This window comes from Harmonia axyridis, chromosome 1 (genome assembly GCF_914767665.1).
Source record: "Harmonia axyridis chromosome 1, icHarAxyr1.1, whole genome shotgun sequence".
Taxonomy (NCBI): Eukaryota; Metazoa; Arthropoda; class Insecta; order Coleoptera; family Coccinellidae; genus Harmonia; species Harmonia axyridis.
Window position 1 is genome coordinate 68,758,808 of NC_059501.1, and position 543,393 is coordinate 69,302,200.

Consider the following 543,393-nt stretch of genomic DNA (forward strand, 5'->3'; position numbering starts at 1 on the left):
AAATAATGATTGTGCCAACGACAGTCGGATCAGATCGAGCACTTTGATAGAACCGCTGGTTGATAAATTCGTTGATCCAATTTTTACACCATTAAATTATTGAGCGTTTTGGCTTATATGGATATATCCTCCCGTTTCCCCCCTTGGGTACGCCAATGCCTCTGAATACAATGTATTCAGGGGCACTTACTCTAACTTTGCAATATTGGAATATTTTCATGAATTTCCTATTTATCACAATTCAAGCGGAAAAATATTTCATTCAATCAATGAAATTGATAAAATCACATCAGACCAGGATGAAAATAATTGAAAATGATTTTGAGTTCATTTTTTTTATTTATTCAACATTGTGTACAATGTTTTCAGGTGTTTAATTAACTGTAGTCTATACATAAGAAACAGAATTAGCTTGTCTTTTAAGTATTTCACAGCATTTTCTTAAAGTAATGTGAGGATTGCAGCTTTGTGATATCTATTTCGAAAATAGAAAATTGAACGAATATTGTGATAAGAGATTTGAAGAAATTGAAAATGCTCAGATAGGATTCATAGATCAACTACCGAAAATTGGCACAGTGTGGACCCAAATGCTTTACATATTTGTAGACGACCCACGTAAATGGTCCACAAAAAAGCCATTCATGAGCACTAGGCAACATTGTAAAAGTATTCGAAATACTAAATTGTTGAGCGTTTTGAGGTAAATCGATTTATAAAATGATTTATTTCTAGCCATTTTAAAAATATCATTGGAATTCTAATAATTCATATTGAAACATGTTTTGAATCGGAGAATAATGAATCAGAAAAAATTATTTCGTTGAATATTCAAAATGTTGATCTTTTATCCTCATAACCCAACATTGTTTTTGGTCAATCAAATGTAGTTTTCAAAGAAAATCACCCTCTAAACAAAACCTTTCATGTCAGTTTACAAACTGTGTATTTGGTGTTATATTCTTCATTGAACTCATCACATAGGTAATTATATTTACTATAATAATAAGATCCTTAGTTTTATAACAACTTGAGCTGTACTCGTCTTAACACTTGATGAAATATTGTATTTGTTCAATTAATTTAATACTTGAAAATCTTTTTCTCAAAGAACAAATAAATAATACTAATAGATAGTTTTCCTAATCAAAATTTAAGACACCATAACTCAAATGATTCGTCTAAATATGATATGTAAAAAATAATAAACTAATTTTCTACATATTTAAATAATAGATTACAATGCTATATACGTTTTTCAGTCTTAAAATTATTGGACACCAAATTGAATACTTTTCGAGCTCATTCACAATTAATCAATTTGAATTTTACAATTAGTTTACCTTTCTTATTGCTCAATTCACAAAGATATAATACTAGTAGATCATCATAACGTAAATTTCCATTTTTTTTGGCTAATTAAAGCTGAAAAGTATCAATTATGCCATATATTCTCAATTATCCCATACTGATGATGAATGCGTAAAAACAAACTTCAAAATATCACAATAGTTTACAAAAATATATAAAATAAAAGTTTACATACGCAAACCTATTACCTAACATAAACCGATAGTGGGGTTTGTACTAATATTAAATAGTGAACAATATTCATACAAAAGATTTCGAAACCATTAGTCAATAAAATCTTCAATTCTATAGATAAAAATTAATCATTGAATGTAAATCTTGTTTTTCATCAATTAATTCCATCGAATATCTGGTGTTCTTGTCAATAATTTAATTTTTCCATTAGCAACGATGATCACACTTCATTATCGGGTGGTAGGAGAATTGATACAGATTTTCTAGGTCCAGTTCTTTCAACTGGTACCGATTCGAATTGTGAATTCACCAAACTCTCCTCGTCTGCAACATGTATCACGTTTCCGTTTGGAGCAAAACTGAAAAAAATAAAACAATATAGGGTAGTATTCCTAGATAGCTATACACACAAAATCAAAAGTCTCGTATATCGTCATATATCATGTCAAAAAAAAAAAAATAGGCAAAATGAAGTGCTAGAAGTTTGGCTTTTTTATGAATCCAGAATTGAACACATAATATTGAAAAAAGCCTGGAGAGTACCAAGGTAGTCAACAACGATCTAGTTGTCCATTCGAAGATGTTGATATTGTGAAGTTAGTGGAGATGGAGATCCTACGTACTGTTCGTGATTGTACAATATGATTCATTATCTTCCTATCGACATTTCAATAAACTTTTGTCTTTCGCAAACATTTGTAGTGACTCTTTTCAAGCCACACGTTGTGCAAGACTCGGGATGATATAGACAGGACAGTAGTTCTGTGGTAACACGCTCCGCCATGGATGTTAGGTTGTGTAAGGCAGGGGAACACTGGGTTGCTTTACTGACCATTCCAACAGTGGCCCCGGGATGAGATACCGCCAGTAATACAGGCTAAGAAATCCTCGACGTGCGTTGAAAGGTAGCAACTAACGTTGAAGCATATTGAGGCAACTTGATATATCTCTCAACGTTTCTGCTACTGGCTTCAGTTCTTAATCTGATGCCAGCAGACAAGAGCGATGGAAAAACGCTGTTCGAGATATATGCTCAATGGCAATGCCACCACGCTTCACTACGGAAGACCACTGAATAGCTTTACTGATTCCAACAGTTGTCCTAGCCCAAAAATGAGTGTTCTAAAAATATTGGCCGAAAATGCCAATCTCGATTTTCCAGATATCCGAATGTTTGTTATTCCTCCTCTCATAAAAAATGTCATATTTCTCCAATAAAACATTCCTTTACTACGATTTCAGGGTTGTCCAAGACTTTTGAGGTTTTGTGTTTTTTGGATTTAAAATGTCTTCAGCTGAATCTAGTTATATTCTTTTTCCATAATGGAGAAGTCTTGACTTACCTTTCACGAATAGGAGGTGGAGTTGGAGTCCTTGATAAGGGAAAACTGGCCACTTCACGTGGTTCTAAAGATCGCAGGGATCCAAATTGAGGGTCTGGTGAAAGCTGAGCTGAGGGGATGATAAGGCCACTGAAATTAAGAGAATAAAGTTGAGTCAAGACGTAGTATTTCTTGGTTATACTAACATAAAGAGTAATAAAGACTCAATATCTATATCTCTTATCTGATTATGATGAAACTTTGTTTGATTCGGTTTGGAATAGTACCTAGATCTTTCCATATAAATTATAGCTTTTCTAGATGAAACGATGTGCGTTATGTATTACTGGAACTTGAAAATCTCGTATTCTACTGTTCCGATTCTAGTTGAATGAATGAATGAGAATTTTTTCGGGGTTTTATAAGAATCTTAGCTCATTCGGATATACGTTGGACATTGCGCTGTTGTGACCATGAGACCTTAATTTTTTGCGTTTTACTAGTCTTCACAAGCCTCTTTCGAAATGAATTTTTCACCATTAAAATTGTTCGCCGTGGACAAGGACAGATGGTTATCACTTGGTGCCAGGTCCGGACTATAAGATGGATGCGTAGAACACTCCCAGATCTTGGCTGCTTTTGAGCGATTGCTTTCTTCAGAAGGTCCAATTGTTGACAGCACAGTTCCAAATTAATAGTTGTAACGTAAGGGAGCAGCTCATAGTAGGTAATTCCCTGCCAATCCCATCAAACACAAAGCAAAATCTTCCTGGTCGTCAATCCTAGCTTGGCCACCGTTTCCGCCGGCTCACAGCGTTTCGACCACGACCGTTTTCGCCAAACGCTTCAAAAATGGGTCGATTCAGCAGCGATTCACAGATTGAAATTCGGTCCATCAGATTTTTGTGCGTTAACTCGTGTGGTATCCATACATCGAGCTTCTTCTTGAGATCAGCCTTATACACATGGTTCCAAACAGTTTTTTGTGCAATATTTAGCTCTTGAGCAATCGAAACAGTGCTTACATGACGTCGGACCCGACAATGATCATGATTTTATAGGCATTTTTGATAATTGGCCTTTCGGTGTGTGGTGAATCTTTGACATCGGAATTACCGGAACGGAATCGACTAAACCAAAATTGCTCTTGATTGGCTGTTATCAGTTCAGGTCCATAAACACTATTTACATGTTCAGCCTATTAGCTTGCATTTTTGTCTTTATAAAAAACTGTTAAATATAGCATACTTTTTCTTGGCTAGTGTCCATATTTGACGCGCGCTCAAACTAAAATGAGTCAACTAATCACAAAACTGTCAGAAGAGATTTTGTGGTACGAAATCTCATCTCTCAAACGGTATCTTATTATTATTATTTATTTCGAACTGGGGCCGTTTCGGTTCGGTAAACTTTCCGGGAACTGCGACCATGTAGATCTTTTGTTCTCTACCCTACTCATTCATGGAAACCCAAGGAGGTCGTCAATGACGTTAATAAAACTGTCAACCTCCTTAAGGACCTTGGCCGTTACCTCTCTGGTATCCAGGAACGACTTACCCATGTGAATAGTTCTTAAGCCAGCCAGCTCCGGACACTTGCATACCATGTGTTCGGCTGTTTCTGCGTCTGATCCACAGAACCTGCAAACCTCGTCTGCTGACTTTCCCATACGGTACAAATGATGTTTGTACCGACAGTGCCCCGTCAGCAGTCCCACCATCACCCGAAGCTCGGCTCGTGACACCTTCAAGAGCTTTTTGGCGTAGGTAGGTGAAATCGTCACGAATTTCTTTGCCTGAACAAGTATAGGAGTGTTAGTCAAGTGGATTATCCTGTTGTTCAACTCCCATAGCTGGACCGCAGCATTATATTGGTCTTTTCCTAGCCCACAGAAAGGCTCAGGTCCAGCAGGTGTTAACCTTGATGCACTTTTTGCAAGTTCATTAGCTTTTTCATTTCCTTCAACACCACAGTGCCTTGGTACCCATAGTAGAGTCACCTCATTGCCTCTGGCCAGTTCAAACGGTATCTAGTGGAACCCGATCGCGCTTATACAACGCGAGTTACAGATAACTAAAACCATCTATTGTAAAAATAATGGATTTCTTTTTACAACACCTGATATAGAAATTTAAGAAATGTAGTACATAGTTTGTTCTGCTGAATAATATGGTCACCACTACATTCGTTCTTTTCTTACAAATGATTCAAATCGAATTTAAATGTGTCACTTTTGATGAGGTGAATAATGAACAATTCGCCTTATATTTTCCGTTCCTATTTTATCGGAATCAATCAAGCAACGTTCAAGGATCGATCGGCAACGCTGCCAATAGGGGGGCAATTACGATGAATTATTGATATCTCAGATGACTCACCTTACCGATCCCGATTTGACTAGAAATGGTAGCGGTGTAGGACATTGGCTGAGAGGCGAGCTAGCCAACGAACTCCTCTTGCTTGATACCTGGCTGTGAGGGCATTGAGGGGGGCCTACCGCCACGGCCCCCGGTCCCCTTTTCCTCGGCCAGCAGAGGCATTTCCGCTCGCTCTTGAATGCTGAAAAAAAAAGAGTAGATGAAATTCAGACGGTTCATTGCAGTCAATTCGTGTCGTCGTCTCGAAGCGTCATATTTCCGTTGTTATTTTGAATTCTTTCAATAAAAGACATACTCTATTTGATATTGATGTTAATAAAGGTGTGATATTATTATAGAATATCAGAATTAGGGATTCACGGCTTGGCTTGATCTTGATTTGATTTCAAGTCAAGCTCAAGTCAAGTAGTAGTTTTTCAATCTCAAGTCAAGTCAACTATTTATTTATCAAGTACTTGAATCATATCAAGCTACTTGATTTTTAGCAGTTTTATTGTGTAGTGTCACATCAATAAAAAATATGGAATAAGAACAAACCTTGCAATAAACACTGTTATTTTTTAAACTTATTGTATGAAAGAACCGAAAATATCAACTTTTTTGAAATATAAACATGAATTGAATAATTATAAATCATAACAAATTAAAAAGTGATAAGATAATAAAGTTCCTCAATATCGAGAAACCTCCAGGTCTTGTTTGATTTAATAATTTTCCATCCAGGATATAAGATACATGAGGCATCTTATAGATTTGTCGCCTAACCTATTGCGGGTTTTGTAACTGTCAGAGCAGCTCTGGAAAATTGTTTTTCAACAAGAGCTGAAGATGCTGGCGTTGATGAAAAATCCTTGGCCATTTTAGCTCAGTTTGGAAAGATATTTCTGAAACTAACAAAATCTACCAATAGATTTCATAGAAATGTGAGAAAACTACTAATAAAGTCACACTGGCGAATGCTTCAGTCTCTCGGAGCTCGAGGAATCCCCTTATTTAGTCTAAGCGCGCACGAGATTGCAGAAATATATGCCGTGCAATGCTTGCATATCAAGCTCAAGTAATATCAAGTAGCTTGATATCAATTCAAGCAATAAATATCTAAAATCAAGTCGAGTCAAGCTCAAGTATGTAATTTTTACATCTCCTTCAAGCTTCACGTCTAATTTGGAAACACCCTGTATAGCTATCAAAGTTAGTTAGTATTTCCAATGAGAAATTTCATTTTGGTATAAAACTCGATAACTCCACGAATTCCATCATAAATGTCTTAAATCGATATTGGAACATTGGCATATAGATCTCATCTTTTCCGTGAGTCGTTCGAAAAAAGACTAAGGGCCAGTTGCACCATTTGCCTAAACATTGATTGAAAATTTAAACATTGATTAATCTCTGTACTCTCTGATTTCTTAAGAGAAATCAGAAATTAATCGATATTTAAATTTTAATCAATGTTTAGGTAAATGGTGCAACTAGCCATAAAAGATCTTAAGATGCGATTGTTCCGTTGCTTGTGTGGCACGTAGCATCGTCATGTTGACAATAAACGTCGTCCACTTCAATATCTTCTAATTCTGGCAATTAAATATAATGTCAGGTTTGTCGATTCCCCATCAAGTGGTGGTTTTTCTTCTTAATTTATAGGAAACGGAAACAAGTCTTCAATGAATTGAAGAAAATCAACAACATGAATCAAATAAATAAATGAATTGATGATTCATCCATCACATCCTGAGAATCTGCTCCCAAATTAATTGTATTCGCTAGTCTAGTAGACTAAACTTGTGTGACTAATTGTACCAGAAATTGTTTTCACTTTTCTCGAGGGTTTATTTATAGATTCGCAAAAACTAAACATGAATTCACGAAGTCTAATCTTATAACTTAAAGACTGCCACAAATTTACATGCCATACCAGGTGCAGTAACCTATAATATTCGAAACGAAATCCAAATCAGTTTATGCATATATAGTATATAACATTACTAGCAAGGTAAGAGGGTTTTTACTGGCGAATGGAGGATATAATTGACGAGCCGCAGGCGAGTCAGTTACCTCCTTGAGCCAGTAAAACCCGTTACCTTGCGTGTATTGTTTTATATTTTATTTGTTTCTCATTTGTAAAAAGGTTAGATAAATTCCGAAAAAATCTCAATAATCTGTCTCAAATGTCGTAAGCTATCATAGACATATATACATATAAGTCTATGTAAGCTATGGAAGCGTTGCCATGAACATGTCTGTTTATTTTTCTTTACATTTGTTTTGGCGAAAGCGAGAATGAATATACCAAAAAAAATTATTGAGGCAGCCAGTAGTGTAGCTTCACGTTTATTACCTGCAAAATCAGCTTCAAGGTACGAGCGAGAATACGACGACTTCAAAAAGTGGCAAAACAAAAATAGTGTGATTGGGGTAACTGAAGATGTTTTTTTGGTCTACTTGAATCAACTATCAGCTAGATTCAGCCCTAATATTTTATGGGCAAAATTGGCTATGCTGAAAAGCTGCTTGGAAATGAAAGAAAAAGCCCCTGTTCGCAGGTTTGTTTTCCTTAAAAAATTTATTGAAAAATATGACGTTTAGTTGTCATTTGCAGATTTCAAAAGGTAATAGCGTTTCTGAAACGAAAAAATGAGCGTTATACGCCAAAAAAGGCCAAGGTATTAAGTAAAGAAGAGGCTGAACAATTTCTTTTACATGCTCCTGATGACCAGTGGTTGCTGGCGAAAATTGTAACAATATTTGGGATTTTTGGATGTTGTCGATGTGACGAAATTCTCTCCTTAAACATGAATGATGTAGAAGATATGGGAAAATACGTTATTGTGACATTGCGGCAAACAAAAAATTTAACAACAAGAAGATTCACCATAACCGATGATGGCTGCAGCTTCAAGCCTTGCATGTTATACAGAAAATATGAAATCTCCGGCCTCCTGGAACAGAAAGCCTAAGATTTTTTTTGACATACCGACATGGAAAGTGCATTTCCCTTAATGCTGGCCAGCACACTATTGGTGGTATCCCAAAGCAAATAGCAAAACAACAAAAAAATCGAAATGTCTAGCAAATTATTTGGTAGTAAGGAGAGTACAAATGTTCTGCAGTCCTCGAATTCAGCAGTTTCTGAGTCAACATATGGTTCATCATCATCAGTATCAACTCTTTCATCATCAAAAATCTGTGTTACTGAAAATAACAATCGTACCATGATTGTCAACATATATGACGATAAAACAAAATTTTCCAATGTAAATAATTATACTAACTTGTAAAAATTTTGCAAGTTAACTGTCAGTTTTACAAGTTAGTGACTTGATAAAATAAACTTTCTTGATTAATATTGTGTTTTTGGAAACTGTCGTTTACAAATGAGAAACAAATAAAATTTTTAAATATCACGCAGTTTTCAAATTACACCGGTTAAGATTTTGTGTGGTTGAAGCTTGAAATTGTTATTTTAACGCAGAATTGCATCCCGATCGAATCTATTGTCATGGGAATATAACTCTTCCAATATTCTTCTTGAATTTTCTATAGTTTTGATGATGTAATTACCTTGAGGTTCTGCAAGAATCTTGAAATTGTTATTTCAAATTAACGTCCAAAATCTCAACTCCATAATCTGTTTTGTGTTCACGGAAATATTGGGTAATTATTTTTTATATTTTTGAACTTTTTATTTTTCTTGTTACGCCATCACCATGAAATTTTGAACGAAGCTTGAATTTGATATTTTACATTCAAATATAAATTCTCATCTCGACGGAATATGGAGTCCATTTTTCGTTCAAAATTCGAGAATTACAGACAAAGAGTATCTGCTATACCAATACAATACATATTCGTTACAACCAATTTACAATCCCGCCAAATTCAACATCCAGGAACCGTTAAATAGAAATTACCTCGTACAATTAACTTCATGGCACGATGCGATAAATTAATTGTAAGTATAATTATTTCGTGCTCGGTTCGAATAGAATAAAACATGGTGGTAGTCACACAGCGATTCCAAAAGGTTCAGGATGACGCAGACCTGTATGTCACGTGTATTCAATTGTGTATTGAAAAAAGAACGAATTGCTCAATGACCTCAATGAATAATTTCATATGCAGCTTCCTCAATTCCAAGACGATGATTATCGTAGGTGCATGCGAATTAAGAATTAATACTTCCTACACTTATCATTTCATCATGATGTCTGTATTTTTCGAATTTTGAGCCAGGAATGGTCCCAAACGATAAGTTTCGTATCATGAATAGTTAATAAAAATTTAATACGCACCTCGGCGAAAAACTGTCTATGGTCTCGCCTATCCAGTGGCGACGCCAGCTTTCGAAAACATGGGTGGCCAAGAGGGGGCCAGATTTTTTTTGGTGGGGCCAAAGTAAAGCAAAATTATAGTTCTGATAATCTATCAGCCTTTGTATGTCAAATTTTAGGGGGGAGGCAGCATTTCAGGGGGGGCCGGGCCCCCCTGTACCCCCCTCCCCCGTAACTTCGCCACTGCGCCTATCACTTTGCAGACTCGACTATTAGAGACAGATTTTCGTCCTTGCTACATAAATAACAATTTTGTAGATTTTTGTGGTAAGTGTTTGCTTTGCTTTGTACTCGATTATCTTGAAAATGGTGCATTCTATGAAAAAAAGAGACCTTTTATTAAAATTAAAGCGTAGCTGAATTCAGAGAAATGAAACAATTCTATCGAAAAAAAGACAGTGGTGTAGATTTTCAATAGGAAAAGAATCATCGCACTCTTATATCTACGCCACTGGATAATTTTGGCAAGAGACTCTTACCCTATTCGAAACATTACATTATCTAGACTTGAAAACCTAAAAATTGAAACAATGAATGTAATAATACTAGAGTTATATAAGTAGAAAACTGTTTTTTTTTTCAATCTCTAACATCCTCTATCTCGATAATGAAGATTGTTAGGTTATATTATGTTTATGGGAATTTTCGACTCCGAAGTTATTGAACTGAAATCTGAACCACCCTGTATTGTATATTGAATAAGCATTTAAAGTTTATCGTTGATGGAATTATAAGACCTATTGAAAACGCAAGTGGAATAGCGAAAAAAGTTATTCAATAATTCCTTAACAATAGATACACCGTTTTGAGATTTTGTAAGTAAATATAAAATGAAAATTTAAGTTTTATGCAAATTTGTTTACAGCGTCAACACAATTATAGATAATTCAAGAAGAATATTCGAAAAAAAAAACAATATTTCCGTGATTACAGATCAGATCGGTTTGAGATTTTCCGTGTCTATATATAATGAACAGTCATTTCAAGCTTCGTGCAGAATTTCCTGAAGATAGCGTTATCAGAACCACAAAAATGTATGCATAATATTGAAAAAAATTACCCAATAATTCCGTTAGAACAGATCCGATCTAGTTGAGATTTCGCACTTAAATATGAAATAACAATTTCAAGCTTTATGTAATATTTTGTGCTGAAATGAGAAAAGTACCGATAACTCTCGAACAAACTAGAAACTTGAAATTTTCAGGGAAGGTTTGGATATCGCGAATGTCGCCATTAAGTTTGGGCAAAATCCAAGTAAGGGTTCCGTAAATATAGCCGTTTGAAATTTTATTAACAGTAGCTTCAAAACTACGAATTCGATCGAAATGAAATTATGCTTTTGGATGTAAAATAGCAATTTCAAGTTACATGAAAAGTTTCATGCAGAAGAGAAAATTCAATAAGAATATATGGATGAAAACTAATATCACATTGATAACAGAACCAACCAAGTTAAGATTTTGCGAACAGAGAGATTTCTGAATGCTAGAGCTACCGAAAGTGGTATTCCCAATTTTTAATATCATACTAAGCTAGATATTAATGACAGTTATTACATTGTCATCACAGCAAATATCCCCACGAATCAAAATCATCACGCTTTATAGGTATTAACACGCTCTGAAAAATTTTCACATACAAAAGGATGTAGGTACCTATATAATGATTCAAATTCGTTTTGGATGTGAGCGAACTGTGAAATGATAAGGGTAAAACAAAGGAAGATAATTACACATTTCCTTCTAATGAAGTTCCTGTGCTGTACAATGGAAAAACATCAAGCGCTAATAACAATGGATCAAAGCATTGGAAATGTCTGGCTTCTACCTTTGATAAGACTATGATAACAGCCATCCTTGTTAATGTGAAAGCTTGGAATATTTAAATGATAGATACAATAATGTCAATAATATTTCCAGAACATTGCTGAATTTGGAGAATTTCTCAATCTACGTTTTGAAAAAATTAGAAGTTTTTCAATTTTTGTGCAGAAAACTGGGCAACATCAATTAATCCATTATTATAAGTTTTTTTTCAGTATCGCATTCAAATATTTTTATTAATTTCGAAGTTATTAAGTTAACCAAGGACACTTCAATTTATGAAAAACCGAAATATCTGAAAAAAAGGGTAAGTTTCAAGCATGTGAAACTGAACAAACTTGGGTTCATTTATTCCATGCAATCTAAAATTCAATAAAAAATAGGGTGGTCCATAAGAAAAAAACATGTCTGATTATTTTCACTATTTGAACCATTGAACTTAAATGAAAACTAGAATTTTTACGATAAAATTTGATACCTACGAGGCTAACTATTTTCAGGTGAAGAAATTAACGAAAATATCAGTCTAACAAATTCGTCGATAAATGTGGGTTAAGATCATATCAGTGAAAACAAAAGCCTTGGGGTTTGTTTAAGACTATCGATTCTAAGACTTGGCAAACGGCCACATTTGCTATATTCTAGCCTTAACCTTGGTATGGATTTCGATCACAATGTCACGATAATACTATTAAGAACTTACATCCTTGAATTTAACGAAATAAATTGGCATTGGCGCCTCTATTTTGTCATGTAGGTCAGTTACAATATGTCCAATTATGAAGTGGATACCTCAAGTAAACACAGGTGGATCAATGGTAGTTTAATAATGGAAATTGTCATACAGGATGCTGTAGTTATCAAAATTATTTCATTATATTTCAAAACATACTTGTGTTTAAACTCAGACTTCAGAGTTCTAATATCCCGCTCAAGTGTTAGCCTCGTTCATTTTTAGACTCCTGTAATCAGGATCGAAAATTATCTATTTTGTCTTCCAATTTTTCAATGCACTCTGGTTTATTGACATAATATTCAAGATATATGTATACTACTCCCAAAAAGTTGATGGAGTTCAGAAATAATGTGACCGTTTCAAAAGTTGCCGATTCTTGTTCACCAAATGTTTATTCATGAGAAATGAAATGTTTACTTTACTTTATCTGAATGTTTTTTTTGCTCCTGGTTTGATAACTTTTAGAGTTTCAGGCATGTTCTTGTCGTTTGCGAATTCTGGTCTTGTCTTCTTAATATCAATTTTGATTCAAAATCTGAAAATTTGTTTTGCAATAATGTCTAGACGTAAACTTAATGCGGATGAAGCCAATAGGGCTATTGGTATGATCCAAGCAGAACGTAATTAGAGAGATTTTGCAAATTTCTTTCAAGTTAGTGAAAGCGTAGTTTCCCGACCCAACCATCAATATTGAGAAACTGGAAACGTGACCGAAAAACCGAGAAATGGATGCCAAAGATCTACCACTCATGCATAAGATTGGTTTCTGACTGTGTCTTCACGTAGAGAGGCTTTGAGTAATTGTCGAATCATAAAACATACATACCGCAAGAAATAGAGAAGCGATGGAAAATGTTATCGCAAACATCCATTAGTGGATATGCATTGGAAGAAGAAGAAGAAAACAGCGGCTTTTGTACTCTTCTAGTGTTTTGGTTTCGAAGACTTAGCGGCATCAATTTACATTTTGGACGACTTTTGAGAAGGATTCCATTAACTCAAAATCATAAGCGACTGCGATTGTAATGGGCCAATAAGTCCGTGAATTGTGAATTGGAACGATCAATGGAAGTCTGTATTGTCCTCAGATGAGTCGAGCTATGCACGTTTGTCGGATAGTCGGCGTGTTCAGGTATTGACCCATCCTCGGGTGCCCAGAAATCAAGTTCATACGTTCAGAGGTGGTACAGTAAACATTTACTGTTTGGGAAGGCATTTGTTTCAATGGACATACATAATTGTTATTGCTATATGCTACTATGAATGCGCAAATTTACATAGAGCACGTTCGGACAATATAATTCTATTGTTCCATGCTGCTGGTGGGCCAAATTTCTTGTTCTTGAAAGATAATGCGCCACCCCATCGTGCGAGAATTGTCGACGAAGCTCTGGAAATCCACGGTATCCACATTTGGCCTTGCTCCCTCGGTCGCCAGAACTCAATCCCATTGAACAGCTGCAAAAGCTTCAGATTCTCACCAACTACCTCCTCATACGCTTCAAGAACACATACGGCTTTTACCGCAACTCTAGAGAAAAATTGACCAAGGCTATCTGATCGATAGTATGCAAAGGCGTTGTCAAGCTGTAGTTGATGTTCGCAGAGGCCAAACTCGTACTGAACTTTATTTTTTCAATTTTTTGAGTGAACTGATTTTGTACTACAAAAAAAAAATAAATTTTCAACTGAAGCTATGAAACTCATAAAGAAATTGTCAGAAAAATGGTTCAGATATGTGAGTAAATATTTAGATCTTCAATATTCAACTTTTGTGGAACAGTATACTGAAGGAGTGAAAGGAAAGGATCATTGCTGACAAATCCAAGTTGCAAGGAGACTTGTTAAGGTAAGTTGTTTGATACCAGCTTCTAACCAAAAATTAAATAGACTACCATTACAGTCAATCAAGGACCTGCATTGTTGAAACCAGGTTTTTTTATTGGAGTCTGATAGGTAGATACATACTTAAATGATAATTTATTGAAGAATTTAAACACTATATTGAAAGGACTTTTGGTACAACGTGTAAAATCTTGACTTACTAAGTGTTCTGGTGCTGATCCCTGGACTCAGAGGATAGAAGTCCCCATGTAGAGGGCAGTGAAAGCCGACAGTCTGTTGTTTTCTCCTAGCTCGTTTGGTCAGTACACACAAAGAAAACCCAGCAATCAACATCACAATCCCTACGACTATACAGCCTGGTCCTAATTTGCGGGCGTTGTCTGTAAACTGAAGTCTATCTGCATAATTCTCCGGAGGTTCATCTTCTGCAGGACCTCTGTAGGCAGCAGCTGCCAAAAATAATCGGATATTATACAGGGTGATTCACCGCAATGGTCTATTAGAAGTCTATGGAAAACTAAACATAAATTTGTGTTGAAAATTTGCACATTGGTTTTTGAGGCAATGATCTTTCTCCCTCAAATATTGCAGACTTGTGGAAAACATAAAAAGAAACAAAGTAACGAGGGGGATTATTGGGGACATTTATCAGAATAAATAAAAAAATTGTAAAATGTTATTAAAAAAAAAAACAAAAAAATTGTTTGGGGGGTAACCCCCCCATAAGTTAACTTTAGTTACGCCAATATTTTTACAGACCTCAAAATACTACTCAAATGAAAATAAATTTGTATTCAATGAAGAAGTGATTGCCTCCAGGATGAAGCAAAGACAAATCTTTCTACAGAAAAGCTAGTGAAGAGTTAGAGGAGCGTTGGAGCGCATGTATCACTCTAGAAAAAAATATATAAAATCTGAAGGTGACTATGTTGACGAATCAAGTCGAATTTTGAAGAAAAAAAAGTGTTTTTAGTCCCGGGATTTATTTTGAGTGAAGTCATGAAGTATTATAAGTAGTGAGGAGAGTTTTATTTACTCACCGGTTAAAACAATCCCCACCAACGTGAATAAAAATCCAAATATAGGCAGAATAATCTGACAGTTGTTTGCAATAACGACACCTGCTACCATAAGTCCACCCTCGATCTTTTCCACCCTTAGCCTGGAGATTGGAGCTGGACATCGAAGCCTTCCCATATCTCCATTTTGAGTCAGGTGGGCATTCCTGCAACAAATACGGAATAAATATTGACCATTGGAAATTTAACCAGCTACAAAATATCGATTTTCTAGGTTGTTATGTTTGAGAGTTAGACAATTAATTTTAGGCACCCTGTACATACAACTTCAATCGCTAATAGTATTACCAAGATCTTTATTACACAGGTTGTCTCGTAACTTAAGTTAAAGAGTGGCGGTAAAGCGTCATCCGGTAGCCATGTCGCCATTGGCCAAGTTCTATAGATTAGACAGGTTGCCTCGTAACTTTCAACCAATTAGCGTCAACCCTTCGTGACGTCACCCGGTATTCCCTTTCAAGTTGAAGGTTACAAGGCAATCTGTCTAATATATAGACCTTGTACTACTCACAATTATTACAATATTTTGCAGATTCATTTGTATCGTTATTTTACAACAGAAAACTGAGAGTCAATTTGATTTGATTGGATTGGTATTTTTCGAATAATTGAGAAAATCGATTTAAAAAGCTAAATCTGGGAAACTATAAAGCGGGTTTTACCATTAACAAAGTCAACTGTTTCTGCAATACTTATTCCGATAAAATTCAAAATATTACACATAAACCTCCGTCATAAAATATTCTTAATGTGGCTATATTCTCGCTTGAGAATGCAATGAAAATCTTAATGTTTTTCATGATATATACGAACCAGCCTCAAATAAACAAACATTTTTATTAAAATCTATTTTTCATTAATGTCCGAGCCAACGCAAAGCCATCCCCAAAACATTAGGAGGAAAAGAGCTATAAATAATTCTGTATGATTTTCCGTCTACTCGTCTACGCTTTTGAAATTGGTAGCTTTCCGTATAAACATTACGTGGAGTTTCTCCTTCGAAACGTCTAAAAATATAGAGTGAGCAATATGAATCGCCCAACTGGAATTTCCTGTACTTCATTTCTGCAAAATTATAGGCCTTTCGTTGCCAGATACATCAATAATTTTCGTCATTCGAGATTATAAAAATTTTCGTTGGATTCTAGAAGTTTTCCAAGTCTGCAATGTTGATTTTTGAGAAGAAAATGTTATAGGACATCAAAGGAAATAAGCGTTATCTTTGCTGAGAATTGATTTGAAATAATCAATGATTATTTAGTTTTTGAACCTGTCAAATATAATCCATTTTTAATGTCATTTGGGGAATGATTATCCATTGGGAATATCTTTTTTCGGCAACCGTCCGGGAAGTGCTCACTTCCCGGACGCTTCTTCTCTGAGAAAGTAGCATTTCCCGGCCTAGTCCGGAAAGTACGTACTTCCCGGACTAGGCCGGAAAAGAATAATAGAATCCATAGCAACCGAGATAACTGCTGACAGTTCATATGAAATTAGTTGTCAAAAATTTGCATGTTTTTTGATCGCAATCGCAATAAAATATGGAAAGCAGCAGCGATAGTGTTATTTTACATGGTTGCCGAAAAAATATTGTATCTACGCAACACGTCCGAAAATGGTTTTTTTGGACTCACAGACTTCCAGGATTCGCATACGCTCGTCCTGGAATTTTGTCTATTCGTCCAAAAAAACCATATTTTCCGGACTTGTTACGTAAATTACTATTTTCTAAAGCTTAATTTCTGTCAGAATTACAGATATTTATATTTTATTGTTTGTTTGAAAACTTTATAGGCGTACTGCAACAATTATTAACCCCCAACACGTACAATTTAAGCAGACATATCAACATAATCTAAGTTCATTTCATTTGGAAGAATAACAAATAAGTATTCTCTTAGTTGTAAAAAATCTGTGTTCCTTCTACAACACTAATAACAAATTCTCTTCGACCTCTACACTCTTAGAATCTCTTAACACACAAATATTTCATTTTCATTATACCAGTTCACATATAATCTCCTTTTAGCGTTTACACATGTAGTTCCTTAGAATATAGATAGATTATTAATGTTCAAAGTGTAGTTCACAGCAGAGTCAATTCTGGAATAAATCAGGATTTATCGGAGCAGTACCGTTGTTTCTGTTAACAAAGTGTTGATCGTGTGAATAATTCAAATAAGAGAAAGTTGCATGATTGAAGTGCAACTTGTGGAAAGAACTAATTTGGTGGACTATTGTATATGCTTATCGCTTATCATTCAGTTTAATTTATTGAAGATCGAGTAATTGGTCTGCCTATGTCTTGACGAAACTCATTAAATTTTCCCATCATTATTATTATGTTTTAACACATTTAATTTTCAAAAAAAATTTTTTCAGAGATTCTGTTTCTGAGATAAATGAGACGTTCAATACTCAAAAATCACTCTTTATAATCTGGTCTCTAGTAATAACTGTCGATTAACCCATCATTTTCCAATAGAAGGGTAGTTATATGATTTAAACATTTGACATCATACGAGTATTAAAAGTCCTTGGTACTTCAGCTTGTACAAGATTAATATGCTGCTTGACTGAAAGAGATGATAACCTCTTTAACGAGTTATTGTTATGCAGTCAATTATCCAGTTAAAATCATTCAATTATAAATTAAATCAGAAAGCAGCTACTTCCTTATACGAGCCAATTTTCCGAATGCGGAATTTGTTTAAGTGTAGACGAATATTGTAAAATTTACATGTACCTGCTTAGAAAATAAAAACAAATAAGTATGCGAGATCTACGCTTAAGATATGTCTTTGTAAAATTGTCCACAATTGTTTTATTTGAATCTTTTCAAAACTATTTTACCCAAAAGATATAATCTACATAAGAATCTATGAAATTATTCAAAGAGCTTAAAATTATTACTAAATTCATATAAACAGCCCAACTCAGTCGGTTTTGTGGTCACGGAAATATTGGTCAATTTTTTTTTTATATTCATCTTGAATTATCTATTATTTTGGTTGAAAGATCAACACATAATTTCTTTCAGAAAACGCAATGATTTCTTTAGAATTTTTATCTTAGTTGCATTATGAAGGTTGCAAACATATCAAAATGCATAAAGATTTGGGGGATACGAAAGAAGTGGAATGGAATCTTCAGAAAAATTGTTTAATATAATAAAAAGATCGATTTGATCCGAAACACAAATCTAAATGCAGAATATTCTTTCATGATCTGGTGCTGATAGATGTACATATGGCATATATAAAAGAAAAAAATAGAATCTTCCAATTATGCATCAATTATCATAATATTTCTTTTATTTTCATGAAAAAAAAAATGGCATTTTGTTCAAAAAATTAATCACGTTTTTATGGCATGTCACTTTGAAGTTAAATTTATCTACTTGTTGGTTTCAACGTAATGGTTTGAAAGTTCATGTATGTAAGGTTAAGTAGGTATACCTACATATTTTGAAACAAAATTACATGAATAAAAATTTGAACAAGCTAGCAAAAGTTTCTTTCTTCACGTCAACGTTTTTCGGATTTGTATCAAGTGATTGTATTCAGATCAGATATGTTCAATTATGAAATATACTTTCATAATTGTACACAACCACCTAGACAAATTGGAAAAGCACTAACGTGAAGTCAGAAACTAAGTGCTGAACTGTAATTGAATGCGCATTATTGGAAAGTACACACCTTGAATATCCAATACGTATCTATATATTTATAGTTGCGATACCTAATCATATCTACCCAGTCTGATATTTCAAATGCATTTATCTAGTTAAATCTCGTCTTTCATCAAAGGTCGCCAAATCAATAAATTTAAAAAGGTGTGTTATACAGGGTGATGCTATTTTGATATAGATAAAAAAAATTAGGAGATGATACTTCAATGAATGGTAATGAGGGCATTCATAACGTTTTTCACTTTTACTTCAATTTACTGCCTGTTGAAGTTGGAAAAACTCCAAAAATTGTCGAAATTCCAAACAATGAATATATTTGTCTTTATGTTAAGAATTTATTTGACACAACACTACTTGATATTAGTATATCCGATGGATTACAGTTGGAGGTAGCCTACTTGATTTTTCAACGGATTTCCTATGGTCTCTTGGAATTAACGCGAAAAGAGTCAAAACATGATTCAATTTTTTTGTTATCAAACTAACAATTTTGAACGAAAAAGTTAATAGACAAAACTTGCATACCTTTTTAATTTAATAAGAGAATAATAATAAAAGAAGAGATTTAGAACAAGAAGTTCTCTGCCACAATAGGTGTGGCAGTATGCTTTGGGTCTTATAACTAGAGACTCACGGATTGACTTGATATTCAAGTTTCTTGACTTGTCTTGACTTGATATCAAGTCAAGCTCAAAACATGTATATAATATTTTTCAATGTCAAGTCAAATCAAAGTGTAGTATCTCCTGAAATTTTTCGCATCAATTTAGAAACACCTTGTATATTTGAATCTGATGCTGACCATTCTTTTATTAGATATAGAGACAATCAAGCAATTAAATTCGGTTGGGAAGCTATATCATATATTTGGATCTGAAAGCCTACTTCGTGAGATATACATAGACGCGTTTACGGTCCAAAATAGCATAGATTCTAAGGAAAGCCATGAAAGTGCTTCTAAATAAAGAATTACATTACTAACTCGTTAGAATATTATCGATATCAAAGATTTTTAGAAGATACAACCCTGCAAATTTCAAGCAAAGATTTTTCACCAGATCTATAAATTTAGATCACTATTTTAGGTAGTATCTAAGTATACTTAATGAAATTTTATATTTTCAGTCCTAGAGATCCTGTATTTTAAATTTTTCCCAATTTTCGTTTATACATTTTCAATGTGTGTATATACTAAAATCTTATGTTAACTTTCCACATATTTTGTCTTTGCGGAGAATTTTCTTGCTCAAACTCTGCTCAAGGTTCGGATAATGGTCTGGGAAGTTAAGTATTCTCTCTGCATAATACCCCGATAATTGAAACAAATGTCAATATGATATAGGCTCTCCGCTCTTAATAGAATTTTTTGGTAACTCTTAACATGCTCTTGTGCACATGAAATTTCCTTTCGGTTTATCTATTATTCTCAATGATAAATAATTAAAGAAAAATATCTATACCTCTTGAAGTTTTCACAAATTATGTTCAAGAATGTGTATAATCCAAAAATCGAATGAAATATCCTCCACGTCCGTCGTCCAGAGTTTTTCTCGGGAATTAAAGCAGTTATTCCTATGAAATCAGGTACAGAAATCAATTGCTATGACGCATTGATCCTTCTATCTCAAGAATACGATCCCCGAATTTTTAAAGCAAATACATATTCAAGGAAATAAAAATTTTAAAAATTCAATAAACATGAAATTGATAAAATGCATTGCTATGATGACACTGAACATAATATTTTCTACCTAGCTCTTTGTATCTCGGAATTTTTTTGAATATATTATGTCCCGATATGATCATCATAATAACACACTTAAAAACGAATAGCGATAGCTCAGGGGTTAGCGTACTAACCTTTGGTGCGAGTGACCTTGGCTCAAGTTCATCTTGATTCGATTTTTCTTTTCATTTTGTTAACCGCTTTTTCATAGAATTATTTGCGATTTTCTACAATGAATTAATAAACCATATTGTAAAATTTGCACTGTTTTTTGTACTAAATTTTTATGCATTCTGAAAATCGACATGGTATTGCGTGGTATGAGTACTTAGTGAATGCAGAAGTCTATTATATTTTTCCAAAAAGAATCATTGACATATTTATATATCTCACCTCAACAAAGGATTTCGCCCATATGATTTCCGTACGTGAACAAAAGGAATGCAAGAGAACAGCATATTTGTACATGTGAAGTCACTATCCTCACTATTTCATGTCGAGAAACTAACTAGAAATCATTTCCACTCGGCATGGAGTGAAATATCGCCGAACAACTCACAGCACAGGTATGTTTACATGTAATTCAATGAAACAAGCTATTATCTCAAACACTTTTATGTCAATATCAAATAAAATATCTACGTTTAAGACAAACAAAACAAAATAAATGACTTTTGTGATGGCATATACATACTTATTTTTTTTTAGTTTGAAGCCGGTAATTCTTCATTTGAAAATTGAACGTAATATTCATTATTAATTTTTTTATCCCTGTGCAAGTGAAACTAGAAAATTTTTCCGTACATTCTGTCAATAATGTACGGATAATTTATTTTCCTACTAGCTTTTCGAAAGTATTACTTTCCATACGAATTGAAGTTTGGAAAAAAGTACTTTTCCAAATTCGTGCGGAAAAAAGCCCTGCTATTTACTTTCCGCACGCATGTGCATGCGGAAAGTGAAAGCAAGGGTTTTTTCCGCACGCAAATATTAGAGTCGCATCAGTCATAAAATTTTGTCTCGATGCGCCAATCATGAAATTCAAACGTTTCTCTATGCGGCTGAGAGCACAAAAATATAATTTCTTAAAACGTCAGTCGGTATCAAGACCAAAACTCTCCGTGAAAGTGTTTCATTTACGCTAGTAAGAAAAAGATGGTTGCCAACTCATGTGGAAAAGTATCATTTTCCACACTTGTCAGGAAAATAACTATATTCATAATTTTCCTTAACGGGATTGTCGAAATTCTTTTTGTCGTTTAGTTTACAAAATTGCCCTTTGATATACTCACGCGGAGTCAGAACGTCATCTATCATCTATCGTCAGGATATTTACCTAGCTTTTCTACAATAAATTATTTGGCAATTCATTTCAAGTGTGTTTTACTATGAAAATATAAACTAATAATCTATCAAAAGTTTTGCATTTTATGTCAATTATTGAAAGAAAATGAATTTCTAGTGAAAATATCCGGCAGACTCTTTTCTCATTCATTCAGCTTGCCTTAAACACATTATTTCTCATTTCATTTCAAGTGTGTCCAACGATGAAAAAATAAACTAAGAATCTATCAAAAGTTTTGCATTTTATGTCAATTATTGAAAGAAAACGAATTTCTAGTCAAAATATCCAAATATCTTATTGGAAATACATCGTATCTCCCTAAAAAGGCTCCGGCAGACTCTTTTCTCCTTCCAAAATTTAAATTATTACTTCGAAGCATTCGCTGCAAGTACTGAAGTCTTTTGAAGATTTTTTGAACAATCCAGCTTTCTGGATAAGGTACTCACTATTGCCAAGACGGTCTGATAAGATTGATAAGTTCTACATAAATTACTCACTTCATATAATAATAAAGGATTTTTCAATAAGAGGTTTCATTTTTAAATAACAAAAAACGTTTATTTTAGGAGAAAAGAATGAATGTATGAATGTATATTTCATTGTGAAAAGGAGGAGGCGAATGAATGAAATGTCAAATTTAGTTATCGAAACATCAAAATTTAGTATATTTCTGAGTTTTACGGAAGTCACAAACTGCTTCACATAGTTAAAAATTGCGGTTTTTCCTCATTACTGTAAAATTCGTTAGTGTAAGAATATTAATATTTTATCGCAATAGGCGATGCTTTGAGTTTGGATGAGTAATGCACAATTACTGTTTCATTGACCAGTTCTTGAAAGCTACTTCCTCATCGCAGTATCAAACTAATTCAATTTGTCCTCTTCCTGATTGATATCAATTTTAAATACGATCCTTGGAGAATTGTCCATATATCGTCTTATCTAGGACGAGGTCAGTATTGCAATTCAAGTTCAATATCATTGAATGATAATTATTGTTTCAATTGCATTTCTTGTTTTCTTTTAAACCGTAACATTTGTTTCACAACCAAACATCTAGAGGGAACTCTGAAGGTCAACTAGTTCGAAGAAGTTTCAAACATGTGATAAGCTTTTTATCTTAAAATGTTTTAACAATGAATATTCGTGTAGGTAGAAATGTCGGAGAAATTTGTTGAACTTTTATTAATAACCAACTGATAAAGAAACTTGGAAATGGAAATTGAAGCAGTGATTTCGATTAAAATTTTATTTAGGAAATATGAACTTTTTTGACATATTATCTATCCAGTCTACAATATAGAATTAAAAGTTCGTTGATTCATAGTCTGAGGTCAGACACGATTAACCACAAAAGCCACATATCTAATCAAACAATAACATTAGATACAGAAGCGGAGAAAGCTTCGCGAATTCTTCTTGGAGAAAAACAATAGATATTTTATGCTCTGATCATTTCATCGATTTAATCCTTCTATAATTTTATGGCTGTGCAGAATAATCAGAAGTTTTATGTACATTATGTTCTAAATTCCGCATTTAGCCTAAAATAATTGAAAATAGTTACTTTTTTAAAGCAGCTTTTGAGAAAAAATTAAATAATTCAGCGAAAATAACTGGCACAGAGATTATACATTGGGGATAAGGAAATATTACGTTTTTTCACGATATTCTGCTTGAATTTTCTAAGGTTTTGATGAAATTTGAATGAATCTTGAAATTGTTATTTTATACATCTCTTGAAAATTCTGGGCTAGGAAAATGATGTCTGCAAACTTATTCAATAATTTCAATATGATTGAATGAGGTGCAGTTGGATTTGAAAAAAGGTTGCAGACATCTGAGTAGATCTTATGAGCGATAAATATCGATGAGACATTTTCAGATGAAAATATGCAGTCGCTTTTTAAACTCTTAAGAGTCAAAATAAATTTTTTTTCAATATTTTCATGATCCTTTTTTGGCTTATCTTTAATTCTCTTTGAAACTGTATGCCTAGAAGTGTACCTTCTGCTTGTCACAGACTCCGTACAAAAAATGAAATGCACAGCATTTTGAAAACTATTCATTTTAGGCACAGCATGCCTCAAAAAAAAAATAAGACTACTCACTAGGATATCTGACAGCCAAAAAATTCATGATATACTATTTGAATAAGTGGACTTATTGATATTTTTATTTTTCAAAAATTGCAGTGTTGTTTTCTATAGTTCTGTAGTATAGTTCTTATGTGATAAGTTTGTGATGTACGAATTGATATCACTTTCAAAACTTTTCAGACCTCTTTGAACTACTTTTGGGGTAGGTAATTATTTTGTCAATCATAAGTTGTATTCTCCACTATGGTTATGGAAATTTCTAGATAAATGTCTACTTACAGTATCTTTTTTTGTGTTCGATTGAATTTCAAATGATAGGAGTCACGAATGGATATAACGTTTATTACAATATCCATTTTGTGTCCAGGAACTAGTCAATAAATAAAACAGAAAACTAATATTCTTAATATCTAATCGATAAACAGCAGGTTAAAGAGGGCTGAGGTCGTTGTCCTACGAATACCGGTTATGATTAATTTATTAGCATTTCTCATAAATTACATAATCCTAAGTAGGCCAGGAAAGAACATAAGTATCAGTTGGTTTATTCTTTCTAAGGAAAAATCTTTGGGATAATTTTTTGAGATCTAATTTTCCATTGATACGTATTGAATGTGTAGTTTCAAAAATCGAATGAACAGAAAGTCTTAACTCTGCTCACCATTTATGTTCAATCTTTATAATTATGATAGACCCAAATAATTAATACTTATTATCATGTGATGAGAATCAAACTGGATTGAAAGAACTGAGGATGACGTCAATTTGAAGTAAACATGCGCGTCACTTGCATTTTCGTTCCTCCTCATGTGTTTTGCATTTTCATATTTTCAATTAATTGATTTAATATTCTATTCTAGTATCCCCTGAATGGTTTGATTGAAATTATAATGAAAATATTCGCTTTCATATATTGATTGTTTATACTTCTAAGTGACGTCACTGATGCCATATTGCATATAAATTCATTTTTACTTTTCTATCTATTTGCCATTTTATTGAGGAATACATATTTATGCGAATAGTAAATATCCTAAATCAATAAATTTTTGATGTTTGATGATGGAATAACTACTGAATTTCACGTGGAATTCAAAAATGCAATAATATGTAGAGTCTTATTATCTCAAAAATGACTTCCGGTTAGACCATCTATGAAATGTTTTGAGGATGACGTGCTACTCCATGTGAAATTTTATGTTGACGTTACGTTATGTACTGTTTGTTTGTATTTGTTTTCTATCCCGACTCTCCTAGGTCTCTGTAAAATCGACTAGTAAATCACCCTATGTATACAATTTTTTTCTGATGATTCAATGTTCAATGCACTGCATTCTTTATAGATTTCGAATGAATCAAATTAATCAAAAAAAAAACTTTATTATTATTATCTTGTCTACACTATTGTCTTGTCTATTCTTGTCTACCAATGTTTTAAACTTTATTCATTTCATTTTCAGAAGAGAATTTTTTTCAGTCCTTTTTATTTTTTTGTCTAATAATTTTATTTATAAATTGAGTTTTATCAAAAAAACTCAGCAAGGGATCTATCATATATCGCCGAAGCTCTACAATATAATACCTGATTTCATAAAGCGGCAAAAATTCACTTGAAAGAACACAGTTTACAAGAGTTTTTTGAATTACACGTATGATTTTTGAAATTAATTTATAATTCGAAAACGCATTCAGAATAATCATAATTATACTGAAATTATTATTTATCTGGTACTTTTCGTTTATTATTTTTTGTACGTATTGGGGTCATTAGTAATCAAGCCTTCATAAAGCATAATTCCCTTAGAAAACATTCGAATGGTTTACACATGCGAGAGAAATTAATTAATATTCATTTTACGTTTTACAGAATATAATTCTCTCCATACCGTGTTATCAATAGTTAAAAACGAATTAAATCTAATAAGGAATTTCCTGTTCCGATGTTTGTTGAATGTTACTCGTATCCACCATCAAGAAGATGAAAATGGATGTGAAAATATACATTTCAGTCATTTGAGAATTCTCCGAATTATGCGAACAAATATCAATATTATTTTTTGGTGGTAAATCTAATATGTGTGAGTAATAAAAGATTATATTGATGCATCTAGGGTTTTGTCTATGGAAAATATTCTTTTTAATCTGTTTGTTTTTCCACGATGGATTAAATTTATTTTTATTTCAACAGGGTGTTTCAAAAAAAGATGAACCTGTCTCTAGGATAGGAGGAAAAATTAAAATAATGGTGGTTTGCTCAGTAAAAAATTTCCGTAACGCCAACCGTATTCAAGATGATAGTCGATGAACAAAAAAATATTTTACACATACCTATTTCACTATTTTGTCGAAACTACTCGCAACATTGTGATAAAATTTTATGCGAATATATTTTGGAAGCTGGTACATCTCATGAATTTGTATTGATATGTGGCTCTCATAGAAGGCGATAGTTACACGGTTTATACCAAGAAGTATTGAACATAACTTTTTTTTAGGATAGATTTATTAATAAAACTTTTCCGTGAGCTTAAACATCATTCAATTTTATACCGAATGTTACAGATCAGGGAGCTTTTAAAATATGGAATTCACAACCATACCAACCTCAAAATGGATTATTATTATTCTCCTCAACTAAAGCAGCCAAAATAATGAAATTCAGGATAAATCTTGCTACTCTAACTATTAGGTACTGTAAACATATACTATGAAAATTTGAATCGGGTGGATCTTAAGATTGTAAATTTATACAATATCCCAGTACTTTCCAAATTAAGAGCAATATTTTTTATAACGAAAATTTTTTAAATCAATTTTGAGAAGTGAAAAGTATGAGTATGAAGAGTTTGAGACGCACCTGATTAAAATTTTCATAGTATGTTCACAGTACTAGTTTGATCTTCTAAGTAACGAGAGTTATACCCATTCCTACAGTAATGAACATATAGTATACGCAATTTTTACATGTCCCCAACATGGTTAGATTACGTTTTCGGATTGTGATATATTTTCAAATCCACAATTTTACTACATCGTTATGAATTTATATATTATATTGAATGAAATATATTTACCTATTTGAGTGATTCCCGATTAAATATGCAATTTTAATATTTGGAATCCTATATTTTCCCTAATTGTCGAATTTAAAGTGAGCGGAATATTTAGATATTATTCTGTATATACCTGCTGAAATCCAAGGTTTGACAACTTTTGCCCTCTAAATGTCATCGGTGGTTTCACGTCGTTTGGAGCGCTGAAATTTGTTTTCTGAATTTCTGATATACTTAGATATTTATTTCAATATAGTTTGAGTTAATATGAAACGTTGATTCACTATGGAACATAAGAAATGCGTTCTTTGTGGAGAAACTCGCGAATTGAGTGAAATATCGTATCACTGATATGTTTTCACTTCCGCGCGCTTCATGTCAAATTTGATAGTTCATGTTGGGGACAAAATTTGCTTACTGAAAATGACATATGCTCCCTCTATCTATGTTTATCACTCTGAGGTCATACCAAATTCCAGGATCATTGCTGCGCTTCAGTTCCGGAGGAAATAAATTGAATCCATCTCAAGGATCATATCTTTGAGGTCGAAAAACATTTCTCAAAAATAAATTATTCGAACTTTTGATCGTAGAAAACGGTGGTGAATTATTGACTACTAATTCTGGGACAGCCTATAATGGAGTAAAAATCTACATGTATAAATGTTCCACGTCATTGCTTCTCTCAGTTTTTTTGTACATACATGTTGCTCCAAGCCTCTTTCGTCGACCCTAGGCTCTCGATATCAGGCTCCCTGGAGTCCCTGCGGCATGCCTGAGTGTTGAACGTCATTTTATACAATTTTTTCAAGAAACAAAGACGCACATGTCATAACAAGATTCGCAACACCGACCTAGTCAGGTTACCATATGTATATAAATATAAGAGAGAAACTATCACGGCGAAACTATAGCGTGAGTTCACCCGAGTAGAAAAGCGAACCGACTGAGAGTTTCGAGTCGAAGCAGGAGATCCACCGAAGAGCCGTCGTCTACGGAGAGGTCGTCCACCACCTGGCTGGCACCGCTTACCGGTAGGAGATAACACGTAGGAGTTGGGACGGTCTCCTGCGATAATGGGTGATTCACATGCAGATAATGGATGTACTGGGAAAAAAAATCAGTGCAAACTTCACGCGCAATGGTTTATTTCCTTTTACCTCGAGACAAAGCGCGACTTGAAATTTTTACGATTTTTATTATCTAGCGGAGTTTGAACCCTGAGTTAATTGTTGTGAATTTCGTTTGATACGTTCGCAAATATTTGGTGAGGATTTTGTGGTGGAATAGTTATTTATTATACAAGTGCAGAAGGCATTGATATTCTTCCACGAGTTTTTGAATGAACGAGTGGTAGAATGAGCCTTCTGTGCGAGTATTATACATTATTTTCTCAAATTTATTGCATTTTTATTGAAATTAATGAAATATTTCCATAATTAGCATTTAGTGATTTTTGCATAGAAAAATGTTGGTTGGCAGAACTGATTTCTTTAAGGCAAATTGATGAATTGACAGATAAAGCCGTGGCGGAAAGTTCGGAGTACCAACATATAATAATAAAATATAACCATAAAAACTTTGCGTTTCTGATATATTCTCGGACGATTTTGTTCCACAAGATGTGGAAGAATGAACGGAATAACCACAGAATTGGAGAAAGTATTGTACCGGGTTTTTCACCATAATTTGACCCCCCTTTAACTTTGTTACTAAAATAGGTACAAAAAAATGTTTTCTACAGAAGTTTCACGAAATCGAATAGTGTTTTTCAAAATAATTTCACAAAATGAAATATATACAGAGTGTACAACATATTGAATGCAACTTCATTTTTTCAAAAGGAACACCCTGTATATTTTTCTATATTTGACTAGCTCTTCCTTTCCTGATTACGAATATATAACAAATGTTTGGTCTACCTCTCATTCTGAGTACCACAGAGTTCCAAATTTTAAGAACCACCTGGCAAGCTAAGTAACCACTTTTCAAGTGGTAGGCTGCGATAACTCAAAATGCCCTATTTTGAGATATCTTGTTGGCAACGATATGACATATAGTCAAATTGCCAACGAGATAACTCAAAAAAGGGTATATCTTGTTGGCAACGATATGACATATAGTCAAATTGCCAACGAGATAACTCAAAAAAGGGTATTTTGAGTTATCGCAGCCTACCACTTGAAAACTGGTTACTTAGCTTGCCAGGTGGTTCTTAAAATTTGAAACTCTGTGGTACTCAGAATAAGAGAGATAGACCAAACATATGTTATATATTCGTAATCAGGAAAGAAAGAGCTAGTCAAATATAGAAAAATATACAGGGTGTTTCCTTCGAAAAAATGAAGTTGCATTCAATATGTTGGACACTCTGTATATATTTCATTTTGTGAAATCATTTTGAAAAACACTAATCGATTTCGTGAAACTTCTGTAGAAAACATTTTTTTGTACCTCTTTAAGTAACAAAGTTAAAGGGGGGGGGGGGTCAAATTATGGTGAAAAACCCGGTACCTATTGAGTGTTGATATGTAGAAAAAAATTATGAAGAGCATTAATTTGACGTCTGGGGCTTTTGAGCGCTCGTTCATTGTTGTCTATTAATTTATTATGATTAGTGGTTTGAGGTATTATTTTACATACAGCGTGCCAAAAAGTGAAACAACAAGCCCATAAGCCAAAGAATCATTAAGGAAAATCCTCGCGAAGTCGATTTTCATTTTCGAAATCAAATTACGCTATGCTTTTTTTTGATTTGGTATAGAGCCATAGTGGTCAGAAGTTCGAGACCCGGTTCGGGAAAGAGTTTCTCGAAAATTTAAACAAACAGCCCTACGATCAAATTGAAATTTAGAAATTTTTTAAAAAAAAGTTGAACGTAAAATTTTGTGAGGATCGCATCATCAGAAGAATACGAAAATATCAATCCCAAAATCTTTACTTCTAGTTCTAATTTTACATCTCATTATTGAGGGAAAAATCCTGGGCAGGCGTGGTCCAGGAAGAAGGAGAACATCGTGGTTGAAGAAATTGAGGCAGTGGTACGGGAAATCTACAGTACAACTTTTTCGAGCTGCTGTCAATAAAGCAATAGTTGTCAACATGATAGCCAACATGATGACCAACGATCGTTAAACGGTCATGGTACCAGAAGAAGAAGAAGAAGTTCTAATCTAATGACTCGATTGATATAAATTTTTTATATTTTATCTTTGCAGGCAAAATATCAATATTCTTCTTTCTCGGATTTTTAGAGATGTGATCAACAACATATTCCATGAAACTCGATTTCGATCTAATCGGTAGTTTCAAAACGACCAGAAAAACAAATTCGAATGGCCATTTTTATGGAATCCCTTGTCAGATTTTTCCCATTAATCACTATGAAAGTTACAAATTTATAGGTTTTTCTGGACCAGAAATAAAGGCTAATGAAAGCTGCAGAACATTCAATACAAGAGCTAGCAGGTGTCAAAAAAAATAGGGAAATTTTCGTGAACAAATCACATACGAAAATTGATGGGGAAAGGGGTATAAAAGAATTTATTTGCGAAAGTGTAAATAAGATGTCGAAAAGTATTTCGTTTTGTATGCGTGTGTTTGATTTCAGTCAGTTATTAATTTTTTTTAAATATCTAAAATTTTTCCCTTCGGTATGCTCCCCTTAGAAGGCGCCCCCACAGGTTAGAAATGCTGCCTTGAGTCATGATACTGAGAAATTAAATTCATTCAATATGAATTTATGAATTATTCGGAAAAACACAGTACCGCGTTTACTATGATCGAAAATTCCAGATATTCAATAGCTCATAAAATATTAATACGAAGTGTGCCATTATTTCAAATGAGCTTGCTTGAAAGAGTATTCATTGTAGATTCTGAGGAGAATAAAACTTTTTGAAAATTCGATGTACAAGGTGTTTTACAAGATGTGGAGTATAGAATATAATTTTTTCAGTCCGGACCTACACCATCAACAAGTTATTAAGTGCAAATATTACTCATTTCCTCAATTTTTCATGAAAATCCATGCTGGCGTTCAAAAGTTATGCCGATTGAATGTTTTCGATAAAATACATAAAACAGCCTGTATCTCTTGAACTAATATAGTTAGGACATGTTTCGAGCACTGATTCAGACTCACCAAAATGTCCTGCATCTGCCCTGAAAGCTTGTACAATCATTCGTGAAACACCCTCATATATATGTATATCTTACAAATAAATCAATAAATTTATTTATTTTTCGCTATGAATGTAGTCCTCTGCCGAAATCACACACTTAGCCCAATGAAAAATCCAGTGGCTATTTGAGTTTTGGAAGAAAAAAAAAGTCTGCCGGAGACATATCAGGATAATGCGGTCTGTTGACTTTGAGCTTTTGGTCAGAAATTCGATCACGATTAAATGGAGCGTTATCGTGTTTCAAATTCCATGCACGTTTTCATTCTATTAATTTGATATTTTATGAGTAATTTGCACTGTCAAACGTGAAATATACATATGTAGCATCAATAATTAAACTGGAGTTTTTTTTTTATCGCAAAGTTCTGACTCTACTAGTTCGTCTAGCAAAAACTATACGTTTTCACTAGCTGAAGCGTAATATCTCAAGATTTTTTTCACTATAATAGTGTAATATCTCAAGATTTTTTTTACTATAATAGAGTTATTTTGTAGAGAAATATTTAATTTTTTAATTAGAATTTAGTCAGAAGTAAACATTTTTGAGGAGACTAATTTGTGTTTCTCCCATGATTCCAAAAAGTTGATAACGAAAAATTGTTCCTAAAACGTATTATAAAATAGGAGAGTTGTGATGAAATTAATAAAATATTTTCTAAAATATCCATATTAATAATAATTATGCCACATGATTGGTTTGGAGTTCAATTCGTTGTCGTCAAATATTATTAGTTTGTGCTTGAAATCGAAGCATTTTTGAGCACTCGATCCCTGAATAGATTGGTCTATCACTTCGTCATTTGTAATTCTAGAAATTTGGGCCAGAAATGGTCTCAAACAATTCAAGGTTGGGCTCACTGATGACAAATCCATAGAAAATTCAAAAGGAAATTGGAAGAAAATAATTCCGGAGCAACAGATATTGTCGGGTTGAGATCTTGTGTGTATATTGTATAATATTTTAAGCTTGTATTGATAGAGTCTTCAGAACCCATATTTCCCTAACAGATCTGGCTAGTAGTGTAGGTTGAATTTTATTTCATTTATGTGAATAATCACTTGAATGTTCATGCCGAATTTAATGAGGATCCTATCATCAGAATTCTTCATCTAGATTAAATAACTGACAAATAAATACTTCATAATGAATCGCATAATAGTTCATTGGTCTCAAAAATGGCGCATGAAACAACGAGAAAAATGTCTGACACCAAGTCAGTTTTTTTTCTCAAATTTTTGGTTTGATCTGATTAAATGTTTCTACAATTTAAGAAGATCCTCTAAGCCTACAATCAACCTCATGTCCTTTATAACTGCATATTTTCCCAATGGCAAAGGAGATATATTTAAAATAATAATATCACAGCTTGGCTGCCTTCCAGTCCAAAAAATTCTTACACAATTGACATTATAAACGAGGTAATCAGTAACAGGGTCGGATCTAAAATTATGCACTTAAGGTTTTTTAAAAATTAATGATAATACACCAATTGGAGAGAATAACCTGACAGAATTATCAGAGATATTTTTGAAAAGTATCTGGTTACATTCTGAAAAATCTAGAATGGAATCCAAAATACTTCAGTTACTTTCTCAGACGCTTGATGAATTAGGTACTATTTCAGTTTTTCATTAATTAAAACCGACTTTAGTAACATCAGGTGCATGATTAGCAGTACCAACCGTGTATTTTTGGTGGAGTATCTCAGATACTTTTTCTTGTGTGAAATACTTTCTGGATAAAGTTCTATTTGAAAAATGAAAGGAAATGGCAAGATACAGTGACGTAGATACTACTACAAAGTAACTAAGAAACGTTCATCTGACAGCTCTATTGAAGAATTATGAAATTAAGGAATTTATTAACATTATTTAAAATGTTTATTTTTTTTTACTAGTATTAAATTCGAGTCTATTAGAAAACACTACAATTTCATGGAAAGTACAATTGTTCCTATACGATCAAATAATATTTCCAATTCCATAATCCCACTACCAAGGATTAATGCAAATTTTATGTAACAGTTTATTTACCGTTATTCTCCTCGTATTTCAACTCAGATATTTAATAAATCTTGATATGTCATAATGCGGCATTTAAATTATATCTTTTGAATGTATTTTCCCAAATTTTATAACTATTGGCGCTAGGATTTTTGCAGAAATTATTTTAATCGATATCACCTACCAATAATATATTTATGTTTTTATTTTGGTTTTTGTATGTAATAAATTTCCCAATTTTATCACAAAGCTTTCAAAAACAGAGGTGGCCAAGGGGAGGCCGAATTTTTTTTGGGAGGCTAAAGTAAAGCGAAATTATAGTTCAACTGATCTTTTAATTATTTTAGCCTTAGTACGTCAAATTTAAGGGTAGGCAAGCAGAATTTTGAGGGGGGGGGCTTAGCACATCCACTGCTAAATATGTAAATTATATAGGTAATTTTCATAAAATTTTTGGATTATATACTGACACAGGGGCACATGTAACTTTTGTGAAACTTTCAAGGACGGTTGAAATTGTTTTTTACCAAAGGTTTATTATTAACATATTTTTAATTTTTGATAAAACTCCAAAATCAATACGAAAGGCATGATTTTCCCTCTAAGAATTTTCGTGTTATGTTTAGTTGGGAAATTTTGTGAGAAAAATAAATGTTTAGTTTATCAAAGTTGACAGAAGCCATTAGCTTCTTCGAGTTATAAATTCGAAAGTTTTCTACGTAGGCTTTGTTACTGTTTCCTTCGCACCAGTGCCGTTAATTTTATATACAGGTATATTAATAGCCAATCGTATGAAGTTCTCTGTAAACCAAAAAATTTCATACCCGAAGTTCTGATCTAGGCATGATCTTAAAAGCTGTATCCAAACCCAAAGGTTAGTTGTATATTGTTAAACATTGTTTTCAATGAAAAAAAAAACTGTGCAAGTAAAGCCTTGATGAGTGTTATGCATACTCTACTCTATCCATAACGATGGATAAAAAGTGGTAGGCTGACTTTAAATTTGGCTCTAATGAATGAGTGATTGCCGAGGTTGAAGCTTATTTTGAAAGCAAACACGAAATTTTCTGGGAAAAAGTTATAGAAAAGGTCACTATATGTTGCGAATAAAATAAAATTTTAATAAAAAATTAATTTTTATTGATTAGGTCAGTACATTGTTTTTTGATCAGAAGAAATATGCGCAAGCAAAGCAATGTTTTGATAAGTGTTATTCAGACTCTCCTCTATTACTATAATGGATAAAATGTGGTATCCTGGCTTCAAATTCAGCTCTAATGAAGAAGCGAATTCCGATATTGAAGTCTAATTCTAAATCAAAGACCAAGGTACACAAAATATATCAAACGTTAGAGAAGTATTGGAGTACCTATAGTATGTATCATGTGTTAAGATGATTATGCTGATGAATAGAGTCGAATGCTATTTCTGTATGAAGTAGTTGTTGCAGAGAATAAACGTACCAAATATAATGAAAATATATGGGTGGTTCGAAAGTTATGGATAATTGTAAAAATTTACAAAATCAATAAAACAATCTGTATCTTGATTATAAAAAGTAATAGACGCTTCAAATATAGGTTATTTTAACTCGCCTCAGTGTCCTCTATCCACCCCTAGCTTCCACCCATTTACCAATGAATCACCCTGTATGTATACGTGAATTATTTTCAACACGCTTTTTCGTTTTCGCGAGAAAATTGTCCCAACAAATTGAAGGTTTGAAGTATAAGGTAATTCTATATTCGCGGTATGTCATTTCACAGCTTAATTGAGTAATTGTCTCCTATTATAATGGTTTGATGGTTCAGGCAGAGACAAAATTATACGAAAATGAATTTGAACAACTACGCGCAGAAGTTTCTGGCTTCAAGTCACTGTTTTTCTCATGATTTTATTTCGCCTAGTATAAATCCAATCCAACCCTGCAATTTCTCGGGACTTACATCACCAACGATCCATCCTTCAAGATCGACAGATTCAAGTTCAGTACAGGTTTAATTCTCAAAAACAACGCATCCAAGATACCTCTGAAAATATGTTGTCTAAATTTTCAGTACGGTTCTTCAAAAATAAAAGCAGCTCTATTCCTTGCGAAGTTGGCCAAAACGACTTGATCGGGACAATAACGGAAATGAATAAGTTGCTTTGTTTATTTGTTATGGCGACATCTTTATTTAGACTGACCAAGGATCTTTGAAGCTGATTCAGTCTGGAAAACACGAAGAAGAATGATCCTGGATACGTTGTTTGGGGTAGAAACACTAGAAACGAAGGTAATTATAGTTAATAAATCAACAAGTAGGGGTTTGAATGTCACATCATAAACGCATTGACGTCAAGTAAATATCTAAAGGTCAGTTGGAATACATCAGACATTCGGAAGTTTGTTTTAGCCAAAATATATACACTGTGTCCGTAAAGTATGGAACAAATTCATTTTTAGCTAAACAGACCATTTTAAGAAATAATCCTGAAACACGTCGATTTTTTTATTTTAATTTACTGTATTTTAAAATAATAATCTAATATAAAGGGTGAATTACTTTCGAGTAATGACGTCACGGTCATTTTTTTTAAATGGAACACCCCCATTTTCGATTACTCTTATTGAGCTGATTCAAAAAATGTATCACATGTTGATTCTAATTGGTACAGGGTGGACAAAAATACAATAGTTTTGTGTGTGCTCATAAAGTAACGCGTAACATTCTTCATTAGTTAAATTAATAATATTATCAAAAATATTTATATTCTAGCGGCAATTGGTTTGAATGTAAGTTTGTTACATTTTTAGATGAATAAAAATGTATAAGAATATGAAATAATTTCTTTCATATTCTGTCTGCTAGACCACAAGTACCTAATATGTTTGGAAACATCATTTTTATTAATCTAAAAATGTAGCAAACTACAGGGTGTTACATTCAAACCAATTGCCGCTAGATAATAAGTATTTTTGATAATATTGTTAATTTAACTAATAAAGAATGTTACGCGTTACTTTATGAGTACATAAAAAACTATTGTATTTTTGTTCACCCTGTGCCAATTGGAATCAACATGTGTTACATTTTTGGAATCAGCTCAGCTACAGTAATCGGAAAATTGAGACAAAATGGGGGTGTTCCATTAAAAAAAAGTGACGGTGACGTCATTACTCGAAAGTAATTCATCCTGAATATTAGATTATTATTTTAAAATACGGTAAATTAAAATCAAAAATCGATGTGTTTCAGGATTATTTCTTAAAATGGCCAGATTAGCTAAAAATGAATTTGTTCCATACTTTACGGAGACATCAGTGTATAGGTTTCTTGAATAAACTTAAGAAGATGATTATTCTGTCTAAGCGGACATGAGCTTGCAGAAATATATGCCTTGCGACACAAGCATCAAGCTCAAGTAATATCAAGTAGCTTGATATCAAGTCAAGGAATAAGTCAAGTATGTAATTAGTCACAAGCTTGATTTTCAAGTCAAATAGTTGTTTTATAAATATCAAGCAATCAAGCTACTTGAATTTGAGGAATCCCTATTCATGCGCCAATTGCACTCTTGGGGACCACCAAATATGAATGCAGTTCAATTTGGATAGTCTAAATCAGTGTTGGAAATCATCGTTTATAAGATTACAGGGTGATTTATGCTTCCATAGATTTCCATGAACATGACAGTTTTTTGTGCTCTTTTCATATCTAAAAACAAAATCTCAAATCTCAAAATTTCGATATAGAGGGTGTTGCTTCAAGGATACAATCGTTTCATAATTTTTTGTTAATCCGGACCAGGATTTTCCTTATGATCATTAAGTGATTCATTTGAGTTTGAAATAAGAAAGATGTGTGTCAAATATGAAGATAATGTTCGCTTGTTATGACCTCGGAAAGAAATGAGCAAAATTCATTAATCACCCTGTATCTCGGTAACAAAGGCAATCAGATTCAATAAATGGGGTATATCTAGAACCATCTCGGTGTCCTTTATTCACTGTTCAAGTTTTTCCGTTTACCAATGAAACACCCTGTATATTTTCTTCGCTGTTCTGCTAGTTTTAAATGGTTCTGACAACGCTATATCGACATGAAATTTTGCACGGAGCTTGAAATTGTTATTTTTATAAATACCCATAATCTGAACAAAATAATCTCCTTGAATTATCTATCGTTCTGGTTGATCTATCAACATAAAATTCTGCACGAAGCTTCGATAAGATTTAATGGCAATTGCTGTATGTTATTTTAATTGTTGTGCTAAGACATTAAAAAATTAGTAGTTCATATATATACCCAAAATCTCAACTCCGTCGGTTTTTTGGTCACGGAAATATTGGGTAATTTTCTCTAGATATATTTTTCTTTAAGTTTCTATGATTTAGATTACGCGATCCAGATGCAATTTCATTCGAGGTTTAAAATTTCCGTTCTACATAGGTATTCATACGGCTTGACTTGATATTCGAGCAAGTTGGTTTGATTTTCAAGCTACTTGGTTTGAGCTTGACTTGAAATCAACTCAAGTTCAAGTCAAGTACCTTGAATATCAAGCGAAGCATTGAATCCATAGTCCTACTTTCAATTTCAAATTTTCATCTCATTCAAATGCAAAGGGGCAGATTCGAATCTTCATCAGTGTTACAAACATTATAGTTGGAGACCATTTCCAGCTCAAAATTTGAAAAATATAGACATTATGGCGAATTAGAGCGATCGGTTCGAAAAACAAGCATACAAACTAAAGCTTTCTTTCATTTCTATACGTAATTAAATTATTATTTCTGCCATTCGGAAATATGCCATCATCAAACAAAGCACATTAACCTTTTTAATTTCATGATTGTATGTAGCTCATTCTCCAAAAATAATTAAGTATTGTACAGTTTAATTGTTTGGTTTTTTGTTGATTGATTATATCTAATGATGAAACTTTGGAATCGTTCAAGGGACGAATTATTGAGCGCTTGTTTGCTGAACAGATCATTTTGTTCCAATTTTAAAATTTTGTACCAGAAATAGTCTGAATCGATAAGGTTGGACTTACTGATGATGTATTCGTGTTTGAATTTAAGAATGTCAGTCTAAGCTCGTGATTCTAATCCATTAATTTTAATAGCTTAAAATCAAGGAATTTAGTTGAATAGAAATTATTACTCCAAAAATTGATGCATCGCTGAACAGAATATTTTTTTACCGCAAAATGGACTCACAAGCAAAGTTTCGGGAATTTTAACATAGGAATGAATAGCTCTTGATTGCGTGTGTACCGAAGGTTAAGGGAGCTGTGTGATCACTTTTGGAATTGAAAAACATTGTGCTTAACTGGGACATATAATGAGGGTGCCTATTTAGGCACCCTCAATATCAATATCAGCAGCCAGTATTCACTCGCTGATAAGGCTGATACTGGAAGACAAGATCATAGGAAAAATCTATTGGTCGAAAGAAGATATCATTGCTCATATATTTAGGGGAATGGTTCAGCCTGAGCTCTTGTCAACTCTTCAGGGTAGCTGTGAACATAATAAAAATTAGGGATGATGTGTAGAAAGAACCTCAAAAAGAAGTGCTTAAGATTTCAAAATGTCCGCTCGCAAAATGCATTTCAGGCCTTTATGAACCGTTTCGTACGTAGGTATAGTATATCCAAAGTCACTTGAACTAGTCCATAAAAACGTTTGGCAAAAGATGTCCCTTTGAAGTGGATAGCGCGATTCGCTAAATACCGGGGTTTATTTGAAAGTATTGTTAGGCAATACATTCACTGGCCCCAAAGGAATTTCTGGAAACTTGGACAACTTTTGTATAATCGAAATATTCAGTGTCCTCCAAGTGACTTTGGATATACTATATCTACCAGTTGATCTGTGAATCCACAAACCAACTCGGAAAATGCGAATATTCGTACTGCATCTGAGCCTACCGATTATCAAACTATCAATCGATAATCAATCTGTAGGATCCAGACTCAGGTGCGGTACAAATATTCGCATTTGACGCGTTGGTTTGTGGGAGTCTTTATCCTTATGGTAGATTCGTTATTTGGTATGGGTAATGGTTATGCTCCGTTTGGGGTCTAAGAATGTCAGTTTTGCCAGATATCGCCTATCTCGCGATCTATTGGTCGGATGTTGATTGATATTGGGTTTTGAAAGGTCCCATTAAAATTCAAACACTTCTGATAGGTGTGCCTTGTTCATGCGTAAACATGAAATTCTCTGAAACTCGTGATATTTGTCCAATTTTGATGAAATTTTAAATGGATGTTCGGATTGCCTCGGAAGTGAAATCCTATGAGCCTTGTGCCGTTAGCCAGATTTTATGATATTTTAAATGGATATTCTGATTCGGTGTTGAATCCTATAAGTCTAGACCATGTGCTACTACTAGTCCGATTTTGATGATATTTGAAATGGATATTCCGATTGATGGCCATGAATGAAATTCTATGGGCCCCGTGCTACTAGCCTGATTTTAAAGAAATTTATAATATATATTCTGATTGGGTTTGGAATCTTTTGGATTTATTGCTATTTATTCGATTTTGATGAAATTTTGAATGAATTTTCGAAATGACTCACACGTAGACATAGGCATTTAAACTATTTCTATATATTTATATATATTCTATTATATATTTTTCGCCCTAATCATGCAATTATGTGAAAATTTGTACCTATACCTAGCGTTCTACTGGTCGGAAGTTGATGAAATTTGGTATGGTTACCCGAATTGGACCAATAAAGGTTGCATTAATAGGTTAACCTTTTCTCTAGATGCGCCTAGCTAACAAAGTGTGTAAACATCAAATCCCCGGAACCTCAATATTTCTCGTGGTACTAGTCAACTAGTCCGATTTTTATGAAATTTAGGAATGAATATTCGAATTGGGCTGTAAGTGATACAATCAAAATTTCAAATTTCCTTGAGATATAGTTGATATAAGTACATGAAATTCCTGGCACTTTTTTTATCCCGTTTTACTCATTTTGATGAAATTTAGTATAAAGTATAGGTTCTTTCATAGGATCATGATGTTTTTCGTTATTACAGATAATAAATGTATAAACGTGGAGTTTTTGTAACCCCAATATTCCGGTTCTACTGACCCGATTTTAATGAAAATTTCTGGAAATTTGGTTGAAATTGGAATTTAAGTGAGAGTGAGTGAGAAATCATTATGCTTACGCTTATTTGATATTGCATTGGTACTGTTATATTAAAATTCGATCCAGGTATTTCAAAAGTCAAAATTCACTAGATTGAATTTAAAATTCTCTTCTGAAATTTATCAAATATAAAAATCATGAAAATTCAAAACGTCAATAATCATTCAAATTATGGATAATTTAAATTCAAATGTATTTAAAATTAAAATTTTCATTACAGAATTCCAAAGAATGTTCGATTCGAGAAGATCGCTTTAATCATGATCAAGGACAACCAATTTTTCCATAAAATAGATTGTAAGTACTTAGATACATTTTCAAGTGGTATAATAAGTGTACGACTTTTATGTGTTATGTGATGATCTTAGGAAATATCGAATTACCCATTCTTTAGGAAAATTTTGAGAACCGTTCTTAGACGAGAAGAGGGAATTATTTACAGATGCATTGGAGAATGCTTCAACATGTCACCCAACCAATAAGCCCTGTGCCTGGCGGACAGATCAGTAGGAATTCACGTCTTGACTTGATATTCAAGCTACTTGACTTGAGCTTGACTTCAAATCAACTCAAGTTCAAGTCAAGTAGTAGTTTTTCAATGTTAATTCATGTACTTAATAAATAAATACTTGACTTGACATTGAAAAACTACTGCTACAAGAAGCTTCAATATCAAGTCAAGCCGTGGATCCCTAGATGACACTGCTAGGATGATACTAATTTTTTTTCTTATTATTACCAAGCTTCAGAAAATGAGTATCAAAATTCCTTAACATAGAGTTGGGTCAGGATCGAGTTATTAAAGTTCAAGTGACGCTACGTTGCTACATTTGTTGTTGTTTGCAAAATGGTTTAAAAACGAGTTTCGTGTATTGATAACACTTCTGATGGGAAAGAATACTGTGCAATGAAAGCAACAGCATGATAAGTGTTATTCAGGCTCTGCTCTGTCGACAACCACAGTTAAAATATGCTCCAGGTAAAGAAATTTGCTCTAATGAAGAAGTGATTGCCGAGCTTGAAGCCTTTTTCGAAAGAAAAGATGAATCTCTCCATAGAAAAGGTATTGAAAGTTAGAAGTACGCTGGAGTACATGTATCACTCTTGAAGGTTATATTGTCATAGCAAATTGAAATGCTTATTTCTTATAATCACAAGACTTCCTACGTCCTCAAGCACGTTCAAACTTGGGTGAATATGTTAACGAATAATGTCGATTTCTGTTCTCACTAGGCCCAGAACTTATTAAGTGAAGTGTTATAGAGACTGAGCACTTCGTAATGTGAGGTGCCATCTATTGGGCAAAAACTGGATGCTCAATGTAGACCGCTAAAGTTGATTAATCATAGTTCTTTTCGATATTTACTGAAACAGGAAATTTATTCAAAACCCAAAGGCAAACAAACGTTAAAGATAATCCACGAATCAACGAGGAAAAAATATTCATGATATGGATAAAAGAGATCATTCATTTATTCGGGTTAGTGGAACAACAACGAAATATCAGTTATACTTTCATCAGTACTCAGTTGTGATAGATAATTCAAAAGAATTATCGTCTGTTGTTTGCAGAATGATTCATTCTAATATCGATAAGCTAATAATAAATCCATATATTTACTTATTAAATCGGAATTAATCGTAAGGAAGTACCTATAGTACAGGGGTGTTCCAAATTCGATGTTCACTGAAAGCATCTAAAGAACTATAAGACCGGGCGTTTCTGAAAAATGACCGTTTCAAATATTTCGCTATATCTTGGTTTCTGTTCAAGTTATCCAAACAATTCTACAACGTTTTTTTCAGTGATTTCATGGTTTATATATGATACTGATATCAGATCATATGAATTAATTACCGTTTCAGAGATATGGAGGAAAAATGGTGTCTCTTAAATGGGACATCCTATATTTTTCAACGCAATTTTTTAGCCGCAGATTGCTCGAAAGGCATCCAGTTATAGTCCTTTGACTATTTTCCTTTGTTTGAAAAAATAGAAAACTATTTTAAATGATTGCTTCGCTGTGAATAACGAGCTTCCTGGACTGTTATCGATAAAAACAATAATTTTTTTTAGGTTGTGGAACATTGAAGACATGGGTTAAGAAAAAAAATCGAAGCTACGAAACAGAAACTAAATACTGAAGGGCATTGGAAATTTAGTGAAACATATTTCTTTTTATATAGTGTCATGTCATGGTTAGTTGTATATGTATATAATTGTGTTCAATTATAAATTCAACTTTCAAATTTATTCTTTATGTGATCTATTACAGGGCCGCCGCCAGAAATTTTGACGCCCCGGCAAAATAAAATTTCGCTGCCTTGCTTAGCCTAATTTATCAGAATTTTCTTTGAAGCGGCCTCTGTTATAACCCTCAGGCATCTTTTCCAATTTAGAATTTCATATGAAATCGTATTTTTTGACTTGAAATTTCCTTGTCAAATTTATCAAAGGACGTTTTGTCGATTTCATCAAAAAACGTTCTGCATTGTTTATAAGTACGACGCTCTATAAGTCTATAGTAAAAAGACGACGTAGTTCTTGAAGGTGCATTTTTATACCTATTTGTATTTTCATAACTTTAGTTAAGAGCGCCTATTCGATTTAAAAAATTGGCACCTGATAAACATTTTTGTGTCAAAAAAGATGTCTTGTTTTATTAACTGACTGCGCCACTAAAATTTGGCGCCCCGGCAAAATTTCCGGTTTGCCGGTCATGGCGTCCCTGCTCTATTGAAACTTATCCTCGACAATATTGAAAGTTAAAAACTTTTAACGAATCGTTTCGGCAACAATCTTGTCATTTTCCGAAACTAAAAGTTACTAACACAGTTCATCGAAATAAGTACAAAGGTATATAAAAATAATGAGGGTAATTACTAATTGGAGACCCTTGACTAGATATTTTGCTAAACTCGGTAAAGGCTTACAAATGTTCTAAGGATTAGAGCGACGGGCGTTTGGTGCACTTCATACCGGGTGTTAAAAAACAACGCGTCAATATATTGTGAGGTAATCCTAGATTTGAGCGATTTTCGGTTTTCAAATACTACTAGCACAGCCAAACACGATATTCGATTTATTTTCATCTTTCAGATATTTCGTTAACCTTCTTCAAAATACCGCACCCCATTTTCTAGACGTGGTACCTTCGAATCAGTGGATGAATATTTGGTGTATACAAGATGGAGCGCCCCCACATTATACACTTGCTGTTAGATCAAACAGTACCAGTGCCCGCTGCGCTCTAGATCTCCCGATTTGAATCCTTTAGACTTTTGTACATCGGGTTATTCGAAAAGTTTAGTTTATGCAACGTCAATGAATAGCATCGAAGAGTTGAAATATCCTGTCAAACGATCCGACCACAACCAGGTCTTTTAGAAAAAGTATGTATTTCCTGCATTGAAATGAACGGTGGTCATATGGAAAATCTTTTGTAAAACACTAGAAGTCGAGAATAAATCGAATATCTTCTGTAAATTATCGTATTTTGGTTATATGCTATATTTTGGTATATCTCCAATTCCAAAATGGCTCATTTGAGGACCCATGACCCATGTTCAAATAAAACTTTTTATTTATTTTGAGGTCTAGAATTAACTCCCGAAATATTGAAACGTTGTGTTTTAACACCATGTATATGAATCAAATTATTGTTTTGTTTATAAATTTGTTAGTCACTCGTAATTTTCACGCATCTAACCTACTATCGACCACCGTTATCGAGAAAAAAATAAAATCATTTTGAGCGCTTGTTCACTCATCCTCTCTATTAAGTATTTCGTCACATCAATATTAGCAATTTTTTTAATTTTGAGCCGAGAATGGTTTCAAACGATAAGGTTGGATTCGCTAATAACAAATCTAATATGAAATTACCTGTTCCAAGAACGAACGCTCAAAAAGTCATAGTTTTATCTGAAAATACGCCCTTAAAATCTTGATATTAACTTCTGAAACATCCAGTATTTCAAATTGAGTATTGATATCGCACAAAAGGTATTATTGAAAAAATTTATAGCTTACATTTAAAATTCTTTGAGGTGAAGATGATGGTGCAGTCAAAACAGGAATCCTCACTGTGGGTCACTAAACAAGAACGTCTAGGGATTAACCTCTGGAAAGGTCATCGCACTTGTACAATTAGCATTTTCGAGTCCAGTAAAGCTAATATGGCTTAATTACATTCACTACAAATTGAGCTTAATCTCCATCTTAGCAACATGTTAATTATGACAATTAGGCCTTAACAAGCAGAAGAATATTGAGCACATATGTTCTAAAAATTAGTCACACAATTCAGAATATTTAGAGTAAACACACACTTCAAAACTGTTACAATCAACATCAACATTCATCTTATGATGTTATGCTCTACAACACAAACAAACCATCTAAGTAGAGACACTATCAACAATAAACACCGGCTATTTTATTCTATTTTTTATATATGACATGACATAATTTATAAAATTATTCAATTTACTTCGAAACGCAATTTTTCTTGAGATAGATATATTACAAAGAGCACAACACAATAATATTGCATTAGAATATTTTTTTTCTTCATGGTGTGTGAGTTTTGAAAAAGAGAAATGAATATAATTCCTAACGAATAATGAAAGCTTGAAATCGATTTTCAGGAGACTCGACAGGAGTGTGCGCAGGGATCCAGAAAAATTATAGAACTTTAAAATTCGAATTTTATTGTAAAGTGTTCATTAATAATGTTGAATTATAAAAAATGTTATCTTGATAATTTCCGGCATCAAAAATATTATCCAGCACAGAGACTACAAATGTCGCGCCTATCTTTGCATATTTATAGTTTGCTATATTGTTGGTAATGCAGTTTCCTGAATGTTTTCAATATTTGCTGGATAGTTCATGCAACATCCGCTATCCACTTATCCACTGGTTCGAGAGGTTTCAGGGTTGCCATGTTGGGGTATTTCCCCCAAATTTGGAGGGTTTTTGGACACTTTGGGGAAAATTTGAGGGACAATATATTCCATGGAGTATTTTTCCCCAGGGAAAAAACTGAAACCCCCAAAAAATACTCCATGGAATATTGTCTAAATAATATCTCCATGGAATATTGTCTAAATAATATATTAATATATTATTTAGATTTTGAATTTTTTGCTAAACTTCATTACTATCATTAAAGGAAATTCTAGCACAAGATTATGAAACAACGAATTACGATGTATGCTGGACCATCATTACAATTCTCAAATCAGATATCTTCCCCCACCCTCCCTTTTTTCTATCAACACGGGGATTTCCCTAAAAGTGAGTGGGAGGCATTCCATTATATGGATTAGAAAAAGACTTGAAGAATTTTGTATTGCTCATTATAAAAACGCTCTAGAAGAGCCACGGTTTGGATAAGTATCCAATCTTGCTTTAGCTCTTCTATCACTTCATTCTTACAAATGCAACTGTAGAAAGAGCATTTTCTTTAGTCGACATTATGAAAGATGAATTGAGAAATAGATTGCCCATTTCAACAATTCTTACAGTTCGCTTTCATTCAATGAAATTCGGGTGCACCATCCGAAAAAAAAAATATTTTTACAATTATAAGATTGAGAATGACGTTCAGTAATGTTACAAATCAACATATAAAAATTTGGGAGATTTATCATCATTTTGGTGCAATATTTGGCATCATCTGGGGTATTTCCAATGAAGCAAGATGGCAACCCTAAGTGATTTAATATTTCTTTTTCAGTGCTCATTCTTATGATTGATCGTTCCATCATTTCTTTACAATGTCTGTAGTTTTCGAATTTTGAGCCGGAAATAGAATAATAAAAATAAAAAAGTTCAACTGACGACGAATCCGACTCAAATTCGATTCTGTCCGTCCGCCCTGCCCTAAATATGATATAACTCCAGAACGAAGACCTAAAAACAGCTTGCCTTCATGATTAAGAATTCAAGGTCAAAACATATTCAGTCTGTGTACAGTGTGTACACAATAACTCCCGAACGGAGTGAACTAGGTAACTTAAAACTTTCAGGGTAGGTCAGGGTCCGAATAATTTATAAGAACATATATCAATAGTTCAATATGATGAAAACTGTATAGATCTTTTCCATTATGAAATAAAAAAAATGAAATTGTAAATAAATATTTTATTAATAAAAATACAGATTGATTGTAACATCGAAGCATTTCATAAATCTTGGTATAATTCATAAAAGTATTAAACCATTAAAGCACCAAATTAATTTTTACATGTTTCATCACTGCTAAAGCGCACATTTTTCATTTCATAGAAAATAATTTATTTGAAATTGAAATGATGTAAATAATACTGCTACTATCCATATTGAAACAGAAATATCTAGATATTATACATAATTTCCCTTTGATATTCCCACTTGGATATAATTGCTTTTTCCAACTATACGTCATATATACATATACTTGGACTTATATCAAGGTTTTATTCGGCTAGCCTGTATTTTGCCTGAGAGGTCAAAAGAGCATTATATGTGATTATCTAAGTAGCCACTTCCTCATTATCGAACTAAATTATTGCTATCAAAATGGGTAAATATAAATAAATGTTTATATTTTGGAATAATGATAAAAAGAAGGAAGTATAAGACTCAAAAAAAAGTTTGGAACAACAAGGATAAATAATTTGTAATGTACAGGATGGGCGAAATTGGTTATACCTGGACTACAACTTTTTAACCCTAAGAGAAATTAGTGCACATTGCAATTATCTTTTTTGGAAAACTAATAATGCTGTTCACTGCGTTCCTCTAACTTCTTTGCTTTTGAATTATGAGCCAAAACTGAGATTTGGGTGATTTCAACATTGGTCATTATCCCCATTCCTGTTTGAACTATGATGTTGATATAAAAACATTATAGACACTTTTTTATATCAATCCAGTGGCGTACTCAGATTTTTTCCATTGCTGAGCTCCAACAAAAGGTTGTGGTTTTTCTTTTGGAAATAAAAAATTTTAGTTCAGATCACCAATTTTACCCATCCAATACTGAAAACTGAGTCTAATAAATGCAACATATTCAAAAAGTCTGTTCAATATCACAAAAACAACAATATCTTTATAAAATAATTTGAAATTCATCAATTTTAATTTCTTTGGTTGGAGGTACTGCTGCTGCATTACTACCTGAATTAATCGAGGAGCAACACATATGAGTTGAAGATCTATTCAATTCTATGAAAACATAGAACATGTAGTTGAGGGAAAAAACAAATTTTTGAGAGTTTAAAATGAGATCTTTTTTTCTTCAAGAAGAAATGAGTAAAAACAAATGTTATCACTTTAAGCATCCTCTTCAGCCTAGATAAACTTTTCATTCATAAAATTTGCAATGTTTTCTTGAATATTCCAGAAGTAAGGAATATGAGTGGACACAGGGCTCTGATAAAAATATGCCATTTTCCAAGAACTAAATAATCATAGGTGAAATAGTTAAGAAAATGATTCTTGTCAAAATAAAAACAAATAACGTGTTTCATTTCTGATTAAACTAAATGGACTAAAGAATAATAGAAATCTCCTAATAAATAAACTATAAGATTAAACAAGTGCAAGACTTGGGAAATATATCTAAACTAAAGTTTATGGTTGTAAGTATAATAATCCAGTTGAATATCATTGGTAATAAGAAATCACTGGCATTTATCCATTCAAATTAATCAGTTGTGCTTTTTTCAAAAGTATCACTTTGTGTGATATGAATTTAAACATCACCTCCGGAGCAACAGGAACTTCTACTACCTGATTGTCTCTTTTTCAAATCCACAGTATCGTTGTATGATGTTTCATTCCTATCAGCTCTCATCTCCAATTTCATCCATTGCTGTACAGCAAGTTTAAAAGACTCTTGGACATTACTCGCATCTTTGGCAGAAGTTTCAATAGATGCTGTGATGTTATTTTCATTGCACCAAGTTTCCCTTTCAGTCTGAGAGACCTCTCTCTGAGAATCTGATACATCTGACTGAAATCAAACTCAATATAATTACTTTAACATGTAAAAAAAACAGAAGATGAATAATGTCACCAATCTGTGCTGTTGGAAACTTAAAGATTGTCCAATTCGTAAAGTACTCACTTTATTTCCAATAACAATAAAGGGAAACTGAGAATTCTCTCTGATATCGGCATAATGTAGGAATTCTTCTTTCCACATTTCTAAATTGCGAAAGCTGGATTTATCATCTATGGAATATGTTAACATACAAACATCACTTCCTCTATAAAAAGGAGTTCTCAAGGTTCTGAACCGTTCCTGACCTGCTGTATCCCAAATCTGAAACATTAGAATACAGCTAAAATCTCGATCAGAAGAATTATTACAAACTTTCACTGGATGTCAAACTATTCAAAACTGTTGATTCAATTGAGATACATTTCCACCTACCTGTAGAGTATAAGTGTCACCATCTATGTCAATATCTTTATTTAAAAACTCGACACCAATTGTATGGAAGGAATGTTCATCAAATTGATTAGAGACAAATCTATTCATTAAACAGCTTTTTCCCACACCTCCATCACCCAAAATCACAACTTTTAGCAGTGTATTTTTGCTGCTTGGCCTCATATTCACTCTCGCTGACATTGTTTTGGTTTGATATCATGTGAATATTGATAATTAACTCATTCTTTTATGTAAATGTAAACAATGCCACGAATTACCCAATAGAGCTCTAATTTAATTGGTAATTCCTACAAAAACACCGTAAATTACTCATTTCTAGTTGTCAAATTTGACAACACAAACAGACTGCCTCAGTATGACAGCTGATATACTTTGAGCGTTTTTGAACGACCCATTTTTTGCTGCAATTCTAATAAGAATAAAGACATCATAAATTCAAAATTTATTATAAACATTTCTTAGCATAAAATGACGTATAAATTAGTTTGAATTCAATTAGTTGCTCGATTATTGTCTAGTTGACGTCATTTTCTTTCAGTTTGGATAACACAAAAAATTGCACAAGAATTTCTCATGGGAAATTTCTGTCAAATATTTTCAGTTGACAAATATAAACGTCAATATTTTTTTGAGGATGGAGAAAGAAGTATGAGTTAAAAGTAGGGAATAATAGTTGTATGGTATATAGAGGATTGAAATCGCCTTAAAGGAGCTTGAAAACTCCATTATAGTGCAATAAGTAATGCTTAATTCGCATTAATTATACTTTATAAAGGAAATGGCAGATTTAATACGATTGGGAAGTAGCCATGGGGCAGTAGTAAAAGAAAAATTAGGATCACCTAGCACCGGAAGTGAAGACGGAAACGATCATGATATTCAAGGAATACCAAAGCAGGAGACCGACGAGCAGGATTTAGGTGATTCAGCACACTATGCCCCTTCAGAAACTCTTTGGTATCATGGCAGACTGGATAGATTTCAAGCCGAAGAAAGACTTTGGAAAAGTAACAAGTTGGGGAGTTATTTGGTCAGAGAAAGTGACAGAAAACCTGGTTCCTATGTTCTATCATATCTTGGAAGAACTGGAATGAATCATTTCAGAATTACTGCAGTTTGTGGAGATTTTTATATAGGTGGAAGACAGTTTGCGTCATTGAACGATTTAGTTGGATATTACACTGAATGCAGTGATTTGTTGAAGAGAGAAAGATTGGTACATCCTGTTGCTCCTCCTGAACCAGTAAATGACAAAAAGGTAATTGTAAACCCTAGAGTATAAGTGTGCAAACAAAGAGAATTTACATATAATTTATAATTTACTTTTTTCTTTATCTCAGAGAGTAGTAGCCATTCTTCCGTATACAAAAATGCGTGATACTGATGAATTGACATTCAAGAAAGGCGATATATTTTTTGTTCATAATGACATGGGAAATGGCTGGTTATGGGTTACAGCCCATCGTACTGGAGAGCAGGGTATGATTTTTATGGAATTGGTGGAAGATTTAGATGACAGTATAGACCCTAATACTGTTTTTCCTTGGTTCCACCCTAACTGTACGAAAAATGAAGCTGTAGACCTTCTTGTTAAAGGTAATTAAATAGTTTTGATGTTTTGGGTTTGTAGTTTATAGCTCACCTGCTTTTAATTCTTATTTCTTGAATTTATCATTTTAAATAACTCAATGTTTCCTTTTTTCAGCCGGACCTGGTAGTTTTCTTGTACGTCCTAGTGATAATTCTCCTGGTGATTATTCACTTTTTTTTCATATCAACAATCAGATTCAACGTTTCAGGATAGAGAAGAAAGGAGTAAGGTATTTGATGGGGGGTAGAATATTTGAATGTTTAGATGCCGTTATTAACAGATATAGAAAAGAACAAATTGTGGAGGGACACACTTTGCAACATCCTGTAAGCAAAATTGAACAAAAGTATTTAATGAACAATTCAAAAGAATTTTGTTATTTGAAGGTTTATGGTTTATTTAGATGAGTATCTTTTGTAAAATTTCAATTTAATTTTAGTTGGTGGTAGATGGTAGTACTCAATTGGATTGGGTAATAGATAATCCCAAAGCTAAGTCAGAAGCTGAAAAAATTTATGCCACCTTGAGAGAATGCAGAGATCAGGCTGGACTGAAAAAGATGAGGGGCATCAAACATCAGGGTTATCTTCATAGAAAGTCTGATAAAACTTCGAAAAAATGGAAACTTCTATATTTTGTACTTCTAGTAGAGGGAATAGATACATACTTGTATTTATATGAGAACCCTCGAAGGACCAAACCCAAAGGACTTATTGATTTGTCATGTGCTTACCTTTATCAGGTTAGTAATGAATTTTTTGTTTATTCCACCTAGTTATGTGAACTTAACCCACTCCAATTTGATGCCAGAATAAAATGATTTACAAAACAAAGATACTGATTTAGGATGCAATCTTGCTGATTTTTAAATATGTATATCTAGACTCTAGAGTATTTCACTTAAGAATAATAACATTAGAAAGAAATAATGTATTCACAATAACAATACAATATTTGAAAAAGTATAAAATTTTATGAAAAAAATTGTTAATTTCAAAAATTCATACTTGTATTTTCACTTGATAAAAAGTATGATCAGCATGTGCATTGATAACTGCTTGGCATCAATTATAGATATTCTTCTTCAGGTACCTATCCGATTCGAATGTTGGCAATCATAATCTTATTGGTAGCTTTTATAGATATCATAGAAGGCATTATATCAAGTGATGTGTAAATTTTTTAGAGCAGGGTATTTCTGGAGCTATCAAAATTTCAAATGTTGAAGTAGTTGTTTTGTTTCACCGTCAGGTTCACGATAGCTTATGGGAACGTCCACACTGTCTCCAATTAGTTGAACGGGCCCTACCTTGCTTATCGACTGTCACTCATCTAGCAGCTCCGTGCACATCAGAATGTCAGGAGTGGATTAATGCTTTAAAGCTGATCTGTGTAACACAACAGAGTAAAGCAACCAGTAAAGTGCCAAGGTTGAGAGAGCTGCGCTGTCTCACACTACAGATTTTAGATGCTCATCGTCTGCCATTCAAATTAGTGCCACAACCGTATATTACCTTACAGTTCAACAACCAAGTCAGGATTGCAAAGACTAGGACAAAGTCTGCTCCAGATCCAGTTTGGGATGAGGAGTTCATATTTGAGTAAGTGAAAGGTTCCTTGAACCAAAGAAATACTTAAAATAATAATATTTTTCAGTGATGTGCCATGTGATGTTGTATCCTTCACTTTAACAGTGTATAATAAGGGCAAAAGAGGCAAGGATACAGAGGTAGCCGAGCTTCATGTCAATCTGGATTCTCTAGGTAACGGAGAAGAAAGAGAGGAATGGTATGCTCTTTCGGGACTCACTCCGATGGGAGAATGGGGTTCTTTGAGGTTGAGAACTAGGTTTGTGTAGTACTTAAAAAGTTATTAAACCAGTGTTGAAAACTTTGAATTTGGTCAGGTATTTACATGATCTAGTCATGCCAGCGGAGGAGTACAGTCCCCTTCAGCAGCTGTTGTTGGAACCAGGTTTGACATCTGTCAAAACACTTGCAGAGATCTGTCATGCTGATCGAGCTCCTCTGGCAACAGCCTTACTTAGGGTCTTCAGAGCTGAGGGCAGAGAAACAGAATTGCTGATTGAACTCAATTCAGCTGAAGTAAGATGTTTACATTTATATTTCATTTAGAAAAAATAACAAAATTAGAGAAATAAATATGATATATTATATTATATATATGCGAGAAATTCTATCTTCAAATGAGAACATTTCTAATTTTTCAACTATTTAATGGTGGTTAGATGTTGAAGGGTTTCACATTTGGAATGTAGGAGGAGCTACAAAATTTCAGGTTTCCTTGCCATGATCTAATCAGTTTTTTACCTTGCCTACAACTGTAGTAGATTGAATCAAATGATTGAGTCTACACTTGCAGAACCTTTGACTGATGAACATAACATTTTGTTCTTGAAAACAGAACTTCTTCAAAAAATCAAGAGCTACTACTCAGGAATGAATATGAGAGCCATTGAAATATACAAGCATTGTATTAACACCAACCAGAGGCACCAATTGTTTATAGTCCAAACTGGACAACTACAATCAGCTTGAAATAATCCAGTATAGAGTTACAATCTACAACCTAGAAGATGCCTACTGCAGTTGTAGTCGAAACGTCAGGTGAAAGCCGACTAGACCACGGCTAGAAAGTCTAGAATTTTCTAACTATGTTGATTATTATAGTTAGAAGTTAGGTTAGGTCATTTTGTGAGAATAAATAGAATTGTTTTCTTCAATGTGGGTCAACTTTCATTTCAGATTACAAGAGAGAGCGAAACTTCGACCCTCTTCAGGGCAGCTTCTTTAGCTACAACCTTGATGGACCTTTACATGAAGTCTGAATGCGGAGGTTTTCTACAAGCTGCTGTTTTAGAAATTGTGCTTAGGCTATTAGAGAGTAAACAGAGTGCAGAACTGAACCCAGCTAAAATGGATTCTTTGGATGATGCTTGCAATAATGCGGAATTTCTTTTACAAATCCTAGATCAAGTATGTGCCGTCAAATTTCAATTTCATTCGGTGTTATTTAGATTTTTTCTTAGGTCACTCTAAGTATATTTATGTCGTCTGAAGCCTGTCCAAGGTCAGTAAGATACATTTGTGGATCTTTACAACGGAGTGTTTTGGAAAAATGGCCCGATGAAAGGTTTGTTAGGACAAGAGTAGTATCAGGTTTTATATTCTTAAGACTCCTCTGCCCTGCACTCTTGAATCCAAAACAGTTTGGTTTGGTCAGCGAACCACCTAGTCCTTTTGCTACTAGGAGTTTGGTAATGGTTGCAAAATGCTTGCAGAATCTTGCCAATTTGGTGGAGTTTGGCGGTAAAGTAAGTGTAAATCAATTAAAAATTTGAATCAAGGCGAATGATGATATTTTTTCTAGGAACCTTATATGGAGGTCGTAAATCCATTCATTTTGAAAAACAAGGAACGTATGATTGTATTCCTTGATTCGCTGTCTATGGTGTCAGATCCAGGAGAACCAAGAATTTCAGACAAACCTGATACTGCCAAAGAACTGGCCACACTACATCACATCTGCATGTCACATCTTAATGAATTGCAGGCTGTAGCCAAAACCAATTCTAATATCAAGACACTTGTCACCGTCACCGAAATGCTGGCCAAACATAAACAAAAATATCTGGAGATGATTCGATAGTAATTGTAAGTCTGTACCCAAATTCTTCTAGTTTTTTTTTTCTCGCATATTTGTATATCTATTTATATCTCGTCTGTGTGTGTAAATGCATATTTTTATATTTTCTATCGTTAACTTTTTTATGCAATCAGTTGTGGATATCGGAGATCATTATTTCATTCAGAAACCTGAAAGAAGCCGTCAGGTGGTTAGATTGTCAAGGCTGCCGCCAGGCATTTTGGCGCCTCGTCAAAATAAAATTTCGCTGCCCTACTTTGCCTAATTTATCCGAATTTTCATTATGCATCTCAGGCACCCATTCAATTTTATATGGAATCGTATTTTTGAACTTAAAATAACCTTGTCAAAGGACGTTCTGTGGATTTCATAATATATGGCACTGAATCGTTTAATAGTGCACAATAGTACATGCTTTATAGTAAAAAGACGACGGAGGTGCATTTTAGTACCTATTTGTATTTGAGAGCGCCTATTTGATTTCAATAAAATTGGCGCTTGGCAAGAGTGGTATTTCTACAAAAAAGACCTTTCAACTCTTTTTCCACACGCATATTTAAATCAAAGAGTCACTTTTTCAAGAAATGGACTTGATTCAAATCGAAATGGCCTTCGTTGACAGTATGTTCTAATTTATTGCGTTTCCATAGAAACGACTCAAAAGCCGAATTTGATTGGTCTATCAAGCGAGGTGTGGGCGAAGTGCCGTGAGAAATAATATTTCCCACAGCTTGAGCAATACATAGTTTTGAAATTGAGTAAGCTATGAAGAATACGCTACTTTTCATAGCAGTTGTAGGAAAATAACTATTAAGACATGAGGAATTACGTCTGTCAATTCATTTTAAGCACTTTTTAGAAAAAATGTTGTTCCTAACTCTTGCTGAAAGTGTCTTTCCGCTCTCAATTGCTTTGCATCGTTCGGTAAACGGCAGTTTCGTGCGGGAAAGTACCACTTTCCGCACTTGTTAGGAAAACAATTTTGTGTCAAAAAGTATGTTTTTTATAAACTGGCTTTGCACCCCTAATGTTCGGCGCCACGGAAAAATTTTTTTTGCCGGACCTGACGGCGGCCCTGATTATTGCCATCTACTATATAATGTCAAAACTTTGGAGTTATAAGGTTAAACATCTGAGTTTCAAGTTTAGCTATATTTTGTTTGCAATATGACACAGCTGAGGGGATAAAAAGTTAGCTGCTTCTTATGATTTTTTCATTTGTATCATTAAACTTATCAATGTCGATAAAATAAATATTGATAACATTATATAAATTTAAATTTTATACTTTAATATGAAGAAATTAATAGCCTTCCATCGAATGGTAGTATACTGCTTTTCGTTTAAAGACTGTTCTGGAGAATATTCTAAGTCACAATTCATGTGTAGAGTAGAAATTTCATTGTATATATTACTAATTCTCATTGAATGAATGGTGGGTGCATCCACAAAAAAGCTATTCAGGAAATTAAAAGAAAAATAATATGTTCAGAGAATCTGGAACTCTATATATCAGTAGTGTCCTTATTTCAGTCTACTGGCCCATAATTTAAGCCTTATAATTGAATTTTGGATTTGAAGTATCATGATTTTTTCTGTTAGAAATAGAAAACACACTCTGAGTACTTTTAAATAATTTTTATTATCGTGAAGCTCTTATCACAGAAAAATTAAAGAACATGTTACATCTTGAGATAACCATCAAAAACGAGACCTTCACAATTAACATTTATCACAGAAAGAAGTTACAGGTATCGTCAGTGACACTAGAATTATACAGCTTTACCAATCTCACAGAAAATCTTGGAAAGTATATGAACCAATCTAAATTCAACATAATTAGTAGGTACCAAACTCACATGCTATTTGTTACTTTCTCTGCTCAAATTCTGATTTCGAGAGATTGGTGAAGGTGTAATTTGTGGTAGACCACCAAATATCTGATATAATAGTTTTCACAAAGTAGCCACATGTGGATGTGCACATTTTCAATGCAGTTGAGTATCTTATGAGCTTTTAGAAATAGAAACATTTTGAAATCTGTTTATAAAGATAGAAAGAACAGAATTGAAATTGTTTCTATGAGGATAAAGTCTAATTGTCAATTGAGTGACTAAAAATTAGATGAAACAGATTAATAGATTAGTTGAAGAAAAAGGTAGAATGATGTATAGAAAAAAATATTGAAAGGGTTTATGTTTTCTGAAACAGTGTTGAAAAATATTGGAAAGTATTTCACTGGAAATATTCTCTACATTGTTACTTTCATCTTCAGTTATTTTAATTCTTGGCGGAGATTACAATATACAGATGGTCCAAAATTAACTTAATTGGAGGTTTTTGTCTATTTTTGTTGGGATAACCTGAATGCATTTTATCTCAAATCTACAAGCTCAATAGAGCATATTATTCCATAACAAATTCCAATATTTATCATCACTTTTGGAGAAATATGCTTCAAAATATTGGTTCTGTGATCTAATGATGTTTCTTGAATTGAAATAATTTCTTTTAATATATATTGTAACTGCAATTTACTAGGTCTCAGCTCATTCACTAATTTTTATATCCAACAAAGATTCATTCATCAATTAATTTTTATGATTCCTATATTGCATCACAAACTTTTCTAGTCTGTATTCGAAAATTCATTAGTAATATGATAATTTGAGAAAAAGAACATGTTTGGACAATTTTCCAAGTCATTCTTGTTTTGTTGTCTGTTAGAACTGATTCAGGATGGTGTGTACCATTAATGTTAAAACGTATTATTATATGAATGAGAATCAATAATAATTTTATACTTATTGATCATCAATGTATACTATTCTTTATAAATATTTCTATGTACTTTTATATTGATAAAGTCATTATATTAGATTTACTTGTTGTTTATCTTGGATAATTATCTCAACTAGAAATCTTCTTTGTTTTGGATGAAAAAAGAAGGGAAATGATAGAGAAGTTTTAGGAAGAGAGAGTTGGAACTAGTTAGAGCAACAATCTTGATTATAACAACAAACAGATAATTTTAACACCAATACTCCACTTAAATATTTGATAGTAAATCTTTAACTAACTTTAACTACAGAATAGTTCAGTAGTAATTACTTGCAGTGAATTAAGGTAAAACCTATCTCAAGTGCCAAAACTTGCGGAAATTTTGATTTCACACTAGGATAATACTTGAAACAGTTTCAACTTTTCAAGAAACTTTTCAGAAAAAATCTCAAATTGGCAAGTGCCATTTGTATCTGCAATATAACACTTACTTTTTATGGGGAAAAGATAGATTTTTGTATAACTTATCATTCTCATCCATAAATTAAGCCCATTCGATACATTAATCAAAATACAGGCTTGAATGCACAGTGCGGAAATTCCCGGCTTTTAAATTTAAGAAATTTTATTCTTTAAAACCTTAATAAGCACCTATTATACCTTATCCCTGGTTTCAGTCTTTTAAGCATGCGTCTCTCAGAATATCAATAAATAAACAATTCTGAAACTTGGCAAAAGTTTCTTTGTATTATTATTGGAATTTGAAAGAGGCTTCTTCATAAAATAGTAGTATACTAATAGTATACATTTTCCCAAAACACTGAAACTTTTGTCATACCTTATAAACAGGGTATTTCATGAAGAACTATACAGGTTTCCAGCGCAGATGTATCAAAAGCATTCAATCGGCATACCTCTTGGACGCCTATATGGATCCATGAAAACTTCAGGAAATGAGTATATCATAAATTACAATATTAACTTTTAGTTACTTATCCATAATGCAGATCAGGACTGAGAAAATATATATTTTTTATGTTATACATTGTACATGAGAATGATGATGATGATGACATTGTATAACAAATTTTAGAAAAGGGTATCTATCCTCAAAATCTACATTGATAACCCTGTCAATTGATAATACTGGCACTCTTCATATCAATATTTGAAAATCGAGTATATTTCAATTTACAATAAACACAAACCTGAGAATCTCCGAATAATGCTTTGATCCATTGAATGTTGTTATGGATTTGCATGATTTTTCAAGAAATGGGTCACAAAGATCAATATTCACTTCTCGATAGCGCAGGCCCAGACTGAGAAAAATATATTCTTTATATTACATCTTATAAAACAATTATGACTCCAATTTGGACGTACCGAATTGAAATTTGGGAATGCGCAAGCAAGTCAAATATAGCTATCATCCAAAGGTGCCAGTCTAAGATACTGCGTATGATAGCCAACGCACCATGGTATGTTACTAATCAAACACTTCATGAAGATCTGAAAATACCCTCTGTTCAGGATGTCATAAAAACAAGAAGTAGTAAATATCAGTCTAAACTGTAAGTACACACAAATATCCTTTTACAACCTTTAACACAAGTCAACGAAACAAGAAGACAGCAAAGGAAATGGCCAACTGACCTGATGGATTACTAAGAGATTCTCCTAATGGGGAGAATATCTTCACGACATGTTGAAATAGTTTTCTTAAAATTAGCTCATAGAATTTATTCTGATTGCTGATAAATAAACTCTGATATAAAAAAAAATATTACATCTTGCGAACAACATGTACATCAATTTTTTCAAAAGCGAAATTATTGTCGAAAATTACAGTAAATACCCTATAAGAGCGTTTTACAAGCTGTAACATAAAAAATATATTTTCTCAGTCCCGACCTGCGTTATCGACAAGTCACTGTAAGTGAGTATTGGACTTTATTCCTGAAATTTTCATGAATATCCATGAAGGCGTTTAAGAGTTATGCTGATTGAAAGTTTTTGATAAAATACACAAAACAGAGATCCTAGAATGTCCTGCATCTGCACTGAAAGCCTGTACAGTTATTCATTTAACACTCTTGTGTAATTGAAAAAACATAAAATTAAGAGAATCAAAAGTTACAAACCAAGCCGAACTTAATCTTCTCGAATGATAATTTTAGCCTTCTTGATTTCTGAAAGATGTGTAGACAGGTGAGTTTTTAATGTGTGTGCCTGTATAAAGCCTTTATCACACACTGGACACACATGTGGTCTCTCATCAGTGTGCGTTTTGCTGTGTATGTTCAGAGTGCTACTTCTATTGAAAGATTTACCGCATACTTCGCATTTGAATGGTTTTTTGTCAGTATGGACTATTGAATGTCTTTTCAGACATGTAGACGACAAGAAGGCCTTTCCACATTGACTAGAAAAATATGTATATCAATTTCAATTTTTTTTACATATTTTTTTAATACCCACCTACACTTGAAAGGACGTTCTCCAGTATGTATACGCATGTGCTGAACCAAATGGGACTGCATAGTCATAGTCTTACCACATACTGTACACTGAAATGGCTTTTCCTTAGTATGAGTGCGCATATGATAGCTTAAATCTGGTTGTTGCCTAAAATCATATATTCTAAATTACTTTTATATTTATTAAGAAATCAATTCAAAAACTTGATTGTTATTTCAAATCAGCAAATTCTAATGACTCTAGATTTCAAAATGCAATTATTATTGTTGTTCCTTTAAGTTTGTTTGTTTTATGTAAACTACTAGTTTTCATTAAAATATACCTGAAACCTCTGCCACAAATTGAACACAAATATGGCCTCTGTCCAGTATGGATTCTCATATGAGCTTTTAAACTTGAACCTTGCTTGTATTTTTTCCCGCATATGTTACAACAGTATGGTTGTGCATCTGAATGCGTTCTCTTATGATAGAAGAAGGATCCATACATTTTGAAACCTTTATCACAAACCTCACATTTATAAGGTCTATTCTTTTTATGGTGTCCTCTTATATGAGCTCTTAAGCTGCTGCCATTCTTATAAATCCTTTCACACATTTTACATGCAAAAAACTGGAATTCAAAATAAATTAATCACAAAAAATATACATGCGTGGAGAATATTTCAACTACCTTCTCACCAGTTGGTAAAGTTTTCTCATAGCTTTTTAAAGTATCACTGCCTTCTTCATCACTCTCTATAATTTTTTTCTCTTCTGCACCCTTTTCATCATCTTTAGTTAGTTTTTCATCTGGTTCCAATGTCAAATTATCACCAGTTGCAAAGAACTGGTCTGGATTCAAGCTAGGTTCATTCTTTGCTTTGTGAGTATTATTTGCTTCTTCGATAAGGGACTCTTTGATATAATTTTCAGCCAAATCCAGATCATTTTCATTGTAAAGCAATGTTGATTTATTATCATCTAGTATATCTCTACTAATAATTTGAAATTCTTCCCCATTTTCTTTACCGATTTCAAGAGGATCTTCTACTTGACTGTCTTTCAATATACCACATTGATTCAAATAAGTCTCTAAAATAATCTGAGATCTATTGCAACACTTTTGGAATTTGTGACATGTGTGAGCAAGTTCTACGCATTTACTACAAATAGAATCTGGTAATCCGTCATTAGGTTGTATCTAAAATTAAGTTTTTGATAATAATAATATAAGGATCTATTGAACTGTTTGATAATATAAAAATAATTAAAAAAGTTTTGAAAGAAGAAATCAATAATGTTCTTCTATAAAATCAATTCTGAACATAAATATAAAGCAAAGAAAACATAATTTACTTTGTAAGTTGATAACATAAAAATAATTGTAATGTCCAATCATCTCCATAGATTTCTTTTTGAATACCTTCATAGAAGAAAGACTACTTATGATTTCATTGAGACATGGAAGTTCTTCTGACGAAGTTTCATCTTCATATATTTCACTGAAAATTGAAAACATTTGAGTATCTTCACACAAACATATCCTGCAAACTTTATTGAGATCTAAAGAGAAGACGTAGGTTTCCATTATCAGTATATTACAAGAAAAAATGCAGAAATTGAAACGTTTTGATGATTACTCAGTACACTTGTATAGGAACTTTAATTCTGACTGGATTTAATCTGACATAAATGGATTATTATAACTACGGAAACTACAAGTGCTCCCTGATAACTACAGTCCATTATTCATTCGAGAATAGATAGTAAATACCACAGAACATTGAATATATCGAATATATACTTATTCATTTATTTATTATTTATTTATTATTTATTTATTTACTCACTTTAACATCCAAATTACAAAAATAATTATATTATCATTATTAGTTCAAATAATTTGACTAACCTAAAATCTTTTGGGCTATGTTATGACATTTGTTCTGAAACGTTTCCTTTTCAAACAAACAAGTGGATGTTTTTCAAAAATTTTCCAATTGTAGGCACCTCTTCTTATTCCTGAAGATGTGTGTCTCAATTGATAATAAATGAAAATGTTTCAATCGATACAAAAAGATTTGGGTGTTACAAGCAAACATTTTTCTTGGAAACTGCATTTCCTGTAAATTGTGATATTGTTTATTAAATTAGAGATGGATAATGTAATTTATATTTGCCGTATTTGTGTAGAACAAAATGAATCTTTAAAAACACTTTCAGAAGTAAATGTTGAATGTGTAAATGATTACTTATCTATTTTGAATGTTCTGAAGATTCTCGTTGGATTTGAGGTAATAATTCAAAGCGATATGAATATATCTATAAAGAGATCCTTTGTAGGTACTTGATTCTACATCATATTATATTTGTGATAGATGTGTAGAACTTGCAACAAGTTTCTATAAATTCAAAGTTTTATGTGATGGATCAAATAAGAAATATAGAAACTATTTAGAACTTTTCAGAACTGTAAAAGTGGAAAAATCATATTCAATAAACACATGTAACACAAGAGACCACCAGTTAAGTGAGGATGACTTGCCTTTATCATTTTTCACAAGTGATTGGAATCAAAGTGATAATGATGTAAAAAAGAGTGAAAAAATAGATTCAGATGATAATCATTTTATAAATAAAGATGAAAATATTACACCGAAAATAAGCAAGAAAAGAACTAGGAACACAAGTAATGAAATTTATCAATTCAGTAACTGTAAATTCTGTAATAAATTATTCAAAAATAAATATGTTTTGATAGCTCATGAAAAAAGGCATGAGAATAAAGGAAAATTTATCTGTAATGATTGTGGAAAAGGATTCGATTCAAAAGGATGTCTGAATAGACATATTAAAGTTCATACAGGTGAGAAAAAATTTCAATGTCAAGAATGTCAGAGAAGTTTTTCATCATCCAATAACCTCAGGCTTCATTCTCGGAGACATAATGGAATTAAGGTAATTTTGAAGTTAAGGGTCACTTTAGAAAGTATATCCTCAAGTAATTCTTACTTTATAGCCATATTTATGTACTCAGTGTGGAAAATCATTCAGTCATCCTACAGGATTAAGTTATCACTTAAGAACTCATTCAAGAGAAAGACCCTATAGATGTGAAATTTGTGGTAAGACTTTTGTGATAAAATGTCATTTGGATCGCCACAAAAAAATTCATACTGGTAACTGCATATAATCTGAAATAAAATTTGTATGAACTGAGGCTCTCTTCTAGGGGAGCGACCATTTGCTTGTAAGCAATGTGATAGAGCTTTCATAAAGAAAATTGACCTTCAAAGACATGAACAAATCCATTCCGGCGAAAGACCTCATACTTGTAAGATTTGCAACAAGTCTTTCCTGAGAATCCTACACCTTAACTATCATATGATGGTGCATACATCAGAACGACCACATAGATGTATGTATTGTGGGAAAGGTTTTATAAGAAGATACAATCTTACTAGTCACGTCAAGAAATACCATTCAGAAGATCCTATTGAGGGAGCCACAGTTTTGTAACTGTTATGTTTCAAACAGCATATTTTGTAAGTTATTTGTAAATTTTATTCCTTAATATTATTTTCAATCAATAAAAGGTAGGGATGATATTTTACTAGAGATGGGTAGACCAAATATCACTTTTTAAAAAAATTCTTCTTGAAGAAATGAATGATATGGACATGTTTCAAATGTTTTTTCAGATTGATTCACAAAAAAATATTTATTCTTGTGAAATTTGAGAGTAACACTTTTTTATTATTGGAAGTTTTGAAGAATTATCATTGTTAAAATGTTCATGAGTTCATGAGTGTTTCAATTTAAAAAATTATTTCCTAGAAAACTTAATGGATTAACATTGAATTAGAAATGTATTGATACAATATTTTCCACTGCTAAGACCTAGCACTTATAGTTTCGTAGTTATTATTTTTTGAATATATTTTTTCTATATGATCTCAATAATCACGCAATTACCTACAAAGAATGATAGTCCCTTGGTTAGCTTGCCGAATTACAAGCATTCATGCAGAAACTGTCTAACACCTAACGCCCACTGGAAGGCAACCTTACCTATGTTAACTTCTTCTGTACATAATTTCTAAATTAATATTTTTGTTTGGTCTTGCTGACCAATGGGCAATGACACAGAGGTCCTATGTTCAAATCCATGAGTGATTTGAGTGAAAATAATGAACCATAGTATAACATTTGCAGCGTTTTTTGATGAATTTATACATATAATATGAAGACACATCGGTTTTTACCGCTTCATTATATGTATCGATGCCTTCCTTCAGCTCTTGAATTCATGTTGTAAAACAATTCAATTTGGAACTCATGTTCTGAATAATCAATTCAATCCTGGAAAATTTTCAAAAACAATGTTTGTATCTGCCCATCACTATATTTTTCGTGTGTTGGAAATTCCAGCAAAACTTTGTTTTGATTTCATTATTTTTATTATGTAAACTAAACTACAAGATAAATTTAAAAATGTTTATTAAAATATAAAATTTGAACAAATTATTATATTATATTTTTGTCTTTATGAAAACTTACATCACAAGTAAATGGAAAAAATTCGGAGTAATTAAAACAAAATAATATAAAGTAATATGTATATACTGCTCTTCAAAAGTTAGGGAGCTCTGAATTTTCCAAACAACATACGTATATAATATTTTGAAATGTATTTTTCTTACTCTACTATGCTACTTGAAACAATGATTTCAAAAGATATATATGAATTTATTCTTAAGTTCCCTAACTTTTGAAAAGTATATTTTGAGGGTGCTATATGAGGCAGTGTTTCATTTTTCGAATAGTATATTTTTATTATAAGGAGAATATTGATATTTTGATAGAGATTTTATTGTCATTTGGAATATATAAAAACTTTTTTACAAAGAATAAATCAATGTATGTTCTGACTTTTGTGTTACTGTGGATTGGTAAAACAATCGGCTAGATTCCATACAAATCTTATACATAATACCTTTCGATTTTATTCCTGGAAATCATCACTAGGAAAATTTAGTGGCCGTTACCATCAAATTGAGCTTTTACAGAAGAACCATATTTGTTTCTTGCGATTGGGTACAGTGACTTAATAAAAAAAAAGTGGCTACACGAGCGGTCTCGTTTTTGATTGGCTGCCGGTTTCTGAGCCTAAACATGGCGACTTTTTGTTTATATTCTGCGTTTACCTGATTTTTGAGAATGTAAGGCTCATTTTATCAAGTAGTCACTTTAGTAGGTATTCTTTAGTTGAATAAATTTGTTCTATATACAAATCTATCAGGCCCAATTATTTTTATTTTGACGAAGTGACAGTTCAGTTTAGTCAATCGTATTCTTGAATTACATGGCTAAGCCCTGTCCCATTCGCCATATTTAGGCTCAATTTGAACGTATTGTCGCCATTATGTTTTATTAAGTCACTGTGCAGTTGGGTTGCTATTTTTCACTAAAGATTATGTGTTAAGGTTCCTGCATGTCGCTCTTAAATCCGGATATATGATGAAAATTATGCCTTGCCAGCTTATTCGCCAGTTCGTGCAGTACATCGCGAAAAATAACCGAGTCCACGTTCTCACCTAGCATATAAAATAGAAACCAGTCCCCCATCTTGCTTCGTCTAACTATCAAGTCGATTGCATCGCTTCTGATCAACCTGTATCGCATGCGCAAGAGGTACACCCGCATTCTAGGCGAAAAGATGATTATCACTCTGAACACAAGCACAAACACTGTCAGGACAGTCAAGATTATGAACCAGAACCACAGGAAAATGTATATTTTCTCGTTGACCACGTTGAGGGGTAGAATACATAGTGAATCGTGTTTCTCGAGGTCGCCGGAAACTCCAAATTTTCGAAAAGTACACTTTGTCATTCGTGGGAAGATTTCCACCATCGGATCCGCACGGTCTTCATCGTCACTATTCAAGAATTCGATCACCCTGAGACCGTAGGTGAGGAAGGCACCATCGAAGAACTTATCCATAAGGAACATTTGGCCTGCAATAAAAATTTCGGTTGTAAAGTGAATGTAAGTCACGAGTGGCTATATCTGGAAAATATTGAAGCATTGTTTTATTTTCAAGCAAGAATTCCATAAAAACGGCGAGCTCCTTCTTTAAGACTACACAGGGCCGTCGCCAGGAGCGGCATACCGGACATTTTGCCGGGGCGTCAAATTGTAGGGGCGCAAAGTCAGTTAATAAAAAAGACTTTTTGCACCTTTAAGATTTTATATCGACAAATATGATTTCATATGAAATTGAAAAGCTGCCTGGGATGAATAGCAGAGGCTTCTTTAAAGAAAATTCATATAAATTAGCCAAAGCGGTAAAGTTTGTATTTTGATGGGGCGCTGAAATGTCTGGCAGCGGCCCTAAGACTACATATATGTTAGTCTGTGAATATACTTTCGTATATTTAGTTAAGCTGGGTTCGATAAGGTCAGATGAAAGTACGTTTAAAACTTGATCAGATAAAAATCAAACTGTGAAAATCCAAAAGATAAACTTATAAAGCTCTTTGGCATATATTATTTGAATTTTTCTGGCTTGAAACTTCAATGAAGCAGATCTTTGTTGATGTAACACTTCACTCAATAAGTTCGAGCCTTAACAGTAAAAACAGATCTTTCCTTTGACTTTATTCGCCAAAAGTCACCTCCAAAAGTGATACAAGCACTTCAAAGCACCAATTATTTTTAATACCTTTTTTGTAGAAACATTCTTCTTTACCTTCATGAAGCTACGTTTACACTTGGCAAAATTCTCTCGCGAAATAATTTCGCGAGGGAATATGGTGTAGCAGGAACGCACACACCGAAGCTATATGGTATGTGCTTTTTCACTTTAAATGCAGTTGATTATTTAAAATTTTTGCGCTGTGTTTTGGGTAGTGCGAAATTTCAACATTAGAGCCAAATTTCTTTCCTTGGAGCGCTATTTTGAGGTATGCAAAAGGGCAGTCATCACTGGGGAGCTAGATTTGAAGAATAAGTTGGGTGGTCAAACACATGAAAACGCAATTTTTTCAATCTGACCATTGTTTCGATCGATTTGTGACAATAAAGGAGCATTGTCCAGATACGAAACTAGGTTTTATCCATTTTTAATATCTACAAATGAATATTCACTTGAACTTCAATATATCCGTCCTAGACTTCACTCGATGTTCTCCGAAATTTTGAGAATTTGGTGCCAATGAGAAGAAAAGGCGGTGTCATCTGTGTGCCAGGCCCGGGACTTATGAGTGATGTGTTATCTACTGATATTTTCTAGTGAGGGTTAACAATTACTTTATCGTTTTTTAAATGTTCCGATATAAATTATTGAATAATTTATAATATTTGTTGTTTATAACTCATTGTAGGAACTCGTACACATAAAGAAGGTGTTGAAAGACTCATTTTTTGTACTTTTTAGTTTAGATTTCAAACACTTAAACATAAATGAAAATGAACAAATAGTGAATAGATAGACAATCTAGTTACTGAATGATGAAATTAAAAAAACAATTAATACTAATTGTTGCCGTTGTTTATTTTATCCGAAATTTTTATATCCTGACAGTTTTAAGGATATTGAATAAACTTATTACTATTTTTTCTGTTATACAAAAAAGTTAATTACATTTGCAATGTAATATATACAATTATATGCTTAATCAAGATAGATGAACAATAGCGAAAAATAGTGACAAGAGGAATATTTTTTTGGCATGAAGACATATATTCAATTAGTTTTCATTGAATCTAATGAAAATGAAGTTTTTCTAGTTATGTATTGAAAAAGAAAATGTATAATCATCGATTATAATGAAATTATTGAATGCTGACATGAAGAACTCATTTGAGTTGGGGATGGTAATCAAAAAATTTTATTTACCTAAACTATACTTCTTTGAAAATCCCTACTTACTTCCATTTTCAATAATTATTCTTAGCAGTAAATCTCTGGAGAGATGTCACCTGCAAAGAAAAAAATAGTGTATCAGTCGAAGAGCAAACTGACGCACAACTTATTTTAAATTGATTAAAAATATACCCTTTAGAATTAGCTAGATTTGAATATAGGAATTAAAACAAGTTTTTTTCGAAAATATTGTTCATCTTTCTTTAGTGTTGTTGAGGTTAATGATCAACTGATTAAAAACATTTTATGACATAGGTATTTTACAACTCTACCTCTCTTATTACTCATTAATAGGGAAGATAGAATATTGGATTAAATAAGTATATTATCGGATTAATAATAATACAAGATAAACGGTTAGTGAAAGATTTATACAGGGGTCGTGAAACTATGGTGCTGATTTGAAACAGAAGATTCGCCGTAAAAAGACTTATCTGTCTTCTAATATTTCAATTGGTGCTTTAATTATTTAGAAAAAAAAATCACGTTTTCAGTTGCAACCAGTGGCGTACAAAAAGAGCATCATGGTCTCTTTTCTCCCCTATTTGCAATGGGTAATCAATTTATTTTGAAAAACAAAATCAGTTGCCACATTGACATAAAAGAGTCATGGCAATTGATTAAAAATGAAAATAGACGACTAGTTATTTATTGAACAATTTATTAAAAATAATTTTATCTGATAAACTGTTCGAACCGTCCACTATTTTTTTGGAAACAATAAGCTCCTAACCCTTTTGAGGAAATTTAATTTGAGGTTTCTTAGAAAAGTTTCATTTATACCTGCTTTCTGTACCTCTGCAAGAAAACAGTTTTGTGAAATACATGTGAAAGTGTCAATGTTTTTTTTTTGGTTGAATATCCAGTTGTTATTTGTACTAGTAATTGGCATTTTACAATTTATTGCTCCGATCAAATTTATTACTATCAATAAAGACGGTTTTATTATTATAATTATTATATGTTTATATTCATTAAAGCGGAATTATCTTGAAAACTATTAGTTTTCTCGGATTCAAACAAGTATACATTTTTTAATCAAAATTTTTGGTAAATGTGGAAAATGCATAATTATTCTGATTTCACCAGTGGCCTAAAAAATAGGGGAGAAAAGGGACCATGATGCCCTTATTGTACGCCACTGGTTGCAACTGAACGTGTGATTTTTTTTTCTAAATAAAACACCTATATTGAGTACAAAAATTCTTTCAAATTTAATTGGAAAATTTTGAAAATTATAATTTTTGAATAAAATTAATATAAATTACTTTTAATTTTTCATATTCAACACTATATGTATCTCTGCAACGAACGATATTTGAGAAAAGATATATTAGGAATTTCTCATTTATTTTCCAATTTCAATGTGGCACCATAGTTTCGCGACACCTTGTATAATGCAATATATTCTCAATGTGTTTATATTATGCCAGGTATAGATTTTGAACTTACCTACAACATTTATCAAGGCCAGAACTTCGCAAAAGAAATACTTGTATGCGTACCAATTGTTGTACCTCAAGTTCTCCCAGAGATAGTCGATCATAAGTTTTTTCTTTTGTTTCTTTTCTATTTCCGAACACACCCCTACGTCCAAATCCATCATTAGAGCGTGGATTTTTCCACCTTCCCAAGATTTCCACATCCATCTGGGAGTATAAAATAGGATAGCCTGTAAATTTTAACCAGTAATTAACGGTTAATCGTAGACAGACTGAATGGCTTTGAACTCTAGCCAACCCTCTCAATCCTCAATGCTGCTTAATCTAATCTAGGTATGAAAAATTTCAGAAAATCACTGATATGGTGTCAGGAACCAAATTTTCAAAAAGTGATATAAAACTTAAGATTTACTTTTTTACTAAGTTATGAAAGGACATCTAGCTTTCTATAACTGAAAATCCATGAAATCTAGGAGTGAAAACGATCTCAATCCATATATATTCACACGAAATCATAAAATCACTTGTTTCAATCATAAACGCATGGGTTTTATTCGTTTCCATTTGAAAAGAGCTTTCGATAATTAAAATAAACACGTATCCATCAAATAAATAACTTTCCTAAGATGATTCAGATATGAAAACAGTAATATTTACTGATGTATCGGCCGCTAAATCTGATATTTATGTCATGTTCTCTCCTCCAGTTATAATGAATAATTCTTACACGGAAAAACTAATTTTAGCTGTTCTAGGGAGTCTCAATGATGCGTCCATATGCAAGTTGAACGAGGCTTAAACGTTCCTCAGCCTATTTTCGTTAAAACATTTTTTCTTTTGAACGTTTAAATGAAAAAAGTCTTACCTTCAGGAAAATATAATTTGAGAAAATATTTTGTGGATATTGATTTTTTTTTATTGAGTTGGTCCAGTAAGTACTCACTACTTAGGTGAAGTAAGCTAAAAAAGTATACTTAGTTATACTTGCACAAGAATTGAAAAAAATCTTCTATAAATCTCAACTTCAACAGAAATTCATTTTGGTGGAAGTGACTTCATTCAATATGGTTTAACATTAAATATATATAAACTTGATTCATATTACCTTTAGGTAAAAATAGTGAAAATCTGATGATTATGGGGAATGACATGAATAAAGATTTTTAATTTTTGAAACTATTTAAGTAGAAATCATGTGATTAAGTTCAATTTTCGATTTTCAACAGTATCGCCTAGTCTGATTTAATTGAAAAAAGTCCAGAAAGAGTCATAAATTTCGTATGATACGAATAGAGAAGATATGAAAAACAAAGTACTGGATACAGGAGAAGATACATGGAAATAATTTCAGAAGATATATTTCTTCTTCAACTTATATAATAACTTTATTAAATTACTAAACTTCACAACTTTCAACTACTCAAATTATAATAGAAATATTTTTGACTTGATTGAGTAAGTAATATTAGAATTTTCTTATGCAAATCTGCATTTCATGAAATGGCACAAACATTTGATGTGGAATTGTGAATATGTATCTGCACATTTCATATTGTTTTGAAATGAATTAAAGCACTGGCTCAATGCATAAAACTAAAATAGGATTTCAAGCAGCGTTTTCTATATTCAGAAAACTTAGGAATATAAATATACATATAATCTACAACAAAAATATATACAATTGCTTATTTTCCTCTAAACTAATTTCAATCTTTGAGCTCTTCGAGAATATCTTTCAACAAAACTTCTGACATATTCAGAGCTTCAACAAATGATTCTTGTTCAAACTTTAAATGCTTTTCAATTTGTTGTAATTCTTTTTTTCTTTCTTCTAACGCTTGAAGGTGTGATTCCAACTCATGAATATCAAACTCTGGCAATTCTGATAACTTTCTTCTCAAATTGATATCAGTTATTTTCAGTGCTTCTGCAAGATCTAATGTTTCTCTATCGTCAAAATTTTCCTTTAAATGCCCTATAAGATTTTTACACTCGTTATAATTATTATTGATTTTTTCAATTGTTTTGAATTTTTCATGTATCTCATTTAATTTTATATCCACTTCTTCATCTGATAATTTATGTTCCATAAGCTTACTTTCCTCAGTTACGATTTCCTCATTAATTTCCTTCAATTCTTGATGAACTGTATATTTTTCTTCTATAGTTTTTTCAGCTTCCGTTTTGAACATTTCAAAGCTTCTGTAGAATTTATCGATTGCTTTACTTGATTCATTATTTATTTCTTGAGTACATTTCATAAGGTTTTGATATACTTTCTCATTTAATTCTTCATTTTTACTATCTTTAGGTTTGTGTAGCAGTTCCACAGGGTATTCTCTTTTCAAATCTTCGAATAATACTAGTTGAGATAATTTGTACATGAAATGGATGAATCTATGGCCTCCTGGGGCAAGTAGATGTGAGGACATCATTACGGGTAAATCAGCATCTTCATATGTCTTATTTAGCTCAGATAGAAATTGGAGTACTTCTTTTCTAAATTTATTCTCTCGATTTATTATATTACCTGTGGGCCATGTAACCAGTTTTTCTTTCGCCATTTGAGGATTCAGAACAGTTAATAAATAATGGATAACATGTAAGAAAGCTGCTTTATTGCTCTTGGCAAACATATCTTTTTTGAAAACAGTCTTAAATTCAGTAGAAGGTTCATGGACTATATTTAGGAGAGCAATATTCGTGTATAGTTTCTCCTGAAGCTCACGATTGATTGTTATATTGGAACCGCTAGGTGTTCCTATTCTGGTAGCATTCATTTTGTTGAGTAATAATTACTGATAGTTGGTACCGTAAAGTTCAACAGATGTTTGTTTTTAAATTTTCAAATTTAGATAGGTTATGTTTGTGTCAGTTAAAATAAGACCACAGAGTAGATAAAGATAACTGTCACGCATAGATCTAAGCGAGTATATGCTGAAACCAAGGGCGTAGATCTTTTTTTTTCTTGGGGGGGGGGGGGTAATCCAAAAACATTTTTTGACGACAACGTTTACTCATATTTGTAATGTGAGAAAAAAGTTTGATAACCAAATTACCAAATTACTCGAAATATTTTTTTTATTACCAATTCGGTTGTTCTCACCTTATACTGGATGTTCCTAAATTAGAGTTACGGAGGAAAATGAGAGATTCCTTGGATAATTTTAGGAATGAAAAGTCCCATGAGTATAAGCCCACAAACGCTTTGTTTTCGAGATACAGGGTGTTTCTAGTGTGTCGTACTTTTTGGCGATGCTTATATCAGTTTATCTAATCTTTATTAATCTTCGCTACAGAGTGGGTATATAAGTACCAAAACTTAGAATTAATTCATTTACTAGCTGGATCTCCATAGTAATTTGGATTTTCCTGAGGATTACTAGAGAGTTGTTTGAAATATTTTTCTCGAAATCGATAGCAGATACGATAAAACTATAACAAACCAAAAAGTGTAGTATTGGACCAGTTTTTCTTTACATTTTTTAAACTACCAGCGGTTCACCAAAAAATAGTTCTGAAGGAAAGAATCAGGCATCCTTCCAGAAAAAATATCACTCTGTGGATTTGCATTTAAAATTAGCATAAAACATGATGAAAATTGGAATATCTACTATGGTAAATTCTAATTAATTATCTTGTGAAGAGAAGGTTCTATGAGAAAAAAACTCAAACTTTAACATATGTATCTCAAAAACAAAGTGTTTGGGGACACATATTATGGGACTTTTTTTCTTGAAATCTGAGAAATCTATCATTTTCATTTGTACCTTCAATTTAGGAACACCGTGTAGATATAGTCAATTCAAAACTGATGTCTTCACAAATGAATTGCAATTTGAATGAAACACAAAATGGTACAACACATCCTACGCGAATTTTCTATGCGAATTACTCAGTTCGATTTTTTTGAACATCAAAAACGAGTTACGAAAACAGGTAAATAGTAATTTACGTAACAAGTCCGGAACATAGTGTTTTTTTGGACGAATAGACAAAATTCCAGGACTCGCTTACGCTCGTCCTGGAAGTCTGTGAGTCCAAAAAAACCATTTTGGGGCGTGTTGCGTACAATATTTTTTCGGCAACCATGTAAAATAACACTATCGCTGCTGCTTTCCATATTTTATTGCGATTGCGATCAAAAAACATGCAAATTTTTGACAACTAATTTCATATGAACTGCCAGCCGTTATCTCGGTTGCTATAGATTCTATTCTTTTCTATTCTATTCTTTTCCTGCCTAGTCCGGAAAGTACGTACTTTCCGGACTAGCTCGGGAAATGCTACTTTCTCAGAGAAAAAGCGTCCGGGAAGTGAGCACTTCCCGGACGGTTGCCGAAAAAAAATATTTGAAGGTTCTGCCGACATTTTGAATATTTGATTCGAAATTCACATCAAATAACTCACGATTCAAACCACAGGCCAATTTTTTTATTGAATTTTATTAAGATGATTTCCTTCGAGATATGAGGAAATAATAAACTATTGTGAAATATGTGCAATTTTTCGTCCATTCTTTATGCCGTACTGCATCTATGAACCTTTTAAATTGACGGCATTCATGTTTATGCAATCTATGAAGAACGTAGTTACGTATTTCCATTGAATAAAAAGGTTTTTTAAGTGAATAATATGGACATTTGTTTTGAAAATTGGCTTTATGATAGCCAAACTGACCGCAGTATAAGTGCATATCTATTCAACTGCCATTTCCTATGCAAATTTTCATGCCAAACAGGGGAAGTTCAGTTTGCAGTTATTTAGTTCCTCCGTGTAACCCAGTCAACAAAGCTTATCGAAATTAAGGAAAGCTTCTGAGCGCGAATTGCACCCTGCATACAGGTGATTCAAAACACGAGGCGACAAATCAAAAAATGTATGCAGGCATATACAGGGTGTTTCCTAAACATGCGGCAAAAATTCAGGGGGTTGTTCCTTGGACTATTCTAAGAATATTTTGTCCTTTGATGATTTTTGAAAAACCTATTTGTTTCGAAGATATAGGGGAAACAAAATTTCAGATAATAACATTTTATTATGAAAAATTACATGAAAATTCAACTCAACCTACAAAAACTGTTGAAAATGACCACCTCTAGCCAGCATACAAGCATCCAATCTTCTCCTCATTGACTGCCGAACCCTTTCAAAAACACCAGGATCATTTCTTATTAAGTTACACCCAGCAATGATCCGATTTCGCAAGTCTTCCACATTTTCTCCTGGAGTGGTATAAACTAATGATTTTAGATGGCCCCATAGGAAATAATCTAAGGGGTTTAAGTCCGGGGAACGAGCAGGCCATAAATGAGGTCCACCTCTTCCAATTAGTAAACACAGTGCGGTACGCATTTTTATTTAAACTATTATTAATTTTAAAAATATGAAAAATGTTGTTCGCCCTGTATCTTCGAAACAAAGAGGTTTTTCAAAAATCATCCAAGGACAAAACATGCTTAAAATAGTCCAAGGAACAACCCCCTGAATTTTTGCCGCATGTTTAGGAAACACCCTGTATTATTCTTGATAAAAATATGAAATAAAATTTTCGCATATGGTTTTGTTATCGAGATATTAGACTTCAAATTTTCTGCATGTCATAACTTTTTAACTTCAATACATAATATGAAAATATAAAAATAATAAAATCAAATGTTCAAAAATACCACCATTTGGTTCGATACAGGCTTGGCAACGCAAAGTAAGGGAATCGTATACTAATTGTCTGTTTTGCCTATTTCGAGTGCATTAATATTTCGTTCCAATAATTGTTCCTGATTATTAATTTATTAGGGAATCTTCAGTTATACTCTCGACAAGTTTTAAATGCTTTGCCATTACAGAACCCTAAACAAAAATTATATCTGCATATTCTTCTTTAGGAAACTGAAATTCAACAAAAAGCTAAACCAACAAAGCAACTTTTTATTGGTAAACAAATATTGTTCTGTAATCTTACTCAAAATTTCGAACGGTTATATTTAAGGAACCTCTACTCGGGTTTTGTCCAATTTACGAACTTAAGAGGGGTCTTCACCATTTCAGCGATCAGTTAAAAATTTAGTACGTTTTATTTTACGCTAGAGACCATCGATTTATATGAGGTTTTTACTATTATTCATTTTAAAAAGTTCGTTTTTTTTATAATTTTTTTGGAATGAAAAAAAAAATGTTTTTTTTTGAAAAATAAATATATGCATGATATAACTTTCCCAACAACATTTTTTTTAATGAATTTTCACATCACAATATTGTCGAAGGCTGAAAATGCGTTTCTTCTGAAATTAAAAATTGAGACGTAAGAAAGTATTTTGAATTCTTGCAAAATATGGTAGAAAAGACGCAAAATCAGAGGCTCCTTTGAGATTGCTTCACTCAACCCAAAAAGTAGTGAGATCTCAAAAACGCTGAGGAGACAGGATCAGTTGAACTTTGGCAGATCACGAGAAAGTCACGTGGTATGTACCGTGGGATTCGTGATCCAAATCTACCTTGTAAATTTTAAGTTTCTAGGTCTTTTCGTCATTTCGTTCATTTCCATGTCGATCGTTTCACCAGAAACTGTCATTTTTTGACAAGTGACAAATTTAATCTACGCCATTACTAAAAGTGGAACGATACACGATTCAAGAATACATTGAAATTATTAAAATCCGCTACAAAAATAGTGACAATTTTGCATTTGCAAAACTAAAGCACTTTTGGGTTGTCGTGAAGCATCTTCTCGTCCGGCAATAGTGAAACTGATGGAAAAATTTGTATTGTTGAGACAAGTTAGTGATATAAAGAATTGAAACCGCTCAAGAATATCCCCCGCAACCCCCAGTGCTGACGAAAACCCAGGTTTTTCAATTTCTCGTCGATTTTAGGAATTAAGCATTTCATAAACAACAATTGGAAAATATTAATATGGACGACGTTTCAACTATGTCTATTCCAATGCTCCACAATCGATTAAAGACCTTGAAGATGGAATTTGTGAAGTTGGCATTCCTTCCTCTTCACAATGAAATGAACATCCTTTGATTTTACTCGAAAGATACTCGTTTATTTTCAATATCAAAATGAAACTTCTTACTGGAAAACCCTCTAGATTCTCTTCTCAATTATAGTAACCTGAAAGTATTTGGAAATTAAACTGTGTTATTTGTTGAAACGATGATGACGTCTGTTACGAATGTTTCAAATTGAAAATGTCAATTCTCCAACGGAAGAACATCATATTCATCGCACCTGTCAAAGACAGTGATTTCTTGAGAAATGCAATAGGAGACATCTGTTACTTTCAGTTCAAAACAATTACGTAAATTTAAGAAATATAAACGGATATCTCTATTTATAGAATCTAATGAAATGTTTGTTGTTGCGAAGGAATATAATTTTCTGCAGATCGATAGGGGAACAGAGAATTCGTTAGTTGATTATTCAATGGAAAAAATTCAAGACAATGAAATTTTTTTTCTTCGGTGAGGTTCCTTCCACGTGATGCTGATGAGTTTTGTCAGACTGACCAAAAATTGATTCATTAATTTCGCTTATTTTGATACTTCCCCCCTCGAAGAGAAAAATATCATACAGGGTGTTCCTGAATTGGAGGTACAAACAAAAATGACAGATTCCTCGGATCAATTCAAGAAAAAAGTCTTACAAACATGGGTAAACCCTTTGTTTTCGAGATACAGAGTGTTAAACTTGCATTTTTTTTTTCGCTCGTAGCACCTTCCCTCCACAAGATATTTATCTTTAATTCAGCTCAGATATTCCAAATGAAGTTTTTATCATGTGATTTGCTAATTTTGAATGCACATATACAAGGTGAAATTTTTCTGGAACATACCCGCTTCTTTACTCCAAAATTTTTCTTGGTGGACCCCTGTAAGTTAAAAAAATGTAAAAAGAACTTTTGATCCAGTACTACACTTTTTCGTTTCTTCTTGTTTTGTCGTATATGCTATCGGTTTCGATAAAAAATTTCAAACAATTCTCTCGTAATCCAAATTATTAAAAAGATCCAGTTATTAAGCTATAGTGAATAAATTAATTCTAAGTTTTGGTACTTATTCACCCAATATACAGGGTGTTTCCTAAACATGCGGCAAAAATTCGTGTATCGTTCCACTTTTAGTAATGGCGTAGATTAAATTTGTCACTTGTCAAAAAATGACAGTTTCTGGTGAAACGATCGACATGGAAATGAACGAAATGACGAAAAGACCTAGAAACTTAAAATTTACAAGGTAGATTTGGATCACGAATCCCACGGTACATACCACGTGACTTTCTCGTGATCTGCCAAAGTTCAACTGATCCTGTCTCCTCAGCGTTTTTGAGATCTCACTACTTTTTGGGTTGAGTGAAGCAATCTCAAAGGAGCCTCTGATTTTGCGTCTTTTCTACCATATTTTGCAAGAATTCAAAATACTTTCTTACGTCTCAATTTTTAATTTCAGAAGAAACGCATTTTCAGCCTTCGACAATATTGTGATGTGAAAATTCATTAAAAAAAATGTTGTTGGGAAAGTTATATCATGCATATATTTATTTTTCAAAAAAAAACATTTTTTTTTTCATTCCAAAAAAATTATAAAAAAAACGAACTTTTTAAAATGAATAATAGTAAAAACCTCATATAAATCGATGGTCTCTAGCGTAAAATAAAACGTACTAAATTTTTAACTGATCGCTGAAATGGTGAAGACCCCTCTTAAGTTCGTAAATTGGACAAAACCCGAGTAGAGGTTCCTTAAATATAACCGTTCGAAATTTTGAGTAAGATTACAGAACAATATTTGTTTACCAATAAAAAGTTGCTTTGTTGGTTTAGCTTTTTGTTGAATTTCAGTTTCCTAAAGAAGAATATGCAGATATAATTTTTGTTTAGGGTTCTGTAAAGGCAAAGCATTTAAAACTTGTCGAGAGTATAACTGAAGATTCCCTAATAAATTAATAATCAGGAACAATTATTGGAACGAAATATTAATGCACTCGAAATAGGCAAAACAGACAATTAGTATACGATTCCCTTACTTTGCGTTGCCAAGCCTGTATTTTTGAACATTTGATTTCATTATTTTTATATTTTCATATTATGTATTGAAGTTAAAAAGTTATGACATGCAGAAAATTTGAAGTCTAATATCTCGATAACAAAACCATATGCGAAAATTTTATTTCATATTTTTATCAAGAATAATACAGGATGTTTCCTAAACATGCGGCAAAAATTCAGGGGGTTGTTCCTTGGACTATTTTAAGCATGTTTTGTCCTTGGATGATTTTTGAAAAACCTCTTTGTTTCGAAGATACAGGGCGAACAACATTTTTCATATTTTTAAAATTAATAATAGTTTAAATAAAAATGCGTACCGCACTGTGTTTACTAAGTAGGTACAATTTATTTTTAAATTTGTTTAACAACATTCCAATTACTAAAAACGGCCAGTTTTTTGACTAAAAATTGATAAGTGCAGATGGTAAAGGAATACAGATTAAACCCGGTTTTCATTTGAATTCGTTTTGTGATGTATTAGCAATTAACATTTTATCTTTGACTATTATGAATCGCTATACAAACACCGAGATGACTGACATGCATTTCATTTATGGACTTGCTGATGGAAATTCATTAAAAGCTAGGAGGTTGTCCATTGAACGATTTCCTGGGCGTAATATTCCTGACAGAAAATTGTTTCAAAATATTCATCAACGTCTGCATGAAACAGGCGCATTGAAAAAAATGGGGGGACCAGGAAAACCAAACACAGTAAGAACGGTGGAACTGGAAGAGAATGTGCTGGACATGATCGAAGAAGACCCTAGTACTTCTACTCGAAAAATTTCCAATACTTTGAATGTGAGTAATAAGACTGTTTGGAAAATTCTTAAAGACAATTTGTTATACCCATACCATATGCAACGCGTTCAGGCACTTATTCCTACTGATTTTCCCCCACGTATTGCATTTTGTCAATGGCTTTTAACCACATTAGTTCAAATTCCTCAATTACTGACGCTGATTCTTTTTACCGATGAAGCGAATTTCTCAAGAAATGCAATAAGAAATTTTCATAACAACCATGTATAGGCCGACGAAAATCCACATGAGGTAATTGAAGATCGTTTTCAACATCAGTTCTCATTGAATGTTTGGGTTGGTATTGTGGGTGACTGCCTAATAGGGCCGATATTTTTACCAGAAAGACTTACCGGGGACGTGCATCGCAACTTTTTAGAACAAACGTTACCTCTGTTTTTGGAGGATGTACCATTGGCAATAAGACATGCAATGTGGTTTATGCACGATGGTGCACCAGCGCATTTTAGTTTGGTTGCTCGTGAGTTTTTAACATTAACATACGGAGATCGCTGGATTGGAAGAGGTGGACCTCATTTATGGCCTGCTCGTTCCCCGGACTTAAACCCCTTAGATTATTTCCTATGGGGCCATCTAAAATCATTAGTTTATACCAGTCCAGTAGAAAATGTGGAAGACTTGCGAAATCGGATCATTGCTGGGTGTAACTTAATAAGAAATGATCCTGGTGTTTTTGAAAGGGTTCGGCAGTCAATGAGGAGAAGATTGGATGCTTGTATGCTGGCTAGAGGTGGTCATTTTCAACAGTTTTTGTAGGTTGAGTTGAATTTTCATGTAATTTTTCATAATAAAATGTTATTATCTGAAATTTTGTTTCCCCTATATCTTCGAAACAAATAGGTTTTTCAAAAATCATCAAAGGACAAAATATTCTTAGAATAGTCCAAGGAACAACCCCCTGAATTTTTGCCGCATGTTTAGGAAACACCCTGTATATCAGAGATTAATGAATATCCAATAAACTGGTATAATCATCACAAAAAAGTGGGACATCCTGTATCTTGAAAACAAAGCATTTGTGGGGCCATGTTTGTAGGATTTTTTTTTCTTAATTTATTGAAGGAATCTCTCATTTTCCTTTGTATCTCCAATTTAGGAACGGTTACGATTACCAGAGAGAAAAACTTAATTTTAATTTTTAAGCAAGATTTAGACTGAGGATAAACTCGGTTCTAACGAGATTGTCGAAGATATTCGAAAGCAAAGATCAGTCTTCTTATATAATATTTTTATCAAAGAATCATATTTTTTTCAACTCAATCTCCTACGCTATGGAAAAAGACCTCGTGGTGAAATCTATGATTAAATGGCACTTCCTGAATACAATCAATTATAACTTTCAATTCTAGTGAATGGTGATAATATATTCCGTCTAGACATATATCGCAGACAGGTACATAAAAACCATACTGTAGTAATTAATAATTGAAAATTTTTTAAACTAATAGACGTTATAAATTGTTGTGGGAATTGAGTAGGTTGCTGTCAAATGTACCTATTAATATGAAGTAGGTTAGTATCAAATAAACTTGCAAAAAAAAATTTCATTTACATTTCCATAATTTTTCGAGGGTTTTCATTAACTTGGAGGGAAAGGGTCTCCTGTTCTGGTATTAGAATTTTTTTCAGATTCACAGTTTTAACATAGACAAATTCTTAGGTTTAAAACAAATATGCATTTCATTGACATAATAAAGGTGTCATCTAGGGTTACCTACATGCTACATGATCTTCGAGGCCCCTTGATCTGAATCCACTGGATTATTACGTTTTTGGATACTTCAAGGGCTAAGTGGACTTACTCCAGAAAAAACTGGATGCGAATGGGATTGGAGGAAATTCAAGAATATCGAAAAAAAGTTCAAAGTTTAAATTTCGTGCGGAATTTTAAGCTGATGACATCTTCAGGAGAAGAGAACATTAAAAAAAAATATTGAAAAAGATGTACCCAATTTTTTCGTGAGCTCAAAACCAAAGGATATTTTGAGTGTAGATATAAAATAACAATTCTGCTTCGTCTGAAACTTGAAATTAATCACAACATCAGAAAAAATAGGCCAATATTTCTGTGATTACAGATGCGACTGGGTCGATATTTTACGTGTACAGGGTGGGCAATTTTCGATGTTTTACCACTACAGTCACTTAAGTCAGAGGAGATAGACAAAATTTGATACCCAATTCTCGTTCTATTTTTCTGATGAACTAACAAGAGTAATATTAATTTTTGGCCACCTTCTTTTGTTCCTGAGACCCGAGTTGAAAGCGAAAATTACAAAAATGGCGATATCGAAAAAAATTATATCTCCGCTTATATTGATGAGAGAGCTCTGAAATTAAAACGTTATTAAGGCACTTTTTTAAGTATAATCCAGTGGGGTGCCCTTCTTTTTAGCAGGATATTTAATTACAAAGCTTTGACCCAAAGTAGTTTTCTTTAATGGAACACTAGATTTATGTGCCATTTTTTGAAAGCAAAATTTGAAAAATATACAACATCGTATGGTTTGTCAATATACTATACAGAGAGGGCCATTGAAAACGAAACAGCGGCTCTGTAAGTCGGCAGAACCGAGTTATATAAAAACGCTCGGACACGTCAACAACATATTCGAGGGGGACATCGTTCGCGATGACATTCACCCGAAATACATTCCATCCCTCGGAGCTGTGACCGCCACCCCTAAATTTTTAAATGGCACCATATGGCAAGTGATACCTCATTTGAAAGATAGTTTTCTTCTCAATATCAAGCAACAGAAATAAATCAATTCTATCGATTCGTTTTCGAGATATAGAAACTTGAAGTTGGGAAATAACTTTTTATTCACTCAATCAATAAAAATAAGATCTAACATTGCAACTGTTTAAAGATAATTATCATTGTCAAGGAATTAAATGATCTAACTGTTTACCACCCATTTCCATACAATAGTACAAGTTCTGTTCAAAATGAGACCTCACATTTCGTAGCATTTCCGGCGTTATTCGACGGCATTCTTCAATAATTCTACGTCGTAAATCTTCCAGAGATTCTGGTTCGGTTGCTTAGATTTTGTTTTTCAAGTGACCCCACAGGAAAAAGTCGAGTGGGGTTAAATCTGGAGATCTGGCTGGCCACCCTATAGCGCCTCTTTTTCCAATCCAATTTCCAGGAAACATTCTATCTAAAAACTTGTTGAAATTTCAAGTGCTCTTCATGGTAACGATTGAGTGATTAAAAAGTTATTTCCCAACTTCAAGTTCCTATATCTCGAAAACGAATCGATAGAATTAATTTATTTTTGTTGTTTGATATTAAGAAGGAAACTACCTTTCAAATGAGGTATCACTTGCCATATGGTGCCATTTAAAAATTTAGGGGTGGCGGTCACAGCTCCGAGGGATGGAATGTATTTCGGGTGAATTTCATCGCGAACGATGTCCCCCTCGAAAATGTTGTTGACGTGTCCGAGCGTTTTTATATAACTCGGTTCTGCCGACTTACAGAGCCGCTGTTTCGTTTTCAATGGCCCTCTCTGTATATAATCAATATACATGAATAAAAGAAAATGGTCGAAAACATTTTTTCATCTAAGATTCTCGACTCTCGATATTCCTATGGTTCCAATTGTTGATGAGCACAGAAAAATAGAACTTCTTGTAATAAAAGTAGGTAGTCTCCTTCCGTCAACACTTGAAACCATAGAAATATTGAGACTCTAAGATATCTAAGATAAGATAAGATCTAAGATAATTTATATTTTAGCGGCAATTGGTTTGAATGTAACACCCTGTAGTTTGTTACATTTTTAGATGAATAAAAATGTATAAGAATATGAAATAATTTCTTTCATATTCTGTCTGCTAGACCACAAGTACCTAATATGTTTGGAAACATCATTTTTATTAATCTAAAAATGTAGCAAACTACAGGGTGTTACATTCAAATCAATTGACTCTAGACAATAAGTATTTTTGATAATATTGTAAATTGAACTAATAGAGAATGTTACGCGTTACTTTATGAGCACACGAAAAACGATTGTATTTTTGTCCACCCTGTACCAATTGAAATCAACATGTGATACATTTTTAGAATCAGCTCAGCTAGAGTAATCCGAAAATCGAGACAAAATGGGGGTGATCTATTTAAAAAAAAATGACGGTGATGTCATTACTCGAAAGTAATTCACCCTGTATATTAGATCATTATTTTAAAATACGGTAAATTAAAATAAAAAATCGACGTGTTTCAGGAATATTTCTTAAAATGGTCTGTTTAGCTAAAAATGAAATTTCTTCCATAATTTACGTACACAGTGTATATATTTTTTCGATATCGCCATTTTTCCAATTTTCGCTTTTAACTCGAAAACAAAATAAGGTGTCCAAAACTGAATACTACTCTTATTAGTTTTTTTCAGAAAAAGAGAACGAGATTGGGGTATCAGATTTTATCTCCTCTGATTCAAAAGTTGTAGTGCTAAAACATCGAAATTTGCCCACCCTGTACATTTCATTTCATTTCAAGCTTCCCACGTAACTTCATGTTTATAACGTTTTCGGAACCATATAAAATTCTAGCAGCATATCCAAAAAAATATGAAGGCAGTCAGAAGTCAGGAGATTATTGGCGTATGAATGAATGTGCATTCACAATTTTCAGACTTCCTTAATTTTCTTTAAAATTGCATAAATAACCTATTAGTGTCGTACCTATATGTACTAAAAGTTGAATCATGCTTCATATTCCTAGTATACCTACAAGGTATACTAGGAATATGAAGCAAATTACAATTCATACAAATTACGAATCATAATACCTAGTAGGTACTTCCTCAATCAGGATTTCATTTACCATGATTATTGCTATTTATGCAAATAGAAATTGTACTCGACTGATTCGCCTTCCTATTGATTTTGTGATTTATTTTTAACAGAGACTTCAAAAATAATATCATGAGTAATCAACGCCCATGTAAACTTAAGTTTAAATGTCCGGCAGATAAAAATACAACAGATTTTCTGCGGAACCTAACAAAGAATTATTGGGATTGCAAATAATCGTCTTTCTTGAATGATTAAGATATAAACATATCATTTTCATTGTGGTGAATTTATCTTTATCTGTCATCGTGATTTATGAGATTTTAAACACCAGAATTGATGATTTCAGGCACTCGTATGTTGTTCACACAAGGTTGAAAAATATGGTGTTTTCAGATTTGGTTTATTAGTTTTGCTTCATGAACTATTTGGAAATTCTTCTTTTTTGATTTTAGATTTGAAAATGTGTTTTTTTCAATAATTCGGAGATATTGTCTGAATATAGGTGTTATTTTTAAGGAATAGATATGCTTCGAAAGCATAGACGAAGCTTTCTACAGAAAAGGCAAAAAGAAAAGTTAGAAGAGCGTTGGAGTAAGTACATTTATCATTCTTGAAGACGATTATATTTAAAAATGGAGTCAAATTTTCAAAAAAAAAATTGTTTTTACTGGTTAGATTCGGGTAGATAAAAGTAATTCATCTACTCAAAAGCCCTCCTAACTGTCCTCTAGAGTCTATAGAGTCACGAGAAATTCGAATGTCATTTGTTAAAAAGTTTTTATATTTTTAAGATGGACAAAAAATAAATTTTGTATTATAAATGCAATATGGTATATTCCGTGTGCGAATCATTGTAAATATTGAATATTTCGACTAAAAGGATTCCCCTCAGTGGAAACTAAACTAATGCATTTTGCACTTCCATAAAAAATTTCGGTTAGAGATTCACGGCTTGACTTGATATTCAAGCTACTTGAATCATCATTGAAGTCAAGTAATAGTTTTTCAATGTTAAGTCAAGTACTTGATAAATAAATACTTGACATTGAAAAACTACTATTTGACCTGGACTCGACTAGATTTCAAGTCAAGCCCAAGTCAATTTGACTTGATTTCAAGTCAAGCCCGAGTCAAGTAGCTTGAATATCAAGTCAAGCCCTAATTTCGGTTTGAAAACTCAACATTTGAAAAAATGTAGATGTCCCCATTATTTTAAGAATTTAATGAGACCCCTTAACTTAGTATTGTTCTCCGGGGGAAAATTTCGACATCTAGGGGGGTAGTCAAAAATTCGTTTCGATTATGAGATATCGTTTTTTCTTCGTAGAGGTATTGGACATACTCCGGGGGGGTTATTACCCCCTCCCAATCGGACACCTGTTGGATTCAACACTGTCATGCATTCTTCGCTAGTTTCAATTTTTTTTGAATTATACAGTGATGATGCCAGAGAAATTGGTTTAATGAATAAGATCATTGAAATTTTTGTATCATAAGCAAAAAATAATTAATGACAAAGATGGAAATGAAACTGTTCAATGAATATAACAAGCGTATTCGAGTTCAAAAATTAAGAATCTATACATGTGTATAATTTGAAAGGTTCGAATAAATATTGAATGAATATTTTTATGAAATATGTCGAATGAAATTTAGAAAATGTCAAATATTTGTAGAGACTAACCTCTTGCGAAGAACATAAATTTTTAGTTTTGATCAGTATTATTTTGAGTAACTTGATGATGGATATTTTCAATAAAAAATCATTGGCAATCCATTGTTTTTTTCGAAAAGAATGAAAATTTTTCTCAATGATTTTTTGCTTCCTAATTTGAGAGATCGCTGAGTTCTTGTATGTAGCCATCTCGTGATATATAAAAGGATTACCTATCAATTACAAGGAGAGATTATTGCAAACAAAGATTTACTAACAAACAACAATTAGTATTTTCGAAGATGACAAAATCATCGATGTGATTCCGTAGACTAGTTACTTCTTCAAACATCGTAAAATACTGAAAACGGGAACACGGAATATTTCATATACAATAATACCTATCTTTTAAAAAATGTGTTGTACCAGCTAATTTAAACTTCTTTCATATTGTAAATGAAGCGAAAACAGACTGATGTTTAAATGATGCACCAATTAATTTCCTTAAATATTGACACAAATTGATTGTTTTCGTTTTATCGAAATTGATGCCTGTGATCATATAATTGAGATGCAGACATATGTTTACATCCATTTATTATGCTGTTGTCTATCACAACGATGCATACTTTGAAGCTGTTTCAACAAGGAAAAATTTCCTTTTTACCATTTCCCAAATCAAACAAACGAAATATCACAATGTTCACGGGCATTGTAAAGTTAATCTTAATGGCGATGTGTGTATATAAACGTTAAAAATAGTTGCCCTCAATATGCTTAATTCACTCTCTTACTTACTTGGAAAAACAAACAGAAGCAAACCCATTGGTAATACCGATACAACTTCTTTTCTCTATCTTGGGTGGTGGTTCCTAACCCTGGGTAACCTCCGTTTCTGTTGGACTGGGTGGGTTCCACCAAGGTGAAGGTGGAATGGATCCAGCAGTAGGTGTTGAGGACGTCTTCCGGGATGTCTTTGGTGTGGATGCAGTCTATGGGGTTCCCAACGTATTGTCTGGTGGTTACGATCAGGCTGAAGGCTATGAGGATCAGCACGGTAAGGGAGTAGTGTAAACGGAAGACAGGGGAGTCTATGTGGATGTGGCTCACTCGTATAAGGGACTTGAGGCCGCGGAAGATATCCAGCATTGTTAATATGGCGAATTCGGATTCTCGCACCGCTCTAGAGCGCGCTCATGACAGACGGAAGACGTCGGTTTTCACATGGTTTAGACGTCGGAAATTCGACGGAGCACGGAGTTCGGACTGTTTCTGGGAAGTTTGAGTGGTTCCTGTGTTTTTTCGGGAGAAGGCGGGCATCACCTCTATCCAGTTTAGTTATAAATAAATACGTTGTAAAACATGCGCGCACTGGCGTCCGACGGGTTGGTCGGAAGGCTCGTATGGAATTGTTACTTATTTACGATCGCTTTCGTTTTCGATGGAAATGAGGTGTTGAATGGGAAATTAATACGCGTTTTTCCGTAAGTTTTCCTTTTCGTAATCTCTGGGGGTGGAATGGTGCAGTAGAGATGTTGCAGTAATTTCGATACGTGAAGATGTTCGATTTGGCTTTCGTGTTTTTATCGGTGAATTTTTGGAGTTGTTGGAAGAGAAAAAAAAATAGGAAGCACTGACTGCACCCTCAAGTGTGTATATCAGGTGCCCTTAATCAGTTATCTATTGAGGGGATATCAAAATCCCTATGAGCTAGAAAAAATGAATGGCACATTTTCGGGCTCGATTTTTGAGAAAATTAATTTGGTGAAAACCGCAACCATAGAAATTCAACTGCATAAACTCATTAGTTTTTTAGTGAAAAACAAGTGGTTTATACCACTTTGGGATTTGAAAGGTTTATCGTATCTCAATTATTTCACTGATGAATATAAACATTTTTAAAATTCTTACATTCGGATGAAAAAAATAAAAGAAAAGCCTTTAAGAGTTAAAAAAAAACATATATTTTGTGTATTTCACTGGTCATTTACACTTTTTTGGTACACCCTATGTTTTCAGAAATAATTTGAGGATGTAGCTCTAGCGGAGCCTAATGATACTATGTCGACAAAATTTAAAAAATTCTAGCGCTTAAGCTTGACTGTAATAGAACCCCTGTATACACGCAAAATTTCTACTCTTTTGGATCTGTTGTCACTGAAATATTAGGTTTTTTTCGATATTTTACTGGCATTTTCTGGGGTTCTGGAGACGTTATTAACACAACATTTTGTAGGAAGCTTGACATGGTTATTCTAAACAAGGTGAATCTTTGACTTGTACATATATTTCAACCGAAGATTACTGAGGTCAAAGGAAACACTTTTTTCCTCTACTATTTTTCCGATTCGGCTTGGTTGAAAAGATAGGAAGGATGTTGAAAATCCATGAAAAAATGTTATTTTTAGTTATATCTCGCAAATGGAATGGAATTAGAGGATTTTCGAAATATAGACTTGTATTGATGTAGAATAGAATAGAATAGAAAATAATTGTTTTATTCATCCTGAAAAACATTTTACAATGCATAGGACATGTCAGAAATAACAAGAACTAAAGAATGTCATTTAGATTTTCCTCTACACTATAATAACATTTCTGTAGCAATAGATTTTTTACTACTTTACGAAATTTTAATCTATTCAAAGTTTTTATGTCATTCGGCAATTTATTGTACAATTTCATACATTGGTACATGCGTGACTTCTCAAATTTGCTTGTGTTGTGGCCAGGAATCGATCAAATATGCAGATTCCTTGTACCATAACTATGAAAACAGAACAATCTGGCAAAACTCTGTTCATTTTCCTTAGCATAAAGAAAGATTTTATAAATATAAATACAATATTTGACAATATTTCATGACTTATAAACAGTGGTCTACAGGACGATCTGTTATTTATTACGAATATCATTCGCAAAATACGTTTTTTGCCACAAATATTCTGTGCAACTCGAGCGAAGCACCCCAAATCTTAATATTATATGTTGAATGACTATATACCATACTATAGTAGATTGATAATAAAGCACCGAGTGGAAGCGAACTCCTAAGTCTACTGATAGCGTAATAGGATGAATCTTTTGCGAACATAAAAGTTAAGTCAACTCCAGAATGCCCAATATGGCCACTATACTCAGTGAAAAGAAAAGCGAATCAGAAAAAATAGTGAAGGAAAAAATTGTCTTTTGACATCAGGAATCTTCGGTTGAAATATATGTACCATTCAAAGACTCACCCTGTATATGCAAAATCTCCACCTGATCAGATCTGTTATGACTGAAACGTATTTCTTTCTAAATGTTCTTGAATTTTATTTGATTTTCTTCTTCGTTGGTTGTTTGTCACCGAATTATTGGTAAATTTTCGATATTTCTCTTGAATTATCTTTGGTTCTGCTGGGCGATCAACATGAGGCTTTGAATTGTCATTCTACATCCGAATGCAAGTTTTCATTTGGTTAAAATATTCATTTTCGAAATTTGGATTTCATTAATTTAAAAACTGCATGTTTTAAGTTAGAAATCGTCAGAATCTCGCATCTAGATGAATTAACCTACAAAAGAGACAACTTAATAAATAATATCTCGTACGATAGATCCAACGGTTATGCGGCCTCAAACGGCGCATGATTGAAAAAGTGCTCAAAAGCTCCTTTCTCATTCTACTAATCTAAATAGTGGTGATATCATTGAATTAGGATACCCATTGGTTTATCGAATAATTACATTCATAGTTTGGAGGGTTGATAATCAAAGGATGGTTTTGAAGAAAACATCATTTAGGAAACCCCTGTTTTTGTCTATAATTATCTCTCAAAATCTTATACATTCGTCGATTTCGTAACACCCATTATATTCCAGAAATAAAAACACATAATTGGTGTTCCAGAATTTTGTACACTCAATGTTTAATATTGATATATTTCACATAGGCCATAATACCTACATAGAATGCGACTATTTATAAAGTCTAGTTGAACTAGGACCATCATTTCCTGAGAATTATGTACTATTACAAACAAAACAATCCACCTAGTATCTATTTTTGTACTTTGCGACTTAATCAACACTTCTTCAGTTCAGCTCCAGAGCAACATATGTTCGTTAGTCCAGGATCAAGATTACCAAGATACGATAAATAACCCAAAAATAGGAACCATTAATCTTTCCGATGTATTATATATTATGTGCTAAATATTACCCCCCGAAATTTTTGACAGTTCACGTTTTCTTTTGGAATCAGTTTAATAAAAAAATTCATTCATTATGCCCCTATTGCAGATCACAAAACTGTTGTAGGTATGTATTGTACAAGATGTGATTTATTATGATGTTATTGTTGTTTTTTTATCGGAGTGACGAGATCTGATGATACTATTTTTCTGAAATCCAGCATGTATTACTTAGAGTATTTATTTCACATACTGTAAAATACATTTCAACCTAGTCTGATTTGTAAAATATTGAGAATTTTTTCGATATTCAGTTTTTCAATTTTCTATGTTTGTGACGAAGCAACCAACACGAAAATTTTCATAAGGCTTGAAATTATAATTTTAAGTGTACGGGCCAAATCTTATCTCGATCAGATTTCTCATTGAGCTCAAAATTATTTTTTTCATCTCAATGCAAATTTTCATCTCAACTGAGTATGTAGTTTTGTAATCATAAGGAATTCAAAAGCTCAAAAGGAACAATTTACGGAACACCTAGTCGGGTTATGCACATACTTAACAGCAGTATTCGAGATCAGAACTTACCTTGAAAATTTAAAGTTTCTAGGATTTGCCGTTGGAGAATTATCGAGTTAACCTAACCTAAACAACTTTTTTTTAATGGAGAGAAATCCACTTAATGGACACCCAACATGTCTCGATAGATGTGAAGCTCCTGTCGGTACCTGAGTTGAGGTTCACCCTTATGTCACTAACCATAAGAGCATACTCACTAAAAACTTTCATTACACCTACACCGAACTCGTAGAGAAAGGTTTTAAGGACGCTAACCTTCCTCTTACGCTTTCAGCCTTATTGCGGCCGGCTCACCAAGGGTTTGGTACTCTACAGCGGGATCTCCTTGTTTCACGCTGTCCTACCCTAATGGAGTATGTGATAGGGCAGGAACAGTTCGTTGAATATGGTAGAGCCATCCAGTAGGTAGCCTAAAAAGCTTGAAGCATCTACTTATCTATGAGCTTCCTCGTTCCGTGGTTTCCCCCATAGCTCTGATTACGGAACTTAAGTCTGAGGTAGTTCCCTGTGAGGAGTTGGTCGGCAAATCTCCTCCCTTAGAACTTATCACCACGAGGAGATGCCTCTTGACTTTGGTCTCCACCCAAGGGTCTTGCGACCCTTGCGAACTAGCCCGACTAAAGCAAATACTCCTCTCAGCGTAGGATTCGCCTTAGTTCTGCCAGGAAGTGATAAGATGGTAGTTTTTAAAGGTTTTTTTGTGATTTTGACCGTGAGAAGTGGCGTTGAGCACTTTGGTATCCTCGTTTCCTAAGATTCGAGGGCATAAAAGTCACCCCTCGAATAGTGTACCGATAATTACACTATAAATTCTAAGATGGCGCCCGCGGAAACATAAGTAGCCCCTATTGTACCATGTACTCACAGCCAAATGTTGGCATCTTCTTGCTTTCTTCTCGGCCACATGTGTCCTGTTCTGCTAGACCTGCTAATAATTTCCACCTACCTTTATGGCCTCTGTTTGGTTGGTTCTGCGCCTCTACCTTCTCCTTGGTGGTCCTTTGGCTGGCTGCTCTGCTTCTCTTATTGCTCGTTCTGCTAGAACCTTTCACTTGGAGGGGTAGAGATTTGAGGATATTTTTAGGAGTGGGCAAGGTATTGGCAAGAAAGTGGTGTTTGGGGTGTTTGAGGTATAGGAATGTAGCAGGATGGGATTAGCCATGCTACATTTTCTAGCCAGTCTTAGTTTCACTGTCTACTTTACAGCAGGCAGTTACTACAAGCCCCTTCCAACACGGCAAGGTGCTGACCTCGGGGGAGAACCTTTTCTACTTCGAAAATTTCAATTTCTAGGATTATCGTTAGAGAATTTTCGAGTTAATCTGATTTGAGGATGTTTTTAGGAGTGAGCGAGGTATTGGGGAATGTAGCAGGCTGGTATTAGCCACACCATATTTTCTAGTCAGTCTTAGTTTCACTGTCTACTTTACAACAGGCAGTTTCTACAAGCCTACAATGAAATCACCGCAAATTCAATACAAAGGTTTATCATTTTCTCTGATATATTCATTTATCAAGTTAATTTAATTCTCTATATTGGATAAGATATCCATTTATACTCTGTCATATTAATGACATTGAATATTTTTTGCAATGCATATTGCACATCAGAGAAATCTCAGGATTCAACACGTAGGGATAAAACAGAGATATTTCAGTCACAATTCAAATAATAGAGATAACATAAATACACAATACACAATGTTATCAAATATTCATCTTCAGGAACAGTATAGGTTTACATTTAAACTAAAGAAGTTTGAGTCATATGAGTTCTGAAATTATAGGATATTTTTTTCATCGCACCTGTAGGTGATAGTGAAATTTTCATCGTTTGTTATGCATCTCACAGTTTCCACATTTGAAAATGAAATTTCCCAAATATAATGAAGGTGGATCCTCCACTTATGGAACAATTCGACTGGAAGAGAAAATAAAATGTAAGTGGTTCTATTAATGTTAGGTACTCGAAAAAAAGCATATTATAAATAGGGATTTTGTGTATAGTCTCACAACTGAATTTTTGTTTTTCTGAATAACCTGAAATTCTCATTTCGATTGTAAAATATGAATGAATCTTTTCCCGGAAAATTAGGTTCATAATTTTTTCACTAAAATCATTTTCTTTTAAGTATGAGAAACTAACCTATAAATTTTTAATTACGATGACAGTTAACATTCTCTGATGCTTGCCGTAAAAACGATAACTCTCGAAAGGTTACAACTTGGAAATATGAAATTTTCAGGTTAGGTTCAATTCTCAGATGCCGCGGTTAAGTTCGTTAATAGGCAAAACCGACTAGGGGTTTCGTAAGTATGTTCATTCGAAATTTTTCTCCTGATAATTTCAAATTCTATAGAAATGAAATTCTGTATTTAGATGTTACAGAAAAATTTCAAGCTTCATGGATTATTCAATGTTGATTACGTTTCCAGAAAAAATTAAGAAGAATATTGAATAAAAATTCTGAATATTTCATTGATGACAGATTTAATCGAGTTCAGATCAATAAAAAATTACGAGAATACGAATTTGATAGAAAGAGCAGAAGATCATAATATCACGTCAGTGCTTTTATTATTTTCACCAAAATTAAATTTACTTCGATTAATGTGGTTTTCAAAAGTCAGCTGATTAGGTATGTAAATGATTTTCCTATACGAATTTCACTTAGAGGTTTTTCAGATAATTGCAATGAAAAACTGAATATTTATCTAACCGAAAAAACAATTGGATGTGATAGTCGGAATATAAAAGAGATTACATATGAGGAATGATACTCTCGTTCTTGTATTTTCCCAACTATGTCAAGAGTTTCCGTACGAGAATGGGGGTTTTATTCAGAGAAAATAATCAATATTGCTCTTTTCGTTGAAAATCGACAAAAATTTTTTCACTATATGTTTCATGGAAAAGTGTTATTTCATCACATAAAAACAAATTAAATTTTCTTCTTGATAACAACGATTCATATTTAGTGTATCCCTTGAAATTTTTCATTCATTTCTATCTAAGAAAGCTTTCAACATAAGTTTGAATGCTGACAATTGAAATGCTGTTTACTATTGATGCAGAAAATTACCTAATGGGATGTGTAAACAAAGATCAGGTATTGTTTTAAGAAGTTTTAATATCTAGTACTTTGAGAATGATAAACCTTTTGAATCCTTCGAGGAATTTTCCATTTTTCCCAAAATTTTAGTGTTTTCATGTTGAAATATATATAATTCAGAGAAACATATTATGTAAAAAATTGATAGACCCCATTGTAAATTGTACGATATTTTCGAATAAAATTTGCGAGCTGTTCACTTGAGTAAATTTTTTATTATTTCATCTAGTTTCGCCCAATTTTATGACATAAATAATATACTTCAAAATACGAATTAAATTTTCAAAATTCATAAATATTCAAATTCAACTAATGTGGCAAGAACTTTCCATGTAGAACTGATATTTATTTATATAAAATATTCCAATCGTACTTGAACGACTCCATAAAAACGATTGTCCAGTTTTAATTTTTGATATCATACCGCAACCATGAGCGCACGTTTTTTAAACCCTAGAGTTGAAAATAATATTCATGCGATTGTATTAAATCATATCAATAAAAAGAAAAATCAGTTACACAACAAACTAGAAACCGAGTAAAATGCTCATGTTATTAATTCACCTACGGACCGCACTGGTATATGCGAATCATTAGAAAAATAATGAAAAAGTGACAGTTGCAGCCAAAAAAAGTAACCAAATCGGCATGCGGTGGAACGAGGACTTTATTAGCCAATAGAAACAACCAAATATTCACATTTTGGTTCCAGAGACAATCTTCTAATACCAAGGTTTATTTAAAAAACCAATAAATATTTACAGATTTTGATTTCCGGTCTGTTGACGGTATAGTGCATTTTGCTCAATTTTGGGTTGTAAAAAATGTTACTCACCACTTGCAAAATGCGTTTCAGACCTTCTTGAACAATTTTGGCTGATGCCTGGTGGTCTGTGTCCGCACATCTTTGCTCGCATCTTTGTAAGAGAGATTCAAATGATTCAATTGCTACAATTCTTATCCGATTTTAATGAATTGTGGTATAGAAATTCAGTAAATGGGGAGTAAATGGTCCCATATGAAATTAAGCTGTTCCAGATAAAGTGTGGGCGATGTGAATTTTTTTCAGGAGATAATAGACTGAAATAACTTAGTGTTGGCTGTTGATTTTTTAGGAGCAGAAGACAAATACGCATAATGGCAAAGGTGAATGCAAATTTCAGGCTAAATAAAATAAGGAATCCAATTGAATAGTTTTTTTTGTACCTATATAATATTTTATCGCTATGTTCTAGTCTTAACTGTCTGAAAGTAACGAATTCTTGAAAATTTCATTAAAATTAGAAAAATTATCTCTGGTTTCTATCACGAACAACCTTCCTCATTTAATTTGATTGGAATTGAAAGAATGATCAATTAACCATTATGTTAAATTTTCCAAAAGACATAAAAGCCTAACTGCTCATCTGAAAACAAACAAAAAACGTTATAGGAACATTATGTAGAATTTTCTCCTAAAATAAGTTGATTTATCGTATAATTCAAAGCTACGATTCAGATATTTGTAATTCATGGCAGTATTTTTCTGAAACTACCACAACTGATCCAGATATGATGAGATTAGATTCGAGATTCTGATTTTCATGAAGCTCTTTTGAACGTGACAAGCCTAGATTTCCATATAAGCTATGCAAGATTTTCGTTTAATGACCTGAATACTTTTTTTTTGCATACAGTGGCGTATCATACGTACTGCAATCAAATCATTCAACAAATTATAACATTAAAATATTCGAGAAAATCACTGACTAGATGTCAGCAGCTTTCGAGAGCTGGATCATTCATGCGTCAATTGCGTCCTTGGGGACCACATATACATTTTCTCTGGTATCCAAATCCGCAATTGCGTATGAATTTCATATGGTTCTAATGTAATGATGCGTATGTAATAATAACGCAATCATTGCATTCTGCATGAAGCTTAAAATTTGTGTTTCTTATTCAGAAGCATCATTTTATTCTAATAGAATTGGTAGTTTTGATGTTTACGGCCGGACAGACAGAATCATGTTTCACATCGAATTTATCATTAATGAGTGGAACCTTTTCGTTTGATAATGTTAATTATGAACGTGAAAAGATATGAGATAACAATTATCAGTGATTTTCCTACGTTAGTAGATAAGCCACAGTTACGCGTCATAAGTGGGTTTTGGTTGAATTAAATTTGATTCCATTTTAATTTTCATTTCATAAAATAACATTGATTCTAAAGAGAACGATTTCATATTTTTCATTCCACCTTCTTTTTGAATTCTGCAGATTCATTATATTTATATATTTAGATCTATGAATTGCAGAACATCATCAAAATATTATTCTGGCTCGAATTGACTGATATAGGGAAAATAAAGGTTCTAATATAGGTTTATTTATTATCTTTACAGATACATTGTATTAAGGAAGATTATTGTAATTTATTATTCTTAATTCGAGAATCTGGTTTTAATGAATTTGAATTGTCCAAGTTCATGATCTTCTTATAAGCACCCTGTACATTTTTGGTTCAAACCGCAGTCTTATAAAACTACATAAAAGGGGTTTTTCCGAAAAAAAACTTTTTCTGCAGAAATATTCAAAAAAATGTGAGTCAAGATGTGGGATCAAGATGAAATTTGGATTTAGATATAGAATTTCATGTTAGTCGCTTAATCAGAACCATAAAAATTCGAAAAAGATATAAAGACAAAATATTATCCAAAATTTCTGTGATCACAAAACCGACGGAGTTTTCAGTATTGATATGGAATACATAATAGATTTTTTTTGGAAACAGATGATGAGATTAGATTTTTGATTAAGATTGTTAAGATGCTCTATGATAAGCCTAGACCCAAGACCCACAGATTTAGATACTATGGAAGATTTTAGTTTAATGTTTTGAATTCTATTCTTTTTTACTTACAGTGGCGTATCGTACGCACTGCCAAATTATAACAGTAAGACATTCGAGAAAAGCACTGACTTGATGTCAACAGCTTCTGAGCGCTCGTTCGTTGATTCGTCAATTTCGCTTTTGGATAACACTTATATACCTATATAATGTGAGCCCATTTGTTACCTAATATCCTAATTTTTGATATTCTCCAGTATATCTCCTTCATGGAAAAAATCTGTTTCTATCAAAGGTTAATAATAATTGAATGATTTCCGTGAGGAAATTATCAAAAATTTGGTCCGATGTTCCAATTCGATACCTGTCTTCCAATCAATCATAGATAACAATTACAAGCTAAGTGATTTTCCTATTCGATAGTTTCCTCATGCATTATTATGCTTTCTTATTTGGTTCAGAAGTTAATTTTTGAATTTTATTTGAATCAGAGCTGTCCAAAATGTTATTGACTATTCGACAGTAAATATGGATGATTCCTTAAAAAATGCATTTCAAAAGCTTTGGAGTAGTTGATGGATATGAAAAGATCTCATTCACAAAATTACAGAAAAATTGTATTTTCAGAATTTGATGGAGCTCTACCAATAACTTGCAATTTGCGGAATTTTATTTACAATTTATTTCACTTTGAAATTGTTTTCGTCTTTTCAAACCGTCAACTCTCAAACTGATCTTGTCTCATGACCACAGGTCTGAAAGCAATGACAACAACTACAGTTTTCGGGGAATGTATTATGTTGATTAATAAATCAAGCTAATGTGAATATTTGAAAAAAACATTTTTTTCATGTCATAACCTATCTATAAGCTCACTCTCATTTTAAATAGCACGATACTGATGATGAGTTTGAGCCGTGTTTATTTTGCGTTCTCTAAAAAATGTGAAAACGCGCTTTTTATCGGTAATTTTGTATATAAAAACTTCATTAATTGACTCATCAATAAATTTCACAATATTTCATCTAGTCAAAGCTTAGACTTTATTGACTGATATCTTTTTGATATAAAATACGAAATATTTCGATATAAATACGAAATATTTATTTTCCAATATTCTATTATTTCGCTACACAGTAGCTTCTTCAGATTTATCACATTTTGAATAACTGAACGCATGATAAAATAGTGGAAAATTGTATATTTATAACTCATATTTATTGAAGATTGAATGGATTTCCACCCTGTCAATCAAATATAATGACCCTTTCGATCATTGGTTTAAATATTCGACCAATTGATGGTATTTACCGATGACAATATTTTTTTACTAACCAAGACGATAATTTTGTTAATAAGTTGTGACTCCCTTTTTGCATTTTTTGGAAAATTGTTGAGGATGTTACAGTTTCATCATTTTTTTTTACATTTGAGGTTTGACAATTGACATAAATAACTATAATAAATCTGATTTTCTGTATATAAGGTGTAGTAAATATTATTATGCCTCTCTCATAAAACCCCTCGTCACTATTGGAAAAAATTGAGACAGTCAATTTTCTCTCTGTTGAAGCGAATTGTTCACCAGCAAAATTGTTCGGCATGGACAGAAATATGGAAATCACTTGGTGCTAGGTACTGTGGATGCACCTTCGAACCAAACTCCCGTAGCTTCTGGCGAATCACTATCAATGTGTGTGGACTGGCGTTTTCCTAATGGAAAACATTTTCTCTCCTATTGCTCGAAACTGACCGCTTCTGGGGGATTGTTTCCTTCAGGTGATCCAATTGTTGATAGTACATCATAGTAGATAATTCCCTGCCAATTCCACCAAAAATACACCAAAACCTTCCTGGCCGTCAATCCTAGCTCGACCACCGATTCCGCCGCCGGCTCACCGCGTTTCGACCTCGACCGTTTTCGCTCGACGTTGTCGTTTTCATCACCAGTCAGTCACCAACTGCGTCAGAAATGGGCCGATTTTATTGCGATTCAGCAGCCATTCGCAGATAGAAAGTCGGTCCATGAGGTTTTTTGCGTTGACTCGTGTGGTGTCTATAAGTATATCGAGCTTCTTCTTGAGACCAGCCTGATGCAAATAGTTCCAAACGATGTTTGCAATATTTAGCTCTCGGGCAATCGAAACAGTGCTTACATGACGGTCGGACCCGACAATGTCCATGATGTTATCGACAATTTCGACAATTGGCCTTCCAGTGCGTGGTGCATCTTTAAATTTAAAATACCTGAACCGAACCAAAATTGCGAGTGATTGGCTGTTACAGTATCAGGACCATAAACTTTATTCACATTTTCAGCAGCCTGACTTGCATTTTCGCCTTTATCGAAGAATAACTGTAAAATATAGCGTATTTTCTCTTTGCTAGTGTCCATCTTTGAGGCGCTCAAACTAAACTGAGCCAAGTTCTCACAAAACTGTAAAACAAATTTTTTGTAGTACGAAATCTCATCTTTCTAATGCTATCTAGTGGAATCCGATCGGACTTGAACAAGGCGAGATACAGATAAATTGAGAAATCTATGGGAAAATAATGAATTTCTTTTCACTACATCTAATATATAAAGATCTGTTTATCCAGCTACAGAAAAGGTGTTCTACAGGGGACTATTTTTAGTCCTTATATTATTCGATATGTTCAAGTTTTCATATAAATTTAAAAGCTGCGCATCTATTAACAGAAACGAAACAATCCAACCAAACCAACCAAGATTACGCTAGGAAAACGTTAGTTTAATTGCGGTAAACATTTACTCTAATACCCCTCGTACATCAATCATTTGATGGAATTTTCATTATGACCCGCTACAAGTAGCATTCACTTGACTTCGGATACCGATTCCGATCACACGGTGGCACGAGCACAAAATGTAATTTTCGCGGGACGCACTTTGTTGATAGTTTTGACGCTTCGGCATTCAGTTGGATCAAATGAAGAAAGAAACGAAACATGAATTGGACCCGCAATCTCCTCTTCTTACGCAGCCAGGTATGTCACCAATTATTTCATGATTTCACTATATGGTGCTGAAGCGTAATTCATAGAATTTTTTTTTTCGGGAAACGTTCGAAAAAGTTATTCCATCACAATTCAAGAGATGGATTAAGATGACATCACCGAAAAAGTGAAGAATTTTGATCAATTACAGATGGAACAAGTTGAATAATGACTACGACGTCAATGTCTTTCAAGACTCAATTTGAGGGCTAAATTAATTCATTATGTTTCGTATTTTTGAATGTTTTTTCGGCAGAGTTATAGAAAATAATATTCAAACTATAGTGGATCCTCTTGAATATGTATCAGGTGTCCCAAATTCGTTATCTAGTGAGGAGATTTCAGAAGCCCTTTGAACAAGAAAAAAATGAATGGCACATTTTCGGACTTGATTTTTGAGAGAATTCATTTGGTGAAAACCACAACCTCATAAATTCAACTGTTTTCAAGCTATAGGAGAAAATTGGCATGAAATGAAAAGTTCACATAACTTCTTTCTTATTGGTTTTATTAACATGAAACAAAAATATCCAAGAGGCATTTTTTTAGAAGAATCCATTGGTGTAATAATTCATTCTTGCTGCCATCAGTTTTGAAGTTCTAAAACAAACTTGTGTTTTTTTTTAATGTAAACCATAACAGTTTCTATAACAAATAAAATTGCTTAATTTTCTCTCTTCAAAAATATATAACATAATATATAAATTACCTTTCAAACTATGAAAATCATCGAAAGTGTCAGTTTCACACCATAAATCAACCAAGAGCTTATCTATAATAATCTATGAACAGATAATTAAAATATTCTTTGGCCACCAAGGTCTCCGGATTTAACATCGATAGATTTTTTCCATTGGTCACATTTAAAAACAACATTTATCAATTTGAAAATGTTGAAAAAATTTAACGGTGTTGAATCCGGAAACCTGAACCTGAAACTTTCGATGTTTTTTATAGTTTGATAAGAAATTTATATATCATGTTATATATTTTTGGAAAGGGAAAAAATAAGCGATTTCATTTGTTATAGAATTTGTTATGGTTTATATCTAAAAAAAAACACAAGTTTTTATGATAAATTCAAAACTAGTGGCAATGAATCAATAGATTCTACTAAAAAAAGTGCATGTAGGATGTGTTTGTTTCATGTTGATAGCACCAATAATAAATAAGCAAAGAGAACTTTCATTTCACGTCGTTTTTTCTATTTTCTTTTTTAGCTTGGAAACAGTTGAAACTGAAAATATGCCAATCATTTTTTTCGAGCCCAAAGGGGTTCTGACTTCTGAGATTCCCTCACTAGATGACGAATTTGTGACACCCGATACATATTATAATTTTTATTTGGTTTTTTTGTTGTGGAGTTGAGCAAACTAACTCCTTATGGTTCATGATTTGAAGTGATGATGGTAAATTAATACCAATCTGAAAATCAATATTATTGTTTGATAAATAATTAATCATTTTTCCAACTAAAACGATAAAATATGTCATAAATGAGGATTTGTTATTTTGAAAAGAAAAATACCTATAATGTTATTATCCAAGAAGTTTTTAAAGTCATAGTCCAAAGCAAACATTTTTTGTGCAGTTCTAGGAAAAAACATTATTTGCTCTCTAGAGAACCTACTGACTCAGATGGAATGAACAGGATCAATGATTAAAAATAATATTGTTTTAATTATAATAAACAATTATTAAAAAGTGAGACATTGAAGCCACTCGGTTTTTTATTTTAATGACCTAATGAATAATAGGTTATTGATGTTTCCGAAAAGTTATTTTGGTACATACTTGAATTATTGCGTGTATATACCTTCAATATGAAAGAAATTTTTCAGAATTGAAATGATTTTTAGTAGTTACCATCTTTTTTCTACTTAATGTTAGGTTAGTGGGTGCCTCAAGACTAATACAAATCATTCCCCCTTTTATTCTAAAAATACTCTTATGGTTTGTTATTTTCAATAAACCTTCGACACCATGCAGAAAAAAAATTGAATGAATAATTTCAAAGTTAAAGTTTCGGAAAGTGAAGAATCCAAAATCTCACGAAAATAATCGTTATTCCAGAGTTTTACTTGAAAATTATAGAAGCCCTTCGCATTCTATTCAAAATAGGTTGATATATCACATTGATAAGCCTAGTTTGAGAACCCAATCAATGGATTTTGAAGGCATAAATAAATAAACCGCGATATAAATATTAGATACAACTGATCTTGCATTAGATTGATTGCTACGATAAAAATAAATATTAAGTATTATCGTAGTTTCAGCTTAATTTTTGAGCTTTCGTTCTCTAGAACAGATCGGCTTAAGATTTTGTAACGATGTCTTTGATATTCGAATTTTGAGCCAGGAATGGTTTCAAACGATAAAGTTCGATTCACTGATGATATTCTCAATTTCAATTTTTTCCGATCATTTTAAAATTACCTATTCAATCAAAATGAAATGTTGCATTCAGATGTGAAAAACAATTTCAAGCTACTGCAAAGTCAATTGCCCAGATCCAGTCTGATCCAGAGAAAATTCCTGGAGAATATCGACAGAAATTTCCGAATATTTCCATGACAGCAGATTCTACCCGATTGACTTTTTGCGTGTATATCCAAAGAATATAAATCTTCGTGTGGAAGTTTGTGTCGTTAGAGTTTTCAGAACCATATAAAATGCAAGCAGAATAACGAAAAAAAAATCCTAATGCATTTCAGGAAGATCTCGTCATCAGAATATCTCATCTAGATTAATTTATTTATTTAATTAATGATGGAGATCTCGAGAGCTTCTGTCACTAAGACAATGCTTTCAATAATTTTTTTCTAAGCATTAACACTTTAGTAGTTATTAATTTACCTGGGGTCAAATTCCGCAATTGATTTTTATTATATAATTCTATGATCTACTTTAGGTATATATGTGCTCTAATTCAGAAGGAAATATTGAAAATAATTCTATAATTTAATATTCTTATTGAAAATTCAACTGCGATGAAAAATTCGACACAAATCTGATGATTCCAACAATGAATATCAAAACGATTTCCTTATCACCCAGTTTGGAACTAATGTCTGTTTCTTAAATCGTAATAAAATGTTATTACCCATAAAGTTAAAATTCAATAACGGTTGCTGTTTTTTTGCGGAAAACGGTCATAGCGGAGAGAATGGAGTTAAAGTTCATCAATTATATAACAATAGGGACAAGAGTTCACTTCAAGTTGAATGCATCGTGCATCTTTTTTGCCCCCTCTTTTGTTGGAAAGGTTTACTCTGAATCTCTTGAAAGAGAGCCAAATGTCCACAATTTGTTCATCATTATTCTGGACAACAAAACATGATGTGTACTGGCATCTCATCAGTAAAAACTTGATAATTTGATGTTATCATAATCATGGGATTCAAGTATCGATAATTTTTTCTATGCAAACATTTGATTGTGAAATTAAATAATCTAATAGATGAAGATAATCTCGTTGATAGACGAAATGTTTTTGTCTGTATTCTTTCCATTAAAATATTGAGATTATGATATTATTGGATATTCTCTATTTGTCTGGATTATTTTTGTGACCTAAGTAGTTTCGATTGAAAATAGTTTTTATCACATGATTCAATCTTGAATAATTTTTTGTTTCAACTTTTGCAATAATCCAAATAGTTCTCAATAAAAAAAAACTTAAAAATTGCTTTCTTAGCATTATGTTCATTATACTTATTTTCAATATCCTACATTCTCATTTTCAAAAATGTGGAAATGTCTGTTATTTTTTCAATTCAAGAAATATCATTACTATATGTCTCAAATAATGCGAACCTTATTCAGCCATAACTTTTGTTTTTCATATTATAAACCGAATTTTTAATGATTGAGGAGAAATAATATATTATAGTAAAGTAGTTTTTCTTAAATTATGATACTCCCTAATCCAATAATTTCTCAGTTAATTGTGATTTTCTTGATTTATGATGTATGTAGAGTCGAATTCATCTTATCTCTTTCATAAGAATATTTTGTGTCAATAGCATTCATAAAAAGGTAGTTGATAATGAAGATGATGAATTTTATATGTATTGGCCTATATAAAAATAAATGAAAAAAAAATGCTCTTACAACATAAATCGAGAATCTCAACTAAAAGTTTTAAACAGAAAAAACAGAAGTTATGGTCACATCCTGTGACGATATTTCTCAGGTCACAGAAATATTCTAGCTCAGTAGAGAATATCAAATAATTTTATAATCCCAATTCTCAGATTTCAGATAAACCTAGATTTCCAAAAAAAACCTATTGCCCCTATTGGCTTTCGAGCTTGGGACACCCTGTATAATTGAACGATAGTACAATTAGTCCATTTTCATTTTCAATTTAAGATTCAGCATAAATCGGAGAAATATAATTAAACTTTTCTAAAATCTGGTCACATTTTAAAAATTAAAAAAGGAAATGATAATAGATTATAAAATAGTAGATTTGAATATCTAAAAATTTGATGAAATTGTTTTACATTATGGCTTCATCAGGTTTTACATTTTGACTGAAGAATTTCAATCGTTCAAAAATGAGTATATATAAACGGACCTCTAATACCTATGGACTTCTATATCAGCAGAGTTTATTCAGTTGCATTTCATCGATGAAGAATGATGATAAATATGCTGTATCTTAGTGCCGATTTGGAACTACCTTTGTGGTCTTTGGAAACGTTTATGAATAAAATATCACATTTTTATATACAATATTATAATAATGAAAAGAATTCAGGTTGTCAAGGAGAAGAAAGATTTACTTAACTGTTTGCATCAATCTAATCAAAGTAAGATTTCTTTTCCTTTTTTAACAAATAATAATAATAATGATAATATTTATTTCGAAAATCTTACACATACACTTTTACAATATATATATAATCAGAACGATATATATGTCAAAGAAAAAACAAATATAAATTCTATGTTGGAGAATTGAGATAGTCATGGATTGTATATGGTTCAAGATCTAGTAAAAACTTGTGTAATTCTTTTTTGAATCTATTTTGTTGATCAATTTGCCTTATTCTTGGTGGCAATTTGTTATAGTACTTCATGCAAGAATACTTTGCTCCTCTCTCCGTTACAGTCAATCTATGAACTGGATATACATATAAACAATTTCTATTATTATGAGAATGTGATGGCAAATTTGAACTGAAGTAATCTCTATTCTTGAAAAGAAACATTATACACTCTTCAATGTGTAGCGCTATTACTGTTAAAAATTTGCTACTCTTGAAATAACCTCTGCATGAAGCTCTAAAATCAAGTTTATTTATTGTCCTGACTGCTCTGTTCTGTGTCTTAAATATATTGTCCACTGCTCTGACACTACCATAAAAAATTAAACCATATCTAACGAGGGATTCAAAATTTGAATAATAAATCATCTTCAGGCCATCTTTGCCGAGATATTGTGACATTACTCTCAAAGTATAACAAACCGAGTTCAATCTCTTATTGAGGTTTTCTATATGAGCTTCCCATGATAGAACTGAGTCTACAAAGGCTCCTTCTAAGTTATTAGAACTATTATACCTTTGTCCAGTGGTCATTTGTTCACCTTAGACAAAACGGTTAATTATTTCATTTGCTCAACTGTTGAATATTGATCAAGTGATATCCTCATCAATTTGGTGTTGGGATTTACAGTTGCTGCAACATTCGAAGATGCAATAACAGCAACAAGATTCGGAAAATTCAACATATTCCTGATTCTTGTGTCAATTCCGGGAAGATGGTCCAACTTGTTCGAAACGACTACCATGTCATACGTATTTCCTGCAGCTCAATGTGACTTAAACCTCAGTTTGGGTAACAAGGGTGTACTCAACGCAATCACTTATCTAGGTAAGTTACAATCACTTTCACTAACTAATAAAATATTCTTCCTCAAGTAGATTGTAGGCAACGTTCATCTCCTTCCTTCAGGAACTGATTTTTCACATATTTTACATTAACAGTTTATTTAGATAGTTCTACAATTCACAATGTGTTGGTGGAGACCTAACAGACGAACTATAATGCACTATTTGTTTCTTAATATTGAGAAACCTTCAGGCTTTGTTTGATTTCATAATTTTCCATCCAGGATCAAAGACACATGGTGATCTTATAGATTTGTCGCCTAACCTATTGCGGGTTTTTGTAACTGTGAGAGAAGCTCTGGAAAATTGTCTTTCAACAGGAGCTGAAGATGCTGGCGTTGATGAAAAACCCTAGGCCATTTTGGCCAAGTTTGGAAAGATATTTCCGAAACTACCAAAATCTATTATTATCTTTCATAGAAATGTGAGAAAACTGCTAATAAAGTCAAACTGGTGAATGCTTCTGTCTCTCGGAGCTCGAGGACTCCCCTTATTTAGTTTAAGCGCGCACGAGGTTGCAGAAATATATGCCCTGAGACGCGTGCATATCAAGCTCAAGTTATGTCAAGTAGCTTGATAACAAGTAAAGCAATAAATATCTACAATCAAGTCAAGTCAATCTCAAGTATGTAATTTTTCACGAGCTTGATTTTCAAGTCAAGTAGTTTGTTAAAATGTCAAGCTATTTGGTTTGATGAATCCCTAAATCCCCAGCAGCTGATCGGATCATTTAGTGCTGATACTACTCTATTCCACGCATGTCACCGTTTTCTGGATTAAACCTGAATGAACTCAGTGTCATTGTACCATGCCAGTAGATACATTTTAAGTCCTTTAATTATCTACTTTTCTTTCGTTATCGCTTTTGTGATCATGCGCAAATGAACTTTGCCGATCATTCAAGCTCATTGATGATAACTGATTTCATAATTTAGACGGAAAAATAAGTGAGTAATGTGGTTATGTTTATCACTATGCGGAAAATGGTATTCTTGATACACGTGCTGGCGTGTCAACAACGTGGTCATCGGATAATTTTTAACTGAAAGTAGGAGACGATGTATATGCCGACTTAAAAAGGATACCTGCACACATTAGAGGAAGTGGCCCCCTGTCAAATTGGCTGAATTTTTGATATGTTATAGTCCAAGTCATTCAAAACAAAAAATTTAATAAGCAATAGTTTTTCTATGGGCTAGTTTGGACGCTTGACCCCCCTGAATACTCTCATTTGTTATCCATGGATAGACAAAACAAAACGTGATCCTGGATAATCATCACTATTCTTAGTGAGCAAAATATGAACACTCATTGATATGATATGCTATTAATATCATTGTTCTTTGGTGTTGCTACATTTGGTCAGTTATACAGTGTGTACTGATTATCTGTTTCAAATCTCGACTCTAGCATGGTTTTTGGTTAAAACAGATAAAATACAACTTGGCAAAGGCGTACGACAAGGGGATACCATCTCTCCTAAGTTATTTACCTCAATCATCTGAGATTCGCAGACGATATAGTCTTGTTGAGCACAGACATTCAAGAACTGAACAACATGCTTAATCAGCTAAACGAACAATCTAAGCGAATAGGCCTAAAAATGAACCTAAGTAAGACCAAGATAATGAGCAACAATGAAAATAACATTACCATCGATAACGTTACCATAGAAAATGTGGATCATTATATATATTTGGGTCATAAAATCAAATTAGGTGTGGAAATAAAACACAGAATCCAATTGGCATGGGTGGCATTCGGAAATATGAAATATATCTTTAAAGACAAAGAGATACCCATCAACCTAAAGAAAAAAAGCTTACGACAGCTGCATCCTACCTGTTTTTACCTATGGCTTGGAAACCATGGCAATAACCCAAAAAGCAGCAGAACAACTGAGAGTTGCACAAAGAGCCATGGAGAGAATAATGTTGGGAGTTACCTTGAGGGATAGAATTCGAAATAGCCAGATACGTGATAGAACCAAGGTAACAGATGTTATTAAAAGAGTAGCAAGCCTAAAATGGCAATGGATCGGCCATGTGGCGAGACAGGAGCCGGACAGATGGACCCAGAGGGTGATACTATGGAGACCAAGAGGGACAACAAGAAGTGTGGGCTGACCATAAAAAAAATGGATCGATGACGTCAGAAGAGTAACGGGAGGACAGTGGATGAGATTGGCAACAGATCATGTGGCATGGAAAAACCTGGAAGAGGCCTATATCCCACAATGGATGGACACGGGCTGAAGAAGAAGAAGAATGATTTTCTTTATTTTGTAATGAAAAAAGATACCTACCAAGAACTCTTGCAAAATTTCGTGATGCGATCATCAAAATCACATCAAAGCAGAATATCGAAAAAATAATTAAAGCACTGACGTGAGGTTAAGAGGTTTTGAGCGCTCGTTTTTCACGCTCCAATTGCACCCTTGGTGACTACATATATTTAAATAGAGTTCTGTGGATTGCCAATTTTCACATATCTGTATTATTATATATTTTTTTCTTCAGGAATGATGTCTAGTGCTTTTTTCTGGGGCTATCTGTGCGACACGCTAGGAAGAAGGAAATTGATGATCACTGGGTTTTTCCTTGACGCTTGCTTTGTTATTATTAGTTCCATGTCACAAACATACGAGCTACTCGTGGTGACCAAATTTTTAGGGGGATTCATGTAAGTGTATTAATTAAACCTAGTTAATATTATTCTAGATTTATGAGCATTAAATCCCAACCAAACATTGTAACGGTCTCTATACCATATGCTCAATAGTCATGGAGTATATCAGACCACATACTTTATAATTGATCTTTGTTAAACTAAAATTAATCAACTATACATATATTGTTCTTGCCATAATATTGGGTAGAAATAGTAGAAACGTTCATGGTTATAATTTTGTTAACATTCATTCTCAATTTTTCACTTATCTATTGATTCTTTGATATTAATGACCTACTTGGTGGGATGTGCAATTCACATCATGAAATATATATATATATTTTTTTTATTGACAAATCAGGAAAAATTTATAGTGAGCTAGTGAAAAAAAAATTCAGAGTTTATATTTCATATATTCAAAATTTATGGCACAAAATACATAAGTTTTATGGCGTATGTTCAACCATTAATATAATTGAGTAAATACCCTGTCCAACTGACTTCTCGAACCGTTCATTAAGAAACCCATCCATATTTTATGATGGTTATGATGTTATCGTTATTCCTCTTTTACACATCGGAATTGTAAGACAGCTCGTATCCTGAGAACGAAATTCCCTAATAATAAATGTATAGGGTGTTCCATCCCAGACGAGCTACCCTGTTAAGAAATCTTAACCCATAGTGATTGGAGAAACTTCTTGAAACAACAATGATTTTGTTTGGGGATAGCTTTTGAAGTATATTTGAGGCTTGAACCAGCAACTCCCTGAGAGGGGGCGCTTCAATCCCTCAAAACTGAATTGGAGAGAGGGATTGAGTGATACTTCGTTTAAAAGTTCTTTGAAGCCTCTTTACAACGGTGTATGCAAAACGTTATTTTGATGAACCGTTCCGACAAAAAACAATTTCTTAACTCAAATAAGCCATCTTGAATATTTAGGTTATTTTTACAATGTACAAGTCCATTTTTAATAAGCCCTTTTAAAAAACTTGAAAAAATTAAGAAAAAGCATATTTTTGAGAAAAATTAATTGTTTTATTATTGTTTTTGATTTATTTATAATTAGAAAAAGAAAGAAGTCCAGCAGGCAAAAAAGGTTCATCAAAATTACGTTTTTAATACATCGTTGTAAAGAGCCTTCCAAGACCTTTCAAATGAAGTATCTCTCAACCCCTCTTCCCTATTCAATTTTGAAGGGTTGAAGCTCCCCTCTTAGGGGGTTGCTCATTCAAGCCTCAGAAATACGTCAGAAGATGTCTCCCAAACAAAATCATTCGACATGTTTCGGGAAATTTTTCCAGTCACTATGGGATAAGAAATATACGGGGTGGATTTTTTTAATATTATGTAAATTAGGTAATGAATCAAGTCAGGTTAGTCAAAAACATTTTTTCGAACATTTTTATTTATGAGCTGAAAAAATTAAGTCTCCGGTTGACTTCAAATCTAGGCTCAATATGTATTCCAAAGATATTATCTCATTAGTATATAATTTTTCAATAATGTTATTTATGCCTCTTTCAGTATCAACGGCCCCTTTGCTGCCTTGACATGTTACCTATCGGAATTTCACAGCTCCAAATACAGAGCTAGAGTTCAAATGGTTCTTGGACTGGTCAATAGTACAGGATCAATTTTTTTACCATTCATAGCAGGATTAATATTGCCATCTGATGTACAGTACAACCTCTTCCACTATTTAAGTAAGATTTTCATTTAATTGATTTCAATTATAAATGTATTCATTCATATTGTTTTCAGGAATACATTCTTGGAATATTTTCTTGCTGGTTGCAGCATGTCCTTCCTTAATTGCAGGATGTATATTTCTACTTTTACCAGAAAGTCCAAAGTTTCTGATGACCATTGGGAGAAATGACGAGGCTATGAAAGTGATGCGATCAGTTTATAGCATCAATACAGGACAACCTCCTGACACATATCCTGTAAGTTTGGGTGCTAAAATATCAGGGATGTCAATTGCATTCAACTCTTCAATTCTTTGTTTCAGATCAAAAGTTTGATAGCCGAAAAACAACAGGAGCAGGCAGATTCTAACGGAGAATACAAAAGAGACTCGAAGCAAGCTTTGAAAGAAGGTTGGAGTCAGATAAAACCTTTGTTTATTCCACCACTCTTGTCGAACATGTTGCTGGTATGTGGTTTGCAAATGTTAATTATGATGAGGTAAATTTAAGACTAATTATTGCTAGGTGTTTATTTGTAATGTGGATAAGTGTTGGAATAATACTAGGAAGAAGAAAAAGCAAACAGATCACACGAATAATTTTGGATCCCTAAACTATTATTGTAGTTATTGTATCGTATTGATTCAAACTGAATTGCATCTTTTATTTCTTTCTTTTCAGTCTCAACACTCTGAGATTATGGCTACCTCAATTGTTTCAAGCTATAAATGATTTTGAATACTTCAATAATGGTACTTCGGCACCCTTGTGTACAATGTTGGATATGATAAGGCCACAGCCTCGAAACATATCTGCAGTTCCCGATATACACACGTGTGTGGTGGTGAGTTATCACAGTGTCTCCTCATGTTAGAGGCTTTTGTGTAGTTAGATGAATCTACAAATACACTTATTTTCACAGAATAACAATAACTCTAAGGTGTATACCAATGTTATGATAGTTTCCACAGTAACTGTTTTGGGATATATTGCAGCAGGATCTCTTATCAATATTTTAGGAAAGAAAACATTACTATGTGAGTATTTGCCAGAAGACATTATTTTTATATTCTCTTCCGAATGTGATACACTTGTTCCTTGTTTGTTATGACAAACGTAAATTTAGAATCTTATGAATATTTTCCATATTTCTTGTTAATTTCAGTTATACTTGGCACAGTATCTGGTATTGGTGGATTCTGTTTATATTTTGCAGAGAGTTCCAATGAAACTTTGATAATATCGTCTATATATATTGCATTTGCAAGTATTTGTGTTAACGTAATACTCAGCGTTGTTGTGGATCTATTTCCAACAACCTTAAGGTATGTTATTATTGTATTTATTACCTTATGGTGAAGGACAATTATTTAAAAATAATCCATAAGCTTCAATATCATTGTAGAAAAAATATTTTTCATTACAATTTTATCTGAACAAATAATTTTTAGGACAATGACTGTTTCCTTAACTATGATGGTTGGAAGAATGGGCGCTATGTCTGGAAACTTGATATTTCCCTACTTGTTGAAACAAGGATGTGCACCACCTTTCGTTTCTATAGGAGTTGGCATTTTAAGTAAGTTGTATATTTTTCTTCCACGAATTTCTTTTGATTTGTTATTGAAAATAGTAAACAGCAGGGCCGGCGTTAGGGTTGAATCAGTAAAGAGACCGTTTCACGAGCCTCTATTTGAGGGGTGGAAATTCGGCCCGGTTTGCTGGCCCCCTTTTCATATTTCATGCTCGATCATTAAAAACAACATAAGGTTGTTCCGCCCTGCTAGGTTTGTCAAAAGTCCCTGCAATATAAATCTCAAAACCGCCTTTATGATAAATAACACATGGGAGCCCAACCGATATAAACAGAATTCCCTATTACCATCATTGAAAGAGGGATAAAATCATTATGTATTTCACAATAACGAAAAAAAACTATCTTCGTTTTCGAATTATTTGGAAGCCGATGTTCAGACATTCAACATTTGGAAAATTCCTACAATTTCGCATTAGAAACTAGTTACTGTTAAACACAATGTTTTCAGAGGTACACATACTGGTAATCCCAATTAGTTTTCGAAGAAATATTTTTCATTCACTAGAATTTAATTTTTGTACACACGATTGTAAGATTCTTCTTCGGTATAAGAAAGTTCTGTATTATCATCGGAGCAGGTGCTGTTTTTTTTTCTGGGTGCTCATGAAGGAGATCATGTTGTTACGCTCTTTCAGCAAAGGCGGCGAAAAATTATTTGCTTCAGGCGCCAAAATTACTTGCGCTGGTCCTGGTAAACAGTTGAAATCGGTCGAAATAAGGCTTTACAAACCAACCTTCATAACTATTCACAATTTATAATATTATGTAGAATCCAAATATCCAACGAAAAAACTGTTCGTTCACTATTCTGTGCTTTTCTCGAAGTTTGATATGAAAATGGATTGCTATACCGCAGTTTTTCCCCTGGTATTATAGTATATTGCTGCAATAATAATAAATTTATGAATTTTACTAACAGAGCCTAACTTCGTGTGGTTATGGATTTTTGAACATTTCATTAGGATTTTAAAACGCAGATATACTTACGAGGTCTTTATCATATTTTTTTCATAATACTTGAGATAGACTTCAGTATATTACTGTAGAATAAGCATTGATTGCACATTATATACATAAATTTATATTTCATTAATTGTTATGGTTGATAAAATAAACTTGATTTTTTTCAGGTGTTGCATTTATTGGGCTTCTTCTACCTGATACCGAAATGAAGGCACTCCAATGACACGAGATATTCAAGGAATATATGTCAATTTTGAACAAAAAACCGAAAAAATTATTGCATATCAGTTTCAGTATTGTTGAATTTGCTAATTATTAAAAGTTGTTTTCTTTTTTACGATTCCTTTACATTCAAAGAATGAATAAAATCTATTTGTATATCAGATGGATACGAATTTATCTAACGTGAACCTTCCTAATCAAATAATTTATTCGAAAGATTTACCTAATTCAGCCTTTTAAACACAAATAAGAAGTCAAAACTTCCAGGTCGGTGATCTGAAACCGAAAATATATAAAAGTAATAACCAAAATGCACCTTTAAAAGGTTCGAATTTTCACCTTTGCATATACAGGGTGTCACATTTGGATATACAGGGGAACTATTTTGAAAAATAAAATTCTTTTAAGTTTCCCATTCTATTCTGTGGAAAAAGGTCTGTTGCAAAATTTCCATATACTCGATACTTTTCTCAGAATTAATCAAAACTCACCATCGGTGCTAACCAGCTTCCATTCTATTTCTTATAATGAATGTTCCATAGAATGAAATGCATTACGAAGATTTTGTTGTTAATTTCAACCACTAATAATAATGTTATTGTGTAAAAAAATTGTGTTATCAACATCTACTTAGTGCTTCATATTATGTAGAGTTTTATGACTCGGTTTTTCAGAACCTGTAAAAAAAATTAAAAGTCGTCAATTCGTTAACAACCTTTGAAGGCTCAATCTTGAAAGGGGGGTCGATTTAGAAAAAAATGTATATGAACTACCCCTTCTAATTATCATCGAGGAATCATGTCCTTAACTCCTTCGCATTTATTTACAGACACCCTGGATATCGTTATATATCAGAACAGAATCAATGAAGAATTACCGGCGAAAAAAGTCAAGAAAGATCATTTACTCTAGTATTCCCGCAGGGCAGGGTATACAGTGCTTGGACCTCAGCTTTTTCTTCTTTACATTAATGCCATACTGAAAATGAAGTGTAGTTTAGAAATATTTAGTTTTGCGGTTGTTGTATACAAGCACTTGTCATCTTAGAAAACACTGAAACAAATCATCACTGAAGATTTCAATGAAATGAGTAAATCAATATTGATTTTCCACTAATTTCTCAGAAAAATCGTCCTTTTTTCGTTTTGCTTGATATTTTCAATAATAAATATTTGGAACATATGATGAAAGCCTTGAGATCGATTTTTTTCGAACTTTATAACATTTTGATTGAATTTTTTGAGGGGTTCGTAATCAAGGTATTGAAACAGAATGGGATAAAAATAAAATTTTTATTTGAATGTTCACATTAGCAACATTGACAATTTCATTAGTCCTCAAAAAAGGTAAGAAAGTTCATACTTAGTGTGATGCTTGAGATAAGCGAAGCTACCATTTTTAATTTTCAGAAGCTTCCAATTTTTATATCCACCAAAAATAATATTAGTGCGCATTAACTTTAAAAAATGAGCTCAAAGCGCTGCTGTAGTAAAAAGTGCTGGAAACACCTATTGATTATACTATTTTTGGTTGGATCAATAATCTCAAACTTTTTACCATGGAATTATAATCATAAAAAATTTCGTAGTATCAAAAATGAAACACTTTTACTTTTGTCAGCTTATGAATGTATGAAAATATATCCTATGCCTATGCTAATAAATTTCAAGCTATAAAAATAAGCTTTGAAACGAATTTTGCTTAGAATATTTCTAGCTTTTGAGTTGCATGTTTTCCACAATATAGCTGGAATGGTTTTCAAAATGACAGAATAAGAATCAGAATAAAAATCAAAATTAACGATTGATAAATAACACAAATATAAAATATAAAGTCTAAATCAACTAATACGATTATCACATTTTAATACAAAATATACAAATAGGAAATAAAAAAATTATACTATACACTTGTCGAGAAACTGAAGAAAAACTTAGTTTTTATTCTGGAGTTTTTTCACTACTTCTTCAAGTTCCTTTATCTTTCTGTCTTTTTGTGCTAATAATTTCTTCATTTTCCGTAATTCTTCCGCTTGTTGTTTGAATAAACTTCTCAGGTCGTTATCTGTGTTCACATTTTCTCCGTTTGATACTTCCACGTGACCGAAAATCTGTTGGAGTTCTTGGAATTTGGTGGTTTGGTTTGTGTTGGTCTTCAGATTCTTTTCGTTTATCAAATCTTTGGGTCTGTAGTCTGGAATTGTTTCGGTTGAGAGGAAAGCAAACTTTTTCTTATTGTTGTTCATTGCAGGAGGTTCAATAACTGGTGAAGTGAGTTTGGGTTTCTTCGGCATCTGGATCTGAATATTGTCGCCTGAAAAAAAAAATGGAAGTTTCTGTCAAATATTCGCATTTAATACTATACAGGGTGAGTCTTTGACTTGTCAATATAGTGTGAGGATAAAGTAAGAAACAAAATCCATAACCCTGTTATTGAATGTTTTCAACCAAAACGCTCGGTCATCTCAATTTACGTTTCAATTAATTATCGTATGACATAAAAATTTTAACCCAATTTTTTTTGCTGATTTATTAAACTCACTTAATTGATAGTGTGAATCAATTGGCACAGAAGAAAAAATTTTTTCAGAGATAATGATACATTTACTGCTAGAGTTGAAAATGAAACTTTCTTTGAAAAAAAAATATTTATTTAACCCAAAAAACAAACGAAAATTAGCACATATGTTCAAATTGGGCTCCGTACAAATTTGCGCTAGTACCAATTTTTTACACCATCATCTAGGTAAATTGAAGGTACCATCTAATATATCAGCAGAATAAAAATTGGTGTAGTCCTCAGAGTAATAAACAAAGATAGAAGAAGCATACGTCATTTTCAGTAAGTAAATTTTGTCCCAACATTGACATATAGTGCGCGGAAATGAAAACATATCAGTGATACGATATTTCACTCAATTCGCGAGTTTCTCCACAAAGAACGCACTTCTTATGGAATCAACGTACCTATCATATTAACTCAAAATATATTGAAATTAATACCTAAATATATCAAAATACATTCAGAAAACAAACTTCAAGCGCGCCAAACGACGTGAAACAACCGAGAGCAAAAGTTGCCAAACCTTGGATTTCTACTGAAATTATATTTATTATTTTCTGTATCTACCTACTGGTAGATACAGAAAATAATAAATATTCTGCTCATTTTAAATTCGACATTAAGGAAAAATATCGGATTCCAAATATTCAGATTTACATATTTAATTGGGAATCACTCAAATAAATACACTGCTCAACAATTGATAGGGATCACTTACTTGTTCTAAATTTATTTCTGAAATATTCGCTCCAAGATTATAAATTTAGTCAGATATCAGAGTATTTTCAGTTGATAATATGGTTCACTTGAGAAAAGAATGAAAAAATGGAAAGTTGGAGAGAAAAAAAGACTTTATTAGGAACACTCAAAATTCTGTGTTTGAATAACATAAAAATTTTATGATGGAACCACAGGAAGGCTGAAGTTTCGGTTAAGCTAGTACCTAGTTGGTCCCCCACGAGCTCGTCTCAAGCATTCTACCCTACGAGGCATACTTTCGATCAAACGATTTATAACATTTTGGGGCAAATTCGTCCAAATATCCCGTAAAGCGTTAGAAAGGTCCTCCAGGTTATTGATTGGTTGTTCTAAGGTTGACAATTGTCTAGACATCTTAGACCAGACATGTTCGATGCAATTCATGTCTGGAGAGCGAGCTGGCCAGTCCATCCTATCAATAGCATGAGTTTCTAGCGCTTCATTAACCAGACGACTACGGTGTGGACGGGCATTATCGTCAATTAAAATGAAATTCTCGCCCACGGCAGCCGCAAACGGAACAATTATGGGTTCAATAATCATATCGTGATATCTCTGGCTGGTCATGGTGGTGTTCTGCAGAACAACCAACTCTGTGCGTTGGTTCAAACAAATGCCTCCCCATACACATATAGAACCTCCGCCAAAAGCTGTTGTGGGTACCATAAACTGTTCTGCATACCTTCGACCTCTTTCCTTCCAAGCAAGAATACGTCCATCGGAGTTGACCAAACGAAATCTAGACTCATCCGTAAATAAACATCGGCTCCAATCTTCAAGTGTCCAATTGCGGTGCTCCTCAGCCCATTGCCGTTGATGAACCCGGTGTTCCCTATTCAAACGGGGATGTTGTACCCTCCTACGTGTTCTCAAACCACGAACATGTAGTCGTCGTCTTACAGTCTGGTTCGAAATTAGAACTCCTGTTGCAACTCTCAGTGATCTATTGAGCCGCGACGCCGGGTAAGTGGGATTTCTCCTAGCATTGAGGATCAAAAGACGACCTTAGGCAGCTGTTGTACTGCGCTGCCGACCGCCCCAATGAACATAAGCTACTGAGTCGTTTTGGATGAACCTATTTCAAGCCCGACTCACGACACTTTGCGAAACATTCAACACAATCCGACAACCATGTTGGGGAAATGTAAAAATTGCGTTTACTTCCTCTATCTATGTTTATTGTGAAGTCATTCAAAAAAAAAAATATGACATGACTTCACTCCGTAGAAATGAATGTCATGAGTATAATGTAATCAAAAACTAAAATTGACCTGTCCGATCATATTGTTGAAAAACATTCAAGTACGTTAGTTATGAATTTTCTTCCTAACTTTATCCACACCCATATATTTCTATATAGATTCCAGAGGTGAAAAAAGCAGTTTTTTCCTTAACCTTTTTTTTCCGAATCGGCTCGATTGAAAATATACAGGCTGCTGAAAATGTAAATTCAAGTTACATCTCACAAATGGTTTTATCGATTTCTACGGATTCTTATCCTTACTGCAAATCGATATACATCAGCCTCTATCTCCTTACACGAACGGCTGTATATAATAATATAAATGATTTTCTGAATATAGTTATCAATTGATGTTATGAATGAATGATGTTGTTGAATTTATCACTTGAATCTACGACGAAAACGACGACGATATTGGAACGACCACGTCAGCAGAATGGACGCAGGCAGAATTGATAGGATAGCCCGAGACTGAATTCCAGGTACCAGAAGACCAGTCGGCAGACCCCCTAAGCGCTGGAAAGTCTACATCCACCGAGGACTAAAGTGGAATTTACAAGACCTAGGCTTAAATTAAGAAGAAGAAGAAGAATCTACAACTACTCTTGTTCAGTGTTGAATTAAACTTACCTGTTTTCATTGAAACCAAGATTGGCATGGAATTGCAGCCTCTGATCCATTCATGTGCGGTTAGGGCTGGTTTAGAGGAGGCAGTGTGGGGATAGATGTCATCATGGAATTGGTCACTTTTTCTGGGGACTATCATGCTTATCGGTTCGCATATACCTTTTGTGGCATGTAGCTTGTAGAAGCGGAATATCTCACATATACTGGTGTTCAACCCTCGTTTTGGCATTACCCCTAAACCTCTCTGAAATATGAAAAAAATGTAAAATCAAGATTATTATAGTTGGTTGAAAAAAAAATACATAAATAAGAGATAACAGTTAACTGTTTATGTATAGTTGTATATTGTATATGTGGTCAACATATTTACTCGCAAAATCTCAAAAGGTAACAGAATTTGTTCCGATATACTGTTATATTATTTATTGATTATTGAATAATTGATCCCTCTGTGTTCCACCTGCTGGCTGTCCCCTTTCATGATTTGTGTACTGATAACATACTTGCGTGCTTCAGATTATGTCTAGGAGAGTGATCTGGCAAACAAATTCTTAATTTAGGCTTGATCGCTTTCCTGCAGATTGATTGCCATGGTTCTTAGTACAATATTGAATCAAAGATATATCATCATCATCATCATTCTCAGCTTCAAAGATATATATTTCTACATTATTATTCCTAGTTGAATTGTGGAAATTTGAAATATTTTCTGTTGTTATGTTTTGAATGAATAAATTTGAATTTGAATTGATTGGGAACAGAAATTTTCAAAAGAATGCAAAAGAAAAGATCACTTTCACGAAGGTAATGCTCCTTGTTAAAAATCGATGACAACCATGGTCAAATTGAACAAATTGCGCTTCTAACTTATTGACCACGTAGCTTAATTTCCAGATCTGGTCTCCAGAATGCTGCAGGGGAAGAACTTTGGCTTTAATGAAGATGTGATTGCCGATGTTGAAGCCTATTTCGAAAGCAAAGACTAATCGAAAAGTTGAAAGATGGTTGGAGTACATGTATCACTCTTGAAAGAGAATGTGTTTCTGGTGGTTAGACCAGGGTGCTAACTTATTGAGTTAGCAATTTCGAATACTAATTTCAGCAAATTTACCTGTGGAAATCCTGATAGAAACTGGTTCAAGAAATGCACGTAGGGATACTCTTCAGTGACCTCGTAGTACCTGATGTTACCATCCCCTCTGCCCGCTAAGAAGACCACGTTGGTGTCAAAATCATAGAAAGGGAACACAACACCAGATGAACTGTCCACAGTGTCCGAATACAATTCTTTGGATAGGTCGTTTTGGTCCCAGACTGCATACTGTCTATCCGAGTGTCTGGAGAACCCAGTGGTCAGAAGACGGCCGCTGGTTCCCAGGAAGGTCACTTTGCTGGCCTTGGAACCCATGTGGCAGAAACCTATGGATTTGATTATTCCCGACCTGGGTTCAATTATCCTCAACTTCTTATCCTTGCAAGTTGTGGCGATCAGACTGCCATCTCTGTTGATGGCTAGGGAGTAAATGACATCCGGATGACAGTCTATTACATTTATGGCTTCTCCTTTTTCAACATTCCATACGAGGATCTAGAAGATAAAGGAAATTTAAGTTTTATCCATGTTAGAATCAGAAGAAGTTTTTTCAAATTGATTCTACTATGGTTATATTTTATGCAAGATATGGTAACAGTGTGAACGTTTTATCTTTGATAGGCATTTTTTTTCGGAAAATTGTATCTTTTCTATTGAAGAATCTCATAGAATGGCATATATCGCAAGAGAAAAAATCGAAAAGACATTTTTATTTATATGCTTTCGTTTCGTTGTTGGTCCAACTAAGTGATAAGATAAATGATATTGTGTTGAAAGTATCACATACTTGAATGTTTCCATGGCAAATCAGTTCGCAGGTTAATTGAGTAATGCTTTTATAACGCTTTGAAGGTTAATACGTAATATCATGAAGCACGATTAGTGCTTCTCTTCACTTCAGATAACTGTCGTCAACGTTTTAACAGGTGCAAAAAATGGCACCATTCGAAAGCAGATTTTGCCAAGGTTTGCACGATAACATAGAAAGGTGACATCCTTTTTGGTTTGCTATAGAGATGCACGTAGACAGTTCTTTTGGAGTAATGATTTGGGGAGCTGTTGGTTATGTTAGCGGATTACAAATATTTTTTTCAAGACAATATGGCAGATACGCATAATGTAAACTCTGGTTTGTACAGACATTTTAAAAATAAAGGAAAGTAGTGGTTTTTGTCTGTGCAGGATGGTCGATGTTGATATTTCTATTCAAAATGATAATTTGAAGTTGAGTAAATATTACAATAATGACCCCTTATCGAAAAAATAATACTACTCACCATATGATCAAAGCCGACGCTGAAGAGTATATTTTCGGCTGTTGGGTGCCATTCGATATAGGATACACGTCTCTTGTGTCCTTGCAGTTCTGCTATCCAGTCTGTGAGATGATAAGAAAGTCCAGAGTCTGGAATGTGCCATAATTTGATCTGAAAGGAAGGAATAGTTTATAGGAGATTTAATTGAATTACTCCGTTCTAGTCTATGTATGGATTGAATGAGGTAAAAAATCGAGTTCGAATAGACTAAATTGAGCACTAAATCGGAACTTAATGTTATAATATTGAATCCAAAAAATTGCTCAATGAAATAAAGTGAATGAGAATATCACAGACAAACTCAAAAGACAAATTATTTCACACGGAGTAGTTTGAGAGTAATTATCTCTACACTCTATATTACACTTGGCCTTTTTTGTGACTATTTAGAAGCCTATTTTCATGTTTATATTTTTTGACAGATGTCAGGAATTATTCAGACACAAATTGTGCTTTTCCGACGCTTCTTTCAGGAATAATTTCAGACCTTGAAGTCATTTTTGAGATTATTTTCATCATAAATATTCAAGGGATTAATACCACATCATCTGTATCAATACGGTCAACAAAACATAAGTTGTAGTGACTCTCTCTGATCAAGCGATGGCGCTCTGTGTTTCGCCCCACACATTTATTTTTGTCCCGGCGAATTTATAGGGGTCGACGCGTTCCAGCAGAATCACCTCTCCACCATGGTTTGAGAGGGTGTGCCTATTCGCTGTATTGCCTAACTGATGAGTAAACCAGTAATCACAAACATGGCTCGAGAAAGACTCATCAAAAGTGAAATACGAGTGATATAGACATTGACCATCCTAATTTGTGTCATGTCAAACATATAACAATTAATTGAGTAGGTCAACCTACACTTTGACAGTTCAAAGCCAAAAATAGTCCTGAAGGAATACACCTTTCAAGCACTGACCGTCAGGCTCTGAAATAGATCGTTAAGTTCAAGCTTATAACCGATTTTTACCGAGGAAAACAAACAGATTACGTTGTTATATTTTTCTATTTTTTTTATGGTACAGTTATCTATATAGAAATGTATAATCCTAGATTTTTATTCAGGAATTCCGGCAAAGAATGTCAATGTGATTTTAGGAGAATTATTTTGATCCAGAGCGTTTGAAGTTCTTATAATTATAACAGTGGTGTATCTATATGTACAGAAAATGAAATAATATAACCAACCAAACTGCGAACAAACATTAGAGGCGATATTACTCGAAGGTCAATCGAAATATTCAGTTCAATTACTAAAGAAATTAAGCACTTTATGGATAATTTTGGTAGATAAGAAAAGATCTGAAATTTTCCACAATATTCTAGGGAAAAAAATAATTATCTTCATCGCATCAACAATAAGATAAATCAAAGAATGGGCGATTGTTACGGTATAACATGTTTTAATTATATGTGAGTAGATAAAATCTAGGAAATGACTGTGGCTGTCGTATATTTTATGTTAATCCGAAGAAAGGAATCATTGCTGATCTTAGCGATGCGTTTTCCTGATTTCATTTCATAATTGTTACTTCAGAGGTTTGAACATTATGTTTTCGAGTAATACGAAAATTTCTCTTTCAACAACGGTAACATTTTGCAGATTATTATAGTGAGTATAAATTACCAACATTTCGAAATTTATGATGATATGATAATTACTCTAAACTATAACCACTAGCTATAAAACCTCCTTCTTGAAATTAAGGGAGAGGAGACAATGTTTGGAAGAAACTTTCTGTCTGTTAATATACAAACTAGATTGAAATTTTATCCTGTCAGTTCTACTCAGAAGAAAAGAACTGATAAGAACGGCTGAGGATAGGGATAGGTTTGCCAGAGTGATCGCTGACCTCACTCGTGGAGAAAGTACTGGAAGAAGAAGAAGAAGTTCTACTCACCGTACAGTCATCTGAAGCTGAGGCGATAACATTGTCATTGAAAGGATTCCATTTAATATCCAGAACAGGACCCTTGTGTCCTGTAATCTTGCTGGCGTTGAAGTCTAATCTGCCAGTCTGTAAATTCAATTTTAAAACAATTTTTATGGTTTTCTACCAAAAATATGATATCAACCAAAAATGGTATCCAAAAAGGGGAAATTCCTTTTTTTAGTTACAAAAGTTAATCCATTATATTGTGTAAGCCAGCAGTTTCCAACTTAATTCAAGTTCATCATCAGACACTTAAGATTCTACAAATGGTACAGAATATTAATGAGGATTTGGTTTGGATACGAAAAAGGTGATAAGAAAACTAGAAAAGGCTCTAAAATATGGTAAAGATTGAGAAAACATTTTTGATCGATGCAAAACATGTAACATTTCTGTTTGTTCATTCATAATTGCAAAACCATTTTTGTTTACTATTTAGTTTAATATTTTACTATTCTCTAAATTTCGATTCTAGTTAGCTAAGTCTCCTGCCTTATGATTCCACATGTAGCATTTAATTTGGTCAATTGGGAAAAGGGTGAGCATTATTAATGTGTTGAAAAGATGGAGAATCGCTTATTTTTGGTAAAACCATTCGATGTTCTTCAAATCTAGTTATGAATGAACGTCCTGTCTGTACTATGAATTTCTTATTGCAAGTGGTACACATGTTAACTCATAAACTTCTGTTTTACTTATGCACAAGTGATTCAGGACTATTTATTTGTGCTTTAAAAAGTGGCGAATTTACCAGCAGGTTGAGTAGGCTAAAGCCTACTTCTTAAGGAGCGACAGATTGAACTTGAAAGTTGGAATTTTGATTTACGAGTTGTACGAAATTCGAGAATTGAAGAAAAATTATTTATTTAACAAAAATGATGGAGCAAAATCATAAAGATGGAATTTTATTGATCTAAAATGTAATTGATATGATTGTGAACTAAGGAATTAATATCCAGAGGCGGCAAAAATTGAATAGCCTTCAGGCGGCAAATCTGTAAATCAGCCATTGGCTCTGAATCCGGTCGAGATACTCAAATTAAATTTGGTGGGTTTCAAGAGGCAGTTATAGTTATTGCACATTTATTGACAAGCAACATACAATTAAGAATTCAATTTTCATCACTGGCTCGCATAAGGGTACCTAATCATTTTTTTAGATGAAATGTATGCTACTGAGATATATAATTGTGACAAAAAATCTCCCAAGCTGCTCTGAGCATTTAGGTACTCATCAAAAACTTACACAATCGATGGGAATGACAACGAAAGCGCCACCTCCAGCTACTTCTGTCACTATCGCAATGAATTTCGGGTTGACCGCACAAAATTGAGAATCGTGTGCATTCTTTGTGACATTCACATTGTCGTAACATTTATCTCTTTTTGCTGGCTCACCGTACACATGTCTGAACTTTGAACTCCTCACTCCTCTGAACCAAACCTGAAACAAATGAATATATTTATTGGAATATCTCAAGTAGACGATAATACTATTTCAATATTCTTTTTCAATAAAAATGGGAAAATTTAATCCTATGAGATGAAAATATAAAAAGTTCATTTACAAAATAAACTTATTAAAAATGTGAAGAGAACTGAATTGAGGTCAGGAGCTTTTGAGCGCTCGTCATGCATGTACCAATTTCGCCCTTGGAGAACACATAATATAAATAAACTTATATAGGATGTCATAAGTAAAAAGCCATGTGGTGGTAATCCCTCTTAAGATAAATACAGCATTCGGAAGAATTTTCAAAAAAATTCATCCAAATCTCTATTATTTTATATTCTTCTACCATAACTTATCTAGAAGAAACTTGCATTAAAAACGCCGATTGAAAGATTCAGTGCATCATCTCCAATTTCACCTTGCATGGTTTACTTACGTCAGATTTATCGATGTAGAACATTCGGCTGATATCAAACAGATGCCAATTATACTGTTATGCGAACAGTATCAAGACAAATAGGAGAAAGTGCAGCGTTTTATTTAATTCTGCTCATCAGGCAAATAGCACTTTTTACCGATAATAAATTGTATGTAAACGGTAACGTAATCTTATGGTTTTGAATCTAGGTGGCAATGAAAATTGTTGGAAATAAATCTGATTCGTAATAGTGTTGGTTTCTAGAGAAATTCATAGAGATTATACGGTTGATTTGTTCGAAATCTGACAGCGATATGATTTACAGGAAAACTGAGATTGATGTCCTGATGAATGACAGATAGGTACGAAAGCGAATACCAATTGACCAGTTGAGAAAAATAAATAAAGAAAGGAAATTATATCTGCCATTTCATCGTATAAAATGTGCTGTGAGCTACTAAACTACAGGAAAATATATTTTTCTGATTAGTTATTTCCATTTCATGCAATTAACCTTGACAGAGAAGTGAATGAATGGTTTCAAATTTCATATAATTATTTCACTTAAGTCATTAATGACTAATTTTACACAATGGTTCATTATTTGTTACTATCTCACAGAATATATTGAATATTTAGAAGAAAATACAAAGATGAATGTTATTTTGTCAGCTTCGAACCCAGATTTATTCGTTTTGAAGAGTTCGTCATTGCGGAAAGTCCTTATTTATTAATTTTTTCAGAATGAAAAAAAAAGAACTAGATGAATTTCTTATTGATGAATAGATATATGTGTGTATAACTTTCCAAACAAACATTCATATTTTTAAGAATTTACACATAAAAATACCATTAAAAAGTCTTGTCGAAGGCTGCAAAAACGTATTTTGAATTATTGCATGTGGTAGGAAAGGACGCTAAATCAGAGGAACGTTTGATATTGCTTCACTAATCCTGGAAAGTGGAGGACCTCAAACATGCTGAGGAGGAAGGAGTAGTTGAACTTTGGAAGAATGCTACGTGGTATAAACCTCTCTTAATAGATTATTCACAATGTCACAAAGCAAGGAATTTTTGGAACCAGGAGGTTTCAACCACCCCCTTACTCATTGCGCCAATTGCGCTCTTGGAGAGCACAAAACTGTATATAGGTAATTGTGTTATTCACTGGCGCGATTGTTTCATACTTGAATTTGACTGCGAATTCGTCATCAATCGAACATCATTGTTTGAAACCATTTCAGCTCAAAATTACAGACATTGTGTCGAAATGATAAAGCAATCTGTTCAGGAAACGAGCGCTTCAAAAGTGAATTCGTCACCATCGTAACATTTCAGTTTTGTACTGTTTTTCTTGTAGAATTAGTTCCTGAATGATGAATTGTTTTAAATTTGATGAAGAACACGTAGGTGGGAATATTAGGAGAGGCTATTGTGGAAATCCATGCCAAAATTTCATGTATTTACCTCTTACAATTTCCGAAAAAAATGATCGATAACGTACTGACGAATTTTACAAAATCAATCTACAATTGGCTTCGCTAATCATTGAACAAGGTGGGCAAATTTCGATGTTTTAGCACTACAACTTTCAAATTAGGGGAGATAGACAAAATCTGATACCCCATTCTTGTTCTCTTTTTCTGAAAACTAACAAGAGTAGTATTTATTTTTGGCCACCGTCTTTTGTTTTCGAGTTATAAGCGAAAATTGTAAAAATGGCAATATCGAAAAAAATTATGGAGCTCTGAAAGTAAAACACTATACAGGCACTTTTTTACGTAGAATCCAGTGACGTGATCGTCTTTTCAGTAGGAATTTTAATTACGAACCTATACGATCCTATAAGGATGACATAGTAAGAAATCACGTATCACATGGTTTTCGAATTTTCCTTTTTTCTGCTTAATTTTTCTATAGATAAAATGATAATAATGATTTCCTGATAGCTTTCACATAAGAATTCGAACTCCGTACTGAAATTGAAATGAAAATTTGAGTCGATTCGCTAGAAAGTTTTGGGATAGTTCTGATTTCTTAGATTTTATATATTTTTGGGATGCTGAATCCGAAACTGATGTTTCTCATCAAAATCGACGGAGCATTGAAAAAATGGAAAAAAGTAAAAAAATTTCAATATTTGGCGGTTTTTTGCATATAACTCAAGAAAATATCAATTTTTCATGAATGACCTTCCAGACAAAATTAAAGTATATAAAATTACCTACAAATTTCTTTTATTAAAGTATTTTTGTCCGATAAACCGTTTTGGCTCAAACGATAGTTGAAAAATTCAATTTATTACTAATGGCAAATTTACTCAATAATTTCTTATTTCTAATTTCCAATACAATCCATCTGGATTGGAAAAAAGAAATCATTCCATCTGGGATGATTTCTTTTTTCTGAACTGATGATGGTTTTATCGTTATAAAGCCATCATCAGTTCAGGAAAAAGAAATTTCAAAATCACTTTTTGAATATTAGTTTATTTCTTCATATTGATTTCAATCTTAGAACATTTATCGCCTTGTAACTGATGCATTTGTTTTGATGCCAACATTCGTCACTTCTTGTCGGAGGGGACACTAAAGCATAACATAATTTGATTAATTTCGAAATTATCAATTCATGCTCTAAAATAGTTTACAATGTGATTCAATCATTAACATTATTTCGTGTTTCAAAGGGGTCAATGTTTTTCTCAGTTTAATGATTTAGCTAGAGTAAAGTTATGAAAAAAGGATTCCTGATAAAGCATTCAACAATCAAATCAGGATTCTCCACGCCTATGGCTCGCACAAACAATCGCTAGCTCGATTGTGATTGGTGACACTAAACTTCCATCTCTCTTGTATTCGGGATCGAGCACAAATGTTTACTTTCCGTTCCTTCTATCTATATTATATTGAGGAAATAATATCATCGTAGCCTTTATACAATAGAGTACTCAAACCAAATTTTTGTTCAAAAAGGTCATTCACGAAAAATTAATATTATCCGAGTTATATTCAAAAACCGCCAAAAAATGAAAATTGTCACAGTATTTACCTTTTTTTGAAAGTAGTTCTGCCACGAAATTTTGGTGGCAGTCCTCAGAATCGGTTTCAGCACAACAAAACACGAAAGAAGAAATCAAAACTAGCTCAAAATTTTCCTGTGAAAAACACTTATCGACTGGACTATACTTTAGGAAACTTCATTATCGCAAGAAATATACCGAAAGCTGGCTCAATTGGTGATAACTTTCGATTTTAGTGGAATAGATGAATGCCGCACCAATTAAACCAGAGCCAACTGTCTGATCTTGTTTTTAATAGGACCTGAAAGCGATCTTCAGAGAAAATAATCAATTAATCGAAATAAACCGATCTTCAGCATCAATATAAATAATATTATCGATCACTTTTACTTGGACTTTCTAGACGTACCTTATTAGACATCAGAAAAACGTAGGGAAAAACTATATCGAAACGCGACTGCGACAGTAAAACGTGTACGAATGAGTTTCAATGTGGAAAAATCCATTTTCATCCAGACAGAGGTGTGGAAAATCGCATTTTCGTAGAGGTGCTAATGAAGAGTCCAATTTTACGTATTTAATTATGCGATCAGAGGTGAATCTGACCTTTTAAGGCAGTGGCGGATCATAACGTGGAGTATTCAGGAAATAAAATATTATGAAAATTTTGAATGAATGTTTATTATTATCGCGATCAACTTATTTTTGCCCAATATTTTCGTAACAAAAGATCGGACTAGGATAAAATTAAGCAGTATAGATGCATGCCGGCGGTAGGGGTGAAACAGTGGAGCGACCGTTTCAGGCTCCTCTATTTGAAGGGCGGCAATTCGACCCAGTTTGCTGGCCACCTTCTCTTTTCATATTTCATCCTTGATTCTTAAACACAGCATAAGGATTCTTGAAAACAGCTCTGTTGCGTTTGTCAACATTCTTTGGAATAAAAATCTCTAAACCACCTTCAATAAGCCACCTGTACACACATGGAAGCCCAATCAATATAAACAGAATTTCCTATTATTGAAAGAGGGATTAAATCATAATATTTTTCACAAAGACGAAAAAGAATACTACCCTCGCTTTCGAATTACTTTGAAACCGATGTTTACACATTTATCATATCGAAAATTCGTTTTGGATTCGAAATTAGTTTCTGTTAAATGCCAATTGTTTTCAGCGGAATACTTGCTTGTAATCCCAAAACGTTTTCGAAGCAATACTGAAATTTTGCATGCCCTACCGCCCTTTGTACCTTGTGGTGTGATAGGTAATCAATCGTCGATCGTACGCAGTGACATGTGTGGATGTGAAAATCAGATGTAGTACTTGCGTATTATTCATCGGTGTTTAATATTCTTCTATCACAAGAATTTAATTTTTTTTAAGCACGATTCCAAGATTATTTATTGGAAGAATAAAGTTCTGTATTATCATCATAGCAGGTGCTGTTTTTTGAGGAGGGAGGTCATGTTGTTATTGATGCTTTTTCTACAGAAGATCTGTCCATGCACAATAATGTATTTTATTTTTTTATGGGGAAACTATTACTTTTACATGCAGACACCAGAATTAAAAATTGTAGATTGGAAACTCTTGTTTCGTTAAAAAGTTCTGGTAAGAAATGCAATACAATCACAACCAAATTCAAAGTACATTAATATCGGAAGCCTTCTCATTGTTAAAATATTGCCGCAAAATACTATTTCTTCAGCAATAACAACAAATATGAATTATTTATAGTGTCAATTTTAGAAGCGTATACTTTTTCAAGGAAAGGCCTGAGAGATTTTGGGTTCATGAACGATCCACTGTAATTTTCGATAAAGGTTAACTGCCTAAAAACTTACGCACTATTTGATAATTTTATGTAGGTATATCGCATATATGAAGGCGCTCAAAAGCACCTCATAGCAAGTTAGTAGTTATCTTAAATTTGTTTACACATTATTATTCAAAACACTGAGTATAGATTTTGTACCCTTTGAAATTGTAGCGTACGCTTCGGAGAATGAGAATGTTAAAAAAAAAACAGGTATGTATGATTAAACATTCATCAATTCATCATGAATTAGAACCGTTCCAAGATTTCATACAGAAATAAACCAGAGTGAACTAACTATCATCGCCAATTTATTCAAAGAGATAGATCAAGGCCTATGACAATCAAAGAAAAATTCCATGTATCACGGAATATTCTGGATTTCATCCAAATCAGGTCGACAACCTTTACTGGAACGTTTAAATGAGCCCTACACATATAATAATTCTCCTAAAGCTACCACTGCTGAAACTAGTTAATTCGCTCAATTCTTCGGTCTATACTTCCATTGTTTTATCCAATTCATTTACGAGACTCATTAACATCACAATGACGATCATGTTGAGGCCAAAGTGGGGTCCGCTATGATTGTTATCAAGATTTTCAATCTTCAAATGAGTGTCCCTATTAGTCCATTCGTTGATTATGTAACATATGTTAAAAAACAGTAACGGCGGGCTTATCAAAACTTTTATTGTTTATTGTGGCAAATGTCACAATTTCATAATATCTGACTTCAATTTCTGTGATGGGTAGATCAAAGTTTTATGAGACAATAGTGTGAAATAGGTACCTATAAGTTTACCACGAAATGTCAGAGTACAATGTCTAAGAATGTCATTAGATTCTTAAATGATTGAAATTGATATCGAACAATGAAATACTTCATTATTTCAAAAGGGTTGTTAATTTATAGTCTTTCTTGGGCTGAAAAGAATAGAGTATCAACATTTGCTTAGCGACATTATTTTAATTTCTAATCATAGATAAAAAAATAAGAGCTTTACATAAACGTAACTCTGAACAGAAAACTGACAGCAAGAACATGAGAAGTAGGTACAACACTCTTGGAATGGTTTGCTTTCAATATAAATGTTTTCTATCTGATCTATTCCTCTGTGGAGCCTATTAGGAGCTTATAGCTTGTACGAGTTATTGAAAACGAATTCTTACATACGAGCAAGTGTTCAAAGAGTTTTTCAAAATAGATTTTCACTGTAATTTTTTTTACAACTAAAATATCCGTTTCCCCATAAAAACACGTTTTATTGAGAAAACTGATTAAACCTACGAATAAGACTTTCATTGAATATTAAATTACGATAGGAAAAGTAGTATTCAACACCCTTTTTGTGATTAATAATATGAGGTATAGTGAAAAATAATCCATTATTCTTGCTTGGAAAACAATGCTTTAATTACAATAGTTAGAATAGGGCGATTTAGGTCAAATATGCGCCGTTTTGTTCGATAACTTGTTACCATTTTGGAAATGATATCATTATTCCTCTCTCATAGAAGCCATCGTCCCTATTGTCAAAAAATTGAGACAGAGAGATTTTCACAAGCCTCTGTTGAAGTGAATTTTTCACCAGCAAAATTGTTCGCCATGGATAGGAACAGATGGTAATCACTTGGTTCCAGGTCCAGACTATAAGGTGGATACATAAGAACCTTCCAACCAAGCTCCCGGAGCTTCTGTCGGAGAGAAACTCATAGTAGATAATTCCATGCCAATCCCACCAAACACACATGAAAACCTTCCTGGTCGTCAATCCTAGCATGGACATTTCCGCTGACTTACTGCGTTTCGACCACTACCGTTTTCGCTTGACGTTGTCGTAGGTGATCCACTTCTCATTGCCAGTCACCAACCGCTTCAAAAATAGATCGAATTTGTTGTGATTCAGCAGCGATTCGCAGATGGAAATTCGGTCCATAGGTTTCGAGCTTCTTCTTGAGACAAGCCTTATGCAAATGGTTCAAAACGATTTTTTGTGCAATCTTCAGCTCTTGGGCAATCGAAACAGTGCTTACATGACGGTCGGACTCGACAATGTCCATGTTTTTATCCACATTTTTGACAATTGACCTTCCAGTGCGTGGTACATTTCTGAAGATGAAATTACCGGATCGAATTACCGGAATCGACGAAACCAAAATTATGCGTGATTGACAGTTGCCGTATCAGGACCAAAAACACGTGTGGTACCTATACATCGAGCTTTATCTTGAGACCAGTCTCATGCAAATGGTTCCAAATTGTTTTTAGGATCTTCAGCTCTTGGGCTATCGAAATAGTGTAAACATTACAGTTGGACTCGACAATGTCCTCGGTTTTATCGACATTTTCAACAATTCACCTTCCAGTGCGTATTGACATCGAAATTACAGAAACGCAATCGAGGAAATCAAAATTGCAAATGATTGACTTTTACAGTATCAGGATCATAAACACTATTCACTGTTTACATTTCAGCTTGCATTTTCGCTTTCAACGAAGAAAATCTGTAACATATAGCGTATTTTCTCATTTGTAGTGTTCATCTTTGAAGGGCGCTCTAACTAAAGTCAATTAATCACGAAACTGTCACAATAGTTTTTGTAGTATGAAATCTCATCTAGTTTTTCACACACTTTTCTTGAATTTCATCTGGTACTGGTGACGCCCTTAACATGAAATTGTGCATGAAGCTTGAATTGTCATTATACATTGAAATGTGAAATTTCGTCTCTATCAAATATGTCATTTTGAAATTATCAGGCAAACAAAATTTCGAACAGTAATATTTACTTAATCGAGAACCGAATATAACCTGAATTCATGTAACTACATTTCCCTATTCAAGAGTTATCGTTTTTACGGCCGTCCGGACAAAATTTAATTCGATTCATCATCAGTGAGTCAAACTTCATCGTTTGCGAGCAATTTCCGCTGAAAATTCGAAAAATATTAGTTCGGGGAACGAGCGTTCTGAAATAGAAACAACGTTGTATTAGAATCTTTTAATGTAATATCTTTACCGATCTCGTGATCTTGGAGTGAAAAATAATATTTCCAATATATTCAAAATATTTCAAAATCAAAGTAAATGTTAACCAACATACCAATGCAATAATGAATTAGCAAGGCTAAACCAGTAATGATTTCGAATCGGAGATAATATCTGAATAACCGATAAGTGGGAAATGGATAAAGAAACACTTGTCTGTTTGAAATTCAGGAAGTTTTATTGCTTCACAGAAACCTAGAGTATTATCGGATATGTAGGTATTTGTTTTACTCTCCCTGATAAGCTTCAAGAGATAATTCAGGATTTATTGTTGTTTGAACTGAATATGCACAAGAGCCTATCCTATTGTCGATACATACATACTTGCAAACTGAATGTAAAACTTGTGTTGTGTTATCGATTCAGAATAACTACTAAATACATAGAATGATTTGCCCTATGAAGTATGAATGGAATATAAATGTATAGGGTGTTTCCAAATAGACGTGAATCTTGAAAGATCACACATTTGCTGTCCATTGAGCCATATTTATTGATAACCGAAAATCAACAGTTTCCGAGATGTTTGAGTTTTTGTGTTTTTCAAAAAATATCTCACCTCACTTCATTTTTCGTCAATTTTTTTTACGTTAACCAAGTTTTATTCAAATTTTTTATTTTCGCCAGAAAAGGATATGGTTTGCATGAAAAAAGAATGATTTGTAATTAATTTCTATTATAAAATTCCACAATTTATGTATGATAAAATTATTTTGAAAACTCGTCAAATTTCTTCTTTATTTCCTAAAGAAATTTTCGTTAGAATACAGGTATTAGTATAGTTTTGAAAAGGGAAAGAAGCAAAGAAAGGAAAGAAATTAATTGAATATTTTTTATTGCAATAGCACTCAAAATTTGAGTAGAAAATGTATTAATAAATTATGTTTGAAATGACCTTCACCATTCCTTATACAAGGACGTGTCCTCTTTCTTATTTCTTCAGTTATTTCTTATAACCTGAAATTTAGTCTCAATCTTCTCGCTGTTTCGTTTATTTTAACGGTGTTAGATCCGGACTTTTCGCTGACCACGAAAATTATCCAAAATTAAATAATATTTGGTCAACGTAGAAAAAATTGGCAAACAATGAAGTACCTAAGGTGAGAAATCTAGTGAAAAATCACAAGAACTCGAATGTCTCGTGAACTGTTGATTTTGAGTTATCACTAAATATGGCTCAAACGACAGCAAACACCCTGTATAAATCGATTCAAAAGCTGAAAATTTGATTGAACAAATTATTTTCAATAAAATATTGGTTGGAAATCTAAGAAATTTTGAATTATTGTTTTTTTGAATTTCAACTTGATTATTCGGTATTCACACCATTGGAATTATATATTTTTTTAACTTCTGCCCCTAAGAAAACAAAGTTTAGTACTTTCACGAATTGGATGTTGTCCATGATTTCTTGAATTTTGTACAAGTTTTTCTGCTTTTGGTATGTTTTTTTGAATAAAAATTTAATGTCAGTTTCATTCTCTCGAAAAATTGTGAGATTCATGAAATAAGGTTGGAATGAGAGTTTTCTGAAAGAGTAAATAATGGTAAGATTTAATTTTGAGTATGATCAAAATTTTATGGTTAGAAATCAATTTGATTATCGAATCCTAGTTAGTCATTCAATAAACGTAAGCTATTGTTTGCGCCTTGCAATTCCCATTGCAGAAAAGGATACGTTTTATAAGTTATACTATCATCTTGTGAAATATAATTATAATTAAAACTATTATATCATAGTCATTCTTTGTGGCTTATTATTATAGATGCTGAATTGAATAAATTCATATCTGATCGATGCAACATTCAGTAGTTTCAAATGGAAATGTGAATCACCTCATTAAGAGTAGCAGACCGAAAAACAATTTTGCAATAACTGAAAAATGTTGATGTTTTCTTATCTATGTTTTTGAAAGTATGTGCTTAGATTTAACATCCCATAACAGGAACAAAAAGGCAGTAATCGAAAAAAAATATAAGATCAACTTCATTTTTGATCGTTTTGAAGTGCTTTTTTTTTCGTGGTTAGTTGAAACCCTCACTCATACGGACATGTTTTTCCAAAAATCTATTCACTATATTAACTTTTTCATAGCTTTGGTTCACGAGATTTCATGTCCAATGCAAAATTCGCAAAATGATTTTCTGTGATGTGAAAATCCCAAAAAACACCGGATTATTATAGATTATTCACAATATTATTGTGGTGGTTTTTAATTCCACCATTTCGCTGTTTTGGATCGAAACATCAAACAAAGAACACACGCGAGTCTTGGACTAGTACATTGTATATATATTTCAACGAAGATTCCCTGAGGTGAAAAAAACCATTTTTCCGTTTTGCCCCTTTGAAGAGATACAGGCTGTTGAAAATCCATAAAAAAATGTAATTTTCAGTTATATATCGCAAATGGTTTCATCGAAGGAACTGACTTTCGGTATGAAGTTTTTCATTGATGTGAAATCTTGTCCGAACAAAAAATTCCATCTAGGTACATCCTTCCATATCTTCATTATGAATATTTGATTCCATAAAAATACCAGAAATTCGAAAAACCCAATTTGTGAAAATAAGTTGAACGCTAATTAATAAATATTCGACCATTTTGAAACAAAGAAGTATTCATTCTATTTTCTCGTATAATGCGTGGTTTTCGAGTAATTGCTTCTAAAAAAAAGTTTGGTTGAAAGCAACTATGTTGAAAATACTCAGAGAAATGAATATTCCGAGGAATATTCTTAAATAATGAGGCACAAGATTTTTCATTTCGAACGATAGGTAATGGTGTTCTGTTTGTCAACAATGTTTGAAGTTTGGAAGTCCATAGATCAATATAATTAATTTTTTTAAATAGAAATGAAGAATTAGATGTATTCATGTACGAAATGAAATAAACAACGATAATAAATGAGCGGAGATTAATATCAGAGACCAGAGTTGATATAGGTGGTTGACAGTTGAATTCCATTTTATCATCGAAAAGGAAATCAATAAAAGAATACTCAATATTCATTACCAACGAAATTGTATTTTATAAATACCTACATACTACTTCTTTCGCCAAATGGAATGAAAAAAGTAAGTTTATGCTGGTTTTTCTAATAAAATAGCTCATTTCCAATGTTAAAATGGTATATATGTGTTATGCTTGGGAAAACTTTAGTGTGCAGGTTTCCAGGTTTGGCATAGCTCATCAAGAAAATTTGAAATAGCTAAATCTTTTCATCTAAGCTGAATTGGAAAAAAGGTAAAGGAGTGTTCCTTTTGACCTCAAAAATCTACTGTTGAAATATATGTACTAGACAAAGACCGACCCTGTTTAAAATATCTAGAATTGATTACACATTTCAATAAATAAATGTTAATACCTAAGACTAAAACATAACTTTTCATGCGGTGTTATTTTCACTAAACTAAATCAATAAATCTTATTTCTATTTCTTGAACAAATCAAAAAAGCCATGCAAAAAAATAAAACTCACCTGTGAATTGGTCATTCTCCGATAGAATAATCAGCAATAAAATCACAAACACAAAGTTTTCTTTCAACATGCACCAGAGTTAGAAAGACTGAAAGGAAAAAAATAAAATAAAAAACTAAAATAAAACATAAAAAAAAGTTTTCAAATCGAAAGAATATGAAGTGAATGATTTCGCGAACAGTCCAAAAAAGAAGAAGGAACACAAAACATCAGATAATTATGAAGTATTCAAACTAAGAACATATTTTTCCTCATTTTCCACTAGTAATTAGCACTAAAAACAACCACATCGCAAAATAAAATTCAAATGTATACAACACGAACTAACTTTAAAGCTATCATCTACCACACGAACACTGGAGGTACTCGATCGAAAAGTGAAAATCAAGACTACCGTTCAGATCTTTGGTGGTAATCAAAGAATCCGATCATTTCGGTTAGGAAAACCACCTCCCTTTCTCTATTCTTTCTTGTTTTGCTTTCAAATAGAAATTGCAGGTTTGCAGTTGAAATGTTCGCTTCACAATGTTAACAATTATCTGTGGGACCCTGTTTTTAATGATTTGATTAAATCGGTCGCTAGTAATTATCTCTCATCTCAATAATGACCCGAAACTTTTGATTAGGTACCTATCGGAAGTGTATCACTTTCGGAATGGAAATATGCACATTAGGAGAGACGAACGGAAAGAAAAACATTGCGAATTTATACGATTGTTTATCATTTCCTCCTATCTCGAAATAATTTGAATCTTATAACACCGCGAGCTTTGAACTGTGGTTCATTTTTTATGATTTCTAAAAACGATTCCGAATTGATAATATTTATTAGAAGATCATTTATAGAGTTGGTGAATTTTAATGAGATATAAAATATAATTCTTTTCAATTTTTTTTGTTTATTTAAATTAACGTGTCTTGACAACTGAGCCATTGACGCATGTTACAGTGTTCTAATTCTCTGTGTATTAATATTATAATATAATAATTATATTTCTTTATTTAGTATATAAGTTTTTTATGATTTATATAATATAATAATAATAATTCTCGATTATTATTATATTATATAAATTATAAAAAAAAACCTATATACTAAATAAAGAAATATTATTATTATATTATAATTTTAATACACAGAGAATTAGAACATTGTACCATGTGTCATATATAATTTTATACATATTATATAAGTGTTATATAACTTTTTATCGAATCCTACACATTTTGAAATGATAAGTATACCTACAAATGTTCAGGATGGATGAAATTTCAAAATATTGAAACTAACAACAACAAAAAATTGAAAAATGTTTGGTATAACGCATTGATTCCTCGAAAAATTAGTCTATTAATTGAAACGGCCAAAAATCAGAGATTTAAAAATTTTCAGAAACTTAAAGGGGAGGTTTATGAAATTGCAATGATGAAATTCAATTCAAAATATAATTATAAGGCCCCATAGTATATTTATTTAACTGCGATGATGAATCCGATAACTATATCCACTTTGAAAACTAAACCTGGGGCAACCTATGATTTTATAAAATTTATATTGGGTTCATTTTTGTTTGCATAAATTTTAAGGGAGGACATATAGTACTTTGGTACTCATTTACATCTCCCGAATTGCTTGAATGAATCATAATTCAACTTCCAGTATACAATGAAACGTTAGGAATAGAATCTCAAAAATTATTTTGTAAGCAGTAAAATGATTATTTTGACATTTTCCTTCGAAAGTTTCTGAAATAAATGAATCATAGCATTGACGGTTACGGAATAATTAGTCTTTACATATCTTTAATTATTATAAGTGTATTGATTTTTATTTTTATTATAACATTTTCATAAAACAGATATTACTTATTTCAATAACAGAGGATATATTCAAAACAAATCGTTGTTTCCTAGTGTTTAAATCTTTACAATTAAAAAAATTGATCTCTCGTTTAATGCCCGCCACTCACGAAGCGTTTCTTCCAGCGTTCGGTAGCTAGCGTCGAAGAGATTCCAGTCGGGCAGTCAAGTTCATACTCTGATTTACATTCGTACGGCCGTGTCCCGAGCTGTCTGACTGGAATCTCTTCGACGCTAGCTACCAAACGCTGGAAGAAACGCTTCGTGAGTGGCGGGCATAAAGAGATATACTGCACGATAATAAGGGTCCATCAAATAAAATTTATCTAACAGAAAGCTCGCAATTTTTTAATTTATTTATAAATTATATTTTAACGTTTTTCCAAGGAAGTTACTCTCTCTGTAAATTTTGACATTTTGAGCTGTTAAAAAATCAGAATAGCTTGAATTTCTATACTGAAGGTTTATCATCGGCAATAACATTAATTAATAATTTTTAAGTTATAGAATTTTGAGAATTTTTTCGATGACAAACTTTCGAGTAAAAACAAAGAAGTTGAAAATATTTTTCCTACTAGCGTTTCCAAAGAATTTCTTTTCCACACGCATTGATGTTTGGAAAGTAGTACTTTTCCAAATTCGTGTGGAATAGAGCCCTGCTATTGACTTTCCGCACGCATATGCATGCAGAAAGTGAATAGCAAAGGTTTTTTCCGCAGGAAAATATTAAAGAGTCGCATCAATCATAAAATTTTGGCATGTCTCTATCATAAAATTCAAATGTTTCTCTATGCGGCTGAGCGCCTAAAAATATAATTTCTTATAACGTCAGTCAATATCAAAACGAAAACTCTCCGTGAAAGTGATTAATTTACGCTAGTAGGAAAAATATTGTTCCTAACTTATGTGGAAAGTGCCTTTTCCGCACTCGACAACTTGACCAAAATGCAGTTTTTTGCGGAAAAGTATCACTTTCAAGTTTCCACACTTGTTAGGAAAATAACTATTTCCTGAAACGTAAACTGTAATAAATCTGGATAGTTTTTTCCAATGTTTTGAATACGACTTAAATATGGCAACTATATTTCAATAAAAAGGTAGAAATCTTGTTTCGTTACATTCTATAAAATCATCACCAAATTTTAGTGGTTGATGGAAGAATATTGAAATGACACAAGTAATTTTTTCTGAAGATTTGTCTCTGTTTATCATACAATTTGATATCCTAAAGGCCTGTATCAACAATTGCTGATAACATCCAGGATATGAGTTCGAGCATGGGAAACACAATTTTTCGGAATATCTGTTGAATAAGCTTACCCCTCAATTTTATCAGCCAGTGAGGAAATAGTCCCTAAACTACAGAAAGAATTTTGTGTTGGCTTTCACAAAAAAATAAAGCACGGTTCGGAGCAACATTCAGAATTTTTGTCATTGGAATTGAAAAGTAATGAGGTTATCATTTTACTCGTACGAATTCTCGAATCCAAACTATATTTATTTCAATAATAATCCAAACTATATTTATTACAATAAAAAAATAATTATAAAATTGAGTATTCGTAAAAAAAATTTGAATATTGAGTATGTATTCTGAAAAATTTGTTAAAGAAATAATAGTACCAACCAATTCACAAAAAGATTAAACTAATTTTATAATCCTAACCAAAACAGTACATAACTTCACCTAAATACGTGATAAACACCTTATACGCTGGTAACCTTCAAGATCCCAGTAGGAATTAGGAAGTAACAGAAAACCTTGCCCCACTGCACTTCTCACCCCTCACAAGACACAACTACCTCTGAACCTGAACAATATTTTCGAACAAGCCATCCCCTATCTGTTATACATGTTTTTACCGTTATTTCTGCGTGATGGGCGTATTTTAAGAGAGGTAGTTTGTCACTTCTTATCAGATTGGAATTACTTCTCTTCTATGATATCCCAATTTGCTAGGAATTTATTGATATTGATGGCATCCATCACTAAGATACTTGCATTACTCACTCATAACTGAAATGTGCCGTTTATTTTGGAATTCGTGCTCATAAAAGTTATGAGATTAGATTACATGTAAAATTGGAAGAATGAACTTTAATTGGCAATATATCATTAACTCAACTGGTTTAAACGATTCCGCAAATGCAAATTTTAAAAATAAAAAGGTCGTGTGCCGTATTCCGATTGGTTGGGTAATTTTAAGAGTTGAGCAATAATGAACTGGGTACTCATTCTCATTGAAATGAAACGAAAAAGAACTCGAGCAATAACGGCAAACATTCTGCCGATAACATCGTTCAAGGGAATTTATTCAAATAACCAATAACGAACGAGATTAATACCGTTGAATGTGAAAAAAACTGCTTTACATTTCCGCGATATAAACAGGTGAACTTTAAAAATCCGTTGTAGTTCAATGCATATTCTACTTAATTAATATCATACCACATATTAATTATAACCAATTCCATGTGGTTGGAATGCTGAATAGATTGCAATATTGTGATAGTTGAAATGAAAAATTTGCTAATTATAAACAAAAATTTACTTTTTTCTGTTTTAATCGAACTGATATTCTGATCTGAATCAATTAGAAGTAAGCGGTAAGAATTTCTTCTTCAATTTAATTTTTCAATTTTTTTCAATCTCATAAGTGCAATTTTACCCACATTCTGCTCTGCTTACCCAACATTTTTTATTTCATGCAATATTCGAGAATTTTTGAAATGAGTTAACTCATCAGATCAAAAAAAATTGGTCTCATAAGTGCAATTTTACCCACATTCTGCTCTGCTTACCCAACATTTTTTATTTCATGCAATATTCGAGAATTTTTGAAATGAGTTAACTCATCAGATCAAAAAAAATTGGTCTCATAAGTGCAATTTTACCCACATTCTGCTCTGCTTACCCAACATTTTTTATTTCATGCAATATTCGAGAATTTTTGAAATGAGTTAACTCATCAGATCAAAAAAAATTGGTCTCAGATTGCAGATTATTCGTTTGCAAAATGAATTTTGGTATATTCTTAATAATTTTGATTTTTACCTGTCGATCTGTATTCACAAATCCTTTTGTAACAATATTTCTACAATTCTTATTCGATTTCGAGAGATTTGAAATTGATCTTCGGTATGGCCGTAGAATTTTGGGGGGTTGTCCGTTAAACCTCTTGAAAAATATTGCGGAGTTTGTGATCAATAAAAATAAAAAAAAAACAATAATAAAATAGAAAAAATTGAGACTTTTCTCAGCGAAATTAGAATCCCAAATTTCTGAAAAAATTTGGGGGGTTTCTGGACCCCCTCTGACCCCCCCTGGCCTCGCCGGATGGTCTGAAGCACTTTTTGGAAACGGTGACCAAAACTTTTTATTCCAGAAGTGATCGCGATGCTTGGTCTACCTTCGGCAGAATTGAAAGCAATACATGTTCAAGAAAAGTAAAATAACGCATTATGATTACGATGATTCAAGACTAAAACAGCGTACACGTGAACCATGAATGCTTGCGAGCATTAGACCGTGTTCTAATAATTATGGAAAACGTTATGTTCAAACCGAGTACCATCAAACCATCACACGTTTTCAATTTCATAATACGAGTAATATGTGTAATATAGTGGGCCTTGAATTTCATGTTGGTAGCAGCCTGTATTCCATTTTTTTGGAAAAATATAACAAAAATTCTGAAAGTTTGAATATTGTTTTGTGAAGAATCGTCCCCAAATTTTTCTGCTTGATTACTAGTTTCCTTTCAGAAACTTGAAGAAATTTCATTAATTATCTGTTGTATTGAATATCATTTCCACGTTTCTGAATTCACATTTGTTTTTTTTATTCTTCAACTGTCATAGCTCATTTTGTTATATTCTGTGATTTTCACCCTGTATTTCGACAAGAAAGCATTTGCGAACCTACATTCAACTTTTTACTTGGAATAAGTCAAAAATAACCCCTTGATATTATGTGTCGTAATTCCGGAACATCCTGTATAGTTCTAGGAACTAATTTTTCCATGTTTTTAGAATAATATCAACGCAGTATACAAACATTTTGCTTCAATAAAACGAATGAAGAAAAATAATCATCACTTTCTTACCAAACAAAATTGTCAGATATTCGAGAAAACTGATTCCAAATAAAATGTTAGAAAATGTGTTTCACAGCACAAATATATTTTCTTGTTGTTGCTCACGTTTTCTTGTTAGATTCGTCAACAGGTATTTAAATTTGTCACCGTCGCTTTGAGATCAGTGGCGACGCCAGCTCTCAAAAACAGGGGGAGCCGGATTTTTTTTGGGGAGCCAAAGTGAAGCGAAATTATAGTTCAGCTAATCTTTTGATTATTTTAGCCTTAGCATGTCAAATTTTAGAGGCGGGCAGAATTTTAAGGGGGGGGTGGGCCCCCCTGGACCCCCCAGCGTCATCACTGTTTGTGATGCACACATATTGCCTACCTACATTTTGAAATTTTGATTCCCGCATTATCAAAATTAATTACGTTTGAAGCTTATAGAAACTTTTGGTGATAATTCTAACCAAATCCACGTTTTTTGAATAGTAAAGGAAATTGAGAGGTTAAGAGGTATTTTGTGATTAAAAATAACAAAATTGTAATTCAAGAGAACTTGGACTCCTTTGCAGATAATATATCCAAGTTCAAAAATCTTGTAATACTTATAACTGAAACCGAAGGTTACAATGAATTATTCGAAATTTTCTGCTTCTTGTTTACATTATAAAAACTTCCTATATAGGAATAAACTGTGGTTAACCCTCGCCAATACATATATTCACGATGTCCTTCATACTGGAGTAAGTAAACATCGTAGATAATTCTCTCTACGCATAAAACAATGTTTACATTCCATGCATTTCCGATCTTGGGTAAATCTCAACTTGTTGAGAACTTATTGATTCGATCCGACGCGAAGGACCATAAGCCGGATAACAGGATGACAAATGCATGCAACACCATTTCATAATATATTTACCCTTGCCGTCGGTCTAGTACAGGACCTTTTATCGATAGTGTTGAACTTGTCACTGTTAACAGAAACTGTGCTGTTTAATTTCGGCGAAGAATTGACATCACTATCACAAATCATAGTTGGCTTCGATATCTAACTACTTTCTCGAATGCCGACTCTGATAATGCCTCAGGCGGTATGAAACAACGAACGGATGTTTGGGATCGTTCTGCGAAAGCTCTATATCAGATATTTCACATTTGGTTGAATGAACTTTTCGAAAATAAATCACAGGTTTTTAACGTCAAACGCTGTCATGTCGTCAGGATGTTATAAATTGAACTGTGAGCTTTTATCACGTCAGATTCTGTCAAGTTCAGCCTATATTCATGTCCCAATTGTAGACGTAATATAAACAAAAAATAGATGGCAGCACCAACGATGAATTGGAGAGCAGCAACCTGTAACGCAGGTTGATAGTTTTTGTTGTAGATGGACACAGTGTGGGGATTTTTTCGTTGTATTCACAGACGTGGGACTATTTGTTTTTCACGATATATTTTGCGTCGAAAGAGGAAATGATAAAGTATACAGAAAATTTTTCAGAAACTCTACAAAATACAGGGTGCTCCTTAATGATAATCTCTTCTTCCTTGGAGCCACTTCAAGAAAAAAAACATCATATGAACCTATGTCGTAAACTTTTGAGGAAAAGGATACAGGGTGGTTAAGTTTCCAGTGGCGTCTGTATGGGTTTTCATTGAATATACTTGTAGAAAAGGAATATAACAAGACACCTTTTGCAAATTTAGAAATTATTTTTGAAAATTTTTTAAACAGAATTTTTAATCTACTTAGTTCAACTCATGGTTTTCGCTAAGAAAGTAAAAATCGTTTTACTCCAGGGACGAACATTGCTAAAAGTGTCATGAGTTGATTTTTGTATGGAAATCGATAGGAAGTAAAAGGCCGTAGCCATAAATCGAATTTATTTCAGAAATACAGGACTCTAATTTCACCGAAAATAGTCTCAACTTTTTATATTTTTTTGTAAATTTTTTATAATCGCACACTCCGCAATATTTTTCTAACTACGGTCTTGATGAAGCAATTAAAATTTTTCAATTGAGAAATCTAACGACGAAAATGAATTTGTAGAATTATCATTCGTTTTTGAACCAATTTGAGTTCTTATTTTAATTTCAAAAGAAACGCAAGCAATTTCCACGAAATGGTCACATGACACTTCAAACAATTTGTCCTTCAGTAAAACGATTTTTATTTTTCGAGTGAAATCCATGTGCGGGACAAATTAAAATTCAGAGATGAAATCAATTTCAAAAATCATTTTTAATTTGAGAAGAAGCTGTGTCCCACTATTTTCTTCTCCAAAAACATTCAATGCGAAACCAATATTAAGTACAGACACCACAGGTGAATATAATAAAATTGATTGTACACCAAAATGTATCTTGATGCAGTGAAAACGTGTACCAATATATCGGCAATAGTATTATTGCGGAAAAAAATATTTTTTTCCTGATTACTTCATCACCCTGTATCTCAAAAGTCATTACGGTAAAATGGCTCCAAGCCCTTAAATATTGACGTAATACGTCGTATCATTAAGGAACTTTTTGTATAGTTGTGAATTTCCAAATCAATACATACAGGGTGTCCCGTAAAGACCACGTCAAACCCAGGGGGAATGTGGATCAAAGGATAACTAACCATCTATCACAAAATTCCCATTATAAAAGCCTTACCGTTTTAAAAAAATTTTTTTTTTAATGATAATAATGGCCGGTGTACCGCTGCACCTCGTATGTGAGTAATAATTTTCGTTGAGGTGAATAATTATGCTAGTAATATTTGCGCACGTAAACAATTGCCATTGTTCACTAGGTAATGCAACATCGAAGATTTCTCAACAGAATTGACAAACTTGATTTTGTCAGAAACGTACCTAATTGGATAAAAACAGCCATATCTTTTTTCTTTGAATAACAAATGACTTGTGTGATACCTTTTTGAAATCACTATAAAATAAACAATTTATTGGTGTATGTGCAGCAGTAGCTCGGTACATTTGAAGAAAATCCACTACCAAAATTTTCAATAAAAATATTTCTCACAGCCCCCCTTTAAAATGTTTAGAATGTTTTCAATGTAAACGTTGAAATCATTCTTCAGCAATATTTTACTGAAAAAATAAACCAGAAAGGTGTAAAATTGTACCAACAGTAAAGACAAAACTATTGAAAGGGGCAAAAATTCATTGTTTTCAAAAAAAAATATCTCGAAAACGGTAAGACTTTTATAATGGAAATTTTGTCATAGCAGTTGGGTTATCCTTTGATCTACATTCTCCTTAGGTTTGACGTGGTCTTTACGGGACACCCTGTATATTGCTTCGGTTAAACTGAATGCAATATTTTTCATTGCAATGTTTTCGTACTCATAACTCTGGAGTATTGATATTTTGAAAATATTAACATCCATATTATGGTTCGAATCTTTCGTTGATAGTTTTATATTTTTTCTGAACCATATTGTAGAATTTGCAGAGTTTTTGATTCGAATTCGATTATATTTTTCGAGGAAGGAGTTGGGTAAACAATTATTTACTCCATCATTATTAAAATATTCATTGTTCAATCATTCCAGAAATACCAAAATACATAATCTGCCCGTTTATCTTTCTATTTAAACATTTAAAATCCTTTTTGGTGTAATTCCGTATAAAATCTGAGAATCCGAATTTTGAATAATGAATTTTCGAATTGAAATATTAAGGACTTATAAAAAAAAAATTCCATAAACAGAAAAATCACGAAAATTTGTTGCAACTTATTACGAAATTCTTCAAAGGAATATACTACTCTTGATAAAATTGAACATGGGGGTTATTAATTTTTTTTTTTGTAATGATATTGGGACAATAAGCACAAGTAATAAAATACTCAGACAAATAACTGTAATTCATTAGGTTATTTTAAAACTTCGTCACAATCATAATCACATATGTTCAACAGAATTCACAAGTCTTTTTACATTATGTTATAAAAATATCACAATAGGTTTTCTTTTAAAATCGATTTTTGGTATTTGATATTTCACAACTGCAAGATATTGAATTATTTCTTAACTCGTTACCTAATCAATTCCTACAGAATAACATAAACTAAAATAGATATAGACTCAATATGAATTCCAATAATTACATATTAATGAAGATATAACATCATGGGGAGGTCAAAATCAACCCACAGAGAATTGACCAATTTGTACATATAAATGGGTATCTTCATTTCATGAAATATTTTTTGGGGTATTTATATTACTAATACAAAATATGCGATGTATTTATTCAAGCCACAACAATTCTTCCACTATCATTATAAAAATACCTGAACATACATTTCCTAATTATGCTTTGTATATATTTTTCGATTTTTATAATTCTTACTGAGATTTAACATTTTGATTTTTATTTGTCTCATTAGATGAAATGTCAACATACGTATATGGATTCTCTAGGGTATCTATAGTGTCTTCTTCAAAACAGCGTTTGCATCTTCAACATAATTGAAGAAATCTCGGAAATATGATATCTCACGAAAATTAAATAAATCTCCTAGATTCTTAGTGAAAAGAGATTTTCATAAAGTTTTTGGATTATATTTTCTTATGACAACTTTTCTTATCTTGGTGAATATTGAAATTTTGAGTATATTAAAAAAAAAATTATTAAATATATTTGAAATATTAATTGTTAAATTGAAGAGAATCTTTATGTTCACAAGCAAGAACTTCTGAATCCTCGTCACTATTTCGCTCTGCTAGTTCTTTCTTTTTGGAATATTTCATCTCCAAAAACTTGAAAACCTTAATTGTTGAAGTTGAATTTAGTTCTGCATGGTATTTTCCAATATGCGAATGAATTTAAGATTTTGGGAACGAGAGTTTCTTTTTGTATTTAGTTTTTTCCGAATCTGAATATATTTGACGTTATTGAATGGGCCTTCTTAGCTTTGGAGGTGAATCATGTTTATAGAATATCAAAAAATTTGGAACCACTTGATGCTCTGACCGCTATACAAGTATTAATTTTGAAAATTTATGAGAAATCCAAATGCTAGTTCGGTTGAAGAAAATAAAGATTGGAAAAAGTCCTTTCGAACGAAAAATACATAATTATTATGTTGATTGAATGTCTTATGCTATACTTCTGCTGTCATGTGTCCACAATTTTTGTTCTCTTCATCATCGTTCCCTATCCATTTTGCTTTTCTCTTGCACTTCGAATTTTTTCTTGAATCCACCCTCACTTTAGAAATCACAGTTCCTTGTCGACACAATAGTAGGCTGTCGCCATTAGAGACACATCGATGGATTGGATCATCATTGGTCTTCTTTCTTCTCAATGTGGTATCCATAGCTGTGAAATAATACAGTATTCAAGGCATGAATTATTTTTTTAGACTGCTTTGTTACGCGTTTTTATAATATTATATTTTTATAAATTACCTTCATTTTATTATGAACCAGCAATAATTCCTTTTTATAATATTGATTGCATAGTGGGACCTAGTATCATTACAATCAGTGATTTATATTCTGCAGGTAAGCAACTTTACAACAAGTCATCAAGAATGAATGTGTCAATGCTTGAGTCAGCTAAAGCTCGATTTTCTTGATGTTGATACAATACTAACAGCATTGATAATTGCTTGTTCTGACGTTATTACTTATTTTTTTTTGTTGATGATCCATATGTCAATTGGAAAAATCTTGGGAATAGAACTGTGTTGTCAGTTGATTTTCCCCGTTGAAAATTAGAAAAGGATATATGTCTAAAAAATAATTAATTGAAACAAAAACCCAGATATGTAACGCTCTCAATCATTTTTTTAAGTTTTTCCCAGGTATTTCAGTACAAATCGTACACAGGAACATTTTCATACACAGATTTGCAATGTTTATATTTATTTCAAATCTCCCAGTATTTCAATCTATAAGTGAAAATGTTCCTATAGATCAAGTGAATAAGAACAGGAGAATACTAGAATTTTCCGTTCTATATCGTTTGTTCGATATTTTCTTGATAAAATTTTTCGATAATTTTTGAGAAAAACGTGATTTTAAACTTCAATGACCATAGCTGTCGAGACACGTTAATTTAAATAAATAAATAATAAATAAATAAACTTCACGGGCTTTTCATATAGTTCCTGATTTTTCTGAGACCTGCATTTTCGATCACATATGTATTTCGATTGTGGTTTTAATCATTATATCGAAAAGGCAGCTCTTTTTGAGAAAAAATGATTTCAGACCTCTATATCTACTGGACCTTTCTAGCAATGTCTGGTTCTCTAAGTATATCAACGTATTGGAGTGGCCAAGATTACGTACATGCTTTTCAATTCGGTATATTATGCTTTATATTAGGTGTACAACTTAGATTCCGCCGTTTTGCAATAGATGGCTCTAGAGTTAAATGGTAGTCGAAATGAATATATCGTAGAGGTCATACAATAAGCTTATGTATTTGAGAACATAAAGCCATCGAAATATTAGTCAATTTGTGCCTGCACCATAAAGTTATTCTCGATTGAACTTGTCAGCATACGAGCCAAATTCTCATAATTCGCGGGAGGTTTTAATTTTCTGCTTTAAAATGAAGAAATATGCGGTTGAGGCTCATCAAATGCTCTCAAATACCTATAGTGAGGCCGCTTTTGGTGAAAGAACGCACCGAGAGTGGTTTCAACGCTTCAATAACAGTGATTTTTACTTCGAAGACCAGCATGGAGGTGGGAGAGAGAAGGTTTTTGAAGATGCAGAATTGAAAGCATTACTTGATCAAGACTCGTGTCAAAAGCAACAAGAATTGGCAGGCTCATTGGAAATGACACAACAAGCCATCACCAAATGCCTGAAATTCATGGAATTGATTCAGAAACAAGGAAATTGGGTGCAGTACGAGTTGAAGATGAGAGATTTTAAACGTCGTTTGTTTGACTGTGCACAGCTTCTTACAAGGCAAATACGGAAGAGATTGCATCTTATTGTGACTGGAGACGAAAAATGGCTTCATTACTATAATCCAAAGCGCAGAAAATCCCGGCCATGCTTCCACGTCGACGCCCAAACCGAATATTCACGGTTCCAAGGTCATGCTTAGTATTTGGTGGGACCAGTTCGACGTAGTGTATTATGAGTTGCTAAAGCCGACTGAAAAAATAACGGGCGATCGTTATCGAACGCAATTAATGAGTTGGAGCCGAGTATTGAAAGATAAATCGGCCACAATACAACGAGAGACATGAGAAAGTGATTTTACAGCTTGACATCACATGGAAACGTGGAAATGGGAATTCCTACCTCACCCGCCGTATTCTCCAGACGTTGTTCCCTCGGACTATGACTTGTTTCGATCAATGGCACATGATCTGGCTGACCAGCACTTCCGGTCTGATGAAGAAGTAAAAAATTGGATCTATTCGTGGATCGCTTCAAAGGATGACCAGTTTTATCAACGCGGGATTCGTACGCTGTCCGAAAGATGGGAGAAAGTATTGGCCAGAGATGGACAATACTTCGAATCACAAATGTATGACAATTAAGCATTGAAATTCGGAAAAAAAACGGCGGAAGCATAGATGTACGCCTATGTGACATAACCATGGGTGGGTATTAGGGGCATATATTTCATAACGGTATAATTACAAATTAGGAAGTTTTAGGTTCAGAAAATGCGGTTGGTACTCACCTGATTGATAGGAATGTGAGTTTTTCCTCAATATATTCATTGACTTTCCGTTCAAATCGTCAGATTTGTCATAACAGCCAAATCCACACACAGCCATCTTGTAATATCTTCTAAACCTGCGAAATAAGCGATTTAGTGAAAAATGCGCTTTATCATCCATTTACTTAAATACCTAGCGTTCATGAAGTAATAGATAAGTGGATTCACCATAGCAGTCGACATAGCCAACCAGTAAAATGCGAGATAGACATGTTGTGTATATTTGCTGAAGATCACATTAGTATCGTAGTAGACGTAGAGGAAATAGCTATGGTAAGGTAGCCAACATATTCCGAAGATAGAGACGATAAGAATGAACATTTTCACAACCTGTAAAATATGAAAATACTTAATTGTGAAAAGTATTCTGAATTTGTCTTGATCTGGTGTTTTTAGCTCAATTTTTATCTAGAAAAACCACGTCCCACAAAACTCGTATAAGATCATGAACAATACCGGCTAACTGGGCGCCGATGTCGAAGTTGATGAGCTATTCAGAGCTCCGAAAATCAAAAGGAAGGTTTTCAATGGATAGCTGCCACCGGAACTAATACTGATGTTGACCAAAATCTGTATAATTTTTTATGAGGTGGGGTAGGGATTGGTGGTTAATCTTGGGCGCGAATGCCTCTTTTTGTAAATGTTTCCACAATGGCAAGGCATTCTATAAATAACCACTTTTAAAGGGTAGTCTAAATAGAGGCTGTGTTCTTGGAAGTGGCTAAAGCGTTTGATAAAGTATGGTGCAAAGGACTGCTATATAAACTGCTTGCTGCCGCTTCAACTGTGTTCTCAAAAATTTAGAGCCAAATTTGACGGGGTACTGTCTTCATAGAGATTTATCTCAGTCGCAAGAGTACTGTCACCTTTATTAACATGATACTAGTATGCATCCGAATCGCCCAAAACGGATGAAACCTCTATTGCAATTTATGCTGGCTATATAGCCATTCTTGCTAGTCCGTGATATCCCGTAATGGCAAACAAGTACCTGAAGAAGGCATCTCAATGCTTCAATTATGGTTTGCTGGATGGAGAATGGGGAAGAACGAGGCTATTAACCAAAAAATGAAATATTTCCAAGGAAACGGTGTAAATGCACCATGATTTGTCGGCATCATATGAAAACCTTCTAACTGAACTGAAGTGTGAAGACCTTCAACAAAGTGAACAATCAATCAAATCTTCTTATGAGGAAGGCTTGTGACTAAGTTAAAACAATCCCAGAGAAAACACAAGAAACACTTCCTCAGGAAGTGCAATCAGTAGTAACACTTTTAACTGGCATACTGTCATCTGCTAGAGTAGGACTCTTGCCTTCACCAGAGGTAAATACCACTGAGATGGATCAGTAAAAGGCTAACGTCCTAACTAAAAGAGATTTAAGTTGGGTCAGTGGTTGTCTCTAACAACTACAGGGACTTTTCAAGTTTCCGTGCATACAGTTAAAATCTCAATGTTGGTCGTCAATATCCGTCACATAGGCTCCCCGAAAAGAGGAAGTATCTTGGTGGCTGTTTCTATAAAGGGTAAACCATCCCCAAATTCACCTGCTCAAATTGGCTAAGCTGTTGAAAATATATTCGTCTTCTCACTCATGGTATAACAAGCAGATTGAAGCACAATGGATTGCACGATGATTAAACTCTACAAAACAAAACTATCCCTAAATTACTCTATTCGTGAAATACAACGATATCACTTTCGCAGAAATAATGTGAATATTCATTACTACAGGGTGTCACTACTTTTTCTCGTTCGAAATATTGCAGTAAGTGTGATTACCGTATCTGTGTTGGGATCCTATCAATTTATTATCGATTGATACGTTGATAATCGGTATCGGTACCCCTCCCTTCCCCTCACTTTAGTTACTATGGTGAGCGGTACTGATTATCGACGCATCAATCGATAATAAATTAGAAGAATCCTATAATAATCGGTACCCCTACTTTCCCTTAACCGTAGTTTCTATGGTACTGATTATTAACGTATCAATCGATAATAAATTAGTGGGATCCCATCACTGGATCACTAATATCAGATCAGTGGTGGGGTCTTACTAATTTTCATGGATTGATACGTCAATAACTTCTCATTCACCTTCACCATAGTAACTATCGTTAGGGGAAAGTAGAGGTACCGGTTATTGTCGTTATCAACCGATAATAAATTAGTAGGTTCCCACCACAGAGTAGGAAAAACCCTTTTAGATTACGTCGATGAAAAGTAAATTACAATTGTTCAATTCTTTAGTGGTGAAATGACGTCAAGAAATGTTTTCTAGCATCGTCGTCAGATTGTGGGTTTTACCATAAAATCAATATCAACAATCGGTTGTCAAAATATTCTCACGCTCCTGCTTTGAATTTAGTGTTCGATTTTGAAAAGCTATGGTATATGAATGGAAATGAAAACTTCACAGTTGAACAATAAACAAAATGCCAAGCCTGTAGTAACTATCAAATATTAATAACTATCCACCTCAAAAAATTTCAACCAATCATATTAACCCATATGATACAAATCACTTAGCAAAGAACCAATATTTTTGAATTATTTTAAAACATCGAAAAAATGCTGGATTTTATCTATTCAAATTACAGTTAGTATTTGAACGATTAAAATTGAGTGAAATTTTTTTTTCGGGAAATAATCCTCCATATATCCCTTCTGTTTGCCAAATCGAATATTTTCCCTCCTGCATTTCATGCAGTCTGGAAAATATTCGAGTATTTGGCAAGCACTCGAGATGTTACTACTGAATATAAAGTTACAATCTATTAAAAACCTCTGAAAATGTCTACTGCAGCTATAGGTGAAACGTCAAGAGAAAAACCGACAACACCACAACTTGAAAGCCCTGAATTATCTAACATTGTTGAAAAATCCTGCCGTGAAAACCTTCTGCATTTTGTCCATTCTATGAATTTTAAACGATTCATAAATGTGGTACTGAAAGCATTTCTCTTCTTGGAATAGAAAAACATATTAATGTCTCAACTCGTTTTCATATGAAATATGATACATATTATATGGATGGAGGAGACTTATTCTCGTACGTTATTTTTATTTTGGATGATTTATCTTGCCACTGAGAGCCGTATGTATAAACATACTTTTATGGTATAGTTTGTTCAACTTTAACAGTGTCATGACGCCTTTAAATTTTACAATTATCGTTGCCAGATGCCAGACTAATTTTTTCAAACTTCCACATAAAATCGACATAAACAATTGCTTGACAAAATATTTTCCTATTTGATTTTTTGTTCGATTTCAAAAAGCAGTAACATTGTTTTGGCATGTCATATTATTCGGGTAACTAACTCAAACCTATTTTGAAAGGAATAGGACATTAAATTTGAATTGGAATCGAAATGCATAGCGGCAATATCGAGAATTAATGGCAACAGTAGGGGAAACCCAAATATCCCAGATTTGGGAACATTTTCAGCAGTAACAACAAGTTTTTGGTAATTACTGAAATATCCTTATGAGTGATGTCATCAAATAGTCAAAGTGATTATTTAATTTCGCGATAAAGTTAATTTATTGATAATCCAACTAGTGGTTCCGTAGATTCGATGAAAATCAGAATATGCACTTTTGTGGAAAATTTCTTGTTAATCCCTCAACCAGAATCAGAGAAAATTCAAGAAGAATATTGATGAAAAATTATAGAATATTTCGTACCACAAAACCGACGTAGTTCAGATTTTAGGAAGAAATTTTAAACTTCATGAAAATTTCAAGTGATCTTATCATCAAAACCATAAAATATTTGAGAAGAAAATTAGTAAACTATAGCCCAACATTTCCGTAATAACTGATCGGATCAAAATGATAGTTTACGTCTATCTTTAGAATAACAATTTCAAGCTTCTGTTCATAACCATAGAAAAATCAAGCAGCATACCTAAATCTGAAATAAACCTAATGTAAGTAAATGAAATAAGAATGAAAATAAAATAACAATTTCAAGCTTCTTGCAAAATTCCGTATTGACAGCGTTATCAGAATAATAGAATATTCAAAAAATTTGCAGGACACGCATGAACTTTTACCGGAACATAAAATTGTTAAGAAGATTAATTATGAATCATTGCGTTCTAAACTGAACTCTCAAAACTGGGAGTGTTTACATAAAAATGAGTCAGTTAATGATTCAACGGAGATTTGCTTGTCGATCTTATTGAAACATATAAATGATTCCACAATTACAAAAAAAGTCACGATAAAAAAAACACTTAGGTCACTTAAACCCTGGATGTCTTTCGGTCTTGTAGTCTCGATAAGAAAACGTGAAAAAATGTATCAAGAATATAGTAGGGATATTAACAATCTGGAACTGAAGGTGAAATTGAGGAAATATAGAAATATGTTGAATGTGTTGGTTAAAAATGCAAAAAATTTTTATTATAAGAGCCAATTAGATGAAAGTTTTAACAATGTCGGAAAATTGTGGCGGATTGTGAATCAGGCAACAGGTAGAGAAAGTAAAAGAGAAATGAAGATAGAAAAAGTGACAATGACGGAGACGAAATTACTGACCATTTTGATATTTCAAACCATTTTAATACTTATTTTTGTGGTATTGGAGCAAATATGGCCGAAAAAATTAAAAAATCTGATAAATCAACATACTCAAATATCAAACATAAAAGGGTCAAACATTCATTATTTTTGTCGCCAATAACTGAAAGAGAGATATTTAATCAAATTCAATCGCTCAGACCCAATGCCGCCCCAGGCCCAGATTCCATTCAGCCAAATACTCTTAAGCAAATTGCCTCTCAAATTTTGAAACTCCTAGAATATATCTTGAATTTGTCTATGATGAAGGGCGAATTTCCGATAGTATTCAAGCAGAGCATTGTTTCTCCAATTTTTAAAAAGGGATCTGAGGTTGATGTCGGAAATTATCGACCCATATCTGTAATAGGTATCATAGCTAAGGTTTTTGAAAAATGTCTCAAAACAAGGATTACTGAATTCTTTGATAAACATAAAATATCATACTATCAGATAGACAATTCGGTTTCAGGACTGGAGTTAGTACCAGTGATGCCATCTTTGAAGTCACAAAAACTGTATACGAGTCTATCGATAGAAACAAGAAGGTAATCGCAATGTTTGTAGACTTAGAAAAGGCATTCGATACGGTCTCTCACGACATTTTACTTGAGAAACTTGAGAAGTACGGTGTTAGAGGTGTAGCTGCTGACCTAATCAGAACATATTTTAAAGATCGAACTCAGATAGTAAAAGTCAAAAATGTGAAGAGTAATGCAAAGATAATCAACTACGGTGTTCCTCAGGGTACAGTCCTGGGACCCTTGTTCTTCAATATATATATATATATATATATCAATGAAATACTAACGTTTAAATTTGATTCGGATACCAAGGTTGTGGCCTATGCCGATGATACCTCAGCTGAGGAGGGGTTGGCAGTTAGTTGTAGGGAAATGGAAAATATTTTGTTAACTTTAAATATTCAGAAAATGAAATTTATCACTTTTACGTTGACGGAGTCTACTTATCCAAATATAAAAACCATTAAAATACATAAGAAAAAGAACTGTGACCATAATTGCGATTGTCGGAATTTTATCGAAGAAGCCAGTAAGATAATAGTTATTTATAATACAAGTGCAGAAGGCATTGGTATTCTTCCACGAGTTCAAAATTCAAAAACGAGCCACGAAGTGGCGAGTTTTGGAATGAACGAGTGGTAGAATGAGCCTTCTGTACGAGTATTATACATTATTTTCTCTAATTCATTGCATTTTCATTGAAATTATTGAAATATTTCCATAAATATAATTTAGTAATTTTTGCATTGAAAAATGTTGGTTGGCAGAACTGATTTCTTTAAGGCAAATTGATGAATTGACAGATAATGCCGTGGCGGAAAGTTCGGAGTACCAACACAGAATAATAAAATATAACCATGAAAACTGTGCGTTTCTGATATATTCTCGCACGATTTTGTTCTACAAGATGTGGAAGAATGAACGGAATAACCACAGAATTGGAGAAAATACTTGGGCGTGTACATAGACCGATTGCTACGATGGGATGAGCATATTAAACATATAGTAAAATTACTTAGGTGTACATTACCAAAATTCAAACTGTTAGTCAATATATTATCACAACGAACAATATTTACAATTTATTTTGCGTTAGCGCAGTCAATTTTGGAATATGGTATAGTGCAGCTTATGGCATTCATCTCGAAAGTTTGGATACCACTCAGAAATTCAATCTGAGGATAATAATGAAAAAAGATCGTTTATACTCCTCTCACTTTCTATTCAATGAAGCTAAAGTGTACACAATTGGACAATTATTCCACAAAAATGCTCTGTTGATGATATATAAACACCGTGTAGATTATGTAAGGTATGAGCATACTTATGGCACAAGAAGTCAATCCCAAAATCAAATGAAAACGCCGAAAATACAGTAAACGATTTCTCAAAAACATGCCTCACGCGTGGGTATACGATTATACAACGCCTTACCTCAGGAGATAAAGCGTATAAGTGACATTTTGTCAGAAAAATAAAAAGCACAATTCTTAATTCTTGAGTTGTACTGTGCTGCATTCAACTCTGTCCATAAGGGGAAGAACAAAAATAGGGGGGAATCAATAAAATGGGGAGAAAATAATAAAAAAAAGAAATAATAAATAAGAGAATATGTGTATATAATAATTATAAGCTAGTGAAATGAAAATACTAAAATGGGTTCATGTATATTTGTTGATTTTGAAACTGTTTAGATATAAAGATTGTTACTGTCAGGCACAAACCATTGGTTCAATTGACAGTATTTCTTGAAAATTATTGTACTAAATTTGGTAAAATAAATAACATTGATTGATTGATTGATTGATTCACGCTAGCGCTTTACTCATTTTGTTTGAAATAGTACTTGATCTTTAAAGATTGAATGTTTTGTGTTCAGTTACATTGTTATGATATAAATACTTACTTTTCTTTTAGATCTGATAGAATCTTTATGTCTTTGCGTCATCTCTCCTATTGAAGCTGACCCCCACAGTACCTTTCCCATCATGGTGTAACAATATGTCATAAGGATAAAAGGAATTACATATGTTAGAATCAGGAACAACATTTGGTACCTGCAAAAAAAAGAAATTATTTTGTTATTGTTAGTTTTTCAGCAGGTGCGCCAAAAAATTCTTTGCGCCAAAATTACTCGCACCGGCCCTGCCTTAATGTGAGATTTTGGATGTAACATTGGGGATTTGCATTAAAGGAAAATCGGTAGATCTAAAACTTAACGATGGCTGCGATGAGAATAGACAATCACCAGCATTGTTTTTGCTTTGAAATTACTTCTCGTAAATGGTAGGTACACAAGAACTGTATCGAAAAAAGCCATAGAATCTGGTCTGTGTGGAGCCATTAGCTAGAGGAATTTAATTACTTAGAATGAAAAAATTTATACAATTTGTTACATTTGTTAAGAAAGGAGAACTTTCGAGCTTGAGGAATGAGAATATTACATTCAGAGCTTACAGGAACAAATATTCATTAATTTCAATACTTTGTGTTTCATGAAATGAATCGATAAGATATTTATCCTTAACGACGAGAAAGGATTCATTCAAAGATGAAAGAAAAATTTCGGTTATTTGATCAATTTTTGATGGATTCTATGATTTCTCAGAGAATTTCTCAATTCGTTAATAAAAATCTTGATGTATAAAAGAATTTCGCTCAAATTGAATTTTTGAAATTTTTTTAGGTGAGTAGTCATCCATATTTTTTGTACATAAAAAATTTATAAAAATCATGGAAACGGGGAGACAGAACTTCATGTGCAAAAATTATGGATCAGTGCTATATGTTTCCGAGTTTCTGAGTCTGAAAATATATTGAGTTGGCTAAATTTATATTTCGAATCATTAGAAAAATTGTTTTTAAAATTTTTCTATTTCGATTTCTGTGTCTGTGCATGCCTGCGAGATGGCGTTATGGGCTTCGCGTCACACACTAATGGAGCACCGGTGAGTTGGGTACATATAAACCACCAAACTACGGCTAACGGCAGAGTCACCCCTCCACGATGGAGAGGGAAGGTGTATTTGGCAGAGATCACTGAGTAACCAAAATGAAGATTCAACCATTGACCGCAATCCTCAGAGATAGGGTACACCCTCAAAAATGGCTGGAGAACGCCTATTAAAACTTTCCAAGTTTACTTTAACGATCACGCAGATGTCGAATCTTTCTATTTAGCCTTGGAAATACTTTCAATTAATAAACCAATCATAATATTGATGTAGGATCCCGCTTTTATTCTCTGTATAATGTTAAGGCGCCATCAATACACTTTGTAACTTTGAAACCCTGAAGGTACAAGGAATTTATTAGTGGCAATTTAAAGAAGGAATTCGAGGCATAATTGTCAAAAGTGGTCCAAAACTGACTTCATCTGTGTATGGCTGCTGAAGGCTTTCATCTTGGTGATATCGTTTGCAAAACTTGAGTACAAAAACTGTATTCCCTACTGATTACAATAAATAAAACAGTTCTTCTTCAACTTTCACCATTTTTTTATTTTAGCCCTTTGAAACTCATAAATCGGCTCTGCCGCACCCTGTATATAGTCGTGTTCCTTCCAAGGGTGTTATCGGCCATGAATGAAGAAGCGCTCAAAAGCTCCCAAGTTTCCTTATTTTTAATTTCCACAAATGTTTCAAATTTGGTATAGATCGAATTAGGAGGTTATTGATCAGACATAGTTCCATAGCGAAATGAACTTGAACTTTAACTCAATAGAGATGATAAAAAACGAGAAAAAGCATGGAATATTTTAGGAATAACAGCGAGGAAATAGAAATTCGATATGAGCTATCTATTACGTTGGAATATCCTCTTTTCCATCGATAACATCGTGAATCCTGTTACGCCTTATCGCACCGTACAATGCTGCCAATTCCCTAGCTATTGACTTCCTCCGATAAACGGAAAAGTTATTATATCAAAACAAGGATGTTTTTCATTAATCATCCCGGATTTTTCCCGATGTTTTCACAATCTCTTCCAATCTGATTCGGAGACTGAAAAAACCTCGGCTCTGGAAGAATTTATTCAAGAACTTGCTGGGTTAATTGGAAACAACATATTCGAGCGACAATCTGAGGAGGAGGTTTAACTTCGATCCTTCTACGGGTTTCGTACAGAGTCTTTTTCGGATTACTTTAATCGAATTGGCGTTGTGTATCGAAAGGGCCTCTACTGGGAGAAAACGAGATTTCCTAGATATAGCAGGAGCATTAACAAAATGAAATTTTTTTTTGGTGAAGTCAATATACAATTTTTCTGAAAATAATTCGACAAGTTGAACTGAAAATTATACTCTATGGTTTGTCGTTTCATATGTTATAGAATATCCAAAACTTCGAAAAAAGTTTTATGAATTAAAAAACTTATTTTCGCTGAACACTTATACAGTCAAATTCGACTGAATATTAGACGTTTCTGGAGAACAGTGTCTGTTTGAAATCTGAAAATTCGAATATGATATTCGTATTAAAATTAATGCAAGAATTTGAAGACGGAGTAATTTAGAATGGAAATGTTTATGATATCTAAGAAATAAAATGAAAACCAAGGTTTTTTGAAAAAAATAATATTCTTTTCTGTTAACGGGTGTTTTTTTTTTGAGTATATAACTTTAAGTTGGCATTACTGTTCAAGATGGCGACCGATTTAACAGCTCTCAAGTGATTTATTCTCAGTTTGGTTTGGCAATTCATCATGAATAGCCAAACGATCATCAAGTAAGGCGTAGATTCGTCGAATGGGCCCAAAATGAGATTGCCGTTGTTCCCGATTTCCATAAGCGAATTTTGTTTAGCGATGAAGCGCACTTCTGGTTGAATGGCTACGTCAACAAACAAAACTGCCGCATTTGGAGTGAAGCTAATCCTCAAGTGTATGTCGAAACACCGTTACATCCAGAAAAACTGACTCTTTGATGCGCTTTATGGGCTGATGGAATCATTGGTCCGTACTTCTTCGAAAACGATGATGGCCAGAACCTTACAGTCAATGGTGATCGGTATAGAGCCATGATTACTAACTTTTTCATTCCTAAATTGAACAACCATGATGTCCAGGAGCTGTGGTTCCAACAAGACGGCGCAACATGTCACACAGCTCGTGTGACAATCGATTTATTAAAAGACAAGTTTGGTGACCGCCTAATTTCACGTTTTGGACCTGTGAATTGGCCTCCAAGATCTTGTGATTTAACACCGCTAGACTACTTTCAGTGGGGCTATGAAAGGTCATTGGTCTATGCGGATAAGCCACAAACCTTTGACCATTTGTAAGACAACATTCGCCGTGTTGTTGCCGATATACGGCCACAAATGTTGGAAAAAGTCATCGAAAATTGGACGTCCAGATTGGACTACATCCGAGGCAGCCGTGGCGGTCATATGCCAGAAACCATATTTGAAATGTAATACCACAAGATTATCTTGCGGATAAATAAAATTCATGTCAATCGAATAATCCATCGTTGTTTTATTGCAATTTAAAGTTCTATAGCTCTAAAAAAAACACCCTCTATAACTGGAGCCGGAGCTTTGAAAATATTCCAGTTGAATAGAGAATCATGAACAATATCCTATTCAGAATATTTAGATTTCAAATAGGCCCCGTTCTCCAGAAACGTCTTATAGATAGTCGAACTTGAAACACCTTGTATACTGAGTAATTTTATTCATTTTCAACTGGGAGTGAAGTCAGTTCACTACACCTTTGAGTGAAAAATTCAGCTATTTCTTTTAGCTACCCTCGAAAAGTGTTTTTATCTACTGGCTGCGTGAAGCATTTGATATTTATATAACTCATATAAAATGTCTTTGTTCTGTTTTCTCTTTTCCCAGAACCATGAAATTTTTAAAAATGATAATAAACTCAAACATTTTACTTTTTAGACTATTGTAATTTTTTTTTTATGGTTCGGCTTCTCGCAGAATATTCTAACCCCCTCCCGCTTTGAATTTCATTTATTTCCTTTATCAGAGATCGCAATCACCAAATTCTTTTATGATCTCTTTTTGGGGCAATAAATCCTACACTATTTGTGCAATAGCTTTATCAATAGTTTCATCATACATTATTAATGTTTACTTAAAAACACTCACTTTTCTTTGACCGATTCCATAGGTTTATAATTGAAAATAATGAACTAGAATACATGAAAATACATTTCCTCGGTGTTATGATGAAAACAATAAACATCGGAAAATTGAGGTAGTCTTTGTTTGTACGCTCATTATATATAAGTGATGTGTGGATTTTCTATTGTGAAGTCTATTATTTTTCCCTCCCTACATAATTGAAGGCTATGTAAATATTTATTGTTTGAATTTCTTTTACACGAAAACTGTGCGACAAATACGAGGGTGTTTTTGAATAGATTTGGATGTTTCTTCATTAATAAATTAACTATAAGCCTACTTCAGACACTAAAATGCCTTGGGAACGTTAAACGTTGTAAGAGCATAATGCTCTTCAGATTTATAATAAATGAAATTGATTTACGTTGTGTATGCAATCAAAATACTCTGATATAATTTACGAACCAGAGATGGTTGGGAAGTAGGAACAAATTAGGTAAATAGAAATTAGATATTTCTGTCCGTGCGGCAGTATAAACGATAATTTTCGACTTAGTAATTTGAATGTTGCAGAGAAGCTCCAGATCTAGAATGTCGCAGTTAAGTTCTTCAACCAGTGGCAAAATCCGAAAAGAGGTTCCCTAAATATGGAAGTTCGAAATTTTGTCTTTGTTCATTTAAAAACTGCCAATATTATCGAGGTGAAAATTTTTGTTGAATCTATGACAATCATTCTGATAGCCTAACTTGAATCAAAGAAAATTCGTGAAGAAAATTAAAAAAAAATTATCATAATTTTTGTTTTTTATTTCAATTAGTTTTGAAGTGTTAATACAAATTAGTGTTTTTCAAATGTAAATCATAAAAATTTCTATATCAAATGAAATTGTTTAATTTTTACTTTTTCGAATATAAATAAAGTGATAGATACTTATATAAATGGAAGAATCATCGAATGTTTCAGTTTCATACGAAAATGAACCAAGTGTCTATTTATAATAATTTTGAGTTGAAATATTCGGTGGCCAACAAGGTTTCCAGATTTAACAAAGTTAGATTTTCTCAACATTTAAAAATTTCCAAATTGATAAATGTTGTTTTTTAAATATGACCAAAGGAAAAAATCTAACGGTGTTAAATCCGGAGACCTTGGTGACCACCGAATATCTTAATTATCTGAGTATCACAAATTATCATAGGAAGACACTCGATCATATTTTATATGTTAGGAATTCATAATTTAATACTAAGCCCATGTAATACTTAGACGATAAAATCCTAAGCATATCATGCCATAATTGTCAGAATCGATCACGCGCATGCGTTTCTCTGGTCGAACCCAATGTACAGAGCAGATACCAAGGTACTCTGGCTCTATTATCATTTCAACTTAGATCGTTAGTTATTTCAACTGTGTTTGTTACAATAAACTCTGCATCCTGGGTGATTTATTCTCACATAAGAAACTTCAGATAATTTAACCTATATCTTTTTTTGATGATGGAAAAATTGAGCTATTTGATTCATTATAGAAATTTTATAGTTTATATTTTGAAAACATTCTTCTACTGTAATTGTTTGGTGTTAAGAGTAACAATAATAAAGAAGTTATGAGAAGTTTTCATTTCAGCAATTTTCGAATTATCTCTTGCTTGAAAACAGTTGAATAAGGTTGCGGTATCCACCAAATGCCATTCGTTTTTTTCTAGCTCAAAGGGATTCCGAGATCCTCTCACAACGTATTGGGACACCCGATACAATACCGATTTCAAGACGTGTAGATACCAAACTTCATTTTGCGGTATCCACCAAATGCCATTTATTTTTTTCTAGCTCTAAGTGATTCCGAGATCCTCTCACAACTTATTGGGACACCCGATACAATAACGATTTCAAGATGTGTAGATACCAAACTTCATTTTAATCTCGAAACGGGAATGCATTACATGACCCATTTTTGAGACCGCAAAATTTCCATTATCGTGTAGTGTAGCTGCTTCAGCCACCCTTCCCATTTTATCTCACTTTGTACTTGAACTTATTTTCGGTTGCATAAGTACTTAACGGGTTATTCAATCGCTAAGCACCAAACACATTCTTGTTAGCGGGGTTGATAACACGGTCCTGATAATGAATATTTATAGGAAGGCTTTAATGCGGTATTTGCATAATTTTGCGGACATTCCTAACCTTTTCGGATAATGGCTATTGTCTGCCGTTATTCCCTCAAGGAAATAAATTATACATGACATTGTGCACAATTTTCACGTTTCTGAGCCGGCATGTTACAATTCGTACCAAAATGTAATTAGTCTGATAACCGACGGACGTGTCCGGTCAGAATTGAACGGAACGGGTGCAGCATCAGATTTTTGAAACCGATGTGGGAATTTCGATGAGATGCAAACGCGAGAATGGGAATTTCATGGGACCATAGAGTTTCTCATTATTCACCATCTGTTATGTCTTTTTGATATATACTTTTTTGATTAAAAATAAATTTAATTTATATTTACACAAATTATTAGCCGTTTTGAATAATTTAGAAATTCTAGTCAAAAAAGTAGATATCAAAAATATGCAGTGTGCTTCACCGCGTCGGCCTATTAGGAGAGTTTATGGAAAACTGATCACAATTTTGTGCTGAAAATTTGCATGTTGGATTTTGAGACAATGATCTTTTTCCCTTGAATATTTTCAGATCTCTAAAACTTTCGGTTATTAACGGAAGCAGACTACTACTTTCTCATTTCAAATGGCACACCCAGTAGATATATTATTGCATCATTAGATAGCTTTTTTGATAATAGTTTCAGATATATGACATACCTCGGGTATAAAATCAACAGTTCATGAGTAATGGGATTCTCATGAAAACAATGGTGGCGACGAGGATTCACATTTTTTTGAAAACGCGAGAATGGGAATTTCATGGAGCAGAGTCTCTCATTATTCACTATCTGATATGTCTTTATGACATATTCTTTTCTGTCAAAAAATATATTTAATTTATATTCATACAATTTATAAGCCGTTGTATAGATTGGGATAATTTAGTTTTCTTTATAATTGTATTATTAGACAGAAAAATAGAAATCAAAAATACAGGGTGATTCACCGCGATGGCCTATTAGGAGTTTATGGAAAACTGATCACAATTTTGTGCTGAAAATTTGCATGTTGGAGTCTGAGACAATGATCTTCCTCCAAAAAATATTTTCAGATCTCTAGAACTTCCAGTTCTACCGGAAACAGACTACTACTTCCTTATTCCAAATGGCACACCCATTATATTATTGAATCATGAAATAGCTTTTTTGATGACAATTTCAGCTTTATGCCATACCTTGGGTTGCCATACCTTGGGTATGAAGTCAACGGTTCATGAATCTTATGAAAAAAATGGTGGCGACGGGGATTCACAGTTTTTTGAATATTTCCGCAGAAAACCTTTATCATTTTTGACTCTGAAAATACAGAAAATGCGTAGAATTATAAATATGTTCGCGGTTTTGATGAAAAACGTACAGGGTGTCTATAAGAAGATTTTGAACTCAAATTAATCAAAACTCGAGATTTTCAAAATGAAAATTATATTTCTTATTATTTCAGTCGATTCTACGTATGAAAAGAGTGAGTGTTACTTAAGCAAACCTTATACCTAAAATGAATACTTTAAAAGTTATCGAGGAAGAACTTTAAATGAGGAAAAACCGCAATTTCTAACTGTGTGGAGAAGGTAGTCTGTGACTTCTGAAAAACACAGGAAGAAACTAATATTCGATGTTTCGATAACAATCCCAACGAAAAAATTAGTTATAATTCATGAAATGTAAAACTCAGTTATTGAAACATTGAATTTTAGTTATTTTCTGTGTTTTCCGGAAGTTACAGACTACTACACACAGTTAGAAATAGAGTATTTATTTTAGGTATTGGGTTTGTTTTATTAACCCTCACTATTTGTGTACGTAGAATCGACTGAAATATATATAGGTTCTTATTTGAAAATCTTGAGTTCTGATGAAATTTAGTTGTCCAAATTTATGATCTTCTTTCACACATTACACTCGAATATTTGGAAAATTGCTCGGACCCGTTATTCCTGATTCGAGGGGGAACAACTTTTCCGTTTTTTTCATCCCCGTAACTTCAACCCCTCTAATGGGGGTGAGAACAATCCCTTGATTTTGAATAGGGATGAGGAGTGTTGTGATTTTGAAGATATTGTCGAGTACTATCTGACCCTAAAATAATAGCTTCAAATATCCATCAATTATGAAATAACATAAAAATAGTTAAAGAGGCAATGTGGAATTTATCTCGAAAATATTATTCGTATCCGACACATTTCACAGGCGGTATTCAGTAGTTGTACTAGTCCACTATTTTACCTGTCATTTTTTCATCGATAGGAATTTGATGCGAAATTTCAGGATCACATATTAATCGATAAAATCTTCGAAATGAGGTATCGCAAAACTCCCAACTGTTTTCCACATTTTCATTTAAAAGCCGGAAAATCGAGGTGTTAAGTTTTCGTTGGACCACATTTAATGTTTTTAGTTGTGTTTCAAATACGGCCTAGTAAAAAGCTACTTCTATTTTTATTTCAAATTGATGAATAATAGAAACTATTCTATCTATAATTACTTTTGAAACTTACAAAAGTCGAATTTTCACCTAAAACTAAAACTGAAACCAGATTCGAACCAAAATTATTGAAACAAACTGAATCTACCGGTATAAACTGATTTTTGATGGCAAAATCTACCGATGGCATTCAAGTTGGAGTGGCAGTTCCCCAAAAAGAAAACCCTGACTGCGCCATTTGTGATGAAAACATAAAATTTATTTAACATAAAGTTGGGACTGTTTTTATTCCTTCACCCGAAAACTGATGACTCGGTAATATCTTTGTCCTTGAAATATCAGTGTTCAAAGACCTTGGCCTAGGTTCGGGAAACGAGCGTCCAAAAAAAAAGCAGATAAAAATCGCTGCAACTCACGCTATCCCATCGAATTGTTGGATCTCCAAATAAAAAGTTTCAGAATTGTATATCGATCAAAAGTTTAAATCTTTCAATTTCGGTTTTATAGTCCATCTCATAAAAAGTTTTAAGACTGTTTACTTATGTCCCGAACTATGAATAAGTGAACTTGCCAAAAATACCCCCGCATATAATCGGAAGGTCAACTTAAGAGTTTTATGTGTACCGCAAGTTTTGGAAGGGATGATATGGCCTCAATGAAACCGAAATTCGTCGAGAAACTTTCCAACAATATTCACAATCTACGATCAGCCGGAAAGCGACAGAAAAGTCGTGAAACGAACTTCCTTCGAGACGAGGTGGACAGTGGTAAGGTATAGCTTGGATTAGAATTTCTTCTAAAGGTGCTTCCGGTGCGAACCAGGATAATACACCGGATGCAGCTCGAACCAAGTCGATAAATTCTGCGAAACGACATTTTTGCCAGGATTTTCTGAGTGTAAATCATATTTACGTTGCTCTCTTGACTTGACTGCTCTCATTAGAAGTATAGACTTGCAGTTTTCGAAGGTAATAAAGTTCACCTGATGACTGATGATCGTATATTTGCCCCCGTTGATGCTCAAGTATCGGAATAAACTTCATCATTTCTGTTTTCGTACTTTCCACCTGTCAGATATAAAATAGATGAATATATATGAAATATCGAACTGGTTGTTGTGATACAGACCTTGAATGTTAAATGAGGTGGTGTTAGTGTGTATCATGGGTTGACAGCAGTGGCGTATCAGGACAATTGTAGGAAGGAGGGCAAGACAAATCTGGGGCTCTCCAATCAAGGTTATAGGTTTTTCAGATACTTCTCAATGGCTTCAAATGCAAAAAGTAAATAATATATGCACTACAGTCTGATTTATGTAATGTATAAAATATAGGGAAAAATCAACAAAAACATATGAAGAATAAGAAAAATATAAAAATAAATACTCTTCTACAGCTAGCTTGCGCTCTCCCCCCTCCATGTGTACTTGCGCACTTTCTCCTATGATAGGTAGTAGGTACTGGCGGGGGAGTGTGAAGTGGCTCCATGCCAGAAATAGATTAAAACTATGGTCCAATTGAACGACTTGCGCTTTCAACGCTTGACCACTCAGCGTATTCTCCAGATCTGAACCCCAGTAATTACTCGCTTCAAAAGAATGTTCCAGGAAAAGACATTTGGCTCTTATGAAGAAGTGATTGGCGAGGTTGAAGGCTATGTCGAAAGCAAATATGAAAATCCTTCACAGAAAATGTTTTGTAAAGTTAGAGGAGCGTTGGGGTGAACGGTATACATGTAGGATCCAGTTATTGTTCCCTGTAAATAATTGAGATGCTCAACGGGATGCTTGGAGACCTATTAGTTTTTCAAGTGTCGAAGGCATAACGGTTTCAATGAATTTACAGGTAACGAATTGTTATTGTACATATAATGTAAAAGGGATGTGTAATTCTTCGGGGTGTCGAAGATGTGTCATGTCGGTTGTAAAACTTAAGAGATTTACTGGGGTTGGAAAAGTTCGAGAACAAGATGGTTGTACCAGATGTGTTACATCTGTGTATCAGGTACTAGTCCTTCGAGTATATTCGATTTCCAGGAATCCGCGAAGATCTTTGTGGGCTGTACGGCAAAATTCTTATTGGACTAGGGGATAGTACTTTCCCTAAGGGTGTGGTCAAGCCGAAAGAAGGGAGGTCGATATTCGAGACAGGGTAGTTCCAATCGGCGGAGAGACAGTTCAAATTGAGCCGAAGACGGGTAGACTTCCACTTAAGCCGAAGACGAGTCAAGTTCGGTCGGTCAACTTAAGACGTAAGACGAAAAGACGGTTCGCGGACTAAATTAAGACGAGTTAGAGACGAGACGACCGCAAACTTGAAGTACGACGAAGACGTGATAAATGAAGACGTTTCGAGTAATCAACAAACGAGTTAAAGACGAAATTCAGTACCGTAGTGAGAAACTTGTAATTGAGACGTAATTAGGATCTTCTCAATACTGAGTCTGTACTGTATAAGTGTGGCTTTGTAAATAGATGTAAATAATTGAAAAGAGTTTAATTATTACAAATCCAACAAAGTCACGGAGAAAAAGACGAAAGGCTAGGTAATCGAATCATACCTCTAGACGATCGATTAACCAAGCCTTCATACATGCATCACTTTTTAAGGCGATTTTGAGGAGACAATTGTCAATGATTATTCAAAATACCATAGACATTTATATTGCCATTTCTTGGAATTTGGTCTGAGTTTCTCTTCTTCAGAAGCCACTAGGATATTCACCAACATTTGAGTCAGCATTTTCAAGATTGTTTGTCTAGCTTCTGTACAATTGAGCCACTATTAACTCGAAATTTCTTCTTTTTTCCGGAGGTTGCCGATGAAGTTTATGCCGTTATAAATAACTTCAAAAATGAAAATAGCTGTGGGTATGATTCCCATTGAAGTTTTGAAAGTTCTTTCATCTCAGATCTCCGAGTACCTAGCCCACCAAATTAACTTATCGATCTCTTCAGGTAAATTTCCTGGTGTCTTAAAATCGTTGAGGTTATATCCGTACACAAGAAGAATGCTGTTGACGACATTTCAAATTACCGTCCCATATCTTTTTTGAGCACTTTATCGAAAGTAATAGAGAGATTGGTATTCAATAGGATGTTGGATTATCTGAATAAGCTTTCATTAATTACGGAAAGCCAGAATGGCTTTCGAGTTTATTCTGGCTAAATTATACAGCGTCGGATTTAGGGGTGTTTTTCACGAGTTGGTCAACGATTTTTCAAATAGAAGGTACTTCTATATTCGTATACGCCAACAGGCATCTTCCAGATATCCAGTTGAATTGGGGGTGCCACAGGGTTCTGTTTTGGGATCTCTTTTATTCATTCTGCTCGTTAATGATCTTCCTCTTTACGTTATAATGTATTCATCAATATAAGGCGATATCAAGATAGTTTCGTTTGCTGATATCTTTTACAATTTCCGCATCCAGTCTGGAACGCACAGCCAGGTGTGAACTTGTGGTCCGCTGTATCAGTGATTGGAGAAACACAATAATTCTGGATGTTAATAAAACTGAGTTTTTTGTACTTTCAGTCGCAGGATAAGGGTTCATACAAATTTGAATCTATGCATACATTTGTGTTACAAAAACTACCCACTTTCCCTGTTCAAATTCCTGATGGGGTTGCAACCCTCTCTAGGGGTTGCTAGTAGAAACAAGCTTTATATTCCAGATCATGTCCCTCAGTCATAAAAAATCATCCTGTCTGAGTGTTTTCACAAATTCTGATTCGTTGTTAAGTCATTAAGGGTGCACACTTTTGAATGAGACACCCTGTATATTACTTTGAAGTTTTCTATACAGTGTATTCTGTCTTAAAGAAAGAATATTATTATTATTATTGTTATATTCACTCATAAGACTCGTGACTTATTGGGTGAAATGTTAGGTGATGAAACCTTTCCTCTCCTTATGGATAGGTGAGGTTGAATGTGAATTTAATCAATTAATTTATTAGCTGTATATTTCGACCTTGCGATTTTCGATAATATTATTTTCTCTTTCGATTAATATTATTAATTTTTTTTCTCTTGTTGGAATAATCGTATTCCGGATAACTCGCTAGAATTTTAAAACATTTCATTTATATTCACACGAAAACAATATCGGTAATTAATGATTTGAACCAGGACAATGCTTACACACTAAATGCACTGAATTTTACACTTCCATGTTTACTTGAAATGAAAAGACCATTTACGTGATTCAAATCGTGGATAGCAGCGGTCTTGTCTGTATAACTGTATTCATTCATTATACCCTGAATACGTGGTTGAATTTTCTTTTTGCGTCTAGATGAGATATATAGAGTGAAAGCTGCAATTAGCGGTAGAATCAAAGGGGGTTGAATGAAATGTTTCATATCACGTCTGGTTTTTGACCTGAATGAAAGAGATCACAGATACCTATGTTGGGATGGTCTCATTACTATATTAGGTGTAGTAAAAAGAAATCCATCATTTTTCCAATAGATGGCTTTAGTTATCTGTATCTCGCGTTGTGTAAGTACGATCGGATTCCACCAGATCGTGTTAGAACGATGAGATTCCGTACTACAAAAACTTGTCTGACAATTTGTGATTTGTTGAGTCAGTTCAGTTTGAGATTAACACTAGCAAAGGGAAAATACGCTATATTTCACAGTTTTTCTCCGATAAGGGCGAAAATGCAAATAGTCCTGATACTATAAGAGCCTATCCAGCGCAATTTTGGTTTTGTCGATTCCGTTCAAATAATTTGGATGTCCAAGATGCACTATAAGGCCAATTGTAAAAAATGTCGATAAAATCATGGACATTGTCGATTTCGATCGTCAGTACAGTTTCGATTGCCCAAGAGCTAAGGATTACACAAAAAAACGTTCGAACCATTTGCATAAGGCTGGTCTCGAGAAGAAGCTCGATTTATGGGTATCACACAGGAAAAAGCTAAAAAATCTCATGGACCGAATTTCCATCTGCGAATCGCAACAAAATCGACCCATTGTGGTTGGTGACTGGTGATGAAAAGTGAATCATTTACGACAACGTCAAGCAAAAACGGTCGAAATGCGATGAGCCAGCGGCAACGGTGGCCAAGCTAGCCTTGACGCCAAGAAGATTTTGCTGTTTATTTTGTGGGGTTGCCAGGGAATTATCTACTAAGAGCTGCTCCCCTACCGCACAACTGTTAACTCGGAACTGTACTATTGTTTATGTTGTACGATGCAACAGTGATTTTAAAAGTTTGAATATTAATTAGCTATGAGCCTGAAATTGAAATGAAGTTTTTATTCTGAAGATTGAATACACCGGAAAAAATATTCAGAAAATTAAAAATGAATAATGTCGGACCACGTTCAAGTCGACCCTATTCAGTTACGATTTTGCTCTATGTAGCGTTTTTCGGAAGTGGATTGCAAGTTGTCCGTAGGCGAATTTTAAATGAATGGTAATTCTGCGATTACAGAATGAATAAATTTCGCCAATATGCGAGGCTATCGTCACTTAAATGATGAGCCAAGCATTCCTATTGTTCGAAAAAGAGTGACAAAGTTCGAGGAAATCGGACCAATACTAAATAAACTGAAACCTGGGCGCCCATGGTTATTGAGAACGGGTTAATCTGTCTGTTCGTGATGATCCCGACCTCTCCAATCGGAAGCAAGTACTTCCAATCAGCAGAGATCATATAGCAATATCGAGAAACTTCACACATATCTAATGTTTCTCTGCTAAGAGTTGTCAAATTTTTTCAGGGAAATTAATCTCCAGGAGAGGTGAAATTCATCAGCCCCCTGCAGTTCTGATTTGACCCCTACGAACTTCAAATCATTCAAATTGCCAAAGAAGTTTTACATCTGGGGTTTCCTCAAATCTGAAGTTTACGTGAATAAACTTCTCCATGAAATGAGAGCAATCATGGAAAATACTTGACAAGCCGCCATCACGAATTTTACTGTTCGAGGAATGAGTCTCATTAACGCGCCACGTAGATATTAGAAAAATGTTCTGAAATAATGTACCTCCATCATTTAATGAACATATTTTCGATATACGGCTTATTTTTTATCGTTTTTTTTTACATAGAAACTTCTTTTTGGGATAACTAGTGTAATAGTTGAATGTGAAAAGAAAAATAGATAAGGTTTAGTTTTATTAGATATAAGGGATGAAACTTTCCAAGAAAAAATCTGAAATTATTGTAGTAATGAGTATTCATCACAGATCATCATCCCTTTCCACGAAACATCCTGTATATCCACGAGTCACTTAGCATAATCGATTTCACACTGGAATTCGGATGTTTTCTCATCGATGAAACGTGAATGAAAATCTCCCAAATCAAACGGAATGATTGATTCAGCTGTCATCCACAAAGAAAATTGGAAAATGCTGATTTGAATTTATACCCACCCCCCACCTCGTGTTTTCCATCTGAAATATGGGGTGCCGATGTGTCCTTCCTATTTTTCGGGAGCTACAAGGCGACCTAATTAACTTTCTTAAGATTGCCACCGCTACTCTTGGAATTTATCAGAATCCCAAAGTCATCCAAACTACTTTCAGAGGGACTCTTTGTTAGGAAATAATTAGGGGGGATTCACGTTCAGGAATTAATTAGACCCTGAGAATAATTGAGACAACACCTGGACCGATTCTAATTCTTGATTGTTTCCGTATCGATTCAATCGTTTAATTGTTGTGGAATTTCTAATTAGCGTTTGATATAATGATGTAGTTTTGGAATCGTTTTTGGTTCATGGCTAATGAAATATCATTAGGAGATGAGAAAATATACGCGAAATTGAAAGAAAAATAAGGAAAGCATCGACGCGAAGTCAGAAGGTTTTGTGCGCTCGTTTATTCACTCGCCTATTGCACTCTTGGCGATCACATAAATGTATAAAGGGTTATACAGGATGTTTAATCATGAACTGGACAAACATATAGAGTCGTGTAGATGAAACCGGGAGAATAATTTTTGCCTTGTGACATATAACTAGTTTTCGAGGCATAAGCGAGATAGAGGGTGTTCAACAAAATGTTTTCCTGTTATTGCAAGTTGAATTTGGTTGCGAGATTTATTTAAGTTCAAAATTAATAGAATATACTAACTGACTGAGAAAATGCAACACTCAGAAAGAGCTATTTAAATTTAATTTTTTTTTGGTGAAACATAGATTACTATCTATGTTATTATAGTCGTTCTTTGCAATTTTTTTAAATTTTACAACAAACCAGCTGTTCGAGGAGATTCAAGGTCGATGTTCAGTTTATTTTTTTTTATTTCACAATTATAATAAAACCGAACTAAAAACATTAGTTCAATCGATTCGGTTGCTGTTAAAATGCCTAGAACACGTGTATGCGGAATTTATCGCCAACTAAGTGAATTTGAAAGAGGTCGAATTATTGGTCTACGGGAGGCGTGGTTGTCATTTCGAGAAATCAGTAACCGTACGAACAAAAATCTAACTATTGTTATGAGATGTTGTCAAGCGTGGTTTGATAATGCCCAAAATCGAAGAACAGTAGGCAACGGACGTTGAAAAGTCACAAATGAAGTTCAAGATCGACGTCTAAGACTTATGGCCATTAGAGACCGATTTCCGAGAACTCAATCTTTGGCTGATGAGTGGTAAGGAGAACAAGGCCATCTTGTAACTGTCCGAACGGTTTACCGCCGGATAAGGTCTTTTGGACTGCAGCATTATTGACCACATCTTGTGTTACCTCTGACGATTGAGCATCGCCGGCAACGATTACACTGGTGCAGAGAACGTCAACATTAAAATGTGGAATGGCATCAGGTTGTCTTTCCGGATGAATCTCGATTCTCCTTGGGTGCACCTGATGGCCGCAGAAGGGTTAGACGACGTCGGGGAGAAAGACGTAAACCTCAGTTTGTTGTTGAGCGTCATGTTCACCGGACAGTAGGCGTTATGGTATGAGGTGCTATTGCACATGCAAATAGGTTACCTTCGGTCTTCATTCAAGGTAATATGACAGCGCTGCGTTACCTTCAAGAAATAGTGGAGCCATATGTGATCCCTTACCTTAACCGGCTCGCGAATCCAATATTTCAGTAAGATAATGCCAGACCTCATATTGCCAGAGTAAGTTTAAACTTTTTCGATTAGACCCATGTGAATCTTTTGCCATGGCCGCCCAGATCCCTCGATTTTTCGCTCATAGAGCATGTTTGGAAATTTACCCCAGTCCCCCCGGACTTTGGCGGCTCTGAGACATGAAGTACAGGTAGCTTGGGATATTATCCCTCAAGAAGAAATAGACTATCTTATTGCATCAATGCCGAGACGTGTTGGGGAATGTATAAATAATCGCGGTGGACAAACAGATTATCAACAAATTTATTGAAAAAAATTGTAAACCCTTCGTTTTTTTCCTCCAAATTTCAATCATTTACTCCTTGCTATACTGTCTATGTATTAGCAAAAAAAATTAAAATTCAAACAGCTCCTTCTGGACGTTGCAGTTTTTTTTGTCAGTTAGTATATATTATATCCAAACAAAGAAAGGCTTGACTTGGATCTTATTAAGCGGAAGAGCCAACAAAATTGTTTGATATTTGAAAAATTCTTATAAAGTTATCAATATAATGGAGATATCAAGTAAACGAAGTTGATGAATAACTGCTAAAACTATTTTTTTAATGCAAACGAACAAGTAATCAAATTGAAACAGGTAAATACAGAAAATATTTCACCAACCCTTGATTAATTCCAATTCTCTACATAATGTTTTGATGTTATCAAAATGACTTTGTATGAGCTTTTCTCCTATCATCACTTTATAATCGGAGATTCTGTTAACATGCAGCGACTCTGCACACAATTTTTCATTGATATTCAATAACTGCAATATCTTCTTACATTCGACATCGATTTTGAATTATTCATTTACTTATCGTATTGAATACCTAAATTTATTTTCCAGCAAGTTCAAGTTTATTTCGAGACCAGCATATCTCCAACATACGAGCAAAAAAGGAAAAGTGGTAGAATACTCACGCGAAATCGAACTTAGAGCCGACCTTCTTGCCATCTGGCCATATAAGAATGCATCCTATGGTTTCCTTTCCTTTGTAGCTGAAATGATCATATAAATTAGCATGTTTTGTTGACGCTCAACAAGAAAACAGGGCAATTTGGATGAGATGAATGGTGAAGGTATTTGCATACTGATACCGCCCATTCAGGATGAAAAAGCTTCGAACAGAATCAATTTCAGGGAAGGATCCCTTGAATCGGTTCATAATTCATTCCGAGGGGTAATTCCCATATCAAGTCTTCCCCATTGTTTGCAGTTTTTATTTAGTGGTTATCATAATGGGGGTTTCTGGTTTTCCATTCTGATGAAAATTCATAGACATGACGGTTCGGAAAGAATATACTCTAAGTTGATAGCTATGTGTAATTTAGTGGTGTCGACAGTGAATATAAAAAGGAAATTAAATTGGTGAATATTATCACTTTGGAATTCAATTGAATATGAAAAAGTGATCAGAAAATTATTAAAATATGAATTATTATTATCACAGGCCATCTTTTATAACTGCTCAAACGTAAATCTTATATCGGATTTTTTTTAAGTAGAATTAAACAAAAATCTCTTACGGAAAAATTTTTCTAATGAAAGGTTGATGGTTTTGACGGGGAAGTCCACTTATGTAAGATTTAAGATTTAATTAAGGAGGTTCCGTTCCACTTCTATCTAATGGTCTATTATACCCCAATCAAAGCTATTCTCAACATAGCGTGAACTATAGCTCACCTTCCAGTGCCCGAGTTCTAATGAACTCCAATACAAGGGATGCCTTCAAGGTGGCTACTTCCTTAATTCTACAAGTTTCTTGTCCAACGCAAATTTTGCGTTGGCTAGTGATTTCGATGTATTCCGGCACCAGGTGCTGCGGAGTTCTCTTCACATAATCTGCGCTCATCATTTTCTGCTAGACCTATCCTAATGAGGTGTTTCCTAAGGCGACAATGTCCTGTGAGCAATCCAGTGAAGATATGTAGTACATATATTTTGCTATGATCCAGATACTTCTTGGATCTCGCAATGTCGAATGATCCAACCCAGAAAGAATCCGCCAGAGTCTTTCTCTTTCGCTTTTTTCCTTTTTCTGAAATTCTTTCTATGTATGTATATGTGTAAATTTGACTATACCACAGAAAGAATTCAGGCCATTGAAAGGAGTTTGGAGTTTGTGCTCTTTTTCTGGCAAGTATGTTGGCCTCTCCATTCCCTTCATTCACGAGTGGCTGGGAATTCAAACTGAGAATACTTGTTATTCTTGCCTATTTATTAAATTTTCTTCAGCACTCCAATATCATCTTAGAATCGATGATATGTGATCTCAGTGTTTTGATTGCATCCTGACCATCAGAATGTATCGCTATGTCACATTTCTGATAATTTCTAGCTACGTTAATTTCCTCATATCTGCCTATTGAAAGCTTAGAACATTAATAAGAGTGTGATTTATTCATAAAAATTCCTTCGTGTTTCAAAAGGGTTATTGATTTTCTCCGTTTAATGATTTAGCTATGGTGAAGTTATGATATAAGGATTCCTTATAAAGCATTCAACAATCAAATCAGGATTCTCCACGCCTATGGATCGCACACACAATCAGCTAGCTCGATTGTGATTGGCGATACTGAACTTCTATCTCTCTTGTATCTGGGATCGAGCACGAAGTATCTCTGCTTATTGCCTTACGAGAATGAGCATTTGGTCGTCCACTTATGCTAGAACCTCTTCCATTTTGATTTCCCCTTGGGTGAGGGAGGACAGTCAATTTTGAAATGTCAAATCTGCTTTTTATTGCAGTGCTTTTTATTGCAGATTCGTTTTCTACGGCAAAAAATACAGAAGTTTCGTACGAACCATTTTTCACAAATCGTCACAGATAACTCTGTAATCGAGTTTGAATTTTGCGTCTAAACAATCTTAATGTGAACGTTCTATTATTCATTCACATGAAATTTTTGGCGTAGATTGGACTACTCGTTGAAACAATGGAAAACGTTCTGCGCATACAGCTAGACGCCTTGACGGATATTTCAAATATAATACTCTTTCAATTGATACATTCTTATTATTTAATGGGAAGTATTTTGACCAAGACGGTACATGTACTGAAAACAAACAGTTCAGCAGAAAACGTCCGAATTTCATTTGAATAAATAATCGAATGCGTAAGTTAAGGACGTTCAGATGGAAAATTCGAACTATTATAAAAAACAAAACTTTTGTATTTTCTGGAGTAGAATACGAATTTTCAATAGAATACAGGGGTTCCTACTTGAAATTTCAGAGTTCACGTTCCCCCACATGGGGATATTGAATGAAAGAGGTTCTGACATAAGTGGTCTTGCTCCTCTAAACCATCAACATTTTATTCGACATTTTTCCGTGAGATAATTTCTTTTCGAAATTTTCGATTGATTCAACTAAATAAAATCATCCGGTATATTTATGACGGTTTTTCCATAGCGATGATAAAAATTACAAATTAAAAAAAAAACGATAACAGAAATGAATTACCTATTCAGTGAGATACACATTTTTTTTCATTAGAAATGTTATGCCGTATGTATTTCATCGAAATTGGACTAGCTGAATAGCTAGGATCACAATTGATATCAGTGGGTTTTTTTAATTAAATTTTTATATTCATCTTCTTACATCTATATTTCAAGCATTCGTAGAGAAGCCTTTGAAGAAGGAAATCAATATTTCCATAATAGAAATAGAACCTATTTTTCCTTTCGAACATTGGAACATTCCAACAGCATTATACTTTTTCAATGGTAATTCAGAAAGCGTAAAATGTAATTGAGAAAAGCAAATTGAATTTCAGAAGGTCGAAATATAATTGAGATTGGAGGTTGTTACTCAGAATAGTGAATTTATATTTCAGAAATATAAATTGGAATTGGGATTTGCTAGGTCGGAATTCAAAAATACGAAATTGTTATTCAGAATTGGTTACATGTACAGGGTGGGCAAATTTCGATGTTTTAGCACTACAATTTTTAAACAAGAGGAAATAGACAAAATCTGGTACCCCATTCTCGGTCTCTTTTTCTGAAAAACTAACAAGGGTAGTATTCATTTTTGGCCACCTTCTTTTGTTTTCGAGTTATAAGAGAAAATTGGAAAAATGGCGATATCGAAAAACATTTATATCTCTGCTAATACTGATGATAGAGCTCTGAAATTAAAACATTATAGAGGCACTTTTTTACGAAGAATCCAGTGGCGTGCTCGTTTTTTCGAAAGGGTTTTTAATTACGAAGCTATGATCCAAAGTTATGTTTTTTCAAATGGGAACACACGATTTATGCGCCATTTTTTGAAAGCTTAATTTTTCCTGATTTCCAAAATATATAACATCGTATGGTTTGTATTAAAATAATTAACAGAAAATGGTCAAAAACCTTTTTTACCTAAGAGTCCCAATATTTCTATAGTTTCAACTGTTGATGAGCACAGAAAAACTTAGTTTTTTAGAACAATCTGATTATTTCTATGTTTTTTACTAATTTCTACAAAATTCGAATATAGATATATTTCATAAATATAGTTTTGAAAATACAAATGAACTCGGAGGAAATTTGCTTGGTTGCTTGAACACAGTTTCAAATATTCATCTATTGAAGTCGGAGCGAAATGTCGAGAAGATGTGTCGACTGTGCATTGTGCAATTGTTGTCATTATTAGGTGAAATATTATTTCTTGTTGGTTGCCTTTTTAATTAAATTTAGTCAAAAATCATAAACTGTAGCAGGTTGAATGTATTCCTCATGAAATTTATCATCTGCAGTTTATTTCGAGGAGAAACACTAATTGATTCAGCCGAAAAAGTTGAACAATATTGTTCTTGTAATTCATAAAGAGAAGAATGCATTATCAAAAAATACTATAAATTATACTTATTTCTCAATAGATCCTGGACAGAGCCACCGCCAGATATTTTAGCTTCCCGGCAAAATAGAATTTTGCCGCCCTGCTTTGCCTTTTATCTGATTTATCCTTGAAGGAGTTTCGGCTATTCCTGTCAGGCATCTTTTCCATTTCATTTGGAATCTACTTTTTTTACTTAGAATCACCTCATCAAATTAATTAAAGGACGTTTTGTAAATTTCATCGAAAAACCTTCTGAATTGCTTAAAAGTACGACGCCCACAGTAAAAAGACGACGTAGTTATAAAGGTGCATTTTGGTACTGATTTGTATTTTCATAACTATAGTTGGGAGCACATATTTGATTAAAAAAAAAAATTGCTCTTGAAAATATTTTTGTATCAAAAAGTGTTGCGCAAGTGAATTTCACGCAAACTTTACGGGCAGTTGAATATTCAGAGATACGCATTTAGGTCGAAAAACCAACCATAGCAGGTACAGCGAGGGCTAAAAATAGAACAGGAACATCCTTGGCGCCACATTGTCGCTACATATGGTCATCCTGAAGTCACATCTAAGGGCAAGGAATGAAGACGTGGACCAATCAGGGACTTGGATTGCGCTTTGGTATGCAAAATCCAAAGCGACGCTTAACATCCCCAGGAAATTGGGGTACCATAGTCAGTACGCTCGTAGTTGTTACCTTGTAAACACATAACTTGTACAGCCAAATTCAATATATTAGTTAAGAAATCCGGTGTTTCATTATCCCAATTTAATAGAATTACAGTTGATCGATTCAACCAAAAATAAAAAGTATGTCTTGTTTTATCAACTGACTTTGCGCCCCGGCAAAATGTCCGGTTTGCCGGTCATGGTGACGGCTCTGATCCAAGATATTTAAGCACATAAATAATCGTGAGAAACTCTTTGTAAAATTAAGAATTAGATTTTATAATTATTCTTAGCGCTTTATAATTATAATAACAAGTCAAGTAATTTTGTAATCATGAATCATTCAGTTGATTTAATACAATTGTTCGAACTCGTGGATTACGTGATAATAAAGGTGTTTTCCAGGAAAACTCGCAGACGAAATAGGGAAGAGCAAGAAAATAAATTTCTTTCAAAGACGCTTCACAACTGTTAGGAAATGTACAGGAGATGCCTGTAAGCATAGCTTCAGGCTTTATTGAGCTTTCAGTTGAATGTTTCAAAGCGAAATTACATCTAGTGTGCGCTATCAATTTTCTGCGCTGCCAATAAGTTTTATGGGACAAATATAATTATTGACAACCTGATATAAACGTCTGTATTTCTCTTAGCAATCGTAAAGAACTGAATGTATCATTTTCGTGATACATTACGATTCCTGACTGATTTTTCAGTGGCGTGTCGAGACTTTGACGAGTAGGGAAACTCCTCCACCATCTTTCCATTTCCTCGCATTTTATGTGAAATATACTTAAATTTATTTAGAAAGGTAAGTATATCGATGATATTGAGAAATGGATTTCTCGTCTTAATGAATGTTTTTTTTTCTAGTAAAGCCTGTATATGAGATTTAATAGTAATAATTATGTCATATTAGCAGATAAGGTATCAATAAAACACAAAGTAAATAATGCACAAAATGACTTTTGATCATGGTCAGTTGGCCTCTCGCATTTTTAATAATGAAAATTTATACTTATATCATATGTTAAAAGGCAATTATTAAAATCATTTTGTGGATTTGATTCAAAGTATAAAGTTCAATTTTTCTATATTTTCTTATGGATAAGTTCAACTATTGCCGGATACTTGATAGTTTCTACCCTTGCCAGACACCCCTAAAATTCAATAAATTATAATTAAATTTCTTATAAAAACCGATTCTAGTGAGACTTTACGAGTGAATATAAAATACCAATTTAAAGCTTCTACTGAAATTTCGTGATGACCGCGTTATCATAATACAAATATACTGACCGACGTGAATTCCGGAACTTTTGAGCTTCCGATCATTCAAGCGCCAATTGCACCCATGGAAACCAAAGAACTGGCTATGAGATAATACGATCAATAAAACATAATAACTCCTTTGTATCTATATTTTGGTCAACAACAACAATAACAAAAATATTTATTTTCAGAATTATCATCTACATGACAACAAAATGAAAATAAGTCAAACAGATTTGAAAGTTAATGAGATCTTTGGCATGCTTCCTTGAATTCTAATAAGTCATAAGGTTCTGAATCAGTAATAAGGGCATAAATTCTTTTACGAAACGTGTTATATTCTGTCAAATTCCTGATACTCTTAAGGCGGCCACTCACGATGCGCCCAGGTTCGAGCGTTTCGATAATTTTACAGTCGGGCAGCTCGGGACACGTCCGCACGACTGTAAATCAGAGAATGAACTTAACTGCCCGACTGGAATCTCTTGAACGCCTGCTACCAAACGTTCGAAAAAACGCTTCGTGAGTGGCGGGCATTAGGTAAAAAGTTGTATAATGTAATGGACATGTAAGTCGTGCTCCTTTCAGTTAACGTTAATTTATGACATGGGAAAAAGTACTCATTCATTCTTCTTGTGTTATTCTGATTTTCAAATCTTTGAAAATAGTTGATATTTTTTCGAAAGAAAAGTAGGCTTCTGTAAATATATAGTTCAGGTACAGTGAGAATATTGTTTCTTGTAAAAGTTCCTCTGCAAGATGTTCGAAATTTCATATTGAACATGGTCCTGATTGCTAGCTTCTGTGTTATGAAAACTTGTTCAGCTTGTGAACTGGAGCCCCAAAAAATTATTCCATATGTTAGTAATGACTGAAAGTTGATCTTGATAATACTATTGCTGACCCGGTTCCTAACAGCCCTCAATGTATAACATACAGAGTTCAATCTGGAAATTAGTTGTCCACAATGAGATCTCCAGTTGAGATTTCTATCAATTGTGATTCCTAAATCCTTCAAATTTGAGCTTATTGCAACTTCCGTGTCATTGATGTTGATATTCCTTGGAAAAATTGTGTTCGATCTTGTACTGGAGAAATATTTAACGTTGATTTTTTTTGTATTCAATATGAGATCGCTCTTATCACACCAGACTGCTACTTCTGACATTGTTTCTTTCAGATTATAGGTAACATTTTTGGAAGTTATGAGGATATTGGTATCATCTGCATACAAGTAGGTGTTAATACTAACTTCAGATTGGTCCTGAACCATCGGACATGCATTTCTCATTTCTTAAACGGAATGCGAAACTTCTTCCTCTGACATTTTGTCATATTTCTTTATCATGGTTGGTATTTCATTCTGGATATCATCCGGCAGGTCATCTATGTATACAATAAAAAAAATAGGACCCAGAAGAGTGCCCTGTGGGACTCCTCTAATAATTTCTTTTTCAGAAGATAAAATCCTTTCCCCATTTTCATATGAATTCACAACTTGTCTACGATTCTTCAGGTAACTTTCAAGTAGTTTAAGCGGTAATCCTCTAATTCCATTCAACTCCAGCTTTTTTGTGAGTATATTGTGGTCAACAGTGTCAAAGGCCTTTGAGAAATCAACAACAACAACAACTGTGGGCGCCATTGGCGTAAAAATGAATGAACGCTCAAAAACTCCTGAATTCACTTCTATGATTTACTCATTTTTAGTGAATTCACTCAATGTTAAGGTACTTGTATTATTGTATCAGTACAGTAACTTCAATATTTGCAGATCTGTAATAGCTCTGAAACTACAACCAAATAAGCATAGTGATGAAGTGCCAGACATTTGTCGAAAATCAATCCAGAAATAGACATGAAAATATGCATCCAATTGAAAAAGACACAGAACAGGGCTACTCTAATAAAGGGTTCATAAAACAAGAAATATGTGTTTGTACATTATCTTTTGTATAGATAAAGCGATTATTTGTTTTGAATAACCAACTGGAGTGGATTCCACTCAAGTTACACCTCCCTCTATCGACATTCTCGACAGGAGGCAACTGCTGTTCCGGTCATTAAGTAATTGCTTTAATTAACTTCAAGGAAAGAAACAGTTTATGCGTTTATCTCGAGGGAAAGGAGATTTCCTAGGCCTAGACATCATTTCCTCGCTTAGTTATGGGGGAGCCGGATTTATAGAGTTGGATAAAGGCTATAAAAGATTCAATGAGATTTTTCGTGAAGAAGGATTAAGCGGTAAAATTGTAGGATACCAAGTAATTTATTGGTTCAAAAGTTGGGGCTCCATAAAACAGAGTTACACAGGACTGTATGGTCATGCCACTGATCAAGATAGCGATTGACAGAATTGGAATTGAATTAGTTCATCAGTGAGTCAATCCTTATGGTTTAAGGTAAGTTCCTGCTCAAAATGTAAAAATTACAGAAATTGTGATGAAATGATAGAGCTATCTGTTCAGAAAATAACCACTCAAGAAATACATCTCTCGAATTTTACCTAATTTTGTTGAATCGAATGTTATCATTGCCCAGTTTGTCTCTGACTATGAAGAAACTGAGGGTTGGCCTATTTAGCTGGTGAAAAGAGTTGTTTGTGTAAAAAATAATCATGAAGTTCGAGCGATCGCTAAATATCATAAAATAAACGCGCGTTAACAAGTTAACATTGGAGGCTAACTTAATAACGTGATGAAACATTATGAATTCATTTTTGATGATTGTTTCGAACTTCGCTGAAATTGTGCTTGACTTTTTTCTAAATGTTGCATTGACTTTCCGCATTATTTCTTTTTTACGCTTTTGAAACACCCGCATTATTCATGGGTCATGGCTTTTGTATGTTCACTTACGCATTATGACCGAAATTTCACAATAATTTTATGGAACATTTCGCTGTCACTCCAGCTTCATACGCACGCAAATACGGTCCTCCTTTTCTCTACAATTCTACTGAGCGATCGGATGTAATAAGAGGTAAAGCAAATACTTGTCAATGGTATTGTATTGAATTCATATAGATATTTCAATTTGTACCTTATTTTTCTGAAGGAGAAGGAAAACTCTCTATGTCAACTCCAAATGCTTCATTAAAAAGGCTACATATGTTCCGATCTCTCAAGAGGTCATCTCCAGACACTATAATCAAGAAAAAGACGCCACTAAGCCAGAAAACTATAAAAGGCACTGTAGTGGAGGAGAAACAAAAATATAAACATTAAGAAAGAAAAAGATACAAATAACTTCTCATCATCAGAAATGAAAATTCTCTAAATGAAATTGTCCCATTAAAAGAAAAAATTGATGAAAAATATATAAAGTCTCAAAAAGGGGAGCTTACCTACTACTTAATGAAAAAGAAAACAAACAGAGCAATGAATATAAAAAGGGACATAAAATGATAAAAAATGAATCAGGAATAGGGGATCCATTCATGTGAAGTTGTGAAAAAGGGAAAGAAAAAAGTAAAAAAGAAACAACAAACGAATAATGAAAAGTTCACGTAATTTGTATCTTGTTCTTTCTTAATGTTTATATTTTTTACTCTTGCGTTACAATGTTTTTGTTAATTTCTTTTGCTCAGTTCTGTATTTATCTTGAATTTTAGACTATGTAGCCAATTATATAAAACACTTGCAGTCGACATAGAAAGTTGTTTCTTCAACATTTTCTCCATTATTCATTAGCAAACTAGTTTTATTTGTTTCGAGTTAGGTATAGTGTAGTGAGAGCTAGACTGGAACAGTGCAACAATCGAAGCATCTGTATCGAATAAACGAGTGTTCTTTTTCAATGGTGAAGTGGGGATGGTCGCAGGGTTCTAATGAAGAATATTACCAATTTGATGGAAACTTCCTTGAATTCTAAAAGGGATTGATTCATCTCATCTCAAATATAAAATTCATCTCATTTTTCTTTATTTTTCAAAATAACAATTTTGTGTCTCCACTATTTGAGAAACAAAATAGTTCAAGTATTGTTGTATCCCTTACCTATGAGTGATGGTTGTAGAATATATCAAACAAGGAAGAGCAAATATGAAACTTGCCGTCCAGAAAATAACGATGGCAACAATAGATGAAACTTCAGACATTCTTGGTTGAAGAGGATGAACTATCGCCAGATATCTGTAACAAAGATCGAAAATTAGTTTTTGCTACCACATTGCGCTTACAACGCATTTTGAGTCCCAACACGCGAATATTGAAGAGTAAATTTAATTCTGTTATGACTCTATGCACCGAACGTCCAATTAACACCAATGATGAGATAACTATGGCAACGACATGCAGAAATACGTCATTCATGTACGAATAATTAATCGAATCAAATTTGATCTGTAATTACTATTTTGCAGGTTGCTGTCTATGATCATGTCATATTATGAGATATAAGATACCTAATCTTAAGAATATCGTATAAATTGTTGTTTGTATCAGTCCAAATAGATAAGTCAATTCGATTAGTATCGTTTGGAGACTATTCTATTAGTCAAACGTTTCATCTAGATTCTTGTTTAAATAAATCGTTCTTTAAAAACGAGGTTTTCTTTCCAAAAACATAACATTGATCGCTCAAAAGTTCTTGACTTTACGTCAGTGCTATCCTCATTTTTTCCGACATTCTTCTTGATTCTTGGAATTGGAATCACGAAAATATTGGGTATTGCTTTTCCAATATTCATCTTGGATTTTCAATAGTTCTGATGATGTGATCAGCTTATAGCTTGAGATTGGTATTTCATATTGTCAGCTGAAATGTCAAGTCTTTCGATTTCTGGGCGGAGGAGATACTGTGAAATTTTTTTCGATATTCTTTTTTGATTCCCTGTGCTTTTAGTTACGCGTTCAATAAGAATATGTGCACGATATTCCGAATTTTGATCTGGAATAAATTTCATAGTGATATTTTATTTACGGAAGCCCTAGTTTCATAGACGAACTTCAGAGGGATTACCACAACGTGGCTTTCGGCGTATCAATTAAACTTTGGTAGCCATTCATTTATCTCTAGCGCTCCTGCGATGATTCAACTTTGTAAGGTGTACGAAGTTGTAGTTACATTCACCTTATCTTCTTTTTCTTTTCGAAGCAGAGGGCAGCACTGTATGACAGTCGATTATTTTTTTTCACAAAATCATAATTTACCTCTTTTGTGATAATTTTTGTTAGGTTTTTTGACGAGTATTTCGAAAAATATATCAGTGCTTTGTACATTATACATATCATCGAATCATATTTGCGCAACAATGAAAGGTTACCAAATATTTTTTTCATTCGCAAATCAAAAATATTTACTTTCTACAATGTAAATTATTATTCGAGGAAATTATGTGAAAACCTCATGAAAATCGATGAATTGTAAGAAGAAATATCTCTTATTTTGTTTTGAACTGAGCAGCCACGTGGTAGTGTTCCCTTTCAACTGAGGCATTCAAGTTCCTAATCTACCCAGCACATTTCAAGGTTCTAGGTCCTTTGCAAGTTAACGTGTATGCGGCTGTCAGGCCGGACGGATAGAATTTGAGGACGAATTCGTACTGAATTTTTTGGCTTCGGAGAACGAGCGTTCAAAAACTGGGTCAACTGTTGGAATAAATTTGGATGGATGAAATTTAAAGAAAAAACTAATTCTTTGGCTCTGTTTGACTGTTGAAAATTTAAATAAACCAATTTCCAATGAAGAGAATGATAATTAACCTTCTAGCGGGCACGTTGTTTAATTTTCCTAGAGGGAGCTCGTGTCGTAATTTTAACTTCATAAAATTTTCATCATGGAAATTATGTTTTATACATATAGGTACATAATTCACTGAGAAATTACTTTGAACTTGCGAAAAATTCTTTTTCACTTTTGAAGGAAAATATTTGAATTTCATGAATAGAAAACTGAACAATGCCCAAAAAAATTTGTGGCGAATTCTCAGTGGTATTCATTGTACATTCTGTTATTAAAATATCCTCTAATATATTTTGGAATTCAACAGAATAAATGGTTTTTTTTTATCAACTTCGTCAACGCCAAATGACACTACTTTATGCTAATAATAGAAACATTAAATAATACAACTATACCAATAGAAAAGAATAACATAAAACAAAGTAAAAAAAAAAAAATATTATAACTAATATAAAACGAAGTAATTTCTACTGAACTATTAAATTGTTGGAAACAATTGTTTAGCCAGGCTGAATTTTTGACTGATCAGTCAAAAATAAAACCTGATGAAGCCACAGTGTGGCGAAACAATTGTGGTTAACAATTGAATAGTTTAGTGGAAATTACTTTGTTTCATTTTATTCATAATGAATTTTCTCCAAGTAAGGACCGAATCCATTAAATATCAGAAAAGAATTAATTATTTCTTATGGTCAATACGTTTTTCTAATGAATGGGAAAATTTATTGTTCTCCTTTCCATTTATAGTGTACCTTTCCTAAGATAGCTCCAACCATATTAATATTTATATCTTCAGGAATATTAAGGGAATACATTTCCATTAGATCTGATAGATTGAAGACGAAATTGCAGATTTTCAGGATAAATAACAAATCTGTACAGGGCCGTCGCTAGGGTGTAGGCAGGATAGGCGTTCGCCTAGGGCGGCAAAATTCAAGGGCGGCATTTCAAGCTTGATCAACAAAAATCACATGTGTAGAAGTACCAAATGTGATTTAATTCAGTCAGCAACAATGGGAAGGATTACCGACCAATTTAAATAACATGAAAAACCATAAAAAGTCCGCATAATACATTATATCATAAATATCCAGATGTGGCGTGATCCTCTCATAGTGCTGTTTACGATTTATTGACGCTAAAAAAACAAAAGCACTCATCAGACTTGTCGGCGTTCCCTTTACGTTGCCGAATTTTATGGCCACTTGGGGTTCTGGATTATTTTCTTTTCAATTCCATAATCGCAATGTTGATTCCTCAGAATGGAATGCAAAATATAAGAAAACGATCCCATTTCATCATATCATATCATTGCCGCATTTATGGAGAAGCGTTGAAAATTGAACGCTAGTGAATTTTTTTTATTTTATTGAGCTCATTTTCCAATTATTTATCGATTTCATTCGAATATTTAAGAAAAAATTTTTGACTTGATAAAAAAGTTAAAATGTTGTTCCATTTGAGAAAACGAACTGAAAATGTTTCACCTTTGCATTACCTAATATAAGCTATTCTGATTATTCAATCAAATGCGGCAATTGCACCCTTGGAGATCACAGAACTTTATATAGTTCTATGTGTGATTTAAAAGTGTACAATCGGTTACTTTGTCATTTGCCAACTTTGTTCATGAAAAAATAGATGAGGGGCATTTCGTCGCAAGAATCTTTTTCAATTTGTCACGTGTTTTCGATGTTATCCACGTAAGTTCATAGACACTTGACAGTAAGCTATATAATGTAGGTTTCCGTGGGATATTTCTTGAACAGGTGTTCCTGCCTTCCCTTAACCTATGTCTGCTGTCAGTACCAATATTGAGGGGCAAAATTAAATCTTTCGACCATACTCAAATTTTTCGATACTTTCAATACAAAAAACTCAAGATCGAATTTGGGTTTCAAGTAGCTATTGTGATAATGATATTTTTTGTGAATAGAAATTACCGAAGCTGTTTTGAGTAATGTAGAAAATTTATCATCATTAACAGAACCATGTGATTTGATTAAATGAGTGAGGAGCAATAATATCTATAATACTTCCCAATGCATTAACTGATATATCAATTATGTCTCACCCTCTTTTATTATTCAAAGATCTGATAATTCTCTAGTGGAAAAAGGGGAAGTATTGAACATTAGGGTAGAAGTTGTGCATACACTTCCGTCAGTATGAGTACTGAAATCAGCCAACATAAAGCAACCTCAGAAGGTTCATTATACAGTTTTCCGTTTCCCATCCTGATTGAAGGTTCATTATACAGTTTACCAGCCTAATTGAGCTTGATGTTATGATGAAAAACGCTTTACGACTGGTTTTTCTTTCCACGATATCCCACACTCATTCAAGAAAGAATTTACAGAACAGGTGGACTTGGTTTACTTCAGTTATATTTTTAATTTTAGCTCTGTTATAAATCTCATGAGTATTCAACCTTCTAAGATTTTTATGCAACCAGAACAAATTTTCGAATTCACACTAGCTGACATTGAAATGCTGGAATTTTCGAGAATAAGATTGCTGAATTCGGTTGCATTCCCTTAGATAATAACCAAGATATGAAACTACTAAACTCCTAATGTAGATGACAATAATTCCGAGAATTATTGCATAACGTGGCAATAGTTCGTGCTACAATTTTTTTGAGTAACACTGCGAATATTGCATAGATATACAGATTCTCTTGAATTACATGCACAAGACTCATCCTGTATATAAAAGAAAGTGAAGAAAAAGAATGTAGATATGCAACACTTCGTTTTGAAAATACTCAGGAAAATATTTTCTTCTGCCTAAGGCACTATGAAATATTGCAGAACAATATTCACTTGTATTATGCCAAGTTGAAAGAAAATGGGTCATCGCCATCCTAAAAGCAACAATATTAAAATACTGCACAACTTTCCGGCAACTAATTTATGGCCAGTAATTCATCCATAACTAAACTATACTATCGCAAAAATTGAAAATTTACTCGATTATTTTAAGTCAACACTTCCTTTATAATCCAATCGTTCCAACTCTCAACTCAAATTCCACCTTTTCAGCACTTTGAGCAATTTGAATACCAACCTCCAGAACTTATCGAAAAAGTTGTCGCAAACTGAAGGAAAAAATTATTCCTTATCTTATCCAACAGAAACAGTCAGAACACCTTAATTCCAACGAATTTCCCCGCGATGTTCTATTTCCTTCTATCTTATTTCCCAAGAATTTCGGAGAATATCTGCTCTATTACCGGTTCGCATTTCTTTGAGGCTTTCGGGAGATATTCTCAAAAAACGATTTTTTTTCAATTTCAACACCCTGTATCTCGAAATTGGTGCATTTTGGAGAGTGAATTATTTGTTTTTTTTTTATTTTCGAACGAGCTATCACATCCTGAAGTCCTCACCATGTATTATCAAACACCCTGTACTCCGTTCAAATATAAGACGGAGCAATATAAACTAAGTAAATCGAATGGTTTGCGCTCAAGGCTAATCTTCATGGTCAAACGGTCTTAAATCCAAACCCTCTTTGTTCCTATAACAGACTTCAACGTAATATGAATATGATCTTTCAAATCCAACAGTGTTCATTTATTCATCGTCAATTTTCACAAATGGGTATAAAAATATTTTCTTCTGTCTACACCACTATAAAAATTTCAGAACAATATTCACTTGTTGTCCAATTAATTGTCTTATGACAAGTTGAAAGAAAGTGGGTCATCGTCATCTTGAAAGCAACAATAGTAATATACTGCACAACTTTTCGGCAACTAATTTATGGCCAGTAATTCATCCACTACTAAACTATACTAATGTAAACATTGAAAATTTCCTCCATTATTTCAAGTCAACACTTCCTTTATAATCTAATCATTCCAACTCTCAACTCAAATTTCACCTTTTCAACACTTTAAGCAATTTGAATACCGACCTCCGGAAGTTATCGAAAAAGTTCTCGCAAACTGAACGGAAAAATTATTCCCTGTTTTATCTAACAGAAACAGTCAGAACTCCTTAATTCCAACGAATATCCCGACGATGTTCTATTTCTTCCGATCTTATTTCCCAAGAATTTCGGAGAATATCTGCTCTATTACAGGTTCGCATTCCTTTAAGGCTTTCCGGCTGATTCGAATAAGTTTCCCTGAATTATGTTATTGTGTCATTGATTTACTGGGGAGCATCGTTCTCCCAGAAAATACCCGTTCCTTCTAATGGGGAGCAGAGGGAACTGTTGCTTTTGTCTGAAGGAACAATTACGGTAACCTGACTTTCCGATGAGTGGGAGGAAATTGAATGAGTTCAGCTAAACAAGTGTCTTTGCGGATCGAGTTCGTGATCTACGGAAGTGAAAAAATACTGCTAGTCTAACACAATACTGGTGGAGTGGTCTTTTACTTTGTGATAATACCTTGTCAATGAAATTAGAAAATTACTTTCTATCACAATGATATTACATTCCTTTTTACCTCATATGATATTCCAATTCACTTGCAATAGCATATGATGAAGATGAGCCATAAATAATAATGAAAAAAAAGCTTGTAGAAAATAAAGAAAAGCCTTGTATCTATGTAGGATCCAGTTATTATTCCCTGTAACGAATTGAGATAGTCAACCGGATGCTTGGAGACCTATTAGTTTCTTTTAGTGTCGAGGACATGACAGTTTCAATCGATTTACAGGGAACGAATTGTTATTGTACATAATGTAAAAAGGATGTGTTATTCTTCGGGGTGTCGAAGAATGTGTCATGTCGGTTGTAAAACTTAAGAGATTTACTGGGGTTGGGAAAGTTCTAGAACAAGACGGTTGTACCAGATGTGTTACATCTGTTTCTCAGGTTCTAGTCCTTCTAGAATATTCGATTTCCAGGAATCCGCGAAGATCTTTGGAGGCGGTACGGCAAAAGCCCTTATTGGACTAGGGGATGGTACCTTCCCCTAAGGGTGTGGTCAAACCGAGAGAAGGGAGGTCTATATTCGAGAGAGGGTAATTCCAATCGGCAGAGAGCACAGTTCAAATTAAACCGAAGACGGGTACAGACGGTACAGTTCAACTTAAGCCGAAGACGAGTCGAGTTCGGTCGTTCAACGTAAGACGAAAAGACGGTTCGCGGACTAGATTAAGACGAGTCGCGAACCAGTTAGAGACGCGACGACCGAAAACTTGAAGTACAACGAAGACGTGATAATCGAAGACGTTTCGAGTAATTAAACTAGAGTTAAAGACGAAATTCAGTACCGTAGTGAGAAACTTGTAATTAAGACGTAATTAAAATCTTCTCAATACTGAGTTTGTACTGCATAAGTGTGGCTTTGTAAATAGATGTGAATAATTCAAAAGAGTTTAATTATTGCAAATCCAACAAAGTCGCGGAGAAAAAGACGAAAGGCCAGGTAATCGAATCATACCTCTAGACGATCGATTAACCAAGCCTACATCTATACAAATAAAAAATTAGCAAAACCTTCTACTTCGATGTAAAAGGTAATCCCTAGAAATTAGGATTTGGAACAATGATTATTAATAAGTCACCATTTACTTTTAGTTTGAAGGAAACCCTTTAATAATGATGGTTAGTTGCAGATTATTTGTTGAACTGAAAGGCTGTGTTGTGGTTTGTATTATGCAATATGGCTGATGATGTAGTGAACGTGAGAGAGGTAACGTACATAAAGTATAGTGTCGCTAAGCGTGAGTACTTACTGTCGTTAATAAAATTATTGAGCAGTGAAGTGAGCACTTTTTCCTAGCATCAATTGGAGTGATTGATTGTAATCACAAAGGAGTTTCCAAATAAAAAATCCACGAATACATAAATGGGAAAAACAAGCTTATTCTTAATTTTCAAGTGACAAGTGGAATTAGAGAAATGTTCACAAGTGTTGATGTGAGTTGGCCTGGATCCGTGAAAGACGCCAGACTTTGGAAAATTCTCAAGTTAGAGAAATTATGCATACAAAAACCAGCGCAGTACTAATAGGCAAAGATTTGCTGCTTTGACTCAGGGACTTTTTTCCCAATAGAGTCTTTCAATGTCGTATTAGTGATTCTGAATCATCTACTATACGGGATATTTCATAATATGTGCGCAGATCTTCAGGATTTGATAGTTCGTCCAAACATATGAAAAATAAAGTATTAACTTATCTTCTAAAATGCACCATTTTCAAGATATAGCTGAAATCGAAAAAATTATCTCCGGAATCTTTTTTTGTAAAGAAAACAGCAGAAAAGGCATTTTCTAAACATAATAAGCTATGCTCCGTGCGGATTTTGAGACGCCCATTTGAATTGCAAATATTTTCTATGAAAAGAGTATTTTTCGTTATACGCTCTTAAGTCGACCATTTTAGAGAAAAATCAACTTTAATGTTGAAAAAATGGTCTTCAGAATTTTTTTAAACAACTGAACAGTGCTTACTAATGTTGTTTTCAGTAGGATGAAAGGTTCCGGAGATATTCACAAAAAACGCTTTTTTTTAATCTCAACACTCTGTATCTCGAAAATGATGCATTTTGGAGGGTTGTTGGATTTACAGGTTTAGTAGAGGATTTACTAATACACAGATAATGTTTTAATCGTTTATTCTTTCTTGAATATCTCTCTCCGAGCAAGCTCGATATCGAATAGACAGAAGTTATAGGTTAGACCTCAAATGTCTAAAACTTCGATCATGAAGATCGATTCTTGTTCTTTAGCTCGATAGCCCTCGATGGCCTCGTCACGCGCAGCCTCTCAGCGCCGCCGTGACGATATGAAGTAACTACGAGTGTAGGATAGGATATAATGTTGGTTGTCTCTCTCGTAATTTGTTCGGATGAAGTAATATTCTTACAAGGGTAAATTAATAAAACTATTTTTTTAATATTTCATAACAAACTATCACATCCTGAAGTCCTGCGCAAATATTATAAAACACCTTGTACTCCGTTCACATATGATACGGAGCAATATAAACTAAGCCAATCGCATGGTTTGCGCATAGAGCAAATCTTATTAGTCAAACGGTCCTAAATCCGCTTCGCGTCGTCCGGTCATGACAGTTTCATGCGGGAAAGTACCACTTTCCGAACTATTCTAAATTCGATTATCGTATTTCCGTTTTACAAAATGTCCATGGCACTGCTGTCACCTAAGTTTGAAATTTTCTGTTTTCTTCTCAACTACTTTTTAATACAAACATATCGTCTTCTACAATTCAAATTTTTTGATTTTCTTTGAAATTTAATGCGAACATCCGTAACAGTATATCAAGTCTATAAGTATTTGGATCAAAACTAATCCTCTGAAATCCAAAATATAATACGGATAAAAATAAGCAGAGCCGAAAAGAATGTTCTTTAATTCAACATCTACCCTCTATAAATATAATTACAACATGTTTAATATTTTAATCTCTTCCTGAAAAAACTCAACTTCAGTTGTGAAACAAACAGAGCAATACGTTTCCACCCAAATTTATTGGAGACTGGAAAATTGTTTCGTGCTCTTGCACACCCCACTTAAACCGTAAAAGAGGCACATTCTGTTGGTTTAAACCCCACTGTAGAGCATAATAGCCACGTGTACTCATAAATAACTCTCGTTTTTGAATAATTAAAAATACACCAGCAACTAGAACAAACAAAATGAGAGTCTGGGTGATTTGTATGATTAAAAGAATATAAGTGTGTTAAGTACTATCTGATGTACCTGGTCATATTAACTTTTTTCAGAAAGGAATGGAGTTTGTTAATTGGGACGTGAGATTTGTTTTAGCGTGTTTTTTCAACACGGGGTTCTAATTTGTTGTGAACGGGAGTAATGCTAATGAAATCCTGCTTAGAGTTAACGTATACGTTCTGATTAGGAGGAAAAAGAATTTTCATCTGACCAATGCTTGTCGCTTTGTATAGAGTTTGGAAAAACAGGTTTGAAAAATGTGACCTCAGCGGATTGCGTAGGGTTTACGTTTCGTTTATCCTTTGTTAGAGAAAAGGGGTTGAATTGTTCGTTTGAAACTGAGTTGCCGAGCTATGGAATGCTGAGGCGAGACATATTTTGTTTCATTGTTGTTCGAGCGAGGTAGGAACAAAGTTCAATTACTCGTAATTAATTTTAATCTAATCTAGGTTGTGGTTCTGAATCGAAGTTTTTAAAAGAATATTTTTTCCTACAAAGGTGTTAAGAGTTAGAATATTTGCAGATGTAAATTGAGAAGAGGATTAAATGGAGGGTGAATTTTTTTTAATATTATCCTTCATCTTGTTGCAATACCCAATTAAAATCAGGACAACACAGACGTAAAGACTTGAACTTTTGAGCTCTCGTTCATTCAACATTCAATTCTCTTTATTATTTCCTCTTGAATTTTAAGAATAACCAGGAGGTATATGGTCAGTACATTTTCGTTAATTTCCACTTTTATATATTGGAATTACGTAGGCAATTCTGGACGCGTCAGAACAGACCCCTTGCTCAAGACTTTAATTTAACACAGAGTGCGCAAATATTGGGTGGACTTTTTTCAATGAAACTATACCCATTTCATGAACATTTGTAGTTATTTCTTTTCATTCAGATCGTTCATAGTCACTTATACTCGTTCCACACTTATACGGTTCCATTCGGTTCGGTGTGTATTCGATTCGTTTTCGGTAGCCGCCGGAAAAGTGTGAAACGGTGATATGGTGTGTGTTCGGTACCTAGTAGATAACTGATAGAACCGAAAGCCCCCTCGACACGAATCGGTTACGTTCGGTTTCCATTCGGGTCCAGAGTTCACAAAAGCAATTGGTCGTTTACACACATACGGTTTAGTTTCGGTTCGGTCACGTTTTCGGCGAGGGAAAATATTATTTTATTTTCATTTTCTCATTTTAAATTTTGTTATTTACATTTAGCAATGTCTGATTCACTTGACATTGATATTGAGCGGCTGATTACATCAGTCCAATCACGTTTGGTGAGGATAGGGTGTACCCAGTGAAGTCGATTATTCCTCTTTCGTTTTTTGATTCTTCTATAGAGAAATAACATGGCAGCAATTTGTCATTCTCCATAGTGAGCATTGTGGGAAAAGTGAGTGACTGCGTATTCGATGATTTGGTCGTGAAATCAAACCTTATACTAACCGTGAAGAGTTTTCATTCGTTTTAGGCGCTACTGAAAACGAATCGAATACGCACCTAACCGAATCGAACCGTATAAGTGTGAAACGAGTCTTAATAGTACTCAAATTAAGTAAATAACATCACGGCTGGCAAACAATTTTTCAATTCTGGAAAAAGTACCTCTTCGAGCGGAACTCGAACCCGCAACCTTCCAATCACTAGTCCAACGCTCTAACCAACTGAGCCACCGAGGAAGTTGAAAGTTCTAACCGCATACGAGGAACCCCCTTCTCCCAGAATCGAATGTTAGTAGTGAGTAGGAGGTATTTTTTCCAGAATTCAAAATTGTCTGGAAGCCGAGATGTTATATTCCTATATTAATTCACAGACGTTAAACCAGTATTAAGTACTCATATTGTTTGATATTATATTCCGTTATGATATGCTTCGTTAAATATATGAGTCCTCTTTGTTTTAGCTGTGTGCTCAATTAGATTAAATTCGTGAGCTGAATTATCCGATGAATGGGGGTCATACATATGTTTTGTTAGTGTTTCTGAATATACTGGCAATGCAAACCTTTGAAACCTTCGTTATACTATTTGATTTGTATTTTTCTCTTCTTTCAGGAAACCCAAACTGAAGTTGCCTCCTATACATATTCTACCGTTTACAGCACTCTATGAGGCATACAGTCCAGATGTGAAGGAGTAAAGAATTCCTAATTTTCTGCGGGGGCTCTGTATATGGCGAGCAGTCCAACTTTTTTATTTCGGTTATTTTTATAGTAGCCATTTCAGAATACTTCCCAAGATTAATGTGGTTTATGTATTACTATGCAAAAAAAAAAAGGTGGTTACTACCTAAATGGTTACATGAATCCGCTACAATTTCCGCTAATTAAAACTTCATTGTTTTTTCGTTTTATTTTATATTAGGGATCGAGTTTATTCAGATCTAACTCTAATTTGTTAACCACGGCAACATCGGTTTTGGAGCTTGCCGCTGTCAAATTTGTTTTCACATTCGGTTGGTTTTTTTGTAATAATTCAATTATTGAATTTTTGTCACTTATTAAATGATTGCTACAAAGGTTATCTTCGTCTTCGTTTAGGTTTGAAGTGTCGTCGATAGATTCATAACAATCTTCTTAGGTGTGTTCTTCAAAAATTATACGCAAATCTGGAGTAATATTCATTTCATGTGGTACCTTTTTTGTGAATTTGTCAATAATTCTAATCAAATAGTGTTTTCGAACTATGATAGCTCAGGCGCCTTTAATTGAGAGGCGGCAATTCGACCCAGTTCAGTGGCACTCTTTTCATATATCATTCGTGATTCTTAAAAACAACATAAGGTTGTTCCGCTTCTCTGCGTTTGTCAACATTCCCTGCGATTAAAATCTCCAAACCACCTGTATAATAAATAACACATGGCAGCCAAACCAATATACACAGAATTCCCTATTCCCCTCATTGAAAGAGGAATTAAATCATTATGTATTTCACAACGATGAAAAACAACACTACTTTCGCTTTCGAATTATTTACAAGCCGATGTTTAAACATTCAACATAAGAAAATTTACTACGATTTTGTATTCGAAACTAGTTACTGCTAAATTCCAAATGTTTTCAGTGAAACACATGTTTGCAATCCCAATTAGTTTTCGAAGCATATTTCTCATTCATTAGAATTTAATTTTTATATACATGATTCTTCATCGGAAGAAGAAAGTTCTGTATTATCATCGGATCTGATGCTGTTTTTTTCAAACCTTTCTCTACCTTCAGTATAGACTCGAAAGCAAAATATATTTTGATTCTGAAAACCCTGCAAATATCGCACTATTTTCGCTGAACATTTTGCATATTCTTAACCTTTCCCGAAAACTATTTTCGCAAAACATCCTGTATATTCACGACGATTCCCGAAAACACAGAACCAATCACCACAGACACGGATGCTCTATAGGCTTAATTTAGGCCAAACCTGTTGCTAAAATCCAAATATACACACATACATATGCAAAGGAGGAAAAAGCAATCGCTATGTAATCCACGTCGGATTCTATGAATATGAGATGATTTTTAATTCGAACCGTCTACAGAGGCCAACAGCCAATTTAATCCCATTCAGGCCTGTTTGATTTCCGCGAACTTCAAAGGCTAAAAAGATCCACGCACTGGTCAGATCCACACAAATATGCGGCATAAACAGAATTCAATTTTCTGATTTGTTATCGCATTGCATGAACTGAGCCGTTTTGATTATGCTGAGAATTCCGGCTGACCTTGAGTTTGACGTGACCGTTCTTTTTGTTAGTATGTCGGACGGTTCCTTTTCAGGATAAATACGAGGAATGAATGAAGAGTAAATTGAATTCGACCAGGCGAAGAAACGAAGCGAGTGAATAACCTTCGTATCTTCGCCTGTTCGAATTTACAAAACTGCCACAAAAAAAGTGTATTTTTCTCAAGCAACTGTCATATAATTTATATATCGGTTCATGTTCTTATAATGTTACTATATGAATATTTCCCTGAACTAAAACTAAACTACAAATTAAAATAGAATCATTTTGACAAATTTTCTTCTACATCCCTGAATTGGAGGTACAAATGAAAATGACAGATTCCTCGCATATTTAGAGAAAAATACAGAGTGTTAATGTTTGAATTTTTTTCAAGGTTTTTTTCATAGCACCTTCCCTTCACGAGATATTTAACTTGAATGATAGCGCGAACTTTATTAGGCAAAGTGGCCTCCTGTCAAATTGGCTGAATTTTTAATATGTTATAGTCCAAGTAATTCCAAACAAAAAGTTCCAAAGGCCAAAATTTGTCTATAGGCTAGTTTTGACGCTAGAGGCTCCTGAAAACTCTCATTCGTTTTCCATTGTTAAACAATACTAAACGTTATCCTGGATTATCATCACTATTCTGATTACTCAAGATGTGAACAGTCATTAATATAAGATACTACTGAAAACATTGTTCTTTGGTGTGGTTACATTTGATCAGTTTGTCTCAGCTTCTGACAATTTTTTGAGTTCAATTATTCGAAAATGGTTACAAATCAACTTAGCGATCTACAATATAGGAGATATCTCCCTAAATATGCATTTTGGGCCATAAGTTTATACATCAAACTATATACTTATTTTTCAATGTACTATCACCCCCAGAAAGCTCGGTACACATTTGTGACTCACCCTGTATATTACAATTTGAAGTTTCCATCCTGTGAGATGCTAATCTTGAATTCAATCTAGAGGGATATATTTTTTCTGGAACCGTAACCGCTTTTTTCCTCTAGAACTTTCTTTCAGAATGAAAAAAACGAGAGAACGCCTTCTCAATCAGTGCAGCGCTGAATCCCGTATCACTGATGGAATTGTCAGTTTCGCAATCGGATTCGCATTCAGTGATCTCTGCCAAATACACAATTGCGACTCTGTTGTAGCACGGTTGCGAGATTCGCAGCCCATGACTCCATTTCTTAGGCAAGCATAGAGTCATTACATACTCCCCTGTCAGTACCGATGATGCCCTAGAGAGGTGCGAGGTACATTCGAGAAGAAAGGGAGCGGAAAAGTAGATGAATAAGCGTGCCTTCGAAGCTGTTACTGGGAAGCCTTAGCATGTGGGGAGCTGAGAATCGTGCTCTGCACATGTTGGTCGCTTGTCTCCGATCAACACGTAGAGCGGAGCAGTGAGTACCCACAACGTTCTGCAACGAAGTCGCAGCTTTCCACTCCACGTAGGAGTCACTTCTTTGGCGAGTGATTTTTGATACAATTCTGAGAAGTGTTTCATTTCGAAATTACTGATAGAATCGGTTAGTTTGACACTCAGATATCTGTGTCAAATTCAACTTCCATTTAGAGATGGATCGCTCAAGAGAGCGATGTTGCACGGTTGGGTTTATATGCTGAGCAGTGCCAATTTAGAGAGATATGCGCAGCCCACGATGCCATCTGTCAAGCAAACACATATTCACTGTATGGTGAAGTGAATATTGAATAATGACGAGTTTTAAAACTCTCAACGTGACTGAATGATAGAGCAATCGGTTTAGATAACGAGCGCTCAAAAACTTGTTAGGTGAAGCTTTTGTTCAATCATAGATTCATAAGATTCTTATTACTAATATTCGGTATCAACAATAAAATGGAATTGAAAAGAATTTAACGTAAAAATAGCACACTTAAAGTAAATATTCTACGTGTTCTCTTCCGACTGTCATGCTTTTTTTAATTTTTGTAATTTCAACGCCAAGAACCTTTTTGTTCATCAATACTTCATTTGATGTACTATACCCATATTTTGATCAAATTACGTGTCCTCAGCCTATATGTCCCAATGTAATGTCGTTCACCCTAAGAAGAAGTAGAAGACTAATATAATGCTGGGTTCCATAAAACTTTTATAGTGGCGATCCTCAAAGCGTTCATTCAATATGTTGACCCAAAACTGATGTTGACCCAAAACTGATGTTGGTTCGATATGAGCATTTGATTAATATTTGATTGTTTGAGCTTTCTGTCAATTTATTTATCGTCAGTATATTCGAGCCTAGGGCTAATAAACAAGTCGACCTATCAAATGCTCAAAATCTCTAATCTTTCATTCCCAAATATCTGAATATCGTGACTAGTTTGGAAACGTATCCGTTTAATTTTCAGCTAGAACATAAAACAGTTCCAATTGTGACTAGTCATGGCACGCAACGATAGTTTTTTCATCAACACCCTCGAGAACGATATCTTGTTCGCTTCAATATACACGATAAAAAGCTTGAGGATGAATTTCTGTCGCAAATATTTCCTGATAGTTACAGTTTGAGTTGTAGGTAGATTATCAATACGGAAGTAAAGGGTGTTTTTTTAAGAGCTATAGAACTTTAAATTGCAATAAAACAACGAAGGATTATTCGATTGACATAAATTTTAATTATCCGCAAGATAATCTTGTGGCATTACATTTTAAATATGATTTCTGGCATGACCGCCACGGCTGGCTCGGATGTAGTCCAATCTGGACGTCCAATTTTCGATGACTTTTCCAACATTTGTGGCCGTATATCGGCAATAACACGGCGAATGTTGTCTTCCAAATGGTCAAGGGTTTGTGGCTTATCCGCATAGACCAATTACTTTACATAGCCCCACTGAAAGTAGTCTAGCGGTGTTAAATCACAAGATCTTGGAGACCAATTCACAGGTCCAAAACGTGAAATTAGGCGGTCACCAAACGTGTCTTTCAATAAATCGATTGTGGCACGAGCTGTGTGACATGTTGCGCCTTCTTGTTGGAACCACAGCTCCTGGACATCATGGTTGTTCAATTCAGGAATGAAAAAGTTAGTAATCATGGCTATATACCGATCACCATTGACTGTAACGTTCTGGCCATCATCGTTTTTGAAGAAGTATGGACCAATGATTCCACCAGCCCATAAAGCGCACCAAACAGTCAGTTTTTCTGGATGTAACGGTGTTTCGACATACACTTGAGGATTAGCTTCACTCCAAATGCGGCAGTTTTGTTTGTTGGCGTAGCCATTCAACCAGAAGTGCGCTTCATCTCTAATGGACGTAGTGCGCGATACGTATTCCGCACAGAACCATTATTTTCGAAATAAAATAGCACTATTTGCAAGCGGTGCTCAAACGAGAGTCTATTCATGATGAATTGCCAAAGCAAACTAAGAATAAATCACTTGACACCTGTCAAATCGGTCGCCATCTTGAACAGTAATGCCAACCTGAAGTCATATACCTCGAAAAAAAAACACCCGTTATGAAACAAAACATTGCAAATTTCATACTAAGGTTTATTTCTTTTATTTTCAATACAAAATACATAACTACAAAACTACAAGGAGTCTCAAAAGAAAGTTTATATTTATTTAGCTTTTTGCATGAACACAACAATCTAGAAATGAGTGAGGGTTATGTCAATGGCTCTTGGGAATTTAATCAGTATGGATCGTTTCTCGGGAGCGGATCACGCGTTGTCCGTATGCTTATTTCACAAAAATGGAAATTCTGCAACTAGAGCGCGAAGGAATTTCTCCACTCTTCGAGGCTTTCGTCACTTAAATATTGCGCCAAGTATTATTTTCATTCAGAAATGAGTAAATCAGTTTAAGGAGACGGTTCAACACTGATTAAACTAAAACCCTGGCGCCCAATGTTATTGAGAATGGAACTAAATATGGAACGGGTTAATCAGTCTGTTCGTGATGATCCCGACTTCTCCATTCGCATGCAGGTGCCTTGAATGTAGAAAGATCATCGTTTCACTGCAAATGACACAAAGATCTGAAGCTACTTATCGTAAGTAATTGCACAAGTGCATCAAAATTACCGATAATTTTGCATGACAGCGTGTTGTCTTAAAAACTGCATGAGTTCATTTTCATTTTTGGAAAAAGAGCCCGACACCGAAGGTGGAGTGTTTTTTCATAATTAGTAGTAGTTAGTTTTCCGACAAACGATAGATGTCTATCAAAATTTCGAATATAAAGTTAGTCTGGAATGTCTGGATCGAGATATTGAATGTTAAGTGACGCTACACATATTCAGCCCTATTTTTCAAATCGAATAGAAATGCACCGAATCGTTTCGAATTTGTATTATGTAATTTGAGTAGAGCTACTATGAATATCTCAGAGTAATAAATATAGATAGAGAAAGCATATGTCATTTACAGTAAGCAAATTTTGTCACCAACATGAACTATCAAATTTGATATGAAGCGAGCGGAAATGAAAACATATCAGTGATACGATATTTCACTCAATTCGCGAGTTTCTCCACAAAGAACGGACTTCTGCTGTCAACGTTTCATGTTAACCCGAAATATATTGAAATAAATAGGGAAATATATCAGAAATTCAGAAAACAAACTTCAAGCGCGCCAAACGACGTGAAACACTACGAGCGCAAAAGTTGCCAAACCTTGGGGTTCAGTAGGTAGATACAGAAAAATAATAATTATTCTGCATATTATGAATAGACAATTAGGAAAAATATCGAATTCAAATTGGCATATTTAATCGGGAATCGTTCAAATAAATCTATTTCATTCAATATAATATACATTCATAACAATAAAGTAAAATTGTGGATTTGAAAATATATCACAATCTGACAACGTAATCTGACCATGTTGGGGACATGTAGAATTTGCCTATACGTATCTATGTTTACTACTCTATGTTATTGATAGTTCGAAAAGAAGTGTATATACAGGTTAGTCCCGGGACTTATTGAGGAAAACTTTACTTAAAAAGACCCACACTATAGAATTCGTAATTTTTTTCATTCGATTCGAAGATCATTCAAATTCAACTTAATATTTTTTCTTTAAATTTCCTTTCCAAGTTTATAACAACATTCCGTTATGGAAAATAATTCACGAATGTTAGATCCCATAATTCTGAAACACCCCATATAGTCAATTCATATCCCTCTCTATCCGTTCATAAACCCTTGTCAGATAACAATGAGTCGTTTTCATAATCAACCGTTCACTTCCTGCCAAGATAACAAGAAGTTAATGATAACATATTGGTTCTCAAGCGCTTCATAATGAATTGTCCATTTAGTGGGTTAATGTATGAGAAGTATCGAGCAGAATCGGAAATTTGCAAGCGCAGGAATTTCGAGGGAAACAAGATCTGCTTACCTATCACAGGAAATTCCTGTTAGGGTGAACACACTGGCGGCAACTGTGGCATTCGCTATGAAATTACTTATGGAGCAGTACAAGCTTCCAAAGGGCCAATGCCTGAAACAGATAGAGATGAAATCAATATATTTGAAGAAAAGATTAAAACAAATCTTGCGCAACATTATTTGTTTTAATATTATACAGGGTGAAGGTGCTAAAGGAAAAAGAAGGTTTTCCTTGGATAATTTTGAGAAAAAATCTCTATAAACATGAGCCGCAAAATTTTTGTTTTCTCGATACAGAGTGTTTCTTGTATTTCTACTTTTTAGTGTTGATTATGCCAGTTTATCGAATCTTTATTAATCTTCGCTACCTACAGATTGGGTAAAAAAGTAACAATGATAAATTATATATTTATAATAGATTACTAACTCAATGTTTAAACTGAATTGAATTTTCCTGACATGTTTTAAATTCTTCCTTGAATTCGGTAGCAGTTCCGACAAAACTAAACGAAACCAAAAATTATTGTACTGGGTCAAAGTTTCTTACTTTATTCTTCTAAATTAACAGTAGTCCACCAGAAAAAGTTCTAGGGGAAAAAGGGTGGGTACTGTTCTGAAAAAGTATCACACTGTAGATTCGGATTTAAAATTATTGCATAATGAAAGCTTCGAATTCAAATATCTATGCCAAATTCAAGTTAAATATCATGTTGGGGGAAGGCGCAATGAGAGAAAAACACCTCGTATCTGGAAAACAAAGCGTTTTGAGGTCCTTCAAATAATCAAGAAATTTATCTTTTTCATGAACCGTCAGCAAAAATTATGAAAATTATATGAAAAATTATGAAAATTATATGTAATCGGATTAAAGCAGGTCTTGTACTTTTTAACCTTCTTTGACTGCAATTTATTATCATGTGGCCTCCGATAAGCCCACTTTACAATGAGGAAAATAATCATTAAGTGCAAAACCAAAATTTTCATATACAGGGTGAGCCCAAAATGTGTACCGAGCTTTCTGGGGTGATAGTACATCGAAAAATATATAATTTTAGGAATAAACTTATTGCCCAAAATGCTTATTAAGGGGGATATATCTTTCCAAAGTTGATAAAATTTAAAAAAAATCCGTATACCTTTTAAACGGTGAATGCCACCAGATTGAAAATTTGTGCATAAATGTATGTCTACATTTCTGATATTGTTATAAGAGTGTTTTTAGAGGGTGAGTCATGATTTTTTTGGAACAACTTTTGTTACTGGTTGTATCCGGTTCACCGACCCGTAAACAATGAAAGAAGTTGTCCCAAAAAATCATGACACACCCTCTAAAAACAATATCCGAAATGTAGAACTGTCATAAACATATATTTTAACAACATACATTTATGCACGAAGTTTCAATCTGGTGACATTCATCGTTTAGAAGTTATGTGGTTAATTTTCTTCAAATTTATCAACTTTGGGAGGATATACTTCCCTTAATATGCATGTTGGGCCATAAGTTTATTCAACAAACTATACTTATTCCTCAATGTACTATCTCCCCCAGAAGGCTCGGTACACAGTTTTGACCACCCTGTAGAATTATCAAGCTCTAACAAGAAATGTCATATTATTCCAGTCTAGACAATAAAAAATATTGCTATATCAGCAGTCTATTTCATATATATTCGTCACGACACACAATGAAAATTCAACCACAAGGTAGTTCATACACATATTGTTGAGATTAGTAGGAAATCCGACTGAACCTTCATAGTTTACGGATTTCAAGGGGAGTTTTCCTTCTATAAAACCCAAATTTCTTGCTTCGAGAACCTCTGTAGTTTGTGCTGAAGATATTATGGCTCTGCAGATGAAGGTGTCATGACAGAGCTTTAGGAGGTAAAATGTTTTTGTCCTGTTGTTATTAGTTGAGTATTACGCATTTCCATCGCTATGGGAAACTCTTTTTTAAGTCACCATCTGACATGTTAGCATTGAAGCGGGAGCCTAGATGAACAGCAATGCAGTAATATTATTCGCATATCCAGAATTTCATTGATATTACGAGGTTTTTTTCTGTAAGCCAAAAATATCTGAAGGTATGCAATTCGAGAGAAACTGTCATATTTCGTGAAGCTATGCTGAAAATGTAAGAATAATATTTACCTACGTTTATTGAAATGAGAAAACTCATTATATGCAAGCATTTTTCAGAATGATTATTTGATCCATCTTCATGCATATATCATACTATTAATTTTCCTTAAACGATTGTATGAACTTTTTATCGGAGGACACTTTATTAAATCCAGCAGAGAGGTTATGAGGAAAATCTGTCGAGAAATATTAACTTGTAGTTTTTCCTAGGAAAATGCAGTAGAAAATCTCGAATATGACGTGGAGCTTACGCTGAGAATTTTCTCTTCTAATTAATATGCAAATTTTCTTCATCTCACTCGAACAGGAAAATTTTGCTTTTCTCATCAGATCAAATGGCAAAGAACCAAATTATGAGTTTTTAAAGACTTTAATAGTAATCCGGAGTTGACCATTATGATATTCAGATAGAACATTCGGTAACTGGAGTATTGACTTGAATTCAGGAGCTTTTACCCACGTTTTCAAATTAATATCTATTACATTTTTTCATCAAAATTCGTATTAGCTCATCCTCAACCTCGTATATTATTCATATTCTGAACTCAAAAATTTACGTAATTTATTACTCAATAGGAACAATTTTTTTGGAGAAAACGAAAAAGTATCATAAAAATTATAAATACATACTTGGCAGGTTTAAATATCTTCAATTCGATGTAATATACCATTACCTTCTATTTCATTTTTATAAAGAGCAGAATGGCATACTTTTTGAAACTCAAATTAAAAGACCCAAATTTTTGAGTCACTGAGGGAGTCACAAGCGATCGTTATTGAATGCAATCAATGCGTTTGAGCCGAGCATTGAAAGACAAACGGCCGCAATACAACGTGAAACATCATAAAGTGATTTTATAGCATGATGATGCTCGACCCCATGTTGCGAAAGTGGTCGAGACATACTTGGAAACATTGAAATGGGAAGTCCTACCCCACCCGCAGTATTCTCCAGACGTTGCTCCCTCAGACTATCACTTGTTTCGATCAATGGCTCACGGCCTGGCTTATCAGCACTTCTGGTCTTATTGAAAAGTAAAAATTGGATAGATTCGTGGATCGCTTCAAAAGATGACCAGTCTTTTGAACGCGGGATTCGTACGCTGCCCGAGAGATGAGAGAAAGTAGTGGCCGCGATGGACAATACTTTGAATCATAAATGTATAATCAGTTTTTCACAATAAAGCCTTGAATTTCAGAAAAAAACGGCGGATGCAAAGTTCTACGCCTATGTATTTCACATCAGGACAATACACTGTCGAAAGAGCATTTGAAATACATGAATTATAGTTCGAATTGCGTGAAAAAAATGAGGTTATAACAGCTGTAGAAGCGTATTTTGCGAAACTTCCAGATTTTCATTTCAGGGCTAAAATTCATAAATTGAAATCTCGTTGACACAAGTGCATTGATGTTCAGGGAGACTAAACATAATGATAGTGTATTTCAAACCATAAAATTGTGTTTTTCTTATCGAACCGTAAAACTTATTGAATAACTTTTTAATTAGTTCAAGTAATTCCAATGAGATATCATCGATAATTGTATTTACTCAACCCACACCAGGTACAAAGGGAAGTTATCAATTCATCCCACATCCCAACACACACACAAATTGGGGTTGCCTCACCTTTGAATCATGTAGCTGAAGTTGAAACTGCAGTTCAACAGGGTAAGCAGAAGGTCGGCGGTGCTCAAATTCACAAGAAAGTAGTTTGTAACAGTCCTCATCCTGCGATGTGCTGAAACAAAAAGGGGATATCTTATTATCCCTTATCGGATTACACTTTTGGGTTTGAGAAGTCGACGGGTGGGATCGTAGAAACCAGATCGGTTCAGTCATCTGTATTTGTGTCACCTTATCTCTCTCTTTTTTTTTTTATTGCGGAAGAAGTCCCGATTCAATCGGAATTCTGCTACCAATTTGCCTCGGATTTGTTGGGGAAAAGGGTTGGATGGGATCGCGTATCTTTTAATCTTGGATTCAATCGGTTTCTTTGAAGTGTCGATGACGCACTTCCATTCGATGCGGTTGATTGATGTGCCGACAGAATGTGCGCGTTTCGACAAAAAAATCCTAAAGTTCTGTGATTGGAACGCTCTTTTCGAACCAGTAAACTGACCATATATACAGGGTGATCAAGCGTTGAACGGTCAAAAGTTAGGAATGGTTTTTTTAGGTGAATATAATAGCGCATTCGACTGAACAGTTCTCGTTCGGCGCTAGAGCGTTTTAGCACTGCTTTGATTCGACAAAAATTCGAATTAATACGCATTGGTGCAGTTATTTGTTAGAAGCATGTATTCAACTATTATGATTCTCTGTAGCGATGCTGGTATACCTGAGGATTCAAAAAATCATCGCTTGGAGAATCAGTCATGGTTGAAGAAACCCTCCTGATATTAGAGCAAATCAGAGATTTTTTGTCTAAATTGGCCACAAGCGGGAGTGATCCTTCATCAAGAAACCCACACGGTAACTCCGTGAATAGGATTTTTAGCAGGTTATGTATTGATAGATTACCTATTGACTCCTGCTCATGTAATGTTAAGTAATGTTGGATTGGTCCGGAAAGGTGAAAGTTGAGTATTTTATTGATTTCAAAGTTGTTGATATTCTCGTTATTATTATACAGGGTGATTCATTTGTGAATTGGCGAAAGCTAATGGTAGATAGAGGACACTAATAGCGATGGGCAACTCGAGCTGTTCAACTTGATTAACTCGATTTGCAATCTCAACGAGTCAGCTCGATTTACCTTTGCGTTTTTTCGAGTCAACTCGAAACAAACTCGGAAGAAACCATACGATTCGGTAAATCGTGAATCCCCGTTCGTTCCTGTTGCAACTCGAGCTGTGGCTGTGCAACTCGTCGACCGAGTTGAACTCGGATGAACCGAGTTCAACTCGGTCGACGGCGGCAGTCGAAGTCGACGCGATGAGCCTTCACTTGGTGCGGTGAATGCATCGAGTTATTCGAGTTGGGTCCGGTTGCGGCCGACTCGAGTAAACTCGACTTTTAAACCGAGGTGTCCATCGATTCAACTCGAGTAGATCGAGTTGAGAATTAAACGACTCGTCCCATTACTAGACACTAAGCTTAGTCAAAATAACCTACATTTGAACGGTCCATATCTCATCATAATCAAGTTACGAAATGTTTTATTGATATGTCCATTTTATCCATAACTTTCGAAACACCCTATATATTTTCATGGTATTTGGTACGTTCATTCTCTGCAACAACTTTTTCATACAGACATAGTTATTGAGTTTTTTTTTCCGTTCAAGCTTAGAAAAATTCATGAATAGGATACAACTCAAAAAACCTATATACCACCCTGTATATAAAAATTCGATTAAAAGAGAAAAACTAAAGGTAGCAAGATATTTTTTGAACTTCTGTATGAGATTTTAATATTCGATGAATCCAGTCAAATCTGAATATTCAGACGAGACAGTGACCATAATTTCAAAAGAAATTAAATTTCATTCGGTATTCATTAATCTCACCAATTTAATTTTTTGTTCACAAAAATGAAACACAATGAAATGCAAAGGTTTGCAAATGTCTTTTTTTGGAAAAAACTGTCGATAAGGATAAAATTTGGACCTCATAACTGGTCTGAAAGGAGCCCCGACTTGAATTCCTTTGATTCTTTTATTTGGGGTTGCTCAAAATCAGGAGTTTACTCGATACAAATAAACGATAGAATGCAACTTCTTTTCAGAGAATGGAGAACGCTCGCAACAAATCGCAAAATAATCAAGAAATAATAAGAATATCAATCTTCTAATTAAATGTGCTAACGAATTCATTGAGCAAAATGGTAGCCATTTCGAGCAGTTTTTGTCTCTCTTTCAAAGGATTTTTTTTCATAGCATTAAGATTTTTCATGAAGATGGTATGTTTTTCAGGAGTCATTTTATTTTTTATTAAGATATTTGATCAATAAAATTTATCCTCGATATTATCGTTTTCAGTAGTGATATCACTAATTGAAAACATTACAGATTCTCCTGCAATAAATACTCTACATGTTCAATAGGATTTTGGTCAGGAGATTGAACTGGCCATGGCGAAACCCAATATTGTGGGGAAACACCTCCTGAAGTTTGTGAAAGTACCGACTTTTGAATCACTCGGTATAGTTAAGAGAAGAAAGCTCGAATACGTGAGGAATATTATGAGAAAAAAAGATACTGCAGAATAAAATTCAATGGAAAGTAGCTGGTGAGAGACATAGAGTAATAAACATAGATACAGGAATTATACGCAACTTTTACATGATCCCAACATGGTTAGATTAGGTTATCGGATTGTGATATACTTCCAAATTCACAATTTTACTATATCGTTATGAATGTATATTTAATTGAATTGAGTGATTCCCGATTAAATATGCAATTTTGAATATTTGCAATCCGATATTTTTCTTAATTGTCGAATTTATAATAAGCAGAATAAGCTCTGAACTGTTTCGATCTGCTACCAACAGAATTATGATTGTCAATATTCGAATAGGACAGGTTCTTGAAGAAAAAGAAGAGCATATAACTGTCGTGCAGGTCATTCTCGGAAATCTTCCGTTTCCATAGACGACTTATCGCACTTTTTGAGGAGTTCACCGAAAAACCAAACATTTCGCATACTCATACCACCCTGTATGAGACCAATTGCTCTTAACTGTGTGTTGCCATCTGAATCATAAATATCCATAACTAATGCGTGAAAATCAGCTTATTCGAACAAACATTTTTTTTGCCGTTATCAACTCAAGAATCAGAAATAAGCCACGAATTACTACAAAAACGTTTTATACATCTTGGAAACAATATGGAAAACCAACAGCTGTGCCAAATTCTCCTGAGATACATTTCATTTGAAAAAATAAACTAACCAGGTGCTCCCAGGACCATTTTGTTGTGAGTAGAATGGCTAAACCTTCAAAATATGGTCGGTATTACATTCTTGCTTTTTACTGCGCCACTGTTATGGGGGTATTTCCACGGACATCACATTGATCCATTGTGGAAGATTAATGTGTATTCGAGATATTTCATACTGGGAGTTCCGGAGGCTCGAAAAAACAGACGAGCATCCTTTTTAATCTGAATTCCGGAAAGACTACCATCACTTACTGCATGCATATTTCAAGAAAGCATCTCGTGTCAGCAAATTGGAACGATGAATTCATGGAAATCTTTGGAGTTCTTGTTCACTAGAAAAATGAAATTTTCTCCCTTGTTTCCCTATCGGTATGGCATTTTAAAACGGCTGTCATCTTACGTATTCCAACGTATGCGATAAATCTGCAAGCAATTTCTGTTTGGAGCGTATAGAATTGTCAGGTGACTGAAAAATTCCGAGTTGTTTCGATAGTGAATAATTTGTAGGCTTATGGGTAATTCAGTTGCGTTTTGAGAATTGTATCGGCCTGAGGCACAAGAACTTTTGGCGTCCCTCATAATCACCCTTAACCTACCTCAATGCCGATTTTGATGCCAAGTATTACTACTATTTGAATACTCAATAATAATAAATTATATCTACTCCTATTGAATTATCTATTTATTATTCAACTGCTTCTGAACAATTGATGGCTATATATAACTCAGTACTATAACTCACTATAATAAATCGGAAAAGATAGATCTGTGCTTCTATACTTCTTTGCTTCTATTCGAAAGGGACCTTTTCTTTATTGTTATTGAGGGGAGGAATATCACTTTGATAATTTTGACGTTTATAGGTAACTTTTGGAATTTGTCAATAAAGTTTCTCCTCTATTCGTATATTTTAGTATTTATTGTAATAGTCGTAGATGAAGTATAGTTTTCAACTTGCGGTAATGGTCATAACTCACTTGAAGAACTTCATCTGCGTGAGTTATGATCTACATTACCGCTCGTACTATTATCTACTCCTATTGAATTATATATTCATTATTCAACTGCTTTTGAGAAAATAAATAGAATCTATTAACAAACAACGTGAGTTATAATAACTCACTGCTATAACTCACTTTAATAACACAGAAAAGATGGCTCTGTGCTTCTGTACTTCTGTGATTCTATTTGGTTAGCCGAAAGGAAACATTTCATTATTGTTATTGAGAGGAGAATTGTCAGTTTGATCATTTTGACGTTTATAGGCAATTTTTGAGGATTGTCAACGAAGTTCTTTCTCAGTTCATGTATTTTAGTATTCATTGTTATAGTCTTAGATAAAGTCTATACTTTATCTATTATTAGAATACTATTATACAACTTGCGGTACTGATCATAACTCACTTGATGAATTACAGCACTCGCCTGCGGCTCCTACTGCAAACTTCATTTGCGTGAGTTATGACCTACATTACCGCTCGTTAAAGTCTGTGTATACAATTATACATACACCTATATCATAATTCATCTTTATCGAACATAATAAAACCATTTTTTTTTCAAAGGGAGTTATTATGATTTTCAACTCTCTACTTTTCCTTTTCTATCTCTGAGGAGGTTATTGATTTCTATGATCTGTTATTAGAATCATATAAATCTTAAAAACACCTGAAAAAGCGTTTCAGAATTTTTCGAATACCTACCTATATAAGATATAGCGAAATATTTGAAATGATATTTTTTCAGAAACGCCCTGTAACTTGGGAACGAATCATCTATGGTCTGCTTTCTGATATCTTATTATTCCAAAAAAGATATCGGAGGTCCTTGAAGATTTTCATCATATAATTGTCGAAATGCTTTCAGTGAGCATCGCATTTTTAGTCACCTATACATTTCAACTTGTTTTTAGTGGAATGCTAAATATGAAGTCAATTATAGCACAACTAGGGAGCCAGGAGTTTTTCAACTCTAGATTTTGTCTTTGTGATTCGATTCCATGTTTTTTCAGCGGTATATATCTTTATTTATAAAAACAATCTACTGGAAATAAAACAATTACAGAATAAGTGCCTAAAAATTAACCCGAATTTTGAACTTACTTAACATTACAATACAAACGCACATTGTGAAAATTTCAGAGAGAAATTACACCATGAAAAGTTTTGTATTCGAAAACTATGTGCTAATGAAACGAAGCTTATTGCATTCCGTTTATCTATATAACCTAACATTGATTATATTATTTGTTTTTCTGATGGAATAAAATTCAATTAGCCAGCTACAAACAACGGATAATATTCTAATCAACAAAATGAATATACATATTGCAAATTGATTGCCATGTATCCGGTTCCAAAAAAAAGTTTTGTGAACCGTTTTCAATCTGATTGAACCACCAAAATGTTATTAAGGATGAGTCTAACAAAAACGAATTGATACAGTCGAATAAAACAAAAATTTCATTTTGTAATTGAATTCGTCATTGATATATTCCATGCATGTAATTTTTATTGATACAAAGTAGTGACATAATGGCATTTGCGAATATATATTACGTATTAGCCGCAACGGTCAACCTGAACATAATTCTATTCGAGATAATGCATTATCACCACATGTGTGGCATGCAGGTATGCTTAATTAATGGAATCTTTAATTGGAAATCTGTTTTTCTGTCATAATATTCACGATTCAAATCATGATTAGGACGATTAGTTTCTGGTATAGTTAGTTCAATATTCAGTATAAATAACTCCAGTCCAATATACATATATGTAAATTAATATGTGATAAACTGAAAATGAATCAAAGATCTGGAAATGGCACTAGGAGAAGACTATTTATTATTCGCTTCACATTAATGGAATTGTGGCGGCTTCTCATAAAGCTCCACATAGCAACAATAAACACAGCACTCGGTAGCCTAGACGTTAAGAGGTAGACTCACTCACCGAGATGCGACAAGGTGCCGGGTTCGAGTCCCGGCGGCTCCCGATAATAATAAATTCCTCAAGCGTCTGTGACACGGCACACACAAATATACCAAAGTCACACTGATGAGTCCGGTGTGTGTGCCAGGGACGAAACGCATAAGTAGGCATATGTGAAATCCTACAGAATAATTTTCTTCACATGTCAAAAAACGACACTTTGGTGGTTTCAAGTGATAGAAATTCTTTATTCTATAAGCCAATTCTTCACTCGACGTAGTTCGCGAAACATCACGAGAGCGCAGCTCGAGTCTCGTGAATCGATCTATAATCGAATGCTGTCTATGCTATTGTAACATAATAACTGATTATGAATTCAAATAAGGAGATTTGATTTTGATCATTTATAGAAATCCTGTGATATCGAAAATTATTATGTTTTTTTGTGATATATCAGCAATTGATAATATCAACTGATAATATAATTTTCAATTTTGGATTGTCAGGACAACAAAATTTTTAAATATTTTACATTCATCATCTCTGGATATTTGTTCAGCCTAACTCTTCACTCAATAGGTCGTGAACCTAAGTCGCAAAAACACATTTCTTCTTGAAAATAGATTTATTCGTCAACATAGTCACCTTCAAGAGGAATACATGTACGCCTATGATCCTCCAATTTTTCATTTCCTTTTCTGTAGAAAGATTCATTTTTACTTTCGAAACATGCTCCAACACTTACAATTACTTCGTCATTATAGCCACTGGAGCATTTTTAGAAGTCTGTAGAAAGCCAGTAATATTTTTTGAGTAGACAAATTGGCTACTTCTATGCAGAAAAAAAAATCTCAATTCTCATTTACATACAGAATACAGAGTGATAAAAATGAATATTAAAACATAAACAACAAATAAAGGTCAATAACTTGCTGGCAAACTATAATAGGTTTAAGGAGACAACCAAATAACAAAAGGTTTGAAACTAATTTTTGCGTTCAATAAGAAATAAGATACAGGATGTGCCATTAGAAATAGTTTTTGGCCAATATTTGTAGTTAATATTTGAATAATATTTATGATCACTCTGTGTACTCCAGAGTTGACAGTTTTCTATTTTTTTGCATAGAAGTAACCAATTTATAAATGTATAATTTTTATTCAATATGCAGGTCGAGTCTTTGACTAGTACTGGGTGGAAAAATTTTGATATTTTAGCACTTCAACTTTTGTACCATCTGATACCCCATTCTTGTTTTTTTTCTGAAAAACTATAACAAGGCTATTTTTCATTTTTGGCCAACTCCTTTTGTTTTCGAGTTATGAGCGAAAATTAGAAAAATGACGATATCGAAAAAAACCCATTTATCTGCAAGTACTTCTGATAGAGCTCTGAAGAGTGTTTCTTTTGGCCTCAGGAATCTTCAGTTGAAATATATGTACAAGACAAAGACTGGCACAATAAGGGCCTTTGAAAATGAAGGAAAAGAAATAAATATGAAAAAAGAAAAAAAAAGGGAATGCTGGAGTATCGACTTATGCCTACCTGCGGCTTCACAGTAAGGCTGAAATCCTTGTCTAGGCACTCACTCGCGAAATAGTCACTTTCGCTGAGGTTCGATTTTGTGGATTATTCAAGGAAACTTAATTATTAATTATTCGGGGAAATTGTACGTATTTCATCAGACGAATGCCATATTAATACTGGCCTTTTCTCGACATCCGTCATATCCTCTAGCATATGTAACGCGAAAATTAAAGATTAACATATATTGGGTGGAATCGAGCATGCAATTCGAAATCAAATTAAATTTAACTAATTAGTTGCAGTAACAAAGACAATCTCTATATTTATCTCAAATCTGAGGTTAGGTGTTGTAAAACTCAATTCAATCAATTGACCATTATCCTCATTATTAACATATATTAATAATCAGAAATGTCATATTTTTAAAAAAAATTCAACACATTGAATGAATATTCCACGTAAATATGGACCAAATTCAAATCTTGAGGAATTGAGAAAAATCGGCGTGTTCGAAAAGTAATATATCAATTACTTTTTAAATTTTTCTTTCATTCAGTACGATATTTCCCATGTCAACTAGCTGGAGGTGGAGTCTTAGGGCTGTGCTGGAACCCCTAATTGGAGTGAAAAATGCTTTATGTTGTTCACGAACAATTTCCTATTATTTTCCCCTCATATAGTGAAAGAATACATTCGAAAAACCACGTAAACCATTGCCAGAGCTCCATATCCAGTTTTTCCCCGGAACAAATATATTTGTTGGATTCGATGGGGAAAAATAATGTTTTTTCATCAACATTTCCCTTTACCATATCCCTGAAACTCCTTTCCTTCGTCACATAACCGGATACTGTAAGAATAGTCCATCTGTCAACGGCAAAGAAATATGGCGGATGTGAGAGTCGGAAAAAAGCCATTCCATTGTTTTTGCAGGTCCCGCTCTTCGAAGATTTCCAATTTTCCACCGCACAATTGGGGTAATTCGGAAAGAAGGAAACCGAGGTGTTTCCACTACCAGCAGGGTGAGTTGAACAGAATTTGAATATAAATAATGCGTGTTAAAGTAGAGCCGCATCTAGTTGAAGCAAATAATATGATGCATTCCAAACTCGATTGTATTTGATCGACTTCCTGGAAAAAAACCGTGGAAATCATTATCCGAGCGATTTTCCGGGAAGCCTCTAACATGTGTATGAAAGATGTGTTATCTACATTGAAATTACTGAGAAAAAAATGTCCAATGAGCTGTGGATAGATTAGGTTGTAGATAATAAGTATAATCATTAATGAAGAATGAATATGTAAGGGTCAGGGCCGGCGTTAGGGGTGAAATAGTGAAGCGACTGTTTCAGGCGCCTCTTTTCGAAGGGCGGCAATTTAGCCCAGTTTGTGGCCGCCCTTTCATATTTCTGAAAAAATATATTCTTGATTCTTAAAAACAACATAAGGTTGGTTCGTTTCGCTGCGTTTATCAACATTCCCTGCAATAAAAAACTCCAAACTGTCTTTACTAAACCGTCTGTCCAATAAATAACAACATGGCAACCCAACCAATATAAGCAGCATTGCCTATTACCCTAATTGAATGAGGGATGGAATGTTTTTCACAAACATGAAAAACAACACTTTGAATTACGTTGTTTACACATTCAACATATAGAAAATTCCTACGATTCTGAATTCGAAACTAGTTACTAATAAATGCTAAATGTTTCAGCTGAACATATGGTTTCAATCCCATTTAGTTTCCGAAGCTTTGCATGTCCTAACGCCCTCTGTATTTTGTGGTGTGATAGGTCATCTTTCATCGATCGTACGCAGTGTCTTGTGAATGTGAGAATCAGATATATTACTTACGCATTGTTCATCAGCGTCAAAGAAATTCAGCAATTTATTGAAGGTGAAAATTTCCGAAAAAAAAACCCAGTGGAAACGACTTTAGAAAGAAACGATATTTACTTTCGAATTATGTACGAATTAGGTAGTGTTATGATAATTAATTTATTATTATTGCTTGAATCTTATTTTTTATTGTATCAAACCTCCCTTTTAGTGTATCAAGCCTCCCATGTATAGGGAGGTTTGAGACGCTTTGCACCAACAATTTTAAGAACTCATAATCAAGGTTGAAATTTCTATTTTGTTATTGAATATTGCCAAACGTTTGAATTGAGTCCTTAAATTTATATATAGCTCAATTTTTCCTATTTTCCATGGTATAACTCAAGAAAACTCGTCAACTTATGGCAGTTGTTACACCGTGTCAGACACCCCTAACCTTTTATTATCACATTTATACTTTCGATATAGTATAAAAGCTCAATTTTATATTGTATGTTACATGAGGACCTCTAAAAAACTTTCACCTCAATAGCCGGACAGTTTTAATGATTTTTACATCTTGCAAGCCAAATTGAAATATCGTCATAGGTGCGAGAGTGAGTGCTTAGTCCATTGCAATATCCCAAACAAAAAAAATTACGTTCATGGCCATGTTATATAAAGTAAAAAATTTTATTTCAATATCAAAGAACACAAAAAGTATTATTACATTAAAAATAATATTTAATCGTTTTTAATTTAGGGGTATCTGGCAAAGGGTAGCAACTCTCCGGCAGTGGATGACGAGTTTTCTTAAATTATCCCGAAAAAAAGTTGAAAAAATTCATCTAAGCCATATAATTCAACGAATTCAAGGTACTATTTTTACATCTTTACTACATGTTATCTGCCAAAGTGATCAGTTATTTGATATATAGTCGATACTCAAAAATTCGTTGTTGTTGAAAATTGGACAAATCTAGAGGGGCTGGAGTCTTGATGGCACCGAAGAAGGATATACAAAGATACCGTATGTAATGTAATAGTAGATCAGAGTTCTTCTGATCTTGAATGTGTTGTAGTTAAAATCAAATGTAAGAAATTGACTGTATATATGTCGGTTGTCTATTTCCCTTCTAATCCAATATTCGTGAAAACTTTTGTGAATTGTTTGAAACCTCTTAAATGAAAATACATAGGAGGGTGATTTCAACTTTCCACATTATCATAAAGATCACAATGGTAACATATGAATTTGTGCATTCACCAACCAATGAATCTACACAACACAAGAGATTTATGGGTAGGTGTTTAAACTTGATACTTTCTAATTTTCCCATCTCTATTGTGGAAGCTACTGGTCCAGTGGTATAATGTCCTATTGCAAATGAGGATGCATAATGCATATCATCCGGTATTGGAAATTCATGCAGATATTTGCTCCCCGAATTACACCACGCGATATAAATACAATTTTGCCAAGGGAGACTATACCTTGTAATAGCTATATGTACTAGTTTTCCTTGTTCTCAACTAGTGAAGTAAATGTTCATCAGAATTCTATAAAAAATTTTTGAGTGTTTGGATATGTCAGTTCCTAAATTTAGTTACATAAGTTCAAAATAGATACGTTTTCCTGTTTGGTTTTCCCAAGATTTGATTTCGAAACTTTAGAGGAAAAACAAAATTAATAATGAAATAAAAAAAGGAATGTTGTGATTTAGATTAATTAAAAAAAAAAAACTGAGAACTGGCATTCAACCGCAGACTAATTGTAATAAAACATGTGAAGAAAACCTGGATGAAAACTTGAAATGTGATCCACAAGTTTTTGGGGTTGGTTTCGTAACAAAGTCGGACAGGGTGGTATACCATCAATAATAACTTATATGGTTGAAAGTTCATAATCCAACAAATATCTCAAGGGCATTTAGTTGTTACTCTAATTCTGTTTATGAGAATTAAGGGCTAGGACCTTTTATGGGTACTAGACACCAGTGGGGTAGTTTCAAATTTCCTGATATAACTGAGGATGATGTCCGTAAAATATAGAGAAATTAAAGCCAAGGTGGGGACAGAGATGGATGACATCCCGCCATACATATTCAAGGGATGAATGGAGTGTTTAGGCAAGCATCTGACGTACATTTGCAATGAGTCTATTGAATCGAGTTGTTCTCCTCCGGTTTAAACAAGCAAATATTGTTGTTTAAATGAGTGGTAATGAAAAAAATATAATCAATTATCGCCCCATAAGCATAGTTAACTCATTGTCTAAGAGGAAGTTGAAGATTGAGGAGAATCTTCAACTTCCTCGATAGATCAACTGCGAGAGCATCGGACTAGTAATTCGGAGGTTGCGGGTTCGAGTCCCACTCGGGGAGGTACTTTTTACAGAATTGAAAAATTGTCTGAATGCCGTGAAATTAATTCAATATGTTATTATGTCTCTCAATATAGCTTTCCTATGATGCATCACGCGGCACATTTCACTCATTGAAATTGTTGAGAGATGTGTCACGAAAATTTGTCCCCTGGAGTTGGGAGTTGATTTCAGGAAATACATGTGGGATCCGAATTCTTAACACCCAACTGAATGATACGATACTCACTTGACGAAACAGAAAACTACGCGATCGATCCTAAAACTGTGGACCATGCAGTTTTTATCGATCTAGGGAGACGTAAGGGGAAGAGGTACTTAAGACTGAGACTGGAGCAGGATACAAGGGGACGAAGGTAGTATTCGACGTTACAGATTAGACGGAAAAGGTTAAAGGATTCGACGTTAGAGAATAGACGGACATAGTTAGAATTCGACGTGATAGACGCATATGGTTCGACGTGAAATATATAAGACGCAGCTAGTTAGATAATTCGACGTTAGATATAGACGGATCAACTCGAATAATCAGACAATTATACGAAATAAAATAACTTCGATAGTTCGATAGACGAAAGTTCAGTGGCTATACATTCAATTGAAGTTGAATTGTACATAGTGTAAATAAACAATAGTTAAGTACCGGCGGCCTTTTTTATATAAACCCCTAGACAACGATATTAAAACCCTACATACATGATTCCATTGAATAACTTACAGGAACGTTCCATTCCAAACCCTTACAAGTCCTTTCTTTTCAACTCCATTTCGCTAGATCAAACTGTCAATCTGAATCTATCTGCCGACTGACCGCTACCAGAAACTTATCCTAAACGTTTAGCAAGAAAGACATAACAAAGGCTCCAGCGTGAGGAAGATAAACACTCATTGTTTGAGAGGTTTCTAGGTTGTCTACGAATATGAGGCGGAAGTATATGTCATAGCACTGGTAACCAATGTGAAGGTGTAGATCTAATAGTTTCACTGATAATTCTCATACAAACTTTGTGCTTTATGCTGTGCATCAATTATATGAACATGAGTACTATTGAACCAAATAGAACAACATTATTCAGCAGCAGAAAAAACAAAGCCAAAGCTGCCGTACGAAGTGTGCTGGCATCAGCACTCCATGAAGAACCAGCTAATTTTTGGAGAATATAATTCCTCGACTTCCATACGCGAATTTTCTCAGTGAATCTTGAAATTCGAAGAAGAATCAAGTTTAAGTCCAAGATATTTGAGAGTATAATGATGTTCCGAGACAGAATTATTGAAAGTTACTTTCAATTCTCATATTTTTCTTGATTATTCCAAAGACGATACGCAGGCCAGACACTAAGAGGCACTTAGACACTAAAAGTAGGAAGACAATTTATAAGTCCTATATTTATGGGAATCTGGACAAAACGTTGAAAATACAGATTTCGCGAAAGTTGATACTTACAATCACAGGCTTATTGGGTGATATACAGGGTGTCCCGGGAAGAATGAAAAAAAAAAAATGAAATCGACATCGACGTACAGGGTGATTCAATATTCAAGAAAATAGAAAAAGTCTAAAATTTTCCTTGTCCGAATCTGATTTATTAGATTTCAGAAATGTTGAAAGAAGGCGATAGTCAACGGTGACAAAACTTCAAAATTTGAAATTATTCGGTGGATTAGTTGAAGAGTTATCGAACTAAAAAAAATTCACTCTTATGACGGTGTATGACGGTGCCAAGCAGAGATTTAAAATTCTTATTATGAATTAATTCTTTGTGGTTACGAAAACGAAGAAATCATGATATCAACACACAGGGTGATGGAATATTCACAAAAATAGAAATAGTCCAAAATTTTCTTAGTCCGAATCTGATTTTTTCGATTTCAGAAATTTTGAAGGTAGGCGATAGCAAACGGTGACAAAACTTCAAAATTTGAAGTTATTCTGTGGATTGCTCGAAGAGTTATTGAACTAAAAAAAAATTCCCTCCTAAGGAAATGTTTATTGTTCACCCTGTATGACCATGCCAAGCAGAGATTTAGAATTTGTATTATGAATTAATTTTTTTTTAATGTGAAAACGGAAAAAAATCATAATGTTCACGTACAGGGTGATCCATTATTCACGAAGATAGGAAAAATCTGAAATTTTCCTACTCCAGATCTATTTACTCGATTTCAGAAATATTGAAGGAAGGCGATAGTAAAGTATGACAAAACTTCCAAATTTGAAATTATTTGGTCTATTACTTAAAGAGTTATTGAACTGTGAAATTTCAATCATACGATGAACATCACCCTGTATATCCCAAACGAAGACACTCAGGCGATTAAAACCTTTTGATACGAGTCCTCCATGATGACCTTCAATCATGGTATCCGTTTGTCACATTCTTCCCGGGACACCCTGTATGTAGATAATTAATTGAGTGATATTGATATGAGAAACATTTGCGTTGTGAAAAAAGGTGAAATGAAAATATGAAATTTGTTTGTGATTTCGACTTATATTTTATGTTCTTTAACGTGGATTAACGTGAAATCGATAAATTGAAAGATCTGTAGTAGTAATCGGTTAACAATTCGAAGTAGTAATTTAGCCTTATCCAAATAATAATCCAGGATCATAAAAGCTGCTAGTGATGAACCAAAAAGCAAGACAATTGAATCAAAACTTCTTGAAAGCACTAGAATGATTGTTTCGAGGTGGCAAATACAGCCTTTGAATTCAACGGAAATTGTTGATATCCATTGTCTTCTTGAAAGGTAGCCATCAACTGATATTCCCTCCACAAATTTCCAACGTTATGAATGGGCCTGACAAGGCAACCTTCTCAGACAGTCTGTCTTCAAAGCGATGGAATCCGAAACATACCACGTTCGATCAGCTCGTTACGCAAAGCATTCTGAAGGCGTAAATTATGATTGATCTCCGTCACAAAATTATCCGCAGAATGCTGACGCTTCCCTAATGAGGGAGGTCTCAAACTCATCATTTTGCCTACAATCGGAATTATTCGATACAAATTAAATACAAATTTGTCTGAGCGATGCAGAAGGTTTTGTGTGCAAACTTAATGAAATCTAATTAACTGTTTTTCGAATCATCGATCCTATTCAGGGTGAGTTTGACAAATTGAATATGATTTGAATGAGCTTAATTGCTTTCTCTGGAAAATTTCTTCTATAGAGAAGATTTATCTATTTTTCCTATTGGTTTATTATATTGAATAATGAACCCTTGGAACAAATTAACTCTCCCTGAAATTTTCAAAATTAAGGTTCTCAAATGAAAAAATGTATGAGTTCGCCTTTCTTTTGAAAAGCAAATAAAACCAAACGATCAATCGATATCAAAAATGTGAAAGAAATGATGGAAAAAGAAATTCAAACCAATCGAATTTTAATAAAATCTATCTTTAATCGAATTATATTTAATGTGCTTTTCAACATGATTTTCGGAGTTTGTTCATACATGGTTGTGGTTCGGTACTAGCCTAATTTTTTTTTTTTTTTGGTTCTCTTCACATGAACATGTGTGAAATTTCATCTCAATCTGTCAATTCATCTTTGTTTATAAAGCTTTTTGTTTCGTGCAGTGACTGAATTTTAATTTTTGGAAAGTTTGAGAGCAAAGGAAATTTATGAGCGAGTGAATGAAAGAGATTTAGTTGAAGTTCTAGGTATTTCATAAGGTAGTGTAAGAGGAATAATTTGACTGAAATATTAGGCTTCAGGGAGTTGTTTGCAAAATAGGCAAGGGCGGTCCCAGCCTTAAATTTTCGGGAGTGGGGGGTCGCCGTTATGGGCTTCAAGGTTGTTTATGGGACCATTTCGTATATTGTCTGCTCGAAACGCATATTAAGTGTTAGGTGGTTACAATTTGAGGGGGGGTGATGACTCCCTTGACCCCCCCTGGGACCGCGCTTGAAAATGGGTGCCTCATTTGAATGCGACTTTCTCAGCAAAATTCAGAGTATTTTCGGAAGAATCAAGTGGATTTTGTGCTTTGATTCATCACTATGAATGGGACTTAGCTCTATCACAATGATCCTGAATCAAAACAAGAGACTGATAGTGTTGTGAGCCTAGTGCATTGGCTCCGAAACGAGTTCGTGTCTAAAAATCGGCCAAGAACGTTTTGAATTAGTTTGAAAATTGATTAAACAATTGATTTTGGAATATTATTATAACCTTCCAGACCAGCGGAAGTGAAAAATTCGTGAAAAAGACCTGGTTTGCAGAAGAAAATATTTCTATCTCATCAGGACAATGCACTATGTCACAAGAAAGAAAAATCCATGAACTAAAGTACGAATTGTTGGAGAATCCACCGTATTCACCAGATTTGGCCCCTGATGACTTTCATGTTTTCAAACGTATTCATGTGTGGAAAGCGTTTTTCATCAGATCGTCGCGTCGCTGTGAAATCAAACCGGCATAATATGCAAAACGAATATTTTTCACCAGAGCACTTTGAAGTTTTCGCATGTGATAATACCCTTTTAACAGCCGTTCGGTTCACCCTAAAGTCACCTTATGCATGAATAAAATTTGAATGCTGCTGTTAATTGAAGTGCTAGTTGTTAATAAATTGCTCAAATCGAGAGAAAAACGCATATACTTATGTCAGAATGCCTTTCAAATCACTGTAATATTTATATTTGTTTTACAGTGACTTCTTCTAAAACCAGTTTTCAGGTAGAAAAACGATAATGATGTCAATGAAAACATATTTTATTGTTTCTCAAATAAATAACACATAAATGTGTACCTCAAAATGAGTTCCACGAAAATTAAAAAAACTTGTCATTATCCTTCTCCATTTTTGACAAGTCCTTTTCCAGAATATGATTCTCATATTCTATTGTATTTTGTTTTGTCGATGTGAAAATGAGAGGTTGTATGACTTGAAAAGAACTCTGTATTGAAAGTAGCTGATTCTTGCAAGGATCGACCCCTCTCTTCCTTTCAGAATATATCTGTGAAGTTCGGCGATTTGTTTTCCACCATCGAATGATTTGGAATTCTAGGAATTTTTTTCTTTGTGAGCTTTGCACTTTTCACGAGGTCTTCAACCAGCTTACTATCCTTGTCATGCTAGCCTCTAATTTCCAAGCTCATTACACCTGTTCCCTTGCCTCAAAGCTATGTGGTAGTTTGAGTATCTATCTATAAGGATACATTTTGAGCCTTGTAAGACGTGAAATATCATGTATAACGATACGTCAGAATGAAAAAAATTAGCGTTATTTTCGAAAACATTTTATGAAACCGTTTTCAAGCCATTCAAACTGAATTATTGAAACATGTTTCCATTCTAATTGGCATTTCACCTTATCCTCCTGTAGGAATTCACCTGAAAACTTGGAATATCTGGGAAAATAATTTAATGTGAGATTGTGAGATGATTTTGTGTTTCTTTCAAGATGGGCATCCTTTCCTCTTGAAGATTCCGAAGAGACTGGCATATTGTGCCATTGGTCTGTCTTATGTATATTCTTCTGCTATTATCACGTAAATGCATACTAGCCCAAAGCCATTCGACGTGATTCTATCAATCCATATGCCGGCATGAAATTAAAATAAAGAAAAAAAAAGAAATTTTTGCACCCAAAAACTTAATCAAGTCAATTTTTTCACTTATGCTGGTTTGATTTAACAAGGACGAAATGATGATTTCGTGAAAGTTGTAGAAGCGTATTTTGCAAAAATTCCACATTCTTATTTCAGGCATAGAATTCAATAAATTCATGAATTGGAACAGCGTTAAAAGTGTATTGATGTCCAGGGAAACTATACTGAACAATAAAATTGTGTTATTCTTATCGAATCGCGAAATTTATTGAACATCCTAGAACAGATTGCTTTATTATTTCGTCACTATATCTGTAATACATTCTGAAGGCTTTCACGGAAGTTATTCAACAGAATTGAAAAATTCCGAGCATTTTAGCCGAGGTCTAATAGATATTTTTCCTGACGTTTCGTCTACTGGTTCCCATAATCATTCGCGAGTAATAGCTGAGAGAATTTCCGTCTTTGGAAATAAGATGTTGTGCACGTCAGTGAGAGCATGTTCGGCTAGTGCGAACTTATCCATTTAGTTTAATCGTTCACACCGTTCGTGTTCCTGGAAGGATTTTTCCGATTTCTATAGGGCTAGCGCAACCGGGTGCACTAATCGGTAACGTATTTGAGAATTACAATGAGAAAAGAGAGATTGACTGGGCTCGCTCTATTGATTATTATGATAATATTAATATTATTTTATTGAATTGGATATTGAGAATGTATTCATTAGATGTCCTAGATACATCTGAAAGGAAACCGATTATTTTAAATAATTCATTTTTATTATCTTCAGCATCTCCTTTCATTCTCAAAATAAAAAAATGAATTTTCATATTAAATTTTTATACAACCTACAGCCTACCAATTCAAGCAGAATGTCGAAAACAAAAACTCAATAATTCGTGATCACAACATCAATGTAGTTGATAATTTGTTTGTCTAACAATTTCAAGCTGATCACTTCTTCAAAACCAGAGAATATTGAAAATTGAATAAAATATATCGGATCAAAATCAACAATATTAGAATACATTGATCATTATAGAAATTGCTTTATGGAAGTAAACATTAAATTGCGAAAAAGACCAAGTATGAATCTACTTAAATCTTCTCAGATGATGCTTTTAAGGTTCATATAATATTTTTTGATAGAATGTTATCAATACTATTTTGAACAAGCGTTCAAAATCTCCTGACTTTACATTAGTACTTTACTAAATTGTTTTTATATTGGCGTGTATTATATAATTGCTGTTTTAAGTGATTGGAAATTTTGGTACCTTGGAAGCAATAATAAACGAGAAGAAAAATATAAAAGCAGTGATTTGCATTCAGCAACTTTTTAGCTTTCGTTCACTTAATCACCACAGAAACTGTAAAAAGGTGTATGCGATCTCCAAGGGTGGAATCTCCTGACATCACATCAGCACCTTTCTATCTATTACAACGGAATCTTCGAAAGTAATTTCCTCCCATGTCAGATGAATTGAACTGAAACTTTGTACACATATCTGAGACATAGATGATAACACAATAGATAATATGATTTTCGCCCATTATCCGGAACAGAATAATCAGGATTAACGATATGAGGTACTAAGTTTCTAAATCAGAAATGAAGCGATGCCGCAAAATGGCGAAGGAGACGGGCATACAGTCTATTATTAATTAATACACCGTCTGATGCGCCCCTAACAGCAGCCGCCTCGGGGTCAGAAAAAAATGAAAGAGATAAGTCAAATGTGTAATGAGAATGACTCTGTTTGATATTGTCCTATAAAAAGTAAGTCATGTTATGGTTGAGATGTCTGACTTTGCGCCAATTAATTGAAATAGTTATATGACATATCTCTTTGATATTATTTACTTGTCTAGAAATACAGTTCCAAATCGACAATTGAGAACCAAATAAAAAAAAAACAAATCAGAAAAAGTTGTAGAAATTGAGTAAACTGAATAACTACATTAAGAAACAGACAGACGTACGTTTCGGAATTTTCTTATTTTTCGATATTTCATCCGTCTTGCATTTTAGGAACCGTGGGCAACTGGTAGTCATAGATAATCTTCTATTCTGTGAAATATGAATTCAAATCAACATTAACAATTGAAAATGCAATGTTAGAGAATTTAATTTCACCCTTTGGTTGATGTTGTCTAATCGATAATGTTGGTAATCGATAAATGATAACTTTATAAATTGAAATAGAGCTGAAAGCTGAAATACATAAAGGTTGCGTATAGGGAGGAGCATATCTCTGCACACCAGAATCTCAGATTCTATGACAAGTATAAAAAAAAAATTCAATTTCAAACGAGAAAAAAAAAACATATATATACGTATATAGTTGTATAACGGTTAAGTGCTTGAATTTTCGATATCTTTTTCGACACGATGAGTATACTAAGGATATATTTGAGGTACATTCTCGAACACCCTGTTTTTTATTGAATTTTCAGATTCATCATCATAATCATTTTCATCATTCTCAGCTAATTTTCAGATTACGTGGAAAAAATGAACCCATGTTTGTTCCAAGTTTCACAATGCTTCAAACTATGAAAAAAATTGTCTTACTTGACTTTACTCTATTGCGTATTATGAATGAAACAATTAATTGATGACCTATTCAAATATTGATATCAGGCTCATTTCTGTATTTTTTTAATAGCAAAGTTTATTATCTTCGACAAATTTTCTACCAGATGAGAAAATGAAATGTAGGATATGCCATTTGGAATAAGCCTGAATCAGGCTGCCTGATATTAACGTTTGAATGAGTCATCAATGAATTGTCTCATTTTGAACATTCTGAATGACTATCAAAAACTCAGTCCTAACTGTTCTAGCCTCAATTCTTCTAGTTATCAGTTTCAGGATATCATTAAAATAAAACAATTATTTTAAGCGAATGAACCTTCTAACAACTCGGGTTCGTTTATTTCATGCAATCTGAAAATGCTATAAAAAATATTTTTTTGTATAGCCTTTGTATTTTCAAATAATATGAGAATGTAGCTCTAATAGAGCCAAGTGATGATCTGACGAAAAAAAGTGGAACATCCTGTGTATCCTATGCTATATGCAAAGAAAATGAAATAAAAACATTAAGAAATAAAGAAATGAAACACAACTATTAAAAAATAAGGAAAAAAAACCATTTTCATTGGTAGTTGTCATTGATGCCTGTGAGACGATTTATCTGGATTATTGGGACATTAATGACAATAGTTGATGATTTATCGCAACATTAGATCTGCTCATCTACTTGACAAGGTTTCCCTCAATTTTCTGTATCAAGCACAATATGGTTTCCTTCTTTTTCTTCTCATATTTTCCGTTTTCATGAAAGTATGCGTTCATTCCTTTGGCTACATTTTCTAAACTGAGTCATTATTCAGTTGTCACTATTGAGCTCACGTACGACTTCTACGAGTTTCAGCCTGTCCGTACAGAACTGTGAACCACATAATACATATCTCAGGGGATATATATCGCATTTGATTAACGGTAAATTACTCGTGTGCTGTACATATCCCCGGGGATATGTATTACTCGTATGTGATGCATACTAAAAGATTTTACAAGAAATTCTGAACAAAATGCTATTTGAAAAATTTCAATATGTTGAAAAAAACAAGAATTTTGTAGCTCTTGCTATCTCAAGATAGCAATTTATGGTGAAATTGGTTGTGTCAATTCTGGAAATTTAATAGTAGAAGCCGGAAGTATGGTTTATATTTGAGACGTGAAAAATATTCATTATTTTGTAATTGGTAGTTGAAAGAGTATATTCAAACTATTAATTACTGAAACAAGTTATAATCAATCGCAAGATAGATTAATTCAAAATTGGCTGCCTAACCGTTAGGTTTCTCTGTGTTACACCTGAATTATAATAATATATTCATTTGAATAAGAAATAATCTGAGAAGTTTCGCCCAAGCCTTGGAGATTCGGAATAAAAAACATCAAACTAACACACATTGCGGACGAAACCTTCAACTTCAACCGAGATAATTCGATGTAGAAGTGTCTATAAGCTGCTATCATTTTTTATGATATTATTTCGGCTGAGAGATTTTTGGAATCAGATTCAAGTTGTAAAGTGTTCAACTGATGAAGGTGCAGTTATGAAAGCACAATTACCAATCCCAAATTGGTCGAGAAACTTCTGGCACTGGGGAATTCTGAGCCTATAAATGCCTCCACGAAAAGTTTATTCGAAAATTTAGAACTTTTCGTATAAAATTTTCGGGGAAAATATTTATGAGACTTACAACTGCCTCCTTTTATTCAGGACCGCGAATTTTCATTGTGAATGATCAACGGCTGCATTTTATGAGTTCATGGTCTTAGAGGCTGGATTTTATTGATGGTATATGCTGTCGGAATATTGAATAGAAAAAAATAATAGTTTCGGTATATTAAAGGTATTAATTTTGAGCCTGAGACTGCGTCCATGTAAAAGACCCTCGTTTAGTGGTAGGGATTAGCCTGTTTTTACAGATACAGCCAAAAATAATTTAAAAAAAATACTATTTATGTTCTGTTGCTGATTGGGGCTCGAATTTCCAGCATTCAACATAGGAGTAGACGTACTCTTATATCTACATAAAGTTCTGTGGATTCCTAGGGTGCAATTGGAGCATGAACACCCTAGAAACCACAGAATAGTATATGTAACAGTTGAAACCGGTTTTTAGAATGTACGCGTATTTCTTAGTGTACTTAATGACTTCGTTATAATTAGAAATAACAGTTAAATCTGGAATTTACCACTGATATATTTGATTTTTAGTCAGTTGTCAGATCGAGCTATAGTTAAAACTAGCACTAAAAAAAACTAATTTTAGATTGATTACCGACACCAGTGAATCGAATCTTATCGTTTAAAACATTCCTTAGTTCATAAAATGTTTCACGAAAAAAAATATTAGTTTTTTCATAATGAATGTTTACAAATTTGTAATCCTTAATTATCGATGATATTTTGGGAGAAATGAATAATCAACCATTGGAATTTTTTTTAATTTGCGATATACGAACTTAATAGCTTAATAGCCTCGTATATCGATCTAATCGAGTATCATTTTGTGGTGTGATCAACTCACCTATAACTATCCAGATGACTATGCAATTTCCACCACATGCTACTATGATCATGATAGCGAACACTGAAGTCCAGGCACTTTTGATCCACCACGACATCCCGCTATTGTCTTTACTGTTGATTATTGTAGCTAAAGTTGGCATTGCGGTTGACATGGTGTGTGGAAGTATCGTCTGAAGGGGCCCATAATCTATTCCTTCGAAGGTCTCATTGGATCTCACGAAAGCCTGAAAATGGATAGATAGAACTAGAAAACGAATTATGAGCAATAAACTAAAACAGCGAGGGAATATTTGATTGTACAAGATTTATTTATGAGAGAGAATGAGGAAATATTCCATCTCGAATGGGTTGATATTTAAGTTGAAACTTTCCATAAGGGAAGGAAGGGTAGTTTGAAACAATTTGATTTTTGAATCTCGATGAATTATTTCAGACGAAAGTTTCAGTCCGCTTTCTACATAATTGATTGGATTAAGAATTTATCTATTGCAGGGAGATGTTTCTGTTGAATTGCTAGGTTTTCATTTATTCTTTTTGTTAACTTTCTTGTTTTCAAGAACACTCTCATACTTTTCTGAAGGAGAATATTAGATTATTCGAGGAAACTGCGATTATATTTGTGTTTTGCAGTATATGATTCAGTTCTTGATCATACTAAATTATAACACCGTATCAACTTTTCTCAGAATCTATAACACTAATTTTTTTGATAAGTGGAAAACTTCGGTATACTAGGTTTCTGAATGAGTTGGAATGATGGGAAACTTCAAATGCTTTCTCATTACAATTACACGATCTGTGAATGAATTCACTGTATGTTTTAAATAATATCCCACAGGTGGTGTTTGATGAGATAAAAATACAGTTTACCACTTTCACATTCAATAGGACTATTTGTTCATTTAGTTCACAACACTAATATATCTAATCTTAAATGCATTGAAGACTAGCTCCATGAAGATGATGCTTCAAGTTTCAGGATTCTTCCAAAGAGATCTCAACTGCCATCTTTTGATATTGAAATTTTTAATAATTTGTTCTAAAACTTCTAAACATGTTTTCGATAGTTCAAAATCCGTTTCATATGTTTTCTGGTGCTATTTTGGAAATGGCTAACTTATAGCCTCACCTGTTGTTTTTTCCAATGTCCATTTAGAATTGAAATATTTTTTTTCGAATGAATCAATAAAAAGTGAAACTTGGAATCAGGCGATTTCAGATCACATATTTGAATATGTATAGCTATATATGAGATGTGATTTATCATTACGTCCTTTAGTTTATCAATACGAGGGTTCTAATGATATGATTGTCTGAAAATAAATTCTTCATAAACATTCAAGACTCTATATTTGAAATATCCGGACAAAACATCCACAAATGAAAATATTTATTGGTAATTTTTTTCCATACTTGTTCGAGTTTGATCTGAAAAAGTGACTTTATTCATAAGGTTCTTGTGATGTAATTAACATGAAAATTTTCACCTAATTAGCAAGAAATCTTTATTGTGAAGAGCCTTCCCAATAAGAGGTTTCATTCGATATTAAAACACGAGTATATTTTCAGTTATAATATCACAATAACATAGACAATATTCGATTATACAACGATTCAGGAGACGTAGTACGCGAAACATCACGAAAGCGCAGCTCAAGTGGTGTTTAATCAATGTATGTTTATTTCATTAAAAAGAAGAAAGTATGCCATGAACAATGAAAAAGTATATCATCCAATCTACCGGTGAAGCACCATATCCTTCCTATAAATTTACCTTGACGAATTCACTCATTTGCAGCTGTATGTCCTAGATGAGTTCACAGACCATTTTTAATATATTGAAAATGGAGCATTGGCATATACCTTATCTTTCATGTGGCTCTAGAGAAATAGTTCTGAAGGTGTTGAATAACAAGATCTTGATGGCCAATTGTGACCACATCTTCGATAGTTTCTTTGCTTGAGTGGCTCGTTTCGCCGTCTTGTTGAAAATAAACTCGTCCACATCAATATCTTCCAATTCCAGCCATAAAAATATCATTAATTTTTGCCTCATTCAAATGATGGACCAGTAATCGACAATCCTGGGTTTTTGCCAACACAATGGGCTACAGCAGCAATATTCTCAGTTATTCTTGAGCGAAACACACTGTTTCGATTCTGCAGATCACTAACTTGTTCCAACTGCTCAATTTTTTTCGAAATGAAGGAAAGGACGTTTTTAACTCTTCAATATGTTACTATCATACTAGTATTTTTTCAAGCCACACTTCTAAGGCATAGTTGACATTTTTATTTTTTGTTCTCCAGTCCTGAAGTGCATCGAATAGTATTAAGCCAAGTGACTATAGATCTTTGTAATGCCTCAGTGGATTAATCGTAAGTCCCCCTTTAATATTCAGGTTTATATCTACCTGGTGTATTATTGTAGTATTTCATCAAGAACCTGTAGTCTCATGCTACGGTCAAAAGACTCAAATTGAAGCACATCTGATATATTGTACCGATCTAAATTAATATGAATCTATCTATAGAGTGAGACTCAGACATGGTCTGATCACATTGAACATTCCAGAACGTTTTGGAGAGAGCAGAACAGGTTGCATATGCTTGTATAAACGATCTACATTCGAATTCTCCAAACTCGAATCGAGTTTGTGTTAATGTTAAACCCGTAGTTTCGAATTCACGTAGTCAATTATATATTTATTGAACTGCTAAAACTCATTTCACGTTTATAAATTGTAATGAGAACAATACTTTTCTTCGCAAAACCGTTGGTTTATAGTACACAAACCTGACAACCAATACACAGTTTACTCTTGTGAATGACGTGATAGTTGTTTGAATCTCACTTATATTCTTTTCTAATATCAAACAGTATTGGCTCCGCTATGACTAGTTTTTGAGACACAGTGCAATATGTTTAGAAGGGCGTCGGATTTTAAAAAAGTTGTCAAAAAGTTGTATACAATGAAAATTTCATGTAAAGTAACGATAAGAGGTACATTGGCGTTGACTTATTGTTATTTTTTCATCGTACCATGAAAAACTCTGTTCAGGATGTCCCAAATTCGATGCTCACTGAGAGAACTATAAGACTCTGAGAACAAATCTTCAAAGACCTTCTATCTCTTTTTTCGAAATAATAAGAAAGCAGATTTTAGTTATCTTGATTCGATCTCGAGTTACAGGGAGTTTCTTGATGATTTTTAAATATGTACAATGTACAGGGTGGGCAAATAAGCGAGGTAAGCGGCTATATCTCAGGATCCACTAATCGTAGAGACTTGCGGTAAAAATTTTTACCACTAAAGTGTACAAGAAAACACACTGAAAATTGTTTCGAAGTTAATACCTGTACCGCTAGGGGGCGTAATAGCTATCATTGAGTAGAAAAATGAATTTGACTCGAATATTTCCCTCCTGTCAAAAATTCTATGTATCTGGAGAACAATTATCGAAAATTACAGCGATAATTGCATTGTAGGAAGCGAAACTGCACTGCGATAATTGTTCTGTTCATAGATGCTTAGTTTCTATGCATCTAACACAGTTCGAATCTATGGCAATTCCATTCTAAATCAGTTTGACAGGTAATGTAACAGTTTATTCGGGAAATATTCCCCCGAATTACACTCGTGCATCAAAATTACCGGATAATTTCGCATTCCAGCGTGTTTTCTTTGAAAAACTGCATTCGGTCATTTTCATTTTTGGAGAAAGAGCCCTCCACCTTCGGTGTCGGGCTCTTTCTCCAAAAATGAAAATGAACTCATGCAGTTTTTATGACAACACGCTGTCATGCAAAATTATCGGTAATTTTGATGCACTTGTGCAATTACCTACGAAAATGTTTCACATGAAGTTGAAGAAAAAATATCATCACTGTAATCCTTGGAAAATTCTATATCTTTTTGAATTGTCACTTTTGATTTTACGACATCAAATAAGGGAAGGGGGAAGGGAAAAATCTGTCTGATTGAAATGTCTGTAACTTCAGTCTGGCTCAACATTTTTGAGCAAATTATATCTCGTCTGAAAGATAATATTATGTTGATTGAGGACAAAAAATATTCATGATAAATATGATTTTGCTGCTTTCTATAGGGGGCGCTAAGACAGAAGTTCATTGTTATGTTCATTTTACTCCGAAATTTCAAATGTAATGATAGAATTTTCTCAACAGAAACAGAAATTCCATCAAATTTGCATGAAAAAACCTGCAGGTCGCAAAGCGATAGTTTCAGGCGTTCTGAAGTTATGGCCGAAAGAATATATTCTTCAACTGATGCACTACGAAAAACCAAATTGTGTCTTTAAGTTCTGACAGAAACAGAAATCCCATCAAATTTGTATGAAAAACCTGGAGGTCGCAAAAGGGATAGCTTCAGGCGTTCTGGAGTTATGTCCGAAAGAAGAACGCTTGAAGCTATCGCTTTGTGTCCTGCAGGTTTTTTCATACAAATTTAATGGGATTTCTGTTTCTGTCAGAACTTAAAGACACAATTTGGTTTTTCGCAGTGCATCAGTTGAAGAATATATTCTTTCGGCCATAACTTCAGAACGCCTGAAACTATCGCTTTGCGACCTGCAGGTTTTTTCATGCAAATTTGATGGAATTTCTGTTTCTGTTGAGAAAATTCTATCATTACATCAGAAAATTCGGAGAAAAATGAACAAAACAATGAACTTCTGACTTAGCGCCCCCTATAGAAAGCAGCAAAATCAAATTTATAATGAATATTTTTTGTCCTCAATCAACAAAATATTATCTTTCAGACGAGATCTAATATGCTCAAAAATGTTGAGCCAAACTGAAGTTACAGGCATTTCAATCAGACAGATTTCTCCCTTCCCCTACCCTTATTTAATGTCGTAAAATCGAAAGTGACAATTCAAAAAGATAGAGAATTGTCCAAGGATTACAGTGGTGATATTTTTTCTTCAACTTTATATGAAACATTTTCGAGTAAAATTCATTTTTCTACTCGACGATAGCTATTACGCCCCCTAGCGGTACAGGTATGAACTTCAAAACAATTTTCAGTGTGTTTTCTTGTACATTTTAGTTGTAAAAATGTTTACCGCAAGTCTCTACGATTAGTGGATCCTGAGATATAGCCGCTTACCTCGCTTATTTGCCCACCCTGTACATTGACAAAATAAATATGAGAAATTTTCGTTGCCTACTTTCGTTATAACTTTTCCCCCCTTTTAATATATTACCCTGTGTATCTCAAAAACTGGCCATAGCAATATTGTATTGTTTTATAATAGTGAACTCGAACGTAGAGTCACAAAGAATTTCATTTCGAATAATATTTGACTTACCCCTTATCTATCAATAATTTTCAATGTAAACCAGTCGCAAATTATTAACTTAAGGGTAATATTTGTTACGCAAAAGTGTTTCATTCAAGAAGTTTTTCTATGAGAAATATTACTTCAAAGAAATGCTATTTTCCAACTTCGACACCCTGTATCTCGTGAACCAGTCATAGAATTTAGTTGGACTTTCTTGTTCAGAAGGTCATATTCTATAACATACAAAAAATTAGCCAGTGATAATTTTTCCATTAGACTGCTTCTTGGTCCTTTGGTTGTGGCTGGATCATTGATATAACATTTGTTGGATTGATTTTTGGAATTTTTTGCTGGCATTTTTTTCCATAAGGGATTAAAGCAATATAATGTGGCCGACAAGCATTGTTGACACTTGATATCTGTCAGCGTCGTATTGTGCTATATTTGACTAATTACTTGAGTTGATTATCTTCGCAGAAATAATGATACCAATTAATAATAGACACCTTTCAGAGGTACTGAGGTGGCATGAGTCAACTTGAAAGCTGACATTTCGATACCATTCAGCATTTCAGGAACTTTCTCAATTAACAGGAATTACTTCATCTGAATTTTCCGCAATTCGAAATGAGGGAAAATCAAATGTAATACTTCCAGAAAGGTCAAACGAATATTCATTCTGTAAATGAAATATGTCGTGTTTTATCCGTTAGAGTAATCATACTGTAAGGGATAATTGTTTCAGAGATTTTTGAATGAAGAGCTTATATGAATGTAGGCTTGTGAATATACTCACAAAAACCAGCGTACTGAATTTGGAGGAATAATATAATACATAATTAATTCTTAGTTTTGAAACGGCTCCACAATAGCATGAACTATTTTTTTCTGGTTTGAAAAGTTTTTTAGGGAATCACTGACCTGAATTAAAGATCTTCAGAGCGCTAACGATTTAATATTCACCTCAATGTCCACTTTTATAGCGATATTTCAGTAATGATCAATATACTTGGTGATTTACCGCGATGGTTCTTAGGCGCAGTTTCACCAAATGCTTTAATCTTGACTTGGCTCTTAAGTGAGGCCTTAGATCACGATTAATGTAATGTAGCGTTTCACCACACTCCAAAGCGCCATTTAATCGACCAATCGCGTATTAGCACTAATCGGCCATTTTTGGAGGATTATAACCTTTCAAGTTGAGATTAATAATTATTTATCAGTATGGAACTCTTGTCTATGTAATTATTTTTCCGGAAATTTCTAGTTTTTGGGTCAATTTTATCAAAATATGACTATATGTATAGGCTATATATTTCCCATTTAAAATACACGTAAACTTTGTTTTTGTGTTTTATGAAATTTATTGCAAAGAATAATTTATTGATATGTTTGATTGAAATATTATTTAAAAAGCAGTTAAACTTGTTAATAAAAATAAATAAGTTAATAAAATTACTTATATAGTTTTTTTTCCAGAATGTGTGGTTTTGTGAAATGGGATAATTTCTTTATACCTTCTGCAAGTTTCCGACATTTCGAAGCACATCACTCGACATTTTCGGCAAAAATTAACTTTGTTTTTTGTTTACAAGATGACAAATGATTTGAAATGTTATAATTATGAATGAATGACACCTGACACCTAGCGCCAATGGTGGTCATCACTGCTAATACCATACAGAACACTATATAACTTTTTGTTCACAACGTTGCCAAATGGTTTGACTATTTAATCGCGATTTGGTTAATCGCGATCATCTTCGGACGGGTTGATGCATGGTGAAACAGAAAACACTGTTAAGCCTGCTTTAGTAACAAGCGGAGTTTAATCAATCTGGGATCAAGTGCTGTTTGGTGAAACTGGGCCTTAGACGTTGATGGAAAATCATGATTTTGTGCTACTACTTCATATTTCAAATGACAATTTCAGCAATATGCCATACTTTGGAAAAAACATGAAGGATCATGTGTCAATGGGATCCTTCTGAAAAAAATGGTTGCGAAAGAGAACTTTTTGGTATTTATATGAAGACAAGGATTTATTCGAAAAAACTCTTTTTTATTTTCGATTCTGCGAATACGTATAGCTGTATTAAAAGGTTTGCGGTTTGGAGCTAAAATTTATAGGGTGTTCTATAAATTCCGCCGATAAGTTCGGTTGTGATGATGATTTCATTATTTCCATGAATATGAAAATTCACCTTGTAGCTTTTTTGATGCAAGGCAGAAATAAATATGTTGTAGTCAAGGCACCCTGTAGATCCAAAATTTGAATGAAAAATTTATCCGTCTGCCATTCAGCGCTCTTCTGGGAAAATATTACAGCTTTTTGCATGAAATTTGGCACCTAATCGAATGATGTACGGCATTGATTCGCCTATCCCGAGAACTAAACATATGAATAAAATAAGCAAAATAGAAAGACAAAAATTTGGGATGAATTCATCGCTCACAATATCAAAGATAAATAATTATTGAACTGGAAAGATTTATTTGTTGCTGATGATTTCTGAATCAAATATATCTTACCGCGAAATCCTAGCAGATAAAATTGTTGAAATTTCCATTCATATAATGACCTTGGATCCGAATTCTGCAGCTGGATATTCATTAAAACTTTTTATTATGATAAATTTCATTTCATGTTTACTTGTCGAGTAATTTTGCGTTGAAAGAGGAAATACTAAACCGTATAGGGAAAAGTCTTTTTCAGTAATGAATTTGATATCGAGCGAAACGTAATAGTTCATTTTAACTTCTCGATATTCCTAAGCATATTTCGGAGATAAAAATAATAAGGAAAATAGGGAGTTGCTTCCGATTTTATTCTAACTTTCAATTGAATTCTGTGGTGCTTGCTGGGAGAAAACTTTTCATCTTATTCATGGAAAATGTCATTAAATTAAAAGTTTTTCACTAAAAGGAAAGTCATCATTTTCTGAACAGTTTTCAATTCTGAAAAATAACAGGATTTATTTGGTAATTTAAACATTGAAAAAAGATTTCATGTCCAACATATTCGTGGAGTTTTGAGTTCATAGCAGAATTGGTGAATTTAAATACAAATTCCGATTTAAATGATCTACTCCGAGATCTTTTCTCATAATGTGGTGCCGATATACATAATGACATATATCTATCGAAATTGTTTTTCTAAAAATTTGTAGTTGTATTGTTGAAGAAAAGCCTTGAAGGCTTTTTCGTTTTATATGCAGTACCTAAAATTTTGTCATAATATTTGTTCTGAGAAGACTGAGGTAGAGGGATTTCCAATTAGGAAGGTTTTGATTTACTTTGAAAAGAGAACGATTATTTTTTAAGAGAAATCAATGAATGTTTATTTAATTGTTAAGAGAAGAGTATACCTACCATTAACAATGAAAAACGATATCATCCAAATGGCCGCCAAGACTACAGTTACAGCATCATATCAATTACATGAAATTTTCCATGACCAATTCGTAAATTTGCGACTATATGTTCTCGATAACCTCACGTAATTCATCTTTGAGGTCTTGAATGGATTGTGGAGCATTGGTAGAAACCCAAAGAAAAAAGTTTAAATGTTTTAAATCAAAAGATCAATTCTGATCACCTTCTCAAAAAAATAACAGGACCAGGAAACTTTTTAGCAAAATTGCGATTGTTTCGTTGCTTGTGTGACACGTAGTGCCCTATTGTTGAAACTAAACGTCATTCACATCAGTATCTTTTGATTCAATAAAAAATCATTAATCATAGCTCGCTAGCGTCATCCATTCAAAGTAACTGTTGCACCAGCTTCATTTTTTAATAAACGAGGTACAATAACGGCACCAAACAGTGATATGTTGAGGATGGGGAAGATTTTGAACAATACTTCTTGGTTTTAAAGTGCTCCAAATGTGAAAATTCTGCTTATAAACGTAGTTTCTGAAATGAAAATGGGCCCCATCATTTAATATTATGATTTTTCAATTAAAATATGTCATTTCGATGTATTTCAGGGACCCAATCAGTGAAGATATGATGTTGCCGGTAATCGACTCGCTTGAGTTCTTGAGTTAACTGAAATTTGAGAGCATTAAGGCATTAGTCTTCATGCAAAATACGATGTTATATCGTTTCTGGAATACCTTATTCCCGAGATCGATGAGGAATCCAGAAATATGGGTTTTCGCCAACATAACGGGCTACACCAGCAATATTTTCAGTAGTTCTTGAGTGACATACTAAGTTTTTATTCTTCACATCACTAACTTGTTTCACTAGCTGAAACAGTTTCACTATTGCCGGACGAAAAGGTTCTTCACGACGATCCAAAACTGCTTTAGTTTTGCGAACAGTAACTGAAAAAGTTTCACCATTTTTGTGGTGAATTCTCCTCAGTCAGTCGTAGTTTCAACTCGTCAAATATCAAAAGAGACATTATCCAGATAGCGGGCTATTCAAAATGAAACCTCTAATTGGAAAACCCTTTATATTGAAGCAATAACCTTCATGCGGTTTAATGACAACTTCAATGTTTTTATTAGGTTCGATTTGTTTTTCGATAATATCAACTTGAATGTTCATTATTCATTGAAATGTATAAACCATTACAGAAAATATCGAATCTGAACATTTTGCCTCCGAAACAGTAATAGCGCAATTTTTATGCAGCAAACTCGGATGGCAGATCGGATATTTACCAGCGTGATAGCAGAGCACCACTAGATTTATTCGGTTTCAATGTCCAGAATAGATGCACAGAGTATCGGTTTGAAATTGAATCAGGCAATAGATACCCATATTTCGATCTCTTATCGTCTTTCGACATGAAATGTTCAATTGGATCAGAGGTAACATCAAGATTTTCATCTATATTCGTATTATTTTTGTCAGTAATAGAGAAAATGGTTTATTCCTATTGACCTTGAACATGAAAGGTTTTATTTGGCTATGATATAATATTTTCATAATGTCAGAAAGCATTATAAAATGAATTCAAAATTGGATTGAGTACTTAGTATATAATTCTATATCGATTGTCATCAATCATAAAAATTAAATTGGATGAGAGAATTACATCGTTCAAAAATTTCAACTTTCTCAGCAAATTCATACCACAAAATACGTCGCTGTGCAATGAACTTTCCCGGATTCTATTAGGTCCAGAAAAAGTACTTTTCTACCTAACCCGTCAGAATTTAGACTAATGATTATTATTTACGCTTTGCATATCAGGTAAATTCATGTTTAAAATTAACTCACACCACAAACAAAAATTTATGGAATATATTATTAGATACTTATTTGCAATGCTTATTATATAAATTTTTGTATGTTTCTAGTGATGTTGCATCCTGTGTAAGTCTAGTGGGTTTTCCTGTTATTCAACTCCCATTGCTGGACTGCTGTTATAAGGCTTCATTCAGTATTTAGACTACAGGCAGTACATGCAGATTAAAATCCTAAGTTAATCGGTCACATGACCTTAGAGATGACTCAATATCAGGTTCAAAATTCAAAAAGATAAAAAAAACAATAGACCAGTACATGACATTTTCAACAAACAACAGAGAGAACTAAGTCAGTACACCACTTATAGAACGAAGTTCACGAACACTAGCGCACGAACAAACTCTTTCGAACCGCATCTACAGCCCGCACCAGTATCCCGATCACACAACCGATACCCGCACTCGCGAGACCAGCTGAAGCTTTACTACTGAGATCTTTCAGAGGGACGAACTATACGAACCCCTCCAAGAACTGCGCCACACCACGGGGTTGAACTGTTTGTGATGATGCAGCCACCCCTCAAAGCGGTATGGATGATGTCTCCAATATCCGCATCCGTAGCACCAACCATCCATGTTCAGGTTTTCAGGGCATCATCCTCCCCTAGCATCCACAATGAGCGGAAGTACTTCGATGATCTTATCGGATATTTTTCTTCAAACTTCTCTAGGAAGGTGGGAGTGGAGTATATGGCCTTTTTAACTGCATAAGCCATGCTCAAAGGCTCTGGGTACTTCCAGCTAACTGAAACGACAGATATTATGACGTGCTGATCTTTCGTCAGAAGAAGGTCGGGTTTCAAAAGTTTCCCTTCCCTATCCCTAATCCTGGGCTTCCTCGTCACCTGCCAGCCGTTCCTTATCGCTATGTTTTCAAGGCGATAAGCAACGTAGTTGTGCCTGGTTATCCTCTCCCAGTGCATAAGACTACACCTCATACATCTGCACGGCTGCATACATCTTGCACGGCAAACGGCTTCTGGTCCTCGGTTGTACGGCAGGCCTGCTGTTGATAAGCAGTTTGACCGCAGCTGTATTGCCCGTACATAGTCCTCACCTGACCAGTATCTGAGAGTGATACCAATGTACGTGTTGCACATCTTGTGGTTCTTAAGTGCATTCAGTCCTTTGTAGTAAGATTTGTAGTAAGATTGGTGGAGTTCACAGGCCCTATTATTGTCCTTCATGGCAGTGGGTGCGTTTGGCGGTCTTATCATCTTGGTCACCTTGTTCATCCAGACTGAGGAATTCTCTACGACGCAGTCCAGAATTGGCGTGATTCCTCTTAGACGCTGCACCCTACGAGAGATTATAATGGGGATTTTGTCCCGCATGCAGAATACTTCCAGTCCACCCTCTCTTAGCGGTGCATGGATATCCGCATCGCTTACGTGGGTGGGCAGATGTAGTGCCCTCTTCATGTACCACTCAATGGCTCTATCTGCTGTCTTCAGAGTCTGTAGATGTATTCGGGGGTTCTGCAATGAGTGGATACAATTAGGGTTCAGATGGAATTTTAATATCTGGTGCTTTTGGTCAGGTTTCAGTGGGGCTCTACAGACTCTATACACCTGTGCTTATTTTATCATTTCCTTCACACCTATTTGTCGGACGGGTTTGCCGTGGATGAGAAATAGCCTGGTCGAATATACAAACAGCCTCCGTCCAGGTGCTCTCCCCACCGATATGGCGAAGCATTTGTCCACGTTAAGGTTCAGGTGGTGCAGGTCAAAGAAATCCTGGCAGATATTCAGCAGTTTTCTCGCCGACTATATTGATCTCGTTCTAGCCCACAGAAAGGCTCAGGTCCAGCTTGTATTTACCTTGATGTACTTTTTGCAAGTTCATCGGCTTTTTCGTTTCCTTCAACACCATAGTGCCCTGGCATCCATAGTAGAGTCACTTCATTGCCTCTGGCCAGTTGCTTTATGGTGCTATAGCACCAACAGGTCAATAGAGACCCCTGGCAGTACGATTCCAGGTATATCAGCGTAGTCTGGCTGTCCATGGTGATGTAGACATGCGCCTTTTAATCTTCATTTCAAGACACTCTTGAGCACATACGTAAACAGCCAATATCTTGGTCTGTAAAATAGAGGGCTCACTTCCCAGGGCTTTAGAGATCCTCAGTTTAGGTCCATATACCCCAATGCCAGTGTACTAATCCACCGCCTCTTGTGATCTTTGGAAGAGCGGCTTTCCTCTGATCAAGGGGTGGTAGTGTTATAAAGATGTTAATTGAATTCTTTCTCCTTTATTGAGAGAGAAAGTGTGGGTAAGGCCTGTCGCACTAGGGACAGGACTTAGTGTTAAACTGAGTTTTTCTTTAGGAACAGGTCTAGTTATAACTGCAAGGCATAAGCTCTTTTATAATTTTACTAACAAATAGACTATACAAAATTGAACAAAAACTAATCTTCGGAAGGACTTGCCTCAAGTATAGAGCCAAGTGCCTGACCTTACATAGTCTTCGAAAAGGGTCTCGTCTACCTACCGCACGTTGGCGACTCCAGACTCAATAATCGAGAATCTAAAATTCCCGATTATTAGACCAGTACCCCTCTCTGACTCTGATCCATCGGAGAACACAAAATTACGAAATTTATAGCACAATGACGGTCACTTTTGACCGTTTCAAAACCGAAGATGGTTGGCATAACATCCGATGGTTTTGCTAAGAGGTTTGAATCTAGTTGATTAAATATCCTGATATGTCCAACCCAGTTTCCAGGTAGGAGCTCTCCATTCAGGGAAATTCTTATTGCTTCCAGCATTTCCTTATATGTAGATGTAAGGGAGGAAAGTCAAGTATGACCTCCAGCGCTGCTGTGGGAGCTGTGCGCATAGCTCATGTTGCTTGGTACACTTAGTAGATGCTTAGTATACTGAGTAGATACTTAGTATACTCAGTAGATGCTTAGTATACTCAGTAGATGCTTCGTACACTCAGCAGATGCTCAGTAGACAAATATGAGAAGTATGCAACCATTATATTTTCGGATCGGGAGGTAATTATTTTCTTTTTCTTGGTGCAATATTCCTTGAAAAGTTTGTTAGTATTTCAAGTAGCATATTTTTCTTTGGATTTATTTAGCAACAATTTCAAATCGACATTTCAAGTAACATTTACCAAATTTGTGGAGTCCTGTACATTCGAACATAATCACTGTCCATTTCGAATATTTTTGGAAGATGAATATTAATAAACCGAAATAATTAATCATTATCATATATTTGACACACCCATAAACAAATCGATTGTCATGTGAACGATTTCATAGGTAATGAGATTGTAATCGAAATTCGTTATTTATTCAAAATAATGATAATGTTGATTGATTGATTTCAGAAAAAAATATGTATACTGTGTAGTCAAAGCTCATTACTGAACGCCAACGTTTGCCGAGGGCATAATTTATATTTATAATTTATATTGCCTTCCGGGGAAGTATCGCTTTTACTGCTCGATACAGGGCCAAAAAAATCTTTCGGCGCTCCAGCTGAAAAAGCATAAATAACAACCTGCCTAAAAAAAACAGCACCTGCTCAAATGATGAAACTTTCTTCTTCTTCCGATGAAGAATCTTGCAATCGTGCGTCTATGTGTCTATTTACCTCATGTTTTTGTCGCTATAGGTATCTCAATGTATTTCTGGATATCTATTATAAAATGACATTCATGGAGCTTCTTCAATCAAAATCACATAAAGATTCAACCTAAGATTATTCGAATAAATGAATAAAAGTAGCATCTTCTAATTCTTATTTTTGGGTTTATCGGCATTTAATCGATGAAATATCAAGGGCCACATCCTGTATCAACCTTTCAGAAAATTCTTAAGCTTTATTCCATCATTTCTTGTTGACTGAGGATTGTGATCGGACTAAGCACAATTGTGTAAAAAATTCCAGATGGTTATGTCCCAAATATATTACACGTTTTTCTGAGACGTCGAACGAAATATCCTCTGAACTGCCCACTCGGCAAACCTTTTACGAAATGAAAGTAATGTACAAAAGAGATAATAATGCTATATATGTCCTGTTTCTCTACTTGTCGAGTATAGCAATTTCATGATGAAGTCCATTCATAACGAAACATGTTCTTTCTAATGGAGTTGGGTCTCCTTTTGGGCTTTTCATAGTTGTAGTTTCCTCTAATTGTCTGTTTTGATAATATGATTACTATTATGTACTAAAATCACTGTTCAGTAATTAAAATATTTGAGATTTGACCTTCACATCGTATAAGGAGACAGCAGATAAAAGTATAGAACTGAAAAAATTGATTAATTAATTGGTTCTGTTTATGTCAAAACCGCACAGTTAATCTAGATGAAATTTGCGTTTATATGGAAAATGATAGTTTTTAACATCCTTCGAAATTTTATGGCAATAGCATAACCAGAAAAAAGAAAGTTAAGGATAATAGTTAATCTTTTAAAGCTTCATCCTGAATTCCGTGTGGATAGATACATGTCGTGATTATTTGGCAAAAATTGTGAAATAATACAAGAAAACTGAGGTACTTACATTTTTTCATTTCATTGACATTATTAATTTGGAAGGAGGTCCTTCTATTTCTCATTGCATTTCACTTTGATTCATTGAGTGATTGTTTTCCATAATGATTGGAATTCGGGGGAATATATTTTGAAAATTCAGTGAAGTCAATATTTCAACTTGTATTAAGAAGATTAAATAGAATATATTGAAGACAACATTAATTATCACTGAAGTATGACTATGAAAGTGACTTTTGAATCATAATCACGATCAATTAGAAATCAACTACTAGGTTCTGAAATAATTGTTTTACAAATCCTATATTACTTCTCGAAAAAATTACATTGTTATGAATAATTATTGAACAAAAACTCGGGACTTTACGCTTATATATTGATATTCATTATATGATTTTTCGTATAAGGAATATGATATTTTACTACAATAAATGGAATTATGATTCGCACGAAGCTTGGAATTGATATTCTTTTGGATTGGAATTTCTGTCTTCTGAACACAAGTTGAAAGTCGTGAATTCCTGGGATCTTACTCTTCAAAACATGTTCTCCGAAGACCATTCATTATAGAATTCAATCACTCAATTAATATGCAAAGCGATATGCCTTGAAAAATAGGACTAAAATACCTACTTTCATCAGATGTTAGTGATCATTTTGTTGGAACTATTTTTTATTTAAAAAACGAAAATACTCGGTCATTATCTAATATTTTTTCTGTTCGAAAATCAACCCATCTTTCATGAAGAATCATCATGATGTGAATATTGGGACATTTCAGCAAAGACCAGGGAGATATCGCTACCTGATCCCTTAGCCTTGGACCAAGGTTCGAGATAACATCGAGACTAGACTGACACTTCTGAGCTTTCCCCATTCTTCTGGTTCTGACGATGATATTAATTTGCTATTTGCACAAAGCTTCAAATAATACTTTTTTCGGCAACCGTCCGGGAAGTGCTCACTTCCCGGACGCTTTTTCTCTGAGAAAGTAGCATTTCTCGGCCTAGTCCGGAAAGTACGTACTTCCCGGACTAGGCCGGAAAAGAATCATAGAATCCATAACAACCGAGATAACGGCTGACAGATCATATGAAATTAGTTGTCAAAAATTTGCATGTTTTTTTATCGCAATCGTAATAAAATATGGAAAGCAGCAGCGATAGTGTTATTTTACATGGTTGCCGAAAAAATATTATACGCAACACGCCCGAAAATGGTTTTTTTGGACTCACAGACTTCCAGGACTCGCTTACGCTCGTCCTGGAATTCTGTCTATTCGTCCAAAAAAACCCTATTTTCCGGACTTGTTACGTAAATTACTATTATATCATCTGTTCAGAGAACGCTAACAAATATTTTCTCGTCTGAATACCCCAGAACATCTACTTAATCTAACCTAACCTACTCATAACAATCGAATATCTTCTACATTTCCTTTCTCTTTTCCATATACCGGATATTCGCAGATTCGTAGACCAACTATCCCCAAAGGGTCAGGATATTAGGTGAGACATGTCACGATGTTCCTCTCAACCATTCGACACGATATAGGAAGCCGTATTTTTTCATTCGGTTGAAAGTTCTATGGCCCCAAAGGGAAAACTACTATTGTTATCTCTCCAGTGGATTGATCTAATCAGGAAATACTGGGGTCATTCGAGGAAATTGTGCCAATTGTGTCTGGCGAAATTCTGCAAACCTAGCAGGTTTCCCGAATTTCGGACCATCCACAACATTAATCTCCTGGATACACCGAGATGAAGGAGTTATTCTGAAAATGCGGTCCAATGTACAACTTTCCCAACTATACAAGATATACAGAGTGTTTCAAAGTTCGATATCAAGATTCGAAGGGCGTATCTTATTTGAAAAAAAAGCTTCATTGCAATATCTCATAATAACAATAACAATAACAATAACAATAATTTATTGATCCCTTATGACATAATTTACAAAATGTATGGGACAGGTCCGAAAGAAAAAACTAAAAGTAACAATTTCAATTATAAACAAACTTATCATCGAAGTATTCTTTCACACTATAATATCCTGCCCGCAACAAATTTTGTTTCACAACAATTTTGAATCGATTCCTGTTCAATAATTTCAATCCAGCTGGTAGGTGATTAAATAACAATATGGCTTGATACATAGGGCTCGACTCAAACTTGGTTGTTGAGTGATATGGTATACACAAAGTACTAGTATTCCGAGTGGAATAATGATGAAAACTAGATATACTATCAACTAACTGCTCATTTTCTTTAATATAAACTAAGCACCTCAAAATGTACAAACAGGGAAGTGTTAATAATTTTTGCATTCTGAATACAGGTCTACATGAATCAAGAGGTTTTAAATTAAATATCATTCTTATGATTCTCTTTTGCATTATGAAAACCCTCTGAGCAGAACTGGAATTTCCCCACAATAAAACATTATAATTTAGAAAACTGTAAACTAAACTATAATAAACATTCATAACAGATTCAATTGGTAGTAATGCCTTAATTCTATTGATCGCATAAAAGGACCTACTCAACCTCATACTGACTGACTCAGCATGATAACCCCATTTCAGTAAATGATCCAAATGAACACCCAGAAATTTTATGGAGTCCTTTGAGGTAATTTGTTCACCTGTACAACTGATAATAAGCCTTTTTCCATATACATTCCTATTTGAGAAATATATACATTCAGTTTTCTCAACATTTAACAGTAGCGCATTTGATTTGCACCAATGTGATAAACCGAAGACCAAAGACTCGCATAAAACTGAACTGAAACTGATATTAAACAATTTACGGAAAATTCACTTAACCACATTGAATTCTACGTAAAAAGTTGCTACGAGAATGTTTTAACAGAAATGAGAAATGGTAAACAGATGAAAGTTACAGCAATATTTCGAAAAACACTCTTTAACTATGTAACGTTTTCTATGCAAATTGGTCCTCAGACGCCGACATCAGTTTGCGCAGTTCTTCTAGTTTTTCTAATAGGATGATCAAATTTTAATCATTTTAGGGTCAACTTCATCCAGTACTAACGTTAAAAGTGTTTAAAAATCTAAATGGAAGTGTTTAACCTTCATTTGGTCCACTTAATATCATTATAAAACTCAACACACAGATGTGGAAATTCCTAAAAATATTAACCATCCTTTTCAACACAAAATAAAGGCATATTAAGCTTTAGAATCAGTTTCTTCATCGTCCGAAATTTTTATTATGCAATGAATTCAATAAAATAATAATAATTACATGAGTATATGATTCATGCCCTAAATTAATTTCATAAAAATCTTCTATTCCTTCAGATTCCACTGTATACCTTTACTATGTTTGATATTAGAAAAACAAGATTTTTATTAGAATTTTGAAATTTCATATAGAGAAAATGAAATTGAACTCATCAGGAAGTTTGAAAATAAATCGTTCAATTAAATACAGAAATTCAGTGAATAACCATGCCCAGACATTCACCACTGTTGATTTTATACAGCAAGTAGCCCAATTGGTTTTCCTAAAAGAAATAAAATAAACGTCTTGTATCCTCGGAAATCGCATCTAGCACCATTTATCTGTGACCCCGTTGTTTGAGGACATCTAAAAAAGTTACAAAGTAGGGAAACACGATATGTATTAATTCAGAAAAAAAACTTAACCATATTAAATGAGTGAAAAATTTAAAGAAGAAAACAATGAAAAAAAAATTATTTCGCATTGCGGATTCCATCAGTATAATAAAAATGCTAAATGATATGTAATATATCCTCGTGAATTATTATAATCACTCAGTATGTTAGAATGCGTATACCTTCGAACGCAACATATGGGGATGATACATTGAAAGAGTTTCGAAGAAAAAATCTTGTAACGCTCTGTAAATTAGTAAAAAGATATTTACGAAAGCACGTTTATAGAGAAAAACTATTTATTTTGAATGAAAAATACGCCCCTTAAACAATGAAACAGAATTTTGTATGAAAGTTCAAAATTCAAGAGTCGAGATACTATACAATGAATACAATCGATAATTTCAAAATCCTACTAGAGCAATAGCAAAGTGCCATTACGAATGGAAATAGTGACACAAATTTTCATTCAACGCGATAGGCTGGGGGACAAATGACCAATCCCTGTCGACTGCTTTACAAATGCTTCAGTTTTAATGGATCATTTGTGTTGAAATTTTATGTTCTATTTGAAAAACGTGGCAAATCCCACATGGAGGTATATTATTTCACCCCTCCATAAAATTCAATTATCGTTAGGTTTTGAATTGATTGGTAATTTTCGAAAATTATAACCGTTTAGACTATCAATTCGGCTAGAAATTTTTATTAGTGTTTCATGTAGAATCTGACCGACTACATTGCAATTGTAAGATAAAAATTCGAGAAGAACACTGACTTGGGGTCAGGAACCTAAAAACTGTTGCCGACTTTAAGTCAGTCATTCTTTCTACAGAGTGAGCTTTCTGGGGGTGATAATACATTGAGAAATAAGTATAGGTTGATAAATAAACTTATGGCCCAAAATGCATACTGAGGAAGATATATCCTTCCAAAATAAATGAAATTAAAAATTTTTTCTCGGTATAACTTCTGAACGGCGAACGCTATCAGATTGAAATATCGTGTATGAATGTATGAAATGATCTACATTCCTGATATTTTTATAAAGGGTGTTTTTAAAGGGTAAGTCATGATTTGTTTTGGTCAACTCTCGTTGTGTTCTTTTTGGTGAAAATATAGAAGCATTCGGTGGAGCGAAGAAAATTACATGAAAAAGGTACTCTTATCCAAATACAAAAAATTGAACTGTTTTCGAGATATTTGAATTTTTGTAGTCACATGATGTCAGCAGATATATTCATCGCGATATTCATCGATAACCATAGAAGTTGTTCCAAAAGACACCCTTTATAACAATATCAGAAATATAAATGTAATAAAAATGTATTTTAACATCATATATGTATTTATGCACGAAATTTCAATCTGGTGGCATTCATCGTTTTGAAGTTAAGCGGAGATTTATATTTTATCGAGCAAATCACCACGATAAAAGTTTTATGAAACCCATCATGAGTGTAACACAGGAAAAGACACAAGAGATTTCGAATTAGAGACCACTAATGGGGAGAGAAAGTTTAGTACTTACAATGATTGATTCACGAATCAATCATAAAACCCATCTAGACATACGAAATCGAACTCTGGGGTTGAGCTTTTCAGTCCAATAAGGCAATTATTCATAGATGTCAGTCAAGTCTCTTACGCCAGCTGGTAAATGCACAAGTAGGCGGAACACAGATCTACGGATTCGAACTATCGAATAATGCATCCGTGACAGGCCTTCAAAATACTGTAATAAATTGTATACTCGTCTTGATTTTACCCATCATTATAACGTTTACAAGTACAACATATTTATAATAGAATGACGAAAAGTTGTCGAGGCCGGAATCTTCTAATCATTCGTGATTTTTTCTCTTATAATAATATTGATGTTTATATACCTTGCAGTAATTCATCTCTTGGATACTTGAACAATCCCGTTATAACTTTGGATTGTAACAAATTCGAACGAAGTAGCATTCTTATGATGCAAATGGAAAATTTTAACAATCTTTCAGTGACTCTAAATACGTTTATAGTTATAGAAATACCTTTAGAGCTATAGAACTTTAAATTGCAATAAAACAACGATGAATTATTCTATTGACATGAATTTTATTTATCCGCAAGATAATCTTGAGGCATTACATTTTAAATATGATTTCTGGAATATGACCGCAACGGCTGGCTCGGATGTAGTCCAATCTAGACGTCTAATTTTCGATGACTTTTTACAACATTTGTGGCCATACATCGGCAATAACACGACGAATGTTGTCTTCCAAATGGTCAAGGGTTTGTGGCTTATCCGCATAGACCAATGACTTTACATAGCCCGACAGAAAGTTGTCTAGCGGTATTAAATCACAAGATCTTGGAGGCCAATTCACAGGTCCAAAACGTGAAATTAGGCGGTCACCAAACGTGTCTTTCAATGAATCGATTGTGACACGAGCTGTGTGACATGTTGCGCCGTCTTGTTGGAACTACAGCTCCTGGACATCATGGTTGTTCAATTCAGGAATGAAAAAGTTAGTAATCATGGCTCTATACCGATCACCATTGACTGTAACGTTCTGGCCATCATCGTTTTTGAAGAAGTACGGACCAATGATTCCACCAGCCCATAAAGCGCACCAAACAGTCAGTTTTTCTGGATGTAACGGTGTTTCGACATACACTTGAAGATTAGCTTCACTCCAAATGCGGCAGTTTTGTTTGTTGACGGAGCCATTCAACCAGAAGTGCGCTTCATCGCTAAATATAGTAGTGCGCGATACGTATTCCGCACAGAACCATTATTTTCGAAATAAAATTGCACTATTTGCAAGCGTTGTTCAGGCATGAGTCTATTCATGATAAATTGCCAAACCAAACTGAGAATAAATCACTTGACAGCTGTTGAATCGGTTACCATCTTGAACAGTAATGCCAATTTAAAGTTATATACCTCGAAAAAAAAAAACACCCGTTAAGATTAGAAATAAGAGAACTGAAGAGGAAATACCACGACGTGAATGCTCAGTTATAAACGAAATTATTGATTTTTCCTGTAACAACCACCGATTTTCATGGGGTTTTCACATCATTCGTCGAAACAATAGTCTATTTTTACAATATTTTTAATTTGAGAATGAAAAAAATGGTGGTATATTTATCAGCACTTTCTCCGAGATTTTTGAGATGGTAGTATGTCAACAGTTGATAGATTTCTTTCACAATTATAATTTATTTGCTGCTTCTCAACATGGTTACATGAATGGTGCACTTCAGGCTATGACTTCATCAAGGTTATTGTTGATGCACTTGATTAATCTGAATTCTAATTCTTTCACAATTATAATTTATTTGCTGCTTCTCAACATGGTTTCATGAATGGTGCACTTCAGGCTATGACTTCATCAAGGTTATTGTTGATGCACTTGATTAATCTGAAATGATTATTGGGTTTTTTGTTGATTTGAGTAAGGCCTCGATCACGATTTTTTACTGAACAAACTCTACAAATATGGTGTAAAAGGTAAAGCTCTGAAATGGTTCAAATCTTTCACAATTCAAATTCTTTCACGAAGAGTTGTGATATTGGACCAGACTCAAGAGATTGAATCAGATCGAGTTAAAATTGATTCTGGCATACTCCAGTGTAGCATTATGTGTCCAGTGATATCAAGAAATATGACATCATTATGATTTATTATGCTGATGATACTAACTTCCTTAGAAGAGAGTTGAGATATCCCGAGATCGTACAGTTGGTCAATGAGGTTATGGTGGAAGCGTTGAGATGGTTTGCTGGCAATGGCCTTTTAGTAAATGCTGACAAAACTAGAGTGACCCTTTTCAAAACAAGTGCTGGTTTTGATACCTCACGTGTACTTCGATTGAAGTCGAAAAACATCTCCTACTCCTCCTCAGTCAAGCTTTTAGGAATGATTATCGATCAATCATTAAACTGGGATAACCATATCACCGAGCTATGCAAGAAACTCACTAATATGTGCAATTCTCTATATGTTCTCATTAATTACCTAGAGACTGGTGCACTTAAGTCTATCTATCAAGCCGTCTTTGAATCGAGAATTAGATGGTGCAATATTCTACAGGAGTTCTTCAAGGTTAGAAGATGTAACTAGAGTACAGAAAAGATCTTTGAAAAGAATTCTAGATCTAGGAGTGAAGGGGTCATGCTGGAACAAATTCAGACTGAATGGTTTTTTAACAGCTGCTGCCATACATATATAGGAACGCCTGCATTTTCTTCTTATGAATTGGTCCAATTCCACTGAAGCTTATAAAATAAGAGCAACGCAGCTGGAGTACACCAAACATAGATTGACTCTGACTGAGAAAAATGCCGAGTATTGTTGCATGAAATATTTCAATAATCTTCCAACTTATATGAGAACAGAATCAAACTTTGGATCCTATGAGAGAGGCATATTCAAGTTATTATTAGAAATTGAATCATACTCATTTAGTATCATGTATAATTTTTGATTTTTATTGATTGTCTTCTTTTCTTATCGACATTATTCCTTTCCAAGGTTTCGCAATGTGAAATCATACTGCATTATTATTATTATTATTCCACACTTTAGCCTATACGCGTAGGATAGAAAAATCTCCTCGCCTTCTGCTTTCTCACTTCCCGCTAAGAGGAACATTCACTCAATCCAATTATTATTATTATTATTTGATTCATTAATGTATAGTGATAAGGCCTCAGAGAAAAGAAAAGATAGAGGTGCCCTTAGAAGTAAATAGCGTTGTATTGTAATCAATTGCAACAGTTTGATGATAAAGTGAGATAGGACAACAACAAACCTGCAAAATTGACAACTAGAGGGTCGGTAAACATTTCAGTGGCGTAGTCAGTGGTTCTCTTGCTGCCTCTTATTAAGTTTTCGGTGCTGAAATGTTTGGAACAAACATATGCATATTTCGGCAAATTCTTCATTTGCAATCTTAACGCGTGGCACCATATTTTGCTAAATTCGAAGGAAACCTACAAATGTTAGCATTGAATTAAGTTTTCGATATCTCACAAATACTACGCCATAGACGAGATATATTCTACGCCTATGGACTCAAAACGTGAACTTACCTATGATAGGTTAGGTTTTCATTTCCGATGTTTTACACACAATACATGTTTTTCGAGGTTTTACCATGATTAAAATTAACAATATGTAACTTGAAATTCACAAACTTGTAAAAAATAACGCCGATTACAAACGTGAAATTAAAATGAACAGTTAACCCTCAACGCACCTATAGTTGTCACGTGCAATAACAACAACAGAACCGTGTTGCCAAATCTCAAGAATATTCGCAAAACATCTATGCCACAGAACGGAGAAAAGTTTACTTCTTCCTCAGAATGGCAACGCGGTACATTATAAGTGTTTGTAAACAAAAATGTTATAGCGATATCAACAAATGCTATAAGGCACCTCTATCTTTTCTTTCCTCTGAGGATAAGGCCATTTGGGTTAAGGTGATGAGCAAATTAGATTCAGAATTGAAATAAATAGCATCAGATTCAAGCCTACTAGTTTATTAGGTATCATTTTTTTTGGTGATTAGGATAACAAATTTCATTTAAAAATTAAGATGCTCCTCGGAGAAAATGAATGCATGAAGAATCAAGTTGATTATATAGAAATTATGAATTATAGAAAATTCGTTGAGAGTTTTTTGACCCAATCAAATTAATATTTGAAAATATTTTCGATTAATATCGTACGTTTCTTTTATGGGAGCGTTAAGGAAATAAACGCCCTCAGCTATGACAACAAACCGTCATTTTAACGATAGAACTAATATATTATACATTATATTGAGATTGTTATGGTTATACAAACCCAATAGAATGACATGAAGGAAATAACAAAATCATTGTGTTAAATTGGCAGTGCCCTCTTTATTCGATTTTAACATTGTATCCTATACTACCTTACGTATTATTAAAGTGTATTCCTGTAATATTCATCAATGCGTCTGTCATTCATTATGATCAACTATAAACTTATAACCCAATTATAGGAAGCCCCAAGCATGGCTTTGGAGAATATTCAATAGTGCTTTCGTCTTGAAATTTGGCATGTACAGTTGAGTGGATATTGTACATGTACCCTGTACCTAAGAAAGTTAAAGGTAGTCGAATCTGTTAGTGGAATATTTGATGTTATTTTCCAATATCTCAATTGATTTTTCTATAACTCTGGTGATGCGATTTCAAGAAATTTTATATGAAACCTAAAATGGGCGGAGTCGAAACTTATTGTTTAAGACTATCCATTCGGCTAGCCCTGGTTTGGTTCTGAACTTATGAACGAAACGATACTGGTCTATCATTTTAAATTCTCAATCTGAAGATTTCACCCCCAATATGTTCTTGAAAAAATATATAACCCAAAACCACAATAACAGAAGATTTCAGGTTGAAACTGGATAGCTACTGATTCACTGACTTTAACGTTGCTTTCTATTTTTTGTTACTGACTTTCTAAAAATTTTCTTTCGATTTGCTTTTTGAGTTGTTTTGGCTCAATGTAAGATTATTCTCCGATAGTATAAGCTGTGAAAATGTCCAACTTTCATGTCGTACTGTTTCGATTGACCAAGAGATGCAGATTGCACAGAAAACCGTTTGAAACCATTTGGAAAAGGTTGGCTCAGAAAGAAGTTCGATGTGTGGGTACTACACGAGTTAACGCAAAAAAACCATATCGATCGAATTTCCATCTGTGAATCGCAGCTGGATCGCAACAAAATCGATCCATTTTTGAAGGGGTTACTGACTGGAGATGAAAAATCACTTACGACAACGTCAAGGGAAAACGGTTCTGGTCGAAACGCGGTGAGCCAGCGGAATAGGTGGCCAAGCTAGGATTAACGGCCTGCGCTGTTTAGTTTTGTATTTGGTGGGAATTATTTACTATGAGCTGCTCTTCTACGTCACAAATATTAACTCGGAACTGTAATGTCAAAAGCAATCGCCTAGAAGCAGGACAACGCCAGGCCATACACATCGATAGTGACTCGCCTGAAGCTTCGGAAGCTTGGTTGGGAGGTTATTATGCATCCTCCTCATAGTCCGGAACTAGCACCAAGTGATTACCATCTGTTCCAGTCTATGCGAACAATTTTGCTGGTGAAAAATTTTCTTCAATAGAGGCTTGTGAAAATCGACTGTTTCAATGTTTTGCCTTTAGGGAAGAGGGCTTCTATGAGAGAAGCATAATGGCATTAAGTTATCCAACTGAATAGCGTGTATTTAACTCAAATCAGATCATTTTAACTATAGTAGGTAATTGAAGCCTGGGTTTTCATGCAATTATAATAGATTTATTTTTACTACAACTTATATTACACTTATCAGAAAAAGAAGCTTCAATTGCAGTCGATGTAATGCAGAAACCATACGAAATAATAAGAATTAATCAATTGGCGCAAAGCTCCAATATTTATTTCCCAACAAACACCCGAAAAGAATTTGTCTCCTCCCGAACTCGATCAAAATAAGCTGTATTTTCGCCTCTAATGATTCCCACTAGGATTTCGTCACTTTGACGAACTTTTGAAACCTTTATCAGGCACGAATGTCATTCTTAATGAAGAACTGGTTCTGGAGAATTATATCAGCTTCTCGAACTTTTTTTTACTTCGCCGTGAAATCAAAGTTTTCTGAACCGAATTGGAGGGTTCTACGATTGGTCTTTCACGTCATCGATTGGGGTTGAAAACTTCTGGAACTCTCGTTACGCGATATTATTCGCTCGAATACACATCTATATTCATATTCAATGGATTCGTAGTGAGGTCAAATCCCCGATGCTCAGGTGTATCACATTTGCTTCGATGAGTTTTATAAACACCCTATGTAACCCAATGTTCGTTAATACGCTATTAGTAACACAGAATGGAAATAAGGTACACACGCAGGGACCTAGAGAAAGACCGAGATTCGCAGTCCATGAATAGTAATGAGAGCTTTTCGATTATGGGTTCACCAATGCGAGGAAGGGAGTTTGAGGATTTTTAACCTGAAAGTAAACAGTGGGGGACGTCTGTCAGATAACTGAATTTATCGACGGAAAAATTAGTTCGTGAATGTTCAAATAGCCAGTAGCCTACTCTCGTACTTCAGTCTAAAGAATGAATCGATTGGGGTATTAGCAACTGAGATTTATGGTATAGAAGTGACGAATGTTCGAGATAAAACCAGAACTGATGTTCGTGATCGTTCTCGTTTTTTTGGTGCGATGAAATAAATTATGTTTGATCTTTTATGATTGATTCTTTTCCTTTTTCAATTCTCCTTTATACCCTTATTTAAAAAAAAAAACTAAAGCCCAATGATTCAACGTTATATCAATGAAATTCACGTTACCGGTTGTATTTTCAACGTTGTCATTTTGGTTTCAGATGCATTTTCATAAAGTTATATTCAACGTATTTTTCCAACGGTTGGATTTGAAACTTATTTTTTAATAACTTTCATTTTGTATATATTTTTAATATGCGGATATTGAACGTCATTTCAATATCGCATTGAAACCATTCAATAACTATCTATCTCTAGAACACGTTGATTTTATTTATGTTTTCTAATATCTTTATCATCACGTTTCACTTCAACGTTGATGTAAATATATCATTCATACTCTCTCTCGTTTATTTTGGTGAAATCTATGTGGTTGTTTAACATTATATCATCGTTCATGAATATATATTTTTATCGACATCTCAACATTTTTTGCACTCAAATCGTTGATAGTGATAATGGAACACCCGTTGTAAATCGATGAAACTAGGATCCAATCCAATTATTTTTACATTATCAAGCAATTTCATTTCCTTTTTCCAAAAGCTTTCAACCAATATTCTATTCACGATAAAAACGAAATTCAAATGGAGAAAAACGGTCAGAAATTGTCCCTATACCATTTGAGTTTGAAAACCGATCGAATTTGCAAAAAACAATTAATTTTTTTTTGAAAAACTATCATTTTGATGGGTCATTCTTCAATTTTGCTCACAGAATTAATCACAAGTTCCAATGACCTTCTTACTTGAAACCCTTTGTACAAAATTTCAATTTATGTTATGTTTGTCATGAAACAGACCAAACATTTACTCAAGCGTTTGTTTACTATATTATATATACATTTCTAGTGACTTCTTGCTAGTCCAGCAAAGTCGCCCATAGCACGCTGAAATTGTCAGTTCACGTTAGAATACTGAAGCTCAGCAGCACCGAGCGCGGTTACAACTTGAGGGGGCGACCGCTTAGGAACATCGCGTGCTGTAACCTTCAAGTTTATTTCCTTCAAGAAAATTCCTTCGCTATAAAAATGGTAGGTATAGTTGGCAAAGATCGCTGAGTGCTAAAAAGACGATACCATCAGTGATCTCATAATAGAACAACGCAATCCCCCCAAAAATTAGCTTTTGACAAGTACTTATCACCAAACATTGTATTTGAAATATTCAGAATGTAACAGAAATACAACCAGAATAATTCATACGTGTCTATTTTTCATTATGTACTATACTTAAATACATATCGGGTGTCCCAAGGTGAGTGGCCTATTAGATTTTTATGGAAACTATTGATGGTAAAGATTTCAAATTTTGTGGATAGATATTTGGCCATGTAAGGTACATTTTTGAAATAATTTCACATTTCCAGTGTTGCCGGATGTACGACAATTTGGCAACAACTTTGTTATTTTAAATGGGACATCCGGTATTTCTATTTTTTTTATGATACTTCATAAAATATTGAATCTATTCACTATTACTTTTCCATCCCTATTCTCAACGGTTTTTGAGTTATTAATTATTTTTAGAAATTTTAGATCAAATTGGCGTATTATGAAAATGACTCTAGTTCGCTCAATATTTGAGATTTAAGTCAAAAATTTTGCAAGTCGTTAGATATTGATCTGATCTGTGTCACTGCTTTTGAATTATGGTTGTCAATAATACAGGACGGACCAAAAAAAATCATCATTTTCCAAGTTACAAAATTGTAAAAAAGTCTATTTTTTCAAATTAGACACCTAGTATATTTTTCAATTTTTGGAATCAGTACAACACACTCTACAATTTTTCTATTCACGTCCCTATACCTATCTCAACTGGATTCCGACATAAGAAGGATTGCTTTCATTGAATAAGACTTCTAAAATGAAAGGTGTGGCATCTCTTGTATTCTTTCCTGTAAATCATTCTTCACATCTCTGAAAATAATTACACTCCCATCGCTATTGATTTTTGAGTTGGTAACTTTCATTTATGAAAATCAGAGAAAGTTTGTGAGGTGTGGCGACCGACACTAGTACAATACACGAACAAAATGTATTTTTGTCCTTCCAAATTACAAATACAGAATTGGAAGCTTGATGCTCAAATTAATGATGCAATGCTTAAATTAATGATGCAGAAACACTTTAAGTATTTAGAAAGATGTTGAAGGATTTTTCAATTAACTAATGCTTCTATAGTAGGTATTGGAGAATTTTTATCATTTAGGGAAAAACTTTTTGTTTCTGTTTTCTTAGCATTGTATTGTCTAGTTCAGTTTTCTTGTTTTTTTGTATTTTGCATCTGATTTGTTGCTGGACATCTTCCAACATCTTGAAACATTGTTTTCAGAACTAACATTTTTGAAAATTTCACATTTGACAAAATTTTGGGAACATTTTCATTTTATAGTGAAAGCAAGAAACAATCTAAAAACTGGCAACGAGGCTATTTCACCCAATCATGGTGCTACTAAGTCCGACGCACTAATAAATGAAAGTTGAAAACCCGCGCATTCGCCATTTAGTCATGCTGAACCTTCTGAGTGTTTTGTCCGAAAGATCTCTCTATCATTTAGTCACAAAGTCTGCAATTTTCGAATTTTGAGCCGACAAGATAAGGTTTGAGCTGCTAATAATCTCAAATTCGACCTCAAATTCTATTCTGTACATTCGGCCGTATACATGATAACTTTCGGAAGGACCTGAGATGGGCAGAGTAGGTTAGGATCTTGAACGCCGTTGTTAAGTTTGTTGATGGAATAAATCCGACTAGGAGTATGTGAATAGTCTTTCGCAATTTTGTTGTTCTGTTGATTTGAATACTGTATATTCAATCGACATAAATATTAGCATTAGGACGCATTAGCCTTGTGCAAAATTTCATGTTGATCGAAAAAACAGAAACATAAAGAATCTGAAAGGAAGATCGTGAAAGTAATACCCAATATTTCAGTGACAATGAAACCAATGGAATTGGGAGATTTTGAGTGTCCAAATGCAGGCTCGTCGAGAAGAGGAGGTTGTTGATATACCCCCGGGCCGTAATTTTCGGAGCTTCGCAATTTTCAGAATCCCGTATAATAAGTATAGATAAAACATTTCGGAGTGAATTTTTTCCACTTATTTCATGAAACATCATAAGATGTCGAATATTTATTTTTTTGTCGGGTCCCTCCGCCTACTCTTAACATTATCTATCCCTGTTATTCGGGTCTAATGATGTTTTCAGTTACCTACTCAATCCGTTTTTTTTATGCAGACTCTGGGAACTAAAGGCAATGAAAAAAGACAATTATGAAATCATGACAGCGCGTACGTGCAGAATATGTCCTCTTTGTATTTGGTTAGTTTGGAAATTGGAATCTGAAATATAATGCTTGTTTCAATGAAAACAGGCCTGGTTTTCAATAAGTCACATCTGCAAAAATATTTCCTATTTTGTTTTGCTATCATAAAAATTATTTTGGTTTGTTGGAGAATCAAAAATAATGATTGCTTATTTCCTATAGCTTATGAATTGAAAAGCTTTGTTTCATTTCTGTTACCCATGTTCCTATATGTATACATATCAACAGATTGGCACATTCGATCAATTCACGTCTTTTTTTAAGCTGAATGAACCTAGTGCCATTCTGAAGAAAAATGTGATTTTTTTCGGAGGGAAAATATTAGTATAGTGGAAAAAGGTACATGAAAAATTTTAAGAAAAGATACTAACAGATGGGGAAATATTTGATTCTATTTAAATCACTATCATTACATTCTGTGAACATCCATATTGATTGATTTTGCTGTTTCGTTGTATGAATATTAATTACCTTGATGAGAAACAAAGAGCCTATTTTCAAATCATTTGAAATTCTCGAATAGCTACAACTTGATCAGATACAATTTCTCAAGTATAAACGTAGGTCTGATTCCTCCACTGTATTATAGAAGAGATAGTGAATTCAAGATTAACCTTTTGGGTGAACATTTTACACCTTAAATGTGAATAAGATGCGGAATAGGCTAAACGACTTTGAAGAAACCGCTTAAAATTTGGAGAGTTTTTTTCGATCCCTTATTCTCTCCAGGTAAATATTGGCGAATCAGATCCGGGAGAAGTCAGAAGCTAGTCATTAATGCGCCAATTTGGAGTCCACATAACTGTAAATATTTATATATGTGGTTACCAAGGGTGTAATGTGCGCATAACTGACGAGAACATCAGGGGTCTTCTCATTTTCAGATTGAAATGTAACGCGTCAAAATGTTTTGCACATAAGAATTATTTTTATATGGATTTGATGATCATCTAAGTTCTCATCTGATTAAATTAAAATTAAATATCAAACATTTTTTCATTCAGCTGGAAGTTGACAATTTCCGAATAATAATATCTGCTAATACGATTTCTTGATATTCACTTCATTGAGTTGAAATAATTTTGGGCAGGTGACTGGATATAGCACCATATCATATTTCTTGAAGGCGAGCCTTCTTATTGTTCATTTCAATCAACTGTCATATCCCACGTAAATTGCCATTCTTATTTTCAATTCCCACCTGAGAAACTCTACCAATAGATTATTCATGCAATTTCATGGAAACGCTCTAAATACGTCATATTTTGCGGATCGCTACATAGCGGATACACAGGGTAATCAATTTGAGTGACAATATAAAGGAATATTCTCATTTTAAAAGGATGATTTGATGTATCTGTATTGAAAGTGTTTATAGAGAATAAGCATACCTCGATGGATTTTCTACCAATTCTTACTGAGGAACGAACATCATAACATGGATTGATTGATTCTTCTTTTGAATTGATATTTTCAGATTTGTTATGCTTAGTATTTTATATATCTGGATATGTTATGCATATGTTGTGTACCAGCTACGATTTCTCTTTAGGGCCAGATGTAACAATTTTGATTCTGGCCCGAAGGTGAAACAGTCGATAGCATCAAAATCTCCAAATAAACTTTTTGTAAAAAGTGTGTGGACAAATTCCATGAACATTTTTCTAGGGTTTGGTCCATAACTAATAGACCTTAATGATCAATTAATTCATTATAATCATGCAAAAAATTTTTTTAAACATTTTTCATACGTAAAAATGCTTCTGATGAAGTGTTTCCTAGTAGTGAATGATTCGAACAAATCAAAATAATTGAGCATTTGTAAAAATGAAATTTCGCAACGTTCTGTCTATATGATATTTCCGCTCAAGAGGAGGTACACTCCTAGCTTGAATATCCTTGCCACTAATTCGATTTTGTGTTTCAGCCCATCTCTATAATAAGCACTTACAAAAGATGGTAACCAAATGAAATTCAAAATTCGAATTTTTTGTGCCTATTTGATTACACTATAACTCTCTTACGGAACGAAAAATGCAGCATGTGGTGTTCACACATCAATAGCGCATACATAATTCATCGATAATAACCCACACACTCGAAACATTCAGCATTTAAAAATTCGAATAGGCGAAAGCATGATGAAATTTTTATGGATTCTTGAATATCAAACCTCAATTCGATGCATTTTCCTGAAAATGTAATGTCAGATTATACAATCACCGGCAAAAAAACTCGGCCATCTCAATTTTTGTTGAAGTTCGTTGACCAAGAACTTTCGTAATTTTTCACCGATTTTAATTGATTTTACGCCAAATTAAAGATGAATTCTTTGGTATTAAAACGAACTCTAGACAACTTTTCCAAAAATATTGATAGCTTATTTATACGGGATGAAAAAACATGTATTTGTAGTCCCCGTGGAAGAGTTCGGGAAATTTGTAGAGTTTACGCTCAGTTTATCAGAAGGACCATCCTTTTCGACATTTTTCAATTTTTATTTCACCTTGATATCTTCATTTCTCTTGAAGGTACACCTATTTAAATGAAAGTCTGATGGAATTGTTTTAGGGAGAAAATTTAATTGCTAATGTTTTAATTTCAACAGAAATTTGAAACAAAAAAAACCTAATTGGTATTTTTCAATATTTCGTATGCCCACCTCTAGCGGAAATAACTGGACACAATCACCGAGACGATAAGATGAATAAAGAGATCTTGAGGAATTGCGTCATGTTTAGATTGCAACGCAAAACGCCGTTCGCCAAGTGTTTTGGGATGTTCAATCGGATTCAAATGCCGGCTACATGCAGGCCATTCTAATCGTTGGATATCAACCTCATCTAAAAATTGGTTAACAATATTTGCTACATGCAGTATTGCATTGTCGTGCATCAAAATGAAGTCATCTCCAAAAAAATGAAGCATAACGAACCAGGTACAGCTTCCCGAAGTCGTCTTTCATGTAACGTTGAGCATTCAGAGCTCCATTTTCAATAGTAATTCGTTACGTGCTGCTCTTGATATACCGGCCTGTTCCTAGAGCTTGGCATTTTATTGAATTCCAGGATCTCATTCGAATACGTGTTTCTACAGAAGGAATCCAGATATCAAGGTGAAGAAAAAATTGAAAGATGGTGAAAAGGATGGTCTTTTTAATGAACTGAGCGTAAATTCTACAAATTTGTCGAACTGTTCCAAAGGGTTGGAATCAAATACTTGTTTTTTTACCCTGTTCAAATGAGCTATCAACATCTTTGAAAAAATTTTCTGGACTTTGTTTCAATACCAAAAAATTCATATTCAATATGGTATAGGAAATTAAAAAGCTAAAAATTAAGGAAGTACCCGGTTTCTATTTGCTAACTGCAGAAATTCTGAGAAAACTGCACAAAAGGTTATATTATTATCTACTTAATACATATTATATTTAACCGTATGATGAGCCTTTCCTATGTCCTGAGACATAATGATATCCAAGACAAACAAACCTGAATACGACGTCAGATCTTATAGACCCATAAGCCTTTTACCAATTCTAGGTATATGGTTTGTGAATAAGTCTTTCCCCTTTTTTTTCAATTTTTAGCCTTTATTGTGAAAAAATGGTTACAAATGAATTATTGAAAGTATTGGCCATCGCTAGCTACAACTTTTCCCCATCTTTCTGGCAACATACGAATCCCGTTGCGAAAAAATTCGACCGGTTTGGCCTCTATCCAGTCATCCACCCATTTTTTGGCTTCCTCGTAGGAATGGAAGTGCTGGTCAGCCAGGCCATGCGTCATCGATCTGAAGAGATGGTAATCAGACGGAGCAATGTCTGGACTATACGGCGGGTGGGGTAGGACTTCCCATTTGAGCGTTTCTAAGTATGTTTTCACCGGCTGTGCAACATGTGGGCGAGCATTGTCATGTTGCAAAATAACTTTGTCGTGCCTGTCGGAGTATTGTGGCCGTTTTTCTCGCAGTGCGCGGCTCAAACGCATCAATTGTCGTCGATAGACCTCGCCTGTGATCCTTTCATTCGGTTTCAGAAGCTCATAGTAAACCACACCTAGCTGGTCCCACCATATACAGAGCATGAGCTTGGCGCCATGAATATTTGGCTTGGCCGTCGATGATGATGCATGGCCGGGTAGTCCCCATGATTTTCTTCGCTTCGGATTATCGTAACGGATCCACTTTTCATCGCCAGTCACGATACGATGCAGAAAACCCTTTCTTTTATGTCGCTGAAGCAGCTGTTCGCAAGTGAAAAAACGCCGTTCGACGTCTCTCAGCTTCAGTTCGTACGGCACCCAATTTCCTTGCTTTTGGATCATTCCCATGGCTTTCAAACGCTTGAAAATGGTTGTTCGGTCAACTCCCAATGCTTCAGCAAGTTCTTCTTGCGTTTGACACGAATCTTCATCAAGCAAAGTCGCCAATTCTTGATCTTCAAAGATTTGCGGCCGCCCGGAACGCTCCTTGTCTTCCACGTCGAAATCGCCACTTTTGAAGCGTCGAAACCATCCGCGAACACTTGAATCATCGACACAACCTTCTCCATAAGCTTCCTAAAGCAACCGATGCGCCTCGGCAGCAGATTTCTTCAAATTGAACCAATAAAGTGAAACTTCCCGCAAATGACGTCGACTCGGCTCAAATTTCGACATTTTCACGATTTCAAAAATTTATGATGCAAAAAAATTTCAACTAATGTGTTAGTGTGGAATTGTTGACAGATGAATAAGCTTTGATTATGACATATGTAACCATTAAATACTCGCACAGTATTGGTGGCGCCATCTCTTACAAAAAACGGGAAAGACTTATTCACACACCTGATAAATTATTTGAAAAACTTCTACTCAAGAGATTGAAGAAAGATATAGACCTTCATACAATACTACCCAACCATCAACTTGGATTTAGGGAAAACCATTCGGCAAGCCATCAAATACATCGTGTGATAAACAGCATATCCAGAAGAAAATAAATATGGTACTGCTGTATTCCTGGATTCATCGCAAGCGTTCGACAAGGTTTGGCATAATGACCTACTCTAAAAATTGAAACACCTTCTTCTTCAGCCATACTACTTAATTCTGAAATCATATCTTACCAATCGATATTTTGCTCTATCTGAACCAACTAAAATAAAAGCAGGAGTACCACAGGGAAGTATACTGGGTCCACTATTTTGTCTCATATGTACATCCGACATTCCAGAGAATCAGAACACGACAAAAGCATCATTTGCAGATGCCATAGCAACACACACAACCCATGAAAATGCGGCTACACCTTCCGAAATGTACAATCACATCTGAATGAACTGGAGGAATGTTATCGAAAATAGCGCCTAACCATCAATGAAACAAAATCAGTCCAAATAACTTACACCAATAAACGAAACATATGTCCTCCAGTTAAAATAATTGAAAATCAAATCCCGGTAAAAACAGAAACCAAATACCTAGTAATCTGCTTAGACCAACGCCTCACCTGGAAACAACACATTCCAGCTAAAAAGGCGGAAATAAATATCAAATTCCGACAAATCTACTGGCTACTAGGCAGAAAATCCAAGCTATCTCTCCAAACCAAGGTACTAATTTACAAAGCCATAATTAAACCAATATGGACATACGGCATTTAACCCTGGGGATGTGTCAAGGCCTCAAATATCCAAATAATATAGAGGCTGCATCAAAAATTGTTCGATCGTTAACAGATGCACCATGGTACTTTTCCAATCTGACCATACATAATGATTTGAAAATCCCCTTTATTATTGATGGAATAAAAAAGCAATCAAGAAAATATCAACAAAACCTGGAAGGGCATGATAATAGCATCACAGACCAACTAGCAGAAAACCCGTTCAACAGAAGGAGACTACAGAAAACTTGGCCAATTGACTTCAATTGAAATTTTATGAATATAAAGTGTCAATATGTTTGATAACTTCTACATGTTATTTTAAATTCACCACATTCACTTAATACTTGTGTAGAGTAGATTGAAAACTTCAATAAAGTATATAACAAAAATTGCTGTAAAAATAATTGAAATCGATTTAAAAGTACTTGGAAAGAAAATTTCAGGTGGCCAAGTTTTTCCCGGTGAGTGTATATGGTCAAAAATGAATTAATTTGAAAGGATAATTTTTAAATCAATGAGGACTCGCCTTTTCACACGTATATCATGGAAATACTGATGCTCATTGCGCCACCCGCTAAATATGATTATCGTCTATTTATTTGGAACCAAATCGGTAAAATGATTCAATAAATCAACACTGGCCTCAAAGGCAATATTGTTTTACCCTTTCCATCCAAACTCGGTGGATCGAAAATTAATTGAATTATTTTTATCATTCCAGTCAACTCACTGAAAACATTGTTTTTCTCATACCGATTACAAATGTACACCTTTAAATGCTTCATTCGGTTGTAAATTATAAATTAATTTAGTTAATTATTTCAGATCACGCAAAGTTGAATTAGTCCTAATTGAATGATCCACCCTGCTGTTTTGAGAGCGTGTTTTTAACGATAATTCCTGAGATCTGGACGGGATCGCTGTTTTAACCAGACGGTCCCCATACATCAGCAATATCCATTCGCATAATATTAGTTTTATGTCAGAATGTGTGCAGAAGGGAACTTTCAAAGGAAAATCTCCGACGACCATGCTGGAAGCTAGTTATTCATAGTCATCATCATATCAAACAACTGTTCTTCCTATATGCTTCGAGAATACGCACCCTAGGAAGCTGGAAGGGTAAGAATTGTAAATCGTAGAGTAAGGGTGAAATGTTACAGTGAAACAAGGGGCTTCTGTTACTAATGATCTATTGTTCCCTTTTTTGAGGAAAGTTACTATATCGGAAGCTACTTCCTGTTTGTTCCAGATTTCTTGATTAATTAATTTTACGGTTTCACTTGCTTTGGGGGATATACAGGGTGCGGCTTGAGATATTGAATTATCTCGAAAACTATGTAGGTTCTTTAGAAAAAGATGTTTCAAATGAAAATTGTTTGGTATCGACAGGGACAGAAAATGAACATATTTTTTCAACTTTGACTTCAAGGTTATTTCAAGGTGACCTTGATTTTTTTATAAAGTCGAACCTAGTGGTTAAATACCAGTTCTGACCCTATATCTAAAAATTACAGATGTTTTCATCATTTTTTTTCAATTCGATACATTGTAAAACTTAAACTTTAAAATTTTAGATAGGGTTGAAATTTTTCTTCTTCGAACGATTCCAAAGATAAACCAAAATCCAACCACCATACGCCATCTAGAACTCTTCTCGGGAATCATAAGATGCTTTTCGCATGCAATTTGGTACAAAAATCAAATGCTATTGTTTCATTTCACTTTGTACATATTATTTATTTACTTTCTATTTTAACTTATATATTTCATTATTATTACAACGAGTATTTAGCTTTTGTTATCTGTATTGGCTTTCCTAAATTCTTTGTCTAGTGGAGGGATCTTAGAAACTCTTTGACCTACAAAAAATTGATGGCACATTTTTGGGCTCGGTTTTTTAGAGAATGAATTTGGTGAATAGAGCAACCTCATAATTTCAACTGTTTTCAAGTTATAAGAGAAAAAATTTTTTGACAAAGCCTAGTTTCACGTTTTTAGGTATGTCAATTCAGAAAAAATGAGAATATGGAGAATTGGAAAACCAGAAAATTTTGTATTGAGACACCCCTTCATTCAATGGTACATTGACAGCAGACCGCTATAGGAAAAAAATTCTTGTACCATTCATTGGTGAATTGAATTTTGAGAAATTGACTGAAAGCTTTTTCCAACAAAAGATGGAGCAAGAGCACACCGGGCTACAATCATCACACCTTGGGATTATTTTTGGAGGCTCATTTGAGGAAAAAGTATTCACCAATATCATCACAAAAAGATGTGAAAAATGTTTAGAACAGAGAGGTGGTCATTTTCATCAGCTTCTTCAATTCAAATTATGTTTTTGTATGGTTAAGAATTAAATGAAAGTCTCATGTTCCTTACTTTTATTTCTCGCATAAATTCTCAACTTGTTTCAATCCAAATGGAAATAATTTCCAGCTGATTTTTTGATATGCCTCAACTGAAAGTTTTCAGAATCCTTATATTTTATCGATTCATGAGAACTTGACAATGAAAATTGCAAGTTGAAGGAAACTCCCTGAATCGAGAGGTAATTAGCTCAAGAAAGTCGAAAATTGAACAGGAGGTTTTGTCACTTACATTTGTTTACATACTTTGAATTTGGGAACTAGATGGTACAAGATAAGCGCTACTTGTATAATAATTACAGAAAATCAACTCTAATTTCTCCACAGCACTCTTGACCACTAATTTAAATGAAAGCACGTCAAAACAGCTATACCGCATTGACAAATCTATCACAAAAATTATATTCATGAATTCTAAAGCAAAATATGAAGAAAACAATAAATAAAATAATAGAACAAAGTACTTTCCAGTTATCCATATCAGTCGGAATTACTTACGATTACTCACGAATATATGAAAGTGAAAACAATTGCTGCTACGAGTTATGACACAGAATATAATATTTCTCAGTTTTCACCGAATTGTCCTTTGACGCGAAGAACCTAGGTTGCAGGTTGTCGTTTACCACTCCTTTTAAAGATTTGAAATCTTTCAGAAGGAATAGATGAACCATTTTGCAGTATTTTTTTTATAAACCAAAGTTCAGTTTGGGTTTGTGTGCCAAGTTAATTTTGATTACTCACTATTGATGTGTACTCACTGATGAAGTGTACTTATGTAGGATCCAGTTATTTTTCCCTGTAAATAATTGCGATGGTCAACCGGATGCTTGGAGACCTATTAGTTTTTCAAGTGTCAAGGGCATGACACTTTCAGTGAATTTACAGGGAACGAATTGTTATTGTACATATAATGTAAAAAGGATGTGCAATTCTTCGAGGTGTCGAAGATATGTCATGGAGTTGTAAATCTTGAAGAGATTTATTAGGGGGTTGAGAAAGTTCGAAGACAACACGGTCGTACCAGATGTGTCACATCTGTGTATCAGGTTCTTGTCCTTCGAGAATATTCGATTTCCAGGAATCCGCGAAGATCTTTGTGGGCGGTACGGCAAAATTCTTATTGGATTAGGGGATGGTACTTTCCCTAAGGGTGTGGTCAAGCCGAAAGAAAGGAGGTCGATATTCGAGACAGGGTAAGTTCCAATCGGCAGAGAGAGAGTTCAACTTAAGCCGAAGACGAGTCAAGTTTGGTCGGTCAACTTAAGACGTAAGACGAAAAGACGGTTCGCGGACTAAATTAAGACGAGTTAGTACGAGACGACCAAAAACTTGAAGTACGACGAAGACGTGATAAACGAAGACGTTTCGAGTAATCAATCGAGTTAAAGACGAAATTCAGTACCGTAGTAAGAAACTTGTAATTAAGACGTAATTAGGATCTTCTCAATACTGAGTTTGTACTGTATGAGTGTGGCTTTGTAAATAGATGTAAATAATTGAAAAGAGTTTAATTAAAACAAATCCAACAAAGTCACGGAGAAAAAGACGAAAGGCCAGGTAATCGAATCATACCTCTAGACGATCGATTAACCAAGCCTACACTTATAGGATTATGTAGGTAATACCCATTTCACACTTAAAGTGATCATTCTGAGATTTGATTTTATCGGTCAGGGAAAACCGTTTATGATTCAGGGGTGCGAATGCGGTATTGTATTAAACAATTAACCATGATGCACCTTAGGTGACGGAAGGACTCAATGTCAAAGCCAACACAGAATACAACCGGTTCTCTTCGCACAAGCTTTGAGCTTATGGAGGGACAGAAGCTTAGGGGAGTTGGGATAATTGAACATGGAACAGTCATCAAACAAATTGTCTCTCGTAGATTTCTATATACACTTCGTGGTATGGAATTTAAAAACTTTCAACATTTATTTTGGTAACAACATATCGAATTTCAACATCTCTGTGGTTTTTAACGAATGGATAGGGCGAAAACAAAGAGTCTGTGTTGTCTGTTGAAATTCATTCGATTTCACAGACTTTGCATAATATTGAGTTGAGGTTGCTGAAGCGATTTGTTAAAACTTTAATTCGAGATCGTTTTCGCTAGGATTTCCTGGATTAGCACGGTAAAACTGGAAACCGTTATAAGGCGTAGTGAAAAGGAATCCATTGTTTTTGCATGAATAACAAGGCTTTAATTACCACAGTTAGAACGATCCGATTCAAGTCGAATGTGCCCAGTTTTATTCGTTAGCTTTATTTTCATTTTGAAGGTTATCCAGAGTGTTTCATTGGGTAAACGGAAATACTTCACAGGTGCATAGGTGGCACCAAGGCGGTTCTGGAGATACCCCATTTATTGGCTCTTACTGTCTTCGTAGCCGAAATACAGGGTGTTTTATGAATTTTGCCCGTTTCTTTCTGAGGCCAAACGAACCACCCGGTATATTTTCTTCATATTGCGCAAATATGTTTCTAATTGAGAGCCCAAACGTATCATGCAATAACCGCCTTGAAAATCCAGGTCCGGACTAACAAAAATTATGAATTATTTGAATCCTCGAAACAACATCGGAATTTTGAAAATCTGTTCGAATATTCGGAAACACCACTAAAAACTAAACTGAGACGTGTACTTCAAATTTTCGCGCAGACAATTTTACTGCACAAATTTTCAACGTAAAAGTGAAGTTTCTGAGAACTTGGATACCTGAAAGTGGTTAGAAGTGATTTTTAACAATGAATTATCAAAAATATTGTATCTCCAGAACCGCATTGGTGAAGTATTTCCGTTTCCCTATGGAACACCCTGTATATCATCATGCCTCTCTCATAGAAGCTCCCTTCCCTATTGGCAAAAATTTGAGACAGTCGATTTTCACGAGCCTCTCTTGGAGTGAACTTTCCACCAGCAAAATTGTTCGCCTTGTACTGAAACAGATGGTTATCACTTGGTGCCAGGTCCGGACTATAAGGTGGGTGCCTAAGAACCTCCCAATCAAGCTCCCGGACCTTCTGGCGAGACACTATCGATGTGTATGCCTTGCGTTGCCCTGATGGAATACAATTCCTCTCCCATTGGCCAAATCTGACCGCTTCTGGGCGATTGTTTCCTTCGGGTTGTCCAATTGTTGACAGTACAGTTCCGAAATAACAGTTGTGCTGTAGGGGGGCAGCTCATAGTAGACCTGTCAATCATACCTAACAAACTCTTTCTGGTTGTCAATCCTAGCTGGCCACCGTTTTCGCCGGCTCGCCGCGTTTCAACCATGACCGTTTTCGCTTGACGTTGTCGTAAGTCCAAACATTCAATCAGCAGTCACACACTCCTTCAAAAATGGGTCTATTTGGTTGTGGTTCAGCAGCGATTTGTAGATGGAAATTTGCTCTTGGGCAATCGAAAGAGTACTTACATAACGGCCAAACTCGACAATGTCCATGGTTTTATTGACATTTTCGAGAATTGTCCTTCCATAGCGAAATTTGATATCGAAATTACCGGAACAGAATGGACGAAACCTAAATTGCTTGTGATTGGCTATTACAGTATCAGAACCATGAGAACTATTTTCATTATCAGCCACCTGGCTTGCATTTTCGTCTTTATCCAAAAAAAAAAAACTGTGTGATATAGCGCAATTCCTCTTTGCTACTGATCATCTTTGACGTTCACTCAAACTAAACTGAGTAAACTAATCACAAAACTGTTACAAAAGTTTTTGAAGTAAGAAACCTAATGTTCCTGTCGTCATCTAGTCGAACCCGACAGGACTCATACAATGGGAGATACAAATTACTAAAGCCATCTATTGGAAAAATAGTTAATTTCCTTTTACTACAACTAATATATGATATACTTTATATACTCCAAATAAGGCAACATGATAAAGATCCACATTTCATCACATCAATGAACGAGACTAATTCTAACGCTAAATGTTAATTTGTTCAAGAAATACAAAATTTTCCTGGGAATCATAGAGCAGACAAATCTATAGAATTAGTGGAAACTAACGTTGCAATTTTAGAATTCTTGGTTGCAACATGAGCATAAATGTTTTCTCCGTCACCTCAATCGCTTTCCGGAAAACTTTGGTGATTTTAGTGGTGAAGAACAAGGGGAAAGATTCCATCAGGACATTAAAACTATGGAAGATCGATATCTAGGAAGATGGGATATCCACATGATAGCCAACTACTATTGGAAAATAGTATATAACATTACTAGCATGGTAAGAGGGTTTTTACTGGCGAATGGAGGATATAATTGACGAGCCGCAGGCGAGTCAGTTACCTCCTTGAGCCAGTAAAACCCGTTACCTTGCGTGTATTGTTTTATATTTTATTTGTTTCTCATTTGTAAAAAGGTTAGATAAATTCCAAAAAAATCTCAATAATTTGTCTCAAATGTCGTAAGCTATCATAGACAAGTCTATGTAAGCTATGGAAGCGTTGCCATGAACATGTCTGTTTATTTTTCTTTACATTTGTTTTGGCGAAAGAGAAAATGAATGTACCAAAAGAAATTATTGAGGCAGCCAGTAGTGTAGCTTCAAGTTTATTACCTGCAAAATCAGCTTCAAGGTACGAGCGAGAATACGACGACTTCAAAAAGTGGCAAAACAAAAATAGTCTGATTGGGGTAACTGAAGATGTTTGTTGGTCTACTTGAAACAACTATCAGCTAGATTCAGCCCTAATACTTTATGGGCAAAATGGTCTAGGCTGAAAAGCTGCTTGGAAATGAAAGAAAATGCCCCTGTTCGCAGGTTTGTTTTCCTTAAAAAATTTATTGAAAAATATGACGTTTGGTTGTCATTTGCAGATTTCAAAAGGTAATAGCGTTTCTGAAACGAAAAAATGAGCGTTATACGCCAAAAAAGGCCAAGGTATTAAGTAAATAAGAGGCTGAACAATTTATTTTACATGCTCCTGATGACCAGTGGTTGCTGGCTAAAATTGTAACAATATTTGGGATTTTTGGATGTTGTCGATTTGACGAAATCTCTCCTTAAACATGAATGATGTAGAAGATATGGGAAAATACGTTATTGTGACATTGCGGCAAACAAAAAATTTAAGAACAAGAAGATTCACCATAACCGATGATGGCTGCAGCTTCAAGCCTTGCATGTTATACAGAAAATATGTAAATCTTCGGCCTCCTGGAACAGAAAGCCTAAGATTTTTTTTGACATACCCACATGGAAAAATCTGTATTACTGGAAATAACAATTGTACCATGATTTTCAACATATATGACGATAAAACAAAATTTTCTTATGTAAATAATACTACTAACTTGTAAAAATTTTGCAAGTTAACTGTCAGTTTTACAAGTCAGTGACTTGATAAAATAAACTTTCTTGATTAATATTGTGTTTTTGGAAACTGACGTTTACAAATGAGAAACAAATAAAATATTTTACGGAACTCCATTCTAGAAAGTTATATGGAAGGCAATTTTTGAGTGACTAATCTATGTGAATTTTGTAATGACTACTTAAATTCATGTGTAAACTATGTATCGAAGCAATTTGGTTGTTCAATATATTAATTAAAATTTTGAAGAATTCACTGAAAATTCTAACCTAACTTTTTTCCGCTGAGATAGTCATGATATTTTCAATTCACTCATAAAAAAATATCATAAGAAAATCATCACTTCACATTTGATCGAAAAGAAAGTTTTTTTTTTTTCGTTTTCGGCGTAGGTGGAAACCACACCAACTTACACTCATTTGAACCAAGCCTTTTGTGAAATGAGTAAAGCACTTCGTGAAATAATTTTGAGCGCCTTTCCATTCATGCACCAACTGCGTCTTTGAAGAAGTAAAAGTATATATGGTTATAACCATTATTGCTGTGCATGGACATTTTTTATTTTAATGTTGTTCCAGCATATATTTATTGAGTGTATTTATCGAATGAATAAACATATATTATTATTATTATTATATGCGGTCTCCAAAGGTGCTAATGACGCATGAATTAACGAACCCTCAAAAGCACAAGACTTCATGTTAGAGCTCGAAATCGTTATTCTATATACAGGGTGATTTCGAAAGAGGCCGTCAGATATTTGGTTTATGGTTGGGGGCCTTTATTGAGAGTCTACAGGGTAATTTGTCCAATTCGACCAATTTTTCCTTAATTCATAACTTTGGTATGGATCGATCAATATTGATGCAATTTTCAGTGTAGAAAAATATGATTATCTACTTTCAATAATTTCAACACTTCTTCGAAAATACAGGGTGGGAATTATGATAAGTTCGGATTAAATTTGCAGGTTGAAAGAACACCCTGTACCTTCCGTTTTCAAAAATTCACTACCTGCTTAAGATTCTACCAAAGTTGTACATTACTGGAGCGTTTTTATTTTTTTTGCACACGTCCATTGTTCCTAGAAAAATTTTTCGAAGATGAACAATCTAGTTATTTCGCTCCAAGGCAGTGAGAATATTCTGAACTAGATAGTAAAGCTGTATCGTCAAATGATATAAAGCTCTTTCTGAGTTCTAAAGTAGTTTCTCCAAATTCGAAATTCGTTTTTAATCACTCATATTCTGATGTATTAAATCATTTAATCCGGAAAATTTCTTCATACGTACCTAAGTAAATCAAAAAATCTACAACAACTAATACAGATTAAACATACGAAACATATTATGAAAGGCAAAACCAAGGATTAACACAAAATTTACATAGAATGGTCGGAATGATTTCCTTTTTTCTGAATACACATTCGCGACCATTTTATTAAATTTCCAATTGACCTTCTGCTGAGGGATTGATTTTGCTTTGTGATATTACATTCCTCGAAAATTCTTTCAACTAGGTGTTCTCTACTTCTAATTTCAATTTCAAATTCCTAATTCGTAACTAATTTGACGAGTACTAATAGACGGTTCCTCCTACACCTGTTCAACAATTTGATTGAAAATTTCATTTTGAGTAGGCCTATCAATGTGCTCTGCCTTACTAGGATATTGCCCATGTTCTTTAGAATAATGGAATACCTGTCCAAAAGTAACTTTATTTCGTTGACGCCGGTTGAGAAATCGTCTTTGGTATTCCATTTTGGCTTCATTTCCATTTCCGTTACAAAAATCATAAACAAAAATCAAATATGCATATTCCGCATCAGTAAATAATTGGGACATGTTTAAATACACTTCTCGTGACATATTATTTATTTAATATTCTCATTCTGTGGTTCACTGTGATAGTAACCATCGATCTTAACGAACTTGATTTAAATTGAGATATAAGTTTCATGGAAAATTTTCAATTTGATAAAAACTATTTTTCATCATTCGGAAGAGCTTTGTATCATTGGACGATGCAGCTTTACTGTCTAGTTCAGAATATTTTCACTGCCTAGGAGCAAAATAACGATATTGTTCATCTTGAAAAACTTTTTCTAGGAAAACTAAACGAGTGCCAAAAAAAAATAAAACGCTCCAGTAATGTACAGGGTGTTTTTTCAACCTTCAAATTTGATCTGAACTCATCATAATTCCCACCCTGTATTTTAAGACAGTGTTGGAATTATTGAAAGAAGATAGTCATATTGTTCTACACTGGAAATTTCATCAATATTGATAAAGCTTCGCCAAAGTTATGAATAAAAGAAAAATCGGACAAATCACCCTGTAGACTCTCAATAATCACCCTGTATAGAAGCAAAATCTCAACACTATCGGTTTTGTAATCACTGAAATATTGTCATTCGATCGGCCATATTAACGGATCCCTTAGTCGGATTTCACCCGTTGGTAAAATCCGCGGCTAAGTTCATTAATGCATTAATGAACATAGCATGGCATTCGAGATCGGAATTATCCTCAGGCATTCGAATTTCTAGGTCTTTCAGTTCGAATAATATCGAATTTGACCACGTATTGGGTTCACTGAGTTGAACCTTATCGTTTGAGAGGATTCCAGGCAAAATTAGAGACATTGTGACGAAATTTGATGGAAGCTCTCTAATCGGAGAACGCGTGCTTGAAAATATTCATCACTTCGAAATATAATATAAATAAAAAATAAGAATATAATTTTTTCAGTGTAAAAGATCAAATGAATAAATTTCCTTTCATTTTAAGAAATAACTATTAGCACAAATGACAAAATGAAGCATATAGTTTAGCAATGCTAGGTAGTTTGCAACTTTTACTCCCAATTTGGACAAATTTACAAAGTGAAAAATATTGCTTTAGCACAGCAATAAGCATTCAGTAATACTAGAGCCTGTTTCCCAAAATGGTTTGCAATTTTTACTTTCACTTTTGACGAATTAACAAAGTGAAAAATAACGCTGTAGCACAATAATATGCATTTAGGAGTTAGGCCGGTTTCACCTAAATTGATTGAATATTTTCTTTCCTTAAAAATATTCATCGCTTTGAAATGTAATATAGATGAAAAACTCAAAATATGATTCTTTCAATGTGAACTTTCAAATAAATGAATTTACTCTCATTGTAAGAAATAACTATTAGCACAACTGACAAAAAAAAGCATCTGCGTTCAGCATGCTAGGTACATTGGAACATTTCTTTGCGTATTTTGACAAATATGCAGAGTGAAAAATACAACACTATGCATTAAGTATTACTAGTGCCTGTTTCACCGAAGTAATTTGCAACCTTTACTTTCAATTTTGAGAAATTTACAAAGTGAAAAATAATGCTGTATCACAACAATATGCATTGGGTAATCGTAGGGCCTGTCTCACTGAAATAGTTTGCAACTTTCACTTTCAATTCGGACAAATTTACAAAGTGAGAAATAATGTTTCAGCACAACAATTTGCATTTAGTAATACTAGGTCCTGTTTCTCAAAACAGTTTACAAATTTTTATTTCCAATTTTGAAAAATTTACAAAATGAAAAATAACTCTGTAGCACAACAATATGGATTTAGTAATGCTAGGGCCTGTTTCACCAAAATAATTTGCAACTTTCACTTTCAAATTTGAAAAATTCACAAAGTGAAAAATAACGCTGTAGCATAACAACATGCATTTATTAATACTAGGGCCTGGTTCACCGAAGTAGTTGCATTTACTTGCAGGGATGGCTGTGCACACCAAAGGATTAATAAATCCTCATTTGTTATTCCAGGAAAACTCTGATGATGGTCTTCAATTAGACCGAAAGCGCTTGGTTTTGCACTCAAAATAAAATATCACACTGAAGTACATATAATTTATTTATTATGCATTCAGTAGGGCCGATTTCACCAAACTTTTGAATATTTTCCTCGATCTTTCACTTCACACATGACAATTCTAAATGTTATTCGTGGAAAGTAGTTATTTTGAAAAGTAGAATGTGCAAAATGAAAAAGTGCGAGGGATTTAGAATAATAGGCTTCTGGTTACTAATTGGCGTTTTTTGAAGCTGAATTTTTCCTGTATGTTTCAATTCAGATTATTCGTGTTCTAAATTATCACATGCTTTCTTGTTTGAAGTTGAGAATATTTTGTATTTCTCTATCTCAAAAGAATATATAGTTTATTTTGTTTACTCAAAATAGTCACGCAGGAAGACGTTAGAGTCAAATCCGGTAGCCTTAGTGATACGTCTTGTTTTTTATTAATCAATGATTGAAAAATAAAGAAATTGAATTTTTGAGAACCGTTTTGACCTTACTATCTCATATAAAATTCAGGTAGATTTGTCCTAATAAATGTTGCTTTTATATATAAGCAAGTATTGATGAAATAAGTTTTATTCTGAAATATCGAAACTATTTTCCTATTCGAAAATCAACAAGCCGTTATTTGAACGGATTATTGTTTCAATTGATATCTTGCTTTCTGATTGAAAATGAAAAAGTTTCAATTATAGATGCAGACTTTTATATGAATTGAACTAAAATAATTTAAACCAAATAAATAAATAATTTTTCTAGAATTTTTCAAACAGTAACCTTCCATATCAAATTCCTGCGATGTATAAAAAAAAGAATCCATTCTCCAAATTAACTCACCATCACGACGGAGAACTTTCCAAAGTTTCACCCTAACCTAATTCCTCTCAACGAAAGAACAAGAGAACAGATCAATCGAATTTAGGGAACTTCATTGAAGTCACAACAACCGAACAACAGGTCCATCTTCAAGAGAAAACAGAAGTCCACATCCGGAGAAGCGTCAAAGAGTGCAACATCAGCAAAGAAAAAGACGCAACAGATGACCGCTGATCCATCACATCGCGTCCTACTGGGATGTTTTCACGGGCGAAGGAGTCGTCTAACTAACTGCCGTCGCGACGCTCATGGGCGATGTGGAAGAGAGGACGTATTTGACGCGACGCACGAAGAAGAATCGCAGCACTGCTTTCGGATCGACGGGTGGAAAACATCTGGGAGATGGTAAAGTTCCGCACGACCAAATTGGTTGCGTTTCCTGATTGGAATTAGTTTTCTGTCTGTCGTTGCGTCGCTGGAGTTATGGCATGTGCCTATTTGCCGCATGTATTCATTTCCCAGGAGGCAAATTGATTCTCGTACGAAGTTTTCCGATCAATTATTGGTGGATACTGATCTTGTTGACACTGCTTAGTTTAATTGCAGATTCGCGTTCGATTAGAACATTCTTCGACATCTGACATTGAATTGAGTATGAATGTAGGATCCAGTTATTGTTCCCTGTAAATAATTGAGATGGTCAACCGGATGCTTGGAGACCTATTAGTTTCTTTTAGTGTCGAGGGCATGACAGTTTCAATCGATTTACAGGGAACGAATCGTTATTGTACAGGGTGGGCGAATTTCGATGTTTTAGCACTACAACTTTTGAACCAGAGGAGATAGACAAAATCTGATACCCACTTCTCGATCTCTTTTTCTGAGAAACTAACAAGGGGAGTATTCATTTTTGGCCACCTTCTTTTGTTTTCGAGTTATAAGCGAAAATTGGTAAAATGGCGATATCGAAAAACATTTATATCTCCGCTAATACTGATGATAGAGCTCTGAAATTAAAACATTATACAGGCACTTTTTTACGTAGTATTTTCAAAAGGGTTTTTAATTACGAAGCTATGACCCAAAGTTATGTTTTTTTAAATGGGAACACTAGATTTTTGTGCCATTTTCTGAAAGCTTAATTTTTCCTGATTTCAAAAATATATAACATCGTATGATTCGTATCAAAATGAATAACAGAAAATGGTCAAAAACCTTTTTTTTCCTTAAGAGTCTCAATATTTCTATGGTTTCAACTGTTGATGGGCCTTCCTATAACAAGAGCAGTGTCCTTCCGTCAATCTGATTATTTCTATGCTTTTCACTTTTTTCTACAAAATTCGAATCTATATTCATTTTATACAAATAGTTTCGAAAAGATAAACGAACTTGCAAAAAGGTTCCTAGGTGGCTTGAACACAGTTTCAAATATTCATCTATTGAAATATCGAGAAGAGGTGTCGACTGTGCATTGTGCAATTGTTGTCATTATTAGGTAAAATATTATTTCTTGTTTGTCCCTTCGTAATTAAAATGTTGAGTTCAATCAGTTATGCATTGTTTCAGATGCTGTTTAAAATGAATTGGTACTTGTGCGTATTGATTCTGGAGACCTATGTAAATAATCTCCTGATACATGCATCTCATTACAACTCTTTCGATTGAAAAATTCGATCTTGTGGTTTCTCCGTTATTTCCAAATCAATTTTTAGATAAAAAATTTATAAAACATATCTAGATTCGAATTTTGTAGAAATAAGTGAAAAGCATAGAAATAATCAGATTGACGGAAGGACACTGCTCTTGTTATAGAAAGCTCCATTTTTCTGTGTTCAGTTGAAACCATAGAAATATTGAGACTCTTAGGTGAAAAGAGGTTTTTGGCCATTTTCTATTATTTTACTGATCCGAACCATACGATGTTATATATTTTTGAAATCAGGAAAAATTAAGCTTTCAGAAAATGGCACAAAAATCTAGTGTTCCCATTTAAAAAAACATAACTTTGGGTCATAGCTTCGTAATTAAAAACCCTTTTGAAAATACGAGCACGCCACTGGATTCTACGTAAAAAAGTGCCTGTATAATGTTTTAATTTCAGAGCTCTATCATCAGTATTAGCGGAGATATAACTGTTTTTCGATTTCGCCATTTTTCCAATTTTCGCTTATAACTCGAAAACAAAAGAAGGTGGCCAAAAACGAAAACTACCGTTTTTAGTTTCTCAGAAAAAGAGATCGAGAAGTGGGTATCAGATTTTGTCTATCTCCTCTGGTTCAAAAGTTGTAGTGCTAAAACATCGAAATTTGCCCACCCTGTACATATAATGTAAAAAGAATGATTTATTCTTCGAGATGTCGAAGATATGTCATGTAGTTGTAAATCTTGAAGAGATTTACTGGGGGGTTGGGAAAGTTCGAAGACAACACGGTCGTACCACATGTGTCACATCTGTGTATCAGGTTCTAGTCCTTCGAGAATATTCGATATCCAGGAATCCGCAAAGATCTTTGTGGGAGATACGGCAAAATTCTTATTGGACTAGGGAATGGTACTTTCCCTAAGGGTGTGGTCAATCTGGAAGGAGGGAAGGATATTCAGAGTGGACGGGGTAAGTTTCGGTCAGGGGACGAAGTAAGTTGGAGTCGAGAGTCAGTTCAAGTTAAGTCGAAGGTGAGTAAAGTTCGGTCGGTCAACCTAAGTCGAAGTAAGAGTAAGTCTAGACGGTTGAAACTTAAGACGTAAGACAAAAAGACGGTTCGCGGACTAGATTAAGACGAGTCGCGAACGAATCGAAGACGAGACGACCGAAACTTATTTTTATTAGGAAGTTATTAGGATCTTCTCAATACTGAGTTTGTACTGTATAATTGTGGCTTTGCAAGTAGATGTAAATAATTGAAAAGAGTTTAATTATTACAAATCCAACAAAGTCACGGAGAAAAAGACGAAAGGCCAGGTAATCGAATCATACCTCTAGACGATCGATTAACCCAGCCTACTTAATAGTCATTATAAAAAGTTGAAATTTCGATATGACAAGGAGTTACAGAAAATGAACCAGGACTATTTCAGAAAACTGATTTCGGAGAGTGAAAATAAGTGTAAAACATCTTGGAGTATACTTCGTAGGCTAACTGGTAAAGATGTGACCAAGGGAGATGTCCTGAAACATGTTGGCAACCCAGAGGTCCTTGCGAATAACTTTAATATCTATTTCGCCAGCGAGCATTCCGAATATTCACATAATTTGAATAATATATCAGATGGTACATATGGTCAATATCGCAATAATAAATCCTTTTATTATTTTCCCGTAAATGAAAGTGAGGTAATTAGTGTGGTCAATAAAATGAAGAGTAAAACCGCTTGTGGCTATGATGATATACCTATAACTGTTATCAAAAACTCGATTCATATAATTGCCACACCTCTATCACATATTATCAATCGAGCTTTTACGGAGGGTTTATTTCCATCGGCTCTCAAATCAGCTGTAATCAAACCTCTATATAAAAAAGGAGATTCAAATGATATTCACAACTATCGTCCTATCAGCTTGTTGACTGCATTTTCAAAAATTTTCGAAAAAATCCTAGTGAACCGGTTATTTAATAATAATAATAATAATTTATTCGTGCTAAAAATACATAATTTTACACATGTCCAAACAGTAATGAGAAAAAAGAAAAAAATTAATTTAGATATTCTTCAGTGCTATATACCGCGGCATTTGCTAGATGTTTCTTGACTGTCTTCTTGAATTTGTGCAGTGGTAACTGTCTGATTCCCATTGGAAGCCTATTGAACAGCTTAATGGCTATATATTCAGGTCTTTTCTGGCTTTTTGTCAATCTGCAATGGGCGGCCACCAAGTCACTTCTACCCCGTGTAAGGTGATCATGGATGTCTCCGTGACAAATAAAATTCTTTTCGTTTTTCTTAATATGAGTTAAGCTGCTCAGTATAAAGACTGAAGGAAATGTAAGCACCTCGAGTTTACGAAAAGTTTCCCTACAATCATCACGGTAGCCCAGTCCTGCGATTATCCTGACTGCTTTGCGTTGTAGGGCAAATACCCTGCTTGATGTTGCTGCTTCACCCCATGCCATAATCCCATATGACATCACAGAATGGAACAAAGCATGATATGCAGTCAGTAACGTCTTGATCGAGACACACTCTGAGAGATTTCTCAACAGAAACACGGTACTTCGCAGCTTGCCACACACCTCTTCAATGTGGCAATCCCATTTAAGCTTCTGATCCAGTTGAATTCCAAGGAATTTCACCGAGTCTGGATTCGGTCTTCCATTCAGAGATCTCAATGCAAACCAAATCTCCTGTGTTTTATTGGTATTAAGCAGAAGTTTGTTTGCACTGAACCAATCACGTGCTCTAAGTTCTGCCTCGTCAGCTGATTCCTCGACCGCCTCCATAGTTTTACCAGAGACATTGAAAGTCGTATCATCAGCGAAAAGGGTGTAATTGGCAATGGTATTGAACTTCTTTCATAAATTTGGGATATTTTCAAAAAATCAACATGGTTACTTGCGCGGTAAAGGCACCACCACGGCTCTCTATGAACTAACATCAGGTATTATTGAGGCAATTGAACAAGGTGAGATGCCCATCGGACTTTTTATAGATCTCTCTAAGGCTTTTGATTGTGTGAATCACCAGAGACTTCTGAATAAATTGGAATTTTATGGTGTTCGTGACAACCAACTTGATCTGCTGCGTAGTTACCTAACTAATAGAACGCAAAGAGTTTCTGTTGGCACGGGCGACAAAGTTCACATATCCAAAGAAGAAGTGGTTAATGTAGGTGTACCGCAAGGGAGTGTTTTGGGACCCCTTCTTTTTCTTCTTTATATTAATGATCTGCCTTCATCTATATCTTCTTTACAATCAATTATCAATATACTTTTATTTGTTGACGATGCAAATGCACTCATTAAAAATAAAGACCTCAAAACTTGCATCGAACATACGAAAACAGCTTATGATCTAATGAATATTTGGTGTAGTCAGAACGGGCTCCATCTTAATGTTGATAAAACTGAATGCGTCATGTTTAGGACTAACAGATCTAAAGAGAATTTCCCAAAGACAATAATGTTCGGCAATACCGAAGTAAAAATATCACGAACCACTAAATTTTTGGGAGTTTATGTGGACAATCAATTGAATTGGTGCGAACATATTCATCATCTATGAAAAAGACTAAATCGGGCTATTTATATGATAAGGGTGTTATCTCGACGGGTAGATAAGCAACTTTTAAGATCCATTTATTTTGCGAATTTTGATTCTATACTCAGGTACGGAATCGTGATTTGGGGTAGTGGTTCCGATTGTAGTAAATTGTTTGTACTTCAAAAGTCTGCTTTAAGATCTATGATTGGTCTAAAATATAGAGAATCATGCAGAGGGCACTTCAGACAGAATAGAATTCTCACTTTCTTTGGGATGTTTGTTTTAGAGTGCGTTCTTTTTGTGAAAACAAGTCCCCATTATTTCGAGGATCTCAAAAATATTAATAACACAAGACGTACCATTCCCTTTCACATTCCGATACATAAAATGTCATTAACTGAAAAAGGTACCAAGTATATGTGTGTTAAATTTTATAATAATCTACCCAAAAATGTATTAGACATAGTTGATATTAGAAAATTCAAGAAAAATCTCACAGACTTGATTATCAATGTGGAACCTTATTCTATTTCGGAATTTTTGAATTATTGTGATGTAAATTCTAGGATATAGTTTGATTTTTTTTCTGATATTGACGGTTTTCCATTTCTTTGTATATTTCTGTACAGGATTCAGGAAATAAAGCTATTGTTATTGTTATTGTTATTGTTACTTGAATGGGTTTCTTGGTTCAGATTCAATTTATTAATAATAATGATAACATACTAACTGACAAAGGAAATACAACACCAAGAAGGAGCTGTTCTAAATTCAATATTTTTTTCGGTAAAACATCGATAGAATAGCAAGTAGTATAATATTTTTGAATTTGGAGAAAAAAATCGGTCAGATTTTTTCATGTAAACAATTTTTGTTACTCAAATATTGAAGTCGTTTTTCACAAGTTTTTAAATTTTAGGACAAACCAGCTGTTCGAGGAGATCCAAAGTCGATGTTTAGTTGTTGTTAAAATGCCTAGAGCACGTATACGCAAAATTTATCGCCAGCTCCGTGAATTTGAAAGAGGTCGAATTATTGGTCTACGGGAGGCGGGGTTGTCATTTCGAGAAATCGCTAACCGTACGAACAGAAATCCAACTACTGTTATCAGTAGTTGTCAAGTGTGATTTAATAATGTGCAAAATAGAAGAAGAGTAGGCACTGGCCGTCGAAGGGGCACAAAGAATCGACGTCTAAGACCTTTGGCCATTAGAGACCGATTTGCGAAAACTCGATCTTTGGCTGATGAGTGGTTAGGAGAATAAGACCATTCTGTAACTGTCCGAAAGGTTTAATGCCGGATAAGGTATTATGGACTGCAGCATTATCGACCCCATATTATGTTACCTCTGACGGTTGAGCATCGCCGGCAACGATTACAGAGAACGTCAACATTGGAATGTGGAATGATATCAGGTCGTCTATTCTGATGAGTTTCAATTCTCCTTGGGTGTACATGATGACCGAAGAAGGGTTAGACAACATCGGGGAGAAAGACGTGGACCTCAGTTTGATGTTGGCTACTGCATTATATTTTGTTTATTTATTTCATATTTCATATTTCATTTATTACCCTCAAAAACATACAGGGAAAGTCATACATAAATAGATCTCTTCGGTAAAAATAAATAATCTGCAATAATGCAAAAATACAATATGGTTACACTTATAACACATATATAAACACATACTCAAGAACGAAATAAAAGCATAGATAAATCATTCTAAAAATATAGTGATTGACTAGAACTGACAGGACAATAATTCATCAAAAGTGTACACTACGCGTTCGGTAAGGTTATGCTTCATGATTTTTTTGAATGCTTTGCCATCTAGTGATGTAATTCTCTGGGGAAGATTGTTGTAAAGTCTCATCCCATTGAAAACGTGAGTGTTCTGTGTTTTTTGTAGCCTGTGTTTTGGAGTTATGTACTTTTCTTTGAATCGTGTATTATGGTTGTGCACTTCTGAGTGTTTAAGGAAATTGTGTTTGTTGTTGTGTATATACATGAGGCACTCTAACATGTAACAACCTGTGACAGTCAGTACATTGTATCTTCTAAATAGTGGCCTGCAGCTGGTCATCTGACCGACGTCCGCCAATGCACGTAGTGCTCTCTTTTGTTTTAAGAATACTCTCTCCGCCTCTGGTGATGCACCCCACAAGATAATGCCGTAGGTCATTCTGCTATGAAATTGAGTATGGTATGTGAGTAACGCTTCTTTTTCGGTCAATATATGTCGGATTCTTCTTATTGCGAATATTGACGTGGATAATTTTCCGCACAGCACGTCAATATGTAGCGTCCATATGTAGAAGTCACGTACAGGCTCACGCCTCTGTGATTATATGTCTATACCCTGTTGCTTACAGAATAAACCATTTTATTATTTATTATTATTATTATTATATACACCGGAGAGTAGTCATTATGGAATGGGGTGCTATTGCACATGCAAGAAGGTCACCTTTAGTCTTTATTCGAGGTAACATGACAGCGCTGACCGCGAAAAAATAGTGGAGCCATATGTTCTTCCTTACTTCAACCGGCTCGAGAATCCAATATTTCAGCAAGATATTGCTCGACCTTATATTGCCAGAGTTAGTTTAAACTTTTTCGAAGCAACTCATGAAAATCTTTTGCCATAACCGCCCAGATCCCCTGATTTTTCAGATATAGAGCTTGTTTGGGACATCATGGGTATAAGGCTTGGAAATTTACCCCATCCTCCAAGGACTTTGGCGTCTCTGAGACATGAAGTACAGGTAGCTTGGGTTAGTATTCCTCAAAAAGAAATAAACCATCTTATTGCATCAATGCCGAGACGTGATGGGGAGTGTATAGATAATCGCGGTGGACAAACACATTATCAATAAATTTATGTAGGAAAAATTGCAAACCCTTCGTTTTTTTCATCAAATTCACAAAATAAATACAAGAACAAACAAAAGTAATGACAAATTCAACATTGACATATCTCATAAACATCGAGATCAATTTCATTCAAAAAATATTTCTTTCGAAAAGTTCGTTCGCCCCATGCACTGCTACCCTCAGCAGCTCTCTCTTCACGTCCACACTCAATCATCTATCATCCAGGGATTTCATATAATCTGGAACAATATGGTAGAACATAGGACTGCAGTGATCCACAAATTTCTGAGCAGGGCCTTCCTGTTCCGTGTGTTGTAGAAGTGCCTGTCCTAAATCTTGTGAACCTGGTGGATATTTCCATGGATGTATTTGAGATAAGACTGAATATACATACTAGGAACACTTATAATTTCCTTTTCTATGAAAGTGCTTCTATCTCTAGGGCCAAGGCCATGGAGGGCTCTTATTGCTCTCTTTTGAAGACGAAACACTCTCAACGCTTCAGATGACGCTCCCCAGAAGAGTATACTCTGCTATGGCTAAAGCCTAGGATATGCTTCAGTTATACAGTGTACAGAACTGTCATATTGAAAATTGCATTTAAAACAAATAATTAAACAATTGATTGACAATTTACCCCACAAATACATTTTTTGAAATGTATAACCAAATTTCGAAAGAATATGATGAAGAGCAATAACTGCTTGAGCACCATCAACAAAAACTAAAAAAAAAATTGTAAGTTAAATTGTTTTTCGTTCGCGAAATGTCCCAGTTTCCCATACGGAGCCTTGAAATTTCACGTTACCACTTAAGTGTTAAAAATGACTAGTAAGATTTGATTTTGTGTACGAAGGTGAAACCTGCCAATCTTAGAGAGAATTATAATTCTTGGCAGATCCAGTTTCTCACCACCTTACTGATCGTTTTCACATCGCTTTTTCTCTGCTGAAGAAAATTAATACGTCAGTTTCATACTTTTGTAATCTACGTTACGTTCGAACGTCAACTGTCATTCAGTTTATTTCTTAAACATTTTTGAACTACCAAAATGGATCAACGAGGAATTGTCACATATTCGTGTTGGAATACTTTTTAGCGAGCTTCTTGAAATCTCGATATATGTTTTCATAGAATATGTCAATCAAACCAATGTACAAATTGTTATTTATCATGACTGTCCACTATAAAATTTGTTCGCAAATAGACCCAAATTGTAATAACATAAATTACCGCGTGTTTGATAAACACAAATACTGAAAATGAAGCTTATCAGCTTGGAAGTCAATCTCATCTCAGTTAACACTGAAACAATCAACCAAAATTGCAGACCATGGTCTGTAATCAAACATCTAGTAATTTGAATGTTAATTTTCTATACAAACTGACCTCAAAATGTTATATTGAGGAACCTCAGGCTACTTTAACTACTTCGGTTCGGATGATGGTTCGAAAATCACGAGAAATGCCCTCATTTATTCTTGCACATATTGGATAACATAAAACTGTTGCACATATTACATAAAATGTGATTTTTCATGAATCATGATGTTCAATATGTCGTTTATTTATATATTCATTAATAAAATCACAGATGTATGTTCCGACATTTATGTATTTTCAAAACAATTTTTCTCCATCAATGTCTTATGTAATTCAAAAACCTGAATTATTATAACTTGTACATTCTATTCACTTACTCGTATTTAGGAATACGATGAGCTAAGAGAAAAGATTGTTTCTCTGGTGAAATCGACCTAGATAGCAATCACAACAGGTACAATCATAGATCTTTTCTCTTACTCTTCTGTGGAATGAATATGCAAATCAATATTTACAATTATTGAAAGAACAGTTTACGAGAAATTGATTTTATCTTTTAGTTGATTGACACTACTCAATATATCGAAGGTTGACAGGCAAAAGGGCAAAAGCAACACTAGGAAAACTTCACAGTAGAGCCAAAAACATTCCCAGAATCAGTTTTGGAATCAAAAGAAAAAAATTCGAAAGGCTCTATTTATGGAACCTCGAGTCAGGTTTTGTTCATCAGTGGTCAAATGGGACCAGCAACCAATCTCGTCACAACTCAAAACAAGAAGAAGCTAGATATGAATATTGCCTTAACATAAGGTATTGGAAATATAAGGTTCACTACTTTTTTCTCTGAAGGTAAGTTTAACGCGAAATATCAAAATGTTGTAGAGCTATTAATATGAAGCACCTAACTTGACGCCTCAGTCGACATCAGGCTTAACCTTCGTTGATTACCACATGAACGATCGTCCTGGAAGTACAACTAACATGGAAGCTAATTCCACGATAGAATTTACCAACATTTCGATGAGTAATAGAGGTACCCTATGTCAAAGTCAGTATTCATATTGGTAATGATTCTAGGCATATTATTACACTCAACACTGATAGACATACTGTAAATATTTGTACCTCTTTGATCTTGTGAACCATTTTTTTACCAGAAGCTAGGTAAATGTTGTTACTGCTAACATAAAATCTATTCAAGTCGAAGTAGTACCTTCATAATTATCTAGTTTGAAGAAAAAATAGGTTTCCTAGAAATCCTTCCAGACATATTAGTTTGTGGCGGCTTCTCATAAAGCTCCACATAGCAACAATAAACACAGCACTCGGTGGCCTAGAGGTTAAGAGTGTAGACTTACTCACCGAGATGCGACAAGGTGCCGGGTTCGAGTCCCGGCGGCTCCCGATAATAATAAATTCCCCAAGCGTCTGTGACACGGCACACACAAATATACCAAAGTCACACTGATGAGTCCGGTGTGTGTGCCAGGGACGAAACGCATAAGTAGGTATACGTGAAATCCTACATTGGTGACCCCGACGTGATGGCGGAAAACTGCGGCGTTGGAGCGCAGAGGCGACTCACAGCCCCGCTCAACGTTACGGCTACTGGGGTGTCCATCGGACACTAGAGCCGATGGCACGCCGAGCCTCGTGCTTCCGTCGTCACAGCATGCAAGCCCGACGTGATGGGAATGGCCATCTTAACGATGTGTCCTGGAAAGCAGAAGGTCGATGCATAGCTCCCATTTATCTGCAATTTCCAACGAAACTCTAGACGCCCATTCCCATGACGTGCAATACGTGCTCCTTGGTCTGCCGCGGTATGCCGGACGTGAATAGGCGGCATTCCCCGTCCGTACGATGCCGCGAGGTGCAGCTCTGATTAGGCGGCAATCACCCGGCTTCACCGATGACCTCGTAACACGCATAAGTTTCGTTCCTCCGTCACTGGGGAGGGAGTCATGTGGCGGCTTCTCATAAAGCTCCACATAGCAACAATATATACACAGCATTCGGTAGCCTAGACGTTAAGAGGTAGACTCACGCACCGAGATACGACAAAGGTCCCGGGTTCGAATCCCGGCGGCTCCCGATAATAATAAATTCCCCAAGCGTCTGTGACACGGCACACACAATTATACCAAAGTCACACTGATGAGTCCGGTGTGTGTGCCAGGGACGAAACGCATAAGTAGGTATACGTGAAATCCTACAAGTTAACTATGTATAGAGGCATGTCAATGATGTAGTTGCTAGTTGTTTCCGGAGGAAATGCAGCAGTTGAAGAACAAGTGTTAGCACGTGTTGAAGCATACTTGGAACTAAGCACGCAAACTATGGCCAATCAGGAAGAGGTTCAACAATCGACAATTCGGACAATTTCGCTAGATATGTCACTGCATACAAATCAGTTCCAATGTGTAACTGTTTCAAGGGAACAAAGACTGACATGCTGCCTAAAGCTATGGTTTGCTCGGATAGTCCGTTCGGGACTAACGCACACATGCCTTCAACCGTTTCGTTTTGACGACAACGCATTCCAATGGGTCCGTTTTTCTAGCAATCATGAAGCTACATAGACAAAGGAAGGAGAAGACTGACGACTGCATAGAGTTGTTTGAAATCTTCATGCTGGCGACCCGATTAGCTGGGTTTGGAACTAATGTATCGCTATTTCACACAAAAACATATTTCATCCTTTTCTACTAAAAATGATGAAATATGTTTTTGGCGTAAATTCCAACCTCTCTTTTGTGTTTCAGGTTTCAGTTCAGTCTTGATTCTTAGTTTCATGCAGGTTCGTATAAGTATGGTAAGTATAAATATGAAGCACCTTTTGTCATAATTGATCAGCATGTCATCTCATCATTTTTAATGTTGCATCCCAAATTGTGCTAATATATATTACAGGGGTTCAACCACGAACAAGCACTTTTTTCGACCTCTTCCAACTAGAATCTTAAAATGGAATAAAGCAATTAAAGACGTTTATTCCAGCTGTAATATTAATATAAACATTAGAATATGTGTAACCTTCAGCTCTGCCAGATTTTCCAAATTATGCACTGCTTTCAGATCCGAATAATTTAATTAATTGTGTGCCGAGTAGTAGTTTAACAGATTCAAGTTTCTGAACTTGAAATAAAAGTCATTATAATTTCTGATATCTGTATCAGAAATTATAATGACTTTTATTTCCAGTTTCTCCAGTTCCAAATCGTAGGTATCAGAAAAATCAATGCTGAATAACTTTTATTAACAAACAATTTGAATAAATCAAAAACCTAATATACAATGGTCAACTCAAAAGTTATATCTATAACATAGTTGTATCGTCAAAAAACTTCATACTTTAATAATAATAATAATAATAATAAAGTTTATTTGCTTTCAACACAACCTAATATAATATTCTAATAATTATTGCAAATAAACACGATGAACAGAGGCTCACTAGAGGTTCGCCTGTTAGTTCTGAAAAAAATACAAAAATTCTCTTCCTTGAACGTCATGACAACATTATACAAAAAAAAAAAAAAAAAATTTCGTTTGGTATGAACAATAATACAAATGGAATCATATAAAATCTAAAAGTCTATTATCATGGTATCATGGTATCTATTATCATGGTATCATGGAATCTAAAAAATGCTCGTGTAGGCAGGTTTTTTTGTTTCCACTCAATTTCAAGACTCCTCAACCCGCAAAGTATTTCTAAGAACTATTGAATAGGTTTCTTTTCGGATATAATGATGGAATTATTATTTTTTTTTTCAATTAACTAATGGATTTCATGAAGTATTGTTGGAAAAATTAACAGAAAATTAATCGTTTTTCCTCTGAAGCTCTTGTTCCATGTTTCTGAAAAGAAGACTTACTGTCCCGAAATAGATTTCTTGACTCCGCCTGTTTAATCTTGGAAACCTTTCTAATTGAAAGGAGTGCGTCTCGTGATTGTAACGTAACATGATAAACTGATTTGTTGGACGGAAAAATTATTTCGATACTTTGATGAAATTCTCCAAGGCACTATTCATGAAAAAATTCATTATACCGTTATCAAAAAAAAGGGACCATTTGAGGCGATTGGATATTAATGGCCAGTTGCACCATTTGCCTAAATATTGATTAAAATTTAAACATCGATTAATTTCTGATTTCTCTTAAGAGAGTGATCAATGTTTAATTTTTAATCAATGTTTAGGCAAATGGTGCAACTGGCCCTAGGTATAACAATAAATTCTAACAAAATATTATTAGTATTCTTAATTTCATCATCCAGTTTATTGAAGATCTACATATACCTACAAATAGTGACGTTTTATCCTATACTTGAAAGCAGAAACTACTGAGACTGAGATTTGTAATGAACTCAGAGATGATGAAAACCGGATTAGGCTGCTAATAAGTTACTTAACGAACGAAGATTTTATCATCTCTAAGTTTAACACAAATCGGTTTACTAATACATCTATTACTAACCATATTCTTATTCTTCACTTTGTTTTTGAATTTGTAATTTTGCTCTGGTGAAATGGCATTTTCTTATTCTAAATCACAAGGGACTGGTCAATATAAAAGGGTTCAATAATTTAGAAGATTAATCGAGAATTGTCGATGAACAAAATCCAATGATCTTTTAATAATTAGAAAAGATATTTAGCACGACACTTGAACTTGCTATTCAACATATACACACAAACTTTCTACACAGTTGGTTTTTTATCTTTTTGGTCTCGTAATCCACACGAAATTTTGCATAAAATTTGAAATGGTTATTCTTAATGGAGACGCGAGATATCAATTCGATAGAATCTCCTCACACGGAAATATTGCGATTTTTTTCTGCAATATTCTTTTTAAATTTTCTAGAGTTCTGAATATATGATAAGCTTGAAATTCAGCAATATTGTGGATTTAGATAGGTAGACATCTAAAATTCTAACTTCCAATTTCGTGGTCATAGAAATATTGGTTAATTTTTTTCGATACCTATTCTTCTTGTATTTTCTATGGTTCTTGTTACGCGATCGATATGAAAATCGCATGAAGCTATAAGGAGTCATTTTACATCTTAATGAAATTTTTCATTCTGATCGAACCAGCAGTTTTGAAGTGAACAAAAACACAAAATTTCGAACTGCCATTGTTGCGAAACTCTTTGTCAGATTTTGTTCATCATTAACGAAATTAACCATGGTATTCGAGATCCGAACATACCTACCCTAACAACCTCAAGATTCTAGGTCGAAAGTTCGTATTCACAATCAACGGTTCCAACCTTATTGATTGAGACCATTCCCGGTAAAAAATTCGAAAATTAAAATCAATTTAACAAAATGAGAGAGATACCTGCCTGTTCTGAGAACGAAAAAAAAAAGAACGAATGAGGTGAGAAAAAGTAAGGAAGCGGTTTCAGATCACGATTTATCTTCTTGGTGTTGCTAATGAGAGGATCCAGAGGGAATTTTAAAAATTCGCAGACATGATTTCCCTGATTGAAGTACGCAATTTAGCGAAAGATATGGAAATGTTGAATGAATTTTCTTATGGAATTCCGTTAGAAGGATAGGAATGAAATAAATTCCGAGAAACTCCTCGACATAAATTCAACCTCTGATAAATTCAATTCATTGACAATTTGTGTTTGATATTATCTGATTTCTCGAAGAAAATACATAATTATATGCCTGATTCCTCAATTCGATTTATTCGGTATTCGAACTCAAATTCGGTAATCGGTATTCGAATGTATTGAAAAACCTGAGATATATTTGTCAGAAAACTTTTTCTGAAACAATTTTCAAGATGGGACGTGCAAATGGATTGAATTTGAAATAAAATTTCAAATTTATAGCGTATAGCAATACCTGATATTGTTTTCATTATTATTGCTATACAGGGTAGATGTAAACAAAATGATAGGTCAGATAGAAACTAGTGTAGGTATGTAGTGCGAATATTATTATGTTTATATAAGTATATACTGGAACCCACAAGAAATTATTTCTTACGGTATGCTTTATCATAAGAGATAATTTTCCGATATGAAACTTTGCACTATAATTTAAATTGCACATCTTCATATGAATGCAATCTTGATGAAATTCATAGTTTTGAATTTATTATCAAAACAATATTCTGAATGGCCCGTTAAGATGGATTATCACCATGTGGCCTTCCGCGTATCAGTCAAACATTAGGTACTCTTTGACTTTCCCTCTAGAGCTCCTATGATTACGATGACCAAACTCTGTAGGTTTTACGAAGTAGTACATTCACTTTATCTTCTTTCTCTTTACGAAGCATTCAAGTAGAACGCACAAAATCACAAGAATTCAAAGTCAAAATCACAAAATTATAGTTTTACTAATGATTCCTTGTAGATTTTTTTCACGAATATTCTAAAAATATATCAAGCTTTGTACATATCATCAATTCTTTAGCGGAAAACGAAAAGTTACTAACATTTTTCCCCATTTCTTCTTCTTCTTCTTCTTAATTTAAGCCTAGGGCTTGTATATTCCACTTTAGTCCTCGGTGGATGTAGATATCCAGGAGTCTTTCCAGCGCTTAGGGGGTCTGCCGACTGGTCTTCTGGTACCTGGGATTCCGTCTCGGGCTATCCTATCAATTCTGCCTGCGTCCATTCTGCTGACGTGGTCGTTCCAATATCGTCGTCGTTTTCTTCCCCATTTAGCTATGTCCTGAGTCTGGCATTCCTCTCGGATGGCTGTGTTCCTCTTCCTATCTCTCAGCGTGTATCCCCATTTGCAAATTAAAAATATTGTCATTTTCAATGTAAATTATTGTTTAAAAAACCCAATGAAATCATTTTGAACTGAACATTCACGTGGTAGTATTACCTCTTAAGTCAACTATGTCAATCATGACCCGAACCTACCCTGATAATTTCAAATTTCCAGGTTGTTTCTTCTGAAATATATTGTGATATTGTGTTAAAAACGAACGAATGAACGAACAGAACCGAATTTGACCACGGAATTATCAGAGTGTTGAACTATATCTTTTAAGAATATTTCCGGCTCAAAATTCTTAAAGTAAAGATATCGTGGTGAGGAATAATCTTCCAAAAATAATCAATACTGTCGTTCAACATGTATTAATAATTTTAATATTTGAAGCGAATTGTAATACACCCATTGAATCAATAGTAGATGCCCTAAATACGTTGCCTGTTTCGTTGAGATGCGAATTGGTCAATGAAAATTTCATACAGAGAATATGGTGCTGCAATCGTCTTTACAATGAAATAAATATTCATCGAATTCTCCGAAAATATACTCGTTTCTTTTTAATCAGAATGAAACACCTCATTGGAAAACTCTTTATAAATCGAAAATTTTTTGCTACACAGTAACTTCCTTAGATATCACCTTTTGAATAACTGAAATTGGGGATGGACAGCCAGGTCACGCTAAGATTCCTGGAATCATATAGCCAGGGGTCTCTACTGACATGGAAGTGACGTAATACCATGAAGCAACTGGCCAGTGGACATAAAGTAACTCTATTATGGGTACCGCGGCTCTGTAGAATCGAAGGAAACGAAAAAGGCGATCAACATGCAAAAAAAGGCATCATGGTTAACATCTGTTGGTCCTGAGTCCTTCTGTGAACTTGGAAAAGACCAATTTAAGGCAGTGGTCTAACAATTGAAGGGAAACAGTATGAAAATCCTGTGGACGAACACTCCGGCAAATAAATTTGTGGTGCTTTCACCAACCTATACCAGACAGGTCTTGAAGCTGCCACAAGCTGAGCTTCGTGTAATGGTGGGACTGCTGACCGAACACTGTCATGAAAATACTTTTCATACCACATGGATAAGTCAGCAGATGAGATCTGCAGGATCTGTGGAAAGAAGGTAGAAACAGCCGAACACATAGTGTGCAAATGTCGGGGACTGACTGACGTAAGATCGTCTCACATGGGAAAGTCAGTTCTGGATACACACAAAGTGATAGCCAAGGCTCCTTACGATGTCGTCGGTTTCGTTTACAGTATTGACGGCCTCCCTGGGTTCTTATGAATAGGAAGGGTTTAAGAAGAAAATATCAATTTGGTGGCATGCCAACACAGCCGCATCGACCCCCATAATGAATATGGGTAGAGGTGGGTACATGTTATCCACAAGAAATCTTGTGAATTCAAGCAATAAATAGTTTAAAAAGAGAAATTTAGAAGCGGTGAGTTCTTACCTTCTACTTAGTCGTTTACTAATATTCCTATTTTATGGAATCTACTTATTTCTAGAGCTCTCAGGAAGGTCTTCAGAACCATAGAACCATTTCGAATATGAAAATATGGTGAAGGATCTTTAAGTTCTCGCTCTGTCATGCCCCAAATGCGCCCTTCAAAACCACATATGTACCCGTATACAGTTATGTGGTTTTCAAATGCGAAATAGGCGAATGAATAAACTGGCGCTTAACAGCTCGTTACTTCACGTTAGTCCTTTCTACATTTCCTGCGCTGTATTTTCAAGCTGACAACTTTTTATAAGCATAAATATTTGGTCTAGAAATTAATAATTAGTTCAATAAAATGAAAACGACTTTCGTATTCATTGATGAGTTTTATTCTATAAATATATTAACAATATAAATCAGACAAACTATTTACATTAATAACCAATAAAATTTTTTGGTATCGTTATCTTTTCTCTTCATATTACATCTTTCACAAATTAATCATTAATCATTCCAAATCACATATACATAATATTAAAAACGAGATATCCTAACTGATTCCGTTGTTTATAAGAACTTATCGAGATTCATCATTCGATTAGTGTTGGATATCGTTAAATGTGAGCAAACAAATATATAGTTTATTGAAATTTTCTCAGTCGTTCGTTAGAGTTCTATCTCCTCAAAAATTTCTGAACACAAACACTCGAATTAAAAACTACCAGTGGCCTTTTTCTCCCAAGGAGAAAATAGAAAATGTTCACAATTTTTCACCGCTCAAGCTGACCATATTGTAGTAAGAGTGGTCAGGAAATCTCTCCAGTTCGATGTAGTCTGTTTCTGTCATCAAGAGCTTTTCCAACAATCCTATGCACTCGCTGAAAGACGGTCTCTGCTTAGGGTCTTTGTCCCAACAATAATACATGATGTTGTACAGTTCTCTTCTGCAGTGGTCTGGTTTGTCTAGACGATATCCATCTTTCACCTGGAAAATCAATATTCAACATATGAGCTCTTCAGGAAGTTTTCAAGGTTAGAATAAACGAGATACAATAATCATTGCTTAATTCTGAGAATATTCTTAATTGGAATTCTTATATGTATGAATCTTATAACTATTATAATCTATTTTCACATTGATTTTCGTCTATTTTAACGCCCACAAGCTGGTGACTAAATTTAGGAAATATTGTTTCTCTTTGATTTTGCAATACGCAATTATTGCGACCATAAAAAGTGAAAAATTTGATAGCTATATTAGTGATGATCGTTTCAAGTTTTCTCCTCGTGAAATAAAAATACACAGGAAGCAATAAGTATCTTATATACTTGAACTCAATTAGGTTTATCCAAAAATAATCCAATAAAATCTTTATAGCAACCACTTTTATTCATTTTATTTTTCGGGAAATATCAGGTAAGTAATTGCGTAATATGATAGGAAGATTAACTTCAATGAACTCGCCCCATCAAGTTTGTTATAACGAGCTACACAAAGCGTGAAGTATAAAGTAAGCTACCGCGATAAAAGATACAAAGTTGTTGGGTTTTTCTAAGAAATTGAACCTTTCGAGCTCGTTCGTGAATTCTTTGATGGCTTTGGGGAAGAATATCGCGATTATCAAGAAGGATCCTAACAACTTCACCTCGATTATCTGCGAATTTATGAGTCCTGCTCATAGCATTCCATTACAGTCCTTTTGAATATAAATATTTTATATATTACCATATACATATAATCAATAGTAATCTTGTCAACAGAATGAAAGACTCAACAAAATATCTCATGATAAAAATAATGCGATATTTTATTGTACAATTCTGACTTGATCATCTCATTTCATCTAATTGTCTTGAATGATGGATCAGGTCTTCAATTTGTGGAAATACAAAGGTTGGTTATAGTTAATATAAATAATATATATTTTTTCGAAATAGAAAGAAAAAATTATTAACTTCAAACAATAAAGCATATATAAGGCTATAATCTCAGTATTAGCAGAGAAAATGTAAATTGTTTTGAAAGATATTCAGAGCAGAAGCGAAAATTACCACGATTCTTCGCAGTAGAAAAATTTTCCATGACTTCACAATATTATCGGTAATATGAAGGACTTTCTTTCAAAATATATATTATTCTTTATTGTATATTATATCAATTAGGTTAGAAAACTTACCAAGTCTCCATTTCAAGTTTTCACACGTAGATTTGTTTTTTATGAAATGGAACTTGACAACGCTGAAGAGTACCATACGGTATTACCTCCTTATAGGTAATAAGTTAAATTTAATATTCAAGGAAAAATATGGAAATACTAGAAAATACTGAAATCGAACAAAAAATTAGGAAAGCATCGACTCAAAGTCAGCATTGGAGCGCTCCTCCATTCATTCCTCAATTGTGCTCCTAAAGACCACAAAACAGTAAATCGATTTATATGGTCTCCAAAAATGCAAAGTTGCATTAATGAATGAACGCTCATAAGGTTCTGAATTATTTTTTCCTAAGATTCTGATACGATCAACACAAAATTATGCATAAAGCATGAAATTTGTATTTACTTCTGAAATCTCAACTTAAACGAATCTTTGTAACGAAATTATTGAGTAATATTTTCGATACTTTCTTGAGTTTTTGATGAGTCTAATGACGCAATCAACATGAAAACACTATGCTCGAAATGTTTATCTATAGATACATGCAAAATATAAACCCAATTGAATTTATTACCATTGAAATATTGGAAGTTTTCGTTCAATATTTCTCTTGAATTTTCAATTTTTCTGAAGTTATGATTCTGATTGAAATTTTGAGTTCTCATTTACACCCTGAATCTCAACTGCATTGCTTTTGTACTCATTGAAATATTGGGTAGTTTTTATCGATATTATTCATTCATTATTGATATGCGATCAAAATGGAGCTTGAAATTGTTTCACGTACGAATGCATCATCATGATTGAATATGTTGTTTTGTAATGAATAGGAAGATTAAATTTCGAATGACCTCATCACAAAAAAAAGTCCTATTCCAATAACGAACTCAATCCGCGGATTTCAAAGTCTAAACCTACTCTGACAGATATTTAGCTCTTTTCGTTCGGTAGTTATCGTATTTACGTAAGGACTCTTCAATTCGAGTAACACTTACAAAATAGCTGCTCTTTTCAAGATAAAGTTCAAGTATAATAATAATATGGTAACTTCATTGAAACCGAAAAAATCATCAAAAAAAAAGGTACTTCGATGAAAATATTTATATATAAGGTGTGTGAATAAGTCTTTCCCGTTTTTTGTAAGAGATGGCGCCACCAATACTGTGCGAGTATTTAATGGTTACATATGTCACAATCAAAGCTTATTCATCTGTCAACAATTCCACACTAACACATTAGTTGAAATTTTTTCGCATCATAAATTTTTGAAATCGTGAAAATGTCGAAATTTGAGCCGAGTCGACGTCATTTGCGGGAAGTTTCACTTTATTGGTTCAATTTGAAGAAATCTGCTGCCGAGGCGCATCGGTTGCTTCAGGAAGCTTATGGAGAAGGTTGTGTCGATGATTCAAGTGTTCGCGGATGGTTTCGACGCTTCAAAAGTGGCGATTTCGACGTGGAAGACAAGGAGCGTTCCGGGCGGCCGCAAATCTTTGAAGATCAAGAATTGGCGACTTTGCTTGATGAAGATTCGTGTCAAACGCAAGAAGAACTTGCTGAAGCATTGGGAGTTGACCGAATAACCATTTCCAAGCGTTTGAAAGCCATGGGAATGATCCAAAAGCAAGGAAATTGGGTGCCGTACGAACTGAAGCTGAGAGACGTCGAACGGCGTTTTTTCACTTGCGAACAGCTGCTTCAGCGACATAAAAGAAAGGGTTTTCTGCATCGTATCGTGACTGGCGATGAAAAGTGGATCCGTTACGATAATCAGAAGCGAAGAAAATCATGGGGACTACCCGGCCATGCACCATCATCGACGGCCAAGCCAAATATTCATGGCGCCAAGCTCATGCTCTGTATATGGGGGGACCAGCTAGGTGTGGTTTACTATGAGCTTCTGAAACCGAATGAAAGGATCACAGGCGAGGTCTATCGACGACAATTGATGCGTTTGAGCCGCGCACTGCGAGAAAAACGGCCACAATACTCCGACAGGCACGACAAAGTTATTTTGCAACATGACAATGCTCGCCCACATGTTGCACAGCCGGTGAAAACATAATTAGAAACGCTCAAATGGGAAGTCCTACCCCACCCGCCGTATAGTCCAGACATTGCTCCGTCTGATTACCATCTCTTCAGATCGATGACGCATGGCCTGGCTGACCAGCACTTCCATTCCTACGAGGAAGCCAAAAAATGGGTGGATGACTGGATAGAGGCCAAACCGGTCGAATTTTTTCGCAACGGGATTCGTATGTTGCCAGAAAGATGGGGAAAAGTTGTAGCTAGCGATGGCCAATACTTTCAATAATTCATTTGTAACCATTTTTTCACAATAAAGGCTCAAAATTTGAAAAAAAACGGGAAGGACTTATTCACACACCTTATATTATAATCAATCTTACACATCTTGTTCTTTTACAAAAACCCTAATAACAAATTTAAATATACTGAATTCATGAAATGAATATGACGAACTGCAATGAAGTGGCAATCCAAAAGATAGTATATTACTGCAACAGGTTTTCAATAAATGAAAAAGATTCAGAAGCCAAGCAATAATGATTTTTGATTAATTGAGTACCTGTTGTTTATGTATTAAGTGTTGTAAAAAAGATGTAGAAAACGAAAAATATTTTGTACGCCTAATAAAAACAAAAAACTTCAATAACATGTCTGTAATGAATCGAATTGAAATGAAAGAATTTTATTCTGTAATGCCGCTAGGCGATTAACAGGAAAACTACTTGAAGTAATAGTTTTTGTTAGTTTCGAAGTAGGTACTTTTAGGGAACGAAAACGAATAAAACAATATTTTTCTTGGTCGTAGCACATCGAAAAAACTCTGAATTATATGAACATCGTAAACACGTATGCGTTTGCACGAAAAAATTTATCTCTTTTAATTTTATTTGCACGAAACACTTCGTTACACACATCAGGGCGTCATTCTGGGAACTCTCTTCATTCCATTTATTTTTTTCCAATTTCCTCCGTGTTTACAGAGCGACATTATCATAAAAAAGAGCGTTTAAAAGAGGAGCAGAGATAAGTGGGCCATTCAATGAACGTTGTGCCGACTCGAGATGAACCTAAAACAGCAAATAAGAAGAATAGTACCAACATTTCCAGCTATAACTTGATTACTAAACGTTCATTCCGATAGTGGATATGAATTTAGTGGCCTATTGTCCTATCTCTCCGGTATTGTCCATCAGATGAACAGGAGCCTCTGTGAGTGATTATTGTGTAGAGCCGGGTATAATTAAAAATTGAAAAAAAATACGAGGAAAAAACTGGGCTGATTTTAGAAGCTTTTATATTATTGTTAGCATTCATATTTCACTGCAAGAATCAGACTTTTGTTCTTATTTGGAACTCATAAAACTGCGATACTTTGTTCTGAAACCATATTATCATGAGAAGTAATTTTCGCAAGACTAAATGTGCCAAAATTTTTCTTTTAAAATGTTTCACTTCTCTTTTCCCCACATCTAGAAATGAGTAATTCTCAGTAGCATCTGCATCTAAAAAACCTTCCAACCATCCATTCAAATATTTCATTTCAGAAATGTTCAATAATCAGTTCACCATTTATGAAAATTATCATTGAAAAAACATTTCGAATGTATTTCTCATATCAAGAAAAAATTCAAATCTTCTGTAACAACAGATCACACTAGATTGAAATTTAGTTTGCATGTGTAAAATAATCATTGGAATATTCAGGAGGTTTCGAAGAGGCGCATGAGTCGATGCTTTTCTTGAATCTTTTCTCTGTTCATTCATAATTTGTATGGACCTATATGTCTAACTCAATTAACAAGTTCTGTATCATTGTCAATGATGCCATAGCGTGGCTAAATAATTGTCTTATTAATATGGGGTTTTCCAATAGGAATGAATGTTTATAATGACCACATTTTTTATATCACTTTGTGCAGGAGTTTCAATAACTTTTAGAGATTGTTTTATCAGAATCAGTGCTCATTTATTGTGACTACTTAGGGAGATTCAAAATGACATAAAATGATATAAAACAAATTTTCTTTACACGCTACAAAAGTACCAGCAGCATAACTGAGCCGTACTTCTTAGGTTTTAATGAAAGTTTTGCATAGACTTTTTGAACACATGCTGAGATACGACTACGAAAAACATAACTAATAAAGAATCAATTTATTCAGAACCTTTTCTTGTATTCACGTTGAAAAATTGTCGAACACGTGATATTAACTTTGAATAACAATATCCCAATTGCCTATTTTGATAATGCATTGTAACATTCCTTTGATTGACAACTTACTCTTTTTTATTCAATTAACAACATTTTTTTCTGAAATCTACAAACTTGGTAGTATTAGTGAGTGAATTCCAAAATATTTCGTGAATCCTCAAGTTATTGTTCTGAAATTGAATACCGATTTAAATTTCAATCAAAGTAGAATTATTGGAATAAATTTAATCTCAAATCCTTCATCAGATAGAGTAAACAATTGAAACGATTGAAATTTTAATCATTGTTGTTCGAGAAGTTTTAAAAGATCCAACAAAACAAAAGACAAATTTCGCTATTGCCACTGCGTTTCAAAACGTTCAGAATATCGGTGTTGTTTCCGAAATATTATCTTTGGAATCGAGGCAAATCTCACGTACCTAATAGATAATTATTTACATGTTACTCAGTACATATTAATCCTCTTAAACTTCATGATAGCAATTCTCGCTTAGCAGGTAAAAACAAAGTTTAATCCCCGCCCCCCTTGCTCAACCTGAACAAATATCCATCAGTAACTTTCCTGGGAAGATGAACTTCTCACTCTGAAAACCCCTTGTTCTGAAATATTTCCAACGATCAATTCAGGTTTGAGAAGTTCCAGTTGCTGACTTCACATATTCACAAAGAACATCAAACACCCACATGATACAGACAATGTGAAGTGCGTTCACCGGGAAAATCGAGCACTTAAAATTCCATGCAGTATTGAAATGCCAAAAAGAGTTTTTTGACCGAATATGGAGTTGACGTAGATGTACACAGAACTTTTTCGATAAAATGACCATCTCTTCAGTGATATTTCCACTTTCCGATAATCAACAAAGTGGTCTGAATACGTGAAGACGGTGAAGTTTGCATAGTGGGAGCAAATAGAGCATATTTAAGTCTACAGAACGGGGTTCACATCTGAAAAGCATGAAATGTTTTCTCGGTAGGTTTGTATTCCACAGTCTACTCTCAATACACAGTATTTCAAACTTCCAAACTGCACACCGAATAATAAATCATTTTTTTGGTGAACTGTAATAGTTAACCAATACTCCACTCAGTATGTTCAATTTAGAAATAGAGAAAACACTGATCAGAGCCAACTAATTTTAGGGTAAATGTGATCATCAAAGGAGAAGCACTGAAATAATGGTTAGACTTCCTCATTTTTTCGATGTTTCACTCGAATTTTCCATGGTTCTGACGAGGCTATTCACCACAAAATTCTGCACAAACCTTGGATTGACGATTTTGTATATACACGCAAAATTTCAACTTGGTCGGATATGCTGTAACTGAAATATTATATTTTTTATTTTCTATATCATGCTTGGATTGTCTATAGTTCTGATGAGTCTATGCTCATGAAAATCTTGAAATGGCTCCTCTTCAAATAGGCGCAAAATCTCAACATGATCGGATTTTAACCAAGTCAATAACAGTTTCTTCTTTTTCAATATTCTTATTTATTTTATTTCCATCTTATATTATCTTCATTCCAATTTCATATAAGATTTAAAAAAGGTTTAAAATTCTCAGTGTTTATCCGATTGTAAATTTCAATCATGATCGAAGCTTTTGAAATTTACAAGAAAAACAACATTGAACTACGTTATTTACGGAATCTTGTATTTGATGACGAACGTCATCAGTGAGTCTAACCTTATCGTTTGGGCCCTCTCTCAGCTCGAAATTAAAGATAATGTAATGAAATTATTGAGCGACTAGCTTGAAGAACTTGTAAGCGCTGCAGATCTACCTTGCAGGTAGATCTACCTTACAGGTAGATCTACTAATGTCGATAATAATAAAAGAGACAGAAAGGTTGAGAAAATATGAGTGAAGAAGTGAATCAAAAGAAGAACTTTACAACACGAGTTGTCGAGGAGCAGTGTGGTCTGCTCTAGTAGATGTCATGCTAGTAGTTATCGCAGAAGCTATCATAGTGAAAATGTGCATAAAATTATGTTATCTACTACCAAGGAAACTATCACGAAAGTACTATCATGACTAATGAGAGTACTATCACCGTGAAAATATGAGCCTTTAGTCTTAGAAGGATATAAGGCAGTCATAGTTTAATAGCGGAAGTCTGACTTCGTTTACATGTCTACATTTTTTAGACCTGAAATAAAATTCGAAAGATGAAAGCTGTCTAAGTAATTCATGAATAGCTAAATATTGGAATATTTCATAAAAAAATTTAAACGAGTACCGGCACCTATATGTTATTCATCATGAGAAAGAATAAGATAATTTGAATGAATGAAGAGCCGGCCTTTGCCTTTGAATTCCTGACCTCCCTAGTAAGCCTATTGAAGAGCATTCCTTTGAATGATCAGCCTGAGTTAGGTTCACTAAGTGAAAAATTATGCATGGGATGGAATTTGTTCAACCATTTCACGGTGATGCTTACATTTCTCCAAATAATTTCATTTTCGTGGCATGATGATAATGGCTGGGAGGGTGGGAATATTGTTGGTTTTATTTATGTTCCTATGGGAAGTTCCATATTTCATTCTTAATAATGCTACTGAGGCAAGTTTCTACGTCATAAATATTTATTTTGAATGCTCAGAATGAAATGAAGTTTTGTTATATGTATTTTAACGAATAGCGAACATAATGTTACCTGATTCTAGTTAAGGCTCGTTCTCCAAACCAATCACTCTATAATTTGGTCACAATGTTTATATGTATTTTGAATTAGGAATGGTCCCAGAATATCAGGTTCCCCCCATTCATAATTAATCTGTACTCAAACTCGAAACAATAAATTCTGCACAACTTCCAAATTATCTTATTTTAGATATACGCAGAATCTCGACAATTTCCAATCTGTTGTCCCTGAACTATTGCTTTTTTTTTCTCGATAATCTTAATTATTTTCAGTTCTGGTGATCTGATCATCATCAAATTTCGTATGAAGCACATGACTGTTACTCAAAATCTAAAGACCACTATTCATCTTGACGAAATTTTTAATTTTGTTACTATAAAAATGAAATTTTGAACAGAAACATTCGTGGAATCCTCAATCGTATTTTACCTACTAACGAACTCAACCGCGGCATTCTAGATCTGCACCTATCATGAAAATTTTAAGTTTCTAGGTTTGTTTGTTCAAGACTTATCGACCGATAACGCTACAGAATTGAATTTGATCACGCATTCGTCACCACTCAACCTCAACATCTGCTATTTATGTATATTTCATTATGCGTAGGTCTAGTGTGCGGACTGAAACTACGTTTTATTTGGAGATTCTTCTCTTCGCAGAGCTCTGCCTGAGTGGGGCTTAACCTTCAAGCCCTAGTCTATATACAAGAAGGCACACAAAAAACTGACAAGTTGAATATTTTTGTGAGTATGAGATTTTTTCGGAAAACTCCAACGTAAGTTCGTTTTCATTCAGAGATGGACATCTTTCGATTGCAAATTCGTAGCTGTGTGATAACGCCACTCAAATGGCGGGTTTAGTTTACGAAATCGATTAAGTTACAATGACTTATAAATTAGAGCTTAAAAATAGTGTTTATAATTGAATCATTAGTAGTATATTTTTCTAATAAAGGGTGTTATTATTATTATAATTGGATAGATGGCTACATCTCAAATAGTTCGACTTTTCGAAAATACAAATTTTTCACGGAGAACAAATCGTAAAGTAGCAGAATATGAAGAAGGTTAAACTTGCCTAAATATTAAAAAAAAAAGAAGAAGACCTAAACTGTTTACTGGTCATCATTGAGTTAATTGAATGCGCCAAGAATATAATTGGTAAGTCATTGAGGAAATAACAACGTTGTTACGATGTTTCCATGGATATGATTTCCAAAGAAGAGCAGAGGTGTAAAATATCCTTAGAGAAAGAAATGACCAAAATATACGCCAAATCAGTTGGCTTGAATATCAAGATGTTGCCTTGCTTTAGGCGTATTCATTCTGCAAATAACAAAGTTATCATCTTGGAGGAAAAGACGGATTTCTCACTGACAATGTGAGATTCAAGGAAAAGGTCAAATTTGCTGATAGAGTTCTAGTAAGGTGATAATTCCAGGTTTCCTTCTAGCCATCAATTGGATTTCAACAAGCGTATCATAATCGATACCATATCGATGCCGATATAGATGTTCAACGAATTGAACAGTCCAATATATGTATAACCGGTGGATGTCAAATGTTTGCAGAAAATGAGTATAAAGAGAGGAATGAGGCAGTAGAGAAGATACTACACCAAGAATTGGCAACTTTATAAGAATAAATCTATTCTAAAAAAGTGACATACTACAAGTACTGACCGGAGGCCATCCTAGAAAACAAGCCCTATAACTTTACTGGCATCGTACGGTTTTGACTATTGAAACAGTTCCTCACAATAGATCAGACATACATATATCTAGTCAATAAACATCAGAAGAGAGCAATACCAAATGAATCAAAAGGAGTTCGAAAAAATTTCAAAACATAGGGACCTCGAGTTTCAGATGAAGCACCAGTAGGGAATCATATCAACGAGAACTATTCCAATTATCATCCCAACAACTAAAATAGTACCCAAAACTTCCAAGAGAAATATCAAGCAACTTGGACTTAGCTGGTATATATGACATAATGCAAAAATATGTTGTTTTAAGTACTGCAAAGATGGAGAGAAAATGACTATGAGCCGATGGACAGGTCCAAGGATCGGTGGAGCCACAAGGAAGGGGACCAGAATCTTGATGAAGACCAGAAAAATCACGAGGCTGGACACGACTAAGCTCCATCCTTTTGATATTTGAAATATCCGGGATTTAGTGAATATTCCCTTAGCGGGGAGTGGGAAAGCTGACTGCGAGGGGTATTTTATCTACCATTCGTATAGACTAAATTCGGGTATAATAATAACAAGTTTATCCTTCCTTTAAGACACAAGACAAAAGGTATATATGTAGGATCCAATTATTGTTCCCTGTAAATGATTGCGATGGTCAACCGGATGCTTGGAGACCTATTAGTTTCTTTTAGTGTCGAGGGCATGACAGTTTCAATTGATTTACAGGGAACGAATTGTTATTGTACGTAATGTAAAAAGGATGTGTTATTCTTCGGGGTGTCGAAGATGTGTCATGTCGGTTGTAAATCTTAAGAGACTTACTGGGGTTGGGAAAGTTCGAGAACAAGACGGTTGTACCAGATGTGTTACATCTGTTTATCAGGTTCTAGTCCTTCTAGAATATTCGATTTCCAGGAATCCGCGAAGTTCTTTGTGGGCGGTACGGCGAGAGGACCGAAAACTTGAAGTATGACGAAGACGTGATAATCCAAGACGTTTCGAGTAATCAACAAACGAGTTAAAGATGAAATTCAGTACCGTAGTGAGAAACTTGTAATTAAGACGTAATTAAGATCTTCTCAATACTGAGTTTGTACTGTATAATTGTGGCTTTGTAAATAGATGTAAATAATTCAAAAGAGTTTAATTATTATGATACAAATCCAACAAAGTCATGAAGAAAAAGACGAAAGGCCAGGTAATCGAATCATACCTCTAGAGGATCGATTAACCAAGCCTACATATATGATAAATCAACAAGAAAAATATATACGTACAGCGAAATAATAAACGAATGATAAAAATAGAGCATTACATGAGCAAAACAGATACGTTTTCCGCTAGTCATGTAACTCATATCTAACCTTGTCCTAGTCCTTTGTGCCAAAACTTTTCGGGACATAAATTACAGCAAGGCTCATAAGTAGAACTTCGAACAAAGGAAGAAAGAGACTACACAATGTACTCCAGTACGTTGAATATAATATATCGTATTCATACAGATATATGACTTCAATCCATTCACACCCCAATTCTCGCACCAGAGAATCTCGTCCAAATCATTATCAATTCCTCGCATCTCAAATAACTTCCTCATCCTGTGAAGACATTCAAAGTCGTCAATTGTGATGACGACTCGGAGACGACTCCATAACATCCTGGTAATTACCCCCCTAAGAAAACCATTAAATACATCAATATCAGTTGAATAATTTCAATTGCGAGAAGCGAATCGGAAAATGAGCCATCAACACGAATTAATACAATGCGCTCTTGCTGGGGACAATTTAATTAACGAAATAAAGGGAGGGCACGGGCGGCGAATGCAAAATACGCGTGTAAGTGAAAGGAGGCGGCAAAAATAAAGCAAGAAAGCGAAAAATGATTACGGTAGAACTCTGGGCGAACAGACGGTTTCAAGATCTAAACGATGGTAATCCTGATGATATATAGCCGTACTTGAAAACCAATTTTTCAATACGGGGGGAACCGATTTCGGTATATTTTCAGGTGACATGGCTTAGTTTCCGGTATATCGAGATATTGACATCGCGTAAGATGATTTATCGCATGTTTTAACCGAGATAATAATTCAGCTTCGGTTACAGCATTTTCGCGAGGAATACCTCCTTATCTTTTCCTTATTTCGCTTGAATGTGAGTTGTGAAGTTATTGGGATTCTGACTGATCTAGTAAGCATCCTTCTAAGTGTGAAGATAGATCTTATCCTCTTCACAACCTACATTATACTAGTCACTCCTCCAAAATAGTCTAGTAGATCTCGATGGTGTAGGAATATTCTGGCATTGAACGTTATCACTGTCATATAGATCTATGGCTGGTTATTATAATGGTCTAGTGAAAGGAACTACGTTGTGAGTTCTATCTAAGGGATCTCCTGATGAATCAGATATAGGTGAAGGTTCAAATAGGATAAATCCTCGGATAATTCCCACTGATTATTGGATTGAATCCATCATTTCTCTATAGAGCTATTCGAAGGAGGGGTTCTAAAATCTCAAGAATCTGAGCTTCAATCTGAAATCGATTGAGAACATCCATATCGTCCAACGATGAAAAAGGTTTTTTTTTTCCTCCTGTAGATTTTCAGCCTTCTCGTTCTTTATCTATTGAGGAAGAACTAGAACTTCAACTTGAATCAGTAGACATTTTCGATATTCATGGAGAAAACGAGAAAAAGTACGAATTTTGGAAATTGACACAACAAATCGAAATCCCAGATTTCATTCATTTCGTTGAATTTTTATATTTATGATGTATGTGGGGTAGAATAGAGTTTTTATTCTTCACAACTTTGAAGACGTACTAGCTTGTGTCTAATCTTGACCAGAATGAATACATATAATGATGAATGGAATATGTGAAGACAAGATGAACTTAATAATTCAAATTCAATAAACGAAACGTATAAAAAGGAATGAATAGGAAGTTGAGACCTAATAAAATGTCTCACGATCTAGAAAAAATAATTGAGATAATGAGTAGCTGTGGAAAATTCTTTGAGATTTGCCTATCAATCAAACCTTGCCCACTGAAGATTCCAGCAGCTCAAAAATTCTTTCACTGGTTCAATGCAGATTGCAAAGGGGTCTCAAAGGCTTTTCTTCCATGACATGGAGGAACCCATGAATGATGGTTAGCCTGTCAAGGAAAGTTTGGCTCCTGTGCTGGACATGACAGCATGCGGGATGTTGGCGATAAAGTGCTAAGGAGATCAGCCTCGGTCGAACACAATGCTATGACTCCACAAATTCAACATTCGATTTTTCCGACTGCTGAAGGTGTTGTCCAGGATCCTCATCGAGAACTCACCCATGCAAGTAAACGCTTTCTGCAGAATTTTACATAAAAGACTCATCATAGCAGCCTGAGGTTTGTCAAAGAGTGTTTGGCTCCGGCGATGGATATTACTGTATGCAGGAAGTTAGTGGTAGAGTTATGTCCAACTGAATGCTACGCGACTCCACATATACAAAAATAACCTGGATTTCTCCGACTGCTGAAAGAGAAGCGCAGGATCCTTAATCAGCGCTCAACAATGCACGTTTACCAAGAAAACGTTTGTTGCCAAATTTCATAGAAACTACCCCGAACTTAATGTTTCTAATCAAACAGAAGCTGACCAATACCGGATTATATTGAAAAATGAAGGTTACAGAATAGAAAATTCATCAACAACATATATGTATACTGCATCCATCCAGAAACAAGAACAAAGTTAACAAAATCTGATGGAGCTCTTGTTTGTTTCAATGAATAGATGCGTCATGAAATTCGAGGGCACAGATTAACTGAAAAAAATTTTTCTACCAAGATTGAGTACATCGAAAAATCTCTCCCATCTTTTGGACTTTACAAACAAGACGATTATACCTCAATTTCTTCCTGATCATGAGAACGTCAAGTTATTTAAGTTTATCATCTAGTGATCAGCATTTTTGATAGTAACAGTGCTGGGCATGAAACCTAGAAACGAACAACCCAGAAAAAGCTATATAAAATATTGGCAAAGGAAGCTGGAGGCTGAATTGCATTGCCTCAGGCAAGATATCGGAAGGTTAACATAATTTCCAAAAGACCCATTTGGAGAAAATTCCAAAGAATGGTGAGTATTATGTCATCGACATTATATTATGTCATCGACATTATATTATTATAGAAGATATGAACCAAACAATGAATTTATATCTTGCCTTCCAAGTGATCTCAATAAGAAACTACTGCAAACCTATCATAAAGGATCGAACTATCACTAATTTGAAACGAGGCCATTCGTCTGAAGTTATACAATAACAATTTGTGTTATTCAACGCCTTGAAAAAATCTTAGAAATTGATCAATACTATAATTCGCTTACAATGAATTGAAACATCTAATATCAATGATTCAATAATTAATAACCATAATGATTTCGAATTCATCTACCAGTTATTAGTGGATTATTTCAATCTCATCGAGAAATTTTTTAGATCCAACAGAGTAAGACTGTGATGTTAATTACCCGATGATAAAGATGAAAATACCTTCGAGAACTCCCACTTCAGGGCTCTCTTTTTATATTATTCAGCATAGATAAGGGTCCTTACTTCTTTGAAGGTAGAAAGTTCGAACTTGGGCCGAGGAAGAAATATTCTGTTTTCGGGGTCGGTGAAGCATTCCCTGTCTGTAGAGTACAATTGAGAGCTGTTAATTGTACTTTGCATGAGAATTGACAAGAAAAAATCTTGGCAATCCCTAGACAGGACAAACCCGTTCTACTAGGCATAAGCTAGTTAACTTGTAGGTATAGTAATAAAGGGAATATGCGAAATTTTTCAGAAAATGTATGTTTGTCATATAGTCTAATTCAACACACTTTTAATACATTTTTTCTACGATGTACTTTCTGATATCATATTATTTCGAGAAAAAAATATTTTTCATATAAATCTTATAGTTCTCGAGATGCTATCATTGAGTACAAATTTGGGATACTATGTACAATGTAAATGTCCTGGTTTTTGAGTAACAATATGAATAAAACAAAAGGAATAAATTCCTTCGTTAAATCTTCGTTTGATATATATTATTTCTTGTTGGTTTTGAACTTTCGAGATAGGAAAACATTTCAATAAATTTGAAACAAAGCCATTCCTTCTTTATTCGAATGATACCCTATAACTTTGAGTTCATAAATTAGGAGGGATTTCATCTTCCCTTCCCTTTTATTTAGTAGACGGTCCGGAAAGTATAAAAACCTCTGACGATGTCGATAATTTCGGAAGGGACATTTTTATATTTTAATTCCCGCTTACGACAGAATGTCCTATCGTAAAGACGGACAGTTTTACGGTGGTAGTTTTTTAGGGGTTTCTTCCACCATTTCGCACTCACAAATTGCGTTGCGATGAAATAATATATCAGCAGGTTGACGTGCACACCACCTCTGAAAGATTGAGGTTAGAACCCATACAATCTGATGGAGAAAAGATAGTTTTTTGTGGATAGAACATGGGCCAAGGGTTGAAGTGGAGATTGCTACTTCTGCAATGAGATTCGTAGAATGATTATTTTCAATATTTCAAACTGCAAAACAAAACATGAGTTTAAAGTTAATAAAGCAGTGTGAATTTTATTCTTGTTATTTAGATATGCTTCTCATTGTTCGAAATGTTATCATATATAATTCGATATATCAATTGATATATTATTATATCATTCATTTTATTTCATCATTCGGAAATATTGGTAAATCTAATGTTTATTTATGCATTGATTCAAAATGCGTCCAAAATGCCTAGGCCCAATAACAAGTGCATACAACAATAAAAAAAATTATACATCGAAGATAATTAATCGGATAGAAAAAAGTATATCTTCACATATATGCAATCGGAAAAAATAAATATATAAAAATTATTTATGGCATTGAGTTTGACTCAATGAATTGGTACTCAAAAGGAAAAATCTCGAAACCTCGATATGATATGTTGTATTTGATTTCAAAGTTTGATGAGAAGCATCATATTCCTGTGGTGAGAGTAAAACCATTGAATCTATCAGATTCAGCTCAATTTAATAAAGAAATATTGAGCCATTGATAATTGTCTATCACAAAACCCAGACTTTTCATGGTTTAAGAAGTTTCTATGTGAACAAAACATTAGTTCATATTCGAAAAGAGTACCTATTTCTCTGGTTTCAGTTACTTTCATTACAAACAGTTGGTAAGTCGATAATAAAAATGATTGGTCTTAATTCCCTCATTAACGTCATCGTCTTACACTTCTCGACATTTAGAAACATTTCATTCTCAACACACCATCTACATTGTTTACTGATATAATTTGGCAAAAGAAAGCAATCAGGTAGAATCTCTATTTCTCTAATTATTTAAAATTAAATGTTGAGAAACATAATGTTAAATTTGAAAACATATGAATAGAGCTACATCAAACATATTGAAATCTAAGTAGTGATAAAATCATAAAATTGGAAAGTATTTCTTGACGCTTTTCTGTCTGCAGAGATGAACGAAAATGCGGTTGTAATCTCTAATCAATAAATTTTTGCAATGAGTGTATTTTAATTGCTGCTATTAGTGTTTTTAATTATGATCAACTAGGAATTAGTATCGATTCAAAGGATTTGCAATTAAAAACAAATGAGTGGGTATAATATTTCCATTTGGATTTTTTATGATGCGGAATTGCAATGATGGTTTGTGGCTTAAAGAACAGGGCAAATCAAACAAATCCTTGTTGAGATGTCAACGTTTCTATCCATTATTTCGATTCAATTTGAGGATACGAAGAAGACAATTATGGCATGATGCGGAGTATTCTATTTTTCTGAACGGAGCATTATATTTACTTGCCTCGACATTTTATTACATATACGAGAGTTTTATTTTTTAGAATTATGAATGAAACAAGCAAACATATTGTATTTATATAAATCATCGTAATGATCTGGATTTGTAGGCACTGTTCATATTTCATAAAATTAGAAGATTTTTCGTTCTCAGTCTGACGAAAGTGGAGACAGAATTGTACGCCCATGCGTACAACTTTGCTTCAACCATTTTTTTTCCGAAATTCGAGGCTTTATTGTGAGAGAACTGGCCACTACTTTCTCCCAATTTTCGGATAGCTTATGAATCCCGCGTTCAAAAATGTCTCACGTTATATTGCGGCCGTTTGTCTCTCAATCCTCGCCTCAAACGCATCAATTGCGTTCGATAAGGATCGGCTATGATGGTTTCAGTTGATTTTAACAACTAATAATACATTGCGCTGATCTGGTCCCCCCAAATACTGAGCATGACCTCGGAACCATGAATATTCGTTTCGACCGTCGACGTGTAAGCATGGCCGGGATATCCTCATGAATTTCTGCGCTTGGGATTATCGTAATGAATCCATTTTCGTCTTCAGTCACAATACGATGCAGAAATCCCTTCTGTCTTTGCCTTGCAAGCAGCTGTTCACAAACAAACAAACACCGTTCAACATCTTCCGGCTTCAACTCGTACGGCACCCAATTTTCTTGTTTCTGAATCATTTCCGAATCATTTCCATGACTTTCAGGCATTTTGAAATGGCTTGTTGCGTTATTCCCGATGATCCTGCCAATTCTTGATCCGTTTGACACGAGTTTGACTCTTGATCAAGTAATGCCCCCAAGACTGCATTTTCGAAAACCTTCTCTCTTCCACCGCTATGCTGGTCTTCGACGTTAAAAATAAAAAAATAAAACACCGTTCTTGAGACTGGTTCAACTGGTTCAAAGGTACTTGAGAGCGTTCGATCAGCCTCATAGTAAAGTAAAAAATTAAAACCTCCCATCAAATGACGGCTGGTAAGCTGACATGTTTAATCGAGAATAACTTTATGATACAGACACAAATCGACTAATATTTCGATGGCGTTATGTTCACAAATACCTAAGCTTATTTTATGACATCTAGGATCTATTTATTTCGACTACCACTCACCACTACAGTCATCTATTGCAAAACTGCGGGAGGAATGTTGTACACCTAATAACAGATCTAACTAGGATCAAATTTGGTTCGATCATGTAAAATATTAACCTTATCAGAACTACTGATCTAAATAAATTATCATATAGTGAGGTTAGTTAATCTTCAATAGCGCAATAAGACCTTAAATAGCCGAGTTCCGAAAAGGTCCTGTCCTGAGGCAAAGTCAATTTTATTCTCATGAGCACCTAGTATTTTCCATACGGAAAATATATGGGATATGCTCGTTTTGAATTTAATCCTAAATCATCCTTCAGCGATGTCTATCGACTGAAAGCTGAATATCCTCCAATATACGAATCCAAACGTATATTATCAATTCCCACACCTTCCTTTATTTTCTTAGCTGAAAATAACGCACGATAAAAAGGGGAGATACGAGGAAACCATATGTACCATCCAGAATAGCAGACGCTTTTTTTACCCCATTCAGCACCAACTGATTCAATATCGGCAATAATCGAACAAAATTGGTTTCAGGTTCGGATGGTTTTTCTCACCTTTTTCATAACTTCAGCAGCGCTCATACCGGGATAGGGCGTACTGCCCAATGTCACAACTTCCCACATCAATATTCCGAAGCTCCACACGTCGGATTTAACGGAGAATATATTGTCGTACAGCGATTCCGGAGCCATCCATCGAATCGGCAGCCTGCCCTCGCTCTTCCTCTCATAGATGTGGGAGGCTATCACGTCCCTGGCGAATCCGAAGTCGGCCACTTTGCAGACCTGGTCCTCCGTGATTAGGACGTTCCTGGCCGCCAGATCTCTGTGGATTATCTGAAATTGATATGTCAGTATAAATATCAAAAACTTTACAACTTCGTGTCCATTTTCTTCACAATAATATATCTTTATGATATATTTTGTTTATTTTTGTCTTAGAATACAATTCAAATTCTTAAAATAAAGAAATTAATAATCAACCAAAAAAACCCAAAATAACTGAAACTGTACTATTGAGTAAAATACCTCAAGTAGTTATAGATTCTCATGAACTACATATACCCGATATTTACAATAAACTTTTATAATTCGAAATTTTCACTTTATTCATGAGTATACAAGTATTTAAATTTATAATTACATTGAAATGATTATACGACTGAACTAATGCTTATTGTATATCATGAATCATGTAGTCCCTGATGAATGCAGTAATGCCTACTCTCTAGATTATCAATAAAACATTGATCTTCCAGGGGTATGATTCAATAACCAGGACAAAAATGTTCTTCAAGTTGATTTTGGGTTAATTTGCCCTAATTCAACAATATTTAATTAGGAATATATCTATCAACAAAGTCTTCGTATCTCTACACATCACTTTTCATTTGAAATTAAAATTGATCAGTTAGATTTATAATTCGAATGAAATACATCTGATTTTTTCTTTTTGATAATTCCCAGGTTCACTTTTTATTTTCAACATGTGATTCACACTAGTGGTCTCCTGGACAGAAATTTGTTTCATTGCAAACCAATTGGTGATTATTTCAAGTAATAATTTCAAAAATTTTGATTGAAATTATATCAATTGGCGCCCAACGAGGGGCTGGATAATTACTAAATTATTGATTTTCTTTCCAATTTGATTGAAATTCCATATGAATCAGTTGAATGTTTTTCAATCAATCAAAAGGCATATTCCTGAAATAATTAACAAAATTTCAATTCAAAAAACCAAAAATGTACTGCTATTTGTTGATAATTGAATAAATACAGCAATAGAACAGAAGAAACGGAGATGAATAAAGGAACTAAGATTAAGACAAACAAAATGTTGTTACAATTCATGGTGAAATTAAAAGAAAAAGAAGAAAATAGAAAAACAATACAATAGCATAGAAGAACAAAGAAGACAGAAGAACAAATGGAAAAAATTGAAAAAACTAATGGGCCCTTTTTATGAACCAAGACATGACATGAAGGAAGAATTCAAAAGAGTACAGGGAAACTGAAAGATAGAAGGGCAAAATAAAAGAATCGATAACGATAAAAGCAAGATACAATATCCTCAGAAATAATTTGGAATGATTCTCAATAGGAATTCAATTAAAAAGTGAAAAATTTAGCTAGATTTGTTAGGGTTGATATTTTGATGAAGAAATATAGTTCTAAATTTTGAATTCCCAAATTTACAATTTGTGTCTAGAACCCAACCCCAAATTTCCAAAATTATTGATTGAAATCATATCAGTACATACCAACAAATTCGTTTGATAGATACAGGAAAAATGATCGTGATCATACAATAATGCAAATCAAATTTTAAAAACTTCTCTCTGATAGCATGAACTGCAAAACTAATAAGGCCAACAAAAATTAAAACCTAATTCGTCTATGGGGAAAACCACGAATAAGATGCAGAAAATAGTTGGTTTCAGATAGCGCATGACAGAACAACATGGAGGAACATAAAAAAGGCCTATGTCCAGGAGTGAATAGGGGAAGGCTAAGAAAGAAGAATAATTCCTCTCTTGACCTTTCCAGCCCATGATTATTTTTGAACTGTCTGCGACCATTGCCCCGAAGATCTATTGGCTGTGGTATAAATTCTCAATCACCGCGTTAAAATATTTCGAATCGTGCATTAAATATTTTTTGATCTCGTTTTCGTGCTTCTCACTCTTATTATTGAATTTTTTCTTGAGATAATATGAAACTAAACAATGAAATTCAGGTCGAAAGTATAGTCAAATCTGCTGAGGATGTGATCTGTTCAATATTTGCCCCGTTACCGGGGCAAGAACGCTTATCGACCTCTTCAAGTCAGTATGGTTAAAATTTCAATTTACCAAGTATACAATTCATATTATTTCTCTGAATAAGAAACAGTTGAAAACGGGGAGACTTGTAGATTGCTGACAGTTCACCAGTATGAATGCTGCAAGTAGGTGAAAGTTTGAAGGATATGGAGTTGGTTAGTTTGCCTATTAATGAGCATGCAACTCCGTGTTTATCTTTACATCCATGACGCCAAGCCAACATATAGCAATATTCACAGACTCACTATCATCAATTAAGTCGATATCCAATATTTACTCTAATAACCCACTAATACAAAAAAAATAGGAACGATGTTATATACTCAAAATCAACAAAGACATCTCTGCGACCATAACTTGGACAACATCTTATGTAGGGAAATGGAGCTGCAGAGTAATCCATGAAACTGGCACCATCCTCTGATCTTCTCAGCACAAACTTTCAGATGCGACAATTAAGTTGAAAACCCTTCAAGATTGGCTAACCCAATGGAATAGCAGCAATAATTAGCTACATGCAATCTAGCTTAAAATCGATTCCCCGATAAAAATCAGTCTCAATGGAAACGACAAAATAGCAATAAGGAAATTAAAAATATCACACACCCGACCCAACTACTTGATGTCATCAGAAGAACATCCTATATGCGATTACTGTCCAGAAATTCGTTTAACTGTAGAACACCTTCTAAAGCTAGAGAGCTATAGAAGGTGCTATAGAAGCTATAGAATTGCAATGAAACAACGATGGATTATTTGATTGACATGAATTTTATTAATTCGCAAGATAATCTTGTGGCAATACATTTTAAATATGATTTTTTCTGGCATATGACCGTCACGGCTGGCTCGGATGTAGTCCAATGTAGACATCCAATTTTCGATGCCTTTTTCCAAAATTTGTGGCCGTATATCGGCAATAACACGGCGAATGTTGTCTTCCAAATGGTCAAGGGTTTGTGGCTTATCCGCATAGACCAATGACTCTACATAGCCCCACAGAAAGTAGTCTAGCGGTGTTAAATCACAGGATCTTGGAGGCCAATTCATAGGTCCAAAACGTGAAATTAGGCGGTCACCAAACGTGTCTTTCAAAAAATCGTTGTGGCGTTGTGGAACGAGCTGTGTGACATGTTGCACCGTCTTGTTGAAACCACAGCTCCTGGACATCATGGTTGTTCAATACAGGAATGAAAAAGTTAGTAATCATAGCTCTATACCGATCACCATTGACTGTAACGTTCTGGCCATCATCGTTTTTGACAAAGTACGGACCAATGATTCCACCAGCCCATAAAGCGCACCAAACAGTCAGTTTTTCTGGATGTAACGGTGTTTCGACATACACTTGAGGATTAGCTTCACTCCAGATGAGGCAGTTTTGTTTGTTGACGTAGCCATTCAACCAGAAGTGCGCTTCATCGCTAATGGACGTAGTGCGCGATACGTATTCCGTACAGAACCATTATTTTCGAAATAAAATTGCACTATTTGCAAGCGTTGTTCAGGCATGAGTCTATTCATGAAGAATTGCCAAACCAAACTGAGAATAAATCACTTGACAGCTCTTAAATCGGTTGCCATCTTGAACAGTATATAACTCTAAGTTATATACCTCGAAAAAAACACCCTATATCTCGCTGTCCACATTATAATGACTCAGAGAAAATATAAAGTATAACCTCAGCTCAGCAACACAAATTGAAGCAACAATAGAATGCCAATTGTACAATCATATATGATCAATGTAACTGTAGTACTATGTTTCTTTTTTTGTATATACTCATATTTTGTAAACATTATTACTTATTATATACTTATAGGAATAGAACATTATACCATGTGTCAATGGCCTAGTTGTTGATACTCGTCAATTTGAATTAAAAAAAAACATTGAGATTGTGCGAAATCCGGAAGGGTTTTTTTCGAAAACTTGCAGCACCTTGTAGTTTTCTGTCAGACAAATTCAACAATTCTATCACCACTAATACTCCAGATAAGCTGTCGAAAGTGTAGGACATGAAAATAAATCTCCGCAGATATTTTCGAACCTAATCCAAGAATCCTCACGCAGACAACTAAAATTTAATCAAATCGAGCCTTCAACATCCGGCTCTTTCCTTCTCCGGCCAGAGCTATTGCCTCCTGAAAGCGATGGATTACCTCCCAAACAATTGGACCGGCTTCTCCCATACCAGTGTTCCGCCCAACTGAAACTCCCATTATCATGGGAAACGTTGTGCGATTTCTCCCCCAAGTCAGCTACTAACGCATGAATAACACTGTCTCGTATGATACATAGTCCAGTCACGTGGGCCGAAGATCAAGGACCTGCGTGACGATAGACATGTATTGTGTTCGAAAATGAATAATATAGGGGTCCAGATGAAAAGCCGAATATCGGGATTCTTTCCCGAAACGAAAGTGAAATTTAAAAAAAAGTTTTATAGGGGATCGCATCCTTATTAGCATATTGGATACACTGCCTTGCGCAACATGCAACATGGAGATCCACTCCAGCGTAATTGCTGTTTGAAGGGAAATGATTTTTCCGTACAAGAAACTTGGTTTTATCTTACAGGTGAATACTGAAAGTTGAGAAAACCAAGTTGTAGATGTGGGGGAGTTACGGTATTCTAACTTTTCAAGCTCGTGCAATATCCTCCACTCATTAGAAATTTGACTTTATTCAAACCATATTCATAACAGTAGGTCCGGCTTTGTGTGATTATTTCAACAACTGAAAATGAGGAGCAACATAAAACAAGAAATAAATATGAAGCATATCAAAACAACATTGTGAATAACTCGAACTCTGATTCCTCGTTTTGGCAGTTTTCGTGTGATGAATCTGGAAAAGGTGGAGTAGCAGCTGAAATGAGAGATGATGGAAACTTGTATTCAAACTCAATAGACATTGCAAACGCTTTTGTCCGTCATTTTCAGGCTGTATATGAAAAACCTATAGTATAGAATAGGACTCCTGATTTCAGTGGCACCTTTAAATTCTCAGTTATAACAGAAACTAATGTCATCAGCAGCATAAAAGTATTGGAAATACTGGAAATGCAGTATGCGGCAGAGCCGACTGACGAGTTTCAAAGGGCTATTCAAAAAAATGGTAAGAGTAAGAGAAAAACAGTTTTATTCATTCGAAGCAGTAGGAAATATAGTTTTGGAAACCATATCAGAAAAGTGACGGCTGTCAGGAGCGACACACTTATGTAGACGATTGCTTTTCGGCATATCTCGAGCGGTATTGCCCGGTGTGTACAAGATGTTTGAAGACTTTATTTTTCAAGTTGATGAACCCAAGTTTTGATTGTGCTTGCAGAGGGGACTGAAACGTTGACAGGAATGCCAAAATGGCGCCGAAATGCGTGCTGGCTTGCGATCACAAAACGGTTGTTTTGGTATAACCTGCAAATAGCAGAGCCTCGATGCCCTCTAGTCCAAATCATGGTACTGACTAAAAACTATTGACTCTAAGCTCTAAGGAACACAAAGACCGCTTCCGTACCTACCTGCCCCCACCACATCCAGAGCAATGACCTGTCAAAACTCGTCAATCGGCTCGGCCTCACCCTATATTACAAGGTTTGTCGAAAGAGACCAAAATCGGGGATCATTTTCATGGTGATTGCACTACGAATATTTCTAAAAAAAAAACACAATCCAACGTGATTTCAAAAATAATCCACTGACTAAGCATAACCAACAATTTCCTGAGTACAGACCGCATGAACATTGATGAGTTCATATCTATTACAGCAATTATGATCGATTGACTGGAAATTTTTGTCTCAACAAATCCGATAGTTTCCAGAAACTGGGATACTCTCGATATTCCACGAAGCGCTTATTATGATTGGCTATTTTTCTTTCAAAGAATGCTCTAGATGGTAACTGGACCGTTTTCGTCGATTAGAATAGTTATTTATTATACAAGGGAAAAGTATCAGATCTTAGGTCGAGGTCGAGAAGTGAGATCTAATATTTTTCCAATGTGTAATAATGCACTAATTTTTTCTATGATGGGAAAAATAAAAAAAATATGGGGAAATAATTTCATTACAATATAATTAAGTCAGAAAATTATCGATGTGAAACATGAAATTTTAAAATGGTAGGTTGTTGTGCGGCAATTAGACAAGCGTTGCTTAGGAAAGTTATGGACTAGACAGAAATAGCTAATGAAGTCTTAAGAACATATTGTGGTAGTCCTGCAGTAACACCCGATTTGCTACCAAGTACATCGAAAGGTGTTGTCTCCATAGAAGCAAAAACTACATTTCAACACAAGAAAATGTCAAATGTCATTCAAGAAATGCACATTTAAAAATTGTAATATAAAAAATGTAACTTTTGCAAAATAAAATATTCTTGAGCTATATGTCTAACTTTAGCATACTTCTCGAGGAAATAAGAAATTTCATAAAAAGTGATATTTTGTGGTGAGTCAACAGCGATAAAAATATCAAACGTTTTTCTCCTCATCCAAAAAAATTCTTCGAACCTCTGCGGAGATTTACAAGACAAAGGAAATGATGAGAACAAGAGTTACCAACCTAAAATTTCTTCGATACGTCAACCGTATCCGCCCAACATTCCTCGAGTAGGTAGTTAATCCAACTAACAAGGAATATAGTTGCCACGAAACGACATAACAAAATCAAAGAACTTACCCCATTACCAGAAAGATAATCCATTCCTTTCGCAACCTGATACACAAACGATGTTAGATCCCTCGAAGTCAACGATTTACTCTGACCGTGCATGTTATTATAATATCTCTCCGCCCTGGAGTTCCTCAGATAGCTCTGCAGCTTTCCCCTGCTGACGTACTCCATAATGAGCAGAATGGGCTCTTTGTCCGTACAGCATCCGAGCAGTCTGATAACGTTGGGATGCGGTTCCAGCATCTTCATCACTTGGAGCTCGGAAGCAAGGTCGGATCTTTCCTTCTCGTTGGCGTTTTCTTTGAGTGTCTTTACGGCGACTATGGACACCTTTTCTTTATCTGCGGAATGTTTGAGAATGAAATCGTGGTAATAGGTGTGTTTTTGAGATAAGAGGTGATGGAGGAATGGGGGAATAGAGGCTGCTATAGCTGTTTGGAGATAGGAAAATTCGGATATTAGTGTTTTTGTTGAACTGGAATATGCATATTAATATAAACTGCTACGGGTAATGTGGCATTGATGGTGGAAAAGAGATTATTTGTTAAGTTTAAAAGTTGATAAGGAGCGCTAGTCTTAGTTAGTGTTATCAGGTGACCAAAAAAAGTTCATGGCGTTCCTAATGATATAATAAAAAGTTTATAACTATTCATCGATACAGTATTTTTCAAAGTTATCACATTAGCATTCATTGAATTGTTGCCGAACCTACTCTATATAATGGAGTAGAAATAATCTTCTTCTTCTTCCATTCATCTTGTCAATAGTTAGTAGTATCATACTATGGCTTCGAGGTGAGAAAATATTCTATTCTTTTTATAAATGGCCACAGACAGACCAGTTAGCTTTTAGCTCAAGATATAATAGGTACTGTTTTTTTGTTTCTGGAGGAAAGCTCCTTGTAATTACTGCAAGTATTTGCAGACGTACTTAACGAGGATGATTTTATCCAATTTTAACTATACATAATAGACAATTTCATCTACCTTCGATCAAACACACTTAGAATAATATTTTTGGTTGCAATGAATATTTGGGTATATTTTATGTACATTCACATAAAAATGGTCTTGAATTAACATCGATCCAACAGAAGACTTTTATAGTGTTATAAGTTTTGAAATTCAAGTTCACTCATAAACACCAGATGAAGTAATATGCCAAAAGCAATATTTAATGAACCAATAATGAGAATTTTATAACGATTCAGTTAAACGTTACTCTTCAAAATTATCGCATTAGATTACTGTTCCTGAAGAGGCCTATATTTTATATACCGAAATAATGGAAATCTCTTCGTTCTTACTTGTATCTTGTCAGTATCTTCCTACGTCTTCAAGATTAGATGATTTTGATATTTTGAACTGACTATTATTTGAACGATGCTGGACTAAGTGAAGGTAGCATTCAGCTCGAGCTTCGTTTATCACGTCTTTGTCGTACTTCAAGTTTTCGGTCGTCTCGTCTCTAACTCGTCTTAATTTAGTCCGCGAACCGTCTTTTCGTCTTACGTCTTGAGTTGACCGAACTTGACTCGTCTTCGGATTAAGTTGAACTTTACCCGTCTTCGGCTTAATTTAAACTGTCTCTCTGCCGATTGGAACTTACCCTGTCTCGAATATCGACCTGCCTTCTTTCGGTTTGACCACACCCTTAGGGAAAGTACTATCCCCTAGTCCAATAAGAATTTTGCCGTACCGCCCACAAAGATCTTCGCGGATTCCTGGAAATCGAATATACTCGAAGGACTAGTACCTGATACACAAATGTAACACATCTGGTACAACCGTCTTGTTCTCGAACTTTCCCAACCCCAGTAAATCTCTTAAGTTTTAAAACCGACATGACACATCTTCGACACCACGAAGAATTACACATCCTTTTTACATTATATATACAATAATAATTCGTTCCCTGTAAATTCATTGAAACCGTCATGCCTTCGACACTTGAAAAACTAATAGGTCTCCAAGCATCCCGTTGACCATCTCAATTATTTACAGGGAACAATAACTGGATCCTACATATATTTTCTTGGTGCAATCAATTTTTGGGTTGTGTACCTGTGGGTCAAGTGGTGAAAATCTTAAATTAACATCTAGAGAGAATTTTCATGGCGTGATGAATTTTGGAAAGATCCATATGCTTTTCAGTCACAAACTAGGGATTCACTGCTTGGCTTGATATTCAAGCTACTTGACTCAAGCTCAAGCTCATGTAGCTTGAGCTTGACTAGAAATCTGTTTATATTGGAATTCTCATTCTGATAGATAATATTGTTTGACGTTCCATCTTTTACCAAGCCATCCGAGTGCATAAAAACCAGTATCAACTGTCAAATCCTTCATTTTGATCAATTCTATCGGTTTTTTCATCTTTTCGGCAGAATTGGGATCATCACATCAATTAAATGATTTCAATATCAAACTTGTTATATCTCACATATTCAAACGATAATTTTCGTAAGTAATTGCACAAGTGCATCAAAATTGCCGATAATTTTGCATGACAGCGTGTTGTCATGAAAACTGCATGAGTTCATTTTCATTTTTCACTGAGGATGAATTCAAGTTCAAATTCAATTTTCTCCGTCTGTCCGTAGAAACGATAATTCTCTGATGAAAAGACCTGAAACATTGGTAACTAGAAACATTTCTGGGATCTCAAATACCACGATAAAGACTGTAATGACTCTGCATTCCCAAAAGGTGGCGATACTGGCTTCACATCACACTCTAGCGCGGCACCGGTGGATTCATAAAACTCACCTCATAAGAGTCACCCTCGGAGTCACCCCTCCACGATAGAGTGGAAAGGAGCCTTTGGCAAATATCGCTGGATTGCCCAACTGAAGAGTTCACCAACGATCTCGGGACGAAATCCCTCATAAGAGGGCGCACAGTAATTAGGCTCGAGAGAAAGACTCGCCAAACGATCGTTATTGGGAATAATCCGACTAGGACTGCGTAAATAAGTCCGAAATATTGTTTCCCCATCATTGCAAAACCACAGATTCAATCAGATTAAATTGCATTTAGATGGAAAATAAGGGTTCGAAGCAGATTCTTATTAATATCGAAAAAAATTTACCCAATATTCCCCTTGACCGGAGAAAGTGTTGAGATTTTGGTTTCAGATATGGAATGACAATATCAAGCTTCGTGCAAAATTTCAACACCAGCACATCTTGAGAACTAAGTATAGAAAATAAAAAAACATATTGGGTAATACAAATGGCCAGAATATCTGTAATAACAAGTACGGGTTGACATACTGAGTGTACACATACTTACATCATATAATTCCAATGTTTTTCAGAATTCGAAATTATATTTCGGAGACAACAAATATAACCTAGTTGAGATTCTGCGGTAATTATAGAATAACAATTTCAGTCTATTCACAAAATTTCGTGTTAGAAGTCTGAATCATATCAATTAAAAATATTTTCGTAACTAAAGATCCTTGTAAGTTCAAATAAAAAATCATAAAAATTCACAAAAAGAAACGTTTCGCAATTTTTCGAAAATCTCGAACAGAAACCAAGATATAGCGAAATCTATGAAATAGTCATTGTTCAGAAACACCCTGTAACTCGAAAACCTATAAAGATATCCATGATCTGCTTCTGATATCTTGATATTTCGAAAATAGAGATCAGGGGTCCCTGAATACTTTTTCTCTTATAGTTCTCGAGATGCTGCCAGTGAGCATCGGATTTGGGACACCCTGTACAGGTTAATATCTATTTTCAAGCTAACAATAGTTTTCCAGTAGATTTTAATGTATAAATTGGTACCAGAAAATTCATATTCAATTATAGCAGACTCTAGACTAAACGAAAAAATTGTTGATGAGTTGGAATTTCTCATGGCAAAAAGATTATGAATGAAATATGATGATGACTCCCTGTATCTCCGTTCAACAACAAACTGAAAAAAAATATGATAATTTTTGTTTTGTTCAAATCAATGATACTTTGGCTCATTCTTCACCTGCCACCCTGTAACTTTATGATGTAAGATCGTTTCGTTGTAGAAAACTTCAGATCTTTTTTGTTGACATTTTTTGCAGGTAGGGAGTAATATTTTCTGATACATCATTACGTCGTTTTTCAAATCCATTACGGAAATTGTATGGACGCTATCGTAGCTACAGATTCAAGGGACTTCAAAAGCTTTATACTGGAACCGTAAACTTGGCGTCTTCCTACCACGATCTTGGAACTTAATAAGATTTCTTCGACAGTTCTCATTATCTCGTTTCTTTTTTTCTGTGAGAGAAGCAAATCACGTAGTACAGTATCTCTCAGAGTAATCCGATTGATTTACTGTTTTTTTTTCTCCTTCGTAGGCCGCTCCAAGCCATCGAGAATTCAGCCTGAAGTTTCCGATAGAATTCTTGAGTTACTGCTACAGATGAACCTCACCATATATTCAAGAGAATAATTCACTATACGATTTTTTTTATATTGGGTAATTTTTTCTTCTCGAATTTTCTGTGTATATGGTAAACTATCAACACGAAGTTTTGTTGTAGATAAGCTTGAAGTGGTTATTTTTAAAGGGTGTTTCCGAAAAAGGTGACCTCTTCTCTAGGATAGGTATAAAACTGAAAATGAATTGGTATTTTTGTAACTCCATCTGTATTCAAGATAAGGGGCGTTAAAAAAATCAAATTTTTACATATTTTTTACGATTTCGAAGAAACAACTGGAAAAACTTGTGATGAAATTTTATACGATTATGTTTTGAAAACTTTTGAAAAGACGCTAGTCAGAAGGTGGTAAAATTTTCACACTGTTCGACCTTCCATAAGACAGTTCGTCCATGAGGATTCCTCCTGCTTCACCAAAAAAAGGATCATGAATGCTACGATGGAAATAAGGTAATTTAAAAATTTGTTTGCCTGCAAATTTTAAAAGATCTGATTCCATCGATATGAAAATTTTCAATTGGATGTAAACAGGGAATTTCATTTAGTTCTGCTTCGGGTCAAAGAACGAGAAAAATTCATATCGATATGGAGAAAATGCTCAATACATAACGACATATTTAGTTACCTAGTAGGTATACTTTAAAATAATCAAATGTTCTTGCCGAATTCAAGGACCTCATCATCAGAAATCCCTATCTAGATTATATGGGACACAAAAAATGTTCTTACACCTCACTACCTCTCAGTGATTTTCTCAATTTTTTATTTGAAATGAATGATGTTTCTCTCTATTTCAGTATCTTAATGAGTTCATTACAGTTCTAAAAACAGTGCTGTAATGAACTCATTATAGCATTATTTTCAGTTATATTTTTCGTTTTGTAGTTGTCTGCATTGACTTCCAATCTTATCCAAATTCAACACACATCAATTGTTTATAAATATAATTTGGATTAAGAGAAATGATTTGCAACAGTATTTGCGATTCCTCTTGATTCTGTTAGTGTTAAATCGATTTCAATGCGTAATTATAAATTATTTCAAAATTCGAAATGTACGATTCAAGTTCATATTCCGTAATCTGTCAATTTTAGTAACAGTCACACCAACTGCCAAGATACAATACAAATGTCACTAGGATGTATAATCTGAATTTTTCATTGAATTTCGACAATTTTTCACAAAACTTGACTGAAATAGAGAAAATATCGTCTAATACTCGTTGGAGAAGGCAATTCCAAAGCTAACGCATTCGTGTAAAAATAGGAGCCCGTTCTGCAACTTGTTTAAGAACATACTATTATCATATTCGAAATAATTAAATTAATACTTGGTATCAAGTCATAGAACATCACTGCCGTGTTCTATTGTACTCATTTCTTTTAAAAATAGGAGAATATCCTTACCCGAAACAAAATTTCTGACCTTACCAAACTGAGATTTTTAACAACACTAATTTCATTGTTCTGACGTTTGGACAAATTCTTCTTTTCCTAATTATTTAGAACATTGCATTGCATCACGAGAAGGTTTTGATTTCGAATCCTTAAATTTCTATAAAACCGATATAAATATTTGGCAGAAGCCCATTCAGGACTATTTTGCTCAAATCATCAACAACCGGAATTTTGACCTCTCATAAATTCACCTGATTTTGTGAAGTTTGGAAAAAAAGGAGAGATATCTCCCCCAATCATATGTCAAAAATTAATTGACCATTAGGAATATATTGACTTATTTCTGGTTGGTTTGTTGATCGTATTTGTCGGATCTAAAGTTAACAATCCTATTGTATGAAGCAAGCCTAAGTTTCAGGATCAATAGACACTCAAAATGAAAGAGGAGAGTTCTGGAAAGAACCTGGGATTCTAATTCGGATTTTAAGAATTCACAAACAGGAACAAAACGAAAAAACCATAGTGTATTTACCATCCAAATCGATAGCTTCGCATTTCCATACTTGTCCAAATGCTCCTTCTCCTAAAATATTGAAGAATTTCAGTCTGTGTCTGGGAAACTCCCATCTGTCTAGCTTATTGGTCGGGGAACTCAACTGATTGGATGTCTGCAAAAAATGAAACATTGCATTGCTTGAAATTATGTTGGTGAGGGAATTTCCGATTACGGAAAGATATGCCGGAGGTTAATATTGAGTTATTTAACACACCTACTATTTTCTTGGGAATATTCTCTTTCTCAATCCATTCATTGTTAATTCGCGTTTTGAAGAACAATGCTGTAATTATTGGGTAACGAATACGAATGAAACTAGCACGACCATTACCTTTGGTTTGAACTTCTAAGAAAATTCCACGGTTATACAGGGTGCTTTATGCCTTCATGTGCGAATGCAGGAATTTTGCCTTTTCGGAGATCGGAGCGTCAAGTTAGTGATCCACTCTTTGAATTTTGGTATCAAATTGTTTTCTGCTCATTTTGTGCCGTATGTTAGGAATTTTGTGCCTATTCACTTTTCGAGATATTTAGTGTTTTTCCTGTTGGTCACCATCGCTGTAACTCGTGTAGAAAAATTTTCTTTATTCAATAAATTGTGCTCATTTTGTGCAATCTTTCAGAAATTTGGTGCCTATTTATTTTTCGAGATATTTCAAGTTTTCCTGTGAATAACTTACTTGCCGCTGTGACTCACATATGGAAATTTTTTTTTTCCGATAAAGTATGCCCATTTTCTGCCAACTTATGCCGTAAGGCATGAATTTTGTAGCTTTACTTTGACTTTTTTCAATAGAATTCATTAGTGTAGTCATTTCTTTTTTTATCGCAATTAGTAATAATAATAAGTAATAATACCATTTTGTGTTTTTTTAATGTGATCCAAAAAATTTCCTATGAAAATTTTGATTTCTTTCCAAACTAAAAAATCATCAAGAATTTCAGATTGACACGAGAAATCAATCGAGTGCCCAACTATAATAATCTGTGAACTTCAGATAATCAAAATATTCGGTTACCATCAAGATCTCCAGATTCAACACCCTTAGTGGTCAGTTTTAAAGAAGAACATTAATGATTTAGGAAATTTTGAAAAAATCTAACGGTGTTAAATCCGGAGACCTTGGTAGCCACCGAATATTTTTATTATCCGAATCAAAGGTTATTCACGATGATTTGAAATGTATTCTGCGAGCGGAAACGTTAAAATCGGAGACGAATTATTTTTTTTATGCCAAAAGTGATTACACTGCTTCGGTAGCAAAACGCGGTCCAGAGCATCTCCTGCAATTTTTGAAGCTATGTTCATGGAATTGGGTAAAAGATCAGATAATCTAGGGATCAATCAATGTTGAAATCAAATCAAAACAACAAATTCACAAAACAAAGAATTTGGACGGAAATTTGCTAGCAGAGATTGAAATAATCAACCTGAAAATTTCGATCATCAAAATTTCTCGATGCTAGCAATTGGATGCATTCATACTAATGTATTTCTTTTCAAACAGGTTCATTAACAAAACGGCAGGAAATGGCCAATCGAAAGCGTTTTCCTAATTCAATTAATATAAAATATTTAATCCTTCGAATACCAATCTGAATTTTTTGTATTGTCCTTGAATATTCTCGTGAGCTATTAAAGCTTTCATTCCATTCACGTCCAGTCATTTAATCGTTTTATTTATCTGTCTACTTTCACCGCTACATCTTCGATTTCACTTTCTCCTCCTTCAAACACTTAAGAACGCCGACCTCTTTCGGTGAATCTGGCTGTTGTTTCGAATTCCCAAACAAACTTAAAACGCATATTAATTTTTATGGTAACTTATTGCCACAATCATCGGGAAACATTTTCAATGTACTGGGAAAAGTCTGAACCAGGAGATTATTGTTCCAAACTACTTTGCAACTTTTAACTCTAAATTATGTCAGAGGATATCGCACAATTTATTAAGGAGACTGTTCCCCTGTCAACTTGTCTGAATTTTTGATATCTTAGAATCCAAGTCATTCCAAATGAAAAGGTCAGTAGACACAAGTTTTGACGCTAGAGGCCCCTGGAATCTTCCAATTGTTCTCTATTGTTCAACAATACAAAACTTGGATATCCTGTATAATCATCTGAGTAATCAAGATGTGAACAGTCATTAATAATATGAGATACTATCAAAAGGATCGTTCTTTGGTGTTGTTACATTTGATCAATTATACAGTGGGTAGAATACGATTCATAAACATTTTTTTATTGGAAATCACTATCAAGATTTGTAGCTATTTTCGAATAATCGAACTCAAAATTGTAAGCAACTAGAACAGACTGTATAATTGAGTATATGAAACAACACAAAAAAAAATGCTGATAATAGTATATCATATTAATGACTGTTCACATCTTGATTACTCAGAATAGTGATGCTTATCCAGGATAACTTTTTGTATTGTTTAACAATGGAGAACAAATTATAGTCTTCAGGGGACTCTCACGTCAAAACTACCTATACAAAAACTTGTACCAACGAACTTTTTGTTTGGAATGACTTGGAATATAATATATCAAAAATTCAGCCAATTTGACAAGGGGCTAAGTACTGCGAAGTTTTAATCCACCATTAAACAGCGTGAATGAACGTTCCTCCAACTGGATGTAAGACTAGTATCTTCCAAATGGCATGTTAGTTTTAGTGGGTAAGTCGTATTCTTCAAACGCGGAATCTCGAACTGTTCGACCTATTATAAGCTGGATCATCTATGAGGATGTCCCCTGGCCCTGCTTCATAAAAAAAGTAGAGTGAGTGTATAAAAGAAGTTGGGTTGTTAACACACATCATCATTTGTTCAGTTCATCTCAAATGATGAGCCCATCCCATGTCATAATAAAATAATTCTTCACTTCTCTTAAGTTGAAGGTTGTATGTTCAATGACGGTTTATTTATTTTTTTAAATTTTATTATATATTCAGTGATTCAGCTTACACGATATCAAAGATTCAACTTCGATGCTCACTATTATGTGTTCATATCCATTCAATATTCTTCACAAATATCAAGAATTCATATCGAAATTTGTTTCCTAGTGTTCCAGCTAGTGTTCTGAACCTTTGGTCTACAATGGCGATTGATTGGTTAGATGACTTCAAGTTATATTTTGTCTTATTCTACACTTTTGTAGGTACAGTGAAAATACAATTCTTGAAATTATTCTCACCTGGTTATGATTAGGATCCCTCTCCCAAGGTTCGTATCTATTGCTGAAGGCTCTAGGACCTCTCCAATTCTGCATAGCCAGTCCTGGATCATCTTGGAGGACAATTGTACCCCCAGATGAATCTTTCCTCTGAAAATGTGAGAGTCAACTAATTAAATCCGAATAAAATAATAAGTTAAAAGTCTAATCTACGCCAGACTCATTTTCTACATTATAATCAAAAAGATTAAATTAATAGATACCACTTGCACAGTTCTTCGTTATCATTATATCTGGAACTATGCGAGTCAGAACCTCAAGATACGTCAACATGGGTAAATGTTCCGAAGAAAAACAGAAGTTCGTTATTGAGCTGTTGTTACGGTTAGAATTAATTCGAAAACTTCTTAATTTATCTGACTCGGGATGATAGAGTCCCCTGCTGAAGTGTTATCCTCAAGTTTTCGATCCGTATTGTGGTTTCGCTGTTTCCATAGCAAATTATAGTCTTTCTATTGATTAGGGCAAGTAAGGGGGTCCACTTGAACCCCGAAATTCAATATTGGATGCTCAAACTCTTTATAGGACTATTGGGAATAGCCTGAATAATTGATTGCTTCTTATGTGGGCGATAGCGTTCAGGAAATTCCCAAACAAACGTGGTAGAAGCACATCCAAATCATGATGGAACATATCAATTAATTAGTGTCTTAATTGACTTCATGCTGTTTGCTGTAACAATTTTAAGGAATGGATGTCCGATATGTGGAATAGATATAAATCCATTGGGAAACTTTCCATTACTTATATCTTCTGCTTGGAAAACTTACTACGATGAAAAGGAAGGCAGAAGAGGAATATATCGATAAGTTTATTATTTAGATAGATAGATTTATAGCTCTTCGTTGTTATGAAAAAACTAGCTGCATCATAAATGGAGTAAAGCTAATATTGATTTTTTTCTTTGAACTAAGATGGCAATGTCCACGAAGAAGAAGCTAGATGACAGGTTTTGAAATCTTCTCATGTAGTATAGATATATACATATATTTCCTAAACACAAACATTATTTCGGTAAAAAACTGAAGATTCAAATCAAATTATGGCACTTCTTTCTGTTTCATTTCAATCTTAGGTATAAAACTTTGCTTCCGCCGTTTTGCAGAAGATGGCTATAGCGGTAAATGGTAGTCAAAATAAATAAATCGTAGATGTCATACAATAAGCTTAGGTATTCGTTAATATAACGTCACTGACATATTAGTCGATCTAAGTCTGAATTATAAAGTAATTCTCGATTAAACATGTCAGCTTACGAGCCAAATTCTGGTAATTTGCGAGAAGTTTTAATTTTCTGCTTCAATATCAAGAAATCTACGGCTGAGGCTCATCGAATGCTCTCAAATGCCTATGGTGAGGCCGCTATCAGTGGAAGAATGTACCGAGCGTGGTTTCAACGCTTCTTAAAAAACGGTCATTTTGACGTCGAAGACCAGCATGGCGGTGAAAGAGAGAAAGTTTTCAAAGATGCAGAATTGGAGGCATTACTTGATCACGACTCCTGTTAAACGCAACAAGAATTGGCAAAACGTCTGAAAGTCATGGGAATGATTCAGAAAAACGGAGATTGGATGTCGTACGAGTTCAAGCCGAGAGATGTAGGACGGCGTTTGTTTGCTTGTGAACAGCTGCTTGCAAGGCAAAGACGGAAAGGATTTCTGCATCGTATTTAGACTGGAGACGACAAATAGGTTCATTACGATAAACCCAAGCACTGAAAATCATAGTGATATCCGGGCCATGCTTCCACGCCGACGGCCAAATCGAATACTCACGGTTCCAAGGTCATGTTATTTGGTGGGACCAGCTCAGCGTAGTGTATTATGGGTTGTTAAAACGGACTGAAATGATCACAGGCGACCGTAAACGAACGCAATTAATGCGTTTGAGCCGAGCATTGAAAGACAAACGAACGCAATAAAACGAGAGACATGACAAAGTGATTTACAGCATGACAATACTTGTCATGCATGTTGTGAAAGTGGTCAAGACATACTCGGTTGATGGTGGGACTGCTGACGGGGCACTGTCGGTACAAACATCATTTGTCCCGTATGGGTAAGTCAGCAGACGAGATTTGCAGGCTCTGTGGATCGGAAGTAGAAACGGCTGAACACTTGATATGCAAGTGTCCAGAGCTGGCGGGCCTAAGAACCATTCACATGGGCGAGCCGGTCCTGGATACCAGAGAGGTTATGGCCAAGGCCCCTAGGGAGGTTGTCAATTTCATTAACGTCATTGACGACCTCCCTGGGTTTCTATGAGTAGGGTAATGAACAAAAGATCTGCATGGTCGCAGTTCCCGGAAGGCTTACCGAAGCAAAACGACCCCAGTTCAAATAATAATAATACTTGGAAACGTTAAAATGGGAAGTACTACTTCAAACGCCGTATTCTCCAGACATTGCTCCCTCGGACTATCCCTTATTTCGATCAATGGCACACGACCTGGCTAACTATCACTTCCGGTCTTATGAAGAACTAAAGTATTTGATCGATTCATGGATCGCTTCAAAAGATGACCAGTTTTTTCAACGTATTCGTATCAAAAATGAATAAACATTTTTTACAGTTTCGAAAAAAACAACGGAAGCAAAGTTGTACGCCTATGTAGTTAGCATGGCTGATTACTGAATTTCATACTTTTATTTAGTTGAATATCTTATCGAACTCTATGTTCAAATTGAAACATTATGCCATAAAAAAATTTTTCGGCAACTTAGTGGGGCAATTTTATCCTGAAATTGAAGATTCTATCTAAAGCATCTAAACCCAACTCATAATGTTTCAAAGGCTTATAACTAAGAAATCAAATCAAAAAACGCAATTCTAACAAAGTTTATAATTTACAATTCAGGAATTGAATATCCGTATTTACATTGCATTCAAATGTTGACATTATCTATTTATCAGTCAAACAATTCAACTGTTGAAAGATAATATCAGTACAGTGATTTCGTCCAATCAAATGGAATTGTAATAATTGGTTCTAATGCAATTATGGCACTGATTCAGTGACGAGTTATTACTCTAACTCTGAAATGTCAAGTATAAATTCAAATTGTGTCTAATCAACTGTTCAGTTTCACAGAATTTTGATAATTCGATCATTTTGTTGATTTTACTTATTTTCGATACTCGCTTCGGTGGCATAATTGCTTCCGATAATGTCGTCATCAGTTCAATTTTGAATGGACTGCCATAATTATATTTGTATTTTTGAAAATCTCCAACTCGTAATGAATTCTGACGTATGCGAGTGATGAAACTCATCCAGGGGGTCAATCTTTATAGAAATTTGATGGAGGTCTTTCATGTGAATAAAAACTCTCAGACAATTGGACTTGGAAGTCAGATGCTTCCAAAGTAAACAAAAAAATCATTTTAGTGTTGAAAAAATGGTATTTTGAAGGCATGTCTTGCCAATGAAGTTTTACAAACAAAATTTGGCAGATACCTGCTAGATTTGTACGATTCAATTCAGAGAAGATCTTTTCAGACAAAATGCTGTAGTCTATATTCAATTGGGAGATTATTACTTTAACGAACACAACACAAGACTCAAAAATTTTTTCAATACATATTTTTAAATTGGGAAATTTTGGGAGCGTGTAACTTTCCAAAGGCAGGCCAAGAGTTTTTGTTTTCATAAGAGATCAATGCGTTTGAGCCGAGTATTGAAAAACAAACGGCTGCAATACAACGAGAGATATGCAAAAGTTACTTCACATGACAATGCTCGACCTGATGTTGCGAAAGTGTTCAACACATACTTGAAAACGTTGAATGGGAAGTTCTAACTCACCCGCCGTAATCTCCAGACGTTGCCCCTCGGTTGATCACTTGTTTCGATCGATGGCACAAGGCCTGGCTGTCCAACACTTCCGGTTTTATGAAGGAATAAAAAATTTGATCGATTCGTGGATCGCTTCAAAAGATGACCAGTTTTTTTACGGAGGGATTCATACACAGCCGAAAGATGGGAGGAAGTAGTCGCCAGCGATGGATAATAATTTGAATCATAAATGTTTTAACAGTTTTTTTGCAATAAAGCCTCGAATATCGGAAAAAACGGCGGAAGCCTATGTTAATGGGGAGACTCACTTGTATTCGTTTATATTCCCCTTGAAATTTTCAATACTCTTTAATACACTCGTGATATTACCCACTCACGCGTTATTAATAATAATCATTCGAGTGGCTTCCCTCTGATCATCATATATCAGATGGAACGCTATTCTGAAACCATTATTCTTTCATGTCAGTACAAAGAATATGAGTTCACAATGAAACAGTTATTAATCTTACCATGTCACTCTTATCGTCCGATTTTCCAAGATTCAGTCGCCTACGGAAAATCACCGCTGTGAATCCAACAACTAGGAAAACTCCACAGACAGCCAATACAGGAAAAACGTTTATTTTCACATCTGGCACAGATTTAACAGCCGCCCCTTTGGTTTCTTCGATGCTGTTAGTGAGTTCAACACCATCCAGTTCCACTTTCTTCTTGATCACCGTTGGATGCTCAGTGGTGGTGCTGGTGGTGGTTGTTGAGCTGAGGGTAGTCTTAGTGGTTGTGATGATGGGCTTCAGATAGGTCTTGGTATTGTCGTTGGTGGCAGTTTCAGGTCTTTTCAGTGATGGCTTGGGTTGAGTGTAAGTCGTTTCTTGGAAGTAGGGATGTTTGGGCAGTGGTCTAGGGTTGTTGGATATCGATGGAGGAGGGTTGATGATGGACCCTTGAAATCGTGGAGGGAAATTAGGTAAGGAGGGGAATGATGGGATTCTTGAATTGCCTCCACTACCGAAGTTGAAGGGTCGTTTTCTGGAAGGATTTGATGAGCTTAAGATGTTGACGTATACTTCTGTTTTGGCTTCTAGCGTTCCATCGAATACTGTTACCCATAGATGAATGTCATCGCCAGCCTGGATAAAGAGCAGAAGAAAATTAAAATCAAGAAGAAATGTCTTACAGATATTCAAATATCTAATGGATGCTCTTCAGATAGCACCTTCAATAAGTTTGAACTGTTTTATTGAGTATCTACAGTTTATGAAATCAGTGATTTAATTTATGAATTACACACAATGTCAAAAGTCTTGGCCCCTCTATGAACTCTCAACTTGTTGCATGTAACATGACAATTTTCTGGATGTGAAATCTTCACTATCTTATCATTCAAATGAAAACGATAAACCAGCAAAAAAGTTTCTTGTTTGGGAGAATAGAGGTATATTCGAGTTAATCAGTTTTTCGCGAATAACGAGAGTTCTAATATTGAGGATATTTCGTTTAAAATGACATCCAATTTCTCAGTTTGACCGGGCAACAATAATACCCCTCCATCAAGAAGCTTTGCAGAACCAGCAGATTGCGCATCGCAACCACTGACTTCAGTAGAGCGCATAGTTACACTTTTCCTGGAAACTGGCAGCGTTGCCTGGAGAGTAGTGTCTGGTCGAACCAGAGTAACATCTGGAAGGGAAGACGCACATTTTGCTCAAAGGAATCGAACGGTATCCAAAACAGTCCTTCAAAGTCATTTTTCGAGGGCCTATAGACGGGTATTCTAAACCAGTTTCAAATTTAAGGGCAAGACGAGTCACAATTCGGTTTACAAAGCGATAGTCAACGAGAAAGGGTTGAAAGAGGTCCAGGTTGACTAGAATACAGCCACTCAATTCCGCCTGGGAAGTTGTGCCCTTTCAAGGCGAATCAATAATGTGCTGAGGGGTATAATGTTCGGTCCCTGTACCCCATTTTTATTGAACATAGACTGGCGTCATCTACGTAGAAAACATCATTGAACCAATCATTGTTTCTCTGCGCAACGAATTTGGAGATAATTTCATTTATCAGGATGATAATCCACAACAGCGTACACGAAAGGTTCAACACATTCTTTAAGAGAACAATATCCAGAGAATTAACTGGCCAGCAAATTCACCAGACATAAATCCAATTTTTTACGTATGGGATTATTAAGGGAGAACATTATGCAATCCCCAAAACCCACCATCAGCTCATCAGGAATTGAGTTTAGCTCTTCAAGAAAAATAGAATGATAAGCCTGAAAATGTCATTAATGACTTGATTCGTGGGATTCCTAGGCGTTTTGGGCAGTGGATAGAAAGAAGAGGCGGTAATAGGGACTATTGAATTAGGATTCAATTGTGGAATAACTATAATGAATTGAAAATAAATAATTGATAAATTTAGATTTTTCCTATTTTGTCTCATCCTGCATGAAGCAAAAAGTAACAAACAAAGATTTCCTATCAAATATATTGCAGTTATCGCATTTCCAGATTCCAGAACATAGATTGTTTATTTCTTGAGTAACCTAAGGGGGCCAAGACCTTTGACGATGTGTGTAGCACACAATCAGGTGGATTCATCAATTTTACTCCTGTCAGTTCAATTTAATGTTTCTCCTCTCACATCAAGGTCATGTTGCGCGTTCGATATTTCACATTGAAATAACGAATACACATCATCACTTTTTCTGTCCGATAACTACAATGTATATAAGCTATAATTATCGAGGAAAAATTCATATATTTTTATGTATTGGCTTGTAATCATTTTTGAGATGAAAAATATTTTTGGTATTCGATTTGAAAATGTGCACAACTCAACAAGCAACATGTATTTGAAACCATTTTGAACGAATGAATACACATAATGATGATGTTATCAGCATAAAATTTCGCAAGTAGTTTGAAATAGTTAATCCACAGCAATATTCAGAATCTGAGCTCTATCAGTATTATGGTCATGGAAATATTGGCTGACTGTTTCTTCGATATTTTCCAAATAATACAGCATGTGTTATGTAATGTAATGTACGATTTCGCAATTTCAAAGGCATATCCATTCAGATAAAAGGAATAATGTATGGAAGAAGAACAAAAATTATTCAAATCGCGTACGTCTGAATGGGAGAAATTTTGTGTCGAACATTCTAGGAGGTGAAATTCTTCCTCCACTTCAAGAAATTGGATAAGATTTCATCTTTATGGATGATAATGCTTGACCCCATTGAACTCAACTTGATACCCGCAATGTTCGAAGTTTGGAGTGGCCTGCTAATATTCCGAAAGTAATTCCAATTGAGCACTTATGGGATTATGTATGCAGAGTAATTAGGGAGAGGATTGTTGAACTTGGATTAATATCTCAGAAAGATTCATTGATAACCTTTTCGAGTAGTTGCCAAGGTGAGTACATCCATTTTTCAAGTCGAGTGTGGAAAAACATCATATACCAAGACAGCAACGTTTCGTTTTTGTTTTTTTTTTGTTTGATATTTCACAAATAATGATTCAAACCATAACCTATATCATCACAGCACATAACTACTTGTAGAATATGCTATTGAATTCAGTTCTCTATATAAATTGGAGAAAAACTCTCGTGAGCAACTGTTATCGATGCACTCTAATCTCAGTTAATTTTATTTTAGTTGGTGCTTGTTCAGATCTTAAATGCAGTGGTTAAGTTCCTTTGTGGGCAAAATTTTATAAGGATTTCGTAAATATGGCCATTCGTAATTTTGAGTTCGTATCACTTTCGAAACTGTATGTTGAATAAAGATGAAATTTAAGTTTAGACGTAGAAGAACCTTGTATGTAAAAAAAACAATAGAAAATTAAAAAAGAATATCGAAGGAATGTATGAAGGTATTTTTTTCCAAGCAGAAACATTCTTTAATTTTTTCGGAGTGGGCTATGAATTGGGGTAGCAACGTGTTCGGTCGCAGAATGATCTGTTCATTTCATGAACGTGAGTAGTTCTTTCATGTTTCTGTTTCTAGTAAACAGTATCACCAGCTGAAAAGATACACCATAGATCCTAACGGGATAGCTTCATGATGCCAAATCAAATGGATTTGGGGCAAAGAGCAAGACTTTTCGACCAACTGTACAGATTCGCCTAACAAATGAAATCAAAATCCCATTTTTTTTTTAAATTCAACTCTATTCGTCACTTTCAGGTAATACTTTCACTTTTTGTAACTCCTTTAACTTTTCAATACCCGTTCTGTAAAAAGATTTATGTTTGACTACATTAGAGCAAAGTTTTTTCCTTGAGCATTTTTTTGAGGTCTGTAAAAATCAATAATCACAAGTTCGGGAAGCGAGGAGTTGGAAGAGCAATTGATTCAATTTGACCATTGTTTTCATCGATTTATAACAAGGAGCATTGTCAATACACGAAGCTCCTTTTCATCCTTTTTTCAGCATCACTTAACCTTCAATATTTCAATCCAGACTTTCTATCTTCAAAAATTTTGACATCGCTTGAAGCTTGTAATTACCAAGAAAAAATGTTTATGGCACTGGATGTCCATCAGTGCGCCAGGACCAGAACTCAATGAGTGACGTGTTACGTTACAACTGACAGTGCACAATGATCGAATAAGGACACTGGCACGCAAATATACATATACTCCTCCGTATATATAATAAAGATGCAGAAAGAAAAAAAAATTACTTTGAAAGAACATAACGTCCCTTCCTTATTACATGACAATTTCTGTGAGTTCACTCCTACTAACAAGTACCGTTAGCTTCATTCCAGATCTGCAAAGGACAAGGACAACCACCCAAATGGACACCTTGTCAAAATGGATAATTTTCCTAGAACGCTGTGCATTGCTGATTGTAATCACCTTATGACAGATGCGATTGTCTACTCTTAATTTCCATAAATGCTATGAAAAGATGAAGCAGAAGCAGTGAATAATGATGTTATGACGTTTTAAAACAGTCTAACCTTTCTGACTGAATTTGTATTCACTCATTTCACCCACTCTTAGTCCTGATTGGTAATCCAATCATGTGAACAGACGATTGAGTCTATTTACCTAAGTTATTAATAAATAGTTTTAGATTTCACGGAAATGAATATATCCGTCAATAACATGTCTAATGAGAAAACTGATTGGGTTGTCTCTGATTAGCTAATTATTATTCCTGTATCAATTGAGTTTTGTAAGGATGGAGGTTGCTATGTTGATAAACATTCGCAAGTTGAAGCGAAACAAAATGAGGAAAGCACTTTTTAGGAGCTCGTTCATTCATGCGCCATTTGAACTGTATATGATAATATATATATATTCACAGTACCCAAGGATGCATATGTATATGCAAATTTTCAATCTGGTTAGATCTGTTGTCACTGAATTATTAGGTTCTATATCTCGATATTCTGTTTGAATCTGCTATAGTTCTGATTATGATATCTCAACAAAACTGCGCACGAAGTTATAATTTTATAGATATCCGCAGAATTGTAGTCATGAAAATATTGGCTACTTTTTTTAATATTCTAATATTATCTTTTAATTTTCTATGGTTCCGATGATGTAATAAGCTTGAAACTTCTCACAAAGCTTGAAATCATTACTTCATATCAACATTCAGAATCTCAAGTCCATTTTTTTTTTGTGGTCACAGGGAAATTGGCAAATTTTTTCGATATTCTTATTGAATTTTCCATAATTCTGGACAAAGCAGCAAATTATACATAAAAATACAAATCATCTCCATGGAATATGTACCTTGTTGAAATGAAGCGGAAAACCAAATCTCGAATGGCCATATATACGGAAACCCTAGTCGGATTTTGACGATCCTGGGTATTCGTGATCCAAACCTACCCTGGGAATTGGAGTAGTCCGGGAGCCAGTAACAGATATACATGACCAAGTTCCTCTCAAACGGTAATTAGTAGAATGCATCAGGTAATAGTAATAAAAAGCCTCGTGAACGTCAGCTGCGACTCGGATTGGGGGGAGAGCGGCGGCAGCCCCCCTAACACGAAGAAAAAAAAATAAATTCAGTCATTTCCTCCCAACTGAAAATTTGTCAAATTGCAGCTAACCCAATATCTAGACGAAAAAATACAATCAGCTGGCTATAGCATGGTGGATTATACATCAGCTGGTGCCTCAAACATGAAAAAAAAAAATATTTTCGATGACAGCTCTGACAGCGACTCTGATAATGAATCAGAGAGTGCCACACTCGCGAGAAAAGGACTTTCTCCTCATGTTGCACAATAATATTTAGTTACTTCCACTCTGATTCAGTATCAGAGTCGCTGTCAGAGCTGTCATTGAAAATATAATTTTTTTTTCATGTTTGAGGCACCAGCTGACGTATAATCCACCATGCTATAGCCAGCTGATTGTATTTTTTCGTCTAGATATTGGGTTAGCTACAATTTGACAAATTTTCAGTTAGGAGGAAATGACTGAATGTATTTTTTTTTCTTCGTGTTTGGGGGGCTGCCGCTGCTCTTCCCCCAACCGAGTCGTAGCTGACGTTCACGAGGCTTTTTAGTACTATTATCTGATTCATCTCACCAAGTATCTCTCGAGAGGAAATAATCAACCAAATTTGCACCTGGCTCCCGGACTAGAGATTTTCAGTTCCTGCTATTTCAAAGATATCCTGTTTACGATCGGGCGCAATGGGAGACTCCGCCCAGGAAACTGGATTGGACATATGGGGATATATATTGAATCATTTAGATTCAAACCTTTTTGCAAAACCCTCAGATGTGATGCCAACTATCTTTGATTTTGGAGTACCCTTTGAAACTGAATTGATGACTGTCTCAATGCAATGAACTTGGATAAAAAGTCCTCCATATGGTAAATCGGTTGATCATAATCAGAAAGAGGCGCAGGTGTTGGGTTATATGGGCCTAAAACGGATATCTAGATTTCTGGGAAATGAGCTCTCTATCTTGCAAACCAAGACACTAGCTGTCTATACGTGAGCTCAAGTGTATCTCAAAGGAAACCTCAAAAAAGCGCGTATCTACATCACTACGAATAGCCAGGCCATGCTGAGGTCCCTGGAATCATATAGCCAGGGGTCTATACTGACATAGGAGTGTTGTAATACCATAAAATAACTGGCCAGAGGCAATAAAGTGACTTTACTATGGGTTTCGGGGCATTGTGGTATTAAAGGAAACGAAAAAGCCAATTATCTTGCGAAAAGAGCATCAAGGTTAATAGCTGTTGGTCCTGAGTCCTTCTGTGGGCTCGGATAAGACCAATATAATTGATGAAAGTCTGTATACCCCCGTACATCTGGGGGATTTGGGGTGTTCTCCTTCTCCAGGAAGATCCCAATAATCATAATGGCTAGAGTGGAGAAAACGAGACGAACCTGTGAACTTTTTGATGGAGTAATGACATCTTATATTTCCTGGACCGACCGCGTGAGGAAAATGATCAAGCCACATCTCAACACCAAGCATGCGGTCGACAAGAACAATGCTGAAATATTGGGGAGATCATTCTATGGAGGAGGTACAGGACAAGCTGAAAACGACGGTGCCTCAAATTTTTACGTTCATTCGCCGCCGATGGTTTGGTCAGGGAAGGACTATATCTCAGCAATCAAGCTGAGAACTAAATCGCTGCCCACGAGAGGGCTGCCGTATGGCCCCCGTGAATCCAGTATGTGCAGAGCTGGTTGCGGTAAGGTGGAGTCCCTTTCCCATATGCTCCAGCAATGCCCACTTGGCCATACCAAGCGGATGAACAGACACAATTTTGTTGTGAAGAGGATCGTCGATGCAGCTCGAAAGAAGGGATGGGAGGTTGTCGAGGAGCCTCACATCAGAGACAATAGAGGCAGGCTCAACAAGCCCGATATGGTCTGCACTAAGGGTACGGATGTGATAGTTGCAGATGTGGGGGTGTCATAGGAAGCCCCTAGGTCGCTCTCTGAAACGTATCATCTGAAGAGAGCGACATATGATCAGCCAGAGCTGTTGGAGGTGGTGGCAGCAAGGAATCCTGGCAGAAGCATCCGAGTTCTACCTTTCATCATCGGAGCAAGGGGGTTCTGGTGCCGAGAAAGCAGTGCCCTTCTACAATCCCTCTCAATAGACACCACGCCAATTAGAAGGGATCTCGTGATGACAACTCTACGAGGAGGATGGTCCATCCACAAAGATGCCAGTCGCAGAGCGTGGGATTAGCATTTTATCTTTTGCTACCTCTGGCAAGATCCACAGAGCGTAATTGATCTTTTGTGCGTGTTGCATGTGTGTTCGTGTTCGGGATTATGGCCTTTTCCGCTTTAAGTGTGTGAGAGTGAACGGTTGAGCGTCATCAGAGACAATTTTTGATTTTCTTTTATACCATTGTTCACTGCCTACATTCCTTTGTTACCTTGTGATATATACTTATATGTACCATTGAATTGTGTCCTATATGCACTTGCACTATTTGTAATTCACACTGTCTACTTGAACAAAGATCTGTAACAGCTGTCCAAAAATGGGAGTGAGACAATAAAAAATCCTTGTAGGGGAGCTCTGTGGGTCTTGCTTAGGCAAAGAAATTTGTGGTACTTTCACCACCCTATACCAGGAAGCTATTGAAGCTACCACGAGCTGAACTTCGAATAATGATGGGACTGCCGACAGGACACTGTCGATGCAAATCACTTTTGTACCGCATGGACAAGTCAACAGATGCGATTTACAAGCTCTGTGGAAAGAAGGTAAACACATAGTGTTCAAATGTCCGGATTCAACTGGCCTGAGTTCTACTCGTAAGGGAAAGTCAGTCCTAGATACTCACGAAGTAATAGCAAAGGCTTCTTAGGTTGTCGTCGGTTTCGTTAACAGTATCGACGGCCTTCTTTGGTTTGTATGAATAGGTAGGTTAAAGAACAAAATATCAACTTGAGGTCGTAGTTCCCGGAAGGCTAACAAAGCCGCAACGATCCCGATTCAGTCTTCTTCTTCTTCTTCAACAGCCTGTCTGCATCCACTCCTTGAATTTTCTAATTTTCCCTATCTTAAGCCAAACGGTGCTAACATCGTCCGACCTTTGTTTTAATATCATCTAACCAGCGTTTTGGTAGTCTTCCTACACTTCGCTTACCCATTATATCTTCTACCTTCGTTCTCCTCCTTATCTCTTCAATCCGAATATGGCCCCTCAAGGATATCCCTAACATAGCCCTTTCAATAGCTCTCTGTGTCGTTCTCATTCGATTGCCTGAGTGGACTGTGAGTGTCATCGTTTGTACGCCGTAGGTCAGAACAGGGAGTATACAGGTGTTGAACAGCTTTCTCTTCAAATTTATAGGGATTTCTGGATTTCTCAGAACATTTCTAAGTTTTCCCACTGCGGCCCAGGTCATACGGATTCTTCTCGTGACCCCGATTCAGTAATAAATAATAATAATTTCGAACGGGCGGGCAGACAAAAACAAATTTGTGGGCGGATCCGTCATCATTGAGTCGAATCTCATCTTTTGAGATTATTCTTAGCCAAAAAATTTTAAAAAAATACAGAGATTGTGACGAAATTATAAATCTATGGTTCGGAGACTAGAGCTAAGAAATTGATAATCCCACCTGTGAGAAAGTACCTAATTTTGACATTCAACCCATTCTTTTGATGGCTTATTCATGCGAAACACGCCAAATAATCGGTTTTATGGCGAATCTCATCCACAAATTCAACATCGATCCGAGTTTTCTATCACCCGTGATGGCGTTTTATTGTTGAGCTGAAAAATTTAAGTACCGGAACGGGAAATGGAAGATGTGGAATGCTACAGCATCAGCATAATTGCTAATCTACTCACCCTCCCCTTGAGACTCTCGTTGAGATACACCACTCCTGTAGTCTCGTTGATGACGAAGGGTAGGTTCCTTACTGGCAAGTCTTCGTTATAAACGATCGGTGTGAGGCCATAGCTCAGAGTGTCGCCATCCAGGTCGCTGCCATGTGCCTGAAAACAGGAATTACTTGAATATTGGATAAACAACTTCTGTAATTGTTGAATCATATGTTTATTGTGGCGACAAGTCAGGGACGTAAATACAGGGGGTGCAAGGCAAGGCCACCGCCAGGACCGGCATACCGACATACCATAATTGGTATGAAGCGAAGTCAGTTAGTAAAACAAGACATATTTGTTGACACAAAATATATCCTTAGTGGAAATACAGGTAGTACCTCCAGTTTCTCTGAAATGGAATAGGCGTCATAGGCGCTCTCAATAATAACTTTGAAGATTGAAAATACACCCACTTTGGAAACTGCGTAGTAATTTATTATAGATCTCGATATGTTTAAATAACTCAGTGTGATTTTCGATTAAATCAACAAAACGTCTAATGGTAAATAGGATTTTGAGTTCAAAAATACGATTTAATATGGAATTGAAAAGATGCCTGATAGGAATAACATAAGCTCCTTCAAAAAAAAAAAATCGAGAACACTCAGAGAAAAAGCCAAATAATGGAACTCACATATATATAACTTATAAAATCAATAAAATATAAAGCATAGCGGTGGAAGAGGGGAGGTTCTCGAAGACGCAGAATTAGAGGAATAACTTGATCAAGACTCGTTTCAAACGCAACAAGAAGAGGCAGAATCATTAGGAGTAACCCAACAAGCCACTTCAAAACTCCTGAGAGTCATGGAAATGATTCAGAAACAAGAAAATTGGGTGCCGAAGTTGAAGCCAAGAGATGTTGAACGGCGTTTGTTTGCTTGTCAACTACTGCTAGCAAAGCAAAGACGGAAGGGATTTCTACATCACATTGTGACTGAAGACGAAAAATGGGTTCATTACGATAATTCCAAGCGCAGAAAATCTTGGGGATATCCGGGCTATGATTCCACGTCGACGGCCAAACCGAATATTCACGGTTCCAGGGTCATGCTCAGTATTTGCTGGGACCAACTCGGCGTAGTGTATTATGAGTTTTTAAAACTGACTGAAACAATCACAGGTGATCGTTATCGAACGCAATTAATGCGTTTGAGCAGAGCATTGAAAGACAAACGGCCGCAATACAACGAGAGACATGATAAAGTGATTTTACAGCATGCAAATTGTAGGCACCGGAATATATAGATTCGCATGACCAAAAGTTGTCTTTAGTTGAATGGCGTATTTTGCCTAGTACCCTCTTAGCTCAGAAGTTTTAAAAATTGAGAGTAATATTCAACAAAATATATAGGTATTCTACAAAATACAACTACTACAGTACTAGTACTTTTAAAGAATATTAATAGATTAATAGAAGCGAATAGCACTCAATTAGAAAATTTGATTTGAATAAATGTCTCCTTACGTACACACTGAATACAATGCGAATGGCAAACTGATACCTATTTCTTTTTATTCGCTAAACCTCTACTCTGAAAATATCGACTAGGCATTTCTACAAGGAAAATTTGAAGCCCTTCAACATATTCCTTATTCAAATTCTTGGGGTCCACTGTACAGTAACATATGTTCCCTACGAACATTATTGAACGTCTTCATGTAAATTCTTCTATTTATTATATTATGAGAAATTCCAGGGGTTGCTTCTTTTCATTGGAACACCCTGGATATCATTTTTGCGATTAGTTTCGAATTATTGATGTACAGTTAATAGCCAATATTAATCCCAACGGTGTTGACAATCAACATGAATTTCTGATTCAGAGGTTGCAACTATCCAATATGCAACTGATGTTGCAATTTCATCAATAACTACCATCCCTTAGGACAGTGTAGCGATCTGTTTGGGAACGATCGCTCAGATATAAATTTTTGGAGAATAGGCTACTGGTGTACATCGAGAATTTGATGTTTTTACAATTCCTCATGAAAAAATCATTTTAATTATTTTTTCATAATATAATATAGACTATTCACAGATCCCTATTTATTACTTCACAATCCAGTCAGCATCAAAGTCTAAGAGAATATGTTCTTGTTAATCTGGTTGAAAATTCAGTATTAGTGAATAATTGGAAGCCCATTTCAATGAGGAAATGCCACACTGAGAATATTCATCGAGCATCCTACCACGAATCATTTCCGCCTACAATATCATTTGTGTAAACTTCGTTATACCGAATAGGAACAGCTAACGGAAATACGATAACGAGTTGCTTTATATTCCCTATTAGTCAAAAAATAATGCAAATTTCACACAAAAGTTTAATATTTCCTCAATTCAATAAATTCCTTTAATAATCAAAAAAGGCCGACAATGAATATAATGAAAGATTATTAGTCACGAATTCTGAGCATTTGGGACTCAAACTATTAAGTGATAAAATTACTTTAACTATTCTTCTCCAATCATTTTTTTTATTCCGATGTATAGGTTCTCATCATTCAAATTTGATAGATACTGGTAGATTATGTGGAAAGAACTAAAAGAACTACTCGTAGAAAATATTTATTGACAACACTATGAATGTCAAACTGATAACAAACTTTTGTTATCAAAAGAAACTAGATTATTAAGCTCCAAGGAAGATATCAAACGTTGCACTCTAACACCACCTCTCAACGTAAAGTATCGATTTCCAATGCTTTTACATGAGTTTCATTAAATGGTTGGAAAAGGGCTTTCATGAAGATGTCTACGGTTATTTCCTGAGTTGGTACGTATCGTATATCGAACACTCCATTTTCGAAAACATCTCGAACATAATGATAGCGGATATCACAATGTTTCGTACTTGAGTGATGGACTGGATTCCTTATCAATTCCTGAGCTCCCTGATTATCAAAAAAAATTACTGTGGAGCTTTCATGAAAACTGTAAAATCCTAGTTTTTACAAGAGAGTGCTCAAGTAGACTGATTATTTTACTGTTTCTGACAGAGCCATGTATTCAGCTTTCGTACTCGACAACGCAACCATCTTTTGTTTCCTTCACTCACTTCATCTTCACTTCATCTTACAGCAGAACAAGCTAACAGGAACACAAAATTGGTATACGATTTTCTGTCTTCAGGTTCTCCACCCCAATCAGCGTCCACATATCCATAAAGTTCTCTATTGGATTTTTAAATTTTTAACCATAACTTTCTGTTTTCTTCAAATAACTGAAAATGCGATTTACAGCCCACCTATGTGCCTGACCGCGATTGCTGTTGATTTTATTCAAAACAGTTGAATACTGTGTAGGCAATATCTGGACGAGTTGAGACTGCTAAATACATCAATGATCCGACTCCCTGGCGATAAGGCAAAACTTCCATTTCTTCTCTGCCTTGCTGTCGATACTTTTTAATAAGCATCCATAGCTGTCGACACTGGCTTGCAATCTTTCTTTTTAAAATTATTTAGGATATCTTGAATATATTTTCTCTGGGATATGAATTCATAATTCAATGTTAATACTTGTCTGATTTTTATTTCAATACAATGGTGTAGAAGTCTCAAGTCTTTTTTTCTGAATTTGGCCATCATATCCTCCTTTAATTCAGAAAACATCGTTTCTGAACTTGAGGTCACAATCAAGTCATCTTCATAAACAGCTGGAAAAAAAAGATCATTTTCTTTGCGAAAAAAGTAAGCACATCTATTACTGTTTGTCGGTTTCACCATTAACATAAGCCCAATGGTAATTTTCAACTTAAATTGCTTCCATTTGCATGTTCCAAGTGTGGTAGTTATCTTAAGACAGTTTTTTTACTTGCATGATGGTCGACATAATTTTAATTTGTATTTATAATCTGCTTCACTGAGAATATTACTACTTATGTCATGGAACAATAAGCTGATAGATTATGTGGAATTAACTAATAGAACAGCTCGTGAAAAAAATTATTGACTATAAAAATCAAATTCACAACTAACGTTTTGTTATCGAAACAAACTCGAATATTTAACTCTAACGGAGAAATCAAATGCACTCCATATAAATCCTATTCTTAGAACAAGTAGGATCAATTCAAGATAGAAATCAATCATCAAAAAAAAAAACATACGACGAACGAATATTTCAATGATAAATGCATTATCCATCAATTCTAGAGATGGCAATCCAGTGGTACTAAATTTCGATCGAATATCACCATTGATATCCATCGTCTTCCAGATAGAATCCCTTCCCAAAACAAGCTGTAAGATCAACTGTAACATAATGTGATCTACGTAATCATTTCAATGAAAACCCTGATGAAAACTTTCATGAGACATGGAAAGCTACTTTAAGTTTATAGGAGACGAAATCTAATTCCAAATCAAAAGTTGTTAAGATTAGTTGTATTCTGCTAGTCGATAGGATGGTCACATATATCCACGCATAGAGGGTGTTCGGTTCATTATCATCAATAATGGAATCTGGATTAACGTGAATATATTCGTTAATGGACCTAATCCGATAAGGGGTTCCGTAAATGGGGACGTTCTGAATTTTGATCTACTGATAACTCAATGGACTTGAATTGAGATGTACAACAGCAATTTCAACGTTCAAAATTCCATGTCGATGACTTAAGAGAACGAGAGAATATTATTCCAAAAAAAAAAAGATATCGGGAAATATCCCGCAATATTTAAGTGACATCAAATCAAACCAATTGAAATCTTAAAATATATAATTATTTATTGTACAAGACGAATTATTTTTACTTTTATCTTTGGAACTGTCTTTTCAATTACCTACCCTCAAGAATATAATGCGATTTTATCGTCGTGTGCAATAAAACATTTTTTTCTATAGCAAGACTTCAAATTCAGGTGAAAAATAAAATTTCAAAGAAAATCATAATTTGAATATGAATATCCCGATCGATATCCGAGCAATGAATGGTCAGTATTCGAGAAAACCTCTAACACCCTGTATCTCGGAATACGAAGCATTTGCCAACCATTATATAGCAAACTGTCATTATTTTTTTCAAGTGAAATCACCTCCTTACTCACAAACACCCTATTCCGGGTGTAACAGGATCATGGTACAACCTCCGTCTCTCCATTAGTTTTGAAGGTAATTGATTGAAATTTGGGATATCCCATATATATAATAAGCGACACTTTTTGATCTATGAATTATTTTTTTTCACTTCCGGTTTCGCCGGAAGTGATAACAACTTTCGATTTTTAAATAGAACATCCTGTATATTATTACATTTCTGAAATCTGCATAATTTTCTGAATCCAATGATACCACATAATTGACATTCCAAACGTCAAATATTTTTATAATTCAATTTTTAGTTTTCCATTTAAGTGTGTCGTGATGGTTCCAATTTATTCCAATTGACCCGTCTAATACTAGAAAAATCGAAATACCGTCAAAAATACTAAATTGCGTTTTTTATGAGCAAATGAAGTTCATCGTAATCGTTTTTGGGGTAAAACTCAATTTTTTCAAATGGAACCATATTGGTACCGTAATACCATTTATTAGTACTATCATTAAGGAATTTATCCATACCTGGTAATAAAATGTGCGATCAATACATTCAGAATTACAGCTAAAACAAAATAATTATGTTTTCTTATTTTCTTTTAGCTATAATTTTGATTGTATTGATCGCACATTTTATTACCAGGTATGGATAAATTCCTTAATAATAGTACTAATAAATGGTACTACGGTACCAATATGGTTCCATTCGAAAATTTTGAGTTTTACCTCAAAAACGATTACGATGAACTTTATTTGCTCATAAAAAACGCAATTTAGTGTCTTTGACGAGATTTTGATTTTTCTATTATTAGACGGGTAAATTGGAATAAATTGGAACCATCATGGCACACTTAAATGGAAAAGTGAAAATTAAATTATAAAAGATTTTGACATTTGAAATGTCAGTTATGTGGTATCATTGAATTCAGAAAATTATGCAGATTTCAGAAATGTAATAATATACAGAATGTTCTAATTGAAAATCGAGTTGGTATCACTTCCGGCGAAACCGGAAGTGAAAAAAAAATCCTTTATACATCAAAAAGTGTCGCTTATTATATATATTTGATATCCCAAATTTCAATCTATTACCCTCAAAACTGAAGGAGATACGGGGGTTGTACCATGATCCTGTTACACTCGGTATATTGCTTGAAGCCTATTTTGTTCCATGTATCTATCATGACATGGAAATATTTCCCCATTTCAATTTTTGTGGGTAGTAACACCTATACATGTGCATATAAGAGCGTGTGTACCGAACGAGGATATTAAAATTTGGATAAGCCCATTTCGAACATGGAATATGAAGCTAACTGATTAATAGAAACTGAAAATTCGCATATCCTAGCATATTCCGAGCGAAACAAATGCATCAAACTGGAATTCATGATCAGTGTCGTTACATGAACATATAATAGACGTGAAATATCAGTGACCTACCGAATTTTATCATTTTTGCTGGAAAACGTATAAATTAATACAGAATATTTTCTATCTTCTCATCTCATCTCTCCACTCCCATATAAAATATCATCTGCCAATTTTAATTTTCTTCAGTCTGTTATTATCGTATTGAAAAAATTATTATTTTAGTCTTAGGCTACTCAAGTGGTGATCCCATGCTGTATATTCTGTATTTTGCAGATGACCAGTTCGTAATGGCAGGGATCAGCAGGTTTGAGGTATATGGTCAGAAAACTGAAGAACGACTATACGTTGGCAGGTCTCACAATAAACCTTACTAAGTGTGAATATTAAACCATAGCTAGCAATGACATCAACAACCTAAAGAAGGATCGATAAAAAACATCAACAAAACAAAGATTCCGGCAGTAATTTTCAATAAAGAAGGACATAGTAAAGATGAGATTCAAGGAAAAATCACAATGATCAGAGAAACCATTAGAGCACTCAATGCTATACTTTGATGGGAAGAAATTATCAATAGAGATTAGAGAAACCAAATGCGTATTGACATATCACTCCAAATATTTCTTCATACGAATTTTCATCAACATCGAACTATTAGAACAAAAAAAATTTAAATTCCAGTATTAATCGAGAAAAGCTTAATTTTTGTATGAGCCTATCTATGGCCAAAACCGAATCAATCAATCAATGTTATTTATTTTACCAAATTTAGTACAATAATTTTCAAGAAATACTGTCAATTAAACCAATGATTTGTGCCTGACAGTACCCATACTCTATCAAAATCAAGATCAAGTTCAAGAAAGTAGGAGATGAAATTCAAATTTTTGAATTCAACAGTGTATTGGTGTTATATAAATATGCAGAGTACATAGTTTTTTAGTTTCAGAATTATTTGATAGCTCCTAGAGCAATTGTTTATCTATAAATTATGTTTTTTCAGCTTTGCAGCCTTTCGATAATGATACTGATTGCAATGATATACCTGCCTACGAGGGATAAGATCATATATACAAGGAAAGTAGACAAAAACCCTGAAATGCTTTTTGCGAGTCGGAGACCAAAAATTTCTCTCATCCCAGAAATGATCTACTGAATGCTTGCTCAACATTCAGTAGACTTGAAAGCAATGGATGACATGATCAAGACTTGTCACATAAATAACTGTTGTCTGTAGATTTCTCATAAACTACAAAAAAACTCTCACTAAAATGACCACTGTCGAAAGAAGAATCGATGAATTCAATAGTCGGATATATTTTATCAGAATGATACCAAGCGAGCCGAAAAACCGACTGACTGGAAGTTAAATATGGTTAAGAGCCATTGACAGCCTACCAGATCTATCATTATCAAGCGAAGTGGTAGAAGTTGATGTGCTTAATTTATCTTAGGAACAACGGTCACACCTCAATGCAGTTTCAACTCGATCAAAGTAGATACATAGTAAATTGCATCTTCAAATTCCATATTGTCTACATGATGATTTTCGCTTTTCTATCTACTCTAGAATATGGGCTCTCCGAATCCAATCACAAACGACAGAAAGCCGTTACGTCAATGCCACATTGATATTTGATTTGGTGGACGGTAAAAATGAAACGGCTACACTTCATAAATGAATTTTTCGAGAATGATACTGAATAAATAGCGTAGATATGATTCAACTGACCTCTATTTGACCATCATGTGACAAAAAAACCTGCATGTTTCATGGAAAATCCCAATATTATAGGGATATTACAGAAGCGAGATTTTTCATTAAATATTGGTATATGATGCGCGTATCGCAGAGAATTTCAATGCAGATATGTGTTATGAAATTTGTCGAGTTCATATTGTATCGGGTGTCCCAAATTTCTATTACAAATAAAATCGCTTAATTTTTCCCTTTTCAAAAATATATACCATGATATATAAACTGTGAATTTCAGATAATTGAAATATCCGGTGGCTACCAAGATCCCCGGATTTAACATCGTTAGATTTTTTTCTTTGATCACATTTAAAGAACAACATTTATTAATTTGAAAATATTGAAATAATCTTACGTTTTTAAATCGGTGCCACCGAATATAATAATTATCTGAAGTTCACGGTAAATTATTGATAAGCACTTGGTTAATTTGCCGCGTAAAATTTATATATCATGGTATTTTTATTTGAAAAAGGAAAAATTAAACAATTTTAATCGTTATAGAAATTGTTATGGTTTACATTTGAAAAAATGTTATATCATAACTTCAAAACTAATGGCAATAAAATATAACTTATTACACCAATGGATTCTATTGAAAATATTTTTGTTCCATATTAATAGCACCAATATCAAAGAAGTTTTGAGAACTTTTCATTTCACGCAATTTCCATTTTCTATTATAGTTAGAAAACAGTTGAATGTTTGAGATTGCGGTTTTCACCAAATTAATTCCCTTGAAAATCGAGCCCGAAAATGTGCCATTCTCTTTTTCTAGCTCAAAGGGGTTTTGAGATCTTTTCACTAGACAATGAATTTGGGACACCCGATACAATTGCGATAAAAAAAATGGGACAGTTGTTGGCTTGTGTGAAATTGACTTTTTTCTGCGAGAATGCTCCATGATTCCTCTCAATCTACTGGTCATCCATCTATATAATGTGAAACAATATTCTTCAGTTATTTCTTATACCTTTCGTCTAATTTTTCGATCGTTCCACCTTTCGTCAATGGATTTATATATGCTATATAATTTCTTTTTTATTTGAATAGTTGACAAATCACAAATATTCAATATTGCAATGTAACATTAATAAAACAAATTCAAGCAGCAAGAAGTAGACAAAAATCTGCTATTAAACTGAACTGAAATTGTAATAATCCACAGAATCCTAACAAGCGTTCAAAGAATGTTGCGTTGAACGCTTGTAGAGATTCTGTGGATAGGAGTGGAATTACCTACAACTTCCGTAGATGATTGTCTTAGATTCTTTTATTTTCTACGTTCAATTGCGTATAAATAATAAGAGAGAATTGGAAATTTGTTGACGAAATGTTCGATTGGTATGAAAGTTAGTTGGTTGACACTTTCGCGAATGACATTTATTGATAAAATTACGTGTCACACAGACGAGTGATTCTGTCAAAATACTTAAATGTTATAAGTGAAGCTACCAAAAATCAACGAACTTGAATTAAACCACGAGAAAAGTCTGAAGGAAAATTTTCTCGATACGATATTCAACGTGATTATTCCACGAGATCAAATGAGAACACCCTGCTTCTTCAACAAAAAAGTAAGTTACTTCATCTCATTACAATTGCATACCGCCACATTTGACCCAATTTCGTCGTTGAAAATCAGTTAGAATTGATGAATAACAAAATTATTTTTCGAGATCAAATGATAAGACCTTGATTATTCAAGAACGAGGTTTCATTAGAATTAAATATCACCACATATGTCCCAATTTTGACAAAATCATCATGATTCTTCCGACATGGGTGGGAGCTAAGACTTGAATTTTCCCACAAGAAAACTATGGTATTTTTCCAATATGGAACCGATAAAATAGCATTGTTGAAAGGTGGCATATTATTATTTTGAATTAAATAGGAATTTCATCCTAAACTACAAATTTAAGTGAGTCAAGAACCTAAAATAATGGTGGAGAGATAGTCAACTGGAAATGATCATACATTTTCCAGAAATTTTACATAGACATACCGATTACTTGGGTGAATAATATGAATATACGGACGAAACCTTATTAATTATTCATTGATCAATAGTTGCTCATGGAGTTCTCAACATATAATTTGTCCTTATCAGTGTTTTCACCACTATATCATCTATAGGCTTCTCCAGAATTCCAACGAACTTCAGTATCTGGGATGACTTCACATCCTAACTTCTTTGAGTTTTTTTCGCTAAGCATTTTTAGCATTAACTTTCAAAGAAATAACCAGGTCTTCAGGAGTTTTTTCTCTTTCCTACAGAATCTGCATTCATCACATTGTGAGGCGAAAATTCCCTGTAAATTTGCGTTCACATAATTGAAACTGCCATAACAAAAATCTTTCGGAAAACTTAATCGCTTACTCGCGAGTGAAATTTCGCACTATCCGAAACAGAGCGCAATTCAGCGCGAAAAATTTCGCGAGTGGGGTGAATTCGTTCCTTCTTCACATCTTATCTCCTCTTTATTGAAATTTTTTTATATTCCGCAAGAATTTGCACTTTTTTAGAGCTCGATTAGCTGAAACATTTTTTTTGGTTCATCCCTCACACAACTTTTACACTAAGAGAATCTAGATAACATGATTTCGCGAGGTAATTGCGCCTAGTGAAAAACAAATCTCTCTGAGATCTTGGCTTATTCAATGAGTTCAAGAAAGTTCGTGGAGTGATCCATACCTGGGATATTCCATTAGAGTATTTCTTCTACTCTCAAAACTCTCTCTTATAAGTATCTGAACCTGCCAAAGAAAGGTTCCGGGCTAGTGAAAGTTACTTGTACCCCCATTCTGGCGAGTGTATTATCCTCTTGTTTGCTTAGATTCGCCGATGACCAGAAGCCAAGTCTTAAAAGACCCTATATTTTCTACCTAATACATTGAGTTGCCTCCGGTACTCTCACATTTAATCGATTGTATGGGTGTTTAGTGCTTTTGAAGAGGCTTGACTATCTGAAAGGATTGCTGCCACATATTTGATAGTTCCTTTCACGGACAAGCCATTTTACATTAAAAGTGAGAGAAAAAAAAATAAGTTCATAAAAAGGATTAATCTGAACTATGTTACAAAGATTCACAATATTTTTTAAGCTGGAAGATTGATATTTGGAATAAATCGACTTCATCACGATGGGCCTCTCTTATGGTCCTCTCAATGGGGTTGTTCATAGCGCATTCCTCATTCCACGCCTTGCTTCAAATACAAACTTACATTTTTGATTATTTCATAACAAGAATGTTTTGCTGATGAGATGAATATGGACCAGACCATGAAGTTTCGTACAAGGGCTCAGAAATGGGGGGTACTGGGGGTAATTACTCCCCCAAGATTTTCAAAATATGAAATTTTACAAAACTCGCAAGGACGAAGAACAAAAATTTCTCCATAAAATGAACAAATAATAATAATAATAATCTCTATTTCACACGGGTGGCTGACAAAAATTTTGGAAATATACAAGATCGATCCAATTACAATAAACTTTCTGAATTATGCAATGTGCAACTGGAAAACGAATATCGAACTCTCTACAGCGAACATAACTACTGAAGACATTCCAGTAAAAAGGGGAATTTTCCAAGGAGATTCATTGAGTCCCTAATGGTTCTGCTTAGCGCGCTGAACCCCCTTTCTAAACAACTGAATGCTACTGAAAAAGGTTTCAATGTCAAAAGAAATAGAAATACTATTGCACTCGATCATTTGCTATACATGGGTGACCTAAAACTTATAACAGGCAACAAAGACCATTTACAAATTATGGTCAAACTGGTGGAAAATTTTTCGAAAGACGTGGGGATGAAATTCGGATTGGACAAGTGTCGTTCCATTAGCGTAGTGCGTGAAAAAATCCAAGATGAACCGATCGCTCTCTCCAATGGACAGAAGAATCAATGAGATCCGATGATCTTTATAAATACCTAGGAATAAAACAAAACCGACGAATAAACCATCAAAGAATGAAGGAAGACTTAACAACTGAGTTCACAAGGAGAATCAACAAAATTTTAAAAACAAACCTCAACAGCAAGAACATGACGAGAGATTTCAATACATATGCATGTTCAATTCTAACATACTCTTTCGGTATAATTCCATGGAGCAAAACAGATATGGAAAACCTGCAACGCAAAATGAAAACCTTGATGACGAAAGCAAAAAAGTAGCATTGAGAGGACGACACTGCCGAGGAATGAAGGAGGCAGAGGTCTGCTAGACATCATGGAACTTGCCCATGGGCAAATTGTCTTCATGAGTCCTCAAACTCTTTGTTTTTGAGATACAGGTGTTCAAGTTTTTCTCTCATAGCACCACAAAATGTTAAACTTCAATTGGTATAGAGATTCCAATTTTGAATGCAAATCACAGGGTGAGTTTTTTCTGGATGGAAACCCCCTTCTTCCCTTCAGAATTATTCTTTTGTGACCATTAGTTGTTAAGAAAAATTCAAAAAGATACTCTGGTTCACTACTTCACTTTTTGGTTTGTTGTGGTTTTGTCGTATTTGCAATCAATTTCGAGGAAAAAAAATCAAACAGCTCTTCATAGTAATTCTCAGGAAAATCCAAATTATTATAAAGATCCAGTTGGGTAGCTGTGATAAATAAATAAATTATGAGTTTTGGTACTTATTTTCTAACTCTGTAGCGAAGGTTAATGAAGATTCGATAAACTGGTTAAGCAACACAAAAAAGTAGGACTACAAGAAACACTTTGTATCTCGAAAACAGAGCGTTTGGGGCTCATGGAGCACCCAGTATAAGATAAAAACAATCGAATTGGTATTAAAAAAAAATATTTCGAGTAATTTGTTTCAAACTTCCTTATCAAACCTCTTTTTCTCACATTATAGATATGAGTAAACAATGTCGTCAAAATGTTTTTGTCGATAACCCCTCCCCCCCCAAGAAAAAAAGATCTACGCCCTTGGTTTCGTATCGATCTCACTATCATAACAGTCGTGAATTCCAGTGAAATATCGAGAAATTGCACTTACTAATTCAGTGTGAAGTGACCTTTTCGATAAGTGTATTCAGGAGTATGATTGAAATATTTTATACTTCATACGCATACCTTCTTTACCAGTGGATGAATTTACCAGTTTTCAATCATCCACTATAATGAATCTAGCAGAGTGAAATGTCGAAAGTTGATACATAAAGCAGTAGTTTACTTTCCCAACTTTCATGTTCAAAGTAATGCTCCATAAATTATATGATTTTCCATCACGTCATACGTTCGCAACGAGACGAAGTGCACAACATAATTTATTGCGCTCGAACGGCTGACATATTTCGAATTACATTCCGTTACAAAAGTTTCCCATCTTGTCCCGAAATACAAAGAAGTTTGAAACCTCACACTAGTATTTGTTCAAGTAGGTAAATACCTCACATTCCGCTGAACATTTCGCTTCCTTTGACAAAGAGAAAATATGTCTGCCTCCCGAAATTAATAGTCTCGTCCTTTTGGTTACTCGAAGAGGTTCAACGAACCCTCCATTCATGGCAACGTTGAAGGAAACAGCGTTCAAAATTAGGATTGACTTAATCTTCCTCTCCGTAGAACGACGTTATTCCATTCATGTAAAGTGAGGAAAATTGGGAATTTGTATATAAATAAGTTTATTGAAGCAGAAAAAATATAACAAAAAACAGTTTCTGAAATACAATCAATTTGTAAGGTACGCATCAATAAACAAATTATAACCCACAAAAGTATATACTTGTTCGTGGGGGAATACTTATACTCTGTGACATAAAAAATGCGTTTTAAAGTTATAGAAAAACTGCCAACAGCTCCTTTCTGGACAAAAACTACTTAGTTTAAGGTTCCAAACTGTTGTGGTATTGAAGGAACTGAACTTGCAAAAAGTGTTAGCTTGGAAACTACCAATACAAGCCAGCCGTTCAACAATGAAAAAGAGACAATTGGAAAACCCTCAAGGAATACTCCGGGTCTTGCTCAGGCAAAGAAATTTGTGGTGCTTTCACCGACCTATTCAGAAAGTTCCTGAAGCTACCACGAGCTGAGTTTCGGGTAATGGTGGGACTGCTGACAGGACACTGTCGATGCCAATACCTCTTGTACCGCATGGGTAAGTCATCAGATGAGATCTGTAGACTATGTGAAAAGGAGTTAGAAAAAGCCAAACACATAGTGTGCATATACCCGGGGCTGACTGGCCTAAGAACCACCTACATGGAAAAGTCAGTTCTGGATACTAAAGAAGTAATAGCCAATGTTACTAAGGATGTCTTCGTTTGTTTTCGATAACAGCATCGACGGCCTCCTTGGGTAGAAGAGGTACGGTTAAGAACAAAGAATCAATTTGGTCGCAGATCCGGTAGGCCAACAGACCCCGATTTAATGAAATAATAATAATAATAGTTGAATAGTTGAAGGTTACGAAAAGCAGCATTGAGAGGACTGCCGAAAAATAAAGGAGGCAGGGGCCTGACGGACATCATGGAACTTGCTAGTGAGCAGATAGAATGTAGCGAATACTCCAGAGATCGAGCAAGTACATCAGAGGTCAACAAAATGCACTGTGAAGCAGACTAATCAACACCTTTATAACTCAACGAGGAGAAATTTTCATAGAACCACCAGACAATCCAAGAAAAACTGCAAAGATAGAAAGGAAATCCCCTGTATGGAAAACATTTCAACGAGGTGTACCAGGATCATGTCGACATTGCAGAGTCGAACTATTGGCTCACATCAGGTGCAATGTACCCAGAAACGGGAGGTTTTCTTTTAGCCATCCAAGATCAAGTGATCTCAACGAGAAAATACTGCAGGCATATCATGAAGGATCGAACTATAACCGACGATCAATACCGAATGAGACAATCCAACATATCAAGGGAGGATGCCAAAAGTTTGCAGGATTTGAATATAACGAGAGATACTACACCAAGAATTGGCAACCTTATTCGAACCAATTCATTGTGAGAAAGTGCTATAATAAATCCTCTGTAGTACGGTGTTGTATGTTCTAAAGAAAGTCAAGACGGACAAATGAGGTCCAGGACCGCCATCATCGATTGATGTCTTTCGGAGACCGATTCTCGAGTATAAAATCAATAGCTGATAAATACTTTCGAAACGAATTACGTCCTGTAGCCCTTTGTACAGTTTCCGCTTTTGGCTTGCAGTCCTATCAATCACATTTTCTGTTTCCGTCGACGATTCGTCATCGACAACATCGTTTGGTGTGGAGCGGGACGTGAAATGGCATAGGTTCGCTTCACATTTAGCCCTATTCTGTAATTTCAAATCGAATAAAAATGGTATGGATCGAATAGAAATGCACCGGAATCGTTTCGAATTGGTATTCTGTAACTTCTGTAGAAAGGCTCCCACAAACCAACGTGGCAAATGCGAATATACATATCTCATCTGAGCCTGCTAATTCATTATCGATTGGTAATTTGATAATCGGTACTACCAATTATCAAACTATCAATCGATAATAAATTAGTAGGATTCAGACTCAGATGCGGTACGAATATTCGCATTTGCCCCGTTGATTTGTGGGAGCCTGATTTAGAATGGATATCAATTATATACTAACTGACAAAGAAACTGCAAAACCCAGAAGGAGCTGTTGAAATTTCAATTTTTTTTTTGGTGAAACATAAATAATATAGCAAGGAGTGAGTAAATGATTGAAATTTGGAGATGAAAACGAAGGGTTTACAATTTTTATTAATAAATTCGTTAATAATGTGTTTGTCCAACGCGATTATCTATACACGCCCCAACACGTCTCGGTATTGATACAATAAGAAATTTCTTCTTGAGGGATACTATCCCAAGCTACCTGTACTTTATCTCATAGCTGCCAAAATCCGTGAGGGCTGGAGTAAATTTTCCAGCCTTGATGTCTAAAACATGCTCTATGGGCGTAAGATCTGGGTGGCCAAGGCAAAAGATTCACATGGGTCGCTTCGAAAAAGTTTAAACTGACTCTGTCAACATGGGATCGGGCATTATCTTGCTGAAATATTGGATTCTCGAGACGGTTGAACTAAGGAAGAACATATGGCTTCACTATTTCTTGAAGGTAATGCAGCGCTGTCATGTTATCTCGAATAAAGACTAAAGGCGACCTACTTGCATGTGCAATAGTACCCAATACCATAACATTTACTGTCCGATGTACATGACGCTTAACATCGAACTGAGGTTCACGTCTAACCCTCCTTCGGCCATCATGTGTACCCAAAGAGAATCGAGATTCATCAGAAAAGACGACCTGATGCCATTCCACATTCCAATGTTGACGTTCTCCGCACCAATGTAATCGTTGCCGGCGATGATCAACCGTCCGAGGTAACACAAGATGGGGTCGATAATGCTGCAGTCCAAAAGACCTTATCCGGCGGTAAACCGTTCGCACAATTACAGGATTCTCCTAACCACTCATCAGCCAAAGATCGAGTTGTCGCAAATCGGCCTCTAATGACCATTAATCTTAGACGAAGATCTTGAACTTCATTTGTGTCCCTACGACGTCCGGTGCCTACTCTTCTTCGATTTTGGCATTATCAAACCTCGCTTGACAACATCTCATAACAGTAGTTGGATTTCTGTTACGGTTAGCGATTTCTCGAAATGACAACCACGTCTCCCGTAGACCAATAATTCAAGTTCTTTCAAATTCACTTAGCTGGCGATAAATTCCGCGCACACGTGCTCTAGGCAATTTGACAGCAACTAAACATCGAATTTGGATCTCCTCGAACAGCTGCTTTGTTGAAAAATTCTAAAAACTTGCATAAAACGTCTACAATATTTGTTCTCCAAATTTAACCATTCACTACTTGTTATAATATGTTTCACCATGTTGTAGTTTCTTTGCCAGTTAGTATATTTGTCGATAAAAGAAGAGTTTGATACATAACACGAAATTTGGACGCGATAGCAGGTGAAATATTTTGATTTCTCATTTACCTTCCGATTCATTCGTTTCTATTCGAGTTGAAGAATAGGGCAGATTAACACGACACCGGTTCCTCTTCAAGGGTTAAAGAATGAAATATGGTCGTAGGTAAGGTTTGCGGCTCGTATGGCCTACCGGACTCCCTCGAGCCGCACGCAGGGCTGTCGTACACGCCTCGAGAGAGTCCGGCAGGCTCAGTGTAGCTATGGGGTATTATTTTTTATGGAATCAGGTCTCAGTTGAAATTCATCCGAGGTAATATGAATTCCTCTTGATATTTTGAAGAAGTGGTGCTGAACGAACCGATTTAACAGGATAATTCCATTCCCCTGATTGCAAGCCATTTTATGAAGCGCAACAAAGAGGCTAACAGGTGTGGGATTTGATAGGATGTTGGTAGAAGACTGAAGCAGTTAGCTAATCCCCCAGAAACAATAGGAGGTCTCCGGCATGAATTAAAGATTGTCTGGGATGCAATACCTCAGGAGGAAATCGATCACCTGTTGGAATCCATAGCAAGATGCGTGCGGGAGTGCCAAACTAAGAGGAGTGGTGTAACAAACTATTAACACATTTTTGCTTCTATTTTAAATTTCGATCCTAGAAAAACTAGGATCGACTCAATCTATCTGTCCGTAGAACAACGTAAAGTTCCATTCATGTAATGAGGAACATTTGGGTATTCTTATACAGGGTGATTCACCGCGATGACCTATTAGACGTTTATGGAAAACTATATTAATCATGAATTTGTGCTGAAGTGACCCCCACTCTTTTCAAACATAGAATCCACTGAAATAATAAAAATATAGGTTCTGATTTGAAAATTTGATGGCTTCGAGTTGTCCGAATTCATGATCTTCTTATAAACTCCAATACATTTTTGAGCCAAACTGCGGAGAGTCTTATGATACAACCTATTAATAGAATCGAAAATGAAAAAGGTTTTTCGAAAAAAAATTTTCTGCCGGAATATTAAAAAAAATGTCCTCATCGACACCATTTTTTTCATAAGAATCCCATTAACTCATGAACCGTTGAGTTTTTACCAAAGTATGGTATATTGCTCAAATTGTCATAAAAAAAGCTATGTAATGATGCAATGATATAATGTGTGTGTCATTTGAAATAAGGAAGAAGTAGTCTGTTTCCGGTATAACCGGAAGTTGTAGAGATCTGAAAATATTTTAAAGAGAAAGATCATTGTCTCAATCCTCATTCACAAATTTTCGGCACAAATCATAATTAGCCTTCCATAAACGTCTAATAGGCTACTAAGGCTAGTCAGTATGTCTGCCTACACTACAACAATGATTGGTCTCTTTCTTGGTGATTTCAAAATAGTATAATGCAAGTGATATTTCATTTTAAGAGAAATACGAGAAAACAGGTGGCTTGAGTTCTGAAGAAAAGATCCGCAACAAAATTTGTCACTAAAAATTGAGTAGTTTTTTTACACATTACAACTGAAGTGTTTTCTAGGAAAATTGGCCTCCTGTCAAATCGACTGAATTTTTGATATGTTATTGTCCAAGTAATTCAAAAAAATGTTCAATATCCAAAAGATTTTCTGTAGGCTTGTTTTGACGCTAGAGGCTCCTGCAAACTCTCATTCGTTCTCCATTGTTAAACAATACAAAACGTTATTCTGGATAATCACCACTAATCTGAGTAATAAAGATGTGAATAGTCGTTAATATGAGATGTTATTAAAATCCTTGTTTTCTGGTGTTGTTACATTTGGTCCATTATACAGTCCAAGCTACTACGATCTTTTAAGTTCAATTATTCGAAAATGGTTTCAAATGGCCTTAGCGATCTACTATAAAAAAAGAATTATGAATCCTAGTATACACCTCATTCTATAACACATTCGAAAAACTATACCGAGTGTTCCTTCAAAAAACAAGTGAAAGTTATATTCTAAATATTCCACACTGAATCTCTCACCTCAGCGATTTTTGTTCCAACTGGTTCAGTGTCATAGATCTTCCAATTCCTTTCCAGATAAACAGTTGGTGGTGTGTTCTCTCTGTGTTGTCCTTGGACTGCAACTGAAAAATATTGCTGTTGTTAATATATTGACAACGCTCACTACAGTGTTTTTGTTTATTTATAATTAAAATTAGATTTCATCAAAGGAAGACAAGTCAATTGAAGAAGAATATATGCAGGGTGTCCCAGAATCCGATGGGGTCCAAAAAACAGAAGTCTAATTTCACCGAAAATACTCTCATCTTTCTAAAAATGGGACACCTTCTATTTTATTGCATGATCAGAGGTATTTCTCAATTAATACATTCATTTGATGTCAATTTCCGAAGCTAAGTCCCTAGTTCTCGAGTTATTTGCCATTTTTTGAAAAAAATAAATAACTGACAAAGGTCTATAAGAAATTGTGTACTCATTTCTATGGCGCATTGTGAAATTAGATCTGTTTTATGGAATATATGTACAGGTTGTTTCACCATTAACGTGATACTCTTCTACGGTTAATCGCTGAAATTTTCGATTCGACAAAGTCACATTAGGGTCCATAAGAGCTACATTAACAAATTATTTCGATATACAGAGAGTCCACCAAAAAAGTTTAAACGACCAAACCTATTTTTTCTCATTGAATGTTTTCAATTGAATTTTCAAATTACATGGATAAATGAACCAAAGTTTGTTCAGACTGTCATATGCTTAAAACTTACCGTTTTTGAGATATGCATTCCGATTTCTCATATATTGAAGGGTCTTCAGAAAATCTAATAACGAAATGAATGAAGTTATTTGAATGATATTTTAAAAATTAAGACTAGAAGAATGGGTGTTAGTACTAACTTTCTGGTAATTATTGAAAACTCTACTGGGTGTTCAAAAAAAGACGATTCATTGGCGACTTATTCAAACGTTAAAATTGTAGTTATTCAAAATGGCACACCCTAAATGTTCTTTTCTCAATGGTACACAATATTTCAAAGATAGTAAAATTTGTTTCCCAATAAAAAATTTTAAAAAAAAGGCGATGGCATTTGGAATACGCCCAATATTAGCGTTTGAATCATAAACTGCCTTATTTTGAACAACCAATAGAGTTCTCAAAAAAGAGAAAAAATATAGTGTGCAACATGTGGAGAAAGTCATTTTCTCGCTCGTGTGTTTGCGGCACTCGCCTTTCAGGCTCGTGCCACAAACTTCCACACTCTCGAGAAAAGTTGGACTTTCCCCACTTGTTGCACAATATACTATTATTCATTTTGGAGTCATAAGATTTCTCCAAAAACCCTCTTATGTAAAATCGGTTTTAAGCATATAAAAATTCCAACGAATCGGGATCTTTTTTTTTTGGTGCAATCTGAAAATTCAATAAAAACAGGGTATTCCATAAGAAAAAATATATTTTTGAACATTTACACTTTTTCGATATATCTTAAGTACATATTTCCAAACAATTTGAGGATGTTGCTCTAATGGAGCCTGATAACACTGTTGAAAAATAAGTCTAATTTCTAAAAGAGCGTCTCCTCACTGGTGAAACACCCTATATATAAATTATGATATATTATTTTACAATTATCGATCGCAAACTCCGCAATATTTGTCTAAAGCTCAAGATAACGAACCCCCCGAATTTTTTTCCACCTACGGCCTTGGCGCTTCTGTTCACGAAATGTCTTTTAAACCAACATACTTCAAAGGTCCATAATTCTCTCAGTGGAAAAAAAGTCAGCTTATCGAATCCCATGAAATTCAAATGTAAACTCATTAATTGGTCTCGTATGCCTCAGTTCTCTCGCATCCGTTTAATCGTATCGCTGATATCCCCCCTAAATATCTATCCATCCCATATAGGAAATTCCGAAGTGAAAGTCTCGTACTAGCCAGGAACAATAAATCGCTATGTACACACGGAATGCTAGCCGAACTCTTCACGGCCGCTAATGACGTCACTAGGATGTCTTTTTCGTGGATCCTGGAGAACCGGTCTTAAGGCTTCCATGGACTAGGGGTCCAATCATTACAATCATCTTTCACCAAGATTTTTGAGAGCTCGTTCGTCAAGTAGATCGTCACAATGTCTGTAATTTTTTAATTTACAGTTCTCCAGTTGATTTCAGAAAATAATAGTTTTTCGAGATAAAATTTGTACTTGATGTGAAATAATTATTGATCCCTTAGTGAGAACCATAAAAATCTCAAGCATATCGAAAGAATATCACCCAATATTTTCGTGACTAGAAAATCGCGTTATTGAGATTAAGATTGTAGATATGATGGCAATTTCAAACTTCTGGTGAAATTTCAATTTGATCACAACAGAACCATAGAAAATTGAAAGAGAATCTCAGAAATGAAATACCCAATGTCTCCTTGACAACAGATACGATTTTGCATGAACAATTTACAATCATGATGCAATATTTCTTGTTTATAGAGTTATTGGAACCGTAGAAAATTCAAGATGAATATCGAAAAAGAAGTCAACAATATTTCAATGACAACAGCTTCCTTTGAGTTGAGATTTTGCAAGTTCAAGAAGTTTATCGAAAAAAAAATTACCCAATGTATCTGTGACCACAAAAACGGGTTGAGATTTTAGATATTCATATAAAATAATAATATCAAGCTCCGTGCAGAATTTGAAACTGATCACAACATCAGAACTAGAAAGATTGTTGTGGAGGAAATATATCAGGTGGATATTTTGCGTATGTAGGTATATAAAAAAAAGTTTCGAGCTTCTTACAGAATTTAGTGAGTATAATTCGAAAAAACCAAAGAAAATTCAAGAAAAATATAAAAAAATATTACCCGATATTTTCGTGGTCACAAAATCGATACAGTTGAAATTCAAGGTGATTATATCATCAAGTAATAATCAAATAACATAAAAAACGGTATACAGATAGAATACGTGCACTGTGCGGTTAAATCCACGCCAGAGTATAACAATTTTGGAATCATTGAATTGAGTGTGAGAATTCAAAACTATGTATTTTGTAAATTACCCCAAGAAAAAGGTGAAATTATGAAAAAAACACCTACAATAGGAATCAAATCAAGAATTTTCAAATAGTTGAAAAATTGCAGTAACAAAAATTAATTTCAATAAGACTATCCTTGAGTTTTTTGTTCAAAATGTAATGAATATTTGTTATTTTTATATTCTTCTGATTAGTCTTTTCAACCACCCGTTCACACCAGAATGATACGTTTATAATGTTGCCAACTAATGATTCAGATACTTAACTAGATTATTGAATTGAAGACTAAAACCCATTAGTGGTTTTCTTTTTTTGCGCATGAAATCGACCCTAGACACTACTCTTAAGGTCTTGTGACAATTGACCCGGACATCTTGTATATAAAGGATGTTTTTTTCAGAGCTATAGAACTTTAAATTGCAATAAAACAACGATGGATTATTCGATTGACATTAATTTTATTTATCCGCAAGATAATCTTGTGGTATTACATTTTAAATATGATTTCTGGCATATAACCGCCACGGCTGGCTCGGATGTAGTCCAATCTGGACGTCCAATTTTCGATGACTTTTTCCAACATTTGTGGCCTTATATCGGCAATAACACCGCGACCAATGACTTTACATAGCCCCACAGAAAGTAGCCTAGCGGTGTTAAATCGCAAGATCTTGGAGGACAATTCACAGGTCCAAAACGTGAAATTAGGCGGTCACCAAACGTGTCTTTCAATAAATCGATTGTGGCAAGAGCTGTGTGACATGTTGCGCCGTCTTGTTGGAACACAGCTCCTGGAAATCATGGTTGTTCAATTCAGGAATGAAAAAGATAGTAATCATGGCTCTATACCGATCATCATTGACTGTAACGTTCTGGCCATAATCGTTTTTGAAGAAGTACGGGCCAATGATTCCACCAGCCCAGAAAGCGCACCAAACAGTCAGTTTTTCTGGATGTAACGGTGTTTCGACATACACTTGAGGATTAGCTTCACTCCAAATGCGGCAGTTTTGTTTGTTGACGTAGCCATTCAACCAGAAGTGCGCTTCATCGCTAAACAAAATTAAATGGACGTAGTGCGCGATACGTATTCCGCACAGAACCATTATTTTCGAAATAAATTACACTATTTGCAAGCGTTGTTCAGGCGTGAGTCTATTCATGATGAATTCCCAAACCAAACTGAGAATAAATCACTTGACAGCTGTTGAATCGATCGCCATCTCGAACAGTAATGCCAACTTAAAGTTATATACTTCGAAAAAAACACCCGTTTCAAAGTACGTGCAAAATTTCGTATGGATCGCGTATCGAAAAGCAAAAATCTAATATTTCAGTGAAAACAGATGTGAATGAGTTGGAATTATCTATGCATGCATACATACAGAATAATTATTCCCAGCTTTGTACAAAATTTCGTGAGTATAGCGGCTTTAAAACCGTAGAAAATTGAGCAACATATCGAACACTTCAGTAGTTTAATCAATCTGTATACCTATAATAGTATGATGACGATTCAAAATAATTATTCTAGATAAAGATCATATTCATTAGATTTTATTATTAATGAGTTATCCCGGATGCAGTAGTCGATAATAAAATAACTGTTATATGCCTAGTTATGTGTATATTGATGTCAATATTTTTCACACATTTTATTCACATACATTATTATATTGAGTAGTGTAGTTTAATAAATGATTTCAATAATAACATTTGTAGTTTATTTTGGCGAAATCTCAAACCCCCTCTGGTTGATCGTATAGTGTATGTTGAGCTTTCGAATTGAGCACATATCGTAACATATTACGAAATTATTGGGTTCGGTCTGGTAGAAAATTCGTATTCTGCGTAGGATTCCGTACGGCAAAATGCGTTATAGGATCAGCACCGTCGAATTGTTACAACCAAGGAAGAATTGGGATTGAAATTCATGATTCATTTCAACCATTTAACAGGATGGGTATTATAACATATAACATTTCGACAGCGTTTTTCCATCGAAATCATGTGAATTCCGAAGTGAATATTTAACGTCGACTTTTTTGTTCGGCTTTGTGGTTTACCATGTTGAATAACTTTTTTCTTGATAAATTTCTCAGAACTGAAACATTAAATACCGAACTTTGGTTTGTAATGGGATGGAACAGTAATATGACAAAAACGTGTTTAATTGGGTAAATTTCAAATTTAGCGTCATTTGTGGAAGAATTCGAATCACATATTGAGATTTCGGGTATTTAGCATGCAATTTCAATAAATGAGTCGGTTATGTTTAAAATCCGCCCTATTAATTCAGACTGCCATACTTAATATTGATTCTTCTGAACAATTTGAAAAATTCCAATCCAATCAAATTGAAACTTATTGAAACAATTATTTACTAAATGATTCCGTTGAATTTTTGAGTGTAATCGAGAAGAAAGTGGATATAATTCAGCTATGCAGCTATTCGTTTCAGATAATATATTCTTTTAATCGGATATCGGTGGAGATCATGAAAGTTTTGGTTAATAGGCTATTGTTTCATGACTCAGTACCAATATGTCATCAAGTTATAAGGAAATGATAATATGTTACATAAAATGTAAATGCGAGGATTAATTATTCTGAAGCGATTAGGTAATTGTTTCCAGAAATCAATTTTGGTCATAAGTTGCCAACTAACTATTATATAAACAGATTGGGTTTTTACAGAATCGTCTATTCTGACGGTTCATTGACAGTGTTTCGCGAATCAAAATTAATAAAGAATCCGCATCGCAGACATCAAACATGCGTATATATGAGTGATACAGAAATTTGAAAACGTTTGGGAAGTTGATAAGATTTTGCCTCGTTCTAAAATACGATGAAGTGTAAGAAATGGTTGATAAAAGCCATCATTTATGAGGTCAAATAAGAAGAGTAATAAGAAGTACGGTCCAAATCAAGATAACCTCATAATTTTGTGACAAGAAACTTATTTTATACTTGTAACTCGATGCTGCATAAAAGCAGACTAAGATATGGAATAATAAAAATATATCATTTGAGCTTTTTCAGCTATCTCGACAACTTATATCCAAGGTACATTATCCAGAAAGCTGGATGGTGAAAAAAGGTATTTCCATGCTTGTGTATTTCATTGAGATGGATTAATTTCTTTGTTCCGGCAATTTCGGTTTCGTCGATTTTGTTCAGATAATTTCGATGTCAAAGATGCACCACGCACTGGAAGACCAAATATCGAAAATATCTATGAAATCATCAACATTGTCTAGTCCGACCGTCATGTAAGCACTGTTTAGATTTCCCAAGATATTGCACAAAAAACGTTTGGAACCATCTGCATACGGCTGGTCTCAAGCAGGTGATGACTTGCGACAACGTCAAGCAAAAGCGGTTGTGGTCAAATAAGGTGAGTCGACGAAACGGTGGCCAAGCTAAGATTGACGGCCATTAGGAAGGTTTTTCCGTGTGTTTGTTGGGATTGGCACGGAATTATCTACTATGAACTGCTTTCCTACGGCACAAATGTTAAATCAGAACTGTACTGTCAACAGTTGGAACGTTTGAGGGCAGCAATTGCTCAGAAGCGGCCAGATTTAGCCAATAGGGAGGAATTGTGTTCCATCAGCACAACGTCAGGTCATAAACATCGATAGTGACTCGCCAGAAGCTTCGGAAGCTGGGCTGGGAGGTTCTTATGCATCCACCTCATAATCCTGACCTGGTACCAACTGTTCCTGTTCATGGCAAACAATTTTGCTCGTGAAAAATTCGCTTCAACAGGGGATTGTGAAAATCGAATGTCTCAATTTTTTGCCAATAGGAACGAGGGCTTCACTGAGAAAGACCTAATGATATTACCTTCAGAAAGGCGAAAAGTTATCGAAAAAAGAGCATATTTGACCTGAATCGGATCATTCTAACTATGGTATTTTAAATACCATAGTTAGAAGCCTTGTTGTCCTTGCAGAAATTTATGGATTTCGTTTCACTTCACCTAACACTCCAGATGAGTTCAAAATTAAATGAGGATAATATAAAAAATTCATATTCATCCATTTTTTCAGGTAAAAAAAATGGAAAGGTTGAAAAAACAGGTCAACATTCAAATGCAAATTATTCGGAAAAGGTCAACTTTAGATTATTGTTTTTGCGAAAAGGTCAGGTTTGGAGAGTTTCGAATTTCTTGATATTCCTGTCGTGATAAAATGAATTGTTTGGAAGAAATGTCAAAAAAGTTTTTGGAGAAGCAGCTTTTGTTCTCATTATTTATCATAAACTTTCCGCGAACAAGCAATTGAAAAGCACAAGATAAATTTTCTTCATGGGCACCTCACACACTTCATAGTGGTTTGTACAATATTTCGAATTCTTTTTTTGGTACCAAAATTATGAAATCAATTATTTCTTTTATACTATATTATACCTACTAGCAAATATATGCAAAATGACCCTGCACGTCAAACGTTCCGGATACGTTTTTCAGATGAAAATGAGATTTATTTTACAAGCATGTGTCCTAACTTGACTGTTTTTGAGACGCAAGATATTGAATTCAATTTCTGTACAGAACTGAATCAATTATTTTCGTGGCATCAAATTATTATTATATTATTATATTAACACAAATAAACGTGTCAAAATTCATCGATATTAGTTCTGGGTCATATACAAAATCTGATTTACTTTGGCATCACGAAAACGGAATAAAGGAGGACACATGCTTGAAATAAATGAAATTCTCATTCAACCCTGGGTCACCCTGTATATGTTCCTCCCACAAACAACAAATTCCCTTGCTCTGCTGCACCTCCATAGAACAAGACGTTTGTTCTCCTTCAGTAAATACACATCAAGTTGTTATCGTTGTTATTCGACGTAATAGATTCAATTCGAGTTGGATTTAAATTAGTCTTATGTAGATTTCAATTCAATCAAAACGAAGATAGATGGTTCGGCCCACAATGCAGCTTTTGATGTTCGACGGAGCGATAAAAAACGGAAATATCCAAACATTCTGCAGGATATCCAGAGACGAAAGGTCCTCATTAAACCTAACTCTTGAACCAGGAAGTAACAGATTCCGTTTGAATCCGATATTTTTCGGAGAAATTTAAATACGGGGGAGGAATGCATTGGTAACAAGATGGCCAGAACATGAAACCAGAACGATTTAAAAGGAATATCGTTAAATTTTCCTTTGAAGTGGTTTCTTGTTTTGACGTTATTGAAGATGTTTTCTTATGCCGAAAAAAGTACGTTTTTCTTTTGCATCAAATGTTGCGAAAATGTTGAATTCAATATTATCAGTTTATAAAGTCACTTTTATCTCCGGTACAAAAAAATGAATGAATATTAGTGAAACACTTTCAATATAATTTGCAATGTTTTTCTTATTGTAACAATTCGGTTAGTGTTAGTTTATTAATGTTTCTGATAAATATATTATCGAATTAATTTCCGATAATTTTAATATCGAATTATCAAATACATTTCATTAATTTGTTTTTGGGATATACCACCACATGACTGCTCAGTTCAAAATGAAATTAATCTTCTTATGAATCACCGATTTTATGGGGTTTTCACATAATTTTTTTGAACAATAATCTGAATTGTAGTATTTCAATATTTTCAATTTGCAGATGAAAAAAAAATAATTTTGCTAACTTTTCGTTTTTCGCAGAAGAATTGATGATATTGTATCTCTACGAAGCGCTGATGTATTTAAAGAATACTCGTAACAAAAAACCTAACAAAATAAAAGAAGCGAACGTGAAAATGTATGAAACGTATCGTAAAAAGTACTTGCTTTCGACGAAAGTTGAATTATTGCAATATATTCCTGACTTCTTCTGATTATTCAATCTTTCTGGAAACAGAACCAGGATTCATAAAGTCAAGTAACTTGACAATTCAGCCAACTACTTGAAAATCAAGCTCGTGACATTGATATATGAACTTGACTTGATTTGAGCTATTTATTGCTTGACTTGATATCAAGCTCCTCTTAATAACTTGAGCTTAGGGATTCACGGCTTGGCTTAATTTTCGAGCTCCTTGGCTTGAGCCTGACTTGATTTCAAGTCAAGTATTAATTTTTCAATCTCAAGTCAAGTCAAGTACTTATTTATCAAGTACTTGAATAATATCAGGCTACTTGATTTTCAGCAGTTTTATTTTGTCGTGTCACATCAATAAAAAAATGATGAAATGAGAAGAAACCTTGCAAAAAACACTTTTATTACTTATTGTATAAAAGAACTGACAATATCAACTTCTTCGGAATAGAATAATTCACACCAAAATAAAAAATAATACAAAAATGAAGTTGCTTAATATTGAGAAATATCCTGGCTTTGTTTGAATGCATAATTTTTCATTCGGGATCTAAGACACATGAGGATTCTTATAGATTTGTCACCTAACCTATTACGGGAGCCGATCAGAAAAATTGTCTTTCAACGGGAGCTGAAAATGATGGCGTTGGTAAAAAAGTTTGGAAATATATTTTTGAAACTATCAAAATCTACCAATAGATTTCATAGAAATGTGAAAAAACTACTAATAAAGTCACACTGGCGAATGCTGCAGACTCTCGGCGCTCGAGGAATCCCCTTATTGAGTCTAAGCGGGCACGAGATTGTAGAAACATATGCATATCAAGCCCTCCACCTTCGGTGTAGGGCTCTTTCTCCAAAAATGAAACTGAACTCATGCAGTTTTTATGACAACACGCTGTCATGCAAAATTATCGGTAATTTTGATGCACTTGTGCAATTACTTACGAAAACGTCAATCAAAAGATGCTCCAGGAAAAAACTTCGGCACTAATGAAGAAGTGTTTGCCTATTTCGAAAGCAAAGACGAATCTTTCACCCATAAAAAGGTTTTGAAAAGTAGGAAGAGCGTTAGGGTGAAATATATTGAAGAATAGAGTCGAATATTTCAGAATGAATGTGTTTTCACTGGGACCTGGGACTTATTGAGTGAAGTATTCGATCTCAATCTCGCATAAATAAACCAGCGCTCAAAAGCTCTTGATGCCAAGTAAGTGCTTTTCTCGTGTTTTCCGAAAAATTCAGCTAAGCTCTGATTTAAAACTGATCTCCTGTTCGAAAGAAAACCGTTCTTGGAGATAAGTAGCATATTTCATTGGCAGAAGAGCTGGACCGAAATTCTCATTCCCTCAGACTGACCCAAAAAGTCGCACGAATATACTATTTTTAGGATTTCATTTAGTTGTCTGAATCATTTCATTAGGGGGAAAATGAATCCAATTTCTCCTTATGAATTAAGACAAAGAGATTGCTAAACTTATATGTCTCATCATCTTCTCGAAATCAGTTTCTCATTCCGTAAATAATAAGCATAAGCTTTGAAGTGATTCATTTAGTTTAGACTAAGCTTGTAACAAGTTGTCTCGACTGTCATCCTGTTTCTTTGTACCCGATTTAATTTACGGAGGAAATGATATTGGGGAAGGTACATAAATTAAAAGATTCGGATGTAAAACATTACGATAATGAGCTCTTGAGTTTATCTTAAGCAGTGTTCCGAGTATTACCCTTGCAGTTTCGGATAGTATTTAGCTAATTTCTGCCGTTTTATAATTGAACAACAAAGAATGTCTAGATAATTTTAGGTTTTTTTTCGAGTGTATAATACAAAATTGGTATTATTAATGAATGGATTTCCATCAAGTAAGACCAAGGCAATCAAATATCCAAAGCTAGTATAATAATAGGTGTTTTTTCAAGAGCTTGAGAACTTAAAATAAAAATATACAAGACAGAAAAATATGGTTGAAATGAATTTTCATTATTATAATCTGGTAGATAATTCCATGGCATTTGTTTTCCAATGATCTACATGTTACCACAGAATTCATGCAGAATGTCTAGAATTATCTCTAAGAACCTTTTGAAGAACTCTTTCGCATTTTTCAATGGAACGATTCTCCCAAGATTGCGTAAGCCTTCTGATTATTATTTTAAATCTATAGTTAACTACCTACTCAATTTCAATTTGATCGAATCAATAGCTTACGAGTAATTTTTTCATATTTTTTCTTAAATTATCGTGTTTAGTGTAATCTGGGAGGAACAGCCAGAAATTGATTTTGTGATTCAAATTTCACAATCACTTCAAACAAATCAACAATCAAAATTTGAACTGATACGGTTATGATGGTTTTTTGCTAACCCCTTACATTGCGCAATTCTCGGTAGAACGGCAACGCTTGGGAGATAAAGCCAACCGTTCTATACGGCATAGTCAATACTCTTTGCTATGGAGGTGGTGAGGTGTATAAGGCAGGGACCACTGAGTTGCCATCCTGATTATTCCATCATTGGTGACGGATAGAAACACCGTAATACGCTGAGAGAGGCCACTACATCAAAATTGGTTCCAAACTCCTCGTCATAGTAGTATCAGTTGAAATAAGTTAAAAAAAAATTATTATTGAAAGTGACCGTCAAAGGCAGGTGAACTGATTTTGCTTTCCCTGTCTATTCATTATTTTGAATGAATGGAAACTATAATTATTTTACCACGCTAAAAATAATTTGTTATTACGTTAATGGCTCTACCTGCGTTATTTTCTGGTAAGGTCGATGACAATATAACATCATCGCTGTCACGTGTATTCATTGGATTTCAACAACTAACAAGTCAAAAGCCAGTGTTCCAATGAGTTAACATCCTTTAGCCATTTCAGATCGTTTGAATTGGGTGGAAATCGCTGGAATGTTCATTAAAAATACATATTCATTCATGAACATGAAAGCGAATGAACTATGTAGAATTACGGTCATATAGTGGTGCCCAATATCGTTCCAGAAATTGGAATTTCTCCTGGTCTTGTCGAAACTATGTGACTTCAACTGCCATATCGGAAAATAAAAATTGAGAATCGATTGAGCATTCAGAAAATATGAAAAAATATAATGAAGTATATCATGCAAAAAAAAAATTCCGTTTATTTGAAAACCGGGAGTTCAAGTGAATAAATGATAAATTGTCTATAGACCTTCTTATTTTGAGAACCAGTCAAATTCGCAAAAGAATGTTTTTTGGAAAAACGGTTTTTCCTGAATAACTTTATAATTTTCCATGTTTTGGTTCGATAGTTTTTCCAATAACAGATTTGGATAGACCGTGGAAAATACTATCAGATTGATGGGTCACTTTTCGGAAGGAAGGAAGCCACAAAATCCCGTGATCGCCTAAGATAAAACACCCTGTAGATGAATACGAATTGGAACAAGTAGGTATATAGCTTCCAGACTTAACAACAGTGCTTATCTAATTCTCATTCCTAAAGCAAGTTGAAATTTTCAGAAATTGACTATTCAGGAATTTTCTCAAACTAATTTGTCAGAAATACTCTGAGGGTCAAAATTTTAGGTATAATCTCCATAACTTAAATTTTTTTTTTCATATTATGGATAATCTAAAAACGATTTGTCCATTCATTATCAACTGGAATAACCAGACCTATAACAATTCTTTATTTGTATATTGATAGTTCAGAATTCGATTAATTATCAGAATCTTTACTCATTCATTTTTATGATTGCTTTTCAAATTGAAACGAGTCTTATTCAACACCACAGGCTAGACTAGAGAGTATATGAATGAACATCACTTCCATTCATTTATTCATTCAATCTGTGTAATGAAAAAAGTGAAAATTTCGGTATTTTCAGAATTTAAGAAGAAAAATCCAATCTCCAAACTGACGATGTAGGAACGAGAAGAAAGTAGTACCATTTATCCACTGTACGTTTGGTTCTCGGTCACTTCTGATAATAGTCATTATTAATAATAATCGATCTAATTTTTAAGTATTATCGCTCTGATGCATTCAAGGTCATTTGAGCGGCCCAAATTCTCCATCCATAGATTCTTTCTCCAATTTCTCTTTTCTCTGAAGGTTACTAACCTGTTCACTCGACCATACAGTAAAAATAATAAAGCATTATGTCTATTCCCCTCTTAGAAACCACCATAAAATGAGAAGTAAACACCGAAATTTATTCCAACGGGATTGGACAATAGTTGAATTGAATTGAATGTCTAGCAGGAATAATAATGAGCCAGAACCTAATGTTTCAGCAGGAGCACTATTGAGATATTATTACTGTTGAAGTTCGTTTATGATTCCAAAGATATTACGAAAGATAGCATAAATTTAGGGACGATTGAGTTTGATGGATCTTGGAAACGTTCCTAAGGAAAGCTGTCTCCATGTTTATAGTTACCCACTTATTAACTGCGAAAAAGTTTGCTTTCTCTTACCATGCGTCAAAATCCAGGTTAGAGAAAGTAGCAAAATCTTCATTTTCCAAAACTGAGCAGTATGAACAATATCACAATAAACAAAAACAACAATATTTCACAATACTCCAACAAGAATCACTCCCGAAAGACCGATTTCCTTTTTCGACGCTTCACTGACTGACTTCACGAGGATTTTCACAGGCGTTTTCACGATTTTCAGACCGTAACATTGAATTTTCGACAATCATTATCGAAAATACAGTCGGTCGTCACTTACGATTCGGAAAATGGTAAAATTTACCCTTTTTCCATCATTTTCGATCGGATAAGTCAACAACTTCTGTCAAACATGCGCGATGGAATTAGAGGTACTATTGTGGTCGATGTCAGGTAGACAAGTTGGACAGGTACTCTCGGAATCAAGAGTAGTGGTCTAGCTGGTACCGCGGGTTCGTCATCGAGCTTAGAAAGTACAAGAATTGTTGAATGTTTGCAGTCAAGGTAGACTGAAGAATTGGTGGAAGCGCTCTGCAGACAATATATCTAAATTTAAACTTTTCACTACACTACTCTTACACATCAGTTGGTGCTGAATCTAAAATATGCCTACGATTTTGTCTCTGACTAAACTATTGTTTCATTTGGTGAAAATTTCATTTGATGATTTCTGTTAAAACTTTAAAGCCAATTGTCAATTGCACATTTGTTTATAGATATCAGTGGCCAAGGGCGTAGAAATAGGGGTACTGGGGTTAATTACCCCCTCCCCCCAAGATTTCCCAATTTGAAATTTCATAATTCTCTCAAAGGCGAGAAACGAAAATTTTTCCATAATATGAAACAATAATCTCAAAAATCGACATGGCAGTGAGAAATGGGACCCTTTAAAAGTTTATGAGTTTATTATCGCTTTCAAGATGATTACTTTTTTTGAACTACGAGCACGTCTATGTCCGAGGTTTATTATTTTCCTTTATATACCCGCTTAGTCGACGTCCTCATTGTTTTACCATCTGTGATTTTTGCATTCGTCATCGGTATACACTTGCCGTTGTTTTAGGTTTTTGTATTATTTTCGTTAACAGCAGTTATCAAAGAACTGAACTGAGTTAGTCGTATCGAAAAATTGTCTGTGCTGTGTTTTACAATTTGATGTGTTTCATTCAAATTGCAATTTATTTGTGAGGACATCAGTTTGGAATTGACTATTCAGAGTGTTCCTAAATTGGAGGTACAAACGAAAATGACAGATTCCTCGGATCATTTTAAGAAATAAAGTGCTATAATATGGGTCGGTAAACGATTTGTTTTCGAGATACAGATATTAAAGTTTTTTTCTCATAGCATTTTCCCTTCACAAAATATTCAACTTGAATTTGATTCCTGTCAAACAAATTTTCAGTAATCCCCAGGAAAATTGTAATTATTATGAAATCCAGTAGGTTGTGACGAATAAAATTTATTATTAGTTTTGATTTTCATCTAGGCAATCTCTAAAGAAGATAAATAAAGATTCGATGAACTGCAGTTATGAGCATCACAAAAAAGTAGGACTACAAAAAACACCCTGTATCTCGAAAACAAAGCGTTTGGTGGCCCATATATAGGACATGTTTTTCTTGAAATTATTCAAGGAATCAAAAAAATACTATAATTTCGAGTAATTTTCGGTTCAAACTTCGTTATCAAACCTTTCTTTCTCACATTACAGATATGGGTAAACGTTGTCATCAAAAAATTTTTTTCGATTACTTGTCATCGAAGATATTGTAATTTTTAATGGCAACAGCTGTCAAGTTTTACCGCGGATAAACTCGAAAAGACTGCTGACAGGTTCTGTCTTCTGTCATACAGTTTTCCCATCTAGAAACCATTTTTAATGCAAAATTGAGCGTTAGTGGTTGGTGGAAATTGAGACGAGGGAAATGGTCATCGAAAAATCATCTTCGATGGTGATGACCATTTTCACCTTACACCAAATGCGACAATTGTACTTATTAACGTGGGCACGTTAATAAGGACAATTGTCGCATTTGGGGCTCGAAAAATTCAAGAATGATTGTTGAAAAGCCTGTCCATTCTCAACGTGCCACTGTTTGGAGCAATTTTTTAGCTGGTTGTGTGATTGGACCTTATATAGTTATTCCAAAATGAGGCTGGTGCAACTGTTACGGTGAATGGATTGCGCTACCGAGCTGCATATGATCAATGATAATTATGGAATTGAAAGATATGGATGTGGACGCCGATGTTCATTTTCAACAAGATGGCGCTACGTTCCACACAAGCACAAGCTTGACGACCATCTGGCTGATACCGTTTTCATTCTTTAATAGCATACCTTCTCCTTTACAAGGAAATAAACATCCATTGATATATCTTGAAATCTACATAATCATTTTTTTAATATCAGAAAGAAACTACTTATTGGAAAATCCTTTAATATGCGTAACAAATTTGAATGTAGAAGAGAAAGCATCAATATTACTTCGGTAACATTATCAATTGCGTATTAACATGGCAATTGAAAAGTCCCCGGTCTACCATAATAAAATACTTTTTTTTGGCAAATGTTTTTTTTATTATTCAATATAACTATGCCTTCGAAGATACAGCGACTTTAGCGGTCTTCCATTTTTGTAGTACGATTCGTATATCGCTTCCAAATAGGCCTCAGTTCGGTGATTACTTCTTCATTGGCGCTAAATTTCTTTCCAGCGAGCATTCTTTCGAGGTCTGGGAACAGGAAATAGTCGCTGGGGGCTAAATCTGGCGAATAAGGCGGATGCAGAAGCAATTCAAAGCTCAATTTTGCCATTGTTTTCATTGATTTCTGAAACGGCGCATTGACGTCTTGATGAAACAGCACCTTTTTTTCTTCAAATGGGGCCGTTTCTCAACGATTTCATCCTTTAAACGATCCAATAACTATATAGTAATCGCTGTTGATGGTCTGGCCCTTTTGGAGGTAATCAATGAATATTATACCTTGCGAATCCCAGATTACTGATGCCATAACCTTGCCAGCTGACTGTTGTGTTTCTACTCGCTTTGGATTCGGTTCATTGTGTGCAGTCCACTCAGCTGACTGTCGATTGGACTCCGGAATGAAATGATGGAGCCATGTTTCATCCATTGTCACATATCGGCGTTTATTGCACTTGAACAGTTTCAAACACTGCTCAGAATCATTAACATGTTGTTGCTTTTGATCGATTGTGAGCTCGCGCGGCACCCATTTTGCACACAGCTTTCTCATGTACAAATATTCGTGAATGATATGATGTACACGTTCAGATGATATCTTCACAATATCTGCTATCTCGATCAATTTCAATTTAAGGTCAATCAAAATTAATTTGTGAACTTTTTTAATTTTTCCTTCGGTGACAGCCCCTTTAAGGCGACCACTGCGTTCGCCGTCTTCGGTGCTTATTTCACCACGTTTAAACTTAGCATACCAATCAATGATGGCTGATTTTCCTGGTACTGACCCCGGAAACTCTTCATCAAGCCAAGACTTTGCTTCAACTGTATTTTTTCTCTTCAAAAATCAATATTTTATCAGCACACGAAATGCTTTTTTTTCCATCTTTTTTCAAATAACAAAAGTAGCTACACTCACAACGCAATATCTCAGTCATATCATTCAATACTGGCACAGCCATCTGTGCATCAGACCGGGGACTTTTCAATTGGCCTAATATACTTGATATTAAGACTTCATTGAAATCAATCAAAGGTAATCTATATGTTGAATAGATTCCTTTGTTTTCGAAGCGTTAGATACCAGTAATGAATGAATGAATGCAAATTATCTTCTTCCCTATTCAATTGTTTTATTCATCAATGGTCTCGGGATTCGTCAGGACTATATTTTTGTCTCCATTTTAATTTGTTTGTTTTTGAATACTGCATTACCTTTTATGATAGTATGTATTCTGGTTTTGTGTGAACTACTAATTATTCCAGTTCCGTCAACTATCAAAGTAGGTAAAATAATCCACACCTCAGGCATTTTCCAAGATACAATAAAAGCAAGAACGTACGAAACTATACGACGTTTGATCTAGATAGATATACATGGTGTCCCGTAAACCAACGTCAACCCGGCTCATGCTGGTAGCTTAGTTCATGCCCGACCAGAGTAGCCAAATTTGATTTCAGTAAAAGTGTCTTAGTTTTCGAGATATCCACAGATTTATGAAATCCGTAAAAATCTATGACTGAGTGCGACAACTACAAAAGTTGGTATTTTGTTAAAATTCTTTTGATCGAAAATGAAAATGAAAAAATCATATCAGACTAACTCGGCATGTTACGCAAAAATTGGCCTTTCAAGTGAAATTTTCGATAAAATATCGTATTCTGCTTGACTCAATGAGGAAAAAAGATATTGACATTTTAATGAAAAGCGAGCTCTGAGATTTTCATTTCTATGATGGCGAGATTTGACAAAATGAAAAAGAGAGAACCATTCCGTTTTTTCAGCATACCATTGGAAAAATCCTTGATCATGTTGGGTAGGCTGATCCGTCTGTAATTTTCGATAGAAAAATGAATCACAAAATACCAACATTTGTATCTGTGACTCTCAGAACAATGATTAAGGTGTAGATTTTAACAATTTTCATAAAACTGTCGATATATCGAAAACTGAGACACTAAAATCAAATTTGGTTATTCTGGTCAGACACGACCTAAGCTATCAGCATGCGTCGAGTTGACGTCGGTTTACGGGACATCCTGTAGCACGGGCGTAGCCAGGGGTGGGGGTTTGGGGGTTCAACCCCCCCCGAAATGTTTGAGATGTCAAAATTTATTAAAACGTAACATCAAGTTAACAGGAGTATATATTCGTTAGTAAATAGTGATGAGATTTTCTATTTTCTATCAATTCTAAACATGCATTGTGTACTCCACAATTTAACGAATTTTATTCGATCTAATTCAACATACTAAAGGGTGTTTTTTTTTAGAGCTATAGAACTTTAAATTGCAATAAAACAACGATGGATTATTCGATTGACATGAATTTTATTTATCCGCAAGATAATATTGTGGCATTACATTTAAAATATGATTTTTGGCATATGACCGCCACGGCTGGCTCGGATGTAGTCCAATCTGGACGTCCAATTTTCGATAACTTTTTCCAACATTTGTGATCGTATATCGGCAATAACACGGCGAATGTTGTCTTCCAAATGGTCAAGGGTTTGTGGCTTATACGCATAGACCAATGACTTTACATAGCCCCACAGAAAGTAGTCTAGCGGTGTTAAATCACAAGATCTTGGAGGCCAATTCACAGGTCCAAAACGTGAAATTAGGTGCTCACCAAACGTGTCTTTCAATAATTCGATTGTGGCACGAGCTGTGTGACATGTTGCGCCGTCTTGTTGGAACCACAGCTCCTGGACATCATGGTTGTTCAATTCAGGAATGAAAAAGTTAGTAATCATGGCTCTATACCGATCACCATTGACTGTAACGTTCTGGCCATCATCGTTTTTGAAGAAGTACGGACCAATGATTCCACCAGACCATAGAGCGCACCAAACAGTCAGTTTTTCTGGATGTAACGGTGTTTCGACATACACTTGAGGATTAGCTTCACTCCAAATGCGGCAGTTTTATTTGTTGACGTAGCCATTCAACCAGAAGTGCGCTTCATCGCACTATTTGCAAGCGTTGTTCAGGCGTGAGTCTATTCATGATGAATTGCCAAACCAAACTGAGAATAAATCACTTGACAGCTGTCAAATCGGTCGCCATCTTGAACAGTAATGCCAACTTAAAGTTATATACCTCGAAAAAAACACCTGTTACTTCAGATCGTTCACTCTACTTAATCCAGTCAATTTGTGCTCACATGTGTCCCTCAAGGAAAAGTTATGGGGTAGTTTCGATTTCTTCCATCGTATGTATTTTTTTTGGGTGGTGAATCCGAAACTGAGGTTTACCACCAAAATTTCGTGACGGAAAAAAATACAAAAAAATCTAATCTTCTGGCGTTTTCTTTCATCAAGTTTTTTGTCCGATAAACCTGGCTCAAACGATAATTCAAAATTGGCGTATTTTATCTATCTCTGCTAAAACCCAGTTGATGGGGAACAGGACCTGTAGATTCAGATTGATCGTTAGGTATTTGGTTAAGAATCCGAAAAATATGATACAATTCCATATAAATCATAAATCATCTCGAAATGATGCCTCTATTGCGATCTACCTATAGGTACAAATACCTAGGTAATCCATCAGAAGGTATCCTGTATGAAAATAATTGAATTGGGTTTGAATTTCTTCTCGAACTTTGGGCGATGATTAATACTAATATATTTTCTGAAATAGGTTTAGATGAAAATATTAATAAATAATAGCAAAACCAAGTTTGTGCATTCATTGGAGTATTTCTCTAATAAATGCACAAATTTGGTATTGTGGCGCCATCTATCGGGGACGTGAACAATAAAAATTAGAATTCTGTACATATATATTTCTATGATGATCAGTTGCAGTTTTCTTGTTTGAATTAATTTATTTAACTTTGATATAATCTAGATGGCGGTGTACGATTCTAAAACCATAGACATATTTATTATTATTATTATTTTATGTCTATGTCTAAAACATAGACATAATAACAATATTATGTACAGTCCATTCAGGAATTATTGACATCGAAGTAGGCCATGAACGTCTAGTCGCGGCTTTATTTCTGGTTACAAAAATATCACTAAAAATTGCTATGGTTCATCATAGTCTCTTTTGATTTTAAAATACACCATTCGTCAATTCTACCTTCAGCAACTCATGCTTTAATCACTCTAATTCTACCATTATAGATGGACATTTAAAAAAACACAGGTATCTTCGGGTATCAAAATTAAGATTTGAAAAAAAATCTGTGCTTCATCAGTTTTCTCCCAGAAAGAAGATTTGTTTTTTTAAATAAAAACATTCTTAGTGGAGTGATTATGTGCTTGACCGAGAGATGGCGTCGTAGGTTGAGGTTTAATTCGGCTCCGCTGGTTATATAAACCCAACCGTTCTACTACAGTGATTTTGTCGTAGAACCACATATAATATCTTTGGCAAAGACTTATATGTGGTTCTGTGACAAAGTCACTGTGAAACACAATACAGAGGTAGGTGTTAATTGGCGAATATCACTGAGTGCCAAACTGATCTCGCAATGCTCAGAGAGTGCACCTTCGAAATTCGCTCGAGAAAAGACTCTCTAAATATAACTGAATTTTTATCACGACACACGACACCCAATTCGTTTGTCATCAAATAATCCCCAGATTATCAAACACAATGAATTTTTCTAGCCAATTATTAGAGGTTCAGTATGGTGAATTCTGTTCCATAATTTTAATCATCCAGAACTTGTATCTTAGATCTTGTATATTAAATGCAATTAATTTTTTGGAATTGCAATTAGTCAACTTACCTACATTAAATTTAATGGAATGAGTACTTATACCTACCTATAATAATTTAATGGTCGACATTCTATTAGATTACTTTTTTTGTGATGTGTCCAAGAATTGAAATTAGCTACTTGTTGCATTTAGATTAATTGCTTGGTATATTAATGTTTTCGAAACAAATGAAGGTATATACTATAAAACACAATTTGATATTAATCATAGTATCAATGTATCTATATACCAGTGGCGGAACCAGGATTTCTTCAAGGGAGGGGGCACAGTACCAAATTCACATGAAAAAAAAAATTTAAAAACAGAATTATGAAATATTTATTGCATTCAGGAAAGACAAATATAATCTCTCTCTCGGTATGTATAATAATACTAATTTTAAAAATAAATTTCGACATAAAAATATTTCAAAAACATTTGCATTGAGAAAAAAACTTGGTCAACCAACCAGTCCTCAACATCCATTTTTTATTCCTCAAAAATCTTTGGTGTGTTTAATACAGAAATTATTGCGCATTTTGTTTATTCTAATTTGAATAGCAAAGCCAATATTTTCTCCATGTAGGAATTGCCTCCTAATTTATCTATTTCAACAGCTGATTCTTTCTGTAAACGACCCAAAACTTCCGTGGTATATTCGAAACTTCCCATTTCAGTTAATAGTTTAACACAATATTTCTTCACTTCTATATCTTTGGTTCTTTGCCTCAAAATATCTGATTAATTGTTGAGGAATTCATTAAATATACATACATAATTATACTATTGAAAAATATTAATAGAGTATAAGTAAATAATAGGGAACTTATAAATGGTAACTGCTTCCTTGAAAAGGATACGTATAATTTTATCATCCTCGGGATGTGTTTTAATAGCATGGATGATAGGGAAACTGAATTTTCCTTCTGTTAGATCCTCACAAAAGCTCTTATGTTGTGCATACTGTAAGAAACTTCTTAATTAATTCATGTCCGAATAGTTTTGTAAAGTTTTACTATAATACTATTCAAATAAGGGTGTACACAAGAAGTATTTAGGAATCCCAAAATTAAATTTTTCAATACTTCCAGTACGATTTGATTCAGGCAATTTTCTACATTTCACTATTATTACCTAGTAAAATTCTGCGAATTGCCAAAGTCAGTTCAGTTTGGTTCAATAATTTGATTTAGTATTTATTTTTACAAAATATTTGGACCAACATACCTCTTTAGAAATGAGATTTAGATAGTCATCTCTAATTTGGAAATATAAACCAATAATGCCAGTTAACTTTGTATAATCAGACTTGTCTTCACTGAATAACTGCATTAATCTTATTGCCAACATGAAAAGACCACCAGTTTCTAAAATTGATATGAAATTATATTTTAGCAAATGCTTTCATGAAATTGTAAGAATACTCTTGAGAGAAAGCTATAAGAGTAGAGTGGCTAATACAAACATACTCTAAATGAAAATATATAAAGGAACTAGGTACTTCTCTTAGTCATTTCTATATATTCTTCTTCACTTGGACACAAAAAATTGTCTCTCCAGTACAATTCCATGCCTTGACCTCTATGTAGTTCCAAAAGTTGTTCATTATAGACTCGTACTGCCTAGAGTTGCAAAAGAAAAAAATTTCCATATGACATTTTTTGAGTATCATCCAACATTCTATAATTTTCCATTACATTATACATCAAAGAATTTGATTGGGATTTCACTCACTTCAGGGTTCTTCAATTCCAGCACTCTCTCTAAGGCTATAAATAAGCAATAATTAGCAGCATTTATCGAACTAGGAACACCATAAATTGCATGTGCCACTGGTACTCCCCTCCGCAAGACTGAGCTATCTTGAATATCATCGATCCTAATAATTTTCGGTTATTACTTTGCTGAACAATTTGAGACAAAAAACGAAATTAATGTAAATATGTTGAAACACATTTGATCTGTTTCAACAAATCACTCTCTTGAACAATAATTTCACTTACAGTAGGCTGCAGTTATGAAGGATATGAACAATTTCTTCTATTTTCGCAAGTGTATCTTCAGGTATTTTCATCCATACATTGAAAGCTCTGGCAAATTTGGATCTTATATTTTTTCCGGGTATTTGACATATATAAGTGAAAGGTTGAAGTAATTTCTAGAAGAATTTGAATTTATTCTTTGGAAATATAGTAATAAATTTATTTTACCTCATCCTGTTCTGTATTATTACTTTTACTCAAAACTTTTTTTTTAGACATTATTGTTTGACATATATAAGTGGAAGGTTGAAGTAATTTCTAGAAGAATTTGAATTTATTCTTTGGAAATATAGTAATAAATTTATTTTACCTCATCCTGTTCTGTATCAATACTTTTACTCACAAAAATGTGGTGTTTTTTAGACATTATTGTTTGAAAAAACCGCAAATGAAATTGATATAATTAGTAAGGAATTCAACAATTAGTGTTTATATATTGACTGCTGGAATTGTTAATTGCAGAAAACTTTATAGCAGTTGCACATAAAATAGCTAGTATTTGCCTTGTACTCTTTAAATGAAATCAGCAATTAGACCAGCCAGATATCACTACCTTAGGCAAACAAGACAAATCACTTCGCCTACCGCTGTTAATACCTGATTTGATAGTCTTGATACGACCGACAATACGTTTTTCTGACCTTGAGTTTAGCTACGAACTACGAAAACAGACAACTACAGGTAGTAAATGTGACAAAGATATCCGAAGTTCTGCCTTTCTCTGCAAGATTCAAAACAAATTCAAATTTCCAGATAGATCTATTTGTTTAGGATACCAAGAAGTCAAATTTTTTTTTAAATAATTTATTGAATCAAAATATTAAAATATTCAGAATAATTCTAATACCTATGTCATATATAATAATAACATAACCTCTCCGAACTTCAAAATTCAAATCAACGGTTCATATGACACTAGCACTGTGATTGGTCGCAGGAATCGATCGACACCATTCTTCAATCTCATTGGTATATCCCAGATTCATTTGCAAAAACCTTAGAACATTAATATAATATGTATCTATATTAATATATCTATGTATATTCTAAGACAAAAACGGACTGCATCCTGGAAAAACGTCTGCAGCGATTTCCTATATTATAAATACGGATAATTAATCCTCTTGGCCTCTTGTTTATCTCTGCCACTGTACAAGTGTACAGTATCACATGCACAAATAACAGATAACAGATAGGCATTGGATTGATTAGTTATTATCTGAACTGAGTACCTATGTATTTTGTTGGGGGTTGAGTGGAGTAGCCTTGGCTAGACTTCGCCCCTAGAATTTGCCAAATAAAACACTATTATTATTGTCAAAAAATGAAGAACATAAAATTTATGCACCAGAAATAATCTTTAGATCTGAAAATTATCATCAATTTTCATTAAATCTTCAAAAGTAACTTACCGGTTTATTTGTAATCTATATCCTTGACTCCTTGATATTCTAAAGGGAGGCAACCCAAAATACGTCAGCGTTTCTTAAGAGTTGCGGAAATCTTAAGAATCAGGAAACATTATACCAATATATTGAAGATATTTTGGTTCAGCATTCACAATTATCATTCTTTGTTCAAGCCATGAAAGTTTTTAAGGGGTCTTAGATGGGTTCCGCCTAGAGCAGCAGAACATTTTGGCAGGTATGGAAATTTATTCCGGTGTTTTCACCTCAATTTTTCTCGTTGACAGGGCCGGCGCGAGAAATTTAGGCGCCTGAAGCAAATAATTTTTCGATGCCCCTGCAGAAAAAGCATCAAATCATCAATAACAACATGACCTCCCTCATAACTCCCTTAAAAAAAGTGCCTAATCCGATGATAATACAGAACTCTCTTCCGATAAAGAATCTTGCAATCGTGTGCAAAAAAAATTGAATTCTAGTGAATGAAGAATATCGACATCATGCTTTAATATACAGTGGCATGAAGGACTACGGCTCGGTAGATATAGAGGACCTCAAACTGAATGAGGATTGGGGGTTAAATTGTCTCATAAGAATATTGGAGATGATGTAGGACATTTCATAAAAAAACGCTGAAACTATAAACTTCCACATCTTCTCTGAAAAGAAAAATTCCGTTGAGCCGTTGTTCCTTACGTCACCAGATACCCTGTATTATATTTCACCAAGAGTTTCCAAGGTTTTTGAATATAATAAAACTACAGAACAGAACAAATATATATATATATATACATAAGTCAAAAATATCGAAAAACCCGTATAATAGTATATCGTAAACTTAAAATATCCAACTTTCACATGACACTACGTACGATCGAAGAATGATTACTTATATCACAATACGAGATAATGGGAGCGGTAGGGTATGCATAGTATCAGTATTACTTCGAAAACTAATTGGGAATATATGTTCCGCTGAAATTGGCATTTAACAGTAACTAGTTTCGAATGTAAAATCGTAGAATTTTCCATATATTGAATGTGTAAAAATCGGCTTCCAAATAATTTCAGAGCGAAGGTAGTGTTGTTTTTCGTCTTTGTGAAATATTCGATGATTTTATCCCTCTTTCAGTGAGGGTTGGTTATAGGGAATTCTGTTTATATTGGTTGGGCTACCTTGCGTCATTTATTATACATGCAGGCATCTTATTAAAGGCGCTTTGGAGATTTTATGCAAGGAATGTTGGCAAACGCAGTGCAGCGGAACAACCTCATGTTGTTTTCAAGAATCAAGGATGAAATATGAAAAGGCGGCCAACAAACTGGGCCGAATGTCCGTCCCTCAAATAGAGGCTTGAAACGGTCAATACACTGTTTCTCCCCTAACGCCGACCCTGCTCGTTGAAATGAAAAAACAATGATGAATACATATCAGAATCCAATGTCAGGATATAGTTTTTCTTGAAATGACTAAAATTGAATTTTTGAATTGTAGTAGAATACTGTGAATAACATTTATTTGCAGAACTATTGCAAAATAATCTCAAAGTGAAGAGCTCAGTAAACTCATATAATTATTGATCTGTGATTCAGGGATAGGTTGTACCTTCTGTAAACAAAAAACATGTAAATGGGTCAAATAAGTTGATCCCCATATTTCGACGAGGCGGTCTCAGCCAATTTTCAAGGTGCACCCTTTCACAGAGGATTTTGGAGTTTGATCTCCGATGGAATTATCAGCAATTCAACTCAGTAGGAAATGCCAAATAGACCTATATCTGCATAGTGGAACGTAGTGACTGCTGATGAACGGTTTGGTTTATGTCCCATGCGGTGCCATTCTTCTGAGAACTGCGCAGTTTTCGGCACCATCTCCCGGGCTAGTACAAAACAACTACACACTCCCTTGTCAGTACCGAGGAAGCCCCATAGCAGCAGGTAGGAAGATAAAAACGAGAAGAGAGCATAAACGAACTGTAAGAGCGGAAAAGCAAGGCTAAGCCATCGGGGGATCACGGTGTTATTGCCCCCCACCCCATGAACACCACCATCTCCATAGAGGAGCGTTCTTTGACACTACCAGATCCAAGAAGTATCTGGATCTCACCAAGAATATACTAAACCTCCTCACTGGATTCCTCACAGGGCATTGTCGCCTTAAGAAACACCTCATGAGAATGAATATAACAGAAAATGACGAGTGCAGATTCTATAGAAAAGAGGAAGAAACTCCAGATTACCTGGAGACGACATGCCTCGCCATCACTAGCCAATGCAAAATCTGCTTTGAACACGAAACTTGTAGAAGTGAAGAATTTGCATCCTTGAAGCCATCCCAGATAATGGAGTTCATTAGAACTCTGGAACTGGAAGGCAAGCTGTATTTCACGTTATGGAGAGAATAGCTCTGATAGGGGGTACAATAGATAATTATGTCGCAGTGAAACGGAACCTCCTAAATTAAATCTATCTATCTCGAGAAGCGTTGATTTCATGTTTTCTAATGTAACTATATCATCACGAGCTAGACTTAAAAATTTCTCTCACTCACAGGAACTGAGGAAACTGACGACAGCGCTCACGGGACATTGTCCTATCATCTGAAAAACATAGCAAAAGAGTCCGAGGATACATGTCGCTTATGTCAAGAAGTCACCTGGAATGCCAAACACTTGCTTTGCGAATGTGAAGCTGGTCATCGTAAAAGGCTACAACTCCTCTCATCCTTCTTTTTACTCAAATGGTTGGATAATGATGATGGAATATCCGTTTCTCTAATTCTGTGACTAATCTGTTAATTCTGCCACATTTTGCAAAACAAAATCGTAAATAATATTTCAGATTCACACATATTTCATGGTTATATTTTATTATTATATGTTGGTAACTGTTATTATTATTATTATGTAGGTAGTTGTTATATTTTGCTCGGGAAAATAAAAAGTAATCCTTGTAGAGTTAACGATTCAATTTCAGGAAAGTATTTCAAAAGGCCTGCAAATAGAATGATCATAATACACATCAAGGGAGCATTTATAAAATGCGAAGCTGACATTTTTGCAATCACATGTTCTTAAGTTTTAGAATAGTCAATACAAAAATAATATTAGCAAATATTTGAATAAACAAACCTTTTGAACTATTGATATCATTCGATTCAACTTGATTAAGTTCTTAATGTCGATATCTTTTCGCTTACCATAATCTGACACTTTCATTTGGAATTATAGAAGAGAATGAGAGGATACTTTTTTACTCGTATGTTATGCGTCGAACATAGACACTGAACATAAATACATAGAATCTTATTAAATAATTATACCGTACTGTATCAAAAGAAATAATTAAACTTAACAGTAACTCTCCTGCCACGGGTCAATCTATCAGATGTCAAATTTGTAATACAGAAAACTGTTCTACCAACCCACATTTGTAGCAATATTCATGGTTATACTTCATCAATTTGATTAAAAATTTAATTCATTAGAAAAAATAATGTATAATATTCGTAAAGAAGGCTCATTCTACCACTCGTTCATTAAAAAACTCTCTACTTCGTGGCTTGTGTTTTAATTTTGTGGAAAAATATCAATACCTTCTGGACTTGAATTATAAATAACTATTTAAATTGATGATGACTCTTGGATCTACTGATGTAACTCTCACGTTGATACATGCGTTATTACCTTAGTTATTTGTACAATTTCGAGCAACGTTATTTTCCCATTGTCTTAGAAGCTTTCAACTGATTTCCCATTTACGAGCAAATCGAACAAAAAAATTGGTCAGAAATTGTCTCTAAACCATTTGATTTTGAAAATCGGTCCAATTTGCAAAACAATTTTTTTTGTAAAAAGGGATTTTCTTTGATAATTTTCCACGCCTGAATGTGATAGTTTTTTCGATAACATATTTGAATAGCCCCTGAAAAATACTATTATATTCATGGGTCACTTTCTAATTTTGCTCAAAGAATTAATCACAAAATCCAGTGACCCGCTTACGTGAACCACCTTGTACAAAACTTGTAATTCTGTTATATTTGTCATAAGATACAAGATCTATAATACACAGAGCTATTTTGAGTAACCTGGAGTCCAGCAAAGTTACCCATAACACGCTGAAATTGTCAGTTCACGTTAAAATATTGAAGGCAAGCATCGCCGAGCGCGATTAGCACTGGAGGGGTGACCGCTTAGGAACCCCGCGTGATGTAAGCTTCAAGTTTATTTTCTTCAGAAAGTCCTCCGTTCCAGAAATGAAAGGTTTATTTGGCAGAGATCGCTGAGTGCCAAACTGACGATTCTATCAGTGATCTCAGGATGAAACATCCCAATCCCATCGAAAAGCATTATTCAATATTGGTATAATACTTCGATCAGATAAACGTTATTCCTCGCGATATTTAAAAAAAAAATTCATTTTTTCTGTGACGGGAAAAAAATTTGACATTTTATCTCTGTTGACAGGTAACAAAATTTGACTTTTCACGAAATTACTTTTTTCCCCGGGAAAAAAGTGAGTACTTTTTTCCCGGATATATATATATATCTACATATAGATAAAGGAAGATATTTTATTTCAGAATCTTTTATTGAACATTAGTTACATTTCCTTCATATCAAAAGTACAATTATTAAATGTGCATTGCGTAAATGACATGTTCCTTGAACTATTCGGTACAACAGACGAATTTTCTTGTGTTGAAATAATATTTTTCTCTGACATGGACACAACTGTTGTTGATGTACCTGGTCGCAAATCGGGTGTTATTTCAGAACTGCCACACGTTCTGAACACTTTATTAGCAATTTCTGTTCTGTGTGCCACTGATTCATCAACATACCCTTCAGCGACCGTTGATGATTTCCAACCGCCATGTTTCTTTAGTGTCATCAAGTCTCCCCCAGATTCAACTAAAAGTGTAGCAGACGATCTTCGAAATGAATGACCTGTATATGAGTGAGCATTTTCAAGTTGAAGAAAATTAGCTACTGTTTCAGGTACCTTATAAAACTGATTTTTACCCACAACCTGATTGATACATTTTCCATTGCGATATGCATAAAACAGGCGGCGATCTTTTGCTGCTGCTGGACGAAGGGCTATGTACATTCGGTAATACTTGATATATTCTTCAGTAACTACGAATCTTCTGTTTACATCATTCTTTGTTTGCTTCAGTTTCACAATTAATAACTTTCCCGAATCTTCAATATCATCCAATGTTACCTGGCTGATTTCACAAATTCGACAAGCACCTGCAATCCCAAATACAACAACAACCTTGGCCATTAAATAAACTTCATCCGGTGCATTATTTAAAAAATCACTAATTTGCGTACTCGTAAAAATCGCAGCTTTCTTGGGCGTGTATCCTTTCCCATTTTGTTTCAGAAATGTAATTAGTTTGAAATATTTTGAAATGTCTACATTATTATTGGATCGTAACAAACTTTTAATCATTGAATAATTCGACCACACTGTTGATGGCTTTTGTTGTTGTGCCAGTTCCGAAAAGTAAGCCAATAACACTGTCTCCGAGAATGAACTGCATTTCTTTTTCATTTTCCAATCCATAAATCTTGAATACGCGGTTTCGTATATTTTCCGCGATTTAGCTGGCAATAATTTTCGTGACGCTTCTTGCGCGGCTTCTATCAACTCCGGTGGAGTCAGAGAAAACTCGGAATCAGACATTTTTAACTTTAAATTATTCAACAAGATAACTACTAAACAATTAATACCGAGTTCGCAATTTTTGAATCAAATCACAAAATTAAATTGACAGATATTTGATTACTTTGAAGTTTTCCATAGCAACGCTGGTCTAATTGCAGCCCACTAGTTTAAAAATTCTGACTCTAATGCATTGTAATATTATGTTCTTTCACTATTAAATTGTCGTTTTTCCCATCACAGAAAAAAATAGTGTATTATACACGGGAAAAATATTAGATTTTAGCTCTCGGTTTTTTGTCTCCCTCCGCTTCGCGTCGGGAGACAACATAACCTCGAGCTTAAATCTAATACTTTTTTCCCTTGTATAATAAATAACTATTAAATCAATCGATCTTCGCTTTATCGTCGCGTCATAGTTTTATTCTTCCTGGAATGCTTGCAGAATTATCTTCTTCTTCCAGTGGTTTCCTCTTTTCTTTTGTATTACATGGGATATTTGATTCTTTTTATATTTTTTTGGTTTCCTTGCTTTTCATTTCCACGTTGTTGTCCGAAACGCTGGCATCGTTAGCGCAGAATAATTTCAAACTGTGTCTTCAAGCTCTCCATCTGTACGGATATTACGCAACATTCTTTTGTTTTCGTGAAAATCCACTTGTCCGCTTTGTCTATTTCCTCAGGACTAAGGAAATTGAATGCTCCTTTTGGCCTTTCATTTTGGTTTTTTGTTACTGGGTACCCCAGATTTCGACTTTTTGGACCAGCAGTGCCGAGCCTGCCTGACCAGTCTTCACTGAATCAAACTTGAAACTAAATATATTTCTTGCTGGAATCTCTCCTTTCTGATTTGGTTCCATTCATCATTGAATATCGAAAGTCATTGTTAGAAAATTAATTATAAAGTTCCTAAATGGCGGCTAATGAGGTGTTCAAATATTTCAGAGAACAATGCAACAACCAATCGAGACCAACAACAAGTCTTGCGTGGCGGCGAGAAATAAACTACATAATTACAATTTTGCTCCCAGAGGACTTGATGGTGAATATTGAGAAGTCGGATCCTGGCATTCGAAGTTGACTTACGCTTCCGATATGAACAACGATCAGAACCAGCTGCGTACCAACTTTAATTTGGGAACCATTCATTAAAAGTTTGAATTCGCTCATTTCAAATGATTCGGTTAATTTGATTCTGAAAATGAACTCTGAGGACCTCCTGATATCATTTTTTAATTATGCGAATAATATAGGTAATCGATTTCCTAAGAGGATCAACTACTCTCATTAGTTTCCTCTCTGTGTAACAAAAAATTATATAGTACATTACATAAAATTTTTGTTAACAGAAATGTAATTATCGAAAAATCACAGAGGTAATTACGATGCAGAGCGAAAATTGTATCGCGAAAACATCCTGTTATCAATCACGCCACAAACACAATCACAACACAAATATATAGTAACTCAAAAAATATATACAGGGTGTTTCATCATAAACTGGACAAACATATATATTCGTGTAGAGGACATCGGGAGAATCATTTTTGCCTTATACAATATATCCCGTTTTCGACGCATAAGCGAGATACAGGGTGTTAAACGTCAATTTTGAGCAATATTCTTATGGGTGTGGTCAGTTTTGTATAACACTCAAAGAAACGGTTTTTGGTCAAATCTCAGTATTTTTAGGTCCTCTATTCAGAAAAGTTGATGAAATCCGAAAAAAGGATTACAAAATGGCGGAAAACCTGCAACGTTCCTAATTTTTTTTTCCGGTGGTCAAATTGAATTTTAGTTTCTGAATGAACACAATTTTCTAAGAATTTCTGTGCAAAAATTTTTTCAAAAATCGAACACAAATTTTTTTTTACATTTCACCCGAAATGGATGAAATTTCGTACAATTGTACTCCTTCAATTATCAATCACGAATATGAAAACAGAATTGCAAAATATCAAACGGTTTCGTTACTACAGCCATTCAAATGTTTCGTTCAAACCTCCAAAAAAAAATTAGAATGGCTTCTTAGAGTAAAATTATTAAATTATTGCTATTTCCAAAAATTCCGGATGCTAAAATGTATTTATACAAAAAAATTCGCTGAAACTTAGTTGGGAGTCGAACCCTCGATTCCAACGTAAGTATTAATGAAGAAATTAAGACAGTTCTAAGGATATTAATATTCGTTGCTAAGCAACGGAATTTCGTAGCTCATAGAATTCTACTGGTTATTTGAATTTCACTGAATAAAATTTCGCAAGTATCGTGACACGAATTTGTTTGGAAACGAAAATTCAAAAACCAGTAGAATTCTATGAGCTACGAACTTCCGTTGCTTAGCAACGAATATTAATATCCTTAGAACTGTCTTAATTTCTTCATTAATACTCACGCTGGAATCGAGGGTTCGACTCCCAACTAAGTTTCAGCGAATTTTTTTTGTATAAATACATTTTAGCATCCGGAATTTTTGGAAATAGGAATAATTTAATAATTTTGACTCTAAGAAGCCATTCTAAATTTTTTTTGGAGGTTTGAACGAAACATTTGAATGGCTGTAGTAACGAAACCGTTTGATATTTTGCAATTCTGTTTTCATATTCGTGATTGATAATTGAAGGAGTACAATTGTACGAAATTTCATCCATTTCGGGTGAAATTTTTTTATCGATGTAGACATGTAAAAAAAAATTTGTGTTCGATTTTTGAAAAAATTTTTGCACAGAAATTCTTAGAAAATTGTGTTCATTCAGAAACTAAAATTCAATTTGACCACCGGAAAAAAAAATTAGGAACGTTGCAGGTTTTCCGCCATTTTGTAATCCTTTTTTCGGATTTCATCAACTTTTCTGTATAGAGGACCCAAAAATACTGAGATTTGACCAAAAACCGTTTCTTTGAGTGTTATACAAAACTGACCACACCCATAAGAATATTGCTCAAAATTGACGTTTAACACCCTGTATCTCGCTTATGCGTCGAAAACGGGATATATTGTATAAGGCCAAAATGATTCTCCCGATGTCCTCTACACGAATATATATGTTTGTCCAGTTTATGATGAAACACCCTGTATACCGACAGTCAAAAAAAAAAAAAAAACAATACTGAAAAATTAACTTACAAAAAGTCGAAAAATTCTTCTAGGAAAATCGGATTTCTCAAAAAAGGTAGAAAATGCGGACCTCCAATATTTGCTGCCCCGCTAAAATGATGGCTTCCTTACCATACGTAGGTTTTGAGACAACTTTTAGGACGTCAAAATACAAGTGCAAAGGTACGAATTCATAGCTGGGTATTCCAAATTCCGAGGTGAAATAAGATGACTGGACAATCTATGTTAGACATCTAGAGTCCTCTTGCAATTCGAGTGATTATTAAATATATATTAATTTCAATATTCTGTATTCTGCTCAAATATTATATGATTCTAATTTTGTATAAAGCTTGAGAACACGCTAATTCTCAATCGATCGAAACTGTTGTCACGCAAATATTGGGAATTTATTTTCCATTATTCATATTGAAGTTACTATGCATCTGATTATGTGGTTATTGCTTGACATTGTTATTTTATATCGGGTAATTTTTTTTGAAAATCCTTCCTGAATATTCTCTGGTTCTGGTGATGCAATCCACATTAAATATTTCAGGAATCTTCAAACGGTTATTCTACATCTACATATATAACTGTATTCTTCATCAAATTCATAGTTTTGAATTGACATCCAGGGTGTCTGAAATTCATGAGACAACATTCAAGAGGAGAATGCTCGTATGAAATTAAGATGGGTCTTTCCTATAACAGAATTTCCTCCCTTTCCCAGGTACCACCCTTAAAAAGTGGTGGCTAAATTCAGTTTTTATTTTTTTCAAAAATTCCAGTTAACCTAGAAACTTGAGATTCTGTAATTAGAAACAAGGTAGAGGTGGTCATTTCCAGAATTTATTAAGATTCCTTCCACATTTTACATCTTCAGTGTTTTTTCCTCAATTTATTAAAATGATTATAAAATATGGTTTTTCTCTTTAGTTATTGGTTTTGGGAAAAAACTCAGAAATAAAAGAATTTGTGACAGAACAAGGATTTTAATTTATAATCTTATTTCATGAAACTTCATCTCGAAAAAAAGTTTTGATAAGAACTCGAATAAGTGTTGCTAATTTCAACCCCGTCTTATGTACCAAGAATATTGGAAAAATACCTGTGGTTTCTTCTTTGCGAGTGTACGAAAATAACAAAATTTCAAAACGCCACAACATCTCGCTAATAGTACGCCTTCTCACTAAAAATACTATCATTATTTTGCAATTTCTTTTAGAGTTTCATAAATTTTTACTCTTCTTAGCAGTATTTTAGAGTTTTGAAAATTTTTTGATTTGCTGCTTGGATTGATAATAAAAACTGCCGAAATGTCTCGCTAATAATATGCCTTTTCACTAAAGATTAAAGATGCTATCAATATTTTGCAATTTATTTTAGAGTTTTGAAAAGTTTTACTCTTTTTCGCAATTTGATTTCGGTTTTAGAGTCTTACTCTTTGTTGAGTTTCTGCTTGGTTTTATAATACCGCTAAAACATTTCGCTTCACTTTGTGATTTGAGGTAAAATGATTTCATTTCTACAATAATGTCATTTCACTTTCAAATTGATCCAAGATCAATTTCCGTCGAAACAACCAGAATAATTGGAAATTTTTTTTGATATGTGACTAGGGAAATATTTGGCATTAGTGAATTTTACCAGATACTACGTCCCAGGGCTTGCCACATTGATTTTATTAAAGATTCTAAAATTCAGGAATTCTTTTTTATCTAGGCATAGTACTCGTATATTTATGGCATTCAGGAAACGGTCAAACTTAACCTAGAACCCTCAGGGCCTCTGTGTCAATTTCAGTGGACGATTTTACAAATTTTTATGTCCAGAAACATGTGAAACAGCCTTGATAACTATGATATATCACCCGACTGTCGCCACAGATTTCGTAACAGGCCTGTTGTAGATTGTAGAATGAGTTTTACGAGCTGAGGGAATGTTGCAGGTTATAAAAATAAACATTAATTCTTTTCGAATGTTCTTATGAATCGAGCAATTTTGTAAATAGTAGTAAATTGACCGTTAAAAATACACCGGGACGCTGTCGAGTCTCCAAGGAACGCAAGAATGGATTCTGCAATCCAGAATCATCTGTATTATTCACAGGAGAGTCTTTCATTTATATCAGGAACTGACGTATATTTTCCCTTGGGAAACCTTTCTTCATTTGGAGAAAATACAAAAGATTAGAAATAAATTGATTATTTAGATTGTAAATGAAAAGTTTCCTGTAATGATTTCATTACATCACTGTTTTTAGTACTATAATGAACTCATTACGACACTGAAATAGAGAAAAATGTTTTCCCGTATCTCCCTTTTATGACTTGTTTGTTTCAATGTAATAATGTTTTCTATTCTGACTCTCCTAGGCCTTTATAAAACCTCTCAAAAGCTTCGAGTTTGAATAAGTTAGAATAACTGATTGTGTTCTATGGATTTCTCCCATTGCTACTTCAGGCACAGCGTTGTTTTTTTGAATAAACTTCTGGAATTATTCGAAGAAAAAAATGCCACATGTCCTAAAATATTCACAGCTGTTACGTTACGAAATTACGTAGAATACAAAAAGGAAATGAAAAAATCAGTCTATAGATTTTTTTTAATCTGTAACTAGTTGCGTGCCCGTGCTCCGGTTTCGCACGTGCATTATATCGATAGTCCTTATAATACATTTGTGTTATTGTTCATATCGAACGAAAACTTTTTTTTGCATACTGTTGTCGCGAGTTACGACGTTCAAGGAAGAGAATTTTTGTTTTTTTTTTTTCAGAACTAACAGGCGAACCTCTAGTGAGCCTCTGTTCATTATGTTTATTTGCAATATTTAATAGAATATTATATTAGAATTTGTTGAAAGCAAATAAACTTTATTATTATTCATAGAATAAGTAAGAAACACTTCCGTTTCAATTCGCTCGGTCAGAGGAAAATGAATCCTTTTTTTTCTCCTCGTTATAATTTTTTCGTAAATATTTTGTTGTAGAACCTTCTCATGACAGTTATGAACACAACAAAAAAATTATCCAATTTAGTGCAGTCGTTTGAACGTGATGCCTTATATATTATCCATAGACCCTCTTTTATATACAGGGTGTTTCCAAATTAGACATGAACCTTGGAGTACGTGTTTTTATGGCTCATTTGCTGTCGTTTGAGCCATATTTAATGATAACCAAAATCAACAGTTCTCCAGATATTTGAGTTCTTGTGATTTCAAAAATATTTCTCAACTTACTTCCTTTTCGTCAATATTTTCTACGTTGACAAAATTTGATTATAATTTCGGATTATTTTCGTGGCCAGCGAGTAGTCCGGACCTAACACCGTTAGAATAGACGAAACAGCTAGAAGAATCAAAGTAAATTTCAGGCGGAAAGTAACCATTGAAAAGATAAGAAAGTGGGCACTTGCTTGAATAAGGAATGGTGGAGGACATTTCAAACATAATTTTTGAATACATTTTCTACCGAAACTTTGGGTTTGATTGCAATAAAAAATAATTAATTCATTATTTACTTTCCTTTTTTTGCTTTTTTCCCCTTTCAAATCAAAATCTGCTGAAACAATACTAGTACCTGCATTTGAACGAAAACTTTTTTAAAGAAGATGGAATTTGAAAAGTTTTCAAAATAATTTTGTCATACATAAATTGTCGAATTAAAAAGTTGCAGGCAAATCTATATTAGAAATTTACAATATTTTTTCTTCATTTACTAACTTTCGAATCATACTAATTCTTATTCAACGTCTCATACATCATAGTTTTGCTTTTTTCATACATATCATATCTTTCTCTAATGATAATAATGAAAAATTCAAATCAAACTTGGCCAACGTAGAAAAAATTGACGAAAAATGAAGTAGGGTGTAATTTTTTTTTAAAAAACATAAGAACTCAAATATCTCGGTAACTGTTGATTTTTGGTTATCAATAAATATGGATCGATCGACAGCAAATGAGTGATACTGACACTTCCTTCAAGGTTCACGTCTAATTTGGAAACACCCTGTATATGGAGATAGCAATTGAAATGGCATTTGATACGAAAATCGGTTGCTCGGGTGATATGGAATACAATAGTTTTAGCGAAAAATCCTAGCACTAGTTTCGGAGTTATGAATTTTGATTCGGTTTTCAGAAAGAATGACTCAAGTGGTAGATTCGGATAGTAGAAAATCGACCATGATGAAAACTACAAGAGGGGTGCCCTAAGGAACAGTGCTCGAACCAATTTTATTCTTGATGATTCTAATGTTGAATTCGAAAAAAGCTATAAAGTTGATATTTTTAGAGAATGTTCGGATCTCGAATGACGCGCATCAATTTGCTAATTGACAAAATCTGACTAGGGGTTCCGTTAATATGGCCGTTCGAAATTTTGTTTTCCTGCAACTGCTATGAGAAGTAGCGTATTCTTCATAGCTTACTCAATTTCAAAACTATGTATTGCTCATACTGTGGGAAATATTATTTCTCACAGCACTTTGCTCACACCTCGCTTGGTAGACCAATGAAATTGGGCTATTGAGTCGTTTCTGTGGAAACGAAATAAATTAGCACATACTGTCAACGAAGGCCATTTTGATTTGAATCGAGTCCATTACTTGAATTATTGAAATTCGTGCAGTTGTAGGAAAAGTATAGTGTGTAACATGTGGAGAAAGTTCTTTTCCACACTCGCGAGAAAAGTTGGACTTTCCTCACTTGTTGCACAATATAATATTTCCTGATTAGTTCAAAACTACTTATTCGATCGAACTGAAATGTTGCTTTTTCATGTGAAACATGTGACATGCAAAATTTTATGTTGATCACGTTACCGGAAATTTCAAGCTGATCACATCATTTGCAGTTGAGATTAAGCGCGTATAAATAAAATAACAATTTCAAGCTTCGTGCAAAATAGCGTGTTGATATTGTTATCAGGGCCATCAAAAATTCAAGCAGAATGTCGAAAACAAACTGAGATATTTATGATTAATTGCATTAGGCAGCTCCTTTGATGATTTTTGATATTATAAATTGGTTTGTATTCCTTCTTGTTGGTTCTGACCTCAGAGTAATAAACATAGATAGAGAGAGCATATGTCATTTTCAGTACGCAAATTTTGTCCTCAACATGAACAATCAAATTTGACATGAAGCGCGCGGAAATGAAAAAAATCTGTGATATGTTCACTCAATTCGCGAGTTTCTTCACAAAGAACGCACTTCTTAGGTCCCATAGTGAATCAACGTTTCATATCATATAACTAAAAATATATTGAGATGAATACCTAAATATATCAGAAATTCAGAAAAAAAAATTCAAACGCGCCAAACTACGTGAAACAACAAATGACACTAGGAGAGCAATAGTTGCCACACCTTGGCTTTCAGCAGGTAGATACAGAAAATAATAAATATTCTGCATAATATAAATTCGAAAATATATAACAATCCGACAACGTAATCTAACCATGTTAGGGTCTTTTAAAAATTGCGTATACTCCCTCTATCTATGTTTATTACTCTATGGTTCTGACCGAATAAAATTCTTCGACCCTTTGAATTTCTACAAATGGGATTCTTGTTGAAACCTGAAATGCAGCCGATGAATTTTGGCGCCCTAGGCAACCGCCTATCATGCCTACTCCCTAGTGACGGTCCTGATGTTAAGTTTTCCCATTTTGAATCTTGATTTTCATCTCTAAGTTAAGATTCTCGAAAGAAAAGGACCTTTGTCGGATAGCAATTGACCTAAATTTTATACTCCTCTCATTCAGATCAAGAGGCCAAGAGAGGAAAGCTTTGAATGGCGGAAACATTTTTCAATCTACGATACGAACTTCCTAGCTCAGCTGATAGCGAGCGCTCTTACCTCTGCTGAAAGATTTTCAGTTACAGGAACAGGAAAACGCCGTACTCCGTTACATTTAACCTGCTAAATGCGATAGTGCGTGTTCGCCTTGCTTGAAGAACCCCCGCGATTTTTAACAATGCTGAGAGCGACATCCAAACGCGCTAGTTCATCATTACGAAACCCCTGGCGCTGAACCAGCCCCCGACAAGGTGTAGGTGTTTCTGTTCAACTTCTGAGGTGTGATCTACAAACACCAATGGGATTCGGGGCTGCAGTTTGATAAGGCATGTTTTTCAAGCAGGAGTTAGCAGGTGCGTTTTTTCTCATAACAATTATTTATTGTTAGATTTGACGCGCGTAGTGTTAGTTGCAAGTTGGGGGATGTTTGGAGATACTCGTTTAGTTATTGTCGTGTGGTAGATTGCAGAGTTAGGAAGGTATAATAATTTTTGTGTTCACTTTCAATTAGGAGATCTGAAGAACAATAAGGTAGAGAGAATGTTGTCAATTTCATACAATAATATTTTTATATCTAAGTAATATTCAGAATCTTATTCTTCATAGTAGCTTCAGAAGATAAAGTTTCTTCGATTTCATTTAACCATTGGATATCTTGTTTTCAATTCAATTCTTTTAGTAGCATGACGTTTTTGAATTTTTTTTTTCTACAATCTAAATAACCTTTTCCTCATTGTCTTTCGAAAGTACCAATTTTTCACACTCGTGAGGAAAATTACTCTTTTGCACTAGTGCGGAATAGCAAATATTTCTTGAATTTATAAATAAGAACACGAATCAACATGAGATAAATCAATCTAAATTTCAAAAAATTGACAACGTTATTTGCGTAGCTAGACTCGATATTTTTGTAGTGTGTGATACATTGTTGAATTCGTAATTTTTTTCCTTATCACCTGATAAGGAAAACCATCATGGCACCTATAAGAAAAAAATTTACTATTGCGTCTCTGAAACAATGGACAACAGAAAAAACCTGACGACACCATTCGAATTTTTTTATTGGATAATGGCTACAAACCGAAATAAATGAGTTATACAGAAAAAAAGCAAACTCGATTTTAAGTTTTTTCGGGAACCATTAGAGATATTTGGGACCTGTTAACACCAACACTCATAGCCCTAAATAACGCAGCTTCTTCGTAATTTAAGCCACCCTGTATCTCTAACGGTTTTCGATATCCCTGTAGTGCCCCTCTAAATAGTTCTAACCCTGTATATCTTTATGATATATTTCGTTTATTTTTATCTTGGAATTTAATTCCAATTGTAAAAATATTTCTACTTTCTACTTACTTCTATTTATTATCTACTCTATTTAAATATTTCATATTATGCAATTTCATCCATAAATATCATAAACTATGTCATCATTGAGCCAAAACCTTCACTTTCAGGTATATATTTTCGATACATGTTTTTTGTCTTTCAACTAACAAAATATTAAAATCAACCAAAAGAAAAATAAATAAATCGAAACTGTACAAATTTAGTGAATAACTGAATTAAAATAAAAACCGACGTACGTTCCGAATTTTTTTTATTTTTGTAGTACAATTTTTCCTTATTAGTGTCTCATAGTTCGAAAAAACTTACTGAACTTACAAATTTACAACTGTTTCTCAGATAAGATTCACAGAGATAGCATTTACAACAGGTAGTCATATCTCTCTTACTCTTCTGTGAAATAGATATACAAATCAATATGTATTATTGAAAAAACAATTATGGAGAACTGAATTTTACCTTTCGGTTGATGTTGACCCAAATCAAAAAATGATCAGGTACTTTAAATTATTCATTCGATCTTTATAAATCCATCCGTGTTCAAATAATTATTGATTATGAATAATTCAACTTGATGCTAGAAAATACATTCTAGACTTAGTTCGGAAAAATATCTGTAGGAATATTCATGTCAATCATGTAATCAATTTGATTGAGAAAATATTTTTTTCAAGGACACACAATGGCGCGTTGTGGCTGAAGATAAACAAAAATGATTCAGTTTTTGAAACGCATAGAAACTGGTTAGGATGAAATGATCTTTCAGTAAATCGAACTGAAAGTTGGGAATAATTTTGTTATAATAGAAAAATACCTGTTGTCAGCGAGTAAATAAATGTTATTGTTGACCAGCCTGGGATGCTTTAAAACATATGTTATCTGTTAATCATAAAAATGAAATATTTCCGTTTATTCTAACATTCTTATATTGAATAATCATTCATCATAATCTTTTTGATTAACTATAGTGGGTTTTTACTTTTCAGATTTTTTGTCATTATATTATACTATATTCATTATTTTATTATTATATTGTATTATATTTATCCTGGTCAGGATAATGGGATGAACTTTTCAATCGTTGTATTGTTATAGGATCTGATGCATATGATAAGTTTCAATTTGAACTAACGTAAAAAATGAATTTCAAAGATTTCGTTCGTTGGATTGAAAGCTAATGAAAGAGTATTGAAACAACATATTAACGGCAAAGGTGAAGGGAGGTGACAAAAGATTGTCATCCCTTCGAATAAAAATTCGATTATCGCGGTTCAAAATTCTTGTAGGACAGTAAACATAAACAATAATTATGCGTAGAGTGCTATGAGGTATTTGAGAGCAAATTCGTTGAAAAAGACGAAATGTAATGAAGGAAAATCCCGACAACGAACACGATTAAAATCCAGGCCAGTAACTCTACAAATGTTTTCAAACAATCACCTCATTTTCCTGAAATATAACGCCTTTTTTGGTCTCTTTAACAACTCGAATTAAAATTTAGAGGCACTCGATTTCTGTTGGTAACAAGTACAACAAAACTTGACGGAAGAAATGTTTTGTGAACATTCAGAAAGGGAAGATAGTTGATGTGAGAAATTCATTGAGGCAAAAATGCACTGCTCGGGAATCGAATAAGAGTCTCAAGAATGTGAATTTTGAATGCAAACTACTACACTGGCAGTGCTTCTTGCTGAAATACGCCAGGGGGATCATCAAAGGGTATCCTGAAAATCTTCGAAAGCAAAATAATCAAAAGGTTTGCACTGCTCGGGAATCGAACCCGACTCTCAAGAATGGGAATCTCGAATGCTAACCACTACACCAGCAGTGCTTCTTGTTGAAACATGTTATTTCGATTATCAAAGGGTATTCTGAAAATCCTCGAAATCAAAATAATCAAAAGGTTTGCACTGCTCGGGAATCGAACCCGACTCTCAAGAATGGGAATCTCGAATGCTAACCACTACACCAGCAGTGCTGATGGAAATCATAAGGATTTTTCATAAAATTTAATGCAAGAAGAAATCAAAAAAAGTTAATCAATATGGAAATAACATACGGTAATCTCGCACCATCTGTGGAATTAACATGATGTTGAACATGCAAGGGTCCCCACAGACGCCTCATCTGTTGGAAGCAGTGCTCGTGCTGATTAATATATCAGATCGATATTATATATGATCAAAAACAAAAGCCTCATAAGTTTTGGGAATCCTGAAATCCTTATAAGCAAAACTGACCTGCCACGTAAGCTCTTAGGATGTTGAGAAACTTGACAGAGGAACCGAAAACAGAAATAAAATTGATGGCTACCCATGCCAACCACGGTTGTATAAAGGTACGCACACAGTGCACGACAATAGGCGGGGAAATATTCGCACCTGGCCATAGTGCGGCTACAAACCTGCTCCAACAAGACCTTAGACATAATCTGACTACCTCATAGCCCATAGGCAACATGTAAATAGAGAAATAATTTTTATCACGAATCATGAACACTATCAATATTCACCATTTGATTTGACATAGGCAATTCTGAAAGGATCTAGTGAATGTTGGATTGTCTCCAGCAGATATGGATTCATGTTTCATTGTCTGGTTATCAAATTTTTGTACAGAAGAACAGGAAAACCAGAAATAGCAAGCCTTTTTGAAGATTCAGTAGCAGATGTATTTCTCCAACTATCATGACGTTTCAGCATGAACATACTGGCTGTAGCTTTAGCCAGAAGAATTGCTGCTATACTCAGACAGAGACCTGTATATATTTGAAGATTGCTCAAATCCAGATATTTCGTAATGATTCTTGTGATTTTACCAAATAGGTTTTTTTCAAGTGGTTTTAGAGGGCCTCGTCAATAGGTCAGAATATGCCTTTCTTCTGGACAATCCTGTTGGCCTAAAGACGACCATCAGCTGAAAACTATTCATTTGGTCTTCAACTTTGAAGAACTTGGGTCAAAGTGTTGGAATTTCTTTATACATATATTCTTTCGACCCTTGCTTCAAATATAAGACCAACTCATTGTAGTTACAGATATTACTTGACATTTTCACCATCAAATATTTGGACCATTATTGTTATTATTATTATTTGAACTGGGGTCGTTTTGCTTCGGTAAGCCTTCCGGGAACTGCGACCATGCAGATCTTTTGTTCACTACCCTACTCATTCATAGAAACCCAGGAAGGTCGTCAATGACGTTAATAAAATTGACAACCTCCCTAGGGGCCTTGGCCATTACCTCTCTGGTATCCAGGACCGGCTTGCCCATGTGAATAGTTCTTAGGCCAGCCAACTCTGGACACTTGCATATCAAGTGTTCAGCCGTTTCTACTTCCGATCCACAGAGTCTGCAAATCTCGTCTGCTGACTTACCCATACGATACAAATGATGTTTGTACCGACAGTGCCCCGTCAGCAGTCCCACCATCACCCGAAACTTTGCTCGCGACAGATATTTGGACCATAAAGAAGAATGAGAAAATGTTTCAGAGAGACCTGTAAGGTATGGCAGCCCCACAGTATCGTCAATTTATTCCACAGTTTTCTGCTATCCAATTCACAAATATTAGGTCTCTTTGTCATGAGAGTTTAATAGCCTTTTCAGCGAATGTTTTTTACTGTCTCTTTTACTCTTCTTTCCAATATTTTAGAATTGTCTTGGTCACATTTGAAGTTCGACAGATTTTCCATTGCAATAAGAGTGCGTATCATGTAAAATAAAAAAAATATATATAATACTATGGAATTTTTAAATTTGTAGATGTAGGTACTAAGTAACTGGTATGACATAAAAGATTTTATGTACCAAGAGTATTAAATGATGTTGATGCCCTCGGGTTATTAACTCTAGGGCCAGATGCTCTCGGGTTTTCGAGTCATCGCCCTTGGGACACTAACATCTCCGCAATGCCCTTAGTACATAAATAACTATTTTAGCTTTCTGGTTCACTCGCTAGGTCTATTGATTGTAGGATTTCCTACGCAATAGTTGGTGTGCTCTGCCTTCTTTGTTTTTTGTAACATTATTGAAAAGCTAGATGTAAATTAAGAAAGTTTAAGTTCTAAAGTTTTCTGTATTCTCTGTAGATGAAAGTTGCATCACTGGTTTTTCAATCTATATTTCATTTTGTTCTGAATATACATACTTTCCATGCGAAAATATCCAAATAATTTTTTGGGTTTTTCCGATTGTTTGTTTTTTTTTTTGAAAAAATCTTGATTGTGATGAAAAACCATTCGATTCCTTTCATGCGATATATCAGAATTAATGAATTAATTCAATAAAAAAAATGTGTGGGTGGAGAAGGTTATAAACATATAAACATAATGCATGGATTCACTTAATTTTGAAGAATTTTTGAAACTAGAAATCGACGGATGGAAGGATTTTTCTCAACAATTATTTGTACAAGAATTATGTACTGATTGCGCAGTACCTATACTCCTAAACAACACATTGTTAATTTCTTTCTGATATTTCAATAAAAAAACGGCATAACTAATATTTTTTTAGTCACAACGTTGAATGGATTATAGAATGTACTTTCATTTGATATATCACAAACCATATATTCCTATTAAAAAAGGGGGGGCTATGGAGGGGGGTGAGAAATATCAAATTAAAAATTCATGTCTTAGTAATTCTTCGTGCAAGAAGGACTAGTTTTCATTTTTTTGTTGAGGATTAATTCTAAAAATTTATATGATAAACATTACTTTTTCTCTGTTTACTTTTTACTCCTCACATAAATATGTTTTGTCATAATTAATGGATAGACTTCAACAACCAGTACTCAACTACAAACTGTTTATGAAACGTTTTTTGAATAAATCATCGTTATAAGTTGAACCATGATGAAGCAAGCTCAAAAGTAGATACATACTTGAGAAGTTTGACTACTTTTATTTCAGCACTGACATAAGATGGATTTGAAGAAAAAACTCCATCACTACGAATATATCTATTTTAGACAAATTGTCACTTTGTCCTTTCACGAAGCTTTCTTCCATTATGGTGACATAAAAACAAAACTCGAGTTAAAACCACACTGTACAACTACGAACGGCGCGAGAGCCTTGGCGCGGCTAAGTATTCAAGTGTAATTTATGGTGTAGCGATCACAGGCAAGTGGCGTGACGTCACAGACGAGTCGGAGACCAAAGACGTTCCGCGCTAAAATACGTAAATTTAAATAATCTATTTCTCAGTCATTTATTGATGGATTTTCAAAATTTTTCCACTGATTTATCAGTTTTGCTCTATATTTTCATTCTATCGTATCAAATATAGTATTATCAACATCACTAAACTAGTCTATTATGGGCTTGTTGCGTAACTTTTTTGGCACGCTGTATAAAACGGAAGTTTCCAGAATATACAATGAAAGCTTCGGAAACCACTCAGCAATCAAAGATCTCACTGTCAAGCTCCACGATCGCATCGATTCCTGCACCGTGCAATCTCTGTAGTGCGAAACATCAAATTTCGGTTTGGGCATCAATCATGGCGCATAAATTTATGTAATCCCCAAGTCGACTGAAGGATTTATTACATACGAGCCAATAAAATAGATAGTGTAACATTTTACTGCTCACCTAAAAATGGGTCAGAGCGCGTGTAATGAACCATGTGTTCATTGCATGAATTTGTTGTTGGAAACAGATTTTCCGTTTGTTTCCATATGTTTCGGGAGATCTCTACGGATGATTCACGATGAATCGAGTTCCGTATGAATTAAAGTATACCTAGCAGATATTCGTGCAAGTGGATAGGAATAATATTGGTTTTACGTTCAGTGAAATAAATATTAATCTAGATAGTATTTGGAGATCGGAGGAGAACTATTTTCTTAGTGCTGACGTTTCAAAGTTTATCAAATTCATCATCAGGGTTTCACAATAATAACCAATCTCAGGGTCTTATACAGGAAATATTCATTCATCTCTCGTTACGTATGCATTAAAAGCATTTTCGAATTAAACCATTAAAACAAAGAAGTCGACTTAAATATTCTAAAATTGAATATTATGTCAAGGTTGCATCTAGACATTTTGGCGCCCTGGCAAAATAATATTTCACTGGATTTTCTTTGAAGAAACCTCTGTTATTTCTCCCAGGTAGGTATCTTTTCAATTTCATACGAAAACATATTTTTTCAACTTAAAATCACCTTGTTTAATTTATCAAAGGACGTTTGTCGATTTCATCAAAAAACTTCCTGAATTGTTCAAAAGTAGGGCTTTCTAGAGTAAAAAATAATAGATCTTGAAGGTGAATTTTAGTACCTACTTGTATTTTCATTGCTAGTTGAGAGCGGCTATTCGGTGCATTTTAGGACCTATATAACTATAATTGAGAGCGCCTATTCGAGTTAAAAAAAGGCTCTTGGCAATTTTATTTTTTTACTACAAAGAGTGGTATCTACACTAAGAAAACATTCCATGTTAAGAAGTATGTCTTGTTTCATTAACTGACTTTGAACCCCTACAATTTGGCGCCCCGGCAAAATGTCCGGTTTGCCGATCCTGGCGGCGGTCCTGGGTCTTTGAACACGAAATATTTTCGCTGAAAATCGAGTCAATATTCGAACTATTACAGTTTTTATAAACTTACATGTTGTATTGATTCAATGAAACTGAATTTTTTGATATTTAGGCTTGACGATGTATGTAGGGCCCGTAATAGCTTTTCTCTATTTCAGTATCGTAATGAGTTCATTACAGTTCTAAAAACAGTCCTGTAATGAACTCATTATAGCATCGTTTTCAGGTATTTTTTTCGTTTTGTGGTTGTCTCTACTGCCTGCCAATCCTATCAAATTTCAACAAACGTCAATAATTGTCAACAAAATGTATAATTTGAATATAGTGAAATGATTTGCAGCATTTTTCGCAATTTCTCTTAATTCAGGTGGTGTTAAATCGATTTCGTCACACATAATTCATTGATTTAATGCGTAATTTCAAATTATTTTAGAATTCGAAGCGTACGATTCAAATTGAAATTCCGTAATATGTCAATTTTCGTAACAGTCACACTAACTGCCAAGATACAATACAAATGTCACTAGGATATATAATCTGAATTTTTCATTGAATTTCGACAATATTCCACAAAACTTGGCTGAAATAGAGAAAATATCGTCTAATACTCGTTGCAGAAGGCAATTTGTTTTTGAATATACTATTATGCCATTCCCGGTAAAAATAAAAAAAGTCGGCATCCTTGCAAGGTTTTGGGTTTTGTACTGAGCGAAAGCGGGCGGTGGAGGGGGATTGTCTGTGGTGAATTTGTATTAAGAGATTAAGAGTGGAAAACTCCATCCTTTTTTCTCTGGAAGTATTTTAAGGAAGGAAAAATGTATTGAGTGTTATTATTTTGTATGGAGTCAAATTTGAATAGAATAGATGAACGAATAGGAAACGTGGAATATAATAAACAATAAACGTGCCCTACTGAATTCTAATGAATAAATGATGAACTTTAAGAATTGAATTCAGATTTTTCTGCTGAGTTTCGACTCGCTTCAACATTTTGTTTTCTTTTCTTTAAGATAATCGAGTAAAACTATAGGATGATGCGGATGAACCATTATTTTAAATTCGAATGCGCCCACGCCCAACACTAGTTATTTTGATATTGAATTCAATTAATTTGATCGCGATTAAAAAGAGATGCTATAAATCAATTGAAAAAATCCTCTTTGATCCTTATAATATATCGAGCCATTTCAATATTTCATACAATAAAATTAACATCTTCAATTATAAAAATTAAAAAGCACCGACCATATAGAACACAGAACTGGATATCTAGGTATATATGATGTGATTTATGCTGAAATCATTGCAGTAGGTTAATAATCTAAATGAAGGGTTCCAATCATACCATCCACTCAAAATTTGGCATGAATATTCGAGTGGTTATTCTACATATATCATATATGCAAGCTAAATTGAAATGTAGTCGAATGTTTCATTTCGGAAATTATCAGTATTTTCTGTCAATATCCCGATTCCGATTTTGCATGAATTATACTGTTATTTTACATTTACACCCCGGGTTTCAACTTCGTCATTTATATGATCTCAGAAATATTGTGTTTATTTCGATAATCTTTTTGAATTTTAATGATGACTAATGAAGCGAAGCGATCATTTTTTTTAGCCGATGGCAAGCAATTCTAACATTTAATCCAACAATAATAACACATCGACAATAAACTCTTCGAATAAAAGTCTAGAAATGAAAATCCCTTTTCATTGAAATGTCAATATCTTTTTTTCTCTTTGTTTCAAGCCAAAAGGTATATTTTATCGAGAATTTTACTTAAGAGGCAAACTGGCGGCATAACATGCCGAGTTAGTCTGATATAATTTTTTTATAGTAGAAACGCTCAAAGTTGTAGGCGGAATTTGAAAAAATTAAAAAGTTGGAATCATCAATTTTTCTGAGCGTACGAATAGAAATCCAACTACTGTTGTCAAGCGTAGTTGGATATTGCCCAAAATCGAAGAAGAGTAGGTACTGGACGTCGAATGGGCACAAATGAAGTTCAAGATCGACGTCTAAGACTTATGGCCATTAGAGACCGATTTGTGAAAACTCGATCTTTGGCTGATGAGTGGTTAGGTCGGTTAGGAGAACAAGGCCATCCTGTAACTGTGCAAACGGTTTACCGCCGGATAAGGACTTTTGGACTGCAACATTCGACCCCATCTTGTGTTACCTCTGACGGTTGAGCATCGCCGGCAACGATTACAGTAATGCAGTGAACTTCAACATTGGAATGTGGAATGGCATCAGGTCGTCTTTTCTGATGAATCTCGATTCTCTTTGGGTGCATATGATGACCGAGGAAGCGTTAGACGACGTCGGAAAGAAAGACGTGAACCTCAGTTTGATGTTGAGCGTCATGTCCACCGGACAGTAGACATTATGGTATGTGAAGGAGGTCACCTTTGGTTCTTATTCGAGGTAACATGACAGCGATGCTTATCCTTCAAAGAATAGTAGAGCCATATGTTCTCCCTTACCTCAATTGGCTCAAGAATCCAATATTTTAGCAAGATAATGCCCCACCTCATGTTGCCTGAGTTAGTTTAAACTTTTTCGAAGCGACCCATGTGAATCTTTTGCCATGGCCGCCCAGATCCCCAGATCTTTCGCCCATAGAGCATGTTTGAGACATCATGGGTAGAAGGCTTGAAATTTACCCCAGCCCCCACGGACTTTGGTGGCTCTGAGACATGAAGTACAGGTGGGATAGTATCCCTCAAGAAGAAATAGACCATCTTATTGCATCAATGTCAGGACGTGTTGTAGAGTGTTTAGATAATCGTGATGGACAAACACATTATCAACAAATATATTAAAAAAAATTGTAAACCCTTCGTTTTTATCTCCAAATTTCAATCATTTACTCCTTGCTATACTATCTATGTTACAAAAAGAAAAAATAAGATTTAAACAGCTCCTTCTGGGTGTTGCGGTTTCTTTGTCCGTTAGTATATGTAAAGGGTGTTTTTTTTAGAGCTATAGAACTTTAAATTGCAATTAAACAACGATAGATTGACATGAATTTAATTTATCCGCAAGATAATCTTGTGGCTTTACATTTTAAATATGATTTCTGGCATATGACCGCCACGGCTGTCTCTCCAATCTGGACGTCCAATTTTCGATTACTTTTTCCAACATTTGTGGCCGTATATCGGCAATAACAGGGGGAATGTTGTTTTCCAAATGGTCAAGGGTTTGTGGCTTATCCGCATGGACCAATGACTTCACATAGCCCCACAGAAAGTAGTCTAGTGGTGTTAAATCACCAGATCTTGGAGGCCAATTCACAAGTCCAAAACGTGAAATTAGGCGGTCACCAAACGTGTGTTTCAATAAATCGATTGTGGCACGAGCTGTGTGACATGTTGCGCCGTCTTGTTGGAACCACAGCTCCTGGACATCATGGTTGTTCAATTCAGAAATGAAAACGTTAGTATGTAATCATGGCTCTATACCGATCACCATTGACTGTAACGTTCTGGCCATCATCGTTTTTGAAGAAGTACGGACCAATGATTCCACCAGCCCATAAAGCGCACCAAACAGTCAGTTTTTCTGGATGTAACGGTGTTTCGACATACACTTGAGGATTAGCTTCACTCCAAATGCGGCAGTTTTGTTTGTTGACGTAGCCATTCAACCAGAAGTGCGCTTCATCGCTAAACGAAATAAAATGGACGTAGTGCGAGATATGTATTCCGCACAGAACCATTATTTTCGAAATAAAATTGCACTATTTGCAAGCGTTGTTTAGGCGTGAGTCTATTCATGATGAATTGCCAAACCAAACTGAGAATAAATCACTTGACAGCTGTTAAATCGGTCGCCATCTTGAACAGTAATGACAACTTAAAGTTAAATACCTCGAAAAAAAAAACACCCGTTAGATGCTGGGGTATAATCGCCAGATAGTTCCCTGATAATAATAAGAATAAGGCGAAGAATTGAAAATCTTATCTACATAACAGAGTCATCATCTTGGAGGAATCTAATTGCTGCGACACCAAATGAATAAATTCAATAAAATTTCCAAGAAATTCCACAATGAAGAGTGAAATGTATATCCAACGGAAACAGTTCCAGCTTGCAAAGTGTTTTACGTGTTTAATTCCCAACAATTTTACACCCACACGTCAGAATCCAATTTAACATTCGAGCCAGAAACGCGAAGGCCCGCGTTTTCCCTCAATTCTCGGGGATTAGTAGAATGGCTGAAGTGACTTTTATGAACATCCACAGCATAATACTGCATGACAAGACGCTTTGTGTTCTCCAATTTATCTGCCATATTATGGATGACGATGACTATTCTCTCTGGATATTTTTCACGGGATATAGCTATTTGTGTATTAAGAGCGCAAAATGATATATTGTCGATTTAAATTTCAAACAGACAGTTACCGCGCGACGAAGGAGCGCCACAATCTCCTGAAATCGACAATGCATTCACGCTCGAAATACACACAATATTCTTATTTTAGAGCAATTCACATGTTTCCAAAAATTTATTCAATTCGATGAATGAAAATAAAAACAAAAACAGTTTTACAATTTTTCACAAAGGCGTGGAACTCTGCTACCGCATTTTTCTTCCGAAATTCGAGGTTTTATTGCAGAAAACTGGGTAAACATTTATGATTCGAAGTATTGTCCATCGCTGGCCTCTACTTTCTCTCATCTTTCGGCCAGTGTACAGGGTAGGCAAATTTCGATGTTTTAGCACTACAACTTTTGAACCAGAGGAGATAGACAACATCTGATACCCCCTTCTCGGTCTCTTTTTCTGAGAAACTAACAAGGGTAGTATTCATTTTTGGCCACCTTCTTTTGTTTTCGAGTTATAAGCGAAAATCCGAAAAATGGCGATATCGAAAAAAATTTATGTCTCCGCTAATACTGATGATAAAGGTCTGAAATTGAAACATTATACAGGCAGTTTTTTAAGTAGAATCCAGTGGCGTGCTCTTATTTTCAACAGGGTTTTTAATTACGAAGCTATGACCCAAAGTTATGTTTTTTCAAATGAAAACACTAGCTTTCTGTACCATTTTTTGAAATCTTAATTTTGCTGATTTAAAAAATATATAACATCGTATGATTCGCATCAATATAAATAATAGAAAATGGTCAAAAACTTTTTGTTACCTAAGAGTCTCATTATTTCTATAGTTTCAACTATTGATTTGCACAGAAAAATTGAGCTTTCTATAACAAGAGCAGTGTCCTTCCGTCAATCTGATTATTTCTACGCTTTTCACTAATTTGTACAAAATTCGCTTATAACTCGAAAACAAAAGAAGGTGGCCAAAAATGAAAACAATCCTTGTTAGTTTCTCAAAAAAAAGAGACCGAGAATAGGGTATCAGATTTTGTCTATCTCCTCTGGTTTAAAAGTTGTAGTGCTGAAACATCGAAATTTGCCCACCCTGTACAAATCCCACGTTGAAAAAACTGATTATTTTTTTAAGCTTTCCACGAATCAATCCAATTTTTACTTCCTAAGTGCTGGTCAGCCAGGCGCCATTGATCGAAACAAGTGATAGTCCGAGGAAGCAACGTCTGGAGTATACGGCGAGTGGGGTAGGACCATTTCAACGTTTCCGAGGATGTCTTGACCACTTTCGCATTATAGGGTCGGGCTTTCTCATGCTGTTAAATCACTTTATCGTTGTATTGCGGCCGTTTTTCGCTCAATGCTCGACTCAAACGCATTAATTGCGTTCGATAACAATTGCTCGTGATTTTTTCAGTCAGTTTTAACAACTCATAATACTCCACGCTGACCTGGTCCCACCAAATACTGAGCATAACCTTGAAACCGTGAATATTCGGTTTGGCCGTTGACGTGGAAGCATGGCCGGGATATTTTCATGATTTTCTGCGCTTGGGATTATCGTAATGAATCCATTTTTCGTCTCCAATCACAATGCGTTGTACAAATCCCTTTCGTATTTACGTTGCAAGCAGCTGTTCACAAGCAAACAAACGTCGTTCAACATCTCTCGGCTTCAACTCGTACGACACCCAATTTACTTATTTCAGAATCATTCCCATGATTTTCAGGCATTTTGGAATGGCTTCATTGGCTCTTTCGACACTTCACCATTACCTTATGTCACTTCCAATAATCCTGCCAATTATTGTTGCGTTTGACATGAGTCTTAATCAAGTGATTCCTCCAATGCTGCATCATCAAAAATCTTCTCTCTTCCACTGCCATGTTGGTCTTCGACGTCAAAATCATTGTTCTTGAAGCGTTGAAACCACTCTCGGTAAGTTCTTTCACCAATAGCGTCCTCACTATAGCTATTTGAAAGCATACGATGAGTCTCAGCCGGAGGTTTCTTGTTAATAACTCGACAGAGTCATCTCACAACATCCCGAACAACCTGTAGAAGTTTTATCAATTTTTTCCAGCAGACCCCACTTTTTTTGCTCTATCTACTAGACTATAATTTTGATGGACTGTATCTCAATTGATATTAGGTTTACGAAAAAGTTTGTGGATACTATATTGTAGAGAATTTGATACAACTTTAAATATGAACGTTTTCGTCGAAAATTACTTAGTTTAGAAGTTATGAGCAAAAAACAGAAGAAGGTCCGGAAATGTTGAGGTTCTTCGGACTTCCTCAAGTTAGTACAGGGTCCTCGTGTTGGATAACTTGACAGAGTCATCCAACAACTCCCCCGAACAACCTGTAGAAGTTTCATTAAGTTCAGTTTTTTTTTTCCAGCAGACCCACCTTTTTTGTATTTGCCTACTGGACTACTCGTGCTTGACAAATTTCAAATATTGGAGTATTTGACAAGCACTCGGGATATAACTACTGAATATTTATATCTTTAGTGTGTACCTGCAGTATCTACACTTCCTTGATTACTATGAAGATAATAAAATGTTCAATAGTTTTGAAGTACTGGGCACTAATAATTTACAAACTTTCAAGTTGAACATCTAATGCAGTTGATTTGAAGTAAATCTTCAAATTTAAAGTCAGGATTCTCTAGTTGATAAATTTACGATTTGTAATGAAACACCATTACTAAAAGTACGTTACTACTTTTCCGAATTTGATAAGCATTTTAATCAGTTAACTCTCTAGACAGCTTAAGTGTTTGGAAGAAATTTCTCCATGAAATTTTGTCGAATTCGGAAACTACCTACCTAACAGAGCAATATTTGAATTGATGAAACCCTTCAATTATTCAGTACAATCGTACCTTACAGATCTAAACTCAAAACCCTCTGAACATGAACAGATAAGCTAATTTCATGGTTTATGATCTTGAATTAATTAGTGGCAGTGGGAAACCATGACAGCTGTTGCTGCAGAATATTCGACAGAATAGGTAACGTTTAATTGGACGTTTGAATGAATATTCTACGTCTCTGATTCCTATTCAAAATGACAAATATTTTCATAATAATGGGCTCTCCCTTAAGAGGATTCATTTTGAATAGCCCACTATCTGGGCTACTATCATTTTTGAAACTTTCATCTTTTAAAATCTGACAAGATAAAATTTTTCAAATTCATTAAAAAAAATGGTGAAATGTTTGTACTTGAAAGATGAGATCTCTTAGTCTTAAGGAATATGGGAAAATAGTTAAGGATATACTTTTAGAAAAATGTTATTACTCAGTTAGCGAATATATTTCCGTCAAATTTTGATTGATTACTTGACAAATTAACCTATACATGTAAAATGTTTTAAAGGATGAATAAAATTATTATTACGTCAATGGTTCACAATCGATTCAGGACTTAAAAGATGGAATTCATTCGTTATCAGGACATACAGCCTCAAATGTGTGAATTGGCCTATGGAAAATTCCATGAGAGTGCTGCAATCGAAGCCGTGGCGGCCATTTGGCTGATATTGTTTTCCATCGTTAGTGCATACCTTCCGCTTTACAATTGAATGAACATCCATTGATTTCTCTTGAAAAATAAACTCGTTTTTTTATAATCAAAATGAAACCTATTATTTAAAAGCCCTTCATAAGTGATTGACGATCGAACAAAATATGTATTGATGGATTCTCCTATAATAACGCTGAAAAAGTAGCGGAAATTTTTGCCAATCATTTTACAACGGAGCTGACAAAACTCTTCCTTACTAGAACAAGAGTTTGTCCGCAACATGTACTACCACCTCCATGTATGTTACATTCGACACTTTCTTCCCTCCAGTTTCTGTGCTTGAAGTTGCTGACGTAATAAGGCCACTGAAGAATAATATAAAAGTTCGGGTACTAATACTGTGTCTGCTAGAATTCTTACGACAATAAGTCTAGTGATATGCTGGCATTTTGTACACTGCATCAACTTGTCCATATGTCAGGGTATATTCCTTTCATCGTTGAAGAAAGTAACATTCATGATATCATCACCAACTACAATTTCTCTGCTGAACTTGTTTTCTGAAATTTCCGAAAAGATTTGGCCATTCAACCCAAACGGCAGCTGATAAGTTCACTGATTACATAATCGAGTGTCTTGATAACAGGTCTTATGTTGCTGGATTGTCTTTTGACCGTTCAAGGGCCTTTGTTAGTCCCTCTTTCAACTTTATCATACAAAAATGTTAATACGTAGGTTTCAGGTGTATATTTCTGGAATAGTTAAAAGTTATCTCGAGAAGAGACCAGCAAATGCCAAAGTCGGGGATACTTTATCATTTGAGTAGACTTTGAAGTTAGGAATACCGCAGCGATCCGTCATAGGACTTCTTTTATTTTTCACTAACTTTCTTGCAAATAAATGATTTATTATTTATTCATTCATATTACAATGAGGGTAAGTTGCACCAGTGTCGACGCCAGCTTTCGAAAACAGGGCTGGCCAAGAGGGGGCCGGATTTTTTTTGGGGGGGGTCAAAGTAAGGCCAAATTATAGTTCTGATAATCTTTTTTTTTAGGTATGTCAAATTTTAGGGGGGGCCAGCAGAATTTTAGAGGGGGTCCAGCCCGGGCCCTAGCATAGCCACTGAGTGGCACTAACTATTTTTGTGTCCGACTGGACAGTAACTGAGTTACTCATTCAATTTTCCTTCCTAATATATGAAATTTTGGTGGTTGTGATTCCTTAAGAGACAAAACCATTTTTTATCTGCGATTACAAAATGTCTGTTCGGATTAGTAATTTACGTAACAAGTCCGGAAAATAAGGTTTTTTTGGACGAATAGACAAAATTCCAGGACGAGCGTAAGCGAGTCCTGGAAGTCTGTGAGTCCAAAAAAAACATTTTTGGGCGTGTTGCGTACAATATATTTTCGGCAACCATGTAAAATAACACTATTGCTGCTGCTTTCCATATTTTATTGCGATTGCAATAAAAAAAGATGCAAATTTTTGACAACTAATTTCAAATGAACTGTCAGCCGTTATCTCGGTTGCTATGGATTCTATGATTCTTTTCCGGCCTAGTCCGGGAAGTACGTACTTTCCGGACTAGGCCGGGAAATGCTACTTTCTCAGAGAAGAACCGTCCGGGAAGTGAGCACTTCCCGGACGGTTGCCGAAAAAATATATTTCTGACCATTTTGGTTTTTCGTCTGTCGGTCTTTGTATCATATCTTTGTAACTGCCTCAACTTCTACAATTATCATCCAATCAAATAGTTTCTTGAAATTATTGCCGATTTATTGGTCTATCTATGAGCTTTCAGTGTAGATTTTATTGATAATGAAGTATAGCCACAAACCTTGAAATGTATTCTCTATTACATTCCGTATTGTGTTGTAATACAAAAATGGATTAAAACTAAAACGATCAACAATTAATTTGTTTGTTTGGCTCTCGTTTAAATAAATATCACGGGATAAACAAGAGGTTCAAAGTAAATATATGAATTTTATTTCATGGCATTTAATGCTACGCTCCTATGCTGGCTTTCATTAACACCCTAACTCAAAATATTATGAGATCGCTTTGCTATTATCGTCTATATTTAGTTACAAAGCCGCATTATCCCAGAGGTTCATCCTAAATTAAGCAAAATATACAAATATACACTGAAAACGATCACATGCCGGAATATCCTAGAGTGAGTGGACCGCGATTGAATTCGAAAATGTTTAAATCGGATGTCCCACACAGAATAATAGCTATTAATAATATAAATTTCCAGAAGAAATATATCATTTCTTATTCTTAGAACAACAGATTTCAAATAAATTCTATAGATGTGATGTTCTGACGCGTAATTCGATGCAGTAGTCCAACTTCTTGCGTGTCTCTGATGACTATTGCTTTATTACTAGAAGAAACGTTTGGAGAATTATTTTTGGCCTATAGAAATGTCGGCCCACTTGGGCAATGAGTATATGCATTGAATGAATGGCTGACGTAAATTGTGTGATTCAGGGAAATATTTATTTGACAATGATCATCTTGTTTATAGACGGTAGAAGTGAAATACTCACGAATTTATTTGCTACATATAGATCGCGATTGAATTGGGTGAATTATACTGTTTTGGCTCGCTTTTGGTGGGGAAATTTCCACTTTTAGTTCATTATTTACTGAAATGAATTTTGGGAAACGTTTGGACAAAATAAACACCCGTGAAATGTATCCGTTCAAGACGAAAGCAATGCAAATTTTGAACCATAAAATTGATTCTCTAATTTCCAAAAGCTATTACACAATTTGAAATAGTTAACATTTATTATGTCATTTGTATTCATTAGGTATGCCATTCAATCGGGAGAAGATGAACGCTTCAACAACGTTTAACAGAATTGTTAAATTGTTATTTATCAAAATCTGCACTCGTTTGTAAATGATAAAAAAAAATTGACCTCATGGACGATATTATTCAGTTCATCGACTAAGTATTCATTTCACAAATTTGCACAAATTTCAGTCATCTCGTATTATCATTTCCCCTTCGTCAGAATTTAAACGCACATTGCAGAAAGAATCATCTCCAACTACAATGGTTTCAAATTTAACATTTCAACCGAAACAAGGGATCTCGTCGCTATCTGACCAGACCAGCTCGACCCAACCGGAAATAGACCGTTTTTTTATTGCTCTGCTAGAATTTTCTATTGTCTGGTATCTAAGACCGGACCTCAGAGTAATAAACATAGATAAAGCGAGCATACGTCATTTTTGGTAAGCAAATTTTGTCCCCAACATGAACTATCAAAACCTATCAGTGATACGATATTAAACTCAATTCGCGAGTTACTCCACAAACAAAGCACTTCTTATGTCCCATAGTGAATGAACGTTCCATATTAATTCAAAATATATTGAAATAAATACCTAAATATATCAAAAATTCAGAAAACGAACTTCAAGCGCATCAAACGACGTGATGACATTAAGCGAGCAAAAGTTGCCACACCTTGGATTTCAGCAGGTAGATACAGAAAATAATAAATATTCTGCTCATTATAAATTCGACAATTAGGAAAAACATCGGATTCCAAATATTTAAATTTGCATATTTAAATAGGGAATAACTCAAATAAATATATTTCATTCAATATAATATACATTCATAATGATATAGTAAAACTGTAGATTTGAAAATATATCACTTTACGACAAAGGACGAATTCTTCATCAGTGAGTCCTTATGGTTTGACACCCATCCTGGCACAAAATTCGAAAAACAAAGACATTACGCGGAAATAATATAGCAATCGATTCAGAAAACGAGCGCTCAAAAAGCGATGATGTAAAGTTATAAGCTTTTTAGTGCTCGTTCATACATTCGCTAATAGTGCCTTTGCCTATACACACTGGTCAGCTGACTCCATTTCTCGTGTCAACTGAACCGTCTGAACTTCATAAGGACCGTGTCGTTCGTGTAAAGACGTGCCGTAAAAGAGGCCAAAATGTTGTGCGCGCCAAGGAATGGATAAATTCTGATTTTCTCTTGTCGATGATATATTGGCCTTAAGATATCCAGTTTGCTCGATTTTTTTAACGTCTTACCATTTGTACGCTCAGATAGACTGTATGTAATATACGAAACGTATTTACTACAGAATCTAGATTTTTGTAGTGAGTTTTCACAATTGTAACACGTTCAACAATAGATTCATATTGTTAAAATCTAACTTTCAACTAAACATATGTCGCTTCGGATGACAGTTCAGTTTCACATGACAACATACTATTCAACACATATTTTTTCAATAATGTTTTTCAATCAAATTTTTGTACGTGATAAAAACTCACTTCACACATTATTCGCATGATTAAGCATTTTGAATTATTTTAGTGTTTTCGACTAATTGTTTCAATCTAGGTCGGGTATCGATCAAGTTTAGGGTTCATTCTGAATTAATCCGAAGTGTTCAAAAACATTATGAGATATTACTTTTTACAACCGACCCATTAAATTAAATCTTAGATCAGACAGTTTGATTAGAATCTTTCAACCTCCGATATAAAAACCCTTCCTTTATAACAAGAGGAGGCTGGGTGTTTCTGACTTATTAAGTCAGGCGCCAGATATTTTTGATGGCAAGTACAGTAATAAAATAGAAGGTCTCTTCGTGAGGGACAACACCAGTGACATATTAATTAGGTGCCCGATGGAAATGCAGGACACGCCACGGCAAAAAAATCAACAATGTTTCAGGAAAAAACTTGCTCCGATAGGGAAGAAAAATGAATTTCAGATTGTTGATGTTCTGCGGTTGGCCTATAAATAACGTACTCTAGAATATTTCAGCTGAAATACTTTTCAATCCAATTGTTGAAACGACGGGTATTACTGATTTATTTTTTCGAGCACTCGTTTCACGAACATCATTTTGTCAAGATGTCTGTTTCTTTCGAATTTTGTGCAGAGAATAGTCTCAAACGATAAGGTTTGACTTACTCAACGTCCAATTCAATTCTGCTCATCTGTCCGGCCGTGAACACAATAACTCTCAAAAGGAAAAGCCAAGAATTTTGAAAATTTGATGTTGATTCGTTGTTTTCTACTAGAATTTTGTTTTCAGCACACATTCTTGAACCACTTTGACAAGTCTCGATGAATACAGAGTTGTATTCAACTCAATTTGTTACCAAGGGCGTAGACCTTTTTTTCTCTTGGGGGGAGTAACCGAAAAACATTTTTTGGCGGTAATTTTTACTCATATCTGTAATGTGAGAAAGGGAGGGTTGATATCGAAGTTTGAACCAAATAACTCGAAATAATTTTTTTTATTATCAATTCGATTGTTCTTACCTCATCTTATACTGGGTGTTTCTGAATTGAAGTTACGAAGGGAAATGAAAGATTCCTTGGATATTTTCAAGAAATAAAACTCCCATAAACATGAGCCCGCCAACGCTTCGTTTGCGAGATACAAGATGTTTTTTGTAGTCATAGTTTTCAGTGATGCTTATATTAGTTTTTCGAAATCGAATCTTTATAAATCTTCGATACAGAGTGGGTAAATAAGTACCAAAACTTAAAATTAATCTATTCATCACAGCGTACTATCTGGATCTTTCGAATGATTCGGATTTTCCTGAGGATTACTAGAGAGTTGTTTCAATTTTTTTCTCGAAATCGATAGCAGATACGACAAAACTACAACAAGCCAAAACCTTCAAAACAAACATGAGTAGAGTTTTTCTTAACATTTTTTTAAATTACCTTAAAATAGTTCTGGAGGAAAGAAGCAGACACCCTTCCAGAAAAAATCACCCTGTAGATTTGCATTCAAATTTGGCATAACACATGATGCAAACTTTGAATTGGAATATATATGCCAATTCAAGTTGAATATTTTGTGAAAGGAAGGTGCTATAAGAGAAAAACCTGTATCTCAAAAACAAAGCATTTGCGGACTCATGTTATAGGACTTTTTTGCTGAAAATGATCCGAGAAATCTATCATTTTCATTTGTACCTCCAATTCAGAAACACCGTTTACATATAGTCGATTCAAAATTGATACCTTCACAAATAAATTGCAATTTGAATGGAACACAATAAATTGTACAATACAGCCCAGACAATTTTTCGATGAGAATTACTCAGTTATGTCCTTTGACAACTACAGTATTGAAATTTTGTGACGAAAATGATACAAAAAAACGAGAACAATGGATAAGCGTATACCGATGACGTGACGAATGCAAAATCACAGATGGCAAATAAGGGGCGACGCCGACAAAGCGGAGAGATCAAAAATCTTAAAATAATAAACCTCGGACATAGACGTCCTAGTAGTGCAATAAAAGTACTCATCTTGAAAGCGATAATGAACTCATGAACCGTAAAAGTGTCCGATTTTTTCTGCAGTGTCGATTCCAAAGGGAAGTAAAATGATTATTCCCTTATTTTATGGAAAAATTCCGTTCTTAGTCTTCGCGAGAAGTCTGAAATTTTATACTTTAGAAATCTTGGGGGGGGGGGGGGGGGGCTAAAAAAATTTCGTTCTTCGTCTTAGCGAGAATTCTGAAATTTTATTTTTTGGAAATCTTGAGGGGGGTGGCTTATTACCCTCTGGACCCCCCAATTCTACCCCCTTGTTTGTTACAGACACATCGTTGTTTGATTCGATACAAAAAAGGGTAGTAAAGCAAGAAGCAGCTTTCCCTGCATCTAGCCAAGCGAATTCTACCGCTGCTATGTGTTAGAACTTCCGTTGCAGCCCTTCAGGGGTGTTTTCATTCCATAAATTCATCATTTTTGTTATTTCTGTTGAGCTTTATGCTGCTGAACTTCGTTTCCTTCAACAGGGATCCGATTACAGTTTTCGTCGTATATATTCACCAGCAGCTCGCGTTTGCTGAAATACAACACTTTTGAATGGGCCAATAATAACTTTCATGTCTTTATAATATTTTCTTGTAACAACTTACTTCTTAGGTTCTACATTTTCGACCGTAGCTTATTATTTTTTCTTCTCATGTTCACAACCCAATCTTCTAAAATCGACGCCAACTGTCTACATTGATTTCCTTCTAATTGATACTTTCTATAATTACAAAAATCCATAAATGCTTGCCACTCAGTTTTTTAACTGTAAAAAGTATTTTTTGGTATATTTGCTTCTATAATTTCATTAATATTTTCGTCAGTATTATGACCGTAGTGACTCTGTCACACACAATTTTCATTGTGCTGTCAAAAGTTGATGGACTTTTGATTTAACCTCAAACACACATTGACAGAAAAACGACGTGAGCGCCATAAGAAACGATGCGGAAATCAATCGAAAAGGGACTTATATCATGAAAAAAACCAAATTTGGTTCATTTTCGATGTGTTGCATGGCCTCATCAGTGTACCTTGTATTTTGCCACTTTTCAAGATTTAACCTCAAAACGACATTGACAGAAAAACGACGTGAGCGCCATAAGGAACGATGCGGAAATCAATCGAAAAGGGACTAATATCATGAAAAAAACCAAATTTGGTTCATTTTTGATGTGTTGCATGGCCTCATCAGTGTACCTTGTATTTTGTCACTTTGCAAGATTAATGTAGCTGATATAAGACTGATGAGAACTAGAAATGTAATGTTCAAAACTGTTAGAACTCCTCCACTGATAACTGCTTAGTTACTGTTAACGATTTCCTAAAGGTTTCTGAGATAGACCTACTGAATATGAATATCTCAAGAAACTTATTGATCTCCAAGCTGTTATATTGATTTTTAACTCGTAATTTTATATCAGATGAGTTGTTCCTATTTGTGTCCCTATTTTGTATTGTGTTTGTGTCGTGTTATATATTTTTATATTTCATCTTGTTATAGGCACATCTTATACTTTTTATAGATGTTTAGATTCATGATTTTCAGTTATATTTCTTTCACACTGCTACATGTAATTAGGTTATGTCTGTTTGTAACAGTATAAATAAATAAATTAAAATCCAAGAAGGATGGTCCCTTCAGTCGCCACTTTGATCTTAAGGTTCTACAAGAGTGGCTGAACATACGATTCACGAACACACTAATGTTTTAGTCATCTCAGACCAAATCGTGACAATTATTTGAAATAACAAAATCGAAATAAATAATCAAATTGTAGGTATTTATAGCAACGTGATAGAGTAAAAACAGCACATGCGATTTGTGTTTCATATGACCTCAAATTATTAATGATTCCATTTGATATCACTGGAGCAAAAAATTTTCAATATAATGTTCTGATTGCTTGCATTGGATATCATGCAAATACTGGATATTACGTTTTTGACATTCATCTCGGATTTTCTATCGGATTACGATGAAATTTAACATGAAACTTGAAATTGTTATTCAATATACGAAACTCCTTTTTAGAATTTGGTCCTTTACGGCTCAAATATACCTACCTAACGGTTGAGAACCGAACCTTTCCTGAAAATTACAAGTTTATAGGTTTTTTCATTGAAAGATATCGTATTCACCCTTCGACGGTAGTTCGTGATAAAATGATTTACCATTAATATTGATTTATCAATTATTCGTGAAGAATGTCTTTTTCTCTTATTTCGAATCAGTACTGACTGAAATAATGAGTCAATTTCTTTGCTGTTTTTGTGATTATTTATAGAATTTCCTCTTACAGAACAATGAATGTGACCTCACCAAAATCATCCTTGGCAAAACTCGGATTTCATCCAAGACAGAAATCATTGAAGGTGATGGTTTTGGGTCAAGGAGGCGTCGGAAAAACAGGTGAGTGCATTTTAGATCAACAATCGGAATGAAATACGTGAAACATCAAAGAATATTTGAACGGTTCGAAGCAACGCAAACTTGATATTGAGGAAGTAGCTGCAGTTGTAGATGTAAAAAAAAATTGGAAGAATTGATTAATCGGAGGGGGTAAATTTCCAATAAATACGGATTCGTTGGACAAGAAAATGTACTTGACGTGGTATACAGCGTTGGATTGATTGAAAAGGGTATCAACTCAGATCCAGAGCTTTCCAGATAAACTTTTCGATTGGGTATCATGAGAAAACAGAGGGATGAGCTGGTTATCCTTCTAGATTTCAATTTAGTTTCGTTTTTGATATCGAATGCTTTATACAGGGTATTTTATAAGTACGGTAAGACTTTTCAGCGGAGAAGTGGTGCTTTATAAGGTAGTTTGAAAAAGTTAAAAGAGCAGAATTTATAACATATCACAAATATTGTTACCTAAACCAATTCGGTTGAAATTTGGTACAGTTATTTGATAAGGCGCTTTTTTAGCTGTGACAAGATTGAAATTATTAGGTCCAGTGGTGTACCAGTGAGAGGACTAAAGTAAACAATATTGAGGAAAAAAGTATTTGCAATTTTTTTCAGATTGAACAACAGAAAATTCAACATTTTGGTCGTTTCAAATCACGCTTATTTTCAGAGAAAAAACGAAATTCAATACAAATCCTTCTGAATACTATCCATGGTAACATAAAATAAAAACCAAGAGCAAAAAATGAACAATTTCAACCTTATTATTTCAAAACTAACCCGAAAATAATTCAAATGTTATATAAAGGACTTCCGATAAAACTCCAGACAATTTGAAATAGAGAATTAATGAAATTAGCTGCCTAGATTGTAATAAAGTGTAAGTGGGACAAACTTCGGAGAATATTCTTGCAAACTAGAAGGAAAGCGCAACTGAAATATTGTCAGGTTCATAATGTTGGGTGAAAGGTGCAATATTCCATTTTACCACTTCAGTATAGACGCAATATCCCGGCCCTGACTGCTACCCCCCCAAAGGCCGCCACTGGGGTAATCCACTTTGAGTGCGCTCTTGTAAAATTATGTGTGATTAAATTCTGAATCCAACTGGAAGCTATACATTCTTGAACTGCAATTAACATTTAATCACATTTATTCTCCTAATTTATTAGTTAATAACTCTGCTACACAGTAGATCTTTCAGATTTGACTTTTCGAATGTTCGATAAGAAGCGACTCTATAGCGCAATAATTTTAGTTGTCTGATAAATAGTATAATTAGAATAACTGTCTTCAATATTATTTTAAATGGATTTGCATTGAGTGAAGAACGAGTTCAATGAATATACTGGGTGTTTGATTAATCGACGAGATCCTTTGATGAGGTCTTAATAGAGATCATTTGCAATTGAGTCCTGTAGTAGGCGTCAAAAGTTAATTGTTTGCTGAGATATAGCGGTTTTCCGATTTTTTAGAATATCAGTTGTTTCCGAAAAAAAAATTCTGTAAACACTATTAAAGTGTAAGAATATCATTGTTGCTCTCTTGAAAACTGGAAAATGAGGGCTCACTTTAGAAAGGAGAATGGTATAGCTTGACACTTAAAAATGATGGGTGTTGTAGCCATTCTTTTTTTCCAAAATTTAATTTGAATGAGATGTCTATTACTCGAAAAAACTTCATGTAACTTGGCGTACAATTTACTTACAGGGTGGGCAAATAAGCGAGGTAAGCGGCTATATCTCAGGATCCACTCATCGTAGAGACTTGCGGTAAAAAATTTTACAACTAAAGTGTTCAAGAGAACACACTGGAAATTGTTTTGAAGTTCATACCTCTACCGCTAGGTGGCGTATTAGCTACCGTCGAGTAGAAAAATGAATTTTACTCGAAAATGTTTCATATAAAGTTGAAGAAAAAATATCATCACTGTAATCCTTGGAAAATTCTGTATCTTCTTGAATTGTCACTTTCGATTTTACGACATCAAATAAGGGTAGGTGAAAGGGAGAAATCTGACAGATTGAAACGCCTGTAACATCAGTTTGGCTCAACATTTTATGAGCAAATTAGATCTCGTCTGAAAGATAATATCTTGTTGATTGATGACAAAATATATTCATGATAAATTTGTTTTTGCTGCTTTCGATAGGGCGCGCTAAGTCAGAAGTTCATTGTTTTGTTCATTTTACTCCAAAATTTCAAATGAAATGATAGGATTTTCTCAACAGAAACAGAAGTTCTATCAAATTTGCATGAAAAAACCTGCAGGTCGCAAAGCGATCATTTCTGGCGTTCTGAAGTTATGGCCGAAAGAAGATATTCTTCAACTGATGCACTGTGAAAAACCAAATTGTTTCTTTAAGTTCTAGCAGAAACAAAAATCCCATCAAATTTGTATAGAAAAACCAACAGGTCGCAAAGTGATAGCTTCAGGCGTTCTGGAGTTATGGACGAAAAAATATATTCTTCAACTGATGCACTGAAAAACTAAATCGTGTCTTCTTTCGGCCATAACTCCAGAACGCCTGAAGCTATCGCTTTGCGACCTTTTGTTTTTTTTTATACAAATTTGATGGGATTTCTGTTTCTGTTAGAACTTAAAGACACAATTTGTTTTTTCGCAGTGCATTAGATGAAGAATAACTTCTTTCGGCCATAACTTCAGAACGCTTGAAACTATCGCTTTGCGACCTGCAGGTTTTTTCATGCAAATTTGATAGAACTTCTGTTTCTGTTAAAAAAATCCTATGTTGTTATATTGTAAATTTTTTTACCGCAAGTCTCTACGATGAGTGGATCCTGAGATATAGCCGCTTACCTCGCTTATTTGACCACCCTGTACATCGATTCCTTTCGGTTTCATTAGATTTCTGAAAACTTTTCAACTCCATATCATAGTGTCGCGGCATAAACCATGCGGCCATACAAGTATATAATAAGATCCCTGAAGCTTTCAAAGTTATGAACAAAAATAAGTTGAAACATGAAATAAAAGAAAATTTGTACAAAATAGCCTTCAACACTATGAGTGAGTTTTGGATTAGCCATTTTGAATAGTTTGTCATGTATCTAATGTTTGCCTTATACCCGATTATTGACTATCAATATTATGAGATTTAGCCGGGTTGAAACGTTAATTTATTGATTTTATTCAATTTATTTCAATGTTCATTTATTTTAAATTTTTATTTTTTCATATTTACTTTTAATTATTATAGATTTGATTAAACTTATTTTAACTGCTTTGAACTAGAATTTATTGATGTATTGACGCCCCATGGAATATAATGATGGGTTCAAATTATTCACTTGTATTTATTGTGAATGAATAAATAAATGAATAAATAAAATTTTCCGACGTTAAGTGCTTCTCTCAACTAATTACATACAACTCAATGCCTTATGTATCAATGACTGTGTATTATTGTTAGGGTTACAAAAACGTTGAATCACGTTATTTAATTTTTTCGTTCGACTTTTGTCCTATCCCCTGAGAGAGTTGGTACCTTTTCAAAATAAAACAAAGAATTTATGTATGTAATTTGTATACGCCAAGTTCAAGTTATACTGATTCAAATAAAGTTCCGAAAAAACTTGTGACTACTTGAAAGACTTTAAATTAACTATTTCTAAGATGCTATGTGTTTTGGGCAACTATTCTCCATTCTAGAATGAACCCCCATTTCAAAAAAACATGAATTGAACTTTCAGTGCATGAAAGTTCTTACACCATTAACTCTTCTACGAAATATATCCGAGATTTTCTAAAAAATCAAATAACCGCCATTTAGCTCTGGAACCATCCCCTTTTGACCCCTAGTTGTCTGAAACTAATTTGTTGCAAATGACCTCCATTATGACCACTTCGAAGGATAACATCTAATTACCAAACACCCTGTATATTCATGTAGATATTTGAAAATAATCAGGACACAAATGGTATATGAAAGCTTACATGATAAATTTCCGATTTAATATATTGTGTTGAGATGGTTGGACAGTTCTATCCAAATTTTCCGCCATAATCATAAGATTGATGATATTACAAGTGAATCTAATATATCATCTTTCATAAAATTAAGATAGGAGGCTGATAATAACTGCTTCGAGTCTTTGTCGTACGAGTTCGTTTGAATATCGAAAACTAATGAGAGGATATAATTTAATGAATATGTTACAACAGTTTTTATTTTCATAACTGTTTTAGAGTTCTCAACAGATTATTCGAATTATTTATGATCTCTGAGTCCGTAAATTTCCACTTGAGAAGTGGTGAAATATCAGGTTACCAAATGAATTCATGCTGGTTTTAATGACAATATAGTTAATTTTTCAACGAAGTTATTACCAAAGCAATCAATGCCAACATGACATCAATTTTATATTACCGAACATTTTGCATTAAAGAAGTGTCGGTCTCAATATGATTTTCAAAAATATGATGTTTTCTTGGTAGATATCCTATCTCATTTCATCCTATATACAGTTATATATTCTCCAACGCTGACGGATGAATGAACGAGAGAATAAAACATCCCGATTTCACTTCAGCGCTTTTCTAGTGTGGAAGGATACCACACACTTCAATAGAGAAGGAAGCCCTCTGTTAAATTGGCTGAATTTTTAATACTTGCGTTATAGTCCAAGTCATTGCGAACAGAAAGTTCAAAAGACACAAATTTTTCTATAGGCTAGTTTTGACGCTAGAGGCCCCTGAATACTCTCATTTGTTCTCCATTGACCATTGTTAAACAATTCAAAACGTTATCCTGGATATACAGATACTATTGAAATCATTGTTTTTTCTGTTGTTACTTTTGGTCAATTATAGAGTGTGTTCTAGCTATTTTTGAAGTTCAATTACGCGAAAATGGTTACAAATCACCCTAGCGATCTACCATCAAGAAATGTTTATGAATCCTGCTCTGCACCTAATTCTACATCACATTCTGAAAAATATACGCAGTGTTCCTTTCAAAAGAAGGCATAAGTTATATTCGAAATATTTCGTTTTAACTCGTTCATGGAAACTGCATGCTTTCATCTTTCACACTTCTGAAACCGACATTAATTAATAGTGGATATTTTATTTTATCTCACCGGCAACCTGGCTTTTGATCTTTGGTGTCAACTTTGACCCATTTCGTTTGAGCGTTTGTTTCTGCATAATGTTCTTCCGTATTAAATGACCGAAAAATTTAAGTATACGTCACCTGTAATAATTTGTCATTGTCCCGTATTTTTAGATCTCTCAGAATGGATGCATTTGTACGGTGTGGAATCTTTTAAGGAATATGTGCTTTTGGTGGGATTTCTTTCTTAACTTCCGAATTGAAATCAAATCAAACTTATTTCATAGATAGTTACAAGCCAAAAGTAACAATTAATAGTAGAAAAAATACACCAAAAGCATTTGAAAAGAAAGATGTATCCAGTTAAAAAAAACTAATATGTATATTATTATATACCTACATAAATATTGAGAATTCTACGGAAATACATCGGACATCGGATTTTCCATTCTTTTGGAAAATTTCTTTAATTCCATTGACTTGATGTGATGAACCAATGCGACGTAGCATTACACTAGCAAATAATTATTTTTGAAACATGTGAAATTACAACACTTTTTCCAATTGTAGGAAATCAAAGATCAATTTCAGAGCAAAGAACATGAATTTCGGAATAGAAAAGCATAATTCAGTGAAGCAAATTGGATTTGAAAATAGTTAATTTAATTTCAGAAAAATGAAATCGAAAATCAGAGAGTAAGTAAAAGAGTAATAATATACAAGGTGTTCTATTTGAAATAACGAAATTGTTAGTACTTTTTGATATAAGCGGCAAAAGTGCAGCGCTGAAAATATTTTATATTTATGGAGCAATGGTTCTTTCCCAAGAAACCAAATTCTCAAATGAATCATACTCCCCGTTCTCCATGAAAGTCTAGTCTAGGGTACCATTGACATTGGCCTTCCCTGTATTTCAGGAAAAGAAAAGATGCATCACAGGTAATACTTATGTTTATCATTTTTCTTAATTTTGAAGTACCTACCTACATGTAACCAATTATGAATTACAATTTCCTATTTCTGAATTTCTAACAATCAAATCTCAATTCCAATTGCTATTTTGAAATACAAATTACTGTTTCTGAATATAAAGTTCTTTGTCTGAATTTCAAATTCCCTGTTCTGAATAACAACTCCCAACACTGAGTTACAAAATCCTTCTTCTGAAATTCAATTTGCTTTTCTCAAATACAGTTCTTTCTTCACTTTCTAAATCACAATTGGATATTGGATAATATTAGAAAAAAATGGCCAGAATTGAAAAAAATTTGGGGAATAAAGAATCCACCATTTTGAAGCCGATGGCTCACTACTTTGCCGCAAATTGCTGAAAACATGGCTGAAATAAACAATTAACACGACGTATTCACTCAACCCTCCTCATTTGTAAAAATATAAGTTCTTTTATAGATCTAATGAATGAAATATACCACGCAAACAACGTTGGAACATGAGATTGAGCTATCATCATTATCTAGTTATTAAAAAGACGGTTTAAGGTTAAAAGTAGGATCTTGTGTGCCACAATACAATTCTTCTTATTATACCGATCACATTTTCCCAGAAAAACTTCTCATATCACATACATTGGATCAACGAAGGTTTTCCTATTTATATCGAAAATTATTATCGTTCGCAATTCTCATGGCGTTTGAAGTATTTGGAATATAAGTTTTCGGGAATGATTCGAAAACAGAAAGTTTATCCCTCAATCGATTCATTTCTTCGCAAGCCAGGAAAGTTAAAATCCATAAACTGAAAGTATAATCAAACTCATATTATGTTGGCTTGTTTCAGGAAACTTTCGCCAATATGGTTCTAGAGTTCTAGACCGAAAAGTTAGTTGTGGAATTCGAGCAAATACACGTGGCTATGACAAACTGTTGACAATCTCGAATTCAAAAATAGAACTGAAGATATCTACAGGCGTTTTGGTTTATTTGATGAGCGAAAGTTATCAAGTGAAAGTGAATACGAAGAATATTTGTATAACATAACTAAATCTCAACAAGTAAGAATGATTTCATGAAATAAAAATGACAGATGACGTGAAAATAGGAACCCATTTCCAGAAATGGTTGCAGCGTGCTACCAGGTGCTGCGTAACTATGGATCATAGAGCTATAATAAATTTTCTCTATTTCAGTATCGTAATGAATTCATTACAGTTCTAAAAACAGTGCTGTAATGAACTCATTACAGCATTGTTTTCAGTTATAGTTTTCGTTTTGTGATTGTCTGTACTGACTTCCAATCCTATCAAATTTCAACAAACGTCAATAATTGTCAATATAATATAATTTGGATAGAGTGAAATGATTTACATTATTCGCAATTTCTCTTAATTCTGGTGATGTTGAATCGATTTCGTCAGACATTAATGAATTTGATGCTTAATTTTAAATTATTTCAAAATTCGAACCGTGCTATTCATATTCAAATTCCGTAATTTGTCAATTTTCGTAAAAGTCACACCAATTGTCAAGATACAATGGAAAAGTCAGTAGGATATATAATCTGAATTTTTCATTAAATTTCGAAAATATTTCACACAACTTGACTGAATTAGAAAAAAAATTGTTTAATACTCGTTGCAGAAGGCACTATTTCCTCTGATTGACAGCAAATATTAATTTTGCAGACGCATATCAATCAGTAAAGTATTCCTTTTCCTGCCTAGGCAACAAAATAATCATTTTTAATGAGAATAAAACATTTTCTGACAATCAAGATTTTTTACCATCTCTCTTACATGTGAAAATTCAATCGAATGAAACAAAAAAAACCGTTTCAAGGATTGAATTGAGATTCACTGGGATTTTTGTGTTGATATTGAACTGTAAAACGCACACTCAACATTGATGATTTTTTTGATATTTTCAATTCAGCGCTTGATTATCCAAAAAGCCTCCAAAGCCCTTTTTTATCAACTTTTCAAATTAATGTAGAGACGAAGAAAATTTTTTTCCGAAAATACCATAGCTGCTTCTTGTAGAGAATTCATTCAAGATTTCAAAACATCCCCTAAATTTTCTGTGCAGACATTGATTTGTGATATATTGATGGTTAAAGACAAAAAGGTCCTTTTCAATTCAAAGTTCGATATTTCAGAGATATATTGTAATAATTTACGAAAACAATATCCTACATATATCATTATAAAGAATCGAAAAAGAAATTATATGTTCAACTCGGCAGGAAAGTAGATTGACTGCCTTTGCTGAATTCCTAGCCTCACTATGCTCGGCTATGAACCATCAGCCGCGGCAGTTTATATACTATTTTGCTACCTAGTAAAATAAATAACTATTTCCCCCGATTGACAGCAAATATTAATTTTGCAGCCACATATCAATGAGCAAAGTATTACTTTTCCTGCCTAGTAAGCAAAATAAGGACTTACCTGCCTAGGCAGCAAAATTATTATTTTTAATGTGCAAGTAGTTACGAATGTAGGACTGGCCGCAGAAAAAAAAATTTCATTACTAACAAATCTTCATATTTGATTTTGTTATACAATCTAGAAATCTAGAAGGCGACATTGTTGACGAAACGGTAAGAATAAATTCCATAGAGAATACCGAGAGGAAATCATGGATGGTAAAATTTTCTCATAAGAAGTCCCTCTCGGTAAGAATCTTATCAAGACATGATAAGATTTTTTATGGTAACCATGATACAAGAAAAGGAAAATTCCGCTGAATTCGACGGCAGTATATAATGAGATTTTCCTCCCAGTCCAATATCCGTATAATACCGCTTGAATTACACATAAACAACGAGGAAACCAACATTTCTTCCATTTGCGAAGAACACATAACGCGTGTAATCCCTACCGATGAAATCCTCGACTATAACTCGTGAAAATGCAATATATTTCATAGCGATCCTAATCCTGCAGGAATTTTCGTAAAGCACTTACGACAACTTGTTGAGAAAGGCATTACTGGGAGGGAGGGTGGCATCCATTGACTCCTACGTTGAAGTGGCGGTTGGAGCCAGAGTCATTCGATTCATAGGCCATCGTGGGGAAACAAAATTAATAAAAAGTTCTGCTGAACTGCTTCCGTATCAAATGATCCAGAAAGAAACGTTCAACCTCAATAGGTCAGAGTGAAATTGAATGTATTGACAAAACGATTTTCATTCCGTTGAAACCGTTTATTGCTCTCGGTGGTACACAGGGTGTTAGGTAAACACGCGGCAATAATTTAGGAGGACTATTTTAAAGGTACACTAGGGGAATAAATAAAAGGAGCAAAATAAAATTCGAAATTTTAAGAGTTTGTTCAATGGTCGTATCTCAATTTGAAAAGAAACTTTTTGAAGCTTGAAGTTTATAGTTTAGAGATCTCATGATGAAAACATTTTGCAAGCAGAATGTACCACTCAATCCTAATGAATACAGTGTCTAAAATGTCTGCGAAATTTTTTAAGTTTTTATTTTTGGCCTACAGACTTGTTAATTTTTCTTTCAACTTAACCATTATATGGATGAGATAACTTGATCATTCAGCTTCAATATCCTTTTTTCAAAATTTCGATACGAGCATTTCTCTCTGAAATATCGAACTTTGAATTGAAAATGACTTTTTTGTCTTTAACCATCAATATCTCACCAATCAATGTTTGCACAGAAAATTTCGAGGATGTTTTGAAATCTTGAAAGAATTCTCTACAAGAAGTAGCTAAGGTATTCTCGGAAAAAAATTTCTTCGTTCTCTACATTAATTTGAAGAGTTGATGAAAAAGGGCTTTTGGAGGCTTTTTGAATAATCAAGCGCTGAATTGAAAATATCGAAAAAACCATCAATGTTGAGTATACATTTTTCAGTTCAATATCACCACAAAAATCCCAGAGAATTTCAATTCAATCCATGGAGCGGTATTTTCGTTTCATTCGATCCAATTATCAAAAAAATAAAAAAAATTAAATTTTCTGTGCAAACATTGATTGGTGAGATATTGATGGTTAAAGACAAAAAGGTCCTTTTCAATTCAAAGTTCCATATTTCAGAGAGAAATGCTAGTATCGAAATTTTGAAAAAAGGTTATTGAAGCTGAATGAACAAGTTATCTCATATAGTGGTTAAGTTGGAAAAAAGTCTGTAGGCCAAAAATAAAAACTAAGAAAATTTCGCAGAAATTTTGGATACTGTATTCATTAGGATTGAGCGGTACACGTTGCTTGAAAAATATTTCCCTCATGACATCACTGAACTATAAACTTCCAGCTTCAAAAATCTTTTTTTCAAATTGAGATACGACCATTGTTATCGAAAATACAGCCATTTGGAAAACAGCTTAAAATTCAGAATTTTATTTTTATCCTTTATTTTATGCCACTAGTATATTTCATGCCCTGATTATTTTTGAAAAAGTGCTTTGTTGCGAAGATATAGGTTGAACATTCTCAACGAATACAATAAATATACATTTATTTTACCTATAATAATAATTTTAAAATACCGATATTGTATTCGTTGAGAATGTTCAACCTATATCTTCGCAATAAAGCACTTTTTCAAAAATAATCAGGGCATGAAATATACTAGTGGAATAAATTAAACTACACTGGACGTATAAAGTAAAAAACATATTGAAAAAATTGCTTCTCACCAACTAAATTTTGTATGTTTTTGTATTTTGTGTTTTTATAGTTTGTATACATATGTCGAATTTGTAAAGATTCATTAACGTTTGTATAGTTGTAAACAATTGTCAGTGAAGTCCTATATCTTGGCTCGCTATAAGAATGCCGAGAAGGCTGATATGCATTTTATGCTAGGCGACTATAGATTGAACGATTTCCTAACCGCATTACACCCGATGGAAAAATATAACAAAGCATTCATCAACGTCTTCAAGGAACGGGAACATTAAAGCCAAGTGGAAACCCAGGAAAGCCAAGGACTGTAAAAACGGTAGAAGTGAGAGACAATATTCTAGACATCATAGAAGAAGATCCGGGTACTCTTACGCGAAAACTTGCAAATACTTTGAAAGTAAGTAATTGGAAAATTCTGGGAGATAATTTATGGTCCCCATATCACATTCAGCGCGTTCAAGCACTTCTTACTGTAGATTTTACTCCACGTATTGCATTTTGTCTATCGCTTTTGTATATACAATGATCAACTACTTACGCTGATTCTTTTTACCGATGAAGCCATTTTCTCGCAAAATGCAATGAGGAATTTTCACGATAACCTAAAGTGGGCTGACGACAATCCACATGAGATTTGTGGAAATCGTTTTCGACCAGACTCCAGAGTTTTTAACAATATACGGAGATCGCTGGATTGGTCGAGGTGGACCCACGTAAGACCTTATCGATCCCCGGACTTAAACCCCCTGGATTATTTCCTATGGGGCCATCCATGTCATTAGTTCATATGTTCTACTTAGGCCTGTGGAAGATCACAAAGATTTAAGTAATCGGATAATTGTTGGGTGTAACTCAATCATTATAATATTTCTTTGTATCATATGCAACACCTAAATGGTGGTGGCAAAAATATTCAATTTTCATGGTTATCTTTATGAAGCAACTTTTTATATCCAATTACTGAATAATAAACGTAATTTCATTAGAGTCATAATGAAATTTACACCGATTATAACTTTCTTCGAATTGTTGCTGCCCCTATGCTCCACTCAAGCATCCCAAGCTGCGATAGCACCACTAGCACCTATGATTATATCAAGTTAATTTCACGACATTCAGACAATTTTTCAATTTCTTTTTTCGTTTTTGAGCATTTCTCGATAGCTCAAAAGCGAGAGCCTAGGACTAGTAATTCGGAGGTTGCCGGTTCGAGTCCCGCTCGGGGAGGTACTTTTTCCATAATTGAAAAATTGTCTGAATGCCGTGAAATCAATTTAATATGTTGATATACAGACGTTAAATCATTATTTACCTATGATTGTGTAGGAAAATTTGTTTTTTCACTATATTCAAAATTATAAATTAATAAACGATCAAGTAGAAATCTACTACTTGATTGTAAAATAACGTTTTGAAGAATCATGCGCAATTTCGAAAAAAACTACATTCGGATAAGAACAAGCTCTTGTGTCCAATTCAGTGTTTTTTTTTTCATTTTCCAAGAAACCGAGTAATAGGAATTATACAGCCTAATCTCAAAAACCAATTAAATCCCCACAAATGAATTGATTTCAAACAATAGTTTAATTGAAAATTGAGTTATGTATTCATTATCTCTAAATTCGCTGAATTTGTCACTGATAACTTTTTTTCCTAGATTTATCTTAAGTCGAAATAATTGAACTTATCGTTTTTCGAACGAATTGATTGGAAACTCATTCAATATAGCAATATTTCCTATACATCTTCATTAGTCGGATAGATGTCACTCTGGCAAATTCCTCATTCAGCGCTACGCTTCTGCGACGGGCTTATCGGCTGAACATGGAGATCGTACCTTATTAAATTTGTCTCTCTCAAATCCTCCCACTCATTGGATTTCAGAATCATCAAGGGACGTTCGCAACGAGAAAGTTGTTCGCTCGGCCCTTCTTAATGACAGCCATTCTTGTGCAACATCAAAGGGAACTCGACCCATATATGTTGTGTTTTTTTGATCTTGTAAGCGAGCTCGACATTATTTCTAGTTAGCATTCAACGTTGCTAGGTTATAACAAGAGGAATCTGGTAGCAGTTTGCTACCCATCAGGCAATTTGTTCGATATTGGATTCGTTTAAAACTCCATCGGCTCCTCATCATATAGAGTTATTTCCTATTTGCATTCAGAATACTCGTTTGAACGGTCGAGATTCTAGAGAATTCGATGAGAATCAAGGAACGTATGGCCAACACAACTGGGCTTCCCATTATCGTACTAGTGAATACTTCTTACGAAGGGGGCTTCCAATCTACCGCGAAACATATCGGGATTGTGAAAATCCCCAATTTATATCAACTTTTGTATAATAGTATATTCTAAAACACGTTCCAGAATGGGTTTCTATTACAACACGAATGCGAAGTTTTCTGGAGTATCGTCGAAATTTAACGAATGACACCATCGTGGAGAGGTGTCACTGCTGCAACGCGGAGACTCCTATGAATCCGCCGGGGACAAGGTAAAGAGTGGCACTACACCTATAACGCCATCTCTTTAGTAGACAGCATCACTAAAATGATAATTCCCGAACGGAAAGGCCTAGAAACTTAAAACTTGCAGTGTACATTCATATCTTGAATATGGGAGTTAGGTATTTCAATGGTGAAAACTTAATTAGAGGTTCCGTGAAAATGGCCATATAAAAAGTTCTTTTATCCTTCTAATTCGAACAACGTATGGTACGAACTTAGGTGTAACACATATATCCTTAATTTAACACATTTCCTTTCAATTTATGCTTGTGAAACATAATGAGGACAAAATATGCAGTCTAATATTCTGGCAGCATTTGATGACAAAGAGATAATTTAGAAGCTCCGGTTCAACCATGCTCTGACATTTTTGGCGGGAATGAAACACGCTATACGCTTGGAAACTCGTAAACAATTCATGATAATTATCCTAGGAATGAGGTACCAGACTATCTATCGCGGGTAGTTTCAGCAAGGGTAGTCAGAATTTCATGCTACGTGTATGCTTCAGTAGAAGGAGTGAAAGTCTCAGGATTGGCAAATAAATAGTTGTGAATATGACAAATATAATTACTTACTATTTATTAACATTATTTCTGTATTTTTTTCAGCAATGGTTGTAAGGTTTATAACGAGAAGATATATAGGAGAATATGATCCTAGTTTAGAGAAGATATATACTTATCATACTGTTATCGACAATGAAATGCTGTGCTTCGATGTCTTGGACACCGCTGGTCAACTCAATGTAAGTAGAGTTCAATATCTTTTCTACCTTATTGTTTGTATGATTGTGTTGGTTTGGATTTCTATCTAAATAAAATTAATAAATGGTAGAATAAATTCTGAGTTAAATAACTCTAATTATTTAGTATCTTGGATTGGATCCGAATTCTATCAATATCTGTTGAAATGAAAAAAAAGCTTAGTGTCATGTTCATTCCCAATCATTTTTATTTCGTTTTAACCTTGAATTATATTTCTCAAAAATATATAGGACAAAAAGCAAAGAAAGTTAGTAGGTATCTAAAGATGAATCAGTATTACAATTTCTCATCTGAAAGCTGCTTATAGTAGGTAAGTTATTCCTTACCAATCACACAAAAACCTTCATGGCTGTCAAACCTAACTTGTCCACAATTACCGCCAGCTCACCGAGTTTCGACCACTACCGTTTTCGCTTGACGTTGTCGTAAGTGATCCACTTTTCATCGCCAGTCGCCAACTGCTCCGAAAATGGGTCGATTTTGTTATTAACTTGTGTGGTATAGTATATCCAAAGCCACTTGAACTAGTCCATAAAAACGCTTGGCCAGATGTCCCTTAAAAGTGAACACCGCGATCCGCTAAATACCGGGGTTTATTTGAAGGTATTTTCAGGCAATAAACTCACTTGCGCCAAAGAAATTTCGGGAAACTTGGACAATCCCTGTATAATCGAATTATTCTGGCTTCCTCCAACTAATTTTGAATATACTATATCTATACATCCAGCTTCTTCTTGAGACCAGCAAATGATTCCAAACGGTTTTTTCGTGTAATCTTAAGCTCAGTCGTAACAGTGCTTACCTGACGGTCGGACTCGACAATATCCATGATTTGATCGATATTTTCGACAATTGACCTTCCAGTGCGTGGAGCATCTTTGACATCGAAATTACCGGAACGGAAACAACGAGACCAAAATCGCGCGTGATTAGCTGTTACAGAATCCGGCCAATAAACACTTTTTATATTTTCAGCTGCTCGGCTTGCATTTTTGCCTTCATCGAAGGAAAACTGTACAAAACAGCGCATTTTATCTTTTTGTGTCCATCTTTGAAGCGCGCTCAAACTAAACTGAGTCAACTTATCACAAAACTAACAGAAAAGTTTTTATAGTACGAAATCTCATCTAGTGAAATCCGATCGGACTTATACAACGCGAGATACAGATAACTTATGCCATCTATTGGAAAATAAATCATTTTTTTCTAATACCACACTTTTTCTATGACAAAGGCCATTTTAAAAAGACACAAAATCAAATAAGTATAATAATACTTTCTTGGAAGTGTCGGGTAGTAAAGTTACTATTGTTAAATTTGCTGCTTCTCTTATGCTTGTTGGTGTCAATTCAATTCACTATCACTATCACTATCTACATTATTTGATATCTTGAAAATAACAACAAAATTTTCTGCACAAACTGTGACAAACTGATGAAATTTGTTTTTCGGTGTCCTATCACAAAACTCTGTTCTGTGGTCCTATTCTATGAGCTACCTCAGCTTTTGTTATTGAAAATAGCAGATAGAAATATTTCATCTCGCATTTGTTGCCTAGCAACCAGTGAAAAATTAAATTCGGTACAAAATGTAGCTTATTAGTCGATATGAACATTTTTCGATGTTGTAGAAAAAATATGATCTCATATATCTGAGCAGATTAGGCTTATTATTTTGGCACAAATGGGGATTATTTGGTTGGAATATTTTTCAATATTCCATGGTTTTGAGGATGTGATGATCTTTTGAATATCAATTTTGCATGAAGCTCAAAATTTTCATTTTATATCAACACCCAAAATCTCAACTCCGTATATGTTTTGTGGTAACGGAAATATTGGGTGAATTTTTTTATATTCTGTTTGAATATGCTATGCTTCGATTATTATTTTCAATTTCATTTCACTTTCAGATTGTCATTTCGATCTGATCTGCAGTATTGGAATTAACAGGAAAACAAAATTTCGAGTGGCCATATTTGGTCGAATTAGTTCAATAATGCACATTAATAAACTCAACTCCGTCATTTCACCCAAACTGAAAATTAGTTTCTCGGTCCTTCGGTTCGAGAGTTCTCGTGTTTACGGCCGGACAGATTGGCCAGACAGATGGACTTCCTTGAATTGACCAGGAATTCGTCATCAGAAAGTAAAACCAAAAATCAAAATTTGAAAAATACAGATATGATTTATGGAAATTCCATTATTTTGAACGTTGTTACGGTTTCTTCCGGAATTTCAACATAGATAATCCAGATAGCAGCAGAGATTTCGTATAATTTTGGGCTTTTTGAGGTTCGTGAGTGTTAAATACAATTAAAAAATAATGAGATCAGCACACAAACGAAGCTGCGGTACAATCTGAGTAAATAAATCCTGAATAAATTAACAAATATTGGACTGTCTAATTGGATGGGAGACTTTTTCATTGTTACATCCGTGGGAGGATTCTAGGATTCGGTATGGGAATTGCGTAGATTGAAAATATCGTTCACTCCTTTCTTGAACAGATTCCAGTATCATTTCGTCACAATGTCCGTAATTTTCAAATTTGGAACCGCGAATGGTCTCAAATTCCTCCTCGAATTCAATCTATGAGTCCCACCGCACTTTCAGATTAGGTTCGTATCTTAAATGGATGAAACGAACTAGGGGTTCCATTCAATATTTTATTTTCTAAATAATTTTAAAATACGGTTCAGGTTGAAATTTAGCATTTTTATGTAGAATAATTATTTCATAGATATAATTCAAGAAGACCGTCAAAAAACAAAATGATCGAGTTGAAATTTTGCGTGTATGTTTAGTTCAGAATAAGAATTTCTAGCTATGTGATATACGTCATTTCACCCAAACTGAGAATTAGTTTTTAGGTCCTTCAGTTCGAAAGTTCTCCTGTTTACGGCCGGAACGAATGGCCAGAAAGATGGACTTTTTCGAATTGACCAGGAATTTGTCATTAGAAAGTCCAACCTTATCGTTTGTGACTCAAAATTTATTTATTTATTCATTCAAATGGAGTACATGGAGAATTAAATAAATAATCGAAAGTTAAGTCTGTTTTTAATTAATTTACCTTTTTTTTTCAATAATATTCCTTTTTCGCTTCCCCTAATCCATCTTTTTCCCTATTGTGACTTTAACAAATAATAACAAAGCCCGGTATCAAATGTAATGTCATAGCAAGCAGCAAAATTACCTGATAGCGGGGTTCCTAGTTTCAACTGAGTTAAGTAGGGCATCGGTAAAATGATGAAAATACCTAGTTTTATGGGCATAAGATTCGTGTATTGTACCATTTCTAAATCTGTCTAAAATGCCCAATTTTTTGATGTTACTTGCTCGTTTTGTTTCAAGGATTTTTTTTCACAGCAGGTGTCCAAAGTCGAAGTTCTCGTTTTGCTAGCAATTGAAATCAAGATTTATCCATTAATTTACGGAAATCCACATAACTTTTTGACAGAATCATACTCATGTCATCTTTAACAACTATTTAAGATTCCATTACAACAAAAAAAATAAGCTTCGAGAGCTTTCCAGCAGAATTCTGACCCTGACAATGTTAAAAAAGGTGAAAATTCACTAAAAAACGTAATTTGGTAATAACTCGAAAACCATGCAACTTTTACTGGAGTCATGTTAGGCTGGTTAGGTCCCTCTTTAGCTGACCTACCTCCGGTGTCACTGTGACGTGCCACTTATGGGACACCCTGTATAATGGGACGTTGAAGGTGAATATATCTACAAGCTCGCTACAGTCAGTGACATTTGAAATTTTGTATATGAACTTCACATCTCTTATCATTCGTTGATCTGTAAGGCTTAATAATTTCAAATTCTTTATAATTTTTACCTTGTAATTAATGCTATTTTGATGAAATTTCCTATTTATATGCCCTTATGAGCTTATTCTGAACATTTTCCAACCGATTGATATAAATATTATAGCACGGGTTCCAAATAATTGATCCAAAGGTTAGAATACTTTGCACATATGCTATATACAGAGTTCGGATAGATTGGCATTGACGAAAATTATTACAAACTCTTATTATGAAGCCTAGCATCTTATGAGCTTTTTTGGAAATGTAATTGATGTGGTGATCAAAAATGAGCTTAGAATCATATAGAATTTGAAAAAGTACAGATATGATTAATGGAAATTCCATTATTTTGAACGTTGTTACGGTTTCTTCCGGAATTTCAACAATGAAAAGACCTAAATTTATAATCCTCTAAATGGACATGCCATCCACACAGATAATCCTGATAGCAGCAGAGATTTCGTATAATTTTGTGCTTTTTGAGGTTCGTGGGTGTTAAATATAATTAAAAAATAATGAGATCAGCACACAAACGAAGCTGCTGTACAATCTGAGTTAATAAATCCTGAATAAATTAACAAATATTGGACTGTCTAATTGGATGGAAGACTTTTTCATTGTTATATCTGTGGGAGGATTCTAGGATTCGGTATGGTAATTGTTTAGATTGAAAATATCATTCACTCCTTCCATGTACAGATCCCAGTATCATTTCGTCACGATTAACGTAATTTTCAAATTTCGAACCGAGAATGGTCTCAGAATGTTTGACCAACTGATGACGAATTCCTCCTCAAATTCAATCTATTAGTCCCACCCCACTTTCAGGGTAGATTCGTATCTTAAATGGATGAAATGAACTAGAAGTTCCGTAAATAAGGCCATTCAATAAATAATAAACTTTTTTATTATTATAACTATTCAATATTGCATACTCTGAATAATTTTAAAAATACGGTTTCGTTTGAAATGTATCATTTTTATGTAAAATAATTATTTCTCAGATATAATTCAAGAAGAACATTAAAAAAACAAACAGATCGAGTTGAATTTTAGAGTGTATATATTTATAATAAGAATTTCTAGCTACGTGAAATATGTCGTGTTGTTTGGAGAATAAGGTTACGTTATATTAGGTATTCACTCAGAGCAATAAACATCATAGGTAGAGGGGACATGTGTCATATTTAGTAAGTGAATTTTGTCTGCAACATGAACTGTCCAATTTGATATGAAACGCGAGGAAATGAAAACGGAAAATATTAGTGAAACGATATTTCACCAAATTCGCGAGTTTCTCTACAAAGAACGCACTGCTTATATCCCATAGTGAATCAACGTTTCATATTAACTCAAAATATATGGAAATGAATACCTAAATATCAGTAATTCAAAAAACAAACTTCGTGCGCGCTAAACGACGTGAGACAACCGATGACACTAGGAGAGCAAAAGTTGCCAATCCTTGGATTTCAGCAGGTAGATACAGAAAATAATAAATATTCTGTTTATTATGAATTCGACAATTAGGAAAAAAATCGGATTTCAACTTTTCAAACTTGCATATTTGATCGGGAATCACTCAAATAAATATATTTCATTCAATATAATATACATTCAAAGCGATATAGTAAAATTGTGGATTTGAAAATACACCACAATCCGAAAACGTAATCTAACCATGTTGGGGGACATGTAAAAATTGCGTATACTTCCTCTATCTATGTTTATTACTCTATGGGTATTCATGATATTGTATTTCTACCTATCAATATTTTTCTGTGCATGGGTGACTAAAAAAGTCCTTAATAAATTAATCATCTCAGAGTGGATTTTCATCAGAGCGGTATTGTGATTGGGTTGGAATTCCAGGATTCGATTACTAGTTTATTGGAATTGTTCCATTCAAAAAGATTTTCCACGATAAAAGCTCTTTATTCCTGTTGTTCGTGTTCCATGATTTCAATTGATGAATTTTCAGATTTTCACAGGTTCTCTTACAAAGTTTTTCATTTCCTTCCTATCTCAACTCTAATAGAAAATCGCATTTCTCTTCTGAATATAATTGTGCTAGAGTTTGATGTTGATGAAAATTTTATTGTGCGTAATTATTTCCGGACCAGATTTTTGAGAGCTCTTTTCCTGAATAGAGCGCTGTAACAATTCGTCATGATGTCTATATTTTTTAAAGGACTATGATGAAGTTCAACTCAATGATGACGAATAGGTATAGAAATTTATTTCTGCGCGCCATAAAAACGCATGTTTTTCTGATGAATTGAGAATTTCTTATTCCATCGGTTTGAAATCACGCATTTTGATATGAAAATTGAAATTTCAAGCAACATGCAAAATTTTGTGGTAACCTGGAACAGGGGAGGAAATTCAAGGAGAATATCGGAAAAGAACACTCAACATTTCAGAAACAACAGATCCAATCATATTAAGATTAAGTATTAATGATCGCATATCCGGTTAATAAACAAAGCAATTGAAGCCGCCAAAATTCATTTAAAAAAATTAAGGTTTTGCAAGTAGATATAACATAAAAGAACAAATTATAGCTTTGTACAAAATTCCAAAGACTTAAAAATTCTAGGTTTGGATATTAAACACCGCAGTTATGTTCGTTAAATGGTTGTGTTCTACTCTGGGTTTCGGAAATATGGCGACTGTTACGATTTGTCGGATACGAATAATATTCTTGAGATGAATTCCACATTGTCTTTTTCAGTATTATTATTATTATTTATTGAAAATAAGAGAGGAGGCAAAAGCCTTTACATCTCAGGTACAAAAATAAATTCAAAGAAATACATTGCTAGTGAGCGAGAAGTTCAAAACAATACAATCAAAAAGAGAAAGCAGGAAAAAAAAAACAAACAAATTAACATTGAAAATCACGATACAGACAAATGATGATCAAGACGGTTTTTGAAAATATTTTCACTCTTATTTCATTATGGACATTTCGAAGTGGAATTTCAGGGTCAGATAGCACTCGATACAAGCTTCGAAATTAGTTATCGCAACACCCCTCATCCATATTCAAAATCAAGGGGTTGAAGTTACGAGGATGAAAAAAGCAGTATAGTTGTTCCCCCTCGTATCAGAAATTGATGGGTCCGAGTGACTTTCCACATTTTCATTTTAAAGTCGGAAAATCGAGGTGTCAAGTTTTTGTTGGACCACCCCGTATTTCCTATCGATATGTTCCAAAGATGGATATATGGTGCAACCTTTCATTTTCTGGCAGGAAAATCCGTAATCGCTGAATCGTTGGTTCGATGTCCAGTCCGAAGTGATGAAAAGTGCCTTTCCACTGTTTCCTGAGCTGTGCAATCCGCTGGTCCTTGTATTTTCTCACGAGGAACTTCATTTCAACCTCGATTTCTTCAGATTCGGAATTCGTACAGCGGAAGTGAGGTTCCGCCCTGACAGAACCCATTTATTCTCATTCTTGTCAGCGGGGAGCAAAATTAGATGGACGGATTAGAAGATCTGGCTCTCTCTCTGGGACCAATTACCAGCTTCACGCTTTTTTTGCCGTTCGTATAACTTTTCGAGTTCTTGTAAATATAGCGGATTATGATTTTGTTTCAGATCCTACAGAACAAGAGGGTAGTCTTAGATATTACATTTCTTTCACCTTCTAAATTTATGCACGCTGTTGGATCGTGAATTTTTTATGTGATTCGAAGGAATTTAACCTATGAAGTACCTCTGAATTTTTCACAGTTCGTGGAATGGGCAGAACCAGATCAAATAATGCAAAAGACCACTCACCACATCAAAGGGAAATTGGCTTTCGGTGAATTTGGAAGAATTTTTTATATATTGTAAAACTCGTGATGCAGATTAAATGTCTTCATTACATCACCGCTCTATGTAAATTCAACCGTTTAGATTATATTGGGTGCTCAAAATATATTTTATAAGATTTCAAAAGGCGTTTTTCGAATATAAAAGGTGTTTGTGAATAGGTGCGGTAAAAACTTCATGAGATGATTCTGCATGAAATAGTAATTTACGTAACAAGTCCGGAAAATAGGGTTTTTTTTGGACGAATAGACAAAATTCCAGGACGAGCGTAAGCGAGTCCTGGAAGTCTGTGAGTCCAAAAAAACCATTTTCGGGCGTGTTGCGTACAATATTTTTTCGGAAACCATGTAAAATAACACTATCGTTGCTGCTTTCCATATTTTATTGCGATTGCGATCAAAAAACATGCAAATTTTTGACAACTAATTTCATATGAACTGTCAGCCGTTATCTCGGTTGCTATGGATTCTATGATTCTTTTCCGGCCTAGTCCGGGAAGTACGTACTTTCCGGACTAGGCCGGGAAATGCTACTTTCTCAGAGAAAAAGTATCCGGAAAGTGAGCACTTCCCGGACGGTTGCCGAAAAAAATAATAACATTATGCTATATTACTTTTGTCTGCAAATGCTTCGTTTTCTGAGAATGGTACGTCACTGAAATATTTTAAACTAACAATAATTTTTAAATTCTTCGTTCAATTCAGGACGAATTATCGCTGTTTCTTTCGAACCACCTTGTAAAGTTACAATTGCCGATGAGACTGATCTCTAGGGGTGGTTTGGCTTATTTGGCAACAAAACTCCTACCCAGGTATTTACAAATTTATTAAAATCAAAATATACAACGATCGATCTTTTTCACTCTTAACAAATAATAATGAAATTAAAACTTAACTTGAATCAGTTTTTAATGAATTACTGTGCTATTATTATAGGAGATTATTTTCAGCCTTCTAAACACCAGATCTTAGCAGGAACCTATAGTACTCCAATTACCATTCAGCGAAGTTGATGTAATAACGCCAGGTATTACTCAGGTATTCTCTCAGTTTCAGGAACTAAAGTGGTCCAACGTACGTACTATTCCAACTTCTATATCCCAAGGAAGTACTTCTTGATATTTTTCAATCCCAAGAGAGGTTTCTGTTGTTCCAAACTCAAGGGGGGTGCGAGAATTCCGACACAATTCTCGCCGATAAATTGAATTCCAAATCTCAAATTGAACTAGTATTGGCTGAAATCTCAAACAAGTTACGTTTTTTTTCTGATGTCTCGATAACCATTGAAAATCTTTCAGAAAATTCTCTCTGTTGCCTTCTCTAGATACGCGCATCCGCATCCCGACCAATGGCATACGATGAATTGACAAATTACCGCGTCTTTGAAAATTCCAGTAGCGTAACATGAATTGAAGCGTTTAAAATCGTTGCAACCTGTAGATACAGTGACCTGAAAATCTGCATTAGACTTGAAAACTTTTTCGCAATTTATCAAAAAATTAATCGTACAATTATTTCGAACTGTTTTCAAGATATGATCATCAGTTTAAACCATTAAAACCATGAAATTGTAGAAAAAGCCACAGATATATATGATGACAAGTAGGGTATTTCGAAATCAGAATTCCATGGAAATTATAAGTATGATATAAGATTGGGCATTCCCACTCAAAAAAACGAGGTGGTATGGTGTTTCACCACTTTCACATCAGCCTGTAGAGTCAAAAATAATTTAAACTTATGCGCTGAGTACTCCCGGTTCCTTCAAAGTTTGAAAAATTCTCGTTGGCGAAAATGTACAGGATTTATCAACCGATCGAGCACTATTGACTCCCCCATATAAAAGAACTGTCTCTATTGGAGTGCAGCCAATCCAAAACGCAAGAATCAGAAACTTTCTCATTGGCCATATGGGCTGCAGTGTCTTCCCGAGGAATATAAGGCCCTTACTTTTTAATATTGAAGTGGACGTGCACTTACTGAATTCAGAGCGTTATGTGAGGCTGTTTTTGTTGCTCGAACTGCAGAAATTTCCTGGCTATTATAAAAGCAAATGATTCCAGCAGGATGGAGCAACTTCAGTCAAGTCCACTCTGCTACAAGTTCGTGAAATTTTTCCAGGCAAATTATTCTCTGAGTAAGGTCACATTCATTGGAATCCCAAAGTCCTGATTTGAGGTCTATACAATTTATCTTTCAGTTTTTCTCAAATCTGATTTTTTTTCAGTAAAACAACTTTCTGGCACAGGTAGAACAAAATATTCGCTTTCAAATGAGAGCCATCACGGAGCATAATTGCCAATCCTTCAACAGGAATTTTTGTCAAATTTCAACAAAGTAACTTTCTCTCGAGACACTTTCTATTGTTTTGAATTAGCTCAGAAATTGTTTGAGAAAAAATCACTTGCCATTCAGTTAGTATTCAAAAACAAAAAATCCTTCTTATATTTCCGAAATAGCAGTTTTGTTATATTCAACCATAACTTCTTTTGATCATATAATGAAAGTGCTGATAGATGTTACAATCAGCACTATTGAAAATAACACTAGCTCTGATAGTTCTTGAAAATAGTGTCTCGGTGGGTGACATTCCTATCCTGTACAGGGTGGCCAAATTTCGATGTTTCAGCACTACAACTTTTAAACCAGAGGAGATACACAAAATCTGATACCCTATTCTCGTTCTCTTTTTTGAGAAACTAACAAGGGTAGTATTCATTTTGGGCCACCTTCTTTTGTTTTCGAGTTATAAGCGAAAATTGAAAAATGGCGATATCGAAAAACATTTATATCTCCGCTAATACTGATGATAGAGCTCTGAAATTAAGACATTATACAGGCACTTTTTTACGTAGAATCCAGTAACGTGCTTGTCTTTTCAAAAGGGTTCTTAATTACGAAGCTATGACCCAAAGTTATGTTTTTTTAAACAGGAACACTAGATTTCTGTGCCATTTTTTGAAAGCTCAATTTTTCCTGATTTCAAAAATATATAACGTATGGTTTGTATTGAGATAAATAACAGAAAATGGTCAGAAACCTTCTTTTACCTAAGAGTCTCAATATTTCTATGGTTTAAACTGTTGATGAGCACAGAAAAATTGAGCTTTCTATAAGAGCAGTGTCCTCCCATCAATCTGATTATTTCTATGCTTTTTACTAATTTCTACAAAATTAGAATGTAGATATATTTTATAAAAATAGTTTCCAAAAAAATAAATTAACTCGGAGAAAATTTCCTAGGTTGCTTGAACACAGTTTCAAATATTCATCTTTTGAATTCAGTGCCAAATGAAGAGAAGATGTGTCGACTGTGCATTTTGCAATTGTTGTCATTATTAGGTTAAATATTATTTCTTGTTTGTCCCCTTCGTGATTAAATTGTTGAGTGTAATTATATATGCGTTGTTTCATATGCCATTTGAAATAGATTGGTGCGTATTCATTCTGGAGACCTATGAAAATAATCTTCCGATACATCCATCTCATTACTACTTTTCGATTGAAACATTCGATCTTGTGGATCTATTCGTTATTTCCAAATCAATTTTTAGATAAAAAATTTATGAAATACATCTAGCTTCGAATTTTGTAGAAATAAGTGAAAAGCATAGAAATAATCAGATTGACGGAAGGACACTGCTCTTGTTATAGAAAGCTCAATTTTTCTGTGCTCATCAACAGTTGAAACCATATAAATATTGGGACTCTTAGGTAAAAAAAAAGGTTTTTTACCATTTACTATTATTTATATTCATATAAACCATACGATGTCATATATTTTTGGAATCAGGAAAAATTGAGCTTTCAAAAAATGGCACAGAAATCTAGTGTTCCCATTAGAAAAAACATAACTTTGGGTCATAGCTTCGTAATTGAAGACCCTTTTGAAAAGTCAAGCACGTCACTGGATTCTACGTGAAAAAGTGCCTGTATAATTTTTTAATTTCAAAGCTCTATCATCAGTATTAGCGGAGATATAAATGTTTTTCGATATCGCCATTTTTCCAATTTTCGCTTATAACTCGAAAACAAAAGAAGGTCGCCAAAAATGAATATTACCCTTGTTAGTTTCTCAGAAAAAGAGACCGAGAATAGGGAAATCAAATTTTGTCTATCTCCTCTAGTTTAAAAGTTGTAGTGCTGAAACATCGAAATTTGCCCACCCTGTACATTACTCGTTACATCCAAGCAGACTGCTGCACAATACTTTGCCTGTTATCCCAGTTCCAAATGGGTGTCATCAGGAAAATTGATGTGTTCCAAATTGGCATCCAGTTCTTATTGTTCTTAGATGCAATTGATGGGGTTGCTTTATCGTGTGGCAACATCCTGTATTATCTCATCTATTGATCTGTCTTGACAAAATTAATGTCTTCTTATTACATAATAATGGTGTGATGAAATGTTATGAATTTCAAATCGGATGTTCCAACAGAAATGATACAATTTGTTCCAAATGCAACACTGTGTATTATCCATGGATCTTTTCATTATTAAATGCCTGAATGGCATAACTTACTGAAAACAAATGAAAAAGGAAACCAAAAAAATAATAATAATTATAATATTTCAAATTAAATAATTTCTATTGAAAAACTCTTTATTATCAAGATTTATCAAGTGATGTAGGCACAATGTTATCTGAAATAAAACAAAAATTGAACAAATAGGTTAAATTTGCTGAAAATTTGATATTGCAGGAACTTTTCAATCATTTATTTGATTCAGCGCGAAGTAGAATTTTTATGAGGAATTAACAATAGGCTCTTTGACAAATTTTCAATGTCCTCTAAAATTATTTGTCAATTCTTATTGAGCGAATGTAGAGTTAATTTCTTCAATTCCGAAATGTTAAAAAAAATAATATGTAATCAAAATTATATGTCAATAGGTGACAACTATGTTTTCTTGTCTTTCGGTCTTGAAATCAGCCTTCTGTCCTCTCAAATTATTTGTCAATTCTTATTGAGAGAATGTAGAGTTAATTTCTTCAATTCCGAAATGATAAAAAAAATAATATGTAATCAAAATTATATGTCAATAGGTGAGAACTATGTTTTCTTGTCTTTCGGTCTTGAAATCAGCCTTCTACAGTAGCTTATTTTTGGTCTGAAATTCGTATGGAGTTTCTTTGAAACCGTTCTGAATATTCATAAAAAAATTTACTTAAATCAGATCGGCAGAACGCATATTATATGGAAATATCAGGAATTTCAGGTCCATTACGCACGATGAACGCGGTTCCCAAAAAACTCATTTTATTTTCATCAAAATTGGAAAAGAAGAACATGTGTTCTAGAAATACCAGGATCTCCACGTTCGGGCATGTCGAAGGCACATACTATTTCTGGAAAATGTCAAATTTGAATGGAAATGTCTACAGCCAAAACTGGTTACAAACATCATCAAAATCGGATGAGAATTGGAGAAACTGATGAGTCTGTTAGAAGAGTTTGAGGACACACAGACCGACATACATAATAGTCTGAATTTTGGATTGACTTGGTCTTCGATTCAAATTTATCTTAATATCAAGTAAATGACAGTTTTTTATTTCCACTTTTAATTATTCAATATAACAATTGTTCCGCTACACAGTAGCATCTTCGTATACATATTTTACATTATTGAATATAAGTTATTCAAAAATGGGAAACAATATAAAATAATTCAAAGTGGAAATAGAATAACTGTCATTTAATTTCTATCAGTAGTCTGGAACCAAGCAAATTTTCCATCCTGAAAGTGATCACATAGCTTCCACTTTCGGTAGATTCGGAAGCAAAAATAAAATTCAAAGGGGTAGTCCATATGCCATTTTCTTATATATGCAGATTAATCTACAATGACAATCATATTTTATAGAAGACAATTTCATAATTCGCAGCAAATTTTAAACACAAAGGAACTGATATAAAATGCGAATCAATGCTATCATAAGTTCGCTGAAACCAATTCATTTCTCATTATTTATAACGTGATAATAATAGGACAATATTACCACGGATTATAAAGGACAATATTATTTATACCTTCAAATAGAATACTTGTTTTGAATCGATTGAACTGAAATTTAAATCTCTTCTAGCTGAATAATTTTGCACGATTAATTATTAAAAAATATTGAGTCACTTACTAATAAGCTAAATATTATGAAGTTTTCTGAGATGAGTAGAATATTGTCTTGAAGAGCCGTGGGATCAGAAGAAGTGATTTGACTCGTTGAGATTTGCAAACCATTATTAGAATACTAATCATGCTCCAGTCGGATTTTCCAGCTCAGATGAATTTTTCATCTTTGAGAATATTTACTTTGAAATATCCAATCAAGCATCCCTTGTCAGTTAACAAAGTTTTAAGTAGAAGATCAGAAGGTTCTCTTTTTCTTTCACTATGGAAAGAAATGAAATTTCATCGGCGGAAATGGTGTAGATTGTGTTTCATCCAACGCTGGTCTTTCAATGTTAAATTATTTTATTAATATATACAGTGTTCATTGAATAAGTATACAAACCTTAAAGGTTGATTCTAGGCAAGATTTCCAATAAAGTTGGCACCACCTTCCTTCAAATCGATCGAAGTTTGAGGGTCATATATTATTCATTTAGTTCATCTTAAATGTTTTCTATTTTACCATGGAAAGGTTCAAAAGTGACAGCTGCCAGATGGTGGGCTATTCAAAATGAAAAGACTTATTGTAAAACTCCCAATAGGTCTCAAAATGAAATCATGTTATTTTCTCAATTTCAGAATCGCTGTCAATTCCTTGTAAACCATTCCAGGCCTGTGATTAAAATGAGTCAATAAAAAATGTATTCACGAATCTTAATATACTAACTGACGAAAAAACTGGAACACCTAGAAGGAGCTGTTTAAATTTAAATTTTTTTTTGGTAGAACATAGATAGTATAGCAAGGAGTAAATGTTTGAAACTTGGAAAAAAAAACGAAGGGTTTACATTTTTTTGATAAATTTGTTAATAATGTCCAATAATTGTCCAACACGTTTCGGCATTGATGCAATAAGATGATCTATTTCTTCTTGAGGGATACTATTACAAGTTAGCTGTATTCATATCTTAGAGCCTTCATAGTCCGTGGGAGCTGGGGTAAATTTCCAAGCCAAGCCTTCTACCCATGGGCGTCATGGGCGGCCATGCAAAATATTCACATGGGTCGTTTCGAAAAAGTTTAAACTAACTCTGGGCATTATTTCTGGGCTGAAATATTGGATTCTCGAGTCGGTTAAGGAAGGGAAAACATATGGCTCCACTATTTCTTGAAGTTAACGCAACGCTGTCATGTTACCTCGAATAAAGACTAAAGGCTCGACTAAAGGTGACCTACTTGCATGTGCAATAGCACTTCCATACCATAACGCCTACTCTCCGGTGTACATGACGCTCAACATCAAACTGAAGTTCACGTCTTTCTCCCCGAAGTCGTCTAATCCTTCTTTGGCCGTCATGTGCATCCAAGGAGAATCGAGATTAATCAGAAAAGACGACCAGATGCTATTCCATATTCCAATGTTGACGTTCTCTGCACCATGCACCACTGTAATCGTTGCCGGCGATGCTCAACCGTCAGAGGTAACAAAAAATGGGGTCGATAATGCTGTAGTCCAAAAGACCTTATCCGGCGGTAAACCGTTCGGACAGTTACAGGATGGCCTTGTTCTCCTAACCACATCAGCCAAAGATCGAGTTGTCGAAAATCGGTCTCTGAAGGCCATAGGCCTTATACGTCGATCTTGAACATCATTTGTGCCCCTTCGACGTCCGGTGCCTACTCTTCTTCGATTTTGGGCATTATCAAACCACGCTTGACAACATCTCATAACTGTAGTTGGATTTCTGGTCGTACGGTTAGCGATTTATCGAAATAGACCAATAACTCGACTTCTTTCAAATCCAGTTAGCTGGCTATAAATTTCGCGTACACGTGCTCTAGGCATTTTAACAACAACAACAACTAAACATCGACTTTGGATCCCCTCGAACAGCCGGTTTGCGTTAGATTAAAAAAATTGCAAAAAACCACGAACATTTAAGTAACAAAAATTGTATACATAAAAAAACCTTCACGATTTTCTTCTCCAAATTCAATCATTTACGCCTTGCTATACTATCTTTGTTTAAAAAAAAAATAATTGAATTTAAACAGCTCCTTCTGGGTGTTGCAGTTTATTTGTCAGTTAGTTTATATGAGTTTTCCTTTATGAAATTACCAAACCTTTCAAAGTTTTCACTCGCTGGATGAGTGCTCTGTTCAGATGATTCATTCTTCAATATTCCTCTCCTTGATAAAATTCTCGGAAAGAGTAATTGACTCTCTCCTCGGGAACTTTTTCAGTTTTCTTCCTACATACCTTGTCATTGATAACCTGCTCCTGAATTCCGTGTAATCCTGGATGAAATTGGGAAATATGCCGATTGATTTTTTTGTCACGAACTCTATTGTTGGAAAAGTAATGAAATTCGAAGAATACTGAGCAAGTTCCAATGAATTAATAAATTTTCGAAAAACTTACTTTCTTCTGTGATCGATAGCAAGGGGTTCGTAGCTACAAATAGGGGAACATAATTGACTTATCGTTCCAACAAAAAAGCACAAGATTTTATCTTTCCAACAATCATCTCGTTTCCAGGACGAAGCAATATCATTTCGACATTTCTTGATATGTATATTTGGCTAATCCGTTCAGTCCTCCATACCTTGTAAAAAAAATCATGCCGGAATATCTCAGTTTCATACATATTTCATGGCTTTATTTTATAACTATGCATAAGTGTCCAGTCAGTTTCGCAGGGGTGGTGTAACTAATGAAATCAGTTGAATTATAATGTCGCGAGACTCCATATTTTCTCCAACAACCACAATTGCAACTTCATTCAACGTTGGTGCATTCAAACGTCTCTCATGTTCTCCTGCTGGCCTTTTATCTGCTCTGATCACTAATTTATGTTCGTCAAATGGCATCATTTCTGAGGTTGTTTTAAACAATTGTACCAATTGATTGTGTTCATGCACAAGTTGTGCTATTGCATGATAATCTTGCTGCACGAATGATGACACAACGTTGATTCACTTCATCTTCAGAATTTTCAAAGAAATAAATCGGTTATTACGTAATGATTTTCTGTTCGAAATATTTTGAAAACGGTAGGTACATTATATCGTGTTTTACCAAGTTAAATTGAATGATGTTTTAGTTCATTCAAAATTTTGATTAATTGATCTAATCTTAAAAAGTTATGGACAATACCACTTGGTACGAACCGTGTAACTAGCATAGGGCTGCCATACGTCCCGGTACACCGGGACATGTCCCGGTTTGGACCATTGAGTCCCCGTGTCCCGGTCAGTTATTAAATTGTCCCGGTCTGTAATTAGTCCGTTATGAGATTCATATTTCCTTATATGTAGTAGGTATGAAAAAATTTGTTTTCATGGAATCTCAACGGATTCCAGAAATCATAAAGCTGAAAAGCTCATTCCGCTGCTCAAACATTATTTTACAGAAACTGAAGGATTGAAAATAAAATTATTAAAATTAGACACATAGCCATATAAATCGTCTTAAACAATCACTTTATTTTATATTGAATCCTTAGAGGACCTTAATATTTCCAAAGATATCCAAACTATCGGTTGTCCAGCGCACATACTTCACAATACTGCTTCCACTTCCGCCGATATGATGTCAATTTCTGTGCAGTATATTGATCTTAAATTTTTAAATTTTTTTTTCGATATTTTCTATAAGGGTCTAACGATGAAAGGTTTTTATGAGTATGCAGAAACAACTTACAGCAATGTACTTTCTCATTCTAAAATCCGACGTCTTTCTTTCCTTTGTAACCGATTTTTTGTTTACTCTTTATTAGAATTTAATACTCTATTTTTACACAGTCAAGCATTTCTGATTGACAAACTGATTGAAAGGATTGAAAATCATTAATTACTGTTATTAAAGTAAAAATAAATTGAGAGAATGCTAAAAACAATTGAATGGAAGATTACTAAATGAATATTTTGGGTACCAAACAAATCAAGTCTATAACAAACTAAAGAATGATGGCACGATGAATACAATGCAATAAGTTGAATTTGACAGTGAAGTCAGAGATTTTTCACAACACCCGATATCTCGAATATAGTGGACTCGGCCAATGACAAAATTCGACATATTTGCATGAATGATTTTGAATGATGATCCTTAATGAAATCTAGTAGAAGAAACTGTAGGATATTTGAATGAAAAAGGTTTCACGCTTGAAGATTCCGTTTATGAAAAATTTATGTACCAATTTTAATTCTTTTACTAACGCCGAAATGTCAGATGAATGGAAAGCTAAAAACATACACGATAAATGGATGTTATTTATCAATAAACAAAAGAAAATGAAATAAAGACGAATCCCATCAAAATATAGCAATATATTTTCGCAATTCTGGAAACACAATGTTCATGTGGAACGGGTGTTGAGATCTTGACAGTGGTTTGAGAACGAAATGCATCAAACGCAGAAAGCACAGTGGGGAGCATAATTTAAGTTATTTTTAATTATAAAATGACATACGTAGAATTTTATAATTATGTAAGAAAAAAAATGACTTGAAAAGGCCAAAACTTTGAAAAATATAAATGGGCTAAGAAAAATGGCATCGGGGATCAAGCCCAAAAAAAAAAGGTATCTAACTACTTGTTTATTGTTGCGACTTTATGTTGTATTTATTACGAGTTGATATTGTTTTTGTTCTTTATAAATTATTTCAGTGAATATGTCTGAATAAATGAGTCTTATTTTAAAGAGGAAAGTGTTGTAATTCAACTACCAAGTCCAAAATAGTCAATAATCCTAGAAACCCTGGATTATTATGAATGCAGATGTGGTTTTAATTTTTGTGTGGTATTTTAACCTATTTCTGTGCCACTTGTCCCGGTCGATGTTCCAACATTTATGGCAGCCCTAAACTAGCAGCCTCTATGAGAGTCAGACTTAAAAACAAATTCATGTATGTTATGTATCAGCGCCCTTCATCTTGAATACTGATGGCGGTACGAAAATTATTTTATCGGGCAAACCTCAATTATTTTTCATTTTTCTACCTATCCTAGAGAGGGGGGCTGGATCAAAATGATTGTTTCTTAATCGAAAGACCGTAAAATGTTGGTTATCCTACTTCGAGAATTGAATCAATGTGTTATTGTGGATGAAGGAATATACGAGAATGATGGTAAATTGTTTAATTTGTCTTGTTAAGCAGAAGAAACGATTATTTCGATCCGGCTCGAAGGACCAAAATGATTGATCGAAGGACTGTGAAATGATGTTGGTTATTGGTATTATTGTGAATGAAGGAAAATACGAGAATGATTGTAACTTGTTTAATTTGCCTTATTAAGCGAGAGAACACACACATTGAATATAATAATATTAATATGAGAGCACTCGATATAAGAGATAGCATAGTACGAGTAAGCACAGAGTTGAACCACAGATAAATCCCTTTTTTTCTGTGGAAGCCTTTACACCCTGTATGTTCAATGTTGGATTTATATACGGGTCCATCTATGGCTTAAACTGAATACCAACTTCTAATTTCAACATCTGCAGATGAGAATTGCAGGAATTAAGTCAGTCACAAGGATTTTCCGAAACACTGGCCGAGAGATAGCTATTAAACTATAATTATTCAGGCCTCAGGGTAGTCTGAAATGCATTTTGCATGCGTAAGGGTTGGGACCAAATATTTCCATCCCTTCGCTCCCACATTGCTTCCTATACCTTCGGCATAATCGGAAGGGTTTAGGGAACGAGCTCTAAAAAATAGTACATCCTGAAGATTTTTTAATTATTCAAGCTGGATGATAGAGCATTCTATGAAATATATGTAGGATTTTTATATCGTTGTCTAGGAGTTTATAAAAAGGCTGCCGGTACTCAACTATTGTTTATTTACACTATGTACAATTCAACGTCAATTGAATGTACAGCCACTGAACTTTCGTCTATCGAACTATCGAAGTTATTTTATTTCGTATAATTCTTAATCGTCTAATTCTCTGATTATTCGGGTTGATCCGTCTATATCTAACGTCGAATTATCTAACTAGCTGCGTCTAATATATTTGCGTCTATCAAGTCGAATTCTTTAACCTTTTACGTCTAATCTCTAACGTCGAATCATATGCGTCCATCACGTCGAATTCTTACTATGTCCGTCTATTCTGATTCTCTAAGGTCCAATACCACCCCCGTTCGTATGTATCGTACTCCAATCTCAGTCTTAAGTCTCAAGTACCTCTTCCCCTTACGTCTCCCTATATCGATAAAAAAACTGCCTGGTCCACCGTTTTAGAATCGCTTGCGTAGTTTTCATTTAGTCAAGTCAGTAGCGTATCATTCAGTCGGGTGTTAAGAATTCGGATCCCACATATATATTACTTCCGGTCTACTGATGGTAGTGGAGACATTGTGATCACTATTGGAATAAACGAATCTTTTTGATCTGCGATTTGGAAATTTTCACGGGTGAAATATATAGGGTGAGCCACGTTCGATGGTACCCTGGACTTTTACGGAGAAGGGTGGAGCGGATTTTATTGAAATTTGGTTTCTTGGGTAAGCGTCACTGCTCTATCGATCTATGTAAAATATCTTCATCGCTGCGGTGCTATAATAACAAGTACTAACAACTTCGATATTTCAAATAAAACATTCTCTTTAATATTACTTTTTTTGGTTTGCCGTAGGCTCTTGAATATTTATGTATTAACTTCTTTGTGCCTATCTCTAGAGGTTTTCGAATAATTGAGGGATTTGCTTTTTTCTGAGCGAAACATAACTTCTATCAAACATTCAAAATATTTCGTGGAAAACTATGATTTTGGAAAGACGGCTCTCAAAAGAGTTACCAATACGATTAATTCAAAATTCATGAACTAATACTATCTCATATTTAGAACAATATTGTTACAATAAAAAAAATTCTATATATTTTCTATACATTTCTCGGTGTGTAACTAGCCAACCTCGGGAAATATTCTATTCGTATTCCCTTTTTTTATTTCACGGTGCGTTGCACATGTGTAAACTTCTATGGAGAAAATAAAGTTACAATAACCTACGGTGGGGAGCTTATTGTTCATGAGTGGAGGACGAAGAAGCATATTTCCACACTCATTGGCAAAGAGTTTTTATTTCATTCAGTAGCGTACAATAGTTCCTATTTCACGAATATGCAAAAATGAGAAAAATTTAATTACTTATACATGAAATATTTAAGTAGCTTATTTCTGAAATGTTTCCAGGAAAACGAATGCCTATCACTTGAAGCAAACATAAAATGGGCAGAAGCCTTCATCTTGATGTATTCTGTGACAGACAAATGCTCTTTCGACGAGTGTTATCGCCTCAAGTTTCTCATAAACTACAACAAGAAAAGGCGGAGGATAGCTAAGGACGCTGCATTGGATGTCCCCGTTGTCCTAGTAGGCAACAAGATCGATCAGGTTGAGGACAGAATGGTATCGTCGGAGGAAGGACAGAAAAGGAGTAAAGAAATTGGATGCGTTTGTTTTCACGAAATTTCTGTGAGGGAAAGTATAGACCAGGTGAGCATTATATTTATTTATTAATTTTTTATTCATCTTTCTACATCCAACAGGCTAACGCCAAATTACAGGTGTAATCGGGTAAGAATACATATAATTATCTCTCCTCGGATTCTAACACTGAATAGTAATTTTTTTTTACTAGGCAGCAAAATAGTAGATTGACTGCCGCGGCTGATAGGAATTCAGCCAAGGCAGTCAATCCTTTTTGTCGCCAAGTTAAACATAAAATATTTTCTTCCTTTATAATGTTTATAATGATACATGTAGGATAAATTATTAAAAAATTATTAAAATTCCCACAATCTTTCTATTTGTCCGGTAGTGATAAATTAAAACGAAATTTGATAGAAAACGCAATTGTTGGAATGGTTGGTTGCTATGGATATGCAAAGGGTGTTTTTTTTAGAGCTATAGAACTTTAAATTGCTATGAAACAACGATGGATTATTCGATTGACATGAATTTTATTTATCCGCAAGATAATATTGTGGCATTACACTTTAAATATGATTTCTGGCATAAACCGCAACGGCTGGTTCGGATGTAGTCCAATCTGGACGTCCAATTTTCGATGACTTTTTCCAACATTTCTGGCCGTATATCGGCAACAACACTGCAAATGTTGTCTTCCAAATGGTCAAGGGTTTGTGGCTTATCCGCATAGACCAATGACTTTACATAGCCCCACAGAAAGTAGTCTAGCGGTGTTAAATCACAAGATCTTGGAGGCCAATTCACAGGTCCAAAACGTGAAATTAGGCGGTCACCAAACGTGTCTTTCAATAAATCGATTGTGGTACGAGCTGTTTGACATGTTGCGTCGTCTTGTTGAAACCACAGCTCCTGGACATCATGGTTTTTCAATTCAGGAATGAAAAAGTTGGTAATTATGGCTCTATACCGATCACCATTGACTGTAACGTTCTGGCCATCATCGTTTTTGAAGAAGTACGGACCAATGATTCCACCAGCCCATAAAGCGCACCAAACAGTCAGTTTTTCTGGATGTAACGGTGTTTCGACATACACTTGAGGATTAGCTTCACTCCAAATGCGGCAGTTTTGTTTGTTGACGTAGCCATTCAACCAGAAGTGCGCTTCATCGCTAAACAAAATTCGCTTATGAAAATCGGGAACAACGGCAATCTCATTTTGGGCCCATTCGCACTATTTGCAAGCGTTGTTCAGGTGTGAGTCTATTCATGATGAATTGCAAAACCACACTGGGAATAAATCACTTGACAGCTGTTAAATCGGTCGCCATCTTGAACAGTAATGCCAACTTAAAGTTATATACCTCGAAAAAAAACACCCCTTATATGTCCATGATAATTATAGTTTGAAAACTTATAAAATATCTGACAGTTTTTTGGAAAAATTTCGGATATATTTATATTTTAGGCAGGAATAATGACTTAGAAGTATTTACTCCTCGAGAAAGTTTGAAGGTGTCAAAAATATTGATTGCCAGAAAATTAAATTTTTTTATTGTTCATCAACCACATGCCTGACCATATATCTGCGGAATGGATCATTATGTTTGCTGATGATACTTCTTTTGCAATTTCTGCGAAAACACGGGATGACTTGATTTCGAGGTGTACTACTTCAATCCAAGGTTTCACAAAATGGTGTAGAGATAACTCTGTATTTGTGAATATTGATAAAACCGAGTGGGTTATTTTCGGTCTCAGATCTAGAGATGAAGTTTTCACTTCAGACCACGTTGGCGCCACTATCTCATCAAAATCTTCGATTTAGTTCCTCGGTTTGGTCGTAGACGATCAATTGACGTGGTGCGATCATATACATTTTTTGAGCACGAAGTTGAATAAGGCATACTACGCTATTAGTAGACTAAAAGGATCTCTACCTATAAAATCTTTAATAGATATATATTACGGCCTTTTTGCACTCTCATTTGAGTTATGATATTTTATTATGGGGTAATTCGGTGAGTGTGGAAAGAATTTAATATCTCCGAAAATAATTTCATGTTTAATTTTTGGTTTAAGAGAGTTTTTGCTGATATGCAGATAATAACTGTGGCTTCATCATATATTTATAAGTGTTTGATTTATGTGAAGGAAAATAACAGGAGATTACCAAATCTTTCTGACAATACAAGAAATGTATCAACTCTGTTTGTTCCTGCTTACAAAACGTCCAAATATGAGCGTTCTCCTCATTTTCAGAGTATAAGGTTGTATAATCATCTTCCAGTTTCCTTAAGGGAGCTTGACGTTACTGTGTTCAGGACTAAACTGAGACAATTATTAGTGAATGAGGCTTATTATAGTGTGAATGAGTATTTGAGAGATGCAGATGTTTTGTTTGATTTTTGATATCATCAATGCTTATAGAATTAATTTTTTTTCTTTGTTTTTTTTCTAGTAGACGTATCTTATACATATTCATGTCAGAAGGGATTTAATAAATATTATTATTATTATTAATGTTGAATGTTTTATTCGCATTGTGAATAATCACTTTTCTGTCTAGGCAGTAAAAGTAATAATTTGCTGATTGATATGTGTTAGCAAAATCAATATTTGCTGTCAATCGCAGAAAAAAATAGTTTACATGAATTCCATACCAGACCACAATATTCAAGTTTAAAACGTTTTGAACTGAAATATACTGACTGAATAGCTCTTATATTCGAAAATTCTGCGCAGAACCAAACCCAAAGACGTATTAGGATCACAGACAATATTTTCGATGTGGAGATTGAATGAAAGTTGGCTATAAAAAAACACCTAAATTCTTACAATCGCTCACCCTTTTCAAGTTACGGTTAATATTATAATTGAATAATACATATTCATTGAAACCAAGTAATGTCCTATCAAATCGCCGATATCAAAAAAATTTAAATGATATTTCAATCTGTTACATGATTGCACTTTTCGTATCTGATTACATTGTTATGTGATAGGAGATTTCCAGGAAAATGAGGATCGTTTTCCAGAGTACCAGCAAAAATGAGGAATGAAATAATCTGCGATTAATGTTTATGATACAATAAACTACATTATTATTATTATTTAGGTATTTGTAATTGAGTGGCCACCAATATAGAGGGCTTTCCTAAATTGGAGGTACAAATGAAAAAGAGAGATTCCTTGTATATTTTTAAGAGAAAAAGTCCGCAAACGCTTTGTTTTGCAGATATAGGGTGATTCTTGTAGTACTATTTTTTTGTAATGATTATAACAATTTATCGAATCTTTATCAATCTTCACTACAGATCGGGTAAATAAGTACCAAAACTTATAATTAATTTATTCATCCCAGCTCATTGACTGGATCTTTGGAATAATTTGGATTACTGGAGAACTGTTTGAATTGTTTTCTCGAAATCAGTAGCAGATACGACAGAACCAAAAAGTGTAGTACTGGACCAAAGTTTCTTTTTACATTTTTCTAAACTACCATTGGTCCACCAAAAAAGTTCTAGAGGAAAGAAGGGGACACTGTTCCAGAAAAAAGATCACCCTGTCGATTTGTATTCAGAATTAGCATTACATGATGAAAACTTCAAATTGAAATATCTATGCCAAATTTAAGTTGAATATATATTGTGGATGAAAAGTGCTATGAGAAGAAAAAACAATTTTAACAACCTGTATCTCGAAAAAAAAACGTATGTTCATAGGACTATTTTTTTAAAGGATTTGAGGAATATGTCATTTTTGTTTGTACCTCTAATATTCACAGTTATTCCTGTCAACAAAGTATTACAGACTGACTTGAGAAAATATTCAACCTCTGAATTACGATGCTGAATGCTTTTATGTTGATTTATCGTTCCACAGAATCAGAAGATTCCGGGCTTTATAGCCATAGTCTGATCGGTTTTTCACCTGAATTCTCTCTGATTCTCTGATTGTTCTCGTCCAGATACGGTATTTAAAATTTCTTCATTAAGTGAAGTGATGGGTTTAGTTTTAGAACGATCTAATCCTTGTGACTCGGCACTATGAACAATTAACTTCTCTTCTGTCCTGTGGATGTTATTGTATTCCTTGTACCGTTTCGAATTTTTTCCGACACTGTATCATTACAGTCCATTCTCAAATTTCGAAAATACACAGGGTGCACCAAAAAAGTGTAAATGACCGAACATTTTTTCTTCTTTATGGAACACCTTGTTCTTCATTGAAATTTCAGATTAATTTATAACTTCTAAAAATATTTCCGATTCTGTCAGTTTCCAAAGAATTGAAGAGCAAGTCAAAGTTCTCCTCAGAAGTTTATATAGCTTCCTCTCATTCATGAAGTCTAGTCTTTGATGCTTGTTTGATTTCTTTCGAACTATAACCATTACTTAAACATTCATCCTGAATGTAGTGTTTTGATTACCCCGTTTTGACAACGACTATTAGTGTCCTTATGCAGATATCTGTAGAGGAGAAGGTGTGAATCTGGAATAAGTGTTACCCTTTATCAAAGTACAGCTAGACTTGCGAATGTTTGCAATCTATATAGGTGAAGACATATGACACGCTCACTTTGTGTTTGATTTCATTGATTTCATTCCATCGTATGTATTTATGAGAATCAGCAATTCCGACAATGAAGCGAATATGTGACCTCCTACTTTTTATTTGAATATTTCCCTTCTATTCTTCATGATGATGCCAATCTATAAGAACCAAAGTATAAGATATCGCTGCGTTTGTCCAGATTTTTGCTATCTTAGGCTAGGTCTTACCTCATACATTGATGATCAGGTTGATGAGTTTGCTTGCTGGTAATATGGATTACTAGTATTCCTGTATTTTCTTATATTGTTACTTTCAGCCAAATTTATTTTGGTTTCCATCCGACTGAGGCTCAGGCTGCGTGCTTCCTTATTGATAGTGATCTGCTCTCAATTATACAATCTGCCAAAAGCCACAACCAACATATAAATCCAAAAAAATCGAGCCTTAGCTATTTTGGTAGTTAATTTGCTATTTCTAAGGCCAATATACCAACTATTAGTATTATTGGTACTGTTTTGCAGCCTCAGGAAGTAGTTAGAAACCTCGGTTTAAGTGTCGATAGCATACTAAAATTTTCAAGTCATGTATCTGGCTGTGTTCAGAGAGCATACATGTCTCTGAGACTTTTGTATAATGTTCGTCACTTTTTGAACAGAGATTTGAGAGGGATGCTATGCAATCAACTCCTTTTGTCGTGTTTTGACTATTGTGATGTGGTTTATGGCCCTTTTCTGGATAAGTTCGATGCATCTCGAATTCAATCTGTGTAGAACCGGTGTTGCCGTTTAGTTCTTGATTTGAGAAGGTCTGTTCCTACTTCAAGCTACATCAATAATTTAAGATGGCTTGATATGAATAACCGTAGGAAGGTCACTTCAAGTGCTTTGTGCATAAACTAATAACATTCAAACAACCTTCTTACTTATACAACAAAATGAATTTTAGATATAACTCACATTCAGTGAATATCAGAGAACGGTCATTTATCGGTATCCCTCGTCATCACACCGCAGAATTTGAGAGTTCATTTTCCTACCAGGCACCTCACATTTATAATTGTATCGATGATAGCATCAAAGTCAGATCAATGGATGGCTTTCAGGTTGATGTAAAAGACTCGATTTTACTCCGCCAAGTTTCTGCATCCCAGTAGAACATTCGCTAAGTGTGTTTGTTCCTTTTGAATGTGTTTAATTTTTTTTTTCTGATAAGTAAAAGTGTAAGAGTAGCTTGTTGCTAAACTTTCACCTAAGAAAGACGATTTATTATTATTATTACTTACAATTTTTCCTTATTTTTATTCTAATCAATGGGGGTTCTGTCCCCAATAACCGCCCTGTCGTTACTTCTATGCACAGGGATAAATGTTTTTAACAGTATCTCATATTAATGTCTCTTCTCATCTTGATTACTCAAAATAGTGATGATTATCCTGAATAACGTTTTGTATTATTTAGGAATGGAGAACAAATGAGAATGTTCAGGTGCCTTTAGCGTCTAAAAAGCCTACAAAAAACGTTTCTCTTTTGAAATTTTTGTTCGGAATGACTTAGACTATAACATATAAAAAATTCAGCCAACTTTTCGTAATAAAGTGTGCGGTTAGCTTTAAAATTTTTTCATTATGAGGAATGGAGATTATAGTGTTGCAAGACCAAAAACTATATACGTGGAGTGCTGACTTTTTAGGAGCGTAGAACAAGGAAGCTACAATAATTGGCCGAGCTTTTTCAATATTTCACCGATATTTCTCAGATTTTCAAACCATTTCATTATTGTTTTGATGCTGGGAACATCCCCATGTGAACTCTTTTCAATCTTCGACAAAAATGTCGCTTTACTGTTACTGTTTTAATCGAATAACTATTGCCAACGAACACAAAAATCCTATGTTGATGATAAATATGAAAATTTGGACAGACCTTGAACGAATCTTGAAGAATCGAAGGAAATCTCAACCTGTAGCTCCATAATTGAATGTATTCAACAAGTTCTCTGAAAAGGAACATTGGTTCTTAAACTCAATTGATATCAATCAATTTAAATCCTCCCTTGGGGGAAACCTTAACGTATAATGCTTGTTGCATGAATGAGAAACATCGATTAGTCGAAAGAAGTTCCATTGTAACGAAGATAATATTGACGATATTTGAATGGCCGCTTTAGCCTCGTTTCCATTATTATCGCAAAATAACATGTTTTCATTTATCGAATTTCTTATAAGGGTACACATTCTCAATAACTGAACCCTATTGAATTTGGATTGAGGTTTCGTATTCAACATAATGACATACGAAATAAATAGATTTTATTCGTTTTATTTGGAGACGTCACAGATCATTGTATTCAAAGCCTTGTTTATCCAGCTTTTAAATTCGAAGGCAATTTGGTGGAATTTTCTATAATTATCATTATAACTTCGAAAATAAGTATTTTCAGGGTTTTCCACTAAGAGGTTTCATTTTGAATAGCCGGCTATCTGGGTAGCTATCACCCCTGAAGCTGCCGTCTCTTGACATTTAATAAATAAAACTACGTCATTATTAGTGAAGGAACGTTACACGATTCAACAAATTATTGAAATTGTTAAAATTTACAGTTCGATAACCTGAAGCACTTTTTGTCGTGAAGCACCTTCCTAGCCGGCAATAGTGAAACTGGTGGAAATATTTCAGCTTTTGGGGCAGTGATGAGGATAATTGAAACCGTGTGCAACTGAGAATATTTCTGCTGTAAACAGTAATGTTGATAAAAACCTATGTTTGTCCATTCCTCGTCAATCTTGGGTATATTAGGCTGTGGTTCATGATATTCTATGATTGGAATTTAAAGTTACGGAGGGAGGAATTGATATTCAAAAAGACAGCACTACGTGCCACATAATCTACGAAATAATAGCAATTTTGCGGGAACGATTTCCTGGGCTTGTTATTTCTCGAAAATGTGATCACAATTGCGAACCGGATCTTGTGATTTATCATCTTTCGACTTTTTTCCTCCGCTACACGTCGTTCGGTCAAGCAGTTGAATATAATCAAGTAGCACTTTCCGCACTTGTTAGATTAGATAGATTTAATTAAGGAGGTTTCGTTTCACTGTGACCTAATGGTCCATTGTGCCCCCCATCAGAGCTATTCTCTCCATAACGTGATCTACAGCTCGCCTTCCAGTTCCAGAGTTTTGATGAACTCCAATATCTGGGATGGCTTCAAGGAGGCTAATTCCTCACTTCTATAAGTTTCATGTCCAAGACAGGTTTTGAGTTGGCTAGTGATGGCGAGGCATTCCGTCACCAGGTGATCCGGAGTTTCTTCCTCCTCTCCACAGAATCTGCACTCGTTTTCTGTTAGACCCATTCTCATGAGGTGTTTCCTAAGACGCCAATGCTCTGTGAGAAATCCAGTGAGGAGGTGTAGCATATTCTTACTAGGATCCAGATACCTCTTGGAGCTTGTAGGGTCATAGTTTCGCAGAAACTTCTTGGAGTGATACAAACCATAGTTTTTCTCTTTCGGTTACCTACTTTTCCTGAAACTCTTTCTTGTAGGTACATTTGTCTACACCACAGAAAGGTTCCGGACCGATGAAAGGCGTTTGTGCTCCTTTTATGGCAAGTGTGTTGGTCTCCTCATTCCCTCCGATTTCCGAGAGGCTAGGAACCCAGACTAAAAAGACCCTGTCATTCTTACCCATTTCATTTAGTTTTTTTCGGCAGTCTGATACCATCTTAGAATCGATGATATTGAGCTCAGTGCTTTAATTGCCGCCTGACTATCGGAATGTATCGCTATGTCACATCTTTCTATTTCAAGTATCTCTGCCTGAAAGACACTTAGACAGTGGCCAAGCGATATTGAGGATTTGGTACCAGCCTCGAATACTCCACCGCCAGTCCCCGTCGTGGTTTTGGAACCATCTGTATACCATTTGATGGTATTCCTTTTAAGAACTCAGATTGTGTATTCCTTTTCCCAATCCTCTTTTCTACTTAGTATCGTAATGAATGTTTTTTCGATGCTAATTTTCTTTATCATCCCATCACTGGGAAGGTTCGCTGATGGTATATAATTAGTCAAGGAGGACCAGGCTCTCCTATTCCTAATTTTCCGCACTTGTTAGGAAAATAACTATTTTCGATAGGAACGATCCTGAATCTCTTGAAAAATGAATTAAATTAAATTGAATTTTCAAATTTATAATTAACTGGTCTGACATAAAAGTTTGTATGGACCACGGGCATTAAGGAATAATGATGACCTCGGGTGATTTACAAATCCATAGGTTTGCAAGTTGTTGTCCTCGGGATATAAGTAAGTATCTGGATACATAAATAATTATTCCATTATTTTCAATTTGGATGCATATCTGATTAGATCTATTTTCAAAATAATTATACTCGAATTAGGTTCATAATTATCAGATATGATACTGATTTATAACATAAAAATTAATTCTGGTTGAATATACTTGATATAAACCTTTGAGAGCGATAATTTTGCAGGAGCAATACAAAATGTTTACGATACAGATTGCAATTCTATTTTCCACTTTTTCCTTCATTTGAATATTCAACGTGATTTTTAATGCAAGATTCCCAAAAGGAAGTTCATAAGTAAAAAAGCGATTAAAAAATTCATTTGTCATTTGTCGAAAGTATGAAAATATTGTTACAGTCCATAGACTTTTGTAAAATGAGTGATTAAAAGAGGTTATGGTTCAATTTATCAACCCTTATATTGCGAAATAAGGTGGGTGCACCTAAAAAGGGGCCAAATAAGTCACCAAAATCTTCGGTTCTTTTATTACGTTTTTTTTTTGATATTCTAATTTCTCCAAATGCAGAACAAGGTATTATTATTTGAACTGGGGTCGTTTTGGTTCGGTAAGCCTTCCGGGAACTGCGACCATGCAGATCTTTTGTTCTCTACCCTACTCATTCATAGAAACCCAAGGAGGTCGTCTATGACGTTACTAAAACTGACAACCTCCTTATGGGCCTTGGCCGTTACCTCTCTGGTACCGTCTTACCCATGTGGATGGTTCTTAGGCCAGCCAGCTCCGGACACTTGCATACCAAGTATTCAGCTGTTTCTACTTCCGATCCACAGAGCCTGCAAATCTCGTCTGTTGACTTTGCCATACGGTACAAATGATGTTTGTACCGACAGTGCCCCGTCAGCAGTCCCACCATCACCCGAAGCTCTGCTCGCGGCAGCTTCAGGAGCTTTTTGGCGTAGGTAGGTGAAATCGTCACGAATTTCTTTGCCTGAACAAGTCCAGTGGATTGTCCTGCTGTTCAACTCCCATAGCTGGACCGCAGCTTTATATTGGTATTTTCCTAGCCCACAGAAAGGCTCAGGTCCAGCAGGTGTTAACCTTGATGCACTTTTTGCAAGTTCATCAGCTTTTTCATTTCCTTCAACCCCACAGTGCCCTGGTACCCATAGTAGAGTCACCTTATCTCCTCTGGCCAGTTGCTTTATGATGTTACGGCACTCCCAAGTGAGCAGAGACCCCTGGCAACACTATTAGCAGAACAAGGTAAAATGGACCTTGTTTTGCAGCTTGTTGTTCCAAAAAGTGTTGCACCTTTCGAAAGGTACGGCGTTTTAAAAAGACATGATCAGTTAGTCATGACCGAAATCCTTTTATGTCATGAAATTTTCAAAAAGATGAAAATGTACATAATAAGTGCAATTCATTTTTTAATCTTTAGAAGCAGCATTTGCCATGTTTGTTTTTTGCGAATACTTGATATGATTGAAACACTGATTTAAAAAGTGTAATACCTAGAAAGGTTCGAAGAGTGAGACTAAAAAAATACTGATTAGTAACATTTTGTGATTATTTTAACTGGAATTGATGGAAATCAGCGCAAGAATACATTTTGATGAATTTATAAATAGCAAATAAATAGGATATACATATCTTTTATACATTTTCTAAGACTTGACAAGGGCGACAACACTGATTAGTATGAATTTCCGTTTTATTATTCGAAAGCCACAAACTCAATAGTAGATTATAGTCATTACTTCCTAAAGATATGGTTTTTCTGGAATACAACGTCTTGAATCTTGCAGTTCGATTAGGGACCTTATTCAGAGATTTTATTCCTAATAAGCACAGATTCCAGATTTTTTTTTTTAAGGTACTGGCCATTGGGCTATATTTCCTTTTCGAATAGAAACTGTTTATTTGGTCAGGATGTTTTACACATTGACAATATTCTCAAAATCGATTTATGAGGATTTCAAAAAACCCAGCCCTTAGCAGAAGCGACTACCTTATGACATGGATTTCTGTTTTTTTTTAATTTCTATTGAGTCGTGAGTGATTTTTTCTCAAACCAATTTCTTAGCTGTTCAAACAACAATAAGGTGTCTCACAAAACCTCCATAATAAAATAAGCCGTCTTTCAAAAAAATTATTAATATTAATGAAAATATACTATTTGGGATTATACACTGCGCAAAAAAAACGCACATGATGGAAATCTCAAATTTATTCTACAACTGAAGGTGTTCTCAATGATAATTATTTTTATCAGAATTATGCATGCATATCTTATCCACTTTCAAAGTTTTTCTTCAATACAGATGTTTTTCCCCAGCAGGGATAAAAAAAGATGAGATATCAGATTTCTCGATCAATTCTAGTGATCAATAGTTTTCCTTTCGTTTGATTTTCTACACTCGATCGCTATGCAACGCGAAACACGCGTTGACCCAAGAGGAATGTGCCCAAGCGGTAGTTTTGCGAGAAGAAGGGTGGACATACACAAGAATTGCAGAAAGGTTTGGAGTTTCCCATACAGGTGTGTCCAGAATGTTGCAGCGATTCAGGGAGACAGGTATGAATGTCCGAAGACCAGGACAGGGTAGACCACGGGTAACAACTGCCATTCAAGAACGTTACTTGAGAGTTTCTTCGTTGAGACAACGGTTTGCAACCGCTCGCCTCCTTCAATGGATATGGACGATAATGCCAGACCCCATCGTGCGCGCATCGTTCAGGGGTACCTTGAAGAGGTTGAAGTCTCTCGAATGGAATGGCCAGCAAGAACTCCCGATTGAGCAGGTTTGGGATAACCTCAATAGAAGGCTGAGAAGTTCAGAAAATCATCCAGCTACTCTTAATGACTTATGAATCCAACTCAGAGAAATCTGGGAAGGATTAGATCAGAACATTTAAAGATCACTCATTTTGAGTATGAACCGTCGTTGCAGAGCTGTAATTAACGCAAGGGGTGGAAATACCAAGTATTGAATCACTTATCAGCATTCTAGTATTTTGAAAATTGTTTATTTCTCTTCTTTCACATAAGATTCGGTGAAATCCTGAATTTTTTTTCCATTTAATGTGTCTTGTTTCGTTCAAAACCTTGCCGAGAGAACATAAAAATAAGTTATAAAGTCAATGTAGAGTTAACTCTCATTAAAATTGAGATTTTCAGAATGTGCGTTAATTTTTTTGCGCAGTGTATTTCTCAAATATAATTTCGTTCAAACGTCAATCCTCGCTGACACCGAAACTTCTGCTTTGGCAAGTATACTCCGTGATGACCTCCCATTTCATGGCAAATATTTTACTTCAAATGGTCCAGGGAAGTTGGTTTACTAATGTAAACTCCAGATATATGGATACCTTACAAATAAAAGTCCATAGGAGTCAAATCAGGGCTGCAAGGGGACCAATGAATGTCACCTCTCTTGGCGATAAATTTGAAGCTTGGCGCATCATTCAAGTGACGAAATCCTCGAATATTGGAAAAATTCATTTGCACTATAGTCGCAGAATTCGCTTACTTACAACGCGTGCCCAATCTACTTCCGAGAAACGCTCCATAGAGACTAAATTCTCAGGCCAGGCTTCTGATTGATACCACTTCGAATTTTTGCGTTCACGCAGTAAGCTTAACAAACATTATCTGTCTCTTGATACAGCTTGACCTTCACAACTCTGAAATTTTTAGGACATACAATTTCAAGATTTTATGTATTATTCGTGTATAGTTCTGCCTCCATGGATCAATGCATTAAAGCAATTCTTTTATTATCAAAAACAAAAGTTCATCATCGATGAAAATAAATTGAATACAAATCATATTTGCTGTATCTGATCAGATGCAATCAATTCGAGATAAAATAATTGATTGATTTCGATATCGTTTGAAATTGATATCAGCCTAAGAGCTAGCGGTTCTTTTGACTATCTTATTTTCTACATATTTAGAAAATTAATGTTTCGTTATCGATGGATTCTTGTTCTGAAAGTCATCTCGCGGTTGCGTCGTCAACATTCAAATAAATATTCGAAAACGTCGAAAATGTCACAAAAAAATCTGTAATCCACTTGCAGAAGCCACAATTTGAATTTGTTACTATTCACATATGTTTGAGTGTAAATACCTAATATTTGCAACCCATTTTGGAGGTTGTAAGTAAGTGGGTATTTGTGAGAACACAGTAAAGTTTTCAAAGAATCAAAGAATGATAATTCTTAACCCACCTGCCACAAAGCAGGAGTAATAATAATTTTCATAATTGAAAAGGTATACGACAGCCTTTTCTACTGCGATAGAAATCAATGAATTCAGGAATCTAATTCATTACTTTTCAAAGTGTAAGGCACGTCCTTCTTGTGCAAGGTCTATAGAATACTGCACAAGTTTTCTCATAACTTAAAGTTAAAGAGTGGTGGTAACGCGTCATCCGGTATCCATTTCGCCGTTGGCCTATAGGTCTATATATTAGACAGGTTGCCTCGTAACTTTCAACCAATCAGCGTCAACCATTCGTGCGTCACCCGGTATCCCCATTCAAGTTGAAAGTGAGGACGCAACCTGTGTAATCTGTGGTCCTTGTCTCTAGTGTTCGTTATGGGACACCGTAATAATGCCTTCAACAGTTTCATGAAATTAGATTAGTACTATTATTTTCAATTCATATCCCATAAAATTTATATGTAACTCAACAGAAAATTATGAATCAACGGAGCATTGTGGTAGTTTGTGATATGTGGTAAAGATATATTTGGATGTATATGTGGAAGAACAAGTCGGAAGAATGAGCTCCAGGGTTTTGCTACGATCGTATTGAATTCATATGAAGGTATGCAGTCGACATATCGTCTGATTATGGTATGCAATATTTCCATGGGTTTGATAATGAAACCATTGACTTCCAAAAACTCAACAGCCAGAAAGTCAAGGTTTTCTACGGATGTTCAACAGCTTGTATCTTTCCAACCAACCCGAATCGAAAAAAATGGTTGAGGGTTTCTTTCGGCCTCAGGAATCTTCTTTTGAAAAATATGTACAAGTCAAGACTCACCCTGTATTATTCTCAAGTTCTCAGATGATGATTTTCTGCCTTATTATTATATCTGAACTATCTGAGACGTTGAATCAATCTTACTTTTTCACAGGTATGGTCAGTATTCAGAGACGTCTGCCGGTTTTGGAGAGTTCATAACAAAAATCCGAGTAGACTGCGTAGAGCTGCCAGCGACAAAGATGCAACCTCCCCAGACCACTTAAGATACTTCCCACACACAGTTTCCCCAAGTAGCATCCTGCCAAACTTCTGCCGATCGGGGATTCTAGGTAGAAGATGGACGGAAGGAGAATTAGAAGAAGGCGATGAATCCAGAGAAAAAAGTATGGAGGATTCAGCTTCAAGCCCATCCGACAGTGCCCCCTTCAGGGAAAGAGCATCTACAGATGGCCATCTGCACCAGATCAAGTGCAAACCTTGGAAATGGAGACATCCAACAGCTAACTCAAACAGCTCTTCCAGTAGTTCTGGAGAGTTGTATTCGAGTAGAAACGATAGGAGAATGAGTATATCTATGAGAGGAAATAATGCTAGTTATTGAGAGATTGTTCTGTAGTTGAATCGGTTTGGTCCACTACCCTCTAATGATGTACCTATATTTCAATTCCTAATTTGTGTAATCGTTACTGAGAATTGTTGAGAGTAACAAACGAAATCTTGTGTATTCTGATGGAAATGATTTTATACAAGACAATAAAAAACTAAGCTTAATCCAAAGACCATTTTATCACTGTGATTTTATCGAATATATCTTTATATTATAATATGATGTATACTATTATATCTCAAATATGTACTAATAATCGAGTCGTGAGCTTTTTTGAATGTTTATTAAATGTTGGTGTGTGGTTGTTTCTCATGAAAAATATTACTTTTGGATATACCAATAAATACTCTAACCATATTAGGTTGGAGCTTGTCATGGGATAGAGCAGTCCATTACAGTTTTTTGTGTCATTTGGACTTGAATAACTAGTGGATATTATTCTGAATTGAATTATGATTTTGATCAAAGCCGTCACAAATTTTTTATGAGTACTTAACGGAATGATAAGTGAAAATTAAGCCGTAACTAATATGAATACAAATAAGATTATTCACTCAATTATATAAGCTATTAGTTCTATTGCTGGGTGATATAGAAATCCATTATTGCCAGTACTATAGTTTATCTACGACTAATTTGATTTTCAATGAACAATTTCATTCAACAATTACATCGAAATTTACATCTTATCTTATAAATGTATGTATTCTCCACTTCAGTCCGAGAAATAGAATAGCAAAATATTATCGAAAAATAAGCTTGCATTATTTTGATGATATTTTGATTCGTTGAAAGCTACCTAAATTTTATTAAAAATGTATTATGATGTTTCAGCCATTAAGATAGATGTTTTATTAGTTGTACATTTATCATATGTGAAAGCATTATAGACTTGAATACCTTAATATCTAATAAATAATATAAAAATGGCTGACACCTGCTTTTGATAATGACTGAAAATACAAAAGAAAAAGAAGAAGTACAATTTCAAGTGTGTAATATCATACGATATTATTTATCTATCTGGTTAATGTATCAGCAAAAATGCCATCAACATGACCATTGTCAAACAGAAGACTTCCACGCTATTACGTAGGAATCATAATCATCGAAAGTAACCCAAAGAGACTGCATGTCATCGAGGAAGAGTAGCGATAAACCGGTTTCACCCTTGTTAGGGATCATCAGTAACGAATAACTCTGCTTGCTATTTCGTTTATTCGTCATCTCGGGTTGAGTTATGCAGTACTGATGATCCCTAACAAGGGTGAAACCGGTATATCGCTACTCTCCTTCGATGACATACAGTCTCTTCGGGTTACTTTCGATTATGATTTCTACGTAATAGCGTGGAAATCTTCTGTTTGACAATGATTATGTTGATGGCATTTTTGCTGATACGTTAACCAGATACATAATTAATATTGTATGATATTACACACTTGAAATTGTACTCTTTCTTTTGTATTTTCACCTGAATATTTGCATTGGAGAACCAAATTTGGATATCTTTGAATGTTTTTTGATCAATTTGTTTCCATGGTAAAATTAAAGTGATAAGTTTAGAAGAATCTGTGATTGGCGAAGAGGAGGGAATGAGTACTATTAAGATCTTTTTTTTATCTCAGGAAATATTTTGATCATGAAGTAAAAATAGCACAAGTGTAATATAAACATTATACATTAGTCGTAGATAAATATATTAATTATGAGAATGTACAAGTAGTACAATTTGAGAGAAGTGCTCGAAGCTAGACGCAATGATGGCTGCCATTGTGAGACGATATTTTCTTCAAGTACACTAAAGAAATTTTTTCATTGGTAATGGAGAGAATCCTACCAGAAAAAGTCCATAGGGGTTAAATTAAGATTGCGTAGTGGCCAAGAGCGTTATCCGCGACTACCGAAGATTGTGGTTCTAACAGATCGGATCAGAGTTATATGTATAACTCAGTGACGTAGCAAGGTGACCAAAGGTTCCGGTACAAAGACATCTATCTGGTCTCTATCAGAACTGATTCGATTTTATCAATTAAAAGGGGGTCAAGATAGTGAGGGCCCCGATGCTCGATGGTGCACCTAGTTCTTCAGTAGCTAAGCCAGTAGGCACGACCATTATAAGTCTGTCTCAACTAAATTTTTTTCTGGCACATTGATCTCCAGGTGAGTTAACATAGAATGGCCTAAATGCATGCCTGATTAAACTCCTATGGATTTATTTTTATGGCAGATACTTGGAATCTATCCAAAAGTTTAGGCTTCAGGAGAGTGATCTCCCTGAAATTTTTCAAGAAACTCTAGACTACACTAAAAATATTTCAGCTTAATATCAGAAACTAATCTCTATAGAGGCGATAATTCACACAATCGAATAATAAAAGGAGCAGTAGGTATTCTACACTATCCAGAATTTTATCTTTATTGTCCTCTGCCTAAATTACAAGATTTATTAATTTCCACCAATATTCATATCGTGGTGCAAACTGCATTGGACTGTTCTACTTTGAAACACCTGTTATCAGCTATCTATGTAATTGAAATATTCGTGTTTGATTGATCTACTAGGACCTAGGTATTGTAATTTCTGATATGAAGTAATGGTTTGGGGAAATACGCTTGCTAAATTATAACATTGTAACGAACTAAGTGATATAACTCGAGAGGCAAAACTGAATTTGATAGCTGTAAACTACTTTTTGAGTTTTAGTCATTCTTATTATCATTTCAACTTCGAATTCAGACTCAACATATTCAAATTGAGAATTAATTTAACATTGGTAGAATATATTTTGCCCTATCTAGGTATAAATGGTTGTTATCGATAATTATTACATCTAGGATGTTTCATAGTTAACTTAATATGCTTTCATTATGAATGCAGGATAATTTGTATAGTTTGAATTTGTGTTGTCCAAGTTTATTCGTTTATGAGATACAGGGTGTATAATGCATTTCATCGAATACCAAAGTATTCGATGAAATGCAGTCTTGAACGATTTCGTGAATTTCCATAAAAATTTTAAGGAAAATGACTGATTTTCTGATCTAGTAAATAATCAGTAGCTAACGCCCAGACTAAAATTATTATATTTTTGTTACATCTAGTAAAAAAACCTTGTGCACTATCCCTCCAGAAGATGTAATTGACAAATGCGCTTAGTTCATTTAAAAAGGTGGAATTTCTATGAAACATCTAATGTCCTAACAAATACCTAATATCGGAGTGGTAGAAAACTTGATATTAAGATCCTGGATATTTTTCATTTCCCAATGCGTGAGGAAGTTATTGTAATTTATCTGGAATCATTTACAACCCAGTCCGAATATCTGTACCAAATTTTGTTAACATCGGATTAATACAGCATGAAATATTGAAACCCCAGATTTTCGGTACTCATTGTACCAAAAATTTGAAATAACTGCTATTCTCATGGACCCAGTTACTTCTAACCCGTATATCAACTCCAATTGTCATCAACATCAGACCAGTACTTAAAATGAGATATGGAAATACCGGGAATTTCATGTTTGCGCTTGCTTAATGCGTAACATTTGCAGAATCTAATTTTGTTTGGAATAAGTTATATCATTTTATCAAAATCAGATGACAATTATTTTTAAGGCTGTAACAAGGACAGGCGGACCACAGAACGACAGACACCAATTTTTTTCAGGATGATCTGAAATGCTTTTTTCTATTGGAAGTTCCAATATCGGAAAGCGAATTATTTTTTCATCATAATGCTACCTCTACATTCGATAGACGGCAAAATTTGCCGAAATCAAATTCTTATTCTAGGTTTAATGTGTCTATATTTGATTTAGTTTAATTCCAATATGATTTCATCAAGTCTCAATTTGAAATTGGAAATGTATAATTCAGATTGAAGTTTTCCAATTTTCTATCAATGATTGAACAATGGTCATCAAATGGCTGATAATATGATAGAATAATAATGTAAATTTGTACAACATGCCTTATCGTGAATTATTTCACCTGTTCCTTTCGGTATTTATATTTGTTTCCTTGGTTGAAACGATATCTCAGTCTTATCTAATATGACTTGTGGGTTATGTTTGGAAATCTCTAGGGAGGAAAGTAAAGCTACTTCGATATATTAACTTGTTGTATTTCACAAATTATTTGAATATAATGGGCAAATATGAATGTTTCTTTCAATGTGAATTATTCGCTAAATATTATATCTGTGAAATAAGTAGATTCGATTGTTTTGTGAAGAGTAATTTGTATCAAATGAAGTGTATTCTTCTAATGGATATTTAATATTTGTACATCGATACTGATTCATAATTTCAATAAATCAACTTGTATCTATTATGTATTGATAAAAAAATTCCTCCATATGTTTCATATTCAGATTCGGGGCATTTTGTACACAATGCCTTAATTTGATTATACAATTAATCATTAATAGAAAGATTTGAAGCAGAGATAAATGCCCTCAATTCTACAGTAAACCGCTTTTATTATCTCAAGGTACAACGAACTGTGCGGATAAATAAAGTTTAACAATAATTTCACTAGATTGCTTCTTCAAGAGGTCTTTCCCCATATTTTTCACCCCATTATTTGTGCTTGATGTATGTTATTTTCGAATTTTCATGGATGGAATGAAATCAAACGATAAAATGCGATTCTGAACATTCGTGCTCAAATTCAATTCTCTCATTTCGTCCGGTCCAGACGTAAGCAGAATAATTCTCAAATCATATTAATCATATTAATGTTCAAGGCGAATTTTAACAGGGACGTGTCAATAGATCCCATCATCTAGTAGCCATCGAATGTTCCTTACCTCAGTCTTTTTTTCTCGAATTTTTGGCAAAAATACATCTTGATATTGTATAGATATTTAATGTCAGGAACAGAAGTTTAAATCCCATTAGCTTTTATAAAGAGAGTAGATGCGGTAATTTGAAAAATTTACGACATAACTTTGAGAGAAAGAGGGTACTCGTAGGCGTATTAGAAAGGATTCAGTCTAGATTATCGGAATTCTGAGTTGATACCTAGTATAACGTGATGTTTTTTTGATGGATTCGATCCCCACTTTAAATTGATGAAAGTTAATTATAAATGAAATAAAACAAAGTAATTTCCATGAATATTTCAATATTCAAGACAATTGTTTTTATTTAGGTCACATTTCGACTCCACTTCAGTCGTAATTGTCGTTATCTTCAAAATATTAATGGACACTTCCCTGTCGTTTTTTTATTCGAGACCATCCAGTGGAGAATGTTCATATAAATATTCTCATTACTGGAGAATTTGGGACCTACCTAAGACCTACCCTCCTAATTTCAATCGCTCAAAATAATATCTCGAAGAAGTGCTAATATGATGAATGGACAGAGAACACAAAAATTTCGACAAACACAATTAATTATAAAATTATAATATCTATTAACTACGTCTGATGAAAGTTATTTGATATTGAATACATTAAAAAATGGTATCTATAATATTCAACGAACGATAATGTAGATCATAACACACTCAGATGAAGCACTCGCCTGCGGCTCGTGCTGTAATTCATCAAGTGAGTTGTGACTTTTACCACAAGTTGAATACTATACTTTATCTACGATTATAACAATGAATACTAAGATACAAGCACAGAGACAGACCTTCATTAACAAACCTCAATAGTTATCTATAACAATGCTTTACAAATTTTAGTTGTAAATACTCATTTTATTCATTGAAATAGAATTAACTGTGAAGTTTGAACAACCAGTAAAAGTTTTTGCCTTTTTAGCAACATGTTCCTCTGATTGACTTTTTAGATAATTATTCATATTGATTCCATCAATATGAGGTGCGCCCTCCCCCAGGGGTTTGGTTAGGCAATACAGAGATCTCTGCCTAAGACACACCCTCTCACACCATTGTTGCACCCTGTTGCAACGCAAAGGGGTTGCGTTGCGTTTAAATCAGGCGGGCCGAAGTAGTGAGGGAGAACAATCTTATCGCCATCTGTGAGCAGACAGAGTCACTACACATCATTTATGTTGAGTGTGCCTCTTAGCATGGAGTAGGAAATCCATAGATGCGATGCTTTATATTTAGCGCTAAATTCTCTATAATATTCCCAAAAACTATCTGTAAACCATAACTTAATGTTCTTACTGCTACACCAATTTAAAATATTTGTAAAACCTTTATACAGGGTGGCCATTTGAAAACGAAACAGACGAGATTACCGACGAAATAAATTTTTTCGATAGAAATGCTCGGACAGGTCGATTTCTGTTTCGAGGGGGACAACTTAAGATGAAGGTTACGGACGCATAGCGCTTCAACCCTTGCTACTACAACCCTCACAAATTGTGAATAGGGAAGATGGGGTAAATGATACCTCATTTGAAAGGTATTTTTATACTGATTCCAGCACAGTAATTGTTTTTTCATTTTATGCATTAGTTCTCGAAATATTCTTAACTAAGTATTTGAAAATGAAGTGGTGTTTTCATGGCACTTGTAGTGTTTTGTGAAAAATCGACATTTTGAGCTTCAAAACAACCATGACTATGGCTTCCTTCCTAACTAACTAACGCATGAATATTTCGAGAACTAATGCATAAAATGCAAAAACAATTACTGTGCTGAAATCAGTATAAAAATACCTTCAAATTGAGGTATCACTCACCCCATCTTCCCTATTCAAAAATTGGGGGTGGGGGTTGTAGCAGCAAGGGTTGAAGCGCTATGCGTCCGTAACCTACATCTTAAGTTGTCCCCCTCGAAACAGAAATTGACCTGTCCGAGCATTTCTATCGAAAAACTTTATTTCGTCTGTAATCTCGTCTGTTTCGTTTTCAAATGGCCACCCTGTATTTCTTTGGGCAAGAAATTCTATATGGTAACACCAGCTTCTTGTCTTACTTCTGGAGGTGTATACCGGGAGGTTCAAAAGTCTGGAAACGGTGACTTTATTTCGCTCACAGGTGGAAAACTCTGATACTTTGTAATTTCAAGTACAAACCCATCTTTTTTATTGCAGATTCGGATTCAGCGGGAAATTTTTGATCCGAATTTGTTGAAACCAAAATATTTTCGTCCTTTTTTAGGCCCTATGCAGCGTTTTTTGTTCCCTAAGCAGAGTTGTTTGTTCAAAAATCTGGGGGCGTTTTTCAGATCAGAATGCCAGAATTCAAATTCTGTTTTCTTTGCATCTGCCTCAATTGTTTCAGAAGAATTTCGGATATCTTGGATGAATTCCAAAAAAAGACTTCTGAAGGTTTGACCCATTATTAAATTGAAATTTGCTTCTTGGAATTTATACCCTGCAATAAGTCACATTTTCTTTCCGCGAACTGATATCTGAAATCTATATATATGTAACGAATTCCTAATTAGCGGCAAAATGAAGGAGGGTTGAAATAAATGTAACATCATAACGGTTTTATGACCTGAACCTAAAGGGATCGCATTATATATTTCTCATTATTCTTTTTATTTGTTATTGGTCGTTTAGCATTTGTGGCGTCTGCATTATCAGCACAATCATAAATCATAGTTGTTTTTCACTTCTCATATTTTCTTTCGTTATGTTTTATACGAACTAATTCAGAATATCCGTCTATGACCTATCAGCAGAACAAATCAAAGAATAGTCTGAAAGAGCTTAATCACACCCTGCACCTGTGGCACCAAGCGCGCGCTTATTGCGCCTGTATGGTGATCCGCCACTGCACGTTAGATGAGTCACTTCTAATATAAGTTTTATGCAATTAATATTCTTTTTTGCTCCAAAAGTGAATGCATTTTTGAAGTACTCATTTGATTCTATTCACTTATATCTCTATTATCTCCGTTCGATATTGAAAAACACAAATAATTATCGATAACACTCTGCTCGAACAGACAGTTGTGATTGAATGGTACAGCTTTAAGTTGAGAATAAAATTACGAAAAAGTTTTTCTTCACCAGAAATATTCTAGATGAAGGTGGTTTTGAACTCGATTTTGGCGGACACGAGTTTAGATGCTCCGCCAAAATCATTATTTAGTGACATATATTCCAGAGTCTGCAGCAGTTTAGATCTCAAAGAAACATGGTATTTCGGCTTATATTACAAAGCTGAACGTTCGAATAATTCAATATGGCTGGAAACTTCGAAGAAGGTGAGAAAAACCATCACATTCTAATAAAATAGAAAAAAAGCTAAAATCCTATGTACCTATAGGCTTTGAAGAAGATACCTGCGGCAACGAAAAACTTGAGCTTCAAAATAAGATACTACCCAGAGGATGTGTGTCAAGAACTATTCGAAAATATAACTGTGCAAATTTTTTATTTGGAAATGAAAAAAGCCATCACACTGGGCGATATCTACTGTCCCGCCCATACCGCTGCTTTGTTGGCTTCATATTCATTGCAAGTTGAATTTGGAAATTACAATGAAAATAGATTCAACAGATATCTAATGAATCATCATAATTTTTTGCCGCATAGGTGAGTTTTTTGAAGAACAATTCCAATCATTTATCATTTATTCCGATTCCACCTTACTGCCATTTTTACACAGGCATCTCTGATACACTGCAACCAAGTTCGAAATCAACATGATGCATTGAATCTATAGCAATCAAACCAGCTTTCAACCAATGATAAGACGTTCTCACTTAAGGATTTTTCAGGATTTCATTTTTGAATTAGAGAAATGATAGATAAGAGTTTTTGTGACGTACCATGGGGGAAGTCTTGGATTTCCTGTTCAAATAAATAATACATTATCGAACCAAGGGACTTCCCCTGTGGTACGTCACAAAAACTCTTATAGGCATACCTACTGAACGCATCATCGGCATATAATCTAAAATAAGATAAAGCCGATATCTATCATTTCTCTAATTCAGAAATGGAATGCTGAAAATTTGATTTGGAATAACGAATTTTCTTGATCGGTACACAGTGAAAAACTTCATTAATAGATAAACATGGGAATCAAGGCCTTGTAGCTCAATGGGAAATTCATTTCCTTACGTAATTTTTCCACTCTAAATGTGATTTGATATGTTGATTTATATTAATAATATGTAATTTTTTTCCGACAAATGCGCAGTCATACAAAGATCGGGGTAGATCAAACGTGTAAGGTCTAAACTCTTTCCTAGCAGATTAGCTAAGGAAAAACGTACGGAGTATTAACGCCAATGCATCTGCCCTCCTACATATGAGGGAAAGCCACCACGTGCCATTCTGTCAATATTTTCCAGAGGAACAAAAATACTTTAGTATTTCACAGAATTAGTTTTGCCTATTTTGTAATAATTTTTGTATCATTCTCTTATGCATATTTTGGAATTACATCAGTACGGATAATATATGATCAATTCTTTTGCGAAAAACTAAAAGTTAACAAAAAAACTTTTTTTTCATTCTCGAATTCACAATCTACTACAATGTACATGGGCGTACAACATTTCTTCCGCTTTTTTTTCAGAAATTAGAGACATTATTGGAAAAAACTCGTTATAAATTTATAATTCAAAGAACTGTCCATCGTTGGCCACTACTCCCATTTCTCGGGCAGCGTACGAATCCCGCTTTGAAAAAACTGGTCATCTTTCAAAGCGATCTACGAATCGATCCAATTTTCACGTCTCATAAGACCAGAAGTGTTTTTCAGCCAGGCCGTGTGCCATTGATCAAAACAAGTGATAGTTCGAGGGAGCAATGTTGAGAGAATACTTCGGGTGGGGCAGGATTCCCATTGACCACTTATGGTCGGGCATTGTCATGCTGTAAAATCAATTTATCAAGTCCCTCGTTGTATTGCGGCCGTTTGTCTTTCAATGCTCAGCTCAAACGCATTAATTGGGTTCGATAACGATTGCCTGTGATTGTTTCAGTCTTTTTTTACAACTCATAATACACTAAGCCAAGCTGGTCCCACCAAATACTAGCATGTCCTTGCAACCGTGAATATTCTGTTTGGTCGTCAACGTGGAAGCATGGCCGGGATATTCTTATGATTTTCTGAGCTTGGGATTATCGTAATGAACCTTTTTTCGGGCTCCAGACACAATGTGATGCAGAAATTCCTTTCGTCTTTGCCTTGCAAGCAGCTGTTCACAAGCAAACAAACGCCGTTCAACATCTCTCGGCTTCAACTCGTACGGCACCCAATATCCTTGTTTCTGAAACATTTCCATGACTTTCGAGCATTTTGAAATGGCTTGTTGTGTCACTTCCAATGATACTGCCAGTTATTGTTGTTTGCTGGTCTTCGAAGTCATAATCATCGTTTTTGAAGCGTTGAAATCACTCTCGGCATGTTCTTTCAATATTAGCGGTCCCACCATATGTATTTGCGAGCATTCGATGAGCCCCTCAGCGCAGATTTCTTCATATTAAAGCAGAAAATTTAAAACCTCCCACAAATGACGAGTATTTTGCTTGCAAGCTGATATGTTTTATCAAAAATAACTTTATGATGCTGACATAAATCGACTAGTATTTCGATGACGTTATGTTAACAAATACCTAAGCTTATTGTATGATAATTACGATCTATTTTCTCGAATACCACTTACCGTTACAGTCATCAATTGCAAAACAGCAGAAGAAAAGTTGTACCCCTAACAGTATTCAAAGAAATTATGTGAAAATCCCATAAGTGAAGTGAGCAGTCACGTGGTGGTGTTCCCACAAAATAGTTTGTAACCAATTGTAAAAATATTTTTACTCACAATCGGTAGGTAATCTCTATGGATTAACAACTTGGGAAGTAGTCATTTCATACTTTCCCGGTTAGCAAATGTCATTTTCAAGCTAGCAAGTGTTACTTTCCCGGCAAGCAAGTGTCACTTTCCCGGCCAGCATGTGTCACTTTCCTTACCTCCGCATATTATTGCCAACATTATTACCTATATTATCCATAATCATAGCTATTTTGTCAGATCCAATCTATGATTGAATCAACTAACTTTTTATGCTTCCTAACAACGAATTCACAAGTTGCTTACAAATAATTTGTAACATCATAATGAAAAACCTGAATATTGATGTGATAGATTGTGAGTAAAATAGTATACAAACCTTGGAGAAAATCATTCCAGCCTTGCATCTGCAGCATACCTTGGTATATGCCACATTGCTGCTCGTCTGTAAGATTACTTCCCCACTCGGTATATAATATACTATTCCATCAGGATTATGAGGCAGTACAAAGTTGATCCCTCTACATGGACCAACAGCATAGTGGAAATGTGGAAAAAATTGGCTGGAATGGATCCCGAAGACGCCATGATGGAATATCTAAAATTAGTTCAAAATCTAGATATGTATGGCGTTACTTACTTCAATATTGTGAACAAGAAAAAAACCAAACTGTTGCTGGGAGTGACCGCTCTAGGAATAAACATATATACACGAAGTGACAAGTAAGTAAAATATGAACTCAACTCAACAACGTTTAGAAATTGTTGAATTGTTCAATCAAAATCAGTACCTACTCATTTGTGAATACAGATAGAAATTCAGAGAACCCTTTATGTGGTATGATAAAACTCAACACCAGAGAGTACTCACTAATCACTCAACTTCACACTAGAATTAGAATACCTTCATCTAGTGCATTGAGACACTTGACGTATTACAATACCAAGTAAAATACTACTGCAATTGGGAGAGACAATTTTCAAACGTCCGTTTGACACAAAAATATTAATCAACATTGAAATTATTCACTCACAGGAGTCACGGGAGATTTCTCATCAATCAAATCCTCTTCCAAATTTTATTTTCTTGAATTTTTTTGAAGTTTTATTACATTATTCACAAGTGATGCTCAATAAAAGAATCTTCTCATTACCAACTGATGAAAAATGTTTCAGGTTGACACCGCAGTTGTCCTTCTCTTGGTCCGAAATAAAGCAACTAAAATTCAAAGGAAAGAAGTTCATCATTAAATTTATGGGTAGAAAAGTCCCTAGCTTTATTTTTCATACTACCGATAAAAAAATAAGCAAACAAATTCACAGTTTGAGTCTTGGAAACCGTGACCTCTACATAAGAAGAAGAAAACCCGATACTCCAGAAGTGGTTATTCTAAAAGAAAAGGCGAGAGTTTTGAGGACGCTCAGGGAGAAGAACAAGTGAGTGAAATCGAACATACTCGTAAATATTAGGTACCACTGAAAGAAATCCTTCATTTTTTTAATAGATGACATAAGTTATCTGAATCTATTTTATTATTTTATTCCGATCGGGTTCCACTAGAAGGCGTAAGAAAGATGAGATTTCGTATTACAAAAACTTTTATAACAGTTTTGTGATTAGTTGACCCTGTTTACTTTGAGCGTGGGTCAGAGATGGGCACTAGCAAAGAGAAAATACGCTTTATTCTACAGTTTTAAAGGTAAAAATGTGAATAGTGTTTATAGTCTTGATACTGTAACAGCCAATCACGCGCAATTTTGGTTTAATCGATTCTGTTCCGGTAAAGGTGCATCACGCATTGAAAGACCAATTGTTAAAAATATCGATAAAATCATGGACGTTGTCGACTCCGACCGTCATGTATGCACTATTTCGATTGTCTAAGAACTAAAGATTGCACAAAAACCGTTTGGAACCATTTGCACGAAGCTGCTCTCAAGAAGAAGCTCGATGTACAAGTTAACGCAGAAAAATCTCATGGACTGAATTTTCATCTGCGAATCGCTGCTGAATCGCAACAAAATCGACCCATTTTTTAAATGAATGGTGACTAGTGATAATAACTGGATCACTTACAACAACGTCAAGCGAAAACGGTCGTGGTTGAAACACGGTTAGCCGGCGGAAACGGTGGCCAAGCTAAAATTGAAGGCATGGAAAGTTTTTCTGTATGTTTACTGTTTGGTGGGATTGGCAAAAAATTATCTACTATGAGCTGTCCCCTACGGCCCAACAATTAACTCTGAACTGTTTTGTCAGCAATTGCAACGTCTGAAGGAAGCAATCGCCCAGAAGTGGCCAGCTTGGGCCAATAGGAGAGGTATTGTGTTCCATCAGGACAACGCCAGGCAAACATCGATAGCCTGGAGCTTCTGGACCTTGGTTGGGAGGTTCTTATGCATTCACCCTATAGTACCACCAAGTCATCTGTTTCATCTTTTCCTGTCCATGGCGAACTATTTTCCTAGTGAAAAATTAGCTTCAACAGAAGCTTGTGGAAATCGACTTTCTCAAGTTTTTGCCAATGGGACGATGGCAACAAGTTATCGAACAACATGAAGAAATGATGGATTTTTTTTACTACATCTATACATTTTTCAAATTGGACTAGATCTTATTCAAATTAAAATCTTCCAGTCCATATGAAGGGCAATTAAACTTAATATATGGATTATGAATTATATTTTGAGCTGAAAACTCTGGAAGTGATTGCAGCCCTATGCTTCAAATGTGTGAGCGCTTCATATTCGTCTCAAAATTGACCCCATAACCCTTAATCTACTTTCGGTATAGTCGAAAGCAAAATAAAATTGGCTCTATTCGGTCCCATAAATTTTATTCGGTTCTTTAAAATCACTTGTTCAATCACTAGTCTGGCTTTTATAAAGATCAAAATTTTCAGTGATGGCAAAATGCCTAATTTTTTTCTCTGGTCTTGATGTGCAGGTGCAGAAAATACTACAAAAATCTACAAATACTTTTATAACGCTTTAGATGGAATTTAATTGAACATTCCAGAAAGAAAATTCATCAGACACTCAAACAATAAAAAATATTCACAACATTTTTTTATTGTTTCTGTTTCAGTGTCTGAATGTTTTTTCTGAAATTTTTAAATGAATGCCAACTGAAAGCGAATACACTATGTCAATTTTTGAACTTTCATATTTATCACTAATGGGAAAATTTGAACAACTAATTTTTGTGGATAGGTTTTAATTTGTTATCGATTATCTCGAAAATAGTACATTTTATGAAAAAATGCAGGAAATCTTTTTTTAGTAAAACCCAGCTGATTTCAGAAATGAAATAATTTTCTGGAAAAAAGAACAGGGGTGTAGATTTTCAATTGGAGAAGGATCATTGCACCCCTATATCTGGGCCACTGGATAATTTGGGCAAGAGACACTTACCTAATTCGGAACGAAACATTACATTATCAAGACTTCAATACCCAAAAATTAAAACAATGAATGTAATAATACTGGCGTTATAATAATAATAATAATAACATATATTCATCATCAAAGTTTACAGATACATGAATTCAACAAAAAGTACTCCCTCAAATTAAACTATCGATTTATATGAGGGACTATTGACATGAATATACAAAAAATAGAGAAAACCAAGTGAAATGGTTTTCTGTGAGTAAAATACCTAAGTAAAACACCGTTTTTTCAAACTTTAACACTCTGCATCTTGAAAACAAAACATTTTAGGATATATGAATAGTGCTGTTCTATCTGACGCCAGTGACTCCAAAGTTATTGAACTAAAATCTCGACCACCCTGTTTAATAATCTTCTTCTCATGTTATCATACTGATACTTTATTATAAGTTCTTCAACTATTTTATCCTAGGGAGATGCAGACTTTGGAAATAACGAATAAAGAAAACTCCTTGCGTGACAATGAAGAGTACCATCATCATTTGCAGAAGCTTCAAGAAGACCTTGAATTCACTATTCAGAAAATACAACAAGAAATAGCTGCAAAACTCGAGGAAATGCGAAAGTTACAGGAACAAATAGAGAAGGCGAAAAAAGAGGAGGAAGAGTCAAGAATTCAACAACAAATGGATGAAAGAGAGGTACTCAAACGGAAGGCTAAATTGATACATGATGCTAGAATTCATCGAGATTTAGAAAATTTGTTCAATTGTGAAAACATTCATCTCCCAGAAATTGTTCCTGTGAGTGATAAACTACAGGAGCATTTGAAAGTAAGCACCAATATAGAGAATTTTTATGCGGTATAATACTCTTTGATATTTCAGATTCTTCAGGATCAACTCGAAAATTCGATTGAGGAAGAAGAGGAAACAGTATTTGATAGAATTTACCGAAACAATAACAGAGAAGATAAAGATAAATACAGAACACTTTCAGACATAAGAGGTGTCAATTGTGCAAGAAGAATTAAAATGTTCGATAGACTCTGATACAATTGCAATTTCTTATACTCATATTATGTGTTCAATTGAAAAATATAGTTTTTTTCTCTGAATGATACCTTCGAACTGATATTGAATTTCAGTTCGATGACATGCGGTGGCGGTGTATCATAGGTTGGAAGAAAAAAATTCCTTTATATATACATATATACTTTTCAATTAAATAATGATTTCAAGTTGAATATAATATTCAACAATATCATGTTAACTGAAAAAAAAAACAAAAAAAAAGTAATTATAATGATTATGTATTTTTAATAATACGTGATTAAACAGCAAATTATTTCTGCAAATTTTTTAGTAGTTTCGGTGAACACGTGGCAAGTTAATTGAGAAAATCTGAAGAGGTGCCAATTCAACGCATATATAATTGTGATTCTTTGTTTTTGAATCCAGTTACTGAGAATGAAATTACAAACATAGTTAATCATTTAAAATCAAATTCTTCTCCTGGCCCAGATGGAATTTCGTTGAGACTTATCAAGAGCTGCCAACCTTATATTCTGAGGCCACTTGCACATATTATTAATTTATGTTTTGAGAGGGGCATGACACCAGCACATTCCAAGGAATCATTCACAATACCCATTTATAAATCAGGTTGTAAGAAAAAAGCAACTAACTATAGACCTATAACACTTATTAATAATTTCGCTAAGATATATGAACATTGCTTGAAGTCTCGATTACTAACTTTTCTGAATAAGAATAAAGTTTTGAGCGATAATCAATTTGGCTTTCGTAAGGATATCAGTACTGAGGACGCTATTCTTGAGCTTGTGAAATCAATTATTTCAGCAAGTAAGAACAATAACAAATCCTTGGCCATCTTCTTAGATTTGGCCAAGGCATTTGACAGGATAATATTTCAAATTTTTCCGCTTCTGTGTAGTGCATATTCGATGAATAGTTTCATTCGTATGTCGTTGCCAACGAGATAACTCAAAAAAGGGCATTTTGAGTTATCGCAGCCTTCTACTTGAAAACTGAGCTTAGCTTGCCAGGTGGTTCTTAAAATTTGAAACTCTGTTGTACTCAGATTAAGAGAGATATGCCCAACATATGTTATATATTCGAAATCAGAGGAAAAAGAGCTAGTCAAATATAGAAAAATATACAAGGTGTTCCATTTTAAAAAATGAAGTTGCAATCAATATGTTGCGCACTCTGCATGTATTTCGTTTTGTGAAATCATTTCGAAAAACAATAGTCGATTTCGTGAAACTTTTGTGGAAAACATTTTTTTGTACCTCTTTTAGTAACAAAGTTAAAGGGGGGGTCGAATTATGGTGAAAAACCCGGTACATTTATTAGGAAGCATTATATGTATACTTGAATACCAAAATATTTGTATTGGAGAACCAAATTTGGATATTTCCGAATGTTCTTTAAACATTTTGTTTCCATGGTAGGAGTAAAGTGATAAGTTAAGGAAAATCTGTGATTGGCGGAGAGGAGGGAATGAGTACTATTAATATCTTTTTTATCTCAGGAAATATTATTATCATGAAGTGAAAATAGCACAAGTGTAATATAAACATTATACATTAGTCGTAGATAAACATATTAATTATGAGAATGTACAAGTAGTACAATTTTAGAAGAGTGCTCGACAGCTAGACGCAATGATGGCTGCTATTGTGTGAAGATATTTTTTTTTAAATACGCTAAGGAAATTTGTTTATTGGTAATGGAAAGAATCCTACCAGAAAAAGTCCATAGGGGTTAAATTAAGATTGCGTAGTGACCAAGAGCGTTATCCGCGGCTATCGAAGATTGTGTTTAAAACAGCCCAAGTAGCAAAACTTATTTGATAAGGGTTGTAAGAACTATTATACAGCATATCTTATAGAACAGTGAAAATCTTATAATGTGACTATAAACCATTATACAATATCTTTACAACCAAAAAGGGCCCCAGTTTATATAACACTTCAGTGCTTTTAGGGCATCCTTTAGTACACTACACAACCATTATAGGATAATGATTATAAACTGTCCTATGAGTATGTCTTCAAGATAACTTATACAATGCATTTACAAAACTATTATGGAACTGCTATAAAACTCATTTATAGAACTACTAAGAAAATATTTTATAAGCATTTTATAATGCAGGCAGAATCGCTTATACAATAATTTTGTTTTCTACTGTTGAAATTCGGAATAGAATTGTCACAAGAATATTTTCTTAGGTAGGTACATAAAAGTTGTCATGACAGTTAGATCCAATATCAGGCAATACTATGGCGGTGGGTGATGGAGTTGTTATTGTATCTGTTGGTTATCATATAGAAAATATTAAAGACCTTTATCGCTAATCCAGGGACAAAATTGATTTGCGAAGCTAGCTTTTCTGACATTATATATATATATTTTCGATGAAAAATTAACGCGCCTCATATTAGCATACATTTTATTGAAATTATTAAAAAAATAAAAATAAAAATTCAGTTTTATTTGTTGAATTTTGAACTCAAAGCAACATATATTATGACTGTTGTGAAAGCGGAAAGAAAATCTCTATATTTCTTTGAAAAATCTATTTTTATTTCATCTCTTTACGTTTCTATATGATTTTTTCAAAATGGCGGTGGTTTCTAATTATCCGAACATTCAATAAATATGGCGTATTTGGTAGACTACAAATTGGAAACCTTATACAATTATTCTGTTTCCTACTGAGCACTATACGATATTACAGTTTTATTATGTTGTTCAATGCAGCGCCATAAAATTGTTTTTGACAATCTCAGGAGTCAGTTGCAGTTCGATTCTTGACCACTTTTGAATGTTGCCAGATCTAATAATACATATGAAATATTTTCCCTCAGCATTTTGTTTTTTACAGAAATAATAGGTAGAATTTAATATAAAAGTTGATATTGATATAGAGGTGAGTTTAGTAAGTAGTCTACCACATTATTTGCAAAAAATACACGTCGTTGTTCTGCATAAAATGTAGGTAAAGAAGATTTTTTGCTATAATTATTCAGTTAGTATAGAAATAAAGTTGTTTTCTTAGTTAAAATATGGGGATCTGTCGCAATATAGTGTTTTATTATATGACGAAACTCCCTTCAATACAAGTTTACAGTTATAAGTTACAATGAACCCTCCTATGACGATCGGTATCAAATAGAAGACTTTTCATAATAGAATTGCCAAAACATACATTATAGATGCATTTAGAACATCTTGAATCACAAGATGTAGGTATCATAATCAAATAAATAGTCCACCTATTTATTGCTACTAATTTTATGTATGTTATAGCTACTTACTGCCTAAACTAGCAACATTGCACGTTAGATTTGCGTGTTATCCTATAGCGCGGTTGCAAACTACATAATAGGACAGAAGTATCGCTTAACATGCGTACCGTACAACGGTAAACAATTATTTAGTTATATTGCGTTTCGAATAACTTCTGCATACAGATTCTTTCCACGCGTGAACTAACCTCGAATTATTGGATTTGGATATGATATGCATTAAAATTCGCTTCTCCTGAAAATAAATGAAAATTCATTTTAAAAAAAATTGTCAAAAAAATAGTTACCTTTGATGAAAGCTTGCGTGGGAGAATCTGCAATAAAACATCGAATTTTTACTTGAATTTTTTTTTGTGGCGCTCAACAAAAATTCCATTCGTAAGCACTTGTTTTGCCTCGCTCACAAAATCTCGCAGATAACTGTTTATATCAGAAGGTTTTCCAGTGCCACTATAGATTCCGATAACAAAAGGTTCAACTTCTGGGATTTCGTGTATGGTACATAAAATGGGTCAAAATTCGCACTTTGAACTTTTATATATTGGAAGCCCATCTATGTTCACATTCAAGGAAATAGATTCTATATGAGAATATTTTTCCAAGCAAATTATTACGTTGGATTCTAGACCATTGTGCCAATACGTTCCATTTTCAAGTGTTACCAGTTCAACTTGTTGGGGAGTAGTTAGGAATGTCCTCGGATCTGTAGGAAGAAGATTAGGAATAGCCAAGTTCCATATAACGAAAAGCTCTCTTAATGCAGAATGATTGATATTGAAAGACGTTGCCCACATCTTGAGTTGTTCTTTCATTTTAATCTTCTTTTCGATATCAGATAGAGAATGCCTCAAATTTTTGTTGTCGATGTTTTCTTCGTCAGCACTATTAATGTCGACGCTTCCTTTTGACATATCATGTTCGTATTCATTTCCTTTGGAGTTTTCCTCAGTATTATCACTGCTGGCTGAAGCTATAATTATTGTTTCTTCTAGATTAGCCTCTTCGTTAAATTCGACTTCAACTAGAGGTTGATCACGGGTACTGCAATTCTGAAGTATTTTTTTTTTATGATGATTAAAAAGTAAAATAACTTATTTCCGCTTTATATATTTATTTTCACAACAATTGTTTCGTCATGATAACATGACTTCGTCAGGTGAGCATGGTAACTGCATGGTTACCATGCTCATGTTATCATGACGAAACAATTGTTGTGAAAATAAATGTATAAAGCGGAAATAAGTTATTTTACTTTTTAATCATCAAGATGAATTTCCGACAAGTAAAGACTGAGACAATCAAACACATTTTTTTTTTATGGTATTTCTTTTTTACTGATCTTTCAAAATGACCTCTTCTTATTCGTTTCCATTCAGATATTGCCGAATTCATTTTGTAAACGAAACCTTCTAAAAAAAACCCGTGTAAATTTTTATTGTGTTATGTGCATAATGTTCTTTAATATATAGATGAAATGAATAGATTTTATAATGCAGAACTTGGGATAAATTTATTCCTGGGAACTACATTTTTATTCTATGAGCTCTTCATGAGAGATAATACTGTTGTAGTTATAAGTTGATTATAAAATAATTTTATAATTATTGTGTAATGTTTTACTTCTGCATAAAGCAACAATTTTATTACTTTTCTTAAGCAACTCTAATGCAACCATTTATACAGCTTCCTTTACCACCATCTTTTAACGTCGCTATTAAAAGTAATACAATAGCTATGCAACCGTATTATAATTTGTATAACACTGTTTTATAATTATTCTATAGGAATTTTATAGTACGTTATGCAACTGTTATAAAATTTATATACTTACACTATTTATTTGTCGTATAATATTAGTTGTAAGAACGTCTATACAACAGCATTATAGAAATCCCTTCATTATATGATAAAATGGTCGTATTCACACGCATTAAAAAATTATTTTATTCTTTCATGCGGCACTTTACGATTATTATGAAATAATTTCGTTCTTTTAGTGATCACTTTTGCTACTTGGGAGGTCGGATCAGAGTCAAACATATCTAGTGACCTAACAAGGTGACCATAGGTCCCGGTGCAAATACATCTATCTGGTCTCTATCTGAAATGAATTGATTTTATCAGGTTAAAAAGGGTCAAGATAGTGAGGGCCCCGATGCACAATGGTGCACCTAGTTCTTCATAGCTTAGCCACTGGACACGACCATTATAACTCTGTCTCAACTGAAATTTTTCCTGGCACATTGATCTCCAAGAGAGTTAACATAGAGTGGCCTACATGAATTCCTGATTAAACTTCTATGGATTTATTTTTAGGGCAGATGCCATACTTGGAATATATCCCAAAGTTTAGGCTGCAGGCAGTGATCTGCCTGATATTTTTCAAGAACCATATGACTATACTTGAAATATTTCAGCTTAATATCAGAAACTAATCTCTATAGATATGATAATTCACACAATATAATAAAAAAGGTGCAATAGGTATTCTACACTATCCAGAATTTTATCTTTATTGTGCTCTGCCTAAATTACAAGATTTATTAATTTCCACCAATATTCATATCGTGGTGCAAACTGCATTGGACTGTTCTACTTTGAAACACCTGTTATCAGCTATCTATGTAATTGAAATATTCGTGTTTGATTGATCTACTAGGATCTAGGTATTGTAATTTCTGATATGAAGTAATGGTTTGGGGAAATACGCTTGCTAAATTATAACATTTTAAAGAACTAAGTGATATAACTCGAGAGGCAAAACTGAAGTTGATAGCTGTAAACTACTTTTTGAGTTTTAGTCATTCCTATTACCATTTCAACTTCGAATTCAGACTCAACATAATCAAATTGAGAATTAATTCAACATTGGTAGAATATATTTTGCTCTATCTAGGTATAAATGGTTGTTATCGATAATTATTACATCTAGGATGTTTCATGAATATGCTTTCATTATGAATGCAGGATAATTTGTATAGTTTGAATTTGTGTTGTCCAAGTTTATTCGTTTATGAGATACAGGGTGTATAATGCATTTCATCGAATACTTCGGAACAATCTTGAACTTTGTAATTTCAAATGCAAACCCATCTGTTTTATTGCAGATTCGGATTCATCGAGAAATTTCAGATCCGAATTTGTTGAAACCAAAATTTTTTCCTCCTTTTTTGGGCCCTATGCAGCGTTTTTTGTTAAAAAGTCTGGGGGCGTTTTTCAAATCAGAATGCCAAAATTCAAATTCTGTTTTCTTTGCATCTGCCTCCATTGTTTCAAAAGAATCTCGGCTATCTAGGATGAATTCCAAAGGAGAGTTTCACCCATTATTAAATTGAAATTTGCTCTTTGGAATTTATACCCTGCAATAAGTCACATTTTTTTTTCGCAAACTGATATCTGCAATTCATATATATGCGACGAATTTCTAATAAACGCAAAATCAAGGAGGGTCGAAAGAAATGTTACACCACAACGATTTTATGACCTGAACCTAAAGGGATCGCATTTTATGTTTCTCATTATTATTATTTGTTATTGGCCGTTTAGCTTTTGTGGCGTCTGCATTATCAGCACAATCATAAATCATAGTTGTTTTCCACTTCTCATATTTCCAACCGGCTTTCTTTCATTATGTTTTATATGGACTAATTCAGACTATCCGCCTATGACATATCAGCAGAACAAATCAAAGAATAGTCTGAAAGAGCTTAATCACCCCCTGAACCTGGGGCTCCAAGCGCGCGCTTATTGCGCCTATATGGTGATCCGCCACTCCACGTCAGATGAGTCACTTCTAATATAAGTTTCATGCAATAAATATTCTTTTTTGCTCCAAAAGTATATGCATTTTTGAAGTACTCATTTGATTCTATTCACTTATATCTCGATTATCTGGGTTTGATATTGAAAAACACAAATAATTATCGATAACACTCTGTTCGATCAGACAGTTGTGATTGAATGGTACTGCTTCAAGTTGAAACCAACATTAGAAAAAAGTTACTCTTCACCAGAAATATTCCAGATGAAGGTGGTTTTGAACTCGATTATGGCGGACACGAGTTTAGATGCTCCGCCAAAATCATTATTTAGTGACATATATTCGAGATTCTGCAGCAGTTTAGATATCAACGAAAATTGGTATTTCGGCTTATATTATAGAGCTGAACGTTCGAATAAGTCAATATGGCTGGAAACTTCGAAGAAGGTGAGAAATACTATCACATTCTAATAAAATAGAAAAAAAAAGATAAAATCCTATGTACCTAGGATTTGAAGAAGTTACCCGCGGCAACGAAAAACTTGAGCTTCAAAATAAGATACTACCCAGAGGATGTGTGTCAAGAATTGTTAGAAAATATAACTGTGCAAATTTTTTATTTGGAAATGAAAAAAGCCATTACACTGGGCGATATCTACTGCCCCGCCCATACAGCAGCTTTGTTGGCTTCGTATTCATTGCAAGTTGAATTTGGAAATTACAATGAAAATAGATTCAAGAGATATCTAATGAATCACCATAATTTTTTGCCGCATAGGTGAGTTTTTTGAAGAACTACTCCAATTATTTATCATGTATTCCGATTCCACCAGACTACCATTTCTACACAGCCATCTCTGATACACTGTACCAAGTTCGAAATCAATATGATACATTGAATTTATAACAATCAAGCCAGCTTTCAACCAATGATAAGGCGTTCTCACTTAAGGATTTTTCAGGATTCCATTTTCGAATTAGAGAAATGATAGATAGATAAGAGTTTTTGTGACGTACCACAGGGGAAGTCCCTTGGATTTCCTGTTCTAATAAATTGTGAACATGAACGAACCAAGGGACTTCCCCTGCGGTACGTCACAAAAACTCTTATTTGTATACCTACTGAACGCATCATCGGCATATAATCTAAAATAAGATAAGCTATAGCCTTTCCGCTGATATACAGGGTGTTTCATCATAAACTGGACAAACATATATATTCGTGTAGAGGACATCGGGAGAATCATTCTTGCCTTATACAATATATCCCGTTTTCGACGCATAAGCGAGATACAGGGTGTTAAACGTCAATTTTGAACAAGATTCTTATGGGTGTGGTCAGTTTTGTATAACACTCAAAGAAACGGTTTTTGGTCAAATCTCAGTAGTTTTGGGTCCTCTATTCAGAAAAGTTGATGAAATCCGAAAAAAAGATTACAAAATGGCGGAAAACCTGCAACGTTCCTAATTTTTTTTTCCGGTGGTCAAATTGAATTTTAGTTTCTGAATGAACACAATTTTCTAAGAATTTCTGTGCAAAAATTTTTTCAAAAATCGAACACAAATTTTTTTTTACATGTCTACAGCGATAAAAAAATTTCACCCGAAATGGATGAAATTTTGTACAATTGTACTCCTTCAATTATCAATCACGAATATGAAAACAAAATTGTAAAATATTAAACGGTTTCGTTACTATAGCCATTCAAATGTTTCATTTAAACCTCCAAAAAAAAATTAGAATGGCTTCTTAGAGTCAAAATTATTAAATTATTCCTATTTCCAAAAATTCCGGATGCTAAAATGTATTCATACAAAAACAAATTCGGTGAAACTTGGTAGGGAGTCGAACCCTCGATTCCAACGTAAGTATTAATGAAGAAATTAAGACAGTTCTAAGGATATTAATATTCGTTGCTAAGCAACGGAAGTTCGTAGCTCATAGAATTCTACTGGTTTTTGAATTTCACTAAATATAATTTCGCAAGTATCATGACACGAATTTGTTTGGAAACGAAAATGAAATATTCTCTTTTGGAAAAAAATGATATTGTGCAGGCTTATTATGAAGCGAATTGCTCAGGCAGAAAAGCAAGGGAAATTTACTCCCGCAGATTTCCAAGCAGAAATTTGCCAAACTTCAAAACTTTTTATGAAACAGTACGCAAATTAGGTGAAGAAGGAAGTTTGCACCGGAAAAAGAAGGAAACAATAAGAACAAACGATGATCGCATCCTTAATTTAGTAGGAGATAACCCAATGATTTCAACAAGAACTCTTTCGAACCACCCTTCAGTGAATAAAAGTAAAACTACTGTTTGGAGAGTACTCAAAAGGAACAGCTTCCATTCGTTCCATTTACAACTCTGCCAAACTTTAGAAGACGGTGATTTTCATAGAAGAAAAGAATTCTGTCAGTTTATTTTGAGAAGAGTACGTGGAAATAGGGATTTTCTCCATCAAATTTTATTTACGGATGAAGCTACTTTTCATAGGGATGGTTTCTTCAACAGAAAAAATAATATTTTATGGCATAGAGAAAATCCGCATACCACGGTATCAAAAAATAGCCAGAAGAGGTTTTCAGTTAATGTTTGGGCGGGAATAAAGATAAATTCATTATGGGACCATACATTCTTCCTCAAACATTGACTGGAAACGGCTATTATCACTTCCTGACGGAGATTCTGCCAGATCTTGAAGATATTCCGCTGAGTCAGATTCAGGGCATTTGGTACCAGCATGATGGTTGCCCTGCCCACACAACTCGAGATGTAAGAGGGGATCTAGATGAAGAATACCCACGCCGATGTATTGGCCGATTAAGACCTATCGCATGGCCTCCTCGTTCGCCGGATCTCACACCACTTGATTTTTATTTCTGGGGACATCTCAAAAGTCTTGTTTATGATAAGAGAGCTCCATTAAACTCAAAGGAAGAACTTATTCAACGAATTGAATCAGCTGCCGAGAAGATCCGGCAAAACCCCGAAATGATACGTTCAGCGGTCGATAGTGTTGCGAAAAGGGCGAGAATGTGTATTCTTAAAAATGGAAACATCTTCGAAAACGATTTATAAATCGATTTTTTCACTAATCTGTTTTTTTTTTGTGTTTATAAAATGTAGAATTATTAGTAAAAAATTCAGGTTTATTCCTTGAATAATTCGTTTAATAATACGCATGAATCATGACATTTTTTCCAAAAGAGAATATTTCATTTTCGTTTCCAAACAAATTCGTGTCACGATACTTGCAAAATTTTATTCAGTGAAATTCAAATAACCAGTAGAATTCTATGAGCTACGAAATTCCGTTGCTTAGCAACGAATATTAATATCCTTAGAACTGTCTTAATTTCTTCATTGATACTTACGTTGGAATCGAGGGTTCGACTCCCAACTAAGTTTCACCGAATTTTTTTTGTATAAATACATTTTGGCATCCGGAATTTTTGGAAATAGCAATAATTTAATAATTTTGACTCTAAGAAGCTATTCTAATTTTTTTTTGGAGGTTTGAACGAAACATTTGAATGGCTGTAGTAACGAAACCGTTTGATATTTTGCAATTCTGTTTTCATATTCGTGATTGATATATGAAGGAGTACAATTGTACAAAATTTCATCCATTTCGGGTGAAATTTTTTTATCGCTGTAGACATGTAAAAAAAAATTTGTGTTCGATTTTTGAAAAAATTTTTGCACAGAAATTCTTAGAAAATTGTGTTCATTCAGAAACTAAAATTCAATTTGACCACCGGAAAAAAAAATTAGGAACGTTGCAGGTTTTCCGCCATTTTGTAATTCTTTTTTCGGATTTCATCAACTTTTCTGAATAGAGGACCCAAAAATACTGAGATTTGACCAAAAACCGTTTCTTTGAGTGTTATACAAAACTGACCACACCCATTAGAATCTTGCTCAAAATTGACGTTTAACACCCTGTATCTCGCTTATGCGTCGAAAACGGGATATATTGTATAAGGCAAAAATGATTCTCCCGATGTCGTCTACACGAATATATATGTTTGTCCAGTTTATGATGAAACACCCTGTATATCATTTCTCTAATTCAAAAATGGAATCCTGAAAAGTTGATTTGTAATAACGAATTTTCTTGATGGGTACATAGTGAAAAACTTCATTAATCGATTGACATGGGAATCAAGGCTTTGTAGCTCAATGGGAAATTCATTTCCCTACGTAATTTTTCCACTCTGAATGTGATTTGATATGTTGATTTATATTAATTTTTTCCGACAAATGCGCAGTCATACAAAGATCGGGGTAGATCAAACGTGTAGGGCCTAAACTCTTTCCTGGCAGATTAGCTAATATAAGGAAAAACGTACGGAGTATTCACGCCAAAGCAATAAAAGGAAACACCACCACGTGTCCTTTTGTCAATTTTTTCCAGAGGAACAAAAATATAATGTACCATGTTTTTCACCATAATTTAACCCCCTTTTAACTTTGTTACTGAAAGAGGTACAAAAAAATGTTTTCTACAAAAGTTTAACGAAATCGACTAGTGTTTTTTACAATGATTTAACAAAACGAAATATATACACAGTGGGCAGCATATTGATTGCAACTTCATTTTTTCAAATGGAACACCCTGTATATTTTTCTATTTTTGACTAGCTCTTTTTTACCTGATTTCGAATAAATAAATAACATATGTTTGGTCTATCTCTCTTATTCTGAGTACCACAGAGCTTCAAATTTTGAGAACCACCTAGCATGCTCAGTAATCAGTTTTCAAGTGGTAGGCTGCGATAACACAAAATGTTTTATCTTGTTATATGATATACATTTTTCACTATAAATTGGAATTTGATGATTTGGATGCAACTCCATATTTTATCTTCTTGTAGCATTCTTATTTTTATTGTTCTTCACATAAAGGAAAAATATTTCAAATTTTCCCGCTTCTGTGTAGTGCATATTCGATGAATATCTTCATTCAATGACAAACGTATGTCATATCGTTGACAACGAGATAACTCAAAACAGGGCATTTTGTGTTATCGCAGCCTACCACGTGCAGTCACAATGTGACACAGAAATCCCTTCCGTCTTCGCCTTGCAAGCAGCTGTTCACAAGGAAACAAACGTCGTTCAACATATCTCGGCTTCAACTCGTACGACACCCAATTTCCTTGTATCTGAAACTTTCCCATGACTTTCAGGCGTTTTGAAATGTTGTGTCACTTCGAATGATCCTGCCAGTTATTGTTGCGTTTGACAAGAGTCTTGATCAGGTAATGCCTCCAATTCTTCATCTTCCACCGACATGCTGGTCTTCGACGTCAAAATCACCGTTCTTGAAGCGTTGAAATCACTCTCAGCACGTTCTTCCACTCAAGTGGTCTCACCATAGGTATTTGAGAGCATTCGATGAGCGTCAGCCACAGATTTCTTCATATCAAAGCAGAAAATTGAAACCTCCCGCAAATGACGAGAATTTCGCTCGCAAGTTGGCATGTTTAATCAAGAATAACTTTATGATGCAGACATAAATCGACTAATATTTCGATAGCGTTATGTTTCCTAATACTTAAGCTTATTGTATGATAACTACGATCTATTTTCTCGAATATCAATTGCCACTACAGGCATCTATTGCAAAACGGCGGAAGCAAAGTTGTACCCCCAATAGTATTCAAAGAAATTATGTGAAAATACCATAAGTGAAGTGAGCAGTCACGGGGTGGTGTTCCCTATAAATCGTTTGTAACCAATTGTAAACAATATTTTTACTCACAATCGGTAGGTAACCTATGGATTCATAACCTACAAAGTAGTCGGGAAGTGAATCATTACATACTTTCCCGGTTAACAAATGTCATTTCCAGGCTAGCAAGTGTTACTTTCCCGCAGTGGTGACGCCAGCTTTCAAAAACAGGGGTGGCCAAGAGGGAGCCGCATCTTTTTGGGCGGCCAAATTGAAGCGAAATTATAGTTCTGCTAATCTTTTAGCTTTACCATGTCAAATTTTAGGGCGGAGCCAGCAGAATTTCAATGTGGGCCCGGGCCCCTCCTGACCGCCATAGCATCGCCACTGCTTTCTCGGCAAGTAAGTGCCACTTTCCCGGCCAGCATGTGTCACTTTCCTTACCTCCACATATTATTGCCACCATGTCACTTATATTATCCATGATGATAGCTATTTTGTCAGATCCAATCTATGGTTGAATCAACTAACTTTTTATGCTTCCTAACAACTAATTCACAAGTTGCTTACAAATAATTTGTAATATCATAATGAAAATAAATTGAAGTAATTATTTACATAAAAACCTGATTATTGATGTAATAGATTCTGAGTAAAATAGTATACAAACCTCAGAAAAAATCATTCAATACCAAGGTATGCTGCAGCCAACTCACCAATGATATGATGTATGATCTTTCAGCCGAGCATGCTCGGCTGTAAGATCACTTCCCCACTCGGTATATAATATACTATTCCATCAGGATTATGAGGCAGTACAAAGTTGATCCCTCTACATGGACCAACAGCATAGTGGAAATGTGGAAAAAATTGGCTGGAATGGATCCCGAAGACGCCATGATGGAATATCTAAAATTAGTTCAAAATCTAGATATGTATGGCGTTACTTACTTCAATATTGTGAACAAGAAAAAAACCAAACTGTTGCTGGGAGTGACCGCTCTAGGAATAAACATATATACACGAAGTGACAAGTAAGTAAAATATGAACTCAACTCAACAACGTTTAGAAATTGTTGAATTGTTCAATCAAAATTAGTACCTAATTATTTGTGAATACAGATAGAAACTCAGAGAACCCTTTATGTGGTATGTTAAGACTCAACTCCATAGAGTACTCACTAATCACTCAACTTCACACTAGAATTAGAATACTTTCATCTAGTGCATTGAGACACTTGATGTATTACAATACCAAGTAAAAATACTACTGCATTTTTTTAAATATTTTTTTTTTTTTTTTTTTTTTATTAGTCATAATAAAAAATTTTATTCAGGAATTTTAGGTTTTATTGCCGACAAAAAGTCTGAAAACTCTTGATAAGGTGTTTTAGTCAGAACATTTTCAGGCCACAAATCAGGGGTAAGGTAAGCGTAAGTCTTTGCAATGGCTGCAAATGTGGCCTTGGCGAAATTACCCAAAGTACAAGTTGAACCTTTGGAAGAGGTGTAACAAACTTCAACACCAGCCATTTGCAACAATTTCTTTGGAACTGGAGCAGACACTATACCTGTACCTCTGGGAGCTGGAATCAGCCTCACGGTAACACTGCCACATTTGCCAGTCACCTTGCAGGGAACTTTAGGAGAGACAATTTTCAAACGTCCGTTTGACACAAAAATATCAATCTACATTGAAAATATTTCTCTCACAGGAGATTTCTTCTGGTGGATTTTGGCTCCAAAAATCAAATCTTTGTCCATATTTTATTTTCTTGAATTTTTTTGGAGTTTTTTTTTTTAATATTCACAAGTGATGCTCAATAGTAGAATCTCCTCATTAACAAGCGATAAAAAATGTTTCAGGTTGACACCGCAGTTGTCCTTCTCTTGGTCCGAAATAAAGCAACTTAAATTCAAAGGAAAGAATTTCATTATTGAATTCATGGGTAAAAAAGTCCCTAGCTTCATTTTTCAAACTACCGATAAGAAAATTGAAATTAAAAGCTTGAGTCTTGGAAACCGTGACCTCTACATAAGAAGAAGAAAACCAGATACTCCAGAAGTGGTTATTCTAAAAGAAAAGGCGAGAGTTTTGAGGCAGCTCAGGGAGAAGAACAAGTGAGTAAAAAGAAATCCGTTATTTTTCCAATAGATGGCTTTAGTTATCTATATCTCGCGTTATTTTATTCCGATCGGGTTCCACTAGAAGGCGTTAGAGAAATGAGATTTCGTATTAAAAAACTTTTATAACAGTTTTGTGATTAGTTGACTCAGTTAAGTTTGGGCGTGGGTCAAAGATGGACACTAGCAAAGAGAAAATACTCTATATTTTACAGTTTTTTCCGATAAAGGCGAAAACGCAAGCCAGGTGGCTAAAAATGTGAATAGCGTTTATAGTCTTGATACTGCAACAGCCAATCACGCGCAATTTTAGTTTCATCGATGCTGTCCGGTAATTTCGATGTCAAAGGTGCATCACGCATTGGAAGGCCAATTGTCAAAAATATCGATAAAATCATGGACGTTGTCGACTCCGATCGTCATGTATGCACTATTTCGATTGCCTAAGAGCTAAAGATTGCACAAAAACCGTTTGAACCATTTGCACGAGGCTGGTTTCAAGAAGAAGCTCGATGTATTGGTATACTAGACAAGTTAACGCAGAAAAACCACATGGACTGAATTTCCATTTGCGAATCACTGCTGAATCGCAACAAAATCGACCCATTATTGAAGTGAATGGTGACTAGTGATGAAAAGTGGATCACTTACGACAACGTCAAGCGAAAACGGTCGTGGTTGAAACACGGTGAGCCGGCGGAAACGCGTATCCAAGCTAGAATTGAAGACCAGGAAAGTTTTGCTGTATGTTTACTGTTTGGTGGGATTGGTAAAAAATTATCTACTATGGGCTGTTCCTTACTGCCCAACAATTAACTTTGAACTGTTTTGTCAACAATTGCACCGTCCGAAGAAAGCAATCACTCAGAAGCAGCCAGCTTTGGCCAATAGGAGAGAAATTATGTTCCATCAGGACAAGGCCAGGCAAACATCGATAGCCTGGAGCTTCTGGACCTTGGTTGGGAGGTTTTTATGCATTCACCTTATAGTACCACCAAGTGATCTGTTTCATCTTTTCCTGTCCATGGCGAACTATTTTGCTAGTGAAAAATTCGCTTCAACAGAAGCTTGTGGAAATCGCCTCTCTCAAGTTTTTGCCAATGGGGACGATAGCAACAAGTTATCGAACAACATGAAGAAATTATGGATTTTTTTTTACTACTTATATACATTTTTCAAATTTCACTAGATCTTATTCAGATTAGAATCTTTCAGTCCATATGAAGGGCAATTAAACTCAATATATGGATTATGAATTATATTTTGAGCTTAAATCTTTGGAAGTGATTGCAGCCCTATGCTTCAAATGAGTAACCGCTACGTATTCGTCTCAAAATTGACCCCATAACCCTTAATCTAATTTCGGTATAGTCGAAAGCATACAAAATTGGTTCTATTCGGTCCCATCAATTTTATTCGGTTCTTTCAAATCACTTGCTCAATCACAAGTCTGGCTTTTATAAAGAGCAAAATTTTCAGTGATTATAGTAATTTTTTTCTCTGGTTCTTTGCTTGATGTGCAGGTGCAGAAAATACTACAAAAAATCATTTTTAAATTTTTCCATTAGTGACGAATGAAAGTACAATAATTGGCGTGGTGTATTATAACGCTTTCAGATGGCATTTAATTGAACATTCCGGAGAGAAAATTTATCAGCCACTCAAGCAATAAAAATATTCACAACATTTTTTCCTTGTTTCTGTTTGAGTGTCTGACAAATGTTTTTTCTGAAATTTTCTAATGAATGTCATCTGAAAGTGAATACACTACGTCAATTTCTGAACTTTTATATTTATATTTGAACAACTAATTTTTGTAGATTTTTGTGGATAGGTTTTAATTTGTTATCGATTATCTCGAAAATAGTACATTTTATGGAAAAATGCAGGTAACCTTTTTTTAGTAAAACCCAGCTGATTTCAGAAATGAAATAATTTTCTGGAAAAAAGGACAGGGGTGCAGATTTTCAATAGGAGAAGGATCATTGCACCCCTTTATCTGGGCCACTGGATAATTTGGGCAAGAGAAAGTTACCTAATTCGGAACATTACGTTATCAAGACTTCAATACCCAAACAATAAAACAATGAATGTAATAATACTGGCGTTATACCTAAGTAAAACACCGTTTTTTTCAAACTTTAACACTCTGCATCTTGAAAACAAAACATTTTAGGATATATGAATGGTGCTGTTCTATCTGATGCCAGTGACGCCAAAGTTATTGAACTAAAATCTGGACCACCCTGTTTAATAATCTTCTTCTCATATTATCATACTGATACTTTATTATAACTTCTGCAACTATTTTTTCCTAGGGAGATGCAGACGTTGGAAATAACGAATAAAGAAAACTTCTTGCGTGACAATGAAGAGTACCATCATCATTTGCAGAAGCTTCAAGAAGACCTTGAATTCACTATTCAGAAAATACAACAAGAAATAGCTGCAAAACTCGAGGAAATGCGAAAGGTAGAGAAGGCGAAAAAAGAGGAGGAAGAGTCAAGAATTCAACAACAAATGGATGAAAGAGAGGTACTCAAACGGAAGGCTAAATTGATACATGATGCTAGAATTCATCGAGATTTAAAAAATTTATTCAATTGTGAAAACACTCATCTACCAGAAATTGTTCCTGTGAATGATAAACTACAGGAGGATTTGAAAGTAAGCACCAAGATAGAGAATTTTTATGCGGTATAATACTTTTGGATATTTCAGATTCTTGAGGATCAACTGGAAAATTCAGTTGAGGAAGAAGAGGAAACAGTATTTGATAGAATTTACCGAAACAATACCAGAGAAGATAGAGATAAATACAGAACACTCTCAGACATTAGAGGTGTCAATTGTGCAGGAAGAAGCAAAATGTTCGATATACTCTGAAACACTTGCAATTTATTATACTCATATTGTGTTCAATTGAAAAATATAGTTTTTTTTCTCTGAATGATACCTTCGAACTGATATTGAATTTCAGTTCGATGACATGAGGTGGCGGTGTATCATAGGTTGGAAGAAAAAAATTCCTTAATATGTAGATGATTTACAATTAAACAAACATTTCACGTTGAATATTTATATTCCACGTATATTTAACAATATTATGATAACTAAAAATAAAAAGTTATTAAAATGATTATGTATTTTTAATAATACGTGATTGAAGCTTGTTTATTTTATGTTACCGGCAATGTGTAAAATTCAGGCATTCTATTCTATGCCTAGGCAATGTATACAGGGTGAGTCAAAAATGTGTAGGTACCGAGCTTTCTGAGGGGTAATAGTACATTGAACAATAGTATAGTTTGATGAATAAATTTATGGTTCAAAATGCATTTCAAGGGACCTATATCGTTTCAAAGTTGATGAAATTAAAATATCTTCCAAACTATGAATGCCACCTGGGCTCCCCCTAAAATTCCGCTGGCCCGCCTAAATTTTGAGATACTAAGACTTAAAAATTAGCAGAAGTATAATTTTGCATTATTTTGGGCTCTTCAAAAAAAATCCGGACCCCTCTTGGCCATCCCTGTTTTTGAAAGCTGGCGTCACCACTGGCGCACGCGCTTTTTAAATCGACAACGTCTTCCCCCTTCAATGGGATCTTACCTTACACACAAGGCCTGCTAGATGGAAGTTAGGTATTCTATAGAAGGCCTAGGCAATGTATGAAATACATAATAATTCATACATTGCCTGACCTTCTCAGGCATTGTATAGAATGCCGGATTATGGAGGGTGAGACTTTGACTTGTACAGGGTGGGCAAATAAGCGAGGTAAGCGGCTATATCTCAGGATCCACTCATCGTAGAGACTTGCGGTAAAAAATTTTACCACTAAAGTTAACAAGGGAACACACTGGAAATTATTTTTTAAGTTCATACCTCCACCGCTAGGGGGCGTAATAGCTACCGTCGAGTAGAAAAATGAATTTTACTCGAAAATGTTTCATATGAAGTTGAAGAAAAAATATCATCACAGTAATCCTTGGAAAATTCTCTATCTTTTTAAATTGTCACTTTCGATTTTACGACATCAAATAAGGGTAGGTGAAAGGGAGAAATCTGACTGATTGAAACACCTGTAACTTCAGTTTGGCTCAACATTTTTGAGCAAACTAGATCTCGTCTGAAAGATAATATCTTGTTGATTGAGAACAAAATATACTCATGATATATTTGTTTTTGCTGCTTTCGATAGGGGGCGCTAAGTCAGAAGTTCATTGTTTTGTTCATTTTACTCCGAAATTTCAAATGTAATGATAGGATTTTCTTAACAGAAACAGAAATTCCATCGAATTTGCATGAAAAAACCTGAAGGTGGCAAAGCGATAATTTCAGGCGTTCTGAAGTTATGGCCGGAAGAAGATATTCTTCAACTGATGCACGGCCAAAAACCAAATTGTGTCTTTAAGTTCTTACAGAAACAGAAATCTCATCAAATTTGTATGAAAAAAACAAAAGGTCGCAAAGCGATAGCTTCAGGCGTTCTGGAGTTATGGCCGAAAGAAGACACAATTTAGTTTTTCAGTGCATCAGTTGAAGAATCTCTTTTTTCGGCCATAACTCCAGAACGCCTGAAGCTATCGCTTTGCGACCTTTTGGTTTTTTCATACAAATTTGATGGGATTTCTGTTTCTGATAAAACTTAAAGACACAGTTTGGTTTTTCGCAGTGCATCAGTTGAAGAATATCTTCTTTCGGCCATAACTTCAGAACGCCTGAAATTATCGCTTTGCCACCTTCAGGTTTTTTCATGCTAATTCGATGGAATTTCTGTTTCTGTTAAGAAAATCCTATCATTACATTTGAAATTTCGGAGTAAAATGAACAAAACAATGAACTTCCGACTTAGCGCCCCCTATCGAAAGAAGCAAAAACAAATATATCATGAGTATATTTTGTTTTCAATCAACAAGATATTATCTTTCAGACGAGATCTAGTTTGCTCAAAAATGTTGAGCCAAACTGAAGTTACAGGTGTTTCAATCAGTCAGATTTCTCGCTTCCACCTACCCTTATTTGATGTCGTAAAATCGAAAGTGATAATTTAAAAAGATAGAGAATTTTCCAAGGATTACTGTGATGATATTTTTTCTTCAACTTCATATGAAACATTTTCGAGTAAAATTCATTTTTCTACTCGACGGTAGCTATTACGCCCCCTAGCGGTAGAGTTATGAACTTCAAAACAATTTCCAGTGTGTTCTCTTGTTCGCTTTAGTGGTAAATTTTTTTACCGCAAGTCTCTACGATGAGTGGATCCTGAGATATAGCCGCTTACCTCGCTTATTTGCCCACCCTGTACATACATATATTTCAACCGAAAATTCCTGAGGTCAAAAGAAACAAAGAAAAAAAACAAAAAAAACCGAATCGACAAAAAAAGTAAAGGAAAAAAGTTTCCTTTACTAGTTTTTTCGATTCAATATTTTTTAAATAGTTATTTTTGAGTAACCTCTTGTAACTCAAGAACGAATCAAGATATTTATGATCTACTTCCTGATATCTTATTATTTCGACAAGAGAAATCTTTCTTGAATATTTTTTTCTCTGGGTCTTATATTTCTCGAGATACTTTCAGTGAGCATCGATTTTGGGACACACTTATGGCCAGATTACTCCATGTCGAAAGCTTCACTCAGTCCAACAGAAGATGTTAATTGTTCAGAATATTCTAAATTAACCGCTTTTTCACTGAAGAATGCTGAAAATTTTGCTGTCACATATGCGAAACAACTGAGAATATTGCTGCTATAGACTGTAGTGTCGAGGAAAACCTATGTTTGTCGATTCATCGTCGATTCTTGGAATAAGCTTTGATTGATGATTGTTTATTGCTGGAATTATTGAATATGATGGCACTACGTGCCACACCAGCAACTTAACAATCGCAATTTTTCAAGAAAAGTTTCCTGGCCGTGTTATTTTTCGAAAAGTTGATCACTATTTACCACAAAGATTTTGTGATTTAACACATTTAGACTTTTTTCTTTGGGGCCACGTGGACAGTTAGGGTCCATGCCAATTCTCCACAATCGATTCAAGACTTTTTAATGATGGAATTCGTAAAGTTGTCGAAAACGCATAGGTGCGAATTGATCATGAAAAATGTCATGACAAGATATGGTGCTGTAACCGTAGCCTTGGCGGCGATTTGCATTATATCTTTTTCCATCATTAATGGCATACTCACTTACCGCTTACAATGAAATGGACAAACATTGATTTCTTCTAAAATAAACTCGTTTTTTTCTCAATATGAAAATGAAACCTCTTATTGGAAACCCTTTACAAACCGAAGAAATAAAAAAATATTGTCTGTTGAACAAATCTTTTTTTTCTGATTTCGAATATATAACATATGTTTGGCCTATCTCTCTTATTCCGAGTACCACAGATTCTAAGAACCACCTGGCAACCTGCGATAACTCAAAATGCCCTTTTTGATTTATCTCGTTGGGAACGATATGACATACGTTTTTCACTATAAATTGGAATTGGATCATTTGGATGCAACCCCATATATTCTCTCCTTGTAGCTTTCTTATTTTATTGTTCTCAACATGAAGCGAAAATATTTCAAATTTTTCCGCATTCTTTGAATAGTTTTATTCAATGACAAACGTTTGTTATATATCGTTGCCCGCGAGATAACTCAAAAAAGGGCATTTTGAATTATCGCAGCCTTCCACTTGAAAACTGATTACTTAGCTTGCCAGGTGGTTCTTAAAATTTGAAACTCTATGGTACTCAGAATAAGAAAGATAGGCCAAACATATGTTGTATATTCGAAATCAGGGATAAAAGAGCTAGTCAAATATGAAAAAATATAAAGGGTGTTCCATCTGAAAAAATTAAGTTGCTATCAATATGTTGCCCACTTTATGTATATATATCGTAGCCAACGAGATAACTCAAAAAAGGGTATTTTGAATATCGCAGCCTTCCAATTGAAAACAATAACTTAGCTTGCCAGGTGGTTCTTAGAATTTGAAATTCTGTGGTACTCAGAAAAAGAGAGATGGGCCAAACATATGTTATATATTCGAAATCAGGAGAAAAAGAGCTAGTCAAATAAAGAGAAATATACAGGGTGTTCCATTTGAAAAAATGAAGTTGCTATGAATATGTTGCCCACTCTGTATATATTTCGTTTTGTGAAATCATTTATAAACCAGTAGTCGATTTCGTGAAACTATTGTAGAAAATATTTTTTTGTACCTCTTCTAGTAACAAAGTTAAAGGGGGGGTCAAATTGTGGTGAAAAACCCGGTAAAAGTCAAAGACTCACCCTGTATGAAATGAGTTTGAATTCTATTGAAGATTTTGGATCTAAGATTTTGATCCGAATACTCGATAACAAAATAAACAAGCAATGATATTATAATTTGCAATGAACATAGGACTCTCAACAGAAAATAATTTGTATGCCGTCTTGAATATTCAAAAAGTTGCCACTTCTCATCGACAACTGCATGCTTTGCGCACTTGTTAGAAAATTCTCTAATTCCACATCATCAAAATATCAACAAAATTAAGATTCACCTTGTATCATTACTCATCTGAGATAAACAGAATCTCAACCAATTTCGCAACTCCTTATCTTTATGATCGTCTCCATTGTGATCAAAGACGTAACGGATTACACGATTTTATTACACATGTTCCTCCTTTATCTATACATACATTATTTATAAATTGTTAGCAATGGGTAAAGCACCTAAACCGCTTTTGTTTTTCCTTATCATGACTGAAAATTTATCGGTACTATCAATAATTCCCTTCAAGGTTTGCTCGGAAACGGAATTCTGTTAGTTTATCGTCGACACTTTCGTTGAAACGTTTTTTTTTCGTGTAATTGAAGATGAAAGTGGTCGTGAAATCCGTTTTGGCCGAAACTGAACTAGAGGCACCGCCGAAATCTTTGTTCAGGGATATTTATTTGATGATATGCAAAAGTTTGGGTTTACAGGAAACATGGTTTTTTGGTTTGTGCTACCAGAATAATCAGTTGACGGATTCAATATGGTTAGATACTTCCAAAAAGGTATTTTGATTCATTTCTTTTGAGTATGATATATAGATTTTCATTATTGAATACTGGCAACAATATTCAATCAGATCTAGCAGCACCAGAAAAATACTGACCACGCCCAACGTTGGCCTTGTAAGAGAGAGAGAAGTCAGGAATTTGTCATAAGTCAAGCAAATGTCATTTTTGACAATTTTCTCAATACTCGTATCATTACCCTGAAAAAGCGAATACTCATGCGGAAATACATATAAACATGTGCCTCGGAAAACCGATTATTTTTCCTCAAAATGTCTGTAATTTTCGTGCCGGATATGGTCTCGAACGATAAAGTTCGACAAACTGATGACGACTCCGTCCTCAAATTCGAATCTATCCATCCAGCTGTAAACGCGATTAGGACCTCTTGAAGGGACTTGTCAAGTTTGTTAATGGGCACAATCCGCGAGTAGAGATTTCGTGACTATGAAGTTTTTCTTTTTAATTTCGAAACTGCATTCTCAATCAATATGAAATTCTGCATTTGGATGTGAAATAACAATTTTAAGCTTCTTGCTGAACGTAAAATTGATCGTGTCACCAGAACCAGATGAAATTCGAGCTCAGAGCTGAATTTCAAGCTGAACACATCATCAGTTCTATGGAACAAAAAATAAAAAGATTAGAAAAAACACCCAATATATCCGTGACAACAGATCTGATCGGATTAAGATATTACGTATTCAATTGAAAAAAAAGCTTTAATATTCCAGGGGCAACAGGTCAAAATGTAAAGTAAAAATGAAATGAAAATTTCATGCTTTATTATTGGTATTACCTACCTATTCAAAGCATCATCATTTAAGTAGAACAATCCAAAAAAAAAAATTGAAGATAGCACTGACGTGAAATCAGGAGTTTTTGAGCACTAGTCCACTCATATGCTAATTGCTTAGCTATATACAGTTTTGTGGTCTTCATGCAAAGGAGCAATTTAAACAATAAATAATGAATGGGTTCTCAGGACCTTCTGAATATGTGTTTTTGAAATATAGCAGCACATGGGAGAATTTTTAATCCAAAGTACCTTTCTCTGGAATTATTTCGAAAAATCCTCGTTCTACAAAGAGTGCCTGCTCTCATTGTTGTGTTTCGAATTCCGAGCCAAGAATGATCTTGAAGATTAATTTGTCCCAATTATGAGGAATACTGATCAAAATCAATTTTGTCCGACCGACTGCAGTGTACACGATACTTACTGATGTAATGTGCTAGAGACTTGAAATTTTGGGGATGGATTCAATGTTCGAATACGTCTGTAATACCTAATTATTGTGGCCCCCATATGAATATTTTTGTCTATAATTGATGAAATACGCAATCGATTGAACTGAAATTTAGAAATCCATTGCAAAATAATGAATCAAATGTTCAGGCTAAATTTCGTGGAGACCAATGACCAGTGATTTGATAGATTATAAAAAAATTGTTGAATTTTGATATCTTAGAATCGGACCATCAGATTCTATTGATATTTCGTATATACATATCTCAAATTCATCGATAAAGGGGGTTAGCCGAAAATTCAGTTTTTTTTTCACATGGAAATGAATAATTAATATTTTCTGATTTGATAATCCATTGAGACACAAAATATTTTTCGCAAAACGGATTTTTCAGATTATTCGCAAGAAGAGCCACGGTGAAAAAGACACAAGAAGAAATTCTCATTTGGTGTTAAGTTGATCGTAAGAAAACAGAGCACATATTATCTAAAGAGAAATCATGGATAGAAATTAAAAAATCAATTTAATCTGAAATATAGTGTATTTATATCAGGTATGGCATATCATCAACAATCAGGAAATCAACGGAATAAAAGAAATTTGGCCTATCTTGAGTTGCAAAATGTTGACAACTAAAACTCACCTGATTCACCCAGTTTTGTGTGCTCTTCTAAGGGGGATACAGTTTGCATCATAATATTCTCCTACCCATGTTTTCCTTCAGGTAAATCGCTAATGTTATACTAGGTTTATATAAGTGGTATATAAGGGTTCATATGGAAAGGAGAAAAATATAGCCTTTTGATAGATTTCCATATTCTTTCCTATTTCCTCAAGAAAATTATTCCATAGAAATGATATACCATTGTGTTGAAAATATTTGACATGTTTTTATCGTTTTCGTCACTTTGAGTAATTGATGAAAATGAATATGAAATCAATTAAAGTAGGTTTGAAGTTGAATAACACAAACCTAATTCAAAAATGAGTGAAATGTACCCAATGATTAGGTACACAACAAAGTTAAGCATTCCAATATCTCCGAACTTAAAGATACGATCAAATAGAAAAGAACAACTTGGTCGTCAAATAACAGATTGAAGGTTGACGCAAAATTTCGTGCAAAATATATTAATACGAATTTGAGTAAAAATACGAGATGAGTAAAATCTCCTGGCTTCACGTTAGTGATATCTGTCAAGAAGATGAACCCATATTTGTTGGATGTCTTAATATATTATCGAAATAAAAAATTGCAATTGCTCTGATTTAAGTGAAAACTCAATATTCGTTCTACATCATTTATTTCATTATTATTATTATTTATTCATGATTATTCTTTGCTGTATAATATTTGTCATTAGAATTAATTAATTTATTTATTTATTTATTTATCTAAGACAAATAGGAATACAAACAGGTAAACCCCAATATAGCATTCACAGTTTGACAATTAATATATCATAAAAGATATTGAAATAATGAAAACAAAATTCAAGCTATGCTATGAACTATAAACTAAAAATCAAACTTAACATTATCTGAAAATAATCAGCATACCGAAATAATGCATGCAGTTTTATTGTTATTGCGATAGGAGTGATAAAAAAATTCTTCTTTTTCATCTTTTTTTAAGACTTAGTCTTGTTTTTCGAGGCTTTATTAGTACGGTGGGTAGGCTGATAACCTTTTCTACTAACTCTCCTTTTTTTTCCGAGCTCGAGACCGGCTGCAGCGCCCTTGAAGCTACTCGATCCACCTCAGGACGCAGCAGGCTTATTATCAATACTTTTGAATAATTTCGAGTGAAGGTAAAAAAAAACACCTTTGCAAAATCTGCTTCAAAGTTCCTTCGAATAAAATAAATTGAACTTGTCCACTATCAGTTCAGAAGGAAATATGATTATGGTTGAATGTGATATAAAAATAATTTTCCTCGATGTGACTTAAATTGTAATTGATTTCTGGATAAACTCACATTAGAACTTCATTCGAATATTTGAGTTGTTCTTACTTTCAAATTGAAATCTTGGGATTTCATTGGATGACCTCTTGTCTGGACAACCATAATCAGGAAAAAGGAATGAAGGAGAAATTGTGCATTGAAGATTGTAGATGGGATTTTCAAACTCTGATCTGATTCTTGAAAGATATCCTGAAAAAAATTATTTAGATTTCTCACAAAAATATGAAGAGCGTACTGATATTATAAAGTCAGGAATTTTCGAGCTCCCGTACATGATCCAAGAACTGTTCTCTATATGTGTATCTATTTAGTCTCCAAGCGCCAAATTGGCTTATGAATGAACGAGCACTCAAAGGCTCCTAACTTCACATCAGTGCTTTTCCTTTTTTTTCCAGAATTTTATGGTTCTAACATGGCTGTTATCAATACAAAATTTAGCACGAATCTTCGAATTGCGAATATATACACTTAAAATTTCAACTTGGTCGAATATTTTGTTACTGAAATATTAGTTTCTATCGATATTCTGCTTGAATTATCTATGAATCTGACGATCATGAAATTTTGTTCGAAGCTTGAAATGATTTTCATTTATACGTACGAAATCTCAACTTGGTCGGATATGTAATCACGGAATATATCAATTTCGTATGTTTTGTAGTAATATTGGATAATTTTCTATGTTTTGAGTAGGTATCGTGATCAGCATAAAATTCTGCAGAAGTCTTGAAATTTTTATTGTTCATCCAATTACAAATTTCTTTAGCGAATATATAACTCTTAATTTTGAAATTAATAGGGAAACAAAATTTCGAATATTTAAGAAACTAGGTACTAGTCGGATTATGCTCTTCAACTAACCTTACATGAAAATATCAAGTTGGTATCTCTTGTTCCTTCAGGATTCATCATATTTAAGGCTGGAAGAGAATCCCTTGATTTGAGGACGGATGTGTTATCAATCAGTCAAATCTTATCGATTGAGAGCATTCCTTATTCAAAATTCGATAGATGATTCGATAGAAATGATGGAGGAATTTGTTTCGCCAATAATCGCTCTAAACTCATATAAAAGCAATAAATTTATTTCTGAAGAGATTTGCCATTAAATAGAGAAACTTATGAAAGAAGGACATTTTTCATTGAAATTTATCAACTTTGTATGAACCCGATCTGTTCATTGAAATTATTGAATTTTTCGAATATAAATTTTGCATCTTTATGCCCTGAACTTGAAACCTCACTAAAATTCCGCCATTCTCAGATATTTTTAGATCTTGGAATATTTTGAACCTACCTGCCAATGAAAAAATAAATAATATTCAGATCAGAAAAGCTTCCATTATTTTTTTCGTGTGAATGCTAGAGAACAGAATTTATTATCACATAAATTTTTTCATCGATAAATTTCGTAGGCGCACAAAACTTCAATTATATCTATTAACGAGCGTTCATTAAAATTCGTGGTCAAGAGTGCTGTGGAGAAATTAGAGCTGATTTTCTTCGATTACAAGTAGCGCTTAGCTTGTACTATATTTGAACCCAGATTTGAAGTATGTAAACAAATGTTAGTGATATGGTACAAGCTAAGCGATAATTGTAATCACAGAAAATCAACTCGAATTTCCCCATAGCACTCTTGACCACGAATTTCAATGAAAGCTCCTTAGATTGATCCAAAGATATCAAAATTTTAGAAATTTTTGTTCTCCTAATTTTAAGATCGTGAACCAATTCCACATGAATATTTTTTCCGCTAATTCTCAAATAAATAAATTTCAATTCGTTCAGATGGTATTTTTAAATTCAAACATTGTTTGGATAAATATCCAGGAAAATTTGACGAATTTTGAACATAGATAGGTATTATGACTCAGAATCAACCCATCAAATTTTAAGTTTGTAGTAGATAGATAGTTGTCAAGTTTGATGGAGATAATCGATTTTGATCTCGAATTCTTCATATGTGAGTTGAACTCAATCATTCGAGACCACTCTCGCCTGAAAATTAAAAAATTACAGCAATTTTGGTGAAATAACAGACAACTCTCCTCTGGAAAAAGCACATAAAGATAAAATACGCGCAAACACTATAGAAGAAACATTAATGTTCAATTGAATAACACGTATAATTTCAGCTGAAATCTCGCTCAATGACACATTATTATTATTATATTATTTATACTCTATTCCCATCTCATAGTGAAATGAGAAAATTGAACAAAAAGTGATTATTGTTTTCATATTAAGTTGTTGAAGAAGTATATGAAGAAACCCATCAAAGTACCGTTTCGTCAAATTATAATCTTCACAATAGATAATAATCGTGGAATCTGAATTTATTGATTATTATTATTCCACTCACTAATAGCCTGATTTAATTTTGTAGAATACACTCAACTTTCTGCAGGATTTCACACATTTATCTGAGCAATTTATATTTCAGGCAATCAAAGATCTACCAGCAGCAATCAAACAGCTGAATTTTCGAATAAAATATTATCCAGAAGATGTGATAATGGAACTTATAGAAAACATAACAATTCAAGTGTTTTACACAGAAGTTAAGGCTGCCATTTTATCTGGTGATATATTCTGTCCTGCTGACACAGCTGCTCTTCTAGCCTCCTATTCATTGCAAGTGAAATTTGGTGATTTTGATGATCAGAAACACAATGATGAATTTGTCGTCAAACAGACTCTGCTACCTCAAAAGTGAGTGAATAAAACTTAGCTACATATGACCTTATACCTGAAGTTCCTAATATTAGGTTGAGGGACATGTTATTTCCTATTTCACGCCTTTATTCTTCAACCAAATATATCTCATTCGTTATTGGTCACATCGCATCATAATATGATCAAGTTTTGTGGTTCGATAAGGAAAATACAATTTTAGGATTTGAAATAAATTTTATTATTCATTGTAGTATCCCTGAAGATTAATACACTTGTTCCAATGAGATTTCAATTTATGAATCCCTGTAGTGAGAATCTACGGCGGTTATGACCTCATCATTTGAAGAAAAACGCTTTCCATGCATGTTTTTTTTATGTTTGGAAACAGGTGGAAATCGCTAGGAGCCAAATCTGAATAAGGTGTTTACTCTAACAATTAACACGCATTTTTTCTTTTTTTTTCTCTTTTTCTTTTTAGCTGGTCTAAAGGGTTACCTATACCAATATTCATAATTCATTGTTTTACCTGTTTTAAAGAAATTCACGAAAAAAATTCCTTTGCATTTCAAGAAGATTATGCTAACATCTTCTTAGAATATTTCAAGACACGAACTCGTTTCGGAGCAGAAGAACCAGGCTCACACCACTCTTTATAGCCCCTTCAGTTTTGATTCAGGATCATGGCGATAGTCCCAAGTCTCATCCATAGTGATGAATCGACGCATAACACCCACTTTATCCTTTCGAAAATGCTCTAAATGTGGCGAAATATTTCGAAAGATCACAATTTGGTTTTCATGTGGGTATACGCCTATAACAACGAGACGCAATTGAGATTCTAAGTTTTCACATTAAATAACATTTTCCAGCTCCGTGCAAAATTTCAAGCATCGAAATCATAGAAAATAGAGGTGACAAAAAAAATGATATGTAATTGAAAAATGTCTCTTAGCTATAGAAAACTTCCTACCAAATTTTATTTCATTCTGAATTCTCATGTCAAAGAAGCAAAGGAAAAACTTTTTTTTTTGGAATTTAGCAGCGACTATATTTTTTCAGAGCAGAATCTGGAAAAATGGCAAATTGAAATGTATGGAGTTTTTGAGATGGAACTATGGTTAAGTTGAATGTACATCTGAAGACTCGTGCTTTGTTTTATCGTAATAAGCGAATGAATGGACGAGTACTCAAAAGCTTCTTATTTCTCGTCAGTGCATTTCTTATTTTTAAAGTAAAGTCTCATTCATTATAGATTGGACGTTATGAGTTTCTGAATATTCTCTGATTATGATGTTATTCTTTTGAATATTCTGATCTCGATTTGAAACAAAAAATCTATTTTCCAGCCTGTTTGCTGTCTATACAGCCAATAGGGTGTATACAAGCATAGTATGAGGAATGGATCCTTATACTATGATTCAAGTGACCTATTTCAGACATCGAATCCACGGAAGACCACATTTTTTTATTTTTCATGCTGCTTTTTTCAATTGGAAATATTATATGACCTGGAAGGCTCTTCTTTTCTCCGGTTTCCGTTTCTCAGTTTTTAAACAATGCGATTCGGTAGCTTTACTTCTTACTCTGGATATAAGTTACCTTATAAAGTAGCTATTTGTTCTTAGATAATTCATGTATTATTTTCTCCATAGAGTGATAAGACAGCATGATCTTGATGCATATACCTGGACTGAGAGTTTGACAAGTATGTGGAGAAAATTAGCAGGGATGGATTCTGAAGACGCCATGTTGGAATACTTGAAATTAGCCCAAGATCTCGCTATGTACGGAATCTGGTACTTCGATATACACAACAAGAAAGGTACCAAACTACTTCTTGGTGTTAATGCTTTAGGTTTAGACATCTATGTGCCAGAAGATCAGTGAGTATATTTTTTTTCACGTATTCAGATAATTATTATATTTTCTGCTGACCTCCGATTCAGTTTAATGTACAGAAAATCGAGCAAATTGGAACCATTTTCATCCAGTTTGATCTTGATAGAAATTATGAGATCAATCAGAACATCTCTGTTTCATTTAGTTTTATCGGTACCATAATTCCATAAAAAACACCCTGTAACTTTGTGAATATTAACTTTTTTAGAACACCAACTGCAGGCTTTATACAAATTTGAATCCATGCATACATTTGTGCTACAAAACTACCCACTTTCCCTATTCAAATTCCTGATGGGGTTGCAATCCTCTCCAGAGGATTGCTAGTAAAAACAAGCTTTGTATGCCGGATCATGTCAGATAATGTCAGTTGGGTTGAAGTCAAATGAGGAACAAGAAAGCACAAAATTCAAACTAAGTTTTTATATTTTTTCGTAATAATGATTACGAAAAAATATAATATAAATAATGATGTCGGACATCAACTTGCTTGCTCAATTCGTTCCAAAAAATATTTTGATAATTAATAGCAATAATGAATGAACTAGTGGATTAATAATTATTAATCATGTAAACTTCCATTCCAGACTAAATCCTCAAGTTTCTTTTCCATGGTCTGAGATAAAACATTTGACGTTCAAGGACACCAAATTCATCATTAAACCAGTGGACAAGAAGGCTCCAAATTTCACGTTCTTCACAACCAGTGGAAAAAGCAGTAAACAAATTTTGAACTTAGGTGTTGGAAATCATCAACTTTATGTCAGGAGAAGGAAACCAGAGAGCCCCGAGGTACAGAAAATGAGAGAAAAGGCTAACGCAATTAGAGAGTTGAGACAGAACCATAAGTGAGTAACTAGTCAATCTCCCATTTTACTTTAGAGGGACTGATCTTACTTAGGGAAGCAGGTACCAAACCAGAATTTCAGATTCTAACTCGATGAAAGCCAAAATATCTCCGAACCAGAAGCTATTTTCCTAATCCATGCTATTTTCCCAATCCATGCTATTTTCCCAAATCAGATTGATTTCTACTTAGCTTGATATTCAAGCTACTTGGCTCAAGCTCAAGTAGCTTGAGCTTGATTTAAAATCAACTCAAGTTCAAGTCAAGTCAAGTATTTATTTATTAAGTACTTGACTTAACATTGAAAAACTATTACTTGACTTGAACTCGAGTTAATTTCAAGTCAAGCTCAAGCTACTTGAGCTTGGGCCAAGTAGCTTGGATATCAAGCTAAGCTGTGAATCCCTATGCCTGATGTATATAACCTATTTAACAGATTATCATTTCAACCCTAGGGATAAACTCAACAGCGAAAAAAAAGCTAGAGAAGAGGTCCTTCGGCGAGAAGTTGAATATCAAAAGCAGCTGAAGAGAATGCAAGACGAACTGGATCAAAAAGATCGCTCTCTTCTTGAGGCGAAACAAATAATTGATCAACTTCAAATTCAACTCCAAGAACTACAGGAAGCGAAAAAAGAACTCGAAATAGAACAGAAAGAATTGAAAGAGATGATGGAACGTTTGCAGGAGGCCAAGCACATGGAAGAGGAGGAAAAATTGAAGCTGGAAATGGAAATTATGGAGAAACAAAGGATGGTTCAACGAATCCAAGACGAAGTAGCTGCTAAAGACGCGGAGACAAAAAGACTTCAGGAAGAAATTGAACTGGCGAGACAAAAAGAAGAAGAATTAAGAATTCAACAGCTGAAAGCTGAAGAGGAAAGATTGAGAGAAAAGGAAAGATTGGAAGAGGAAGCCAGGAAAAACGCAGAACTTGAAACATTACCTGATACTGCCAATACCGAACTACCAGAAGCTACCAAGGTCAATGCTGTACTCCAAGAACAACTCAAGGTAAATTATATTATTTTTTATTGATACTGACAAAAGGTTACTACAACCTGATTATCTTTTCAGTCTCTGCAAAGTAAATTAGAAGAATCATTCAAGCAGGAGGAAGATACATCACTCGATAAAATCCATAGAATCAATGTTATGGAAGGAAGGGACAAATATAAAACTCTGGCAGATATAAGAAGGGGAAATACCGTCAGAAGAATCGAAATGTTTGAAAACATGTAACTATCTATTCAATAATTCTTATCATATACCTGGAGTTGATTGTGGAGTCTAGTCCCTTTAACTGTAATTAAATTAGTTAAATAATAATAATAATATATTAGTGACAAGTAAGATGTGTGATATGTTGCTGTGAGTTGTACAAATGTTTCAAGATTTTTGTATAAATAGTTAAAAAAGAAAACCATGCACATCTGGTCTATTGCAAGAGATTTATATGTTTCAGATTGACGGATTTTTTTTTTATCAAACTAGTAAACCAACAGTAGTAAGTGCTCACCGTGACATATTCTGAGATTTAAACTAAATTTCTACTAATCGCTTGGAAAACGTTTTATGAAATAAGATATCCCTAAGCATTACACACCTAAATAAAAAAGATTCGATACCATAGATTTCAATATCCTTTAGGTAATTGTTCCTTCTTTCATTCATGAATTCATGAAACTGATTAGCATTTAGCTATATAAATAAAATCAGATTTTTCGATCATGTCTTTGTTAGTCGAATGCTCTCCTTGCTTTGGGTATTTGAAATACCTCAATTAATTTATTTTTTTAGTATATGCTTCAGTTATTATTGTAGTTCATTAGTGAAAATAGTCTATAAATCGAAGTTTTACATGGAAAGTCATTATTAGTTATTGTTATCGTTATTAGAAAGTATTGAATAAAGGATGACGAGTTGTTAAAACTAACTCACGTTACCAATGAAGAGATTGTTTGTTTTGTTGACATAGAATGAAGTAATTCGTTTTTGTTTGTTATTTATTTTGATTTATTTAGTCAAATAGTTATATAAATAAATATTTTCCTCATTTGTTTCAATATTCTTCTTTTATGTTGAAGACACCTTGGAGCAAGCATTTCGTGCGCCAAGCTGGTCCTATATAGGTGGTGCAAAATTTGTATCTGTTTAAAATTGATCTATCTCAGTTCATTGTATCATATATATGTATATAGAAGAACGAATTGTAAAGCTGTGACGTTTGCAGATGATATAAATTTTCTCGTTAGATTGAGGAGTTTGTCAGCACTTTAGAGGCTATGTGAGTGATTTATTAAAGCTTGTGGAACAGTGGTTTGGGAATCATAACTTTATTTTAAATGTTCAAAAGACAGCTTGAGTAATTTTCCATAGTGAACTCTCTAGAATGAATTATTATTGCGCTTGTTATACTATTTTCATGTCTCAAATTAGTCTAAATATTCTTACATTGGTTTATTTCGCGAATTTTCATTTAGTCTTATCCTTTGGTATTGTATTCTGGGGGAGTTCTCCATATGAAGAATATGTTTTCGTAATTAAGAAGAAAACACCGAGAACTATGCTCAGAGTGGAATACAGGGTTTCATGTAGAGGTATTTTCAAATCAAAAAGAACAATTTGCTCACTGTTCATAGTTTATATATTTGTGGGATCCGAATTCTTAACCAATGATACGCTACTGACTTGACGATACGTAAACTACACGATCGATCCTAAAACGGTGGACCATGCACTAAGCCATGCAGTTTTATCGATATAGGGAGACGTAAGGGGAAGAGGTACTTGAGACTGAAGACTGAGACTGGAGTACGATACATAGGAACGAGGGTGGTATTCGACGTTAGAGAATAGACGGACATAGTAAGAATGCGACGTGAAAGATGCATATGATTCAACGTAAAATATATTAGACGCAGCTAGTTAGATAATTCGACGTTAGTTATAGACGGATCTACTCGAATAATCAGACAATAGACGAAAGTTCAGTGGCTGTACATTCAATTGAAGTTGAATTGTACATAGTGTAAATAAACAATAGTCAAGTTCCGGCGGTCTTTTTTATATAAACCCCTAGACAGCGATATAACAACCCTACATATTTATAAGGTCCTGATATTTTTTGTTGAACATCACCACTATTTTGTATCATACAAAAATTTGAATATTACAAGGAGAATCTTTCCTTTTAATGTATCAGCTCATACAACAACTTTGAGAGAAAAAAGTGTTCAGTATATGGCCATAAACTTGTTTAATGCATTACCACCTAAGTTGAGAGATTTTTCTAGCTTAAAGTAGTTCAAGAAGAGGTTGTATGAACTGATATTGAATTGTGAACCGTATTGTGTACAGGAATTCAGAAACTTCTATAAAAACGATTCTACTCGTACACAAGTGAACATTTTTTTAATGTAATTAGCGAATGCATAAACAAGCGCTGAAAATCTCCTGACTTCATGTCAGTGTTTTCCTCATCTTTAATTATTATTGAACTTCGACCATAAGTTTTTCATTCAAAATTCGGAAACTGAGACATATTATCACGTACTCTCATTCAATTTCTATTCAATTACAATACGTTATAGACCTTCAAATGATTCCACAAAATTTTTCAATTGATAGTTTCTAGAGTTATTCATTTCTATAATAATTTTTGCGGTTGCCACACACAGTATCAGATAAATCAGCCAAATTAAGTGAATATCTCGATATAATAATTCGATGCGTAGTCTGGACCACTTATTGTTTATATCTATCCATTGTGAAGAAACCAACAAGACCATATTTCGATAATGGCCCAATAATTGAGTGGTACTGTTATAATTTTATGATTTTATCCTGAGGTCACTGAAGGCATAGATTCATTCCTGAAAGTATTGAATTCCAAATGTTGAAAGTCGAACTAGATAATTTTAACTGGTCGAAATCCGAGATGAGTGCGGAAATGGATATATCGATTTAACGTTTTCTTGAAATTAGTCGCTGTGGAAAGGTAAATAATGACGTGAAATGAAAGGAATGGTCTTCAGTTGTAACACTATTCGCATTAGTTTTTTCCGCAATACAAAGAATTCTCATAAGATAAACTCATCAATATTGTCTGAACCAGTTTTTATTCTCCATCACTGGACTTTTTCAATTCATTGAAATATTTTGAAATTTCTCAATATTTATCACTTATGTTCCCCTCATTCCTTCGGAGATATGTGTTTTTGCTAGAATTTATATTCGAGGATAATATAATTTGTGGTAATCGAGGACAAATGTGATTAATCAAAGGTCACCAAGTGACATATATAAAATTTAGCTTTTCTACTATAACGAAGGTATAAATGTAATTATGAAAATTTAGGGGTGTTTGGCATAGACGACGAATTTTCTAAAGTTATCCCGAAGAAAATATAAAAATATTGAGCTTTATACTTCAAGGGATTAAAAGTACCATTTTATACACCTTTCCTATTCAAAGATGGTATGTTTGCCTTGTAATAGATTTGGGTGTTACAAACAAGTCGAAGTGCGATCCTGAGGTGTTTCCTTCGATCAATGGTAATTTATAGAACTTTTGGATCAACTTCTTGTGAGGAGACATGCTATTGCGATGACAGACAAGAAAATTTAGCATGCACCATTTTACCATTTTGGTAGCTGTAGATGTTTTAATATTATCTTTTTATCCAGGATAATTTCTAAGTATTTCATTCGAGGTTCCTAGGGGATGACATGTCCGTACCATTGGACATCTCTAAATGATTGTGACAAGAAAAGATCAGCGTTTTTTCTGGGTTTACTTTGACTAGCCATTTGCTCCACAATTCTTTCAGATCGCTAACGATATCTTTAGGATATTTGGTTGCCAATTAGAGAGCTTTTGATCTGGTCTAGGCAGCAGTATCGTCTACATATATGCCCAGTGAAGTTCGTTCATATTTGGAGCTTTCGGCTATGTATCATGAATATAGAAGAGGAGACAGCAAACTACCTTGGATTCAAGATCTCTAGGGCCAATGATTATCGTGGAGATTTTTACTCTGAGGGAGCGATTCTGGAAGAATGAATCAATGAGTTAAGACATGGGAAGGTTTATGAAGTTTGTGTCGAAAGAAATATAGCACGAGTTACCTATTTTCATTAGAAACTGGATGATGCATATTTCATGACAGCTGATCTGTAGTGGAATGCTATGGATGAGAATTGTTCATCTGGAAAAAATGTTTTTGAGCCTGATTATTTCAGCCAAGCTGAAATGAAATAACCTTTTGCAATATTCTCAATCATTAACAAAAGGCTGACCAGGTGGCGGTGTTGAGGAAATTTTATGTTCTTTACTGGCCTTGGGATCAATATCGTGAAGATTTTTCCCATCTATCTGGAAAATATCTGAATTCGAAAATATTATATTATAATTATTACACATACCTACTTGTGAGAGCTTCAATTCGTAGTTTGGTGACCGTTTCATGGTCTTATTTGATATACTATCGGGTTCTAGTGCTTTTATTGTTATGAATTGTTAGAGAATTTTTCGAACTTATTGCCTCCGTGGTGGTTGGCCCTATGGTGTCCTCATGGTCGGACGTTTTCCGAGAGATCCATGGTCCAGGTCTACAGGATTTATGTTTCTCTATTTCAGTATCGTAATGAGTTCATTACAGTTCTAAAAACAGTGCTGTAACTAACTCATTACAGTATTGGTTCAAGTTATATTTTTCGTTTTGTGGTTGTCTATCTATGACTTCCAATCCTATCAAAATTCAACACACTTCAAATTGTCAATATAATATAATTTGGATTCAGTGAAATGATTTGCGACATTATATTCGCAATTTCTCTTAATTCTCTTGCTGTTAAATCGATTTTGTCAGACATAATTGACGAGTTTCATGCGTTATTATGAATTATTTCAAAATTCGAAACGTACGATTCAAACTGAACAGTCACACCAACTGCCAAGATAAAATACAAATGTCACTAGGATGTATAATCTGCATTTTTCATTGAATTTTGACAATATTTCACAAAACTTGACTGAAATAGAGAAAATATCGTCTAATACTCGTTGCAGAAGGCAATTCCAACACTCTTGCGTTCGAAAACTCGCTCCTTCCTCGCTCGTTTTCGAATTTCGCATTCGTGTTGTAATAGGAGCCCATTCTGCAACTTGTTTTAGAATATACTATTATAGCTGCCTTTTCAGAATGAACTATCATTATTATTATCGGCTACAGGCGGTCAGCGAATGATTTCGCTTTTTCCTCGTCTTTGTAGACTAGTTCAAGATATTCAAGTTCAGTGACGCAAATTTTGAGGAATTTTTTTCTTTTTTTTTGTACTTTGTTACATACCTTTGACTTTTCGGTTTTTTAGCCTCCATTCTGCTTACCAAATAACATCGTTGGTTTATATATTGGCAAATATCCATTCCATTTTCTGTAATGTTTTCAACATTCATTCACAATATTTTCAAAAGTCGAAATTTGATTCAGGAATAGTTTCACAGGTTGTAAAATTCAATTTTGTCTGTGCGTCTGATCCGATCATATATAGGATAACTTTTGAACAGAACAACCCAAGGAATCCCCCTCAGTCAATAGGTACCGTAGTTAAGAAACTTCCTGTATACTGTATACATCCATTTGGATACTGTCATTTTAAGGAATAGATTCTAAAATCATGCACTTCGAAAAACAATAAACTTTAAATCGATATATTAGATATTTTTCGTGGACCCAAAACTACCAAACATTCTATCGAGGCACTGTCGTAGATTCTTCAAATAAATTTTAGTAGCCTATGTGATTTTGAGGAAATTCAATTTTTTTCATCACCGCTGCTTATCTATTAAAGAACCTCATTAACTTCTATCATGACATATCAAGACTTTCATTTCCTATTCAGTCAACTCTCTAATTTCTATTAAAATGCAAGTATTCATCGTTTAGGAATTCGGAATTGAACTTTATTGCTATTGAATAATTAACACGAAGAAACTAGGAACGTTTTAGTGGAATATCGTATCCATATGCATAGACAGTGGTCAGTGATAGATCGAATAAGGTCAAGATTCGATGACAGACACTCCTTATAGAACAATAAAATGATTTAGATACGTTGAATGCCAACATTTCGAGCATACAAAGCTTGACATCGAATCGATAAAATTTGAATATCGGTTGAGAGTAAATGTAATTGGTTGATTCGCAATGATATATTATGATCATCAAAAGTAAATGATGAATAAACGGTTTTCCCATAAAATGTATACAATTTGGTTAAATGACAGCACTGGCTATTATTTTTTTGACATTTCTCATCTCATTTATGTTCAGTAGGTTTTGCCAATCAATTGTTGAAAGATACACGCTTCAACAACGTTTGTAAATTGTTTAATTTGTTCATCAAAATCAGTGCTCAATTTCAAAAGAAATTCAAGAAGAATTCATGGAAGAAATTATTCAGTAAATCAATATTCGTTGCCTTGTAGGCAAATCTGAAAGTGGCGATATGTAAGGCACAGTATTTGATACTGATACTGCTGTATCGTGTGAATTCGCTTTAAAATTAGTTTACAATACGACAAAAACTGAGTCGATTAACTGAATAATGTCGTCCATGAATACTTCTCAAATTTCTCTCATTTGATGAAACAGTTCGATAATCTCTAAACGTTGTTGAAGTATTTTCCCTAACCGAATTAAATGACCTATCGAACCAAAGACATGAGAAATGTCAAAAATATAGACCCGGACAAAATTGGGGGAACGGACAAAATCTCAACGAAGTTTCTGAATATATCTGAAATTAGACTCACTGTTCATTTTTTGTTCACCCCCATATAAATATTAGGTGTCCAATTTTGCTTCCGCTGTTTTGCAATAGATGACTGTAGTGGTAGTCGAAATAAATAGATCGTAGATGTCAAAAAATGAGATAAAATATTTGTAAACATTACGTCATCTTAATATAAGTCGATTTGTGTCTGTGTCATAAAGTTATTCTCGATAAAACATGTCAGCTTACAAGCCGAATTCTCATTATTTACAGGAGGTTTTAATTTCCTGCTTCAATATGGAGAAATCAGCGGTTGAGGCTCATCGAATGCTCTCAAATACCTATGGTGAGGCAGCTATTAGTGAAAGAATGTGCTGAGAGTGGTTTCAACGATTCAAGAACGGTAATTTTGACGTCGAAGACCAGCATGGCGTTGGAAGACAGAAGATTTTCAAGGATGCAGAATTGGGGGCATTACTTGAGCAAGACTCTTGTCAAACGCAACAAGAATTGGTAGGATCATTGGGAGTGGCTCAACAAGCCATTTCAATACGCCTGAATGTCATGGGAATGATTCAGAAACAAGGAAATTGGGTGACGTACGAGTTGAAGCCGAGAGCTACTTGCAAGGCAAAAACGAAAGGGATTTCTGCATCGCATTGTGACTGGAGACGAAAAATGGGTTCATAACGATAATCCCAAGCGCAGAAAATCATGGTAATATGCCTATTATGCTTCCACGTCGACAGCCAAACCGAATATTCAGGATTCCAAGGCCATGTTCAGTAGGTGGTGGGACCAACTCGGCGTATTGTAAATTGAGTTGTTAAAACCGACTGAAACATTCACAGGCGATCGTTATCGAACGCAATTAATGCGTTTGAGCCGAGCATTGGAAGATAAGCGGCCGCAGTACGACGAGAGACATGATAAAGTGATTTAACAGCATGACAATGCTCGACCCTATGTTGCGAAAGTGGTCAAGTTATACTTGGGAACGTTAAAATGGGAAGTCCTACCCCACCCGCCGTATTCTCTAGAGATTGCTTCCTCGGACTATCACTTGTTTCGATCAATCGGCCTGGCTGACCAGCACTCTCGGCCTTATGAAGAAGTAAAAAATTGGATCGATTTGTGAATCGCTTCAAAAGATGACCAGATTTTCAACGCGGGATTCGTACGCTGCCTGAAAGATGGGATAGAGTAGTGGCCAGTGATGGACATTGAATCATAAATGTATAACCAGTTTTTTACAATGAAACCTCGAATTTCTAAAAAAAAAACGGCAGAAGCAAAGTTGTATGCCTATGTAACAAAAAAGTAAATAAATGAGGACAGTACTGAACAATTTCTTTTTTCGATGAATCAAGCAACAATTCGAAGAAATAATTGCTCAAATTGGCCGAAGGTTTCAAAAGAAAATGAACTACAAACTTTGTTGAGATTTTGCTGGTTCCTCTAATTTTTCCGGTATGTACAGTAGACATTGTTGCCATTATGACCATTCGAAATCGTATTTTTCCTATTGAAAAATTCGTTACATGCGTATGGAAAGCTCAATCATCCCCTCTAGTCTACACTCTACAGTATACATATTTCGACTGTTATCATGGGGAATAAAATCTTTTGACTACAATTGAACTTGATTCATCAATTACGAGTACCTATTTCTAGGAATTGTGCCAAAGGTTGAACATTGAACATTAATAATCGAAGAAAAATTTTAATTTCCTCGATATTATACAAATGTGAAACTGTATACTAATGAAGTTGTTCAGTTGAATGTTTGGAAGAAATAAAGAATTATGCATTTAATTCCTTTCATTTTTATTATTTATTTATTTATTTTTTTTATTTTATTGGAGAATGTTTTCATTATTCCCAAGCAAAACTCTCATGGGCAGATATATCCCATTCTTGGGAGCACTACATCCTAAAATTTGGAAGTATTCCTAAGATTCGTCATTTAGAATATTGAAGTTCGCCATGTCTTTGACGGATAATATCGATTTTTCAAAACAAAAAAGTATGACGCTATGGCGCTGATAATATCAAACATTATGTCCTCTTGTACGATAAAAAAACCTAAATGAAATTACTCACAAGGAGAATATAGTAGGTAATAATAATAATTATAAGAATTTTATTCACCTCCTATATATTACAAGTATGACACAATAATTCAAAGATTATCCATCAACGACAACATTCTTATCGAATTCGCCTGTATCTTATGCTAATTGCAATCTCAATTAGCTCTTTCAGGAAAAAACCATTTATAATTTTAATATATATAGGTATGGAGAGAACGTTAAGTTTTGAAAAGAGCGACCAATCGAGGTTGTGATAAATTCAAGAAGATCGTAATGAGTAGATGGCAAAAAAAGTTGATCCGTTACTTTCAAAATAGCTACTCACATCAAAACGGTAATTATTACTTGCCCAACAGCTGATATTTTTAACATTGCAAAATAAATCAGTGTCGGATTGAGATTTTTAGCGATTTACTACCTGCTCTTTTGTCTTGATCCTGATTAATATTGGGACTTTTTGAACTCTGCAGTTGTGAAAAAAAGTGTTTTGAGAATTTCCTCTTTTCTATTTCAACAATGACCTGTCGATATTCATTTGTCATAAATTCTATGAAACGTCTGAAGGTCTATTTATATAGATTGAACTATCGAAATAATTTGAGAATGATTTCATTCGAAAGATCGATGAATGTACGAGATAATTCAAACTTCATGTTATTTTTTCTAAAAAGCAATAATTCAATCCACTCAAATAAGTAGGTCGAGTGATTTACAACTGAATTACTTCCTGAATAGTTCGAATCGAAACCAAAAAACATTATTGCATGTTGTTTCATTTATAATTCAAGAAATCCATTGAATTTGAATCAACCTGTATTTATAGACAAATTTTATTTTTGCAGAGATTTACTATACCCCAATTCAAAGTTTTTGATATTATAAAGGATGTTTTTTTAGAGCTATAGAACTTTAAATTGCAATAAAACAACGATGAATTATTCCATTGACATAAATTTTATTTATCCGCAAGATAATCTTGTGGCATTACATTTCAAATATGATTTCTGGCATATGACCACCACAGTTGGCTCGGATGTTGTCCAATCTGGACGTCCAATTTTCGATGACTTTTTCCAACATTTGTGGCCGTATATCGGCAATAACACGGCGAATGTTGTCTTCCAAATGGTCAAGGGTTTGTGGCTTATCCGCATAGATCAATGACTTTACATAGCCCCACAGAAAGAAGTCTAGCGGTGTTAAATCACAAGATCTTGGAGGCCAATTCACAGGTCCAAAACGTGAAATTAGACGGTCACCAAACGTGTCTTTCAATAAATCGATTGTGGCACGAGCTGTGTGACATGTTGCGCCGTCTTGTTAAAACCACAGCTCCTGTACATCATGGTTGTTCAATTCAGGAATGAAAAAGTTAGTAATCATGGCTCTATACCGATCACCATTGACTGTAACGTTCTGTCCATTATCGTTTTTGAAGAAGTACAGACCAATGATTCCACCAGCCCATAAAGCGCACCAAAAAGTAAGTTTTTCTGGATGTAACGGTATTTCGACATACGCTTGAGGATTAGCTTCACTCCAAATGCGGCAGTTTTGTTTGTTGACGTAGCTATTCAACCAGAAGTGCGCTTCATCGCTAAACAAAATAAAATGGACTTAGTGCGCGATACGTATCTCGCACAGAACCATTATTTTCGAAATAAAATTGCACTATTTGCAAGCGTTGTTTAGGCGTGAGTCTATTCATGATGAATTGCCAAACCAAATTGAGAATAAATCACTTGACAGCTGTTAAATCGGTCGCCATCTTGAATAGAAATGCCAACTTAAATTTATATACTTCGAAAAAAAACACCCGTTATAAGGTGTAGTAAAAAAAATCCATTATTTCGCATGAAAAACAAAGCTACCATCGTTAGAATGATTTAGGTCAAATATGCGCCGTTTTGTTTGATAACTTGTTCTTGTTGCCATTTTAAAGGTAATAAGCCTCTCTCATGGAAGCCCTCGTCTTCATTGGTAAAAAATTGAGACAGTCTAGTTTCACTCTGTTGAAGCGAATTTTTCACCAGCAAAATTCTTCGCCATGGACAGGAACAGATGGTAATCACTTGATGCCAGATCCTGACTATAAGGTGGATGCATAAAAACCTCCCAACCAATCTCCCGGAGCTTCTGGAGAGATATATCGATGTGTGTGGCCTGGCTTTGTAGGTACTGATTGAACACAATTTCTCTTCTATTGACCACAGCTGGCTAGTTCTGGGCAATTGCTTCGTTCAGACGGACCAATTGTTGACAGAACATTTCCGAATTAACATTTGTGCCGTAGTGTTAGGTTTAGCAGTTAGATTTCTGCCAAAAAACCATCCTGGGCGTCAATTCAATTTGGTAATCGTCTCTGCCGTCTCACCGCGCTTCGACCACGACCGTTTTCGCTTGACGTAGTCTTGAGTGATCCACTTTTCATCACCAGTCACCAACCGCTTCAAAAATGTGTCGATTTTGATGCGAGTAAGTAACGAATCGTAGATGGAAATTCGGTCCATGAGGTTTTTTGCTTTTACTTGTGTCGTGTCCATACATTGAGCTGCTTCTTGAGACCAGACTCATGCAAATGGTTCCAAACGGTTTTTTGTGAAATCTTCAGCTCTTGCGCAATTGAAATAGTGCTCACAGGACGGTCGGACTCAACAATGTCCATTTCGATAATTGATCTTTCAGTCCGTGGTGCATCTTTGACATCGAAATCACTGGAACGAAATCGATGAAACCAAAATTGCTCGTGATTAGCTGTTACAGTATCCGAACCATAGACACTTCTTACATTTCCATCCGCCTGGCTTGCATTTTTGCTTTTATCGAAGAAAAACTGTGAAATATAGCGTATTTTCTCTTTGATAGTGCCCATCTTTTATGTGCATTCAAACTAGACTGAGTCAACTAATCACATAACTGCTAGAAAAGTTTTTATAGTTCGAAATTTGACTTTCTAACGCCATCTAGTGCAACCCGGCCTCATACAACGCGATATACAGATGACTAAAGCCATCTATTGGAAGAATAATGGATTTATTTTTACTATATCTGAAGGGTGTTTTTTTTCGAGGTATATAACTTTAAAATGGCATCACTGTTCAAAATGGCGACCGATTTAACAGTTGTCAAGTGATTTATTCTCAGTTTTGTTTGGCAATTCATCATTAATAGACTCACGCCTGAACAACGCTTACAAATAGTGCAATTTTATTTCGAAAATAATGGTTCTGTGCGGAAAATGTATAGCGCACTACGTCCATTTTATTTTGTTTAGCGATAAAGCGCACTTCTGGTTGAATGGCTACCTCAACAAACAAAACTGCCGCATTTGGAGTGAAGCTAATCCTCAAGTGTATGTCGAAACACCGTTACATCCAGAAAAACTGACTGTTTGGTGCGCTTTATGGGCTGGTGGAATCATTGGTCCGTACTTCTTCAAAAACGATGATGGCCAGAACGTTACAGTCAATGGTGATCGGTATAGAGCCATGACTACTAACCTTTTCATTCCTGAATTGAACAACCATGATATCCAGGAGCTGTGGTTCCAACAAGACGGCGTAACATGACACACAGCTCGTGCCACAATCGATTTATTGAAAGACACGTTTTGGACCTGTGAATTGGCCTCCAAGATCTTGTGATTTAACACCGCTAGTCTACTTTCTGTGGGGCTATGTGGAGTCATTGGTCTATGCGGATAAGCCAGAAACCCTTGACCATTTGGAAGACAAGATTCGCCGTGTTATTGCCGATATACGGCCACAAATGTTGGAAAAAGTCATCGAAAATTGGACGTCCAGATTGGACAACATCCGAGCCAACTGTGGTGGTCATATGCCAGAAATCATATTTGAAATGTAATGCCACAAGATTATCTTGCGGATAAATAAAATTTATGTCAATTGAATGATCCATCGTTGTTTTATTGCAATTTAAAGTTCTATAGCTCTGAAAAAAACACCCTTCATATATTATTATGATGATATATAATATATATAATAATAATACTAATATTATAATAATAATACTAATATATTATGTATCAAGAGGATGAGTCTTCTGATTCTGGATTTTTGTTCAGGTTTGTCAATTATTGTACTTTAGATCAAGTATTAAGTCAGGAAGAATATTAAGTAACATTATTTATCTTTATTGAGAATTAAATTTTGTTTCTGTACAGACATCGAGATTAAATTTACCAATAAAGAGAAATAATCTTATAAATAGTTCATCATTAGAAATAAAGAACCCAACTGAATTAATCAGAGCATTCTCAAATAGTTAGGAACGCCAATTTTCAGAGAATATTGAAAATCATGAAAAACTCGCCGTGAGTGAGAGAACGGAACGCTTCTATTGGGTACCAAATAAATGAATGGGAACGTTTAAATCACACGTCAAATCATCGCCAACGACCGTTTAACACCGCAAGAATTCACCAGGTAATGTCATATGTCTTGGCGAGGAAATATTTAGTTAGAAAGTAAACAATTTAGTGCAATATCCGTCATCTTACATACGGACATTTTCTTAGATCCAAAAGTTTATTATCTACAGTGAGTCAAGGTCAGCCGACATTCTTCTACGGCTGCCGTCGGTGGTCTTCAGTGTCCAGAGGCCGTGTTGACCTACTAAGCCATCGGCATCGCTCTGTAGTGGTACAGCTGAATGAGAGTAACGTCTCAGTCTTGTATCATCAGTTGAAATCGAGGCAACTTCCTCTGCCGAAGATTCATTTCAATTCTGATCCTTCTCCACTTCGGTCCACATTTTTTATCAATGACAAGGCCGTCCCTGTAGCTGTGAAGGAATCAGATATAAGCTTTTTCTCATAGAATGAATGAAAATGTGTTAGGTACATACGATATTATGTCAATTTTTCTATATTCAACCTATGATCTGTTCTCTTAAATTTTAGTCTTAAATTTTGTGATCAGATTCTTTAGTCGAGTTTCAAGATGGTCACTATCGGTTAACAGTCGATAGTTTTGTTTATTTTTTTTCTCGCCTACTTTGCATGCAAAGTGAACATATGGATTTTTGACAAATCGCCAGTTTGGGTCCTTCAATTCTGCTTAAATGTTTGCAATTGGTCAATTTTGATTGCAATCTGTAAGGTTTGGTGAATCAGTTCCAACTAGTTCAATCTTCAGTTAACATGGATTATGGAATAACTTCAAGTTGTCTCCTAAATAATTCCCTCCAAGTACAGAGTGGGTCAAGGAGAAGTCCTATTTGTAATTTTGTAAATTAACAAGTCAAAAATTGAGTCGGTGTCTGAGGGTCAATTTTCATAAGACTCTCATTGGTGGAAACCGCAACTCCATAGTTATCCCCGTTACATAGTTACTGGGTGTTTTTCCAATATGTTCATTTTCGAAATATTGCTGTAGCTTTTCTTTGGTTGAACATTTTTCATTTCTTCAAAACATTTTTGTAGCAACTTTTTACGTATTGTTCATGTCAATTGAATTTTTCGCATTTATTTTTTGAGATATCGCTATGAAGTTTTTTTTTCAAATGAGACACCCCGTATATTTCTAGATATGTCGATGGAGCATACCTAACATTTTCCTGAAGTTTATGTTCGGGATAATAAATTTTCAAACGTAAACTCCCAAGTCTCTAAAACTCAAAACTACATAGGCGTACAACTTTGCTTCCGCTATTTTTTTCCGAAATCGAGGCTTTATTTTAAAATAATTGGTTATACATTCATGATTCAAAATATTGTCCCTCGCTGGTCACTACTTTCTCCATCTTTCGGGCAGCGTACGAATCCCGCGTTTGAAAAACTGGTTATCTTTGGAAGCGATCAACGAATCGATTCAATTTTTTACTTCTTCATATGACCGGAAGTGCTGGTCATTTAGACCGTGTGCCATTGATCTAAACAAGTGAAACCCCAAGAGGCAACATTTGGAGGTTACGGCGAGTGGGGTAGGGATTTCCATTTTAACGTTTCCAAGTATGTCTTGACCACTTTCGCAACATGAGGTTATGCTGAAAAATCACTTCATCATGTTTCTCGTTGTATTGCGGCCGTTTGTCTTTCAATGCTCAGATCAAACGCATTAATTACGTTCGATGACGATGGCCAATGATTTTTTCAGTCGGTTTTAACAACTCATAATACACTACGATGAACTGGTCCCACCAAATACTGAGCATGACCTTGGACCCGTGAATATTCGGTTTGGCCGTCGACGTGCAAGCATAGCCAGGATATCCCCGGGATATTATACAGTTAATGAAATACATAACATAAAGACTTGATATGTTGAGGAAAAATAATTCTTACATTGATTTGGTTCGAAAAAATACAATATGCAGAAAGATTTGTAGTATGAATTAATAGAACTCAAAAACCTTGTGCAAAATATTCGAGGGATCCCATAACAGTTAGACATACATAGATAATTGAAGTCCTGAATTATATAACCATATAGATGTTAACTTTTCAAAATTAGTACAAAATAGGTTTGTGCTAAATAAACATCGTTATGATTATTATTTTCATCTTAATATTTGATACGAGCAAAACCCGAAAATCGAATTAAAAATCTGTCGGTCGAAATCTATAAAAAACTATTTATAACAGTGAGATTGCTACCTTAAACCGGCTTTAATTCGCACATATACTATGAGGAACTAACCACCAACTAAATTATGGCAAAAATGAATTATTAGTTCCAATTAATAGACACAGATTCACGTTCTACTTTCATATTTGGGAACCCGCTTATTAGAAAATTGATTATGTAAACTTCTTTCGATGTAACAGTCAAACGACGATCTTGAAGAGTCCAGTTTCCGCTTACCATCACCTTCATTTTTTTATTGAGGATGGACTAATTCTTCGTACATCTGATTCTGTTTGACACACGCCAACTAGGTCATCAAGGTTGTTCAAGTTTTGTGTTATGTTTCCGTTCTTGTACTAACTAATTTTCAACAAATAAAGTTGATGAGCTGCAGGAAATATTTTGGGTCAATTCTTCTATTTTCATTCCAATGGGTTGCCGACGAAAACCACTGGGATAGTTAACCTGGTCATCTATTTCAAGATAGCTGCAGGTGATGCAGTCACCAATCACGAATATGACAGCATTTCTCGTATCATAGTTCATTAAAATGAAATTCATTCATAAATTCGACAAATACTAGCTTCTTGGCAGATGTTGCAACGACGAATTATAAATTGTTACTTTTACAAAACCAGCTTTCTGTCCTCAAACACAAAATCCGGTTTATCTAGCGTGGCATCGTTGTTGATCATTGTCGATAGACGTATCAGATATTTTGTGAATGACAATTTTTCTGCACTGGAAAATTGTGATTAATATAAAGGCATAACAGACTCTTTCAATCTAAGATACTGAAAATGGACACAATTATTTCAGGGAATCTGAATAACCAATTATAGTTATTCAATATTGAGATTGTGAATCGATAAGTTTATACTTACAATTTCTTCAGTTCCAATTGTGATGCTAAATTAAGGAAATGATATTTGTGTGGTATTTTTATCTGTTGTGAAATGACCAGAACACTTGGTTCAAATTTTACGTATAAAGGATGATTGTGCCAACTCAAAAGAAAGGTGTTCTGATGATATGATCTTTCTGACATTCGGCTTGACAATTAAAATGATTATTTTAGATCTAGAAACGAAATTTCCACCGCGTCAAATATGTTGTTAAATGTTGGAAATATTAAAACATTTTTTCGAAATTCTGTTTGAATTTTCTATAGTTTTGTTGACGCCATCAACATGAAAATTTGCACCGTTTGAAAATGCTATTATACATCTAGACTTGATCGGATTGCTTTTTTTTTAATTCCCAAAGATCGCTTCATCATTTTGTCACAATGTGTTTCGAATTTTGAGCCAGAAATGGTCTCAAACGATAAGGTTTTACTCATTGTATTAATGACGAATCCTCAAATTCGATTATATCCGTCCGAAATCAATATTTCATCGACAATAGATCGAATTGAACTGAGTTTTTGCGTTGGAGATATAAAATAATATTTTCAAGCTTGATGAGGAATTTTGTATCTATTTCTCCGTCAAAGTTATGGAAAATTCAAGATGAACATTCGAGACAATATTTCTGTGTTAACTGATTTGACCTAGGTGAAACTTGGTGTGTAAATGTATAATTACAATTTTATATCTAGACGAGTTGTCTAATAGAGTATTCGGGAACCACGGTTTAAACCACGGGACTTTCTCGTGATCTGCCAAAGTTTAACTATTTTTCCTTCCCCAGGGTAATGATATTTCACCACTTTTCAGGATAAGTGAAGCAAATTAAAACGTTCCTCTGATTCACCGTCCTTTTCTAGCACATGCAAGAATTCAAAATACGGTTTTACGTCTACATGTTTAATTTTAGAAGAATACTTTTTTCAGCTTTTCACAAGACTTCTTGTATAATATTATCTTTTGAAATTTCATAAAAAAATGAATGTTTTTTCGAAAAGTTATAGAATATTTCATTTTTCAATAAAAAATTCGTCTAATTCTTTTTTTTTCCATTTCAAGAAAAATAATTAATGAAGACTTTCCGCAATGACTTAGGTACTCTTTGAAATGAATAATAGCGAAAACCTCATATAAATCGATGGTCTCTAATGTAAAATAAAGCGTACTAATTTTTGAACTGATCGCTGAAACGGTATAGACCCCTCTTAATGGCGAGATTTATGGATAGGGTCTTCTTGTTTTATTATTTCAAGTAATAAAAGTTTGGAATCGATCAAGCAAAAAAAAAATGTCAATCGTTTCTGAAATATACTGCTACATAAGAGTTAGGAATATCGTATTCAATCGTTTTGAAAATTATGAAATCTTCGAGAAAATCGCTGTGAAATCATTTAAAACTCAACAACTTGAATCGATCCAATAAAAATCAGTATGAGACATTTCGTCAATCTGGTCGCCTTTTTTCTGAAGTTTGATTCTTTCCATATGCTTCATGAATGTTCTTATTTTGAAATAGAGTCAGTTTATCAAGAGCTTCGATTTGAAACGAGTTTGCTGAAAATGCCAAGACGTAAATTAACAAACGCTGAGGCTAAAACGGCTATCGGAATGCTACAGGGTGGCCTAACTCAGGTTGTTGTAGCGGAAAGGCTCCAAGTCAGCCAAAGTGTGATATCTCGACTTTGGAATAGGTTCAGAGAGACAGGTTTCGTGTTGTCATTGACAGAGTTGTGCCAAATCTTCACGCTGCTATTGGTGAAACTTTTCAATTTCTAGACAATAACGCTAGACCGCACTGTGCAGCCATAGTTGAGAATGCGTGCGAGGAGCTTGGTATTCCACATTTACCAATACCTCCGCACTCACCAGATTTGAATTGCATAGAACATGCATGGGATATACTCCAAATAAGATTAGATACTCATCAACCTACCCCAGAATACTTAAATGATCTAAGAGAGCTTCTGCCCCGTTTATGGAACCAAATTCCTCAAGAAATGTTCAACAACCTTGTGTGTAGTATGCAAAGAAGTTGTCAAGCTGTTATTGATGCCCGTGAAGGCCATACATTGTATTGATAGTCTTAAAATGCTTAAAATGATGAATTCGTCATCAAATTATGTCTCTCTGTTCGACCAGCCGTCCAATCCCAGAAACTTGAAATTTATATAAAGTTTTGTGTGTGTAAGAATAATAATAATAATAAAAATAATAGAATAGAAACAATTTCAAGGTTGACGAAAAATTCAGAGTTGATCGCATCATGAGAACCATAGAATATTCAATTATAATATTGAAAAATATCCCTAATATTTCCGTATCGACAAGTTGGTCTTGGTTTAGGTGTAATCTTTATGAGATCAAATAATCTACTGCTTTATAATGCGTAATTTGAGGTGGATTTCTACATCAGTTCATCTAGATAAAAAGCAACAACACCGAAATAAATCACATCTTATATACAATATATTGCAACAGTTCTGTGATTTCTAATAGGTGCATGGATTAACGAAAGTTCGAAAGCTCCTGACAACAAATCAGTGCTTTTATCGAATGTTTTCGTTACACGTGCTAGTGAATATTTGAGTGAACTCACTGTGTGTGAATTATTACATGTTGTGACTTAAGCGGAATATGTTCTGGATAAAAAGTGGAATGTCTAATGAATAAAGTAAATATATTTCGGTGGCCCACTTAGTTCGAGCTTTCTCTCTTCTGTTTGATCAAAATTAAATATTTATTTTGCAGGACATTCGTCATGTTTTATACTCTGGAATGTTCAACGATGATTTTCACCAAAAAACCATTTTGGCTAATTCGATTTTCATGCTCTGCTGCCAAACGAAATCACAATAAGCTTTTTATTATTACTCAAACAGATTACTGTTTTGTGTCTTACAGATATTATAATATGTCATCATCAATTCATCTTTAGAAAAAAGTAGGTATATGTTGTTTTTTAAGTCGTATCTTCTCGTCCTATTGAAACTGCTGCGTTTGAATCACCGTTATGATGTCAAGAGCTAATAATGGTGCTAATGGTGCACTTTTATTACCTGTTGTCTACAGTGAGTGTAAACCTCTTCAGAAAACCCATTGGGAGTTATTAATAGACTCGAAAATGGTTTGAAGTATTCAATTCACAAACAAATGGTGTTATGTCAATTGTTGCTTTTACGTGGGTTGGAAGAAAAGTTTCCTTTATATATTTCAGTTCATAATCTATAGTATTTTATTGTTTGTTAGTCGTTCGTCTTGAGATTGATCGAAACTCATCCCAATATCTATGTTTTCGCTTAATGTTTAATTTTGAATCACTAGAGTTCGAAAAGTGAATAGCGTAAATTATATGAGCTATTTGCGATAATATTGAAAAACCTGTTGCTAAACTCCATTGATCTTTTAAGTAAGAGGAACCTATTCTTCAATAATTGTGTTTTGAGGACTGAAAATTCAACCATAAAATTACCTCATTGAGAGCTTCCGGATCTAGAAATATTCTACACCTTGTAGATACTCTGCATGCCCGAGAGGTGGCATCGGTGGGTTCATAAGGAATACCCGAATTTGAGCAGAGTCACCTCTCCACGATGATGTGAGAGAGTGTCTTGAGCAGAGATCGCTGAATAGCACAACTAATGAGTCCATCAGAGATCTCGTGAAGTACCACAGTAATACCTAGAGAGAGAGGGCGCACTTATGTTATTTGGCCCCGGAAAGCTTCGCCCAGAGCTCAACGATCATTAAAGGACTTTTCACGTGAATTGAAACAATCTATGAGGAATGAGGAATTCATAAATTTTCAATTCAATTTTTAAATTCATTTTTAATATGAATCTCAGGTCATAGCATATAAGAAATCATCATTAGTAATTTTTCAGTGATTAGCTTGTTTTATTACTGCAGTAATCTTATTTTTCCAACAAAATTTGCCAAAATAAAGAGATAAATGTACTTACCTGTAACACAGATCGAGGAAGAAACCTGTATCAAGTACTCCAAGGATATTAATAGAAACAGCGAGCCTACTGTGGCAAAAGTATCTACAATATATACATTGATAAC

At 34.4% G+C, this 543,393-nt stretch overlaps 17 protein-coding genes and 2 non-coding genes across 34 annotated transcripts; 7 read left to right on the forward strand and 12 right to left on the reverse strand.

Annotated features, from left to right (window-relative positions):
- Positions 1 to 319: 319 nt before the first annotated feature.
- Positions 320 to 46,443, reverse strand: LOC123670680. 3 transcript variants are annotated; one of them, XM_045604205.1, is made up of 6 exons: positions 44,366 to 46,443; positions 15,024 to 15,208; positions 14,184 to 14,432; positions 5,246 to 5,426; positions 2,889 to 3,017; positions 320 to 1,904 (listed from the first exon to the last, which is right to left on the reverse strand). In XM_045604205.1, coding segments are annotated over exons 1-6 (885 nt in total). In that variant the 5' UTR covers positions 44,368 to 46,443; the 3' UTR covers positions 320 to 1,765. The 3 variants fall into 3 exon arrangements, with proteins under 3 accessions (XP_045460161.1, XP_045460159.1, XP_045460160.1); XM_045604203.1 differs by lacking the exon at positions 44,366 to 46,443 and adding an exon at positions 27,684 to 27,986; XM_045604204.1 differs by lacking the exon at positions 44,366 to 46,443 and adding an exon at positions 20,876 to 21,105.
- LOC123670678 (ras GTPase-activating protein 1) lies at positions 35,144 to 56,923 on the forward strand. Of its 2 annotated transcripts, XM_045604199.1 has the most exons (13): positions 35,144 to 35,309; positions 35,359 to 35,443; positions 40,553 to 40,629; positions 49,321 to 50,040; positions 50,123 to 50,378; positions 50,488 to 50,699; positions 50,813 to 51,115; positions 51,625 to 51,974; positions 52,030 to 52,221; positions 52,280 to 52,478; positions 53,139 to 53,369; positions 53,423 to 53,707; positions 53,764 to 56,923. In XM_045604199.1, the coding sequence occupies exons 4-13, from the start codon at positions 49,561 to 49,563 to the stop codon at positions 54,040 to 54,042; spliced, it is 2,787 nt and encodes a 928-aa protein (XP_045460155.1). In that variant the 5' UTR covers positions 35,144 to 35,309; positions 35,359 to 35,443; positions 40,553 to 40,629; positions 49,321 to 49,560; the 3' UTR covers positions 54,043 to 56,923. The 2 variants fall into 2 exon arrangements, with proteins under 2 accessions (XP_045460155.1, XP_045460154.1); XM_045604198.1 differs by lacking the exon at positions 35,359 to 35,443.
- Positions 46,469 to 49,202, reverse strand: LOC123670681 (ras-related protein Rab-9A). Its single transcript, XM_045604206.1, has 3 exons — positions 48,762 to 49,202; positions 48,453 to 48,650; positions 46,469 to 48,338 (listed from the first exon to the last, which is right to left on the reverse strand). The coding sequence occupies exons 1-3, from the start codon at positions 48,960 to 48,962 to the stop codon at positions 48,078 to 48,080; spliced, it is 660 nt and encodes a 219-aa protein (XP_045460162.1). The 5' UTR covers positions 48,963 to 49,202; the 3' UTR covers positions 46,469 to 48,077.
- Positions 55,663 to 61,010, reverse strand: LOC123670679 (zinc finger protein 501-like). Of its 2 annotated transcripts, none has more exons than XM_045604201.1 (5): positions 60,706 to 61,010; positions 59,974 to 60,483; positions 59,624 to 59,913; positions 59,302 to 59,448; positions 55,663 to 59,245 (listed from the first exon to the last, which is right to left on the reverse strand). In XM_045604201.1, the coding sequence occupies exons 1-5, from the start codon at positions 60,868 to 60,870 to the stop codon at positions 58,975 to 58,977; spliced, it is 1,383 nt and encodes a 460-aa protein (XP_045460157.1). In that variant the 5' UTR covers positions 60,871 to 61,010; the 3' UTR covers positions 55,663 to 58,974. The 2 variants fall into 2 exon arrangements, with proteins under 2 accessions (XP_045460157.1, XP_045460158.1); XM_045604202.1 differs by having other exon boundaries at positions 60,639 to 60,945.
- Positions 61,011 to 61,216: 206 nt separating this feature from the next.
- Positions 61,217 to 64,213, forward strand: LOC123680005 (zinc finger protein OZF-like). The gene is made up of 4 exons (XM_045617636.1): positions 61,217 to 61,576; positions 61,626 to 62,240; positions 62,302 to 62,461; positions 62,515 to 64,213. The coding sequence occupies exons 1-4, from the start codon at positions 61,439 to 61,441 to the stop codon at positions 62,799 to 62,801; spliced, it is 1,200 nt and encodes a 399-aa protein (XP_045473592.1). The 5' UTR covers positions 61,217 to 61,438; the 3' UTR covers positions 62,802 to 64,213.
- LOC123680015 (innexin shaking-B) lies at positions 63,766 to 86,447 on the reverse strand. 3 transcript variants are annotated; one of them, XM_045617657.1, is made up of 4 exons: positions 85,796 to 86,445; positions 68,665 to 68,884; positions 67,219 to 67,268; positions 65,170 to 65,302 (listed from the first exon to the last, which is right to left on the reverse strand). In XM_045617657.1, the coding sequence occupies exons 1-3, from the start codon at positions 86,144 to 86,146 to the stop codon at positions 67,240 to 67,242; spliced, it is 600 nt and encodes a 199-aa protein (XP_045473613.1). In that variant the 5' UTR covers positions 86,147 to 86,445; the 3' UTR covers positions 65,170 to 65,302; positions 67,219 to 67,239. The 3 variants fall into 3 exon arrangements, 2 of the variants coding, with proteins under 2 accessions (XP_045473604.1, XP_045473613.1); XR_006747476.1 differs by having other exon boundaries at positions 65,174 to 65,302; positions 67,186 to 67,268; positions 85,796 to 86,447; XM_045617648.1 differs by lacking the exon at positions 67,219 to 67,268 and having other exon boundaries at positions 63,766 to 65,302; positions 85,796 to 86,412.
- Positions 70,012 to 71,533, reverse strand: LOC123680029 (HAUS augmin-like complex subunit 6). Its single transcript, XM_045617671.1, has one exon. The coding sequence runs from the start codon at positions 71,432 to 71,434 to the stop codon at positions 70,361 to 70,363; it is 1,074 nt and encodes a 357-aa protein (XP_045473627.1). The 5' UTR covers positions 71,435 to 71,533; the 3' UTR covers positions 70,012 to 70,360.
- Positions 86,448 to 91,480: 5,033 nt separating the features above from the next.
- LOC123688726 (synaptic vesicle glycoprotein 2B-like) lies at positions 91,481 to 111,923 on the forward strand. Of its 2 annotated transcripts, none has more exons than XM_045627367.1 (11): positions 91,481 to 91,691; positions 104,404 to 104,601; positions 107,138 to 107,300; positions 108,817 to 108,995; positions 109,054 to 109,238; positions 109,304 to 109,479; positions 109,662 to 109,824; positions 109,903 to 110,017; positions 110,146 to 110,305; positions 110,432 to 110,559; positions 111,708 to 111,923. In XM_045627367.1, exons 1-11 carry the CDS (start codon positions 91,619 to 91,621, stop codon positions 111,761 to 111,763), a joined length of 1,596 nt encoding a protein of 531 aa, XP_045483323.1. In that variant the 5' UTR covers positions 91,481 to 91,618; the 3' UTR covers positions 111,764 to 111,923. The 2 variants fall into 2 exon arrangements, with proteins under 2 accessions (XP_045483323.1, XP_045483324.1); XM_045627368.1 differs by lacking the exon at positions 91,481 to 91,691 and adding an exon at positions 98,530 to 98,706.
- Positions 111,924 to 113,040: 1,117 nt separating this feature from the next.
- Positions 113,041 to 141,737, reverse strand: LOC123684734 (coronin-2B-like). 4 transcript variants are annotated; one of them, XM_045624145.1, is made up of 8 exons: positions 141,412 to 141,736; positions 134,551 to 134,638; positions 122,549 to 122,746; positions 121,270 to 121,386; positions 119,324 to 119,473; positions 118,065 to 118,541; positions 116,957 to 117,197; positions 113,041 to 114,075 (listed from the first exon to the last, which is right to left on the reverse strand). In XM_045624145.1, exons 2-8 carry the CDS (start codon positions 134,563 to 134,565, stop codon positions 113,696 to 113,698), a joined length of 1,578 nt encoding a protein of 525 aa, XP_045480101.1. In that variant the 5' UTR covers positions 134,566 to 134,638; positions 141,412 to 141,736; the 3' UTR covers positions 113,041 to 113,695. The 4 variants fall into 4 exon arrangements, with proteins under 4 accessions (XP_045480101.1, XP_045480120.1, XP_045480109.1 ...); XM_045624164.1 differs by lacking the exon at positions 141,412 to 141,736 and adding an exon at positions 140,517 to 140,638; XM_045624153.1 differs by lacking the exon at positions 141,412 to 141,736 and adding an exon at positions 134,879 to 135,032.
- Positions 141,738 to 144,357: 2,620 nt separating this feature from the next.
- LOC123670568 (tachykinin-like peptides receptor 86C) lies at positions 144,358 to 276,491 on the reverse strand. Of its 3 annotated transcripts, XM_045604066.1 has the most exons (11): positions 276,106 to 276,490; positions 227,681 to 227,906; positions 205,079 to 205,190; positions 201,314 to 201,415; positions 182,842 to 182,976; positions 172,993 to 173,070; positions 155,210 to 155,360; positions 148,338 to 148,534; positions 148,166 to 148,281; positions 145,918 to 145,977; positions 145,694 to 145,828 (listed from the first exon to the last, which is right to left on the reverse strand). In XM_045604066.1, the coding sequence occupies exons 1-10, from the start codon at positions 276,106 to 276,108 to the stop codon at positions 145,952 to 145,954; spliced, it is 1,146 nt and encodes a 381-aa protein (XP_045460022.1). In that variant the 5' UTR covers positions 276,109 to 276,490; the 3' UTR covers positions 145,694 to 145,828; positions 145,918 to 145,951. The 3 variants fall into 3 exon arrangements, with proteins under 3 accessions (XP_045460020.1, XP_045460022.1, XP_045460021.1); XM_045604064.1 differs by lacking the exon at positions 145,918 to 145,977 and having other exon boundaries at positions 144,358 to 145,828; positions 276,106 to 276,486; XM_045604065.1 differs by lacking the exons at positions 145,694 to 145,828; positions 145,918 to 145,977 and adding an exon at positions 145,984 to 146,243 and having other exon boundaries at positions 276,106 to 276,491.
- Positions 276,492 to 294,069: 17,578 nt separating this feature from the next.
- On the reverse strand, positions 294,070 to 376,061 carry LOC123671031 (tyrosine kinase receptor Cad96Ca). The gene is made up of 9 exons (XM_045604670.1): positions 375,660 to 376,061; positions 362,341 to 362,444; positions 343,212 to 343,358; positions 333,882 to 334,502; positions 329,535 to 329,663; positions 326,306 to 326,441; positions 319,946 to 320,280; positions 312,991 to 313,272; positions 294,070 to 294,683 (listed from the first exon to the last, which is right to left on the reverse strand). The coding sequence occupies exons 1-9, from the start codon at positions 375,700 to 375,702 to the stop codon at positions 294,459 to 294,461; spliced, it is 2,022 nt and encodes a 673-aa protein (XP_045460626.1). The 5' UTR covers positions 375,703 to 376,061; the 3' UTR covers positions 294,070 to 294,458.
- Positions 352,829 to 475,496, forward strand: LOC123671033 (ras-related and estrogen-regulated growth inhibitor). Of its 3 annotated transcripts, none has more exons than XM_045604675.1 (5): positions 352,829 to 352,998; positions 425,556 to 425,665; positions 439,475 to 439,611; positions 460,599 to 460,901; positions 474,824 to 475,496. In XM_045604675.1, exons 2-5 carry the CDS (start codon positions 425,560 to 425,562, stop codon positions 475,271 to 475,273), a joined length of 996 nt encoding a protein of 331 aa, XP_045460631.1. In that variant the 5' UTR covers positions 352,829 to 352,998; positions 425,556 to 425,559; the 3' UTR covers positions 475,274 to 475,496. The 3 variants fall into 3 exon arrangements, with proteins under 3 accessions (XP_045460631.1, XP_045460630.1, XP_045460632.1); XM_045604674.1 differs by lacking the exon at positions 352,829 to 352,998 and adding an exon at positions 401,230 to 401,458; XM_045604676.1 differs by lacking the exon at positions 352,829 to 352,998 and adding an exon at positions 401,562 to 401,584.
- On the reverse strand, positions 383,393 to 385,739 carry LOC123671032 (geranylgeranyl pyrophosphate synthase). 2 transcript variants are annotated; one of them, XM_045604671.1, is made up of 8 exons: positions 385,424 to 385,737; positions 385,282 to 385,371; positions 385,075 to 385,229; positions 384,806 to 384,950; positions 384,573 to 384,693; positions 384,299 to 384,438; positions 383,932 to 384,034; positions 383,393 to 383,808 (listed from the first exon to the last, which is right to left on the reverse strand). In XM_045604671.1, exons 1-8 carry the CDS (start codon positions 385,478 to 385,480, stop codon positions 383,615 to 383,617), a joined length of 1,005 nt encoding a protein of 334 aa, XP_045460627.1. In that variant the 5' UTR covers positions 385,481 to 385,737; the 3' UTR covers positions 383,393 to 383,614. The 2 variants fall into 2 exon arrangements, with proteins under 2 accessions (XP_045460627.1, XP_045460629.1); XM_045604673.1 differs by lacking the exon at positions 385,282 to 385,371 and having other exon boundaries at positions 385,424 to 385,739.
- Positions 391,155 to 392,514, reverse strand: LOC123671034. The gene is made up of 2 exons (XM_045604677.1): positions 391,527 to 392,514; positions 391,155 to 391,471 (listed from the first exon to the last, which is right to left on the reverse strand). The coding sequence occupies exons 1-2, from the start codon at positions 392,217 to 392,219 to the stop codon at positions 391,436 to 391,438; spliced, it is 729 nt and encodes a 242-aa protein (XP_045460633.1). The 5' UTR covers positions 392,220 to 392,514; the 3' UTR covers positions 391,155 to 391,435.
- On the reverse strand, positions 404,212 to 404,283 carry Trnag-ccc. The gene has a single exon. It is a non-coding gene; the product is annotated as a tRNA-Gly (tRNA).
- Trnag-ccc lies at positions 404,359 to 404,430 on the reverse strand. Its single transcript has one exon. It is a non-coding gene; the product is annotated as a tRNA-Gly (tRNA).
- A 7,659-nt stretch (positions 475,497 to 483,155) lies between the features above and the next one.
- LOC123671035 (moesin/ezrin/radixin homolog 1-like) lies at positions 483,156 to 490,722 on the forward strand. Its single transcript, XM_045604678.1, has 6 exons — positions 483,156 to 483,431; positions 483,494 to 483,762; positions 486,465 to 486,695; positions 487,149 to 487,409; positions 489,838 to 490,198; positions 490,253 to 490,722. The coding sequence occupies exons 1-6, from the start codon at positions 483,249 to 483,251 to the stop codon at positions 490,415 to 490,417; spliced, it is 1,470 nt and encodes a 489-aa protein (XP_045460634.1). The 5' UTR covers positions 483,156 to 483,248; the 3' UTR covers positions 490,418 to 490,722.
- A 6,907-nt stretch (positions 490,723 to 497,629) lies between these two features.
- On the forward strand, positions 497,630 to 508,406 carry LOC123671036 (moesin/ezrin/radixin homolog 1-like). The gene is made up of 6 exons (XM_045604679.1): positions 497,630 to 497,911; positions 497,974 to 498,242; positions 503,947 to 504,177; positions 505,010 to 505,264; positions 507,586 to 507,934; positions 507,989 to 508,406. Exons 1-6 carry the CDS (start codon positions 497,729 to 497,731, stop codon positions 508,151 to 508,153), a joined length of 1,452 nt encoding a protein of 483 aa, XP_045460635.1. The 5' UTR covers positions 497,630 to 497,728; the 3' UTR covers positions 508,154 to 508,406.
- A 4,555-nt stretch (positions 508,407 to 512,961) lies between these two features.
- LOC123688713 (moesin/ezrin/radixin homolog 1-like) lies at positions 512,962 to 524,027 on the forward strand. The gene is made up of 6 exons (XM_045627346.1): positions 512,962 to 513,320; positions 518,983 to 519,251; positions 520,868 to 521,098; positions 521,702 to 521,962; positions 522,417 to 522,975; positions 523,039 to 524,027. Exons 1-6 carry the CDS (start codon positions 513,138 to 513,140, stop codon positions 523,201 to 523,203), a joined length of 1,668 nt encoding a protein of 555 aa, XP_045483302.1. The 5' UTR covers positions 512,962 to 513,137; the 3' UTR covers positions 523,204 to 524,027.
- Positions 524,028 to 543,393: the final 19,366 nt, after the last annotated feature.

Excerpts from the sequence above, each read along its gene's own strand:
- LOC123670678 (XM_045604199.1), top strand. The coding sequence starts at position 49,561 with ATGGCAGATTTAATACGATTGGGAAGTAGCCATGGGGCAGTAGTAAAA. Across the intron at positions 51,116-51,624 it reads CATGTGCTTACCTTTATCAG|GTTCACGATAGCTTATGGGA; the intron begins GTTAGTAATGAA and ends TTTCACCGTCAG. Across the intron at positions 52,222-52,279 it reads TCTTTGAGGTTGAGAACTAG|GTATTTACATGATCTAGTCA; the intron begins GTTTGTGTAGTA and ends GAATTTGGTCAG.
- LOC123680029 (XM_045617671.1), bottom strand. The coding sequence starts at position 71,434 with ATGAATGCTACCAGAATAGGAACACCTAGCGGTTCCAATATAACAATC.
- LOC123671033 (XM_045604675.1), top strand. The coding sequence starts at position 425,560 with ATGAATGTGACCTCACCAAAATCATCCTTGGCAAAACTCGGATTTCAT. Across the intron at positions 425,666-439,474 it reads AGGAGGCGTCGGAAAAACAG|CAATGGTTGTAAGGTTTATA; the intron begins GTGAGTGCATTT and ends TATTTTTTTCAG. Across the intron at positions 460,902-474,823 it reads TGAGGGAAAGTATAGACCAG|GTATGGTCAGTATTCAGAGA; the intron begins GTGAGCATTATA and ends ACTTTTTCACAG.
- LOC123671034 (XM_045604677.1), bottom strand. The coding sequence starts at position 392,219 with ATGTCTGATTCCGAGTTTTCTCTGACTCCACCGGAGTTGATAGAAGCC. Across the intron at positions 391,472-391,526 it reads GTAAAAATCAGTTTTATAAG|GTCATTCATTTCGAAGATCG; the intron begins GTACCTGAAACA and ends ACTCATATACAG.
- LOC123684734 (XM_045624138.1), bottom strand. The coding sequence starts at position 141,525 with ATGATTTGTGATAGTGATGTCAATTCTTCGCCGAAATTAAACAGCACA. Across the intron at positions 122,747-141,411 it reads GTACTAGACCGACGGCAAGG|GTTTGGTTCAGAGGAGTGAG; the intron begins GTAAATATATTA and ends CATTTGTTTCAG. Across the intron at positions 118,542-119,323 it reads GCGTCGGCTTTGATCATATG|ATCCTCGTATGGAATGTTGA; the intron begins GTGAGTAGTATT and ends TTTATCTTCTAG.
- LOC123680005 (XM_045617636.1), top strand. The coding sequence starts at position 61,439 with ATGGATAATGTAATTTATATTTGCCGTATTTGTGTAGAACAAAATGAA. Across the intron at positions 61,577-61,625 it reads AGATTCTCGTTGGATTTGAG|GTACTTGATTCTACATCATA; the intron begins GTAATAATTCAA and ends GATCCTTTGTAG. Across the intron at positions 62,462-62,514 it reads CCACAAAAAAATTCATACTG|GGGAGCGACCATTTGCTTGT; the intron begins GTAACTGCATAT and ends GCTCTCTTCTAG.
- LOC123670679 (XM_045604201.1), bottom strand. The coding sequence starts at position 60,870 with ATGGAAACCTACGTCTTCTCTTTAGATCTCAATAAAGTTTGCAGGATA. Across the intron at positions 59,914-59,973 it reads CTTTACCAACTGGTGAGAAG|TTTTTTGCATGTAAAATGTG; the intron begins GTAGTTGAAATA and ends TTTGAATTCCAG. Across the intron at positions 59,449-59,623 it reads ATTTGTGGCAGAGGTTTCAG|GCAACAACCAGATTTAAGCT; the intron begins GTATATTTTAAT and ends ATATGATTTTAG.
- LOC123671031 (XM_045604670.1), bottom strand. The coding sequence starts at position 375,702 with ATGAAGATTTTGCTACTTTCTCTAACCTGGATTTTGACGCATG. Across the intron at positions 334,503-343,211 it reads ACGAGAGTCTCAAGGGGAGG|GCTGGCGATGACATTCATCT; the intron begins GTGAGTAGATTA and ends CTCTTTATCCAG. Across the intron at positions 326,442-329,534 it reads GGGATCCTAATCATAACCAG|ACATCCAATCAGTTGAGTTC; the intron begins GTGAGAATAATT and ends CATTTTTTGCAG.
- LOC123680015 (XM_045617648.1), bottom strand. The coding sequence starts at position 86,146 with ATGCTGGATATCTTCCGCGGCCTCAAGTCCCTTATACGAGTGAGCCAC. Across the intron at positions 68,885-85,795 it reads GCTTCTGTTTGTTTTTCCAA|GCTATCCTATTTTATACTCC; the intron begins GTAAGTAAGAGA and ends TAAAATTTACAG. Across the intron at positions 65,303-68,664 it reads GGCCTTGATAAATGTTGTAG|GCCAAATGTTCCTTATGGAT; the intron begins GTAAGTTCAAAA and ends TTTTTATTGCAG.
- LOC123671032 (XM_045604671.1), bottom strand. The coding sequence starts at position 385,480 with ATGTCTAAAAAACACCACATTTTTGTGAGTAAAAGTATTGATACAGAA. Across the intron at positions 384,439-384,572 it reads TATAGAAATGACTAAGAGAA|AAACTGGTGGTCTTTTCATG; the intron begins GTACCTAGTTCC and ends TATCAATTTTAG. Across the intron at positions 383,809-383,931 it reads CGAGGATGATAAAATTATAC|ATATTTTGAGGCAAAGAACC; the intron begins GTATCCTTTTCA and ends ACAATTAATCAG.
- LOC123688726 (XM_045627367.1), top strand. The coding sequence starts at position 91,619 with ATGAAATTTCCCAAATATAATGAAGGTGGATCCTCCACTTATGGAACA. Across the intron at positions 109,239-109,303 it reads AACCTCCTGACACATATCCT|ATCAAAAGTTTGATAGCCGA; the intron begins GTAAGTTTGGGT and ends TCTTTGTTTCAG. Across the intron at positions 110,560-111,707 it reads TATAGGAGTTGGCATTTTAA|GTGTTGCATTTATTGGGCTT; the intron begins GTAAGTTGTATA and ends GATTTTTTTCAG.
- LOC123670681 (XM_045604206.1), bottom strand. The coding sequence starts at position 48,962 with ATGTCAGCGAGAGTGAATATGAGGCCAAGCAGCAAAAATACACTGCTA. Across the intron at positions 48,651-48,761 it reads GTGACACTTATACTCTACAG|ATTTGGGATACAGCAGGTCA; the intron begins GTAGGTGGAAAT and ends CTAATGTTTCAG. Across the intron at positions 48,339-48,452 it reads TTATTGTTATTGGAAATAAA|TCAGATGTATCAGATTCTCA; the intron begins GTGAGTACTTTA and ends GTTTGATTTCAG.
- LOC123670568 (XM_045604064.1), bottom strand. Across the intron at positions 182,977-201,313 it reads ACAGGAATTTCCTGTGATAG|ATATCTGGCGATAGTTCATC; the intron begins GTAAGCAGATCT and ends TCTTTGTTACAG. Across the intron at positions 155,361-172,992 it reads GGCTCTAAGTTCGATTTCGC|GTACCAAATGTTGTTCCTGA; the intron begins GTGAGTATTCTA and ends TTTTTTTTGCAG.
- LOC123670680 (XM_045604203.1), bottom strand. The coding sequence starts at position 27,772 with ATGACGTTCAACACTCAGGCATGCCGCAGGGACTCCAGGGAGCCTGAT. Across the intron at positions 14,433-15,023 it reads GGTGGGGATTGTTTTAACCG|CTGCTGCCTACAGAGGTCCT; the intron begins GTGAGTAAATAA and ends TATTTTTGGCAG. Across the intron at positions 1,905-2,888 it reads CCACCTCCTATTCGTGAAAG|TTTTGCTCCAAACGGAAACG; the intron begins GTAAGTCAAGAC and ends TATTTTTTTCAG.
- LOC123671036 (XM_045604679.1), top strand. The coding sequence starts at position 497,729 with ATGAAGGTGGTTTTGAACTCGATTATGGCGGACACGAGTTTAGATGCT. Across the intron at positions 497,912-497,973 it reads GGCTGGAAACTTCGAAGAAG|GATTTGAAGAAGTTACCCGC; the intron begins GTGAGAAATACT and ends CTATGTACCTAG. Across the intron at positions 505,265-507,585 it reads CAGCTCAGGGAGAAGAACAA|GGAGATGCAGACGTTGGAAA; the intron begins GTGAGTAAAAAG and ends ATTTTTTCCTAG.
- LOC123671035 (XM_045604678.1), top strand. The coding sequence starts at position 483,249 with ATGAAGGTGGTTTTGAACTCGATTTTGGCGGACACGAGTTTAGATGCT. Across the intron at positions 483,432-483,493 it reads GGCTGGAAACTTCGAAGAAG|GCTTTGAAGAAGATACCTGC; the intron begins GTGAGAAAAACC and ends ATGTACCTATAG. Across the intron at positions 483,763-486,464 it reads CATAATTTTTTGCCGCATAG|GATTATGAGGCAGTACAAAG; the intron begins GTGAGTTTTTTG and ends CTATTCCATCAG.
- LOC123688713 (XM_045627346.1), top strand. The coding sequence starts at position 513,138 with ATGAAAGTGGTCGTGAAATCCGTTTTGGCCGAAACTGAACTAGAGGCA. Across the intron at positions 513,321-518,982 it reads GGTTAGATACTTCCAAAAAG|GCAATCAAAGATCTACCAGC; the intron begins GTATTTTGATTC and ends TTTATATTTCAG. Across the intron at positions 521,963-522,416 it reads GAGTTGAGACAGAACCATAA|GGATAAACTCAACAGCGAAA; the intron begins GTGAGTAACTAG and ends TTTCAACCCTAG.